The sequence below is a fragment of the Hippopotamus amphibius genome, chromosome 8 (assembly GCF_030028045.1).
Source record: "Hippopotamus amphibius kiboko isolate mHipAmp2 chromosome 8, mHipAmp2.hap2, whole genome shotgun sequence".
NCBI lineage: Eukaryota > Metazoa > Chordata > Mammalia > Artiodactyla > Hippopotamidae > Hippopotamus > Hippopotamus amphibius.
In genome coordinates this window covers 17,953,549-18,465,374 of record NC_080193.1, presented here as the reverse complement: position 1 = coordinate 18,465,374, position 511,826 = coordinate 17,953,549, and the positions used below count along the sequence as shown (strand labels likewise).

The following is a 511,826-nucleotide window of genomic DNA, read 5'->3' as shown; positions in this document are numbered from 1 at the left end:
AGCTATGTGCTAAGCACAGAATACAGAAGTGAATGAGACAGGTTCCACCTCTCTCATCGAACTTACTCTCTAGCAGGAGACACACAAAGACCAAATTATGGAATTATGAAAGAAATGACCAGGAGGTTATGGCAGAGAATAACAGTGGTGGGGATAGAGATAAGGACCCACAAAGGTAGATAGCTGGGGAAGGCTTCTGTGTGACATTTAAATTAATACTGAAAGCGGATATAGAGCTGATCGTAAAGAGAGGGAAAAATCTTCTAAGTGGAGGGAACAGTATGTACAAAGGGCCTGAGGTGGGAAAGAGCTTGGCCTGGTGAGAAACCAAAGGGAGGTCAGAATTACTGAAACATGGTAGGATGGGAAGAAAGTGGTGAGAAGTAAGGTCAGAGAGGCAGGCAGAGGCCAAAGGGAAGGCTGGAGTTCAAAGTACAAGAAGCCATGGGAGTTCTAAGCAGGGGGAGAGTCACGTTTAACATTTTTTTAAATTGTAGTTAAATATATGTAATGTAACTTTACCATTTTAACCATTAGAAAGTGTACAATCGGTGGCATTTAGTATATTCATAATGTTGTGCAGCCTTCACCACTATTCCATTCAAGAATGTTTTCATCATCTCAAAAAAGAAACCCTGTACCCATTAAACAATTACTCTCCATTCGTGCCTACCTCCAGCCCTAAAGCACCCACTGATCTGCTTTCTGTCTCTATGGATTTGCCTATTCCAGACATTTCATATAAATGTAATCATACAACATGTGACCTTTGTGTCTGGCTTACTCCACTCAGCACGTTTCTGAGGTTAATTCATGTTGTAGCTTGTGTCACTACTTCATTCCTTTTATGGCTGCATATTCCATTGTATGGACAGACCACATTTTGTTTATCCCTTCATCCACTGATATCGTTTGATTTTGCAAAGATAACTGCTTGCTGGGTGGGGACTGGATTATAGGGAAGGCAAAAAATGCAAGTGCAGGTGAGAGATAACGATGGCTTGGACTAGTATCTTGACAAGAGGAAAGGGAAAAAGGGCATGGGTTCAGGATCCATTTGGGAGACTGAACAGATGAGGAACTGAGGGATGGGATGTGCAGGGTGAGGAAAAGGCTGGAGCCCCTGAATGCGTGGTGGTGCCATCACTGAGATGGAGAAGCCTAGCAGGGGAACAGGTGGAGGGACATCCTAGTTGGTTGTGATAATGTTTGGTTTGAATTGTCAAAGTGGCAGTAGGATTTGAGTCTAAAACTTGGCAGAGAGATGTAGCGTGTGATATTGTGATAGAAGAACTATATATTTTGGTTTTTGTCCCTGGGCTTCCGGCCAGAGCTCCTAAACTCTTGTAACTTCCTAAGTGATAAGAATAATAGGAGCATCTTTTCTTTCTTTAAAAAAAATTTTTTTTTCTTTGGCCACACTGAGTGGCACATGGAACTTCCTGACCAGGGATTAAACCCGTGACCCCTGCAGTGGAAGCTTGGAGTCTTTACCACTGGATCACCTGGGAAGCCCCAGGAGCATCTTTTCTTATATTTGGTTCTGTCCCCAGCTCCTGAAATGCTCTAGTAATTAAGGTTAAAGGAGCATCTCTTGCTATGCAAAATGAGCCCTTTTGAACCCCACCTGAGTCTATGTTAATGAAATGACTCTGGAAAGCCCCTAAGGATGGGGGGGGCTGGTTGCCAGGGGAACCAACTAAGGGGTTAGATGGTTTGAATTTGTAGTCCCCCACCTCCCCTGGGGAGGGGAGAGGGGCTGGAGGCGGAGTTAATCATGGGCAAGGAGGGATGGCATCACCCAGATTGGTCTAGATACTGGCAAGGAGGCCAATGATTTAGTCAATTACACGCTATGTAATGAAGCCTCCATTAAAAGTCCTAACTGAAGGGGTTCCAAGAAATTCCAGGTGGTGGAACCTGTGGAGGTGCTGGGTGGGTGGTGTGCCTGGAGAGGGCATGGAAGCTGTGCGTTCCATCGTCCAATACCTTGTCCTGTGCATCTCTTCCATCTGGCTGTTCCTGAGTCGTATCCATTTATGGTAAACGCTAATTTAAACCACTTTCTAGAGTCCTATGAGCCATTTTAGCACATTATCGATTGAAGAGAGGATCCTAGGAACCTGATTTATAGCTAGTCAGTCAGAAGCACAGGTGACAACCTGGACATGCGATTGTTGTTTGAGGGGTGGAGGGGGAGAGAGGGGAAGGCCTATGGGGTTGGGCCCTTAACCTGCGGGGTCTGTGCCAACGCCAGGCCGTTAGTGTCAGAACTGCTTGGTGTGCAGACGCCACACATTTGTTGAAATGAAAGTACTGAGTAGCAAGAAAAACATGGAGTTTTTCTTTTACGGGGTCATCGGCGCACAGCTGGTGTTGAAAACCACAGACCAGGCTGAGGTCTCCCCCTCCTGAGTGTAGACACAGCGGCCCCGGGCTGAGCTAGAGATGGATCAGGTGAGGACGAGGCTGCAATGGAGACAGTAACTGGGAGGTAGAGGGAGAAACCCAGGGTGTGTAGGGTCCTGGGAACCGAGAGGAGTGTGTGTGGAGCAGATGGGAGGAGTAAATGGAGTCAAATGCTGATAGGCGCGGGCTGAAGAGTACAGAGAGGGAGGGGAGGGGAAGGCACAGAAACACTCAAGGAAGAATGAGCGCTCATGAAAAGGAGCAGAGAAACGGGGCAAAAGTGGGCGAGCCGGCAGGGCCCACACCGGAGTCCCCTGGCCCAGCACGGAACCTGGAACGTAGGAAGTCACATGTGTTCACCTCTTGCTGTACATCAGGCGGAGATGCGCTAAGGGTCTTGTCCCCGGTTCGCAGAGAAGACGGTGAGTTACAAGGCCACACAGCTGGTAAGAAGCAGAGCTGGAGCACCAACTGTGCCCTGAACACAGGACTCTCGGCGGACTCCCTCCCCACCTGTGCCAGGAGCAGGGGGTGCCTACATTCGGGGGTCAGGCTCTCCAGTTCTCTGGAATCTCTCTGATTCTCATCTCACTGAAGTGGATGAGACGTGAACCCTGGGAAGAAGAGGACAGAAGGCAATGGGTGCATTTTCTGGGTCTCACTTTGGTGAGCAGAACCTCAAACTAAAAGATTTAGCAGCATCCCTTTGTTCCACCTGCTGGTTACTCATGGAAACTACTCTCGCCCACGTGCTTCAGCCCTCCTGGCCGGCTGGAGAAAGTACAACCAGATGGATGGGTCCCACACTAGGCCCGAGGCAGACTGACTCCCCAGCTTCTCTGCACCCAGGAAGTTAGTCTCGACCAACCTGGGTGATGCCATACCCCCCGGCCAGTTTTCTGTTTCAGGAAAGGGCATGTGACCCAATGCTCTGGCCAGTGAGGCCTGAGGGGAGGCTTGCTCTTTCCAGGAGCGTCGCAGGAGAAGCCTGCTGCCTCTCTCCTCCCTCTGGTCCAGGTCTGGACCTAACGCCTGGAGGGCACTCCTGCTCCCTGCTTGAGGAGGGCAGAGCGAGGGGTGGAAAGCACCCGGGCCCCTTGCTGCTGCTGCTGAGTCACCACTCCACTCAGCCCACAGCCACATGCATAATTCCGCTTTTGAGAGATGATACATTTCACTATTGTTTGGGTGGGGATTTCTGTTACTAACTGCCAAGAACACCCAGCCCTTGTCCACACGTGGACACTTGCTGGGTTTTGGCAGCTGCTCAGCCTCCATTCCTGTTAAGGGAGCTAACTCATCTGTAGGGTCCAGTCTGATGGAACTGTTCAAAGTGTCCCTCTCCTCGAGCTGAGAGGTGGGCACGTGACCCAAATGGATCCAATGGGAGAGAGACAGAGAGACAGCTCATGTCAGGGTGGGGCCTGCGGTGGAGAAGCTCTGGGGTTGTTGGTGTCTGTCTGTGCTCCAGCCTTCCCTTCCATTCTGTGGGTGCCTTACTGCCTTCCAATAGACTCCCTGTTTGCTTCCATCTGCCTGAGCTGGTTTCTCTCATTTGTATCCAAGGAACCCAGGCCCATAGCTGAGGGAGAGATAGGAGAAGTCCCTGTTGTTCAGGTGCGCGCCCTCATCAGTGCCGGAGGCGGAGAGGTACACATCCCACTGGAATGTGCGGCAGAATGACAAGGACAGCGAGCATGGTAACTGGGAGAAAACAACAGTCATCCGCATTGAGTGTGTGCCTACTGCACGTCAGACACTGTGCGGGCACATTCAACTCATCTCCTCGTTTAGTGTCTACAACAACCCCGGGAGGCAGGAACTATGATGAGTTAGGATTAGGTTCTGCTGTCAGAGAAGGTCTGAAGTATCAGTGTCTTAAGCCAGAAGTTATTTCTCGTGCCCTAGGCTGGAGGTGCCTCTCTTCCACAAAGCACCTCCCAGCTCGCTGCCTCTCTTCCACAAAGCACCTCCCAGCTCGCTGCTCTGCCTTCCTAGGGCCTTCATCGTCACGGTCGAAGATGGCAGCACCTGTATTTCAGGCAGGAGGACTAAGGATACACACAAGATGGGTGTATGCCAGCCACCTCTTCAGAGGGGCTCCATGGCACTGCTCCCACCCCATGGGGAGCCCTCAGTCCCAGGACACTCAGCTGCAAGGGAACATGGGAACTGCAGTCTTTTATTCAGGGCACCTGTGCCCAGCTAAAACGTCCATGGTTGTTGAAGAAGTGGAGGAGGGTCTTTGGGAAACTACCAGTAATTCTACAGATGACAAAAACAAGGCTCAGACAGGTGAAGTCACTTGCCCAAGGTCACTTAGCCATGACTTGACAAGGCAGAACGTAAACTCACTGTCTACGGGAACTGTGGTTATAGTCACACAGAGGAAAGCAGAGCCACAGGGCAGCTGTGGGAGGGAGGCCTCTCAGGGGAAGTGGTATTCAGCTGGGTCTTCTCGGTTGGGAAAAGGGGAAAGGAGGACATTGTAAGAGCTGAGATCTAGAGGAAAGAAAATCGTCTCTTGGGGTAACATCTTACAAAGTGCTCCCTGATCACAGCTGGACTATCTCCAGCAACGGGGAGCTCACTGCCTGTGAGACAGCTCGTTGCATTTGGGCGTACTTCTAGTCAGAGATCTCCCTTAGATGGTGGTGGCCGTCTGCAGTGTCTCCCTGCTCGGCATCGTCCCCCTGCTTCCGGTAATGTCAACCACCCCCTAATTTCAATTCGGGTGGTTTGAGAGAGGCTGACCCAACCAGGCCAGTGGGGCTCCACAGAGGACTCTGGCTGGAACTCTTCGCTGAGTTGTCCTCTGCTGGGACTGCTATTCGGAAGGATGGGTGAACCTAGACCTGGGGCATCATGTGGACAGGGCCTGCCTGGGAGTTAGGCCAACAGAGAAGGAGAGCAGAGGCATCTGATGGAAAAATGGAGGCTGCACCCTGCTGATCTCATGCAAGGCCCTGCATCCAGCTGTGCTCAGAGCCACCCTGGTCATGACAGTTGCGCAAGCCAATAAATTCCCCTTTTGCTACAGCCCGTCGGATGGGTATTCCCATCACTGCCAGGAACAGTGGCAGTGGTAGAAATGTCAGGCCTCTTTTTATCACCACCTAGGAGGAGTTGGGGAGCATCTGTGTGTTTTATGAAAGTAGAAGGGCTTATTACAGCAGTTTCTGCAGGTGTACCCCCATGAACCCCCAGAATCTGCATCACTCTGATACTGAACTTGATGAACGCACTTTCCTGGGCCCCAACTTCCAAATCAGAATCTCTGGAGGTGAGGCCCAGGACTCTGCATTTTGTCAAGCACTCCAGGGGGCTCTTGTGGCATCCAATGAGAACCAATGGCTGAGATAGGTGACCTGGGAGCCAACAAAGATCCTGTCACCAACCTGGACATTAAAACGAGTCTCTTTAGATTTCCACTAACGGCCAAACGGAGCCCTCGCCTGACTGCTCGTTTCCTGGGTGCCCAGCACAGTGCTGTGGAAATGTGTTGTGTGTGCACCCCCATGCAATCCTCACAACCACTGAAAATCTCTATTTTAAGGAAAGGAGTGGAGGCTCAGAGGCTAATTGACTTGCCGAATGTCCCTCTGTTGGGGAATTTAAAAACCGTTTCTGTCCAGCCCAAAGTCCCCACTAGTGAGCACCTTGCCATACCACCTGAGCTTTTAGAAGGAAAATAGAACCTTTTACATGTTGTGCACGTGGCCTTTTTACTCATGTTAGAAAAGGAGTCTTGATTCCTCCTTGCTTCTCCCGCCCCCGCCCCCCGTTTCTCCCCTCTGGTGTCTGGCCTCTTTCTGTCCTCTCTGTAACCATCCTGGGCCATGTTGCCACCAACGGCTGCTTCCAGCAGTCTTTCCACTTCCACTCTTGTCTTCCTCAGACCTGCTCTCCTCACCCAGTACTGAGAGTCATTTTCACAAAATCGTATCTCTTAAAAAAGATCACAGACATTCAAATATTATACATAATAACAGCCATGTCCTCACCGCCAGGTTAAGGAATAAAGTATTTTTCTTGAGTCACAAAGCTCAGAAACCTTCACTGGTTTTTCCTTGCTCTTGGGATTAAAATCCTGTGGCCAAGGAGGCCTTCCCTGCCTGGCCTGGGCCCTGCTCCTGCGAGCCTCACCCTCACCCCTCTACTCTGCTCCTGTCACCCTGCCTTGATTTCCTCTCCTGCACCAGGCTCCTCACTCGGGGCTGGCATGCCTGCTGTCCCTCCTGTGGAAATGCTGGCCTGCCATCTGGGTGCAGCCGGCGCCTTCTCAGGCTCAAGGCTGTTGCAACGACATTTCCTCAGGAAAGTCCAGCCCTGCAACATGCAGGCCATCCCTGGTCATCTCCCCTCTCACCCTGATCCACACTGGTTAGTTCTCAGCTTAATGCCTGTCTCTTGTACCAGACTGTGAGTTCCGTGAGGGCAGGACTCCTGCCTTCCCAGGGCCTGGTGCAGAGCAACTGCTATAGTCCCCCAAAAAGTACTAATGAAGTGCCAGCCTTTTGCAATCCCAGTAAAATACGTAACATGTATTCACTTGATAAACATTTACTGAGTGCCTACTATGTATCTGGCTGACCTGTATTTTATTTAAAGAAAATCACATTAGTTGCCTTAATAACCATCTGTGCTTCAATGTCCTCATTCATCAATAAAATGGGGACCTGGGCACCTACCTTGGGCGTGGGAAGATGGAATGAGCTAACACAGGGACAGGGCTCAACGTGGTCCCCGGCACATGCAGCAGCGGGGGCTATGAGGGCCAACGTCAGGACAGGCACTGGGTTTTATACCAAACAAAACACGGGCATCATCCCACACTTGCTGGGTCTTTCCTTGGGCCCTGGAAAGAATGTCTGGTTTCTTGAACTGCACCAGTTTGTGCTGGCAACACTCTTTTCTGCACTTCCCAACTTTAGGCCTGGCTGTTCAACTGGCAGGATTACCAAAGCAACTGTTCTGGAACGTGCTGTCTTTCTATCAATGTGGGGGAATTCACTCCTCCACTGGTTGTTAATTCTCGCTGTTGGAGAAGGAAGTGGAACGAGCACAATGAAACGATCCTCTCATACAATTCTATCCAGTCTGCCACCGGGACGTGTGGACTGGGTTGGAACACAAAAATTTATGAAGGTTTTTTTTCTCTAGGAAGCTGTACTGTCCAAAAGTTGGGGAAATTTTTAAGTGTGAGCAACAGAGTTTCCCAAAGTAAACTTGAGAAGAAGAGGAATACGTGAGCCCATGGATGCATCAAGCACTGCTACCTCAGCCTGAAACCCCATCCAGATCACCAGGGGGAGGCCCTGTTGTTTTCCAATCATGTCCAATTTCACTCCCACAGAAATAACCCTGAACCCCAGAAAGGATGAAGAATCTGTTCTGGCATGTACGCTGAGGACAAGCCAGCCACTCATTTAATATGTTTTTAAAGGAAGGAACTAAGGATGTGTTGACCTGCAATCAGAAGGCACTTACTGACAAACCACTGAAACTTGATGTCTGACACATCCAGACATGTACCCACTCACAAGTACATATATGTTCATAAATAAATGATCTAGAAGAACACAAAGGAAATGTAAGACCATGGAGATTTGGCATCTAAATGGCCCTGGTTTTGGGTTTTAACGCAGCATAGCCCACCCACCCTTCCTTGTCTACGCCTGGTTTTATGTGGCCCCAGGCCTACCTCCTATGACATGGTGACTCATCAGGGCTCAAGGGGTGAAGTAAGGACACCTGTAACACACAGGGACACTGAGATGGATGTCACTGCCATGCAAACAAGCATTTCAAACCAGTCTACTCTCAAAGGATGTTGGTGGAAGGCAGGCAGTGCTCTCTTTGAAAGGCAAGTTAACATATCAAATTATTTTAAAAATGCATATACATTTACCCCTTGACTCTTCTTATGAACCTATCCCAAAGTCACCGGGCCAGTGACATGGAAAGATGTATGTGCAAGTTACACCACAATGTAACTCTCACTACTGCGAGAGCATGGGCTGGGAACCACCCCGGTGTCACTCACAGAGAACTGGTTGAATAAACTATCCCATCCCCAGCCTGGAGGACCATGAAGCTGGAAAAGTGTGAGAGACACTCAAATACTGCTATGAGATGGCCTCCAAGAGAAACTGTTAAGGAAAAAAAAAGTAAGGTGTGAGCAAGCGTGTCTGATGTGCTTCCATTCACCAAGAAAGAAGGGGACTGGAAATTTACTTACACACACACACACCCGTGCACACAGTTAGGATTAACAAACAGGGTGAGGTAAGGACAGGGTGGAGAGGGCAGGGAGAGAAGTTTGACTTCTCTGAACAGAATTTGCTTTGTATATTTCACTTTGGGACCATGTAAATATTTTATCTTTAGGTACAAAAGCAAAATTTAAATAAAAATAAATTTAAAGAAGCAAGAGGAGGGAATTCTCTGGCAGTCCAGTGGTTAGGACTCTGTGCTTTCCCTGCCAAGGGCTGGGTTTGATCCCTGGTCAGGGAACTAAGTTCCCACAAGCCGTGTGGTACAACCAAAAAAAAAGAATCAAGATAAAATAAATGAACAATTTTGTTTTCTCCTGGCATAATCCCACTGAGAGGAATTGTCTCAGGTGGTTATAAAAATCGTAATTTGTGCATCCACAGGATTAAGAAGGACTCTAAGGACAAAAAGAACTGTTAAAAAAAAAAAAGTACTCATATTATTAATAATATTCATATCATTCTGAAACTATTATATGTAATATAGGATGAAGCAATTGTTACTATTGCTGGGAACTAATATTTTCATTATAAGAGAAAAGAGATATAAATGTAAAATCAAAGAAGTAAAAACTATGTAATCTTAAATTTGGATTGGAAATATCAGCATGAATTAATGATTCAGTTTCTCTTAAAAATACGTATTTCCTAGCTTTGTTCACTGAAAAGGCATAGAAACAAACTCAGTAGCAACAAGCCCCAACCCAAACACTCAGACTAGAAGCTATTTCCCACAGAAGGGAACTGTGGCTCTGGAGAAATGGAGAAAAGCTCACAAGGCACCTAGAACCTCATCAGAGCAGAAGGCAAGGAAATTCATAGCAGAGTCATGTCAAAACGACACAGAAGCAAGAAAGGTGCACGGAAACTCAAACAGGCTCTGACTGGCTAAGGATGGTGAAATGTAAACTTTAAAATAGAGCAAAACAAAACAAATCCTGACTCTCTGGTCACCTCTGAGATGATGCTAGGGGACACATTTTGAAAACTGGTAAATATGTAACTTCCCTGGCTGTCCAGTAGTTAAGACTCTGTGCTTCCACTGCAGGGCGTGTGGGTTCAATTCCTAGTTGGGGAACTAAGATTCCATGTGTTACATGGCATGGCCAAAAATTTTTTTTAAAAAATTGGTAAATAAAGGGAAAGAGTGATGTGTTTATCCTGACTTACCTGTACACATCACAACTCAGGGTACTCATCCAGCAGAGGAAGGAGTTTCTCTGTAGAGACATATTCTTGGTAACAAATGAAGAAGGACTGTCAGAGTGTGGACAGTTTATAATCCAATCCCTAACGTTTTAGTATCATTATGGATTTCAGTATATTTGAATGCTGACTGGGTATTAGGTGTGATAATGGTATTATAGTTATGTTTTTTAAAAAGCATCTTTTAGAGGTACAAACTGAAATATTTAGAAATATGATATCTAGGATTACTTCAACATGACGTTAGGGGAGTTAAGTAGAAATGACATAGCTCGGCTCCAAGTTGATTGTGCAAGGCTGAGTGACACCCACATGGGGGTTCAGTACTCTTCTTATTGTGTATGTACTTGAAATCATTTTCAGAATGGAAAGCTGAAAAACCTGACCTCCCCTTCTGATTAACACCTTGACTTCATGGAATCTGTTCAACAGATAGCACTTGAATTGAACGTGTTCACCTCAGTATGAACAAGGATATTTACTCAGCATTATTATAGCAGCAAACAAGGGCAAACAACCTTAAAGTCCATCCAGTGGGGACTGGTTAAATCAATTATGGTAAAAATATACAAATAGCTCTAAAAAAGAATAAGGCGGCAATATGTACACATAAGACGATCTCCAACATTTATTATTGAGTATAGGTTAATATACTTACATAAACAAAAACGTGTTAAAAATTAGTGTGTAAGGAAAAAAGGTTCAACTTACAAATACACAGGATTGGAGATTTCCTGTCTGTCTCTGGGGAGGAAAACTGAGGCTTAGGAGACCTTTCACTGTCTATCCTTTTTCACCTTCCAGAAAAAAAAAACACAACTTTTTAACCACATGCATGGCCATTATCCACTACATAAAACCAATGAGAAAATCTGAACAAGACACTCTAGGGTACATGGGCACAGGGGTGGCAGCTAACGGACCATCATTATGAGTGAGCTGTCACAGCTGGCAGGTGCCCCAGGCCCCCTCATGTCTTGTGCCCAGCCCCTGGTTTGGTTTTGGGGGTGCGGTCCCTGCTGCTTCCCTCTGGCACAATCACAGAGCTGTACTGGGGCCCGCTGAGTTTATTTCTGTCTTTTGGCACTGACTCAGAAGGCACTCCTCAACCTGCACTTGAGGAACAAGGGCTGAGAACGTGGCTTGTTACAAAGAATAAATGTTTCCAGGTAAATACTGTCAGTTCTGTTGGCATAAAACAGGCCCCTGTGTCTGACTGTGGTAGGTTTTTCCTCCTCATATTTTACTGTTGTATTCCTGACTTCACACTTCTCTATTTTCAGCAAAGGGAGGGAGAATGTTCTTCTAATAATAGCTTTTTGAAAAATCAGAACCAGGGGCTGAGTTCAAAGAATGAGGTAGCTGTAAAATACACCAATATGGGAACATCTACCATCATGAAAACAATGTTCCAATATCATTTGCATTAAAAAAAAAAAAAAGATGGAGTAAGATATATACTCATACATGCTGGTATGTGCAGGCATATCCCTGAAAAGTTCACAAAAACAGGAACAGCTTCATCAGGGGAGGGTAGCCAAGGGGCCAGGGAGAGTGGAAAATTTACTTTCACATCTTAGAGTGTTTTAGAAAATGACTTACATACATTGCATCTATTCAAAAAAATGAATTAATTAAAAAGGCTAAAACGTGGTTTTAAAAAAGAGAATTAATCAGTTGTAGTTGATTGGTTGCGGCTGTGTGTGAAACTACTTTTCCTTCAGTTTCCTGGTTGGCTTGGTGTGACTTGTAGAAAGCTTATGGATCTTTGTAAAACAGAATTTCACAACAGTGCAAAACGCAAAGTAATTCCATTTTTGGTTATATGATGGTAAGCGGCTGGGGATGGACTTTTTTGTTTTAACTGTTTTATACCTTTCATTTAATGCTACCTGGTTTGGTAGGAGGAAACAGTCAAGCAATAATAGTAATATCCCATATTTACCACATAGTTATTATGGGTCTGGGTCTCAGTTCCTTCCTTGTGTTAATGTTTAAAATCTTTACAGCAACCACTGATGTAATGTTTCCATCCCTATTTTAACAAAGGGAAACATTGAGGCATGTGGAGGTTCAATGATTTGCCCAAGGCCACACAATCAGCTGCGGCAGTGGATTCCCACCTTGGCCCTAGGCTGCAGAGTCCAGCTCTAACCACAGCCCAGTACAGCCCTCGGGAAGGGGAAGAGCTGCAAGCTGCTGCATATGTGGGCTTCTGCAGACTAGGGAGGAGCCAGTGGCACTGGCTCAAGGCCACACATATCTATAAATGCATTACAGAGCTGGGTACCTCTGTTTACATAAGAAACAGCTTGAGCAGCAGTTTGCAGAAAACCTTATAATTTTGAGTTAGTTTTTCTACTTCTTTGTAACAAATGACTCCTAAAGGAATAGAAAGCTTAAATTGAATCTCACCCATCTACATTGTAAAGAAACTACTAACAACTCACAAAGTTCCCTTACGGCTGGAAGATGTACGATTCTACTGTTTTTTCATCAAAATGAACACAGATGTGCTCAACATAAATACTAAAGTTATTACCAATGGGATTTCTGTTACTCTTGGCAGAGAAACGATGAGTGAGATAATTACTAACAAGAGTGCATAAATACCATTTTAAAACATGAAATTTGAAGAAAAAAAAAGAGAGAGAGAGAGAATTAAATTCCAGACCTGAGAATTATCTTTGTATTTTTAGAAACCTTCTCTAGAATTAAAGCAGTCATTATGAGAATGGCTACCTTCAAACCAAATGAAGTCTGAGGTACGACCCAGGACCACTCACTCATTCCAACCACCACTTACGCCTTTCTAAATTATGCAAACTTGATGAAGCTATAAATCCTTTCCTTAGAAAGATTCACATATACACTCACAGGTAATATACTGCATAGAATTTCAGGGAGCTCACAGACCCGGATCAATAACCCCAGAGGCTGAACAGTGGAATTATGGAATGAGGAACCTCTGCTGCCTGGTCTCGCTGCTCAATTTCTTTGGCCTAAGTCCTGACAGTCTTTTTACCACAGCCGCTTCACTTTCTGGTGTGGAATCCAAGTGTATAATAAATTCTTACAGAAGGAAAACTGCATAGCAAATCAACATGGGTCTTCAAAACAGTAGTACATAACACCCACCCAGTAAATTATTTCCTACATCAAACTCTGCTCTTAAAAGGATTTGCAGGTGGTAACTTCAAACAATTTAGATATAAAGTAAATAGTTCCCACTTGAAGTGGCATCCAGGATCAAAGAATAAGACTATTAAAGAGAAATCTGACAGGCACCTGAATACTAAAGTCTTTGGGTTTAAGTGGTGGTATGTTTGAATTCATAAAACAATGCCGAGGATTTAACTTAATTAGATCAACTACTAAACAGAAATGAGTTAGACTTGAAGAGACCAAAGGGTGGAGAAAGACCCTGAAAGAGCCTCTTGACTAAAATAACTAAAATGCTAAATGAAATGTAAAAATTATGTTAAGAAAATAAATTACAGGGCTGGCAGGAAAGAAATTAGCAGAATGATGCATAAACAAAGTGGAAATAGGAACCTTGAACTTTGGGAAGTAGGTGGGCACCAGAATGGCTTCGTCTTAAAGGCTTCTTCAAAAACCCTGGAGACCTTCCACTTCAGTTTTTATGACTCTGGGGGTACTGGGGAAGGGGATAAAGCCCAGAACCTACCCAAGGCAGGGAATCTATTAGAAAGCTGCCATTTTTTAAGGCTCACAAACTTTATGACATTGATGAATTATGTAGGCATTCCCACATCATGGTTCAACCTAATTATAGTAGACCCCAATTACAGCTGGGTATATGGCATTAAAAACAGAATAAATAACCCTGCCATGTAGGAGTTGGCAAAGAAGCTTGCCTATCTTGACCCTGGCACTGGGTAAAGGGGAGTAAAAAGCTCTTTCCTACAAATTCATAACTAGGACTTACACATTTGAGGCTTAATTTCATGATACCTGTATGATGTGAAAAACATCAAGTGAGGAATTTAAAGATTCTATGTTGTTACTGCCCCAGTCTACCCAAAAAGGCAAACTCTTATCTTCTCTGGGGGAACTCAACTTAAATCCAGGCTGCAGAGACTCCCCACAGATAAAGATAAATGGACAAGTAAAATGAGCAACTCCAAGTAAAAATCACAAAACACACAGAAATGAGAACCAGAAGGAACAATAAAGAAACTTCCAAAGATTTCAGATACTGGGATAAACAGATGAAATAGAAAATAACCATGTTTATCATATTTAGGGAAGGAGTAAATGACAACAAAGAATAACCAAGCAGATTTTGAAATCAAAACAAAAACAAAACAAAAATTCTGTGGATGGGGACTTTCGTGGTGGTGCAGTGGTTAAGAATCCACCTGCCAATGCAGCGCACACGATCCCTGGGCCAGGAAGACCCCACATGCCACAGAGCAACTAAGCCCGTGAGCCACAACTACTGAGCCTGTGAGCCACAACTACTGAGCCCACATGCTGCAACTACTGAAGGCCACACGCCTAGAGCCTGCACTCCCCAATAAGAGAAGCCACTGCAGTGAGAAGCCCGCACACCACAACGAAGAGTAGCCCCCAACTCTCCACAACCAGAGAAAGCCTATGCGCAGCAACAAAGACCCAATGCAGCCAAAAATAAATAAATAATACATCTTAAGAAAAAAAAAAAAAAAAGGTAAATAGAAAAATGAGGTTTAACACATCTTCCTATAAATGTCAAAGGAGAATGGAAAGAAGAGCAAAGATAATAGCTTCAAACATCAATAATTTCAATTTGTTACAGTAATCACTAAAAGAACAAGTTATAAAGAACATAACTTCAAACAGAAAAAAAGTGGAGGGGAAAAAAAAGCAAGAAAGAAGGGGAACACCCCCACCACACCACACCCCCCCCAAAAAAACCAAAAAATGGGAATCAAGCATGTCAACATGGGTAAATCCCTTAAAACAAATGTTGGAAGAAACCATTTATAGAAGAATACACAGTGTAATTTTCATTATATAAAGTTCAAAAATTGGCAAAATTTAACATTGTTCAAGGACACACAACAAAGAAAAGCAAGGACATTATATACACACATTGGAGTACATTTTATTATACACATACACTCAAGAAACAAAAAAAGTGGCATGGAACATCCTCAGTGGAAAACCCTGGTCGTCTAAAGTATGTTTTGTTAGGATCTGCAGAATGCTTTCCTGATCTACTATGTCCCATAACGAAATGCTAAGAAATGAAAGCCAGCTTAAATAACTCTCAAAGCTGTAACTTGTTAGACTTTCTACCCAGAGTACTTGGCTAGTCAGATGTTAGATATGGCATCAGAAAGTTTGAAAAGGCTCTAATAGTAGGTTGTATTGACATCCTACTGATGTTTACAGGCCTGTAAGTACCAACAGAATGACAAGCCTCTGCTTCTAACAGTCTTTCTGATTTCATCCATTTTACTTATGATACCTTTGTTACATTTTTGTTTGAAGGGTCCACCTGGCAAAAAAAAAAAAAGTTTGAACAGCACCGTCAGGAATTCTAGCTTCCTGGAGTTGGAAGAGAATACAGATCACCTTTCTCAACTTTGTATAAATGGAAATGAAATCGCATCAACCTGAGCAAGATTATGGATTCTAAAAATAATCTTTTTATAAAAACACATCATGGTGACCAAAATGTGCACTCAATATGCAATTTGCGCTGCAGCAAACTTTAGGATTGCTGGTTTTTTTCCTCTCTTGTCTTTAGTCCATCATCATAAGAAATACCCAATGGCCCTAGAACAGCAAGAGGAACATGAAGATGTCAAAGCAACCTAAGCAAAGCTGGTGAGCGAAACCCAGCCAACCTCGGACCCACCACACTGGATCTGTGCATCTTATTTAATCAGAAAGGGTAAATCTACACATGAGAAGGAAGATGTTGTCAGTGGGTCATCAAAATTTGGAAAGAAGTGACTTTATTTTGGTAAATAAAAGGTATAGAATTTGACTCCACTAAAGGCTCGTGGAGCTGGCGAGTGAGCACATTTCCAGCAGATGGCATGTGAACGTCTACCAATCTCAGCAAAAACATCCTTCATCCCACCCGCTCTCCTGCCACACCTACCTAACTTGCCAGGGTTTTGCTGGAAAGGTTAAGCAGCCTGTCTGTCCCAGAACATAATGACTGGTTACTGTTCCCTTATTCACCAGCCCTGAACGACTGGTATGCGGGCTGGTCATCTCTGGGAGACACGGTATTTGATACTGTGCTAAATGGGTGGCTAGAAGAAAAAAGGAATACACATTTTTGTACAGCTGAGTCCCTTTGCTGTGCACCTGAAACTATCACAACATTGTTAATTGGCTATACTACAATATAAAATAAAAAGTTAAAAAAAGAATACACGTTTTTAAAGTGGTTCCTTAGCATTTTTTCTACAATTACATAAAATATACATCTTGGCTGAATTATTATTAAAATTCAGTAGTTGGTTAGAGCCAAATATCACCGCTAGAGAAGTGATTTGGGACATAATGAATTTGAAATTTATCCAAAAATACCTGTCTTAAATTATTAAAATTGTCAGAATTTTCCAAAGCTGGGCAGGAACGATTCTTAGCACCATCTGTTGCTTTACTGCTCCTATGGTCAGCACCTGCACACCTGTAATAAAATCAGACGCTCACTTTTACCTGAAGCTGGTGGAAGAGGAAGTTGTCATTTGGCTGGCCCTACAACTATTAGGAGTGCTGCTTCCTAACAGTAAGATAATGACTTTAAAAGCACTTAAAAGATTGTTGCCACACTGATTAATTTCCAATATTTTGCAGCCTTATAAACTTGTTAGCTCAAAGAATACAAAGTTCATCCTTAACTTATCTAGGTAACAATCTACTTCCCTACTTAATTACTGCTAACTTTCTTAGTTTTAACTTTTTGGCTACAAATAGTGCTTGTAATTAACTGAAGTGTTTTACTTAATCCTATAACATATACTTCAAATAACTGACAATATACATACATATAATCCTCACAGCTAAAATGCTTACCTGTACTTGAAATTATTCAGATATTTGCAATAAATCCAAATGCTGTGACAATGACTGAAGCTATTGTGCTGATCAGAAGACGGATAGCAGTCACCTCTGTTCACACAATTATTAATCATGTACTAATTCATGGATGCAGAAATTTTAAGAATTCATTCTAATTCTTGGGCTGAGGTTGAAGGCATTGACAGTACATCTTCATTTTCATTCTTCATCTGAAGTTCACATACATAATCCAGCAAAGATCAATGAAAATTGACTTTTGCCTGTAATTGTATCAAATTCTTCTAATGTAACTTTTCAGTTTGTGTTGTCACTGATGTAAACCTTGGAAATATTCTTTGGTGTCTTATAACTGTACAGTGAATGCTTATTATGTGTAAGCCAAGTTGTAGGCACTTTTTACGGGTTTAATCTTCACAATTCGACCATCTTACAGGTGAGGAAACCAACGCCTGGAGCAGAAGATGTCACATTCTCCTGGTGTAGGCTGATGTGTACATCTGATTTGCAGAACTAAAGAAAGTGAAGAAACATCCTTGCAGATTCAAACTAGCCGGTCTGTAAGGCTGAGTGAGCTTTGGGTCTGACTTTCTTAAGAGGTGGGAAATGGCATATAGAACTTGAAACCCCTTTAACCTATTATTTTTTTGGTCGCGACGTGTGGCATGCAGGATCCTAGTTCCCTGACCAGGGACTGAACCAGCACCCCCTGCACTGGCAGCACGGAGTCTTAACCACTGGACCAGCAGGGAAGTCCCCTCTTTAACTCACTTTTGAAGGAGCTCTTTAATGTCTTCTATGTAACCAGACACAAACAAAACATTCCTTCTCTGCCCTCACGCCAATCACCAGCTCTAACCCCTCTTTCTACATTCGTGATACTTGGATGAGACCCTTACCTTAGAGGGTCTTCAGGCAGCACCTCCCTGCAAAGGCTCTTTCACCTTTCTTGGATACCAAGATTCCCACCTTGCCTTAGTTGTACTGGCTGATCTTCCATCTTTGCTTTCCCACAAACTGAGTTTTCTCTCAACATTTCATCACGGTTCCACACTGGGAAACTTAGGTTCTCTTCCTTTCCATCCATCTGAATCCTGTGCCTTCCTCATGGATCTGCATTCATTTGTTCCCAGCTCCCATGTCTTATATTCCACTTATGTGTATGTCACTTGAAAAGCCGCTCGTCTTAAACCAAGGGGCTTGAAGAACAAGACGCGAGGTGAGCATCTGCTATTTACTGCAGATATGGGCAAACCTAGTACAGTGGGTACAAATCAATAATTTCTGAGAATGGGTTTAAACCATATTACATTGCCTATTTAGCTATACAAGGATGGCAATATCTGTCTTTCTCAATGGTTTTGTAATGGTGCTGTCAACTAGAGCACTGAAATACTTTATAATCACTAAAAAGAAAAATTGAAAAAATTACACTAATAATTGCAACAACTTCATTTCCTAGTTATTTCTTTTGTATCTGCTGTAAATATCTATAGGTATTCTGTATGTAGTCAGTACTCAGAAATGCTTAGCTAGCCATGGCTCAGTATCAGGTCGTAATAGGGCTATAAACAAAAGGGGGGTGCTACTTAGAACTCAGCCAATTGACATAGTCAAACAACTGAAACAACTGGGATTAATTATAAGGTAACAAATAGTAAATATTTACTGAATACTAATCTGAGTCAGGCATTCCTCCGAACATATCTCATTACTTCATTCAGCGATTCACAATCAGAGGCAGATACTGTCCCTGTTTTACAGCTAGGGACACTGGCTCAGCATTTAAGACATTCACTCAAATCACACAGCTAGCAGGAGTCAGGACCTGGACTGAGTATAACCACTAGCTTATAAAGGCAGATGTGACCTCAACTGCATATGAAGATAAAGGACAAATGAGAAAGTAAGGTTAGTGTGGACTGGGATTTATTAGGCAAAGCCTCAAATTCTGTCGTCACATACTCGTTTCAAATTATTTGAAATCTCCTAAGATCTCGTGTCCTAAAATCAAAGATTGATCTTGTTCTACACTTAACCAGTGCTATGCCTATTCTTTTCGGAAGAATTTTAAGCTAGATACTACACTCCACACTTTATAACTCAAGCCCCATGGGTTACAAATGGCCCAATTTTACAACTTTATAGGATTTTGAAATCCTAGAAGTGATACAACTGATAATGCCCAGGGCATAGATTAATGATTTATGAAACTGACACAAATTATTGTTCTTCTTCCTCCTGTAGTCAAAGAGATCTGGGATAAGTAAAATAATGCACACTGAATTTGTCACAAATGCGGAGCAGGAAGGAGCTAGAGCTCACAAGGTCATCTTCCTTTAAGTCAGGAGCAAGGACATGGCCTATGTCTCAGGGTTCAGGGCTTATAGTGCAGACTGTGCTCTTCTCTCCACAAGCAAATGTCAGTTCAAACAATCCCTCACTAGGAAGACCTCTCCCAACTCCCTAAGAGACACCAGTTTTTGATAAAAGAAAGTGTTTTTCAAATGACACGCTCTCCACCCACTTCTAATGTACTTGAGAGATTAATATGCATTCAACACACTTGTGACAAATGTAATAGGACACAACACTGTGTTCCATATGAATTAGAGAAGTGAGAAGAGAGGAAAGGCCTCTATAAAAACACTGGTGGTTGATTTAGAATAATTTAAAAAGTAGCCCTTGAATTTTACTGTCAAGTTCAAATGAACCCAGACAAAAAGAAAACTATGGATATAGATGATGTCACAACTCACCAAGTCCCACACCTCCCTAAACAGTAGGGGAGGACAGTTCAATCTCATCGCTCTACTTCAGAAACTTAGTTACATCCAGGTAAGCACTCGAAGAATATGAGCATCCATCCTCTAATCCATCTTTGGAAAACTGACTATTTGAAGGAAGACAAATCCAAGTTGAAACTGTGTGGTTTCCAGAGTAATTTATTCATTAAAATCTATTCAAGATGCCATCAACAGTTCTCCTGTGCGTATTGTGCTGATAAATTGACACTGAGAGGATTTAACAAGTTCATCATTTAATAAGTCTGAATTCATTCTCACCACATGGTATTGTACACGGTCAACTGTTGAAACAGATTTCTTTTTAACAGATCTTAGTTTAAAAAAGTCATAGATACTGTGAGTTCTGTATAAACTTGTGGATAGTAAGTTAGTTCCTTTGTTTTGACTTATAAGCCTCAACTTCACCGCAGAATAAAGAATGTAGGCCAAAGAAAGCATAATCGGTCACTCGTATAGAACAGTATTGTTTCTATAATTTGAAGCTTTCTGAATGGACGGGTTCAGGCCTGATGTAACTGTAAAAAGATTACTTAATGAATAGACTATATGGAAATCGTACAAAATATTATTAACTTTAATCATTAATAGCTTAAACAGCACTATGTTACTAACTGCTATTCAAACTCAAAAACCTGTTTTTGAATTCCCATAAAGGCAGCAGGTGTACACAACCATGCCACCCTGTACTTAAGGGAGTGTCAATATATATTTCAACAGAAACTTTGGCTTCAGGAAAGAGTCACAAACATTTAAAATAATGGCTTTAATTGTCATTTTAAGTATATCGCAGGGGAAAAGTGTGCTTTAATTAAATATACATACCAGTGATGCTGGCAAGATTGAAAGTTACTCCTAATGTTGACAGCTATAAAAACTAGTTTGTACATGATAAGACAATGAGAGGAAAAAAAGCAATCCCTTTGGGGAAAAAAAAAGTTCACAGTGGTTTGTATCCAACAGTATGCATTTTATGACAATAACATGTACAGATTGAGCACCCTAGGGCTCTCTTTATATCCTAAAGAAAATGAGCATTTACATTATTCATGGGCTGCACTGAATTAAAAAAAGATCAGTTGTACACTCACCCCTTAGATAGGATAAACTGTCCTGGGGTGTACAGCTTTAACACCATCATTAAAGTCGTTTGCAAAAGGAACAGAGAACTAAACAAAACAAAACATTTTTCCTTGGGAGTGGAGAGTCTTTCATTTGCTGTTATAACCAGCAAATACCATTCATTAAGTCAAAAATGGAAGAGGGGCCCACAAACACTATTTGAGCAAGCTGACCGATACACATTACAGGTTTAAAAATGAAGGCTATATACTGTATGTTACAAGTCCCCACTAGGCAGTGTCAACATGACACCTATTTCTTTGCTTGCTTTGTGATCATACCCCTTGGAGGTGTTACGGGTCTCGTGGCATTCGGCTTCTTTTTCTCTGCAGGCTTTAAAATCTGCAAAGATTCAAAAGACAGCACATTTTAGGAAGTATATTCAATCTCAAATCTTAAATTTCACTCTAATCTTTAGTTCAGAAAGTTTTTTGTTTAAAACTGCCCCAACAACTTTGAAGGCACCACTAGCATATTAATACAAACCAAGCTGACAAACATTGTGGTAATAAATGGTCTGATGAACAGCTAAGCTATATGATCTGGTCAAATTATTTTGCCTTTGGATAAAATCACAATTTTTTGAAGTCACACCTTTAGGTATCCCTTCTGACACAAGAGGGGAAAGTTAGAATAGTGTTTCTCAAACCCATAGGGGATCAGGTCACAATCTCTGGGAGTTTGCAAGCTCTTTCTGATAGTTTAAAAACAAACAAAAAACCCGACCTGTTTTTAATTCAGTTAACTCAGTAACTGCCACAAGACTTCAGTGGCTGTACTTTTGTTTATGACTGGGCTAGCCTGAAGTCATACAAGTTTAATCATAATAAGTGAATGAGAAAAAGACTGAGGCAGATTGTATGTGTAAATGATTCTTTTGTGCCAAGTGAAGACCAAATGATGTCATGGTGAATCCACAGAGGTTTTACAGGAAACAGACTAGAGAAAAATGGTGGGAGAACTGAGTAATTACATAGCACATCTGGCACATGGCAGTCAGTACTACTTTCACATGCAAGTGGTGATTTACTTTTAGCTGAACGCTGCACTCACGCTGTAGTTTTAGACTTAAAATAAAGGAGCCATAAGCATAAGGAGCTAATGTACTGTGCTTTTTATGTATATAAATAATGTAAAAACAGTTAAATTCAACACTGGGGGAAAGGTTCTATGATAACTTTTTTTCCTTTAAAAGGAATTCACTCATTACTGAATTAGGACAAACACCAGTTAAGGGAAAATAAAAATCAGTCTACTCAGCATAAATGAAGAGTAGGCAAAAAGTAGTACTTTTAAAAAAAAAATCAGTAAGATTCAGACATAATAAAAGGAAACAATGCTGAAAACATCCTCTACCTGAAAAGAACACATTAGTGTTTCATCCACGCTCATCATGGCACCTGCATTGTCAAACTCTCCACAATAATTGGGTGCAGAAAACAGAGTGACCAACTGCCTCTTTGCAAAAAATTCATATCCATCTTCAACCACCTTGGGGAGAAAACATTTTCAGTATAAGTAGGTGCAAATTTTAGGTGAGTAAAACCACTCTTCAGTTTCCCGTTGAGCCTGATATCCTGTCGGTCACTTCCAGAGACATTTTGTATAAATAAGCAATACCTACCCACCAAAATCAACAAGGAGAATCTGTGCTCACACACATGCTCTTAAGTGTACATGTAAAATTCAAAATCAATACCTGATGGGCTCTACATATAAGATCCAAATCATGCTTATGGAGAAATTTTGCAACCACTTCTGCACCAAATGTGAAGGACACTCCTCTGTCATTTTCACCCCAGCCTAAGACATCTTTATCGGGGTCAGACCACAAAAGATCACAAAGAAGACCTTGATCTGGTACATCAGTTGGTCGCATAATTCGCCGTATCTGCTCCATAGATTGAAGATCTGGTGATAAACCTATTAAATGTGAAAAAAAAAATGAAGAAAATGGAACTTTAAAAAGGATCTCAGCAATTTAACAGCTCCATTTGTCTACAAAGACTCAATGACTCTTAAAAAGTCTTACATTAAATCTTTGGCTGTTTTTTCTTATTTAGCTTTGGTTAAAAAAGGGGGGGAGGCACTGGAACTTCTTATATGCACTAATTTGTGGGGCACAGTGTGCTTAAACAGCATATGGAAAGTTACCTCAACATACAGAGCACTCTAGTGACCATTTGTAGTGGCTGGGCATAGAAGATGGAGACACTCAGGTGAGTAGCCTTCTAGGACATCTGTGCTGTCCACGGACCATAAAATCTGTTAGACCAGCTAAGATGTAGCTGACTCTCATCTGAGTTAAAATCACACGCCCAACTCTACCAAATCCAGTTTAAGTACACAAGGAGGGCAGAACAATGGATTTATTAAAATACAGTGAGTTAGCTCTTTGATGCTAATTTCTGACCACAGATGAAAAGAAATCCTCTTTGCAATAATTTAATTACATCAGGTAAAGCACAACTACCAAGCAAAATAAGTTTTAACATCTAAGAAAAATTTCTGAAAGGATCAGAAACAGACCAAGGGAAAGTCTATTCACATTTTCAGTATTCTAGAGGATCTATGGTACAGCATATTAACTGTTTTTTTTTTATATTCAAAAATACTTTTGGAGCTTCCTAGGTGGCGCAGTTGTTAAGAATCCGCCTGCCAATGCAGAGGACACGGGTTTGATCCCTGCTCCAGGAAGATCCCACATGCCGAGAAGCAACTAAGCCCGTGCACCACAACTATTGAGCCTGTGCTTCAGAGCCCGTGAGCCACAACTACTGAGCCCATGTACTGCAATTACTGAAGACACGTGCCTAGAGCCCGTGCTCCGCAACAAGAGAAGCCACGGCAATGAGGAGCCGGCGCACCACAACGAAGAGTAGCTCCCATTCACCTCAACAAAAGAAAGCCCGGGCATAGCAAGAGAGACCCAACACAGCCAATAAAATAAATAAATTAAACAAACAAACAAACAAACAAAAAAACTTTCTGCTCTATCTTCAAGGCTGTTACAGAGCCTAGAGTTCCCTGTAACAAATTAATTGTGTACTTTGGACTTGCACCCAAATGATCCTGGATGTGCCAGAGTGGAGCCATGGTGTAACACAGCAATATAGGAGTCACCTGACAGAGAAAGTCATCCTAACAATAACTCATAAATGTCAAAGTGTACATACACTCTTTAGGAGAGATCAAAATCTATGTGGAATTATTATTGCAGCACTATTTACAATAGCCAGGACATGGAAGCAACCTAAATGCCCATCAACAAACGAATGGATAAAGAAGATGTGGCATATATATACAATGGAATATTACTCAGCTATAAAAAGGGATGAGATGGAGCTATATGTAATGAGGTGGATAGAACTACAATCTGTCATACAGAGTGAAGTAAGTCAGAAAGAGAAGGACAAATATTGTATGCTAACTCACATATACGGAATCTAAAAATGGTACTGATGAACTCAGTGACAAGAACAAGGACACAGATACAGAGAATGGACTGGAGAACTCGAGGTATGGGAGGGGGTGGGGGATAAAGGGGAAACTGAGATGAAGCGAGAGAGTAGCACAGACATATATATACTACCAACTGTAAAATAGTCAGTGGGAAGTTGTATAACAAAGGGAGTCCAACTCGAGGATGGAAGATGCCTTAGAGGACTGGGGCAGGGAGGGTGGGGGGGACTCGAGGCGGGGAGTCAAGGAAGGGAGGGAATACGGGGATATGTGTATAAAAACAGATGATTGAACCTGGTGTACCCCCCAAAAAAATAAAAAAAAAGAAAAAAAATAAATTAAAAAGAAAAAGAAAAAAAATCTATGTGGAATTAAAATCAGCCCACATACCTCCATGACAGCAGAATATTTTCTCATCCACGATGGCTGCTATCGGTAAACAGTTAAAGCAGTCTGTGAAAGTTTTCCATAGTTTAATGTTATATCTTCTTTTACCTGTGAAAATTTTCGGATGGTTAAAAAAAATACTGGTGTTCTATAGGTACATTCTCTCAGGAAAATTCCTCCAAGGCAAGGTTCTGACTACCTTAAGTAAACAAAAACTATGCTTTTATTAGAAGAGAATGTCTGATTTATAAGCAACTTACAGTTTCATATGAAATACTTTAAAATAACCAAACTATATTATCTTTATATTGGTCTAAAGTTTTTATATTTTTCCAAAGCCTAAATTTATTACCAACACAGTCACAATCAGAGTGGTAGCAATCATCATTTTATCAGATTTCCAAAGTGGCTGAACCATGTTTTCACTAAACTTTACTATGTCTTGAGGTACATTTATACATATTTACATTTTACAGGTGCTACCTGAATAATTTTGAAGAACCAGGCATATAGTCCTTAAAGTATAATGTTGGACACTTCTGACCCAATATTTCAACTTCTAGATATTCATTCTAAAAAAAGTATTCAAAATGTGGGCAAAATTTTGATTATTAGTAGTACTATCTGGAACACGAGAAACTGTGAAGCCTGAATGCCTGATGATTTGGAAGTAATTAATTATGATACAGTGGAGTATTAAGCTATTGATTATGGGTTTAGGGAGCACTTAAAATATAAACTTCTTGAAGAAGGCAAAAAAAAAATTTCATGAAGTCTAAAATCAGAATTGCAGATATAATGATTAAGGATTACCATTAAACGCCAACAATCAATTATTTGATAGCACCAACTCTGTTTGAAATCTAGTCTGTTTTGTCCACTTTCAACCCACAGGTAGGTTCCTATTTCTAAAGGCAACTAAGAACAACTCACCCACGTGCCATTATAATCTTCCTTCTGAGGAAGTCTCTGAGAGTTAACACCCATCTCACCTCCCACCACCCTGAGTAAGCTCCTGGAACCAGATAACTCCCAGCGCCACTAAATATTCTAGTAGGAAGCCCAACAACTGTAGAGGAATACAGACTGCTTACTGCAGGCACACAAAGATACCCCTAGCACACGGCACAAATGCTTAGAATGCCCTCCACCCCTTCAGAAAATATGTTACAGGGTGGTTATTCCTCTCTCACTAACCCATGTATTCCATGCATTCTGGAGTCACTGTGTGATTCGAACAGAAGCATACCTTCATGGCACTGTTTCCACAGGAAAATTATGTTCAGAGTTAAAAACCTGCTCATAAACCTTGGAAATACATCTCTCTCTGAATTGGCTAAGGAAGACCCAACTGTTGGGGTGCCTTTGTCTCCTATACCCTCCATACTCAAAAACACCAAAGGTCAAAGCATAATCTTACTCCTAGACCAAGAGTTTATCCTCCGTCTCTTCTCCATTTTTATCCTATGGACACTGAAAGGTTTACAGCTTTCAACGCACCCCTTCTTTGAGTTCAAGAAGGGCCCAAGCAACAGGTTTCCTGAACCACATGTTCCACTCCACTGCAAACTAAGTCAGGGAGGAAGTTTAGCACAGGTTTGAAATGCAATGCAAATTCAACAAACATTTGACTTCTCCCTTTGCAGAGGAGGACTTTTGTCTTTTCTCCTAACAGTTTATGTTTCTCTAAGACTAGGTAAAACCCTCACCATGGTTCACCCTGTTTTCAATTTGTTTGGAGACTACTAATTCCCTCTGTCCCATATCTTCCTTCGTTGGAGTTTTCTGGAAGCTTAACAGAATTACTCTCTACAAAAGCCTGAAGGGGAACCTGTGCACCTCCAATTTCCAATAATGGTAATAATACAAGAACAAGGCTGGACTGGGCTGTCCTAACCCCTATTCATAAGTGATGTGGTTCTGTCTCCTTTTTCTATTGAAGCCTATCTCTGAACAACATTCCAATGGCTCCCCTGGATTTTTCCTTTGCTCAGATGCTGCATTTGCCAGTGCCAACAGACTCTTCCTTTTTGAAGTCTGCTTCACTCCTTGATTCTTTAGTTACACAATGGACTCCAGCTTTTCTTACAGATTCCTTTGCTATTTTTGTTGGCTTCTCCAACAAAAATTAAGATTCTTCCTCCTGTTGTCTCTGAGCATCTTAACTAAGCCCTGGGCCTCTGCTTTCTCTCCTCTCTACATTTCCTCCCTAAGGCCACTTCAGACCACTAGGAGCATCTGGCTCCAGAAGGATTCCTGGATAATTGCCAAAGTCTCTTCAAGCTTCCAAGTCCTCAGATTCTGAGCCAGAATCCCTAATGCAGTTTCCTATTACTACAGACCAGACAGTTCTGGTATCAGAAAAGGATAACACACATTCACATTCTATCCAACAACAGATACCCCAGCTTTTCTAGGACTACAGTCATAAAGTTGGAGGGGAAAAAAAAAAAGAGAGAAAGAAATGGTAGCACAGAGTGTTTGTTACACTTAGGAAGTAAGTCTATCACATAAAGCAGTGGTTTTTAAATTGTTCCATGGAAATCTACATTTGAATAAAATTTTTCAATATAATAAAAATTTAACAAAATTATTAATGTTTTTTTTAAAAAGTCAGCAAACCATCAAAGGAAAGCCACCTATGTCAAGGACACTTTTAGGCCCCCAAATAGACTGGGTGGCAAATTTTACCTGCCTGATGGGAGAGGGGAAAGCTGGAGTAGAAGCTTTACATTAGTCTTGAGGACAAACAAGAGTCAAAACTGGTACCAATCAACACTGACCTTTTAAATCATTAAGGCCTCTCACTAAACAGAAACCAAAAATGATGTAGCCAATACCCTCACACTAGGATATATGTCACAACAAAGAGATCATGTGGATCTGAACTTCATCAATGAAAACATCAAAATAGTTGCCAACAGCTGTATAAAAAGGAACCTATTCTAAAAAGCAGTACTGTAACAAATATCCAAAACATGTTAAGAAATTCTCTTTCATTTCATTACCTAAGGAGTCATAACTGACTGCATTACTAGTACTTCCCTGATGACTCACTGTCAATATCAAATATCTTTCTTGCCCAACTCAGTTGTCCCAGTCAGTTCAGAACCCACAGGATTTTCCTTTTCTTGGTAATCCCTCCTGCCTCATCCTGGTTTGTGTTTTTGCTTTTTAATTTTTTAACTGAAGTATAGTTAATTACTTCCCGCTTCACCTTATATGTTGGGTCTCAGGGTCACAGATATACAGTCATGGGAGAGGTTGCAAGTATGAGGGCTAAGTCTGTGAATGTAACCTTTCCAGCAACATACTTCTAACAAATACACTAGCTGAACATATCTATGTGAAACTGAGATGGAAAACACCACAGCCTGAGAGACTATAGGTTATGATTACAGTGTAGGGGAGGGTCACAGTGACAATGCCTTACCAGTCAATGCCTTATATTATATTGGCAAGTGCTAGTAATTCAAATTCCTTAACTACCCCTTCTCCTCCCAGCCTGAACCCTCCCTTGGCAGAAATGATGAATGCAAATGGAAGATGGAGGTAAGGAGATTTAAAAAAAAAAAAAAAAAAAGTTACTTAAATAGCAGCAAGAACAAAAAACTCTCTACCAAAAATGATTATTTTCAAAGCTTTAAGAATCTTGTTTCTGTCAACTATCAACTCAAAGTGCACCTTCAACCAATACAAAATGGGTCATAAAATGTATGAATTATACAAATATTTTTAATTAGCTTCCTCCCCCAATGCCGTTTTCTCCTTTCAGCACAATTTCACAGTAACTGCTATTTTTCCTGGGGTGCAGATGTGCCAGAAGGAAAAAAAATACATTAGCAATTACAAAAAGTAATTATTTGTATATTGCAAATTTCCATTTATATGAAATGTCTAAAAAAGGCAAACCTATAGAGACAGAAAGTAGGTTCATGCTTGCATAGAGCTGTGGTGATAGCTGCATAACTCTATGAATTTACTAAAAATCACTGAATTGTACATTTAAAATGGATGAAATTTACAAAATGTAATTTTATCTCAAAGTTGTCAAAAACAAAGCTATCTATTTGGACAGGTTCTCAGAGTTGTACTAAGAAATAATCTGCAACTATTCATCACAACAATTATCTTAAAGAAATCACTACTGTGAACACTACTTTCTAATCTAATCATCGCATCATACAAGAATCCAGGGCATTATACTGCAATGAGTGCTATTTTTTAACCCAAGAAAGAAAAAAAAACAGGATAAAACAAGTTAATGAAATAGTAAACATAAGAATTACAACACTACATCTAAACTCTTGCAAATTCTAGCAGAAATATGTTCAGTTTATGACCAAGTATCTCAACTTAAGCAAATCTTCCTTAGACGTAGGAAGTACTTACATTCATCATAAAATCCATAAATTCTATTGATGCTGGCACATTCGTGGTTGCCTCTGAGAAGAAAAAAATTCTCGGGATATTTGATTTTGTAAGCCAGTAAGAGGCAGATAGTCTCCAATGACTGCTTTCCCCTGTCCACATAGTCCCCAAGAAACAGGTAATTGCTTTCTGGCGGGAAACCACCGTACTCAAAAAGTCGAAGCAAATCATAGTATTGCCCATGGATGTCACCTAGAAGCAAGAATTTTGTTACACAGTGTCTTCATACATATCACATTTAGTTCAGTTGAGCTTAATTAAAAATTTAAGTGTATGTGTATATCCAGAATCTCACACAAAACTCAACTAATTAAGAATTTATTTTGTGGAAAGGATTATTAATGCCTAGGCAGGTCTTCTTGCCAAGTAACACGGTTTTCCTTTCAGGTTGGCTGATCAATAGCAGATCTCCAACAACTCAGTCTCTGGGGACTGTGTCAGCAGAAGTGCTGCACTCTTAACAAGCCCTAGCTCTCTGTGAACAAAGGTATACATACACTACACCCACCAATGCATCTGGCTTTCAATGTCTCCCTGTTAGGTAACACCAAAGAGCATTTTACTTACACACACACGAAAAAACCCCCACAAAAACACACACAAGCTTCATCAACGTAGTCAAACATGTTAGAAGTATAAACAGAGCATTTTTCAGATAGAGTTGAGTTTTTACACTGATTATCTATATCTACCATGTAGAAAGAGAACTACAAAATCGCACATTTTTAGGCATAACCAGTATTGCTTCAAGCTTAAATATAATCCCTATAAGCTCATATAGTTCAGGCCTTTTCTTAGCTCTCCATTCTGTTTCATTTCTTTCCTTTCTTCTACAATGTTTATATTCCTTTAGCAAAATAATTTTAAGAAAATTTGAAGCACATTTAAGTAAACTAAGCCCATTAGAGGTATTTTTTCTAAAGTTACAATTATTTAATTTTGAGTAGTTCCAGGTTATTCATAGTAAATGATTCTGTTGGCTAACACCAGGTCATCTATATATCCTCGACTCAGTCAATCAATCACGTAATCAAAGACAACTGTCAGTATGCCAAAACTTACCACATATTTTGAGTGGTGCTTCAAGTTCCAGTAGGATAGGCTGACTGAGAAAGATCTCTCGGGACTTTAAGCACAGTCCTCTGATTTCATTCTCCTGTAGCTGGACATTCTTACCGGGCTTGGACCCTCTCACTGTAGGGGAGGAAAACACCAATTTAGTCAAGTGAAGTCCAAATAAGACTTAACAATTAAAAATATCTAAGGAGGGTGGGAAGGAGTCACAGGAGGGGTATGGGGATATATGTATAAATACAGCTGATTCACTCTGTTGTACAGCAGAAACAGTGTAAAGCAATTATACTCCAACAAAGAGCTTAAAATAATAATAATAATTCTCTCTCTCTCTCTCTCTCCCTCCAAAAAGGGACTTCCCTGATGGCACAGTGATTGAGAATCTGCCTGCTAACGCAGGGGACATGGGTTCGATCCCTGATCTGGGAAGATCTCCCATGCCAAGGAGCAACTAAGCCCGTGCACTGCAACTACTGAGCTTGCACACCTCATCTAGAGAGCCTGGTGCCACAAACTACAGAGCCCAAGGGCTCTGGAGCCCGTGCACCGCAAAAGAAGATCCCACATGCCTCAACAAAGCTCTCAAGTGCCACAACTAAGATCCAATGCAGCCAAAACAAAAAATCAATTTGAAAAGATGGAAGCTTTAAACAAAGAGGCTTTAATTTTATAAAAACGTAGTTTACTTTCTGGCTAGCCTTTATTTTCAGGACACTTATAAAGAACATGATTTTAATGCCTAATCAGAATCTTAAAATCTTAGACAGGATTTCAGAGATTATCTAGTTGCATTTTCTACACCAAGACAAGACTTTACAGTATCCTGATCAAGGGATCATCTTCTCTGTGTATGAACTGTTAGAAAGGTCTTATTGCTTGGGAAATTAGACTCCCCCAAGGCACAGCTCAAGGCCTCAGTTTTGAATCCAAGCCACACAACCGGCCTTGTTCACCTATAGCTAGCCCACCAGGCCAGCTCTTTTTGCCTCCCACCTTGTCTTCTCTTCTCCAGCCCTATAAATGAATTAGTATTTGTACAGCAGGAGATTTTAGAGATTGTCATGTTACTGAGTTGCTTCTAAGAATTTCTTATTTTACAATGTGAGATCGGAAATGCTCAGAATCTCACCTCCCAATTAGTGTTTTTCAGAGGACCACAGGTCTCTCAAGGGTCCCAGATTCATCTATGAAAAACTTTAAGTGCTGTTTTCATTTCATTAAAACACACTGTACGCTTGCTGGGCATATTTTGCTGTGCAACTTTCTGGGCCTGCATCTGTGAATACAATCATGTCTGTACAGGGCAAAGGATGTCAGCATGTGCTGTGAGAAAGGTTTCCTAGTAATTTGAAAAGATAAAAATCGAGAAAAGGGAGAAAGAAATCATGGCACAGCACCAGGCGTCCTGCACTCCCAAATGCCCACATCAGAGCACTCTGAGTTCTACTCACTATCAAAGTGAAGCACAGGATATCCTCTGGCCTTATAATAATTCATTTATCAGCAGGTAGGTAGTAGTAGGAAGTAAAATTCTGCTTTGAGTCCAGTTGTAACATTAGACAGTTATTAAACGCATAATAAACAACACCGACTTGCTACATGTACCTTGCTTTTACAGTTATGAAGTGGCCTGCCTGTTGGCAGGGTCTGGTTAAATATGGGGACTGATTATCATCAACTTGCAATCAAGGTCTTAATACTTGCTTTGTACAAAAGATTTATGAAAGTGGGCATTCTCCAAATCAGAAATGAAACAAAAACATAGGACCAGACTAAATACAGAACTAAGGCTACATATTTCCACAATTAAACCCAATATAGAGTGATGAGTAGATTAAATCAATGTTGTTAATTTAAATTTTATCAGTTTTAGAAGCTTTATCTGTATTTCAAATCACAAAATCATTTGGCCTAGTAGCTGAACAAGGGCAATAGGCTTAACTGGTTTGTATCTAGCTTTGTTCTGTAAATATCTAAGTAACATTACAGAGTAACAAAAATTATAAGCAAAAAAAAAAGTGATCTCTGTTGAGAATGTTTTTCCATTAAAAAGGGCTGTGTCCAAGTTTGAGAAATATTGTCTTAGGGTAAGCCATCCTTCAGCCTGAATAGCCACTGAAATTGCATTCCCCGAAGAAACAAATTTTGAGCAGAAATGGGTGTTATTTTTTTCAATGAAAGACAATAAAAAAGAAAGGATGATGAGTGAGAAAAAGGGCATGACAAAAAGAAAATGTTGAGTGCGCTGGACTAGAAGCCAGAAGCCCCAAGTTCCTGTAGTGGTTTTATAGCCCTGGGCAAATCACCTCTTTGGATTCCGCAATATGTAACTGAACTAAATGACTGCCAGTCTCATTCTGATCAAATATTAAGAAACAAGAAGCAATTAAATGGAAAGCATAGTAAGAATATTCTTTGAAGGAATATGCAAAATGGACACATATATAATATTTACAACAGCAACTGAGCTATTTGTAAAACAAAAAACGATTTCCCCCCCCAGAACCAAAGTAATTTTTCTCTCTAGACACACATAGGGGAGAACTCAAGAAACACTCCCAGTGGAAAGATAGTGGGATCCCTGCTTCACTGGCCAGAAAACCCCAATCATTAGTGATTTTACCACAAGTCAGCCAGAAGCTTGGGCGGACTGCCCAACAGGAAATTTTATTTTTGGCTAGGGGACTCCTTGACGCTTCTGGTTTCAACCAGAATCTTTTTCAGCAGAGCCCCACACTTGTAAGTGAATAGTCCACTCTAAGTATTTTAGAAGAATATGCAATGACTGACTTACACCTATAGGGAACGCAGGCTATACTTTTAACATGAATGTTATCATATTACACCAATGCCATCAGATTAAATCAAAGCTGCTAATATAAATTTTACTGGTTTTGGAGGCTTCCCACTACCACCTTTAGACATAGTTCATGGTAATTTCAGTTCTTTTATTCTGTTTGTCCCCCAAGTGGGAGTGTATGGAGATTAGTAAAGAACAAAACTAACAATTTAAAAAGTATTTCTAATGTGGAGTGAGGATTAAATGCAGTTTTTCCAGAACAAGTCAAGATTTATTTTACATTTGATGAACAGTGCTCATTAAAAACAACATAGTCCCAAAGCTTCTTAGATCCCCTATGATTAGCTCAAGAAATAAAATTACAAAAATAGAAACTCTGCCAAAACCATCTACTATTTGGCAAATACCTGCTCATCTTTCAAGACTGCTTAGCTATCACCTCACTCTAGAAAACCTCTCTTAGCCATCTCCTCTCCCGTCAACAAGCCTGCTTTACGCTTTCTGAAATGCTCTCACAACTCCTGGTCACTGCCCAGCACATACTGTATATTATAATTGCCAGAATGCTTCCACCTGGCAGAGTGTAAACCCCAGGACCACATCACTTGTTCTGCAGTGTACGTGGTACATGGTAGGTGCTCAAAATCTACTGCATGAATGAAGCCTGAATAAATCTCTCACTGTTAATTTGCGGCATTACAATTAGCATGCATTACAGACTGTATACTTTTGATTAGCAAAAAAAAAAAAAGAAAATTGTGTCTATGCTTTAAAATTACAAAGCAATAGTGTCATTCCCTATAGGCTTTACTAGAGTATCTTTCTAGTTGTGAAAACTTAGGATTACTCTTAAATTTCAAGCTGAAGATAATTTATCTAACAGAAGATAAAGATTTAAAAATGAGTTTTGGCAGTCTGAGTGAACACCGTAGACATTTCTTAAAAACAGCCTATTAGCTGACAGCATAAAAACCTACTTCACTATTTTTAGTGTCCATCAAATAGAATTATGTATTAGCTGTAGCTAACGCATCCCGAGCACTTCCCATGTGCTGGGTACTACACTAAGAGGCGTTACAGTGCCATTCAATACAACAATCACATGAAGTCAGGCACTGTCACTTCTCTGTGTTACAGGCTGGAAGAGGCTCAGTGACCTGGTCCAAAGTCACAAAGCTTGTAAGGAGGACTCTAGGCCCCAACTGACTCTAGATCTGAAGCGGTGCTTCCAAAAGACCACCCTCTCAATTAAGAATTTGTTCATCGTGAAAATAAGTTTAAAATATATGGTATAAGCTTAGAAACTTAGAAAATAAATGAAAGCAAGTAAACTAGCACGTAACTGTTTTTGTCATTTTACAAATTCATAAACAATTAAAAAAAATGAAAAAGTTGAAAAAAAAATTTGTTCTTCATTAAACTTCTAAACCAAAAGAGTTTTTATAGGACCAATTACTGCAACTCTAACATACAGTCATTGCTCCCTAAGAAAAATTTGATATGGGATATGAAATCATAAGGCATCCTTAGAAACAGGAAGCATTAAATAAGAACTAAATGATGCAATCTGTTTGTTAAGACTATCAATATTCATTTTTACCATGCTTCATTCAAATATTCAACAAAATAATTGCTGGGCACCTACTACATGCCAGACCTTATGCTGGATGCTGGGGATCCCCGGCAACAGGATAGACAAGAACTCTGTCCTTTTTCCTGAGAGGTTTACATTCTAGCGGAGGATGTAGAAAATAAGACAAACTAGGTAAATGCAGATTATAAATGCTGTAGCTAGAACTATCCCTCCATAAAAACTATAAAACTAGAAGTTTGTCTTAGGGACAACCTCTTCAATACCATTAAAAAGACAAAGGCCTGAATATCTATTTTATTGCTATTAGCTACAAAGAAAAAATGCAAACAGTACTGCTCTGCTCAATGAACATCAATCACTACTAACTTCATGGTTTAAAACCCTCACTGTGCTCTATGCATGACGGGAGAAAGCTGCACAAAAAAGGAGATCCTAGGTGTGAAACTGAAAGGTTGTCTCCTCATACCTTCCTAGGTAGTGGTTCAAATTGCACCTATGAGATTATTTCAATAATTGCCAATGGAATCCAAAATATTTCAACAAATAAAGAATTCCATTTTCCAGGTGGAATGTTTCTCATAAGTCCAGGTGCTAAGCATTGCGTGGAAATAAAATCAGTAGGCACAGTGAACATATGTAGGTTAGTGACTGATACATTAAAATGGTCAACTTAGATCTTAAACCTGTGACTTTTCTCCCTTTCTCTCTTTTTTTTTTGGCCACACCACGTGGCTTGTGGGGCAACAGCTTGTGAGATCTTAGTTCCCCAACCAGGGATTGAACCTGGGCCTCTGAAAGAGAGAGCCGAAGTCCTAACCACTGGACCATTCCCAAATGTGTGGCTTTTGAGTAAAAGCTTTTATCTGCTTAAAAAGGTAGACTAAGAAAAAACAAAAACAAAAACAAACAAACAAAAAGATGCATTATGGCTGTTACCAGCAAAGACTGTTCTGTTCTAACTTATCTGATCATTTATCTGGCAAATCACTAACATGAGCACAGGATAAAAATTCCCATGCAATTTTATTGAAAACAAACTGATAAAAACTTGAAATAATATAAGAATGTCAATGGTGATTATTTGCAATGCCAGCTTTTTCTCACAAAACATTAACTTTTTTGACAGACTGGTAACAAAGCAGAGATGAAAACTATGGAAGGAAATTTAAGACTACTTTGGGTTTATTTATGAGGAATAAGCAAGTATTCTTCTTGCCCCTTGACTGTCGAAAGAAGGTCACATAAAAGGAATAGTATACCCACCAAAAAGTCTCAGCTGAATTATAATTTAAAACCTAAAACTGGCACAACCAGTATAAAAATAATCCAAACAGAGATTTTGGTAATAAGATAATCCTATTAAAGTAGGTGACATTCCTAACAACATGCCACATCATATTCATTTCAGTGACAATCAATAACCTCATAATATTTGACAGATTTAGGAAAATAAAACCTCAAACCAAAACAAACAAAAAACAATGAATACTTGTAACTTTCTCACAAACAATGGAGTTCTTTTCTACAAAAATATAAACCACAAAAATGTTAATCAAGAATCACTTGGTTTCATTGCAAAGTCACCAGGAGGAAGACACCCACTTTCTGGCCATCTTAATACCCCCACCCAACTTGACTTTCCTAACTGCTAGTGTTATACTCTGGGCATGTAAAGGTGAGGTCAGTTTTCTCAAGGCAGATAATCAGGATATAGCTGCAAAACACCATTATTGCTCTCAATAAAGAACCTTGAGTTTTCTACACCTAGAGTGAAGCCAATTTATTGAAAAATGTTTAACTCTCTACAGTCTAACCACCTATTTTGATAAAATGCCACTGATTAGACCTGACATCTGACCCTACATTTGTAATGATGGTTTTCATTTTCATAAGCCTTAATACCAGTGACGTACACACTCCTCCAGGTGAGGAATGCCAGCAAACCCCAGAGTAGGGGTGAAATTGGAGATTTCAGATAAAACATCAAGACCATTAAGTAAATCATCTATTCTTACATGCTTTGGATACAGTGGTCTGACCCTAAAACATAAAAAGTTGTCCCAGAATTCTGTAAACTCCAAAGAGATTGAATCCTTCCTTTTTCTTCTTGAATAAAACTTTCCAGTTTCCTTGTTTATAAAGCAATTCATATCAGAATATTATCTCCTTCACATTCCAATCTTTAAGGTCTACTAACACCTGTGACTATAAATTAAGTGAAATGATCCAGTCTGTATATCATTTCCCTGCTTCAAGCTCAGTAATCCTCACCTACTCAAGCAGACTAACTGGCACATGCTTTTGCAGAACAGGTTATTATAGGACTGCAGTTTCACAGATATAAAACAATCTCACCAACCTCTACACTGGAGAGGCTACTAACGCATGGTGCAGCATGGCACCCATTCCCCTAGCTTGCAGGAGGAAAGCCTGGCCTCCTGCTCCCGTGGCTAACATTCCCTCAAGTACAACAGAACGACACACACCATCCTGTCAGATTTCACTGCTGCCTCCTGCTACTGACAGGCGAGGGGGCACTGCTGGCACAAGGAGAGTAATCCTTTCCGTGCTGTGATTTAGGATGGGTGCAAGCTGCTGATCACAGCACTAACAGAGCTTTCTTGCCTTGCCTTATAGGAGAGGATGCAGCATACAACTGACACGCAGGAGGGGTGGGAAGAGCAGGGGGCTCACAACACAGACTTCTTGTAAGTTAGGGTATTAGGAACACAAAACTTTAATGTTACTGTCTTTATCAACAAAATGCCCTATGATCACTGATCCCAAGAAAAGCCTCTAATTGTTAAAATTACCTGATGTGTAAAGAAAAAATAATCGCAGAGGTCTCAATAGGAAAGATTATTTTTGTTTTCCTTGGTCAGGATTTTAAGATCTTTTTTTTTTGCCATTATGTTTGTCCTTTATGATCTTCAGGACCAGAGATCACTGTCTTTTAAACATTACAATATAAACATGTTTCACTTCACACCAAAAAGCTAAACACTTGGGTTACTTTTACAAAGAGTATTAAATTACCAAAGGCTGTCTGAGGGCCAGGGCAGAGGTCATATTTAAATCACTAAAGCAAGTAAAGCAATTGTGCAGAGCCTGGCACAGTCCTGCAGTTTGACAACCGCCATCTTCAGAGCCACGATACTTCTTGCAAATCAGGATGTGAAAATAAGTTACAACTGCCTGCAATGCAAGAAAATCGCGAGCTATCACCACTCCCTGAACAAGACCACTTACAAAATTAATCTGCCTCAAATCTCACTTTTCTCTAACACAGTAGGACTATCAGATAAATCAGCAGCTGGTTTATTCTCTAAATTCAAAGTTTTACTGTGCAGTTATTTAAGTAAGTGAACATGAATAATGTGAAGCAGTGACAACCTTAAGGTTTTATCACCCTCAAGGCAGACCTTCTGAGGTGGGTTACAGAAGTGATGCCTCCTAAAGGAAAATCTACTAAAAGTTTAGAGTAGAAAAGAACTGCAAAGCTGTAGTGACTAAAATCTAAAACTAACATGGTGTTTTCGTAAATAAGACTTCACTTTTGAACGGTCTGACCTCACTTTTGAATGGTCTTTTTAGTACCATTACTGAGCTACTTCTCAACTAGCTCGCACAGTCCTCCACCTTAAAAGAGGAGAATTTCTAAAAGGTAAAAAATTCTAACAAGGTCACAAAACTCACATTCCCTCCATTTTCAGATATACTTAAATCTTAATTAAAACTTTTAAAAGAAAAAGTTTGTGGGGAATTAAAAAAAAAAATCACAAAACATATTAACATCTACCTTGGATGTATATATATTCTAACAGATCATTTTCAACCGTTTCTCTGCCAATTTAACATTGACAAGAAAAAGAAAAAGGAAACTGATCTCATTGTGAATGATCCAAGTTTATGAAGGAAAATTTCTTATGGGAAATCCAGCACTTAACAAAACAACTAACTTTAAATTTCTAAAGTTTCTAATTCACAGATTCCATTTTTCTCCTGTCTTCTCAACGAAATAAAGCCCAACGAAGTAACCACACGTGTCCCTGCAGATATGCAGAATTTACAATTTTTGAATGAAGAAAAATTAAGTTCTTTTCTTACTGTAAACTGTTTTAATCCGTTTCTAACCTACTGCTACCTCACATAAATGAAAGAACTGTATTAACTAGCATTCAAAGTGTGGTTCTTAGAATAAATGCCAGGTACTGAACGAATAACAAGGTTTTCACCCACAAATAGCTGTGACACTTCAGGGGTCTATTTAATGAGTTTTTCTTTTGAGAAAGTATAAAAGGGAAAAATCTTACACAGATTAGGAAAAGATATTTTCAGGAGTTTCATTCTAATGACTTAATCAAAAGATCTGCAAATTCTAACACCAGAGCTGTCCAACCGTTTATCCTCTCGGACTCCACATCTCTCACAGCATTTATAGTCCAACAATATTTTAGAACAATACAAAGGCAAAAAGCAGTTAAAACCCAGCCAAATCTACATTATCCGGTATTCAAATCAAGAGAGGGATTTGAATTCTTTCAAAGTTTGGAATTAGACGTTAGTGTTAATAGATGTGCTCTGGAATTTGGAGGTGGTGAGGGGTGATTTCATTTCAGCGTCCCTCCTTAAAATCCGAACTCCATACGTCTCCCACATCAATATCAATCAATCGCCAGGAGCCTCACAAATCTTAGGTAAACTAAAGATTTGTTTTGACCACTGGACACCTTCCTTCGCACCTATGTGACTTGAATGACTTCTGGCTCCCGCCTGGCTGCCTGGGTTTGAAACTTGACTGAGACTACCTGTGTGACCTTGGTCAAGTGACTTCACTTCTCTGATTCTGAGTTTCCGCTGAAAAACAAGAAAAAATAATAGCACCTACCTCGTAAGGTTGTTAGCAGTATTACATGAAATCTGTGTCAAGTGCTCCAAAATGCCAGACACACAGCAAGCGCTTTAGAAGCGCTAATATTATGATTGTATGTATCCGATGAACGCAAAGCGCTTAACACAGAGCCTGGCACATTGAAAAGATCCTAACGAAACTGTCATCCCTGCTGGTTTCACAGTTCAGAGGCAGGTTCAGAAAAGAGCGCGGAGACCTCTTCGAGATAAGGACAATTTAACAAGAAACGGGCCCCTCGACCCCAGCCTCACAAAAAAATAAAAATGAGCAGGACAGGAAAGACGCCCCCAAGCCCGGTGGAATCCATATCCCCATCATGTTGCTTTCCTAGAGGACGAGTACCAGAAAGTTCAGAACGTGCCGTCCTGTAGGTTGGCCTGGGATACCCCAACATTCTCCAAAGACTGGTCCGGTGTGCGGGGCGCACTAGGGTGCCTACCGGAAACGTGGGGGTGGGGAGCGGAGTTTTCAAATTTCACGGCCAGAAGGAAGGCTGCACCCTCGTGCAATGAATGAGCGGAGCCAGGAGGGTCGGCGGCTTGGGCCGAGTGCGGAACCCCGGGCAGCCTCCCTCCCGCTGCAGCCCCCGGCCCGCGGACGAACTCGCGGGGCTCACTCCTCTCGGCGCTGCAAGCCCAACAGGCCTCCCAAATCGTCCCCCCCCGCGAGTCCCCGGAGCCGCCCGCCGCCCCCTTCACCTTCCAGCAGCCGTTGGATGATGCTGTCGATGTTGAGCTTATCTATATCCGCCATCGCCTTCCCACCGCCGACCCTCCCGCAGCGGCGCCGCCGCCGGCTCGCGCCCGGGATTCACACCTCCTTTCCCACGCCACGAGCACAGAGATGGTGGTGGCGGCGGTGGCAGAAGCCGCGGCGGGTCCCCCCCCAACCGCCCCGCTCCCTCCTTCCTCCGTCTCTCCCCACTGGAACCACGAGAAGAACAAAATGGCCGCCGACTCCTTAGCCAGCCTTGGGTGGCGCACGGATGCGCGCGGGGGAGTGCAGCGGCCCGGCCGGGACTTCTTTATGGGCCATAGGGCACCCAGTAGAGGGCGGGGCCAGGGCGCGGGAGGGAGGCGGGGCCAGAGCGCGGGAAGGGGGAGGAGACGGTTGGACGTAACTGCGATCGCGCGCGGAATCCTTCCGCTAAACGGGCCGAGCAAATAGGTCTCCTGGCGGGAGCGTGAGTTGCAAAGTTGCACGCGGGAGTTGGGGAGGGGGGGGAAGATGCAGCTGTGCACCCGAGGGGTTGCGGGTTCCGCGGGACGCTGTTCACTGGGGCCAAGTGTTTGCAGACCCGGCCATGTGACAAGCCCACGGAGGGAATTCGGGAGTCCTGGACTCTCCCCTTAAGATAAATCTGGGGTGGAAGTGAACAGAGAGAATAATAAAGAGAAGTAGGTTGGCTTTCTTTGGTTTCAGATTTGCTGGGATTTGGGGAAAAGGGAAAGGTTTATTTGATGACTAAGTCCTCTCCCAGATAAATGAAAATGTTAACAGTTATTCTTTCTGAGTGGTGGAAATATGGGTATTTGTACATTTTTTGTGCGCTCTGTAATTTACATTCGGGGAAAATTGTTTTTAATCCACCCTCGAAAAAAATTTCATCATCCCTATCTTTGGATTATCTTTCTTGAACTCAGGAAGTTATATAATCGTCGGAACGGTTACCCTGATTCCAGCCAGAACGAAGATGAGCGAGCGTGTGCAGCAGATAAAGGGAGAATTTGCAGATTTCGCGCGTCGGAGCTCGAAGCCGGAAGAGGAGAGCCAGTGTGCACCCGCGGGCGTTGAGGGCGGTTCCCCGGTTCTGCAGACACCCCGGGAAACTTTGTCCCATTTCCCTTGGTTTCCCAGTCTCCCCAAGTGCATCTCTCTCCAGGAGACCCCTCCAAAATGTGATACTTCCGGGGACTGCATGTCGCCTCTAGCTGGCTTTTAAAGTGCAGTCTGCATTCAGGAAACACATCTGCTGTCTTGCATCCTGACCTTTTCATTTAACTGCTTTTTCCTGCAGCGCGTCACAGTTTGCAGAGCTCTTTTCCTCTCCTCGGAGAAACTAATTTTGTTTCTCAAGGCACGCAGAATGCACGAATTCCCATCCCGAAATGCCATCGAGGTGATTGCATCACCCGGGCATCAAATCTCAAAAGCGGTGTCCTCCGTCCTCCCCCCTCCCCCGGTGGCCCAAGCGGTGGTGGGGCCCAGGATCCTTGCACAAGGACCTGTGGCCGCCCTACTGCCGGCTTGGGGGAGTTAAGGTTCAGAGTTCCCCTTGCTTGACTCAGTTGCTCACTCCACTTTCCCCAGTCACCAACTCACTCTTCCGCGCTGTAGCTCTGTTCATCAGAAGACACACAGGTGTCATTTGTCAGTCCAGGGCACAGTGCCCAGTTGGTGACATTCGGAGTTGATGCCCAGTGCCCTTGTGAACAGCTGGCTGTCAAGGTCAGGGTGGCTCTCCCTGGAGTCCACGAGACTTTGGGCTCCTTCAAGGCTCATCATCTCAATGGCAATTAGAGCGGGAATGTGAAAGACGGCGATTCATTCAGCAGACAAATATTTATGGAGCACCTACTCTGTGCCAGGCATTGTTCTAGGCAGAGAAGCAGGGGTAAGCAAGGAAGACAAGGCCCTTCTCTCATGGAGAGTCATCAAGTAAGCCAGACAGACAAGAAACAAAGACACAAATAAAAATATCAGCTTCTGATAAATACTAGTGGAGAAAAACAAACAGACACAAACACTGCACTCATTTTCTTTGTATGTGCCAAAAATTATCTCATTGAATCCCCAAGACAATCCTAGGAATTATGTACTATTCCTAGCACACCCATTTTACAGATGAAGTAAGTGAGACACAGAGAGGCTAGGTTGTTTGCTGAAGGTTACACAGCTAGTAAGTTTCAGAGCCAGAGCTGGAACTCAGGACAGTCAAAAACCAAAGCCCTTGTTCATATTTTATAAATTCCCACTGTGAATCCTCAGTACCTAGTGCAACCCAGGTACACACTAGGCACATAACAAATGTGGGACCCAATGGAATGATCTAAACTCATCTCTATGGACAATAAGAGTGCCATAAATTTCCATATACAAAGTAGCAGGTGTGTTCACATCTGCTGACATCACCAGGGCTGGAGGAGGACTTCAGACTGGACTAGGACATGGGGAGGACCTCTGTCTATACTCCATTCTCTGCCAGGCAACTCCCCTCCAGAGTCCAGTTTTGCTAAAATATGTCTAAGAGAATTAGCTGGTTCTGAGCCTGAGAGTGTGAGAAGCTGGTGATATAGCAGTGAGCAAAGCAGCATAGTCTCTATCCTCATGAAAGTCCCAGTCTAGTGGAAGAAAAAGAGAGGAACAGAGAAACCAGCGAAGATTATTTCAGAGAGTCCTGAGTTTTGTGAGAGATTTAGAAAGGGTCATGTGACCACACAGGAGAGGGATTCTGAGGATTTGACATCTGAGTCAAAATCTGCAGGATAAGAAAGAGAAAGTTATGGGAAGAACTACATAGGGGAAAGAGTGTTCTCAACAGAGGGAACAGCAAGCGCAAAGGCCCTGAGGCAGGAACAATCTTCCAGTTTTGAAAGAATGGAAAGAAGACCAGAGTGACTGGAGTGTAGAGTGATAGGGAGAGTGTTAGGAGAGGAAGCTGAAGAAGTGGGCAAAGGCCAGATCACTCAGGGTCCTATAGGTCGTAGGAAGACATTCAGATTTTTATTCAAAGCTGAATGGGAAATCACTAGGTTTTTGGCCAAGGAGTAATATGATCTGATTCATTTTTGAAATAACTTTTTTATTTTGAAATAATGCTAGATTTACTAAGAAGTTGCAAAGATAGTACAAAGATTTTCCACATACCTGTCACTCAGTTTCCCCTTAATGTTAACATTTTATATAACCATGGCTTTGCTGTGAATTTTTCAAGATATTTAAATCATAAAGAAATATCTTGGTCTTGGGCCTTAATATATCACGTAACATCACGTAACCAGAGAGTATCTTCTCCTAAATAAGATCTGATTTCATTTTTAAGCAATCCCTTTGGTATCGGTAAGGAGAATGGACTGTAGGTAGGAAGGAGTGGAAGCTCTGAGATGAAGGAGAATGCTGATGAAAAATGTGGCATCACTGCTCTGAGCCTCAGTTTCCTCATCTGCAAAATGGGAATGATATTGAGGCAGGAGACAGATGGGCCCCCAGGGCAAACGGTCTGAGTTCATTCCCTGTGGACCGATACTCTGAGACAGAAATAACAGGACAATTGGGAGAGGAGGCTGGGCCCTGCCCAGATAAAAGATAAGAGACCACATATTCCTCATTCTCGAAGTCAGGAGACCTCCTCTGACTACACATGAGCAGAAAGCCGTGATGCCAAGTGGCCAAACCTACCTATAGGCCTCTTCGGTAGAATCCATCCTGGCTAAGAGATGCGCGTGTACACATGGGAAAATCCTGAGATACACCAAATACGGGCTCTGAACCAGGTAAATCAAAATGATTGGTCAAAGGAAACAGGGAAGAAATGCCCCATAAAAGTGATTCAAACTGTTACCAGGGCACGACTCTCTCTCTCTCTCTCTCAGTCTGCCCATGTGTCTATCCACACGTATCCTACTCTTTTTTTCCAATAAATACTTCACTTGTTTCACTGCTTTCCGTCTTTGTGGGAATTCTTTTCTGTAAAGCCATAGGGCCATGGCCTTGTTACTGACCCCTGGTCTATTAGCTAGGATTTGGTGCTCTCGCCGTCTTGATCCGACCTCAGTCACTGGCTGGGAACCTAAACCCTGCTTCAAGCTGCTGCAGGCCGAGGCCACCTGAGATCGGTACCACCCATCTCAGAAGGCTGTTGCGAGCATGTACCTTCACCTGTACCTGGGGAGGTAAAAGTAATAATGAGGACAATGATGGTAATAATAATAGCTAGCATTTATTGAGTGCTTACTGTGTGCCAGTTTTTGTGCTTCAGGCCCTTCATGCAGAAGCAGGAGAGCAGATTCTTTGGGATGTTCCCAGAAGCCTTCGCGAAGAGGGGATTAAGATGGGTCTTTCAAACCGTCCTTGGCCCTCATAGAGTCCATGTTGATGTTGGCTGTTTCTCTGTTTAAGAAGGCCCCAAATATGCTTCCGTCTGGACTTACCCAACAGAGAAATTAGGATGAGTATCGCCTTGCTAAATGTTCCTTAGCTTCGCAAAATGACTCACTCCGGGTTGGGAAAGCAGCGTGTTGTCCCGGTATCTGGAGGGTGGATGACACTGTTGTTTGGAACTAAGTCTGGCAAAAGGGAAGTTCACTTTGGGACGGGACCTCTCAACCTGGGTATAGGCTGATCTTTCAGGGCAGATCATTCTCTGTTGTGGGGCTGTCCTGTGCTTTTAGGATGTTCAGCAGCATCCTTGACCTCTACCCACCAGATGCCAGAAGCACACCCCCTCTCCCCAACAGTGACATTCAGAAATGTTTCCAGGCACCACCAAAAATCACCCTCCCACTCCTAGATGAGAACCACCTCTTTGCAGCATCTGGGGCCTGTGGCAAAGTGGCTTTGAAGTTTTGTCCTTCTGTCAGTCTTAACCCTATGTGTTGTGTGTTCCCAGAGTAACTCTTCAACTACCAATACAAATAGCCATCATTTATTTAGAGTTTACTAGGCATTGACCTAACTCTCTCTCTCTCTCTGTATATATCTATCTATCTTTATCTTCCAGCTTTATTCCCACTTAATGCACAGGGTAAGTCATTATTCTCCATATATAGATGGAAAAAACAAGGTTCAGAGAGGTGACTTGCCCAAAGACACATAGCTAAGAAGTGACAGAGCCTGGATTTGAACCCAGCTTTGTTCAACTCCAGGGGCCATGCCCTTTAACCACTGTGCTACACTGAGTCCCTGAAGCCCGAGGTGTTGAAAAATCACGCGAGGAAAAATATTTTATAAATAGTAAAGTGCCATTCTGGTATTAAGTAGGAGAAGCAGCACAGAGACAGCTTGTTCTGGACTCACAGGTGGGAAAAGTCAAGTACTAGTGCAGAGTTCACACATGACTCACTGCGTGGCCTTGAACAAGCCACTCACTTGACTTAGCAGGTGAAAGAAGCTTAATAAGCCAGCCCCGCCTTCTCCCACTATGGGCGAGATGGCACTTTGAACAATGATGGTGTCATGGAGGCACAGTGCTGGGAGCTTTGCATATGTGTTCTTTTAAATTTCATCCTCAGTCATTCTAGGAGGCACAAGCTCTTCCCCCCACCCCCTTTTTGAATTGAGATGAAACTCACATAACATAAAGCTAACCATTTTACAGTGTACAATTCAGTGGAGTTTAGAACATTCACAATGTTGTGCAAACACCACCTCTAACTAGGTCCCAAACATTTTCATCACCACAAAAAGAAACCCCGTACCTATTAGCAGTCACTCCCCATTCCTCCTTCCTCGCAGCTCCTGGCACCAACCACCTGTTTCCTAACTCTCTGTCTTTGCCTATCCTGGATATTTCATAGGAGTAGAATCATACAATACGTGACCTTCTGTGTCTGGCTTCTTTTACAGAGCATCATGTTTTTGACATTCATCGATATTGTAGCCTGTGTCAGTACTTCATTCCTGTGTATGACTGAATCATATTCCATTGTATGGAGAGACCACATTTTGTTTATCCATTTATTTGTTGACGGACATTTGGGTTGACCCAGCCCTTTTTTTCAGATGAGGGACAAGAGACCCAGCAAAGTTAAATGACTTCACCAACATCACAGAAGAACTGACAAGCCGGCAGCTCTGGATTTTAAACTATGTCTTTCACTTGTCTTACCTATAGTGGAAATTTCCTAACACTGGCTGATGTTGAAAACATTTTTAATGAACTATTAAAAGCTTAGAGCAAAGCTTGGATTACCCTGTTCACACTCTAGAGTTAACAAATGCTAACATTTGGCCATATTTGACTTGGACTTTTTTTTAGGTAACAAAAAAAAAATAAAGCATTATAATTGAGACTCCCTTTGAACCCCTCTCCATTCTACTCACTTCCTCCCCCCTCCCCAGCAGAGCTTGCCTAAGATTGTTGTGTAGGTGATTGTGATTTTACCAATTTACCAAACAAACCAACAGCAACCTTACCCCGCGGAGGGGGGCAAATGGAATGCATTTTTTTTTCTTTTGGCCATGCCCCAGTGCCTTGCGGCCCTGGGGCAGTGAAAGCACCGTGTCCTAACCACTGGCCCACTAGGGAAGTCCCTCGAATGCATTTTTATAAAGCCAGATTTATTCCATTAAAAAGACCATCTTTGACTCTGAGAGTAGGGCTTTCCAATTTTACTTACATTAAATGTCTTTCCTAAAGTGAAATGGTGGTGATAGTGACAGATAGCTATTTTTTGTAATATTCCATTTGGCAAAAGAAAAAAATCCTATAATGGGAGGATGGAAAAATAACTTGTGGCATGTTTAGGCAGTGATGGAAATGAATGAAACCAAGTTACATGTACCAATATGGATACATCTGGAAGCTAATATAAAGCGAACAAAAGCCAGCTGGGGAAGGATTAGGACTGTACCGTGTTATTTACATAAAAGTTAAAATGACAAAATATATTATGTTGTACGTTAGGACAGTGTTGTTAAAACTTCTTTGGGGCCACAGTGTGCTGTAAGAAAGATATTTTATGTCTCAGCCCAGTACACATATATACAGATGTAAAACTTGAACAAAAATTTCACAAGACGTATTTACCTTACTACGTGTCACACACTCTGATTATTTTTTAATCCTATCCTATCCTTATTACTAAAATGCTGGTTGTGACCCTCGAAATTGATTCTGAAAAATACCAGTTTAGGAATATATCCCATGCAGTAAAAGTATAAAGACACATGAGAAAGAAATATACAACATTCAGGAAAGCGTTTCCATGTAGTGAAAATACAAAGACAGGTTCATGAAACACATCATATCTAGGAGGAAAGGAGAAAAGAGGAGATTGGGGATGGGTATACAGCATGTGCAATTTTCTTCCTAATGTTTTGTTTCCTGTTTTGGAAGGTGATTGTATAGGAGCTTTGTTATGTTTTTAAAATCAACTTCATTTGAGGTACACCTTGCATACAATAAAAAACAATTATTTTAAGTGTACAGTTTAATGAATTTTGACCAGTGAATACATGCATGTAACCACCTGCCCAATAAGATATAGAAAGTTTCCATTACCCCCCAAAAGTTCCTCCAAGCCCTTTTTGCAGTCAACCTCCCTCCAGCTCCAAACCCCACTCCTAGGCAATGACTGATTTCCTGTCTACGGTTACAGATTACAGTGATCTTTCCTAGAGTTTTAGATGAATGGGATCATACAGAGTGGGCTCTTTTTGTGCCTTGTTTCTTTCACTCAACATAATGTTTTTTTTTAAAGAACTTTTATTGAGCTATAATTGACGTACAGTAAACTGCATATATTTAAATTGTACAATTTGATTTTTTTTCTTATTAGTAATGTATATATGACAATCCCAATCTCCCAATTCATCCCACCCCAAACACTACCCCCCTCCCCCGGCGCTAACATTGGTACGTATTGTGTGCGTCAGTGATCCATTGCTTTTTATTTCTGAGTAATGTTCATAGTATGGATAGATAACAATATGTTTATCCATTCATCTGTTGGCAGGCATTTGGGTGGCTTCCAGTTTTTGGAATTATTTTTATAATGTTTATGTCCGAGATGGTTTAATAAAAAATAAATATGCAATTTGAGATAGTTCCAAAATAACATAAAGAAAAGGGAACCACAAAAAATAATAAGTGTAATCTACAACACCCCCCATCCCACCCCCGCCCCGTCGCGTTATTCTGGCAATTTTTCTGGTGTCACAGCCCAGAGTCAACGCTTCCTCACCAGCACTATGGAAAACCACTGAAGGCTGCCCACAGCGGAAGTTGATGGTGGGCTACCCGGCAGAGAAACCGGCGGTCCCTAGAGCCCATCTTGGTTTCTGCTCTTGGCTGGCCTTTCTCCTAGGAAATATCAATCACAATAAAGGGGCTGCTGGCTCGGCTTAGAAGCCTTATGGGGATCTCTGATCTGTGCGGTCTGGAATGCCCAGCCCTCCAGCTCCCTTGCTGAGGCACTGAGCCACACATTGATGGTGTCTGGAAGTGTTTTCCACCAGCCCTTCCATCTGCCCACACACTGGCCCCTGCCCAGCCCAGCACGGAAGCTCTGTCCAGATTTCCAGGCCCTACAGAGCCAAACCAGATCAGGCTCCCAGGGCCTGACTCAAAGCAAATTGTCTTTTTTGCCCATGAGTGTTCAAACCTTATCTCCTCTTCACAGCCCTGAAATTACAGTAAAGCTGTGGCCTTGGACACAGTTGGGAAATGAAGGCTAGCCCTGGGGAGGGCAGAAGGGCTCAGAGCAGCCAGTTCTGCTCTGCTGGCTGCCCCCTCTCTGGGTTCACCTCCAAAGGCCATTCTCTGCCACCTCAAAGTCTGTTCTATCGGGTGCTTTCCTGCTACCTGGAATCAAACTTCTAGCTCTTTCCCCTTAGTGGTTGGGCAAGTGACATTGGTAAGCCTCAGTTCTGTGAAGTGAGGAGAGTGCAGGATTGAATGTAATGATGTACGTGGGCTGCTTAGCATGGTACCTGAAACATAAGGTAGCGGACTGTATTTTCTAAAATTGGCCATGACGATATTCCAGTACCACTTGCTCTTCTAGAACCTTACCACTCCCCTATCAAGAGATGAAACCTAGGTTTCCTCCCGCTTGAGTCCAGGTAGGAGTCTCTACAGTGGAAGTGATGCTATGTGGCTTCCTATGCTGGGTCTCAGAAGGTAATGTACACCATCCCACTCTCTCCTGGCTTGAAAGAAGTCAGATAGAGAAAGACAAATCCTGTATGTTCTCACTTATATGCTGAGTCTAAAAAAGCCTAACTCACAGAAATAGAGAGTACAATGGTGGTTGCTAGGGACTGGAGGTGGGGGTGTGGTGTGGGGGATGGGGAGATGTTGGTCAAAGGGTACAAACTCCCAGCTCTAAGATGAATAAGATCTGGAGATCTAATGAACAGCATGGTGACTGTAATTAACAAGACTGCGTTGCATACTTGAAAGTTGTTAAGAGAGCAGATCTTAAATGCTATCACCACACACACAGGGTAATTATGTGAGGGAATGGAAGTGTTAACCTAATTGTAACCATTTTACAACAGACACATGTATCTATCTAATCATCACATTATACACCTTAAACTTGCATATGTTACAGGTCAACAATATCTCAATAAAACTGGGGAGGAAAGGTAGAATGGCTCCCTGGCTCTCTCTTTCACTTGGGACACCGACTCTGGGAACCTTGCCATTGTGCTGTGGTGGAGGTTAAGGCCACATGCCAAGGATCCAGGCAGGTGTTTTGGCTGCAGCCCCAGGTGAGGTCCCAGTTAACAGCCAGCATCAACCATCTAACGTGCAAGTGAAGAGTTTTCAGAAGATCCCAGCATCGAGCAGTCCTTCTAGACCCCTTCCCTTCCAGCAGCCCCTTCCCTCCACTCCCGAGCAGATTTGAGCTGTTCTCACAGAGCTCTGCCCAGATCATAGATCTGTGAGCTAAGTAAATGATCACTATTGTTTAAGCCACAGAAAGGCCACAAACCTCAGTGTATCATTATTGCCATCTCTCTTTTGCTCACACTCCATGTTCCCTGTTTATAGTAAATCCAAACACATCCCAAATCCAAGCCTTTCAAGTTCAAGCCACCATCACCTCTGGCCCTGAGGACTGTTTCTACTTTGCCTTCTCTGCTCTGAAGCCTCCAATGGCTTCCTGTCAAACCTGGAATAAAGTCCAAACCCTGACTATTGCCTACAAACAGTGGTGTGCTGGTAAGTGGTATGTCTGCTCTCAAAAAAAAAAAAAAAAAAGCACTGATTTATAGCATTTGCCAGCTCTAGGAGTCCATATGAACAAGCCTATGACACACCACACACCACGGCTGCCAGGCCCTGTGTCACACCTCCAGCCTCAGACTCTACTACCTTCCCTCTTGCCACTGGCAACCACTCTGGCCTCCTGGCTATGTCTCAAACATCCCAAGCACGTTCCCATCCTGAACCTGTTCCTCGGATAGAAATGCTTTATCCCAGGTATTTGCTTCCTTACTCCATTCAAGTCTCTGTACAGCTGTCACCTTATCAGAGACTCTTTCCCTGACCACCTGACCTAAAATAGCCCCCTTTCCCCAACCCTTCCATCACCCCTTCTCCCTTTACCTTGTTCTATTTTTCTCCACGTCAATCTTAGTTATCTGCCATTGTATTATGTCTTTGTCTATTTAGTGTTTCAGCCTGGGCAGGGATTTTTGTCTGCTTGGTTCACTGCTATATTCCAAGTGCCTTGCACATCCAAGATGCTCAGTAAAAATGTGTCAAACAAACAAATTGAAACTATTGTAACAGAGAAGAACAAAACCGAGTCTATATTGAATCTATTCCTTTAGCCCTAACCCTTGTACTCTGTTGCCTGTGCTTAGTCATGCTGGTCTGCATCTTTTGTAAAAGGATGTTGCCTATAGACTAAAATATACAGGATAGCCCAGTTCTTAAGGCTCTTACCTTTAAAGGTATAACACTTATCCATTCACATAGAGATAAAAAGTTGTAGAGCAGAGAATAACATTTGGCTTGTTGGAGGTTTATAGAAACAATGTTACCAGGCCTACCTGGACAGCTGCAAGGGTTCTGGCACCAAGAAGTTTGTAACAATCAGCCACACCCTCTCCCCTTTTAATATAAAAGAGGCCTGAGTTCTAGTTCCAGTAAGATGGTTCTTTGGGACACTAGTCTACCGTCTTCTTGGTCTGCTAGCTTTCTGAACAAACTTGCTATTTCTTGCCCCAACAACTCATCTCTCAATTTACTGGCCTGTTGTGTGGCAAGTGGTATGACCTTGGACTTGGTAACGCTATTCATGATAATATAGCTGCAAAACAGGGATACTAATAGTTGGGGGCAGGATTCAGTGAGATGGTGCAGGTAAATTGCTTAACACAGCACTTTGCTCTGAAGGAATGCATTGTAAGGTTGCTATTTACCTTACATCACAAGACTGGCTGAGGCCCAGGAGACAGCCCCTGGGGACAGCAAGGAACAGAGGCCATCTCTGGGCATCTCACATGGCAGAGCAGGCCTCTGCCTGGCCCTAGAGTGTCCATCACTGCAGGGTAAGAAAGCAGTCCCTCAGGCCCAGGACACTCTCTCTGGCCTCACTGCGTTACAGACTAAGGAAGGAAGAGCACCAAAGTGGTTCTTAGGGCTTGAAAAACCTTGCTTATTTTGATGGTAGGAATGCAGGTGAGGAACAAATGGCTCTTTATTGATTTTATTTTCCAAAGTTATAAATCAGCATTGCAATATCATCATGAGAAATAAAAATTAAGAGAAAAATCATCTCCCTTCCCCAAACTACCACCTCTATTCTTACCCTGGTTTTTGTTTGTTTTGTGGTTATGTTTACAAATAAAAACAAAGTCCTGATCGTTGGTAATAGTTTATGAAATGTTTATGGGTGAAATGACATGATGTCTGAGATTTGCTTCCAAGTAACTTGTTTGCAAGTTGGGTTCTTTGGAAGCAGGCATTGAGATGGAGGTTGGGGGTGCAAGATGTATGTACTGCTTTGAAAATAGACAATGATTTATTTATTGTTCAGTGTAAAAAGCAAGTTGCAAAGAAGTACATAAAACATAATCCTGTTTGTGCAAAATAAAAAGCATGAAGGTAGAGGACGTTTCTGGAAGGTATACAAGAAACTGTCAACAGTGGGGAGTGAGATTGAGTGGGAGTAGGTGTCTATATCCTCTTGCCACCCTCTGCACTGTTTGAGTGTTCAAAGTATTGGACACCCATTACTTACATACTAAAAGTCTCAGGCTAAAATGCTGGCCAAGATCGTTATCCTACCTTTTAAAATATCTGGCATTCTACTACTCGTTTTTAAGTAAAGTATCTAATACATGTGCTATGGGCTGAATTGTGTTCCCCCAAATCCATATGTGGTGGTCCTAACCCCTAGTCCCTCAATGTGGCCGTATTTGGAAATAGGGTCCTTAAGAGCTAATTAAGGTAAAATGAGGTCATAAGGGTGGGCCTTAATCTAATATGACCGGGATTCTTATAAGAAGAGGAAATTTGGACACAGACACATGCAGAGGGAAGACTAGGACACTACACAGGGAGAAGACTGCCATCAACAAGCTAAAGGGGGAGATCTTAGAAGAAGATCTGCTGACATCTTGAACCTAGACTTCTGGCCTCCAGAACTGTGAGAAAATAAATTTCTGTTGTTTAAACCACCAGTACTTTGTTATGGTAGCCTAAGCAAACTAATACAACATATCAAATATTTGGAAAACATAGAAACATGGAAAGGATAAAATCATACGTAATTCCACCACCCAGCAAAACCCATAGGAAGATGCCAGTTGTGGCTCAGAGTGAGAAACAAGGGGCTCTGACCACTCTTCTCCCACTGGGGAAGGCATTTCTGGCTGTTGCCTTCAGAAAGGTGGGATGGATTTTGCATCTAAAGCGCCTACTTCGACATACACTGGATGGCATTTGGCCTTTTCAGATTGCTGTGGAGGTTTTATTACAAGGAGATGCTTCCCTTAAAAGGTGATACAAATCAACACCAAAGAATTTGAGTGTGACGTGATTTAGAGCAGGGGTCAGTAAACGTTTCCCACGAACGGCTGGATAGTAAATATTTTTGATTCTATAGGCCAAACGATCTCTGTCGCAGTTACTTAATTCTGCCACTGTAATATGAAAGCATCCTAGACAATATGTAAATGAATGGGTGTGGCCATGTGCCAATAGAACTTTATTTACAAAAACATATGATGGGCCCATGATTTGGTCTGACAACACTTGGTTTAGAGCAGTTATTTACTTTTTAATATAATTTAATATTTTAATTAGAAGCAATGACTAAGGAGAAAGTCTCCGTTATTGCTAATAAGTCCTAACCTTGATAATCTCTTTTTAATAAAGAGAGATTAGACCTCAGGTCCAGCCTTTACGTGTGAAATATCCCATTAGATTTTAAGTACTATGTGTATTTACAGTCATCTTCTATTTATGGCAAGTGACACTGGTTTTCCATTTATGAACATTTAAAACAGATTTTAAGGGAATTCCCTGGTGGCCCAGTGGTTAGGACTCTGTGCTTCCACTGCAGGGGTCTGGGGTTCCATCCCTGGTAGGGGAACTAGGATCCCACAAGCCGCAAGTCATGGCCAAAAAAAAAAAAAAAGATTTTAAATTCAGAAATTGCAAGTTGATTAAACATGTTAAATACATAACAGTACAGAGGCTATACAGATATGGCAAACATTGTGAAGAAGTTTGAAAAACACTGGCCTTTTGGAATACTTGGCACTTTTAATTTTATTTTTCACTTTTAAATTCTGTCTTTTAATTTAATATTCTGATGAGGTAATAACACATCTGTCTCAGTCTGTTTGGGATGCTATGACAAACATACCATAGATTGGATGGTTTATAAACAACAAACATGTATTTCTCACAGTTCTGGAGGCTGGAAAGGCCAGGGTGAAAGGTGCTGCAGATTGGGTGTCTGGCAAGAGCCTGCTTCCTGAATCACAGACAGTTGTCTCCTCACTGTGTCCTCACATGGCAGAAGGGGCGAGAGAGTTCTGTGGGGTCTCTTTTATAAGAGCACTAATCCCATTTATGAACCTCAGTTTTTTCTCTGTAAATTGGGATAATGATGGCACCTACTTTGGTGGAGATTGGGGAGTTAGATTCAATCAGGCAATTCATGTAGAGGGCTGAGTTTCCCTGGCAGCAGCAAGAGTTCAATAAATGGTAGTTGTCATGGTGACTATACTATCCTTAACTGTCCTCAGAATGATAAGGAAACTTCAGTGCAATACAATGTATGAGCAGTGGACTTTGAGCCAGGATGATTCAATGTAAATGTTAGATTGTCCATTAATTAGGCCAGTCACTCTGGACACAAACTTCTCAGCTTCAGTTTTCCTTGTCTGTAAAATGGGGACAAGGTCCAAAGAGGTTTTATATATACACACACACACACACACACACACACACATATATACATACACACATATGGCAGCCAGACTTGAAGGGAGTGGTTGGCTTTCTTTTTCCAAAGTTCTAACCTGGCTATCTTTGGCCGAGTCAGAAAATTATTTCTGAAAATTGTTCAGCAGTTCTGGCACAAAAAAACTGTCAGTCAGGATATAAAGGCCTAGTTGCTTAATTGATGGGCCTGGCAGGAAGAAGGACAGGTGTACTGTGAGTTTAGAATGAACACCCAGTGAAGTCAGGGCAGAGGGGGAGGGGAAGAAGGCTACCGTGGTTTCAGGGCAGCTCCAACCCTTCAGGCAGCATCTGATGCTGCTGCTGTTACCCCTTCATGTCTTTAGAGAAAGCCAGAGACATGGAGTTGGATCCCTTTGACAGACGACAAGGGGACAGAGATAAGAGGAGGACAGGACTCCAGGGTAGGAACAGGGCAGCAAAACTCTGCAGGAGTCTCCTGGAAATTGTTTCCTCTTTGCAGAGCTTGAGAACTTTCCTTGGCAACTGCCAGATAGCACAACTCTCCCCCTATGCCCAGGGCATAAAAAATAATAAAATACAAAGAAGGATGTACACCATAGAATTAATTTTGGCTGCATATATCAGAAACTCAGCACATACTTGTTTTTCTCTCGCATTAAAACAAGTTCATGGGTGGGCAGCTCAGGGCTTATGTTGTCACAAAGTCATCAAAGACCAAGTTTTTCTAACTTCGCCCTCTGCTTTCTTTTGAATTGGCTTATGATCTCAAGGCTGCTGGAAAGTTTACTCTGTCCACTTGGGGAAGGAGCAAAGCAAGGGGGTGAATGTGTGATTCTATTAAGGGAGGAATGAAAGAACTCCAGTCCCCTAAAAGGGCCAAGACAGAGTGCTAATGCTTCTTTTTAAGAGCCCTCACTTCCCATCTTAGTGTCTTGCAACTTGTGAATGTGCAGCAAATATTGTCGAGTGAATTATGTCTTCCTGGCTACTCCAACACAGCAGCAACTTCCTGCTGGTATGGAAAATTAAACATGCAACAATCTCAGCTAAGTCAGCCACGCTGCTTAGATAAGCATCTTACATGCATCTTTTTTCCTAGTTGTGAAGCACCTTATTATTTAATAATGATTTTGAACATCAGGGATCTGAGGCCCAGAGAGGTTATTTAACCTGGCCCAAGGTCACACAGTAAGTGGTGGATTGGGGACTTGAAACCTTGTGTGCCTACTCCAAAGGATCTTTTCTTAGCTACTAGGTGAACTTGCTTCCTTGGTTCTCAAAAAAGGTCAGTATTGAACTGTTCATTGCAATGTCATCAGAGCTAACGCTTACGGGAGGCTTATTTTATGCCCAACTTTGTTCTAGGCATTTTATGTGAATCATCCCGTGTAATCCTCATGCACAATCTTATGAAGTAAGTACTATAATTATTCCAGTTTACAGATGTGGAAGGTGAGTCACAGAGAAGTTAAAATAAGTAGTCCTTGAGTGGTAGAGTTGGGACTCAAACCCAGGCAGCCTGACTGCAAAGCCTGTAGCAAATCCTGTCTGTGCCTCCCCCACAACCTTTCAGTAATCACCTTTCTGTGCAAGCCTATCTGATGGTTCACACTTGCCACCCTGCACTTGAACAGCTCTGAGAATGAGTGCTGCTTTAAATTTTGCAACCTAGGCACCTCACTCACCTCCCTCTAGTCCTGGTCCTGCTAACTACCAGCACCTGGGCTTGGCTCTGTCCACCAGGGCTGGCTGGGCAAGTGTGTAGGCAAATCAGAAGTGCCATGGAGTTAACATTCCCTGGGGAGCATTCCTCAACCAATGGCTGACGGGATTTGGAGGATAAATACCCCAGCTCCCTCCCCTCAGGTGAACTCACTCCGAGGCATGTTCTACACAGTCCCCAGTGCTCCTCCAGTGCCCCAGCTGCCCGCAGTGGTACTTTGTACCCTTTTATTAACTTCCTTTCCTTTCCTGTCTCCCTTCCCTACTCCCTTCCTGATATTTCCTGGAATCACCTCTCCAGTAAAAAATTTGCAGTAGAATCCTTGCCTCTGAGTGTCTTTGAGGGGAACTCAAACTAGACAGAGCTTAAAGTTTCAATCACTACACAGACTGCCTACATATATCAACATTATTTGTAAGTGCAAACAAAACAAGCAACTTAAAAATACCTGAAGGGCACCTAAACAAGGAACTGGCTAAATCAATCTTTGTGTGCAGGTGTATATGTTGTTGTATATGCGTGCATGTATGTGTGCATGGGTGTGAAGTTGTGTGCGCGCAGACCTCTCAGATGGGCTCCTTGCCTTAAAGCTCAAAGTCATCCAGTCCAGTCAAGAGCAGGCAAACTTTGAAGAATGGACCAATTTCTCTTTCTAAACAGCCTAACAGGAAGGGCATCTAGATAAGATCAGCACAAATGAATTTGCCATTTGCTGTGAATTTTCAGAGTTTAAACCAGAGGGCCTCGAGCTGTGGGTTTTCTGCTCTTGTGGAGTTTTTGGTAGGGGAGAGTTTCTTTCAGAGGCTAGAGGCTGGGAAGAGGAGCTTGGAGGAAGAAAGCTGATGCAGCTTAAATTGGAGGCTGCTATGGGGTTCTTGTCAACTTACATTGTACAGATACTTTTGGGCTTCCTAGGTGGCACAGTGGTTAAGAATCCGCCTGCCAATGCAGGGGACACAGGTTCAATCCCTGCTCCAAGAAGATCCCACATGCCACGGAGCAACTAAGCCTGTGTGCCAAAAAAAAAAAAGAAAATCTACAGATATTTTTACCAGGTTATTTAGCAGTACTTTGTCAGAGCCTGACTCAGGTTACAATCCCAGTTTGAAGCCTAGGATAAGGCCTTGGTCAGGCCTGGGATCTGAAACATCAGCTGAAATGGTCCTTCCATCTCTGAGAAAAGACTGAGCCTTTGACTTTGCTCTCTTCTTTTAACAGAGCCATCTCCCAACATGAAATGCAAGCACTGTTATTATCCCATTTCACAGATGAGGAAAATGGGGCCCCAAGGAATGAAGTGGCTTGCTCAAGGTTACCCAGCATTAGATGCTTGGCAGAGCTGGGATTTGAGCCAAAGTCTGTTTTCCTCCAAAGCCCTCAGCCCTTCCCAGAAGCTGGGGGTAGATGTGTAAATCAGCTTTGCTCTATAACAAACAACCCTAAAATTTCAGTGGTTTACAAAACACATGCATTTCTTGCTCTTGTTAATGTCAGTGGCTACAGCTGTGGGTCTGCTGGGCTCTGCTCCATGTGTCTTCTCATTCTGAGCCCCACAGGACATGCACATTCTTGCAGAGAAAGGGAAAGGCAAGAAAGCAGGAGAAAAGTCTAGCAATGTCTCTGAAACCTCTTGCTTGGATGTGAAGTCCATTACTCCTACTCACATCCAATTACCCAAAGCATATCATTTGGCCAACTCTATGCGGACAGAGATGTATAATGCTTTTACAGGCAAAGGAGGAAGGAGTGAAAATTGAGAACAGGAATACAATCTGCCTTCTTGGTCACAAATATTTACTTCTCTCCCATCTTAAGTTAAAATACACCCTCCCAATCCCAGGAAGACACCTCAAAAAGTCACAGCCAGTTATGACAAAAAGGCTTGGAATCTAGGTCTTGTGATGGTCTCTGCTTTATTTGCTAAGATATTTTTGCCTTTGAAAGCCTGTTCTGGGGGCCTTGTACCATCTGGGAGGAACAGAATAGGTTGTCACTGATTCAGCCTCCCATGGAAGCAACCTGGGGAAAGGCATTTCACAGTAGTAGAGTGAGAAGACCGGCTAGGCCAGTCACAGCAAGAGATGATAATAATAATAATAATAATAATAATAATAGCAGTTAACACACACTGTGTACTTCTGATGGGCCAAGTAGCATGTTGAGAACCATGTCTCATTTTAATCTCCCAACACCTTTTTATTATTTTATTCCATTCATTAGCATTATCAATCCATTTTACAGATATGGAGACTGAAGCTTGGAAAGGTTGTCCCTGACCTCAATTCACAGAATCACTTGCTTAACCACTGAGATAACTCCTCATTGCTTACCCTACATGATGGTTTTACAGTCCCAAAATATTAGCCTTTTAATCTCCATAGCTGCTATCCCACTTCTAATGCCTTCAGCATCATCTGAAGCAGTCCAACATCATGCTCTCTCAACAATCCCACTGATCTCTCCTTCCCCACTCCACTCAGTCTACAACTTGTCACTCTGAGCAAGTTCTTCATTCATTTTAATACAGGTATAGTTGTTTTAACAAAGAGACCTCAACTAGTTGTTATTGAAATTAGAAACACTTTTCTTTCATATGAAGGTACAAATACAGAGCCTAGGGCTATATGGCATCCCTAGAACCATCAGATATCCAGACTCCTTCCATCTTGATTTTCTTCTATCCTCAACATGTGCCTGCCCTCTCATGATACAAAATGGCTGCTATAGCACCTGCCATCGTGTCTGCATTCCAACCATGGAGATCTTGTTAAGAAGAAATAAAGGGCATGTCCCCTACTTTTAAGGACACTTCCTAGAACTTACACACACCACTTCTGTTTACATCTCATAGGTTGGAAAGTAATCATATGGTCGTATCTTGTTCTAATGGAACTACAATGAAGTGTAGTCTCTATTCTGAATGGCCATATCTGGTTTTATTACTGAACAAAAAAAGGAGCACAGATATTGGGAAACAAGTTTCTAGGGAGGGCCTCACCAAGCCTATTGGGACCCCAGACTAGTAAATAAAGAAAACCACCACTCTTCAAATGTGTGCTCCATATTAAAGAAGTTAAGAGAAGGGGCTGGATTTTGCAAGGGTCAGGGCAGAGAAAGAAGTACGGGAGTGGTCTGGTTGGTTTCTCCTCTGGCCCCCAAACTAACAAAATAAAACCCCTCCTTAGAATGCTATTATGAGATGGGCTTGCATTTCTCTTGGGGTTCATGCCCTTTATTCAATGCCAACAGACTTTCCAAAGGCTTCCTTCTGATCACACTCATCTCTGAGGTGAATCCCCATGAATGGCTTTGTTGTTCTGTCACTGTGCAGGGTTAGCCCCATGAGTGATGTGTTCAGACTGCTGCTCTGCTGCTTCCTGGTTGTGTGACCTTGAGCAAATGACTTCACCTCTCTGAACTTCAGTCTCCTCCTCTATGAAATGGAGGTAAGAACAGTGCTCACCTTGTACAGCTATTGTGAGAGGAGGGATGAGATCACAGATGGGAAATGTTCAGTGTGGCCCAAGAGCACCTGATATAATTGAACTATTATTACTATTCTCAGTGAAATTTTAAAAATAGAGTGTCTCCTTGAGCAACTGTTTACAAGGGTGCTATCCATTAGCAGTAAAATATTAGCCACATATGGAGTTTAAAATTTTTCCAAGGCTTCCTAGGTGGCTCAGTGATTGAGAAGCCGCCTGCCAATGCAGGGGACACGGGTTCCATCCCTGCTCCAGGAAGATCCCACATGCTGTGGAGCAACTAAGCCCGTGTGCCACAACTGTTCAGCCTGAGCTTTGGAGCCCGTGAGCCACAACTGTTGAGCCCATGTGCTGCAACTGCTGGAGCCCACGCGCCTAGAGCCTGAGCTTCGCAACAGGAGAGGCCATGGCAATGGGGAGCGCGCGTACCACAGTGAAGAGTAGCCCCCACTCACCGCAACTAAAAAGAAAGCCTGGGCACAGCAAAAAAGACCCAACACAGCCAATAAAATAATAAATACATAAATTTATTAAAAAAATTTTTTCCGCTAGCCATATTAAAAAAGTAAAAAGAACAAGTGAAATTAATTTTGGTTATACATTTAATTTAACTCAATATATCTAAAATATTATCATTTCAGCATGCAAATAAAGTATTCATGAAATATTTTATACTCTTTTTTAGTGCATTAAGGCTACAAAATCCAGTGTGTATTTTACACTGACAGCACATCTCAGTTTGGACCAGCAATATCAAGGTCTCAGAACCACATGTCAGGAATGGCTGCCTTGTGAACAACATGAGTGATAAGCCATCCTCCTCTGATTTTGTCTCTGTGTAGAGCCAAAGAAACATTATTATGCATCCAAATCCCTGGGACCTTGGCCGAGTCTATCTGCCAGAAGCTTTCAGAGTATTTATAAGTAACTGATCTTCAGAAAACTGAAAGTGAGGCCATCTCCAGCCCCCACTCCTTCAATCTCAGGTTTGCTGCCTCAACTACTGTTTTCTAGAGGCCCAGTGGGAAGGGTCTGAAAGGTAGCAGTAAAGTACATATGTAAATGTGTAGGAGAAAGTCCAGAAGACTTTTCACCAAATTGTCAACAGTGGAAATTAGGGGTAGCATCAAAACAGACCTTAGTTTTATTAATAATACTCCTAATTGTTTCCACCGAGAATGTGTTCATGTGTTACTTATGTAAGCAAAAGTCAACAGAGGGAGAGATAGAGAGAGAGAGGCAAAGAAAAGTAACCATGATTTGAGGTAAATCCCCAAGAGAACAGAAAACAGGGTGAGTGTGGGGGTTACCAAGTGGGCTTTGGTGCCAGCTGCCTGCATTTGCAACTCAGCCCTGCCATCTACTAGCTGTGTGACTTTGTGTAAATTTCTTATGCTCTCTGGGTCTTGGTTTCTTCATCTATAAAATGGGGCTGATAATGGAACCTCTGTCTTTGGGTTGTTTTAAGGATTAAATGAGTGAATGTGTGGAAGGTGTTGTGATCATGTCTGCCACATAGAAAGTGCTCAAAAAATGTTTTTTGGTGGGGAGAGGGTAACAGGAAGCTCTCTCGGTGAAAATACACTGGCGTGAAAGCTGGAAGATCTGGATTATTAGTCCGGATCTGCCATCAATTAATTTGTGTGAACCTGGGCTTCAGTTTTACACTCATACTAATGCTGCTACTAACACTTATACTAACAACAGCAGTATACATTTTTTGAGTACTTACTATCACCCAAGAACTTTACATGTTTAATTTCATCAGACGTCACAACATCCCTCTGAGGTAGATACTACTATCGTTTCCTCTCTACAGATGAGGAAACAGAGGCTTAAAGAGCTGCAGCAGCTTGCCCAAGGCCACACAGCTTCCAGTGTAGGGAGGTGCACTCATGCTGTCTGCCTGACACTAGAGCCCGAGGTGATGCCCAGTGCACCACCCTGCCTCATGTAAGGTCTTCTCCAACTTTGCTGGCCTGTGATGCTGGGAGTTGAGTTGCTTGCTGGGAACTAATCGTTCTGGGTTAGAGAACTAGTTCTGTTGAACTTTGGGGCCCTAGAGTTTGCCTATCAGCTTTTTCATCTGTAAAATGGGGCCAAGAATAACACAGTGCTCTGCCTTTGAGGGTTTTCTTTCCAGCGTTCTCCTTAGTCTTCTTCTAGACTTTCCTCCCTCATTTTCTTTTCTCTTTCCAAACACCTCACCCACGATGAGATCACAACGCGGATCACAGGACACAGGTGGAAGGTCTCTGAGATGCTTAAACAGGTCCAGGTCTTTAAGTCAGGCAGCACAGAAAGAGGTAAAAAGGGACATTACAGGGAGAGAAATCTGAATCGGATTACATTGAAGGTTATGAGTGGGGGCTTTGAGAGAATGGTGACGTGCACAGGGTCCCACAACGAACACATGGTGCATACACGTGGGCATCCTCACACAGACGTGCTGTCTGAGGCGCCCTGGCGGCCGATGTTCCAGGGAAAACAAGAAAGCTGTTAAATTATCCAGCTGTTCTGTCCAAATATGTTGCACATCTGGTGGCCTAGAAACCTCTGGGTGACTTCATTTTATATTCACTGTCTTGCTGTCTGGACTTACCCTCAGAGCTCTAGAGGAGGAAAAGGGGGAGGAGAAAAAGAGAAACGGGGTGGATTGGAGGCAGGGGGTTGTGGAGAGGAAAAAGCACAGAGAGAGAGAGATTCACTTAGAGAGACAGACACAAACATACAAAGACGGAAAGATAGACAAAGGGAGAGTGACAGCGGGACAGATAAATGGGAAGTGGGAGGAAGAGAGAAAGGAAGAGGAAACTCAAATAAGGAGATGGAGAGAGATAAACACAGAGAGAGTGATGGAGAAAGAGAAGTTCATATAGAGACAGAGACACAAACAAAGGCAGACACAAACAAAGGAAGAGGTACAAGGATAGATGAGATAGACTCAGGTAGAGAAAGTCTGACACAAATATACAGAGTTAGAGGGAGAAATTGACAGACTCGAAAGCAAGAAATCCACATCCAGAGATGGAGACAAAGAAAGACACACACACACACACACACACACACACACACACACACAGAAATATTCAAAGAGATTCACATAAGAGATGGGCTGCTAGTCCACTGGGAAAGAGGGGAACAGAGGTAGAGAAAGACAAAGAGATTGACAAATACACATACGGAGCAGAGACTATAAAGAGATGCAGAGAAACAAAAGGAAAAAGGCAAAGAAACTGAGATCCATGCAGAGAAAGAAAATAAACCATTCAAACAAAAAGAACCATCAGGATTTTCTGTTCTGCCAAAAAAAACCCTGGGAGTCAGAGTGAGTTGTGCTAGGCCTTAATGCCAAACATTAATCTTGTCAGAGGAAAGAGTGGGCTTTAAAGAATGTTTTTGAATTACTTTATTCATTTTTCCTTTTCTCTTTATAACATCAGAACATTCGGAGGAGCACCAAAGACAGAATTTGAGGGTTTATCTACTTCCCACAAACATCTAGCATCAGCAGTTTCTTTTTAACAAGAGAAAAAGTTTCCGGACAATAATGAGACTTCTTGATAAATGCTGTGGGGTGCAGAGCAGACTGCCATGTAGAAAGTACTAGAACAAGGGAGGAAATCCCCTTGCACCTCCCACATAGTGGCTTCCCAGAGTGCTGTGTAAAAAGGAGTTCTGAGGCCAGGTAGTGAGGAGAAAGAATGCCAAGATCTATTACTGACATTGGTCGGCCACAGTCTAGGAAAGGGCAGCCGTGGTGGTGTTTGCCATATATTTGCCATTCGTTTGCCAGAATCTAAGGCCCTGCCTGAAACATTGGCACAGTCTGGGGTAAGAGTACAAGTGGAAGCCTGAATATCATAAGTCTAAATGCATTAAAAGTTAGAAAAAGTTGAGCGAGGGTGTGAGGGAGCCCTGAGTGAGTGTGGGCGTGAGGGAGCCCCAGGTGAGGGAGGGTGTGAGGGAGCCCAGGTGGGGGAGGGTGTGAGGGAGCCCAGGTGAGGGAGGGTGTGAGGGAGCCCAGGTGAGGGAGGGTGTGAGGGAGCCCAGGTGAGGGAGGGTGTGAGGGAGCCCAGGTGAGTGAGGGTGTGAGGGAGCCCCAGGTGAGGGAGGGTGTGAGGAAGCCCCAGGTGAGGGAGGGTGTGAGGGAGCCCCAGGTGAGGGAGGGTGTGAGGGAGCCCAGGTGAGGGAGGGTGTGAGGGAGCCCAGGTGAGGGAGGGTGTGAGGGAGCCCAGGTGAGGGAGGGTGTGAGGAAGCCCAGGTGAGGGAGGGTGTGAGGGAGCCCCAGGTGAGGGAGGGTGTGAGGAAGCCCCAGGTGAGGGAGGGTGTGAGGAAGCCCAGGTGAGGGAGGGTGTGAGGGAGCCCCAGGTGAGGGAGGGTGTGAGGGAGCCCCAGGTGAGGGAGGGTGTGAGGAAGCCCAGGTGAGGGAGGGTGTGAGGGAGCCCAGGTGAGGGAGGGTGTGAGGGAGCCCCAGGTGAGGGAGGGTGTGAGGGAGCCCCAGGTGAGGGAGGGTGTGAGGAAGCCCAGGTGAGGGAGGGTGTGAGGGAGCCCCAGGTGAGGGAGGGTGTGAGGGAGCCCAGGTGAGGGAGGGTGTGAGGGAGCCCAGGTGAGGGAGGGTGTGAGGAAGCCCCAGGTGAGGGAGGGTGTGAGGGAGCCCCAGGTGAGGGAGGGTGTGAGGAAGCCCAGGTGAGGGAGGGTGTGAGGGAGCCCAGGTGAGGGAGGGTGTGAGGGAGCCCAGGTGAGGGAGGGTGTGAGGGAGCCCAGGTGAGGGAGGGTGTGAGGGAGCCCAGGTGAGGGAGGGTGTGAGGAAGCCCCAGGTGAGGGAGGGTGTGAGGGAGCCCAGGTGAGGGAGGGTGTGAGGAAGCCCAGGTGAGGGAGGGTGTGAGGAAGCCCCAGGTGAGGGAGGGTGTGAGGGAGCCCCAGGTGAGGGAGGGTGTGAGGAAGCCCAGGTGAGGGAGGGTGTGAGGGAGCCCAGGTGAGGGAGGGTGTGAGGAAGCCCCAGGTGAGGGAGGGTGTGAGGGAGCCCCAGGTGAGGGAGGGTGTGAGGAAGCCCAGGTGAGGGAGGGTGTGAGGGAGCCCAGGTGAGGGAGGGTGTGAGGGAGCCCAGGTGAGGGAGGGTGTGAGGGAGCCCAGGTGAGGGAGGGTGTGAGGGAGCCCAGGTGAGGGAGGGTGTGAGGAAGCCCCAGGTGAGGGAGGGTGTGAGGAAGCCCAGGTGAGGGAGGGTGTGAGGGAGCCCCAGGTGAGGGAGGGTGTGAGGGAGCCCCAGGTGAGGGAGGGTGTGAGGAAGCCCAGGTGAGGGAGGGTGTGAGGGAGCCCAGGTGAGGGAGGGTGTGAGGGAGCCCCAGGTGAGGGAGGGTGTGAGGGAGCCCCAGGTGAGGGAGGGTGTGAGGAAGCCCAGGTGAGGGAGGGTGTGAGGGAGCCCCAGGTGAGGGAGGGTGTGAGGGAGCCCCAGGTGAGGGAGGGTGTGAGGAAGCCCAGGTGAGGGAGGGTGTGAGGGAGCCCAGGTGAGGGAGGGTGTGAGGAAGCCCCAGGTGAGGGAGGGTGTGAGGGAGCCCCAGGTGAGGGAGGGTGTGAGGAAGCCCAGGTGAGGGAGGGTGTGAGGGAGCCCAGGTGAGGGAGGGTGTGAGGGAGCCCAGGTGAGGGAGGGTGTGAGGGAGCCCAGGTGAGGGAGGGTGTGAGGGAGCCCAGGTGAGGGAGGGTGTGAGGGAGCCCCAGGTGAGGGAGGGTGTGAGGGAGCCCCAGGTGAGGGAGGGTGTGAGGAAGCCCAGGTGAGGGAGGGTGTGAGGGAGCCCAGGTGAGGGAGGGTGTGAGGGAGCCCAGGTGAGGGAGGGTGTGAGGGAGCACCCCCACAAAATAGAAAGAAAAAATTTAAAAAAGGAAAAAAAGAAAAAGAAAAGAAATTTGGAAATCAGGTCACATCCTAGCCTGTCTTCTGTTCTTGCTCAGGGCCCTGGCAGCTCACCCCTTGGGATTTCCCTGGCTAGCCCACAGACTAAGGAGGTGAGTGCTTCCCGGGGCCAGTCTTGCCACCATCAGTCCAGAGTGGTAGCTGGATGTGCAGGGCAGGGTGACTGCTGGGTCCAGGCCAGGCATTCCTGGACCTGGTGACTGGACCTGTGATGGGACTTCCAGGCAACCTGCCTCAGGATTTCCAGGAGGTTCTAAACACCTCCACAATTATACTTTCCTAGTAAAGGATAGGGAGAGAGAATAGTTCATCTGGGGAACATGGTCCAAGACACAAATTTGGGGGATCTGAGAAGGCCAGTTTTAAACTGAAGTAGCCACTATGCCCTCACTGCCTAGTTCAATTCTAGGACATAGTACATGCTTAGTAAATATTTGATGATAAAAGGAATAAATTCTTTAGATATACTTCTTTGTACATGAGTGCAGTGAGCCTCAGGTCCCACAGCTCGGTGAATCCTCCCAAAAGTGAGGGGCCAAGGAGTGCTGGGAGGAGAGTTTGCTGTTTCTGTTTTATAAGGGGGCTGGCAAAGTGACATTTGAGCCAAGACTGAGGGAAGTGAGGCAGCCAGCCGTCAGCATATCTGCAAGATGATGTTCTAGGCAGTGGGAAGAGTCAGTGCAGAGGTTCAGAGACAGGACTGTGCTTGGCATATTTGAGGAACAATGAAGAGGCTGTCGTGACTGGAATGAAGTGAAGAGCCAGCACAGTGGGTGATGTGGTCAGAGGTCCCTGAAGCCACCTCCCATAGGGCCTCATGGCCATGTTAAGGGCTTTGGCTTTCACTTTGAGTTGGAGGCCATCAGAATTCAGAGCCCAGGACGGACTTACATCTTAAGAGGATCCCTCTGGCTGTTGGGTTGAGAACAGATCAGGCAGAAGTAGGGGCACCACTGAGGAGGACTTGGCCTTATCCAGGTGAGAGACGATGGTGGCTGGGCCAGTAGCATGGAGATGGGGAGAAATGCACAGATTCTGGACATCTGGCAAGAGGTGACAGAATTTGCTAATGAATTGGGATTTGAAAGAACAAGAGAGTCAAGAATGATGCAAAGTTTTGGCCTGGGCAGTTAGAAGGATGGAGCTGCCGCCATTCTCTGAGTGCAGGAAAGACTATGGGAGGGGTTGGTTTAGGGCAACAGATCAGGAGTTCAATGTCAGACATAATTCTGGGGTGAAAAAATGGAGTCCAATTGCAGGCAGTATTGCATCAGGTGGTTGCTTTTTTTTTTCTCCTGGTGGGGTCTCTTGGCTTCCTTTCTATATTTTGATTCTTTTTCTTCTCTCTGCAAATAGGTTTTCTCTGAATGTGCTTCAATGGGCTTCAGCATGGAAACACGACACCCCCTTCCTGATTCCACCGCTGCTTGACCAGGTTCGGATTCTGTCTCTTAGTTTATGGTTTAAAGCAGCAATTTTCAAATTGTGTGCCAAGAAACCCCGGGGCTTGTGGCCATATCACTCCAATCTCTGCCTCAAGGTTGGATAAGTGAGACAGACAAGTGAGTCAAGACTGACAGAGGCAACTCTGAAGTGTTTCTAGAGCATTTGACCCAGCCTGGAGAGGTCAAGGGAGGCTTCCTGGAGGAGGTGACATTTCAGTTGAGACTAAAATGACTAGAAGAATTTAGGTAGGTGGGAGGAGTTGAGGAAATGGGAGAGGGCATCTCAGAAAGAGAGAGCAGCAAAGGTAAAGGCCTGGAGGTAAGAAACAGCATGACAGGATGGGGAGCACGAGCAGTTTGATGCGGTTGGAATGAAAGGTGGAGGCAGTTAAAGAAGTGAAAGGCTTCACATGCTATATGAAAGAGTCGGAAATAAAATATGAATTAAAAAGTATATATATTTCAAAAGGATTCATGCTTATGTGCTTGCTGTAAAATATTCAGATGTACATTAGAAATCAAAGCCCCCATAATCCCAACTGTTCCAGAAGATGATATCTATAATATTTGGGGGTATATCTTTTTTTTTTCCTTTTAAAAGCAGAGGTATAACTATATACAGGAACATGTGCAATTCTTAACTACAGATTGATGAGTTTTTACCCAGCTTTATACCTGTGTAATCATCACTAAGATCAAGATATAGAGCCAGCAAATTTGGGGTCTTTTTTTTCTGTTTATTGGCCAAAAATCATACACATACACGTGTATATACTCATATATATAGATATATATATAAGCGTATATGCTAATATGCGATGTAACTTTATGCATATATAAATATGTATGTACTTATCACACATACATATATAATTTATGTATATATAAATATAATCTTTAGCATAATTTATGTATATATAATTATCAAAAATAGGATCATTCTTGACTTAATATTCTGCAGTATTTCCATGTCAGTACGTAAAGATCAAGGATGAAATACCTGGTTTATTTGTGCATTTATTCATTTACTCACTCATTCAACAAATACTCTTTCTTGAGGTTGTATGATATGTTCAACTGTGTGTCACTGAAAGGATTTAAACAGAGGAGGGTCATAGAGAGGAACAGTAGAACCAGCTTTAGTTTTCAGATTGATCATTCTGGAAGAAGTATGCTATCACTCTCTCCCTTTGATGGAAGAGGAGGGGTAAACCATTTTCCTTCTCAAATATTAAGCATTTATTTTTGAATAGGTATTACATTCAATGATTTGATATCCAAAAGAGGCAAAGGACATTTAGGTGAAAAGTCTTCCTTCCAAACATCCCTCAAGCACTCATTTCCACTCCAGAAAGAAAACGATTGTCACTAACTTCTTTTCTTTTTTTTTAAATAAACTTATTTATTTATTGGCTGTGTTAAGTCTTTATTGTTGCACGCGGGCTTTTCTCTAGTTGCGGGGAGCGGGGGCTACTCTTTGTTGTGGTGCATGGACTCCTCATTGCTGTGGCTTCTCTTGCTGTGGAGCACAGGCTCTACGCACATGGGCTTCAGTAGTTGTGGCACATGGGCTTAGTTGCTCCGCGGCATGTGGGGTCTTCCTGGAGCAGGGATGGAACCCATGTCCCCCGCATTGGTAGGTGTATTCTTAACCACTGCACCACCTAGGAAGCCCCCATCACTAACTTCTTATGCATCCTTCCAGAGATAGTGGCTGGATACATGAGCAGACATGTGTACGTGTTTGTTTGTTTTTTTTAATCCTTTAAAAATTCATCTTTTCGTACTCAACAGCATCTCTTAGAGACCACTCATATCAGTTCATAAAGGGAATCCTCGTTCATTTTTTGTGACTGCACAGTTTTCTCTTGAAGGGAAGGACAACTTCCATTTTCAAACCTTGCCCAGAAGCCTGGCATCTTTTAGTCCCTGCCAGACTTCTCTCTGCCCTTGGCCGGAGGGCAGCTAGGTTGACCTGGTGGGAGGCAAGGCTCTGAGAGCTGGAAATTTTCCTTGGCCTGACTGGGAGTCTCAGAGGCTGGACCTGGGAGGCCCCTGGGAGACATCCAATGGCCCCGAGGCTGTTCCAACTCTCTGTTATTTCAAGAAGTTGCCTGGCTTGTTTATGGTCCTACACCCTTGTTCCTGTGGCCAAGTGGGTCAGCAGTTGGCTTGAGGGTCTTCCTGCCCACATGTGTTCTTGATCTCTCTCCCATGAGGGCATCCAGCTGTTCCACAGCTGTCTCAGAGGCCTCAGGCCTGTGCCTACATTTTCTAGCAGACAGAGTCACCCTTGGTCATGGGATGAAGGTACTGATTTAATGAGTACCTACTGTTTGCCAGGTTGTCTGGTAGGCTTTTACAAGTTAGTTCATAACAATCCTACCTTGTATACCATTTCATGGATGAGGAAACAGGCTCAGGTAGGGGAGTTCAGAGCTGGGTAATGGTGAAGCCTGAATCTGAACCCACCAACACCAGACATCTTGGTTCCCCTTGTACCCTGGGGCTCCCTGACTCTTTAAGCAGTAAACACTTAATAAATATGTGCTGACTGAATGAATAAGTGAATTTGAGAGATATTTCCTGAGCAGGTCATGTTTGTCAGGCACTGGTCTAGGCGCTAGAGATGGGGCAGTGAACCAGAGAGCCTTCTTGGAGTGAAATTCTAGTGGGGAAGACAAACAAGCTAAAGTAAGATAATTAGGCAGCTCCTTTATTTAAAAAATTAATTGACCACATACATTTGGGCCTATTTTGGGAATTCTATTTTATTAATCGAAGTGTCCATACTTTCACCATTACCATACTGTGGGGATTGGCAAACTATGGCCTATTGGCCAAATTTATGCTTTTGCCTGTTTTTGTAAATAAAGTTTTATTAGATACATTTATTTATGTAAAGTCTATGGTGAAAAAAAGATAATTAGGTAGTTATAGGAACTATGGAGGAAAGATAAAAAGATGAGGAAGGTGGGTGGCCAACTTTAGATAGGGACAGGACAGGATGTGTATGGAGGTGACCTTTGGACCGAGATCTGAATGGCAAGAAGGAATCGGCTACACAAATACGTGGTAGGGAGGAGAGGATTCCACACAGGGGAAACAACATGCGCAAAAGTCCTGATAGTTTGGATCAAGTTTGATGTGTTCAGGGAACAGAAAGAATGCTAGTGTGGCTAGAGCAGAAAACAAGGGAACATGGAAGGAGTTGAAGTTCGAGATCCAGGCAGGGGCCAGATCATGCAGGGGCTTGTCAACCACATAATGACTTGGAGGGCTTAAGTAGGGGAGTAATATTTTCTCAGGTTGCCATGTGGAGAATAGATTGTGAGGTGACAGGAGAGGAAGCAGGGAGCATGGTGAGGAGGTGACTGTTATCCCTGGCCTGCGATGGCAGTGATGTGGATCAACGTGCGAACCACGGAGACAAAGAGAAGAAACGCACTGGGGATACATTTAGTAAGGAAAGCCGACAGAATTTGCTGATGAATTATAGTTGGGTGATGGGAGAAAGAGAAGAATCAAGGATAATTCCATGGTCTCTGGCTTGAGCAACTGGGTGGATGATAAGGCAGCTGTTTATTGAGATGGGCAAGAAGGGGGAGGAGTAGGTTTTCCTGAGGGCCGTTGGGGAGAGAGGAGGATGAAGTAGAGTTCCACTGTGGACACAGGAAGTTTGCTATGCCCATTAGACATCCCAGTGGATATATCAGTTAGCAGCTGGATAATGAGTCTGGGACCCAGGGGAGAAGGCAGAGCAGGAGACTGATGAGTCATCATACGGAGGGTATTAAAGCCACAAACCTGGATGAGAGTGTGCGGGGCCGCGAACGAAGACAGATCTCTCATCAAGAGACAGGAGGATGATAAGGATGCATGTCACCCGGGGGGTGGGGGGCTCTGGCTTCCAGAATGATGACCAGGACATCCCGCAACTCAGTCTCAAACCCAGAAGGGCCCTGAGGAGCCCTGGCTGGGGTCACTGCAGTGTTCTGGAAGCTGGATCTTAGGCGCTGTCCACAGAGCCTTTGACCTGCTCCAATGCCCTCAACCTGAAAGCCCTTAGGCAGCATTACCTGGAATTGCTTTACCTAACAGCTTCCTCTAAGAACTTCAAAAACCTGGCTGGGGTCCCCAGGGAGCCTCCATTCTTCCCTTGGGGACTTTACCAGAATGCAGGCCAGGAAACTAGGACAGCAAGTACCTCATCCAAGGTCACAAGGGCTCGGGTGGAGCTGCCTGCAGAACCAGGGAAATAAACCCCTCATTCTCCCACGTCTGTATTGGTTTGGTTTCTCATGAGGCTTTTGCTTTGCCAAGTGGAATATGAAAACAGAAAAGAGCTTCTCAGAATAATAAAGATGTTTAGCAGGGGAGGATTGGGAGAAGACATTCTGAATCATAGAGCTAGAAGAGAGAGACGTTTAATATAACGTTTGATAACATTTGGCTTGTAATATGCAATATAATACCATCCTTGGTCTCTACTTGGAGTTTCAGCAAAATCTGTTGTACATCAATGCTTTGGGGGTTAAATTTGTGGTTTGGTGATGGAACAAGGTGCTGAAACTGATTTCTGGAGGGTCCTAGGGTCTGAACAGCATGTGGGTTATGTTGGGAGAAGCTTTACGGAGTATGAGGAATACGATGGACTGCTTCCTGTTCCCGTCTGGAGCTCTTGGAGGTCAGGGAACACACGTGACTCCCTTCTGTGTCCCCAGTGACCAGCACTGGATGTGAATAGAGTAGGGGATCAGGAATTGTTTGTGGAATGAAAGAATCAAGAGAGGAGTAGCTGAGTGAATGAGTGAGTGTAAAGAAGTTTATGCATAAGAAAGGGAAGAAAAGTGGACACCAACAAGAAAAAACAAAAATTAAAAGCCTAACAATATCAAGTTCTGGTAGCCAGTCTCCAAGACGGCCCCCAATAATTCTTGCCCTCTGATATTCATACTGGTATTCATTTTCTACTGCTGTGTAACACATTACCATAAATTTAGCAGCTGAAAACAACACTTGTTTATTGTCACAGTTTTCACAGGTCAGAAGTTCTCTTTTCAGGGTTTCACAAGGCTGAAATCAAGGTGTCAGTGGGGGCTGTGATCTCATCTGAGGCTCAGAGTCCTCTTCTGGGCTCATGGATCAATGGCAGAATTCGTTTCCTTCTGGTTGTGTGATGGAGGTCCCCATTTTCTTGCTAGCTGTTCACAGGGCAACACTGTCAGCTCCTAGAAGCTGTTCTCAGGTCTTTGCTAAATGGCCTTCTCCATAGGCAATTCATACATAATTATTTACTTCTTCAAAGGCAGTGGAAGAAATCGTTTTTCCTTTTTGTTTTTTTCTTTCCTTTCCTTTCCTTCCCTTCCTTTCTTTTCTTTGAATCTCTCTGATCTCTTTTAAGGGCTCACCTGATTGGGTCAGGACACCCAGGGTATTTTCCCTTTTGATTAACTCAAAGTCAACTGGGTAGGGAACTTAACTGCATCTGCAAAATCTCTTCTGCCAAATAGCATAACATAAGCATGAGAGTGACATCCCATTACCTTCACAGGTCCCACTCACACTCAAGGGGAGGAGATTCTACAGGGCATGCACACCACAGGGTGGGAGTCTTGGGGGCTATTTTAGAATTCCGCCTACTGCAATACCCTTGTGTAGAACTCTCCCACACTGCATAGGAATGACCTGTGTACTAGAATAATATTGCAGGAATGATGGTGTGTGGATTCCAAAATTAGGTCATGAAAGACATTGTGGCTTCTACCTTGCTCTCTCTCTCTTTCTTGGATGAATCTTTCTGGCGGACTCTAGCTGCCACGTTAGGATGTTCAAGCAGCCCCAAATATCACAAGCATACACAAAGAGAGAAAGAATTTATTAAAAACACATTTAGAATGTCCATCAACAGATGAATGGATAAAAAAGATGTGGCACACATATACAATGGAATATAATTCAGCTATGAAAAGGAATGAAATTGAGTTATTTATAGTGAGGTGGGTGGACCTAGAGTTTGTCATATAGAGTGAAGTAAGTCAGAAAGAGAAAAACAAATACTGTATGCTAACGCATATATATGGGATCTAGAAAAATGGTACTGATGAACCTAATGGCAGGGCAGGAATAGAGATGTAGACATGGAGAATGGACTTGAGAACACAGTGGGGGAAGGGGAAGCTGGGATGAAGTGAGAGAGCAGCACTGACACATATGTACACTACCAAATGTAAAATAGATAACTAGCGGGAAGCTGCTGCAGAGCACAGGGAGATCAGTATGATGCTTCGTGACAAACGAGAGGGGTGGGATAAGGATGGTGGGAGGGAGGCTCAAGAGGGAGGGTATATGGAGATATATGCATATATATAGCTGATTCACTTTGTTGTACAGCAGAAAGTAACACAACATTGTAAAGCAATTATACTCCAATAAAGATGAAAAAACCCCCAAAAAACTCATGGAGATGTCTGTCACTTGGAGTCTGGCACTCAGGGCTGTCACAGAGCAACCTGTAGTACTAAATATGCACTTTCCTGATAAACATCATTCAGACCTCTCAGAAAATCTCCACATCTCTTAGACCGTAACCTCAAAATAACAATTCTGTCTGAATGCAATGAGGGTTCATGGGTAGTGCTGCTGCCAACATTGGAGATGGACATTCTAGTTCTGGTTCTAGTGCAGGGATAATTTGAGAACTGGAAGCACTTAGATAAGAGCAAATACAATACATTAACTTGCTAAATCCTTCCTCTCTGATAGCAAAAATCATAAGGAACTCTCAGGCTTCTCCTTGTGCTCCAGTTTATGGTTCTGGATGTACTCACACATTAGTGCAATCTTTGCAAGCACAAGAGCATGGCCACTGTGGGGGAAAGACTCTAAAATGCGCCCCCCCCCCCCCGCCCCCCGTCCCCAATTCTCACCTTCTGGCATTCACGCTCTCACGTCATCCTCTCCCCTTGAGTGTAGGCAGGATCTGTGACTTGCTTTTAGCTGATAGAATACAGCCACGCTGATAGGATTTCACATCTGTAATTACCTTGCATAAGCGGTAACTACTGTCTTTCTTGCAGACTCTCCCTATTGACTCTGCTTTGCTGGCTTTCATGAAGTAAACCACCATATGGAGAGGCCCACATGGCAAGAAACAGGATGATCTCCAGCCAACAGCCAGGAAAGAGCTGAGATTCTCAGTCTGGCAGCCCATAAAGAATTGAGTCCTGAACCACCACATGAGTTTGGAAGCAGGTCCTTCCCCATCTGAGTCTCAGCTGAAACCCCAGCCCTGACTGACATCTTGATAGCAGTCTTATAAGAGACTCTGAAGTAGAGGGTTCAGCTAAGCTGAGTCTGGATTCTTGACCATAGAAATTGTGAGATAATAAATCTGTCTTGTTTTAAATTGCTGAATTTATGGTAATTTGGTGCACAGCAGTATGTAACTAACACAGAGGCAGAGGATCATTTTGAAATATTAAAGATTCATATTACTCTTAAATTTGAATATATATAGATCTAGGTGTAAAATGCATGAACTGTGATACATTTCTTTACATTGACTACCAGGCATTTGAACTCTAGGATTGTTAGCAGTTTTATATTTTAATATCTATTGGGATTTAATTAAATTTAAACATTAACATCTCGAGCTTTATTTAAACAATTTATTTTAAAATGTTATTTTAATTTTGTCATTTGTATTTTGACTTTTAATTTTAAAAGATAATTTAATAAATTATTTAATTTTAACAGAAAAAAACTAATAAAATATTCTAGAAGAACTTTAGAAAACATCTAAAATAATTTCAATTTGTTGATTTTTAAAAATTTAATTTACACCTCTGATGAAAATATATTCAAGCTTTGTGTCCTTTGATATAATTTCCATTTGTTTTTTATTCCTTTAGATTATTACTGCCAATAGCACATCAGTTATGTAAAAGTCTTGATTATAACAACATGGTGAGTGATTTTGCCAAAGTGAAGGTAAGAAAGATAAATTTTATGGAATAAATATATAGCAATTTCCTAATTATGTATGTCTTTTTAAATTATTCATTTAGACGTCACTGGCACATCAATACAACATCCAGACATCCGCAATCATAATTTGATTCCACCATCTATATTTTGCCCATTTTCAGACATATAAAAACCATAGCTTTACACATACATTTTGGCTTTGTTTTTATGAAGGTATATTAGTTAAAATTGGAGGTTAAGGTCCAGGTCTCCTCCTTCAAGTTAGTGTGCACACCATGTCAGAGACGAGCCCAGTTGGTCAGCACGATCACGGACGTGCACCTTGCCATCTTCCCCAGTGTGCTGGGCGTGTCGCTCTTCCTGCTTCTCGTTCTCTATCACTACGTGGCTGTCAACAATCCCAAGAAGCAGGAATGAAAGTGGCACTTTCCCCACCCCAGGGTTCCAGGACATAGTCTGAGGCAAGATGGAGGGTGTGAGGGGCCTTCACACTTCACTTCATCCCTTCTACCCATCACAATATGCAAAGCATGTTTGGATTTTTCCAAACAACTTTTATTTCCTCAAAGTCTTCCTTAACCCTATGGAACAAAAAGCTGCCACTGAATAGGGCCCAATATAAGGGCTACTTTCTTTTCTACTCCCTCCCAGCAGTATAAAAATATAGATTTTTGGGGGGGTCCACCCCAAAATTTGGAGGTTAAAACATATTTTATTTGACAATTTGTAAGCTTGATTTTTTACCATGAAGACTTTTAGACACATGACCTGTGGGCCTCCATTTATACTTTTGTCCTGGGTATTCTGTATGTCAGGGCAGGCTGCCCAAAGTTCCCCAGCTGGTAAATGGAGCTGAGATTCAAACTCCCACCTGCCTGGATGCCAAGGTCTGGGCTGTGTGACATGTGACCTGCCCTGGGTCTGCTCACAGTCCAGGCGAGGAGCTGCCACCTCAAGAAGCCCTGAGTATCACGGAAGCTAGGATACTATGTGGTCAGGGGCAGAAGAGGCTACAGAATTCGTAGGTTTCAGCACAAAGTGAAAATGCATTATAATTATAGGTAATAAATTATTAAGAATTCCTAGATGCTGACAGTAGGGCACTAAATTAAGCAGGCGGCCTTTCTAAGTGCAGGGTCGGGGACTTCCTGGAGGAAATAACTGCATGGTCAGAGGGCTTCCTGGAGGGGGTGGCGCCTGGTTCCCCTCTCCCACTTACAACAGGTAGGTTTGGGTGTGGTGGAAAGAAGGGGCAAGAGCAAATGGAAAAGATGAGGACCATCTATTTATAGCACTTTTGTTTAAAAACCAATTTATTTAAATAAAAATATGTCATTCAGGGCTTCCTAGGTGGTGCAGTGGTTAAGAATCCTCCTGCCAATGCAGGGGACACGGGTTCGAGCCCTGCTCCAGCAAGATGCTCCCACATGCCGCGGAGCAACTAAGCCTGTGTGCTACAACTACTGAGCCTGTGCTCTAGAGACCTCGCACCACAACTATTGAGCCTGTGCTTTAGAGCCCGTGAGCCACAACTACTGAGCCCATGTGCTGCAACTACTGAAGCCCACGTGCCTAGAGCCCGTGCTCCGCAACAAGAGAAGCCACGGTAATGAGGAGCCTGCGCACCACAACGAAGAGTAGCCTCCACTCACTGCAGCTAAAGAAAGCCCGTGCACAGCAAAAAAGACCCAACACAACCAATAAAATAAATAAACTAAAAAAATGTCATTCAAAGAAAAAATCAAGGAAATAAAAGCATATGTGATATACAGATATGGAAACATTGTGATGAGTTATTTGAACGACTAGGGGTTGGGAAATTGCTCTCTGGGTGTGTGCGTCTACAAGTGTGTCGTGAGTGTGTGTGCATGAGTCTGTATACGAATCTGTATCTGTGAAAATGAGTGTGAGTCTAAGTCTGAGTGTGGATGCATGAGATTTGTAGAACTGTGTGACAGTGGATGTGTGTCTGAACATGTGTGTAGGATTGGGTGAATGTGTGTAGGGGAGTCTGTGTGGATGTGTGCACACAAACCTTTCTTATCCTGAACTTCTTCAAGAAGAATGTGAAATTGTGAGCTTGCTAACCCTGGATGCATTTCTAGTACCTGTGTATATGTCAGCTATCGCCACAGTAATGCTGTGTAACAACAAACAGGGAAATGGGAAAAGACTGTTAATGCATTGGATATGCTATTTTCTTTTGAGGTGATGAAAATGTTCTAAAATTGATTATAGTGATGACTGCACAACTGTGAATCTACCAAAAAAAACCCCAAAAAACAAAAACAAAAAGCCCCCAAAACATTGACTTGAACTATTTAAATGGGTGAATTTTATGGTATATGAATTATGTTTCAATTCAGCTATTAAAAACCAACAACAAACATCTATTTTGTTGATTAGTCTAGAGTGAACTGCAGCTCTGCCGTAATCATCTGGCGCTTGGCTCCTGGCTGCTGATGAGTTCAGGTATATTCCACATGCTTCTTCTATGTGTCTTTCACCCTCTTTGGCTCAGCAATGGCTCAGGTATGTTCCTTTCATGGTGAGTAGCAGAAGTGCAAGGGGGCGAGCAGACACATGTAAGGTTTCCTAACACCTTGTCTCAGAACTAGCACATGACTTCTGCCCATATTCCACTGGATGAAAAAAAATATCATATGGTCAAGTCCAAGTCCAACATCCACAGGACAGGGAAATATACTTGCCTCACTCTCAAGCCCTTCAAGGTCATGTGGGGGAAGGAAGTCAAGACTTAAGAAGGATAATCCAATCTACCACAGCTGCATAACATGTTGCTCCTGCCCCTTTAGAGATCTGGTGAAATGGGTCATAGACCCGAATTCCAAGTCTGGGGCAGCCTCAAGTCTTTCCACAATTTATGCCCATTCCTGTATCTTATTTCCTCTTGCTTCTCTCTTCCCTATGCCTCTCCCTGTCTCAGGGCTCTTGTACTTATATGAAGTATCTTGCTTCCACCCTGAGTCAAACCCAGATGAGAAGTCCAGCCTCATCGCTATTTTTGAAAAGAAATCCAGTCACATCCAGCATTTAGTGCATTTAGCAACTTTGCTGAAGATTACAGGGCTTATGAAGAAGGGTCACATGGCTTTTTGCACAACCTTCTGTATTTATGTCTGTACCACTCTCCCCCTCTGCCCAGAGACTGCAGGGAAGACTTCCTAGAGGAGGTGACATTTGACCAGATCTTGAAGGCTGAGGAAGAGGTGGGCACAAAACAATGACAGAAAAGAACATTCCAGGGAGAGGGAACAGCATGGATAAGATGAAGAAATGTCTGGAATAGTTGAGAAAAGGCAAGTACAGTTGACCCTTGAGCAATGTGGGGGTTAGGGGTTCCTACCCCCACAACACACAGTTGAAAATCTGCCTATAACTTTACAGATGACCCTCTGAATTTGTGGTTTTGCATCTGCAGAGTCAACCAACTTCGGATCATGTAGCACTGTAGTACGGATTTATTGAAAAAAATCACATATAAATGGACCCTCACAGTTCAAACACATTTTGTTCAAGGGCCAACTGTAGTCGGCGTGGCTGGAGTGGAAGGTATGAGCTGGGGATTGGTGGGGGTGAGGCTAAGTGTCCCACAGGTCCATGAAGCGGCTTGTACTGGGTCCAGCTGGGCTAGAACTCCTTTTCCAGAATTACCTTCCCTATATGGCTCTGGGTTAGCATCGGCCACAAGAGAAATTTGTGTGAGTTTTGGAAGATGGGTGTGAAACCGAAACCATATTTTTTATGTTCCGAAGGTCAACACAGGGCCCTGGGTACTGTGGACACTGGTGCCAATTGGTCCTCTCAGTTATCCCTGTGGCCCCAAGTTCATCCTCCCTGGATCCAATTGGTCTTTGCTCTCATTCACGTGCAGGGCTCCTCCTTAACAACTGATCTAAGTGATGCAGAGACAAGGTCATTGAATAGATTCCTCCACCAGCTCCCATCATTGTGCTCAGTCTCATCCCTGTAATCCTTTCTTCTACCATGTGCCTAGTGGTTCTCTGATTGAACCCTCACTGATACAGCCAGAATCATAAAGACATTTGTGTGCCACCCTGAGGAGTTTGGGCTTCATCTTTTAGAATGGTTTTTCTCATCTGAGGGCCACTCTGAGAGAGGTGATGCTAAATGTTCACCAAAGCCCCTTCTTCCTGAGCATATGGCTACATCTCCAGCCCTTCCTGCAGCTCGGTGGGACCATGTGACACCTGTATGTTCTGTATGCTAGCCAACAGAACATGGGTGAAGTGAAGTGTGTATGTTCAGACCTGGCACCCAAATCCTTTCATGTGACAGTGCAGATACGCTCTTGTTTCTCTAGTCTGCCAGCTGAGAGCAGAAGGTCCAATGGTGGACTTCAAAGCCTGTAGGGTTTCAGAACCATTAGCTAGAAGGAGCCTGGGTATCTGAATGACTCCCTGGAGCAGAGGCCCCCGCTGCCCTGCATTGGGCTGTGACTTGAGATACGGAACTTTATTATGTAAAGCCAGTGGGATTTAGAATTGTTTGCTAGAGGAGATAGCTGACCTTAACAAAAAGGACCACCTTCACAGTTTTAGCTGTAACCTGTTACCATCTGTATCATTATTGATTTAATCACTTAAAATTCACTGTTTATAAGCTTAATTTATTTTGAAAGAGAACTTTGTGTCAATACCCATAAATAGCAAAGCAGCCTCACCCGTGGTAGAGAGAAGGTAATAGTAAAAAATAAATGCAACAAAAATCAAACCATGATATGAAATTCTTGTTATATCCTGTTCCTGCTAAGGGCTCTGGAGCCTGAGACCTGCTTTCATTTTGTTATAGAGAGATTAATGAGTGTTTGATAGGTGTTAAAGACACGTTAGCACCAAATGGAGACTTTCTCTTTAATGTTCTTGAACTACCAGTGATAATCACCACACTATGTGAAACCACATGAGCCAAAGAAAGCGGAAGAGGTTTAAAACTTTTCTTATTATGGAAAATTTCAAACACATGTGCATAAATTTAATGAGACTAGTAATATAACCCCCCTTGTGTGCATTACCCAGTTTCAACAGCTATCAACTTTTTGCTATTCTTGTACATATAGTCCCCCTCCCCCTGCTTCCTTTTTTTGATCGAATATTTTAAAATAAATCCCAGACATTATATAATTTCACCCACAAATACTTCAGTATGTACTTTTTTTTTTTTTTGGCCTCACTCTGCAGCGTGCAGGATCTTAGTTGCCCAACCAGGGATCGAACCCACACCCCCTGCAGTGGAAGCACAGAATCTTAACCACTGGACCACCAGGGAAGACCCTTCAGTATGTACTTCCAACAATAAAGACATTTTAAAATTTCACACAATACCATTACTGTACTTAAAAATCAACAATTCCATATTATCGTTTAATACTCAGCCTATGTTCAATTTTCCCTAATGACCACAAAAATGAGGTTTTGCTGTTGCTTTGTGTGAATCCAGATCTGAACAAGGGCACACATTGCATTTGGTTGATATGTCTTTTTTAACCCTGAGGTGGATTGATGGCAGTAAATGGCCTCTCTCCATATTCACTGCATTAGCTATCTGAGTTGGCAGTTTCTCCTACTGAGAGATGGAGTCTATTTCTTGACCCTGGAATCTGGGCTTAATCATGCGACTTGCTTTGGTCAGTAGAACACAGCAGAAAGGATGCTGGATGATTTCTGCGTCTGGGCCTTGAGGTGTCTTGCATGATTCCACTTATTCTTTTGGACTCCTTTCTCAACCAGGAGAGCAAACTTGGGAAGCTTGCTGGGGGTAACCATGTAGGGGAGGACTTTCCTGGATGAGGCCATTCCAGACCAGCTGGTCTCCAGCTGACCAGTCAGCTGACCATAGATGCATGAGCAAGCCCAACCCAGATCAGCTGAGCCTGGGCCAGACCAAGAGAACTGCCCATCTGACCACAGAACTATGAGAAATAATACATTATTTTAAGCCACTATGTTCTAGTGTGGTTTACACAACATTATTGTGGCAAACAGTTAACTGATACAAAATCTACAAAATTTCTGCTCCTTTTTAAAATGTCATTTACTTGCTAAAGACACTAGGTCATTGGTTCTTCAGTTTTTGACAGTCTAGATTTTTATATCCCATGTCATTGGATTACATTACTTTCTAGATCATTATATCCCATGTATCATTTAATGTTAGCCCCTCTATTCCTTTTTTTAAAAAAAAAAATTATTTATTTATTTATAGCTGTGTTGGGTCTTCATTGCTGCACGTAGGCTTTCTCCGGTTGTGGCAAGTGGGGCTACTCTTCACTGCGGTGTGTGGGCTTCTTACTACTGTGCCTTCTCTTGTTGGGGAGCACAGGTCCTAGAGCAATGGAGCTTAAGTATTTGAGGCATGTGGGCTCCGTAGTTGTGGCGTATGGGCTTAGTTGCTCCGCGGCATGTGGGATCTTCCTGGAGCAGGGATCGAACCCGTGTCCCCTGCATTGGCTGGTGGATTCTTAACCACCACACCACCAGGGAAGTCCCAGTCCCTATATTTCTTATAAACTGGTAGTTAATTTTGAGGCTGAATTTGATTAAGGTTGGTTACTTGGTTAAGGATAGCTTCTAGGGATGCTTCCTCTGCATCACATTGGCAGGACACAATGTCCAATTATCCCCCTTTGAGTCATGTTAAGATTGATCAGTGGGTTCAGTGAATAATTTTAGACAAGATTGGGATACCCGGGGAGACTTCCTGGAGGAATCAGGCTTGAGTTGGACCTCTTTGAAGGACAAGTGGAATTTATATAGGCCAAGGTAAGGAAGAAATATTCCAAGTGAGGAGGGAAGGATGGATGTGTGAGTTGGAAAGTGTTCTGAAAATAGAGAGCAAAAACTGGTTAATCCTTCCTCATATCAACTTTTGTTGTTATCCTCTGGTCTAGAGGCCAGGGCAGGAACCAGATTTTATCTCAGATTTTAATTCTAATAGGTGCATGGAGCAGTTTGTTGGGACACATTGTGAAATCACATGCCTGCTCAGTGGGAAAGATTGCTGTAATCAACTAGTGATGTCTGGCATGGTGGTATGGTTGCTGTGAATCTGCCAGAGATCAATGACTCTGCCCCTCCTCAAGGTCTTTGACATTGGACCTCAGAAGGAAACAAGGGCTGAATGGGGTACCTGACATGGACTGTGGCAGTCCTTGTTGGTTGTTTACTAATCTTCATTCATCTTTTTGTTTTTGCTAATGGAAACTTAGGTATTGGATGGCAGAGATTCATTTAGGCATGAACAATGACCCAGTTCTAGCTAATGAGAAGTAAGGAGAAGTCTGCTCCTGGGGCTTCTGTAGAATTTTTTCTTCCTCAGTTGAAAGAAATGTGTGAAAGGATGCTTACCACCCCTTTGGAGGTAGTTGTATAAGGACATGATGTGGAGCAATGGCAGCCATTTTGTGATTATGAGGAGACATGGCCAATATGTCAAGGATGGTGGAGAAGAAATATGGAAAGAACCTGGGTTTTTGATGAAGATGTTGAGTCATGAACAACGTCTGGAAACACTTATTGCCAATCTTTTCTTAAGTAGAAAGTAAACCTCTATTATTTAATCCATGTTTAGTCAGGTATTCCTTTACTTGCAGCTAAGGACAGCCCAAAAGACACACTGACCATCCTCCATGCTTCATGGGTGTAGTCCAGACTAGCATTTTCAAACCATGGCTGAGTCATGCAATCAATTTATTGGATCATGACCTACTAACATTTTAAAAATGAAATAACACAGATAATATGAGAATGCATGACACAGAGAAAGGATAAATATTGCTTTTGCCGAACTCTTGTTTTAATTATGTGGGTCCCAGGTTAGCTCCTCCAAAGAAGCAGACTCTGAGACAATATAGCATTTGGCAGGTTTATAAGGGACTGTTCTTGAGATCAACTCCTGTGGAAGGGAAGGGAAAGAAGCGGGAGTGGGCAGGGGGAGAGATCAAGCTGGCATGGAGGTCTAACAATGACCTTGACTAACCCCACAGGGAATCTGGGAGTTCAGAATTGTCCTAAGTTGGGCTAAGATGGCCGGGCTTTTATCCTCCCCTCTTTGGACATGAACTGCCTCAGGAAAGAGGTGTAATCTTGGGCAAAGTGGTTCCATGAAGATGAGACAGGGACTCAGTCCAAGGGGCTGACAGCTTGGAGGTGCTCTGCAGACAGCACTCCCAGAAGCAGGGCAATAAGCAATAGAGCTTTTCTGGGATGAAGATGGAGCGATTCATCTGTCTGTCAGTGTGTGTGTGTTTGTGAGTGTCTGTGTGTCTGTGTGTATTAGAGCGAACCAGACTGTGGTGTAAATGCATCCCTTATTGTGGTCCTGGTCAGAGCAGTTTGCCTCCTGATTGCCTTTTGGGGTGTAGTCACTTTTTCCAAGGCTCCGCTTGTGAGAAGCAGCCCTGTCTTTGTGAGACAGTGCCCTGGCATATTTGAACACCAACGCTGAGCTGAGCTGTTGGTGCCTCCCATGTGTTAAGAAATGGCAGCTGCTGCCAATGTCCCCAAATGAAAATGACTAAGGAGGATTAAAGCCAAATGATGTCATCATGATCCCTGATGAAAAACACACAGGAGCCCTCTGGTCCCCCAGGGTGCCCCTTTAGCCCGTCTTGGCAGGTTTCTTCTTTACTCTCATTTTATTTCTTCTGTCTCCCTTCCTCAGCAGATTGTCTTTAGCAAATTGGATTTTAAGTCATGTAATTATAAGTGGGCTAGAGGCTTGAAGCAAGCTCTGCTCTTGACAAAAACCTGGAGGAAACTCCCATGCGAAACCCTCTGTTAGTGGCTCCTTGATTGTTGCCTGGAACAGGTAGGGAAAGGAAGATTAAAAACTGGAGGGGTTGTGCCTCTGCCCTCTGGTTGGGAAAGAAGGCCCCCAGCATTCTGCAGTCAGGCTTCCTGCGTGCCAGAATCCCCTGTGGAGCTTGCTAGAAATGCAGATTCCTGGGTCCTTCCAAAGATCCAATGAGTTGGGCTCTCCAGGAAGGGAGGAATGTGACATAGGAATCTGCATTAAAATTTTTTTCACTTTGAAATAATTCCACTCTTACAGAAAAGTTGCAAGGATAGTGCAAAGGATTTACGTATATCCTTTGCCTCATTTGCTCAATCATTTCTCTTTCCATACATAAATATGCATATATTTTTTCTGAATCATTTGAAAAGCTGTAAATGTGATGCTTCTTTACCTGTGCTTATCTCCCAAGAAAAAGGAAATTCTCTCACATAACTGCAGCATAATTATCAAATTTGGAATATTTAGCATTGATGCAATACTATTATCTAATCCACAGTACATGGCAAATTTCCCTAATTGTCCCTCCCCCCCTCATTAAAAAAAAATAATCCAGAATCATGCAATGCTTTTAGTTATTTCTTTTTTGTCCCTTTTATCTTAAACAGTTTCTCAGCATTTTTTTGTCATTCGTGACCTTGACATTTTGAAGCGTCTAGACCAGTTGTTCAGAGACTGTCCCTCAGTTTGCATTTGTCTGGGGAACTTGTATTTTTAACATGCCCTTGACCTTGAGCCCTTTGAGAGGCTTGAGCAGCCCTCAAATGCAAGTACTCAGAACTCTCACCTCTTAATAATGCACGATACTCAAAGGACTTTAAAAAATTAGCTTCATGGGGTACCAGACTTAGCTCTTCACTGGGGTTTAGAGTTTGGGACTTTTTTTTTTAAGACCCGATTTGCTCAGAACTCTCAAATCCAAGAGATTCTTTAATCGCCTGGGTTGCTAAGCTGGAGGAGTCTGAAGGGATCCCGCTGGGCTTTTAATTTTTCCCGGCTTTGAGTTCTCGCAAGGTTGGCGGGCAGTCTGCTGGTTTGGGGTGGGAGGTGGGCTGGTGGGAAGCAGGAGACAGAGGGGTCAAGACTAGGCAAGTAGAAAAAGAGCAACTGTCTCCTCCATGCGCACCATGTGCAGGTAAGTTGCCTGGTGCTTGGGCGGATTTATTCACTCAGTCCCGACACCCGTTCCTGGGGTTAAATAGTGTTAGCTCCTTTTGGCAGATGGGGCGACTGAGGCTCAGAAAGGTGACATCACTTATCCCTCACTACTTAGTTAGGAAGTGGCTGAGCTGGGATTGGAACCTAAGCCCGTCTGACTCCATAGTCCGTGTTTGCTTAATCATTAGGGTACCCCACTCACCAGGGAACAACGCACAAGGGGAATTTGTGGTCTGAATGTGAATTCATGAAACAGGAGGGCAGGAGTGGGTCAGTTTGACCCTGGTCATGGGACCAGAAGCCTCTGGGGCACTGTGTCTGGCTGGTGGCAGGGTGATAGTGAGGTATTTCGCTAGGATACAATGCCCAGGATCACCTGCTCCAATCCCTGCTCAGCCATTTCTGACGCTTGTCATGTTAGAAAGCTGCCTAACCTCTCCGTGCCTCGGCTTTCCCTGCTGTAAAACGGGGATAACCACATTACGCACCTCATAGGATTGTTGTAAGGATTAAATGAGTTAATATAGTAGAACGCTCAGAGCAATATCTGGTAAATACCATTGTACTTGACCGTCATCTTCATCTTCATCATCTCATTATATGCTGCAAACCCATAGGTGTGTGGAGCTGAGCGCATTGGGCACCTTTGGTGAATTCACACTTTCCCCTGCTGCCCGGCTCTGAGCTGGTCTTGCTGAGTCATTTTACTTCTTTGTCCTCATATGCCAAATGGAGACCTTTCCCCAACTCCCTGACCTTCAGACCCACCTTCAGAACCCTCTCTGGCCTTGAGAATTCCAAGTCTTTATAACTCAGGATTGAGCCCAGAGTTCTTGTTAACTGCCAGTACCTCCTGGAGGGCCAGCCTGGGTCCAGCTCACCGCTATAAGCTGTCCTAACACCCCAACTTTCTCATTCACTCACACACACTCGGTGCCTTTATTGAACACCTATCACATGCCAGTCACTGTGCAGGGTGCAGGGACTATACGGTATCAAGCAAGATAGGAGACAAGGTCCTTGCCCTCATGAAGCTCATGTGCTAGAGGGGGCGACAGATACATGGCAAGTAAACAACAAGTAAATGAATATATAGTAGCAGAGAAAATGATGGCAATGTAATTAAAAACAAAGGCAAAGCAGAGAAAGGGGCTAGAGACTGACTGGGCAGGGGGCAGGAAGTGTGGTGTATACGTATTTTAGGCTCAAGGAAGTAACTTTTCCTGGGATGCTCTGGTATATTCTGGGATACCTGGGATGGCCAGGTAACCCCTTGGGAATTTATTGCTGACACTGCCATAGTTTAAAAGGGGTTTCCTGTCAGTAATTCTGTCCCCCCTCCGATCCATCCCCCACACTGTGGCTAAAATGACTTTTTCCAGATATAATCACATCACCCACTTGCTTCCCCCGTGGCGGGGATGAGGAGAAGAATCGTCCCTGCAGCCCCTCTGACCTGCCTTGTGCAGTCCCTTCCACCTCCAGTCTCAGCTCCAGTCATGCCTTCTCCCATGGTGGGTCTCAGCCAACCAGGCTGCCCCACTCCTACCTGCTGGGAGTATGCTTCCCGCCTTGGTAATACCCAGTCTTCATCTCAGCTCAAACCTCCCTACTTCCAGGAAGGCTTTCATAACTAGGTCAGACCCCCACTTATAAACTGCCACTGACTCCCAGGACTTTTCCGACATAGCACTTACAATAAATCCAGCATGTGATGAATCTCGTATAAATCAAAACCCCAGTGGAATTCCAGGGCACTCCTGGTCCTGTTGGATACTTGCTGGTTTGTTTGGATCCAAGACGATTTGCTAATTTTGAAATCAGGAAATAAAAACCGCCCCCTTCCAAGAAAAACTTTCCCTGCTTCTGAGAAGGCGACTACCTGTCAGAGTTCAGAGCCCAAGCACTAAACTCTCCTGGAAAGGCCCCAAATTCCAGTCTTGCTTGGGGTCTCCTCCATTGGCAGTGCCCACTCACCCCCACTCCTGTGTACCATCTTTGGACTCTGCCCCATTTCAAAGAAGGCCAGGCCCCGTGTCACTCAGGCTCGTGAAAAAGGGTTGGAGAAGCAGATGCATTGTGCGGGTTAACTCAAAGGCCACCTTTGGCCTCTTAGGAGCACAAATTGTCCCTGGGGACTTTGGCTTTCTCCCTGGAGGCCAAGGGAGGCATGAATTCACCTCTGACTGTTCCCTGGGTGGTAAAGCAGGTCCTGAAGTGTTCTCTGGGCAGCTGCCTGTCATTTACCCAATCAGTGAACCTGATTGAACCTGGGCACACCCCTACTTGGCACAGAAAACACTGACTTTTTTTTTCCTGCTTATTGGCTACCAGGATGCTTTACTAATCATCATAAGAATCACTAACATCTATTGCCAATTTACTAAGCTCTTGATACCCATTAACTTAATTAATTCTCACACGGACCTTAGGAGGCAAAACTGTTGTTACCCCCACCTCACAGAAGAGGACATTGAGGCCTGGAGAGCTGCGGCAAAGACTGCTGCATGTCCCCCAACATCTATTCTAAAGTAAAAGCAATCCTCATATAAAGTAAAAGTAATCCAGTTTTTAGCAGGGAATTTCCCAGCTTCCTTTGCGAGTAGGTGTGGACATGTGACTGAATTATGACTAAAGGAAGTGAGGGTCCTGGAGAACTCTCCCTAAGAGATGTAGATGTGCTCACTTTGCTCTTGCTTCTTTGTCCTTCTTTTACCTGCTGTCTGGAACACAAACGCCACCATCTTGGACGATGGGGTAGGGCCCTGACTGAAGGTGCATTTGGCTGGGAGGATCCTGGGTCCCCTACACTGTTGACCACCATAACCAGGCCTGGTCTGGACTTTTTCAGCAGAAGGAAATGAACTTCTTTCTTCTTCTTCTTTCTTCTTTAAACGGTTTTCATTTACTGAGCCGACTTCGATATCAAACACAGTGCCAGAGCTAGGATTCGAACCTATATCTTTGCGACCTTTAACCAACCTAATTGTAATTGTGAAAGTGCATCGTATAACACTGCAGGATGGGTGCCACCTTGGTGTGGGGGAATTGGGAGCCAAATCCCACGTCACCCCCACAGGCCTTCTCTGCCTGGCCCATCTGCTGTGGAATCTGAGTGAGAAGAGAGGCCTCCCGTGAGGACCCGTGGCCACGGGCCGTGGGGGCTGAGGGAATTCACTCATTTATGCCACAGATGTTTACTGAGAGCACATCGTGTGCCAGCCCCATGTTAAATGCTGGAGGCTTCCACGTCAGAGGTATGGGGGTTTGCAACGTGGCCCCAAGCCCCTCCCATCCCTGTACACTTGCCTCTATCATTGTGGCATTGCTGTCCCTTCTACCAAGAAATGGAGTCCATTTCTCCAGCCCTTAAAACTGGACTTGGCCGTGTGAGTGGCTTTGGCCTATTGGATGCTAGCAAACATGATGCAAGCAAAGGCTTGAAATGCACTTGTGCATTGCAGCTTGTTGCCTCTAGCTGCTGGGAACCCTGCAGTCACCGCTGTGGGGAGGAGCTGGGCTAGCCCTGATGGATGCAGAGGGATGTGCGGTCACTGAGCCAACTCCTGGACACGTGAATCTAGGGGACCGCTAGGTCTTCCAGTCCCAACCGAGGCAGCTGAGGCCAGAGCTACCCAGACAACTCGTAGAATCATGAGAAATATTAAATGTTTGTTGATTAAAGCAGCTAAGTTTTGAAGTGTTTTGCTATTCAGCAGAAGCCAACTGGATATTAGTGGGCATGCGCTGGTTACAGGTTTTGCTAGGATTCATTCTTTCAAGAAGTTCAGGGTGGACTTCCTAGGTGGCGCAGTGGTTAAGAATCTGCCTGCCAATGCAGGGGACACGGGATCAATCCCTGCCCCAGGAAGATCCCACATGCCGCGGAGCAACCAAGCCCCTGCGCCACAGCTATTGAGTCTGCACTCTAGAGCCCATGAGCCATAGCTATTGAGCCCATGTGCCATAACTGCTGAGGCCCATGTGCACCTAGAGCCCATGCTCCACAACAAGAGAGACCACCACAATGAGGAGCCTGTGCACCACAATGAAGAGTAGTCCCCACTCACCGCAACTAGAGAAAGCCTGCATGCAGCAACAAAGACCCAACACAGCCAATTAAGTAAAGAAAGAAAGAAAGAAATTTATTAAACAAAAAAAAAGAAGTCCAGGGTGGGCTGGGCAGTGCTGATTCAGCAGCTCAGTGATGCTATCAAAGACCCAGGTTTTCTCTCTGTCTGGCCCGTCATTGTCAGCGTGTTACCCTCTTCCCTAACCTTGTCCCTTCAAGTTGCCAAGATAGCTGCCATGTGCCCCAGGCAAGACAGCATCCCAAGCACAAAGTTGCAGCTCAGTCGGTAAGAGCCTTCTTTTTGAGTAGCTCTTTATCAAATAGAAAAATATTTTCTGGAAGTTTCCACCTACAGTTCATTGGTCAGGACTGGCCATGTGTCCACACCTATGACAATTGTTGGCAAAGAGAAATAGGATTGACACATTTGGCTTTGGCTAATCATGATTTGTTCTCGTGAGGTTGGACACATTGCTGCCCAAAATTGGGGTTCCTCTTGCAAGCAAGTTGGGGGAGTGGCTTTTGGGGACAGTTCCTGCAACACTGGGGACACGATATGAGCAGAGTTGCTGTGACTGAAACGTGCAAAGTGTGTTCAAGAAAGCAGTGAGCAAACCAGTGTGGTCAGAGGGGAGGAGGTGCTTGAGAAGCATTCCCTAGAGTCACTGTCATGGGTATTCTGTGAAAATTAGAAAAGGGTCCTTTGGTCAAGCCAGTTTGAGAAAGGTCAAGTTGCACAATGTCCCACAGCGTGTGCTGCTGTCATAGACCCCCTGGGAGCCTTGAAAATGCTAATATGCCCCACGAATTTCCAGGGACAGGAGCAAGGGAAGTGGACTGTATGTCTTTCCGTAAACTGGGTTGATCACAGAAGATTATTTTCCTCAGAGCATTTCCTGGTATTTCTGCTCGTGGAACAAGATTTGGAAATTGTTAAGGGTTAGTTGGTGCAGCGGTTCTAGTTGTGGCGAGCGGGGGCTACACTTCATGTTGGTGCGTGGGCTTCTCATTGCGGTGGCTTCTCTTGTTGCAGAGCACGGGCTCTAGGCGCGTAGGCTACAGTAGTTGCAGCACGTCAGGCTCAATAGTTGTGGCTCTTGGGATCTAGAGCGCAGGCTTAGTAGTTGTGGTGCACAGGCTTAGTTGCTCCGCGGCATGTGGAATCTTCCTGGACCAGGAATTGAGCCCGTGTCCCCAGTCCACATTGGCATGCGGTTTCTTAACCACTGGGCCACCAGGGAAGTCCAGTGCAGACCAGGGTTGGGGGATTCCCCCAGGGAACAGTGGGCAACATCTGGAGACATTTTTGACTGTCACAGCCTGGGGGCCTGGGTACTACCGGCATCAGGTGGATGGAAGCCAGGGATGCTTCTAAACATCCTGCAATGCGCAGGGCAGCACACACAACAAAGAATTGTCCAGCTGAAAATGTCAATGGTCCATACTTAAACTTGTACATGAATGTTCACAGCAGCATTATTCACAATGGCCTAAAAGCAGAAACAACCCCAATGTCCATCAACTGATGAAAGGACAAACAAAAGGTAGTCTGTCCCTACAATGGAATATTATTCAGCCGTGAAGAAGAATGAAGGGTACACACCACAAGATGAATGAACCTTGAATACATCATGCTGAGTGAAGGAAGCCAGATACAAAAACCACATACTATGTGATTCCATTTACATGACATCTCTAGAATAGGCAAATCCATAGAGACAGAAAGCAGATGAGTGTTTGGCAAGGGCTGGGGGGAAGGGGTGTGGGTAGTTACTGCTAATGGGAATAGTGTTTCTTTTTGAGTGATGTTAATGTTTTAAAATTGATTGTGGTGATGGTTGCACAACTCTGTGAATATACTAAAAAGCATTGAATTGTACACTTTAAAACGGTGAGTTGTAAGATATAGAAATTATATGCCAATAAATCTGTCTTCTTTTTTAAATCAGTAGTGCCGACGTTGAGAGACACTGAACTAGTAGGTAACTAGGTTGACAGAAGAAAGTAGGGGGATCAGGTTAGGGGACCATGAAGGGCAGGCAAAGGAGTTTGAATTTTATTAACACTGATGGGTGACAAGATTAGTGGACTCACCCCTGTATATATATCCATATTTCAAGATTCTTTGAGTACCTGCTGTGTGCTGGGCATTTTCATGTACATAATCCTATGTAATCCTTGAGATGAATTTGTAGTTAGGTCTGCATCCCATTGTTGAGATGAGTAAGCTGAGGCTTAGAGAGGTTCACTGACTTGATCGAGGCTGCACAGTTGGTAAATTGTAGAGCCGGGGTCTGAATGCATTTGGATTTGCCCTTGACCCCATGGGTTTTGCATTGCTGTTTGCTAACTCTCAGTGAGCCATCTGCCTTAGCTCTCTCCTGCCTCAGTCCTGGTTGCAGCCTGTGGTCCTGGCGGTGCCCCAGGAGGCCCTCCCCAGAGTGCTGACGCTCATCCCTCTGCCTAGGCTGCAGCTGGCATCTGGATAGGGGTTGGTTGCTTAGCAACATAGGTGCAGATTCTGCCCTGAGCCAGGGGAACCATTTCCCCAGTCTTGGCTGTAGGAACTTTAAGGAGAACAGCCCCAGCAGGGCTTGAGGGAGTGGGGCGTGGGGAAAGCTATGTCCCTGGGAGGGCATGGAGATGGGGACCCTCCTTAAAGGGAAGACTCAGCTTCAGGGACAGTGAAAGAGAACCAGGAAACCTGGGCCAATCATAAAGAGGTTATTATTATGACCATAGTAACATTTCTTGAGCACTACCTGTGTGCCAGGCACCATGCTAAGTGCTTTAAAGTCTATGATCCTTTCCAAACCCCATGCAATAGGTTACTATTATTGTCTCTTTTTAAAATTTTAAAATTTTAATTTATTTATTTATTTATTTATTTATTTATTTATTTATTTATTTATTGGCTGCATTGGGTCTTTGTTGCTGTGCGCGGGCTTTCTCTAGCTGCGGCAAGTGGGGGCTACTCTTCCTTGCGGTGCATGGGCTTCCCATTGCAGATGGCTTCTCTTGTTGCGGAGCATGGGATCTAGGCACACAGGTCAGTAGTTGTGGCACACAGGCTTAGTTGCTCTGCGGCATGTGGGATCTTCCTGGACCAGGGCTCGAACCCATGTTCCCTACATTGGCAGGAGGATTCTTAACCACTACGCCACCAGGGAAGTCCCTATGCCTCTTTTGCAAACGAGGATCCAGGGCTCATGGAGGTTAATTAACTTGTCATGCAGCCAGAGAATTGGGAAGCTGGGATTTGAATCCAGGTCTTTCTGACACCCCAGCTCAGTTTCCATTACAGCCCTGGCTGGGCATTTGATAAAGAAAATCCACCGTGGGGGTCCCATGGCCCTGCGCAGCCTGCCCCACTCTCCCTGTCACTCTGCTTGCTCCAGACATACCATCCTGGCTTCATTTCCTCAACCACTCCAATCTCCTTTCAGCCACAGGGCTTTTGCACATGCTGTTCCCATTGCCTAGGATGCTCTCCCATCTACTCTCTTCACTTGGTTTATTCCAATTCGTCCTTTTGGTCTCTAATGGAACATTACTTTATTCATTCATCCATTGATCCAAACATAGTTAATGAGTGTCTCTCCTGTCTTTAATGCCAGGTAAACATTAGAAAATAAAATGTACATGACCGGGTAAACATTAGAAAATAAAATGTACATGACCCCAGTCTTCTTGGAGTTTACAAGCTAGTGGAAGAGATGAGAAATGAATAGATAAGCCACAATTGCATGGGAAACATTCCCTGACTCCTCTGCCCTTTGGAAAGAATAATTCTGAGTTACTTGTATGATTATTTATTTAATGCTGGTCTTCCCTCCTAGGCTGTAGGTTCTGGGAGGCCAAGGACTGTGAGGCTGTACTGTGAGGGTCAGTACTATTACTATCCCAATTTTATAGATGAGGAAATTGAGGCACAGAGAGTTTGAGCAACATGCCTAAGGTCACAGAGCTGGTAACTGGTGGAGCCAGGATTTGAACCTATGGCTCCAGGGTCCATGTTTTCAATCAGCAGGTTATGAGCAGGTTAGGAAGAAGAGAGAAAGAAAGAAAGAGAGAAAGAGAGAAAGAGGAAGGAAGGAAGGAAGGAAGAAAGAAAGAAGGAGGAAGGAAGGAAACAAGGAAGGGAGGAGGGAGGAAGAAAGGAAGTAAGGGAGAAAGAAAGGGAGAAAGAAAGAGAGAAAGAGAGAGAAGAAGGAAGAAAGGAATGAAGGAGAGAGAGAAAGAAAGACAGAAAGAAAGACAAAGAAAGAAAGAAAGGAAGGAAGAAAGAAAGAAAGAAAGAAAAAGGGAAAGAAAAAAACAGTGCTCGCTTTGGCAGCACATATACTAAAATTGGAACAATGTGGAGAAGATTAGTATGGCCCCTGTGCAAGGATGACATGCAAATTCATGAAGCATTCCAAATTTTTAAAAGATAGCCTCTTCAATAAGTGGTGCTGGGAAAACTGGACAGCTACATGTAAAAGAATGAAATTAGAACACTCCCTAACAACATATACAAAAATAAACTCAAAATGGATTAAAGACCTAAATGTAAGACCAGACACTATAAAACTCTTAGAGGAAAACAGGCAGAACACTCTTTGACTGTAAATTGCAGCAAGATCTTTTTTGACCCACTTCCTAGAGTTATGAGAATAAAAACAAAAATAAACAAATGGGACCTAATTAAACTTAAAAGCTTTTGCACAGCAAAGGAAACCATAAACAAGATGAAAAGACAACCCTCAGGATGGGAGAAAATATTTGCCAATGAAGCAACTGACAATGGATTAATTTCCAAAATATACAAAGAGCTCATGCAGCTCAATATCAAAAAAAGAAACAACCCAATCAAAAAATGGGCAGAAGACCTAAATAGGCATTTCTCCAAAGAAGACATACAGATGGCCAAGAGGCACATGAAAAGATGCTCAACATCACTAATTATTAGAGAAGTGCAAATCAAAACTACGAGTTATCACCTCACAGAGCTCAGAATGGCCACCATCAAAAAATCTACAAACACTACATGCTGGAGAGGGTGTGAAGAAAAGGGAAACCTAATGCATTGTTGGTGGGCGTGTAAACTGATACAACCACTGTAAAGAACAGTATGGAGAACTACCATATGACCTAGCAATCCCTCTACTGGGCATATACCCAGAGAAAACCATAATACAGAAAGACACATGCATCTCAATGTTCATTGCAGCACTATTTACAATAGCCAGGGCATGGAAGCAACCTAAATGTCTATCAATAGAGGAATGGATAAAGAAGATGTGGTACATATACACAATGGAATATTAGCCATTAAAAGGAACAAAATTGGGTCATTTGTAGAGACGTGGATGGACCTAGAGACTGTCGTGCAGAGTGAAGTAAGCCAGAAAGAGAAAAACAAATATCATATACTAATGCATATATGTGGAACCTAAAAAAAAGGTATAGACAATCTTATTTACAAAGCAGAAATAGAGGCACAGACATAGCGAACAAACGTACTGATACCAAGGGGGAAGGCAGGGGGTGGGATGAATTGGGAGATTGGGATTAGCATATATACACTATTGATGCTATGTATAAAATAGATAACTAATGAGAACCTACTGTATAGCACAGGAAACTCTACTCAGTGCTCTGTGGTGACCTAAATGGGAAGGAAATCCAAAAAAGAGGGGATATATGTGTACATATAGCTGATTCATTTTGCCGTACAGTAGAAACTAACACATTGTAAAGCAACTGTACTCCAATAAAAATTAATAAGAAAGAAAGAAAGAAAGAAAGAAAAAATGAAGGAAGGAAGGAAAGACAGGAAGGAAGGAAAGAAGGAAGGAAGGAAAGAAGGAAGGAAGGAAAGAAAGAAAGAAAGAAAGAAAGAAAGAAAGAAAGAAAGAAAGAAAGAAAGAAAGAAAGAAAGAAAGAAAGAAAGAAAGAAAAAGAAAGAAAGAGAGAAAGAAAGAAAAAGAAAGAAAAGCAGGGAGGAAGAAAAGAAAGGTGGACGAGAAGGAGGGAGAGAAGAAGGGAGAAAGAGAGGAAAGGAGGGAGAAAGAAAAAGAAAGAGACAAAGACTCCATCAGTGGTGGTGCCTTCCATGGCCAGCTGGTCCTGCAGGAAGTTGTGGTCTGTTTCAGAGCCAGGCCCAGCCTCCTGGGTCCCTGCCTTCCCTGCAGCTGTGTGGCAGCTCAGGGTTGCACAATGGACTGGGAAGAGCATTGCTGCCCACCAGCTTGCTTTGGGCCATGGAGAGGGAGCAGAAGACAGCTTTGAATGTCAGAGGATGTTTTGAGATCAGCATTCCAACCTCTGCTTCTTTGCCGAGCAAACTGGGTTCTCAAGAGTACAATCTCACGGCTCCTGAATCCAGCCCAGAATTCTAGAAAAATTACTCTGCCCCAGTGTTCCAGAGGGTACATTCTCACAAGTCTGTGAGCCAATAACCTGGGCTTTCTGGGGCCTTTTGTGTTCTCCTATTAAGGAAAGATTCTGGCCAAAGAGCCGCTGAGAACAGTTTTATGCAAGGCTCTGGCCACGGAACAAAGCCAATCCCTTTTTATGCAAAAGAAGCCTGGCGTTGTTGAGTTCATACCAGGTGCCAAGCAGTGTGCTAAGAATTTCAGGTGAATCCACACCTTCAATGGTATATAGTGAAGATCCTTTCTCTGTTTGACATAATTTGTTCCCCCTCTTTTTTTTTTTTTAAAGAACTTTGATTGAGATACAGTTAACCTACAATAAACTGTATATACTTAGAGTGTACAATTTGGTATCCCAATCTTCCAGTTCATCCCCCCCAACCCTCCCTGCTTTCCCCACTGTTCCCCTTCTTAACAGCTGTGTGACCTTTGGCAAGTCCCTTCATTTTTCTGAGCTTCCTTTTCCGTTTGGTGTTAGAAAGATGAAGAAAGTACTTGTCCAAAGTCACATGCTGGTAAGAAGAAAAGACAATTTTTCCAACCACAAAACTTTTCTGCATTCTTAATACATGAAAACGTATAACTATTTTGGTACAGGAAGTGGGTAAAGCCGATTAAGACTCTACTTCTGTTCTCAAGGAGATTACAATCTCTAGAAGGAACAGCAAATATGTTTGTTTTTTTTCTTGACAGAACGCTTGAATCAGCTGGTAATGGCTGGTTGCCTGGACCGCCGCATCCTGGATCCGCGGGGGAAAGAGTCCCAGGATTGATTAGTGATGTCTGCCGCAGGATCCGGGCTGAAGAACTAATTATCAATATTTGCCATGTCTGAAGTCAGATACACCAAAGGTAGAATTTGGAATGGCTTTTGAGGTGCCCTGACCGGGACTGCTAAGAACAAAGTGAGGGTCTGCATGGAGCTCTGCAGGGGTGGAAGGAGAGAGGGGAGACAAGCGTGTCCACTTGAGAAAGCTCGCTGGTGATGGTAGCCGTGCCCCGAGGGGAAAGGGGTGGACTGTGGCTGTGAACACGTGTGTGGTGTAGCAATACAAATCTGAGGTCTGGCGGTCTCGGAGACAGGCCAGCAGACTAGAGAGGGCACAGGCACTGGATGAAAAGAAACCTTAATTCAAATCCTGATTCACATTTTTTTTTTTTTTGGCCTGCGTTGGGTCTTTGTTGCTGCATGTGGGCTTTCTCTAGTTTTGGTGATTGGAGCGAGGTGCATGGGCTTTTTAGTGCGGTGGCTTCTCTTCTTGCAGAGCAGGAGCTCCCTAGGTTCTTGGGCTTCAGTAGTTGTGGTGCATGGGCTCAGTAGTTGCAGCACTCAGGCTCCAGGGAACTCGGGCTTTAGTAGTTGTGGTGCGGGCTCAGTAGTTGTGGCACACCGGCTTAGCTGCTCCTTGGCATGTGGGATCTTCCCAGGCCAGGGATTAAACCCCGTCCCCTGTATTGGCAGGCGGATTCTTAACCACTGTGCCACCAAGGGAAGTCCCTCAGTCACTTTTTAATGTGTGACTTGGGACATATCACTTAACCTCTCTGAACCTCAGTTTCCTCTTCTGTAAAATGGGGAAGGTTACTGGGTTGATTGCTGAGCGTTTACACTTGCCATAGTGACCACTGACAACCATAATTCAGGGAGGTAGTGTGGTCAGCGCCGCTCCTTGCTGGACTCCAGGGTTGGCGTTCACTCCGTAGCCTGTGAAAACTGGCGCCCTCTGGTCTGGCAATGTGAATGACTGGAGTTGTGTGACATGGCTGCCTGGATGAAGGAACAGAGGTCCAGAGAGGTAAGTCACTTGCCCAAGTCACACAGCTAGCGGCAGAGGTGGGATTTGAACTTACACTACAACCCAAGCCTGTAACCAGCATGACCTCTTACCCACCACCAATGTGTGGAATCTAGAAAACAGTTCAGCGTCTGTGAACGGTTTGAACTTTGGGAGATTGCTGAAGCCGTGTAACGTCCCCACGTGGATTTTCCTGCAGGGATAGATAGCCAATGAACTCATTTTCCTGCCTGTGAAAATCCTGAGCACAGTGCCTGGTGCACAGTGAAAGTAGCTCAGATCGGTGAGGTTGAGGACTGCTGGGAGGTGGAATCCCACTCTGAAACTAAGTGTGAGGAGGGCAACCCTAAAAGAAAGAGCGTGGCAGTAGAATTTTCAGTGAGAGGGAAGCAGATGAGTCCTTGGGCCTGGGAAAACAGACTTGGGGGTGAGAACGGTGCTCAGCTCTCAAAAGGGCCACTCGTGTATCCCTCTGCAGGGACGTCAGTCAGTTAGGGTCCCACAGGGGACATGAGGGGGTAACTGATGAGCGTTACTGTAGGGCTTGTAACACAGCTGTGGGCAGGAGAAAGGGAACCAGCAGTGGGTGGTTGCTCATAGGACTGGCAGGAGCAGGGAGGGAGCCCGGGACCTGAAGGCGTGAGGGGAAAGGCGGTTCTGGAATCTGGCGAGAGTTGTAGCTTTGAGACTGGAGCCGGGCTGCAGGGAGACAAACACAGCCTGCATCCAGGCCGCCTGCATCCAGACAGCATGGGGGTGCCCCCCAAACTTCACAGACTGAGAGGGGTCAAGGGATAAATTTCCAAAGGGAAATTGGGATGCTCTTAGCACAAGAAGGCAGGAAAACAGACATTCATCACACGACCCTGACCAGGATGATTTCTGAACGTTCTGGCAGCTCTCAAATTCTTTAATTTGATGACCGTTGACTCGATCAGCTTTTATTTTCTGGGACATTAAATTATGTGGAATCTGGTGGAGCTTTCAAATGATGCAGATTCAGGGTAGCTGGGGGGATGGGCACAAGGGGTGAAGAGATGTGTGTTTATCTACAGACCTACATCAGGTGGCCTCCGTATTAAAGCCAGAGAGATTTCCAGAAGGTGAAAAACACACCATCCCCAAAGTCCCTGCTGTTATTAATCAGCAAATGTCTCAGGAGCAGGCGTGCATGAGTGAATTTTGGGGTCACGGCAGGTAATCCGGTCTGGCCAGGCTGAAGCAGGTGACCCGACTGTCTGCCTGATCCTGAGCCACTGGATAAGGAGATTAATCTAAATCTCTCGCAGGAGAGGATGTTTTTTGAGAAAGCCTGGGACCCAGAAAATGAAAGCTGGGCTTAGTCACCTTAAACTCATTCCCTGGGATGATTTAAAAAAGCTGCCGTTGCAGCTGAGACCCCCAGAGACGTGGGGGTGGAAAACACGGAGCTCAAAGGGGTCTAGGAGGAATGGAGATAGAAAAACAGGGAGACAGAAAATCGGGAGTTCATGCCCTTCTCAAGGGGGCAGTTAAGACCCAGCGCTAGTTGATGGTCACTGAATAGAGCTGGATGGGCTTGATTTGGGTCCTGGCTCTGCCTCTTACTCATTGTGTGGTGTTGGGCAAGTCACTTCCTCTCCCTGTGACTCAGTTTTCTCATCTGTAAAATTGGACAATAATAAAACCCACTTCGTAGAGATGTCCTGTATGAATGAATGTTTGTAAACACCTAGAGCAATGCTTGGTATGTAGTAAAAAGCACTATATATAATGTTTGCTAAATAAATAAATAAGAATATAGGTTCTTTGTTGTCAGTTCTTCCAATCTTTCAAGGGAACTAAATCTGGAAATCCAAGTTTTAATAATCATATTAATGGCAAACACTCAGGCAGTTTAGAAGCACCTTAAATATTGACAATGTTTTAAAGTAGATACTGTTATTATCCCCATTTTACAGATGGGGAAACTGAGGGGTCACATGATTTGCCCTAAAGTTACATACTAGCAAGTGGTAGAATTGGAATATAGGGTGACCAACTGTCCTGGTTTTAGCACTAGCAGTCCCACATCGCAGGAAACTCTTCCATCTGGGAGAACCAGGACTGTTGATCACCCTGCTTCATACCTAGTCAGCCTGGCTCCAGCATTCTGCTCTTAGCACCGTACTCTACTTTCTTTTGCATGAATGCTCCTGATTTTTAAATGCTGGCCACTGTGGGCCAAACAATTTGCAATTCCTGAAAGAATCTGATATTCCCTCCCATCAATTTTCCCACTTGTTATAGAGAAATGTCTGTGTTTCCTCATCTGTAGAATGAAAAGAATAACACTGAGCTTATAGGCTTGTGGGAGGATTAAATGAGTTCATGTACTTAAGGCACTTAGAACAATGCCTGGTGTGAAGAAAGTGCTATATAAATCTTTGCATGTATTATAGTTGTTGTTAAACAGACATTATCAAGACCCTCTCAGGCTTTCTGAATCACAATCTCCTGGCTCGAGGTGTAGGCATCTGTTGTTGTTGTTGTTAATACCAAGTTCCCCAGGCAACCAGGTTTGGGAGTCAGGAATCCTGGGGTCAAGTGTGAGTAGTACAATTAATGCTCTGTGTGACCTTGAACAAGTTTCTTCACCTCTCTTTCTTCCTTGTGCAAAGGACCAGGAGCCCTGCATCTCTCAGAGGGTTAACGTTTAGGGGTTTAGAGGCTTCCAGAACCTCTTAGAAAGGGAAGACATTTAATATAAGGCAGGTGAAGAGGTAAAGAAGTAAGAAGGGAAGCCCCACATTGCACTTGGAGGGGACTTAGGATTCAGGCTAGGGGGTTGGGCTACAGGATAGTCAGGATGGACTAGGCTATGCTGAGTAACAAAGAGCCCCAACTCAGTGGCTTAAAACAAGTGTTTATTTCTCACTCTCACTCCACATGCTAGTATTAAGCTGCTGTCTCTCAGCTTCAAAGCTGCCCTTCCATACTCTGCTCTCTGTTGCTGGGGCTGGGACCCCACCAGGCACATTCCTGCTTTGTCAGCTGCTCCTGGTAGGTTCTGCCAATAGAGGGCAAGCTGGAGGAAAGAGAAGGGACTTGCTCCTTCCTTCTGTTGTCTGTTCAGGTCAAGATCACTCAAGCAACACTCCTGCATCCTGGCAGTGGCTACTGGTTGCAGTCTTTGGATTTTTTACATACACCCCTGGAACCAGCCTCCTTGTGTCCTCACCAGTGCTGAGTGTTCCCCACTTGGAGGTCTGAGTCCCAGCTCCGAGGGGGCTTCTTCTCCAAGGCTCTGGGTTCTGACACTCCAACCTCCACCCTTTGTCCACGAGCCCTGGGGACAGTGACTGCTTCCTGCAGTTAGCATCTCTGTGTCATCTAGTCTCTCTCCTTTGCTTTTTCAGCCCTCCAACATCCATTCTAATTCTGTTAAAACGACTGCTGCAGTTTCCATTTTTCTGTCAGCCACTCTGACCCACACACTCCATGCCTACTACGGAGCAGAGCTCACTCTGAGACCCAAGCTGAGGGAGCAGCCCACTTGAAAATTGCCAGGCATGGTGGCAGTGGAGAGAGAGCCTGGTGGACCACACACTAGCTATTAAAGCTTCTGCCGGGAAGTGAGGCATGACTTCTGTCCACATTTCATTGGCCACAGTAGGTCACATGACTACGTCTGAGTTTAACAGGGGATGGGCAGTGAATATTTATGACCAGTAGTACAATCTACTCGTGTGTCCTTGGAAAGATCCAGAAAATATACTCTGTTCTCCTTCCTGACAGTCAACCCTAATCAGGTCCCTAATTAGATTTTCCTGAATAGTAATAACCAGCAAGTTATTGTGCATTTACTATGTGCTAGCCTAAGCTCTGATTTTCAGAGAGTCCATGTGTAGGTAGTTATTACGGCTATTTCTCAGAAGAGAAACTGAGGCTCAGAGAGGGGACGTGACTTGCCTCAGGCCGAGATTTGCACCTGAGTCTGTCAGACTGAAGCCCGAAGTTCATCACTGCACTCTGTGAGGTGTTCCTTCTTGCTTCCATTCTAGAAAACTGAGAGGGGCGGACAAGGAAAAGCAGGTATTTAAACTGGTTCACTCCCTTTAACTGGCAAATCCTGCCTCCCACTCAAGGCTGCAGGTTCTCTGTAGGGCAGCCCAGTTTTGCAGCTCAGCAATCCAGAAAACCCCCCAAGATTCTGGCCCCAGGAGCCCACTCCTTTGGCCAGTCCAACTGCTGGCCTTGGCCCTTGGTTTTCACCTTCCAGCTGCCTCACCCTTCACCTTGCTCAGCTCCAGCCTGGCTCAGGTTCTGCCCAGAGAGCATTCCCAGGAAGGGAGACGACGCCCAGGGCCTGGGAGCCCATGAGCCTGAGCTCTCCTAGGGCTATGTCACCCCTCAACATTCAGGGGACACTGAGCTGTGCTTGGGGCAGTGGCCACGTGAGTCTTGTCCCAGTAGACATTGATTTCCTCAGTTAGAATATAAGCCCTTAGAAGTCTGAACTGTGTCTTTTGTATCTTCTGCACCGTATCAATGACAGCTGATGCCCTCAGGCACCCCAGGCACCATGCTAGGTGCCTGTTCAAGGGTACCTGGGATTTCTTTTAACCAGATGTGGTAAGACACACAACATGGAAATGACTGTCATGAAGGAAGACGTTTAGAATCACAGATCCCTAGAAATAGGTGCGGCAGACAGGGAGGTTTAGGAAAAACTCACTTCTCCTGTGTTCCTCCTTTATTCACACTATTACCACACTCAACACTTCTGACACCAGATGTGTGAGTTTTTCTTTCCCCAAACCATGCAATTCTCTGCGACGCCAGCTGGGTGTCCTACAGTGTAACTCAGTTCTGACACCACCCAGCTGGGGCCCCATGAGACTGCCCTCCACTTCAGCTGCCAATTCCCGAGTCATAGGTTACCCACACCTTCTGTCCAACTTGGCAGTACCTCGGAGGTTGCCGTGACCTCCTCCCCCTTGGGTTTGATTATTTGCTAGAACAGCTCACAGAGCTCAGGGAAACGCTGGCTTACGTTCACCAGTTTATTTTATAATAAAGGATATAACTCAGGAACAGCAGATGGAGGAGACGCATAGAGCAAGGTATAGGGGGAGGGGTGCAGAGCTTCCATGCCCTCTCTGAGCATGTCACCCTCCCAGCACCTCCACGTGTTCACCAGCCTGGAAGCTCTTTGAACCCCATGCTTTGGGGATTTTGATAGAGGTTTCATCATATAGACACGACTGATCATTACCCTCATTTTCAGCCCCTATCCTCTCTCTGGAGAACGGGGGGTGGGGATGAAAATTCCAAGCTTCTAACGATATCTTGGTTATTCTGGTGACCAGACCCCATCCAAAAGCCCACCACAAGTCACCTCATTTGAACAAAAGACACACCTATCATGCAGAAAATTCCAAAGAATTTAAGAACTCTGTGTCAGAAACTGAGATCAAGATCAAATATTAGGCAAAGATGCTCCTAGTGCTCTTATTACTTAAGAAATTCCAAGGGTTTTACGAGCTCTGTGCCAGGAACTAGGGGCAGAGAACTATATATATATATATATATATTTTTTTTTTTTCTCTCTGTTATTTCACAGTGTGGAGAGAGGCACAGGGGGAAGCGCCAGGGTCCATCAGGAGGCAGAGGGAGGAGGAAAATGTGGGCAAGAGGCTTTCCTCTAGTTTCTGCAGGAAGGATCGAGTGAGACAGAGTAAGCAGGCTGAGAAGGTTTAGGATCGGCTCATTTGATTAATCACAGCAGGCTCTGGGGTGCAGGTTCCTTCCCCAGTTGTCTGGTACCTGGCCCTGAGGTGACTAAGGCAGGGGGATATTGGCCTGGAGCTAAGAGCTTGATAAAGGAGGCGGTTGGGGTGTGGGCTTTGGATTGGTTTGCAGGTGAAAGGTACACTCCCAGGTGAGTTGTTTGCTCTCTCTAGGAATTAGCTAATCTTGAGTGGGGCAGTCCTTTCTAGTGTCAGCAAGGTCCCAAGATATCAAAGCATCAGAATAAAAAGACATGCTTACTACAGACCCCTGCAAGTTTCATATCATTTGATATTTGAAACCAATGTATTATATCAGTTGGAGTGAGTTTAGCAGCCAGTAACAAAAGAACAGATTAATAGAGGCTTAAGAAATAAGATGTTTAATGCAAGCTGACATAACAAGAAGTCTTGAGGAGGAAGCTTCCAACTTTAGTTTGTCAAGTCAACAGTATCATCCAGGACCCAGACCTTTTCTCTCTTTTGCCTTTTTTCCGTTCAGCATTTGGTAACAAGGCTTCATATAGTCCCAAGAAGCTGACTCAGCTCCAGGCATCAAAGCTCCACACAACATGGTCCCAACGAGAAGAAAAAGTATTTCAGTTATCTATTGGTGTGTAACAAACCATGCCAAAAGTTAGTGGCTTAAAGCAAGTTATTATTTCTTACACTTCTGTGGGTTGACATGAGTACAGCTGGAGGGTTTTTCTGTCCCACATGGTATTAGCTGGGGCTATCCACAGAACTGCATTCAGCTGACAGCTGAGCCAGGCTGGAAGATCCAAGAAATCTTCGCTCACATGTCTAGGGCCTTGGTACTCTTCCATGTTGCCTCTTCATGTGGCAAGCTCGGGCTTCCTGCCAGCATGGTGGTCTCTGAGTAAGCAAGTGTCTTTCACGGTGACTGGCTTCCAAGGCAAAAGTGGAGGCTGCCAGGCCTTCTTTAGGCCTATGTCCGGAACTTGCACAGCATCACTTCTGCAGCATCCTATGGGTCAAAGCATGTCACAAGACCAGCTGCAATTCAAGGGGAACTGTTATCCCCAGTAAAAGTAAGAAAAGGAAAGGAGAGAGTAGATGTTGGGGAGGCCAATGGTAGTGTCTACCACCTGAAGCTCCAGTTTCCCCTTGAAGAAGAGGCCAGACAGAGACGATCTTTCCTTAGAGCAGCTGAGTGGCACGGGGGGTATGTACTGCTGTCGGGGCACCAGGGTAATGTAGTGGCATCCAGAGTCTTCTCTTTCCCTCTCCCTCTCTCTCTCCTAGCTCAGTGTGTGCTACCTGTTCATTGCCTTGCCGGTGGGAGTGGGACCATGGCAGGGAGAAGAAGACAGCGTATATGGGGAGAGGGGAAAGCCCAGTTATTCACTGTTGCAAAAAGATGGAAGCATTTGGCACCGCTCCTGGTGCCAAATTGAAATTAATGCTGGCTTCACTCCCAGGCTGGTTCCTGTTCCCTCCAGAGGGCAGAGTCTGTGCAGCATTGAATCCAGGAAGGTCACTTGCTTGTCACAGGGGAAGGTGGGGGAAGGGCTGTGACAGTCTGGGCCCTGGAAGAAAACTGAATCCAGTTCAGTTGCTCAAGGGACTTTAAAGAAGGGACTGCTCTCAGAGTTTGGGCTCTCTGATCCCTTTAGGGGATCAGAGAAGGGAGGTAGAGGCACTGAGAGATTACCAACAGAGGGAAGCCATTACCACAGTAAAGGCAGGGAGAAGCAGGGGAAGGACCTAGAGTGACTGAAGCCCAGGGAGGGCAGGAGCTGGGGGAGGCATCGAGACAGAGGCTGTAGCCACCACCAGGGATGCGGTCCTGAAGCACAGAGGGAGTTTGAAAGAAATGCCCCACCTCTGTCTCCCCCTGCCTTCTGATCTGCTGGTCCTTTCCGTTGGCTACACCCAATCAGAAGCTGGAGGGCAAGGGAGCCCGTGGGTGATGTAGGCCACACTACCCATTTCTGGAGAACACAGGGCAGGTAGAAGAGGCTGGAGAATGAATTGGGGTGGGGTGGGCAAAACCATACAGGTGTATTATGCATATGCCCAAAAGATGTGATTATTTTTTTTTTTTTGGTTATTTTTTTATAATTACTTTTCAATACTCCAGAATGTCTCCTATTCATACATCTGCCACAAGTTACTTAAAAAAAAATCCTTCTCTTGGGAGTTCCCTGGTGATCTAGTGATTATGATTCGGTGTTTTCTCTGCGGTGGCCCAGGTTCAATCCCTGCTCATGGAACCGAGATCCCGCAAGATATGTGGCCAAAAAAAAAAAAAAAATTCCTTCTCTTGTTCTTCTTTGTAGAGAACTGTTTTATTGAAGTACAATATACATATATAAAAGGACATGTCAGAAGTGCACAGCTTGATGAATTTTCACAAGTGAGCTTATTTATGTAACCAGATCAAGAAACAGAACTTTCCCAACACCCAGGAAGCCCCCTGAGTCCCCTTCTAGTTATCATGGCGCTAACCCCCCTCCACCAGACTGCCTGGATTTTGATTCCCAGTAGCACAGTCTCATTATCCTGTAGAGAGATGTTACAAAGATGTTACAATGGCATCTTTGTGTCTATGGATTTTTTTTTTTTTTTTTTGCCATTGACTTGTTTTCTTGGGATGAATCTCCAGATTTAGGTTTCCTGGGCTGAAGGGTGTAAACATGTTTATTGCTCTTGCTGTATGAGGCTGCGTTACTTTCTGAAGGATGTACAGATTCCTTATCACTCCTTATCTTAGAAGTCGGCCACTGAGATTATAATTGGTGACTCTGGCTTCAGTGGAAGGGAGGCCGGGAGGGGGGCAGTTCTGGATCCCATTAGGGAGGAATCTGAAACTCTAAATACTGACAGTGCCTGCTCTCTTGGTATGTGATGTTTTGATTGCAAATGACAGAAGCTGCTGTAGGCAGACATGGAGATTATTGCAGGCAATTAGGCAGTCCTCGGATTCTCGGGTGGGATTGCAGCTCTGTAGCAGGAACAGAACTCAAATCCCCCCACCCCTGGGCTCACAGCATGGGCTCCATGCACTGGAGGTTCAGCCAGCATTTGGATCTGTCCCCAAATCCCCCAGCGGACTTCCCCTCACATCTCATTGGCCACCCCGAGATTTCAGTGGGCTCACTTTCTGTGAGATTCAGTGTTCTCCACTCAATTCTGGGACACAAATCAGGGTTTTATTAGCAAGGAAGATGTGAGGGAAGGGCTTTGTGTGTGGTCAACCTCTGCTCAGTGCATATACTTGGGGAAAGATGGCTGCCCCAGCCCTGATTTCACACAATCTCTTGGCTCTGGCACCTCACACCTATTAATCAGTCTTTTGTTTCCCAAGGAATTTTTTTGTCCAAATTCTGCTTCCTGGGGAAGAAGCTCTGATTTGTCTAACCTGGGTGAGTGGTTCTTGTCCAGTCAGCCATAGCTGAAGGGAGGATTGGGTGACACCACATGCCACCAAAGAAGATGAAGCAGGGCTGGAGCAGGTAGCCTTTGCTGAGTTACCCAAAGACAAGCGAAAGCAGTACCAAGGGCGCCAGTGACGTAGGGACACCCAAAAGGATTTTTTTCCCAAAATGATTTATTTCATTTGAAAAAGCATCATGGCGGAAGTCAGAATCCCGTCAGACTACCTGACTCTTTGTCTTATGGATTAGTACTGCTTTTTATTTTCAATGCCATAGGTGGGATGAAATACTTTATAATCTTTTCAGGCTTTAAAGTTCTCAATTTGGCTCTGGCAGTTGGAAGAAATTAAGGCTCAGAGAGGTCAACTGACTTTCCTAAGAGCACACAGCAAATCAGTGGCAGAGCTAGGACTAGAACCTGGATATCTTAACACCTTGTCCAGTGTTCTCTCCATTATGTTGTGCCCTCCACTTTTTTGAGAATTATTTTCACAGTCCCCATGGAGGGGCTGTTGTGCCAATTGATAGTGGCCCCCTGGCCCTTGTTATTGGGCCAACAGTGGACATCAATCCAGACTGGGCAAACTAGGTTCTCTTCCTTGGGAAGTTGAGATTAGGAAGACATTGATTTCTTTTAAACTGGGCTTCAAAATGTGAATTCATAAGAAGCAAGCTGAGGGGAAGAAAAATTTGTCTTTAAAAATAAGAGGCCAAGTTGAGAGACCAGGTGATTTCAGAGAGAGAGCTGGAGAGAGGAGCTGCCTTGATTTCTGACAGCTTTGTAGTTCTTGGTTCTTGTTCTTCATGGAGATCTGCCTCCAGCTTACATATAATAACTATGATATTCATATAATTTAGCATGCTTTTGGCTACAAGTAATAGAAATACAGATTGGCTTAAACAATAAGAAAATGTCTTAATTCCTTTAACAAGAAGTGTGGAACCAAGGTGGATTTCAGATATGGTAGGATCAGAGTTCCAGCTACACTGTTCTGCAATTCTCTCTAGGCTCTTCCCTTGGTGTGTTGGCTTTGCTCTCACATTACCTTCCCTTATGGTTACAAGAGGGCTGCCAGCAACAACAGGGGCAACATGCTTCCTTATTCCCATCCATGGAGCTAGAAAAAAGCATCTTTCCAGCCCTGGACTGTAAGTCCTTCCTTTCTGTCTGATTAGGCCACTGTCAGTTATGAGCCTATACCTGGACCAGTTGTGGTCTCCAGGAGAATCCTATGTACCAATCAACTTAAATTTAGGTTCTAGGTCCAATCGCTGGCAATGAGGATGGGATGGCTGTGATGGACTAAGAGTAATTGAGAACTATCCTGGAGATGTGTGTGAAAATCAATTTCTCCTGGCCATGTAGGCTAAATGGGAGAGGGATGGTTACCTGAACAAATTGGGATCTGTTGGAAAGGAGGGATGGGGAACAGATGCTGGAGAGAGAGAGAAAAAATCATTTTGAGTTATTTCAGGTGGGTTTTTGATCCTTGTTGTCAAAGAGTCACTTGGACAATCAACTTCCTGGTTTGTGGCCAAATGCCTTTGCCCAGCCCCTCTGCATCCTGATTCTAATTTCCTCCTCCATTCTGTAGACTCTGCTATTGCCAACATTTCTCACCGCTGGCTCATCGTTTTGGCAAGCTGGCATCTCACTCTGCTCCAAGCCCTGCTGACGGAGCTGAAGATCCCTTTAGCAGAATTGATTCTGGCATGTTCTAATTTAAAAAGCCTTGCACTTCTCTGCATGGAGGCTGCTGAAATCTGTGCCCATAAAGGCAGAGAGAGTAAATTCTTCTGAGGAAAGCCTATTTTTAACAAGTCCTGAACCTAATTGAACTTAATCATTTTTCAGCCGTTGACACTTGAAATTATGAGTCATTGGGCTATATATGGAGCTGAGGGCTAGAGCAGCCCTTTAAATATCAGAGAGATGTCAGATACCAGCTTCCAGAAGAACATCTCAGGTTTGGAGCTGTGGTTTCACTCAGAACGGTGGTAAAGCATGGGTCTCTAGAGACAGCCCTGAGTTAAAATCCTAGATCCCCCACTTACTGCAAAAGTCACTCTGTTTCTCTAAGTTTCCTCATCTGTATTGAAACCAATCTATTTTTTTTTTTTTTTTTGGCCGTGCCACATGGTATGCAGGACCTTAGTTCCCCAACCAGGGATTGAACCTGCGCCTCCTCCAGTGGAAGCGTGGAGTCCTAACCACTGGACCACCAGGGAATTCCCTCCTCATCTGTAAAATGAGGCTGGTAACACTTGTCCCAAAACACTTTGTGTGAATCATCAAGGCCTGACAGGAAGCTGCTTATGATCTTCATTTACTCTACTTTTCATTACTATTCATGTTTTCTTGCACAAATGTTAACGTATTTGATTTTGACATGTTGCCCAAATCCTATTAGTAAAATATCCTGTCCCACTAACTTCCCTCATGGTTACAACATGGCTGCCAGCAACATCAGGGGCAGCATGCTTCCTTGTGCACCATATCACCTTTCTGAAACCAAAACCACAATAATTTCTAAAACACATCTTGTCCCAAGAGTTTAGGGATAAGAGAATGGAGAGCTTAGTAAGACTGAGCCACAATTCACTCAAGGGGTCGGAGGTAAGGTGGAAATCACAGGCATCAGAATTACCCTAGAAAACCAGTACCCCTAATCATTTCCCTTCAGCAATGTGGCTGCTTCTTGAGTTCAGCCCCAGAGGAAGTGGTTGGCTTGTGTTTCGGGGCCATTTGTATGAAAAAAATGTTTATCTTCAAACGATCAAATGCAGTAGGCCAGTGAAAAATGCTCAGGCCAGGAGTCACAGGTGACCTGGGTTAGACTGTAGTGCCCTTGTCAAGCTCACAGAAGGTGCAGTGGGTGCTTCTGAAGAAAATTGGTGGACAAATTCCCCTGCACTGGTGGTTATTTGTCTCAAGTTATTTCTCTTTTTTTTGCAAAGTAGGAAGAACTGGGTTCCTCGGAGTTAGTGCCTGTAAAGAATGCATCCAGCAGGGTTGCTGTAAGTACCCGTGAGTGTGAGAGGGGGAGTAAGGAGATGGTGAGAGGAGATGCGGGTGAATGAGAGAGGAGATGGAATGGCGATTGAATGGCCTTGTGAGTGGCCTGAGTCAGGGAAGGAGAGCAGTGACTGAGTCACGAAGTTAGTGGCGTGAGGGTTCGGCTAGTCTGGTAAGGGGTCGCCGCGGGGGAGGCGGGGTCGCTGAGGAATCTGTCCCTTCTCCGCCTCCCCGCCACGCCAAAAAAAACCTTTCCTCTCACCAGATTGCTCTGGTCCTTAAGGGCCCTGCACCCTCCCAGCACCTTCCAGGGGAGAACGCCCTGTCTGTGCGAGTCACAAAGACGCCCGTTCCAGGGGTCCGAGAACGCCCGGACGTGGGACTGGGGGTTGGCTCAGCGAAGCCTGCAGCAAGCAGCCCTCCCGGCGCCGGCGGGCACGCGGTGGGAGCTGCCCTGCAGGCCGCCCCTGGTAAGTTTCGCCGCGCCTGCTGCTCCACAGCTCCCCCTGCTGGGGGAAGCAAAGACGTGGCGGTTGCGCCTCTCCCCTTCAGACGTTTAGCTTGCCCCTGCACCTGGAAAATATCTTGGCCCCCCTCAATTAAATGTAAATAAATTACAGGGTGTAAAATAACTCCAGAGAAAGTCCAACAAGCTTCCATTTCCCCCCGTAACGATCCCAATTTTTAAAAATTTGTGGGTGTTTCTGCACCGCTGCTTAATTAGTGTTCAAGCATATGTTTAACATTCCACCAGATTCCTCAGCCGTGGCTTCATTTTTTTTTTTTTTTTGTGGGATCCTCCTCTCTCTAAGTTGGCGTTTATAATCCATGTAATGGCCCGTCCCAGGCGCCCTTCAGAGTCCTTCAAGGGTCAGGATTTTCTTTTAAGGGCAGATTGTTAAAATTCAGCCGCAGAGGAGAAGCCAGCCTCCTTTACTCCAGCTAATTAAATACTAGACAATAAAGCCTTCTCCGGCCTGGGAGGAGACTTCATTCATTTAAATAGTATTTGCTAAGAGCTTATCATGTGCCCAGGACTACAGATACTGTAGTGGACAGACTGAGGTCCAGGGGGCGTGAGGTACTTTCGTGATGCTCCCTGACCTGCACCTCTGGATTTCTTAGCACTTTCCAATGCACACAAATGGGCAGCTTTGAGATTCCTCCCAAGAAATGCTTACTCAAATTCCTGCTGGGTCCAGGCAGTTACAGGAAATGTGGGAATTGTGGGGAGGAGGAGTTAGGCAATGGGGAGGAATGGAGCCTGCAGCTAGGAGAGTGAGTGCATGACCCATATTCACATTTTAAAACTGCCTGCCAAACAGAGCTGAAGGCAGGTTGAATTTACCCTGTGGGCCCAAGTTTGAGACCCCTGATGAAGAGGGTGGTGTGCCAGGGGCCAGGACACCCTGCAAGGCTCTCTGAAGGCCCAGCTGTGAGAATGAGGGCAGATCTGTTCCCAGGAAATAGAGTGGGGCAACCCCAGAGGGCACAGAAAGGGAAAGGGCTATGTTGCCGTCTGGAAGATGGAGAAAAGCCAGTGTCCCAGGGGGAGCCTGGTTCTCTATGTGTGTGTGTATGTATCAGAGAAAAGGTAGAAGTTGATGGAACCTCCAGTTCCTGGGGAAAAACACACAACACAACCAATTAACTCAAGGGCAAGATAAACTGATACTTGAAAATCCTGATTCACAGACAAGTTACACTCATCGAACACCTGTTATGTGCTAGGCACTGCACTAAAAGCTTTATGTGCATTATTTTATGCTGAGTGTGGGGATGAGTATCCCTATTCTACAGGTGAGGAGACTGAGGATCAGAGAGAGAAATCACATTGTCAGTGATTAGTCAGGTATACAGAAGTCACGCTTTTAGAAAGGTGATTACAGATCCACTTGGGATCAAAAGAGCCCTTAAACATAGAAAAGCTCCTAGATCATATGAAATTGAAGCTGCACAAAATGCTAGAATCAAAGAGGTCCTAAAATAAGTGTCCTTTGCCCAAACCTTATCAGTCTAATAAATCCTGCTATGGCCTATACCTCTACCTTGAGGGCTCTTCCAGAAACAATCAAGCTGTGGAACCATAGTCTTTACTCCACTTCCCTGCCTGTGGGAATTTTCCAATATTAGATATTTTCCTTCAAATGTGATTTACCAAAATTCAGTTAGTCCCCAAACCCTCTAGAAACCCTCTGTAACATATTAGGGAACTGCCAGAGGTCCTACAGTCTCAGCCACTATTGTCCTATCACCCAGCAGCTTGAGAATCATTTTCAAGATAGTGGATCCTGCAAGGTAGGTATGCTCTAGATTGCAGTGAACAAAATACTTGATGAGTGCCTTCGACAATAGTGACACTTAATTATTTCACTTAACAAGAAGCCTAGAGCTAGGCAGTTCCAAGGATGGGGCAGTGGCAAACAGTGTCAATGAGGACCTAAATTTCCCCCCATATTTCTTCTTTGATCTCTTTAGTATCACAGTGATAGTTCTCCTCATGGTCACAGGATGGTTGCTCCAGCACCAACCATCATGCCTTCACAATAATTTCCAAAAGCAAAAGAGAGTGGAACATGGACAAGCTCTTTTTTGTCACAAAGGAATAGGAATAGACTTCTCCTTATGTCTCATTGGCCAGATCTGGGTCACATGCTCATCCTTTGACCAATCATTGACAAAGGGAAATGATGTTATTATGATTAGTGGGGACCAATCATGATTCATCCTCTGGAACTGGGCCCATTGAGGGGAGGGACAAAACCAGAGTCCTGTTAGGAAGGAAGAAGTCGGGGTGTTCTTAGAGTCATGCTAGCTGTTGTAACAAAGATGTCCCCACATTTCATTGGCTTAACACAACAGAAGTTAATTTCTCTTTTTTGTAACAGTCCAGTGAGGATGTTCATGGTTGGCAGGTGACTTCTTCCACAAGCTGATTTAAGGAACATGCCTTGTGGCTCTGCCTCTCTATGGCTGTGCCTCCCATGGATGTCAGATGGGAAAAAGAGGATGGAAATGTCACATCCACTTCTTAAAAAGTCATACCTCTCTGCTTACATCCCATGGGTGAGAATTCATAGCCCTGCCTGGATTCAGGAGAATCTGGGGAATGTAACCCCTGGCCAAGCAGCTACCTTAGTAACAACTCTTCATGAGGGAGAAGCGGCTGTTGGGAGGCAATTAACTCATCTCTTACAGGCTGATCTTTTTACACCCCTGCTTTTAAGGAACATCCTGGCTTTTCCAGACCTCTTGGCCAGTTGCTTCCCAGTGGGTGCTGCCACCTACCCTAGACCACACATCAGTCTATGAACACTCCTTTTATTCACTTGCCCCTCAACCTTTGCCCAGGCAGTTCTCTTTACCCCAAATTCCTTCCCCACTTTTCTTCTCTGCATGGTGAAGGTGAACTCCTTCAAAACCCAAATTGAAAATCATCTCCTTTGTGCAGCCTTTTCCACTGTTTTGCCCTGGGCAGGGTTCATAGCACCGTGAAGGTTGACTTACCACTGAACTCTCTATAATGTCTAGCACACAGTAGCAGCTTAATTTGTTTGCTAAAGAGATCTAGGTACTTCAGGCATGAGAACTCATTTGGTTGCAAGCAATAGAAAACTCATCCCGGATTGCTTTAAGAGAATATCTTGATTCATGTCATTGGACATGACCCAGAGGTATCTTCAGGCTTGGTTATATCCAGAGGCTCAGATGGTTCCCCCACGGTTCAGTTTCTCTTGACTTTGTCTTCTGTCCTCTGTGATAGCTTTATCCTCAGGCTCCCTGAAGAGGCAAGATGGCTGCCAGCCACTCCCAATCTCATTCACATAGGTTAAAGTGCAGCAGGACACAGAGTAGTTTCTCTCTTCCTGAGTGTGCAAGCTTAAATTCCACGGTTCACTCTGCTTGGACTAGCCAAGGTCATGTGCCTGTTCCTGAACTGATCACTCATGCCAGGAGCCTGGGATTAGGCAAATTGGGTAGGGATCTGGCACTCTGATTGGCCCATCCAGAGTCACAGGTTTCCAGTCCTGAAGCTGATGGAGTGGGGTCAACCTCAGTGGTGCAAAAGAAATGACCAGGAATGAGGGAGGGTGTAGCTTCCCACCAGAAAGTCCAGGTATTGCTACCAGGAGACAGAGGAATGCTGGATGCCCCATAAGCCTGTGTAAGTATTTTTTACGCTGAACCTTCATCATATGAAAAGACCCATATCGGGGCTTCCCTGGTGACCCAGTGGTTAAGAATCCGCCTGCCAATGCAGGGGACACAGGTTCCAACCCTCATCCGGGAAGATCCCGCCTGCTGCGGAGCAACTAAACCCGTGAGCCACAACCACTGATCCTGTACTCTAGAGCCTGCGAGCTACAACTACTGAGCCCATGTCCCTAGAGCCCAGTGCTACGCAACAAGAGAAGCCAAAGCAGTGAGAAGCCCGCACACTGCAACAAAGACCCAATGCAACCAAAATAAACAAAATAAAATAAAAATAAATTAATTAATTAAAAAAAAAAAAGACATATCACACAACAGTATAGCAGCCACTGTTTACTGAGCACTTACCTTGTGCCAGGCTTAGTGCCTTACATGCTGAACAACCTGTGAGGTGGCTTCTAGATTTTCTCCTATTTTCCAGATAAGGAAACCAAGGCCCAGAGAACTGAAATGACTTGGCCAAAGTTAATAAGTGGCCAAGGAGGAATTTTTGCTGAGATCTGATGGTTGACATAGCAATGCTTTAAACCACCATGCTGTAGGACCCCTCAGTAGGTGGCAAAGCTAGAAGTTTCTGGTTTGAGAATCTAGCTCTTGAAGTCTGGGAGTTGGGGTGCAGTGGATCTTACATCCCTGTAGGGCTCTTAGGGTTAGTGTTGTCCCCTCCTTTGAATACCTAATGCCTCTTAGTACTAATGGCTCCTGCTTTAAAAGGGGGGATGGGGGTGTCCTCACAGCTGAAGCTGGTGAATTTCAATGTATTCCCATCAGAGGACACACTGCCCTGATGCCATCTTGCCCCTCTTCTTTGGGAACACAGGAAGCAAGAGGGTAACCAACACACCAGAACCATCTGCCTGGCTCCTAATAATAAATTGTGAGAGGAACAGGTTTCAGGCAAACATTGCTTTAAAAAAAAGCCTCTTCTCACACCCGGGCAGCCATCTGCCGTGTCCTCCTCATGTGCCAAGCTGTGGGAGGAGGAAGGCCTGCCGGGGGTGGGGAAGGGAGAGGGTGCTTCTGGGTCCTGCACCGCCAGCAGGGGTGGCTCACAAGTCCTATTCCTTTCCCCACTGTGGACAGGGCCTTGTAGAGAGAGAAAGGAGTACTTGCTGGCTTTAACCTCCCTGGGTACGGTGTCTGAGCGGAGGAAAAGCAGAATTTCTTCAAGATGCCGATGGTGGGTAATAATAGCTCCTACCTACAGAGGGCTTACTGTGGGGTCAGGCGTTGTGCCATCCACTGTACACATAGCAGCTCATAGCATCCTGACAACAAATCTATGTTCACTCATGTTATAGAGGAGGGACTGGAGACTCAAAGATGTTAAGTGACTCACCCAAGGTCACCCAGCAAGGCCACCTCTTCAGTATGCAATAATGAGGCCCAGCTTCCACTCTACCCTGGCAACCCGGGGTGGGTTTTCCGTGTAACACATGAGCAGCTGACATCACTGGAGGGTGGTCTTCCAACTCCAGCCCTGCCCCAAGCACCCTTCTTGCCTTCCATCCTTGAGCTGAAATGTGGGCTTTTCTAGTCACCTAACTTGTTGCTTAACACCCGTCCTGTCTCACTCAGAAGAAGCACAGGAGAAAAGACACTGAAGATTCCCAGGAACCTTTGGAGAAGACCAGAGAGCAGCTGGCCGAGGCAGAGCTTCGGAGGCTGAGGCAGCAGTTCCGGAAGATGGTGGACAGTCGGAAGTCCTTTAACTTCCGCTCCCAGCAGAAGATCACAAACCAACAGTGAGTGATGGTCAGAGTTTTGTGCCGAGTGAACTTGGGGAGAATTTTGGGTTTGTTTTGATAGGGCTTGCCTTCTGATGTGGCCTCTGGGTCAGAAGCCCACTTAGGATAGCTTCAGTGGGGGGAGGAGATTTATTCTCAGAGTTCAGGGTGTCTCAGGGACCCCAAGGGGAGCGGGGCACCCATATCTCAGGAAAGGACACAAATGAGAAATCGTTTCTGGTTCCTGTTTCTTTCAACACATGAATTTTATTCTTTCTCCTCTGAATCTCAGCTTGGCTGGTGGGAGATGGCCGCCTCCAATTCCTGAGCTACCAAGGGCCACACAGAGAGATTGTCTTTAATCAATTCCAATCCCAAAATTCCCAGGAGAGGGAGAATCTGATTGGCTCAGCTTGGGTCTGGTGTCTACCTCTGGCCTAATCAGCTGTGGCTGGGGGGTTGAGCCATAGGACAGAAAATAGCTATGGGTATCCCCAGCGGTTCTAGCAATGAAGATGGGGAGTTCCCAGAGAAGGGGAAATCACCAGTCGGTGGATACCCCAAAGAACATTTCCTGCTTGGGCATCCTTATGGGATCTGCAAGCCAGAGTATTTGAAATTGAGTTACCCTAGAAATTATAGTGCATATAGTTTCTTTGGGCAAGAGAAAGGTGTTCCCTGGGGTTGAATAAACAAACATTAAACAAGCATTCTTAGATTCCATCCAAGGAAATGTGATTCCTTAACGACATCCATAATGTTTATATAGGCAGTAACTGCCTATTATTAGAAAGAAAATTTTACTGTTAGATGATGCATGAAGTTCAGAGGATGGAGAAAAAAGGGGTTCTTTAGATTTCCTGTGGATTGGCTCACTCAGATCATTATGTGAATTAGAAAAAGGTACCCTTTCTCAAAGACCCTTTACTGCCATCTGTTGGAAGCATTGTCATCATGTAGGGATTTTGTTAAAACAAGACAAAGTGTCTCTCAGAAAAGTGTAATAAATCAACAAATCAATGATATGTTTTCAAGCAGATGGTGCTCCCTTGGGCTATGCAGTGCACAACCTGCACATCTGTGCCTGGCGACCCTGATTCACAGCCTACCCTTGGTGGGCATCAGGAAATGCCTGCTTCCTGGTGTGTCTCTGACAGTTTTTCTTAAATCTTACTTACCCTTCTGCACCCCACTCTATTCTACTCTGATCAATTTGATTTGGTTTCACTGTGGTGAAACTGAAGGGGAAGGGAGTAGAAGAGTGGAGATAAACACCCATAAATAGGAAGAGAACTGGGGTGAGGTGCTTAGGGCGCAATATTTATTGAGGTGCTTGGGACTTCCCTGGTGGCGCAGTGGTTAGAAATCTGCCTGCCAGTGGAGGGGACACCGGTTCGATTCCTGCTCCAGGAAGATCCCACATGCCGCGGGGCAACTAAGTCCAAGCGCCACAACTACTGAGCCTGCGCTCTGGAGCTGGCGAGCCACAACTATTGAGCCCATGTGTCACAACTACTGAAGCCCGTGCGCCTAGAGCCCATGCCCTGGGACAAGACACTGCAATGAGAAGCCTGCGCACCACAACGAAGAGTAGCCCCCACTCATGCAACTAGAGAAGGCCCGCGTACAGCAAAGAAGACCCAACACAGCCAATAAATGAGATAAATAAATTAAAAAAAAAAAAAAAGGAGGTGCTTTTCCCCAGCGCTGACCCTGCATCTATACCACCCTGAGACTGAAGACCTCCTTAAATTTTGGGGCACCTCACTCCCCTCACTGCCGTCCCAGCCCTGCCTAAATGTGCACAAACTTTCCTTTTGCTTTTCCAACCTCATCGCACCCCTGAAAGCCTAACTCGGTGGACTATTCTGCTCTCTCTCTTCTCTCTGCACCTTAACAAAGATTCCTCCCAAGAGGGGCTTTAGAAGGGGAGAAAAGTCCCAAGGGCCAGGTTTAGAAGACAAGATGCTCTAGAACTGGGCGTGCGCTCCAGTGGTCCCTAGCAACATGTGGCTATTTACTTTTGCAATTAATTACAATAAATAAAATTAGAAATTCAGGTCTTCAGTTGCATAAACCACATTTCAGGTTCTCAATAACCACATGTGCCTGGTGGATGCTATCGGACAGCACAGCGCAGAGGACATTTGCCTCACTGCAGAATGGTCTCCTGGACAGCACTGCTTTAGAACAGTTGGCAAATGGTGGCCCATGGTCCAAGTCTGGCTGGCTGCCTGTTTTTGTAAATAAAGTTTTATTGGTGCACGCCTGTTCATTTTTGTGTTGACTATGGTTGCTTTGTTGAGTAGTTGCAACAGAGACCCTCTGGCCCACAAAACCTAAAATATTTACTCTTGGCCCTTTATAGAAAAAACTTTGCAGAACCCTGCCCTAGAACATTCTTTGCTGTTCTAGAGTGGCGCTTCCAAAACTTTAAAGTGCATACAGGTCACTTGAGGATCTTGTTACAAAGCAGATTCTGACTCAGTAGGTCCTGGGTTGGGACCTGAGCAGCTGCACTTCTCTGAGCTTCCACAGGGTGTTGAGGCAGCTGGTCTGCAAACCGCACTGAGCAGCAGGTATAGGCTGCTCAGACTTTGCCAGAAACTCGGCCTCTGTACTATTTCCTGTTGTTCAGTTGCTGTGCAGTCTCCCGAGTCTTCTTTTCTCTTTTAGAAATCCCTTTTGGCCCACATCCCTGACCCTCTGTCTTCTCCAGAGTAGACAGAGGGGGAGAAGGAGACTCATGTCAGCCAATTTCATAAATCATTAGCCCCCGAGTAGAGAAGCTGGTTAGAGGTTCCTGTGCAGCTCTGTGTTGATGCACAATCGAAAGATCCTGCCTGATGGGTTTGCCTCTCATAACCAGAGATAATTGGCTGTAAAACTGGAAAAGAAAGTCTGCAAAATCAGACAGATGCCAGTGAGCTGCTGGCAAAAGAGAACTTGGGGGCTCTCACCATGTCTAGGTAAAGGGTTTTGACAGGCACAGCTGCAAATTGTTCTGAGAAGAAAAAAAAAATGCCGCTCAGAGAAGGGCAGAACAGTGGAAGTTGCAGTGAACTGGGTCAAAGGTGATCTGAGTTCTGGACCTGGATTGGAGACCTCGGGTGAGTCCCTTCCACTTGCTGGGGTGGGAAGCACCTCTCCGAGTCTCCTTTCAGGACCAAGAGGCCTGGAGTGTCTGATCCAGGCAAACTCAGGGGTTCCGGTTTAATCACCTGCTGCTTTCCCAACAGCAAGGAAATCAAGACCCTGCAGGAGGAGCAGGATGAGATCACCCTGCTTTTGAATCTCATCAAGTCCTCCAGGAACTTGGATCTGAATGAGAAAAACTACTTGGAGCTGCGTTTCCTGCTGCAAACCAAGGAGGACTACGAGGCCATGATTAAATCAATGAAAGTGCTATTGGCTGAACTGGATGAGAAGGTGTGGTCTTTCTCTTAAAGGGTTAACCAGAACACTGAGCAAGGGGAAGGAGTGGGGGTGGGGGTGTACTCCCCACCAAAGCCCCCAATGTTGGCTTTTCTAAACATGACTGTGGTCACTGTCTCCACCACCATTGTAACCCCTGATCTCTTAGCTCTATTGATCATTTCCCCACTGTGGTCTCCAGTGCCTCCCTATTACACTTAGAATAAATGCCCCAATCCTTACTGTATCAGTCAGGATAGGTTAGGTTATGCTGCAGTAACAAAATTCCCTCTCCCCAACTCAATGGTGTAGAGTAACAAAAGTTTCTTTCTCATTCATGGTTTACATCTATCATGGATTGGCTAGGGGCGTTTATATCCTCTCATCCTAGGGCCAGGCTGAAGGGATAGCCCCCATCTTGAATATTGCCAGGTGTTGTGGTAGAAAAAAAGTGAGATCCTGAGGCTCTCACAGTGGCAACTGAATGCTCCAGTGACATGTGTCACTTCTGCTCATGACTCATTGGCTCAAGATAGTCTACCAAACCCATAAATACCCCAAATACTCATAACCACACTCAAAATTCAAAAGTCAATTCTACCCACTCACAAAAGGGTCTAGGAAGTACACCCTTCGTGGATCCAGAAAGCAAAGAGGAAGAGACATTTGCTGAACAGCATTAGTCCCTTACTATGGTTTGAAAGACCTTGCCTACCCCTCTAGGCTTATCGCATGTCATTCCTTCCTTAACTCTTCTCATTCCAGCTGCAAAAGACTTTTTTTTTCCAAATAATGCTGAGCCTTTTCTTACCTCAGGGCCTTTGCACATGCTCTCCCTACTCACACTAGTTGTTTATCTTTATGTCTCAGCCTAAAGGTGACTTTCTCAGGGAGGCCTTTTCTATGCCCTCTCTCCAGTTTAAAGTATATCCCCCTGGTATTAGGTTCCTGGCCAGGAACAAATAACACACTCTGTAGGATACTCAGGGGAGTAGGGTACTCAGGGCAGTAGGGCACTCTGGAACCTGCAATAAATACCCCAACCTCTTCTTCTTCTCACCCTCTGACCCCCAGTACAAGGGAGCCATTGTGGATCCTTCCCAGTCAGCTTCTGGGGCACAGAGCAGGGTGGAGGGTAGCTCTCCGGGGGCAAACAGAAGATCCCCGTGCACCCCCTTATCCTCTTTCATGTCACCCCATGGCACCTCCTTCACAGCACCTCTCACATTGGTAATTATACCTTAATATAGATGTTGTCTAATGTCTCCCTAACCTATCACCTCCATGAGGACAAGGACCATGTCTTGTTCCCTAACGTACCCCCTATTCCTATCCCAGTGCCCAGCACCTAATAGGTCCTCAGCATGTATTTACTGACGGAATGCATCTAGGAATCTCATTACACCTTTCCCCTGCTTCAGACTCTTCAGTAATTTCCGACTGTTGCTGTGATAAGGGCCTTAGTCCGCGATGTAGTCTGCCGGCTCTGCTGCCTCAGCCCCTCCTGCCTCTTCCGCCTCCTCTCCTGCCTACTCCTCCTCTGTGCTCTCTCCACACTGGCTGCCTTCATGGACCCACAGTGCTGTCTCTTACCTCTAGGCCTTTGCACATGTTGTTCCCTCTGTCTGGAATGCCGATCCCCGTCCTCTCTGCTTGGGGAAGTCTTATTCATACTTTGTGTCTCAGCTCAAATGCTGTTTCTGCTGGATAGTTGTTCCCTCATCTTTCTCTGCTACATGCCCCTACTGTGTGTGTCCCAATTACCATGTATCTCCCCTTTCCTAGGGCTCATCATGCTTCCTGGCTTGTTTCTAGTCCTAGATTGTAGGTTCCCTGAGGGCAAGGACCACTCTGTCTTGGTTACCGTCATACCCATGTTGTCCGGCACCAAGCAGGGGCTTAATAAACACTGATGAATGAGTGAGTGAATGAATGAATGAACATATGAACCTATGAGAAAGGAGGCAATAAAAGTGAAGAAGAAAAATAGGGACCTGGATCCTCAGAAACATTAGAAAAAGCAACCTAGTTTAGGAATCCTCCAAAGAGTACGGCACTCACTGCCCAACACAAAATCCCAGCGCAGGCGGCTCCCAGAATTCCCTCCTGCTGTGTCCACCACACAATGCCCAGAGCTTTGTCCTTTCAAGGGGTCACTGGAGGCAAGGATATCACTGGGCCCTGCTTGGCCTCACAAAATAATTAATAAGCCGATGCCTTCCTGCTGGGCATCTAGTGTAGGCAATGCATTTTCCCATCAGCCATAGCCTTGGATAATGTCTCCCATTGGGCTGAGGCCTAATTACTTTCAGCATCACGAAAGCAGCATCTGACATAAAGGTGCCAGGGGGAATATGGCTCTGAATTTAATCGCAAGAGCTGATGCCACTTTGGTAAGTGGCTTCCTTTGGTAAGGAGCTAGAGCCCTTTGGTAAGGAGCTAGAGCCCAAGGACTCGGGGGGTCAACTCAGGAGGGGGCAGGCATCCCTTCAGAGCAGAGGATGCCACACCTAACATCTGAGGGAGGATGCTGCCCCACTATGTATAAAAACAAGTCATTTGTTTTATTTCATAAGAGAGCTCTAAGGGATTTGTGTTGAGGATGCTGCCTTGTGCATAGAGCAGGAGAGGAGAACGAAGTAGAACAGAAACCTGACGTGACTTGAACCTGACTTTGTCAGCACTGATGAAGCAATTTGTTTTTGCTCTGAGGGAATTTGTGGGGGAGTGTGTGTGTGTGTGTGTGTGTGTGTGTGTGTGTGTTCCAGCTAAAGTCCAAAAGCCTGGCTAATGTCAACCATATGCAGCATTTATATACCTCACCAGTTTTGTATGAGACCCAAAGGTTCCCTTGATGCCTGATTTTCTGAGCCACCATTTTGCTTGAGAAAGTATTAGGCTGCAAGTAATAGAATTCTTGACTGGAAGCAGCTAGGAGAATAGAGGTTTGTTTTTCTCACACAATAAGATGTCTGACTGGAAATAGGCCATCCCAGGGATGGTTTAGCAGCTCTACAATGATGGGTTATTCTTTTTCTCTATGACTCTCTTGGCCTCATAGTCAAACGATGGCTGCCAAAACTTAGCTGGTATAATGTCTCATATAATTGCATTCAAAAATATGAAAGAAGGGATGGGAAGTTTTCATACATGAGAGTCTTTTCTTATGAGAGGGAGAATATTTCATAAAATCCCTCCAGCAGATTCTGTCTGATTGGCCAGGGCTAGGGTATATGCCCATTCCCTGGCCAATCACTGGCAAAGGGAAATGGAATTTCTATAATTGGTTTGGGGTAGATCAGGGGCAGCAGATCATAGTGTGAGCACCAAGTCTGGTCTGTCTATGGCCTTCCAGCAAAGAATGGTTTTTGAATCTTAAATGTTTACTTTTTAAATGGTTATGTGAGTACCTACACAATAGTTTCTTGGTCCTTGAACCCTAAAATATTTACTGTTTGGCCCTTTAAGAAAAAATTTCTCAACCCCTGATTTAGACCAGTGATGATTTATCCCCTGTGTCTGGGGGCAGAGCCCATCTTCCCTGAGTAGATTACTGGCAGTAAGAAAATGTTTTTATCTCATATATAAGAAGTATAAAGATAATGCAAGCTTCAGGGTTGGTTGATTCAGCAGCTCATTTAGGTTTTCAAGGAACTTGTCTTTGTCCTTTGAGGGCAAGACAGCAGCAGCAATTCCAGGCACCACATCCAGATGGAACCATATTTTCAGGAGAAGACAGACCATCTCTTCCTATGATTCTCTTTTAGGAATGAGGAAACTTTTCCAGATGCTTCTCTACCAGGTGTCCCTTCCCAGCTCAGAGGCTCCAACTGGTTTAGTCTTGCCCATCCTTGAATAAATAAATCACAGAGTGGTTAGAGTTACCATAATTGGCTTGGATCAGTCTTCTGGGGTGGGATGGGTGTTCAGCCCCAGAACATCCATGACGGGTCAACCACCCACCATGTCTACCACAGTTCTGGCTGTTGTCACCTCTGCCAGCCTCCTGGTTCTGGAACATTTTTCTGACATTTATTAGACATCTCTTGCTGCCTAAAAACCATCTGTCATCAGTTTACTGTGGTTCTTCCATGACCCTAAATGTATGAGTAGAACAGTGGCCTTCAGGACAGGCTAAGGCTGACAACATGAAGGCTTTGGCTTAACATGTTAAAAATCAGGAGATTTCATGTAAAAATTCAGATATCTGGCTTCTCTTTTAAAAAACATGAAGATCTGGCAACATCGGGCCTGAATTTCCTTGGAGCAACTGTAACTAAGCAATGTTGTGGGTGATGCTGCCAACCCTTTACCCATTCTTTATGTTCTCCTCTCTAACAAATTTCTAGCTTTATTTAGGGTGAGCATGTGCCCAGCTAAAAAACTGTTTCCCATCTTCCCTTGCAGCTCAATGTAGACAATGAAATGTAAGGGGAATGTCCGTTAGGGGGTGTCTGGTTGCTTTCCAGATATAGGTCCTACCCTTCATCCATATTGCTTCCCCTACTTTCCTCCCTGGAATATAACTGTGAAGGCTGGTGCAGTGGCAGCCATCTTTTGAGGGAGAAGCCAGGTGAATTACAGAGATCTTATCCTTACTTCCTTGAGTTACTGAACTTCAGCCAGCAGTGTATTGTGAGAGAAAGATAAACCATAATTTGTTTAAACTACTGTTTAATTGGGCTTTCTGTAATTTGTAGTTGCATGTGTTCCTGATTGATACAACCTGCTGCCCCTGAAGGGAGGCTGCTGAGATCTGTGCCCATAAAAGCAGAGAGAGTAAATTCTTCTGAAGAAAGCATATTTTTAACAAGTCCTGAATCTAACTGGACTTAATCATTTTTTAGTCATTGACACTTGAAATTTTGGGTCATTCAATTGCCAATACCCCTTTTTAACAGCAAATATTTTGTAATACCTCCTTTACAATCCTGAAGTAAAATTCATAGTTGATATAATCTTTACTCTTCTTCTTTTAAATCAATATTATGCCATAAGTGTAATATGAAGGAAAAATAAAGGAAAGCTATTTATACTAAAATTATATGTATTTCGATACTTGCATGTTTGGGCCTGACTTATCTAGGCTGGGACCAGCAAATTGCTCTGCAGAGGGCCTGATAGTAAATATTTTGGATTTGCAGGCCACATGGTCTGTGCTGCAGCTGCTCCACTCTGCCTTCATAGCATGAAAGCAGCCATAGACAATGCAAAGAATGGATGTGGCTGTGTGCCAATATCAATATACTTCATTTATGAAAACAGGCAGTGGGCCAGATTTGGCCCAGGGCCTTAGTTTGCAGACCTCTGGTTTAAAAGATGTAGTCAGAGGCCAGTATTATTGATATGCAGAATCACCGAAGATTTCACACTGCAGACTGATTTGTTCTTCTTGTATCCACAACTCAAAGAAGATGATCCACGGGAATTCCCTGGTGGTCCAGTGGTTAGGACTCCACATTCTCACTGCTGAGGGTCCGGTTTCAATCCCTGGTTGGGGAACTTAGATCCCACAAGCGGCGCAGCACAGCCAAAAAAAAAACCCAAACAAACAAACCAACCCCAAAGAAGATGACCTGGGTTGTGCTGGTGTCATGATTTCCAAAATGGCAACCAACTCTTGGTAAAGTTCCAAACAAATCAGTGAACATTATCTTGATTTATACAATGACCACTTTCCTGGATAATTAAGTGTCTATTAAAATCTAATGAAAAATACTGTGTGTGCATATGTAAAAGACAGTTTAATTCTAGGTACAGAAAATGATAGAGGTTTTTCACCTGCCTAACATCCAGAGGGGCCCTGGAAAGTCACCAGCAATGGGGGACAAGTCTTGGATGTCTGGGGCTGTCTTACATGCTGCAGGCTATGTGACATCTCATGACCTGCCCATTAAGTGCCACTAGTGTCACCATCATTGCAAGAGGATAAAAAAAGGTTACAGAAGGCTTCTTGGGGCAAAAATGCCGTTTCTTCTGAAAACTGTGGCTTTAGGGTCAGGTGAAATTTTCGCCGCCCACAGGTGAGTGAAATTTATATGCATGGGTGAGACTAAAAACCCAAAGTTGCCTCATTTTGCCCCAAACTGGCTAAGATTGAGTTGAGCACACACCCAAGAGAGAATTAAAATTCCATTCACAGGAAAAGAAAGAACATTGCAGTTTTTGTTTTATCACACTTGAGTTAGTGAACTGTAGCATTTGTACCCATACAGGTGTTAACACAGCTGGGTTTTCTCTCCCTCTCCTTCTCTTTTTTCAGATTGGTCTGATGGAAAAAAAAATTATAAACCAAAGACAGATCTTCTCAAAAACGCAAGAGGCCAATAACCCCCAGAAACTGCAAAAACAGATCCACGTTTTGGAAACCCGTTTGAATCTTGTACGTAAAGTGTTCTCTGGGGGAATTCCCTGGGGGGATTCCCTGGTGGAAGAGTGGTTAGGACTCCAAGCTTCCACTGCAGGGGGCATGAGTTTGATCCCCGGTTGGGGAACTAAGATCCCACACGCTGCAACATGGCCAAAAACCAACCAACCAACCAACCAACCAACCAAACAAACAAAAAACTCTGCAAACAACTCTGCCTCTCTTTGCTAGGAGGGAAGAATGATGTCTGTGAAGCCATTAGCAGAACATACTCATCTCACTGGTTGAGTCAGGAGAAGTTGAATGATGATGTGCACACAGGCCAGGCAGCACTCCAACCATTGTTCTGTGGGCCTGGGGTGGGAGGTGAGGGGAAGACCCTTCAACCCTCTGGCTGCCTTCTGGAAGCTTGTCTCATGCCCCAGGAGTGAGCCTTATTTTGAAGCACAGCCCTCCTCGCAGGTCACTGTACACTTTGACAAGGTGCTGACTACCAACGCGAAGCTCCGGAAGGAGATCGAGGACCTACGGTATGAGAAGGCTGCTTACGACAACGTCTACCAGCAGCTTCATCGGCGCTTGTCGATGCAGAAGAAAACGATGAATGTGGCCATCGAGCAGTCTGCACAGGCCTACGAGCAGAGGTGGGTTGGAGGAGAGAGACCCAGGGGCAAAGATGTCTCAGTCCCCTGCTGAGCTTCCTACTCTGGGCCACCTCTGCCCCTTGTGCTTATGTGTTGAAGAACCTGAAATCATCATCATAATAACTCCGAGTGCTGATCACGTGTCTGCCAAGCACGATGCTAGATGCTCTGGGTAGTATTTCAACCCTCACAGCAGCCCTTGGAATTATTATCCCCATTTTACAGAGCAGGAAATGGAGACTTAGAGATGCCAAAATACTTACCTAAGATCCAGGTAAATGGCAGATGTGGTGAAGCTGAGATTCAAACCTCTGTGCTGTATCATCTCCTCCAGGTGTCCCTGCCTCTAGACCTAGGAGCCCCTCTCAGTCTGGGCTGTCTCCTGGCTTCACACCCAGAGGGGCGAAAGGCATGCAGTTTAGCTGTGAAGAGTGCAGATTTTGGAGTCAGAGAGATCTGGCTCCATCACTACTACAGTGTTGTAGGACCTCTGTGGGTGGTAGTGAGGATTATATAATATGAGTATATAAGGGAGTGGCTGGGACATAGTAATTGACAAGTAGTGATGATGATGGTAATAGTGATAATGGTGATGTGTGATGCTGCTGCTGCTGCTGCTGGTACTGGTGGTGATGATGCTGATGCTGATGGTGCTTGTGGTGGTGATGGCAATGCTGCTGCTGATGGTGCTGGTGGTGGTGATGCTAATGGTGATGGTGATGGTGCTGCTGGTGGTGATGGTGCTGCTGGTGGTGATGGTGGTGATGATGCTGATGGTGCTGGTGGTGGTGATGGTGGTGGTACTGGTGGTGGTGGTGATGCTAATGGTGATGATGCTGGTGGTGCTGGTGGTGGTGATGGTGGTGGTACTGGTGGTGGTGGTGATGCTAATGGTGATGATGCTGGTGGTGGTGATGGTGATGATGCCGCTGATGGTGCTGGCAGTGGTGCTGGTGGTGGTGATGCTAATGGTGATGGTGCTGGTGGTGGTGATGCTAATGGTGATGGTGATGGTGCTGGTGGTGGTGATGGTGGTGATGATGCTGATGGTGCTGGTGGTGGTGGTGATGCTAATGGTGATGATGCTGGTGGTGGTGATGGTGATGATGCCGCTGATGGTGCTGGCGGTGGTGCTGGTGGTGGTGATGCTAATGGTGATGGTGCTGGTGGTGGTGATGCTAATGGTGATGGTGATGGTGCTGGTGGTGGTGATGGTGGTGATGATGCTGATGGTGCTGGTGGTGGTGCTGGTGGTGGTACTGGTGGTGGTGGTGATGGTGATGCTGCTGCTGATGGTGCTGGTGGTGGTACTGGTGGTGGTGGTGATGCTAATGGTGATAGTGCTGGTGGTGGTGATGGTGGTGGTGGTGATGCTAATGGTGATGATGCTGCTGATGGTGCTGGTGGTGGTACTGGTGGTGGTGGTGATGCTAATGGTGATAGTGCTGGTGGTGGTGATGGTGGTGGTGGTGATGCTAATGGTGATGGTGCTGGTGGTGGTGATGGTGGTGATGATGGTGACGATAATGACGGCGATGGTGATAATGATAGAAAATCATTTCCTGAGGGTGGCCTAGAGCTGTCAGCTGCCGTCATTCAGGGGAGGAGGGTTGTTCCTCCACTCCCAGAAACTTCCATGATTAAAACGAGTGATGGTCATTGACGAGGCAGGAAGTCCCTCTGGACTGGTAGGGAGAGGGGAGGAGAAGGAAGGAGCTTCTGGACACTCAGGCTCTGTTGTGCCCTCCTTGCCCAGGCTGGAAGCCATGGCTCGAATGGCTGCCATGAAGGACCGCCAGCAGAAGGATATCTCTCAGTACAACCTGGAGATCCGAGAGCTGGAGCGTCTCTACGATCACGAAACCAAGCTCAAATCCTTCCTACTCGTCAAGCTGAATGATCGCCTTGAGTTTGAGGAGCAATCCAAAAAGGAAGAAGGTAACGCTCTCCAGGTGCACTCGCTCTCTCTCTCTGTCTCAACTGAAGGTGCCCGAGTCTCCTTGTAGTAGGTTTGCCAAATTTAGCAAATAAAAATACAAGATGCTGTTAAATTTAAATTTCAGATAAACAATCAATAAAATTTTAGTCTCATGCAGTTTTTGAGACATTCTTACACTAAAAAATTATTTGTGGTTTATCTACAAGTAGGACTTACTTATACTTTTAAAAATACATCGCATGTCTCTGTGTTCCTGTGGTTAAGACGCTGTGCTTCCACTGTAGGGGACACGAGTTCAATCCCTGGTTGGGGAACTAAGATTCTGCATGCTACACAGCGTGGCTGAAGGAAAAAATATATGTTGTTTGTCTGAAATTCAAATTTAACTGGTTACCTTGGGTTTTACCCACCACCCCTAACCTGTGGGATGTGTCCTCACCTTGTGGCTCTCTTTCCATTGTTTAGAGAAGGAACTTGTGTGTCCCCAGGACCACCCCTGGGTTTGGTGATTCTCAAGGAGGACTCACAAGACTCAGCAAACATGGCTGTGATGTAGGGACACAAATTAAAATCAGCAAAGAGAAAAGGTGCCCTGGGAGAAGTCCAGAGGAAACCTGGCACAAGCTTCCAGGATCTTCTCCCAATGGAGTCACACAGGACGTGCTTAATTCCTCCAGCATCTAATTGTGACAACACATGTGAAGAGTCGTCTGCTTGGGGAACTCGTTAGAGACTCAGTGCCCAAGATTCTCACTGCAGGGTTGGTCACATAGGCACCCTCTCGCCAGCACATACCAAAATTCCAGCCTCCCAGCAGGAAGGCAGGTGTTCAGCATAAACCACACCATCCATACAGTCTGGGCACAGTAGCCACTCTTACCATGTAGGAAAGTTTGATATCAATGTAAGGAACCGTTCAACATTTAAGTTCCCAGCTGAAGGTCAAGGGCCAGCCTTACAAGCAGGCCTTTCTTAGGAGAGCAGTCTCATGGCTGCTATGTTAACTCTCTCCTCAACAGATTGAAAGATCCAAGCTCTGTGGAGAGCCCCCTGTGCAGCTGCATTTGTTTTTTGTTCTTTCAGCCCCTTCTGTCCCTTCCTGCCTTATCATTTGTGATTGTACGGCCAGAAGCGTGTTTCTGAGAAATCCCATTTCTCACTCTCTAACATAACAAAAAGCATCTTGTGGACCTTCTGTCCATCTATCTATCCATCCATCCTCCCATCCGTCCATCCACTGAACCACTGGCTCATTCCAGCTTTCATTCTCCGTGCTTGGCATGCATGGCTTCCATCTAACCCTCCCAACATCTCCAAGAGGCAGCCGTTATTATTAACACCCTCTGACATATGAGGACACTGCAGCTCAGAGTGGATACACTGATACAGACAAGGTCCTCTGCAATGTAAGTAGCAGATCCAGGACCCCATCCAAAGTGTGTCTGCCACCCAAAGCCTGAGGTTCCAACTACTATCCTCTTCTCTCTCCTAATCCACTGAGCAGCCCCAAGATTCTGCTAGGCATCCAAGACCCAAACTATGCAGTCAAACAGGAGTTCCTCCCATTCGCTGCCACTCCAGTGGGCCCATGTGTCCATCCTTCCACTTCTCACTGCCTCAGTCTTGCCATCTTCCCCATCACATCCCTAGCAACTTCTGCTGGGCCTCTCAGCCTCCAGGCTACTCCTGTTCCAAACAGCCCTCCCTGTGGCTCTGCAGGGGTAAGTTCTTCATGACTGATTAACTCCTCCCTTCATCCATCCGACCGTTGCATTCCTGGTCTTCCAACAAATTTTAATGGTCACTTACCCTGATAATGGGTACCATATTGGGGACCAGAGACAGAGCAGTGATCGAAACAATGTTAGTCCTTGATGTTGCAGAGCTTATGTTCTAGATATGGAGACACAGAAAAAAACAAGCAAATAATCAAATACAAACACTTCAGGTTGTAATAGAACATTTGAAGGAAGAAAATGAGGGCTTGAGTTGGAAAGGTAACGGAGGGGAACCTCTCTTTGATAGGGTGGCCGAGGAGGGTTTCTGAGGAGGGGCTGTTCAGGCTGTGATCTAAAGGATGAAAAGAATCCAGCTGTGCAAAGATGAGGAATCCAGGTAGAGACAAAGGCCCAGAGGCAGGAATATGTTAACTGGAGTGTAGACGCGAAGCTGGAGAAACAGGCAGAGGCCACTCCCCCAGGACTGACCATTTGGCAGGAACTGGGTGATGTGTTGGGAGATGGTGGGGAATAAGACAGAGGTCTTGCCCCCCTGGAGCTGACCTTCTGTCAGGGGAGGTGACAAATTGACAAAGGCAGAAGTTAATCTGATCTCTTGGGAACCCGTGGGTATGATGGAGAAAACAAAACAGGGTAATTGACAGAGAGTGACCAGGGGCTTCTTCATCTATGGTGGTCAGGGCGGGCCTCTTGGAGGAGGTGACATTTGAGCAGAGACTTGAATGACAGGAGGGAACCAGCTATGTGGAGGCCTGGGAGAAATGCATCCCAGGCAGAGGGAATTGCAAGTGCCAAGGCCCTGAGGTAGGAGTGAGGTTGGCATATTTCTAGAACAGAGAGGAGGCCAGTGTGGCTGGAGTGAGTTGATATGAACAGGAGAGTGGTAGGAGATGAGATTGGAGGGGCAGGGAAGAGCCAGACCACACAGGCTGCACAGGGAGCTCACGCTGATTCTAAGTATGGTGGGAAGCCATCAGAGGATTTAGGCCGAGTAGTGACTGATAGTGACCAGGCACTGAGGGGTAGAGGGGATCAGATCTTAAACAATGCCGAGAAGCTTCAACTTCATCCCAGGAACAGGGGAGCCACACACGAAAAGGGGTCACGTGGCCAGGTGTGCCTAGGAAGATATAGAAAGATCCATCTGATCACCATTTGGAGGCCAAATCAGAGAGACAATACTGGGTTCAGGAGAGGTGAGGCTATTGCAGGTAGCAGGCTGAAGACCAAAGCTTAGAGAATTTTCTTGGTTCTAATTCCTTGAATTTGCCAAGCTCTGAGCCTACTTAAGGCCCTCTGCCAACAGGGCTTCCCTGACCTTCATCCTGCTCACATGTCACCTCCTTCGAGAGGCCTTCCATGGCCACCCAGCTTCCCCATTACAGCACCTATTACATCTCCTCCATTGCCCAGGCCACAGTGGTAATTTTTGGATTTCTTTTTCTGTTTACTTGGATATCTCTTTTTCTTTTCTCTTTGTGGCTGATTTCTCCACTAAAAGTTCCATGGGGTGGTAATTTTGTAGCTACAGAGCCCAGCACAGTGTCTAAAACATAGTAGATGATCAAGTAGATATTTGTGAAGTGACTAAGGCGGGATGCTCCCACTCCATCTCCTGGGAAAGTCTAGCCACCTCCCCACGGCACAGTGATAACGTTACAGAGTACATCCCTCTGCCGGGCACTGCTCTGAGAGGCTTCCCTTTCAGACTCATGGTTGCCGGTTCCTCCTTTTCCAGCTCTCAAGGCAAAGAAGCACGGGAAGAAGAACAAGGGAGAGAGCTTTGAGAGCTACGAGGTGGCTCACCTCCGGCTGCTGAAGCTGACGAAGAATGGGAACATGAATCAGCTCATCGAGGAGTTTCTGGCCAGAGAGGAGAAGAACTTTGCTCGGTTCACATACGTCACGGAGCTCAACAACGACATGGAGATGATGCACAAGAAGATTGAGCGAATCCAGGTCAGGGCACCTCTTCTTTCCCAGGCCAGGGGCCTGCCTGCTCCCACAGCAGCCTTCCCCAAAGCAGGTTCCTCGGAACACTCCTTGAGATGCTCTGCAGAAAAAAGGACTTCAAGTCAAGAAAGTTTGGGAAATATGATATTCCCCCAGTGCTCCCCCCCTACATTTTAACCTTCCTGAAATTGGTATTTGTCTGTCAGTTGATATATACACTTAATGTGTTCATGTCCGCTTACCCCCAATAAGTGACATTTAAAATCCATGGTATGTCTTATAATCTAGAGTTCAGTAAACAATAGGCACAGCCAGATATGGCCTTTGGCCTGTTTTTGTACAGCCCATGAACTAAGAATGGTTTTCACATTTTCAAAGGGTTGTAAGGGAGGAAAAAAAAATATTCAAGAGAGATCAAATGTGGCCTGCAAAGCCCAAAATATTGACTATGTGGCCCTTTGCCTTAAAAGCTGGCTGACCCCTGTTAATCAACAGCTTCACAGAATTGAGGAGAGATGGTAAATTGATCTTGGAGAGAGCTGATGTACATGAGCATAGTAAAGGCTCTGACAAGTCCTGTAGTAAAGAAACTGTTCATCTTTGTTGAACCCATAATTTCCCAAACTTCTTTGGTGCCCTGGCTACTTACTCCCCAGAACACACATAAACAGCTTTTGGAACTGTCTGCACAGGAGAGAATCTACACTCCTTAGCACAGGGGTCCCCAACCCCCGGGCTGTGGACCAGTACATCTTCAGCTGTTAGGTGAGTGGCAGGTGAGCGAGTGAAGCTTCATCTGCTGTTCCCCATCGTTCGCATCACCACCTGAACCATCCCCGTTCCACGTTCCATGGAAAAACTGTCTTCCACGAAATTGGTTCCTGGTGCCAAATAGGTTGGGGACCACTGCGTGACACTCCAGTTGCTTCAAAAGTTGGCTTCAACCTGCCCCTGCAGGCTCAGCTCCCATCACAACCCCCAAGGCACTCTCATCAGCTAGCAGTCTCAGCCCCTGCATTTCCCTCCTCTGAGGCTTTCCTCATGCTGTTTCCTTCCCCTACCCTCCTGCTTTTCTTCTGATGCAATACCACTCATTAGTCCTGACCCTGCACACATGTTACCTCCTCTGAGAATTCGTGACTTCCTTTAGAGGTCTCTGTGCTCAGTTTATATGACAAAAGGAGCCCTTCCTTTTGCAATGTCGCTCTTTCCTGAATGTGGGGCCATGTGCAAGTAGATAGTAGCTAGAATATAGGTGAAAACATTTTAATTTACTAGGGATGAACTAATTTTAATGAGGATTAGGAAAAACATAGCTTGCAGAGCATTGTGATTCAATGGAGAGGATTCCTTAGGGTGATAAGTAGTAATAATAATAGTAAACAAATAATGACAACATAATAAACAAAATTTGCTCAATTTAAAGAAAACTACTAATAGATAATAACAGTACAGGTGACACGTGGAAATGGAGGTGGTTGTATAGTTAGGGCTATCATAGGAAACAGATGGCATGCCCAAAATGGGTAAATTGAGGTGAGTTTTTTAAAAAGCAACTATTTACAAAGGTCTGAGGAAATTAAGAAGGGAGAGTGCAAAACAGCACAGCTGAGCTCCAGAATGGGCGAGGGGAGGGAGCAGTTTCTGGAACTAGGAGACAGGTGTGTGGAGAAGGCAGTCTGTGTGTCTTTCCTGGAGGCATGTGGCCAAACTTGTGACCTGCCAAGACAGCAGGCAAAATCCCAACCTTGCTCTCCTTCCACCATCCCAACCCCAGCCAAAGGGCAAGGGGGAAAGGAGCTTAAATAGCCCTGTTTCTCTTCTGGAAGCTGATCTTCCAGAGGTCAGGCACCCACCCTCGTGTATACCCTCTGCAATCCCAAAGCCCAGGACTGCCCTGCACACACTGGGAGGCACCAGGAAGTAACTGACCTTGACCTTCCCAGTCACCTTGAGGGCACTCTCCTTTCTTCTTCAGCCACTCTTGTGTGAGGACAAGTGTATCTGAGGAAAGATGGCCAAACTCCTGCCCTCTCTGGGCCTCAGTTTTCCCATCTGTAGAATGACATACTTGGGCTGGAGCAGTAATTTCCAAGCTCTTATTAAAAAGCTACAGAAGTTTTTGTTTAAACCCAGGATATGGGGAAACACCAGTATACAAAACAGATGAAATAGAGCAGTCCTAGATGAAGGGGGTAGGGGTGGGATGTGTGATTGGAGGGGGTGTCTGGGACTTTATCTTTTTGCCTTCTTGTGGCACTTCTGCTCGAACTAGGGTTCAGATTTTTTTTTTTTTTTAAGTGAAAATCAATTAGGATTCTAACATCTGACTTCACCCCTACCTAGAGGGCTGCGGTCAGAGGTAATAAGCTGGATGAATGCAGCCTTCATTCTTCTGTTGCTTGGTTTCCCTCATACCCAAATTTTAAAATTAATTAGTTGCCAACATTTAAAAACCAGAATATTCCACATGAAAATGTGGATTTCTGGTTTCTTTTGGAAAATCAGATCTGACGACTCCAGCCCACATTCCCATGGGAAGCTGAGTGCTGATGCCCCTATAAACCAGTCAGGCCATGCTCACCCTCATTCTATGAGACCAGCTCCGTCTCATTTGCTCTGAGGAGGCCGGGCGGTCTGAGGCCAGAGGAGCCCCGCTGGCCTCTGCGTTTGCCACCTTCTCTTTAGGCGCTTCACGGCTTCCCTCTGGTGGCCGTCTTCAGTATTGCAGTGAAGGTTTTGAAGGGCAGAGAATCTGAAGGAAGGATGGAAAGATTGGTCCATTTAGGACCTCGTGATGGGCAGGATCCTGAATTCTCATTTTAACAGGTGGGAGCACAATTACTAATCCAAGTGGGATGACAGAGAAAAACCATAGCAGAGGCATGCGAGGACGTCAGTCAGAAACTGACCCGACCAGGAAATGGCTCCTGAACAAAATTGACCTTGATCTTTCTCATTCATTGTGAGGGTACCCTCTCTCTGAGCTACACAGTTGTCTCTGGCGTTAGGACAAGTGTGTGTGAGGAAGGATGGGCAAGTCCCTGCCTCTTCTGGGCTTCAGTTTCCCCATCTTTAGAATGATGTTTGGACCAGAACAGTAGCTGCTGATCTTTTTTTTTTTTTTTTTTAATTTACAGAATTGTGCCTTTTGGGGCTTAAAATAAAGCTGCAAATGCCTATTGAATATGTTTCTAAAAATACTGGTTTCCAATAAGAAGGCTTAACATTTAGAAAACGTTAGAGGAGAAAGTTACACTCATTATAGAAAATTTGGAAACTACCTAAGGACAGAAAGAAATTTAAAAATCATCTGCTATCACTGTTGATATTTTGATATATTTCTTTCTGACTTCTTTTTGGTGATGCTTTTAAAATGTGACATAGTGATTATCATATAGTATTGTAAAATCATAATTCTTATTGAAAAAATGTTCTTTCAATTCTTTGTTCATCCAGCACGTCTTTATTGAGCACCTACTATGTACCAGGCACTGTTCTGGACACTGGTAATGCGGCAGTGAACAAAATGCCAAAATGCCATGTCTTCATGGAGCTTCTAATCTGGCAAGGAGAAATAGACGATAGACAACAAGCCTTAAATAATATGTAAATTATAGAGAAATTGAGAAGTGGCGTGGATAAAAAGATGAAGTGGAGCAGGTTAAGAGGGGTTCTGGAGCCTGGTGATGGCTTGGGCAGCCTTGTAGGTGAGGGGGAAAGCTATGCAGATCTCTGGGGGTTCATGCTCCAGGTAGAGGAAATAGCAAGTGCAAAGGCCCTAAGGCAGGAGAGTGCAAGGAGGCCAGGGTGCCTGGAGTGGAGAGGGAGAGATGGGAGGGGGAGGAAGTCAAGTCTGAGAGGAGAGGGATGTCATGGGGGTTGAGGAAAGCTCATTTAGGGAAGAGTTTTTGTCAATTTCTCTGAGAAACAGGAGCCATGGAAGAGTTCTGAGCAGAGGAGGAATAGCATTAGACTCAGGTTATTTACTCAATTTGGAAAATACTAAAATGTATAAATATAGACCCCAACTCAAGAAGAATCCCATGACCTGGACATAGCATTGGTTGATCTTTTAAAAAAAATTTATTTATTTATTTATTTATTTATTTTATTGGCTGCATTGTGTCTTCATTGCTGTGCCTGGGCTTTCTCTAGTTGCAGAGCATGGGCTCTAGGTGCATGGGCTTCAGTAGCTGTGGCATGCAGGCTCAGTAGTTGTGGCACATGGGCTTCGTTGCTCTGCAGCATGTGGAATCTTCCCCGACCAGGGATCGAACCCATGTCCCCTGAATTGGCAGGCAATTCTTAACCACTGTGCCATCAGGGAAGTCCCTTAGTTAATCTTTTTCATAGAGTTCATTCTTGGGTATTTTTTTCCTTTAAAGCTAGGAAGGCTCATTTCTTAAAAAATTTCTTTTCCAAAATAAAATAATTATTTTTCTGATTGAAAAAATATATATGCCTGTGGGAAAATGTAATTCAAAGAAAAAGTATGGGTTACCAAAATATCACCACTCAGAGATAAAGCCAATAAATATTTTGGTGACATTGCTTTATTTTATTTTATCTTTTTTAATTAATTAATTAATTAATTGGCTGCATTGGGTCTTCATTGCTGCACATGAGCTTTCTCTAGTTGCGGTGAGCAGGGCTACTCTTCATTGTGGTGCATGGGCTCCTCATTGCAATGACTTCCCTTGTTGTGAAGCACTGGCTCTAGGCGTGCAGGTTTCAGTAGTTGCAGCACACAGGCTCAATAGTTGTGGCTCACGGGCTCTAGAGCACAGACTCAGTAGTTGTGGCGCACAGGGCTTAGTTGCTCCGTGGCATGTGATATTCTCCTGGAGCAGGGATGGAACCCATGTCCCCTGCATTGGCAGGTGGATTCTTAACCACTGCGCCACCTAGGAAGTCTGGTGACATTGCTTTATGAAGGCAGTGTGCACTTAAGCACATATCTGTACACACACACACACACACACCTGGATGCCCATTTATAATACTGGGTTTATACTAGATAGTTCATGCTGTTATATAAACTTTTTTCTCCAACAATTCATGATAGATACTGCCCAACATCTTCCATGTTCTTTTCAGTGGCTTCTAGAGACCCTGGATGCTCTGTAGTAGTATCACAAGATGCTTCTTAAAAGAGCAGATTCCCCAGACCCTATCCCATACCTACAAACCTAGATTCTCTGAGAATAAGCCCGGAATCTGCATTTAAACCATATTTTAATTTGAGACTCTTTCCCCCGATAAAATAAATGTACCATTGTTTACTTAACCGACCCCCAACCAGTAGACATTCAGGTTGTCCCTAACGGAGGTCACAGATAATAACACAAGGGACAGCCTTAAGAGGCCAACTTTGCCCACATGTCCTACTATTTCCATGCCACAGATTCCTAGAGATGGTATTGCCCTATCAAAAGGTGCATGCCTTTTACATGTGGACACACAGTTCTAGCCCAGCAGTTTTCAAATCTGGTCCCTGGACCAGCAGCAGCAACAGCATCTGCTGGGAACTTGCAAGAAATGCACGTTTTTGGGACGTACTGAATCAGAACCTCTGGTGTGGGGCTCAGATATCTGTGTTTTCACAAACCCTCAGGTGATTCTGATTCATGCTAGAGTTTGAGAACCACTGCTCTGGAGCTGCCTGTCCATTACCGTAGCCACCAGCCACATGGGGCGATTTAAGTTTAAATCAATTTAAATTAAATTTAAAAATGAGTTCCCCAGTGGTACTAGCCACATTGCAAATGCTCTGTGCCCATGCGTGGCTAGTGGCTGCAATGCTAGATGGCACAGATAGAATATTGCTACCATTGCAGCAAATCCTATTGATTATAGACAACTCTCCAGAAAGGATGAATCACCCACTGGCTCACGCCTCTATCCTCCTTTTACCTAAGAAACATCAGAAAGAACCTCCATGGACATAAGAGGGTTCCAGGGTTTCTGGGGTTCCATTTCAAGGAACCCCAGATAATTTAAACCCTCACCAACTCCTCAAGGCACCAGCTTATTTTCAGGTGTGTCGGGGAGGGGAGCACCTACTTTTCCTTATGGTCTGGTTCTCTCCTGAGCAGAATGAGATCATCCACTTGCAATCCCAGCAGAAATCGTCCCATGATGACAGCCGCTCCATCCTGAGACAGCTGGAGGTAAGAGCAGGGAGGGGAGGGAGGGATGCGGGAGTCTCTGTTGTCTGTCAGGAGGCCAGTTAGTTGATTCTCAGGAGGAGTAAGGTGTCTGCCCCATGACTATCTACTGGCCTGGGTCATGTCTTAACACGTCCTGACCCTTTGTCACAGGCAGCCTCTGCTACAGATGTTGCTGCAGAATTTTGTCCCTAAGGCCCTCTTTGTTTATTTTAAAGACTCCCTCATTGTAGGGAGCCTATCTCAGGTCCTTGTGCCTGTAATTTCATCCCAGATTGGCAAATTCCAGACAGCTCTCTGCCTGTCTTTTCTTCTTTCTCCCCCTTGTCCTGGCTGTGGCCTGTTCTCCATCAATAGTAGTAATTACAAACATTTTCTGAGGAATTATGATGTACCAAGCACATGCTTTGTTTGCACTTTCTCATTCAGTCCTCACAACAGTCCTGTGAGGTAGGTGATGTGATCTATTTTACAGATGAGGAAACTGAGGTTCAGAGAAGTAATCCCCAACATCATGGATCGGGATACTGTATGAATTTTGCATTGCATTCAGCTGCTAATAGTAGGGACCCAAAATAGCAGTGGCCTAAACAATAGAAGTTTATTTACTTTGTTAAAACCTAAATCTGCAGGTAAGTACTTCAGGGCTGGTTATGATGTCATCAGGAACGCAGGATTCTCCTTTCACTTTTGCCATCTTTAGTGTGTGGCTTACATTCCCAAGGATGCCTCATGGTTGTATGATGGCTACCAATGGCCCAGCCATCACATATACTTTTCAAGCAGAAAGAAAGTAGGGAAGGAAAAAAAGGCCTTGCTAATTGAGTTAGCTTAAAAGTTCTTTCCCTGAATTCTCAACCAATGACTTCTGTATCTACTTCTCACTGGCCATCCCTATTGCAAAGGAGGGTTGGAAATACAACTTTTAGCTGGCACATTGCCACTTGGAATACGATCAGCATTTTGTTATTAAGGTATAAGGGGAGAATGGATAGAAAATGCCTGACAAAAATATGAACCGTAGAGTTTGACTGCAAAGCCCTGTTCTAAAGCCCTGTTCTAATCCAATAGTTCCTGGCCCAGGAGCTATGCTCCTGGGTCATTTCCCTTCCTTTCTCTGTGGCTTATTTCTGTTCTTAAAATGCAAGTGGTAGACAGGGATAGCATGCCATTCTTTCATGTGCCACTGGAGGGCAGCAAAGCACCTCTCAGGCTCCGCGACGTCTTCCAGGACTCCGGAATGGGAAATGGGAAATGTAGACTGGCAGGCAGGGCCCAAGTTCAAGGAGACCCTCCTCAAGTTGGACAAATGCTTGGGGTCCCACATCCTTGGCTCTGAGCCACCCAGTGTCCAAATACTTCCTTGGGGTTGGGACTGATGCGGCTCTACATCTCCGGGTTTTGAAGCCCTAAAGGGGAACACAGCTGGGGGAACATGACCAGGCAACCCCAAGCATCTCCCCCACCTCTGCCTGAAGTTCTCCAGCAGCATTTTGTTCCTTGGGCTTTAGTAGGACTCCTGGAGCCTCTTTTCAAATGCAAACACTCCAAGCAAGAGAATTTGTCTTAATAGCAATGGGCTCACTTAGAGCCCACTTTTCTTACCGCCTGCTAAAGATCCTGGCTCCAGAGGGTCCCAAATCCTTATCCCCTCTACTCTTGGAACCTTTCCACTTATCTTCCATTTTATCATCCCCTCTGGGAGAAGTGGTGGGACCAGTCCTTTAATGGGAGGGTTTTGCATAGGAGTAAAGCAACCAGGCCCTGGGAACAAATGCTTGGGTATCACTCCCAGAAGAGTCACTTCCTGTCTGTGTGACTTTGAGAAAGTGACTTAACCTCTCTGAGCCTCATTTGTCTTACCTGTAAAATGGAGATAATAATTGTACTCACTTTGTGAAACTTGAATAAAATCCTGCATATACACGCTTGGCACATTGCAGGGCAGAGAACTATAAACATAGCTATCGTTGTTTATCCTGTAAGTCAATGAAACCTCAAATCACCATCATCGTGTTACTAAATAATTGCCCAAATAGAGTTGAGCCCAAGGTCAGGTACTTAGACAACTCAATACAGGGGAGCTAAACACAAGTTCACATTTCTTCTCTGACCTCAATATTCCTCATCTGAAAACTGGGGCAGTTGTGAGGATAAGTTAAGATGATATATGTGAAGTGCCTGGAACATTTCAGGTGCTGGACATGTGTTATCACTGTCACATCAGGCTATAAAAAATGTGTTTAACCATGTGATCTTGTAAGGCATCCTTAGAATGAGAGGGGGGCTCTTGCTGTCATATGAGGAAATGCAGCCCTGGGAACTGAGTATTCCAATGTCTGGGACAGAGGAAGCTGCCTGGTGTGGTAGTTGAGAGACAGTTCAGATCATGGCTTCCCTCTCCTGGCTGTGTTCCTCGGAGCCTTGGTTTCCTCACCTGGAAAATGGAGGTGTGGATAGGGCCCTTTGGGATCCTTATTTGGAATGGTCCATACAGAGCTGGTGGGAACGAGGCTGGTCCTTCCAGGGCCCAGTTTACCTTTGCAGGCTGAGAACTCAGAGGGAGAGGCAGGAAGCCACTGAAGCACTTATCCTAGAGCAGCGATTCTCAGTCTGGGCTGCAAGTCAGAATCACCTTGGAGGCTTTAAAATGCCCGATGCACAGGCTGCATCCTAGACCAAGACGTCTGAATCTCTGAGGCTGGGGTCTGGGCAGCAAATGTTTTAATGGTCCCAGGTGATATCAGTGTGAAGCCAAAATTGTGATCCAATGGGCTCACAGAGGTTCTCAAACTTTATCATGCATCAGGATCACCTGGAGGTTCCTTAGACCGAGATTGCTGGGCCCACCCCTAGAGCCTCTGATTCGGTGGGTCTGAACCAGAGCCCAGGCATTTGCATTTCTAACAAGTTCCCTGGTGAAGCTGATGCTGCTTGTCCTGGGACCCCACTTTGAGAACCACTGGGCTCTAGTAATGTGATTTTAACTGAGTGGTGAAATTGGTTTGTTGGATTGCAACCAGCATTTAAAAATAACAAGACAGACTAGAACAGAATGGAAAATATTAGAACACACAATAAGAATACTGATTTGTGAAACTTTAATTTCATTTGATTAGATAAATATGTATACATACACACATATATATGTATTGAGCTGCAATGTAAAATATATTCCTTCCTGTGGGCCACAATTTTTAAAAAATGAGTCACCAGCTTTTAAAAAATACTGTAATCCAGTACACATGTAGACACACGTACACATATGTAAGTGAAACAAAACTTACCTTAAACAACATCTACCCTCACTCCCTGCAGTGCATATTAGTATTTTCTCTTCTCTTCCTTTCTTTTCTGATCTATTTCATTTCATTTTTTTACAAATATGGATTGAAGCCCATTAAATTGTTCTTGCATCCGTTTAGAGGTCTGCAAACCTGCAGTTTGGAGACCCTGGCTCCAGAGGGTCCCAAATCCTTATCCCCAGCGAAGTTCTCCTGTGAGGGCTGAGCCCAGGGTGGCTACCTGGCTGACCTGGATGGGAACTGGGGTTTGCCACAGGAGAAACTAAAGAAGACCACGGAGGAGGCAGACATGTATGAGAACAACTACAAGGAGATCAGCGAGACCTTGGAGTATCTCAAGAACTCGGTGGAGAATCTGTTTAAGAAGATAAATTGTGATGCCACCAAGATCCTGGTGCAGTTAGGGGAGACAGGGAAAATCACTGATACCAACCTACCGCAGTACTTTGGTGAGTTGAGCTGGGGCCCATGAGACTCTTAGCAACCATTTCCAGGGATTTTTATGACCAGGCACAAGGACTTGTTGTTTTGGAGGTAGTGAGCCTGGTGGTGAAGCATGTGGGCACTAAAGCCAGCCTGCTTGGGTTCAAATCTTGGTTCTACTCTTACTAGCTGTGTTTGGCAGGTTCCCAGGACACTTTCCTCCTGCCAGTTTCAGTGATTCACTAGGAGGGCTCCTGGATTCAGCATATAGTCATATTCATGGCTCTGATTTATTACAGCAAAAGGATACAAAGCAAAATCAGCAAAGGAAAAAGGGGCTTGGGGTGAAGTCTGGAGGAAATCATGAGCAAGCTTCCAAGGGTCCTCTGCCAGTGGGGTCACACTTAATTCCCCCAGCAATGAGTTGTCACAACACAAAGAGAAATGTTGTCAACCAGAGAAGCTCATTGGATACTCATTGCCCAGGGTCTGGATTGGGGGCTGATCATATAGTACCTCCAGCCTGGCACATACCTAAATTCCAGGCTCCCAGAAAGAATAGCAAGTATTTAGCACAAACTGCATGTTTTATACACACGGTTTAGGCATGATGAGCCACTGTTAAAAGTTAATGGTGGTGGGGACCTTCCTGAAATCCAAGTTCCCTGATACTATCCAAGGGCCAATCTGATAAGCAGCCCTTTCAAAGGAGAGCAGTCAGGCTTTGCTACGTTAACTGTTTCTTAGCCACAACCTATCAGGTTTTTTATAGCCTGGCCTCCGCTTGCATTTCTCATCGTCCTGCTCTTCTTCCTTGCTCACCACCTCCAGCCACACTGTTCTCCTCCCTGTATTTCCAACCCCCTCCGCCAACTCATCCTCACCTCAGGGCCTTTGCACAGGCTGTTCCTGGGATAGTCGTCCCATGCCCAATTCCTTCTCATTCTCAGATCTCAGTTTAAAGGTCCTCTCTCCAGCAAGGCCTCCCTCTGCTGCCCTGTATGAAGCAGGTCCTCCCACCCACTATTACTCACTCTCATAGCAGTCCTATTATCTAATACTCGCCCAGTTTCTATGTTGTCTCTATGTACAAGTAAGTCTCATTATATGAATCTATGAAGTTCTTGAGATCCAATAGCAACTTTCAGATGTGAATCTTTTTGGTCTTTTTTGATTTTCAGAGAGAATAGAAATGGTATGGGTTGTGTGAATGTTTTTCAAAAAAATTATGCAAATCCAGTAGTTACTGAATTCAGATAATGGGCATCTGGGTAGTGAGGGATACGTGTATGTATTTGATGAACTTGGTTTTCTCTCCATCCCCCCACTCACACGGAAGCGTATAAATGTCATCAGGACAGGGACTGCATCTCTGTTATTGTTTATGGTCATTTCGTTTTTCCTCCGTGCATTGTAGTACCGTGCCTGGCGTGATAGGCACCCAGTAATCATTTGTGGAATGAATGAATGAATGAATGAATGCCTCTGGTGACTCCATGGGGCTGTGAAACATGGTGGGAAGGACAGCCCCCCCAAACTCAGAGACAGTCCTGAGGAAAAAAATCCATAGTTTAAGGCAGAGCTTGCCCAGGGCTCCCAATTTTTAGTATAACCCAGTGTTCCTCAGTCTGTTCATTATTGCCCCCTAAGGAGATTTTTTAGACATTCTTTTCCTAACTGCCCCTGCTCATGGAATTTTAACACAGCTGATGTATCATATAACTGTTTACATCTTGTGTTTATGTCTGCACTTTATACATTTAAGAGTCAGATTGCTTTTTGCTTCTCAAGAACCAAACTGTGCCCTCTAGGGAACGGGTGATGTAACCTGAGAGAAAGCCCTTGTCTTTATAGGAGCTCTTGACCCGCCCCACTTCCTGTTGCTTCCCTTCCTCTCCAGCGGGGGGCGCCACCTCTAGATCCCCCCGGGGACTCGGGTCTCTCAGCAGCCGTATTGGTTCTTATTTTTATCCAGCCATCATTGAAAAAAAGACCAATGACCTGCTGCTGTTAGAATCCTACAAGCGGATCATGGAAATGGAAGCATCAGAGACGGACACCCCGCAACCCTTCATCAACCCCTTCTGGGGCGGCTCTGTCCTCCTCAAGCCTGCAGAACCCACGAAGGTCATCCCTCCAGTCTTTGGGGCTGACCCCTTTATCGACAGGTTGGATGAAGGTGAGTTCTCTTTCTTCCTGGAGTTCTGTTTCTACCGCGCAAGGACCCAACCACAGGTTCTGAAGTTTAGTTACCCTGGATACTTTAAAAAAAAAAAAATCACAACTACTTTGTGGCCTTAAAATGTCCAAAATTTCCAAATTGGCAAGTTATGGGCACACGGGATTCCTGATCTGGTCTCCCACACTCACCATGCTCTCTCTCTTTTTTTAAATTGTATTTATTTTTTGGCTGCGTTGGGTCTTTGTCACTGCGCGGGCTTTCTCTAGTTGTGGCGAGTGGGGGCTACTTTTCATTGTGGTGTGCGAGCTTCTTACTGAGGTGGCTTCTTTTGTTGTGGAGCATGGGCTTTAGGTGCTTGGGCTTCAGTAGTTGTGGTGTGCAGGCTCAGCAGTTGTGGCACAGGGGCTTAGTTGCTCCACTAGCTATGTGGGATCTTCCCCCACCAGGGATCGAACCTGTGTCCCCTGCACTGGCAGGCAGATTCTTAACCACTGCGCCACCAGGGAAGTTACTCACCCTATGCTCTTGAGTCTTGCTTCTCCACCTATGACCTCCTTTCCCCAGCCCCATCCATGTCCCCGAACCCCATGGTCGAAGCGCGTAAGACGGTTCAAGCTAGAGCCTAACTGTGGCCCTGCCGGCACCTGCACATTGATCTTCTATGCTTTTGGAGGCAGAAGCTCGTGACACTCCCCCTCACCGGGTTGGGGGGATCCAGCCCTTCTCTTTGAAGGTGGCGGTAAAATCGGCCCCCCCTGGATTTTGGAGGGCAGTTTGGCAACACGTTTGGGAAGCCTGAGAAATGGTTATGTTAGTGAGCCAGGTTCTGTTTTTGCTATGCGGCTGAGACGTGGAGGGTCGCAACAGAGAGAGGGGTCAATCTCAAGGCAGCGAAGCAAGGAGATGAGATGGGAGAACAAATCTCCAGAATCCCCTTCCCCAAAGCAAGGGGCTCGGGTATTTACGGGATGAAGAATGAAGAAACAGGGTGGTCCCAGGCGTGGGGAGTGTGGGCAAAGGCGATTGGAAGGCGGTGCGGTAGTCATGGTTCTGTGCAGGTGTAGCTAAGCTGTGGGCCTCTGCACATTCAAGACATCATCCAGCGACACTCACACGTGCCCAGTTGAAGGGGTGGTGGGTCCAACCATTGTTAACCAGCTCAGCTGGAACCAGACAAAGCTGAATCCAAGCTCCTGGAAAACAACTCAAGCAAACACACTGTTGAGGCTACATGCTGCTTGGAGGACAAGCAAGTCTTCTGTAGCAATAATTAAAACGACCTTGATTAGTGAAGGCAGGTTACAGGTGAAATGGATTTAACTAATGATTACCCACCCTTTCAGATACACACTGTGAGCCTGTAATCAGGCTTGTGGGAACTGATCCTTCAAAGAAAAACTCGTTCAAAGGTCAAAGGTGGAAGTAGGAAGGGTGGTCAAACTGGAAATGACTGAAATGCTTGCCCACTGGAGATTGGTTAAGTAAGTTATAGTTCACGCATGTGTGCCATGGAATACTATGCAGCCACTAAAAAGAATGCAATGGGCCACCATGAACTGACATGTATATATGGTGTGTAGTGGCCAGGGATGCTGCTAAAAATCCTGCAGTGCACAGCACAGCCCTTCACAACCTGATATATAATAGAGAAAGAGAGAGAAGGAAGGAAGAGGAAGAGGAGGAAGGGAAGGAGGAAGCTATCTTGGTTATACATTTAAAAACAAAGAGGATGTAGATGCTGACTTACAGAGGGAATTTCTGGGTGGTGGTCTGCAGACAACTTTGCATTTCTGAGTTAAACAATTCTGTATTGCTTAGCATTTTCTTTTACAATGACCTTGTGTGACTTGAGTAATCAGAGGAAAAAAATTGGTTTTTTAAAAAGCTGCCCCTCTTCTGTGAGTAGCATTTCAAGTGTGCAGGTGTGCCAAGGATAGAGGGAGGGAACTGCCAACACATGCATGCACACAGACACACAGGCACACACACACCTCCTGTTTGATTTATTCAAGGCAACTGAAACTTAGCAGGAGTGAAAACTGGGGCTGGTGTCAACCACCTTGGCACAGCTTCCCTTGGCCCTTTGAGTTCTTAAAGGAGGAGGGTGGCAGGGCACAGCTGTTGGTAACACTGTTCTCACAAGGTAAGGAATGTACAGATGATGTCTTCATTTCTGTTCAAGGGAATGTTGATGAACGTTGGGTTCTCTTAGCCCACTAGCCTCTATGGCTTGTATGTGTGGATTAGAAGAGGCAACCACCCTTCTGCAGGTAGATTAATTGCGAAAAGGAGCCCCTGCTGGGCAGACATGGCTTGGCAATCAAGTGTGTGGGGGGGGGTGGTTCCGGATTTCAGCCCTGTGGAAACAGGTGTCTTTGTGCAGTCTACATCCTGAGTAACTGCACATGGTGGCCCTATCTCCTTATTAAACCAAACTCACCTTCACATCCTCATCTGGGAGGGAAAAAACAGTTATTGTCTGGCCATCCCTGAGCAGTACATCTCTGCCTGTCCCCCCCCAACCCCGAACTTCAAGAATTTTCACACTCCAACCCCCAGCACTATGGAGGGATACCAAACCAGGCTTGGATATCCTCGAGCAGGGCAGAGAAGCACTGTCCCTGGAAAGGAAGCCCACTCACCATGTGCTGGGTTTGATTTCCTTACATGAGTCCCATCTTTGGCGCAGTGGACCAGCCTCTGGACCACAGCACCCTTCGGCAAATGGTGCTCAGCCACTACACCGCAAGAGAGTCTCGAAACAGGGATTTACGCATGGACAGCGTGCCTGAAAAAGGGGGCGATCTGAGGCCTAAGAAGAAGTTAACGGTCTGAAGTGGATGTGGCCACGTTTGTTTCATAACCAGAGAGAGTAAATGTTTTGTTCCGTAACTCTAGTGCCTCTTCACACTCATTACTAAGAAACTGGGGTGCTGGAGCCACCCCGGGATGGGGTAGAGGAGCAGGAAGGTTGAGTTCCAAAGCCAGTACAAGGGGCAAGCGTGGTGTGAGGTCACCATGGCCCTTGTGGGAGCCAAAATATTGATCTTCACACCCCAGAACCCTATCGGGTGTGGAGGCCCCGTGTTGGTATCCATGTGTGTGGGTGGGGGGGCGGGGGTTGGATAAGTGTGTCAGAGTCTGTAGAGCTGTGTCTTGCCCTGAAAAGTGCCCTCAGCTGAGGCCTCTCCTGGGCCTGGCAGTGTTTCTGTAGGAGCCCCAGGTCACTGGTTCTGGATGTGGGAGACATGAATCGTCATAGGGTTTGCATCGTGACGGGTCATAATGGGGTGGAGGGGGGGCCCTGAGTCCCTGCCTTCCCAGCTTGCTTTTGGCTTTGAAAGAGGTCCCATTTCCCAGCAGGCAGTGTCATTGGAACTGGCCCCGAGCTCCTCCTCTGGGGGCTCTGTTGTTCTTGAGCCTTGAAGACTCACTCCAGTTCTGGCTCCTCCAACCACCTAGACTCCTAGATTCCCTTTAGGTGACCCCAGCTACCACTGCCATCCCCAGTTTCAGTTCTTTGTTCCCGTCACATCATTCACTTTGGCTGAGTCCTGGGTCCCTGGGGTTCTCTTGAATAGCTAGAGTACCCAGCATCCACTCCCCTTTCTTCCTAAAAGGCATCTGGATTTTCCTTTGGGGAACGGCCCCTCCCACCCTCAGGCCACGTGGTTTGGAAGGGGCTGATTTCAATCCCAATGCCAGGGTTAATCATGTGACCAAGTTTGCCAGTCAGAGCACTGCACCTGTTTCGGGGTTGGTTCAGGTATCCTACAGGCCCTCTTCTGGGATTTGTGTGGAGCTGGGAGAGAGGGAGGTGCCCTCTTTCTACTAGGATTGCTGAGGGGTTACACAAGAGCGAAGAACTACTGGTGACCATTCTGTCACCACTGAGAGCAGAGCAACATGATAGAAAGCAGAGCAGTGGACAGGCCTCCTCGGGTTCTGTTGGTACTGTTTGAGCTCCTGGATGCAGCTATGCCTGAAGCCCTTGGTCATCTCAGTTATGTGAACCAATTTGTCTCCTAAATTGGGATTCTTGTAGCCAAAACAGATCTCAATGTTTCAACAATGATTTTGGTCACTCAAAATCAAGAGTCAACTCACACCTAGGCCTAGTTCCTAGAACCCAGGCAGAGTCAGAAATCAGTATCTATGTGTGTCTGCATTCCTCCCCCAGTTTGCCAGGAGAGAAATATAGACAACTTCTGCTTTATGTGAAATTAGAAATTAACCTCTTACAATTAATGGATGTGATTTTTTGGCCAGATGAGCCATATATTTAGTGTGCATGTGAGGCCTCTTCTTCTTAACTTATCCTGGGGCCTGTCTAAGCATATCTATGGGAGAAGCATTCCAGTGGCATCCTAAAGGAAAGCACACCAGAGAAGCTAGGCTCTACCAGAGCTCGAACTCTTTGGAAGAAAGGATGTGGTCCTCTAGATAACATTCCACTGACATGTGGACCTTGATAGAAATAGTCCTGAGTGGTTGTGAAGGTCTATTTTTTTTTTGTCGTCTGTGCAGCATGGCCTGCGGGATCTTCGTTCCCCGCCCAGGGCTCAAACCCATGCCCCCTGCAGTGGAAGCGCGGAGTTTTAACCACTGGACCACCAGGGAAGTTCCTGAAGGTCTATTTTAAAGAGTCACTAAGATTCAATAATAATGACAGCAGGACCATCACTAGCTCATATACTGCCTTCATGGGAACTAGCAAAGGGTCTTCCTTACTCAAGGATACACCGTAAACAAATACACAACCTCTTGTTTATTTGAACATGGCCTCTGGATGGATTTCCATCTGCTGGCTGTGTGGCCACATGGTATCTCTAAGGCACGCAGGCTGTAAAGAAGATGGAGGTAGATAAATGAGGCAGCCACACAGCCAACAAACAGGCCGGGGCAGGGGTGGCGGTGTTCCTGAGTGAAGTGAGAAGAGGGCAGAGATGCCTCCCATCCACCCACCCAAAGGGAAGCCCCTCCCTTAGTCCTTCTCTTCTCCGTGGGTGATGATGTGGACCAGGTTCTTATAGTCCAAGTGGCCAGTCACATCAGGGGGGAAGGCGGCAAACATCTGCTCGACCTGCAACGAACCAGCAAGGCGAGCTGAGGATGTGGGGAGGGGCCGTGGGGGGGAGGGCTGTGTGCGGGGCAGCCTGGGTGGAGAGGCAGCTGGGGGCATGGAGGACACGGGGTGCGGTGGGCATCTCCCCACCCCCTGTGCCCTCCTGCTTCCTTGTCCTTTCTAGCTCTTCCACAGGCGCTGACCCCAAGGGCCATCCTGCAGGGATGTTCCGGGGAACCAACCTGTGATGGGGAGAGCCGTGTTGCAAAGGGGCGGCCAGGTTATGTAGGGAGCAAGGTGGGCCTGGTGGGGACTCTGGCTAAATGGAGACATAGTTCATCTACAGCGGCTGCAACTGCTTAGGGCCAGCCAGTGTAGCCACGTGGGCAAGGAGGTCAGACTCTTTGAGGAATTTGTTTCTTTGAGGGAAACTAGAAATTAAATATTTTTTAAAAAATACGCAATTTCTACATTTAAAAAGTATCAGCTAGTTATTTTTTTTAATTTGGTGTTAATAATAGCTAACGTTTATATTGCCCTTATTGCATATCAGCACTTCATACACGTGAACTCATTTAATCCTCACAGTGTACTGTGAAGTAGATTCTGTTATTGTCCTCACATTACAGATGAGGAAATTGAGGCACAGTGAGGTTAAGGAGCTTGTCTAAAGTCACAAAGCTGGTAAGAGTTGAAAGGCGGGCTCTTTCAACTGCTTGAGTTTTGTGGGGGAAATCCAAATAAAATTTTTAGTAAAATGTGAAACGATGGAATCAGGCCAGACAGGCTACAAGGGACTGTTTTAAATAGACTCATTAAGGTTCATTAGTAATGTCGACAAGACAGTTGCTTGTTCACACAGGGCCTTTGGTGAATTAGCAACAGTGCCCCTTCTTCCAGGCACATTACTGCCATCTGCCAGGAAAAGTTGTATATTCTGATTTTTAAAAAATTATAACAAGACACTTTACTGCCATCTGCTGGAAAACTATTGCGACAAATAAATACTCTGCAGTATGTATTATTAAGGGCATCCAGGGAGATTGTGCAGTGCACAACCTACATGGCAGTACATGGTGACCCTGCATGCCACCTTCACGTTATGAGGAAGACAGAACCTGGAGTCAGACAGACCTAGGTTTGAATCCAGGCCCTGGCATTTCCCATTAGTGTTGTCCTAGTCAAGTGACTTTGCTTCCCTGAGCCTCAGTTTCCCAATTTGTAAAATGACCGTAATACTAGTTCCTAGCTTGCAGGGTGATAGAGAGTGAAATGAGATAAGGGCTCAGTAAACAAGAGCAGATTCTCTCTCAGTTGGGGTCAGGGGTGCTTTATATAAGAGAGTCTGGAGAGGGAGTCCCCAGAAGGGTGAGGCCAGGAGCTCGGGTGCAGAGAATGTCCAAAGGGCCCTGTTACCTCCTCCTTGGAAAACCTCTCCGCCTGCGTGGTCAGCATCTCCCGTATGCTGCAGAGAGAGAAAAGCAAGTATTGCCGCCAGCTGTGTGAAGAGGGCTCGGGGTAGAAGCAAGGAACCCCACGCCTTCCCTCACAGATCCCACTCACTAATCAGCCTTGAGCACCCCCTTGCCTTCGGGGTCAAACACTTTGAACGCGTTGAGAATGGTCTCCTCGGGGTCTGCCCCTGAAACAGAAAACGGCGTTGGAATGGGCCATGGATGGCTAGGAACCTCGGGTAAGACGCAAAGGCCCTGCCGCCTTCTGGGCACTGAGCCTTGGTGTTTTGAAAGAGTGGGCCGGGACTCCAGTTATTCCTGAGGAAACCCGAAGTCAAGCACGCATCAAGACTTAGAAAGACTGGGATTCGAATCCCGGCTCCAGCATTTGTTAGCTGTGTGGCCACAGGCAAGTAACTTTCTGTCTCTGAGCCGCAGTTCCCCATCTGTAGACCGGGATAAGAATAGAACCTACCCCCTAGATGCTATTGAATAATGTGATACATATAATGCGTTTAAAGTGCTTAGCATGAGGTCTCGATCAGGGTAAGCCTTGGAGCTCTGATAACTGCTCTTTTTATCCCCACCCTCCATGGTTCATCTGTCGACCCCTGTATGTTCTCCTAGTGCTTTAATTGATGCCCAAAGATGAAGACCCATAAAGACAGACACACACAGATGCACAGAGACACACATACACAGATATACATATACACACATAGATGCAGAGATACACACATGAGCTTACCCTTAAGTTTCTCCCCAAACATCTGTAGGAACACAGTAAAGTTAATTGGACCTGGAGCCTCCTTGAGCATTTCATCAATTTCCTCATTTTTCACGTTCACACGCCCTAGGGCAGGAGACACACACTCAGCGATTCTGAGCTGGGACAGAAACAGCTGGCAGGACACTGGCATTTGCCCTTAAAATCCTACTTCAAGGAATCTAGTCTAGGAATAATCAGAGACGGAGTGGACGGGGCCAGAGATTCACGTGAGAAGATGTTCTCAAAAGTGTTATTTATGTTAACCAGACAGCTGGAAACAACCCAAAGAGGGTTTAGTTATTTTTAAAATAGTGCCTTCAGAACCTGGAACATTTTATAGAGATGTTTTAATATTTTATTCGAATGGGAAATGCTCACATTATAAATTAGCCCTTGTTTCTTGGAGGTGGGAGAGAGAGATCAGAATTACCTAAGGGAACTTTTTCAAAATATACCTGCTATAACCCACACAGCCTTGGAGATTCTGATACACCTGCTGTAGCCACTGCCACAAGCCTATATAGTACCTTTGTGTAAATTAGAAAAGGCTACCCCTTCTTAAGATAATTTATGTTTTAAATGTAAACATACAGTGGCTACAAATATGAATAGTACTCTGTATAATTGCTTCGTATACAACCTGCGCAGCTTTTCATGGCTCTGAGTTTCTGGGGGTAGGAGTGGAGGAGGGGTTAGTGATGGCAGGTCGGACACTTATATTTTGAAACAGCTCCATGTACTCATGCTCACCCTACTGAGATGTTAAATTTTAAAAGCTGAATCCAAAATAGAATAATTCTGGCTATTAAACACGCATGTGCACACGCGTGCACACACACATACATGAGATGCCTAGAAAAAAAAATTAGAGGCTGAGATGTTAACAGTGGAATGTGGCCTAATGGCCAATGTTGTTTTCTCCTTTATACTTTCCTGAATTTTCCAAGTTTTCTATTGTGAACTGCCATTGCAATCAAAACCACAGAAAAATTAATTTAAAAGAAAAATAAAAGATGTGAAGACACTGAAAGACTAAACCCTTCTTTCCTATCCTCTGAAATTTGCCTTAAAGACCTATCTTGGTTGAGCTGTTTCTTTGGAAAATGACAAGCTCTTGACCTTTTTTGATGGCCCCCCCTCTTGCCCCTCTAAGGGGGTGGGATAAGGAGACCCTTCTTCAGGCGTTGGGGGGGTGGGCGACGTACCAAGAGCAGCAAAGGTGTCCCTCAGGTCATTCTTGTCTATGAAGCCATCCCTATTCTGGTCCATGATAGTGAAGGCCTGTGAAAGGGAGGCGGTTGTCTGGTCAGCCCAGGAGAAATTGGGGGGAGAAGCCCAAAAGGTTGTGCCGAGGGCTGGGGGACGTGGCACGTCAAAGGAAATTAGATCAAGCATCAAAGATCTGAACCAGTGTAGCATTTCCTCAAAATGTGAAGTCTGGAGTTACCATAGGACCCAGCAATTCTACTCCTCGGTGTGTTCCTGAGAGAAATGAGAACACGTGTCCGCACAGACACCTGTACGTGAATGTCCACAGCAGCTCCAAACTGGAAACGACCCACATGTCCGTCAGCTGATGAATGGATAAACAAAATGCGGTCTCCCCGCAATGGAATATCATTCAGCAATAAAAAGAAGGAAATTCTGACGCATACTGCAACATGGATGAACCTTGAAACATGATGCTAAGTGAAAGAAGCCACATAAAGGCCACATAGTATATGATTCCATTTCTATGAAGCTTCCAGAACAGGCACATCCATAGAGACAGAAAATAGAATGTTGGTTGTCGGGGGCTGGGGGCAGGGGGATGGGGAGTGACTGCTCATGGGTATGAGGTTTCTTTTGGGGGCGATGAGAATGTGCTAAAATTAGACAGTGATGATGGTTGCAAAATTCTGTGACTATATTAAATGACCACTGAATTGTGCACTTTAAAAAGATGGCTACATGGTATGTGAATTTTATCTTTATAAAGCTGTCATTGAAAAAAAAAAAAAAAAAGTTAAAAACTGGAGTCTGTCCCCCCCCAGCTCGCAAGCCCATATTATCTGTAAAACAGAGCCAGTAATCTTTCCTAGCTGGCTCCCAGGGAGACTCAAGAGCTTTGTGAACGCCCAGGTATTTTACAAATGGTGTGTTCTATCTGCGTTTTTTGAATTCTTTTAGCAACTGGTTCCTGAAAGTATTTGCACCTCCAGGTCACACCCCCAGCAGCTGATCTCATTCCAGAGGTTGGGACAGAGTGAGGGAGAAGGGAGGGTGTAGTCTTCTCCATGGAAGGGGACTATTTCAAGTTCAGATATGACATTTTGTCCCAGGAATTCCTCTTTCCCTGGCAGCTTATGGGACATGGCGTTCCTATGATCTGAATGTTGGTGAAGACAGAAGGGGCTAGTCTTCATGTCCCACTGGAAGCCCCAAACGGTTTCCCCTTTTATATAAAACACAGTGGCCTCTCCAGCATAGCTTTAGCATATTTTCCTCTGAAGGAGAGTGTGGATGACTCAGTGTGAGCCATCAGGACTGCTGGAAAATTAATTGAGTTTATGCTGCTGAGCCTGCGGCAGTGGCTTCATTTTGCTTAATTGGTACTTAGGTTTGCTTACCAAGGCACGTGCCCATAGACTGTGATAGGGTTTCAGACCCGGCTAGCATTCAACAATGGAGGACTGTAAAAATTAAAATCTAAGATACTCTCAGACATCTCTCAGACTGGCAAAAATAATATTTGAGACATTAACACCTAATGTTGATGGAGATGTGGCGGGAAATCAGCCTATTGGGGCTGATGGGAGACAGAATGAGCACAGCATTTCTGGAGGGCAGCTTGGACCAGTGGTTGTACTTGGTTTTAGTTCCTTTTTAAAAAAGTTCCTTGGATCTGGTTGTTCTGCTTTGAGGAATTTACCCCAAGGAAATAACTAGAGATAAAAGCAAAGATGTGTTATTTATAATATTATAGTACAACATTCTATATATAGCATCCAACCATAGGAAGCAGTTTAAATAAATTAAGGAAAATGTTGGTGCTGAATGCTCAAAGAAAAATAGCAGGAACTGATTAGTGTGCATAAAAGATGGTAACTTTGTTTAACAAATATGTACACATTGGATTGGCCAAAGAGTTTGTTTTGATTTTTCTGTAAGATCTTTATATAACAAAAATCACTGGAAGGGTGAATACCAAAATGTTAACTGATTATCTCTGGGTCATAGAATTGTAGATCAGGTGATTTTTTTTTTAAGGTCAGGTGATTTTTATTTTGTGCGTTTCTGAAATTCTTTCCTACATTTTCAACAAGACATATGCTTTACTTTGATGATTGGCAAAAGTTAATTTCTTTAAGTCATTCATACACATGTTCGGACCGAATTTGGGGTTTTGTGGGGAGGATAAAGACAACGTAACTGAGAGGTCCTTACAGGGAATATGGAGCGAGGGAAGGTTTCTTTCTAGCATTTGGGAATCTCCACCCAGGCGGATGGTTCCGCAGCTGCACCCACCTCCTTAAATTCCTGGATCTGGCTCTGTTCAAACATGGAGAACACGTTGGAATTGGCGCCCTCTGCTCTCTTCTTGGCTTTCTTAGGTGACTAGGGGGTAAAAAAGCATTGATTAAAAAAAGTCAGAGGCTGGGAATTAGAAAACTAGGTCAGGTCCCATCTCTGGGTGAGCCTCAGCTGCTCATCTGTGAAATGGGGGTATGGTGCCCACACTCATCTCAAAATGGCAATGCTGGAAAGATAAAAGGACCTGGAATAAGGTTTCTCAAAAGCACCCTGGTTCTGGTGGATCGTAAAAGACCGTGGATCTTGCAGCAGCTCTTTTGCAGACTAGGTGGAGGTGTGTCTCCAGGGATGGAGGCCAGGCTTTTGGATCAGCCCCAGCAGGACCCAGCTGCTTTTGTTCCGATGCATTTCACAAAAAGTTCAGTAATGCACAGAAGGAGAATTGATTGGAGGCGAAAAAAAGTCAGGCTCACTAAACCATGAGGAATGCGAGATGAAATGACACATTTTCAGGGTGTTAAAACCCAACTGCTCTGTCCCCCTCAATTTTCCCTTGATCCAAATGGCAGCAAAATCTCCTCTCTAAATGTTCTGTCCTTGCACCATGCAAACAGAGCAGAGAAGAGCAAGTTAACATTTCCCCACCCGCTTCTGACTTGAGTTACAGCAAATGCTTGAACACTGCATATGTTATTGCATTTAATCCTCATAACTGCTCTGTCAAGTGGATGCTATTATTACCATCGCCATTTTACAGGCGAGGCAACCGAGGCTCAGAGAAGTTGGGTCATTTACCCAAGGTCACACAGTCACAAAAAGGCAGAGCTGACGCAGAACTCGGGCAGACTGACTCCAGAGTCTGTGCCCCTAACCACAGTCCTACACTGACCCTGATTTGGGGGCTTCCTGCTTCAGGAGGGGAACACCTAACCAAACAGCAAAGGGAGAAAGGTTTTAAATTTGCAAGTTCAAAAGGTGAAAACAAAAGATCCTTTTCCCCAGCTGCCTGAACAAGAGAAAAGAATTACAATTTGATCCTTAAAAGCGTTCAATCCCATTTTGCAAGCCCTGGGAGTTATTGATTCCTCGAGAGGTCAGTAGACAAGCCGTAAAAAAGCCAACTCTCTTATTTTGTTTTTGCGAGTCCCTGGGAGCTGCTGTTATTTGTGGCTTATGGGGGCATTGATTGGGGTTCCTCTCTGTGCACACAGCGAGCAGTGCTTTTTCCACCAGGGTCTGGGGCCCCGGAAAGCCGCCTTTCTCCCCCTCCCCTTTGGTCCTTTGCTAGTAGGTGGCATCCCCTCCTCACTACCCAGCATCACGTACCTCCAGTATCGAGTACTTCAATACTCACCATGGTGGAAAGGACACAGCACTGCTCCCCCAGAAGAATCCCACAGGCTGCCCAGCTCTCCTCAGCCTGGGAACAATAAATACTTCCTCCCCAAGTTTAAAAATAACCCCATGACCACTTTTGGCAGTAGTAGGTGAGGCAGACACCACCTAAGGCCCCCCCACCCCATGCCGTTCTTCTGAAGTAAGGGCAGCTCACTCGCCACCCGGTGACACGTGAGACCCAAAAAGGCATTCAAGGTTAAAGAGACGGGCGGCTGGTGCACGCGGAGAGATGCTGCTTGCTTCCTGCAGCGCTTGGGCGGTCAGCACTTGTGCTTGTCAATTTTGAGAAGGAAAAAATGGTGAGGAGAGGAGACTGTTACAATCCTCTAACATTATCAGTCACGGGTCCCACCTCAGGGCCTTTGCACCTGCAGTCTCTTCTGCCTGGAATGCTTTTCCGTCAGACACCTGCAAGGCTCTCTCCCTCACCTCCTTCAGGTCTTTGCTCAGATGTTACCTTCTCAGTGAGACCTCCCCACCACCCTGCTTAAAATAGCCATACCCTGCAGAGCCCTTTCTCTGCTTTGTTTTTCTCCCCCGCATTTATCACTTTTTTAAAAAATAAATTTATTTATTTATTTATTTTATTGGCTGTGTTGGGTCTTTTTTGCTGTGCGCAGGCTTTCTTCTTTTTTTTTCAGTTGTGGTGCGTGGGGGCTATTCTTCATTGCGGTATGCGGGCTCCGTGGCTTCTCTTGTTGCAGAGCACTGGCTCTAGGCGCGTGGGCTTCAGTAGTTGCAGCACCTGGGCTCAATAGTTGTGGCTCACGGGCTCTAAAGCGCAGGCTCAATAGTTGTGGTGCACAGGCTTAGTTACTTCACGGCATGTGGGATCTTCCTGGAGCAGGGATCGAACCCGTGTCCCCTGCATTGGCAGGCGGATTCTCAACCACTGCACCACCTAGGAAGCCCTATCACTTTCTAACATACCATGCAATTCTCTTATTTATTTCGTCCACTGTCAGTGGATAGCTCAGGAGGGTGGATCCTTTTTGTTTTCCTCACCACTCTCTCCCCAGCTCTAAGCTTGTGACTGGCAGGCACACAGCAGCTGCTTGAGTATGTGTTAATTGACTGAAGAAATAACAGCTCTCACGGAGAACCTGCTATGTGCCAGGCACCGTGTACGTCTGCTTTAAATTTCTAATCACCCTGTGTGGTAGAGACCACCTTATTTTTAGTGTCCCCATTTCACAGATGAGGAAACTGAGGCTGAGGGGCAAAGTGAGCTGCCTGGGATCAGGCAGTGAAGCTGGGAGCGGATTTGAGGCCCATTTGCCTCCAGAGTCCAGGCTCTTAAAGGGCCTTGGGAAAGGCTGTTTGCTCTCAGAACACGATGCACTGTGGTTGCTAATCTCTCTCAGGATGGTTTTCCTCCTGCGACCTCACAGGCAGCCTTGGGAGCCAAGGAGTGAGAAGTTGGGTCTTGGAGTGAAGTTGTGGCCTCGTTTAGAGGCCGTGGGTGATGGGCTCTAGAGTCCACGCCTCTGAGAAGCAGAACGTCTCGTCCCCGGTGGTGTGGCCACAGGGCCGATGGCTGGGCCAGTGGTCACCCCCTCTGTGGAGCCCCGCCTTGTGCCAGGCGCGGGGCTAGTGTGGGGGAGACCGCCGCTGAGTGACAGACTCCACACCCTCATGACTCTGTGTGCAAGGGGTAGATGGATAAAAATAAACAAAACGCAACCCAGAGAATTTCAGGTAGTGACGAATATCACAGGGGATGAATTAGAGAGGTGGGTAGTGCTGAGCAGAGACTGAGGGAGAGTGCTCCTAGCCCTGGATGGCTAGAGCCTCAGAGGAGGAGGGATTGGGAATCTTTGAGGAGCAGAAGGACCATGGGACTGGAGCTGAGTGTGGACCGGGGCACAAGGTGAGGCCAGCGAGGCGGGCACGGCAGATCACGTGGTATGGCCTTGGCATTTCATTCCAGAAGCAAGGGGGAGCACTAGGGAGTTCCCAGCAGGGAGACCCTTTGTCTAACCAGCCCCCGGGCTGCCCATGCCAGGGAAAATCTGATTCAGCGGCAAGGCCAGCAAGCAGCACCCCAGAACGAGATCCTATCAACCAAATCAATCCACACATGTGTGCTCAGTTGCTCTGATGTGCTGACACCTTTGTGGATGTTGCTGGAGAAAACTGGAAGACCCTTGGCCCCCAGGAAGGAACAAAGGAGTTAATAAACAAGTAACACAGACTTTGCTTTCCTTGCCAAGGGCCTGAGTAGGGATTGTTAGAACATTTTCATTCAACCTTAGGCAGTTTGAGGCGATGGAGTGGGGTGATGGAGCCCTCAGGCTGGGAAGTCAGACAAAATTGCATTTGAACTGTGCTCTGTGTGACCTTGGGCAAGTGACTTCGCCTCTCTGAGCACCTAAAATGGGAGTGATAAAAAAGACCTTCCTTATGAGATTTTCCAGAGGGTGGGTGGTGATGACGCCCGGGCAGGTCCTCAGTAAATGGCAATCATCACTCACTTCCTTCCTCAGGTGAAAAAATTTTTTTCAAATTTGGGAGTACAAACCCAAGAATCATTTATTGCCATGACCAAAAAAAAAAGGTGTGGGTTTTTTCCTCTCTCCAGTCATACATGGGTTAGAATTACCCAGGAGCCTCTTCTAACAGAATCTGTAATAACAAGAAAATGTACACAGGCACAGGTACACACACACACTTGAGGTGGACACATGCACACACACGCCAGCACATGTGTGCATGGACCAAAACACGTGCGTGCACTCATGCACATACACAGAGGCACATAATACACACACACACACTCATGCACACTCATACACACATGCACGTGGACACAGGTCAAAAAGAGCTTTTCTGTCCAAGATTCTCTGACAAAACCAGAACTAATGTTTCCCTAGCTAATAGGCTCACCATGGATTTTCGTTAAAATGCTTGTGCGAGCAGTCAGTAGCTATCAGTGGCCAAGAGAAAAGGTTGTTGCAGCCACAGAAGATGTGCAGAACGCATGGTAGGGGTGGAGATTCCCTGGTTCAGGGGTTAGGATGGACTCAGGCCCTCCAGAGGCGGGTGGTGCCCCTGAAAGTCTTCCGTGCAGCTGGGCGCTCTGAGAACATATTTTATTCAACTGGGTTTTTGGGAGAACGTGCTGGTGGGATAGTTCTGGCTCCATAGCTAGAGGTGTGGGGTCTCAATCAGGGCAGTAAGTCTCTCAGGGCCTCAGTTAGTTGGGAGGATTAGGTGAGATTGGGTGTGTCGGGGAAATTCTGGGAACGTGGCGGCCTGAGTCGGGCATGGAGCCACATGGCCACCAGGACTTGGGCCCACAGGCTGGGTTAGGCCTTAGGCTTTGTTGAGAAAGCTGGAGACCCACATACCCCTGTCAATGAGCTGGGCCAGCACTGGGGTGTCCCCGAGAGCCCTGGGACAAAGCCCTGGGAGTGGCCATCCAGGAAGACTTAAGGTTTGGCTCTATGTAGACATTCAGGGGTGTGATACAGCATCAACCTCAAGAGTACATCGGAGGATCATTTGTAGAGACATGGATGGACCTAGAGACTGTCATACAGAGTGAAGTAAGAAAGAGAAAACTATTGTATATTAACGCATATATGTGGAATCTGAAAAAATTGATATAGACGATCTTATTTACAAAGCAGAAATAGAGACAGAGACGTAGAGAACAGATGTATGGATACCAGGGGGGGCAGGGGATTGGGATGAATTGGGAGATTGGGGTTGACATATATACATTATTGATACTGTGTATAAAATAACTACGGAGGACCTATTGTATAGCATAGGGAACTCTACTCATTGCTCTGTGGTGACCTAAACGGGAAGGAAATCCAAAAAAAGAGGGGATATATGTATATGTACAGCTGATATACTTTGCTCTACAGTACAAGCTAACATCACATTGCAAAACAGCTATATTCCAATTAAAAAGAAAAAAGAAGAGTACATCGGGGGGGGAGAGCTTCTTGGGGGGGCTAAAGCCTCTCTGTCCTCAAGGCCACTGAGGCTGGCGTGGCTAAGGCATCTTAGATGCCTAGGAACACAGTCCCACAGGGCCTGAGAGCCTTCTACTGCTGATGGAATTCCTGCAGCTAAGAAGTGTCCAGCAACCGGACCTAAGTTCCATGGAGCCAAAGAGAAAAATAACTGCCCACCTGAACAGAAGCCAGAGAGAACACTGGGCAGAACCATCAGAATAGCATCTTCTAGAACAATCAGAAAACAAATCTAGTGGGTTTATTTCTTATTGCAGCTATAAAAATATTGCCACAAATTTGGGTGGCTTAAAAGAGCACACATGTGTTGATTGCACAGTTCTGGAGGTCAGAAATGAAAATTCAGGGCTGCATTCCTTCTCGAGGCTCTAGTGGAGAATACAGCCCCTGCCTTTTCCAGCTTCTAATGCCTGCCCACACTCCTCGGCTCCTGGACGCATCACTGCAGTCTCTTGACTTCAACTTCTCTGATCCTCTTGCCTCCTTTCCATCTTCTGAGGACCCCTTTGATTACATTGGGCTCACCTAGATAATCTAGAATAATTTCCCCACCTCCAGATTCTTTTTTTTTTTTTGGGGGGGGGGTACACCAGGTTCAATCAACTGTTTTTATACACATATCCCCGTATTCCCTCCCTTCCTTGACGCCTCCCCTCGAGTCCCCCCCACCCTCCCCGCCCCAGTCCTCTAAGGCATCTTCCATCCTCGAGTTGGACTCCCTTTGTTATACAACAACTTCCCACTGACTATTTTACAGTTGGTAGTATATATATGTCTGTGCTACTCTCTCGCTTCGTCTCAGTTTCCCCTTCACCCCCCGCCCACTCCCATACCTCGAGTTCTCCAGTCCATTCTCTGTATCTGCGTCCTTGTTCTTGTCACTGAGTTCATCAGTACCATTTTTAGATTCCATATATGTGAGTTAGCATACAATATTTGTCCTTCTCTTTCTGACTTACTTCACTCTGTATGACAGATTGTAGTTCTATCCACCTCATGACATATAGCTCCATCTCATCCCTTTTTATAGCTGAGTAATATTCCATTGTATATATATGCCACATCTTCTGTATCCATTCATTTGTTGATGGGCATTTAGGTTGCTTCCATGTCCTGGCTATTGTAAAGAGTGCTGCAATAAACATTATGGTACAAGTTTCTTTTGGGATTATGGTTTTCTTTGGGTATATGCCCAGGAGTGGGATTACAGGATCATATGGTAGTTCTATTTGTAGTTTTTTAAGGAACCTCCAAATTGTTTTCCATAGTGGCTGTACCAACTTCCATTCCCACCAACAGTGCAGGAGAGTTCCCTTTTCTCCACACCCTCTCCAACATTTGTTGTTTCCAGACTTTGTGATGATGGCCATTCTGACTGGTGTGAGGTGATACCTCATTGTGGCTTTGACTTGCATTTCTCTGATGATGAGTGATGTTGAGCATCTTTTCATGTGTTTGTTGGCCATCTGTATGTCTTCTTTGGAGAAATGTCTATTTAGGTCTTCTGCCCATTTCCCACCTCCAGATTCTTAATCACATCTGCAAAGTCCCCTTTGCCATGTAAGGTAACATATTCACAGTTTCTCAGGATTAGGACACGGACATTTCTGGGGAGTTTTATACTGCCCCCTACATCTGGAGAGCACAGGAGGAAACAGAGCAACAGCTGAGTAATATTAATTAGAACCATAAAACTTAAGTATATTAAAATTCATGGTACTGTACATGAAAAAAAGGTCAATTTTATTGAACAGCAATTTAAAAAAATTACCCATTGACAATTTTAAAAGAAGGCCCGAGAAGAGGGAAAAACATGTAAGTAGTGCTTATAGATGCACACTGTTTTTAAGCAAAATGATTTTGACACCAATTTCAAAAGACATGAATTACTTAAATATTTATTGGTACCCCACTATGTGCTGGGTCCTCTTCTTAGGGCCTGATGTATGTCAGTAAAACTTTGTTTGGGTAAGGGGAGAGAAACGCATACTAAGCTTCAGTTTGAGAACAGTAGGAATTTATGTTCAACTGTCTATGCACAATAATATTCTAGTTTGAAAATGTAGCAGTGTGTTAATTTGATTATTTTTTAAAGTCCACTTACTGGCTTACTACATAAAACGAAAACTAAAATAAACAAACATAGGGAAATACCAGTGAAACCCAAAAATGACATCCTGGAGCTTTAAGACCTGATTTCTGAACTAAAAACTTAACTAGTTGAATTGTCAACAAGGAGGGTCCCTGTTGCAATCCACATAGTGGTCTGGAAGATGATGTGCAGGGAATATCTTGGAGGAAAATAATGAAGAGATGCAAACCATAAGCATTCCAGAAGGAGGGTCAAAAGTAAACAAGTAATACAAGATAATTTTCTTCAGCTGAGGAGGGAATGAAATCGGTAGATTGAAAGGACTCCCAAGCTCCATGCTGGATGGATGAGGGAAAAAACACACACCAAGGCATATACCGGCAAAATTCACAAACTTCCAGGATTGAGAAAATCTGACATATTTCCAGGCAGAAAGAACACAGCTCCCGTGGAAAAAAATAAATGACTGGCAAGAGACTTTTCCTTGGCAATGCTGGAAGCAAGAAGCCAGGGGCTGCAGCCCATAGACCCCAGGTCCCAGGAATTGGTCATCTGCCAGATTGAGGACAGGAGGAATATTTGCTTTTGATTCTCCTTGAGATGGCCTCATGTGACTGCTCAGGATTTTGGAATCAGATAAACCAAAGTTTGAATTCAGGCCAGCTGTGTGATCTCAGGTAGGTTTTTTCTCCTCTCTGAGTCTCTGTTTCCTCATCTGTAAAATGGGGATAATAATAGCATCGCTTCATAGGGTTGTCATGAGGATCAAATGGGATAGAGCATTGTGAACCATCGATAAATGTTAGCCACTGTGATTGTTTTGGGGTGCTTAGCTGTTAGACCTGGGAACCCCCACTTGGGGCCAGGAAGTTTCTCACCTTTTCCCAGGCCTGGAAAATGTGATATAACCTGGTGGAGGGGAATTGTTGAAGAAAGAACAATCCTTTCCACTAACAGTTTGGAGCCTCGACATAGAGTGTCTGAGGATCAAAGTCCCCATCTGAACTTGAATCCAACATCTTTGCCTGGGTTGACTGTGTTTTCAGTGGGCAGAGGGGGCTTGGAATGAAGGGAGTTGGGCGAGGAGACTTTGGATTCCTATAAGCCTTTGATTCCCACTTTGCTGATCACTGCGCCTGATATTTTTCTAAGGTAAACATTATTTTAAATTTTTATTTTAAATTTCAAAACAATACATGGGTGAACAGGCAAAATGAATCTGTGCAGTTAGGGGTCATAACAGTGGGAGTTCGTAACTGTGAGGGTCCTCTTGGGGTGGGTTACCAGGCTTAGCAAACACACACACACACACACACACACACACACATATATAAAATGCTCAGATAAACTGGAATTTGAGATAAACAGTGAGTAATTGGGGGGGTCTTTTGGGGCACTGGGAATGTTCTGTATCTTGATTTGGATGCTGGTTACACAAATGTGTTATGTTTGGGAAGATTTATCGAGTTGCAGTTGTATGGTCTGTGCCCTTCTCTGTGTGCGTGTCCATAAAAAGTTAAATTAGTACAATGTGAATGAATACATTCTTTCTATAAAAGTTTGAAATGTTACAAAAATATTTTGACTAATAATTTTGCTTTCTGTCACTTCAGCCAAATCCTCCCCAGTGTTTGTAGTTTGATATAAAGTCTTTTAGACTATATTTTTAATGCTTTCCTTTTTAAAAATTGAGATACAGTTGTGATAAGGTGCATGCCTCTTCAGTGCCAGGTGCGATGAGTTTTTCACATGTAGACACCGAGTCACCACCATCCAGGTCAACACCCAAAACATCCCAGCTCTTGCAGCCCCATCCTTGTCAACACCCCCCAAAAGTAACTGTTTTTTGACCTCTAGCACTGGAGATTAGTTTTCCTTTCTAGAACTTCAGGAAATTCCTTTCATACTTTTTAAAAATAAAATCTTAATTTTAGGATTTACAGAAAAGTTGCAGAGTTCCCATGTCCCCCTCCCTCAGTTTCCCCTGATGTTAACATCTTACATTACCGTGGACATTGGTCAAAACTAAGAAACTGATGTTGGTAGGTTACTATTGACTCAACTCCAGACTTCATTTGGATTTCACTGGCTTTTCCACTGTTGCCCTTGTGTCTGTTCCAGGATCTATTTCAGGATTGCAGCTCAGCTTCTCGCTCTCCCTCTCTCTCTCTCTCAATTGTTCTCATTTGCACACACAAATATACATTTTTGCATTCATATCATATGCATATACACACACATACTAATATACTTTTTCACCTTAATGATATTGTCTCTCTCTCTGTCTCTCACACACACACATACATACATACACACTAGGCACCTGGACCTTTCTACTTCACGATGCACCTTGGAAACCTTTTGAGAAGTCCTCCAGCTTGGCCTCACTAATGGAGATGGGATGCATGTCTTCCTGTCTGTGGCTGAGCAAGAGGCTGTTGGCAGAGCCAGGTCACGCAGAAGACACACTTAATACATGCTTAGAGCACCAGCTGAGCAGGGGTGCCAAGAACAAAACAAAGGAAAACCCAACAAACATTTTTTGGAAAGGATTAGATATATTTTTAAAAAGGATTAAAATAGTCACCGCAGGGAAAATCAGAACATCGTTAAGACGTTTTTATGCTGGTTTGACCATTTCATACTGTTTTTATCTTGCATTTCATATGAGGTGGTAGGAGTTACCATCTTTGCTGTTTTTGAGTTTTTTAAAGGTTTTAATCCAGCTCTGAATGGGGGTATTTTTTTAATTCCTTTCCTTTGTAAGTACATTTTCTTCTTTAGCTCCTGGAATTCAAGTCTAAGCCTTTACATCCCTTGTAACGTAAAAAGGAAGCTCTTCTCTGTATGGTTGTTTTATAAAACTCTTCAGTGGATCAAATGAGTACATATATTACTATCAGTAAATTAAAGAGTTAATCTAGTAACACATGAATATTTAGGACAAAACGTGGCACAGGAGAGTGCCATATATGTGCTCACTGTGTTATTATTGGAAGCAAACTGATTTAGTGGGTCGCCTTGCCTTGGGCGTAATGCCCCTTTAAGGCAGGTGGTGAAGTCAGCCATCTCCCAATAGAACAAAGGCATACCAGGCCCTGCCAACCCAAAGCGGGGTGGCTGATGGGCTATGTCACCAAGTGATAGCACCTATCTCCCTGTGTCAAGGCCCTCAGGCGTCAGTGAGAGCCACCAAGTAGGGACGGTGGCTTCTCCAGTGTCAGACCTGGGTAGACAGGCTTTGTGCCCAGCAGAGATGGGGCAGCCACAGTGATGGGGCACGCACTGTGTACTGAGTGCAGCTTGGGCAAGCAGCATCAGCAGACCATGCCTCAGTTTCCTCATCTGTGAAATGGGAATAACAGAGTTCCTTATTTCCAAGCATTCCAAGCGTTCTTGTGAGGTTTGAATGAGTTAAATTAACCCATACTTGCAAAGTGCTAGAACACTCTGGGCACAGAGTGGGTGTTCAGTAAATGTCAGCTGCACATGCTGTCTGTCAGCCGTGTCCAGGGAGATGGGGGAAAAAGTGGTAATATATTCAAGCATGAATTCATTCTCTTCCTTCTTGTTCTACCAAACTCTTTGTCTGTTAGTGACCAGACCAAAATACTCAGCCATCCTGATTTTGCGCCACTGGCAAAAAAAGTATCTATTCTGCCCCTATCATGTCTTGCAAATCCATTTCCCCTAAGTCCTGCCCCAGGTCTGGCCTATGGTAGTAGATCTCGATTTGTTTGAGGCCACTCTTCTCTTGCCTTTCCACCCCTGCCTTCCACATACCCCCAATTCCAATACTTTCCCATATACCCAGCTCTGATGATGACCTATGCAAGTTCCAGAACTCTCAACAGCTCCCCACTACCAGAGGAGGAACTCTCCCCTCCTTGGCCCAAAAGTTAAGATCTTTTACCACTTGACCCTGACATACCAGAATGGTACAATTATTGAAATCTGGGTTCCTTCACTTCCTTTACTGTAGAGCCCTGGACAAATGACAACTACCTTGAACCTCAGGTTCCTTACTTATAAATGGGGGAAACAATAGTGTTGACCTTAGAAGATTGTTTTTAAAGTAAAACTAGATCATTGTGATGTTAATAACAGCAACTAACATTTATTGTGTGCTTGCCCTTTGCCAGGCACTGTTCCAAGCACCATCCACATAGTAACTCATGCAGTTTGTGTGAATGGCTTTGCAAGGTGCCAGGCACAGCACAGAGTATGTGCACCATGAGTGCATGCGTGCATGTGTGCATGTGTGTGTGTGTGCGGGGAAATTATTACTAGTTACCTTTTCAGCCTGGTTTCCTATTCCAGCCCCCACCTCACCCTTCAGGCCCCTTGGGCAGAGCTCTTGGGGAAAGATGATCTGTGACACTTGGACATGTTTGGGTTGTTAAGTTGTTCCTGTCTTCAGTGACAGCCTCATGGTGGAGAAAGGACACACATGAGCTGGCTGAGTGTGAGTGGGCATGTGCTGGGTGTGGAGGGGACATTAAGGCTTGTGCTGGATCCTTGGGGGTAGGTAATAAGGCCTAGGGAAAGCAGGCCTGCCCACCGTGGCCACCACCCAGCCACTGTACCATGAACTCACCAAACTGAGGTCCCCAGAGAAATCAAATCATTTTTGTCCTGCTTATCTAGAGCTCCCTGTGTGACAGGCACGGACCTAAGTGCTCTACCCATCATCTCATTTCATTCTCACAACACCGTGAGGCAGGTACTAGTATTAGACCCATTTTCTAGGTAAGGAAACTGAGGCTCAGAGAAGAGCAGTCACTCTCCAGGGCCTCACTGCTAGTGCCTGGCAGATTTGAACCCCCAAATGTCAGACTCCACCACTGCAATTTTCCTCACCCTGCTATTCCAGTTTGGGGCTTAGGGATCCAGGTCCCAGCTCTCATCACCCCCAGGGAACCCAGAGGTCAGATCCAGTCCCAGGCAGCCAGACAACCCTCTGGTGGCTTTTCCTCTCCTGGTATTTTTAGCCCTCAGTCATCTGCCTTGCCTGTGTGGGGGGACTGAGGCACCCAGACAATTCCATTTTTACTGGTGCCCTTCAGATGCCCGCTGCCCACGCCCGCCCGCCCAGCAGGCTCAGCTGTCTTGGTGGCATGCCTGGCGTTCCAGGGGCATTGTTCTTCTTGGTGAGGCCCAGATTCCAGCAACAGCTGCTGCCCCGGCTCCCCCACCAGCTTTTCCACACTCCTCTGCCCGCCTGTCCGAGTCCCCTTTGCTGAAACCATGGCATCACAACAGCCGAAACTGTCACTAACACCCCACTCTGGAGCTGTATAAAGGCCGCGCTCCCAGCTCATTAGTCATCCGACCCGGGTTCTCGGGTGAAGGACCTTTCAGCATGTCTTCAGCTCACACACAACTTTGCAGGGCTGGGGCCCTTGTACCTTCCCAGCACAGCCGCGGGTGTTCATAGGGCTTTGATTTTGGAGCAGGATCCTCAGCCTTGGCTCTATTGACGTTTGGGGCTGGATCGTTCTTTTTTATGCGGCAGGGGCTGTCCTGGGCATTGCAGGACATTGAACAGCATCCCTGATTTTCACCCAGTAGATCCAGAAGCAACCTCCTCCCAGACTGTGACAGCCAAAATGTCTCCAGACATAGCCTACCTACTATCCCCTTGTGGTGGAAAATCATCCCAGGTTGAGAACCACTGACCTTGAGAATTATTACTAGGATGGAGAGATGGATTCCCTGCCAGTGAAGAGTCTGAGGATGCTTAGGGGTGCTGAAGTTCACCAACCACCCTCTGCCTTTCCTCCTGCTGTCTCCTGGCCTGGCCTTGGGGAAGGAGGGATGCTTGGAGTCAGGTGGGAGAGAATGCCACCTCTGCCACCCACTGCCTGGATGATGGAGGACAAGAAACTCTTCCTTGCTGAATCTCCCTTTTCTCATCTGTGAAATGGGTGGGTAAGAACACCAACTTCATGGGGCACTGCAAGGCTGGATTGAGATAACACTGAACAAAATGCAACTTGGTTTTTGCTTTCCTATGTCTTCATAAATCCTATTTCCTGGGGTAACCTATGCCCTCCCCTGGATGAAAAGTTGACTTTTCTGGGCATGACTTTTCTGCTTATTCTTAGGTAAAAGACGGTCCTATGGTCATTTAATCCTAAATACAGTCTTACTTCAATGTTTAGAATGTCTAGCCCCAAATGGCAATCAAAATTCGAGACTTCCTTGAAGGGCCTGCAGGGAGAGTACAACTGTCCTGATCAAATCCCTGCAACCACTCACCTGGATGACTCCAACAGCCTCCCTGCTTCCTGTCCTTGATCCTTCATAGAGGAACCTTTTCAAAGCCAGTTGTCTCCACCCATACTTTTAAATTGCTGCCCACTCTCTTAGGATAAAGACTCTTCCATCCGTCTGGACCCTACTTCCCTCCCCTCTTTATCTACATCAGAATTTCCCGGTGTCACCATGCATGGCCCTAGAACTTTCTTTCTGTCTCAGGTCTCTGAGGACACCTACAAAGGAGGAATAGCAAATACATGGCACGTGGCATGCACACACCACTTCCTCATCCAGCACCCATGGCAGACATTGCTAATCAATCATAGCACTCTCTCTCATTCAGTCATGCTCAGTTGGAGCTGGCAAGGGAGATGAGCTGACATCCTTGACCTCTCTGACATGATTGGAGGTGGGGGATAGAGAGTGATGCCATCAGTACTACTGACCTTTGGGGCCAGATAATTCTTTGCTGCTGGGAGGATGTTGAGTAGCATCCCTGGCCTCTTCCCACTAGATGCCACCCAGTCGTAACAATCAAAGACATTGCCAGACATTGTCACATGTCCCCTGGTTGGGGCAGGTGGTGTGCGAAATTGTTTCCATTAGAGAACCACTGTGCTAGTTAAGTGGTTCTTTCTTCCCCAACTACCCAGATGAAGGTCGCTAGCACGGGGCTCCTCTCTCCCTCACTTCCTGCAGTTGCATTCCACATTTCTTTATCGGATTATCTGATGAGCATCTGACTCCCTGCCTGGGCTGTAGCTCCACAGTGTAGAGACTGTGCCTGTCTCGCATACCATCTTCCCCTGGCACCCAGCACAGTGCCCGGCACATAAGAGGCACTCAACCAAAATTTGTTGAATGGCTGAATGATGCTCTGTTGCAGCATTCACTGCATCTGCTTATCTTTTTTTTAGTCTGTCTCTCTAGAACCTTCCAGGACAGAGACCAGGATTCATTCATCTTTCCAGGGCCCTCAGTCCTGGCAGATAGTAGGTGATTGCTATAGACTTGTTCCATGGAACTGAATTCAAAAGGGACTGAGGATGGTCTTGGAGTGAGTCCAGAACACATGTGTAAAAGGCCTGGACAAACTTCTATGCAGTGTCTCTGGAGGCTGAAGTCAGTGGTCCTCATGCCCACCCCTACCTGTCCAAGGCTTCAGGCCAGCTGAGTCCCCTCTGGCTCACTAAGAGCATCACAGTGACAGGCATCAGGGGAATCTTCTTTGAGTGTGGATGTCACTCTTTATCTCTTGCCACTATCCATGTCAGAGAGGTTAAGGATCTCCTCTACCAACTTCAACTGATGATGGCCATCCTGGCTTAATAAGAAAGAGTGCTGTGATTGATTAGCAATGTCTGCCATGGGTGCTGGATGAGGGAGTGGTGTGTGTATGTCATGTGCTACATATTTGCTATTCATCCTTTGTAGGTATCCTCTGAGACAGAAAGCAGGTCCTTGAGTTATGTGTGGTGAGGAGAACCGGAGAGAATCTGGGGGTTGGGACACACAATGGGACTTTTCCCCAGGAAAAGTCAGACAAAGAAGGCTAAATTTGCCCTGTTCTCCTGGGTGACTTTGGACAAGGGAACAGGAGCCTGAGGGATTAAGGGGGAATGTGTGCTAATATTTCTGTATCCTGGCCAGGGGCCAGGGCATTTTACAAAGCACAGAAATAGACAGGAGAGATGAGGAAGACAAAGAGGGATGAATCATGGAATCCACTCCGGAATGAAGGTGTGAGGCCAAACAAGAGCCTCTGAAGTGAGTCATGGTTTTTACACGGGGAACAGGCCCCAGGGAAGGGAATGGTTCTGCCTGGTACAATGCCCAGAGACTGTCCTCAGGGTGAATGAGCAAGTATTAACACAAATGGAAAAAACCAGGTTGATCTTAATTCTGAACAGAGCTGGGACCCCTGGATCCGTGACGTTTGCTTTGGGCTGCAGGTGACAGAAAGCCATTAGCAGGAGCTTAAAGCAGTGGGGGACTAAGTTTCTCTTTCAACAAGGAGCTTGGGAATCGGTAGTTGCAGGGTTGTTTGGTAGCTGGACGTGATCAGGATCCTGATGTTCTTCCCGCGGTTCTATTGACTTTCCTTTCATGTTCCCATGATGGCGGCCACAGATCTAAGTAGCCTGTCTACTTCTTATCAGGGAAGCAAATATCTTTCCCAGAAGCCCCCCTAGTAGACTCTCCTTACACTTCATGGGCCAGAACAAAGTAAGCTGTCCACGTCTACATCAAACCTGGCCTACTTTCTTTGAGATCGAAGAGTCTTTGGCCAAATCCTGTAGCTGAAGTAATTTCCCCCCCAAATATATAGTGGAATACAAAATATTCTACAACAAAAAGTTTCTATAGCCAAAGAGTGAGTCTAGTTAAATAGAAGTTCTCAGTTGCAGAACTTCTCAGAGACTTTAACAATAACAATTGGTATTTTTTGAGTACTGACCACTTGACTGGCACTGTATCAATTGTTTTATTTCTATTATCTCATTAAATCCTTGTAATAACTCTGTGGGACCAAGAAAGTAGAAGCTGGACTTCCCTGATGGTCCAGTGGTTAAGAATCTGTCTTCCAATGCAGGGGACTTGGGTTCGATCCCTGGTTAGGGAACTAAGATCCCACATGCCTCAGGCCAATTAAACCTGAGCGCTGCAGGCAACCACGGAGCCCGTGCGCCCTGGAGCCTAAGCACCACAACTAAAGAGAAGCCCACAACGGAAAAAAAAAAGTACAAACCAAAGAAGAGGGCAGAGCCAGAATGTGAATCCAGGATTCTGATCCTAGACCACTGTGCAATATTGTATCCCGCGTAGAGCAAACAGTTACTAAAATGGGCAAGTTATTCTTCTCTGGGAAGATAATTTGCCAAAGTTGAAAGATTGGAAATTTCCTCCCCCCACCCCCCAGACGGCCCCTGACTACTGGCAGCAGAATTCAAATTTAAATATCATATCCTTTTGTGGATTTCCCCAAATCGAAGTCTACCCCATTACTCTTCTTCACCATGTTCTCTTTTCAGAGCACTTTACTGCAGTTTTAAATTAGATATTTGAATTTATTTATGGATGAAGCATCTGTCTCCTCCCTAGAATATCAACTCCATGACGGCTGAAATTTTTATCTTTTTCTCTGCTGTATCCTCAGCACCTAGGACCCTGAATGGCTACCAGTAACTGCCCCATAAAAATGCTAAGTCAATAAGCAAACTTGACCAATCCATTTCCTCTTTCTGTAACTGAACTTTTGCACATTCACTTAAAAGTCTGGGTAAAAACTGGATTTGAAATTCTCCTTTTGTGGGGTGGGTTGGATAAAAGAATACATGGTAAACACAAAACCTGAGAAAAACCCTGTACTTGAACTGACTACAGGGAAGCTAGAAGTTCCAAAAAAGATCCCTGGAGTGCTGACTTTGAATTGTGGCTGATATCCATTAAGGTCAGTCTGGGCCAGATTTCCCATCAGAAGTGATTCTTCCGCTGTGAGAGGTGAACTCTGCCTGAATCAGGACCCCGCAGCTGAAAGAGTGGGCCCCATTGCCTTCTCAGCTCCTCTTCCAGCATGAAAAAGCGTCCACAGACCTATCTGGTTGCCCAGATTAAAACAGGCGGGCTTCACCCCCCCCCACCCCCCCCACCCCCCCCCCCCCCCGCGTAATCTTCCCACCTGGTTTCTTTCCAAACTCCCAGGTTTAATCGTTTTTCAAACGTTATCTGGGACCACAGCAGAGCACTGCAGTTCTCCAAACTTCCCAGCAGGGGGCGGTGCTACGTTAGGGCTCAGCACAGCTACGTCTGCTCGCTGGCAAGTGTCGGGAGCAGAAATCTGGAAAGGGAGAGGACATCTTTTCTCCCACCTGTCCCTCACCAGGCCTGCCAGATCCATCCCGTCCATACCACTTCTGAAAACCAGAAGGGCGAGGACGAAAGTCTCCGTGCAGGAAAACCACTTGTTTATATTTCATTCATTCCTCAAGTACTTACCGAGCTGCTACGCTGCTCCAAGCCCCGTTCTAGGCTCTGGGAATCAACAAAATAAAATGGTCAGGAAGGGTGTTGGAGAAAATAACATCCGAGCAAAGATGTGAAGAAATGGAGGATATTTGGGGAAGAATATTCCAGGCAGAGGGAACTGCCAGGGCAAAGGCCCTGAGGTGGGATCCAGCTGCTGTGTTATTTAATTTTTAGTTTTGAAAGTAAAAAGTAATATATCCACTCATTGTAGAAAAATTAGATATTGAAAAAGAAAAATATCACTTGTAATTCCTCTACTGAGAAATAACAATTTAACATGCTGGTGTATATTTTTGTGGTCTACTTTTAGGCATACACATATACAGATATGCATATCTATATATATTTTGAAACAAATGGGAATCATTCCATACATATAGTTTCATAACCACTTATTTGCTTAATAATATAACCAGAAGACCATTCTGTGTCAATAAATATTGATTCACATCATTATTGTAACAGCTGTAGAATGTCCCACTGTATGGATGTCCCATATTTTATTCAATCATTTCCACCTTTAATGGGCATTTAGGCTTTTTTCCATTTTTCTCAATTATAAATGGTGATGTAGTCACCATTCTTGTATTATTTTTACATTGTCCAAGCATCCAATTATTTCATTAAAATGCGCTTCTAGGAGTGGAAATACTGGACTGAAGGTTATATACACTTTGAAAGCTTTTATTTGTGAGCCTGGGTGTTTCTTAAGAGGGCCTTTAGGGGGTTTCAGGGCCACCCTACAGAGGCTGGAAGACATACTCTTTGGTATGAAATTGCCTTTTCTGAGGAGAAATAAAATCCCTACCAGAGGGCTTATCTCTAGGGGCTGGCCATCTGGGTAGTTTTTATTTTAATTTTCTTCTTTATGCGTTTCTATATTAAATTTTTCTATATTGGGCATGCATTGCTCTTTATAATAATTTTTCTCACAAAAGCAATATTTGCTTTTTATAAAAACCTAACACAAGAGAAATCTGTAAAGTGGAAAGGGAAGGTCCACATTGCTCCAGAAGTTGCCACAGTCTATTTTGTGTGTCCAGGTTTTGGACGTGGTCCAGCCGCCATCCACATTTCTGATTTTATCGACACATCTCTCTTCCCTGTGCTCACAACTGCTCCAGCCACACTGGCCTTCCTGCTGTTCTTCAAATATAGCAAACTCATTTGGCCTCAGGGCCTTTGCACCAGCTATTCTCACTGCCTGGAGCCCTTCCCCCAGATCTTCAAATGGTTGGCTCTTTGTTCTCTATCTCAGCTCAAATGTCCCCTCCTGAGAGAGAGGGCTCCCCTGGCCACCCCAAGTAAAGAAGTCCTTCTCTCAGTCTATCACATCATCCCTCTTTACTTTCTCCTTAGCACTTACCGCAATCTGAATAGATCTTTTTTTATTTATTTGCTTCCTTTTTTTCTGTCTCCCCTATTAGACCACAAGCCCCTTATAAGCAAGCATCTTTAACTGTCTTGTCTACTGCTGTACAGTGACCCATAGTAGGTGCTTGATAAACATTTATGAGTGCTGTTGAATGAAGGGACATACATAAACAGGCGTATCCTTAAAACCCAAATGGAGAACACTTACAGCTCAACAACGGTATGACAAATAACCCAGTTTAAAAATGGGCAAAAGACTTGAACAGACATTTCTCCAAAGAAGATATACAAATGGTCAACAAGCACATTCAATGTCTTTAGTCATTAAGGAAATGATACTGCTTTCTACACGTTAGGATAGCTATAAAGAAGAAACAGAAAATAAAAGTGTTGGCAAGGATATGGAGAAATTGAAACCCCTGCACGCTGCTGGTGGGAATGTAAAATGGTACAGTCGCTGTGGAAAACAGTTTGGCAGTTGCTCAAAAAGTTAAACATAGAATTTCTATGTGACCCAGCAATTCCACTCCTAGATGTATACCCAAGGGAATTGAAAACAGGTACTCAAGCAAAATCTTGTACACAAACATTCACAGCAGCACTATTCACAGCTGCCAAAGGGTGGAAACAATCTATCAACTGATAAATAGACAAACAGCTGTAACCAGACAATGGAATATTATTCAGCTGTAGAAAAGAATGAGATTCTGAGAAATTGGGACATTTGTAGAGACATGGATTGTCCTAGAGACTGTCATACAGCGTGAAGTCAGTCAGAAAGAGAAAAACAAATATCGTATATTAATGCCTATATGCAGAATATAGAAAAATGGTACAGATCAATGGGTTTGCAAGACAGAAATAGAGACACAGAAGTAGAGAACAAACAGATGGACACCAAGGGGGGAAAGTGGTGGTGGGTTGGGGTGCGATGAATTGGGAGATTGGGATTGCCATATATACATTACTAATAAGAAAAAAATATCAAATTGTAGACTTTAAATATATGCAGTTCATTGTATGTCAATTATATCTCAATAAAAGTTCTTTAAAAAAAAAAGAATGAGGTTCTGATACCTGCTATGACATGAATGAACCTTTAAACGTTATATGAAGTGAAAGAAGCCAGGCACAAAAGGCCACATGTTGCATGATCCTTTTTCTGTGAAATATCCAGGATACTTTAACCCAGAGAGCAGATTAGTGGTTGCCAGGGGCTGGAGGAGGAGGGAATAAAGAGTGACCATTTAGTGGGAACAGGGTTTTCTTTCTGGGTGATGGAAATGTTCTTGAACTAGATACAGGTGATGTCACGTAGCGTGAATGTGCTAAATGCTACTGAATTTTTCACTTTAAAATGGTTAATTTTATGTTCTGTGAATTTTACCTCCCTAAAAAGAATACTGTCATAACAATAATCAATCAAATTAAGCTGTTAACATTTTTTAAAAACCAAATGGGCTCACTTAAGACCTGCCTTCTGTTCTTGCTTTCTCCACTTAACGCTGTATCTTAGATATTGTCCTCTGGGGGGCTACTCTGTTCTTGGTAATGGCTGCAGAGATTTCCACTGTGCAAAAGTCACATGAGTTGTTTTTTGGTCCCCTGTGGATGGACAGCCTATTGTCTTGCCATTATAAACAGTGATGGATGGAACATCTCCAAGCTCTAGTCTGTGGCCTCCCTGGGGGCAGGATCATACTGAGAAGGGCTAGGAGGGTGCAAGATGTCAACAGACCAAGCCCCCCAACACACACACCTTCTGCCTGCCTAGCACAGTGCTTCGTTTTAGGGCTTGTTCAGGAAAGAGGAACAAAAGGAAGAAACAAACCAGGGGAAGGCATGAAATTGGCAGTGAGGAGGGAGAGGAAGGGCAGAGCAGAATGTGGTCCCAGCATGGGCTTGGGAGACAGGCAGCTGAAGCTTCAGCCCACTCTGTACTGCCTCCTAGCTGCATGATATGGGCAGCTCACCCAACCTCTTAGAGCCTTAGTTTCCTCATTTGTCAAGTGGGTATAGTTTCAATCCTCATCTCATGACATGAAGATGAGCTGATTGATATCTGCAAGTGTATTGCACAGGGCTGAGTACATAGTAGGTCTTCAGAAAGTAGCAGCTAAAATAATTCTTGTCGGTATTATTTCTATCACTGTTGCTATTTCACCTCTATGAGTAACTAGAGATAAGTCCAGTGTACCCATTTCACAGGTAAAGAAGTTGAAGGTAAAGGCCACCAGCCAGGTTGCATAACTCATAATCCACACATGGCAAATAAGAACCCGTTCTGGAATGCACCACATTTTATGGCTCCCTGAGTCAAGCTTCTCCTGCAGCATCCTTGATGAGAGATTCCAGATATCCAGGATGGGAACTCCCAGTTTTCCCAGGGCGCCAGCATTCCAGTATCCAGAAAACAGAGAATCAGACTCTGCCCAGAGAAGTTTGGCACTGGGGGCCATGATGTGACCATCCCTACTCAGGGCTGTCGTGTGTCACCAGCTTGAGACATAAAGAAGCAGAAGAAAGCAGTGAAACAGATGCTCCAGCAGGAGCCCAGCACCATGGAGAGGCAAGGGAAGGGGCTGAGAATGAGATCCTGGGCCCTCAGGAACTTTGCTCACTTGCTCCAGGTGATGGAGGACCTTCGGAGTGTCAGTGAGCGAGCTGTGTGGAAGGACGGGGATCCACGACTCTCCCCCAGGAGGCTCCCAGGCAAGGCGACTTTGACCGAGACATCTTCAGGGTATGCCAGGACCTCCGCACATGTTTCATGATGCGTTTTGAGATCCCCAGATGAGAACAGCAGTGGGATTCATAACAGTATCTTCAGTTTCCAGCCAGGACCACATCTGTGCTTTTCTGTAGCTGTGAAAAAAAAGGTCTTTCTAAAATTTTCTGATAGAAGTAATATATCAGAAAATGCAGACAAGTATAAAGAAGAAAAAAATTATCTGGAGTTCCCCCAGCCAGAAATGAGCATGGTTAACATTTCTCCTAGACTTCTAATGTATTCAGACACATGCGCTCCCCGCCCCCATGCTAAACATATTGCTTCTTATTCTGCATTTTTTTACACTTAAAATATGTCATGAACACCTCTGCGTGTCAATAAATATAGCAGAATGTCATCCTTTTTAAAGGTTGCACTGTAGTCCATGGATGTACCAGCATTTATTTACAAGCCCCCCCTTCATGGATCTTGATTCAAATTTTTGCCTGTATATAAGCCATTCTGTATTGCTCTCCTTGTATCTTATCTGACTAGTTCTTTAGAATAATTCCCAGTAGTGCAATTGTAGGGTACTTTTAAAAAAGATATGATGCATAGAACCAAATTGCCTTCCAGAAGGATGCTAATTTACACACTCACCAGCTGTATATGATATTATCCCATGTACTTACTGAAACTGCTTACTTGAGAGATTGAATATATTTCCAAAGTGCTTTTTTGCCATTCTTATTTCTCCTCTTCTTCATCTTTCTTCTTATTGCATGTTTCTATCATTTTCCCATGCTAAAAGAACTGGCAATATATTGCAGTTATGTTTGCAAATATATTGCAAATGCTTTCCCAGTTTTCTAATTGTCTTTGTTATTTTATTTCATGTTTTATTGTGGTAAAAATACACATTACAGAAAATTTACCACTTTAAAAATTTTGGGGCCGTACTGTACAGCATGCGGGGGATCTTATTTCCCTGACCAAGGGTGGAACTCACGCCCCCAGCAGTGGAAGCGTGGAGTCTTAATCATTGGACTGCCAGGGAAGTCCCCACTTGAACCGTTTTTAAGTGTACATTAAGTGGCATTAAGTACATTCACATTGTTGTGCAACCATCACCCCCATCCATCTCCAGAACTTTTTTTTATTATTCCAAATGGAAACTCTGTACCCATTAAACACTAACTCCCCATTTTCCCTACCCACCAGCCCCTGGTAACTTCTCTTCTTCTTTGTGTCTCTATGAATTTGACTACTTTAGGAACCTCATGTAAGTGGAATCATACAATATTTGTCCTTTTTGTGACTGGATTATTTCACTTAGTATAATGTCGTCAAGGTTCAACCATCTTGTGACATGTGTCAGAACTTCCTTTTTAAGGCTGGATAATATTTCTTCGTGTGCATATACCACATTTTGTTTATCCACTCATCCAACAATGAGCACTTGAGTTGTTTCCACCTTTTGGCTGTTGTGAGTAAAGCTGCTGTGAACATGGTATACAAGTCTGTCTGAATCCCTAGTTTCAATTATTTTGTATGTATACCCAGACGTGAATGTCCTTACCTATTAACTTTGCCTTTTTAACTTTGTTTATGACTTTTTTCACATGCAGAGGTTTTCAAATATTTAAAAATATTCCTCTATCAATCTTTTTCTTATTGCTTTGGCTCTAGGGTCCTTTCTATACTATTTTTAAATACCTCTAGGTAAGGGCTCTGTTTATTCATTACTGTGTAACAAACCACCCCATAACTTAGTGGCTTGAAAAAACGATAATCATTTTTTTTTCTTTAAGAACTTTTATTGAGATACAATTGACATACAATAAACTGCATATATTTAAAGCATACAATTTGATATTTTTTTTCTTATTAGTATGTATGTATGGCAATCCCAATCTCCCAATTCATCCCACCCCAACACCCTCCGCTATCCCCACTTGGTGTCCATATGTTTGTTCTTGACATCTGGGTCTCTATTTCTGCCTTGCAAACCAGTTGATTTGTACCATTTTTCTATATTCCGCAAATATGTGTTAATATACGATATTTGTTTTTCTCTTTCTGACTGACTTCACTGTGTATGATAGTCTCTAGGTCCATTCATGTCTCTACAAATGTCCTAATTCGTGGGATTGCTGGGTCATAAGGTAACTCTATTTTTAGTTTTGCAAGGAACCTCCATACTGTTCTCCATCGTGGCTGTATCAATGTACATTCCCACCAACAGTGCAAGAGCGTTCCCTTTTCTCTACACCCTCTCCAGCATTTACTGTTTGTAGATTTTCTGATGATGCCCAGTCTAACTGGTGTGAGGTGATACCTCATGGTAGTTTTGATTTGCATTTCTGTAATAATTAGTGATGTTGAGCAGCTTTTCACGTGCCTCTTGGCCATCCGTATGTCTTCTTTGGAGAAATGCCTCTTTAGGTCTTCTGCCCATTTTTGGATTGGGTTGTTTGTTTTTTTGATATTGAGCTGTATGAACTGGAAAAAACAATAATCATTTATTTTTTTCATGAATCAGCAATTTGGACAGGACTCAGTGGGGTCAGCTTGTCTCTGCTCCATGGGGCTTGAGCTGAGGCAGCTCGACAGGAGGTGGGAAGATCCACCTATCACACGGGTGTCTCCGTGCTAACCGCTGGCTCTAGCATCCCAACCAGGGCTCTGGACTTTGGTTCCTTTCCATGTGAGCCCCTTCAGAGACTGCTTGGGCTTCCTCTCAGCATGGTGGCTGTGTTTCAAGAATGAGCATCCCAAGAAATCAAGGCAGAAATGCATGGAATTTTTGTGACTTATCCTCAGAAGTCACACAGTGTCATTTTTGCTGTACTCCATTGGTTAGGGCAGTAATAAAGGCCAACCCAACTTCTAGGGGATGGGATATAGATTCCACCTCTTGATGGAGGAGTTGGAAAGTTCTAGAAGAGCATATGGGCTGGGAAATATTGTTGCAGTCATTTTTGAAAAATATAATCTTCCAAGTCTGCTCTCAGACCACAACAATTCATATCCCTCCTACATGCAAGATGCACCCTTCAAGACCTCCCAAAAGTTTTATGCCGTTACAGGATCAGGCTCAGTATCAAGACCCTGGATCTTATTATCTAATCAGGTCCAGGTACAGATGAGACTCCTCAGATACAATGCCTTGGGTGTAGCTCCTTGAGTACCTTTCCTCTTGACTTGAAGACCTGTGAACAAGTTGTCTGCCTCCCACACCCAACATACAATGGGAGCACAGGCATAGAATAATTGATATAGACGCTCCTATTCAAAGAGGGATAAAATGGAAGGCATAAAGCAATCACAGGTCCATAGCAATTCTGAATCCAGCTGGGCAAATGTTGGTAAATTTTGCCAGTTTCTTGATTAAGGACCCAGTATTGCTCCCTGGGTGTGATTCTGAGCTATCTTTTTTAAAAATCAATTAATTATTTTATTTATTGGCTGCATTGGGTCTTCGTTGCTGCACACGGTCTTTCTCTTGTTGCAGCGAGCAGGGGCTACTCTTCGTTGCAGTGCGTGGGCTTCTCATTGCGGTGGCTTCTCTTGTTGCGGAGCATGGACTCTAGGCGCTGCAGCAGGCAGGCTTCAGTAGTAGTGGCTCTCCAGCTCTAGAGCACAGGCTCCGTAGTTGTGGCACATGGGCTTAGTTGCTCCGAGGCATGTGGAATCTTCCCGAACCAGGGCTCAAACCCTTGTCCCCTGCATTGGCAGGCAGATTCTTAACCACTGTGCCACCAGGGAAGTCCTGAGCTATCCTTTTTTTCCTCATAAAATAAAGCCTTTGTTTGCAGCTGAGTGGTTTTCTCAGCTTGTGTCCTACCCATAGAAGTCTGAGGACTCAGAGGCTCCATTTCATTTTGCACTGTCTCTGTTCTTTTTAATCCTAGCTGGCCCCGCTTGCACCAGAACAATTATATTAAAAAAAAAAAAAAAAACTTTGTGGGTTTTCTATGAATCTTATTGAGATTGGTGCCACTAAAGAAAAGCCAAAATAACAAATCTCTTCAAGAAAAGCCCTTTTCTATCTTGAACTCCCATTGAGGCTACTATAGAACAATGCCCTTAAAATTCTTAGATGCCTTATTGTACAATGGAAAGCATCTGTGAGGCATGGCTTGTAGATCCTTAGAGGAGCTTTTGTCTACTTGAAAGTCTCTATAAGGCACTGCCTTATATCTTTCTGGTGTCTTAACAAAGGAGCTTACAACCTCACATGGATTTGATATTTGATCTGAGCTCTGCTCTCCTTTTCCTTTCCTTTCTCTCTTCCTCTCTTTCTCTCTGTCTTCCCAAATAAGGTCACGTTCTGAGAGTTCAGTTAACATGAATTTTTGAGGGACACTATTCAATCCAGTACAGTCAGTCATTTTAATTTAGCCATTCTAATAGGTATGTAGTGGTGCCTCACTGTGGTTTTAATTTGCATTTCCCTAACAACTAGTGATGCTGAGCATCTGTTCACATGCTTATTTTCCATCTGTTTATCTCTTTGGGTGAAATGTATGTTCATGTCTTTTGCCCATTTAAAAATTGATTTGTTTATTTTCTTATTATTTAGTTTTGAGAGTTCTTTATATATTGCGAATGCAAGTTGTTTATCCAATATGTGACTTGCAAATATTTTCTCCCAGTCTGTAGCTTGTGTTTTCATTCTCTTAACAGTATTATTCAAAGAGTAGAAATTTTAAATTTCAATGAAGTATAATTTACCAATTTTTTAAATGGCTTATGCTTTTAGTATTCTAAGTAATCTTTATTTAATCCAAGGTCACGAAATTTTTCACTCTTTTTCAGGAAGATTTTTAATTTTATATTTAGGTCTATGAACCATTTTGAGTTAATGTTTGTATGTGGGGCGAGGTATAGGATGTCTCACCATTTCTGTTCAACATTGTACTGAAGGTTATAGCCACTTTGATAAGGCAAGGAAAAGAAATAAAGAACGTTATATTGGGAAAGAAGCATTAAAATGTGCAGATAACATGATCATCTATGTAGAAAAATCTGATGGAATCTCCAAAAAGCTACTAGAACTAGTAAGTAGGCTTAGCAAGGTTGCAGAATACAAGATGATTATATTATACAAAGATTGATTACATTTCTATACACAGGCAATGAACAATTGGAAATTGGAATTAAAAGAATACCATTTACAATAGCAAAATAAGAAATATCTAGGGATAAATCTGACAAAAGATGTGCAAGAGTTGTAGACTGAAAACCTCAAAACACTGCTGAGAGAAATTAAAGAAGACCTAAATAAATGGAGAGATACAGCTTATTCATGGATCAATAGGCTCAATATTGTTGAGATGTCAATTCTCCTCAAATTGAACTATAGATTTGATGTAATCCTGATCAAAATCCCAGCAGACTTTTTGTGGAAATTGACAAGCTGATTCTAAAATTCATATGGAAATGAAAAGAACCTAGAAGAGCCACAACAATGTTGAAAAATAATAACAAAGTTGGAGAACTAACACTACCTGATTTTGAGACTTATTATAAAATTACAATATTCAGGACAGTGTGGTATTGGTATAAAGATAGGCAAAATAGATCAATGAAACCAAATAGAGTCCAGAAATAGACCCACGCATAAGTGGACAACTGATTTTTTACAAAGGTGCAAAGACGATTCAGTGAAGAACAGATAGTCTTTTGCCGATTCTAAATTGGGTGGTTGTTTTTTTATAATAAAATTGACTTTCTTTTTAAGATTGAGTTTTGAGAGTTTTTTAAAATCTACTTATCCTGGATACCAGTCCTGCATACATATTTTTCAAATATTTTCTCCCTGCATGTAGCTTCTTAGCTTTTCATTTTCCTAATGGTGTCTTTGAAAGGGCGGAGGTTTTAAATTTTGATGAAGTCCCATTTATCAGCTTTTTCTTTACAATTCGTGGTTTTGTTTCCTATATAAGAAATTTTGCTTCATTCAAGTCACAAAGATTTCTCCGATGTCATCTCCTAGAAGTTTTATAGTTTTAGATTTTACATTTCAGTCTATGATCCATTTCAGGTTAATTTTTGTAGAGATAGTTAGATATGGGCTGAGATTCTCTCTCTGTCTCTCTTTGCATATAGATGTCCGCTTGTTCTAGCACTATTTGTTGAAAAAGCTATCCTTTCTCTATTGAATTGCCTTTGCACCTTGGTTGAAAATCAATTGACCGCATATGAGTGGGTCTATTTCTGGGCTTTCTATTCTGTTTCATTGATCTATGTGTCTATCCTTTCACCAATACCACACTGTCTTGATTCCTGTAGCTTTATAGTAAGTCTTGAAATCAGGTAATAAAAGCCTGAGGTCTTTTCTCAGTTGGATAATTTTTTGCCACCTGGAGAGGCTGGAAATGATAAACAGTTTTATTTGCGAGCCCAGCAGGTCCTGGCTCCTTTATAGGTGATAGCTTGTTCTTTAGTCTTCTCTCTTCTTTTGCATTTTATCATAGGTAGTAAGAAAAAGCCAGATGACACTCTCAATATTTTTCTATATCACTGAGTTCATTACACGTTTCTTCTTTTCCATGTTTCTGCAGGTGACAAACTTCCTGCCAGCACATAAGGTTTCCCTTTTCTCCAGTTTCTAATAACATTTTTCTTAACTCCCACTGACATCTTCCTCAAAGCTTCATAGGCTTTTAGTAGCTCCAAGGCCCTGGGAAGTTCTCAGATGTGTGGTTTGGGCTCAGAATCTCTGGTGCAGTTGTAGTCAGGTGGCACTAAGAGCAGCTGGATGCTGACCAAGCATCTCTCTCTCATCATGGAGTCCCAGGGCTTCTCTATATGGTCTTCTCTGCCTAGGCCAGTTGGGGCTTCCTCATAGCCTGGTGGTCTCAGGAAAGCCAGGCCGCTTGCATGGCAGCCGAAGCCTCAAGGGTGAGTGTTTCAGCTCCCAGGGAAGAAGCTACACCATCTTTTATGACCTAGTCTTGGAAATGACATATGGATGGAAGCCATTCCCACTGTACTGTATTGATCCAGTCAATCACAAGCTCACACAAGTTCAAGGTGGGTGGGTGGATGGGGGACATTGACTCCACCTCTTGATAGGGGAGTGGCAAGATTCTAGATGAGCATTTGGCAATAGGAGATATTTTTGTGGCCATCCTTGAAAAACACAATTTAACATAGTAGGGAAACACCTCACTTATGAAATTCTTTTCTTTATGCCAAACAAACCAAAAGACCCACTCATGCCCAATAATTATTTAATGCATTTCCTCATTTCATCTTTCTTGAGACTTCCTCTGGGGACCTAGGTATCACAATCAGTGGGATACTGCAGATACCTTGTTCTGGCTCACGAAAGCTGTAAAATTTTCAGGAATTCTGCATGCTGGTTGTTAAACACAGCAATTATTTTAAATTACATTATATAATTGCACACTTGAATAGATTAAAAACAGGTAATAAATATGCAATACTCATCACTTCCTAATTATTTTTTACATTTTGCTATTGTCTATGCTCATTTGGCCTGTTGTACCTGTGTGGTAGAACTATTGTGCAATGGTGTTTCACTGTGCCTGTCTTCCCAACTCCACATTCAGTGGCTTTGCAGTGGTAGCATGAATTAGGCCATAGTGAGAGTGTTTACACCATGGAAATTAGCAGTTGCTACAGATCAGGGCTTTGTGTGGTTGACTGGCCCTAAGAAAGAGATGAACAAAATGTTAATGCAGATTAAACTTTAAAGTGTGTGGGGTTGTACCCATTTCATTGTGAATAGTGCTAAATATTGGGGAAAATATTCTCCCAGTTTTCAAGAACTGTTATTCAGTTGAGCAAAGTTGCTCACATCGTTCATGGACAAGTGAAGTTCTAATCTACATCTTCGTTGTTTCACTTTCACCTTACTCATTAACGTAAATGAAAAATTAACCAACATTCACCTCAGCACTGTACTCATGGTTGAGGTGCAACTTCATTTGTCAAATCATGATTGACTTGCAGTCACAGATGGGTGATGGATATAGTTTGGCAAAAATCAATGAAATTTTATCATTTATTATACAGTTTAGTATTTATTGCAAATATTATTAGTAGATTTTGTGCTGTACTTTTTTATATTAGTAAAAATTAATGATTAAAAAAAAGTATGTACACATATACATGCATACATTTTTTTGTTTGTTTTTAGGACAGTCAGTTGTTACCAGCCCCCCACTTATCAAAAGAATGATTTTTCATTTACTGATAAGTCACTGAGTGTCAGGAAATAATAATAGCTAACATTCACTGAGTGCTAGCTCTGTGCAGATGCTGTTCTGTCTTTTACTTGTATTATTTAATCCTTACAACAACTTGTGAGGTGGGTACTATTATAATTACCATTTTCAAGATCAAATAACTAAGGCACGGAGAGGTAGAGTGACTGGCCCAAGGTGACACAGCTGAGAAATGATAGAGCCAGGATTTAAAGCCACAGAGACTGGATCCAGAACTCGTGTCCTTGGCTCCTGCTGTTTGCTGCTTCTCCAAGGGCAGTGTGCTGTGTGCCCTGGAGAGTCATAAAATAATAGTAACGATTCCCATGACAGTAACCACAATGCTTTGTACCAGGCTCTGTGCTAAGTGATTTCCATGTCTTGTCACCTAACTCCCAAACATCTAGTTTCTGCAATTATTTCTGTTTTGTAGGAGAGGAAACTGAAACACAGAGATTAAGATGCCTTGGCCAGGAATTGGTGGGCTGGGACTGGAACCCAGGTCTGTCTGAATGTAGGGCCTCAGCTCTTTCCCACACATTGTAAGCCCAGAATCAGGCTGTTCATAGATGCTCTGTCCCCAAATAGGAAGCTAGAGAGATACGTGCCCTTAGCTAGAGCTCAGAACCCCATCTTTAACCTTGACCCTGTTCTGGGACAGTACTTCTCTTTGGAGCCTCAGCCTGTTGGGGTGAATTTGGAGCAGAGATCAGGCTTGGCATGAGGACGTCACAAAACTGAGATTCAGTGAGACAGAGCCCTCATTTTAAGGGCTACGCAAATCCAGCCGGTACCTTCTGTCTGGTCTCCCTCTTCAGCCGGCTTCACGTGAGGAGCAACGGCAGAGGCCAGAGAACAACATGGGGCTGGGCTGCAGGGAGGAAAGACAGGATCTTGGCGGGGATGGGGAGGGTGGGAAGCAGCCAGGCAGAGAGGCGCGGAGCTTTATGAATTAATTAAGGGAGGGATGTAAAGTAGGGCGGAATCCAAAGAGGACGCCTGCGCTCTGTCTCGAGTTTATGGGTCATTTTTCTGGTGGCAGTTCAGTGGCCCCCAGAGTGGATAGAACCTCAGTCCGTCACCTCCTGACAAGCAAACGTGGCTCCCAAGGCAAAACGGGATGTGTCCCCTCCTGGCTTACCATCGAAAGAACTCCCTCCCTGGATTCCAGGGACTAGCTTTCGCCACGTGGAGTGTCACGGTGGGGCTGTTCTGGAGCCACACTGCTGGTTCCAATGTTGACTCTGCTGTGTACCTCAAGCTGGGTGATTTCGAGCCAGTGAGTTGACCTTTCTGTGCCTCAGTAGCCTCCCCTGTGAAATGGTAATAATGGTACCTCCCCCATAAGGTTGGCATAAGGAAGGATTAAGTGCTTGAAATGATGTCAGACACAGAATAAGCATTTGACAACTGGTAGTTTTCATGTACTAATACAGGATGGGGTGCTTGGTGCTTGTAAGGAAAAGAAAGGTACCTCAGTTTACCATGTTTCCATGTTTGACCTAAATGCCAGTTGGTCAAATGTAAGAGAAACATAGTAGGAGGGAAAGTTATAGCAGACACTGTGGTTGCCCACTGACAGTACACCCCTCTTTTCTTCCTTTCAAGGGACAGCCTCTGGGGAATTCTGAGACAGTTTCTTCCCTAATAAGAAGAAAGCATGTTATAGGAGAATTTCTCTGTCCTAAGCCTTCAGTTATTTCCTCCTCTGAATGCGATTGTGTGAGGATGTAATGCCTGGATTTGTGGCAGCCATATTGTGACCATGAGGAGAAGGCTGAGAGAATAACAGAGACACTAGCCCAGCCCTGAGTATTTCTCAGTCAGCAAACCAACTCTGAAGGCCTTGTCTTCCAGATTTCTTGTTACATGAGAAAAGTCAACACTTTGTTCTTTTAGGCCAAAGTTTGGCAAATGTTTTCTATAAAGGACCACCTAGTAGATATTTTAAGTTTGCAGGCCATATGGTCTCTGTTGTGATGAATTAACTCTATTGAACTATGAAATCAGCCATGGACAGTATGTTAACAAATGGATGTGACTCTGTTCCAGTAAAACTTTATTTTCAAAAATTCACAGGGACCACACATTTGCCCTGTGGAGTACAGTTTACCAACTCTTATTTTTGGCTATCTTTGCTGAATTTACTGTTACTTGAACCCAAAACATTCCTAACAGAGCATGCATGGGGCTGCCTTGGAGCGCAGTCTTTCACCCCAAACATAGATGTGCTTAAAGCCCTCATTGCCTCTTGTACTTATAGGTTTGTAATACACTTCTTAGTATATCAATTTATTTTTTTCTGTCTACCAATATTCATTTATTCATTCAACAAACATCTATTGAGCACTTGCTGTGTGTCAGGAGCTGTTGAAATGCTGGAGGTACAACAAGGAATGTTGGCTCCTGCCCCTAGGGATTTCTCATTATATAACAATGGGAATCCCGGAGGACTTCCTGGAGGAGGAACTGAGTTATCACCAAAGGATGAATAGGAATTGGGAGGGTTGGGAAAGATAAAGAAAACATGTGGGGAATGGGTCAGTAGGAGAGTATTACAGGGAAAAGTCCTAGGCTAGGAGGGGGCCTTGCACATATGTGGCTGAAATGGGGAGAGTGAGGGAAAGAGTGGAGGAGAGAAAGGCTGCAGAGGTCACATGGGAACAGATAACATGGGGCCTGGTAGGCTATTGGCCTTCATGTTGAGTGAGATGGAGTTCCTGGAGGGTTTTGAATAGAGGATGACATCAATTTATTGATGGCAGCTTAGCCCAAGATGATAGCAGAGCAGATGGGAAGAAGATGGCCTTGAGAGATTCTGAGGAGGTAAAATAGGTAGGACTTGAGGATAGAGTGGACAAGGGAGGTGTCAAAAATGACAGGCAAAGTTCTGATTCTTGACTATTTGGTTTCATTTCTATTTAAAGAAATAGAGATAGGGCAGAGGGGAATTCATAAAAGTATTTTTGAGACCTTCATGCAGTAGCTTTATCAGAAAGAAAGGAGTAAGCAATAGAAAGGAGCTCAGGCTTCCACCCCATTATCAAGCTTTGGCTTGTATTTGTTCTGGAAAGTTAACTGAATTAATTGGACCTCAGCACAATTATCTTAATTTACAGCATTAGGTAAAAATCTATAAATGTCAAGATGCAAAGTGCAGGAGTGTAATGGGGGTTGTCGAAGAGGCACTACATCTGCGATATTCTTCCCTAACTGACAAAGAGATGTTTGAGGACACTGGGAGGACTTGGCCCAGGAGCTATCGGACTAGAAAGGGAACTGGGCTTTAACCAAAAAATGACAGGAACCATGTGTGTGCCAAGCAATCCCTGTGGCCAGTTCTAAACATTTTTTTTACCTATTTTTTAAAATTTAATTTTAATATTTATCAAAACATTGCAAATACATTGATGAAAAAGTCAAATAGTCTTTACATCTGTTTAGATTGCAAGTAACAGAAACCCCAAATATTGGTAACATAAAACATTTTACAGCCAGAGGTCTAGAGGTGAGCAATTGGTTAAGTGGCTCAACGGCATTAGGTCAGATGTTTCTTTCTTTCTTTTCTTTTTCTTTTTTTTTTTTTTTTGGCCTTTCCCTCATGATCACAAAATGGTTGCTATAGCTCCTCAAGTCATCAATCACGTCTGTGTTCCAGGCAGGTGGAAGGTGGTGAAATCTTCCCCAGAAATCTCCAGCAGATTTCTGATTATGTCATTGGCCAGAATTGTGTCTTGTGACCACTCCCAGCTACAAAGGAGTCTGGGAAGGTGAACATTTTTCTTTTTTAGTTTTTTAGCCTCTGTAGTAGAAAGGCAACAAAAAGGAGGTTAGGATGGGGATTGAGTGGATCAACCTTCAGTATTTGCTGTGGTCTCTGTTCCACTCCTCCTTACCCTGAACTCTCACTTCTTGAAGCACTCACTTTCAACTCTTTTAATGGTCTCTTCTTCCTCTTCTTCCCAGGTTCCTTCTTGGGCTAGAGTCAGGAAATCAGCAGGGCACTGGACTTTCTTAGGACTTGGGAGTCTCTGGTACTCAACCTCCCCTTTAGGCTGATGAATAACAACAGTAATCGTAGCTACCATTTCCTCCTTCCTTCCTTCCTTCCTTCCTTCCTTCCTTCCTTCCTTCCTTCCTTCTCTCTTTCTTTCTTTCTTTCTTTCTTTCTTTCTTTCTTTCTTTCTTTCTTTCTTTCTTTCTTTCTTTCTTTCTTTTTTATTGAAATATATTTGATTTACAATGTTGTGTTTGTTTCTGGTGTACAGCAAAGTGATTTAGTTATACATACATATGGCAACCACAAGTCTGTTCTCTGTGTCTGTGAGTCTGTTTCTGTTTTGTAGATAAGTTCATTTGTGTCATATTTTATTTTTAAATTAAATTAAATTTTTTTTGGCCATGCTATGCCACGTTATCCGGGATCTTAGTTCCCCAATCAGGAATCGAACCCATGACCCCTGCAGTAGAAGCACAAAAGTCTTAACCACTGGACTGCCAGAGAAGTCCCATTTCTGTCATATTTTAGATTCCACATATAAGTGATATCATATGGTATTTATCTTTCTCTTTCTGACTTCGCTTAGTATGATAATTTCTAGGTCCAACCATATAGCTGCAAATGGCATTATTTGATTCTTTTTTATAGCTGAGTAATAGTGCATTGTACACATATATACCACATCTTTTTTATCCATTGACCCATCAGTGGACATTTGGGTTGTTTCCATGTCTTGGCTATTGCTATGAACATAGGGGTGCATTTATCTTTTCAAATTATATTTTTGTCTGGATATATGCGCAGGAATGGGATTGCTGGATCATATGGCAACTCTATTTACCGTTTTTTGAGGAACCTTCAAACTGTTTTCCATAGTGGCTGCACCAATTTACACTCCCACCAACAGTGTAAAGGGTTTCCTTTTCCCCACATCTTCTCCAGCATTTGTTATTTGTAGACTTTTCCATGATGGTCATTCGGACCAGTGTGAGGTGGTATCTCATTGATAGCTACCATTTCCTGAGCACCACCTGGATGTGATGCACAGTGCCAAGTGCTTACATACAAGATGTCATGGGATCTGAAGCCACTCAGTGAATTTGTCACCTTGGGTGGGGTGCATGCCCCCTCTGATGAGAACTGCCCCCACCCCCCAGGGATCATTGTTTCACATCTGACAACGTTATTCATTGACTTCCCTGTCTGGACCTCTAAAAGCTGTCTCAGTTTGGGACCCCTTCAACTCCCCCGTCTCGGGAAGACTCTGTCTCCAAATTCCAGCAGGAAGATGACCTTAGTAGAGTCAGTCTCTGTGACCTCCTCCAGCAGCTGAAAGCACTCATCTTGCAGGACTCCGCCCAGGGCTTCCTCTTCCTCCTGCATGCTGGGTGTGATGACAGCTGTCAAGAGGGGTCAGGCATTGAGGTGGGAAGCTTTCCAGACCCAAAGAGGAGATTAGAATTCACTGCTGCCAGTGCCAGGGCTTTCCCTGGGGCTGACCTCTCTCAGAATCATTTCCTTTGAGATTCATGCTTCCCATTAAGAACCACTTTGAGCCACCTACTGTGCATGTGGCACTTCATCAGGCATCAGATTATCTACCCCACAAGGTCACATACCTCTGGCATCTTCCCTCTCTTTTGGTTCCATCCAGTCAAGGCCCAGCTGCCTGCAGCCAGGGTCAAATGCTATCTCATCTCAATCTATGCAGTTTTAGTGAGCATCTACTATATGCCAGGCATTGGACAGTATCTCAGTGTTCCTCAAACTAGTCATTTGAGTTTCCCTACACAATTTTGGAAGATGCCATCTATACTACTTTTGACCTAATGTTTTTCTTCAAATTGGCCCCCTTTTTTATTTCAATGAATGTATTCAAAAAGGAACTTTAGATCACTGCCATCAATGGAAAATCAGTGTCACTTGCCAAAGGCAGATAGTAACCTTAACAATAAAAACATAACTATTCAAATAAAAGCTGTTAATCTCTGTCTAACCTATAAGCACCTCTGGTGCCCCCCAGTGGTGTATATAGCCAAGGTGATGGTATTTTATTTCTCTTATTTCTCACCATGACCCCATAAGGTGGGTTCCCTCATCACCCCATTCTACAGATGTAGAGCTGAGGCTTAGAGGGGTGAAAGGCTTGCCCAGGAAAGAGGGCTGGGAAGTAGTGGGACTGAGATTCAAATCCAGGCATGTCTTAACCAAAAGGCTTGGGGCCTTTGAGGCCTGGTTCTGGTTCTTGAGAGGCCTACAAGAGTCTTTTTCTATCTTCTCAGCTGTTGCTGTCATAGGATCTGAGATTCCTCAGGGCCATGAGAACCTGTTTTTACACCCTCAGGGCGTTTATCTACATATGTAAGAGGCAGAGTTTACTGAGACAGCTTCCTGATGATGTGGGAGAGCTCTCAAGATTCAGTCTCACATTACATTGACCCAGCCTGGTTCTCTGCCCATCCTTTCAACCACTGTCTGCACTAGTCTCTCCAGGGAACCCTCTATCCTCTGGTTATTCCCAAAGCCTCCGCCTTCTTTAGATTCAAGAAGGTGGTGCTGGTTTGGGATGTATAGGATGTTGCATTACTCATGACTCCATTAGTTGCAAGTGACAGAAACCTAACACTCAATGACTTACTTAAATAAAGGGATTTACTGACTCGTATAAATGAGAAGTCCCAGTGTGAAGGACTTCAGGCATAGTTGGATCCAGGCTTTATACTCTGTCATATGAACTTTATGCATCTCTCTCTCTCCTTCTGTCATTCACTCCTCTCGCCCCCTGCTTCCCATCTCTTCTTCCTCCTTTCTTCTGTATTGACTCCTTCTCATCTTGCAATGGCAAGAGTGGCCACAGCAGCTCCAGGCTTGCAACTTACCAGCTCAGTGACTCCTGCAGAAATAGAGTACTTCTTTCCTATAGTTCCAGCAGAAGTCTCAGGCCAACTCTCATTGGTCCAGACTAGACCAAAAGTCCCTTCCTGAAACCATTACTGTAATTCTAATGCGCTGGACCTGGATCAAGATGAGAAGATCATCAGTCCAACTAAACCACATACACCGAGTGGAAGAGGGGTGGTGTCCCAGAGGAAAATCAGGGTGCTGTTACCAGAGGAGGTCAAAAAGATGTCAGGGAGGCCAGACAACAGGGATCCCCTATGGACGTAAAGTTGGTATTTGCAAAACATCACAAAGCCCAGATATTCCTGTTACTGGAACCAAAAAGAGCTGGATCGCTTTCCCAATGCCTTGGACACCCATGGTGTTTCTAAGGACAGGATACACAGGCCCAGTAAAGGTGTCTTTGCTTCAGTGCCCCCTCCCTGGTGCCCTGAAAATGTTAGCCACTATTCTCTCCATCCCTTGCCTCTCCCAACTGGGAGGCACAGAGATTCTCTTCAGACACACTATCTTTTGACTGATTGACCCAGAAGTCTTGAACAGGTTCCTTCTCTCTCACCACAAACCTTCAGCCAAGAAATAGCCCTTGGGTAAGAAGGAGAATTTAGACACAGGGACAAGAGCGTAGCTCGGGACGGAGAGAAACTAACAACAAGGGACCGGCAAAGAGAGATTATCGCCTTCGTTCATTCGTTCATTTGTTCATGCATTCATCCTCTCTCTGTCTCTCTCTCTGCAGCCCAGATTCTCTCCCTCCTCATGCACATGGCACAGCAAGGCTTCAACACTGCACCAGATTTCCTCTTTGAGGTCCCGCGACAGCCTGAGTAGTGCCCCTGAATCCCAGTTTCTGAATAAGAGAATCTGATTGGCTCAGCCGCTTGGTGGGAGCCCCAGCCTGAGCCAATCAGCTCCAATCAGAGTGGTGTTGGGTGATTTCAGACTGGCCACGGGCAGGAGCCCAGGTCTCATAAAGAGGGTGATGGGAACCAGGACTCCCTGCCAGAAGAATCCGTTAAAATCCACTAGAGTGAAACAAGTCTAGTGACTTTTTACATTTTATTTTAAAATCAGGCTTCTCTTAGGGCATTTGTGAGGTGGAGGGTAGAAGATTTGCCTTCCTCGTGATAGAAAAGAGATTTAGTATTTGTTTAGTATTTTGTTAAAATTTCAGAAAACTATACAAGCAACTGCTCTTCTGAGAAGACAAGGTGGTGAGAGCCACTGCGCGCCTCTGCTCAGCACTCCTGGGCCTGATAGCATTTATCTGGGCGCTTGCATCACACATGTGCCACATGACGGATTGCTGGACGTTGACAGCATGGCTCTAGTACTAAAAACATATGACTCCATATGGAACTCCGTGGTGTGGGGTGGGAATCCTGGACGGCTCGAGGCTGCAGATGGCCATGTATAATTCACGGGATTTGTAAGACTCTGCATCTGCTCCGTTGCTCATTCTTCAGTTGTCAGACAGACATAATCCCGAGCCTCTTATTTTATAACACAGATCTGCCAAAGGGAGAGGGGAGGGGAGGCGGGGGAGGCAGAGCCGCTGCCAGGAGAACTCAGAAATAATTTGGGGGAGAACATTCGGTGTGTCAGCGAGGACAGAAGCACGCACCGCAGGAAGCCCAGGCGAAGTTGGAAACCGGCTGCTGGTTCCCTGGTCCCTTACAGGGGGCTGCGTTCCTGAGGAGGTTTCTGGAAGGGAGCGTGTTTTGATCTTGCCTCACATCCGAGCGTCACCGTGGGATTTTGGTTTAACCTGGGTCAGCCTTGTGGATGAGCCAGCAGGTCAAATGTCAAGCTATTTAGGCATTTTAGAGCATTAAGTCAGCGTGTCTTACAGACTGTCTCATGTTGTCAGATTGCAGCATTAAGTGGCAAAAAAAGAGATTCCATTTGGCATCACTTCCCTCACTGGATTCGGTACCTGTGACAGCCATTGCCTGTACGCATATCTCCGCCTACGCTGGGGTCATCTGCATACAGATTTGGTACAAGACAAGGGTTTCTTCCAAAAGCGTGGTGGGGGGGGGGGGGAGGGAGGGTTGTCCCATGCATGGGACAGGCCAGAGGCTGGGGAATTGATGCCCCCACCAGGAGCTGTTCTCAACCAGCAAGGGAGAAGAGGTGGTAAATAAATACTCCAGCTTCTCACTCCAGTGAGGCAACTGTGAGCTGTGACCTGCTTTGGGGGAACCAAATTAAAACAGAGACCCTCTTTCATGCTTCCTCAGACCTCTAGATTTCCTCTATACAATTGTTCATATTTAGTTGCCACCCCTTGCTTCAATGTTTCTTCTCCCTGTTCTCCAAGGGCAGAGACTGTGTTTATCTATATTATTCTCCACTGTATCCACAATGTCTCGTGCCTCATGTTTCATCAACATTTGTGACATTAACATTGTGAGATTCTGATGGCTTCCCCACTCACCAGATATATGAGATCTTTAGCAAGGCGCTAACACCTCTCACCCCCATCCGTCTCCTCATTTATAGCAAGTGGACAATAATATGTCTCATCTACCTCATGGAATTGCAGTGGAGATTAAATAAAAGAGTCATGGAGGGATATCTTAATAAATTCTGAAATGCTCAGTAAAACAGGTGATCTTCCTAGGTCAGAATTTCTAAAAGTATCACCTTCCTCTGGTTTGTGAGTCAATTTCAGATGGTACTCCAAAGCAGTTTTATTTGAATAATTGTATATTTACTTGAATTAAACTAGGAAAAAAATAAGCAGCCCATCAAACTCAAATGTATTAATTGGGGATATATTTGACTTCCAATAACTGAAAACTCAACTGACAGTGGCTTGAGTAAGGGGTTAATTTTTTCAATCACCAAGATTTTTGGACATTTGCAATCTAAGGCTGGTACAGCTATCCAAGGATATTATGAAAGATCCAGACTCCTTCTAACTTTCTGCTTTCTTCTTTGACATGGGGCTTTTTCCCTCATGGCCTCAAAACAGTTGCTGTACTCCAGGCATTGCACTCTCATTCCAGGCAGGAAGAAGGAAAAGCAGGGAGGGAAAAGGCTGTATTACCTGAGTCTGTCTACCACCACCACCACAACCACCACCACCACCGTCATCAACACCATCAATTTTTAAATTAGGAAAGCAAAAAGTTTTCTGGGAACTCTACTGAACAGACTCCTGCCTACATTTCATTGGCCTGGATTAAGTTCCCTGACCACTCCTAGCATGAGAGTCTGAGAAAGCATTTTTAGCTGAACACATTGCTTACCTGACAAAATTAGCAAGGGCACTGTGACTTCAGAAATAGCTTAGGAAAATAAAAGGAATAGGTTTAAAGGAAAATACCAAATAATGATTCTGCTGGAACCAAGTTTGAGAAACTTCTACTCGTTTGCTCTATTCCTCTGTTCCTATCAGAATTATACTTTTGTTTTGACTCTTTCCTTTCCTTTTGGCTATGGTATCTGTGAACTTCTTGAGGGAAAGACTGTACTTTATTCATCCTTGTATCCCAAGTACCCAGCACATTGCCTAGCACCAAGCAGGGTGGAACACATATTACTATTCATTGTTTCATTTATTTGTTATTTCTTATTCATTTTTCTCAACAAGGTGCTAAAACACTTTGGACCAATTCTTATGGCTTTCTTAAAATAAGAACCAATCAAAATATTATATTGAGTGAAAGAAGCCTTGCACAAGAGTACATATCATATGATTCCATGTATCTGAAGTTCTAGAATAGGCTAAACTAATCTATATTAAGAAAAATTGGGACAGCAGTATCCTCTTAGGAAAGCAGATGTGGGAATTGATGGGAAAGTGACATGAGAGAACTTTCTGGGTTTGTTGATGATCTGTAACTTGATAGAGGTTTGGGTTACATGGTTTAGACATTTGTCAAAACTCATGAAATGACAAAAGATTTTGTGTATTTCACTGTATTTCAATTTCAGCTAAAAAAGAGAAAACATATATTGAACTCTAATTCATGATACACAAGTTGAAGTGTTTAAGGATGGAGTGGATAATACCTGCAGCTTTCTTTGAAAAAAAAAAAAAGGATGGATTGATAGATGGATAGAAGGTCGGAGAGGTTGATAGCCGTATAACAAAACAAACATAACATAATTAATTGTAGAATGTGGAAGGTGAGTACATGAGTACTTTGCTGTATGCTTGGAATTTTTCATAATAAGGTACTGGAAAAGAACAACAAAAAAACCTCTGACAACAACCAAATAAAATTGAAGAAGTATTCATTTGTTAGGGCTGCCATAACAAAGTATCACAAACTGAGTGACTTCTTACATGGTGGCTCAGGCCTCCAAGCACGAGGGTTCCAGTGAATGAGGTGAAAGTCCGAGGCCTTTTATGACCCAGGCTCAGAAGTAAGAGAGCATCACTTCCTCCAGAATCCCTGGGGCCAAGCAGTCACAAGCCCATCCAGATTTAGGTGGAGAGGACAGAGAGCCCCCATCTCAATGCAAGAACTGTCTAAGAATTTGCAGTCATGTTTTAAAACCACCACACCTGTCTAGAGAGATGTTATCTGCCACCTAGCCTGTCCCTCTCAGCAAGGAGAAGGAGAAAGAAGTTTCTCATCTCTGCACGGACAAAGAGAAAAAGGAAGTTGGGTCCTTATTCAGAGCACACATTGCTCTGTGACCTGCTTTCTCCCCAGGCAGCGAGGCCTTCCTCTGGCACAAGCTGGAGCTGGGAAAGCCAGCAGACACCTGGTCGTCATCGCACTGGACAGCACTACAGTTGACTCTTCCCCCTCCATCCCATCCCAGTCCCTGACCTTTTGACTTTGGGTGTCCCACCCAACCTTCTGCATGGTCCTTCCCATCGCTACTCAGCCCAACCTCCCGCCCTCGGTCTCAGGACTGAACGGACTCTCTCACTTGGGGACAATGGAAGCCTTTGTCATCTTTCCCTTCTTCGGGTGGGCCACCGTCTGTATGAGAATCCAGATTACCCTTGCCGGGCAGCACTGGTGATTACCTCTGAGAATCTCTTCGTACCAGCCTCTCCTGACAGGCTGGGGTGAATCGGGGCTACACAAAGGGAAGAATGTTATCACCGTGAACCAGGACAGGCCCAGCTTGGCTCCGTTGCAGAAAACACACTTCACTCATGCAGAACAGGCCAAATTGAAAAGATTGTGGGTTAATCAAATCCTTTTCTCCTCTGTTTTTATCGAACTCAAGAGGGGCTGGCCTATTAATTAGAAACGCTTTTTCATGTAAAACACGGGCGCTTTGGAGATAAGGAGGGAAGACCCTTGATTCTACAGTCACAATGATGTTTCAGTTATTTCATTACAAGGCGCCCCGTTCACTGCCGGCCCCATGGACACAGCGCAGACCTCCCATCACTCTCGTGGAAAAACTCCCTGAGACTCAGAAAGTTTCCCTGCCAGCAGACAAGGGCAGGAGAGTTTCTTTTTCTGAAGGCACGGTGCATTGAAGATCTCATGTTTCTATACACTGTAACCAGAAAAATTTAGCAGGCTTTTATTCTGTGTTATCCAATTACAGTAGCCACTAACCTCATGGGGTGATTTAAATTTAAATTAATTAAAATTAAAAATCAGTTTTCCGATCCCACTAGCCACATTTGAAGCACTCAATAGCAACATTGTGGCTAATGGCTTCTATACTGGACGGCATCATTACAGAAAGTTCTATCCGACAGCACCACTCCTTTCAACAAGCTCACAAAACATCCTATTTGTCCTTTGGGAGAAATAAGAAAAGAATGGTCATCTCCTCTACGGGGGGAGTGGGGAGAAATCAAAACCCTACCATGTTTCTGTAGTGACGCTTGTCAGTGCTTCCTGCCCAGCACCATCCCCCTTCTTTTGGCAAAAGCACCTTGATTTTCTTTTGGGAGTCACTGCTCTTCTACTCCCTACTCTCATGTGGTTCAGGTGGGACTGACTCCGTTGCCTGGCCTGAGGGACAGGCCCAGGATATAAGCCGGGCCAGTCGGGATATTCCTTTCCCTTGGCCTTGGTGATCAGTTCAGTCGTGTTGGCCAATAGGCGTAAACGCTGGGACTTTGGCTGGAATTGATGGGGAGGGGTGTCCTCTTCCTGTTGGGGTTGTAAGCCAGGAACTGCAGGCAGCCATTGCTATCTTATCCTGGGAAGAGTTGGCCTGCAAATAACTTCATTGCAGAAGAAGGCAGAGTAGAGAGAGAGGAAAAGAGAGAGTCTTGGTGACACATTAGACCTCCTGGATCCAGCCATGTTTGATGGCATATCTAGCCTTGAACTTCCCGGTCACATGAAGCTGTTACTATTAACACCTTGGTGCTAATGATTCCTCCAAACCCCCTTGGAAATCCTCATGCTTAGGCCTGTTTGAACTGGGTTTCTGTCGCTTACAACCAAAAGAATTCTAATTAATGTGTGCTCTGAGAATGGCGATTCCAGGAGAGTCAGTTCCATAGGCTGAGGCTGCACCAACCAGATTCCCTCTTTCTTGAGAATTTGGATGAAGTCGAAACAAAGACTGATTGAGTTGATGTGGAGTCATATCAGTGGGAGCACTAGACCGAAAGGCCATGTACTTTGCCTGCTAAGAACCCTCGAGTTGTTCTGCTCTCACCTTGCCTGAGGCCCATGTTCTTTTAATACATCACCCTTAACCTGAGCTAGTTCAAGTTGGTGTCTATTTCTGACAACCAGATATGCCAGATTAAGAGTATCAAAAGCCTGCAAGCCTTGGAGCAAGCAACTCTACTTCTAAGAATTTACTTCCAGAAAATAATCAAAGTATACATACAAAGGTTTAGCTATGAGGCTATTTAAGGGCAGTGCTCTGTAAGAAGTTGGGAGGAAGCTATATATACAACAGTAGAGGCTCAGTCAAATACATTCAGAGACACAATTTTAGGCAAATATAATACTCGCTGAGTGAATGAATGACGGCGTGAATGACATACTAGATGACCATAAATTTATGCTGGATAAATATGTCTGTTAACAAGGAATATGGTTGTGATATATTAAATGCAAAAACATGTTAAGAAATGATACACCCTGTGTGATCTCATTAAAAAAGAAAATCATCGTATATTTGTAGACACATAAAAGAGGGTTTGGAAGGATCATTAGCACCAAGGTGTTAATAGTAATAGCTTCTGTGTAGGTGAAACTGTCATTTTGAGGGATTTGTTTTTAAAGTTTTCTTCTTTTTGCTTGTTTGCTGCATTTTCATTTTGATTTTTGGTAATGAACATTGCTGTCACCCCACGATAGCCAGAAACCAAGTCTGGTTAAGACTGTACCTTAGATGTAAGCATGGTGGAGATTATGATGGGGCCCTATGTATGACAAAAGAAAAATAATGCTAAACAGCAAAATAAATGCTGGGGAACTCTAAAAACCTATGTGATTTCCCTTGTGTTAAATGTTTTTTTTTTTTTTTTTTTTTTTTTTTTTTTTTTTTTTTTAGAAGGATAAACATTTAAATTATTTTGAACTTTTGGAGCATCTGCTTTGCTGGTGCCCTGCACATGAACTGAATCTTTCCACAATGGTTGGGAGAATGTTCCAGACAACAGAGCAAGTGCAAAGGCTCACAGTCAGAGTGGATGTAGCTTTTAGTAGAAATTTTTGGTCCTTGAGTGGTGGGATCATAGCAGGTGAGGGGAGAATGCCCAGGTATGAAGCAGGGCAGGTAAGCAGGGCCCAGTTATGAAGGGACTTATAGGTCATTTTGAAGAGTTTCAACTTGATTGTCAAGGCCTTGGAAAGTCATCAAAAGAGTTTACTCTGGGAAATGACATGTTACAGTATATTTATTTATTTACTTATTTATGGCTGTGTTGGGTCTTAGTTGTGGCACATGGGATCTTCGTTGAGGCACACAGAATCTTTTGTTGCGGCATGCAGGTTTTCTTTTCTCTAGTTGTGGCGCTCAGGCTCCAGGGCGCGTGGGCTCTGTAGTTTGCAGCACACAGGTTCTCTAGTTGAGGTGCATGAGCTCACTAGTTGTGGCATGTGGGCTTAGTAGCCCTGTGGCATGTGGGATCTTAGTTCCCCAACCAGGGATTGAACCCCCATCCCCTGCATTGGAAGATGGACTCTTTACCACTGGACCACCAGGGAAGTCCTGTGTTACAGTATTTTTAAAAAGACCTTCTTTCAGAGTTAATAAAATGAGATATTATTAGCCAGAGTGGCTAGGGAAATTGCTTTTAAAAAAAAACCCCACAGGCACAGTTTTTGACTTGACAGTGTTTCACAGACATTCTGGAGCCTTTTTTTTGAAAAAATTCATTATGCTGACACTAACTATCAAACCCCATTCCCTTGAGCTCAGCTGTGTTTTAGCTGAAAACTTGTTCAGTATGTTTACTCCACATAGAACCCAATTTTCCAAATCTCTGCAAATTTGCCCTTAACAGTAAAATACTGGGTACAGAGCATCTACCCACTCCACCCAAATTATCCCCCTTGGCATGTGCCAACAGTCTGATGCTGTGATTGTTGTTACAATGGAAAGGATTGGCGCCAAGTCTTATTTGTAAGCCCTCCTGGAAGACCCCATGGGAGTTTTCTGCTTTAACCTTGTTGATATCACAGATTGGGGTCACTGGGCAATTCATACGCCCTCTGCAACAGTCAGTAGAAACTGGATTATGCTGCAATAACAAACATCTCTCCTAAATCTCCACGGCTTTCAACAACATAGGTTTATTTCTCACTCATGTTACTTGCAAATTATGGGCTGGTTGTGCCTCTGTTCCACGTCATCCTCTAGTTGAGATTCAGGCCAAGGGAGTGGCCTCTGCCTGGGATGTCAGGGGTCTCATGGCAGGAGGAAAAGAGAACATGGTGAAATGTGTGTTTCCTCTTAGCTTCTGCTGAAAAGAAAACTGACCTCATTGTCTTCCCATCACTTCACTCCTCCCTTTTTAGGCATTCTTAATATGAACTTGAATAATTATAGTGGTAATGAAAATAATTATACTAAATCTCACTGATTGAGTACCTACTGAATTACAGATGTTGTGATGGTGCCTTATGGGCCTAATCTCATTTAATCCTACACAACAGGTGTTTTTATTATCACCAATTCAAATATAAGATGGAAGCCTTTTGAGGTTAAGAGACTTGCTTAAAATCAACAGCTTGTATGTAGGTGGAGCTAGGATTCAAGCCCAGACGGTCTCACTCCAGACCCCATGTTCCCAACTGCCATGCCTTTGTGTCCTCCTTTTCATCAGCTCCTCTCTCTTTCTTGACCTCTATAGCCAATGGCCATATTATTTATGGCATCTATCATCTAGTTCTCCTGCAGTCTCAAGCCCTGTGATTCACTGCTTGGACTATTGCAGTATCCTCTTTAACTGGTTTCTCAGGCTTTAGGCTTTGCTTTATCTTGGTCACACCACCATATTTCTCTTTGGGAAGCAAGGGTTTGATCACGCTTCTCTTTTGCTCAAAACACCCTAGTGCCTCCCCCACTGTCTACTGCAACAAACTGCAGCTTGGCATCCAAGCCTTCTATGTCTGACTCCAGCCTTATGGAATCCCAGTTTGTTCTTCCTAGTTCCAACTAGATGGGACTAATTGTGCTGAGAACATTCTTTACATACTTACATTCATTCTTAGAGATTCTCACCCCCTTTCCCCCCAGTTCCCACTGAAACTCTCCATTACTGTTCCTTGAGTATGAGTCTTGGCTTTCCTTCTGGATTATGAGCTATAAGGGGGAGTAATATCATGATGGGGGAGGGCAGTCTATAAAAGTAACTTAACAGCGTTCTTTAAAAATAAGTTGGCAGGAGCAAAGAACCATATTTCTCTGCCAATAAAGCAAAGCCAATAGTACAAAAGACAGCAGAAAACAGAGAAATTTTAGCACTAACGTGCATTGGAAAGAGACGAACCGTCATGTATTTTTTAAAATTCAGGTGTAATGCTTGTAAAGAGCACATATCTTACGTGTCCAGTTCAACGAATGCTGGCAAATGTATGTGCCTATACAACCACTGAGCTCAAGATTCTGAACATGCCCAGCATCCCAGAAGTTTCCCTCATGTCACTTGCTCGTTAATACTCACCCCACCTTCATCAGAGGGAATCATTATTTTAACCTGGATTCGTTTTGCCTGCTCTTACCCTTTGCATAAGTGAATTCATACAGTATCTGGCTTCTTTCTTTCAACATAATGCCTGTCTCGCATAGTTTTGATTATTTTATGCATAAAGCATACAATAATTTGCACCCACTTAAAAGAAAGACAGTTATCATTTAAATGATGATTTTCACCAAGAAAGGACATAGAGGACTCACACCCACCTAGGACTCTTAGTCCCACCCCTGTAGCATGAGGATGCAGTGGTGCAAGGAACCAGACGTTTGGGCTTTAATTTAATCCCCAGGCCAATAGCACATTACGACTTTGCCAAAAGAAGGTTAAGGGTGGAATCTGGGTGGAGGGAAGAGAGGGAATAGGGGAAGGAGGGTGTATTAGTTTAGGGTTCTCCAGAGAAACAGAACCGGTAGATGTATACAAGGAGATTTATCATGACAAATTGGTTCACACGACAATGGAGGCTGAGAAGTCCCACGAATCTGCTCTGCAGGCTGGAGGCTCGGGAAAGCGGGGCGGGGCGGGGGGGGGTGTAGTTCAGGCCGATTCTGAAGGCCTGAGAACCTGAGGACCCGATGGTTTAAATCCCAGTTAGAAGGCGGGAGAAGATGGAATGTGTCGTCCCAACTCAGCAGTCAGGCAGGAAGCAAAAAAGGGAACGAATTCTTCCTTCCTCCACCTTTTGTTCTATTCAGACCCTCAAAGGATTGGATGACGCCCACCCACATTTGGGGAGGACCATCGGTTTATTGAGTCCACCTGAAGCACCCTCACAGATGCACTAATCTCATCCCGAAACACCCTCACAGATGCACCCAGAAATAATGCTTAGCCAGGCAAGTTGACACATAAAATTAACCATCACAGAGGGGTTTGTAGTTTTGTGTATAAGGTGTAAATGCAGGCGTGGCCCAAGGTCCTAGATTGGGGTGTTTCCTTCACCTGAGCCCCCAGCTCATGCAGCCTCAGTAGAGGAAGGAAACCTCGGCTGTAACTAGAATTGCTAGGATTGGGGGTGGACTCCGGAGGAAAAGAGGAACAGGACTTGCAAAGCGGATGCCTGACCCTGCCTTGTCTGAGCCTGCTTAGTTATTGTGAGCCCGGCAAAAGGTCGTCTCCCATCCTGCTCACCAGCTCTTTCTTAAGTATAAATGATGGTATTTCAGAGTCAAAATTACTGAGGAGGGACAAAGTTCAAAGACCCAGTTAGTTTTCCAGCTAATTTCGAGTGATTGTGTCTGGAGGGTAATTATCATTAGCTTTGCGGAAACTCATTGTATTTCTTTACTGTAAAACCAGATTTCTGCAGATCTGGAAGCTGCAGTGGGAAACACGATCTGGTATCCAGATGAGCGGATTATGTCGCACTCAGGGCCCAGCCTGGTGATGCGCACACAGTAGGCGCTCGCTAACAGCTTGTTGAGTGGGAGAGAGAGGAAGGGACAAAGAGAGAGGAAGAAATCAGCAGAAGGAGGTGGGAAGGCTGGTAGGAAGAGGGAGAAAATGCAGGGACAGACCCGAGGAAGGAGTGAGGCAGAGAAGGCTGGTGGGCCCGGCAGAGGGGCGAGACCCAAGAGCCCAGTGGCACAGCTGGGAGCCCTGGGCGGGTGGCTGCTCCTACCTCCGTGCCTCGGAAATGCAGACCTCTCCTGCCTCTGAATAGGGCTGGCAATGCTGTCAGTTTCCTCTGTGGAAGCCTCCAGAATGAAGTCATCCTGGTCCAAATCACTTTGAGACCTGGAACAGGTCACTGCCCCCCACTGAGCCTTTGTTTTCTCATTTGTAAACTGGACATCAAGGGGCCCAGTTGCCTGTTCTCAGCTCCCTCTTACACTTGACCCACTTTATCCTCGCACAGCTCCTGCTGGCCCCTGAAGGCACTGGGGCCTGGCCCTGTGCTCTAGAGGCTTCACAGTGCTTTTTGTTCTCTACTGGGTGTGGACATGGGTGTCAAGGTGTTATTTCTGAGCTCCACAGAGACGTGCATCTGATTCCTGACAATACACACACTATCTTGGGACACAGGAGACTGGTCGAGGCAACAGGCAGTGTGTGTGAATTGTCCCCGGCACTTGTCATTGTCCGCTAAGGTACTGGCCGACCCCCAGCACTTCATCATCAAGGCCTGGAGAGGAAGGTTGGTTCTCTGCATAGCACTAGAGCGAGCGTTAACCAGGCGTTCATCCCGTTAAGAATGGATCCTCTTCTGTCCCATGGCATAAAGAGCTAAGGGAGGAGGGAATTCCCTGGTGGTCCAGTGGTTAGGACTCTGCGCTTTCACTGCCAACCTGAGGACTCGGTTTTGATCCCTGGTCGGGGAACTAAGATCCCACAAGCCACGAGGTGCAGCAAAAACAAACAAACAAAAACTAAGGGAGGACATCAAAAACTGCAGCCCCCAGCATGCACTCTGTGTCTGTCCCTCCCTCACCTGCAGCGCTCCTGGAAGCTGTTCCTCTCGGGATACTAAATGCTTTTGTCACTTTTCGCTCCCTTCCATTCACCCTGACCTATTGCCTTCTGGAAACTTCAGTCTCTAAATGGTAGAAGTACAGGCCAGCAAGAGGAAGAGTACTTTGCCTACAGAATTGCCCACATACAATGGAGAAAACCCCCTCCCCTCTCACCACCCCATTTCCTGCTTGGCACAGACTGTGGGTCTCAGAGTCTGGGGTTGCAAGAGGGGAAGGAGGTTGAGTATTTTCCTACCTCGTTTTGCCCTGGAGGAGTGCCCTATTTCAGAAGATAAAACTTGAATAGGTTCCCGATTGTTTATCTCAACCCAGTTCCATCTGCCTTGTATTTATGGAAATTCCTCCCAGATTCTGGCAACAGGCGCCTGTCAGTCTTGGGTGTCAGCACTGTGAGCTTTGGATTCTTGCTGCCTTCTTAGGTATTTTAGTGGAAAGCTGGGAAAATATGTCTCAGGGGCTGCTTCTCTGGTGCCAGTTTAAATCAACCACACCCAGCCTCTTCCTTTTACAGCGTCACCTACTTTTTCACTCATTTACTCATTTAATCAACAAACATTTATGGAGCACCTAAATTATGCTGGGTGCCATGCCAGCCACTGGGAACAAGAAGGTGAATTGAACCTTCTCCTTGCTCTTGCTATCTTTTGGAGGAAGCAGATTCATAATCATAGCATTAGTACAAGAGTGGTGGGTGATGCTGAGGCCTGTTTAAACCAGAGAGGTTAGATGACCTAGTCAAGGCTGCACAGTAAATTGGAGCAAGATCCAGAGAAGAGGCAAGTTTCCAGGTTCTCTATTTTCTGCCACTGTGCCTCCCCGCCTCCTCCTTTTTGTCACCCTGAGTTTCCTTCTACAGTTTTCTCACTGCCAGGATAACCCCTAGCCCTTTCTGCCTTCCTCATAGATATTTATACCTTATTCCTAGCTTTCACTTCAGCCCCTGACCTTCTCACCCTAGAGCTCCTTCCAGGCTATGAACATGTTGTCTCACAACTAGAGAAGGTGTCCAGAGATCTCTGCTACCCCCCCCCCCCCCATTTGGTGGCCTGAGGCTTTGACCACTTTGCTTTTCTCCTTTGACCTGGAAGTCCTTAGAACAGTGGTCCCCAACCTTTTTGGCACCAGGGACCAGTTTCACGGAAGACAGTTTTTCCACGGACGGGGTGGTGCGGGGACGGTTCAGGCGGTGACGTGAGTGATGGGGAGCAGCAGATGAAGCTTCACTTGCTTACCTGCCACTCACCTCCTGCTGCGTGGCCAGTTCCCACTACTGGTCCACGGCCCAGGGGTTGGGGACCCCTGACTTAGAGCACACAGTGTGAAGCCTGTGACTTCAGTATCCAGAGAACCTGACTCAAAGCCCTACTCTGCCGCTCTTTGCTATATGCCCTTGACAAAGTCGCTTACTGGCTCTGAACCTCCTGCTGTCACCTGTAAAATGGGAATAATAACACTGATCTCTCTGTTTAAATAAGCTCATCTAAGTACCCATTTAACACAGTGCCTGGCCTGGCTTCTAGTGAGTGCCCAGTAGATGATACCCGCTATTCTTTTTTTTTTTTTTTTGATACCCGCTATTCTTCTTACGGTTGTTATTATTGATAGTATTCTCCCTGTTAGACTATGTTCTCCTTGAGGGCAGGAGCAAGGACTTTTCTCGTCTGCCTCCCCAGCACCAACACAGTAAATCATTGGTAGATGTTCATTCAGTGATTTGATTGAAACATTCAAGTCCAGTTGATGATCAAACTGCACCCTCAATTGTAAGAAAGTAAACTTGAATATAAAGTTGTAATCCAATGATTCCCAAAGTGAGATCCCCCAAACCCCAGTTCTATATATATTGATCTGGGGAAAAAAAAGGGTCACATCAGTTTAGGAAACACTTAATCCTATATTCCTTTCTGGGAAAGTCAAATGAACCTTAAGATATTAAAGGCTCTGGCAATTCCTGTGGGAAATCGTTCTTTCCTCACACATTGAACAGCCTGGACTTGAGCTCCTGGAGGGGAAGTGACTGGGTCTTCCTCAGTTCTCTACCTGCAGCCATCAGCCCTGAGCTCAGTACATATTTATTGAAATAATACAAGCTGGAAGCTCCACTCATTTTCAGTTTTTTTTTAAAATCATCTATTGGACTTCTTGAGGCCCTACTGTGTGCCACTATGCAAATCCTCAGAACAACTCTGTGAGGAGGCAGGAAAGACTACGGCTATCAGACAGATGAGGAAACAGAGGCTCAGAAAGTTTAAACATCTTCTCTCCTTGCCCTGTGCTTTTGTAATTGCTGTTCCCCTGACTTGAAAACCCTTCTACCAGAGTTTTCCACTCCCAATGCCCTCACCATCCCTCCTCTGTCTGTTGGGGTCTGGTTTTGCTCCTGTGTTAAAAAAGCAAAAATCTGACACATAAAGGGAATTTACACATTTGTCATCCGTAAGGCCACCTGGGCTCCATCAGACACCCACCTTCTCCTCTTTTGGCTGGGATTCTCTCGGCTCCAGGAGCTTCCTGCTAATCAGAAGCCCTGATCTGCAGTTTGTGTGTCTTTGATGAATAAAAAATGGGGAAACGAATTAATTATTACTTAATAAATTCAGTCTGGTTGACAAAAATCTTTCAAAACAGAAGGTCCCCACGTTGGAGCCAGCCCAGATGTTCATCAATGTGTGGCTGGTGACATAGATGATGCCTTCACGCGGGGGCATGCCAGGCAGGGAGACCCACGGGTGCTGACATGGAAGGATGGCCAGGACGTGGCATTAGAAGAGAAGAGAAGACTTCAGAAGAATTTGGATGGCACAAACTCATTCTGGTGTATAGAAAAGAAATGCACAGGTGGGTGAATTTGAATATAGATGTATTCGTGGAGAAAATTCTAAAAGAACACTGATCTTTTTTATTGTGGTAAAATATACTTAAGGTAAAATTTACTATCTCAATCATTTTTATGTATACAGTTCTGGTATCACATAGATTCTCAATGGTGTTCTACCATCACCACCATCCATCTCTGGAACTCTTCATGTAAAACTGAAACTCTGGACCTGTTAAACATTAACTTCTCGTTACCCCCTTCCTCCCAGCCCCTGGTAACCACCAGTCTACTTTCTGTCTCTCTGAGTTTGCCTGTTCTAAGTACCTCATGTAAGTGGAATTATACAGTGTTTGTCTTTTTGTGACTGGCTCATTTCATTCAATATAATGTCCGCAAAGTACATTCATGTCATAGCATGTGTCAGAATTTCTTCCTTTTTGAGACTGAATAATATTCCGTTGTACAGATAGACCATATTTTGCTTATCCATTCATCCACTGGTGGACACCTGGGTTGCTTCTACATTTTAGCTACTGTGAATAATGCTGCTCGGAACAGGGGGAAAAACAGCACATTTTTAGCAAAACTAATCTCTGGGTAAGTGGGTGGAATTATGGGGAAATTTTACTTCCTTTCCCTCACTGCACACAATTTATTTTAATTACAAAATGTGTTAAAATGTATAAAATCTAGAGAAAGCCCTGACCCCCATATATATCTTAGAGAACTGTAACCGTAGCTTGTGGTATGTTCTCCCCCAAGTTTTTCTTTGCACAGGTAAACATATGATATGCACTTAAATACTTTTAGAAAGTGAAAACTGAGTTGTAGAATTACATAGTTTGCTCTGTCTGTGGAGTGACATATCATGGGCATCCTTTCTAGTCAGTTCGTGTGGACCTATTTCATTTTGTTTCCTACTCTTCCATTGCCTATATGCTCCAAGAGTATTTAACCAGTCCACTGTTGTGGGCACTTAGCACTAAATTTAGGTTGTTTCTAGCTTCTTGGTGTTATATCTATGGTGCAATGAATATTCTTGAATGAATATCTTCGCACAGGTGAGCGTAACTACTTGCAAGATAAATTCCCAGAAGTAGAATTACTTCTCCAAAGGGTATACACTTTTAAAATGTGGATGGGTATTGCCAAGTTGTCTTCCAAAATAGTTGAAAGATTCACCCCCATCATCAGTGTGGATGGGAATATCTTTCCACACATCCTCAACCAGCACCAGATAATCTCCCTCTTCTTTAATTTGCTAAAGATGAAACTTATTACAGTTTCAGTCTGCCACCTTCAATTACGAGGGCAGTTGAATTATCTCCAAGTGTAATGGCCAGTTGTTCTTCTTCTGTGAATGCTTCTACATTTTGTCCACTTTTTAAAGTGGGAGCCTTTTCTGTTTCCTTAAGGCTTTCACTTTCTACGTTATGTCATCTGACTTTTTTTTATTACAACTAGCAAGTTCAAGTCTACAATCCCTTATCTCAGACCCTCGGGGAAGATGTGTTTCAGAATTCAGAATCTGTTTGGCTCTGGGAAAGGCATCAGGGTCCATGTGCCTTATCTAACACTTCCAGCGAGGTCTGGGGCAGCCCCCCTATAATCAAACACATTAATAATTCTGTCGTGAAAGGTATAAATGTTCCCACAAAGTGGAATGAATAAGGAATATAAATAGCTTCATATCCGTTCAAATCAGGTTTTGTTACCAAATGTGTTAGCAAAAAAACTCACAGTTTTCAGAGCTTTTTGGACTTTAAAATTGTGACTAACGGATTGTGGACCTATCACTTTTGTTTGTAGGGGGAAGAAACAATAAAGATAACTTTAAAATTAAATACATAAGGCTCACGCAGGGAAGTTAATGTCAAGTGACAAGGTCAGGGTTCCTTCTTCCATCTCCAGGCTTTGAGAGGATCTGGGCAGGTGAGACGAGACATGGATATTTACACTTAGCCTGAGCTCTTAGAGACAGGGGTGCATCCACCTCTGTTGTTGTCAGCTTTAGCTAGCTAGCTTCAGCCCTCTCCCTTGCACGCTTTTTCCTTTTCCAACGGGAAAGGGCCCTAACCCCTCCATGCATCCCAGATTCCTGACATGGACCTAGCCAGGACTGCCTTCCCAGCAGCCCCTTCTCCTCTCACTGCTTTGTGCGGCTTCCTTTGTGCCACACCCAAATGCAGGTGAGATTAATTCAGTCCCACAGAGCACCCCGGCACGGAGTCCTCTCACCTCCCCACCTGTAAGTCAGTGCTTTCCACGAGGAGGCCCTGATGCTAATTCTTCCCCCAATATATAAAAAGCAGGTGCTTCCAGGAACTGTAAATATGAATCTACTTTAGGCTTTTAGAGCTACTGTGGAATTGAATAATCATAAAGGATACTTCTTCTGTGGAGATTTATGCCCTCCATGCACCCTCACTCCCAGTGCCCAACCGATAAAAAAACCATATTTTACCAAAATATATCTCCCATCAGCAGTCCTGGAACACCTCACTAACTGACTATATTTATTGGGAAATGATTCACATTAATTTCAGGCATCATCCTAATATTATATTTATGACAGACTGTGTGAGCGCCAGCAAGGGCCCTCGCCTCGTTCCTGGCATACATTCTGTTTCTGCAAATACATATTGTAAACACTGCCTGGAGAGATAGAATCATAAAACCAAAATAGGTTATCTTTGGAAAATCTGTTAATCCTAATCAAATAAGACAACTGCTTGCCTGATATGAAAAGCTGAGAGGCTTCATCCAAGGTCTGTGGGCTTCTTTCTCTTAGAACTTTCTTATTCCAACTCTGTCCCCACCTTTAAGATGTGATGCAACTTTTTCATGCTGGGGAGACCCTCACATTGATGAATGAGGCTGGACTTACAAGTCCTGCCAAGTGAATAGTTGTTAAATGTGCAGGAGGAGAAACTAAAGGCAGAGAGGAGACCAGGAGCAGGATAAGATGGAGGAAAGTTTGTTCAGAACCTATTTTGTGTGACCTGACGCAGCAAGACATGAGTATGGACCCTGAGAGAGAAAAATGCAAACTGCCTGCCCATAGGGATACTCTTACTTTGGATAAGCTAGAGGAAAAGGAGCAGGGCCATTCTCTGAGGCCCCTGGGAGGGAAAAGCTGGAAGGCTTTTAAGAATTGAGAGATCTAATATTTAATCTTTAATTGTGTGCGTGGTGTGATATAGCCACACATATATCTTTGCAGCTGTCATGTCCAGTAAAAGCCACCATCCAGGACAGTCTTGAGTGGGAGATGTTCTGGGGAAAAGAGGCAAAGGACTTTGTTCCACTTTGGGGTTGCTGTAGTCTGCGGCAGCTCTTTCCACCTGCCCTCCATCCATTCCTGCATCTGAAAACAGCACCCCCACTGCTCTCTCACCATAGTCTAAGCATTTGGGTGAAGTCTACCTCAACCCCGGGCTCCAGGGATGGGCACATGACTTAGAGGTGGCCAATCAGAGCATTTTATGGCCCTAGATAACAAGCATTAGTTCTTGATAGCCATGTGACCCAGGCCCACCAATCAGATCATTTTATTCTCCTGAACACGATGATTGGTGTCAGACCTGACCAATCAGAGCATGCTATCCTTCTGGCTACAGTGATTGCTGCCTAGATTGACACATGACCTAGGACTGGCTAATAAGAATAGCCCATCTCCCTGGCTCCAGAGATTGTTACAGGAAAGGGCAAAGCTCACAGCTAGGCTGAAGGAACCACTCCAGAATTTCTGCTGGAACTTTGGGGATGGAAAAGACAAACCCTCTTTAGACCAGGACTTTTGAGGGATGGGATGTAAGCTTGAGTGCCTGGCAGCCATTTTGCCACTATGAAGGAGAACCTCCCTGAGAATAAAGACCATAGAGGAAAACAGAGATAAGGAAAACTAGATTCCTAATGATGATAAAGATGATGACCATAATTTTAATGTTGATAATGAACAACTCTTACATTGTGCTTACCATGTCAAACTCTACTCTAGAAGCTATGCCTATAGTGAGTCATTTATTCCTCTTAACAAGTCTAGGTGCTGGAGGTTTTTAGTACTTCCATTTAACAGATGAGAAAATGAAGGCAGAGTGGTCATCCAGTGAGAAGCAGAGCCAGAATTTGAATCCAAGTAATTTGGCTCCAGAGTCCCTGTTCATAACTACTATGTATCACTCAACAAACATTTATTGAGCCCCTACTGTATGCCAGGTTCTATGGGGACATAGAGATGAACTAGCCCTGATTCCTAGTCTCCAGGAACTCGGAGTCAGGGAGGGATGTCAGGAAAGCAGGCAAGCCCATCCGCTGGGTGTAACCATGCTGTGACTGTGGTAGCTGCCCTCAGCCTGTGACTGCTGCACCACCTGCATTGATTTGCAAAGAAACTCATTCCCTTCAGGAGAACAGCTCCAGCCCTAACAGGCCTTCAAAAATGTCAAGGGTATTTTTAGCCTGGAGAGTTGGTGCATCCGGTGGCAGATTGGAGAAATGAGCCTGTGCTCTGGGGAGATGAAAAGTGAAGCCACAAGAAACTCTATTTCAGGAGAGGGGCTGGGCTCAGGGGAGGTCTGGGGGCCTCAGGGTGACAAGGGAGGAGAGCCAGGCTGCTGGGTATCTGAAATTGGGGAGGGGATTCACACTTGGAGGGCCTGAGCCTGGGACCTTCCCTGGTCCACTCCCAGGAGGGTGTGAAGGTCTTCCAGAAAGTGCTACCTTAGCAGGTGTAGACGGGGGGAGTAACACTCACAGTGAGACGGCCAAGTGAGTGCAGAACTTGGGGAGGGTCCTTTAGTCATTCAACAAAGCCACATGCTAATGCCCGGGAGGCTGACATACTGTCAGTGCTCAAAACATTTTGTTGAACAAATGAGCACCTATTCCCTGAGCAAGCATCCAGCTGGTTCAGAGCTGTACCAGGAGCCAGGGATACAAAGGAGAAAGCAGAGCCTCTGCCCTATGCTAGATGGAAACAAAAAATTGTAGAACCGTGTGGTCAGATCTACTGTAGCTTGGTACCCCATGGGCCTTGGGAACTCAACAGAGGGCACTTAGCAAGGTCACGGAAGGCTTCCTGAAGGAAGTCACCCTTGAATTGGAGGCTTGAAAGACAATCTGAAGTAAACAAGGTAGAGAAGGCAGTGAAGTACAAAGGCATAGAGATATATCAAGCAAAAAAGAAAATAATAAATCAAAATTACAGCTCCCTTTTACTGAACCCTCCTTGAGGGCCAGGCACTGTGCTTTGCCTGTAAAGGCTGGATCTCATTTAATTTTCCCAACAATCATAAGAGGAAAGAAAGTCCTCCAACTTGCAGAGAGGAAACCTGGCCCCCAAAAGCTGAGAGCATGGATTCTGGGGCCAGGTGGTCCAGATTTGTATCCTGACTTTGACATTAACCATTTGTGTCACTTGGGGCAGTGACTTTCTCTTACTGGGCCTTGGACTCCCCATCTTTAAAATGGAGATAATAACAGCACCTACCTGTTTAGGGTTGTTGTGGGAATCACAAGTGCTTAAAAGATTGCTCGGCATACAGTCATTGCTCAGTAAGTGTTACCTGAATAAATGAAGAGATGAATGAATGAAATTAGGGTTAGAAGTATAACAACTTTCTAGGGCCACATAGAAAGTAACGTCAGAATTTGGACCCAGGTCTGACTCTGGATTCTGAGCCTCTGTTCTTTATTGCCAACTCAGGGTTTAGTAAAATCAGTGGGGAAAGTCATAATTTCTGAAGCTCTCACGGATGGATGGAGTGGATATTATGTGCTAAGAACTGGCCTGAGCACTTTGCACGCATCAGCCCCTCACTTAGCCCTCATGACACCCCCACTGGGTAGATCCTAATGCTTTCCTCATTTTACAGATGAAGATATTGAGGATCAGAGTGACTATGAGACTTGCCTGAGCTGTACAGCTAGCAAGTGGCCATGCTGGGATTTGAACCCAGCTCTGTATGGCCAATTTGTGATGCAGTTACATACAAGCCATAAAGAAATTGATAAATGATTGTACTAGAGATGACTCACATGCATTCCTAGTTTAATTTTCACTCCAGCCTCATGAAGAAAGTGGTGGATTGTCAGTCGCATGTTAAAGATGAGAAAACTAAGCATCAGAGAGGCCAATTAACTTACCTAAGGCCACACAGCTGGTTGACAGCAGTGCCCTCACTGAGGAGCAGGATTGTTGCAGTTTCTCAGATCAGCAGCCTCCTGAACTGAACAAACCCCAGGCCCCAGCCCTGTATTTTCACAAACAGCCCTGCTGGACCCAGCTATGTCTAGAGGCTCCCTGCCCCGTTCCTCCTCTCACCTCCCTGACTGACGCCACCAGCCATGCGTGCTCTACATTCTCGGTCCTCAAATACAGGTCCATCCTTTGCAGCCTCCACAAGTCATCTGTTTGCCGGTGCCCATCTCCTCAGTCTGTTTCAAACCCAATGTCAGTTAATTCAAGGCTGGTTCCCAGGTACACAGCCCACACTGAGTATGGTTCCATGCAGGCTGGGGAGCCACTGTGGCTGTCGACAGAGCCTCTGGGGCTTGAGTCACTTTCAGGGCCCCACATCTGGTGGTCACAGCTGGCAGGCCTGAGGGAAGAAATCCCCTTCACCCTGCCCCTCTCCTCTTCCAGAACATACCCCTGCCGTCCATCTTGCTGACACTGTCACAATCCAGGCCAGCACGGTCCTTTACCTAGATGGCTGCAGCAGCCACCTCCCAGGGCTCCTGCTGGGACACCCCCTACACACACACACACACACAGAGTCAATTCTCCACCCAGCAGCCACCTGTGAGCCTGCTTAAAACCCACCAATGCCACACAGACCCAGAGATTTGGAAAATGGATATTCTAACAAATAGGTGCACTATGCACTATAGCCAATAGGTGGGAACAACGCAAGTGTCCATCAGCAGATGGATGGAGAAGCCAATTGTGGCCCATCCATACTGTGGAATATTATTCAACCATAAGAAGGAATTATAGATGCTGCACCATAGATAAACCTTGAAAACATTATGTGGAGTGATAGAAGCCACACAAAAGGCCACATGTTGTCTGATTTCGGTGTATGTGAACTGTCCAGAATAGGTAAATCCATAGAGATGGAAAGCTGATTGGTGGTTGCCAGGGGCTCGTGGGGTGGAGGGAATGGGGAGTGGCTGTTAATGGGTATGGAGTTTCCACTTGAAGTGATGAAAATATCCTGAAACTAGACAGAGGTGGTAGTACAACATTGTGAATGTATTAAATAACACTAATGTTCACGTTTCCATGGTTAAGTGTGTGTATGTGTGTATGTATGCAAAACTCCCAACTTTAAAAAGGTTTTTTTTTCTATTAATAAAGAAATTTACTATTTTAATATTTTAAACCATTTTCATCACCTCCAAAAGAAACGTATTTGTTTGAATATCTGTTTTCCGGTTCTTTGGGGTAGGTACTTAGGTGTAGAGTTGCTAGGTTGTATGGTAACTTTATGTGTAACATTTTGAGAAACCGCTGGACCATTTTCCACAGTGGCTGTCCTATTTTGCTTTCCCCCCAACAGTGTGTAAGGGCCTAGGGTGGTTCTGAGGCTTGAAGGCGCTAATACATGTACAGGGCTTCACCGGGGCTTGAAACACAATAAGTGCTCTGAAACTATGAGCAGTTATGATTATTCTTGTTAGCAGTCATTACTGTGTACCTTCTCTAGGCCCAGCCCTGGTGTGGGTGCTTGGGGGTACAGAGATGAATGCAAAATGATTCCTACTTTTAAGGAGCTCCTGTTCACCTGAATGACTTCTCATCAGGCTGTTGCAAGTAAGTGGTTTGATTAACAACAACGATAATAACAGCTACAAATTTAATGACTGCTTATAACATGCTCGGCATTATGCCAAGTTCCTTATTCATTTCCTTCCTGTGGTCCTCACAGCATCCCAAGGAGCAGGCAACATTAAGACAGTATTATTATCCCCTTCTACAGATGAGAAGACTCGGAGTGGATGGGTGTGCCTGAGCCCCAGGGCCCACATCAAGCTGGGATTAAATGTGCAGCCTGGGCCCTTACCTACTGCCCTTTCTGGAATCAAAGCGTGGAGCTGTTTACTCTCCATTTTGCCAAAATTCTGAAATTAACCCAATTTTTCTTTGCACCGACCCACCTGGATTCTAGCTGTAGATTCCAGAGTGGCAGGGGCATCCAGTGGGCAACTTCTGGGCACAAGTCTCAAGCTGTAGTCTGGGTCTGGCCCTAAAGCAACAGTCTTTCTTGCAGTTCAAGGGGCCACTTTTTTTTCTTTCTTAAATGGTTATATTTATTTTTTTTAATTTACTTATTTATTTTATTTATTGGCTGCATTGGGTCTTTGTTGCGAAGCATGGGCTTCTCATTGCAGTGGCCCCTCTTGTTGCAGAGCATGGGCTCTAGGTGGTCGGGCTTCAGTAGCTGTGGCACGTGGGCTCAGTAGTTGTGGCCTGCGGGCTCCAGAGCACAGGCTCAGTAGTTGTGGTGCACGGGCTTAGTTGCTCCGTGGCATGTGGGATCTTCCCGGACCAAGGTTTGGACCCGTGTCTCCTGCACTGGCAGGCAGATTCTTAACCACTGTGCCACCAGGGAAGTCCTCAAGGGGCCACTTTTGAGGGCTAATCCAGGCAGCGTCTGGGCCTCTGGTACCCAAAGAATAGGTGCCGAGTTGCATTTGATTTTTCCTCCCAGGCTGCAGGCCTTTCCCTCAAAAGCCCACCACTGCCAGCCCCCTCCTTGGTGGCCCTACTGCATCAAGTATTCATGGTCCCTTGTAAGACTCCACCATCAGTTTGTGTCCAGAAGAGCAATACCTGGTCTGCCTTCTGTGTTGCCCACAGCTCTGATTCTAGAAGGGGCTGGGAAGGCCCTAGTCTGTATGGACTGTTGGGTGGGTTTCCATGAACCAGGATTCATGCTGAATCCCCAGGGCCTCCCAGACCAACTGGTGGCTCCCCTGGCAGTGCCAGTTTAGGGGAACAGAAGTGATTGTCCTCCAGGCTACCTCCCCAGGCCTGCAAGGCCAGGCAGAGGCTGGAGGCAGGGTCTACAGGCCCGGGGGACACTAGACACCATAGAAGACACTCTGAGGCTCTGAAGACCCAGAAATGCCCTCTCCCCACCACTTTATTTCCTTATAGTGGCTGTCTCTATACTTGGTAGGTCAAAAATTTACTGTCCTGTGTCCCTAAAACAGCCATTCGAGTACCACTCCTCGCAGTATTTTGCTATATCCACAAACCACCACTATTGTCACTTATTTTATACTTTTCTTCAAATTGACTCTTTTTTTTACTTTAAATATGTTTTGAAGAAAGAAACTTTATGTTGCAACTGTAAATGAAACACTAATTTTCCTTTGCAGAAACAGAATGTAACATAAAAATAAACCTGTAAATATTAGATACTAAGCTGTCTTTAATGTTCAGCTTGGCACAGTTTTATCTATGGTGTCTCCCCCAAAGATTTCTTACAATTACAAAGGGAAAAAGTTAGAGAGGAGAGACCTGACAGATACCACCCCATCCAAGAGGTCAGAGTTTCCAACAGCCATCAGGTGCCTCCTGATAAGACTCACTGAGAAGGACACAGCATCACTTCGGTGGTGCTCTTGCCAAAAGTGCATAACTTGAATCTAATCCCAAGGAAACACCAGACAAGCCCAAACTGAGATGTGTTCCCCAAAATGGAGTCCTCAAAAAAAAATCAACCTTGAGAAAGACAAAGGAAGGCCGAGGCACTGGTCCAGATTAAAGGAGGCTAAAGAGAAGGGACAGTTATTTTCAATGTGTGATCCTGGGTTAAGTCCTGGACTAGAAAAATAAAATACCGTTCAATTTTATTTCATTATTTCAATTGGTGAAATTTGAACGTGGAATCTAAAACTCAGATTCTAGAACTGTATCACTGCTAAGTTTCCTGAATGTGATAAGTGTACAGTAGTTGTGTATCAGAATGACCTTGTTCTTAGGAGATACACACTGATCTGTGTGTGTAAAAGACTGTGTTGGTGATTGCATTAACTCACAAATGGTTCAGGGGGGAAACATATATATAGAAAGATATATATACATATACAGACGGAAAGAAAAATAAAGCAAATGTGGCAAAATGTCAACATTTGGCAAATCTGGAGAAGTTCAGGGAGTTCACTGTACTCTTCTTGTAACTCTTCTGTTATAATTTTTTTCCAGATAAAAAGTTTTGAAAAATGTCCATCTGTAGAGAGCAAAGGCGGTTCACATATCTTTGGGGGAGGGGTCTCACACTTTGGGAAACACAACTCAGCGCAGTTTCTCCATCCCTAATTCTCTCCCGTTTGTAGTTCTTACCTTCGCAGTTCAGCCTCCACCTGGGTAGGTTCTGCCCACTTATTCCCCTCTTAGGGATTCAGGACTCACGTTAGCATATTAAAGGCTCTGAAAAGTCCTGCAGCCACAAAAGTGTGGTGAATGCTTTTTGTTGGGGGTGAGGGGCTGCTATTTGTTGAGCTACTACTATGTCTCTGGTGTGCTGAGAGCTGTAAGAAATAGATGCTGTCATTATACCCACCTTCATAGATGAAGGAACTGAGGCTCAAAGAGGCAAAGTCACTTACCCAAAGGTTCCTAGGACGCCAAAGAATAAGAGTTTGATACCTCCCTTAATTACCCCAGTGTACCTGCTTTGGCAGCCACCATACAATTGCTAGAGACAATCTAGTGGCTGAGACAGCGATTCGGGCTTCAAATTCCAGCTCTGCCACTTGCTGCCTGTGCGATCTGGAACAAGACACCTTTCCTGTAAGTTGTGGTGATGATTTAAATGAAATCTGTGTATTTAAAGAACTTAGTGTTTCACACAATGCCTGGGAGAAATGGAGACTCAGAGAGTTTAAGTGACGGCAAAGGACACACAGGAAGTGGCAGGTTCAGGGTTTGAACTCTGGTAGACCCGAGCCCCAGCTATGATCCTGTGTCCTGCTGACCCTGAACTCCGGGTCTAGCTCACCTTCTGCTTCTGGTCCCTATTTGCCCCTATATCACAGCTCCCTTCCGGCTCCCCCTGCCCTAGTCAAGGCCTACAGCCATTTTCCGCGTCTGGGTGTGGCTCCAATTAGTCCTCATGAGGACAGCAGATACTACTTCTGGGCCCTCTGCTTGGATCTGCAGCTCATATCCCACACCCAGCCTCCGTGGGGAAGGTGAATGCACCTTACCTGCCACCAAGGGTGTCTTAACTGCTGCTGAAGTCAGCATATCCACTCACAAACCAGTGGGTTACCAGAATGTTCCTCAGGCTCACCCACCGGCCTTCCTTCACAGGAACTAGGCCACACTAAAGCCGGCATGGGAAATATTTATTCAGCCAAAGAGAATAAAACAACAACAACAACAAACAGGGTCGGAATCCATTTCAGCCTAACCGATATTTTACACAATTGGATACGTTTGACTAAACTAATACATATGTATGGAGACGGGCGCATTTCCATTCAAACCAATGTAAATTACCTTTGACCAATATATTTTCCTGGAAATCAATGCATTTTAACACGAGATAATATTTATGAAATTGAATTTTTTATTGAAGCTAATGCAATTCTATTCTATTTTATGCATTTTTATTAAACTAATGCATTTTAAATTAATCCATTGTATATTAAGTACAACAGACATTGGTACTTACAGTAAAATAATATATGCCTGCTGAAATCAATACAGTTTCAAAACCTGGTGTTTTCCATTTAACTGAAGGATGTCAAGAATACGCCACCACGAGTTCAGGGCATATGAATGTAAAGTTGTGTCTTTTTCTTCTTTTTTTTTTTCCTCAAATCATTATCACATAAAAGATATTGTGCCTCAGGTTATGGCCAGAGGCCCAAGGATTTAGATTTAATTCATGATTATAACAGCCAACTCAATCAAATATCCCACTTGACCGACTTTTTGACCAAGTGCACTGGTGATTCTTAATCATGAAGTGTGACACAAATCACTTGTCACTACTAATAAAATACTGAAGTTTGCAAATAATTTACTTTGGGAAATAAAAAGAGCTCATGTTTTGAACCAGTCCAGGTCCTGGCAGGAAAAGATGATGCACTCAAACTGGTATTTCAAGAAGAGTTGAATAAAGAGACTGTATATTAAGGTGGGGGAAGATTTAGAAAAAGTGATGATGCCGTCTCCTGGGGCCAGTAACCTTAGGGAGCTGTTACCATCTGGGCATTACTGGGACCTGGAGGGGGCAGCTGGCAGAGAGAGAAAAGCTGTGGACATCAGTAGAGAAACAGCCTCCCTCGGCAATCCCACAGACAAGGAGCTAGGGGAATAAATACCTGACCTCTCTCTCTTCCCTCTTGATCTCCTTGTGATACTTCCCATTGGCCAGATCAAATGAAAGCCAGAGGAAAAGGGAGACTGTTGTTCCAGGCCTGAGGCAGCACAAAATAAGCTGGAGAAAGGTTAAGAAGGGTGAATCTGACAGGGAAATGGAAAATATTAGCACACCTCCTGAGTGCTTACTGTACACGAAGTATTTTCTTATTTAATTCTCACAACACCGTGTGAGGAAGGTAACACTATTATCCCCATTTCCAGGATGGTAAAATTGAGGCTCAGAGAGATAAAGTGGGAGAGCTAAGGTTAGGAGAGAGGTCCATCCAACTTTGTGGAGGAAGGGGACAGTTTCTGGGAAATATCTTTCTCTTTAATTAAAGAATACAAGATTCTCTTTAGCATAATCATGCCCTCTTCATTACTGCTTGAGACTGTGACATGAGGACCTGATATCTGGAGCTGTGGCAGCTATCTTGTGACCATGAGGGGAGACATCACTGAAACACTGAGTTGAGTAAGGCAGAAAGAGCAGAGGGGTCTGAGTTCTTTTTGATATTGAGTCCATAAACCAAGCCCAGAACTTCTATCTTCAGGCTTTCTGGTAATTAACAACAAATACTCATCTTTTAAACCATTGTTGATTGAGTTTACTTGTTACTTGTAGCTAGAAGCATTCCTTATACACTGTTACACATACATTGCTTGAATTTTTAATAATGAGTAAGTATTATCTTTTTGAAAAACACAAAATCAAATAATAAATAATTGTTTCACCACTCCCCTCATCCAACTCCACCAAACTGGTTATGGGATTTTTTTTTTTTGCTTCAGGACAAAACCCAGATGCACATGATTTTTTAAGGTTGAATTCACAGACCTATTTTATTACATTTTTATACAAGTTTTTTTTTCATTATGCACATTTAGGTGGCAGAACAGCTCAAGTGTATGCATACCCATATTCCCTGTTTCTGAGGATGCTGTTTGCAGCTCTCACAGGGCACAACACTGCTATTGTTGTATTTCCTGTGAGAGTCCCTTATAAGCCTGCTCTCTCCCCTCTCCATCAGCTCTGAGTCTGTTCAGGGAAACTTTCAGAGTTCCCAGATCCAACCACAGAACCCCAGAGACCTGGGGGGAATCTCATGGCATTTCCCTAGAACATTCAGTTGACAACCAGCGTCTTCCTTCTATGAGAGGAGAATTTTGTTCTAAATTTCCATCTTGCTCCTTTCTCTTTGAATACAGACTCAGGATATTCTAGAACCTCAAGGGTTTGGGGTTTACTCCTCCTTCAAAGATTTACAGTGGTGAGACTCCCTAGTTTCCCTCACTCACCCATTGCTTTGGTTTGACTGAGCATCCACTTTCTCATCTGGAAAATGGGAGTGATGCTAGGACTTATAGGATTGTGAGGGAAAAGTTAAAACATATGGAGCAACTGGCACAGAGTAGAGACTCTTATGAGTAACAAAAGTACTATCATTACTTTCTCAATGAAAATTCTTAATGCATCCATCCACATTTATAGCCACCTTCCCCAGTGGTGGCTGTCCTTATCATGGAGCATTCTAGGTCATCATAATGTCTCAACTTTGGATGAATGTCTATTTTATGAATTCAGCCACAGCACTGATAGCCAAGGAAGCTGATGGAAGTTAAGAGCTTGGACATTAAGATCAGAGAGACATGATTCAAATGGTTCAAATCTCATCTTCACTTTATAGCTGTGTGATCTTGAGCAAGTCACTTTGCCTCTCTGGGCCTCTCAGCTTCCTCATTTGGAAAATGGGACTAATAATGTCTGCCTCACAGACTGGTCTGAGGATTAAATGAGGTTAGACATGAAAAGCTCTGAACACAGGGCACTTAAGAGCATCTGCCATCTCTCTTTATAGCTGTCATTTTTTTTTCTCTTGGCATGCATGGAAATAACTATGGAGAGATGGATGCAAAGTTCTGTGGTCTACGTGCTAGTCTGTTTCCAGAGACAGATGGATAGAGGAAGAAAGTGCAGGAAGGTTATTGATTGAGTTGGAATTTTCTTTTCTTAAGTAAAAGTGATCTCAAATTTACAGAAAAGATAGAAGGCATTCATCATTAATATTTTAATACTGCTTCTAGATTCCAAACTCTCTGTGGGCTGAGACCCAACTAATGAACTTTAGTATCCTGCACAGGGCCTGGCACTCAGCAGGTGCCCAATCAATGCTCACTAAATTCATCCCTGTATTAGTCAGCTCAGGCTACCATAACAAAATACCATAGCCTGGGGGGCTTAAACAACGATTTATTTTCTCACAGTTCTGGAGGCTGGAAGTCCAAGATCAGGATGCCATCATGGTTGGGATCTGGTGAGGGCTCTCTTCCAGGTTTACAGATGGCTACCTTCTTGCTATGTCCTAACATGGCAGGGAGAGAGGGAGATGGGGAGGGAGGGAGGAAGAGAGGGAGACGGGGGGTAGGGGGGTGCTCTGGTGTATTTTCTCATAAAGGCATTAATACCATCATGGGGGGCCCTACCCTCATGACCTCATCTAAACCTAGTTACCTCCCAAAGGCACCATTCCAAATACCATTATACTAGGAGTTAGGGCTTTAACATATAAATCGGAGTGGCGGGAAAGGACACAATTCAGTCCATAGCAATCCTCCAACATTTTGTGCTTCAACTGTAAGGTAGATGAAACATCAAGGTGATAAAAGGGCACAAGAATCCTTGGGTAAAGAGGACAAAATGAAAGAGTGGACATTATAGGAACCACAGGCCAACCTACCTTCTTGGCTCTCACTGGTGGTTGGTATAATGGCTAAATGTTCAGGAGCTAGAGTTCATGGCTCGGATCCACTGCTGTGATACTTTGGGCAAGTGTCTTACCCTCTCTGGGTGTACGTTTCTCTGTCGGTAGGAAACAATACTGTATTTGCCTGCATACATTCCCCTTTCTTGTTACAGCAGTATCTTGGTTTTCCTTTGGCCATTTTATGCCCTTGTGGTTTTACCCCCTCATCACTACGCTGTCCCAGCTGTAGAACTGGGCATGTGATCTGGGCCTGGTCTAACAGAGTCAGGGTGATTGGCTTAGGGATCCAGATCTGATCTGGACCAATGGGAGTTTTCCCCAGGATTTCTGATGGAACCTTTGAAAAGAGGCTCTGTCTTTTCCCTGAGGATGCTAAACTGGGAGGATGGACACCTGGGCTGCTAGAAGCCATCTTGGCCATCCTGGGGAGAAACCTGTCTGAAAATGAAGCCAACAGAAGAAAGCAGAGTCCAGGGAAGGAGAATAATAATGTCTGAAATTCAACCTCAGAGACTCTTGATCCAGCTGTACCCGAACGCATCACACCATTAAACTTTCCAGTTAAATAAGCTAATAAGCTTTTTTTGGCTTAAGCCAATTTGAAATATGTTTCCATCCCTTGCAGCCAGAAGCATGTGACTAATTCAAATGCATTAGCTGTAACTATCTCAGTGTTTCCAACCTGTGCCGATGTCATCTGATTCTCTCGGGTTTGGGAAGATCTGCATTACAGTCTTGTGCAGTGTTGAAGAGAATCACAACTTCTCTCAATCTTCACAGAAGATTAACCAAGAACTGATACCTATTTTGATCCTCACAACACCCTTGTGAGGTAGCCGAGCAGCAATTGTTATATTCTGTAGCAGACACTGTCGGTTGCCGACCCAGGAACCTTTTCTATCTTCCTCCTCCCATTTCGTTCAGGTTCCCAGCTCCCTCCCCACCAAGCCACTTGTCTCCTGCGGAAGCTGAGCCCACTCCCCAGTCAGGCTAATCATCTCCCTCCTCCACTGATTCAAGAATGAGCATGTGAGTCAATTCTGGCCAATGGGATGTAATGATAAATCCACTGGGCGGGGCTTCTGCAGGAAGTCTTCCAAGCCCTCTGAGAGAACTTCCTGTGAACTTTGTCCTGTGGAATTTCTGCCGCCATCTTGCTTTGCCCTGAGGAGAAAACGCCGAGCACAGCAAAGCGGAAGGGTGGAAAGTGCCCACATCCGGACTTGAACCTCGAATTACCGGAATTACTCATTTTGAGATCGTCTCCACCTGAAGATTGTGTGGTATGTGAGATAATAATCGTCTCTTTCAAATAATTTTGAGTCAAGATTTCTGTTAACCTCAAAACCATCTGAGGAATACACTCTCATTTTATAGCTGAAAGAAATAATTTGAGAGAGAGGAAGTGACTTTCTCTGATATGTTGTCAAGATTATTTTGGTTGCAGGTGATTGAAATTTAACCCGAACAGCTTAAGGAAAGAAAAAGGAATTGATAGACTCAAGTAAATTCAGAGTACAGAGGTGGCTAAATGTCCCTCAGCTGGTGAATGGATAAACTGAGGTACCTTCTTGTTTATTCCTTAACAATAAAAAGGAACAAATTACTGACACACTAAAAACACGGTTGAACCTCAAATGCATTATGCTAAGTGAAGCCAGACTCAAAGGGCCACACCCTGTGTGATTTCATTTATATGTCATTCTGGAAAAGACTATTTTACAGACATAAAACAGATCATCGGTGGGTGGGGGTGGGGGCGGAGCAAGGGAGCAGGTTATGAAGGAGATAGAGGGATTTGGGGGCTGGGGATAAGACTGGTCTGGATCTTGATTGTGGTGCTGGTTAAATAACTGTGTTTGTCAAAACTCGCAGAACCACACAGAAAAGAAAGGGTGAGTTTTACTGTATGTATATTATATTTTTTAAAAAAATTAGGAATCTTGTAATAGGATGGGGAGTTACTGCTAATGGGTACAGAGTTTCTGTTTGGGGTGATGAAAATTTTGGGAAAAGATGATGGTTGCACAACATTGTGAATGTGATCAATGCCACTGAATTGTACATTTAGGAATGGCTAAAATGACATTTTATGTTAAATATATTTTACCACAATTTTTTTAATTTAATTAATTTATTTATTAGCTGCATTGGTCTTCGTTGCTGCGCGCGACCTTTCTGTAGTTGCCAGGAGTCACTGCACGCGAGCTTTCTCTAGTTGCCGGGAGTGGGGGCTCCTCTTTCTTGCGGTTCGCAGGCTTCTCATTGCAGTGGCCTCTCTTGTTGTGGAGCATGGGCTCTAGGTGGGTGGGCTTTGGTAGCTGCAGCACGTGGGCTCATTAGTTGTGGCCCACCGGCTTAGTTGCTCCTCGGCATGTGGGATCTTCCCGGTCCAGGGATTGAACCTGGGCTCTCTGCATTGGCATGCGGATTCTTAACCACTGTGCCAGCGGGAAAGTGCCACCGGGGAAGTCCCACCACGATTTTTTTAAGTGAAAAAAGAAAAGTGGAGATAGATTTCAGGCATGACTGGATCCAGGTTTCTGTTCATTTCCAGGCTCTCTTTTCCCCCATCTTTGCTTTATTTCCAAGTGGTGACAAAGATGTCCTTGGGCAATTCCAAGTATACCTCTTCTCAGCTTAGCAACATGAGCAGAAGGGAAGTGATTCTTTCCCAATAGTTCCTGAAAGTCTTGTAGTTGAGGCTCACTGGCTTGCCTTAGAACATGAGCTTGCCCTTCAACCAGTCACTGGGGCCAAGGGGTTGGAGTGATCTAATTGGCCACTTTGGGTCATATGGCCACTCCCAGAGCTGGGGGAGTAGCCCCACCCAAACCCTTTGAAGGGAGAGTTGGGAGGGATGCATCTCAAAGAAAACCGAGGAGCTTTGCCAGCAGCCCCCACACCCGAGTTAAATGTTGAATGGCCCAGCCCCAATTCTCTGCCCGACATTTAGGCAGGCTGTGCCATTCTGTCCTTACTTCGCTCCAGCAAAGCCCACGTAGGTACAACATACACTCATCATTCCATCCCTGGGTTTGCATAAAAACCCACGTCCACGAAGTAGCAACTGCAATGTTTTTCAATCACACAGCAAAGATATTTAAAAATATCACCCATATGTGTTTTAAATACAGGCAAATAGCTGGCAAGGCAGCCGGCTTCACACCCGCGTGCCATTCTGAGTTATAATCTTCTCGCTTCCAACTCTCAAAATCACACGTTGAAGGCCAGACAAGCCCAGAACACTACTAAGGCTTCACGTCTACCCAGAATCTTCCCAACCACTCAGCCTAGATTCCTTTCCTGGTATAGGAAACATTTATGATCCTGGGGAGGAACTTAAGGGCCCCTGGGCTTGAGCTGAATTGTTTGCCCTCCCCTGAGAATACAGAAATGGAGCCAAGACGTTTTTAGTGAAGTTTAGGAAGTTTCCCAAACTCTTTCATGAAACCATCCCCATAGTCCAGCCTACACTAGCTCTCTCACTTCCCCCTCCTGCCTGCCCATAGTGTCATCTGTCTGATATTAAACTCTTTAAAATCCAACCTTGCTTATATGCCATCTTATAACTTGAGACTCTCCATGTTTTTTCACCTTCCAGATTTATCCTTCCCTTAGTATCCAAACTAATACCCTTCTGCTATACATATCAGATAATTCCAACTCAAAGTGGCTAAAATTATAATAGGTTTTCTTTTATTTAATTTTTCTTTTCTTTATTTTTTTGGCCACTTTGCATGGCTTGTGAGATCTCAGTTCCCCCAATGGGGATTGAACCTGTGCCCCATGAAGTGGTAGTGTGGAGCCCTAACCACTGGACTGCCAGGGAGTTCCCATAATAGTTTTTCTTCATCTTATACAAGAAGCGCAGAGGTAGGCAAATCCAAGTTTGGTGTGATCAGTGGCTATAGGACATCAATTCTCTACCCTGCCATTCTTTGTGTGGCATTTACCTGCATCCTGCTTCCCATCATGGCCCAAAAGTGGCTGCCCCTGCACCAGGTATCACATCTAGGCACAGAGACATCTACGGAAGCACTTCAGCAGATCTTCCCTCACATCTTATTGGCTAGAACTTAGTCCACTCCTAGGCCAATCACCAGCAAGGGCAATGGGAAGAGGAGCACCAAGAAGAAGAGGAAGAAGAGGGAGAAGAAAGAGGAGGAGGAGGAGAAGGAGAAGTTGGAAGGAAAGGGGCAGATCATGGGGGAGGAGATTTCTGAGAAATCTTGGGGAGCTCTTATAATCTCCTTTTTAAAGTCTCTCTTGGGATTGGTGCACATTTCACTCTTGCTCTCTCTAAACCCTCCCTCCCCTGCTCTGGTGGCTCCCTGCTTTGCCACAGTGCTGCATGGGCTACACTAAGGTGCTTTAAGTCTCACTAGTCTTGTTCCAAAACCTCTGGAATATGAAAGTTTTTATTTTTAAGTTTGTAGCAAACTCATTTGGCTGCAAAATCTGCTCAGGACTGGTATAGTGTATAGACTTAAAAAAAAAAAAAAGGAAAAACAGCAACGCTTGATGTGAACAGCCACACATTTTCTGTAGAAGTATCAACATGGCTGGGCCACAAGGTGCTGACCAGACTCTGCATGTAATATAAGGTACCTGGTATTCTAAACATCTGAGAAATTCTGAATTCCATAATACATCTGGTTCCAAGGGATTTGGATAAAGTGGGTTATGAAGTTTGATGATGATTATTACCATCTCCATGGTATAGATGAGGAAAACGAAACTCAGTTTCAGTAGCTTGCCCAAATTTACGTAGCGAGTGTGGCCTGGATTTAAATTCAGGATGTCTAATGTCAAAGCCAAGGCCATCACCCAACACGACTCTTTAATTCTTCTCATCCACAGGCACAATTTTTACTGTATCCATTTACCATATATTATTATTTACTTAATATTTTTCTCTAGCCTGGCTCACTTTTTACTTAAATGTTTTTGTAAAAGGAAACTTCCTATCACCACTCTAAATGGAAAATAGGCATCTCTTGCCATAAATAAAAAATAGCCACATATAAATAAATACATTTAGAGTAAAGTAATGAATTAAATTCTTGCCTGCCAGAGTAGCTGACCCTGAGAGCTGAGATTTTTTTTCCAGGGGCAGGAGCATGACAAACATGATAGAGACTAAGTGGAGCAATTGTTCCTTTGGAGCAATCAGAAAGATTGAGAAACATTTAAAAGAGGATGGGCTTCCTCCCCCTGGGATTCGAATGTAATAGAATGTTCCATGTAGCTCTAGAAACATCTGGAAGCTCATGGACCACACTTTGGGAAGTACAGAGCTGTGCGTATGTGGGCGGCTGCCCAGCTCACAGCCTCCCCATGGTGTCCCTGCAAGTGCTATCTGCCTGGTGCCGGTGGATAACAGACCCCACCCTCTGTGACCCAGGCTTGACCAATCAGCCAGTCAGCCTCTTGCCTTTCATCTTTGGCCTTGACCCTGTAAGGATATGCTTCCAGAGCTGCTGGAGGCCATGGTTTCAGACTTGTGGACAGAGTCAAAGCAAAATCACAGTTGACATCTAGACAGAAGCAGATGGAAGGCAGCAGAAGAGTCTAGGCTGTGCTGAGGGCCTAGCTTGGGGTGTTTCCAACCAAACTCCTGCCCTTTTGGGATATGGGAGCCAACAGATTTATTCTTTTGCTTAAGTTCATCCAACTGAAAAAGCCGTGACTTTCACACTGACAATATGGTCTGGTCAACAAGCACCAAACTTGAGGACAGCACAAGGATTTACCAAGGAGGTGTGTGATGGTCAGTTTGATGTGTCAGCTGGGCTGGATGATAGTGCCCAGTTATTCAAACACTAATCTGGGTGTTGCTGTGAAGGTATTTTGTAGATGTGATTGAAATCTATAATCAGTTGACTTTAAATCAGGGGGACTATTCTGTATAATCTGAGTGGGCCTGATTTAGCCACTTTGAAAGGCCTTTAGCACAGTGCTGAGACTTCCTCGAAGACACAGATATTCCTCCTGTAGAGAGCAGCTTTACCCTAGAGTCCTGGCCTGCCCTTCCTGATGGCCTGCTCTACAGATATCAGACTTGGCTAGCCAGCCCCACAATTGCAAAGACCGATTCCTTGTAATAAATATCTTACTATACATCTCCTAATTCTAGGGCAGAACCCTTAATGATACAGTAGGAAAGGAGAACTTGTGTGGAAGGATATGCATGTTTAAACCATTTTGAGAAAAAGATGGCGGCGAAGTAGAGAGACGTGGAGTGCATCCCTCTCCACAGATGCATTGGGAATGCACGGAAGGACGCAGTCATTCCCACAGAGAACCAGCTGAACACCAGCAGACGGCCTCGGACACCGGAAAGGGCTGCGGAGAACCTGACATAGCCGACTGAATATTCGTCTAATCCAATACTTGGACATTAGTCTGAGGCTTGGACAGTCTTCTATAAACACCTCTATCACCAGGACAAGCAACCCCAAAAGCTTGGACAACCATGAGGAAACAAAGAAACACCATGCAGGCAAAGGAGCAGGAAAAAAACCCACAAGACCAAATAAATGAGGAGGAAATAGGAAAAATGCCTGAAAAAGAATTTAGAGTAATGATAGTAAAAATGATACAAAATCTCGATAACAAATTAGAGAAAGTACAAGAAACAGTTCATAAGAACTCAGAAAAACAAACAGCAATGGATAACAAAATAACTGAAATTAAAAATACTCTAGATGCCCTAACCAGCAGAATGACTGAGGCAGAAGAATGAATAAGTGAGTTGGAAGATAAAATGGAAGAAATAAACGCCACAGAGCAGGAAAAAGATAAAAAAATAAAAAGACTAGAAGACAGCCTCAGAGACCTCAGTGATAACCTTAAACGTACCAACATTCGAATTATAGGCATCCCAGAAGAAGAAGAAAACAAGAAAGGGTCTGTGAAAATATTTGAAGAGGTTCTAGTGGAAAACTTCCCCAACATGGGAAAGGAAATAATGAACCAAGTCCAAGAAGCACAGAGAGTCCCATACAGAATAAACCCAAGGAGAAATACACCAAGACACATATTAATCAAACTAACGACAATTCAACACAAAGAAAAAATATTAAAAGCAGCAAGAGAAAAGCAACAAACAACATATAAGGGAAAACCCATCAGGATAACAGCTGACCTTTCTACAGAAACTCTGCAGGCCAGAAGGGAATGGCAGGATATACTGAAAGTCCTGAAAGAGAGAAACCTACAGCCAAGAATACTCTACCCAGCAAGAATCTCATTCAGATTTGAGGGAGAAATCAAAAGCTTTCCAGACAAGCAAAAGTTAAGAGAATTCAGCACCACCAAACCAGCTTTACAACAAGTGCTAAAGGAACTTCTCTAAGTAGGAAACACAAGAAAAGGAAAACACCTACAAATACAAACCCAAAACAATTAAGAAAATGGTAATTGGAACACACATGTCAATAATCACTTTAAATGTAAATGGATTAAATGCTCCAACCAAAAGACACAGACTGGCTGAATGGATACAAAAACAAGACCCTTCTATATGCTGCCTACAAGAAACCCACTTCAGACCAAGGGATACATATAGACTGAAAGTGAAGGGATGGAAAAAGATATTCCATGCAAATGGAAGTCAAAAGAAAGCTGGAGTAGCAATACTCATATCAGACAAATTAGACTTGAAAGTAAAGACTATTAAAAGAGACAAGGAAGGGCACTACATAATGATCAAGGGATCCATCCAAGAAGAACATATCACAATGGTAAATATCTATGCCCCCAATATAGGAGCACCTCAATACATAAGGCAAATGCTAACAGCTATAAAAGGGGACATCGACAGTAACACAATTATAGTGGGAGACTTGAACACCCCACTTACATCAATGGACAGATCATCCAAACAGAAAATAAATAAAGACACACAAGCTTTAAATGACACATTAGACCATCTCGACTTAATTGATATTTATAGGACATTCCATCCAAAAACGACAGACTACACTTTCTTCTCAAGTGCACACGGAACATTTTCCAGGATAGATCACATCTTGGGTCACAAATCAAACCTCAGCAAATTCAAGAAAATTGAAATCATATCAAGCATCTTCTCAGACCACAACGCCATGAGACTAGATATCAATTACAGGAAAAAAACTGCAAAAAATACAAACACATGGAGGCTAAACAATTCACTATTAAACAACCAAGGAATCACTACAGAAATCAAAGAGGAAATCAAAAAGTATCTAGAAACAAATGACAACGAAAACACAACAACCCAAAACCTATGGGACGCAGCAAAAGCAGTTCTAAGAGGGAAGTTTATAGCAATACAGTCCTACCTTAAGAAACAAGAAAATGATCGTATAAACAACCTAACCTTACACCTCAAACAACTAGAGAAAGAAGAACAAAGAAACCCCAAAATGAGCAGAAGGAAAGAAATCGTAAAGATCAGAGCAGAAATAAATGAAAAAGAAAGGAAAGAAACCATAAGAAAAATAAATAAAACTAAAAGCTGGTTCTTTGAGAAGATTAACAAAATTGATAAACCATTAGCCAGACTCATCAAGAAAAAAAGGGAGAAGATGCAAATCAACAGAATTAGAAATGAAAAAGGAGAAGTCACAACGGACACCTCAGAAATACAAAACATCATGAGAGACTACTACAAGCAACTATATGCCAATCAATTGGATAACCTGGAAGAAATGGATACATTCTTAGAAAAATACAATCTTCCAAGACTGAACCAGGAAGAAATAGAAACCATGAACAGACCAATCACAAGTACGGAAATTGAGGCAGTGATTAAAAATCTCCCAACACACAAAAGCCCAGGACCAGATGGATTCACAGGCGAATTCTATCAAACATTTCGAGAAGAGTTAACACCTATCCTTCTCAAACTCTTCCAAAATATTGCAGAAGGCGGAGCACTCCCAAACTCATTCTATGAGGCTACCATCACCCTGATACCAAAACCAGGCAAAGATGTCACAAAAAAAGAAAACTACAGACCAATATCACTGATGAATATAGATGCAAAAATCCTCAACAAAATACTAGCTAACAGACTGCAACAGCACATTAAAAAAATCATACACCACGATCAAGTGGGGTTTATCCCTGGGATGCAAGGATTCTTCAATATACGCAAATCAATCAACGTGATACATCATATCAACAAATTGAAGGATAAAAACCATATGATCATTTCAATAGATGCAGAAAAAGCTTTTGACAAAGTTCAACATCCATTTATGATGAAAGCTCTCCAGAAAATGGGCATAGAAGGAAATTACCTCAACATCATAAAAGCCATATATGACAAACCAAAAGCCAACATTGTTCTCAATGGAGAAAAACTGGAAGAATTCCCTCTAAGAACAGGAACAAGACAAGGGTGTCCACTCTCACCACTGTTATTCAACATAGTTTTGGAAGTGTTAGCCACAGCAATCAGAGAAGAAAAAGAAATTAAAGGAATCCAAATTGGAAAAGAAGAAGTAAAATTATCACTCTTTGCAGATGACATGATACTATATATAGAAAACCCTAAAGACTCTACCAGAAAACTGCTAGCACTCATTGATGAGTTTAGTAAAGTAGCAGGATACAAAATTAATGCACAGAAATCTCTTGCATTCCTATACACTAACAACGGAAGAGCAGAAAGAGAAATTAAGGAAACTCTCCCATTCACCATTGCAACCAAAAGAATAAAATACCTAGGAATAAACCTGCCTAAGGAGGCAAAAGATCTGTATGCAGAAAACTTTAAGACATTGATGAAAGAAATCAAAGATGACATAAACAGATGGAGGGATATACCATGTTCCTGGATTGGAAGAATCAACATCGTGAAAATGACTGTACTACCCAAAGCAATTTACAGATTTAATGCAATCCCGATCAGATTACCAATGGCATTTTTCACAGAACTAGAGCAAGAAATCTTACGATTTGTATGGAAACGCAAAAGACCCCGAATAGCCAAAGCAATCTTGAGAAGGAAAAATGGAGTTGGTGGAATCAGGCTTCCTGACTTCAAACTATACTACAAGGCCATAGTGATCAAGACAGTATGGTACTGGCACAAAAATAGAAAGGAAGATCAATGGAACAGAATAGAGAACTCAGAAGTAAGCCCAAACACATATGGGCACCTTATCTTTGACAAAGGAGGCACGAGTATACAATGGAAAAAAGACAGCCTCTTCAATAAGTGGTGCTGGGAAAATTGGACAGCAACATGTAAAAGAATGAAATTAGAACACTTCCTAACACCATACACAAAAATAAACTCCAAATGGATTAAAGACCTACATGTAAGGCCAGACACTATCAAACTCCTAGAGGAAAACATAGGCAGAACACTCTTTGACATACATCAAAGCAACATCCTTTTTGACCCACCTCCTAGAATCATGGAAATAAAATCAAGAATAAACGAATGGGACCTCATGAAACTTAAAAGCTTTTGCACAGCAAAAGAAACCATAAACAAGACTAAAAGGCAACCCTCAGAATGGGAAAAAATAATTGCCTATGAAACAATGGACAAAGGATTAACCTCCAAAATATACAAGCAGCTCATGCAGCTTCATACCAAAAAAGCAAATAACCCAATCCACAAATGGGCAGAAGACCTAAATAGACATTTCTCCAAAGAAGACATACAGATGGCCAACAAACACATGAAAAGATGCTCAACATCACTCATCATCAGAGAAATGCAAGTCAAAGCCACAATGAGGTATCACCTCACACCAATCAGAATGGCCATCATCACAAAGTCTGGAAACAACAAATGTTGGAGAGGGTGTGGAGAAAAGGGAACTCTCCTGCACTGTTGGTGGGACTGTAAGTTGGTACAGCCACTATGGAAAACAATTTGGAGGTTCCTTAAAAAACTACAAATAGAACTACCATATGATCCAGTAATCCCACTCCTGGGCATATACCCAAAGAAAACCATAATCCCAAAAGAAACTTGTACCATAATGTTTATTGCAGCACTCTTTACAATAGCCAGGACATGGAAGCAACCTAAATGCCCATCAACAAATGAATGGATACAGAAGATGTGGCATATATATACAATGGAATATTACTCAGCTATAAAAAGGGATGAGATGGAGCTATATGTAATGAGGTGGATAGAACTACAATCTGTCATACAGAGTGAAGTAAGTCAGAAAGAGAAAGACAAATATTGTATGCTAACTCACATATACGGAATCTAAAAATGGTACTGATGAACTCAGTGACAAGAACAGGGAAGCAGATACAGAGAATGGACTGGAGAACTCGAGGTATGGGAGGGGGCGGGGGGTGAAGGGGAAACTGAGAAGAAGCGGGAGAGTAGTACAGACATATATATACTACCAACTGTAAAATAGTCAGTGGGAAGTTGTTGTATAACAAAGGGAGTCCAACTCGAGGATGGAAGATGCCTTAGAGGACTGGGGCAGGGAGGGTGGGGGGGAATCGAGGGGGGGGCGTCAAGGAAGGGAGGGAATATGGGGATATGTGTATAAAAACAGTTGATTGAACCTGGTGTACCCCCCAAAAAAAAATAATAATAATAAAATAAACCATTTTGATAAGTTCTTATGTTCCTCTCATTCTTTGCTACACTAGAAGGGTTTAATAGTCAGGCCCTTTCTGCTTGTCACAGAAAAATAGAACTAGTTTTTCGTGGACTTGACCATCCCAGTACCTTGTGAAAGAAGGGAGAAGGGGAGATTGTAGAGGAGATTGAGGATGGGATATCTGGGTGGAGGAAAAGACAAAATATCTTGGATGAATGGGGGAAAGTGGGTTTCCTTCCCCTCCATTCCACCCCACCTTGGAGTACAAAGAGATGTTCTAGGGCACTGGGGCAAAAGAGGAAGAAGGGTCTATGGGTGTTGAGAACAGAGGGGATCTAAACCCTGTTTCCTTACACTGCTGCAAGACCCCAGAGATGGAGCAGTTCACACTGTGTCTAGGCCATGGGGATCCCAGGCAAGGGTTCCTGCATTTGGACCCCATTCCTTGTATTGACAGGGCCTTTGTCTAGGGCGTGCTGGTGGGCAGGGACTGCATCTCTTTTCAGCACATGTACCACCATATGCATGTGTGTTGACTACAAAGATGAGCAGTCACCAGGAAAGTAGCTGCTTCTCCCTTGCCCTCCACACTCATGTTTTGGGGGACCTCAAGGGACACCTTGCTTTAAGAAAATTGACATATGCTCTTCCCAAATAAAATTTGTCTTTAAGAAAAACCTGACATACGGAGTTTGAACCTTACCCAAATGATCAGTAGTCATCTTCAGTAATCATTGCATACCCACTCTGCACCAGGTCCATTTGCTATGATTTCAGACCCTTAATGGTGGCTCTGCAAGGAAAGGAGGTTCAGGAAAACGAAGCATTCCCAGGGCCACATGCTGGGTGTCACACAGCAAATTTAGTCCTTGCTTTTTTCATGAAAGCAAACAATCTTATGTCTTACTCAGTGTTTTAAAATTCATTTTGATCTATTTCAGATATGAGAAATAATATTAGAACATCTGTATACCTACCACGTGCCTTAAACAAAAAAAATTACCGGCTAAAGCCCCTACCTCCCCCTCACCAATCTCAGTCCCTCTCTCCCCCTCCTTCTTAAAAGGTACTCTATATCCTGAACTTGGTGTTGAGCATCCCAGGGAGTTTACACTTTACTGAAATATATGAGTGGATCCTTAAACAATACATAGAACTGTGGTGTCTGCTCCTAAAGTTCACATGAATAGTATCATACCGTTTGTGTTCTTCAGAAACTCACTTTCTTCACTCAGCGTTACTATTTGTGAGAATCCTCCATGTTGAATAGTGTGGTTCTGAATCATTTCTCTCCCTCACTTACAGGTTTCCATTGTGTGAATCCACTGCCATTTATGTATCCAGTCTACTGTTGATGAGCATTTGGTTGCTACTTCTTGCCCCCTTTACCTTTTCCACTACTGTGAACAGTCATCTATAAAGATACAAATCGTTTATGTCCTGCTCTATGCATTTGGACAGGAGTTCCTAGTGAATATATCCCTAGGAGGAGATTGCTGGGGCATGCAGCCTGCAGGTCTTCTACTTTACTAGACTTTTCCAGATTGTTTTCTGAGGTGCTTGTACCAATTACACCCTCACCAGCAGTACATGAGAGATCTGTTTGTTCCACATTCTCACCAACACTTGGTATTATCAGGCTTTGACATTTTAGCCAATCTGATGACCATTTGGGGCTTAATTTGAATTTTTTCCTAGTTACTAGGGAGGCTGAGCAGCTCTTCAGGTATTTATTGGCCATTTGAGTGTCCACTTGTGCAATACCTATCTGGGGCTGTCACATGGAGTTCTAGAAAGGGATCTCTTTAGGCAGGGCCACTCTTGGGATATTTAAGTTTTTGGGGTTTTTTTGAAGCACCAACTTGCCAACAAGTTGACATTCAAGACCCTAACAAAGAAGAGAAACAGGGTGAGGGTTGAGGGTGGGGCTGAAGCAAAGGAAATGGGACTCTTCTCTGTTTCTCTCAGTGATGCCCCTTAGGAGTCAGCACTGAATGATGGCCTGCAGCACAGCTCTACAGGTCTCATGCTTTTCACCATTTTGATCTTCATGCCACTCTTGAGTCAAGCAGGCAATAGCATTCCCCTTTACAGATGTGAAAAATGAGGCCTTAAAGGTGCTAGGTGACTTGCCTAAGGCCACATGGCATCATGACTCTAGCTGACTGGGCTGCAAGACCTGATGGCACCCCAGCACCCAGAACCCGTGGGGAAGGCCACTGGGAAGGCTGCTGAGAGCACCATAGAACCTCACCTGTGGGCCAAGGTGGGTCCTGTCAGGGCAGTTGGATGCCCTAGGCAGGGACTCAGTGGGAACCAAGGTCTGATTTCAGGGAGCTCACAGCTTTAGGTCAGGAGGTCACAGCAGGCTGAGAGAGCACAAAGCCCCATGGCATCCAGGTTGGGTGACTGTGGGGGAAAAATCAAGGTTGGTGAAACCAAGGACTGGCTCAGGAAGGGGTGCAGGGTCCAGCCTGCTGGTGAGGTAGCACTGCATGCACTTGCTGCAGCAACAAATAGGCCGCAGTGCACAGTGGCTCAGTATGAGAGACATGTTTCATAGCCATGGGACAATCCTTGGCAGATGTTCCTGGATGGTGAAGGCTGTCCTCCACATGTGACCCAGGAAGGCAGGCTCCTCCCTACCCTTGAGTCTTGCATCCCCCTCCTGGGACCAGTGGACCAGGCATGTTCCTTCCCTGGCAAAGGCAACATTGCAAGAGATGCATATCTTGAGATGTGGGCTCAGAACTGCCAACACTTCCAGCTCATTCTGTTGGCCGTAGCAGGTCACGTGGCCAAACCCAAGCTCCAGTGGCAGGGACATATGCCCCACCCACAGTGGGGTGGACACTAAGTCACATAGCACTGCGCATGAACAGAGGGAAAGGTAAAGAATTGGGGTCAGTGACACCATCGACCATAGGTAGATATTATCCCTCCTATTTTCTGGAAGAGGATGCTGATGTCCAGAGAGGTTAAGCACCTGGATTTAAGCCACACAGCCAGGTAGCCACACATTCAGGGTTCAAACCCAATGGTTGCATCATTAGGCAACCATTTCCCAGTGACTGACTTTTAAATAAAATGTGGCGCGCACAATTTCCTGTACCTAATCTCTCTTTTACATTTGTCTCTTGTCTGGGCCACCATCTGTCCCTTCACTCCGTGGTGACGCTTCAGCAGTGGGGCGAGGCCTTGCCAGCCAGGTTCCCTCCACCTCCATGCCACTTAGCAACCTCCAGCAGGCGCAAGTTTTCTGACACAGGATCCCATGATTAGCAGATGCTCTTTAATTAGGTTTATTTCCATCGTGTTTATTGCTTCCCTGAGATTATCTTAATCTCATAGCCCTCCATAACACACATGATATGTGTATTCTGAATACAGATATGTGGCCATTTGCCCCCCGGGGATCGGGAGGAAGAATGGGACTGTCAGTGACTCTCATGGGGGAGGACTTGCCCTCTGAAACTAGACTTCATCCTGTAGGGAAGTTTCCAGACTTAAGAGAGAGTGGGAGGTCAGAGCTGATAGGATAGCTCGGGAGGAGTAGGGGATGGGAGAAATCCAGAGGACTCTGCCTGGATTTTAATCCATTCTCTGGCTCTGTGACCCTAGGCAAGTTACATCATTTCTGTGCCTCTGTATCCTCATCTGTAAAATAGGAATAATAATAGTGCCCACTTCATGGAGTTATGATGTTAAGTGAGTTAATTTTTAGTCCTTAGAACAGTGCCTGGCACATAGGGATTAAGTTATAATTATTATAACCGTATAGCTATTATATTGGGCTTCTGAGGCTCATCTATTGCCCACCCCTCCAAGTATCACTTGTTTTTCCCAAACATCAACACTGGTGATGGTAATCTACATTTATGGAGTGCTCACTGGTGCCAGGCTCTTTGCATACAGTATCTCATTTAATTTTCACCACAGCACCAAGAGGTCCTCATTGTACAGATGGGGAAACAGGTTCAGAGAGGTGGAATGCCTTGCCCCACATCTAAAAAGTGGCAGAGCCAGGATTTTAATCAGAATTTGAACTGAGGTCCCTCTGACTCCAGCCCTGCTTCTTGTTGCCCCTAAACTACACCTGTATTTGATCTGAGACGAATGGAGATGGAGAGTAACTAACTTTGCTTCCACGATGTCTTGCTTCTTCTAGTCACCCCTTTGGGAGCTTTACCCCAGTTTACAGTTGATGAAGCAGGTTGGGGAGGTGGAAGTGAATTGCCCAAGGACACGTGTAGAAAGGGGACAGCCAGGAGTTGCTGCTCCAGTTGAACTCATGTCTGACTTCAGACTTGATTTAGGTATCTGACCCTTAGATAGCAATTGATTCTGTGTCTGCAAGTGGCAGAGCAGTGATTCAAGCCCCTGCCTCTGGACCCAATGCTCTTTCCTCTACCTTTGGCCAAAGAAATTGCTGCCCAGAGAAGGAGAGAGGAGAAGAGAAGGGAGCTTTAAGGGGCAGGGGGTACCCCAAAGTCTAGCTTTGGGCTCACTCGCTTATTGTCAGCCAGCTTGGGTGCTGCCCAGAGCTGTACTCTGGTCCTGGGGCGCTCAGGCTTGGAGCTGGGGTTGGCGTATACACCAAGTGTCCACCAGGTGGGGCTTTTGCTAACGGCCGTGCTCCAGGAGGCCCCAAGAGAAGCCTCGCGGCCCCATCCTGGGAAGTACAACTGGGCACACACACCATGTGTGTCTGTACAGAGTACTCACCCATGTGCACACACTGGCTATGCAACCCTGTGTGTGAGCACACAGGTGTGTCCCAGAGGATCTGTTTCTGGCTTGTGTGCAAATGTAGGTGAATAGGTGTGTGCACTGGCATGCAGGCATGTGTGCAGGTGTATATGTGCAAACGTGTACACATGCAAGCGTGTGCAGGTATATAGGCAAACAGTGTGAGTGCAGGGGTGTGTGTGTGTGTACACAGGTGCGAATATGTACGTGTGTGCGTGCAAAACAGGATGTGGCACACAGGTGGTAGGTTAGACCCTGGCCTGAGGTCCTCAGGATCATTTTCATCTCTTTCCTAGACTGTTTGGAAGTGGGGGGCTCAGACAGATGGCCTCTCAGGGTCCCCAGTGCCTGGCACATTTGTCAGAGATCCTGATGGACACCAAGGATTTGCAGCAAAAAGGGTCATAGTAGGAGGGCTAGGTTTATTTCCTAGGTCAGGGAGTGTTTGAATTGGGGGGACTTTGCTCCCCTAGATGCTGAGTTCTTTAGTTCACATAGATTTCTGGGGTTGGAGGGATGGGGACCCAGCCTTCAAAGGAGAGCTTGCTTCTAGAACCTTCATTCTGGACTCCCAGAGCTCTGGAGAGTGTGGCTGGAAACTGTGGGTATAAGGGAGAGTCAGCTCTGGGATCCAACCCTGACTCAGCCCCTCACCAGCTGGGAAGTGAATTCAGAGCCCCTCAGAGGAGTTAGGGGCAGCTGAGAAAGGGAAGGGGGTGGTGTTCAGTTCTCAAGTTCTTAACTTAAGCATCCAGCAGAACAGGATACGACCCCCAGCTCTGTTGCTTACAGGTTAGGTGACCTTGGGCAAGTCACTGGCCCTCTGTGAGCCCCCATTTCCTCCGCTTTTAAAGGGAGGAAATGGCCATACTTACCTCCAAGTGCTGTTACGAGGAGGAAATTAGTTAATGTGCAGAGCGAGCCCGGCTTGTGGAATGCAGGCCATAAACGGCAACATTATCATTATTTTTCAGTCCTGTGGGGCCAAGTGGATCATCTTTTGGTTTGTGGGAGCCAAGAGCTAAGAAATCAGAAGCTTCAAGGAGGCTGAGGGAGTTGTATCTCAGGGCCTGGCTGCCAGGGTGGCAAACTCAGCCCCTCTTGGCTCTGATTTGTCTGAATGGCATCTTCTAGAAGCACCTTCATTCACTTCCCTCCTGCCCTGAACTTAGACAGCAGGAAAAGCTAGAGCTAGGGTTAAGGCTTTTGCAGCAAAGCTACCAAAAGGTGCAGGTTTTCCCACCCAGCCTCTAAACCATGCTCAGCCATTGTCCTGCTGAGTGAACTTGGGTGAGCTATTCTGTCTCTTTGAGCCTCAGTTTGCTCATCTGTAAAATGGACACAGCCATGATAGATTGTGAGATTTGACTAGAATGTTGGTAAGGCCTCTGGTGCATAGTAAGCACCATTATGACAATCACAATGACAATGTGATGATTGGACAGGGACAAAAAGAAAAAGGTAAGCATTCACATCTTACCAAAGGAGGAAAACAATTTTTCTTCCTCTCTCTCTCTCTTTCTTCTTTCCTTCCTTCCTTCTTTCTTTTTTTCCTCTCTTTTTCTCCCTTCCTTCCTTCCTTCCTTCCCTCCCTCCCTCCCTCCCTCCCTCCCTCGCTCCCTCCCTCCTTCCTTCCTTCCTTCCTTCCTTCCTTCCTTCCTTTCTCTTCTTTCCTTCTTTCTTTCTTTCTTTCTTTCTTTCTTTCTTTCTTTCTTTCTTTCTTTCTTTCTTTCTTTCTTCTCTTTTTGGCTACTGGATGGTATTTTGCTGACTAGGTGAAATGTGAGAACCTCAGATTTGAAGAAGCAGGAGAAACTAGAGCAGGAGGGGATTGGAAATGGAGGAAGAGGGAGAAAGACCTGGGAAGATAGAAACTGAGAGTGAGCGATGAATGAGAAGATGGACGAGCTGTTTGAGAGGAGAGAAATTAAAAATAGAAATTGGAGCAGTTGCTTTAATGAAGGGAACTTTGGAGAAAGAAGCAAAAAGGATTTTAAGGCATTAAGCTCTCCTTGCCCCACCCCTTAAGAAGGCCTGCAGTAATAATCTATACTCTTCATTGACGTTTTAAGGGTCCAGTTTTGTGGAGTTTTGTTTGGGTGGGGAAGTAGGGGTTTTGGAGGGTTTCATTTTTCTTCTCTGGGTACAGGGAAGACCCATGGCTGTCCTTGAGAGTTCATAGACCTGGGAGCCGATGGAGGAATGGGTGCCCTAGTAGGCATGAAGCCAAGTGTGGCCACGTGAGCCAGATGTATGGGATCTGGGAGAGATGGAGAGCCAAATAGGTGCCCTCAATTCTGTGGTGGTTGTTTTGGGGGACTCAGATCACTGTCCAGTTTGCTCACCCTGCTGCTAAAATAGGGGTACAGATTTGGAAGGCAGATTTCTGCCCTGGGGCCACTTCTCAGGGGCTCAGGGAAGCTCTGTGCCTGCAGAAGAGCCTGTGCCAGTGGGGAGCACAGTTCTAGAAACTAGCTGATGTTTCTAAATCTCCTGGAAGCTGCCAGGTGCCAAGTGGTGTTTCATTCTGGGGATACTCAAAGTTCAGTCCTGGTTCTGGCCATAGCTCCAGCCTGAAAGGGACCCTGGGCTATTACGTGACTAGAGCTACTGGGATGCTTAAAAAAAAAAAAAAAAGCAGACATGGCATAGTAAAGTCAGCTTAATAAGGATATATATTTCAGTTCGAATGTTCTGTGCTTTTGGAAAAAAGAAACATGTTGAGTTTCTTTCTTTAAATTCATAGAGTGCAGGCATCCCCACCTGGAGTTGATCTTTGTGTATAGTGTGAGATAGGGATCTAATTCTATTTTTTGCCATCTGGATAGCCAGTTGGCCCAGCACCATATTGAAAATGAAGTCTACCCTTTTTCCATTAGTTTATAATACCAGTTCTGCCATCTATTTGTGTGAGTTCAATCTATATTGGTATGAATCTGTGTCTAAGCTTTTAATTTTGTCCCGTCTTTTTGTCTGTTTTTCTGCTCACTGTCTTTATTATTACAGCTTTTTAAAAATTTTTTATTTATTGGCTTCATTGGATCTTCGTTGCTGCCCACGGGCTACTCTCTAGCTGTGGCGAGTGGGATCTTCCCGGACCAGGGCTTGAACCCATGTCCCCTGCATTGGCAGGTAGATTTTTAACCACTGCACCACCAGGGAAGTCCCATTATTACAGCTTTATAATAAGTCTTGGTATATAATAGGAAAAGTTCCCTCATCTTGTTATTCTTCAGACTTGCCCAGGATATTCCTGGCCCTTTCATCTTCATAAAAAATTTTAAGATGTGCTTGTCAAGTTTTGTGAAAAACTTCATTGGGATTTGATTGGAATGGTCTTAAATTTATGGATTAATTTGGCGAGAAATGGCGTCTTTACTAGATTACATCTTCCAGCCCATGAACATGGACTATCTCTCTAGTTAGTGAGATCTTCTTTCATAGACATCTCAAATGGATGTAGTATTGTGGTATGTGTATCAGTCAGGGGCCCAGGAAAGAAAAGATCCTGTCCACCCTGACTGAATTAAGATTCCTGATGATAAAAGTAATTTGTACTCATAAAAGAAATTAAGATGGTGCTGTGGAAACTGAGACCTCTAAAACCATTTTCCAGAACTAATGTCTGTTAATCAATTGATATCTAGTTTTCCTTAACTTTTTTCTAAGTACTGCATCTTAAACAAAGATGGGTTTGTTTATTAATACTATTGTATAACCTGCTTATATTCACTTTACCATATATCCTAGACATCTCTTCACCTCAACACATATACACACCCCTCATCTTTCTTAATAATTGAGTAATATTCTCTAGTAGGTATATCAGTCAGGGTCCCAGCCTGGGGCGGGGAGGAGGGGGGAGGAGAAATCAGCTGGAATTTTTAAAATAAGACTATTTACAGAGGTGTGGGCCAGGGAATGTTAAGGCACCCAGATGCTAGCAAGAGGGGGAAGCCATTTACACCCCAGATCTGAAGAGATGTGAGGAAGGAGAAGTTACTGGGGCCCAATGAGAGCAGAAGGACAGCTTGACAGGGGCTGTGGCTGTAGAAGGACCCAGCCATTGCCAGGACTGCAGTGAAATAGGGAGGGAGCTGGGGAATAAATATCCCAACGTTTCTCACCTCCAGCCTCCTTATCTCTTATCAAGGCCTCCCATTGTCCAAACCCAGCTGGAAGCCAGAGAGCAAGGAAGCCTGGGAGATGTAGTCCAGAGGGGTCAGATTCCTGGGACACTGGGAAGGGGGATGGGGAGAGTGAGTGGGGAAAGGGAGCAAAAGGAGCACAATCAACACAATATGAATATACCATCATTTGTTTAAGTCACCAGCGTGGGATGGGAATCAGGCCAAGAGAGCCTGTCCCTCCAGTGTTGCTCCTCTCCAGTTTAATTGGTAATTGAGAGTTGGCACATAGTTAAGGTTACAGCCGTTGCTGTCTGGGCATCTGCTTTTTCACTCATCCCCCCTGCCCCCGCCACCCCCTGCCCCCACCGTGAGCGGCAGGGGAAGCTCAAATGCAAGGAGTCCTAGGCTTGACGTGAGTGAACCCAGGTATCAGTGCTGGTTCTGCCATCTTCACAACCATGTGACCACGAGCCAGCCACTTCCTCTTCCAGGGCCTCATGCATGCAATATGAGAATGCAGATCTCCGTCCTGTTCATTGTGAGACCAATAATAATGATAGGCACTAGATACAGCATATTTACATAATGCTTTACATAGTCTAACTCACTTAATCTTTATCACTTTGTGCAATGATTAGCACTATTGTACACACGAGGAAAACAAGGCACAGAGAGGTAAACTAACTTATTCAAGGTCACAGAGCTTGTAAGTAGCCAGCGGGAAATTCACATCTAGACAGTCTGGCTCGAGTCACACGCTTAACCACTATGCTATGCTAATGATTTATTTACAAAGCATCCAATAGCCAATAGGTGCTTAATAATGGTAGTGGTTGACAGCATTGTGTCAAGTGTTTTGCACATAAGGAACTGCTGGCTTAGTTCTGTAGCCACTTACTTCAGCCTCTGGATCTGAGACCTAACCGTGGGCCAGCCTCCAGGGACACACCCCTGCAGGTGTCGGCCAAACACTCCCATATCCCTTACTCCTCTTCTAGGGCTGTTGAAAACTTCCAGATGAATTTGGAGTCTGTACTTGTCTTTCTCCCTGCCTGACAGCTGTGGTGGGCAATGCAGAGCTACTGAAGGACATTTTCTTTTGTTTCAGCTTTGATGCTAGGGATTTCGCATATCATTATGTTCACGGCTAAGAACCTGCCATTATCTTCCGTGGGATTCTTGCACAGTTTATGAATTTCCTAAAGAATCTGGGTCTCTGTCTGCTGGTACTTTCAGGATAGGCTTCCCTGAGCCACCCTCCGCTTCTTCTGGGGTGGGGAGAGGGTGTCTTCTTTGCCATTGTAATTTTTAAAATACTTATCTTGATGTGTGGGTTTTGAGAATTGGGAATCAACCAGGAACCCGCTTAAGCGTTTGTTTATCTGTGTATGTGTGTGTTTGTGGCAGGGAGAGTGTGCTAGCAACACGAAAAACAGCTTTTCACAAAAATATTTCATATTTTAGTACTTTAGTTTCCAAACCCAAGGCTGATTGCTGAAAAAGTCTGAGTTTCCTGGTTTCCTGGTCTTTCATTAAGGACCACCCATAATAATAGCATTCCCTCAGCTAACTCCGTTCAGGGGGTAAACACTTAACTGCTTAATTCATTATTGCTGAGCCTGAGTTGGTAACAGATGCCTTTGGAACATAAGCCCCCACATCTAATAAGGCACAGGCTCATGATGAGCTTGGAATATGGTGGGGAGAGACGGCTGAAATTTATTTTGTGAATAAAGCAATAAGCCACTAAGCAAAGCTAATATATTTCAGCCCAGACAGAAAGACACGATCATTCAGTATTTATGTAGCAACCCGTTCCTCAGTGGGACTGCAAGTTTCTACCATTAAAATTGTTAGAATTCTTCAGAGACCCACTGCATTAAGTCATTTAAAAATATCACAGACTTAAAACAATCTGAATTATTGGATTTTCTTGCTGCTCCTCGGTAAGCATGTTTGCTGTGGCAATTTCCTGCTTGGTCAAAGGTGCAGCCTACGTCAGTCAGGAAAGTAGAAAAGTTCCATGCAGAATTTTTATTTGGAAGTCCAATAGTCCCTAACAGCTGAGACAAAGTCAGGCATAAATTTAATTTATTACTTTTAACTTCTTCTTTTGACAAAATTTCAGATTCCCAGAAATATTGCAAAGAGAGTACAAAGAATTTCTGTGTATACTCCCCCTAGGGTTCTCAAATGTTAACATTTTGCCACATTTGCTATGTCATTCTTTATAGATTTAGATAAATAAGTAGATGCATATTGTTTTTGTCTGTACTATTTGAGAGCTAGTTGCAGACATGATGGCTTTCCCTTTACCCCTAAATACTTCAGTGTTCTCTCTGAAAATGAGAATATGTTGTTATATAGCCACAGTACAATGATGAAAACCAGGAAATTAACATTGATACTATATCATTATCTAATCTATTGATTTATTCTAAATTTGCCATTGGCTCCAATTAATGCACTTTCGAGTAAAAGAAAATCCCGAATCATATGTTTTAATCACTTAAGTCGTTTTTGCTTTCTTTAATCTGGAATAGTTCCTTAATCTTTCTGAGTGTTTCATGTGACATTGACATTTTTAAAGAGAACAGGCTGTTTATTTTCTAGAATTACCCCTCCAGTTGGGTTTGTCTGATATTGCTTCACAGTTAGATTCAGATTATGTACTCTTGGCAGGAATACCACAGAAGTGGTGTTGTGTCCTTCTCCATACATCATATCAGGAGATACATGATGTCAGTTTGTTCCATGACTACAAGTCAGACATAAATTTAAAATAATCTTTCATCAAAACCTTGATTTGTTAAAAATTGCTTTGAAAGGTTTCACACTCACTCCAAATTTTCTACTACAGGTCTTTAAAAAAAAAAAAACAGACTCAAAGACAAGGAAGCTGCAAGCTTTACAGATGCTCAGGAGAAAATGTAGCCATTAAAAAAAATTGCCATGCGATAGTTATGAAATTTCCCTAAATTCATTTTGCAGAATGAGAGCTGTAATTTAAACGTGAAGTTATCGAGAGCTGAGATAAACCACATATCACGTGCAATTTAACCTGGCAAGGAAACAGGCCACTCGGAATTGCTAACTAGGCCTAATTCATTACATCTTGGTGAACACTGTACTTTTGGTCTTACGAATCTTTCAACTTGTGCATTAATATATTTACCCAGGCCTCATGGAAAATGTATGGGGATGGTAACAGAAATACTGTGTCCTTGTTTAAATCACATTACATTTTTTAAACAGCTCGAGTGATTGCTCAGAAAGATCACACCTTATTCTGAAGCATTTATGAAACAATTATTTACATTAAAAACTTTAATTGCCTTGAAGTATGTGTTCCAAGACACAAATATTGGAAAATCATCAAAAATATCCATCACGATTCTTTCTTCTTTACAACTCTTCTAAACTTTATCTTTTTTATAACCCCCTGTATTGATCTATTGTCCCAGACCAAGAGTGATGTCAGAAGTCCAAGCTGGGTCATAAAAAAGAGAATATAATTTCCATTTGCTGTCTATAAAAGCATATCTTTTGCCCCGAGAAAAAGGGGGGAAACACCCCCTTTTGGGGTGGGGTAGGGTGGAGAGAAGGGTGGGGTGGGATTTGCTAGGGGGACATGCCAGAGAGGGAAAGTGACCCCAGAATCAGGAGAAGTGTTAGTTATGGAGGGGGTTGGGAGGTCTGAGTTCCTCCTGGGGTGGGGGTTAGGGGGGCAGGGACGTTGGGAGGAGACTGAGGACCTCTCACTTGCACACAGACAAAAAGAGGGAAAAATGTAAAAGAAATCTAGTCACCTCTATTGTACATCGTCTGAGAAATTGCAAAAGACCAGAATTTCCCTCCAGCTGGGCTAAAGATTCTCTCCCAAAAGACAATAATAATAAAGGAGGCCCATACTGCAAAAGGACCTGGGGTCCCCAGTGAGGCTAAGGACCCCAGAATAATGATGGTAACAAAGAGCAGAAACCTGTGTAGTTGTTAATGATCCAGAGTTGAGGCAGAGTCGCCTCTACAAATCAGAACAATAAACGCCAACCCACTGCGTGGAAAAGCGCTCCAGAGGTTCGGGAACCCTCTTCAATAAACAACAGTAAAACGGCCTACCGTTCTAAAGTTGTGAGGAGCCCATGTAATTGGACTAAAGGCTCCCGAAAATAAAAAACAATAACAAGAATCCTATTGCAGAGGATCCACCGGAAAAAAACCAGTGCTATGGCCAAGACACCGCCCCCCAGTAATAATCATAACAATACAGTGGCGTGGAAACTGCGCGCGGCAGTGGTGACATTTCCCACAACTCAGTGGCGCCCCCGGGCGGCTCCCACCCTCCCGCTGGCCGGCTCCCACAAGCCCGCCGGCCGGCGAGTCTACGCAGCTCTAGCTGCGAGCTGCTACCCTCGAATGCGGAGCTTAGTTGGCAGAGGAAAGGCGGCAGCCCGAGGCACGTGTTGTGTGTGCTCCGATTGCAAAAGAAAAAAAATGCATTGCAAACTATTAACTTTTTTTTTTAAGTATGCAATGCCGGGGATGGAGGATAGACAGGTGCGAGGCGGGGGTAGGCGCCCCACGCGCCGGCCTCCTGCTGCCCGCCCCCCCAAACTTCCCTTTGCATTGATCAGCACGTTACGTCAGTATTGATAAGTTTGCAAAAAGCCAAAGTCAAGTGCAATCGCGCGGCACACCGACCCCGGACTTGGGGGGGAGATGCAGCGAGCGCTCCGCGGGCCCGGGAGCCGGCTGCAGGCAGGGCAGCGGCGGCGCCAGCGCCTCTTGGAGAGGCTGCCTCCCCCCCACCCCTCCCCTCCCACCCCATCCCCGGCCGCCTCCCCGGGGCGGGCGCCTAGCTCCCAGCCCCGCGCGCTCCTCCCGCGCCCTCCGGGGGTCGGGGGGGCGCACGGCTCCCGGGCCCGGCGGCGGCGGCGCGGCGGCGCCGAGGGGCAGCGGGTGGCAGGAGGCCGGAGGGCGCCCGAGGGGCCCCGGGCGGCGGCGCGCAGGGCCCGGGCGGCCGCCGGCGGCCCCGGGGCTGGGGGGAGTCCAGCCCGGATATTGAGTGCAGCCATTGAGAAAAGCCAAACTCTTGTGTGTGTGCGTCTCGAATAGCCCCCAAGATGGCCGCCAATGTGGGATCGATGTTTCAATATTGGAAGCGATTTGATCTACGGCGACTCCAGGTTAGTGCGGGCAGCACCGGCCGCGCGGCCGTGGGGAGCCCTCGGGCGCGCCCTGGGCGCACTGGGGAGGTCCCCGGGAGGGCGGTCGGGCGCCCCGGGGAGGCGGGCGGCGGCTACTGGGGCTCGCCGGGGCTCGACTGCCCGCTGCCCATCGATAGGTATTAGGAATTGATCTCGCCGCTGCTCTTTGTTCGGTTCAATCATCGATTAGCCGCTGCGACCATGGAGAAGCGCTAGTGAGCCCACGGCCAGGGGAGCGAGCCGGCGGGCGAGCGGCGGAGTGAGGAGCGGGGAAGGCAGGCTCTGCGGTCCCAGGCAGGGGGCTGCCGGCGGGACCCCGGGCAACCCCCCTTGCGCCGCACTTTGCGCGCCTCCCAACTTCGCGGCGCCCGGGGAGGCCGCGGAGCGCGCCGCGTGCCTGTCCGCGCCCGGCTGGGGCTCGGGTGAGGGAGGGAGGGAGCTGGCGGGCAGGGAGGAGGAGGAGGAGAGAGGGGGAGGCATCCGGGGTTGGCGAGGAGGCGGCTCCGCGCCCGGTCGCCCGCCGGCACCTCCGCCGCCGCCACCCGCCTGGCTGCGCAGCCCGGACGCGCCGCCCCCCGGGGGCCGCTGCTGCTGCCCCAGCTGCTGCAGCCACTACCGCCGGACTGGCCGCCTGCACCGGGAGACCTCTCCTTGGGCCGGGTTCTCGGGGTTCGTCTTTCCTTTTTGCCTTATTCCCCCTTCCAACCTCTTTCCAAGTATAGACGGGGACGGGCGGTGGAGATGGGCCCGGGTCGCGCGCAAGTTTGCGCTCCTGCCTCGGGGGCCTTGGAGAGCCGGGAGCGAAGCAGACCAGGTGACTCCAGGCTCTCGGGCCCACGGGAACTTTTAAATGGGAGATTCCCTCGCTGTCTTCTACCTCCTGCTTTTCCTCCCCGCCACTCCTCTCTTTTCTCTTCTCTCCAGTCTCTTCTTTCTTTCTCTCTTCTTTCCCCCTGCCTCCCTAGGGCGACTCTCTCCCAAACTCCAGCACTTTATGCTCATTCCACCTTTTTCTGGGAGTCTGTGTGTCTCCCCCAGGTTTGGGGGTATTCTCTGCTGACCCATTAGGAGGCCAGGCCGGGGGTTGGAATCTCAGAGAATGCGCACTGAAGGCACAGCGCTAGCCTCTGTCCTTTCCCGGGTGCCCCAGGATGCTCCTGACAAGCCCCCCAAACCCAGGAATCTCACCGAGGTGCGTTAGGGAACAAGGGGTGGGGAAGTGGTGCTGATAACCGGGCGATTGAAGCATCCTGCCTTGGCCTTGACATTCTTGGAAGAAGGGAGAGCATCTGTCTGGAGATAAAAAGGGATCCACTTTTTGTGTGTGTGTGTGATGCGCCTGCAAATCTCGTTAAGTTTCTTCTGATAAGTGGTTCCAGTACCCCCCCCCCGCTGGTGGCTTCCAAACCCCCCTCCTTCCTAACCCCTCACTTCCCCGCAGGTCCCCTCCCTCAAAGCCATTGAGCTGGAGAGAAAATCGGGGCACTCAGGCATGCAGTTAATAACTGCGAGTGCCTTGCAATTCCAGGTCCTCACTCGAGTTGGGGCTACAGTTTGGTGGCCAGCTGAGGCGGGCAGGGCTGTGAGCTGTGCTTGCCGGTTTAAATGATGCTAAAGTGGCCTTTCTGGGAGAGTGGGGGATGGGGGGAGAGAGAGAGACTGAGAGAGAACGGGAGAGAGAGAGTTGGGCAGCCACATTGGGCTTGGCACGAAGGCCAATGGTAATCGTATTCCCTGCTAATGTTTGTAAATGAGACCCGGGCACGGCTGGGGGACAGCGTCTTTATTTATGATTGATGTTCTGTAACATAAGGAATGACAAGAACGTGGCAGACAAGAGGAGAGGAACCAGAAGGGCTGGTGAAAGCCCTTTGCAGGGTCCTATTGTTATTCTGGGCTGGAGAAAATTTCCGCGGTGAGATTTACAGCGCTGGTATTTGCTCCTGGTTGGCCGGAATGTCAGTTAACACAGTTTTCATTAGATAACTCGTTTTCAATCCGGGGTGCTTGGGCTGCAGCCGGGAGATGGAGTGAGACCTGGGGCTGCGTGCTGAGGGGTGGGTGCGGCTCCCAGGGGGCTGATTTCTGAGCTGGAGTGGAGGGGGCGTTGAACCTCACTCTCTTCCTTCTTGGGCTCAGAGGTCTTTTGTGGAGCTGTCGAGGTCACCCAAATCTTGATTCCAGTTGGACTCCCATTGATCTGGGAACCCTTTGTTAGGGTTTTAGAAGATGCTGAGGTGGAAAAGCAAATTTGAATTGGAAAGGATGGTGGTGGGGTTGGTGGAGAGCCTTGTTCAGGTGATGGGGAAACAGGGCCAAGACCTCTCACTGCACAGGGTGTATACATAGGGTGCGGGAGGGGGGTGTGTGTTCATTAAGACAATGGCTGGTGTGTCTGGCACAAAAGGAGAAGGCTCTGGGGAAGGGGTTAAGCTCATTTACATGGATATTAAGTGGGGGGGGGGGGTGTCCCTGTGGGAGTTTGAAAAAGCTGCACACTTCTGGAGAGCAGAGAGGTAAATGTGGCAGTGGTGGCCGAGTGCAAACATTGAGACCCTCACATCCGCCATGGTCCCTACCCTTGTCCTGAAATGTTCAGTTCTTCCCCTGCCCAATAGGCCTGAGCCTCCCCCCCAATCCCCGTGTTCTCACTGACGGCATTTCTGTTGGAAACGGATTATGAGCCTAAGCGCTTTCGCCTGGGATCATCTCTTCCGCATAATGCTAATGACTCCTACGCCACACTTTTATTTTCATTTTTTTCCCTTCCCACTTTCCTCTTCCAGGGGAGATAGCTAGAAAGGAAACCTTCAGCTGGCTCGTTCCAAGATCTGGGTAGGAAAGGTAGGCCCCCACCTCAGGCCCTGTGCAGGCCAAGAGCTTTGGGCCCACTTGTCACGTGGCCCAGCTGCTTGTGAGTGTGAGGAGGTATGTGGCTTCAATTTAGTGGTTTCATGCAGCCTGGTTGCTGAGCATTAAAGTGGCTGAGGCAGCAAAGGCGGCCCGTGTCCCCAGGCCAGACCATGCCGCTGACACCACCCCGATCCTAGCAAGAAAGGTGACCTTGTACCGGCCTGCACATAGCCCTCCGGAAGTATGTATTTTTCAAATATAGAAGCAGTCCGGTTATTATTCCTTCCAGTGCCATCTCCGGACACAGCGGGGCTGTTTTCCTAGGATGAAAGTCAGTCAACAATCTTAATGACTTTTGGCCTGATGATGGTAAAGATGCTGTGACATTTGGTACCCTACTCCAGGATCCCTGAATCTGCTTCCCCCTTTCTTTGCTGCTTTTTTTTTCTCTCTGTGCTAGCAGTCCAGGAAACGAGAAGAAATAAAATTCTATCCCAAAGTTAATGCTAGGCATATTTCATTTGGTTATAAGATTGCTTTATGGTGAACATTACTAATGCAGTATTTTTTTATGGCTTTTCTGTGTATAATCGTCATAACTGGATTCATACCTTTATGATTTTCTTTTTCTGCTTTACTTTGCCACTTTTTTTTTATGATGCTGTGGGTCCAGGCTCCTGTGATATCTTTTTTTTTTTCTTCAAAGAGGGTTAATCAAACTAATGAGAGTTGGTGCCCAGTCTGAATGCACACCTACATTTCTTGGGAGGAAAGAGGTTAGGTGAAGGGATCACGTAGTATGAGTTTTGCAGGAAAAAGCAAATCCTGCTCGGGGTATGAGCATTTAGGGAGGAAGACTGACGGGGTCGAATGAGAGAAGCTGGACTTTTTATAAGGAGTTTGTAGAAACTTTGGGGAATGCTCAGTTTCTTGGCGCACGGGAGATGGGACTTGATGGAATGTTTTCCCCTGCTTGAAGTTTAGAAAAGAGCGTGGATGTGATTAAAATATTATAACCTTATGATATTCTGAAGTGCATAAATTTTACATATCAGCCACAGAGAGTTTAGACATCCATTAGAGCCTCTGACAGCTTGACTTATCTAAATGTGCTATCATTTAACAATGTGTCAAAATTCCTCTTTCTTTAGATGACAGCAGTAAATAAGCTATCAGCCCTGTTGGCGGAATCCTAACTTTGGAAACTTCACTGTAATAGAATTGCTGCTGGGGTGGACAGCATGAGCAGACCAGGCTTGGCGTGGCCCAAGCCCAGGCCCATGAGTTGGGGGTTAGCATTAGGCAAGGGCTCTGGGAGGTTGGAGGGGGAGGAGAGGGAGTGGTGGGAGGCAGAGGGAGTGAGGGGAGATTTCTAGCAGCAGCTCTGTGAATTCAGCCAAACCATTGGCTAGGCCACTGGACCCTTCCAAGTCCAACCAGTGGGTGACCCCATTCCATCTGCCTCTCCAGTTCTTTGGAAGCCACACCCTGTGGTCCTTTTTTGCAGAAGGAGCTAGAAACAGGTGTTGAGAATTTATTTAAAGAATCCAGCAGTCTTTTCTGGGCATCCCAAAATTCTGGATTCTCAACTCGACAGAAATTGCTTCCCAAAGATGGGCTCTCTCTTTGAGTGCTGGAAGAAAAACAAGCAACGTCTCATCCCTGACCGCTTTTGCTGTTGGAGGTCTTGAAGTTTCTTTTATTGATACCTGAATTCACTGAAAAAAATTGAGAAACCACAGACAAACCTAAAGAAGCAAATAAGCGTCTCAGTGGGTTATTTCAGATGAGCATGGTATTATTTTGACCAGAAGGAACAGCTTTTTTGATGGTGGTGGTGCTTTTTCTTTTTCTTTTCCTTCTTTTTCTTCTTTTTCTTCCTTCCTTCCTTCCTTCCTTCCTTTCTCTCTCTCTTTCTTTCTTTCTTTTTTCTTTTTTTTTTTAAACTCACGTTAAAAGGAGGATTCTATCTTCGAACTTGACATTCTGCTGTAGTAACCTTTCTTCCATCAGATGGGATTTTAAACTAGAGCACCTCAGCTGGTGCTAAATTTGGTCCTGAATGATGGTGGACGTGGCTGTCCAGAAATCGTGTTTTTCTCTTGCTTTCTGAAAGGGCTGAATTTCTGGTGACTTTCACTTATCTGATTCAGAGATTGAGCCTGGCAGAGGCTGAGCATGGGAAGGAGACTGAGGTGGTGGCCTACCTTTGTTCCTGGCTTTGGAATTCAGGGTTTAGTCTTCTGTTTGATTTTTCTGTCTGGGTGTGCTCTTTGTTAATGACAGTGGCTTATATCAAAGATGTCAGGAAAGGTGGAGGTAATAGGTGGAGGGAAAGGGCGCCAAGAGTAGCTGAAGAGTACAGCCTCTAGCACTCCTGGGTGACTCACCCAACATTCCAAGTTTCCCATTTCTTAATCCATCACACGGGCTGGTTGTGCCCATCTGGTCTCCTGTACTGGGTTGCTGTAAAGGGGAAGGATGCTGTCATACTTTGTGTGCCAGTTAAACATATTGTCTTCTGACGACCTGGGGGCCTGTTTTGGTGGTGATGGGGAGCTATTGACCTTTCAAGCAAATTTTTAAGACAAGAAATTATGTCTAGGGTGGAGTTCTTGGTTTCTAAGCCTTGAGGATCCCTCAAAATGGTTTGTAGTATTTTGTAGGATATAAACAATCTATTCCTATCATACTTAGTTTAAAATCCAGAGTCCTTTCCCCTGATTGTAAGGCTCCATGTGATCTCCCTGCTGCCCATCCCCCCAGCCGCCGACCCGCCCCGCATTATCTCTCTGGCTTCATCTCCAGCCTCTCTCCTCCTGCTCACTCTGCTCCAGTCACAATGACCATCTTTTTGTCCCTCAAACACATCAAGCACATTCCTACCTTAGGGACTTTGCTCTTGTAATTCCCTCTGCCTGGGACTCTTCCTCCAGATCTTCCCGTGGCTGGCTCCTCCTTTTCCTTTGGTCTCACCACAGATACCTGAAGAAGCTTCTGCTACCCTTTTTCCCCTTTAATGTGCATATGTTCTTCCACACCTCCGAGGATAGTGTTTCCCTGAAGGTTTTGACCTTAAAACCTTCTCAGCGTATGGCATCTCTCTAGAGTCTTTAGGAAACCATCTAGGTTTGCCATCAGGGTTGACAAACTTTTTCTGTAAAGAGGCAGATGCTTTAGGCTTTGTGGACCACATTGTCTGTGTTGCAAGCACTCAATTCTGCCACTGTGGCATGAAAATAGCCAGAGACAATAAGAATGAATGAAAATGGTTGTATTCCAATAAAGCTTTAGAAAAGCAGATGGAAGGCTGGATTTAGCCTTAGGGCCAGAGTTTGCTGAACCTGGTCTACTGGTCTATGTGATAGCTGTCACATGGCCAAAGTGTTTCACTTTTCAGTTAAGAGTATTAGGGTAGATCAAACTTAGTTCCAGAAACTTATTCTTTACTCTTTCCCTCAAGAGGTAAGTAAAGGAGCCAGGATGGTGAGGGGCCCCTGTCTGGCTTCCAGTCCTGGCCCCATCACCTACTGGCTGTGTGATTTTCGATGGGTCATTTAACCTCTCTGAGCCTTATTTCCTTGTCTCGAAATGGGACTAATACTAGTCTCCACCTTTTAGGTTGCTCTTAAACATTAAAGCACTTTCATTGTGAAAGTACTTATTAGCACAATGCCGGGCACACACTTACTGTTCCCTTAGTGTCTTACTTCTTATTGTTTGTTGGTATTTTTAGAGAGTAAGAGAGGGGTGAGAAAAACAAATAAGCAGTGGACCCTGGAACTTGCTGACCTTGCAAGCTTGTTTTGGAGATTACTGGGCACTCTTTCTCTTCTCTTTTACTCCATTGTGGGGCTACTATATTAACATATTGCTAATATTGTATATTGTGTCATAGTTTGGGAGCACTGACCACAGCAGTTGCAGACTGGGAGCTACGTCTGGCCCACGAATGTGTCTGTCTAGAGTAGTGCAATATTTAAAAACACTTTTGTGTAAGTTTGTTAGCATTTAAAACACAGGAGATGTTACCTAAAAAATTCAGATGTCCCTACAAATCAAGTGCTCTGGCCACACTGGGCAGGGAGTGGAGGCCTGGCAAGGGCACGCCAAGCAGAGGGAACAGTGGTGCAGAGGCCCCCGGTTGGGGATCTGCAGTGGGTCAGGCCAGCTGTCGGGGTCATGAGGAGCGTCGCTGTCAAGGCCACTGGCTGCCTTTCTCCAAGTACCTAAGTGTCAGAAGAGGCTGCATTTCCAGAAAAAAAACAAAAGGCCCTCGACCCAGCTTCATGAAGATACACGATTAGACTTATGTCCCTGCTTTTCCTCAGGAGCTCTGTCACCCTCAGAGTGGGCCGGTGGCTGCCTCCTCCTTCCCGGGCCTTTCCCCACGCACCCCCTCTGCCATCCTTCAGTTCAGCCAGACGAAACAGCAGTTCCCAGATACGCATTTGTCATGAAAAAGAAAGAAAGAGAGAAAAAAATCAATCCTTCGGCCTCTTTGGCCTGAGCTGGTTGTCTGCCCAAGACGCCGGGAGCCGAGCAGTGCTTAAGATTCTCTGACCTGCCGTCGCTCAAACTGGACGGGGTAAATGGCTCCCCAGGAACCATTACGGTCGATTGACTCGTCCAGCCAGCTGTTTGGAATGTGGGTGCTGCAGACGGGGAGACCACAGAGGTCACCAGGGCAGCCGGCTCGAGGGCAGGTTTCCCTGAGTGAGGCGGTCACTCAGAGGCCGCTCTGCTGGGGGCACCTACTTGTGGGGCCAGTCCATTATGAGTGTGCATGGGCTCCAGGTGTCTGAGGGGTGTGGTGTGGGCCGCAAAATCAAGCCCTGCAGTCTCCCACTCCCAGAGACATTTAGTGAGGACTCTGGAGCCAGAGGGCCTGACTCTAGTCCCAGCTCTGCCACTTACCAGCTGTGTGACCTTGGGCAAGCCTGAGCCTCGGTTTTCTCTTGTGTAAAATGGGGATAATAGTATCCACTTCCTTAAGGATTGTGGGTTAAACGAGTTAATGCACGTGAAGTGTGAGATCTGTGCCCAGCACATAGATGTGCTATATAATGTTAATACCTGCTATTGTCCTTCACTCTGGAAATGTATATTCACTACTCACAGATAAGTTATGACTGTAACTAATAATTGTATAAATAATAATAAGTAAATAGCATAAATATTATAAGTAATAATAATATACTGGAGATATCACAGCGAACGGGAAAAGTGCCAGCTCTCACTCAGCCCGCAGACTGTGAGAGGGGTAGACACATGTCTCATGTCTCATTGGACAGACGGGTGTGTAGTCATACACGGGGATTTGATTCTGACACAGCATGTGGTGAAAGAACTGCCTGAGTCTGAGCATCAGGAGAGCCTCCCTGGAAGACGTGACCCTTCAGCCGAAGTGTTAAGGACAGGATCAGGGAAAAGCATTCCAGCAGAGGGAATAGCATGTGCTAAGACCTTGAGGTGGGTGGGAAGATAGTGCATGCAAGGAACTGAAGGAAGGTAGTGAGGCTGTTCACAGATTCTGAGTGGCTGTTGGGCCCACCTTCATCCTCACTCTTGCCATCTGTCAATTGGGAGTAAGGATGAAGCGTAAAATAAGATTATTTAGCACATGTGTGGCCTGAAGTGAATCTGTCTCAGTGGGTATTTTGTAAACTGTTAAACACCATGAAAGCCTTGAGTATTGCTTTTATTTTTTAACGAGGTATTCAACCCAATTCTTGCTCTGTTGCAAAATTCCCCTGCTCCCATCTCGTGATCATGCATGGGGCAGTCAGGATTCGAATCCCAGTTCTGCTCCTTCCTAGCTGTTCTTGGGCAAGTTATTTCACCTTTCTGAGACTTGGTTTTCTCAGCTGTAAGATGGATATAATAATGGTACTTCCCAGGGGTGGCCATGGGAATGCACCTTGAAGATCTTTGACTACAGGGAGTGTGATTCACAAGTGGCATGAGACACTGCTCTTGGAGATCACCCCACAGCTGCCACAGCCAGGGCCTGAGTGTAGCTGGGACTAAACACAGACCTGTTCTTGGGACACACAGGACTCATTTGCAGGCATCAGACTCCTCTGCAGTCTAGAATGCTTCCATAAACCAGCCAACCTACCTACCAACTTTTCTTTCTTCCTTTCACCCTCCCTCCCTCCCTTCCTTCCCTCTCTCCTTCATTCTGGCTCCCTCCTGCAGGCACAGGCATTGATCCTGATATATCTCTTTGTCTTGTAATCCTGCCTTTGTGTCTGCTTCTCAGAGGACCACACTTCCCTGCAGGAAGGATGAAATAAGGTTCGGACATCTACCTAAGGCACCTAATGCATAGGAAGTTCTCAGTTGCGGTATCTTTTATGTCTTGTTGGGAGTCTGGAGGATGTTACTCTCAGTGTTGTCTCTTCCTGGTTGCCTGTTTTACCTGGCCCACTGTGTGACTAGGTCCCCCCTTCCCTTATGCATCCCTCCATTATCTCTCACTCTCATTTCCTGCCACTCCTCCACTTTTTATTCGCTCCTCACTGTTCCTTGAACACACCAAACATTCCAACCTCAGGGCATTTGCACTTGCTGTTCCCACTGTCTGAGAAACGCTTTCCCAGACATCTCCTTAGTTCTGTCTCAGTCCATTCAGTCCTCTGCTTAAATACCGCCTCTTCAGAGAGGTCCTCCCTAAGCTGTCTTTCCAAAATAGCCTCCCCCCATCGCTTTACCCCCATCTGCTTTACCTGATATGATAATGGGTATTTATTTGTTCATTTGTTTACCATCTGCATTCCTCCCTGGGGAGGGCAAGGACATAGTATGTTCTTAATAAATATTTGGATGATGAAGTGGGTGAGTACCACAGGAAGGTTGAGGCGGGGGCAGCTGCCTTGACTCCACCTTGGGGGGTGGTCCTGGGGGACCCAGCTCCTCCCAGACCCCCGGCTTCTTCACCCATCACTAGCTCTTGAAAGTCTCTCACTCTGTGACTGGGAATTGGGCACGGTCCTCAGCCTCACAGTGAACAAAGGTTTATCTTTAGCTCTGTGAGTCTCACTTTAGAAGCTGGTGACCCCAATTCCAGCTTGGGAGGTGGCTCCCATCCTAATTAATAAATCCATTAATTAATTGCTGGCAGGCTATGGACCGTTAGTGGTGGTTTGGTGGCCTCAGTCACAGACAACTCAAAGCAGGTCCCTGCAGCCTCTGAGATGGCTGTTGTGGGGGACACAGGATAGGCAGTTAACATGTTTTTGGACCCAGATGACATTCTTCTCCCAAAGCCTGGTTCATGGGTGCATCTGATCAGCCCAGCAGGCATCAAAGAGGGATCAAGGTCTTTGGACAGCGACACTAGAGTTGAGGGGATTTCCTGCTCAGCATCCCCTGGGACTTCTAGTTTATAATCAGGCAGGAGGTCAGAATTGGAGTCTCCCCTTTCCTTATGTGGCTGAGGGACCCTGTCCGGGCCTCAGTTTTTCTGTCTAAAATGGAGCTTCCCTGGGTTGTTGAGACAGGTTATTCATTCATTCACCTAATGAACATGATTCGGCACATGCTGTGTGTCAGGTGCAATGTGAGGTGTTGGTGCAGTGTGAGGTGCAGCAGTGAACCAAACAGACCAAGTCCCTGCCCTCATAAAGCTTCTCTTTTATAACTGTTTGGAGATAGAAGTAGTTTTCTTCAGGGCTATGAGAAGTAAAGAGACAAACCAATACAGACACAGCCTAAGGCTGGGCACGCTGTAAGCCTTTCCAAAATGGTGACTGTTTTTAACCATTGTCTTTATTAACAACGACAACAGCACCAACAATAGTAATAACTGTGCTGCTGCTGCTGCGAGGTGATTTCCGGTTGAATTTCAGTTACCCTGGGAGCAGCACCTGAAATGACTTGAGTATGGGCTTAGAGTAGTCAGACCTCACTTTGGACCCTGGCCTTGCTGCTTCCTAGAACTAGGAGGCCTTGGGTGATTCACTAGACTTTTCTAAGTCTCAGTTTCCTCATCTGTAAAATGGGAATTATATACAACCTCTACCTTATAGGGACATTGTGGGGGTTTGATGAGGTGAAGCACAGGGCCTGGAACATGGTCATTCCCAGAAAATAAGAGCAGCTACTATTACTTTTATTATTATTGTCAGTATCGTTGTTTGTTATTCACCTCCTAGTCCTCACCAGCCAACGACAAGGTGGACTAGATCCTTGCAGAGAGGCACTGGATGGGAGGTCAGGCCTCTCCAAGTCCACTTGGCTGGCTTTAGCAAGGACAGGCCTGGTATTTGCTTTGGAGCGTCAGAACGAAGCTCTCTGCGCAGAAAGGCCTGACGTTCTTTAACAAATAGCTGTTGAACCTTTATTGTATGCTGGACAGTGTTTAGAGCTCTTGACAGATATTATCTTTAATTCTCATCTAGGACAGGAAAACTACTACTATCCCATTTTTACAGTTGAGCAGACTGAGGCACAGAAGGTTAAGTCCAAGGCTGTATTGTCACCAGGCAGCAGAGCTTGAACCCTAACCCAAGACTCAGGTCTGTTGGCCACTCATGTCCCTGCTTCTTGACTCACCAGGGGCCAGAGGTGCCTCTTCCAGAGCCAGTCCCCCCACTCCCTGCCCCCACTCAGGGTTCCCCCACCTATCATCATTATGCTTGTGTTTTCCCCTTTATTTATTTTTAAACATCTTAAAACGCCTCATCATTATCAACTCATGGAAATGAATCCAGACCCATAAGCCTGAGAGGCATGGGGTGGGGTGGCAGGTGGGAGATTATTAATAACACAAAATTCCTGTCTCCTGTCCTGGAAAATGAGCACCACCCAGCCATCCATCCCTGGCCCACGTGCTGGAGTCCAGAGCTGCATGGCGCGCCCTGTCGTTGGGCTTGTGTTCGCAAAATGAAATTCTCGGCCTGGGCTGATAATAAGCAGGTATTGATTGCTGCCTTGGTCATTATCAAGATTTATTTAGTCGATATGGCCTCCTCGGTCAATAAATCGTGTCGTTGATAAAGAAAGAAGGGGATAGACTTGTAGGCTTTATTAAAAAAGTTTTTTAGATTTTTTTTTTTAACTGCTAAATCCAGCCCCTCTTTCCATGGCTATACCACCAACCCTCTGCATTTCATATTTGGCTCCATAAGCTCTTTCCTTTCATGGCAGAACTTAGCACTCTGGTTTCTGGAAACAAAGACTTGGGGCCACAGCTGCTTCTGGAATGGCCCTTGGGACTCAGATATCTCCTCACTTTTCTGTCCTCTCCCCAGAGCGGGGCTGAGAGTCTACTCCCTGGCTTGTCAGTACCTCATTCTCTCATTTCATCCTCACAGTAACCTTTTGCAGTAAGTACTAGTGTTACCCAGTTTTGCAGATGAGGAAACTGAGGCCGGAGAGGGGCATCCAGTGTCCCACAGCACTTAAATATAGTCTGGTTAATCTTTGCTCTGAACCTGACATGTATTCAGCAAATAGCAAATATTTATCTAGTATGTGCTGTGGGCCCAGCACAGTGTCAGGAGCTGGGTATAGAGAGGTAAGCTAAACAAATTAATTACTGAGATAGAAAGAATGGAGGAGAGAAGCTAAATGCTACTGAAATCAAGACGAAGGAGGAACGGGTTTATTCAGGGTAGGTACTGAGTAGATGACATTTAGGCTGAGACCTGAACAATGAGGAGCCAGTCAGCCAAAGTTCAGTCAGAAGAGACTTCATAGCTATAGGAACAGTGTGTGCAAAGGCCCTGAGGTGGGAATCCACTTGGCACATCTAGGAACTGAAGGAAGGCCAGTATGGCTGGGACAGGGTGGTCAAGGAAGGGAGGGTAGGAGATAGGATGAAGTCTGAGAGGGAAGTAGGCCCTTTGTAAGCCACGGTAGTGGGTTGGATTCAGTTGGATTTTATTTTCAGGGTAGTGAGAGGACATGGAGGGTTTAAAGCAGTGGAGAAACAGGATCCAGAGTATGTTTGGTTTCCACAGGATTCAGCCTGATAGGGAACAAGGAAGAAGAGGAGGGAACATTTGGAAAATAAAAGAGGGCTTCCGTGACAATCTGATGTGTTATCTCTGCCTAGAGAGGGTTTTAGTGGTGATAAGCCTTTGGGTATGCAAGGTGGGTAGGAGAAGGTTTCCATGGGGACATACCTGATGCCCCCAGCAAGGTGGCAGCTGTGCTTCCTTAGTAAGAGGGCGGTTGCTTCCCTTGTGCATATGGCCAGCTGGTGTTTTGGAGGCCTCTCGTGGCAGGTACACAGTGGGCAAGGGGTGTTGGGTCCTCCTCCTCAGAAATAGAACTAGTGCAAGGTGGTGGGGCATGGCTTGAGTTGTGTTCTGAGAAGGACTCTCTGCACACTGGCCTTGTGGGTCTGGTTTCTAGCTTGTTACCAAGTGTTGCTTAATAGTAAGGACCACAAAAAGATAAGGTGACTAAGATGGTATGGATATCAGAGCACAGGCCACATAAGGGTGCTCTATCCAGCTATGTCCTGGCCATCATATGTGGGGATGCTCTTGGGTAGAAGAGGGGTTGGGTGTATACTTGGGGGATTGTTGGGAATGTGGGATGGAGTACACAATAAATAGGACCTTTCTCACCCTTTAGTTTTGTCCAGTCTGTGAGTACCCACACTGGAAGTCTGGATGGGATTGGGTGTCCAGCTGTCTACCATCCATCCAATATTATTTCGTCTGTTCATTCATAAGTTTGCAATTTATCCAGCTGTCTACTTTCTGTTCCTACTGACTTCATCCATCCATCCATATATCTAATTATCCATCCTTCCATCTATCCATTCATTTACTTAGCCACCCAGCAATACATCATGCCCCATCACTTCTCCCTGGACTTTGGTCTCCCAGTTTGCTTCCCTGTACTGACTCTGACCTCCCCCACTCTTTTTGACATGTTGAAGCTAGAGAGATTATTAAAAACCTATTAAAAACCATTTACAATGGCTCCCCATTGCCTTTGGGGCAAAGGCCCCAGCATGACCTTCTGGGTTCAGCACAGCTGACCGCTGCCCTCCATACTTGGTTTATAGCATTGCAAGTCTTCTGTTTTTTTCTTGATCTTACATCTAGTTGTTTTATCCACTGTTGAAAGTAGGATACTGAAGTCTCTATTATTGTTGAATTATCTATTTCTTCATTTCTGTCAGTTTTTCTTCATGTTATTTTGGTGTTCTTTTATTGGTTACGTATATGTTTTTAATTGTTTTATCTTCTTGGTGGATTGACCCTTTCTTTTATCATTATAAAATATCCCTCTTTATGTCTAGTAACATTTTTTTTAAAGATTTATTTTATTATTTACTTATTGGCTGTGTTGAGTCTTCGTTGCTGCACACGGGCTTTCTCTAGTTGTGGCGAGCGGGGGCTACTCTTCGTTGCAGTGCACGGGCTTCTCATTGCGGTGGTTTTTCTCATTGCGGTGGTTTTTCTCATTGCGGTGGTTTTTCTCGTTACAGTGGTTTCTCTTGTTGCGGAGCACGGGCTCTGGGCTCTAGGGGCGCACAGGCTTCAGTAGTTGTGGCACGTGGGCTTCAGTACTTGTGGCTTTCAGGCTCTAGAGCACAGGTTCAGTAGTTGTGGCACATGGGCTTAGTTGCTGCATGGCATGTGAGATCTTCCTGGACCAGGGATCGAACCCGTGTCCCCTGCATTGGCAGGCAGATTCTTAACCACTGCGGCACTAGGAAAGTCCCTCTAGTAACATTTTTGTTTGTTTTAAGGTCTGTTTTATCTGATACCTGTATAGCCACTCCTGCTTTCTTTCTTACAGTCACTGTTTGTATGATATATCTTTTTCTATCCTTTTATTTTCAGTCTGTTTGTGTCTTTGAATTTAAAGCATGTCTCCTATAGATAACATGTAGCTGGATCTTGTTTTTGTATCTAGTCTGAAAATCTGCCTTTTGATGGGATTATTTAATCCACTCACATCTAATATTATTATTGATATAGTCAGATTTACATCTACCATCTTGCTTTTTGGTTTTATATATGTCTCATGTCTTTTTTGTTCCTCTATTTCTCCTTTTCTGCCTTCTTCAGCATTGTGTGAATATTTTCTAGTGTACTTTAATTTTGTTAATGATTTTTAACTATATGTGTGAGGGTTTTTTAAAATTTTTTAATTTTTTAAATTTTATTGGCTGTGTTGGGTCTATGTTGCTGTGCGTGGGCTTTCTTTAGTTGCAGTGAATGGGGGCTACTCTTCATTGTGGTGCGCAGGCTCCTCATTGCCGTGGCTTCTCTTGTTGCGCAGCACGGGCTCTAGGTGCATGGGCTTCAGTAGTTGCAGCACATGGGCTCAATAGTTGTGGCTCATGGGCTCTAAAGTGCAGGCTCGATGGTTGTGGCACACGGGCTTAGTTGCTCCGCAGTATGTGGGATCTTCCTGGAGCAGGGATCGAACCCGTGTCCCCTGCATTGGCAGGCGGATTCTTAACCACTGCACCACCTAGGAAGCCCTGTGTGAGGGTTTTTTTGGTGGTTGCTCTGTGGTTTACCATATATATCGTAACTTACCAGAATCACCTTCAGAATTACACTAGGTTAATTCTAGTATCTCCTCTGTTCTTGACCTTGATCTTGAGCCACATTCCATGTGCCCTCTGTGTTGCAGACTTACACGTCTTTCTTCGTTTTCCTCTGCACCACACTCCACTGTGTGTTACCTCCTCCTCCTGCTTGGGACATCCACCCTGTCAACTCCTCCCCGACCCTGGGAGCTTGTTCAGTGTCACTTCCTCAGGGCAGCTTCCCCACTCCCCCACTCCCATCTCTACTGCACTTAGCATGGAGGGTGTCAGACATAGCTTTGATCATTGATTAACTACTACCTCTTTCTGTGAACTCTAAGCTCCATGAGGGCACAGAGCAGCTTGTCCCCAGAATCTAGCAGCTGAGGGCTGAGCACATAGTAGGCCCTCAAAAAGTATCAGTCAAGTGAATAAATGTGGTGGATGTGAATGTCATGCATCTGTATTTATGTATTTATGTGTGTACAGCTGCATCTTTTTTGTATATTTCTCAGTATGTTTGTGGGTCTTTGCATGTTTGTGTGTGTCTGTCCTTGTGTGTGTATATTAGCATGTTTCTGTGTGTGTGTGAATGTCTTTGTGTCTTCTGAGTGTCTTTGTATGTGTGCCTGTGTGTCTGCATCCATGTGTGGGTGACTGTGTGTGCACTCGTGTTTGTCGGTGTGTGTCATTGTCCATGAATGCACCTTAGTGTGTATGTGTGTACATTTGTGTGCTCACACTCCCAAGCAGCAGCTCCTTTCAGTCTCCTTGCCATGCAGTTATTTTTCCACTAGTTTGGTGTAGCATTTAATGATTTCCCTAAAGCTAAGCACAGCCCCCCAAGTATTGATCTTGCTGCATTAGAGGTAACTCGGGGTAATGCAGGGCCAGCTGGCAGGTACTTCTCCTCAGAACTGGCCTCTGTACCTGCCCTCTCCCTAGCCCCGACTTGATCCCTTCGAGAGGAAAACCCCAGGTTGGTAGCGTGGTGCAGGGGCAGAGTGGGGTTCCTGATAGACACATTGGCTTGCCTCTCACCACTGTGTGATGCAGCCAGGGACTGTTCCTTTTCATGCTTCAGTTTCATCTGCGAAATGGGGGTAGCAATAATAGTCGCCTCATAGGGTTGTAGTGTGGAAGAAAGGAGATAATCTATGTGAAGGGCTCAGCTTGGAGCCTGGCATGTACAAGTGCCCTGTGAACGTTATTCTGTCCCCTGCTGTCATGCTTGCTCCCTGTTACCTCTAGCCTCAATAGTGGGAGTGATGATTGCAGACTGTGCCATAGAGGCAAATAACTAAGGAATTCTCTTCTTTCAGGAGTGCTTTCCAAGTGGCTTTTCTGTGGCTGTCCAGAGGTTGCACACCTGCTCCAGTGAGAGCAACATTCTAACCTGCAAGTGCCCAGAGAAGTTCAGAGGCTTCCCATACATATATAGCCTTTCCCTAGTAGAGATGGAATTTTGCACCAGAAGTTTCTGACTTCTAAAAATCTACCAGCTGCTTGCACAGTCTCTAGCGTCAGTTCTCTGTCTTGTTCCCCAAACCCCTATATCCTCCCTATCCCCAAACTGCCATACTCCTCATACTTTCCAGGCTTTGCATTTGCTGTTCCCTCTGCCTGGAATACTGTACCCCTTGTTCTTCGCTGGCCCCAGCCCTCCTTCCCTGACCCTGTGCTGAGTTGGGCACCATCCTCTATCTCTTGCTTGGGCATCCCTGGCCTGGGCTGCTTTCCAGGCCAGTTGGTGATTCCCTGGTTCCTTGCTGGTCTCCCTCATCAGATGGTGAGCTCATTACTCCACATTACAGCTGCAGTAGCTCTTCTGGCACTTGGTGAATGCTGAATGCCTGGTGCCCTGATCAGAGGTCACATGTTTAAAAGCCAGGTTCCTGGCTTCTCTTCAGCAGAAGAGCTAACATCCCTGGGCCTGCATTTCAGACAGGGCAGCAGTCAGCTGAGATGTATAATGGGTGTGGGAATGTAGAGTGGGTTTCCCATTTGGCACAGCCCCCACTGGGCCCGGTTTTCCTGTTGATGCTCCTGTGCAGCCTCCATAGGCATGCGAGTTAGCAGCCTCACTCTAGGGACCAGCTTTGCTGACTTTATGACTGCTGTGGAGGTGATTCTGCCTTCTCTGGTCTCAATATAGCCATTCCAGAAAATGGGCAGAATTTACATGACTGTTCAGGGATGAGAGGAGTGCTGAAGTTTTGTTTTCTGGTTTTTTTTTGTTTTTGTTTTTGTTTGTTTTTGTTTTTTTAGTTTAACAAGCGCTGTGCCAGGCACAACTCCAAGTGCTTCCTGAATACCATCATTTAAATGATTTAATTCCCATATCGGCTCTCTGATGTAGACACTATTAACGTTACCGTTTTGCAGAGGAGAAAGCTGAGGCACAAAGAGGTCGAGTGACTGGCCCAGCACTGGATCTCTGTGCCTCTTCAGCAGAGTCAGGCAGTCTGACTCCAGAGCTCCTCCTGTGCTTGCTCTCCTGCCTCTTGTTACTTCTGTGAATACCCAAAGCAGAGACTGTACAACTGGGAAGCGGCTCCTGTGTATGCAGGTTTGCCTTGTAAAGGTCTCACATGGTGGTGTTTTGCTCATAGTGAACAGTGCTGGCTGGCAGGAGTGGAGGCATGGGCTAGGATTCCCAGGAGCGGGCACTGATAAACAGCTGGGCTGTCAGGGTCCCAGGAGCCAAGGTCAGAGCTGGTGACCATGCAGGGACTCTGGGAGGAGCCAGGCCTATTTTCTGCGCTTCATGTCCTGGGGTAGCTGGACCATGGGCCCCTTGGGCCATCAGCCTGTGAGCCTCTCTTGAACCAGCACTGTCCCTTGGAGGGTGTTCTCCTCAGCTTCAAGCAAGGGGGTTGGTCCCTCGGCCCATGGCCTACTTTGCGAAATTCATCTCTAGAAAAAGATCACTCTCTGAGCAGAGCAAAGCATTTTGGCATCTCTTGGTGGGTGAGGCCTTCTGAGGCCTGCTGCCTCTCCAGAGTGAGGAGGAGAGAGACTCAGGCCCAGCTCCTGCTTCCCACTTGACTTCCAAGGTGGGGCGCTCCAGGGAAGGCAGCTCCCCCAGCTCCCTGCCCCCGAGTCCCTAGAGCTGGCCCAGCTGCCCCATCAATGCATGTTCCCTTGTATCCTGCCCAGGATGGTCCCTTTAGTGGGTTGGGACTGGCCCAGCTGCCAGCAGGTAAGGAGGCTTGGGCCAGAGCATAATTTGTTTCTCTGGGATATATTGATGAGCTGCCCTAATTAAGCACTTTGTTAATGAGATTCAAACCACTGCACTGGAGTCAGGTGGATCAGAGGCTGGCTCTGCTATGAACCAGCCATGGGTCCTGGGCAGAGCACTCAGTTGCATAGGGGTCTCAGTTTGTTTTCCACACTATGGTGCTTCTTGTGTTCTCTCCCCTCCACACCAGACCCTGTGGTTTGCTGAGTCCTTCCTGTCCCCACACAGAGTAGGTGCTTGGGGACCTCAGGGGCTGTTGAGAGCTGACTAAAGAGGCATTAGGTAGAGGTTAATTATGGCTTTCTTTGGGAGAAGTTCTTGTCCCTGGTGGTCATATCCACCAATCTGTTTCTTGTGCTGGGCCTCTTCAGTGGATCTGTGAGGAAAGGGAGATGCTGGGGATGAGGACAGTTCTTAAAATGTGTGACTTTGCCTGTGTTAATGTATCGGTCATTTACTGCTGTGTAACAAACCACCCCAAAACTTACTGGGTAAAACAACTATACTGTGAGTCAGAATCTAGGAGTCAGGAATTAAGACAGAGCCCAGCAGAATCAGTGTGTTTCTGCTCTGTAATATCTGGGGCCTCAGCTGGGAAGATTCAAAGTTTGGGGGTAACTCAACAAGTCACACATCTAGTAGTTGATGTTGGCTGTCAGCTGGGACCTCAGCTGCCAGCCAGAACACCAGCATGTAACCTCTCCATGTGGTCTCTCTGTATGGACTACTTTGGGCTTCTTCACAGCATGGTGGCTGGATTCCAAGGGTGAGTGTCCTGAAGAGAGCGAGGTGAAGTGAAGGCGTTTGCGTAATCTAGCCTTGGAAGTCACTAGGGTCACTTACAGCTTCTCTGTAGGTCTAGGCAGTTACAAAGGACCAGCCAGGTTCAAAGCGAGGGGCTGTAGACCCCACCACTTGATGGGAGGAGTGTCAAGGTCACAGTGCAGGAAGAGCGTGAGCGATATTGTGGTGGCCATCTTTGGGAAAACAGTCTGCTGTAGTAAGGGTGGTGATGGTGATTCAGTGCTGAGTGTGACAAACCATGAAGAGGGACAGGAGGTTGTATGAGGGAAGTGGGTATGACAGGAAGTGGCCAGGTGGGGAGTAGGTGTGACAGGAAGTTGTGTGAGGGGAGTGGGTGTAACAGAGATGGCTGAGTGAGGGGAGTGGGCATGACAGGAAGTAGCTGAACAGGGAGATCTGCACTGGCCAGAGTCTGCCATGATGGAGGTGGACCTGATGGTGACAGTGCCGAACATACTGGCAGTACCATCTTTCCTCGCTTTCCAGGCTGTCCACTTGAAGGCCTTGGGGTGACCAGGCCGATTCCAACATGGGTATCCAGGCCTCCGGCAGCCCAGGCCAACATCCTCCTTAACTGGCCCTGTCTTGGCCCCCCCACCGCAGCCCCTGCCATCTTTCTCTCTTCCTATGGGCCCCCAGGCTCCCCATTCCCACCGGCAGCCACCCCTTCTTCCAGAAAGAGTGACTCCCACCTCAACAGCCTGGAAGCGCTCCAACTACTGTACTTTTCTTCAAATAAAAGCAGCTAATTAACATTATTCTTTAATTATTGCCTTTATCAACAAGGGGTCTGATTTGTACCAGCAGGATAGTTGCTTTCCCTTAAACTACCCAAGTGAATGCTTCAGTTCCTGGTGCTTTTGAAATGAATTTGATGTCATCTGCCCAGAGTCACTTAATGGGAACGCCTGGGTAATGACTGAATGCGCTAACTCCGTTAGCAGCCCTGGAAGCATGTAATTTGGCCCCTCAGGCAACAGCACTTTTGAAATCTCTGGATAGTTTTGAACTCTCTGTTCTTAATTAAATATGCAATTTTTCACGGTAACCAGGTTAATTCTTTTGTGTTGTGTTGTAATACTGTTAGGAATTTTCATAGTTCTTATTAAACATTATTCAGGCATTGTGAATTCCATAATTAAAAAAAATGAAAAGAACAAAGCTTGATTCACTCCTTTCTTTTCCCTGGCTAATTTATCAAATGAATTTTGCAAATTTTTCTTTCTGTCCCCAGACAGTGTGGCAAGTGTTTTAAAGGGGAAGGATTTAATTGCCCTGTAGGGATTGGCTGGTTATGAAGGATTTGGCTGTTTGATTAGTAAACCCAGTTGGGAATGGTCTAATGCTCCGTGATCTTAAAAATTGTCTGATTGTACCCTCTCCAAGGAGGCCTCTCTTTTCGTTATGTAGAGCATCAACTTCACACAACTGTGGTTATTAGGTACTGAGGAAGGGGAGAGAAAAAGATCTGACTTTATTTTAAATTGGGGATCTTGGGGGATTTTTTTTGCTCCCATTTCCCTGGTTGGGGAAGAAGGGAGAACACAGTAGAGGAACAGAGAAAGAGACAGACAGGGACAGAGCAGTTCTCAAATTGCAGGTACAAGAGAAGGTAGAGGGAGGGCAGCCGAGAGGGTGGGGCCCGAGGGGACGTTTTGCTGTGTCCTTGCAGTTAACGGCACCTGGTATGCTGGTCAGCTGGAGAGGCGGTCTCTAAGCTGAGGAGGCCCCTCTGCAGGGTTTTTGGGGCAGAAGGGTTACTTTTCCATTTCTGGAATTGGGCCTGGTTTCTGAAAAAAATATGCAGACTTCCAGTAAGCATGATGGGTCGTGGGTGGGAGAGGACCATGCCCCAAAAATGCCCTAAGGCCAGGGCCCTTCTGTTGAGGGGCTGCTAGGTAGAGATAGCTGGGCCCTCCTAGTGAGGGGAGTAGGACCACTGGCTGATTCCTGGACCTTTTTGATTTCAGCAAGGACCCCATTTATGCCTCAGTTATCCCAGCCTACAAAATGGGGCAAGTTATTTCCAACCTCTTCTTACTTTGCTGGATCCCCCCAGTCTTAGCTTTCTGTATCCTAGATGTGGGGAAGTGGCAGATAAAGTTAGGAGATGGCAGGGGTTAGATCACAGAGGGTCTTGAGGGCCACAGCATGGAGCTGGATTTTTTTTTTTTTTTTTTTGAGGGCAAAAGCTCCTTAGATATTGGAGGAAAGGAAGGATGACTTGGAAGGGATGTTACCAAAGAGAAAGTGGATTGGGGGGAGCAACAGGGGGGGCCCTTTGTGCCAGAGGGTGGGCTCTATCAGGCAGCCCCTCCCTCCCCTGCATGCCCCCTACCCAGATTTAGCATCTTTAGCCTTGAGCTCTGGGAAACTCCCCACCTTGAGGTTATCCCCCAGCTGGTCTGACAGGTGGAGCTGGGGTAGAAGACGTTGGTCATGCCTTCAGGGGTGCTCGAGGGGCCGTGCTGCAGTGGGTTTAAGCAGATGGTTCGGGTTTTCAAGAGAAGCCAGAAACCTGGGTTTTATGAACATTCTTTTAAGATGTAAATGCAGGAAAGAAATTGAAAATCATTAAATGCTGGGCACACAACAGGTTTGCCTATTCATAAACATCAAATTGGACTTGTGGGCCGTGGGTCTCCAAGTCTGTCGCAGTGCTTAAGGGGGCTCTAAACTGACGAAAAGAAACATTTCAATAGCTTATTTATAAAGTGCTTTCCCAGCACCAAGCACTGTGCTGAGTCCCTGACAGGTATGAGCTCATTTAATCTTCCCAATTGGAGGAGGCAGGTTGAGTCTTAATCTCCACGTCTCAGGTGGGAAGACTGAGGGTTGGAGAGGTGATGCCTAGGGTGTGGGCTTCAATCCCAACCCACGTGTCGTCTTTTTGGCAGGTCGCAGGAGGAAGACATGCATCCCCAGGAAATCATGGCAGGGAGGTGGCAGTGACTTAGGTCACATGGTGATGCTCTTGCTTCATTCTGAGGTTAAAACCAAGAGTTGAGGACCCTGAGTTCTGCCTTGAGTGAGCTTTAGAAAAGAATGAAATCAGGTCACCACACCTTCTCCTGCACTTAAAAACTTTAAATGGCTCCCAATTGCTTATGGGATGAAGTCCAAACTTTGACCTTGGCTTACAAGGCCTGTCGTGGTTACCTCCTCCCACCCTCATCTACCTCCACCATTCCATCTCTTACTACATTTCCTTGATACCAGCTCTCCCAGCCAGACTTAAATTATTATCAAGTTCACAAATTCCTTATGCCTTCTTACCTTCAGACCTTTGCACATGCTGTTCCCTTTCCCAGGGACTGTCTTGTCATCACTCTACCTGACAGAGTTCTCTTATCCTTCGCATCTCTAATCTGGGAGGCTTTTCTGAACCTCCTGGCAGGATCAGGAAGCTTCCCCCATAATTATTCCATCACAGTTCATTGGGATTGCTTGCCTTGTCTTTTTTGTTTTAAGAGCCACGAGGGCAGCATTATGTCTGTGTTGTTGACTCTTGTCATAGGCACAGAGCTTGGCACATCTTAGATGCTCGATAAATATCTGTTGATAGCACAACACTTTTATTGCTCCCAGGAAGTTTTGGGGAGCAACTCCTAAACTTTTGGGACCCCATTGGGAAGCAGGGGTTGAATTTGGTTTGAAGATACATAGAGGAGCAAATTCCACTTCCCTCAGGCCCATCCTGGTCCAGCGCACTCTGGAAGGTTCTTTTGGAGCCCATGGCCTCTGCAAAGTGTGGACAAGACAAGGCTGCTTCTCTGAGAGCCAGGGAAAGAGTTAGGCTGCTGCCGCTGCCCTCAGAAGCAGAGAGAGGCTTGACACCTGCTCCCCCTTTCTCCCTATTATCAACTTAATCCTCTGGATGACCAGGTGTCAGTGGTACAGATGAAGGGAAGTGACACAGTTATGTTTCCTCCAAGAAAGGCTCGAGGCCTTAGCAAGAAAGCAAGTGGTGACACCTGCCATTTCTCTGCCTTGGGATGCCCTCCCTGCTGCCCCCTTCTTGGGCTGGCTTTGGGAGTTTTCCCCACTGTGGCTATGTGGAGGCCAGGCTCTGGTTGGTGAGACTGCTTGGAGAGCCACAGGCCTGTGGCATCCTCAGCCGCAGGCACATGCACACACAGTCACATGCACACATATGCACGTACACTCAGTGGCGTGCACACGCGCGCACGCATGCACACACATACACACACAGAGTCTTCTCATTTCGGCATCCCTAGGATCCCCGCTCATAACAGCGCCGTGGCTGCCTTTGCTCTGCCTTCTTTTTCCTCTCTGTTTTCATTCCTGAGTTGTTAGGGGACCAAGAGGAGCCGAGGAAAGCTTTTTGGGGTTGTAGAGTAGGGAGGGAGGCATTGGCCACAGAAAGATTATCAGGGAATCCTGTGACTGAAAGGAAAAGAAGGCATTTTAAAAATTAACTTTGTCTTATGAAAGCCATGTTGCCACTTGGAGGGTTTTAAAAAGAGAAAACAGGGGAAGAAGATGCCAACAACAGAGCCCCTTAGTGCTTCCGTGTGCTTCCATCTACTCCTCCTCGTTTGCCATCAGAAGCATGGCTGATTCCCTTTCGTGGTCTTTTCACTTAATACAGGCATTGGCCTTTTCCACATCATTTTGCTGTCTTTGGAGCAAGTGTTTTACCAGCCTAGTATTCCCTGAAGCGAATGGATCACTCTCCCCTCAGCCAGACCATGTCCCTGGGCATCTTGAGGTGTTTTTGCTTCTAAAACACTGGGGTGATTGAAAAAAATTGTATTTCTGATTTTATGTCTTTGGCCCTTTTCTCAACACCAAGAACCTGGCTCCAAAGTCAAGTAGACCTGGGTTCAAATTCTGTCCCCATCAGTGAGACTTCAGGCCAGTGCTTTCTTCTCTGTGCCTCAGCTTCCTTGTCTATGAAATGGGGACCCTCAAAGCCTTTCTCACAAGAAGTATTGTCAGGATCAGATGAGTGAATTTGTCTGAAGCATTTAACTGGGGACTAACCCATAGCAAGCTCTTGTGTGGCCCCTGGCGGGTCTGTTTTATTCACTGTTCTTCCCCCAACGCTCGTGCTTAGTGTGCACTTGGTTCCCACTTAATCCTTGTTAAGTGAATGTGATGGACACGTTCATATGTACGTGTTTTTCTGCCTGTGCTGGTGTGTACATTTTTGTTGAAGACTTTTGTGTGGAAATATAGATGTGCACGTGTGCGTGCACACACACACACACACACACTCAGCCGAACCAAGGGAAGGGCACGTGACCATTCTGGTTGAGGGTCCACGAGCATTTTATTGTAATTAAATATTTATCTGGTGCTTGTAATGTGTACGTGACACTTTGCAGTAGATAAAACAGAGCCATGTAGAAAAGGCCTGAAATGCTATAGGGTCTAGCTCAGTGAAGAAACAGCTAGTTAAGGAAGAGGGGGTGCCGGGGGAGGCTGGGGCTCAGGGATTTATTCGTTCAGCCAGTCAGTCATTTATATTTATCCAGCACCTACTATGTGCCAGGTCCCAGGCTATGCCCTAGTGATGCCCTAGTGATCAACAAAGACAAGCTCTCTGCCCCTGATGGCACTATTGGTCTCCACGATGTTTAGAAGTGAAATCCCTAAAGAGACTGGCATTAATCAAATAATCACACATATTTGAAATTGCAAATCCTGTGAAAGGGCTGTGGAGGAAATGAGTTAGGAATGATGATATTGTATAACACATTTAATCTGGAAGTTAAGGAAGGACTTCTGAGTTAGCCAAGTAAAGAGGGACTGTGCTCATCCAGGCAGAGGGAGGGAGCAGCACATGCAAGGGTCGTGGGGTGCGAGGACACACCTCTGGTTCTGGGAAGTGCAGTATGGCCAGTGTTACTGGAGAGCATAGTGCAGGGCAGAGAGGTAGGGTGTGACTAGGGAAGATAAACAGGGTTGGGTCAAATGGGGCTTGTAGGCCCTGCTGAGGTCTTTATCCTGAAACAGAGGGGAACTGTGGCTGGGTGAAGGGAGCGTTGGAGGGGTGAAAGAGGAGAAATGGAGGGCTTTGAGGGCCTGGAACCTCAGGTGGGAGAAGTGGCTAGACAAGCAGGCTCAGCTGCACCCACCACGGTCCCTTGGCTTGAGAGTGCGTGCCTGGCCATTCCAGCATCCAGAAAAAACATCACTCTGTAGGATGGAGCAGGTCAAGGTAGGGACAGGAATAGAGCAATTTTCCTGGGCAGATGGGGTGGGGGTGTGTGGGGGGGGCCTCACCACATTCAAATATATGCTTCCTTTCTGCCATTTATCATTTACCTACGGGCTTGTGAAAAGAGAAAGATCCAAAAGGAGGAAAAAGAAAAAAAAAAAAACCAAACACCAAATCCAGCATTGCTTCAGGCATGCAGCCTGAGGGAACAAGTATTTTTTTCTCCAATATTTGTGCGTGTTTGGGTCTGTGAAATGTTGTGCTGAAACTCTAGGCCCCGCCAGAATAGGGGGCTCTGGGGCCTTTGGGGCTGTCAGGAGTGGGGCACCGTCGCTCTCCACATCCCGGTGGAGAGCTGGCATAGTGGGGCCTGCCCTCTGCAAAATGGTAGCCTTCTGTTTCTCATCTGCTTTGTGTTCTAATGACGCAAGTGTGGCCTGCCTTGGGGGCTGGAGGTTCTCAGGCAGGCTGATTTCTGGAATGGTGGAATTCCCGAATGAGAGGCTGGGAGGCAGGGAGTCCAGGGGATTTGGCGGCTGCCCCTGCATAGTGATATTCTGTGCCTCACACATTCTTATTAGCATCGTAATCGCTCCAAAATACTGATTCATTATCGTGCTTCAAGCTGCAGACTGAGGCAATGGGGTTTAATAGTTCCATGTGAGCCATTCTGGGCTGTTGAGTAAATATTGCTCATTCTGAAAAATTGGGTAAATGTGTGTTTACGCTGGCGATGAGCAAGGCAGCAGCCAAGTAGGTAGTTGGTGTCTGGGCTGGTGCCAGGCGAGGTGGTGGGGGACAGGGGAATGCTCAGACTCCGAGAAGTGTCCTATTCATGTCTGGCTGGCCTTGAAATATTCTTCTGGACATGAAGATTGGGATTAGGGAGGAGCTTTGCTTTGACATGAGAGTAGACGTACCCTTATGTTTTTTGAGCATGTAGAAATGACTCCAGGGTAGATAGGAAAGACTCCAGGCCCTCCACACTTGGGTAGACAAGGGATTGCTTTCAGAACTGGAAGGCTGCTTACTACAGGCAGCAGGAGGCAGTGTGGCAGGGGTTAAGTGTGCAGGTGGGTGGCTTCCACTCTGAGATCCCTGTTCTGCCACTTGTTAACTGTGGAACCCCAGGCAAGTTACTTGACCCTTCTGCGGCCTCAGTTTTCTCATCTGTAAAATAGGGATGATAAAAGTACTTCCTTATAGGATTGTGTGGGATTTAAAGAAGCATATTCTTATAAAGTTCAAATGGTCTTGGCATCATGCACAAGAAATGTTAGTTATTAACAGGGTTCTGGTGTGGTGTGGAGAGAAGGTTTGCATTTGGAGCTGGCTATCGCTGGGATTCTTCAACTTTGAGAATTCATGAAAGCTATGGATCCTCTCTATGCTAGAGACACATAGTATTTTGCAGATACTGTAGTTTCAGGGGGGTTGTTGGGTGCTCCACATTTAGCTAGGTACTCCAAGTTAAGAGCCTCCAATCCCTATTATGGATTACTCTGTTGTGGAATGAAAGTGAGTCATGGGCTCTAGAACCTTCTAGAACTGGGTGTCAGCCAAAGCCTAGGTTTCATCCTGGCTCTCTTTCATGTTTGCTATATAAAGTTAAGCAAGTGAAGAGACACCTTTGAGCCTCCATCTCATATTTGATGTCGAGTTCTTCATATGAAAAGGATTTGGACCATGTTAAACACTTGGCCCAAAGCTTGGCATACAGTAGACCCCACTTGATTGAAGACCTAAGAGTTGCTAAGTTTAGGCTCTGCCCCTGTTATGTTTATAGTCTATATATAATAATTCCTTTATCTGAAGTTCTTAGATCTGATCTTGCTAGTTGTGTGTGTTGTGTCTATTGATTCTCACACAGAGTAGACTGTTTCCCCGTGTGTTTTGTAATTTTGGATTGAAAGCTCATCTTTAGAATTGAATTTCTGGTAATTTTGTGTGACCTGGGTTACCTCTAGAGTAGAAGCTGGCCAGCTTTTTCTGTAAAAGGCCAGATAACATTCTTAGCTTAGCAGGCTGCAGTCTCTGATGCAACAGCTCAGCTCTGCTGTTGTGCAACAGAAGCATCGAGAAATAAGTAACCTAATGGGTGTGGCTGGACTTGGCCTGCAGGCGGGTGGGATTTGGCCCCACAGGTCATAGTTTGCTCACTCCTGCTCTAGAGAGATTTTTTTTAAGCTCTTTATTGGAATATAATTGCTTTACACTCTTGTACCAGTTTTTGAGGTACACCAAAGTGAATCAGCTGTATCCATACATATATCCCCATATCCCCTCCCTCCCGTGACTCCCTCCCACCCTCCCTGTCCTAGCCCTCTAAGGCATCACCCATCATCAAGCTGATCTCCCTTTGTTATACAGCAACTTCCCTCTAGCTATCCATTCCACAGTTGGTAGTGTATATACGTCTATGCTACTCTCACTTCATCCCAGCCACCCCCCCCCCCCCGCCACCCCCTTACCCTGTGTCCTCCAGTCCATTCTCTGCATCTGGATCTTTATTCTTAACCTGCCTCTAGAGAGATTTTGTATTCGCTTTTGCTTAATGTCCAGGGGTATTACCAGAGGAGAATGATTATTTTTATGTTAATTGCTTGGCTGATAGCAGTAGTTCTCAAAGTGTGGTCCTTGGACCAAAAGCATCTGAGAACTTAGACATGAAAATTCTTGGACCCTATTCCAGATCTTCTGAATTAGTAATTCTGAGGGTAAAGCCCAGCAATCTGTGTCTGAATTAGTAATTCTGAGGGTAAAGCCCAGCAATCTGTGTATCCAAGTGATGCTGGTGTACGCAAGTTTGAGAACTTGAAGAGTAGTGTAAAATTGACCTATGGACTCATGTGAGGGCAGACCTGTGGTTATGAATTACCAGGGAAGACTACTTTTTGGTTTTCCAATCTAGAGGCAGGGCCAAGACAGATCAAATTCTACTGTTCTTTCTGTGTTAGTGGATAGATGTGTTCTGACCCACTCTCACTGAGGGTGAAGGCCTCTGGACTACTAAGATGGGCACCTGTCCCGCTGTTTCATTGCCAAGGGCACTGAAATATCTGTTCACACACTTAGCAGTCTGATTTGAGTTTCCTCTTTAGTTTTGACCCTTGAGAATTTCTCTTACTTTCTTACTGAACTGACCTATATATTTAAAGGGTATTGGTATATTTCATCCATTATTTCTGGGTGTTTTGTAGTGTGAGCATTTTCAGGTTATCCTGTCTCCTATATTACTAAGCGTGAAGTCCTTTCAATGTAGTGGATGGTTGAGTTTGTCCATTGGGATTCTCCTTTAGAACGTCTAGCAGCTCCTGTGCTTCTCATGTGATCTGACACTTGTCACTTGCCCTGGAGTCAGGGCCTACTTTGTCACTCTCTGGTCACAGGGAGTGTCACTCTCTGGTCACAGAGACCAGAGGCCAAATATCCCCTGGAGAGTCTCTCCATCCTAACTTTTCTCAGCGCTTGGATACAGTTCAGCCAACATTTGTTGAGCACCAGTAGTGCCAGGCCCTGGGTGAGGAATGAACGGGGTTCAGCTCTGTACGGGCAGCAAGTATCTCTGTGCTAGAGGATGCTATTCTGTGGTCACTATAGCTGGGGACCTTCCTCTATCCCAGCATGTAAATCCCCTTGTGCCTCTCAAGGGGAGCTTGACTCCTTTAAGTGTTTTCCTCTGGGGGTCAGAATGGGGTCAATATTAAGAACACTAACTTTGAATTGTTAGAGAAATGCAAATGAAAACTACAGTGAGCTACCACCTCACACTAGTCAGAATGGCCATCATTAAAAAGTCTACAAATAACACATGCTGGAGAGGGTGTGGAGAAAAGGGAACTCTCCTACACTGTTGTTGGGAATGTAAATTGCTACAGTCACTATGGAAAATAGTATGGAGGTTCCTCAAAAAACTAAAAATAGAGTTGCTGTATGATCCTGCAATCCCACTCCTGGGCATATACCCAACAAAACTATAATTTGAAAAGATTCATGCACCCCAGTGTTCATTGTAGCACTATTTACGATAGCTAAGACATAGAAACAACCTAAATGTCCATCTACAGATAATTGGGTAAAGAAAATGTGGTACATATATACAGTGGAATACTACTACTCAGCCATAAAAAAGGAGATAAGGCCATTTGCAGCAACATGAGTGGACCTAGAGATTATCATACTAAGTGAAGTAAGAAAGAGAAAAATACCATATGATATCACTTATATGTGTAATCTAAAATATGACACAAATGAACTTATCAATGAACAGAAAAAGACTCACAGACATAGAAAACAGACTTATGGTTGCCAGTGGGGAGGAGGAGTAGGGGAGGGATGGATTGGGCGTTTGGGATTAGCAGATGCAAACTATTATATAGCTGGATAAACAACAAGGTCCTACTCTATTGCACAGGAAACTATATTCAATATCCTATGATAAACCATAATGGAAAAGAATATGAAAAAGAATATATATGTATAACTGAGTCGCTTTGCTGTACAGTAGAAATTAACACAACATTGTAAATCAACTATACTGAAATTAAAAAAAAAAAGAACACTAGCTTTGAAGTCTACTAGAGTCAGTTTCAACAACCAGCTCTGCCTCTTACAAGCTGGGTGATCCTGGGTGAGCCTGTGTACCTCTCTGAGCATTAGCTTCTCCGACTGTAAGATGGGATGACAGGGGGTTGCTCTAGGGATCCATTGAGATTATTCATGGAAGGCACTTGGCAGAGTGCCTAGTACCTGATGAGTGCCCAATGTTCCTGTTTGTGATCCGGATGGCTGTTGTGAGTCTGCCTCTCATGACATGGACTAGGAGAAATCAGGTTGGGGAGAAGTCAGTCAGGTGCTCATGGGATGACAAAATCAGGCAGTAGCCAGATACCGTTGCTCAGCATGTAGCAGGTACACCCCTGCTCCTCACCATTGTTGTGGTGGCCTTCTTCATGCTTGCTACCTCCTCCCCTCGATCATGTGACTCAACTCAGAGAGGAGGGGGAGCTGCCAATCATAGTACTCCATCCCCCTGCCTAAGGTGATTGGTCACATGACTCAAGGGATATCACATGACTCAAGCTGGGCCAATCAGAGAGTGTCCCCAGGAATTTTCAGTTGAAGCAGAAAGGGGAGTCTCTGTTTTTTCTCCAGCTGAGATGCTGGAAGGAAGGAAGCCTAGAGCTGAAGACATCCTCCGTGGGAACAGAGTGAAACCAGCTTATAAAGAGAGACCGAGTCAAGATATGGAGAGAGACAGACCCTGGTTGAATCATCCCAGAGGCCACCTTCTCTATCTCTTAATAGTTTGATTACAGGAGCCACTTTGTTGTTTTTGTTTGTTTGTGTTTGTTTTTTGCAGGGGGTTAAGCTCTTTGATTAAATTTCTACCACCTTGAATCAGAAATACCCCCTAAAACAATTCTTCCTGTTGAGGTGTTCTGCAAACTCTTGGCCACTCCATTCTACATGACCAAATTTCTACAAGGTGAACCTGACATGTGCCACGTCTGCCACCTGGCCTGGTGCTGACCTGCCAGGTGGTGCAGGAGGTACCCTGTTGTTTGAAACACATCATGCAGAGGAGGAGGGGACAGAGGGAGGGCACACGGTGTGCCAGGACATAGCTCTGGGCAGAATTGCACTGCCTTCAGGGTTTTGAATGAACCCTTTCCATAGGAACTTCTGGAGAGGGGTTGGGCAGTGCCTCAGCCACGGTTGTGTCAGTAAAGCACCCAGAGAAATAAGCGCCCACGTGGAGCATCAGGAGATGTGGGATGTTCCCTCCCTCTGGGTCTCAGATTCTCTTCAGAGAAGCCCGTGGGGGCCCCTTAGCAGAGATCACCTACCCTCCTCCCCAGTCACACGTAAGCCCGGTAAGTCTGGCTCATTGAGAATGGATTTTGCCTGCTCTTTAAACATGGCCACAGACACCCGCAAAGTCCCGTACATCTTCCTGAGCCCACCACACCTGCTGACATTCAGCACAGTTCTCCCCACCCCATCCTTGATCTCAAAAAAGATCATCTTGAAAAAGATTGTTTTGTGTGCAGTTTACCCAAATGCCACTTTTTCTCATTTTTGCCAGAGTTGCTCTTTTTCCCCCCCTTCCTTTGATTTCTTTCTTGGATTTGCTCTGGGGTTGGCTTCCTTAAACCAAAATAACTCTCACAGTGCACAGGGAGAGCGCTTCCTGTGGGTGAGTGACATCTGTATGAAAAGACAGCAAAGCTGCCGATTTCTGTCCTTTGAAGATGCTTGTCAGCCAGTGCTGCGGTGGAGTGTCAGACGTCACCCGGGGTGACTGTGGAGATGCCAGCAACAGCTTTTTTACAGAAAGCCTTCAGCCCAAACTTTGGGCTCTCCAGGGACCCGTGAGCGGCATCCATTTTCTGACGAGATTAAAGGCGATGCTGGTTGGAGCAGCTGGTATTTTCAACTGTGTTCCCAGCAGGGCCCTGCAGCAGTGCTTTGTAGCTCACCTGCTCTGCCTTTCCTGGTTCAACTCTCTTCCCTTCTTTCCTGACTTGTGTGCCTCCTCAGGGGTTGGGTATCTCCAGGCAGACCCCTGAGAGGCGAGGAGGAGGGGTGCTGATGGTACCGCTGTGGCTCTCCTGTGGGAGGGGAGGGGGAAGATCATGGTTAAAAATGTCTGAGTTCAAATCTCAGCTCTGCTGTCCTCACTGAGCCAACCCTGTCACTTCTCTGAGCCTCAGTTTTCCCATCTGTCCAATGGGTTCGTTGGGTTTAGTGAAGACAATACAGGTAAAGCACTTCCTTAGCATGCTGCCTGGCACATAGTAAGTGCTCAGTAAAGTTTAGCTGCTGCTCACTTCTCCAGGTTCACCCTGGCTGACCTTCCCTGGTGGCCCATCACCTCTCTGTAAGACTTTTCGGTTGATAACCCCTCCACCCCAAGGTTGGTCACAAATAAGACCTGCTTTATTTGTGTAGTGGTATTTTGTCCATGTGTGTTTGTGTTCCTGTCAAAAGCAAGACCTCCAGCCCCCAGCCTCTCCATCCCTATACATTTTTTGTTTCCTCTGTTCCTGTAATCCTTTGTCCATCTTTCTATCATAGTACAGTGCTGATTGCTGTATCTAATTTGGGGAATGGCAAACTTCCATGAGCACAGGAGCAGGCAGGTAACATCAGTGATGGATTCAGCCCTGGGTAAGCAAGAGGAAGTTTGGTAGGGGAGCAGGGGTGTGGACAGCTGGGAATATCTGGCCCTGCAGCCAGGAAGTCAAATTAATTAAAATGCTGTGCGAGACAGATGAAATACCTGACTGCTGGCTGGTTGTGGCCCAGACCTGGGTTGTATTAATAGTTACATCCTCTCCCTACCCCCACCAAGATTGTGAGCTCCTTGAGGGCAGGGATGTCCCTACCTTCCCCCACTGCCACCCCAAGAGCCCCATGCTGAGGATGACACATCGCAGGGGTCAGCAAATTAAAAAATGGTTTTTTTTAATTTATTGGCTGTGTTGGGTCTTTGTTGCTGTACATGGACTTTCTCTAGTTGTGGAGAGGGGGGCTACTCTTCGTTGTGGTGCGCAGGCTCCTCAGTGCAGTGGCTTCTCTTGTTGCGGAGCACGGGCTCTAGGCGCGTGGGCTTCAGTAGTTGCGGCACATGGGCTCCATAGTTGTGGCTCGCTGGCTCTAGAGTGCAGGCTCAGTAGTTGTGGTGCATGGGTTTAGTAGCTCCACGGCATGTGGGATCTTCCTGGAGCAGGGCTCGAACCCGTGTGCCCTGTATTGGCAGGTGGATTCTTAACCACTGCGCCACCAGGGAAGCCCAGGAGTCAGCAAATTTTTGATAAATAAACAAACGCATTTCCTGTTGACCTACTCATTCATTAAAAAAATAAGACATATTCAATGTGGAAATTGTAGGAAGAACAAATAAGCAAAAAGAAGAAAATAAAAATCACCTGGTTCTGAGATAAATCTTAATCACGATTTCTTTAGACTTTTTGTAACAAATATATAGAAAAGGACATGGATCATGCACGTTCAGCTCAATGACCTGTCATAAACATGGAACCATCACTCAGATTAAGAAATAGACCATCCCTGTCCCCCACCCTAGAAGCCCCGTCAAGCCCCTCCTGGTCAGTACAAACCCATGCCCCAAGCGTGACCCATCCTGACTCCTAACAGCACGTGTTTGTTTTGCCTGTTTGTGAACTTTATGTAAAAGGAATCAGCCAGCATGTGCTCTTTTGTGTATGGCTTCTTTCACCAATGTTACATTCTTGAGATTCACCCATGTTGTTGTGTGTGGCTGCAGTTCATTCATTCCCGTTCCCATCTAGCGTTCTGTTGTGTGAGGAGACCACAGTTTATTCATCCATGCTCCTGTTGGTGGGCATTTGGGTGGCTTCCAGTTTGGGGCTCATACCAACAGCACTTCTAGGAACATTGGTCCCTGAGTGTCTCTTGGGTGAACAGGCGCATGCGTTTTTCTTGAATGTAAATCAGAGTTTCTAGATCTTGGCACAGGTGACAGGATGATTCTTTGTGATGGGGGCTGTCCTGGGCATTGGAGGATGTTTAGCATCATCTGTGGCCTTTGCCCACTAGGTGCCAGTAACATTCCCCAAGTTGTGACAATCAAAAGCATCCCCAAGAATTGCCCAGTGTCCCCTCAGGGAATGGATTGTTGGGTTACAGGGAGTTATTTGCATAGCTTCAGTGTTTTTCCGAAGTGGTTGTACCAGTTTATACTTCTGCCAGCTGTGTGTGACCTTCTAACCATTTCTAATGCCTTTATTTATAATGTATATATAAATTTTATGGAATGAAATCAGGTGTAAGTATTATTCCACCTACGCTAGATTACATGGTCTAGTCTTTTGTGTCTTTTATCATTTATTCTTCCAATAGAGAGCAGTAAAGTGATAAATCTGTACCTAACTCTGGAATCTGACTTCCTTTAGTTTAATCCATGGCTTTGCCTCTCTCTAGCTGTGTGACTTTGGCTGAGTGACTTCACCTCTTTGTGCCTCAGTTTCCTCTTCTGTCAAACAGGAACAATAATGATGATGGTTTTATTGGCCATAAATATTCTCTCATGTGGATGAGCTATGGTTTATATCAGGAGTTCTTTGGTGTGGAATGGTAAATAGTTTTTAGCTTGGCAGCCAGATTTTGCGAAAACTAAAAAGTGATAATAATGCCTAGTTTTAATTTGAATTTCAGATAAATAACAATTTTTTTTCTTTTTTTCAATTAATTTGTTTTTAAGAACTTTTATTGAGATACAGTTACATACAATAAACTGCATATATTTAGAGTGTATTATTTGGTATGCCAGTCTCCCAATTCATTCCCCCCCATTCAATTAATTTTTAATATAAGTATATCCCATGCAGTATTTGAGATTTTTATGCTAAAAAATATTTGTTATTAATCTGAATTCATATCGATCTGTATTTTATCTAACTCTCCTCTTAATTCCAGTTCTTTTCTCTTCTGAGCATCGCAGTGATTAGCATTCTGAAAGTTGCACCTTAGCACATAAATATGGTTTCCCAAACTTGGCTTCTCAGCTGAATCACCTAGGGGCTTGTTAAAGTGCAGAATCCTGGCCCCACCCTAGATCTCTTACTGAGACCCCCAAGGCTGGGTTGAGAGTCTGAATTTTTAACCAAGGCCCCAGGTGACTCAGAGCCAAGACTTTAGGGTAAACTCCTACTTTACCCTATTTGTGATATGTGGAAGGTGGGGCAGGGGAAACTCTTCCTTGCTGCTCCCTGCCTCATCAGCTCTCTCCTGTGGGTGAAGATAAAGGGTTGGCCTTGACTGGCCTTTCCTGGGACACCTCTGCCCGAGGCCTCCAGCCTGGGCACAGGACAGAGGGGCTGTCTCCACTTCCGGCTGCCCCTCAGCCCAGCTCAGAGCCCGCCCCAGCGTTACAGGAAGCAGCGCTGAACTTTGGCAGTGCGAGAGAAAGGTGGGGGGAGTGGGCACCAGGACCAGCTGCATTGATTTCTGTCTGCACTTCTTGGAAGCCCTGTCATGAGGAAAACAGGCAGCGGGTAAACAGTAGACGGCAGCCCCCGCAGCAGGGAGGGCCTGGCTGGCCTGAGAGCCTGTCTCAGCTCGGAGTGTCTGCCAGATTCTGACTCTCGCTGTTGGGGGCACAGCGCCCCTTGGGCCCAGGCTTGAGGCCCCCTGAGACTCCACCATCTGGCCAGGTAAGGTCCGGCCTGGCCAAGAGGCAGGGCCTGGACTCAGACCTGCACCCCTCGCCTACGCAAGAGCCTCAGGGACTCATGGTCCCTTCGTTCCATCGCCACGGGCCTTCAGAGGATGCCAGGCCAGGCCTGCGGGCAGGAGGAGGTGTCGGCCACCCGCTCCTGTCCCCGGCCTCAGCGTGGCCTGCAGCAGCTGCTATCCCCAGCTCTGGAGGGTAGATCTGATTTCTTTTTCATCCCAGCTGCTGTTGGGTACTCTGGAGCCGCCAGGCCGCAGCCAGCTGGGCAGGCTGACCCTGTCTGCTCAACTCAAAGCCACAAAATTACGGCTCAGACAAGATCAATATGATCACGTCCTGGGGCCTTCAGAGGATGCTTTTGCTTTGAGAAGAGGTCAGAAGGGGCCTCAGATTTATAAATATATTATTATTTAAGAGAGGATTCCTGGTGGTCCATAAGAGTTTGTGGGCTGGGAAGACAGCCTCTCTCTGGCCTCCTGGATGCTCTCTGGGGTAGAGCCAAAGTGTCCAGGTTGTTTAGGCTGGGGTGGGCCGGGTGCTTCCCCTAGCGACAAGGGGGTCTTCAGAGTTTGGGTCTGGGTTTGAGGAGGGAGATGTTCACCTTCCTTGTATGTCCAGTTGGTGCCAACAGCTTGTGCTGGGCACAAACATTTTCTGGGAAAGAACTCATCAAACAAATATGTTTAATTAGTGCTTTTTCTTTCTTTCTTTAAGTGCTTGTTGTAGCCTGGGCGTTGTTCTAAAGACGGAGGGAATAGCATTGTTACCAAGCTGGAGAGGGGCCTTGTCTTTTGGAGTTTATAGTTTTCATTATTTACCCTTATTTGTGAGGAACCCGGGAATCAGACAGGTGGAGTGAGTCGCCCAGGGTCACTCAGCAAGAGGCCCCTGCCAGGTCCAGCTTTCACTAGTAAGTGAACAAAATAATCACGTATGTGGGAGACTGAGTCTGCATAATGATGGTGATGACCAGCGTTGACTGAGGGCTTCCCAGGTGCCAGGAACTGCGCTAATAAGTAAGTTAGTTCCGTGAGATCCGTACTGTTATCATCCCGTTTTTTAAAAGCTGTGAAAGCTGAAGTTCAGAGAGGTGCATTCACTTTCCCAAAGTCACATAGCTAGCAAGTGGCAGAGCTGGAACTTGAACCCAGGACCTGAGCCTTCAAGCTTAAACACATTGTATAGGTACTTTCTGGGGTCCCACTAAAGTCTGGTGTGCTGGAGAGGAAGTCACGATCATTATTTTCATGAAGGTTCAGCATTTGGGTTGGGATAGTGCCATTGAGGAGGGTGCTGTTTCACCACCAGCTGTATCATACACTCCTCCAAGGAGTGCAAAACACCCGGTATAATAATAGCAATAATATTAACAGCAAAAACAACAGATGCCATTTGTTGCGCATTTGAGTAGTTCCCATGTGCCTCCCATATAAAGATTACCTTAAAATAATAGCTGATTTAAAATACATAGCTGTTTTGTTATTCCCATTTGACAGATGAGAAGATCAAGGCTCACATAGCCAGAAAGTGCAGAGCCGGGATTTGAACCCTGTTTGTCTGCACAGCCCACAGAGCCTTGCTGGCTCTCCTAGCAACTGCTCCGAGGGGCCCGTAATGGCCCTGGGGTCTCCTTGTTCAGAACAAGGAGGTGACTTGACCTGTCTCAGTCTCCTTTGTCACTCAGCAGACAGTCCAGATTTCTTCTCCCAGTTTCCCACCTCCTTCCAGTCCTGCCTGAGACCCTTACATTTTCCCTCTTAAATCCTTCTTTCTAATCAGTTCAGCTGTGGAATACGGGCCCCCAAATAATGCCAAGTACAGCCTTTGCTGCTGCTGGATTTCCTGCTTGCTTAGCAGGATGGAAACTTTGGCATGGGTATGTGTCCTTTTAAAAGATCCTTTATTTGCTCTACTCTTGTTTTTATAAGATATGACTCTTAATGAGGCTTTAATTCAAGGTCAAAGAGTCCAGAAGTTGGCGAGAAAGCCCGTGGCCCCTCTGGGTCCCCCCAGACACATAAACAACCAATAGCTGGCTTTTTTCATCTCCTTTAAACAGTCCCATTGCAACAGAGCTCTTCCTTGCACGAGGAGGTAAAATATTTGAACTGACTGTATTGCCTGTTTACAGAATGTAGCCAGGCCCCCCCTTGTCTTTGTTTATTTTTTCCTTTTCTGTAGTTCAAAGAAAATAATTTATTAACTTGGGAATTAGGGATAATATCATTCCCCAGCCCTGCAGCTCCCTTAGGCCTGCGCCCGCCTGCCTGCCCTGCTTGGGAAGTTGAGACAGGCTTTTCCGTCAAAGGCACAGCCATGGCAGAGCCCAGGTGGACAGGGGTAATGTATTCTCAGTCATAATACGAAAACCCCAAGTGTCTGGAACCCAGCCCCCAGGGACTGGCAGGGCCGTGCCATCGACCTGAACCCCCTGGACTGCGCCCTCGTCTAAATCCATCAGGCTCGCTAGCCCTGGTCTTGGACCACTGAATAATTTACGGTCCCGCGGAGCGGCGAGCAGCGGGTCACCGGAGTTCATGGGTTAATAACAGGTTTGGTTTTCGATGTCAGCAGCTCTCTTGATAACGTATGAAAGAATCCTATTCTGTTGATTAGATTTTGAAATGGATCAATTTTTAATCAGCCAAACACCTGACTCACTCAATAAGAGTTGCATTGTGGAGACAGGATGGAGGCCGGCTTTATTTACAAGAGTGTTTGTTTTTTGGGGGCCATACGCAAATTCCCACCCAGATCCCTCCTCCTGGAAGAAATTGACCAGATTATCTCCCACCTCAAATGGCAGTGTTTGATTCACCTTCTGATTAGTTGGGAAATCCATGGGTCTGTTTAAGAGATAAGAACAGCAGCTAAAGGTTTGATTTAGTCATCCGTGGTTATTGATGGAAAAAGCATTTATTTGCCAATGGAGAAATTTTGCTTAATGTAACAGCATGGAAGAAGGGAGGAGACAAAGGGAGTCCCAGCGATAGCCAGGGGGTGGCAAAGGCATTTTACCACCAGGGGTGGCTGGGGTTTCCAGCCCTATCCTCTGAGATTTTCAAAGCAATGGTATGGAAGTGGGTCAGTGAGCAGATTGAATGCATGGAAGGTTCACTGTGGAGGGTATTGCTACGGGTCATTCTGTTTATTCATTCAACAAACAGTTGAGCCCACACTGTGTGCCAGGCACTGTGCTGGGCATCAGGGATGAAGTTGTTATTGAGAGAGACGAGATTCCTGCCCACATAGAGTGTACATGCTGGTCCGGGGAGGGGGAGGCAGGCAGCGAAGGAAAAACACGGCGTATAATTATAAAACATGCCAAGTCTTGTGAGGAAGCTCTGAGGAAAAATAAAATCATTTCATTTCGATGGTGATTAAGGAAGATCTCTCTGAGTAAAGAGAAATGGGAAGAAGGCACCAGCTGGGAGGGGCAGGAAGTGTTAAGGCCTGGAGGCTGGTGTGCTGGAGGAGCCAGGTAAGGCCAGGTGGCAGATGAATGAATGACAAGAGGGAGAGAGATGGAAGAGGAAGCTGGGCAGGTAAACCGGGGCTGGCTTAGGTGGGAGGAAGACTGGGTTTATCTGCAGTGCCCCGGGGAGCCCTGGAAAGGTTCTGAGCAAAGCAGGGGCTTGTTCAAGTGTTGCATTAGAAAAGATCACTCCGAGAAGAGCGGGCTGTAGGAAATGGGAGACTCGTGCTGAGGGGTCTTCTGTAGCCATCCAGTGAGTGGTGAGGAGAGTGTGGACCAGGAACACAGGGTAGAGTGGGGAGGAGGGGGCAGATTCAGCAATTGTGGTCTGTGGCCAGGTGGCTAAGGAAGAGGATGTGGTGCTTGGGCCAGGTGGGGCCCTGGCCTCGTAAGGCCTGTAGTCCCAAGCCAGCGGTGGCCTGGTCCCAGGGGAGGGGAGGGATTCTTTGTGGCAGAACCCTGTTTGTTTGTGGACTGGTCTTCCAGACTTTTCCTCAGACTGGAACAGCCAGAAGCAGGGTGGCACAGAGGTTGGGGACTTAGGCTGTGAAGTCAGGTGAATGTGGGGGCTTCCAATCTCAGCACTGCCTTTTGCAAGCCAGTGACCTTGGGCAAATTGCTCTTTGCACATACAAGCAAGTGAGAATAATTGTTGGTATAGAACTTTCCAGAGGGACTCATAAGAAACTGCCAACAGTGGTTGGTTTCTCCTGGCAGGGGTACCTGGGCTGGGTGGGTGATTGCCTTTCTCCTCTATACCCTCTTCTAGCCTCTGAATTTATGCCACAGGTATGTGTTACCTGGTCAGAATTGTCCATACCATTTGTGACATGCTGTACGTGACATTCACCAGGGTGGACCTGCAGTGGCATTTGCAGCAAGGACTGGTGTTACCACCTCTGTTTTATAGATGAGGCTCAGAGAGGGCCTATCACTTGCCTGTGATCACATAGCTGTACCTGGTGGCTCCAGCCCCTTCTCAGGCCCCAACCCCTCTCTTTCCAGCTCAGCTCTTCTTACCTGTTGCTGTTGGTTGAGGTTGTAGATTTGGTGGGTCTTTGAGAAGCTGGATTTTCCCAGCGCAAGTAGCAATTTCTCATTCCCCAGCGCTCTGCTCCAGGAACCATCGATTGGACAGCTTTATTTATTAGCTTAATCGTTGCACATCCCTTCCGCGACACTGTCCTTGCACCTGCATTGTTGGGGAGGCAGAGGGGCCTGCATGCACACCTGTGTGTGTGCACAAGCCTGGGAGTGTCCATGTGGATTTGGGACTGTGTAGGAGGAAGCCTGCCTCATTTCCCAGCTCTCCTTTGTGACAGGCATGCTCTCAAGCATCTTAATTTAGGCATGGCACAAGTAATTGCTCATCAAGGGATCTCAGTGGGAAAAGAACTATCTGATCTAGTGTCAGAAGTCCCTGATGCTAGTCCTGGCATATCCACTTGCTTGCTGTGTGACCTTGAGCAAGTCTGTTCTCTGGGCCTCAGTTCTGCATCTGTGAAATGGTAGTAATGGTGATCTCTGGCCTTCTCCTTGTTGCTTTTCTCTCTTTTCTCACATGTCAGCATAGCTTGCTCCTTCACTTTTGCTCAAAAGTTACCTTCTCAGGCATGCCTTCTCTGGCCACCCTAAGTAAAATTTCACAACACACACACACCCCATTCTTCTTTTCCACGCTATATAATTTTTTCTTCCTCAGCGCTTAGCATGATTGATCGTATTATAGCTTTTAACCATTTACCTTGTTTACTGATTTCTCCCATTAAAATAGCTGCCCCAGCAGGACGGAGATTTTTGTCTGTTCTGCTTGCTGCCGTCTTCCTAGCACCTAAAATGGGGCTTGACACATAGTAGGTGCTCAGCAAATATCTGTTGAAGGAATGAATGAAATGTCAGTGTATTGCACTCAGAACAGTGCCTGGTACATAGTAAGCACTCAACAAACTACTGCTAAGTTTTTCTGAGATTTAGTTTCCTCGCCTTTAAAATGGAGATACTGTTGATAATAGCTATCATAGAGTTACTGAGAAGGTTAAGTAATGTGGATGTTGAGATCTTGGTACAGCTCCCAACACAGTAATTCTTCAATAAATAGGAGCTATTATCGTTATAAGTACAAAATGAATAATAAAGGCCCCCTGGTTATGGCAGCATTTCTGAGAAATGGCGTTAGTGTCTGGGACCCAGGGACCAGCCCCAGCCACCCTGTCACCAGTCCTGATTAGCTACTGCAGTTGTGAGGGCACAGTCCTCTGGTTTGCCTTTGACTACCATCTATCCAGATTGTCTAGCCAACAAGCTTTGCAATTACTCCCTGGGATTCCAGCTTTCTCAGGGGGTATCTCAAATTGTTCCAAGCAAAGTTCATTTGATTTTATTTTCATTTTTTAAAAAAGTATGGAAAATGTTTTTTAAGAAGAGAAAGACCAGTTGATACTTACTGTCCCAGGGAAACATTCTCAGCACATTGTCATGTGGATAAAAACTGGAGCTGAGCAGAACATAGTATGTAATTTATTTTCTTTTTTAGTGTGTAATTTTTGTAAATCAGACAAGCAGAGCCTCCCTGGCCGGGTGAATGAGATTTGTTCATTGGCCTAGACCTGAGTCTCGAGCTTCATCCCTAGAGTCTGGGAGGAACCCCATCTAGGACTTCTAATTGCAAGCAACAGAAACTGACTCAGCCTTGCACCAAGATTCACGTAAGGAGGGGCTTCTCCACCCACAAGAAGGAGATTCTGATGCTAGCTTGCCAAATAAGCAGATGTTCATGGCAGCTGGGAGGGAGTGGGACAGGGTGGGACAGGACTCCCCAGATGAAAATGAGGGGCAGTTGCTAAATGCAACAGGAATTCATGCTGGGGTGGTGCTTGTTCACAGTGTACTGAGGCAGATGCAAAAGCATATTAGCAGATACTGATACCGGCCCGCTGGGACTTTTCAGTGTCCTCTGACAAGCTTTCACCTGCTGGTGATGTATCTCTATTCCCTGGGAGCTTGTGTCCAAACCCTTAAGACCACTTTCCTGAGAGTGGGGCAGGCCAGAAGTGCTGGGTAACTCTTGGGAGCAGCTCTCAGTCTCAGGAGGTGGTATATATATATTCCACCTCCCTCAGCCCTGAGTGGAAGGTTCCTAGATCTCTTTTGCATTTTCTTTGGGTGGTGGAGATTATATGCAATTTTTGTGTTTGGCTTTCTTATGGAGGTTTTTAGGTTTTCAGCTTTGGGAATGTTTTATCTTGTCATTTGAAATCAACCTGCTGCAAAAGAGCAGGACTGCCCCCGGGCAGATTGGGGGTGTCTATGCAGGGACAGCAGGTAGCTTGGTAGCATCTTTGTCTCTGCTCACATTGTGGACAGAGCAGTTCAGGCTTCTGCATTGAGCTGAGACGAAGGCAAAAGAGAGAAAAGAGGGAAAGTGGAAATCACAGTATATTGTACGGTGAAACTAAAGGTATTGGAATCAGTCCAAATAAAGGCTGATGACCTGAACTGGTTGCGCTTGGGGCATTTCTGGATTTCAGACTTCAGTGGGCAGAGGTATTTGAGCACATCCTGTGTACCAGGTACTGTGTTGGGTACTTTGGCGGGGAGAGATGAGTGAGACCAAGTTTCCCAAAGAGTCTGAGAAAACCCACAGATAACTGTGACCAGAATGGACAGGGGTGGCAGGGGGGCCAGGGGAAGTTGAAGTCCATGGCATGGGTGCAGAGGAGACACAGAGGTTAGATTATCCGAGGAGCCTGGAAGCATTTAATACACACCTTGAAAGCTGGAAGACTTGACAGGCTGGCAGATAGAGGAGAGTACAGCATGGGCAAGGGCCCTGGGGTTAGATGGCTAGGGTCAAGCCTGGGAAGCACTGTGCAGGCCAGCTTGTCTTGTGTGTGAAAGAGAGATGTGGGAATTAGTTTGGGAGAGTGCAGAATCCTGAATGTCATGAAGGGGCCTTGCTGGATAGCTTGGTGGGCCATAGGGAGCTGTAGAAGGTTTTGAGCACCTTGAGAGTGAGATATTTGGAACTATGCTTAAAAGATCCTTTCATCACCAGGTTTCTCAACCTCTGCAGTACTGACATTTTGAGCCATTTGGTTGTGGGGGGGTATCCTATGCATTGTAGGATGTTTAGCAGCATGCATGGCCTCTACCCCCACTGAATTGCCAGCTGCCTATACCCTAAGAGTGACAGTCGATAATGTCTCCAGATATTGCTAAATGTCCCCTGGGGGATGCTGTCACCCGCAGCTGAGAACCACTGTGTCAGATTGGGTGGGAGCAGGGAGCAGCCAGCATGCAGGTGAGTAGTGATGCAGCCCAGAAGTAGGGCAGGAATGAGGAAGGAGGACAAAGGTGCGAGAGGTCTTTGAGAACAAAGTAGAAGGCCAGGAAATTAGAAGGTCAAGGAGACCATGGAGGAGAGGGATGTTGGAGCCTGGAATTTTAGGGGCCAGATTCCAAGGTTCAGGGCCTGATGGGTCCATGGGACTGGGAGCAGATGGGAAAGGAAGCAGAACCCTTTGAGGTGAAGGGCACTGGGGGACCCCAGGGTCACTGTATCTTATATCTCCAGGGCTTGACACAAAGTGGGTCCTTGGTAGGGGGGAGGGTGTTGTTGTTGAAAGAATGAGTTAATTAATGAGCCAAATAGGAGGCATTTAAAAAAAAAAAAAGACAAGTTCAAGTGGGAGCTAAGAGACCATTTTCTATGCCATTTAATGAGCACCTACTGTGTGCACACAGGTGGGCCCTGGGTACCTGTAATACCTCTGATCTCATGGAAATTACAACGTAGAGGAGGAGGGGGCGCTGAACAAGAAAATAAGCAGATAATATATGATTACAGATGGTGCTCAGGGCCAAGAAAGGGAATTTGTGTGTTGGGAGCCAAGTTTGGGAGGAGAGGTCCAGCAACCAATCAAGGGTTGCCATCAACAGGGCAGTCCAGGTTTTGTCCAGAGAACATGCTCATTCAAGGTGACTTTGGTGGGGGCAGGGTGACAAGCCACTCCTTGGCACAGAAGAACAAGCGAGAGCAGACCAGACAGCAGGGCAATTTCCTTGAACACTAGTTTGGGGATAATCAGCAAAGGCTTCTTTGAGGAGGTGACATTTGATCCAAGAATGGAAGGTTGAATAGACCTTTGCAAGGGGAAGTGCAGGGGAACAGCAGAGGCATTATGGCTGTGCTGGAAAGAGATTGGGGTATAAGGAGCAGATGCAGTCTTGGCTCATCTCCTGAAACCTTGCAAATAAGTGTAATTTCCCTCCTGGCCTCCAGTAGTGAGGACCTAATTGGTGGGGTAGGGTGGTTGGTGGTGTCTGGGGTGGTGGGCATTCTCACAACCCTGAGATGTAAAGGTTTTCTGTTCCCTTTTCTCCTATTCCTGCCCAGTCTCTGTTTCCAGGGGAGCATACTGGGGAGGGGAGGCCCACAGATCCCCCCACCCCCCCATACCTTAGCCGTTGGCAACCTTTGGATATTTTGTGAGTGTGGGTTTTAGTTTCTTCAATGCACCACTGGGTAGAGCAAACTTAACTTTTTCTTTTTCTTCTTTTTTTCTTTTTTTAAGGCCAATTAAAAAAAATTTTTTTTCCAGGGCAGGCCACCAGCTATTACGGAAATAGTAAACAGGAGTCAGTGCCAGGGCATAAGTGGTCGGTTTTAATTAGAACATTAAAGTATTTTAACGCTTACACTTTATATTTTTGCGAAGTTGATTATATAGCATTTTAAATACCTGTGAACGTTTTAAGGACTCTCAGCAATGAATTATTTGCAGTTTCACAGGAAACTTCTATTTTAAAAGCAAAACGGTATGAGAGTGGCTCCGAAGGCTTGGCAGCAGTGACTGCACTGTATAATGAGGAACCACGTGGTGGGTGGGTTGGCAGACCGCCTGCGAGGCCTGCCGTCACCCAGGCTCCCTGGCGACCCCCTTCTGGAGAGGCGCCTGCTGGGTGCAAGGGGTTTGGGAGGCCTCAGGGTCTCCACGCCCCACCCCCACCCCCCAGTCCTGAGGATTCTTCTGGAATGCGGCTGACAGGTGTCTCTCGGTCTCTTCCACTCTCTGCCACTGAATCATCTTCTGGGAGCTCCCTGCTTCAGCTTTCACCCGCCCTGGGTTTCTCCCCACCCAGCATCCAAAGGGGGCATCTTAAAACACAAATCAGTCTCGTTGCCCGGTTGCTCAGAAGCTTCCCAGGGGAAAGCCAGTGTCCACATCGGAGTCCCCAGACCGTAGGCAAGCAGACCTAGCCCCGTCTTTTCCTCATGCCACCACAGTGCAGACACACGGGCCTCCTCATCGTCTTCCTATGTCTTCATGTTGACTGAGCATCTGCTGTGTGCCAAACATTGTTCTGGACACTAGTGATTCCCTGCCTTCATGGAGCTGCCCTGCTTGTCAGGGGAGACAGCTGTTCAAGAAACAAGTTAATACCAGGCGTGAGAGGAGGGGAAGAAAAGTAAAACAGGGCAGAGGCTGGGGATGGTGGGGGTGCTGTTTTTGATGGGGGGAATTAAGACAGGTTTCTCTCAAGAGGTGATATTTAAAGGCCCGAATGAAATGAGGGAACAAGCCAGCGGTGTGCTGGAGTTGGCTTGCACAGGCTCACGAGAGCCACTTGCACCCATCTCTTCCCAGCTCCTTGTTCAGGGATGTCTGGTTGGCAGCTTGAAATCAGCCAGAATGGGAGTATTTACACCACGGAAATTGGCAAATGCCACAAATTCGAGCTTTCTTCCCAGAGATCTGGTTGTTAAGCATTTACCAGCACACATCTGGAGCAGGTCATGCAGAAAGCCGTGGGGGGGGGGGGGGGGGTTCTGGGCGTTCCCTGAAGGGGAAATGTGTTTAGGAAGGTTTGAGGAACATCACGGAAGACAAAATGGATGGGACTGAGTGAGCGAGCAGGGGAGCATGAGAGCTAGAGATAAAGCAGGGGAAGTAAAGCCAGAGACTTCCCTAAACGCTTCTAGTTTCTGAAATCCTCTAAGCTTGAGTCCCTAGGACCCGTGCACATGCCATTCCTTCTGCTCAGGATGCTCTTCTCCTAACTAGTTCCTTTAGCTCCTGTCTCCCCACAGAGGCCTTCTCTGACCATTTTTGCTAAAGCAGGTTTTCCCCCTTTATTCTTCTATTAGCACCCTCTGGTTCTCTTCCCAACATTTGTCTGAATTTGTAATTGTGTATTGGGCTTTTGATTGTGTTGAGGTCTGTCTACCCCATTGAAGTGTAAGGTCTAAGTCTTCTTGCTCCCTGCTGTCTTTGGACCTTCCAACAAGGGCCTGCACAAAACAGATGCTCAGTGCCCTATTGTCAAATAAGAGAATGTGGATAGAAAGCCTTTCTGTGCCAGGCATTGGTTTGGGAGATGTCTTAACTGCATGAGATCAAAAATCAAGGAACAGAAGCAGCTGACAGAGAAGCCAGAGGTTTCTGCCTTGTGCTCAGCCTTATTCCAGCAGCAGAATTCCTGGCTTCCTTTAACCCAGAAGCAACACAGTGGCATATTGAGGCCTCTCTGAGAATGGGCACAGTAATCTTCTCCTAGCTGCCAATCCCCTGTCAGTGAGCAAGAACAAGCTTTTCTGCAACTGCTGAAGACATTGGTGACATTGGAGGTTAAATATTCCTATTATATCATGGCTGGCATTTTTATTGTCACAAGAGCAGTGGATGTCAGGAGTTCAGGACTTAAAATGAAGTTTATTTCATGCTGGAGAAATTGCTGAGCTCACTGGTATCTGGAATCAAGTGGCCAAAGGTGCATTGAGGATGGAAACATTTTGATCACAGGGAACAGGTTCAGCTGACCTGATTATTTCTTTTTCTAATGATGGGAGCTTAGAACATATTGATTGAGGTGATCAGCATTTAGGTCTTTCATAGTTAATGAGGAATTGTCCAATTTATATTGGAAACTGTCACTGCCCTGGGCCTTTAATGAGGTGTGTGGTGCCCAGGAGAGGAAAACAGGTAACATCACAGAAGTGGGTGCGAAAACAAGAGAAGAAGAGAACTCCTTTTTTAGGCCATCAAATCACTTTCCTCTGTCCTTGAGGGTCCAAATCCTGGCTCTGCCCTTCTCAGCTTATAGGCCCTTCGGCAAGTTGCTTAGCCTCTTGTAACCTCAGTTTCCTCTTCTGTAAAATGGGCTGGTAGTACTGTTATCTCCGGGAGTAGTTATGGTTTATGAGGATTAAAAGTGATGATGCACATGCAGTAAATTCTCAGGAAATGTTGCTCACTGTTATTCAAGCTGTCAGGCGATGGTATTGGTGCTTCCTAAGGCTTGTGAAATGGGAACATCATAGGCTTGTTCCAGTAAGACAAGAAGCTTCCTAAAGAAAACTCCCTGAATGAAGAGTTGCCAGAGTGTTCTGGCCCCTTGACTTGTTGCTTCATCTTGAGGCAGTGCAGGTTTAACCAGAAGATAATGCTTTTTTCTTGAGAAAATGCACTCAAGTGCTTAGCACTTGACCTAGCTCATGGGAGCATCTGCTAATTTTATCATTAATCAGAGAACTCTGTCCTTGTCTGTGTATATTGATGTAGCATGGACTTTGCTGTAAGTTGTCTGCACAATTACTCAGTTTTTTATTATCTAGAGGGCAGGGGCCTTTGTCAGCCTTGTTTGCTGCTCTGTCCTCAGCACCTAGAACAGCTCCTGCACATAGTAGGTGCTCAATAAATATTGGTTTCATGAATGAAATTATATGTCTAGGGGTTTAAAAATGAAAGGCCATATCCCAGAGAAATGGAAACTTAGTTCACACAAAAACTTCCATGTAAATGTTCACAGCAGCATTATTCATAATAGCTCCAAAGTGGAAGCAACCCAGATGTTCTTTAGCTGGCCAGTGGTTGAACAAACTATGGTGCATCCCTAACATGGAACACTACTCAGCAATAAAAAGGAATGAACTATCAGTACACTAACAACTTGGATAAACCTTCAAGGAATCATGCTGAGTAAAAAAAGCCGGTCTCAAAAAAGATGACATACTAGATGATTCCATTTATATAGCATTCTTGAGAAGACAGAAATGGAGAACAGATTAGGGATGGGAACAGGGAGGGAAGAAGTAGGTGTGGTTATAAAAGGGCAGTGTGAGGGACCCCTGTGGTGATGGAAATGTTCTGTATGTTGACTATTTCAGTGTCAGTATCTTGGTTGTGATTTTGTACTACAACTTTGTAAGTTATTACCAAGGGGAAAAGTAGATGAAAGGTACAGGCGATCTCTCTGTATTCTTTGTTATAACTGCATTGAATCTACAATTATCTCACAATAAGAAGTTCAGTGTAAAAAAATGAGGGGCTGAAAGCACTTCATTAATTATGAGAGATGCAATGGGCTGAACCCCTACTCTGTGATACATTAACTCAAGTTTTCATAGCAGCTTCGTGAAGTACAATAGATAGATGTGACGTCACCATTTTACAGGGAAGAATACAGGCTCAGAGAGGTTAAGGGATTTGTCTGAAGACTCACAGCTGGCAGGTGGTGGAGGTGGGACACAAACCTTGAAATGTCTGGCCCCAAACCCTGAGTTTTTTCCTTTAGACATGCACTTCCGAATCTCTGCTCTTTGGATGCTGGGCAGAGCCAGAAAGCTCGCTTCCCTCATGCATAGTCACGTGATGTCTGACCACTTAGTTGGGCACCGTGGGTGACCTCTTAAGTGACTGACAACTTGGTAAGGGAGAGGTGGCTAAGTGTAAGCCTAAGCTTCCCACCTGGCTGCTCCTAAGTGACCTGCTGACCTCAGGAGTCATGACCCCCTCCCTACCCCACTCCTTTGCCTTATGTAAGGATGTTGCAGTGTTGGTGTCATTATAACCCTTTTACAAGTGGGGAGACTGAGGCACAGGATGCAGAAGGAACTGGGGCTGTTGCAGGTAGAGGTGTGGTCCTTCTCATCTCTAGCATCCTGTGGTGGTGATTATAGTTCCTTTGATTTGTCTTGCACAGCTGCTGTTTTCAGGGCGTCTTCTGCCCCGTGATGCGGTAGTCAAGGGCACAGTTTCTGCAGCAGGGTCCACAGTGCTGAGATGGAGTCCTTGCCCTGCAAATCACCAGACTGTGACCTGGGGCAAGTGATTTTTCTTTTCCAAGCCTCACTTTCCTCATCTGAGAAATGGGGATAATTATGAGGACTAAATAGAAAAACATAACACACTGCAGAAAACAAAAACCACTGGCAGTATCTGAGGTCTAATTGGGAACTCTGATCTATCTGACCTGAGGTTCAGAGCTCTGAGCAGAGTGTGCCAAAAGGATCAGAGCCCCCTTCCTGAATTATATGCCCTGACATGGCTCCTTGGGGCATGTGATCTCCTGGACCCGAGTTCTGCTTAGCTGTTGGTTTCCTGAGCAGGATGGCACATGCTATAATAGAGGACATCCAGGGGGCCTGAGAGGCTTTCTGGGGTAGATAGCACCTAAGCTGAGAGCTGAAAGTTGACTGAGTTTTGCCAGGTGAGTGGGAAGCAGAGGATGGAAGGACATTCCTGGGAGAGGGAACAACAGGTGCAAAGGCTCAGAGGTTAGAGGGTGCAGATGCTTTTGGGGAACTGTAACCAGGATGGTAATACTTAACATTAAACACACATAAAGCAGAACGTAGTCACTCTGGCCCTCAGCCTCTTTTTCTGTGAAGACAGCCCAAAATAGGGTAGAGGAATCCTAGGGGAACTCATAGGTGGGTAAGGAATTTGTACTTCATCTTGAGGGTAATGGGGAGCCATGGAGGGTTTTGAGCAAAGGAGTGGTGCAGATAGACTTACATTTGAGAAAAGTGGTTCTGGCTGCTGTGTGGAGTGGAGGGGAGCAGAGGTGAGCACCAAGTGGAGGCTACTACAGCATCTTGGTGAGCAGTCACGGGGGACTGGAGCAGAGTTGTGGGAGTGGACTTGGATGGAAGTGGATGCATTCAGGACATTGGTGAATGTCTGGTGTGGAAGTGACAGAGCTTGGCTAGGGGCCAGAGGAAGGGGCTTCTTGGGTGAGCTGGATTTCTGACTTGGGTTCTAGGCTGGGCCGCTTGGGGGAGGCCCCCTTACCTCTCTGTTCCACCGTCTCCTCTGTAACATAGGGGTGATTTCCACCTTCCCCATCTCTTGGCATCCTTGGCTTCAGTGAGGGTCAAATGAAAAGCTCCCTGAGCCAGTGCCTTACAGTGAACTGCAAAACCCCCAAACCCTAATCCCCATCCAGAGCTCATGGGTATTCCCAGGGGGACGAGGCCCCTGGTGTTAAAGACATAAGTCCCTTATTTTGTCCCGTGGTTTTTCAGAGGTGCCAGTCTAATCTGCTTAACACAGATACCATCTACTGGTTTTCTTCCCTTTTAACTGTAAAGACTAGTTTGGGGCTCTCCTCCCTTCTCTCGCTTATCTCAGGAGAGGTACTGAGAAACCGTGCCATCACCAAACTGAAGGTTCCAAAATAAGCATCAGCATTTATGGAGTGCCTACTGTGTGCCGAGGCCTCTCTGTGTGTTACCAACTTCTTTTTCTTCTGGGTTAGGGGCACATGTGATGGAGTCCAACAAACTGGGGTCTGTGTCGGGCTGTGCCATGTCCTAGCTAACTTAAGCCACTCCCAGCCTCAATTTGCATACCTGTGTAAGGGGTCACCTCTTTAGAGCACCTCAGAACGTTGCCAAAGGAGACAGTGAGCCCACTCCAGCTAGGGGCAGGGTGACTGGGTACAGTGCTGGTACAGTGAATGGCCTTAGTAAGAGGCAGCTGGCAGTAAATAATTCTGGGAGGTTGGCCTCAGTGTTACTGTTCAGGGGAGGGAAGTGGTATTTACAGCCTGAGAGCTGCCAAGGTAAATTTCCTGACTCAGCCATGCCCTTTCCATGAAGGTCTGGAGGAGACACAGCTGGGGTCATTGCTGGCCAAGGTCAGATGTAACTGGATGACCTGTATTCCCTGTGCAGCCCCTCTAGTACAGGGAGAAACTCCATGGGGCCATTGAGGGGTACAGGATTGGGCCGCCTCATCTTGGTTGCCCAACTGACAGGGCCCGTTTTGATTTTTCACCCCAGCCAGCCTGGAACTTTCCAAAAGCCCAACTAATTGTCACCCATGGTTCTTTGTAATTTTCATAGAATAGCATTGTGTTAGTTTCCTAATGCCGTCATGACAAATTACCACCAACTGGGTGGCTTAAAACATCGGAAATATATTGTTTCACAGGTCTAGATGCTGAAAGTTCAAAATCAAGGTGTTCAGCAGGGCTATGCTTCCTCTGAAGGCTCTAAGGGAGGATCCTTCCTTACCCCTTTCAGCTTTTGGTGGTGGCTGGCAGTCCTTGGTGTTCCTTGACATGTGGCTGTGTCACTCCAATTTCAGCCTCCGTTGTCACACGGCTGTCCTCTCTCTGTGTGTCTTCTCCTCTTCTTATAAAGATAATAGTCATTGGATTTGGGGCTCACCCTAATCCAGTATGACCTCGTCTTTCTAATTACATTTGCAAAGACCCTATTTCCCAATAAGAGGTCATAATCAGAGATTCTGGCCATAGTCTGGACGTGAACTTGTGGGGGGGGGTGGGGGGGGAGAACGTTATTCAGGCAGTACAGACCTTTTTAGAAAATGTTGCAAGCATGTTTCCTTTTCACTCTGAGCTTTGTTAGGAGTTCTTTGGGGAAGTGGGAAGAGGGTGTGGGGATGACGCCCCCAACCGTGGGCAGGAAAAAGAGCTCCAAGTGTTAGTCCTAAATGCTGCTGGAAAAAACTGAGACTTGGAGTCTTTACTGCAGTTGAGGGGAGGAGCAGAGGCTTCTGAGCAGGGTTGAGCTAAGGTCTGTGGTTGTTCGTGTTTCCCTGGTCATTGACAGCTTGCTTTTCCCTGAGCCTTAGTTTTCCTCTCTGTAAACTGGGGATAATAACAGCACCTTCCCTACTAGGTGGATGTGAAGATATCACATAAGAATTTTAGTGCCAGAGACTTGTGAGTCCAGGGTCTCATTGTTTGGACAGAGAATCTGGGACTGAGAGGACAGCCATGACTTGAAGTGACAGGCCTAGAATCAGGGCTAGATGTGCTGCTCCAAGAACAGTGCTCCCTCCTCTCACATCCATCCTGGGATCCTGCCAGCGATTGGATAGAAGGGTCTGAGCCCTTTATAGTAAAACTAATGAATATGTATTGAGAAGCTAATCTTCGCAGTGATCCTGTGCATCGGAGACTGCTGCAGTCCCCATTTTACAGATAAGGAAACTGAGGCCCCAGGAGGTTTAAGTTACCTGCCCAAGGCCACACAGCTGTAGGTGGTGGAGCTGAGATTAGAATGCAGGTATGTCCAAGTACACTTCTGTAGTTCTGTCTCCCTTCCTTAGGCTCTTCCATGCCTCAGTTTCCCCATCTGTAGAATGGCGTCTCCTCCAGGTTCCTGACTCCAGCAGAATTGTGCTGAGTATGAGGCCCAGAGCGTTACATAAACCCTGGTTTGCCCAGGAGGGTGTCTCAGCTTCCCCATCTCCTGTCCTTCACACCACAGTGACTTGAGATTTTTACACAGACGGGAACTGTGTGTGGGGTGGTGAGCAAGTGAGTGTGTGTGTGTGTGTGTGTGTGTGTGTGCGCGCGCGTGTGTATGTTTGCAACAAATATTTTATAATAGACAAGCCTTGTCTGCCACTTCTAAAAGTAGTGAAAAAAAAAAAAAAAAAAACTCACTTTGACGAAGTAAAAATAACCTGAAGCCTGAGTCACTGAAGTCACTGAACTCAGCTGGAAGCGGCTGCTCTAAGCTGTGGCTACTTCTGCTTGCCCAAGGGTAGTGGGTCAGGAGCCAGAAGTTTGGGGGTGGACACCTGAGCTTTTAGGGGGAAAGTCCCAGTGGTTGGTTTGTGGGTGTAGTGACTGTCCATCCACATTTTTTTTTTCCTGCAAGAGGAAATGTCTCCTTAAAATGCGCCTTATTCTCTCTCTTAAAAGTGGCTTGACAGTTGATAATTTTGCCCTAGTGATGGGCACCGTAGAGCTTTTATTTCTTGGAGGCCCAGCATTGATGTTGTGTGAAATGGGAGCTTGGCGGAGCCTTTGTGCAGATCTTGAGCTTCCTGAAAAATTTATTTACTATGACTGTGATCTGCAGGAGCGAATTGATGGTTATCTACAGTCCTTCGCGCCAGCAAGGAGGGGAAAAATGCATAACTGCACTTTCCTTGGAAGCCTTGCAAGACTGTTTAAATAAGTATCTAATAGCGAACTTTCAATAGCAGTCAGGCAGCTTGATGGACATGGTACAGCATATTATTAACCATAAGCAGGCTTCATCTTTCCCCCACGTTTTAGGAGAAACTTTATAAGCTCTGGCCAGGGAATTCATGAGAACCAGGTATTTGAAGCTGAGCAAAATTATCCTGGCCATTCCAGTGGCAGAATAAGTAATTCTGAGAGACACACGAAAGGGGGGCGGAGCAGAGGCTGTGGCTGGGTCCACTGTGAGCAGCCCCGGCCACATTCTGGTGGCTGGAAGGTTAGAAGAAGTATAGAGGGGACTGAGCTGGCAGGGGGAGGTGAGGGTCATGCCAAGAACCTGGCTTTTCTGCCAGGTAAGGAACTTCTGCTGTTGCCTCCAGCTTGGAGGATCTGTGGGGACAGGGAACGGGGATATGTGTCTTCCTGCTGGGCCTTGGTTACAGTGCCTGACCCTTTGGTGGTACCCAACATTGTAAGCGATAGAAAGGATTTACGTAATTGTCTAGTGAATGTCTTGCCCCTTAGAAGTTTTGTGCAGCCTGGAAAGCGTCTTGTTTAACCAGGGGGGCTCTCTTGATCTCTGGGAGAAGGTAGACTCTCTTTAAAGTCTCCCCCCCAGTCCCCTACCTGACCCTCGCTGCCCTTGGGAGTGAGGGAGCCTTCAGTATCTGTCTTTCCCCCATTAACTGGTTAGCTGCAAGGGCATGGGGATTCATCATGTTCACCCAGTCTCCCCAGCCCCAGACACTCCCTGGAGTTGCTTAAAGGCTCAACAACTGTTTGTTGAATGACTGGCATGGATTTTGCTAAAAAGGAAACAGCTGTAGTTAAGAGCATGAAGGTCAAGTCACCATGGGATTAAATTTTGGTCTGTTACCTGGTGTATGTCTTCAGGCACTTGGCTTGCCTTCTCTCGGTCTTTGTAAAAGACCAAGTCTTTCTTCTAGTCTGTAAAATAGGATAATGGAGGAAGTGCCTTCACCATTTTAAATGTTTCCTCATTTGTAAAATAAGTGTAACAGTGCTACCCTCTTGAAGGTCCATACAGAGGAGTAAAGGAGAGAATGCTGGTGGAGAACCCAGCATAAGGTCCAGCATAAAGCTGGTGGAGAACCCAGCATAAGGTCTAGCATAAAGCTGGTGTTCAGTAAGTTAGAGCTGTTACTATTATTAATGTTTTATTGATGTTACTATTATTATTGTTATTCTGCTCTCCATGACCCCAGGGAACTCACAGCCTCTCTTTTGTCTGCTTTGAACACTGTTGCCCCTTTCAACATCTTGAAGCCATAATAGGGGACACACTACTCCAAACCTGTGCGGTCAGGAAATGCTGGTCTAAAGCGCTTGGTATTGAAACTGGCCTGGAGGGAGCCCCCCAACAAACCGTGGCAGCTCTAGTGGGTCTTTCGTCCAGCAGGGGTGCAGGGGCCGGAAAGTTTCACAGCCCCAGAACCAAATAGAGCTAGCAGTCAGTCAGGGACAGGAGACAGTTTGAGGGGCTTGGCTACACCTGATAAGAGCGTCTCATGGATGAGTGACAGCCCCTGAGTTATCCGTGCCACTGAGCCCCGCCTCGCAGTGGAGAACCAAGAACTGCCTGACTCTCAGAGTGCTATCGTCAGCAGAGCCTGGTGTGCCCTCCTGTAGCTGCCCAGATGGTCCAAAGCGGAGCCTCTCTGGGTATAGGAGGGTGGGGCGGGGGTGGGACCGTGGTCTCAAGATCCCTAACTGCCTGGGCCAAGGCTCTTTGTCCTCCCTGGGCTGCTCGCCTCCCCTCTGACCTTTCTTCCTGCTCTTCAGAAGCCAGCTGGGTTTGCCGAAAATAGCGTCATTATGACTCTCACGCGTGGAGCAGAGTGGGAGGCCAGGAGCTCCCTGTGTGGGATCTCAGGAGCTTTTATTACTTACACCCACTTTTGAGATGAGGAAACTGAGGCTCAGAGAGGTAAAGTCACTTGCCTGAGACCACACAGCATTCCTATCACCTGTCCTTCTTCTCTGATGCTTTAAGTCCCCACTTCCCAGTTCAGCTGCGTCTCCAGCCTCCTCTCTCTCCAGAAAGTAGGGCCAGCTCAGCCACTGGGCAGGTGTGTGAGTGGAGCTGGAATTGTCCAGGGGACCCAGCCAGAGAAAGTTGGAGGATAGCAAAGATCTTGGCCTCAGAGGGTGAGTCTCTTTCCTCAAGACAAAGTGTTAAACCCTGAAAGTGGGGTCTTGCTAACCCATTGGGCAGAGCCCAGCACTCTTAGGGACTCTGTGCTGTGGATCTTTTCTGTCCTTGCCTAAGGATCCCACCTGTCTTTAAAAGCACCCTGTCCTGACTGTGACAGGAGCTCAAGGAAGGTGCTGTGGGCCCTCAGACCTGTGTGAGTCCCCTGAGACCCCCAAGGTGGCCTTGAAAGGAAGACCTACATTGTTCTGGGCTGAGCATGTACTCAGATACTCAGGTGCCTGTCTTGGGGTGGTGAGCCCTGTCATCTCCCCCATTTCCTGTGTCATTTCTGGGAGGAGGACCTTCCCTCCCCTGCTCACATGCTAATCTTCAAGCCTTCCACCTTCAGACTAGAGCAAGGGGAGTTGGGGAGGAAGCTGAGGCATCTGGATCTTTCCTTTTGGCTTGATTTATTAGAAACAAACTAATACGAGAGCTTAGAGCAAGGCACCAGGCCACAGAGGGAGCTTGAAAAATATATTCATCACAGCAGTAATCATTAATACATGTTAATGTGTCTACTCTGGGCCAGATCTGGGGAGTCCCTAGATAAATAAAATGGGACTCCTGCTCTCAAGAGGGTCATCAGGGAGAGAAGACCACCCATGACAGCACAAGATGGAGGTTTTTTTCGGCACTGGGTACATGCTGTGCAGGGGCTCATTCAGGAGCTGGGTAGGAGCTGAAAAGAAGCTCTTTGCTGCAATTCTGGAAAGATGAGTTTCCCAGGCAGGGAATTAGGGTTGCCATTCTTTTACACCAGGGAACAGCATCAGACACAGGGAACAGCATGCATGCTGGCACAGAGGATTAGAACTGGGGACACTGGGGACTGGTGACACATTCAGTTGGAGATCAAGGTCAGCTTGGAGCTGGTGGTGGATGTCAGATCAGGCAGGACCCCCTGGGCCACCACATAGAGTTTGGACTTTTTCTGGAGGCTCAGGGTGAGGATCGAGGGGTTTAATTCTAAAAGCTGCAGGAAACCATGTAGAGGTTTGAGCCTAGAGTGGTAATGATAGAAGTCAATTACATTTTGCAAGGAGCCCTCGGCCGCCATGGAGAAGAGGGATTGTGAAGGGGTAAGATCAGCGTCAGGGAGAGACAGGGAGGAGCTGCTGCAGTCGTCCAGAGCTGTGTCTGGGGGCCCTGGGCCAGGCTGTGGCACTGGGACTACCCAGGTGAGGACCGATGCAGGGAGGTTCAAGAGGCCCTAGAGGGAGGGCTCTCAGGCTGCTGTGAGCCATCTGCTGACATTTTTCTTTTTCGTCCCACGTTTTTACCCTTGGGGCCTGTGGAGCCTTGATTGCTAATATAGTAATGTGGAAACACTTGGGAATGGCTGGAGAGGGCTGCACCCCCAGCCCCAGGGCAGAGCAGGTAAGAGCTGGGAGCGAGAGCCAATGTCACATCCTTTCTCTAGCAAGGACTTACTTAGGTCTCCCTTTCCTGGTTTCTCTCTTTGGGTGTAGAGGAGGAAGACCGTGAACCATGCCTTAGCCAGCACGAGCTCTTTGTTCATTTACTCACTCAGCAGCCACCTATTGGGCTAATGCTGTGCCCAGTGCAGGGAGACCTGGAGGGACACGGCAGACTGCCCCTTGCCCTTGGGGAGCCCCTAGTCCCCGTAGCTCTGGAGACAGACCCAGGGACAGGTGGGTAGAACCCGCTTGGGAAGAGCTGTCCCTTAAGAAGGGAACCCAGGAGTCCGTACAAGCTGAGGAAGAGGTGCTCAACACCTCCTGGGAGGCCAAGGAAACATCTGGAAGGAGGCCACTTACATTATAGCTCAGTGAAGGCAGGAACTGGGCTGACCCACTCAACATGGGATCCCTAGGCCCCCAACAATATGGTATGGAGTGACTTGGAAGCTGAGACCTGAAGGATCACCAGGTAGAGCTCTGGCAAAGAGACAGGAAAGTGTTCTAGGAGGAGGAAACAGCTTGGGCAAAGGCCCAGAGGCGGCTTTGCAGAAATCACCTGTTCAGAGTACTTGGGACCTTAAGGGTGAGCTGGATGGGGCGAGAGCTGAGGCTGGAGGCTGGATACTATATTTGGGGTCTAGGCCTCTGAGCCCATAAAAATGGCTCACTCTCTTTCACAAACTAGCGTGTGGTTTCCCTTCTCCCTTAAGTCCTTACCAATCTTGGAAATCTGTATTGGGTCAATGCTGGGAGATGTGAAGTGAGATTCGAGTTTCCAGACAGGGCGTGTTGTGGGGTGTGGGGTGAAAGACGGTGCCCCAGTTCATGCTGAGCCCCCCTATTTGTCAGGGGGCAGACCCACTATTTGAAAGCTGCCTTCCTCATGTGTGGTGCTCATGTTGGATGGCACGACTGGATCCGCAGGGATCCTAGGTAGAGTGAGGCAGTTCTCCAAAGGAAGTTTGGGGTATAGCTCTTTGCTTTATTGGGTATAGCATCAGTGGGATTCTGCAAGGATGATGTAAAACAAAAGCCAGGTGGCCAGCATGGCCCTGGGTCAGCACCCATTGTGCAGGGTGACGTGTAGGCTTAGGGCGTAAGACCTGGGACCCTGCGTCCGTCCCCTTGCTGCCCAGCGCGGCCGGTGGGTGGCCCAGCAGGCGAGGTACCGTCTGGCTGGATTGAGCGCCAAAGAGGTAATGCTAATGTCTTTTAAAATTAGACTGAAAATGTTTATTGCAGAGAGCAGAACCTGCGTCAGCGCAGAGTCCTGTGGGAAGGGGACTGCTTTATCGCAGCCTTTCGGTTTTATTTTTGCACATTCGCTCTTTATTTGCTGGTGGTGCTGCTTGACAGGCCCTTGGAGTGGGCTCAGACTGCCAGGCTGGGGCTGGAAAGACGGCGCTGCTGCCTGTGTCAGGACATCCCTGCCCAGGGTGAGCGCCAGGACCTGCCATCAGTTGGGAGGACCTGTGGACGTGAGAGTAGGAGGCTTTGACTTTTTTATATGTGTTCCTGTGCCCATACATGCATCCAGCCAGGTGTGTGTGGCGGGTGTGGCTCTCCATGTGTCTTTTTCTGTGTGCATTGTGGCTTTGGGGTGCTTGTCCAAGTGCGAGACTGGGTGTGACTCTTTGTGTGTGTGTTCTTGAGTTGTGTGTGTCTTTCAGTGTTGTCCTTGTGTCTTTAGGAGGTGGTTGTGGCTGTGGGGGAGTCTGGGTCTGGGCATGTTTCTCTGCATGTCTTTTTCTATCTGTGTGTGGATGTGTGAGCATCTTGGGGAGGCACGTAGGTGCGTGACTGTGGGTCCGTGTGGGTCTCTGTGCGTCCATACAGCAGTGTGTGTGCACATGAGCACGAGTGTGTGTGTAACGGCAGTGTGTGAGCATGTGTTTGAACACGTACACATATGTAGGGGAGCGTGTCTCGTGGGGGAGTATGTTGTGTGAGAACATGTTATGTGCGTGTTCATGCTGCATGCGAAAGCATGTTGCACGTGAGCACCCATTGCATGTGAGTGTGTGAGCCATGCTGTATGTGTGCACACATGGGAGAGAATGTAATGTGTCAGGTGTGCACGTGTGGCATGAGCGTGTTGCATGTGAGAGCATGTGTGGCACTCTCCCATCCTCTCCCATTTGGAGTCCCTGTCTTTGGGTAACTCAGCCTGTCACGAACCTCCCTGGGTTCAAGAACACAGCAGACCAGCACTGTTGACAGGCTGCCAGACTCCCGCCTGGCCCGGCTCCAGGCAGAGGCTGAGGAAACCTCCAGATGCCTCTGAGGGTGGCACGGTTTTGAACTCACCCTGCTCCTGCTGAGGTTTGTTGAGCTTTACCCCTGCAGCTTGGACCATATGAGCAATGGGTGCTTTGTTTCTGAGTGCTGCTTTCTAAATGTAAAGTTATTTTATGAAACAGAATGTGCTTTTTCAAGGCGTGCCTCCCCCGGCAGTGAGGGCCCCTGGTTGACAGTTGCTGATCTGGCCTGGGGGGCGGCTGGCGCCCTGGGCTTGGTTCCCCCCAGCTGGGTGGTGGGGGCTCTGGCCCCAGCCCTGGAGGTGGTCAGGGCTTCTGCAGATGCAACAGCAGTCCTGAACCCTGCCCACCCAGTGCTCGACCTGCCATAATCGCTTCTCTAGGGCAGAAAACCCATCCCCCGAGGGAACCTGGTGGCCATTGGGCATCTCTACGGGGCCAGAGGAACTGCCTTTTAATCCCTGTCTCCATCCAGCTCACCTCTTTGTCAGTGGGATTAGTCTTTTGTGGTATCACCCTCTGCAGGACAGGGTGGTTGGTATGAGAGAGCTGGATTTTACAGAGTAGAAACCAATCGCTGTGCAGAATTCAATATAATCAGGAAGCAATGTGAAATGTAGTTTGGGAGCCTGGCTTTGAATGCTGTGTGGCCTTGAGTGTGTTGCTCAGCTTCTCTGAGCCTCAGTCTTATCATCTATAAAATGGGAATTGTGACAGTGCCAGCCTCAGGGCTGTCTCAGTTGTTACCTTGGAACCTTTCTTGAACATAGAAGTTGTGCATGGGCTGACAGCCGGGTTGAGTGTGTCCTACTTGTATTGTGATCATGGACAAGTCATTGTGTCTTTGCCGCAGTTTTCTTACTTGTAAAATTGGGCTAATAAAAGGTACCTATTGCATGGGATGTTGTGAGGGTTAAATTTCTTACTTTACATAAAAGGTTAGATTAAGTGCTATAGAGCGTGAGCTATTATTGTTATTTCTGGAATGCCTGAACCCAGATTAAAATATCCCGTCAGCACACAGTATCATCTCTTTTTTAAACACAACTTGTAACCCACTCTTTCTGCAGCTTTGCCCACTCTGTGCCAACAGGCAGCTGTTGTGTGCCGGGCATCTGGCTGGGAGTGCCCAGGACTTCATGGCATGGGTTATGGGGTGGGTGTTCTGCATGGGTGGGCTGGGTCAAATGCCGTGCTGTCTTTCCTCCAATGATTTTGGCAAGGCGGGTACAGACTCAGTTAAGTCACTCTGGGCAGCAGCCAGGGGCGAGAGCCAACCAGCAAGAGAGCCACCTGGCAGTTCTCCCTGCTGAGGTGGATCCAGCAAGCTTGGGCTTGTGGTGGCTGTGGGCACCCAAAACTGTTTTGTGCACTTGTCAAAAGGCGACTGACATCTGAGCATTGGCAGCAGACAGCAGAGGGGAGAGCCGAGCACAGAGGGATATTTTCCCCGGGCCTGGCACCGCATGGCGCCCTGAGCCCACCCGCCTTAAACCACGTCAGGGGCACACTGATGATGAAACACTCCGTCTAGCTGGGCAAAGCCCTTCACATGAGTAAGGCCACGTCCTGAAACACTTTATGGGCATTATCTCATCTAGTGTACACAGAAACCTTCTGAAATAAGTCCTACTTATTTTTTCTTTACAAAGGAAAAGGCTGGGGCCCAGAGATATTTTGGAATCTTCCAGATCTGGGTAGGAATTCTGGTTACTCCAGTTGCTCCATGACTTCAGGCCAGTTGCTTAACCTCTGTGAGCCTCCAGTTCCCCACTTCTTAGGGTTGTAGCAAGTGTTCAAAGGAACAGTGTAGTTAAAATATTTAGCCTGGCATCTGGCATGGTAAATGATTATTAAGAAGGTTGTTGTTACTACTATGATTATTATTTCATCTTTTTGCAAGGGAACATTCCTTGCCAGTTTAACAGCTATCAACAAGGTTCAAATTTGATATCTTAATGTCTGCAAGGAGGGATTATTTTTAGGGGAAGGAAAACATTGTATTATTATTGGCAGCAGATTAGTTTGTAAGTTTCCCTGTCTGGTGGGGCACTACTCTTATCTTCAGGGTCTTATCTGCTTGTGTGGGCGGAGCCTCTTTGTTGCATGGAAAAGAATCTCCCTAGGGGTTTTGCCCCCATGCTCAACTCAGTTCTATAACTGGACTCATTCAGACGCTTTGAGCAAAAGGTTTGGTGTGTAGTAATTGCTTAGCCAGTGCTCTTTGGATGGGTGGATGGATCATGCTCCCAGGTTTGCTGCAGCTGAGGGGGTGATTGGATTCAGGCACAACCTGGCAGCTTCCCACAGAAGAGGGGGCCTGATCTAGGCACCTCCTCTTCAGGGATGCACACTTTGCAGAGCTGTGGGTGCCTGGAACACTTCCTGGAGTTAATCGCTTAACTGTGATTGTGATGGCCAGAGGTAGGGTGATGGCAGAAAATTGAGGCACAATCCCATACCTTAAAGACCAGAGAATGGGTTCGAGGCAGTGAATATGACCTTGACAGACAGGTAAGCATTGACTGTTGGGGGGAATTTCATTCATTCAGAGAATATTTTCTGTGCTCAGTGCTGGGATGCAGGGAGACACCTTGTGGACCCAAGTGAAAGAGAAGAACTGATGTGTGAATCTCGAATAGACTTTTCAGGGACTACGTCACAGTGAGGTAGAATTTGGAGTCACGCTCTACTATAATGGGCAAGACTCTTGTATTTGTTTGAGAGAAACTCACTTGGAGCCAGCGTGAACCAAAAAGGGTTTTTGTTGGCTCACATGACCTGAAGGTTCCAGGTCATTGCCTTCAGGCATGGCTGTATCCAGCAGCTCAAATATTATCTCATCCTGCTCATCTCCTAGTTCAGCTTTCCTCTGTGTGGGGAGGCTTGATTCTCTGCCAGGGTTTTCCCCTGACAGTTCTCTTTCATCAGCATGGCAACTCTCAGAAAAAAAAAGAAAGCCCCCTTTCCCTAGTAGCTCTAGCAAAAGTCCCAGGATTCACTCTGCTTGGACCAACTTGTATCCTTGCACTTGTCCAAACTGTTCTGACCACCTCTCTTCTGCCTATCCTAAACCTACCTGCCCTTGAAGTCCTGCTCGAGCTCCATAGCTTCTATCTATAGCCTTCTTCTCTTTTTGCCTTTATCATTTTTTGCATTTTTCTCTCTCTTGGAGCACCTGTCAACATTTTTTCTGCTTTGTATCTAATTCAGCTGCATCCTGGCTGCATTGCGTTCACATCAGGAAGGCTAGAATCCCTGACTGGCCAGTTTCATTTCTTACCTTTCTCCTGCCCCATACATAATATAAAAGACATGAGAGGTGCCTAATAAGTGCTTGTTAGTGGATTTGGGGCATTAAGGATTTAACTTAGAAGCCAAATCCCAGGATGGCTCATGGGAGGTCATGGGTCAGCAGGGTCCAAAGGGAACCCCAGGATTCATCTTGCTGAACGTATTCATTTGTAGTTGGGTCCCAAAGACTTGGACCTCTCAGGGCTAGTGATGAGGAAGGAAAGGGGGAAAGGGGGCTCAGTTCAGAAGCTGGGCTTTCCCAGGTTCAAATCCAAGCTCTGTGCCCTTCTGGCTGTGTGATGTGGGGCAAATTGCTTCACCTCTCTGTGTTACGCGTTCCTTGTCTGTAAAATGAGATCATTCACACAGTGAGTTTAAGAGAAGGGCCTGGAACACAGCAAGCGCTCATTGACTGTTCACTGTTATCATTACTACCATGCTGTGTTCAGTTACCAGGTAGAGAGAGGGATTCTAAACTCCATTCCTGTTTACTAGAGGAGGAAATAGCAGCCCATTAAGCTTCAGAGACACCCTCAAGATGACAGAATGGCTCCCCACCCCACTCACCTTGACTCCCACTTCAGCCCTTGCTCTTCATGTTGGCTGTCATTTTTGAGACCATCTGAGCTTGCAGCCCACCGTGGCCCTTAGAGAATGTTGATGCCTCTTTAGAAGGAAGGGGTAGGGGTGGAGGACCATGTGTCTTGCACAGAGGGCGAGCAGGACTCCTTCTTGGTGTTGCTCCTGGCTGGGTTTTTGCTGCCATGCCTTGTGACCTGCTCTCCTCTGAGTAGCCACCTGTGGCGATCTGCCCCATGAGCAGCTATCACTGCCCCCAAAATAGACCCAGGAGCCATGCTGTGGGTCATCTGGTCCCCACCAGGCTCAGGGCCTGCTGCCCCTGCACTCTGTGCTGTGCCCTTCCATGTAAAGATGCGCTGTCTGGTCTTCTCCCTGGCGGTCTTATTTATTTCCGCCTCCTCAGAAATATTTGGGGGTGATTAAAAGGAAATGTTCTTATAACTGTAATGAAATGGGGTTTGGGGGTTTTGGAATGATTGGCTGTGGCCTTGGGGGCCCATGCCGGTTGATTTGATAACCGAGTTGATAGGCAACAGAATATTGATTTCTCTCCCCATCCTCCCAGGAAGGTGACTCAGCGAAGGGGAGGTGCTTTGAAATTCAGGAGAGGGCTACTGGGGGAAACTAGGAAGAAGCTCTTTGTGTGTGTGTGTGTGTGTGTGTGTGTGTGTGTGTGTGTGTACACATGTGTGTGCATGTATGATGTGCACAGCTCTGCGGCTCCCTCCAGGGCCTATAATGCACAAACACACTCCCCCCATCCCCTCAGGATGGGGCATGCGGGTTCCTACTTCTTCAGCTGCTTTTTCTGGCGCTCAAGAAGAGTGAGGACTTTGGAACTACACAGACCCAAATTCAAGGCTGCCTCTGTCACCTCCTGGCTAGATGGCCTTGAGGCTTTACCTCTCTGTGACTCAGTTTGCTTGTCTCTAAAGTGGGGAAAACATCCTGCATGGGTTTATTCAGAGGATTAATTGAGAATATTTCTTGGTGATAATCTGGTTGCAGTGATGATTTAATAACAAATAATTTGTATTGCTTGCTGATAGAGAAGCAGAGTTTCATGGGAGTGCCAAGGAGGGGGTGATGGATTTTGATGGAAGCAATCCTGGAAGACTTCCAAGAGAAGGGCCTTGAATGACAAAAATTCTGACATGTGACAGAAAGGGAAGGGGATGGGAAACACTTTTCTGTTTCAGGAATTCATAGGCTCAAAGACAGGGAGGTGTGGGAGCCTCTGGCAAGATGGGGGACCAGCTACTGTCCAGTGTGGAGGGGAGGGAACTGGGTGGGGCAAGGTTGTGGCAGAAGAGGAGCTGTCAGGCTTTGTTTGGCCAGTGACTCAGATAAGATGGTTGATGGACGAGCTTTGTGCATCAGGGCCCATTTGTTCTGTCTGAAATTCAGAAGCAATTATAATACATCGCACCTCCTCCCTTGGCTGAGCACTAATTGTGAGTCAGGCATTGTGCTGAGTGTTGACTTACACCAGCAGTCCCCAACCTTTTTGGCACCAGAGACCAGTTTCATGGAAGACAGTTTTTCCATGGACGGGGGCAGGGGGTTTGGGGGTGGGGGGATGGTTCAGGCAGTAATGCAAGCGATGGGGAGCGGCAGATGAAGCTTCGCTCACTCGCCTGCCGCTCACCTCCTGCTGTGCAGCCTGGTTCCTAACAGGCCACAGATCGGTACTGGTCCAAGGCCCAGGGGTCGGGGACCCCTGACTTACACCATCTCATTGAATCTGTACCCTGTCCCCGTTTTGCAGGTGAGAAAACTGAGGCTCTTTGTAACATTTACTGGTGCACCCAAATGTATAGTCTTCTGAGTCATTCACCCTTTCCCTTGAATCACCTATAGGGCCTGGTGAGACCAGGCAGGCCTCCTCCTCTGTAGCCAAACCCACAGACCCCTCACCAGCCCACCTGATGTGGGTCGTATGAGTCCTTGGGCCACATGAGTTTCTCCTTTGTGGAAGCCTTTTTGACACTTGACTGGGACACGTACATCTTTCCTCAGATTCCTTGCCTAATTCAGTCAGGCAAAGATGTCATGTAGACGTCACTTACAATTCTTTTCTCCACGTTCCCAGCTAAGTTCTTTTGTTGCCTCGGGGAGTTCCAGGGAGCTGTGGGATTCACCTGGGCAGGGCCTGATGTCGCAGCTGCCACCATATTTACGATATCCTCTCTGGCTCAGGGGAGTTTGGAGGGATGGGGGCATCTGCAGGGCAGGCGAAATGCCCATTCTTTAGATGGGGGCCAGAGGGTCAGGGAGCGGAAAGGTCAGGAGTGGGACCTCAATGAGAAAACAGATGCCTGACATGAAAAATACATAAGGATGAAAAGCAAATAAATGGCCTTATATACAAAATGCCTTTGTGCCAGGCAGCACCCAAGGCAGAGACAATGCAAAGATGTCCAAGGCAGCTGGGTCCCTGACTTTGGGGTGCCCAGCTGGGCAGACACCCTGCACAGAGTCCACCCACTTCAAGGCTAAATTTAACTCCAGGAATCTTTGTGAAGCACCCACAAGACACACACAGTGAAATTGAGAAGGCAGTGATTCTAGAAGAAATGAGGAGAAATTTAGATAGAAGTAGCATCCACTATCTGTCGAACTTGCTGTCTGAACTGGACACTTTCCAGCCACATTCCCTAGTGATCCTCACAGCATCAACCCATTTCACATATAGGGGAACTGAGGCAGGGAGAGTTAGGTACCTGCCCACAGTCTGAGGAAGTGGTCAAACCAGGATCTGAACCCAGGGCACTCTGACCTCACAACATCTTCTTTCATTTTCAAATGGGAGAACTGAGGCCCAGAGAGGGGTTGGGACTTGTTTACTTTTCAGAGGTGGAACTTTCCCATATCTGCAACTATCGGTTACTTCATGGTTTGGTGGGGAGAGGATAAAGGTGGCTGTAAAGCCATGAAACAAATATAGGAAAATACAAAATAAAGTATAATTAAGTGCCAAACACCCTGGCATAGCGATGGGCAAGCTCTCCATGGTCACTGTTTCAGGAGGTGCCTGGGTGTCTGAGGCAGAATTAAACTTTGTACAGGATTCCTCAGCTCGTGAGGCCACTTTCATGTAAGTTTCTTTGCTCTTTGAAACATGGGCACAGTAACCCTGTTTGGGGGGAATGTTTCTATGCCTGCCCCCCTGAGTTGGGTTGAATCAGGAGAGGGGAACAAGGGACCAGGAACGAGGTTGGTGTGAGATCTCATGAGGCCCAGCAGTTGCCTAAAACCTGACTGCTGTTGTGGAAATGTCTCCTACCTTGTGGGACAGTGGAACCTGCAGAGGCTGGATATCAGAGCACTGGGTTTTATCAGTGCTCTAAGGCCGGTGACTTCCTGCCTTTTGCCCCTCATTTCTTCATCTCTGAAACAAAGTGCTAACCAAGGCTTCTTCTGTACACTTAGGCAAATGCATTGTGTGCCTGTTTAGCCAAGCTTAATGGGAAAGAGTTCTGGGATCAATTAGCAATGTCTGTTGCAGGTGCTGGAGGAGGTGGTGGTGTGTATGCCATTCATCCATTTATTCATTCAGTGGGCACTTTTTGATTGCTAACTATGTGACAGGCACTGGAGACAAAGCAGGAAACAAAGCAGCTATGGCTCTATCCCCTGGAGATTTCAGGTTGATGGTGGGGACAGAGTAAAGCTGTGTAAGAGTAGAAATTCTGTGTGCTTGGATCACTGTTGGATTCTCAACATCTAGCTTTTACCTGGCACACCTATTCCTTCAGGTACTTATTATTGACTGGACAGATGAATGAATGTCCTTTTCTGGTCTAGGGTCCAGTCCTGGATCATGCATTGCATTTAGTTGTCATGTTTCTTTAGTCCTTTAATATGAAACAGATTAAAGTGCATGGACCCAATTCAGTCCAAACAGGGTGAATCCTGGGACATTTGCTAGAGCTACTGGAAAAGAGGTGCTTTCTTTCCCTGGGTGTTGCCATGCTGGTGAAAGAGAGCTGTCAAGGGAGAACCCTGGCTAAAAACAAAGCCCATCCTAACAGAGGAAGGCTGAGCCAGGAGATGAATAGGATGAGATAACATCATTTGAGCTGCTGGATACAGCCATGCCTGAAGGCAGATAACCTGAAACTTTCAGGTCATGTGAGCCAATAAAAGTCTTTTTTGGTTTAAGCTGGTTATTATTCACTAAATTATTCATTCAATGAATATTTCTGTGCTCAGTGCTGGGATGCAGGGAGACACCCTGTGGGACTAAGTGAAGGAGAACTGTATGATGCACAAATCTCAAATAGACTTTTCAGGAACTGTGTCACAGTGAAGGAGAATCTGGGGCCTCTCTCTACTGTAATGCACAGTGCTCTTGTGGTTGCATGACCTTGATACTTGTGATGAGAACTGGACTTTTATTTTATAGAAGGTCCCTCAATTTGGGAATGTAGTATGTTTTCTCATGATTAGTTTCAGTTAATACATTTTGACAGAAATGCTACAGGAGTAAAGTTGTATCCTTCTCTGTGCATCATATCAGGAGGTACATGGTGACCATCTGTCCCATTACTATGCTGTTAACTTTGGTCACTTATGTGTGCTGGGATTCTCCACTGTGAACTTATTTTCTCTCTTTTTTTTTCTTCGTAATTAATAAGTATCTTGTGGGGAAACACTTTGAGACAGTGTAAATACTCTGTTACTCATTATTCTTTTGCCCACTAATTTTAGCATCCATCAGTGCTTCTTGCCTGAAACAGTTATTACTGTGGTGTTTGCCAAATGGTGATTTCCTCTATCCATCATTACCTCTACATTTATTAGTTGAAGAGCTTTTCTTTCTCTCCCACTTATTTATCTATTCAATTATTAATTCGTATCAACATGGACTTATCGATTCATATTTTATTTTGTGTCCCCCTTTTCTTTGTACCCTCTCCATTTCTGCACCACCCTCCTCTCACTGTCTTTTCTCTTCCTCTCTTTTCTTCTTGCTGAAGAAGCCTTTAATCCCATAGAGTTTCTGTCCATTGGATCTGGCTGAGCATGTGCCTGTGGTGTCACTTAACACTCTTCTCCATCCTCTGGGTTTCCTGTGAACTGGTAGTAGCCCCAAAGGCTTGATCAGATGTTGGTTCAATATCTTTGGCAAGACCGCATCACGGGTGGTGGTGTGCCCTTCTGTCAGGAGGTATGTGAAGGCTAGCTATCTTCTTTTCTGTGTCATTGAGATTGACCTGTGGGGTTAGGAGCTGTCAGCCTGATCTATCCATTGTCAGGTTCTCCATCAGCTCTTCTTCCACTGAGTTTTGCACCCACTGATAACCATTGCCTGTATCCATTAATTCATTAGGGATTTCAAAATGTTGATATGTTGATTCTGTCCCTTTTCTTTTTCTTAGCTGGAAGATTTCTCTACAGAGAAACCACCCCTCATCAATTATTTGCTCACCCTGAAGGCAAGTGTGTCCAGGAAAGAGAGGATGAATGCTTAATTTATCCCACTTTATTTGCCAGTTTTCAAGATAGTTGGTTGCCTGGTAACCCCCAAAAGTGGCCAATAAGAGTTTTTGTGTGTTTTTTTTTAATATTGTTATAAACGCATGGATTCAGGTGTCATTGAAGTGTCTTCATCCATTTCAGTTATTATTTTTATTCATGCTCAGATTGTCTTGTGTCTGGTGCGTGGAGACCTCTGCAAATTGGCTCCTGAACCCTTTGGACTCCTCCAGTAGTCTTGGACAGTCTCCTTGCTTTCTGGGAAGATTTCCAGACTCACCTTGTACGTTTCCCACTCCAGCTTTGGACTCAGACATTGCTCCATGGAGTCCTGGATCCCTTTACTAGGAAATGGTATTTAGAGGCCATAGTCTGGGTGCTGAATGGATGAATGTACAGAACATTTCAAAATAATGCACCTGGGGGATTTTCAGTGTCCACAGTGGATGGGATAGTGGGGAAGGAGGCAAGGTAATGTCTTTGAACTTGGATGTCATTTCTTTTTCAAACCTGTCCCAGGTTAATGACCTACTGGGAGCCATTTATTCACTTTTTTTTTTGGGGGGGGGGGTCGCATCACACGGCCTGTGGGATCTTAGTTCCCCTACCAAGGATCGAACCTGCGCCCCCTGCACTGGAAGCATGGAGCTCTAACCACTGGACTGCCAGGGAGTTCCCATTTATTCACTTTTATTCCTTTCCCCTAACTTCTTCGCTTAGAAACCAAGGTGGATCTCCTGCATCTTCAACCCATCCCCTTACTTGGGATTGGCATTTTCTTGGGGGAGGTCTTTGAAATCAGAGAACCCCCAGAAGAGTGAAGCCACTTGTGGTGCATTGATCCCTATTTGGGTCCTGCCGTGCTTTTTTCAACCACTCGATGTGGTACAGCTTAGTGAAGGGTGGGGGGCTGTATCACTGCTGTTTGCCTCTTAACATCCTTTGAGGGGGAGCACTAAGAGAGTTCACCGAGGGACCATCAAATCCAGACCAGACAAATGACAGACAATATCCCTTCATCAGAGCAACTTAAAAATTAATACAGGCCTCTGAGTGTTACCCCTGTCTTTATCTGAGCAGGCTGCATGTCTGTGTTTGAGATTAAAACTCACATTTCATTTTTATATGCTGTGCTTAATCCAATAATGATTTCATGTTACAAACAGCAATAATATCTTTCAGCATAGTTAATCAGAATAGACTTAATGCTGTCACTATTTATTAACCTTTGTTGAAAAGCAAGAAGTTTCTCTCTAATCTGTGATTGTTGGTCTTGTCAGGCTCTATCAAGTGAAAAAACAGTTTTGGCATTCATTAAAACGGTGCGAATCCTGAAATGACAATTGGAGCCGGATGGTATTTGGTGCATGAAATCTTCATTGCGTTCACCAGGATAACTGAGAAGGCTGGGCAGGGGCTTGTGGGGGGGCGGAGGGGGGTGGCGAAGGGGGAACCCACACATTCAAAAGACTGTTTCATCCCAGAGTTCCTCTTGGATAGAGAAATAGAGAGAATGGGGCAGAGGATGGGGTACAGGTGAGGGGAGGGGTTGGGCCTGTTGATGCCCCTTGCCAAAGAAGCTCATTGTTGGTTCAAAGCAGTGTCTTTGAACTTGGATCCCAGAAGCCTCATTACTTTCCCAACCCTATAACAGGTTAATGACCCACCGGGAGCCATTTATTCACTTTTATTCTTCCCCCCAACTTCTTTATTTAGAAAACAATGGTGGGTCTCCCCGCATCTCCACGACCCACGTTGAGTTGGAGTCCAATTGAAGTAGTTCCTTAAAACAGCATTGTGGTGCCAGATGTCAGCATGAGGTTCAGATTTCCACTTCACTGAAATCCTTTTGGAGAGAGATCTCAGTTGGTAGTCCTCAAACTTTAGAGTGCATAGTACTCTTGTGGAATCAGTAGGCCTTGAATGTCCTGAGATTCTGCACTTGTAACAAGCGCCCAGGTGACGTTGATGCTATTGGTCCAGGGGCCACCCTTTGAATAGTACTGAGGGCTTCATGGTTTGGGGTTTTCTGAACCATGCCAGGATGTCATGATCGGGTCAGTGGCCTGATGACCTCGGCTGGCAGCCTCGTTGGAAGGTTTTATCTGAGGGCTATAATGGTTCTTGGAACTGGGCATCTTAGCTTGGGGCAGCCAAGGGGAAAGTATTCTTCTTACTTTCACCTTACAGATATGGCAGTGGTTCTTCCTCATGGTCATTTCTCTGAAACAGACCACCTGATCCAGTGCTTCTAAAACTTTCACATGAATATGAACCACCTAGGATTCTTGTTTAAATGCAAGTTCTGATTCACTGGGACTTGAATGGGACCCAGGAGTCCACATTTCTAACAGACTCCAGGGGCTGGTGAGCCACCTTAGTGGACCACAGAAAGTAGCAAGGCTCTGTTGGATAACAAGAAAAGCCAGCAGTGTGGTTGGTCAGTTCCTGTACTTTCCTGGGCTTGAATTATAGCATCTGAGTCTTCCTAAATCCACCAGCTCCCCTAAAGGGAAATTTACCTTAAAAAAAAAAGAAGAAGAAAGGAAAGAAAGGTTTCAACTGGCAGAAGCCTCCTCCAAAGGAAAATGGCTTTCCCAAGGGACATCCTTTTCTCTTTTTCACCTCAAGGAACCCCCAGATATCTTTCTCAGGAAGTCCCTGTTGAGTCTTTACCCTCCAGAGGTGATTCAGAGAAAAATCTAATCAAGATATCTGATATTGGGAGGTGTGGAGGAATATTCCACTAAGCAAATACAGTAGTTGTTCAAGGCTGGGTGGGGTGGCCAAGGTTGGTGGCCAGTTGATCTCTCCTGTCATAAGAAGGAGAGACTACTTGGGCGTCAGGCGGCATTGTGAGTTTTGCCCACGTAAACGGGGAGGTGAGCAGGTGTTGTTAATTATTTAGGAAGAATTAAGTAGTCTGGGTGGGTGGGTTTTATGCTCTGTTTGGTAATAAAGGTTGCTGCAGAAAGGAATTTTAAAATTCAGTATTCTCATTTGCCTCATCTTGCAAAGAAGCTGAGCCTCGTTGTGACTGGTGGGAGCATCTGGAATTAATGAACCAGCCTCTTAACAGTGCAGAAATCAATGTTTGCTGCATTAATTGCATGATGCTGAAACCCCGCTTTTTAAATTTCTGACTCGCAGAGCCACAGCCTAAGAAACCTTTCTTAAGCTGCGTTCTGGGGCTTCACTGTTGCCTTCGTCTGTCTGGGCCTGGGGAAGGAACTGCTTCTTCACTGTGGACTTGTGACACAGGGACGTGGAGGCATGGGAGAAACTTAGGATAGACTGTGTGCTTTGGAGGCCCCAAAGGGGCAGAACTTGAAGATTGGTTCCCTCTTGAGTAGCTGGACCCTATCTGGACTTTGGTCTACTGAGAGTTCCCAGTTCATCATTTTCTTTAGGCTAAAATAAACCATGTTAAGAAAAGCTGGACAGATGTTCCTTGCATCTCTTGCTTTTCCCGCATGATAACCCTTTTGGAATGTAGACACTTTGATCTAAGATGTAACTTGGCCACCAACTCCTTAAGTACTGGGGTATTGAACCATATCAGTCTGTCTGCTCTGACTGCATTTTGCATTTCTGTGAACCCAACCTCAGCGCTAGACACTTTGGAGGGATTACCCAAGGAGGTGACTTCGAACCACATTTGGGGAAACATAGGAGTTTGCCAGGGAAGGAGGTTTCCAGGCAGAGGGAACCACATGAACAAAGAGGCCCTGAGGCTTGGAGCCCTGAAGTTTCTGCCAGCTGGAGTGGTAGAGGAAGTCATTGAGCACAGATGGGTATTGAGTACTCTCTGGGAGAAGCCTGGGAAGGTGTTTTGAGGCCTGGGACATCTGGTTAAGAACTTTTGATTCTCTCCAGTAGGTGGTGGGGAACCTGGAAAAATGCTTAAGCAGCAGATGAGATGACTGGTGAAGTTTTATTTTTAATGTACATACTTTTGTTTTGTTTTGTTTTGTTCATATAGTTCTGTAAGCTTTGGCCACAATCATAATATGGAACAGTTAACTCACCCTAAAATTCTTATATTCAAACCCTTCCCCCATCCCCATACCTGAAAACCACTGCTCTGCTCTGTCCCTAAAGCTCTGCCTTTTTCAGAATGTTATGTAAATGGAATGATACAGTACCTACATACAGATATTTTGTGTGTGTGTGTGTGTGTGTGTGTGTTTAAATCTAGCTTCTATCATTTAGCATAATGCATTTGAAATTTCTCCATGTTGCTGCATGTATAGTACTTTACTCCTTTTCCTTGCTGGGTAGTATTCCACTGTATGGTTATATCACTATTTGTTTATTCATTCACCTGTTGAGAGATGTTTGAGTTGTTTGCAGTTTCTAGCAGCCATGAATAAAACTGCTATAAATATTTCATACAGGTTTTTGTGTAACCATAGTTTTTAATCTCTCCAGAGTAAATACCTAGGGATGGGATTGCTGGGGCATTTGATAAGTGTATGCTTGGCTTTTTTTAATATAAATTTATTTATTTATTTGTTTATTTACTGGCTGTGTTGGGTCTTTGTTGCTGCACATGGGCTTTCTCTAGTTGCGGAGAGCAGGGCTATTCTTCTTTGCAGTGCGCAGGCTTCTCATTGCGGTGCCTTCTCTTTGTTGTGGAGCACGGGCTCTAGGTGCATGGGCTTCAGTAGTTGTGGCACACAGGCTCAATAGTTGTGGCTCACGGGCTCTAGAGCGCAGGTTCAGTAGTTGTGGCACATGGGCTTAGTTGCTCTGAGGCATGTGGGATCGTCCCGGACCAGGGATCAAACCCATGACGCCTGTGTTGGCAGGCGGATTCTTAACCACTGCACCACCAGGGAAGTCCTGTTTAGCTTTTTAAGAAACTGCCAAACTTTCTTCTAAAGTGACTGTGCCATTTTGCATTTCTACTGGCAGTGTAGAAGAGTTCCCAGCTGTTTTCTCTGTTCCCTAACACTTGGTATTATCAGGTTTTTTTTGTTTTTTTTAAATTTATTTTATTTATTTATCGGCTGTGTTGGGGCTTCGTTGCTGCACACGGGCTTTCTCTAGTTGCTGTGAGCGGGGGCTACTCTTCATTGTGGTGCACGGGCTCCTCATTATAGTGGCTTCTCTTGTGGAGCATGGGCTCTAGAGCATAGGCTCAATAGTTGTGGCACACGGGCTTAGTTGCTCTGTGGTGTGTGGAATCTTCCCAGAGCAGGGCTCAAACCCGTGTCCCCTGCATTGGCAGGCGGATTCTTAACCACTGCGCCACCTAGGAAGTCCAGATTGTTTGTTTTCTTTGTTTGTTTTTGTCTTTTTCAATTTTGGCCATTCTGATTGGTGTGTAGTGGTATCTCATTGTGGTTTTAATTTGCATTTCCCTAATAACTTAATGATGTTGAACATCTTTTCATGTGCTTACTTGCTAACTGTATATCTGGTTTGGTCGTGTGTCTATTAAAATATCTTGAGCATTTTTTAATTGGCTTCTTTGTCTCATTGTTGAGTTTTGAGAGTTCCCTATATTTTCTAGAGTTAAATCTTTTGTCAGATATGTGATTTGTAAATATTTTTCTCCCAGTCTGCTGCTTGTCTTTTCATCTCTTAAAGTGCAGGTTTTTTATAAATGTTGCTGTAGCGGTTGGTGTTTTGAATTCTGCCACTCTCTTCCTCACTCAGCACACTGCAGCCTTGCCTGGCCTTTTTTCAGTTCTTAAAAAAAATCAAACTCTTTCCTTCTCCAGGGCCTTTGCTCATGCTGTCCTCTCTGTCTAGAATACTGTTTCTTACTGTGTCCTATCTAATAAATCTTTGCCTACCCCCAAATCATAAATCTATTCTCCTGTTTTCTTTTAGAAGCCTTGTTATTTTAGCATTTATGTTTAACTCTCTGATCCACCTCAAGTTAATTTTTTTGTATGGTGTGAGGTAGGGACTTGAGAGTCATTTTTTTTCTATATGGATAGCCAGTTGTTCCAGCATAATTTGTTTAAAAAATTTCCCTTTTCCCTTTAGATTGCTTTGGTGCCCTTTTTCAAAAATCAAATGAGCATCTGTGTAGGTCTACGTCTGGACTATTTAGTCTGTTTCAGTGATCAGTATGTCTGTCTTTCCAGCAGTACCACACTTATTAATTACTATATCTTCACAGTTAGCTTTGAAATTGGATAGATTGTCCTCTAATCTTGTTTTTCTGTTCTAAGATTTCTTTGGACGTTATATATCCCTTGAATTTCTATCTACATTTTAGAATTGGCTTATAAATTTCTACAAAAACCAAAACTCCAGAGATTTTGATTGGGACTGCATTGGATCTGTAGATCAATTTGGAGAGAATGAAATTTCTTAACACTATTGAGTCTTCCAATCCATGAACATAGCATATCCCCATTTTCTGTCCCCCGCTCTTCCTCTGGCTTACTCTTACTCCTCTTTCAGATGTCACCTTAAGTGCCATCTCCTCAAGGAGGTCTTTGTTGCCTCCTGACTAGATGATATAGCTCCTCTTATACCCTCTGGTGCCCCTGCTCTCTTACTTCTTGGTTACCACACTGGTAATAATTATTTGTGTGATTATCTGTTTTGTGTCATAAGTTCCATAAGGACAGGGATCAGGTCTGCCTTGTTCACAGACTGACAGACAGTAAGTTTTCAGCAAAGATTTATAAAGGAATGAATGAACGAATGTCCTCCTGTTCTCTTGGCAGAGATCTGCAGGTCATTGGCTGTTGTCAGTCACAGCTTGATGCACACCGTGGTCTCTGCTTGCTAATGGAGAAACCAAGGCCTAATCCTCCCACCCTTTTCTTGGCCTTCTGCCTAACTCTTAGTTCCTGCTGACATGCAGTATATGTTGAGAACTCCTATTCATTTGACAAGTAGATGTAATTATGATTTTTAAAAATAAAATAATTCATCTACAGAGAATTTTTAGGTAATGAGTATAATACAGAGATTTAATTTATTTGGTGCGAGGGGGAAGGGTGTTGCTTTCATAGCATCAGTTGGAACATTTAAAAAACCAGTGGCAGAATCTTGATTGAATTAGGCTGTGCTCATAATTAGGAAATGCCAAAGCCTGCAAAACGTTGAAAAGTGGTGAGGACAAAGTGATGAAATTAAGAGTCTTTTTTTCCCCTAAGGTTTAAGAAGTCGGCAGCTGAGGGGCATCGTGTTGTTAACTAATTGGTTTGTGGACGTTACTTGGGTATATAGATTTCATTCTGCATTTTGATCATAAGTCAATATATAGGTCCCAATGTTAATTAAATCCCCAGAGTAAGCATTGCTAAGGAAGACTTTAGGAAGAACTTTCTGAGAAGGAGTGAGATTGTTGGGACAAGTTGCCAAGGCATGTTGCAGAATGTTGGTGATTCAGAGCAAGAGGAGAGAAAGACGTTACTCAAGAATGTAGAGTCCTGGGCAGGAGCCCTGAAGGAGGAGACCAGAGATACTGTTCACTCTGAATTATATCTAGGGATAGTTAATACAAGCAAAACAAAAACTTGACTGAAATTCTTGGGAGCTTGAAGAAGAGCAGTGGAAATAACCTAACTTTATCACAGTCAGAGGTTGTAATTTCCTCCAATGATGATAGCTTTTGTTTTTATACAACACACACTCTAATTATAGCTGCACAACTGCCTGGTCAAGCAAGAGCAAATGTGATCATCGTCATTATTTCCACATCACAGATCAGAAAACTGAGGCTCAGAGAACTGATGTGATCAGCCTGTGATTGCAGAGTTAGCAAGTAGCGGATTCAAATGTAGGTCTTTGGACAGTTAATACCATGCTTTGTTCCCTACACCTTGCCAATGAGTCAAAACTAGTTAAAGTTTTCCTGTTAGAGGCATATGTTTAGGTTTAGAGCTTTGGGGTGACATTTGTAGTTGTGGAGACAATGGAAGTATTCTTAATAGTAGTAATAAATACTGTTTATTTAGCAATATATCAGTCAGTATAGGCTGTATTATACTGTAGTAGCAACAGATCCCCCAAATTTCAATGGCTTACCACAACAAAGGCCTGTTTCTTGTTCACATGACAAGTCCCGTTGGCTGCATGTCCATTGCAGATGGTGGTGGGCGCTGCTCATCACGGCTATTCAGGCACCCAGGCTAACGGAGCAGCTCTCAGCTCTAATGTCTATTCACTGTGTTGGAAGGATGAACTGCTCAGAGGGTCTTGTGGCAACAGTAAAACACTCCATCCTAGAAAGTGATACATCACTTCTGCTTTCAGCTCATTGGCCCAAAGTAGCCGTATGATCTCACTCAACCACAAGTAGGCAAGAAGTGCAATCCTACTTCGCACACAGAAGGGAGGGAGTCAGAAATATTTGGCAAACAGCATTAATGATTGCCACTAACACCCGATAAACAAGTAATTCATCTGATTCTCCACAAACCTGTATAATAATAATGAGAACTAACTTTTGTTGATTGTTGATCACATGCCATGCACTGTTTACCTAGAAGAGTGCTTTCAACTCTCCAACCACCCCATCAGGTGATACAATAATTATCTCCATTTTATAGATAGGGGAACTGAAGTTACTTGCTTAAGGCCACACAGCTAGGAAGTTGTAGAGCAGTGTTTGAATCCAAGCCATCTTGGCTACAGAGCCCATATCATAACAGCTCCATTGAATAGGATGAGAAATATGAGACTTAGGGAACCAGCCTACCCAAGGTCATCCTGCCAGGAAGCAGCAAGCCTCAGTTCCTTTACCTTATTATATTTCCCATGTAAATTCTGTTGGTAACTACCAGCCGACTCTTGGCCTTCTGAGTCTTGAAGTGACTACGGGCACACCTCATTTTATTGTACTTCACTTTATTGTGCTTCACAGATACTGCATTTTTTTTACAAATTGAAGGTTTGCGGCAAGTCTGCATTGAGTACAGCACTCCATGCCGTTTTTCCAATAGCATTATTTTTAAATTAAGGTATGTACCTTTTTTAAGACATGATGCTATTGCACATTCAGTAGACTACCGTGTAGTGTAAACATAACCGACATGTAAAAAATTCGTGTGACTTGCTTTAGTGTGATATTTGCTTTATTGTGGTCTGGAACCAAACCCTCAGTATCTCCAACGTGTACCTCCACTGTGGTAGAACCAACTTGTACCAGCTCACGAGAACCAAATGTTAAAGTTCCAGGACTTTTGCAAGACGTTGTTAAGAATTAAACTACATGACCTAACTACAGTTAAATAAATTATATTTATTGCAAACCAAGGTAATAAATAAAACTTGTCACCTCCTAATCATTTTACTGTATTTTACTATTATGTCCTGTTGAGGTTATTTACATCTATCATATCTGTATGCTGGAAATACTATGTAATGTATTACTACTGTACATATCTTCCTAGCCCCGCTTTCAGTGATGTCTAGTTGGTAGGTTGAAATTGGCCATGGTGGGAGTATTTATACTGTAGAAACTGGCAGTCTCCACCTTTCAGAGCTTTCTCCCCTGGAGAGCCAGTTGTTAAACATCTACCAGCGCACCACTGCCTGTAGCCCACCTGCTTTCCCAATTGGGTGTCACCACCAGAGTCAATCCAGGACCAGCTGGCCCTCCCCATGGATCCAGCTGGTTTTAGGGGTAGGCCAGTTTCTATGGGGCTACTGCGTTCATCCTTGAAAACTTAACTCCAAGGTGATGTCTCTCCCTTTAAGCCATGGGTCCTCAACCATGGCTGCCCAGTGGGATCACCTAAGAGACCTTTAAAAATATTCACATTTTTTTTCGAGGACCCTCCGCCAGAGGGTCGGATTTCATTGGTTTGGTGCGTGGCGTGGCATGAGGGTTTTTAAAAGCCTTCCAGTGATAGCCAAGGCAGAGAACTACAGCTCTAAGCAGACTCAGTGTGTAAAAAACTTGGGCCACCAAAGAAGGCAGATCGGGGATTTAATTCACAAAAACTTTCTCAGTTTTCTCAACAATATTCTGTGAAGAACACTATAGGGCAGAGTATGGCAGGCTTTTTTATTACAGGGCCAGATAGTAAATATTTTTTGCTTTGTGGGCATACAGTCTGTGTGGCACTGCTCAGCTGTGCCATGGTAGTGTGAAAGCCGACGTAGACGAGACTTTAAAGAATGAACATGCCTGTGTTCCAGTAAAATTTATTTACAAAATGAGGTGGGCTGGATTTGACCCATGGACCATAGCTTGCCAACCCCCATCTGTGGTGTTCCTTTAATCCAGAAAAGTGTTCTCTTAGAATCTCCACACACAGTCACCTTGAATGTTCCACTGAGCTGGCAGGTTGCGTTGGTCTGTTGAGTGCCCCTCCAGATTCTTCAGACAGTTTTAACTGTCCTCATTCATCTGATAGGGAAAGTCCACCATTGCTAGACTGAGTTCCTGGAAGGTGAGGAGCCCCTCAGTCTTGTTCTCCGGCGATAGTGCCCGACTGCTGGGTCTCATTTAACAAATATTTGTCTGATGAACAAATTTATCAGATAAATAGCATTTACTGTTTGTTTTTTTTTTTCTCAAAGCTGTTTCATGGAGCATTTCAAAGGTCCACAAAAAGAGAATAGTGTGGAGAATCTCCACATACCCATTACCCAGCTCCAACACTGAACTGAAGTTACTTGCTTGTTTGTATTTCCCTAAATTCCATAAAGACAAGGGACCGTCTCCCTTTTCCTATGTATTGCCATATGTCCTGGTGCCACGAACAGGGTCAGGCACATAGTAGGTGCTTCGTAAACCTGTGTTGGATAAACAGAAGAATGAATGACAAGCTGGTGCGTTTAGATGTGCTTTATAAGACTTCTAGCAGGTTCACTAGCTATTGCATAGACTTGGAAATATTGTGGGTTAATTAAATGGCTTAAAACCATAAGTAGCCATGGTTCAGCATCTTCAGGGGACATCAAAGTCCCTGCAGATCTTCTTAACCCTGCTGGTTCCCAGGCCCCCTGCTAGGTGTTGGGCTGTTGAGAAGATAGGGGAATGAGGAAGCCTGGTAGAATCTTGTAGGTGAAGGAAAATCTAGCTCCCACCCACCCCAGCCCTGCCCAGCATTCTTTAGGCACCTTTCCAGCATCCTATAAGGAAGGGAGTGACCACAAAAAACAAACAAACAAAAAAGCACTTGGTCTAATTTAAACCCCTTTAAAGTTACCAGGCTGGTGTAGATTAGCTTAGAGAAAATATGTCGGGGTCTGCTTTGATTTGTAATTTGAGGGAAATGTGGGAAACGTGTTTTTGCTTCCTGGGAGAGGATTATGTTGCTTTGCAGGTTGGGCCTTTGTCACTTTTGATTTTAGAGCACTTACTCATGCTTCCAGTAATGAACAAAAACCAAACCACACTGAAAGCAGCCCAGGAGGTCCCGCTGTCTCAGAAGCCCAAAGGGTTCTTGTTCCACTGACTTCTTCTGTCTGGATTCCCGCCTGTTACTTGCCAGACTTTTAAGGGTTCTGCTTCTGTGCTGCATCAACACTGGTGTTTCATTTCAAACATTAAAAAATCTGTTAAATTGTTTTTTAAAAAAACTAACTTGGTATCTTGTATTTTGAGATGAATCATTCATTGTCATATTGATTACACATGTAATATAGCCTGATCTCAAATAACTTCTGTAGAGCATCCAATAGTCCTCAACCAGGGTAGCGGTGAACTCAGTCAAATTTCAGATTGAGTGAACGTTATCATAGAGCTTAAACTGGGAGGCAGAAAAGCAAATAAATGTGTTTCCTTTAAACAATTACTTCTTGCTTTACTTTATCCACTAATTGATTTAAGAGAGGCAGGGTTTTAAGATAATTTCTCACATCGAAAAACATCTGGGTATTATAACCCATGGATGCTTTCATCAGAGGTGTCGCACAGGTGTGAATGAGACACCCCTTGAATGGAGGGGCATTTGGGTTGAGGTCTGGCCTTCCCAAATTCTTAGGTTTACTCTTGGCACGACTCTGTGAACCCCGTCCACTGGTATTTAACATATATGTGCTATTTCCAAGTGCTACATGTTCCTCAAAAGCAGATCACTCCTAGGTGGTTAAATCTCGTTTCCACAGCTAATATTAAAACACCATCCTCCATCCTGCATGCAGTCCCCTGCTGGAAGTTTCTGGTTCCACTGCCTGAGTGCTCTGTGGTCTAAATATAGCCATTTAAAAAGAAGATTACGGCCCGTCCACTTGGGACTGCTAAAAAGCCTTTCACGATAACTCTTGAAAGCCTGATGCCTTTAATCCTTAACTTTAATTTAAAATAAGAGAAATCTTCTCAACTCATATTCCATTTTCCACATTCTCTCCCCCCCACCCTTGTCCTCCCCTACAAATCTTTTAATTGCCCCCCCCCCGCCCCCCGCCTTCTGTAAGTGAGGAATAAGACTCTTTACAAGTAGCTTCTGGAGCAAGAATGCGCTATGCTGTTTTAATTTCTTGCAGGGATGTTTTTATAGAAGAAAATCAAGTCAACACTCAGGAGTATACACAGCCCTTTACCGAGATGGGGAGAATTAATCAGGCCAGAAAGTTCGGAATATTAAAAGGGAGGGGGGGAATGGGAAGGATGTTTTATCAAACCAAACGGCTCTGGGAGATGCAAAGATAAAAGGATTTCCCTCTCCTAGTGCCTTAAATATTGGCAAGCAGTGGGGTCAAGATTTTTTCCTTTGTTGTTATGGAAAGCCATACAGATAATTAATGCTGTTGAAAGAAGATTGTTCTGTTGGCGTCTGCGAGGCTGGCCCCCTAGTCTGGGATCTTTTGGAAAGAAACAACTCAGGGAAAAAGTTATGCACCAGGGGAGATCCTGCCAATTTACACCAGCAATAAATAACGTCCGGAGAGCAAACAGCCACGGGCTAGTTCCTTGTGGCTGCAGATATTTGATATGGGGACACAAGTCGGTGCGTGCAGTGAACTTTAAATGGAGTGGAAGACCCATCAACCCGCTCTACCCCACCCTACCGTCCCAGACTACTTCTTTTAAACAGTAATTATTAAAGGAAGTTGCAACAGAAGCCCAGGAAGGTTATGCATTGGCTTTGATGCTTAGTTTTATTTCTTCCTAGATAGACAGTCTCTGCTTTAATTTAATGGGCAGGAAATGCTTGATCCCTTCCTCGGATGTCAGATGTAGCCATGGGGTCTGGGAGTCCTGGTCAGCCCTGCTGGGCCCGCAGGAGTCTTCCCCTACCTCTGGCTGACCCAGTCCTGAAGTAGCAGAGGAAACACAGCAACCCAGAGTGATAACAAGAGTAGTTAACATTTCCCACTTAGGATGTGCCGAATCATACGTACCTTCTATACATTAGCTCATTTAATCCTCCTAAAACCCATGGAGGGTGGTGCGATTTTTGTTGCCATTTTACAGAAAAGGAAACTGAGTTTCAGGGGGTGAAGCTTACACAGCTAGCGAATGTCAAACTGGGATTTGAACTGGACAATTCGGCTCCAGTCAACACATCTTTTAAAAAATCAAGGTGAAGTTTACATAACATAAAATTAATCATTTTAAAATGAACTATTCAGTGGCATTTAATACATGCACAATGTTGTACAACCACCATCTGTATCTGGCTCCAAAATATCTTTGTCACCCCATAAAGAAACCCTATGCCCACTGGTAATCACTCCCCATTCCCCTGCTCCCCAGCCCTTGGCAACCACAAATCTACTTTCTGTCTCTATGGATTTACTTATTCTGGACATTTCCTGTACATGGAATCATATAATAAGTGATCTTTTGTGTCTGGCTTCTTTCATTTGGCTTCATGTTTTCAAGGTTCATCTGCGTTGTAGCATGTGTCAGCGCTTCATTCCTTTTTTTGGCTGAATCGTGTTCCATCGTATGGATGGACCACATTTTATTTATCCGTTCGTCTGCTAATGGACACAAGTTGTTTCTTCCTTTTGACTATTTTGAATAGTGCTGCTGTGCATGTTCATGTGCATGTATTTATTTAAACACCTGTTTTCAATTCTTTGAGGTCTGTACCTAGGAGTGGAATTGCTGGGTCATATGGGAATTCTGTGTTTAACTTTTTGAGGAACTGCCAGCCTGTTCAGAGTTGACACCCCCACACCCTACCATAACTGGATCCCCCAGTACCTCTCAAGTTGTGCTGGGTATTTGGAAGGGAGCTGTTGTTACCATGTCTTGGGGCACTTTTAGTTTTTAGTCCTGGATGCAAGGAACATGCGTGCATTCATTTATTCTTTCAGCATATGTATTTTGTGTACTAGATTTGTGGCAGACATGGTGCCAGATGCTGGGGGTGCGCTGGTGACCACACTCATGGTCCCTGCATTTAGGCCTCATAGTCTAGAGGGGAGGGGCACGTGAAGCAGGAACTGAAAACTCAAATTCCTGCGGGTACCTATGGGTAGGACTAATGAGGGAGGCAGAGCAGATGCAAGGCTATAGGGAGTGGTGAAAACTGCAGCTAATTAGAGAGTAGGTGCCCAGTCTAACAGTTCTAAATGATGATGGTTGCCAGGCAGGAATGCAAGCACAGTGTGGTCAAAACTTCCTGTTTTTAAAAAGACTCTGGAATTTTGAATATTTTTATAAAATCCCTGATATTTAAGATATAGAAACTAAACAAAACACATCTATAGAGGGCAAATGAGCCACCAGGTTATGAACTGTATTAGTCACGGTTTTCCAGAGAAACAGAATCAACAGGATTGTGTGTGTGTGTGTGTGTGTAAAGAGATTTATTATAAGAAATTGGCTCACATGATTATGGAGGCAAAGTCCCAAGATCTGCAGTTGGCAAGCTGACTAGTCAATGGTTTAAGTTCCAGTCTGAAAGCTGGCAGGCTCAAGACCCAAGAAGAACCGAGGTTTCAGTTTGAATCCAAAAGCAGGAAAAAACCCAGTGACCCAGCTCAATAGGCAAGAGTAGTTTCCCTTTACTAGCAGGAGGGTCAGCTTTTTGTTCTGTTCGGGCCTTCATCTGATTGGATGAGGCCCACTCAAACTGGGGAGGACCATCTGCTTCACTCAGTTTACCTATTCAAATGTTAATCTCATCCCCAAACACCCTCACAGCTACCAGAACAATATCTGACCAAATATCTGGGCACCCTGTGGCCCAGTCAAGTTGACACATAAAAGTAATCATCACCCGTCCACCTCTTGTCAACTTGGCTCCATATGCATCTCCTTAAACTATACATAATCTCTAAATAAAGAAGATAACAAGGTCACGATTCCAGCCAACACATTAGAACTGTCCTGTGAACAACCGAAAATGCACTAACCCCTTCCCCAGAAGAGGAGGTAAAGTCCTTGACTGATGTATACTCTTCTCTTGTTCTGGGTCCCTCTCAAAACCAGAAGCTTTTCAGGTCACTTGGTAAGTGGGCTGAGTAATGTGTCCAGATGAGAACTATATACCTCCAGAATCTAAAGAGATCCACTAGGCATTGTGTCCATCCTTCCGGTTATAAGAGAGACCAAATTCAACAACTTACCCTTCACCTTAGAAGGGATATCTCAACATGCCCCACACCACTGGACCCCTGGTAGTTTCACTGAGGTGGAAGGACCCTGAATTTTTGTCAGATTTATTTCCCACTTTCTGACACAGAAGTCTTACCAATAAGTCTAGTGTAGTTGCTACTTCTTCCTCACTACGTCCAGTCAGCATAATGCCATCGCTGTTATGGACTAGTGTGATATCTTGTGGAACGGGAAGACAATCAAGATCCCTGTGAACTAAATTATGATGTGGGGTTGGAGAGTTGATTTACCCCTCAGGTAGAATGGTGAAGGTGTATTGCTGGCCTTTCCAGCTGAAAGCAAACTGCTTCTAGTGGACCTTATTGATAGATATGGAGAAAAAAATCATTTGCCAGATCAATAGCCGCATTCCAGGGACTAGGGGATGTGTTGATTTGTTCAAACAATGAAACCACATCTGGTACAGCAGCTGCAGTTGGAGTCACTGCCTGGTTAAGCTTACAGTAATCCACTGTCATTCTCCAAGATCCATCTGCCTTCTGCACAGGCCAAATAGGCAAACTGAATGGGAATGTGGTGGGAATCACCACCACTGCATCTTCAAGTCCTTGATGATGGCACTTATCTCCACAATCCCTCCAGAAAAGCAGTATTGCTTTTGGTTTACTGTTTTCCTGGGTTGAGGCAGTTCTAGTGGCTTCCACTTGGCCTTTCCAACCATAATTGCCCCCACTTCACAGGTCAGGGAGCCGACGTGGAGATTCTGCCAGCTGCTGAGTATATCTGTTCCAATGATGTGTTTCGAAACTGGGGAAATAACCATAAGATGGGTTCAGGGACCCACTGGGCCCACTGTAAGACAGACCTGAGCTAAAACCCCATTGATCTCCTGACTTCTGTAAGTTGTTCCCCAAAAGTTTGATTGTTTCCTTTGACCAAGTGCAGAGTGACCCTGGTAAAAAAAGGCCATCAGTCCCTTCAGGGAAGGCTTAGAGAAAGATTTCATGGTATAAATTTTTGGTAGTGTACCAGACTCCTTCCTCAGGGGAACCTGGGCTCCCCTGCATTCAAGGGGCTCTGTGTCTGGGAGTTGTTTGAGGGGCCATGACTCTATATTTTTATGATTCAGGTTAGATTTTTATTCACTTGACCTATAACTTTCTGCTTATCCAGATCAAGTAAGAATTTGGTAGCTTTCCTTTCTCTTTTACTTCTCGGAACACCATGATCAGCTAGTGAGCGCCGTAGATCTGGGTGAGTCAGACTGTTCTGATTGCAGCTTTGACTCTGCTGGCCACTATGTGACTGTACCCACCTTGCCTCTGGCAGTTGAGTGCCACCACTTAGACCTGCCACCCTGAGATCCAGTTACTCCCATTGTACTTAGATTTCCCAGTTCCGTGACTGCAGTTCCCACCATAAGGTCTGGCCTACAGAGAACAGCAATCACAGAGTTCTTCAAGACAGCCGGGACTCCCCCTTGCAAATTTGTTTCTCGCCGTTGTGGTGAAAGGTATGTCTTCTGGACCCCACCCCCCCCAATCAGTGTGAGTAAGTAGGTGTTAAATGATAAATCCATTCTAACATTCCAGTCTCCCTAAGCCTTTGAATCCCTTCCTATGCAGGCAGGTCTAGTATTTCCAACTCACTCACCGCAGGCCACTTTTTCATCCATATTTCAACCAACCAACCAAACTGTTAGAGACCTACCTAACTCCCTGAGCTGCAACATTAAATGCAAAATATCTGCCTAGTGAGCCCATATCAGTAAATTCAGCCTGATCCAACTTTATGTTCCTTCCACCATTATCCCACATTCTTAAAATCCAGTCCCACGTATGTTCCCAAGATTTCTATCCGTATAAAGTAGAAAACTCAAGTAGTTGTTCTGGAGTGTAGCACACCTCCTCAAGAGGTGTAGCACACACGCCTCAAAGAGTGTAGCACACTTTGTACCTCACTTTTAGGGGCGTGCTGGGACTTGAGTCTGGTTACAGATGTAGAAGCAGAGAAGCAAAGAGGCAGGGGTGGATCCTGAGGAAAATCAGCTTTACCTTGAATGGCAGCTGCCTCAGGGAAGGCTGTTACAGTTTCTTCAGGCAATGCAGGGTTGATCCCCTCAGACAGGGTATGGAGAAGCCACTCCCACTGTGGGTGAGGAGTCCTCCTTTCATTGGCAAAGAAGCCACATCAGAATTTAGGGGGTTCAGCATCCCAAAATTCATCAGGGTCTTCCCATACGTCCCCATTCTTACTTGTAGGATCTCATTCTTTCCTAATCAATGCCCTCACTTTAAGAGCAGACACTACAAGCCGGCAGTTCAACTTGCATTGTAATTCAGCCAGTTGCAAGATGAGATTCTAGGGATTTTCAACAGTTTTAGCCCTACTGCTACAGGTGCCTTTAGGGCACACGTAAAAGCTCTCAGATCATTTATGTGGCACTTGAGCTGGGAATTCAAATCCCTGAACTCATCCCTTTCTTTCCCCACTTTGTCCAATGACATTAGGAGTAACAAGCTGACCTCATTTAACTGGTTTGCCAGAAATATTTGAAAGCGTCATAGGTACAGTCACTCAGATCCTTGCTGACTACACGTAGTTGGTTAGGAGTATCCAGTGGTGGTGTTTTGCATATTTCTATAAACAGTTCACACCGTGGACTGTCAGTACTCTTTACTGGAAATAGAGTCATTAGTGTCCTTAAATCTAATTGGTTTAGTGAGCCAATTCCAGAAACCCCAGAATCAATTCAGAAAACTCATCCTTAAAATTCTTTTCCTTCAGTACCACTCTCAGTACCAAAACCTGCATTAGTCAAGGTTTTTCTAAGAAAGAGAACTAACAAGGTAGGGGTGTGTGTGTGTGTGTGTGTGCATGTGTGTGTGTAAAGAAAGAGATTTATTGTAAGGAATTGGCTCCTGTGATTATGGAGACTGAAAATTCTCACAGGCTGGAGACCTAGGAGAGCTGAAGGTGTAGTTAAACCAGATAAGTACTTAGAGTAATGTGACTCTGGTATAGTTGTGAAGAAGACACACAGGAAGACCAACTAAATTCTGCCTGGAGAGGTCGGGAAGCCTTCTTAGAGGAGGTGACACTTGAGCTTCATGAAGGATGAAGGAGTGTTTGCCAGGAAAACTGGACGGAAAAGGGAACTCCTGGCAGAAGGACTATGTGTGCTTGTATTCCTGTTCAGTGTGACCTAAATACAGGGCATGTGTTGGGGACATGACAGGGACACGCCTGGGGAGTAAGGCAGGGCAGGCTCCCCTATGGACCATAGGAACTGTCCTGCGCTTTGAGCAAAGGAGTGGCAGGGGTTAGATTGTACATTATAAAGACTGCTCTGGGGGCTGTTTGTTGAACACCTGCTATATGCCAGGCCCTGGGGTTTCAGTGGTGAGGCAGAAGAGGTTCCTACCTTCCTGGAGCTGACATTCTAGAGTGAGAGTAAGACTGTAATAGAAAAGTGAAATGTGTGGTTAGTCCATGGTAGTAAGTGATACAGGGGAAAAAAAGCAGGTAAGGGAGATGGGGGTGCCAGGGGCAGGGGGCTAGAGTGAGGGTAGAGTTAATGCGGTTTTAAATAGGCGCTCACTGAGAAAATGAAACTTGGGCCCGTGGAAGGATTTGAATAAAGTAGCCATGAGAATATCTGGAGAGAGAGCATTCCTGGCAGAGGGAACCACCAATGCAAAATGTAAAGTGGTACAGCTACTGCAGGACATGTTTGGTGGTTTCTCAATAAGTAAACATAGAATTGCCACATGACCCAGCAGTTACACTCCCGGGAATATACCCAAAAGAACTGAAACAGGTGTTCAAACAGAACATGCACACGAATGTTCATAGCAACATTATTCACAGTAACCAAAAGGTGGAAATAACGCAGTGTCCACCAACAGACGATGGTCTAAAACGTGGTCTGTCCAGACTGTGGAATATGACTCAGCCATTAAAAGGAATGACACAAGCTACAGCCTTGAAAACATTATGCCAAGTCAAATAAGGGAGTCGCAAAACACCACATATCGTATGATCCCATTTCTGTAAAATGTCCAGAATAGGCAAATCCTTTGAGACAGAAAGTAGATCAGTGGTTGCCAGGGACTGGGGGAGGGGGAAGGGGAATGAGTGCTTACCGGGTTTTGAGGTGATGAAGATGTTTTGGAACTAGATAGAGGTGATGGTTGTACGTTATGAATGTACTAAATGACACTGAATTAAACACTTCAAAATGATTGAAATGTTAAATTTTATGTTATGTGTATTTTACCACAATTAATCAACATTAAAGGAAGAGCAAGGAGGCTGGTAAAGACTTTGGTCTTTACTCTGAGTGTGCTGGGAGCCACGGAAAGTTTAAAGCAGAGGAGGGAAGTCATTGATGTGGGTCCTGGCTCTGGCTGCCGTATGGGGAATATACTCAAGGTGGTGTGAGCGGGAGCTGGGACACTCACAGGGAGGCTACTGCAGTCATCCAGGCAAGTGGTAAGGGGGTGCTGAGAAGGCCATAGAGGGGTGAGAAGGGATGTGATTCTATCTATAATTTAAAGGACAAGCCAGTAGGACTCGCTGATAGGTTGTACGTGGGATGTAAGAGGAAGAGAGGCGTCCCGGTGACTCCAAGGTTTCTAGCCTGAGTTACCAAAAGGATGGAGCTACCCTTTCCTGAGATGGGGTGCCTTGGGGAGGAGTGGGTTTATGAAAGAGATCAGCAGCTCAGCTTTGGGCCTGTGGGCTTATGGGCAAGTGGGGCTGCCGTGCTGACCTTGCTAAAGCTGACAGCAGGCAAGGCCTGGTGGTGAGCGGATCGGGCCTGGATTCGAGCAGCCTCAGGAAAAACTGCATGAGCAATGGGGCTGGGAGGATTTTGTCCAGAAATAAAATGATGGAAAAGTTCATGAAGCCCTCATAAAGGCTTTGCCTACATCATCTCTTTTAATTGGTGTAGTAATGCCGTGAGGTTGCCACAGTTGTTAACCCATTTTAAGGTGGGCATGGAAGGCTCAGAGAAGTTAAGAGAAATACCTAACATCACCCAGCAAGTGAGTGCCAGCCAGGATCTGATCTCCAGGAGCCTGGCTCCAGGACCCAGCACTGTTTATCAGGATGCTTGTCTCCCAGGGTAAGAGCCAGTGCCTTTAAAGGCAGTGCGTGAATTTATAGGGTCTTTCTCTAAAACATTCCAGGTGGGTGGAGTGGGGTCAAAATATGCTCCAAGAATCCCCTCCTTAAAGGGCCATGGGGTACAGCTCAGGGCCAGAGATGAGAGACGGTCCAAGGTGGTCCCATTGTTCTCCTCTCTTCTGCTCTTATTATTATCATTATCATTATTATTATAAAACGGAATTAAAGTCAGTCACTTTGGGAGAAGGAAAAGTCTGGAAGGGAAGATGCTAAAACATTACTAGAGATTGTCCTTGTGTGATGAGATAATGGAAATTTTCAAATATCTTAGAAATAGAAAAATACAGTGAACTCCCTTTTTCCGATCAGTCAGCACCAACAATTGTCAGCATCCTGCTGTTCTGGTCTCATCCAACTGCCCCCTCCATTTTTTTTTTCTAGAATATTCTGAAGAAAATCTCAGAGAAGTACTCGTAGATGGTGGTGGCATTTTGAGCGATTGTTATTTTTGACTCATCTGGATTTCCTAGTTTGTATACATAGATTTGTATTTTTTGTCTGACTTTAAAAATGGCTGCAGTTTAGCCCAAGCTCTGGACACCTCCGTTTCCTCATCTGTAAAATGGGACTGCTAACGGGGGTCAGTGAGCTCATCTCTGTGACATGCTGGCTGCAGGGCTGCCACAGCACAGGTGTTGCTGTTAGTGTTTTTATTTTTAATGAGGTGTAATTTTTGAGGTGAAGATTCTACTTTCAGGCTCTTGCCCACAATTTGAGCTGCTGTACTCAGACCCATTATTCCTCTGCCCTCTAGGCCAAACCCATACTGATTATGGCAGGTACATACACATGACGTGGTGAGAGCCCAGGCTCTGTGCTATGGCTTGGGAGACCCTGGGCCAGCATCCAGTTTCTCATTTTCCATGTCTGTGTGTCGAGATTGTCAGGGCACTCACCCTGTAGTACTGTTTTGCACAAATGGAATGAACTAGTGTAAATAAAGGCGTTGTACAGTGCTTGGCACACAGTAAGTGCCCAATAATCGTTGATTAGCATCCTCTCTCCAGAATTTGCTTAGGGATGAGCATGAGGCCGAGGAGGTGCAGGGCCAACCCACCCCCCTCCCCCAGCCCCTGATCGTGGCTACCGGTCAATAGCACAAATTCTGGCTACAATACCATCAGGTAACCAGGGTCCAGCCCTACTGTGGGGCTTTGGACAAGTGTGCAAAACCTCTCTGGGTGCCTGTGAAAGGCTCATTTGTGAACTGTAGAAATCTGCAGAGGTTGGGGCACCAGCTGTTGGGGCTCCTGTGTCCCACCCCCTCCCCCCTTCTCCCTGAGCAGTGACCACAGCCAGGCAGGAGGGGCTTGGCATGAGGACCAGCAGATGCCAGTCTCGCTCTGTGCACAGATGTATCTGCCAGTTTCTGATGGGGAAAAGCGATCTGGGAGTCGCTCACTTCATTGATAATTAAATTCAAATTAAGAGAGATTTGCATTTATCAAAAGCCTGTTTGACAAGGTGTCACTGTTTCCATCCAGCACCCGGATGCTGGGGAGCTGGCAAAGGGAGGGGCAGCTACATGGGGGTGGAGAAAGGGTATGAGGAGGGGCATGGGGAGGGGAGGGGAAAGAACAGCAGAGAGGCTGTCTGTCAGCTCTTCATTATTACAGAGGGTAATGGCTCCGTGGTAAATGGGGTGAAATGCTGTGTGGCCTTGGTCAGACTGCTTAACCTTTCTGAACCTCAGTTTCCCCACAGCAGCTCCCAGGGTTGCCCTTCCAGGAGGTGGCTGCTTCCGTTTGGCTTTGGGTTAGGCAAAGAAGCCCCAACCCTGCCACCCTTCTCTGCTGAAGTTTAGGAAGAATAAGGGCCATAGATCTATAGGGGTGTCGTTGGTGGCACCTCCAGATTCCTTTACCAGCCAGCACTACCAGCTGCTGTGAGTTGGCTGATAGCAGCTCCCGGTTGCCCCCTTTTTCCAGGGAGTCTCAGCCTCCAGGAGCTGTCTGCCCAGAGACGTTACATCCCACCCCACTCTGGGGGCAGCCCAGTCTTTGACTGATTGATTCTGGGGACTAGCACCTTGGCCCCCTTCCCTCAAGGCAGGACCTCCCTGTGGTACCATTCACCCGCCAGAGCTCCCCCTGGGATCAGGCTGATACTAGACTCCTGCTGAGCCCACCTCTCTGCTCAGCTTCTGCCCCTGCCCCTTCCTGCTAAGCACCTTCCCTCCATGAGTCTCCAGCACAAGAATCCCCATCTCCAGGTCTTCTTGTAGAGCACCCAACCCAAGACAGAACCCAACCTGGACTCAGGTCCCATTTTTGATGCTGTGTGATCTCCAGCAGGTTGTCAGCCTTCCTGAGTCATAGGATCCCCGTGGAAGGGGAGGAGGGAGGCCAACAGGGGGATAAAAGAGTGAGGATTGTGGATATGACATTCCTTCTTGTCAGCAGGAGGCTCTCTTCAGAGACAAATAGGATCCTGCTAGTCTGACTGCTCTGTGTGCTTGGTGGGAGAAGAAAGGGTTTGGGGAGCAATAAGAGGAGGAGTGTGTGCTGGGGACATTTTCTGCCTCCCTGGTCTGGAATAGACTACAGAGAGTCTATCCCAGGGCCAGTGAGGGAAGAATAGCAAACGGCCTTTGTGGCCAAGAGAACTGCGTAGGCAGAAGGTGGGGGTGAGATACCCAAAGGTGGTCCATGGGGCTGGAGCATTGAGTCAGGACAGGGCTCAGTGGGAGAGGGAGGTGGGAAGGTCCATGAGTTTGTTGTGAGGGGGACTTTATCTCTAGTTAGTAGCAGCCACAGATAGGTTTTAAGCAGGGACTACTGTGGTTTAGATTTTAGAATGGTATTTTAAAAATTTAGGCACTTTCTTGGTATAGGTGTCTCTCCTCCTCTTCAAAAGAGATGTGGTTAAGTGAACAGGCTCTGGACACAGACACCTGTGCCTGTCACTTGTTTGTTTGACAACTCTTGGTTAAGTGTTTCCCTTCTCCAAGCCTCAGTTTCCTCTATCTATAAAATGGGCATGATGCCATCTCCTTGGCAGACAAGATGATGATACAGATGACTAACATTTGTTGAGCTGCTGCATGGGGAAGAGTTTAGAGGGGCCCAGCATGGTGGTAGGAGCTCAAGGAGAAGCCGGGCCTATGATCCAGGCAAGAGATTGTGAAGGGCCCAGTGAGTACGGCTGTGGGGATTGGGGGGGTGGGGGGTGGGGACAGGATTCAAGAGACATCTAGGAAGCAGAATGGTGGGCATTTGGTGATAGATTATATGGAGGAGAAAGGAGTGATTAAGGATGACTCCTAGAGTTGGGGACCTAGGTGGGGGATGGAGCCCCTTCTGAGATGCAAGAAATCTCCTTCCACCCCTTGGGGACCTGCGTGAAGAGGTCAGTGCTCAAACTGGGGAAGAGTGCAGCCCTTACTAGCTGTGTGACTCTTGACAAGTCATTTCCCATCTTTGGCCCTTTGCTCATCTAAAACAATCGTAACAGCCCCTCTTGCCACTGAGAGTCAAAGAGTCTGTGTGCTGGGCTAAAGTACCATTGTCATGACTACAGTTATTTCTATAAGGAAATGAGGTCTGGCTGCAGCAAGAAACACCAAAGTCAGACTCCAGAAGGAACAGTCTGTGTAGTGGGTTTCTGGGCAGTTGTCAAATTTTCCTCCCTGAGAGACCCAATGATCCAGGAAAGGAGCCCCAGGACAGCTGGTTCAAGAAGTGAGCTTATGTTCAGAAATTGAGGTTGAGGTTGTGGCTACGGAGGTTGTTGTTTTGGTAGTTCTGCACTGGGGCAAAGCCTCCTGGATCCTCAAAAAGTGCTTTTCTAAGATAGTGGGAGTTCCTGGCTTTATCTGATCCAGTTCACCTCATTGCAGAGCCAGCCAGTTGCTTCCCCTTCCTTAGGAGGCTTTTGTACTGTGGCAAAGAAAACCTGATGTAAGAAGATCTATTATACAAAGTGTATGAACAAAGAGATGGTTATATGCATCACACAGGCTCATCCATTCCTTCCACAGGGCTGAGCTTCCTGAGGTCATTTCAAATAGGATAAAATTTCAGAAGAACAATTTTCTCCAAAGAAACTGCCTATTATGTCAAAAGTGTGGGCCTACCTTCAGTCTGCCAAAGGGTTATTCATTCTTATAGGTGCTAGATGTTAAAATCAGACAGACCTGGGTTCACCTCTGCCCTGAGCTAGTTGTGTGACCTTGGGCAAGTCACTTAACCTCTCTGAGGCCCTATTTTCCTATCTGTAAAATGGGGGATATGAGTCGAGTGATTGAGAGAAGCAATGATGTGGTCATGGGGCCTGGCCCAGGGTAAATGTCAGTATTTGGCATATCCAGTAACTTCTCTGGTCTTTTTCATCCCTATTCTGGTTCAGCTTCCCATCCCTCACCTTGCTCCTTGTAGAAATTTTTCCAGTGTTGAGGTGTTCTGTGTTGACTGCTTGCAAAAGGAGCAGGGGAGTTGGAGTGAGCTAGAAACCCATTCAACAACTTTCCAAGCACCCATGTGTGCTACACAGGGCCCCAGTTTCCTGGGCAGAGGAGTGAGAACAGCAGACCCAGGAGTCTGTCGATGGGGGACAGTTGAGGTAGAGGTAAGTCTCACTTTTCCATCAGTACTGTAGATTGAGCTGGCAGCAAGGAGATTTTTGGAGTTTTATCCAAGTTTTCTTTTTTTTTATGAGTTATAGTACCACCTGTCAAATCAAGAGCTCCCTCTTGATGCAGAAAAATGTATACAGAGGGTAATTTTATTTTCCTGTCCATGTCAAAGACAAGTCTTCAGAAGCAGTCAGCTTCCAACTGCATGGCTGGGTGCATCTTCTTCTTTTATATTAATAGGTTTCATCCAATTGATGTTCTTCATTTACACACAAAACTGGAAAAAATGCCTCAGCTAAATATAGCCCCAGCACAGGCAAGCTGAGGTGGTCTGATGGTAGGGGAGCAAGGAGGGCAGGATTAGGTTTTTTGTGCGTGTAGTTTTTTTACATGATTGGAATTGGGAGGATCTGCAGCTCTTGTTACACCCCACAGAGGCTTTGGTGCTGCAGAGGTCCCTAATGTGACCTCAAAAGATGTGTGACCACGGACAGGTTACACCACCTCTCTGAGCGTCAGTGTTCCGCTCTGTAAAGTGGCACTGTATCTCTTTGTGATGTTCCAGATTTGACTTTTCGGTGACTCAGTTTTCCCACGTAGGGATGGTGCCTGAGAAGTGAGTGGGCTCAGGTGACACCTGCAGGACTCATTTCTCCAGTTTCATTTTTTGTGTCATCTCATGAGATTAGAGGAGAGGGTACATGAAGGGAGATCTTTGTTGATCACCAAGTCTAGATTTCTTAGACCCTTAGAATTAAAATTATAATTTAAGTCCATATCTTAGGTACAAATTAGAGGCTCATGGGCTTAGTTCAACACTCCTCCCCACACACACTCTTCTTGGTAGAGGTGTCCCTTCTCCCTTCAAAGGAGACAGACTTTTGTGGTTGTTAAGTGAGTAGGTTCTGGACACAGATACCCATGCCTGCCACCTATTTGGTAGCCTGAGTAAAGTGTTTCCCTTCTCTAAGTCTCTGTTTCCTCACCTGTAAAAGAGGCATGATGCCATCTCCTTGGGCTAAATGAGGTGATAATAAAAGTGACATTTACCGAGCACTTACTCTCTGTCTGGTCCCATGCTAAGCATCATCTAAGTATCTTAAGAACAGCCCTGTGAGATGCATACCAATATTATGACCACGTTACAGGTAGGGAAAACTGAGGCTCAGAGAGGTAAAGTTACTTCCCCCAGGTTGCACAGCAAGTAAGTAGGAGAGCTGGGTTTTCCAGCTCTGGGCAATTTCAAAGCCTGTGCTTTTGAGCCCCCAAGTTATGTGACATCCTGATGAATGTCAAGGTCTCAGCTCCATGCCAGTAAGCACCCAGTAAGCACCCAGTAAATGTTAGCTGCAGTGACCATGACAACAGTGAGGATACTTGGGCAACCTTTGTTTGGGGACGGGGGAAGGAATGTAGGATGGATTTCCTGGCGAGTTCTATCATGGATTCATACATTTCCATCAGATTGCCATGGGAGGCCTCATGCTGAGATGAGCCACATGCAAAGTACAGCCTTCTCATCCAAAATAAAAGGGATATATATATATATACACACACACACACATACACACACACACACACACGCTCACACTTTGGTATCTCAGAAACCAGGCAGAATATTGTAAAGCAGTGTACAATGGCATAAAATATCGTCCCAATTTAATCCATCTATCTAGTGTTCCATCTAATTACTATATTAGAAAAGTCTTCAGACCATGTATTGAACATTATAAATGGGAATAAAATGATTCTGGTAATGGCTTAATAAAACAGGTGAGGTAGCTCCGTCTGTCTGCCTATATCCTTGGACCATGGCCAGATTGATTTGTCAGGGAAGGAAAAAAAAAAAAAGGAAAGAAAGAAATGGGCTTGTGTTGTTGCACTTTGGAGATTGTCTCCATTAGGGGCCTTTGATTTTATTCTTGTTTTTTCTTATGAGAAGTGGTTATCGGTTCCTTTTGTTAACAGCAAAATATGTAGAACTGATGGAAAAACTGACAGCAGCCGTTTCATATTTTATAAAGCTGCTCCCGGCTTGTAATTTGCTGGTTAGGATGAATCGAGGAACCCTGAAACTCCTGGTGAATTTGCAGCTGATGACTGCAGTCTTGTTTGTAACCATTGAGATTTAGCTGCTCTGAGAAGCTACAGCTGGGGGAGGTAGAGGGAGCCCAGGGTCAAGAAATTATATATCAGCTGTTGGGGGCTGGAGTAGACCAGTCAGAGGGTCAGGTGTGCACCATGTCATCTTTCCTCCGTGTGCCTAGAGAGATGTTTGCTTTTTTGGAATCTCTGAGGCTTTCAGTATAGATCATAAAACAGCTGCCCCTTCTCCCCTCTCTGCAGATGCTCAGTGTTTTTGTATCTTGTGCCCCAAGCCCCCATCTGCCTTCCTTAAAAGCTGCCATTGCTACTGAGACTTGACACATCCCTGCCTGAATTTGCTCCTGGCTTTGGAGCTGATATCCAGCAACCCGCTACATGCAGGCCACACAACCCATAGGTGTATATCCTTCCCCACTTCCAAGGTGTTGTGCCATGATGGAGAAAAAAACATCTCTTCCGCCAAGTGTCCTGGATTTTTCCAGCCCAAGACTCTAATTTCTTCCTCTGAGTAGACTAATATGCGGGTGTCGGAGGTTAAATTCCAGCACACCAAGGAGTACCCATCCTTCACGGAGCCTGAGCATTTGCACCAGGCGTCGTCCACGTTGTCATGGTTACTGGTGCCCAGGACCCCAGAGACGGGAGCGCAGAATTAATGGCAGTCCTGAGTAAAGGATTCCTGTCTTGGCGAGGTTGATGGATTACATTGATGTACCATTTGTCATACTGTAATTGTTCTGGCAAATGTAATACCCACTAGTATAAACATTGTACTGCTTTGCTAATAAAACCCAAAATAGGAAGAGAAAGGATGATACAGTGTTATGCTCACTTAAAGAGACAATGCCTCCTTTCCAAGTTGGAGCCCACTTCTTCCAGAGGCCTTGGCGCCTGATGCCTTCTCCATCAATGTGCATGCGCGTGCTAAGCAGCTGTCCAGCACCTGCCTTCTGGCATGCGTGGCATGGGATGTGTGTGCAGACGTATTCTTTGATGCTCTCGGGACTGTTTCCCTCTTCATCAGCATCTCATGTGATTCCCCTTCTTAGAGGTTTCATCCTCTCAGGCTGGGGACGACTAGTCGTTACTCAAAACCTCTTTGCATTTCTTCAGTACCTGCTTGGTGTCCCTGATGGAGACTGTTTGTCTGAATTGACTTGGCATTCATGGCTGTGCTTTAGCATGGCGCTGCCTCCAAAAACGCTTCTCTGACCAGCTCTGCCTTCTCTGAACTCTCCCGTTTCTCACACCTCACAGTGAATCCACCACTATCTGGTACCTGTACTGCCTTGTGATACGTCCCTATTGGATCATGAGGTCCTTGAAGGCCAGGACTGGGCCCTAAATGTCTCCCCACCCTCACCCCTGGTTGTGCCCAGAATGGTACTTGGGACACAGAAGGTGAATTACTGACTTACTGGTTGCCCACTGGGCATAAGTGGACTAACTAAGGACACCCAGATGTCCACCCTGCTTCTTCTTGAGCTATCCTTGAACTTCACTCTGCAGAAGGACAGCACGCATAATGGGGACTTTGTGCACCTCCCTCTCGTGTGCTTTGCTGGGAACACCTTTAGGTCATGTCCCCACCCTGTTCATCTCTGAAGTCCCACTGTCCAGCTTGAAACCCCTGAATACTTAAAGATAATGAATGAATGCCCCAACTTACCCCATCTTCATGGGCTGGGCTGGGCTTGACTCCTGTTTTACAGAGTGGAGTCGTTGAAGGGAACAGGGGGCAAAGTTCTTGGGCCTGTCCGAAAATCTTTGTACAGCAGCCTGGGGCGGGGCGGGGGTGGGGCGGGGATTGGGGGCCATGGAAGCAATCCTTTCTCTTGTCTCTGAGTAAAGTGCGTAGTGGGCCCTCTAGCCACAACTTTTCCCTGTGGGAATCTTCTGTGCCCCTGGGATAAGCAGAGCAGAGTCTTCTGTTGGAATCTTGGGGAAGGATGATGTCAGGAGGAAGGCCCTGGGGGCAGTTTGGTGTCCATCTTTAATCCTACCTCCTGATCTTGAGTCTGAGTTCCTGTTCTCTCAAGAGATCTTCAGAGCCATAAACATTTCTCTTTTTGACCATCCCAACCACCTTCCCCCAGATTGTCAGGGCATGAGGGCAGAGGGCCTGTGCAGGATCTCTGATCTCATACAATGTTTGGTCAGGCTTTGCTGGCTCCAATATGGGTCCCCTGTACTCTTTCTAGAACCCCTCTACCATTGTGGGGCCCAGCCAGTGACCCCAGTGCCCTCTGAGGTTCTGCTCCTTTAAGAAACGCACTTGACTGCAAATAACTGGAAACTCAGCCAGTGGTGCCTTAAACTCATTAGGTTTACTAATTTCTTTTTAAGTAGACTTTATTTTTAGAGCAGTTCTAGATTCAGAGCAAAACAACAGAAAGCACAGAGAGTTCCCATATCCCCTTTGACCCCACATACGCCCCATCTCACACCAGAGTGGTACATTTGTTACAATAGATTAACCTACATGGACGCATTATCACCCAAAGTCCATTTTCCATTAGGGTTCACTCTTGGTGTTGTACTTCCTATGGCTTTGGACAAGTGTATAATGTACATGTATCCACCAATATGGTATCCTACAGAGTACTTTCACTTCCCAAAAAATATTCTGTGCCCTACCTCTTCGTCCCTCCCCACCTTCCAACCCCTGGCAACCACTGACCTTTTTGCTGTCTCCAGAGTTTTGCCTTTTCCAGAACATCATATAGGTGGAATCATATAGTGTGTAAACTTTTCAGATTGGCTTCTTTCACTTTGTAATATGCATTTTAAGTTTCCTCATGGCTGCATAGCTCACTTCTTTTTAGCACTGAATAACATTCCATTGTCTGGATTTACCAGAGTTTATTTATCCACTCACCTACTGAAGGACATCTTGAGGTTTGCTTTTCTCACATGGTAGAGTTCACAGGTAGGCGACCCTTCTGTCTTTCCATTCCACCATCTTGAGTTTCATCTTCATAGCTGCAAGATGTCTGTTCCTCCTCCAGGTCTTGTGTCTGCAGGCCAAGAAGGAATAAGAAGGGAAGGCCAAAGGGGCAAAGGGCAAAAGATTTACTTCCAGTGAGGATTTTACTTTTTAATTTAGGAAGCAAAGCCCTCCAGAGGGATATCTAATCTTCATTACATTTTGCAAAACTCTCAGTGGCCACTTGTAGCTACAAGGGAGGCTGGGAAATCAGACCCTATAGCTTCCCAGCCTTTGGTAGAAGATGGTGTTATGGGTTGAATTATGTCCTCTCAAAATTCGTATGCTGGAGTCATAACACCTGATGCTTCAGGATGTGGTTGTATTTGGAGATAGGTAATTATTTTTACTTTTAAAGGTAATTAAGTTAAAATAAGGTCATTGGGGTGAGCCCTAATCCAATGTGACTTGTGTTCTTATAAGAAGAAGAGATTAGGACACAGACATCTGTGTAGAGAGGGAAGACCATATGAAGACAAGGGAAAGGTGGCTATTTACAAGCCAAGGAGAATGGCCTCAGAAGAAACAAACTCTGCCAACACCTTAATTTGCAACTTCCAGCCTTCAGAATTGTGAGAAGGTAATTTCTGTTGTTTAAGCTGCCCCATCTTTGGTACTTTATTATGGCAGCCCTAGCAAACTAATGCAGATGGTGAGGGAGGTGGCGATTGGAATAGTTTGGGGTAGCTGCAAGTAGCTTCTTTCATTATCCCATGTTACAGAAGAGTCAGCAGAGTCAGAGAGGGTTAGTACCAAGTCTGGTGCTATGTGGCAGTCTAGCAAGACAGAGTTTTGACTCCAGAGTCAGACCCACAAGTACCCATCAATGAGTGAATGGATAAACAGAAGTGGTATATCCATACAATGGAATTTATCATTCAGCCTTCAAGAGGAAGGAAGTCCTGTCACGTGCTGCAACATGGCTGAACCTTGAGGACATCATACTAAGTGAAATGTCAGTCACAAAGGGACAAATACTGTAAGAGTCCACTGTATTCTACTAGATGATTGACACCTAGAGGAGTCACATTCATAGGGACAGAAAGTAGAATGGTGGTTGCCAGGGGTTAGAGAGTTAGTGTTTAATAGGTACTGAATCTCAATTTTGCAAGATGAAAAAGTTCTGGAGATGGATGGTGGTAATGGTTGCACAACAGTGTGAATGTACTTAATGCCACTGAACTGTGCACTAAAACATGGTTAAAATGGTAAATTTTGTGTTATGTATATTTTACCATGATAAAAAAATACCACTTTTGTTGCTGCTGCTACAATTAATATTAATAATAATGATGATAATTATACAGGTAATAATGGGTGATGCTGCCCTGCATACTTGATACAAATTATCTCATGTAATCCTCCTAAGAACCCTAAGTAGACGCTGTTAGTAAGTAGATAAGGACCCTAATAATACTGAGGTTCAGAGAGGTTAGGTCATTTGTCCAAGGCCACACAGCTTGCAAATGGCTTCACTGAGCCATGAACACAGGTCTGTCCAAAACCCATTTGGTCAACCATATGACCTAGGCTCTGATCAAAGCAAGGTTGAATTGACACTGTTGACATTTTGAGCTGGATAGTTCTTTGTCATGGTGGGGGAGGCATCCTGAGCACTGGAGAATGTTTTACAGTCTCCCTGGTCTCCATTAGGTGCCAGAAGTACACACTCCCTCCATGAGATGACCAAAAGTGTCTCCAGGCATCACCAAAGGTCCCCCAGGAGGCAAGTCGTCCCCAGTTAGACCCTCTGGTTTAGCTGGGGGCCTCTTGGCAGCACAGAGGATATGGGGTAGTTGCTGTCAAACCCACCAAGGTGGAATTCGCCAGCCTGCAGGTAGCAGATGTTCATGCTGCTGCTTGCTGCTCGTAAGCTTGTGAGGGCTCGCGGTTTAAAGCCACATCAGTCCATGGGAATCAGCTTGGGCCTGAACGAGCGTTTGGGGGAAGCGGGGGGCACAAATACTTTCTTTGCCTGTTGAAAGGATTTTTCCGCAGAAGTGCCTTCACCCCTCACACCGCCTCACCCTTAAAATGCCCAGACAGGCTGAACATCCATTTTGAACACCCAGTTTGTCATAAGGCTGGGCACACCCTTAACTTGTAGCTTGAATAATGTTCATTTGTAAGATGGTTCATATGAGCAAACAATATCCATGCAGGTTTAGGCAAATATATGGTCCATGCGCATGGTAGAATGTAGCTTTCAGTTTAAGATGTCCCGGACACTTCATTGGGCGAATAAAAAAGCAAGTAGTAGAATGGGATCTCACTTTGGAGAAAAATTGTACCTATGAGTGTACATATTAGTTGACATGTAGAGAAAAACCCAGAAAGGTAGACCCCAGGGTTTTCCAATGGTTTTGTTCACAGCTGTAGCACCAGTGCCCCAACACACAGTAGGTGCTTAATTATTATTTGTTTGATAGCTGAATACAAAGTGGAAAGACAGGGCTGTTAAACATTTTTCTTTGTATGCTTCTGTGTCATTTGAATTTTCCATAATGAGCATAGATTAACTTTGTGGTTAAAGAAAAAAACAAAAAAACCCCAAAAAACTCTTCCCCTTAAGAAGGGAAATTTAAAAAGAAGAGTCATGCCTTGAACTGCCTAGTTCTTCCTTCTACAGAGCTCAAAACCCATGTGCTCCTTCTACAGAGCTCAAAACCCATGTGCTCGTTTTGCCAGAGCAACGCAGAGAAACGAGGCTGGTGTTTTATGGTCCTTGTTCAATCATGCATTGATAACATTGGCCTCCTGAAGAAAGCTGCTTTTTTATTTATTTCTCTCGCTTTCGTGTTTCCCTTGGGCTTTTGGAGGAGGGAAAAAACCCAACAGACGGTGAGCATGAACAGGAAGGCAGTTTAGGGAAGGGAGTAGGGGCCTGGAAGTTTCAGTCTTGCTGCTGCCTCAGGTGGGAGGCAGAGGGCTGGCCCAAATGCCCTCTTGGTGGGGAGGAAACTCCCACTCCTGTGACTTCCTCCTGCTGTGGCTTCGAGATCCTTCCAGAGCTACCCAAGTGCTGGGAAGAGCTTGGGGGCATGTGAAGGTCAGAGAGGAAAAACGGACTAGATTATTTGGGGGGGGCGGGGGAGCAAGTTTCAGAACCACAAGGAAGAGGGGCCAGGCCATCTTTCTTTGCAGCGGTGCAGGAGAGAGAAAAACGCCCCCCACCCCCAGCCTTCTGATTTCTGAATACCCCAAAGGCCTTTGAGTTCGTATGATTGCATCTCACATGTTTTTTAAAGTTTACAACTGACCCGATTCATAGAAAAAGATAAACACCCTTCCTATGTTTGGAGTCATATGTAATTTTTATCTCTTGACCTTTAAATGTAAGCAGCAGTAAAATGAAGAACTATTGCAGTCATTTAACACTCTGGCTGTACTAACTGGTTCCTGCCTGAGAACCGTGGTTTTAAATTGGCTAATGCAGAATACTTGCAGAGCTAATAATAATTCAGATTACTCCTGTCAGCTATTCCGGATTCATGGGTAATTTAGTAGTTGAATAAATTTTTAAAAAAATTCATTCGTTACCATGCACTGTTATGAATCAGTAGATGGTTTACCATTGGCAGCAGTAACTGTAAGAAGATTTAAATTGCTACTGAAAAGGATTTGAGTGAAGGTAATGTTTTATAATGTTCTAAGCCATATGCACTACTTTCAGGCCTCATCAGTTTTACATTGATTCCTAGTGAAGTGTTTAATTGCATCATGAATGCAATATAATTCAGTTCTTTCTGCTAATATGGTATATATCTCAAAGTGATATACAGCACTGACAGGGAGAATTCGCAGTTCCATCCGGATTTGGGAGGGCAGTGAGATTTGGGCACCTACTGGATGCACAGAGGGTGGGTGACGGGGGTGGGGGCAGAAGGCTGTAGCTTGGTGCCATCTTTCTGAGACTCGGGGTCGGGGGGGGGTTTGTCATAAGCATGTGTGGGGAGTGGTGGACTGTGTCTGTCGCCAGCTCTCAGTGCTGCCGTTCAGCTAAAGAGGGGTCTGGTGCTATTGACCTCCCCTAGGAGGGTGGGAGATCTCTTGACTGGCTGAGAAGTTGCAGAAGGCTGGCCAAGCCCACTCCCACCATCAAATGCTAATGGGTTGGGTCTGGCCATCTCACTGGCTGTTTCTGAGTCGTTATCAAGAATTGGGCTTTCTGTTGCCATTTGTTTGTCAGTCAGTGAATATTTACTGAGCACTTAAAAATTGCTGGTGGAGGGAACTGAGACAAAGGTTCTTCTTTTTCTTTTTCTTTTTTGCATCTCATGAAGCAATCCAAGGTGCAGAGATATTCTTGGTGGGGAAGCCACTGCATTCTATTTTAAGAGGCATCTCTGGCTACCATCCTTCAAAATTGTGACATGTGAAGCATTCATTCTTTCTGGCATTCATTCATTTGTTCACTTATTCCTTCAACAAATATATTATCAGTCAGGCACTGTTCTAGCTTCTGGGGATGTAGTGGTGGACGAATATGGTGCCCTCTGTTTGCCACCACTTCTAGTTTAGCGGTGGCAAATAGACCACAAGCAGGTTATACGATTAAGACCACAGAGTAGCCTCAGATACTGCAGGTGGCTGCATTCCAGTAGGATCCACTTGATACCTTGCTTCCAGATATTTTCAAAGTCTATCCCAGTGCATTCATTTGCTCAGGCTGCCATAACAAAGTACCACAGATCGGGCAGTTTAAACAACAGTAATTTATTTTCCTCACAGTTTTGGAGGCTACAAGTTCAAGACCAAGGTTTTGGCAGGGTTGGTTTCTTCTGAGGCCTCTCTCCTTGCCCAGGAGAAGGCCATCTTCATGTTCACAAAGCATTCTCCTCTGTAGTCTGTGTCTAGATGTCCCCTATTTATTAAAAAAACCAGTCATATTGGATTAGGGCCCACCCTAATGACCGCATTTTAGATCCTATCACCAAATGAGGTTACATTCTGAGGTCGTGGGGATATGAATTTGGGGACCACCATTCAGCCTGTAATAGCTGGTCTAGAGAGAGAGTGTGAGTCTGCATGTGTGCGCGTGTGTATGTATGTGATTGTGGCTGGGTGCGTGGGGGCTGTCAGTGAAGGGAACAAGAAAACAGTGCTAAATGTACTGTAATCAGAAGGCTCTTTCTGTCAGCCCCCATGAATGATGCGAAAGTCAGATCTGCTTGTCACATCAATCCCTTTTCCAGCAAGACCTTAAAATCAGAGTTCATGCATTTTCAGATATCTGATTGTCGTGCAGCCACAAAACAGAAGCCCAGGACTCAGGCCTCCCCCTCAGCCTGGCGCCTCGATGTAATCAGAGCCTCCTTTTTATCCCCACTCTCGAGGAAGGCCAGCCGGGCCACCTTTTTGATCATCGTAACCTTGATGCAGAAGAATAATTTATCCATGCCCCCGGACGAGGAAATTGCAAAATATTATTTATGAAGGCAAGCCGATGTGTCGTAATTCTGGCCCTGCGTTTCTGGATGCACTGGCCAGGATGGGGAGATGCAGTGATGTCTGATAATAAAACAGGACAGCGTACCTGTGAGATGGAGGTGTGGGGGGAACAGGGAGACAGGAATCCCATAAGAGAGAGTCCAGGGAATGAGAATTGTTCTGGAAGCTGATCCAGATGGCCTTACCATGGACTCTTAGGTCATAAGTAGGAGGAGAAGAGTCTCCAGGAAAATACAGAGGAGGCTGGTGTAAGAGGGGCTGTTGAATAGCAGTTTGGGCAGGGAAGAGACCTCCCTTTGAGGATTTTGCCTTTAGTTGTGGGGACTTGGGAAGTTGTATAGTACAGTGTTTACGAGTCCCAGCTTTGAGTCCTGGCTCTATCACTTTGTATGTAGTATGTGACGTTAAGCAAGTTAGGTCACTTTTCTGAACCTCAGTTTGTTTAGCTGTGCAATAGGAGTACTAACAAATATACCCAAGAGCTGTCTCAAAATTAACATGAGATAATGCAGGTAATTGGCTGGTCAATTGGCCCAGCTTTCTCACTTAGTAGCAGTTAAGTTGAATGATTAAGAATGCAGCTCTGGAATCAAATAGCCTGGCCTGGCATGCCAGCTCTGCTCCTCACTGGCTGTGTAGCCTTGGATGAGTCACTTCACCTCTCTGAGCCTCCATTTTCCTCACCTGTCAAATGGGTATAAAAAAGTTCCTACCTCAGAAGATCATCTTAATGGTTAAATGAATGAATGGAAGGAAAGTTTAACAGTGCTTCTCTTATAGTAAATACTCAGTTAAGTTTCAGACATTCATGTAACTTCCTAAGCCATAGTTCCTTACCAGTCTTCCTTCTGAGAAACCATTCTCAACCTTAACTCGGATTTAGATGCTCCCTGTTTCCCATCCGCCAGTGCTGTTGAGCAACACACTTAATTTAGAAATCCAAATGGATGTGCATTGCTTGTGATTTGAAAAATTCTTTTGAGCATTGAGGAGTCCCTCCTGAGGTGACAGAATATGTGTTCCCAGGGAAACCACCGTAGCATCTGTACACCACAGGGAAGATAGCAGACCCAAGCAGACCCCGACCTCTATGACTACCCAGTTTGCCTGACTCCTGCAAACATCACCGCATTCTCTCAGGCACCAGCTGGAAAGTTCAGCACAGTAAATGTTTTGCAGCCTCTCAGCAATTTGGGGTTCTACCGAATTAGTGTTTGGTATTGAATTAGTATTCATTTTCTCTAATATGATATAAAAGTATAATCACATTAGTGACTTTTATAGCACATTAGATTATACATTTGGAACACGTCCTTGCCTGAAGCAGCTTAAAAAAAAAAAGAAAAAAACACCAACAACAGTAGCAAGTGAACGGTCTTCCACCCAGGCTCACAAGCACTGGCTTTTCCAACTAGGCTGCAGCAGCCTGGATAGAAAATTCTCTGCTCTCTGCCCCCTGGTCCCTACAGAGAAAGAATTTTCATTCCACTGCCCTGATTTGTGAAGCATTGAATTTAAGACCTTAATAGTCATTCCAAATGAATGTTTCTTTAATCCCGGGACAGAAACGTAGGCTGTGGTTGAGATGTAATTAATAGCACTAATTACTCTTCTCTCCCTTCATCTTTTCCTCCTGCCGTCATCCCTGTTCCCCAAGAAACCTGGCGGGAACACGAGAAGTGTTCACCTTTTGCTCCAAGATGTCCCTGGACAGGGAAACCAGTCAGTGAGCCCACAGCTCACCCCGATCTGGGCTCCCAGTTTCCCAATATTTTCGCTTTTCTTCTCAGTGGTTCCTACAGTTCTGGGACTCCTGGGCTTTCCAGAAGTTTAGATTTTCTAGAACCTGTTTCCAGCCATGGTGGTGACTCAGCCAGTTGTGAAAATTAATGTACCGAAGAAGCAGTAGCGCATGGCCTGACTTTCCTAAGCATCTTTCTCTGCAGTGACAGCCTTATTGATGCATTGGTTCAAACATGAATGAAGTTCCTCACAGACTCCCCAGGGTCCCTGCTACTGGATACCCACTGCTGAGGCACCCTGTCAGCAGCCCTGTCAGGCTCAAAGCTCTGCCTCAACAGAACATTTTCTACTGCAAAGAGTAAAGGACTAAAAATTTTACTACATGTAATGAAAGGAAGTCAGCTGGTCTGGGGGGCTAAAATGATTTATTTGTACAGTGTCTCATACCCAGATAATTGGAGGTGGGTAGACCCGCCTAGACAGGCTTTGAAAGCAGGTTGCATCTTGCTTGCCAACTTTGAGAATTCAGTGGTGGCATCTAGAAACGCCACATTGAGAAGGATTCTTAAACCACATTCTGGATCAGCAAAAGAGAGTTTCTTTCAGTGTATAGACATTTCATGTGCCAGGCACTGCTCTAGGTACTGGGGCCACTACCTTGAACTGGTTGGCCAAACTCCCTCCCTTAAAGGAATTCACAATCTAGTTGGGAGAGGCTGACAGTAGATACCAATAAAGTCATCTTATTCAGGGCTTGAGCACAGGATAGAGTTGGCATCCTATTCTAATTGCAGTGGAAGTCATTAGAGGATTTTCTGTAAAGAAATGCTAGAACCTGGGTTATGTTTGAAAGATTGAAGCTTTAAGAAAATCACTCTGGGTAAAGAGACTTGAGGAGAGTCTAGAAGATCACGTTCAAAGGATATTGCAGGTGTCTGAACAAGGAATGGTGGAGGATGCAGGATGGGTAAGAATTGATTTGATTTGAGCTCAGCTGTAGAAGTCTAACTGATTGAATTCATTGGTGGGTTAGATCACAGAGCAATCCATTAGTAATGTCTGCCACAGGCAAGGGAAGTGGCAGTTGCCATGTACATGCTATATATTTGCCATCTCTGCCTTGTAAGTCATTTTTAGGCTGATAGGAGGGAGTTGGAGAGGATGAAGGATCACTCAGGGATAGTAATCTGTGGCTTCAAGAACAGCTACAGATATTCCAGGAGGTGCATTTCAAAGAGAATATTCAGTGACTGTTCATGGAGGCATGGGGGGGAGGAGAGTGTAAGATACCACATTATCTCAACCTGAGACTATCCAGGGATCGGTAAGGCAAATGGGACCCTCAGAAGACCAAATTAAACCAAATCCCTATAGGTATATGCAGAGGACCAACGTGATTCCATGGAGATGCAATCAGGGAGGTTCAAAGAGAAGAGGCAAGGCAGACGGCCATCAACAGAAACGGTTCATAGAAAAACAGTTTTCAGTTATGTCAGGTGAAAACAGAGGATCAGAGATAATCCCCTCTTATTCCCATCCTACAAATAGGAAGGACCTGGCAGGGTTGGGGGTGGGCAGATGACCAGCTGGAAGCACCTTTGGGTTTTTTTGTTATGGTTTTTTTCTTCTGTAAGCCCCTATCTTCTCTAAGAAGATCAGACACTTGGAGAAAGGACATCGTCGTGTGACTGGGTAGGGTGGAAAAGACAGCCTGGAGTTGGGAAGGGAACCAGGCTTGAGGAGGGAAGACATTTTTTGTTTTGAAAGCCTGAAGTACCCACATGAGGATGTCGCAAAATTACAGTGGAGGCCCTGTGAATCTTATTACAAAATTTTTAAACTTCTCCAGGATGAGGGAAATTTTGTGCGATTATGATGTTGAACAGGGCTGTATGTGTAATATGTAAGTTTCTATAAAAAAAAACAGAACAAAACAGTGTGAGGGCATACTTCAGGATTATAGGCCAGTTTGCTCAGCTTCCATTCCTGTGAAGAATCTGGAAAAAACTGTCAAGTTATTAGCCAAAATCTCTGCCCTTGTCCCCTCAGTTCTCACAGGCAGCTGTGTGGCTCTAGGAACATCCAGCCCTAGAAAGACGTAATTGCCTTCACTGACCGATGGATTGACCGTGAAGATAGAGGGCTTGGGAAGTGAGGCCCACATGAGGCCTCCACCCAGGCCCGTTCTCCTCAGGCCTGGGGAGGGCTGTGTGGACCCCTGGCTCCCGAGCACAGCTAGTGTTCGGGTCCCTCGCCGCCACCCAGAAGGGTGTTTACAGCACCCACGTGGGAGCCCAGCCTGTCATCTCTTGCCAGGATGCTGGGCCGGCTTGGCGAACTATGGGGTAGCCCACGTTAAGATATAAATTTTCAAAGGTGCATCCTTCTATTAGCAATATACATGTAATTTTTTTTAAGGGAGGCATTAAAGGTGAGAATAGAATGAACAGTAAGTCTCCTGAACTTTCAGCTCCCTCCTGGCTGTTCCACATTTGTTTGTTTTTCCAGGACATTTTAACCCATAGACAAACATGCAAGTGCAGCCCCCTTTTTTAAATAGGAAGAGGATTATGGGATTATTTCTTCTTTTTTCCCCACACTTATTGAGTGCCTACTGTATACTGGGAGCTGAGACTACAGCAAAGCAGGAAAGAAAAATGTCCCAGACCTCCTGGCATGGACAGTCTGGGACGGACAGCCGCAAAGCACAGAAACCAATAAGATCACAAATTGTGATCCTGCAAAGAAAATCAACAGTGTGCCGAGGTAGGGGAGGTGGTTATTAAGTGGACCTGCAAGAGTGAGGAGTCAGCCATAGAAAGAGGGGTGTATGGCTGAATGTGAGGTGTGTGTTGGTATCTGTTTGTGTGTAAGTGTGTGGGTATCTAGGTGTGTCTGTAGAGTGTATCTGTGTGTCGAGATGTGTGCTCCTTTACCTCTGTGGGTGTTTGTGTGTCTGGGCGCAGGTGTGTCTTTATGGGAGCACACATGTGGTGTGTGGTGGAAAGGCTTGCTTTGGGGTCTGAGAGATCCTGTGACCAGGGTGTAGAGGCACTGTGAGATACGGATGGAGAGCAGGGCTGCACCCAGGTTTGCAGGCCTCCTTTTCCCAAACGAAGGGGCCTGCGATTTTGACCCAGGGAGCTGATGGAGAGATACACAGAGGATTGATGCAATCCCATGGCATCGTCGAGGGTCCCTGTGAAACAGTGTTATGGGGGCGAGTGGGTGGCCCAGAGGAGGCTGGGTGATGGCAGAGGGCTTGGCTTGGGCTTCCCTAGAAGTGAAGCTGACGGGATCCACTGGTGGGTGATTTAATGTGGCAGAATAGAATGAAAGGATCAGGGTGGATTCACTGCCATTTCCTGGCACTGGGAGAAAGAGTGGGGAGCAGGCAGGAGCCCATGCTTCCCTCTTGGCCATAGGAAATCTGAGATGCCTGTGGCCTCCCAGAGGGGACGTCAGATCTGCACTGGGTGTGCTGGTAGAGCCCAGAGTCCTGTGGGCTGAAGGTGAGACCCTCGGAGGCCCAGACATTTCCACTTACAGGGCACACAGCCTTTCCCTGGCTCTGAGACCCCAAGCCAGAGCACCGAAGCCACCCCATCAGTTAACTCTGGCACAGCCTTGTGGGCACAGATGCAGGAAGCTGCATGGAGCTGGGACATTTGCAAGGCTGGCTCCCTCAGCATTGAGGCCCTAGAACACTGGGTCCTCTCCCTGGGGACTAAGACAGGCCTGCTAGAGGCTGGTTCCTGCTACCCTTAGCTCAGAAAATAAGGTCCATTGCATCACTGAGATCATTACCTCATAGGTGCCTTCCTTGACCACCCATAGACTGAGTTAATCCTCACAACAAACCCCAAGAGGCAAGTTCTATGATTATTTCCATTGTACTAATGAGGGAACTGAGGCTCAGCAAAGTATGGTGAAAACAGAGTCTGAAACCAGACCAGTCTGACTGCAAAACCCATTCTCTTGGCTCTTACATTGTGTACCGAGCAGTTGCTATAGGTAATCTCTTAAGTTACAACCATGCTTCAGTGAGCATATTACCATTGCACCTGTTTTACAGAGGGGAAAGTTGAGGCTCAGAGAGGAAGTTCCTTGCTCAGGATCAGACAGCTGGTAAGTGACAGCATCAGGATTTGAACCCATGCCTGTAGGAAGCCCTGAACTCTTCTGGCTGTGGGAAATGCTCCTAGCCACCAGCCTCTGCCTCCTCCTACTGGCAGTAAAAGTCTTGGTTCATCCCCCCCAAAAATAAAAAAAATTAAAAAAAGGCTTGGTTCCCCCAACCCAAAGTGTCCCAATGACCCGCCGAGGGCAGGAGATGGACTCGACCCTCAGGGCCACCCCAGCAACTTCTTAGGCAAGGCTTTACAAATTAATGAGAAATATCAGCGGTTCATGGCCCGTTGCGAGAGGTGGGTTTATCACTGGAGCCCGTGCCTGGAGCCCCCGGTGGGCAACAGCTGGAGCTTCTGTTGCACTCGAGTGGCTTTAAAGCCCCCACTGCTGGGATGAGAAGCCTCAGCCAGCTCATGGGCTTCCTTGTCCACCGGAGACCCCGATGGTTCATTGGGGCAGCTCTGTCCATCAGAGCATTGACAGGACAGCGCTGAACAGCTCATGAGCAGTGGAAATTTGTGTGGGCGTCACTGCTTGCTTCAACAAATATGTGCGTGTGTGTGGGTATGTGTGTGTGTGTGTTTGTTGAACCAGTAGTTGGTAACATTACACCCTGATTTAGAAACCTACCTACCGAAGCTTCCAGAAAACCCTTGTTTGATTAGCAGAGCAGTTAGGAGTGTGGGATTTGGGGTCAGGCTGCTGAATTCAAGTCCCAGCTCTGCTCCTTACTGGCTGTCAGGCCTTGAGCTTGACTGCTCTTGACCACTTCGCACCTCAGTTTCCCCACCTCATAGGATTGTAAGAAGCAAACAAGCCTAGCACTGTATCTGGCATACAGTACGTACTCAATGTATGTTAGCTAAGTGTTGTTGTTGTTGTTGTTGTTGCTGTCTAAAATAGGTTTCTGTGGAAATGGCCCGATAGTGACAATTTTATGCTAATGGGCCACATCATCTCTGTTGCAGCTACTCAGCTCTGCTGTTGGACAATATGTACATGAATGGATGTGGTTACGTTCCAGTAAAACTTCCCTGTGGTGTATATGTGAACGTGAAGGGAGGGTGTGATCTTGGAGCTGCCAGCAGCCGTTTTCCCCACATTACTAGGGGAGTCAATGATGATAGGAGAGAAAAGGAGAACAGCTCAGAGGGAAGCAGATCCAAGGGAAAGAAATCAAACCCTGCCAATACTGTTTGAGCTGCTGGATCCAGGCATGCCTGAAGCTACCCCAGCACTGTTTAGATGTATGAACATTGGTTTCCCTTTTATGCTTAAGCCACTTGGAGTTGGCATTCTGCTGCTTACAACCCAGAATGCTGAATAATATAAGCTTTCTCTCTGTTCATGCACTTCTGCTCCAGACAGATGTAGCCACTTGCCCACTTATATCTGCTGATTCCCGCCCACTCCTGCCTGCCAGGGGTCAAGTCCATGATACCAACCAAGAATATCCCTTAGGGTCCGGCATGTAGCCATATGCCATACCTTCCTTTCCTGTGGGGGTTTAATAGTTTCTCTTTCCTTTTCAAGGTTATATAACCCTGATCAGGTAGGTGACTTCATTTCCATGAACCTTAGTCCTCTCTTCTGTAAAAGGAAGTTAATCATGGGACCTACTGCATAGGGTGGGTTTAAAGGGTTAATACTTATAAAGCATTTAGAATAGTCCCTGGCACACAGTAAATACTACCTAAGTGTCCACTGTCGTTACTGCCTGGAAATGGAGCCCACAGACTCTGCACGCATTTTTCTGCCAAATGAAAGAGTCCATCAGCTCCGTGAGGCAGAGACTGGGTCTTTTCATATTCCCAGCGCCATCCCAGGCCTGGTTTTGAGTGTGTACTTGGTGTTTGTTGAGTAAGAGTTAGAATAAGCCAATCATAGAAAGTGACCGTGAAGGAGCCACACGAATTGGGCAAACTCCAGGGTGTTTGTGGTTAGGTTATAATTGCTTCGAAGATTATGCCTTGAGACACAGGAATATTAGCGGTCCCACAGTGAATCTGGGATTTGAACATTTGGAATTTAGATCTTCCCTACTTAAAGTGTGGTTGGCCATGGACTGATAGCATCGGTGTCACCTGAATCCTGTTAGTAATGTAGCATGCGGCCCCATGCTGCACCTGGAATCAGAATCTACCCTTTGACAAGACCCCATGTGATTCTTGTGCACATTCAAGTTTGAGAAGCAGAGGGAATGTGTAGGTGCTGCCAACAGGGCCCCTGTATCATAAGGGGCTATTGGTGGAAGATGTGGGCCTATTGGCTATTTTGTTAAAAAAGCATGTGGTTCCAGCTGTCAGGAGTGGGGAGAAGGTGCATCCTTCCACTGCCTGGGAGAAGAGAAACGGAAAAGTCATGGAGGGCCGTAGCTGGTGGGACAGCAGGAGGTTCTCCAGAGCCAAACCAGAGTGACCTCCCCAGAAAAGTGACCTGAACAATGGTTGAACAGAGGTGGGCACAGAAAACATGAGGGTTTGGAAGATGGACTCACTCTGGTTGTCACCTCTCTACAAGAAAGTCAGTATTATGCTAAGGTGGGAATGGGGTGGGGGAGAAGGGGGTTTGGGCCAGAGAGCATGCGTTTTGAAATCCACACAGATCTGCATGTGAATCCTTGTGTCACGGCTCACTGTATAACCTTGGGCAAGGAAACGAGTGTCTCTGAGCCTTGTTATTCTTGTCTAGAAAATGGGGCTAATAGGGACATAGGGATGGTAAATACAGCGGTGACCGGAGCTGGCTGGTGAGGACCGTTAGCCTCCCGCCAGCTCCAGGGGTAGTGACGTCATAGTGGGAGCTTGAAATTGATCATGGTGGGAGAATTTACACCATGGAACACATCAGAACTTTGCCTTTTTTCCTAAAGAGCTAGTTTTTAAGCACACCACTGTTTACCAGTTTACCAGCACATTACTGGTTAAGTGACAAGATGTATTTAATTTGCTATGCCTAATGCTTGATAGTAGTGGTTACTAATTACTATATTATTATTATATTAATTATAGGACTACAGGATTACTGACATTTTATAAAATGGTTTTCACGATTGGACTTTCCATGTGTTCACTCTGACATTTATTTTAATTGCTCGAGGGACTTTTCTGCCCCTTCTCTGGTCCCCAGCCCCATTCTGGATAGCTGATGTCATCAGCTGAGATATCTTTGGGTATCTTATAGAATTTGAGCGTTTATTGAGCATTGACTAAACACTGGGTACTAGGCAAGCACTTCTAGTATATGATTTCATGTAATCCCCCTAACAATTCTATAAGGTAGAAACTGTTGTGAACCCTATTGTGTGGATACAGATGGGATTCAGAAAGGTTGTGATGTGCCCCGTGTTGCACAGCTGCTCAGTAGAGGGGCTGGGATTTGAACCCATGTATTTTGACTCCAGAGGCTGCGCTCTCATCAGATGGATCCGTGGAGGGGGCAGGTGTTTGGGTCCTTATGGTGTGGACCTTATTCCTTGCCATGAGGCTTTGGGGACAAGGGGTAGGCAGTGGGCAGGGTCGAGAGGTCCTGACGGCGTCATCTGGCTTGATGGGCGGCAACAGTCTGATTTTCTGGGCTGTGTGCCGGCCTCATTCTGATTGGCAGGGGGATGTCTCTCTTGGAAAGGAATCTTGGCCACTTGCCTCCTGGCAGCAGGCTTTGGCTGCCACGTGGAGTGCCGTTTGGAGGTGGTGGGAATTATTCGGCAACCTTGCCTGGGATAGTTTAGAATGGGCTGGGGGCTCTGCCAGTCTCTCAGACAGGCTGGCAGAGAGAGCAAGGAAATGAGCGCTGTCACTGGAAGCCCATACGCAGCCTCTTCACTGTTCTCCCTGCCTCTGTCCCTTGTTGTCCCTCAGTCTCTCTTTCTGCCAGGATGTAAGGAGCCAGGAAGATGACAGGTGGTTTGGCAGTGAGGAAGTAATGTCTCCTGTCCCCACGGGCCTCCATTCCCTCGGCTCTGCTAAAACTTGGGGGGCTTTTGCTTCCACAGCTCCCAGTTTCCGTCAAGATAAAGTTCAAGGAGTTGCAGGAGGGAGGGGATGTGGGGATATATGTGTAGATGCAGCTGATTCACTTTGGTGTACCTCAAAGACTGGTACAAGAGTGTAAAGCAAATATATTCCAAGAGTTAAAAAAAAAAAGTAAAGTTCAGACTCCTTGGTTTGACTTGAAGATCTCTTGTGATATGACCCCTGACCCCTGGGTCTGCAGCTTGTCTCCCAGGGAATGGTACAGGAGAGATTGTATCATATTCAACTTTTAATTTTTTCACAGCATTAGCCTAGAGCTCATGCAAATGTGTGGATGAACTTGACACACTGTAGGATTTTGCAGTCATCACCATTACTGTGTCTTAAGGCAGATTTATCATGTGCCAAGTACTGTGCTAGCTTCTGAGTTTTTTCTATTCCTGTCTCATCTACTCCTTACAACAACCCCATAGAGTAGGCCCTGTTTTTCCCCCATTTTACAGAGGAGGAAACTGAGGCACAGAGGAATTAAATTACACGCCATGATCACCCATCTAGGACACGGTGGTGACAGATTTGAATCCAAGCCAGTCTAGAGCCCGGGTTGATTTGAGTGGGGTTTTCCTTAAGCCACTTCCTGAGAGTCTGTCACTAGCTCAGTGTCACCCTCACCGCCTCCCTCCCTGTGGCTTTGTCAGCACAACAACCTGGCTTACTAGCTCCTCACATTGCTCTAGCTCTGCTGTGATCACATGTTCTTGATGAATTAACCTTGGCAATGCCGACCTTGTCTTGTCACACCAGGAAGGTTAGAGCTGCGGAGAAGTGGGTTGCGGAAGGTGTGATGGAACCCTCTCTCCGCCTTGTTCCCCCTTTGCCTGCAGATCCCAGGATTGCTTGGATGTTTAGAAGAGAAGCTGGAATGTTTCTTGTGGGGACAGAGAGTGTTTAGAAACAGGATAGATCCCCTAAGTTGGTTCCTTCAAAAGGGGACCCCTCCACACCCAGAAGACCTCATCCGGTCTGTGGAGGGTGGTGGCCCTCATGGCTCTGCTCACCAGGGCCTCACTGTCTCAGCATGTCCCCGAATTGCTCAACAACAGACCAACATTCCTGCACGGAGGTAGAGGAGAGTCGGATTGTGTTAGCAATTCTCCATCAGACTGTGTCATATTCAGATTGTATCGTATTAGTAGTTGTTTCCACTAATGTGATGAGAAAGTTGCTAATCTGAGAAGACTCTTGCATTGTATTAGGGAAAACAACTATTAATGTGATTCGATGGGAAGTGGCTAATAAGAAACTAAGTTGCTAATATGACATGATGGATCGGTGGGAGGAATTTGGGTCGGGTGCTTGAACTTTTCTGGAATGTTCAGTGAGGGGGAAGGGGCACAGAATGGCAAGAGCTCCATGTTACAGTGTCTCAGAGTTAAGGCTCCATGTCTGAGCCTCTTTCCCCCACCACCACACCCAGAGCCTCCCCCTGTACTGAACTGAATACGTCCTCCAAAAGTTCACATCCACCCAAAACCTCAGAATATGACCTTATCTGAAAATAGGGTCTTTACAGGTGTAATTAGTTAAGATGCGATGAGACAGGATTAGAGTGGGCCCTGAGTCTAATGAGTGGGGTCCTCACTGGCCATGGGAAGAGCCAGACACGCAGGGAGAACACGCCCTGGGGTGACGGAGGCAGAGATTGGAGTGATGCACCTGCAAGCCAGGCAACACCAAGGACTGCCGACAACCAGAAACTGGGAGAGGGGAGGAGGGATCCTCCCCTGGAGCCTTCAGAAGGGAGCCTGGCCCTGTCGACACCTTGACTGGGACTTCCGGCCTCCAGAGCTGTGAAAGAACATGTTTCTGTTGTTTGACGCCCCCAAGCTGGCGGTGCTTTGTGACTGCAGCCCCAGGACATGAATCCACTCCCACCCCACCCCCCCGTCACATCCCAGAAAAGGAGGAACTTGTTCGACCATATCCATCCAACGCAAAGACGGCAGGTCTGCTCCGGGGTAGTCCTCCAGCCCCAGCGGTTGGTCTCGCCGCTTGACCAGACCCAAGGATGGGGGCTTACGCTCTTCCTCCGCTTTGTTCTTTGTTTAGAAGAAGGACGCCTGCTCAGTTGCAGGGTGGATGGCATATGGGCTCCGCAGCCTGCTTCGCGGCACGTTAATATGTGATTAAAGTGGTCTTAAAATGCCCATTAGTCCCCCTCTGGTATCTACTAGCGCTTTTGGATTTAGAACAGAATATTATTTACTCATTAGCTGATAATAGACCCGAGTACACACCGTATGTACTGGGACAGTTATTGGAATATGGGTTCCACACAGAAATGTAGTTCTGCTGATGTGGACTATGGCAGGACAGCATGGTCTGGAGGACACAGATTGGCCCCTGAGTCCTGCTAGAGACCATCTGTAGCAGCTTGCTGCGGACAGAGTCAAATTCCAGGTATGGACCTGGGCACACGAATGTCCTATTGGAAGTGGTATTGAGGGTGTATAATTTGAGGTAACCGCCTCCAAGAATGGAGATGCCAACCACAGCCCCCCAGGAGGGAGAGAGATGGCACCAACCATCAGACCCAAGTCTCCCAGGGTAAGATTATGAACAGAATCACAAGGGTAGGATGACTCACCCAGGACACACAGCTAGTGAGGCACCTGGTGACAAGACCTGGGCCTTTTCAGCATTCCTCTGTACCCACTGCAGAAACTCCTCACTGATTCCCATCTTCCCTTTCTCTGACGAGAAGAGGAACTTTGGCATTTTCTCTTATGTTTAGTTGGTTGGAAAGATGAAAATAACAGATTGTCCATCTTCAGTGTGTGGGTCCTTGACCTTAGTCCCAGTGTGATGGGAAGGCCTGGGGAGAGGGAACGGGAAAGGACAGGAGGATAAATGCCACGGGAATCGTTTGGGCATCTCCTAGGAAGCAGGAGGAGGCCCTGGAAGGAATCGGGGAATGACAAGATCAGGCCTATGTCTGGGATCAGTGACTCCAGTGGAGATCTGGGACGCGGTGGGGAAGAGGGAGAGGCAAGTGAGACCCCAGTTAAACCTCATGGGTCTGAACCAGCAGATGGCATTAATATCAGGAGAAAGGAACGGATGCTGGCAATACCCCCGGAGTCAGCCTCACAGGTATCAGTGATTGATTCAACTTGGAGGGGAAGAAATAGCAAAGTTGGGGCAGCACCCAATTTGATGGACAGTGTGTCTGGGGTGGGGGGGGGGGGGGGCGGGCATAAAAGTCTCCAGTTTGACCTTGCACATGCCTTGACCTTGGCAAGCCCGGTTTTCAGGTCATCAGTTTGCAGTGATTTTGCAAGCAAATGTATGAGCCTTTTACAATGAGGTTACCATAAGCAGCACAGTGTAAGCTTACAATACAAGCCCCCCCAAAAGGACAAGCACCAAAAAACCCTCACCTTTAAACTTAAAATCACCTAGGATATTCTGAGATGTGCCAGAGGGAAAGAGGGGCTTCTTGTATGAGGGTGGAAGAGTCTCTTTCTGGCCCAGTTGCAAACAGTAGAAAACATCTTGCCTCTGGGTTTCCAGGGTGTGCAAGGAAACCTCAGCCTGAGTCCCTGATGCACACAGGCCGCCAGGCATTTTTGTGGGTCCTGTTTATTATGAAAACATACAGGAAAGGTGCGAGGTGCCCTCTCTGGTGAATTGTTTCAGCATGTGGACACAGTGACTCCAAAGAAGTCAGAGGTGTTCCCAGTGACGCAGCTGCAATTAGAGGCCTAGCGTCACCTTTGTCTGTTGCCCAAGTGAAGAGCAGGGTTCCCTTGTGAGAGATTAGCAGGGTCCGTTTCTAGTTCCCTGGGAAGGAGCCAGGGAGAAAGCAGAGTCGGGCAGATTGTCCTTCTGTCCATCTTCAACTCTAGATATGTGGGTCTGCACCTCGACCAGATAAATAACCAAGTAAATAAATGGCTTCTCAGTGTGTGTGCGGCAAATGCCTGAGTGTATGTGTCTCTGTGCCTCTGTGTGTCTGTGAGAGAGAGAGTGTGTGTGTGTGTGTGTGTGTTTTAATAAAGCTCACCATGAGCCAGATATCAATTTCTGTCAGAGAGGCGCAAAGCATCTGAACCAGAACTAAATAAAAATAAACATTAAACAATTATTGGAATTTAGGTTTATTTAAAAAATCAGCAGGGTTGAGGGAACAAGGCACCCATTAGTGAGGCAGAACTATCGGGCCTTTTAACAACCCGCTGGTTCTTGGCTGCCAGGGAGATTTGGGCCGTACAAGCCGTGGAAACTCTGGATCCTATTGATTAAAGATGATGCGGTAACAGGCCGATTATATTGTCGTGGCTGCTTGTGGCGCTGGCCGATGCGGGCTACCCATTTGTCTTTATGGAAACAGCTTTGTCTGGGGGGCTCTGGGAGGGCAGCTCAGTGTCCGCATCCTGGGCAATGCTTCCAGGCCGCCTGAGGTCCCTACAGTTGGTGGAGGCTCCGAAGCCCAAGCTGTCTCGGAGTCTTGCATTTTTCTCCTCTCTGTCCCCTCCACAGACATGCGTAGTCCGTAGGGAACCTGTATCTTGTCAACCAAATCAATGCAAATAACCAGTGAGCATTTCTCGACTTTTCAGTAATATTTGATCTTCCCAGAACTGATATTGTTTGGAAAACGTAAGTAAGGAGAGCAGCAGTGAGCCACATGTCCACGTTAAGAGAATATAATTGTTCTGAGTTATAGGAAAGGAAATGATTTCTTTTCCAGCTTTAGCTCCAAGAAGAGCAGAGCAAACTACCCTGGAGCACCAAGAAGCTTCCGGTGAACTCAGGACTTCATACAGATTCAGTCTCTCAACCCAAAGATTCAGATAACAGCAGGACTGAGATCTTTCAAGCTGTCTGGCAGATTTTTCTGCTTGCAATTTTATCAGATTCCAGGTTTTTATCTGGAAGCTTTCTGCACAGCTGGTTGCTGCTGGGGAAGGAGAGAAAGAAAGTTTGCTGTTCTTCTTGAAGGGTGTTTGGACTTAGCCACTGATCCGTTCATCCCCTGGATGGAAATCTTCTTTGTGCTGTTTTTGTTTGTTCTTTCTCCCTCCTTTCCTCCCTCCCGTTCATTTCCGTGCATCACTGTGATTGGGTCCTGACTTGACCAGGGTGATACTTAGAAAATCAGATGGGGATGGGGATGCTCTGTGGATTGGTATATGGAGAACAGGATTCCTGGGGTTACCTTCTTTATGAACATCTGTCACTCTTCCAGGACTCATTCATTTGTTCCTTTGTGCATATATTCATCTGCTCAGCAAACACATAGTTACTGGGCACCTACTCTCTGCCAGGCACAATTAGGTCCTGACAGCACATTGATATCTTTCCTCATGGAAAGATATCTAGTCTAGCTATGAAGAGACACAGACATGAAACAATTGATTATTACATCATAGTTGCAATAGTGCTTCATAGAAATGAGGAGTGGGAACTGGGGGGCAAATGACCGTAGGAACTCGACCTTGTCTTGGGGTGCTGGTCATGCAGTAGCATTGTCTCAGCTGAAACTTGGCATAGGGGTGGGACTGAGCTAGGCCAATGGTTCTCAGACTTGAGTGTGCATTAGAATCACCTGGAGGGCTGGTTAAAAGCATTGCTGGGGGGATTTCCCTGGTGGTCCAGGGGTTAAAACTTCACCTTCCAATGCAGGTGGTGCAGGTTCGATCCCTGGTCGGGGAGCTACGATCCCACATGCCTCACTGCCAAAAAAACAAAACATCAAACAGAAGCAATATTGTAACAAATTCAAAAAAGACTTTAAAAAAAAAATGGTCCACGTCAAAAATACAAAAATCTTTAAAAAAAACCAAAAAGCATTACTGGGTGCCCAGAACTCCCCCAGAGTTTCTGATTCACCAGATCTGGAGCTGGTCCAAGAATTTCCTTTTTTTTTTTTTTTTTTTTTTAAGAGACGGGGTCTCGCTATGTTGCCCAGGCTGGAGTGCAGGTGGCTATTCACAGGCGCGATCCCACTACTGATCAGCACGGGAGTTTTGACCTGCTCCGTCTCCGACCTGGGCTGGTTCACCCCTCCTTAGGCAACCTGGTGGTCCCCCGCTCCCGGGGGGGTCACCATATTGATGCCGAACTTAGTGCGGACACCCGATTGGCATAGTGCACTGCAGCCCAGAACTCCTGGGCTCAAGCGATCCTCCTGCCTCAGCCTCCCGAGTAGCTGGGACTACAGGCGCGCGCCACCGCACCCGGCCAAGAATTTCCATTTTTAATAAGTTCCTAGGCGTCCAAGGACCACACTTTGGGAACCACCAAACTCGACAAAGGACCAGAAGGAGAGGGCATCCAGGTAGTGGGAACTGCAAGTGCAAAGGCCCTGTGGCCAGTGTGTTTAGCAGTTTCCAGTCACAGAATAAAGGGGCAGAATGGCAGGAGCAAATTGAAGGGACTATAGGGAAAAATGCATTGGAGGAGAGGGCAGGGTCCTGACCACATAGGTCTTGCAGGCTGAGCTGTAAAGTTTGGATTTTATCTGAAATTGGATGGGGAGCCTGGGGAGGTTTTAAGCAGCATAGTTTCAGCATCCAGTTAGTATCTTGAAACACTCTCTCTGGCTGTCTGGGGGGAAATGAGATTGTGGGAGAGTGACAGGTGTGGAGCCAGGGAACCCTATCAGGAGGCTATTGTAGCCAACCGGGCAGGAGTCCGCAGTGGTTGGACCAGGCTGGTGGCAGTGGTATGGGAGTGGTATGGAGGGTCGTGGACACATGGACATGTCTGAGAGAGTGAGTCTAGGCGCCCACTTTCTGGAAAGCCTTACTGTTCATTTTGGATCCACCCATCGATCCTTGAAACCTGATTTCTTACCAGAAAAGTTATATTTGCCTCATATAGCCCACCTGCAGCCCCCTGGTTAGATACACAACAAATACAATAATTAACTGGTCATGACCATTTGCCAATTTACCCATCTATTATCCCATTCGATTTTCCAAATATCCTGAGCAAAAGGTGGAGTTGTACCCATTTTGCAGATGGGGGAGACTGAGATTAAGAAATGGGAGTAGATGCTCCCAAGCTTACCCAGCTGGGTTAAAGGAAAGGCAAGATTCTCACCCAGGCCCAGAATACTCTCTGGTGAACAGACAAAAGGAGCTGTGATCCCTCCACCCCCAACCTTAGACAATGACCAAATTTCCCTTTAAGTGGTACCAGTGGCCTCCCCCAAGGCAATAGGGCCAGTCTACCAGAAATATTAAGTACACATAGAAGGAATTGTCTTTTTTTTTTTTGGAAGTCAAAAATGTTCAAATATCAGTAGTTACCTATGGTTCCACCTAAAAGTATGAAGGGGAAATGTTGCATTTCTAGAAAATTCTTCATCATGAGGACTAGGAGTTGTAACATAGTCTAAATTGTCTCTGAAAGCAGCTTCCCACACACACGGAAGCTGATGAGGGGCCTGTACAGGGATGCAGCATCTTAGAATCAGTCTATAATGCAATCAATTTTGTATATCCCTGGTGAAACAGCAACATTTATTTAACGTCTTTTATAGAGCAGCTGAGTTTTATCACAAATCACATTCCATTTCTATTCAGCTGGGACTCCTTGAAGGCTAAAATGCACTTACTTTTCTCGGAGGAAATTTACCAATTCCTCAGTAAAGACCCATTTGCCTCTGCATGTAAAATTGACACATTTATTGAATATTAAACATGTAAGGTTACCCTCCCAGCTTCCCCACCCCCTCACCCACACCTTTTTCCACTTTTCCACAGAGCTTCACAATCATTAGAGGGACTTCCTCAAAGTGGTGAGAAATGAGTTTTTATGAGCAGAAACGGCCGACATTTAAATTCGGGTCTTTCTTATCGCTGGAAAATGGTCAAGTTACGTCATAAATTTATAGAGCGAGATCCAGGGCCTCCAAGCGGCCTCTTTAAGCCGCTTGCTTTCCCCGTCTCTTTGTGGCAGGCTTGGTCACAAGGCAGTATGTGTTGGGTTTGTGACAAAAGTTTTTTGTCCGCACTTGTAACGTTTGCGGAAGGCAGGGGCAGCCTCCCGACAATAAATTGTGCTAATTAGCATGAGGGCCTATTAATAAAGCGCGTTTTCTTTCATCCCTGTTCCTGAATGGTTGGGGACATCAATTAAAGGGTGCACTTGGGACAATGTCTTTTCACTGCCGGTTGCAGTGTTTTTGTGTTAAAAAAAAAAAAAAAAAGAGCAGGGGGCTGGGCAACGTATGGAACATGTTTTTGTGTCCTTAACATGAGAGAGGACTGAACTGTTGAACTTAGGTCTCCAGTGTCGGTCCAGGTTTTCTAACCAATTCTAAATCAAAGCAGGGCGGCGGAGGGGGTGGGGGTAGGGGTGCTGTGCCTTATCGTATGAGAAATGTTGCGTTTGAGGAGTACCTTCCTGATGAGCTTTGCAATCAGACAGACTCAGGTTCAAATCCTGACTTCCTTTACAGGCTTTGCGACCTCAGACAAGTGATTTTACCTCTTTGAGCCTCAGGCAGGGTTCAATGAGATAATCCGTGGAAGGTTCCAGAAGGAACCTCAAACTTCACTGCTATTCTCCTGCAGACTTAATCCAGTGTCAGGATTTGGACAGGAAAATAAAGCTCCCATTCCAGGCTTTATTTTCTTTCACAAAGCCCATCAGTTGACCAGTGTGGTCTTGGGCACCTTTGGGGTCAGGGAGATCACTTCTGACCATCAGGTCTGTCTGCCTTATGTTAACCTGAAACCTGTTCATATGTAACTTCCTTTGCCCACACAGTTCTGAGCTCCTCTTCCGTTCTTCAAATATGTAACCACTCTCCCCTCCCGCGTCTGCTATACTCCAGGGTAAATATCCCGGCTCTTTGTAGATCTGAATTTCTCAGCCTCACACAATATTGACATTTTGGACTGGATAATTCAGTTGTGGGGGCTGTGCTATACGTTGTAAAATATTTAGCCACATCACCTGCCTTTTTCCGCTACATGCCAGTGGCACCCCCCAAAAGTATCTCCAGACATTGCCAAATGTTCCCCAGAGGGCAAAATCACCCCCAGTTGAGAACCACTATTCAAGAGCTTTGGGTCCTCCCCATCCTGGTTCCTACAGCCACACGTCACGCCTCACCTAAGACGCTTCCACATCCTTTTATTTCTGTCCCCTCTGGCATGCCAGCATCCCGTGGCTTATGTCTCTGGAATGTTTGGGGCATCTGTTGGGCGCAGGGCCCTCATTTACCTGGCTCAAGCTGGACCTGCCGAGATCCTGAGAAACCAAAATAGCCCACTTTTCTTTCTGTAGCTGTCTCCTCAAAAGGCAGACACCACCAAGACTGGAAGGTGTCTGGGGCTTCCTTGTTGGAATCTCTGTTTTGAGTACAGGAATGATGAGGTCTGAGTTTATCCTGTAGCTTTCGTCTGAACAGCTAGAGCTAACTTTGCAGAATGGTAGGTCAGTGAAGGCTTCTGACTGGAGCTGGCTCCAGTCTGGGTTAGCACTCTGCCTTTGCCACTGATTATCAGAGTGACCATACCTCTCTGAGCCTCAGTTTTCTCTTCTGTGTAATGGGGATACAAATAGCAACTGCTCAAAGGGTTGATGCCATGATTTCAAAGAATCAACCCATGCCACGTGTCAGGCATATAGTAATCAACCAGTAAATTATAGCTACTGTTTCGTGTTTCTGTTATTGTTGTTTGTAAGTAAACACACATCCAAAGTGTGAGAATAATTCACCCATGGCCAACCAGCAGGTCAGTGTAAAAACATTGGGTCGAGCATCTTTTTTTCTGGAAATCCTAGCGTTTTTGCAGAAGTCTGTGCATACAGAGCAAGAGGTTCAAAGATGATCCATTTTATGTGATTCTCACCCCATTAACAGCCCGCGGTTTTGCCAGAATATCCTCTTTTCACTTTCATTTTCAAAACCAGCCAGTGTAATAAATCTTGTCCCGAAATCTCGGCAGCACATCTTGGCTGGAGTGTATGATAAATCTAATATACTGTGGCCTCTGTGTATGAGAGACCCCTGCACAGATCCATATTTTTGGCGGATAGCCCCATGACCTGGCAGGATTATAGTTTGCTCTTGGTTTGACAAGTCCAGCCCTCTGACTGGGTCCTCTTTGTTCCACAGCTTCTTTGGCTTAAGATAGGACCCTGTCCCTTCTCCTTAATCTTTCTTTACTTTTTCCTTTCTCCTCCGCCCCCACAAATAGACTTAACTACTTCCTACCTGCATTTAAAACAGGGAATGTGGCTTAGAACTAGGACTGAATTTGAAGGAGACACAGCTGGAATGGGGTAGGAGGAGGCCACTGGAAACTCAGCAGCTACTTGGGTTCTTTTCATGGGGTATCGGGGCACCCTGTGGTTCTGCCACTGGTGGACTGTGTCAACTTGGGAGACCCTGGGAGGGCAAGCATCCCCGTTTTGATCATTCAACAGATATTTCTATGTGGCCAAGTGTAAGGAAGTGAATTGAACATAACAGAGCTGGGGTTCAATGGGAGAAGCAGATAATTTATAAGATGGTCACTTGAAATGAAGCTGAATTATTTATGCCTGTGCTGAGGGCTCTGATGGGGAAATGCCAGGGCTGTGAGAGCCCCAAGGGATGGTCCTGAGAAGGGGCATCTTAGAGCTCACCGGAGTCCCAGGGAAGGAGCCCAGACTCTTGAGGCAGGGAAGGACAGCAAGGTGGTCAGTGGTCAGCACAGGGCCAGGGGAGACTGGGAGGGAGGCTGGGCAAAGACCATTCAGGAGCCTGTGGAGTCTTCCTGCCTAGAGCTGTGGGCAGCCAATAAGGGGAGTTCGGAAGGAACAGTTTATGTTTTAAAGGCTTCTCTGGCTACCGCACAGAGGATGAACTGGACAGGGCAATGGTGGAACCTAAGAGCCTCGTGAAGAGCCACAGACGCCCCTCCTCATCTCAGAGCCCTAGAAGGAGCCCATTGAGGCCCAGAAAGTGTCCCCAAAGGCTTCAAAGACTGTGGAAGGGGTTCCAGTCCCAGCTCCACCTCTACTGACTAGCTTAAATCACGTCTCCTCTCTGAGCCTCAGTTTCCTCACCTGTAAAATGGGAGTAATAACAATACCTACCTGGTATTATGAAGCTAAATCAAGAGAATGTGTATAAAGTGCGCAGAGCAGGGAACAGTTTCTGGCACGCAGTAAGCACTCAACAAATGCTGATAACTGATTCTGCGTACTAACTATGTGACCCCGGGAAGGCTAACTTGATTTCTTTGGGCCTCTGTTTCCTAATCAGCAAAGTGGGGATAGTAATTATACTGTCGGATTAAACACGTTAGAACAGTGGCTGGCACGGAGTTGGGGCTGATCAGTTAGCTGTTACTGCTGTTGCCGTCATCATTGTTTTTACTGCTCTCTTGCCTGTGGTTCTGCGTATTATGTTGTTGATCGTCAGGTGCCCAGGGGTGGCTTTTATCCTGGTTCTGAATCCCACCATGTTAGCTGTGCCTCACCAGCCATTACCCGCACCTTGTGTGTTCTCCTTCCAGACCCTTTCTTGGACCCCACTGCACGTCAGACAGAATTCCAGCCCCCAGGGTCCCCCGGCCCCAGCATGGGCCTGCCACCCGCTCACCAGTGGTGCCACGACCCTCTGATCCAGTGACTTTCCCCTACTCATCCAAGGAACAGGGGTCCTCAGGAACCCTCATCTTCACTCAGTGAGCAGGGCCTTTGCTGTGTCCGGCGTCATCTCTTCCCCCTCACAGCAGACCCTGGAGGGTGGGTGTCTTCAGCCCCACTTGACAGATGGCGAAGCGGGGGCAAGAAGGGCAACTGGCAGTGCCCGTGATCTTTCCGCTACTCGCAGGCTGCTCTTCACTGCAGAAGCATTCACTCCCCTCCTTTCTCCTCCCCCTGCTTTCACAGAGGCCAAAATGCCATCTTCCACTACCCCTCTCCTCCAGGTCATGACGTGAACAGACCGTTTTAAAGGGAGGGAAACAAATCTTGTGGACCTTTGAGAATCACTTCTCTCAGCCCCCGAGTCTGCAGACCTCTGTCAAAGAAGCCTTGACATGTGCCGTTCGAATCTTGGGCTCTGAGATGAACTTTCAGCTGCCAGCTGTCCCCACAAAAGAGAATTTGGGCCTTCACAACAAGCCAAGCAATAACTTCTTTTGATTTGTGTCAACATGGACATATAAAAGGATAGGTTCAAGGGACCCCCGGTTTGGAAATGGCTGCCCTTGGCTGGCACATTCCCGCCTGGCATATTCTGGAACTTCATCCCGGTCTTAAAGGACCCAGCACAAAGGGCCTGTGGGGTCCGATGGGATTGAGGCCTCCCAGATCTCTTCTCTCCTGGACCTTTTGGCCCGAAGCGGAGGTGGCCTCAGGCCTGGGTCCCAGGGAAAACTTGAGTCCTCAGTGGGACCCCGAGGTTCCCCCTCTCATTGAAGTGAGAAGGCCAGTGGGCGAGTCTCCTCCATGTTATTGAGGGAAGAAATATGGCTTAGAACCCTTTCTGTAAAAATAACCTCCCCGGCTCCTCCTTTATGGGTGAGGGAAAGTGCTTAAAATGCTTAGAGGGAATAAACAGCTTTTAATGAAGTTACATTGCCACATAATGGGTATCATAAAATTGCCTTCATGCTACAGGGTCCCAGGATGGCATTTATTATCGACTGTGCCGGAATAGTCTTTGCAGAGCTCCGGCAGCTGCAGAGAGAAGAATGCAAAAGTCTCCTTAAATTACCTGATTGAAATAACCGGTGGAATATTCTGCGGGGCCGCCGCGTGCCAGGGAAACCGCCTTTGGGGTGGTCTGTCAGAGGCGGTTTGCGCATTCTGAAGAACACAGGAGTTTCATTGCAGCAAAACAGATGTTCATCTTGTTTCTCTATCGGCTGTTTGATGAGAAATTTATTGCTCTTCCGCTGGGCAGGAGCCCCTCTCGGCTGTGGAGTCTATTAGGCAAGCCAGCAGCTGGCGGAAAGCCAAGGTGAGGCTGTTTTGATGAAACCCATGAAAAGCCTTGGCTTGGAGGCGCCGGTAATAATGCACTGGCTAGACTCTCCTGATTGGGCGATTGATTGGCCTGATTTGATTTATTGATCAATACCCTCAAATTTGGCGTCTGAGAAGCTGCACTAATCTTTAACTGTTGTGAACATCTCTACCTGTTGGAGAATTAGACCCTGATAAGGAATGTATGAAAGAAATCGGGCTTATCTTAATCACACACCGGGCCCCAGCGCTGCCCGCACCAGCGAGGGCCCCAGTGCACTGTGCCCCATCGCCAGGCAGGCCGACGCAGATCTATAAATTGATGGAATTCAAAGCCTCCAGCATCGATTACCGTTATAACAAACAGTGGTGCACAGAATGTCTGATTATTTTTAGACAAAGATTCTGTTCTCTCAGCAGCAATTTTGCTGAGGCTGTCACTGTGTCAGATGTCTACTGTTGATTGCAATTAGATGCAATACAAAAAAAAATTAAACTATCTGTATCCTTAGTCTTATTTCCAGTTATTAAATCTCTCTCTTTGTTTGCCGTTTCCTCATGATATCTACAGCTGGATAAAATATTTGATTGGCAGGAGAAGTCCTTGTAATTCAGCAGGGGTGCAGTGGCCCACCGGCTCACGGGATTGTGTTTGATGGGGCACGCATAGTCTTGGGAGGAGGGGAGTTGAATGGGGGGTGTTTGTGGATGTCTGTGTAAAAGTGTGCAGGGTGAGGACTTGATGCAAAGATATTTCAGGGCAGGGTGTGGGGATCAAAACCAGTCTCCAAAACCCTCTGGAATGCCTGTGTTTTCAGTCTTCTTGTTTCCTTCCACATCCAGCAGGACCTAATCAGGGTCGTGCCCCTGTTGATGGGTGGGGTGGGGGTGAGGTGGAGCAGGGTGGGGCAAGAGGAGGTGATCCAGGCAGCCGAGCTCAAGGGTTGGCGCCACTTAAAGTAATTAATTCCTCCAAGCAGAGACTGCACTTGGGACCCCTTCTGCACTCAATCATACCTGAAGAGCAGGCTCCAGGTAATTGTGGGTATGAACAAATTAGGCATTCCTTTTTACATGTGGCCCGGCGGCCAGCCTCCTGGCGTTGGGTGCATGCATCCATCATCTTGGTGCTCTCCGGTGATCTCTAGTCTCACAGCCATTAGCCCCAGCGTCCTTGGGGGTGGAACAGCTGTAAACTCGAGACCGTCTGTGGGGTGGCTGAGACCGACCATTTATTATGCATTGGGAGGGAGACGAAGGCTCAGGTGACAGAGCCAAGGCCTCCCGGTTTCCAGAAGCCAGCTCCACTTGGATTTGGCAACTGCCAGATAATTTTAGAACAATCGGAGTGGAGGATGGAGAAGGAGGCAGTGGCAGCTTTGACTTTGGGGTCAGCCAAGAGGGTTCTGTGGGAATCAGAAGGCTGGCATTGATCTCTGTAGCAAAAATGGGCAAGGGACTTGGCCCCTGATCCCACCCAGGGGCAGACGTTCAAATGCCCTTGCGAGGATGCTCTGGGGGAGCTGGTGGATGCAACTCCAAGCTCCTCAATGGCAGGGAAGAGGTCTATCTTGTTCAGTAATTATCAGAATAACATGTGCCATTTGTTCACTGCCAACTGCCCAGATCCTGTGCCAAGCACTTACAGGTGCACCTTTCTCCTTTAAGCTGCCCAGTTACCTTGGGAGGTTTATAATAATTATACCTATTTGGTAGATGCTGAAACTGAGGCTTGCAGGCATTGAGTGGCTTGATCAAGGTCACACAGCTGAGAAGTGGTGAGGCTGGAAGTCAAGTTCAATTAGCTTTTGGAGTCTGGGCTCTTAACATCAACGGAGAGTGCTCAATAAATATCTGTTGAGTGAATGAACAAGTGGGTGGATGGATGGTACATGTGCATCCAGTGGGGACTTACCTGGGTTCCTGGATACCCAAGGATGATGGGTCAGCTTATCTCTCCAGGGGACAAATAGAGACATTTCAGTGACCTCCATGGGCAGGCCTGATGTTTGGGCCTCTGGGGCTGCTGGTGGCAGCTCCTGCTTCATCCTCATGGGCATAGAGCTGTGCTCCGGCTCCAGTCCTCTCAGAGGAGCCAGTTTGAGGTCACCAGGAAGCTTCCAGGCAAGGAAGTCTCAGGGTTGAGGGGTCTGGCCAAAGGGAGAAGCAATAATGGGGTCTCAGGAGGGAGGGTAAGCGCATTGGGGACCTGGCCGAGAGCCAGACGGCCCCGGGCCTGGATAGCGTGGTGGTTAAGAGTTTGAACCCTGACGTTGAGTAGACCTTGGTGTGAATCCCAAGATCATCTTATTCATAGCTCTGTGTGACCTTGGCTAAGCAACTGACCCTCTCTGGGCCTCACTTTCCCAGTGTGCAAATAGCTACTGATAATAGTACCTCCCTCTCAAGGTGCCCGTGAGGATGAAGAGAAGTATGATATGCCTCAGCCCACACACAGGGCCTGGCACGTGCTGTCTGGCAGCGATGACCACTGGTCTAAGGCACTCGGGGACACCCACACCCCGGTGCACATTTGTGACTAACAAGGTCATTTGGCTCAAGGACATTCCAGGCCAGGGAAAGAGGTGTCAAGTAACCTCTCTGAAATCACAAAGCAAGTACCCGGCACATTTGACATCTTCCTTGTCACCGTTGTCACCTTCTTCTGGACACACTTCAGTTGTGCGTGTTCCTTCTCCTTTCCCCTTTCCCATCCCCGTGCTCCTGATCCTGTGATAAAAGCATGGCTGGTAGTCTAGGCAGGGCTGTGGGGAGAGCGAACCCCTCATGTGGCTGGTGGGAGCAGCAATCAGTGCAGGCCCTCTGGAGGACGCGCTGGCAGCATCTGTCACACAGACGTGCCCCGCCTGGGACTTGGCCCTTCTGCATCACAGAATTTATTCTTCAGAGGCACCCACACAGGGGCACCAAGAGGAAGCCTCAGTGTGTGCGTGCAGCATCAGTAGTAATAGCCAAGCCTAGAAATAACCTCAGTGTCCATGAGTGAGGGATCAGATACATAAAACAAGGTACCTCCACGCAGAAAAGGACTCCGTGGCTGTAAAAAAAGAAGACAGATACTCTTTACAATAAAAGGAGAAGGCAAGATAAATTCAGTGAAAATGGCAGGTTGCAGAACATGATGTGTAGCATGCTGTATCTGAGTAAAGCAAAAGATGAGATAGCGTATGCTTACGTATTTGCTTGAATATGAATGGAATATCTTCGAAAGGACACAGAATAATGGTGGAGAAAGAAGACATTTTAATGTTAAACCTTTCTGTGCTATTGCAGTTTTTATCATATGTATGTATTATTCTATTAGTGTAAAAATTTTACTAAAAAATATTGGTGTAATGGATGAACTTGGATTCTTGGAGTCAGATTTGGGAGCAAATATTGGCTCTGTTACGTACTAAGATAAGCTGACCTTAGGTAAGCAATAGCAACTCTCGGTGTCTCAGTTTTCTCATCTGTAAAATGGTGACATTATGTGGACGGTAACAAGTGTTGGCAAAATTGTGCACATAAACAGTATCCTGGTCTGTGCCATCCACAGTTATTAGTGGTTACTCTTACGAGTGTGAAGCTGAAAGGAGGCACTGTCCGTGGCAGTGCGCAGCCCTGGCCTCATGTGCGGGGTGCCGAGGATACCAGTGACTCCCTGAGTCCTGCAGGGGGTGCCGGGGGCCTCTACACTCAGTAATGCCCTTGAACTTACTAGCCTTCAAGGCTCGGTAATGGATCCCTCTCCAGAGGCCTGGCTCCCGATGGTCACAGCTTCTGTAACGGGGCCTGGTCACCAGCTCAGCCCAGAGAGGAGGGACAGGGTGGGGGGCTTCGCGGTACCTGCCTGCCTGCCCGTGTCTACTCCACAGCACCCATCCTGGCTTCTGCCCGTGATGGCGGGGCAGTCAAGGAGTTGTGTGTTCTCTCTCTCCCTCTTCCTCTCTATGAATTTCTCTCTCACTTCCTCTGTGTCTCTTTTTCCTCTTGGTTTTTCTTCTCCTCTCTTTCCCTTTCTTTCTCATTCTCAGTCTCTGTCTTTTCTCTTTTGTCCTCTTATTTGTCCCTCCCTACATCAGCTAAGAGTTGCTGTTGTCACCATGAAGGGCCTAGTCAGGTAACACAGGAACCAACTATGTGCACTGGGCTGGTGCCGGGCGTAAAGGGAGGGCAGGTAGCAGACCCAGGCCCTGCCTTCCAGGGGTGAACATCCCAGTTGGGACCTAGATGCAGAGGAAGTGTGTGTCATGAGGGCCCTGATGGGGAAGACAGGGTGCTGTTAGACCATTGTCTCAGAGAGGCTTCAGTGAGCCTGAGCCTGGGACTCAGGGGCTCCCGGAAGCAGTGACACAGAAGCTGAGACCCAAAGTATGAGTTAGGTAGTGGGGCCGGGAGGGGAAGAGAGTGTTCCAGGCAGAGGTCTTGTGGCTGGACAGGACCCAGTGAACTGAGCAAATCCCAGCCAGGCCCAAATTCACTGTAAGAGAGGTGGGGACTCCGTGGAGCGGGCCTCATGGCTGTGTAGAGTAAGGAGATGGAATTTGGAGCCAGAGTCCCTGGGTTTGCCTCTCAGCCCCAACACCTGCCAGCTGTGTGACCTTGGGCAGCCTTGCCCTCTCTGGGCCGGTTTTCTCCTCTGTAAAGTGGCAGTGGTGATCAGGTGTACCAGAGAGGGTCCCTGAGAGGTAGACATGGGTTAATATGCATAAATGTGCTTAGAACATGCTGGGCACAGAGCCCAGGCTATCTAGGTACTCACTCGTATTTTACTCTTGGTAATGTTATCTGTGCGCCCTGCTTCCTGCCGTGGGTGTTTTCAGCGCCCTTGGCTAGGAATCTTTATTCACACAACAGCCAGCAGGATTCTGTGAAAGCTGGTCAGACCCCCATGCTTCCTTTGCTCACCAGGCCTCCTCAGGCACAGCAGGCATGTTCCCGCTGCCTCAGGGCCTTTGTGCTTGCTGTTCCCTCTCAGTAAAAGGCTCTTCCCCGAGATGATCACATGGCTTGACTCTCCAGCCTCTTTAGGGACTTTGCCAAAAAGTCATCTTTCCTATGAGATGTCTCCTGGCCGCTCTGTTAAAATTACAGCTTACCCCCCAACACCCCCTCCCCTTATTTTCTTCTCTGCTTTATTTTCTCTCTCCGCATCTTCAAACTTAAACACATTTCAGTGGCTCCCATTGCTCTTAGGGTAGAGATCTGGGTGGGAATTAGGGTGCCTTAGGGCCCCCCAGCCCTGGGTACCCCCAGTTCTGAGAGGAACCCCTCAGGTCAGTGGTGCCTGGAGTTGGCCTTGTGTGTGCAAGACAGGCGGGGGTGGGCCATTTGAAGCATCAGTCTTCTTCACACGGTGTCCACACTGGGCTTTGGCTGTAAGCAGCTTCCACAGCCCCCTCTCCAAGTGACTGGGGACTGGTGTACTTCCTCACTACTGGGCTTAACCTGCAGAGGTCCATCCCAGAGGTGGGGGGTAACAGTGATAAGAGTGGGCCTGGCATCCTGGCTGTGTGACTCCGTATAAGTCACACACCCTCTCTGAGTCTTCTTTAGCCGACACCGTATAAAATGGAGTCACACCCATCTGGCAGGCGTTAATTGGTGCTGCCTCCTGGAAGCCTCCTTAGGCCCTGCTGATGGCTTTGACCACATGCTTCCGTGATGCCCAAGCTCCCACCCACAGTGCTGCTGAGCTTTGTGTCTGTTCAGAGACGTGGTGGAGCCTTGCGACTAAATGCTCCAGTGCTGGAACCAGGCTACCTGGGTTCACGTCCCAGCACTGCCTCTCACTTGCTGTGTGCTCTTAGGCAAGTAACTTGACCTCTGTGTGCTTTGGCTCCCTTGTGTGTGAAACAGGGAGAATAATACCACCCTATAGAGTTGAGGATTAAGTTTAAAAAGTGGCTGGCACTGAGTAGGTGTTTGTGGAATGAGTGAGTGTTGTCAGGGTTTGACAGCGTAACTCGGCTTCTCAGGGGCCATCAGCTGGCAGCAGTCTCATGCTGTCATGCCTTTCTGTTTACTAGCCGGAATGTATCTACTGAGAGAAACTTCTCTGCTGTTCAGCCGTTCCAGGGTGCAGACTGCAGGAAAGGCAAAAATGCAAGTTTGATTCTTCCCTTTATTTATCAGATTTCAAAGCAATGAATTGGTTCCCCAGCATCCTCCAATGTGACCAATGAAGGGTTTTGTTTTTGGTGTTGTTATGAACTCCTGTTATTATGAATCCATCCCCTGTGATGGATTTCAGTCCATCAGATTACGTTCCTTTTCGATGCTCATATTGTTCCACCTCTTGCTGTTGGAACCCTGCAGATTAGCCCTTGACAGTTTCCTCATCTGCCACGAGGGAATCACAGTCCATTCTCACAGTTTCCGTGAAGCAGGTGGGCATCACGGGTGCCAGCAATGGTTCCACCCTCCAGGAAAGCCCATTATTTCTAGGGCTGGGCCCTTGGAGGAGGCTGGAGCCTCTGAAAGCCATTTCCAGTCCTTCTCAGGAGGCCTGGGTGACCCCCAGACCTTTCATTGAGCCCCTCCCTACTGGCCACACCCCCCCTACTTCCTAGGGCAAAGCTCACCCTGGCTTATGTTGGCTGCAGGTCGTAGGTCCAGCATCCCTGGGTGGGCGCAGCTGCCAGTCACCCCACACCCTAAAAGCCGTCTATCTAGTATTTTCACTGAGTAATTTTAAACTTGGCCTTTGTCTCATTTTCCTGTGTCCCTCAAGGACGTATTTTCAAAACCTTAAGTAGGCCAGTCACACCGTGGCACAGCCATTAAAATCAGTGACGACTGAACGTCAAGAGGTGCCTAGGAATGCTTGGTAAATATGTCTCTGGGTGCTTGAGGCCCTCTCTTCCTTTATTCCTTGAAGTATTTATTGAGCACCTACTGGGTACATATTTCTGAATAGATAGTCTACGTCAATAAATAGGTTACTAACACAAAGTATCCACAACATCAAAAATAAAGAGCGGGTAAGAAATGGTGGAGGAAGGAAAGGATTGTGGAGTATGGGGGAGGAGAAGCAGTGGGAGGGAAGGCCAGCTCTTTTCCTTTTGCCCAAGGAGACAGGCACAGGGTATGCCAGGTGCTGTCCCAGGCCAAGGCCAGGACAGATATGGACCCTGCCATCAGTGGTGAGCTGGGAGATGGCAAGACACAAGCAAACAGAGGCATATCAAGAGTGCCGTGAAGGAAGCCAGCAGGGACCAAGAGAGAAGAACAAGGTCCCATTTAGGCCTCATGGTCAGGGAAGGCCTAGAGGAGTAGTTATAGGAAAATCTAGAGGAAGAGAGGTCCAGGCAAGGGGAACAGCAGATGCAAAGGACCTGAGGTAGTCTAATGTTTGGTGAAAGGCAGAGTGGCTGGAACACAGAAAGCAGGAGGCCTGAGGGCAGAGAGGTGGGCAGGGCCAGATCACACCAGCCCTGGGCAGAATCTGAGACCTAAGCCTCAAGAGCAGTGGGAAGTCACTGCAGAGTTTTCAGCATGGGAGTAGTGGGAGCTGATTCATGTTTGTGAAAGCACCCTTGGGTGCTGTGGCAGAAGTGATCATAGGGAAGGAGGGGCAGAGGAAGACCCGTGACTGACTACTGTAGCAGTCCAAGCAAGCAATGATGGGGGCTTGGTGACAGCAGAGATGGCAAGACATGAGCAGATTCAAGAGTATTTTGAATGGAAGGAAAATAGCTGCTCCTCCCTTCTCCTGCCTCTTCCTCTCCCTCTCTCCCCTGCCAAATATCCATTCAGACAAGTGCACAAATTGTAGAGGTGCAGCTCGATGACTCGCCACAACTGAACACATCCATGGAACCAGCACTGGGATCAAGAAACAGAACATTCCCAGCCACCCAGAAGCATCTCTTGTACTCCTTCCATTGCCCTCCAGATATGATCACTCTCCTGACTTCTGACTTGCATGGGTTTGTCTTGTCTGCTTTCGTGTCTTATATAAATGGGATCATATAGTGTGTACTCTTCTGCATCTGGCTTCTTTTGCTCGACATTACTTTTGTAAGATTTATCAATATTGTTGTTTGTTGTGGAAGTTTATTCATGCTCCTGGCTGTGCTGTAGTATTCCATTGGGTGAATATATTGCAAATTTATTTATCCATTCTACTGTTAATGGGCATTTGGGTAGTTTCCAGTCTGGGGCTATTATGAATAGTGCTTCTATGAACATTGCAGACCAGTGCTTCTCAGACTTTAATGTACTCATGAATCACCTAGAGATCTTGTTACAATACAGACCCCAGTTCAGTAGGTCTGGCGTGGGTGGGGGGTGGGGGGCATCCTGCATCCGTGGCGAGTTCTCAGGTGATGCCAGTGCTGCTGGTCCATGACCATGCTTTGAAGAATGCGGCTCTGTTTTGGTGAACATATTTCTCTGGGGTAATTGCCCAGGAGTGGAATTGCTGGTCATAGGGCAGTCTGTGTTTTAACTTAGTAGATACTGCCAAGTAGTTTTCCCAGAACATCAGTTGACACCCCACCAGTAGTCTGTGAGAGGTCCAGTTGCCTCATGTCCTCACCAACACTTGGTATTATTTGTCTTTCATTTCAGCCATTCTGGTGGGTATGTAGAAGTATCTCCTGGTTTAAATTTGCATCTCCCTCATGACAGTGAGGTTGAGCATCTTCTCATGTGCTCATTGCTATTAGGATTTCCTCTTTGGGAAGGTGCTGGTTCAAGACTCTTGCCCATTTTTCTGTTAGGTCATTTTTCCTTTTCTCAGTGAGGTTTTAGGGGTTCTGGATTCTGGACACAATCCTTTATTAGGTAAATTGCACCAACCTCTCCCATTCTGTGGCTTTGCCTGTTCACTCTTATTTTACCTGTTCTTTTTAATTCAACAATTATTGCTTAAGAATGCAGGGGGTGAGGATAGAGATTCCCACTTTGCCCGTCATAATCAACGTAGAGTCTGTCACTGGAAGGATCATCCCTTTAGCTTCTTGTTCATTTACACACTTACACTCTTGTCACTGACCTTCCTAGGTCAAGGGACTCTCCCCACGTTCATGGTGGACATTTCCTCGACCACTACCCCTCCCCACAACCCCAACTGCTCAAGCCAGGGCATCCACTTAACCCTGATATTCCTTTGACATCTTTCCCCATCTGATGTTTTTTGACGACAAGATTAGTTCATCATTCTTGGACATCCAGAGAGCTGCCTGGCATTATTAAGAGATGCACAGATCCCTTGTATCTTCACAGAAACACACCTCTGAGGGTGGTTGACCCCAGGCCTGCAGCCTGGAGGAGTGGAGGCAGTGGAGGCAGGTGAGCTGCCTGTGTCCACGTGTATCTCTGTGGGAACCTGAATTAATTCTCCATCTGCTTCACCCTTGCACTTACAGCACCCCCACAGGCACCCCAGCTGTTAATCTAACATGTGCCTTGTGAGAGAATGCACAGTGGAATTTTCCAGAAGCTGCAGAATGTGTGATGATGTCATCACTCTGAAAGCTAATGGAGTGTGTGCTTATATATGCTTGTGCTTTAAAAATGTCTCAGTTTTAATTTTGAACACGTAAGTATCAATTGCAATAACCTATGCAGACAAAGCTCTTTGAGGGCTTCAGTCATTTTTAAGTGTATAAAAGTGTCCTGAGACAACAAAAGTTTTAAGAACTGCTGTGTTAAATGAAACAATAACTGAATGACTGAATGAATGAATGACGTGTGTGCTAAGGAGTTCGGACCTGCCTTATCGTTAAGGGATGGTGGTCCAAGGACAGCATCCTGGTGGCTGTGTGGAGAATGGATTAGAGGGAGGGAAGAGAAGTGCAGGCGTCCAGGAGAGAGGTGGGTGTGGGATTACCCAGGCCCGTGACCACCGCCTCCAAGTACCCTTTGACCCAGCACAGGCGTCCCTGGCATAGCCAACGACCGACTGTGCCAAGGTGTTTTCTACAGTGAAACAATTTGAAATAATTAGAACTTTACAAAATGTCCTTAAACACTCTGGTAATGGGCATAAGAAAACACTTGTGAAGTGTAATCAGTTATTAGCAGCTGATCAATTATCCTCATGGATAGCTGTTGGGGGGGGTGGAGAGGAGAAGCAATAAGAAGCCCCTTGATTAACTAATTTGAATATCTTTGGAGAACAAATTCCGAAATTTCTTTCTATTTTCTCTCGCGCTATTGTAACGGCCGCACATCTGCTGGATAAAGGCGGGATGCAAATGGTAATGAGCACTCTGCTGTGAACAGGCTCCTTGTTTGGGATCCTGGGAGGAAGGAACTGGAGGTGTGGGGGGTGGCGAGCCAGCGGGGCCCGGGGACCTCATGCTGGCTAGAGGGCAGTCAGCTCTGCCCCTCTGCTTAGGGTTTTGGGGACTGGGGGAGCTGGCTTCTGTGGGCAGCGGGCGCAGGTGGGTGGCTCTCACCTGGGAAGCAGCGCAGATTCTGCTGAAGACCTTCTAGGACCAGGTGGGCCTGGTCAGTCCCAGGATGGATTGAGCAGTGAGAGAAACCTACATTCTGGAGGCTGCTCTCAGCCTCCCCAGCCTCCCTGGGGGACAGATTTATAAGAGGTGAGAGTGATGAACTGGAATGTTAATGACCCCTTCATCTCCAGGGGTCTCTGATTCCACAGGACGTCACGGACGTGTCATATCATTGGCCACCTAGCTTACAAGTGCCTCATGGTTAAAGCAAGGCTCTGGAGCAGACTCTTGGCTGGAATCCAGCCCTGCCACCTCAGCTGTGTGACCTTGGGTAAATGGCTTAACCTCTCTGTGCCTTGATGTACTCCTCTGTGAAAAGGAAATAACAACAGTGCCCACCTCACAGCGTTGTTTTAGCGCGGGGCCAAGCACGTCGTAAGTGCCCCGGAAATGTGAGCCATCACTGTTACTCTTACTCTCTTCATCCCTTGTAATTAGCAGGCTAGACTGGAGTTTGCACACTGGCAGGCCAGGGTCCACATCCCCCAGTAAATCTGTTTTGTTTGGCACAGACAACATTGTCATTTTTTTTTTCTGAATTTGTTGCCAACGATTAAAAATAAAGAGATTTTCAAATTAAAAATCTAGATTTGGGCTTTTCTGTAGAATCAAACCCTCCGACCCCACTGAGCCCACAATCCTCTGTGACACCAATCAGCCAGAGCTGAGTATAGCTGCGCCCTTTCTCTGGGACACTTGTCTCCCATTCGTTATGCTCCCCATCCCTTCATTTCTTGATATCAGCTGTAAGCCCTGTGCGGTCTGCTGGGAACAGGTCAGCCTCTTCCCTGATGTAGGTGCTTGAAGCACATTGAATGAACGTGCATTCAAATAAGAGTTTGACTTAATGGGGCAGGTCCATTTTGAGAAGACCCTCAGTATCTAGTGGTCCTGCCAGAGAGTGCAGCAAACTCCAGCCTTGGTGTGTCTGTCCTTTGGGTCCCCCCTTCCCATATCCCCCCAGCTCCTAAAGAATGTCCTGTTCTCTACTGTTCCCCCTCTCCCCTTTCCCCTTCTGTCCTTTACTCTCCACCCCTCTGCGTGAGATGTTCTGGAGACCCCCACACGGGGGTGTTGAAATGCCCACCCTGAAAAACCAGTCTGAGGCCTGAGGCACCAGGGAAAAGCACATTCTGTCCCCTGGTCTGTACCTGCGGCCCCTGGTCCACATCCATCTTAATCAGACAAGATCTTTAGTTTAAAGCTGTTCAAAAAAAGCATCTTAAACCACCTTTAAAATTCCTACCTCCTCCCACCCAACAGCTTTTTTTCCCCTCCCCTGACTGTTCCATCGCTTAAAAATGGCTTAACCAATTTGAGTTATTTTTAGAAAAATGCCTGGCATGTTGGCTGACAACCTGTATTCTAAGTTTCAGCCTGATACAGAAAAGACAGAGTTTATAAACCCCTAGGGGGAGAAAAAAAGAAACACACAAAACATTGCTTTAGAATAGAAATCATCTAAAACTGACCCCGTGAATCCTGGCCAACAGAGTGTCAGGTGACACAGGGAACGGGCACCAGCCACCAGCTTGAGGTTTCAAGGGCACAGAATGAAGGTGGTTCTTCTGCGCTCCCAACGAGCATTGCTGGCAGAATTGGATGCTGCGACCTGTGGACTGTGAGAGACAGGACAGATAGACCCAGGTTTGAACCCTGGTTTCATCATGCTGTATTCTTGAGCCAGGGAAGTACCTTCTCTGAGCCCTCAGCTTTGCCATCTGTGATATGGGGATACTCATAACCGCTTCAGGTAAAATGCTGATCACAGAGCCTGATACCCAGTGACACCCAGTGACTTGTCCATGAATGTTCCTTATTGTCATGATGCTCCAATACAAAGACGAAGAGGGCTCTAAAAAAAAAATTAGCATGAGCTTTATGATTTTATGTGGCAGCTGAACATAGCTTTCCCTACATCCTGATTTCTTTTGACTTTTTTAAAAACAGCTTTATTGAGGTATAATTTATGTACAATAAAACTTACCTATTATATGTGTACAGGTCAGCAGTTTTTAGTATTTTATGGAGCTGTGTAAATATCACCACAATCCCATTTTAGAACATTTGCATCACCCCAAAAAGATCTTCCTGATTCCAGTCCTAGCCCCAGGACTTCATGAATCTGCTTTCTCTATCTATAGATTTGCCCTTTCTGGTCATTTCATATAAATGAGATCATAAAATATGTGGTCTTTTGTATTGACTTCTTTCATTTAGTATTATGTTTCCAAAGCTCACCCATGTTGTAACAGGTATGAGTATATTCCTGTTTTTTATTGCTAAATAATATTCCATTGTATAGATGGTCCACATTTTGCTTATCCATTCACCAGTTGGTGGACATATAGAATGTTTCCTCTTTTTGGCTGTTGTGAATTGTGCTGCTCTGAACGTGCAGGTACAAGTCTTTGTGTGAACATACACTTTCAGTTCTCTTGGGTAGAGGAGTGGAATTGCTAGATTGTACAGCAAATCTATGTTTAACTTTTTAAGAAACTGCCAAACTGTCTTCCAGAGTGACTACACCTTTTCACATTCCCACCAGCAGTGTATGGGTGTTCCAGCTGCTCCACATCCTCACCAGCATTTAGTCATGTCTTCTGGAGATTTGAGCATGCAGTTTTGGTTGAGTTTCAGTCAGGGTTTGGGCTGTGAATTCTGGGAGCCGTTGGAGCTTGAAAAGATGAATGGCAGGTGGGAGCATGGGACCCAAGGGACAAAACTGCACATCTTAGGTGTTCTAAAGTTAGTGCTGTCCAGTAGAACTTTCTACGATGATGTAAGTGATGTATATCTGAACTGTCCAGTACGGTAGCCACTAACACTTTTGGTTATTGAGCACTCGAAATATGGCTTGTGACTGAGGAAATGAATTTGTAATAGTATTTCATTTAAATTCATTTCGATGTACTAAATTTAAAGAACCTCATGAAGCAAGTGGCTACTATATTGGTCAGTGCAGTTCTTGGAAGTTCAAGATCACTGCTCAGTATGTTCTAGGTCCTCGATGAATCTTTCTGAGGATTGATCAGAGTTCAGCTCTTTTATTCATAGCTGGGATAAGCTAGGGATTCAGGGCTGCATGTGTCCTGGAATATCACACCTAGATAATGCACAGTGTCTCAGGACGGAGAGGGAAGCGCCAGAAGTTGTGCTGTGGATTTAGGTCAAGGTATACTGTAGGATCAGGAGAAGAGCGTGGATGGGCTCTGGAGCCAGGAGTACCCAGGTTCAAATCCCGGCTTTGTCACTTAACAAGTCTGTGACCTAGGACAGGTGACCTGTCCTCTCTGAGCCTGTTTCCTCAACCAAAAAATGGAGTAGTAATATCAGTCTCGAAGGACTGTTGTAAGGCTCAGAGAAGAATGATCATAAATCCCCTAGCATGGTGTCTGCCTCTTAGTAGGAGCACAAAACTATCATATTCCATTGTTGTTATCTTCACTGTTGTTATTCTCTCCAGTCCCCAGGGCTGTATAAATACCACGTAAGCCCAGACTGCACGCCTTCATCCGTGAAAGATAAGGTGCTAGGCTGTCAGCATCACACGGGTAGTGACCTTGTCTACCGCAGCCACTGCTGGGTCTCCAGCACCTGGAACAGTGCCTAGCACAACGTAGGCGCTCAAATGCACGTGTGATGAAGGGATGAAGGAATGAATGCCACTGGCTTGTTGATGAGCAGGACCTAAGAAACCTGAGGTTTTCTGAAAAGAACAGCAGACACTCTCCTTTAGAACGTGCGGTTTGAAAGCAACATCAGGTTCAGTGTCAGCAATGACCTGTTTTGTGCGAGGGCAGAAATGGCTTCCTACTCCTTGAACAACAGGAGCACACTGCAGCACGGGGTGGGTGTGGAATGGGTGAGTGTTGGCTGGGTCAGCCAGGCCAGACCCACTTCCCACCACCAACAGAGCAGATCTGCCTGAAGGGACCCCACAGCTGAGGTTTACGCAGTGAAAAATACGGTTTTAAAATGTGAATGAATTTTCATCCAAGTAATTCTCCCAGGCCCGTGCTAACATGTCAGGCAGCAGTGCACGCTCCCAGGGGTGGTGGAAGAACACCCCAAACTGTCTTTTGGGGGAAACACACTAGTTCCACCTCATTAATCCTAAATTTTATCCCACCCGTGCTTTTCTCTTCTCTTTCCTCTTTATTCTCACTCTTTCTTTCCTGCTTCTAAGTCCCAAAGTAAGATTTTTCCATTCTGAAGAAATTGTTATTTTTGTTTTATTTGTGTGAAACATTTGTAGCTATCAAAGTCTCTTCATATTCCTTACATTCATTTGATGCGCACAGAAGCTCAGTGAAGCAAATACTCATTCCAAAAGAGTCTATTAAGCTTCCCTCTACACCAGGCGTAGGCCCAGGTGCTGGGAATAAAGAAACACAAGTCCGGCCCTCCTGGAGCTTTTAGTTTTAGTTTGTCTTTGCAAATGCTGGTGAATCCTCTGTGAGAAAAGGAGCAAGGAGTGAGTGGATCTCCTTTAGAGTGTGGGGTGGGGGCAGGGAGGACCCCACTAAGGAGGGGCCAGAGTTGGGGGGATGGGAAGGGATTGCAGGTGAAAGGAACTGCCCAGGCAAATGCCTGAGGGGTGGGAGAGAGACTGGCAAGTCGGAGGATAGAAGCCATCGGAGTGGTTGGAGTGCACAGAGTTAGGGAGAGATGTCAGCCCACATAAAACTGGAGCCTTGAGCAGTGGCTTCGCCCTGTATGCCCCAGTGCGGGGAGTCTGGATTGCGCTCTAAGCCCATGGCGAGTCCATCATGGACAGGTTTCAAGCCAGGCAATGGCAAGAGCTGATTCATGTTTTGAACAGCACACTCCAGCTGCTGCCTGGAAATTGGAATGCGGCAGGTAAGGGTGGGAGCTGGGAGGGAAGGAAGGAGGCCCTGGAAATAGTCCAGGCGAGGGATGATGGCAGCTTGGACGAAGGCGGCGGCAGGGGTGGTTATTATTTCTGGACAGTTAGAGATATTTAAGAGTGAGACGTGCCTGGGATTCGTTTCTTCTTCTTCTTCTCCTCCTGCTACCGGTGGGGAAACCGAGGCTCAGAGAGGTACAGTGACTTGGCCAGATCACAGCTAGCAAGTATAACAGCAAAGATTTGAACCCAGGGCTGCAGAGCTGCTGCCATCCCAGTGATCTGCCCTGTTTCTCAGTACTGCTGTTAGGTAGCTCAGCTTGACATTAAACCCCCGTCTCTAGCTGAGGTGAGGCTTACAAGCATTATCCCCATTTTACAGGTCAGGAAGTTGGGGCTCTGGGGTCAGGATCTCCCAGCCAGAGAGTGGCAGAGTCAGGATTCAAACCCAGCCCACGTTACTAAGTCTTCATGTAGGCCCAGTGCTGAGAAAATGAGTATCCTGTGTCTTAGGCCTCTTTAGGCTCTGGAGAAAGAAAGTCCCTGGTCTAGGATAGCGCAGTCTGTCATTCCGAAGTTTTCTCTTAGTAAATACAGTAAAAATTCAGTTCTGTACAGACTGTTTGCCTGTAGGTAGGGGGAGATTCTCTCATGCCCCCAAATACAGAGATGAAAATCTCCTTGGGTCTGGGGAGAGAGCATTTGGAGAGAAAGGTCTAATCTGTGTTGTTTGGGGACATGGCCTTTTGTGGTTTGGGGAGAGGAAAGGACACCCCCTTTTGCAGAAAGGATCGGTGTCTTGTCCTTGAACTTTCCTGATCAAGGCAGTGCCTGGCCGTGTAGGCCTTCCTGTCCGTTACTGTATTGACCATGCCAGGAAGGCAGTTGGGGGTCCTGGGTACAGTTTCAGGTAATTAAAGTTGGCTCCATGGGAATTTCACATTATGTGGATGATAAACATTTTAATAAACAATAGGTAGATAAAAGAGATGTTCATTCCAAAAATAAAATGTAGTCTTTCTTCTTCCTCTCCCTCCTCCCTTCCCTCCCTTTCACTGGAAGTGGAAGAATTATATATCGAGGACCTTACGCAGCTTGGTGTGAAATAAGACCCACACCTTGGAAAGGAAGCAGCCAATTAGACTTTTTATCGCGATGTTGGTGACAGGCTGGGACAAGGGACTCAGTCATGGGGTCGTCTGATTAGTAGGAGGCTCACAGGGACCCTCAGATGACCCTGCCTGGGGAACCCTTATTCAATCTGGGACTCCCTCCTGGAGATGGCATCACTCAAGCAAGTATCTTCTAACCCTAAAATGAATGGCCGTGGTGTGTGAGTTGCAGCCAAATTAGGACTGGCTTTAAGGGGTATCCCTGCAGGTTAGGAACAAAGGCAGAAATGGAGGCGGGGCATTTAGTTTGAACTCTGGCTCCCTTTTCCTCCTTGTCTCCCCTACGAAATATTTTTCTTTAAAAATATTTGTCTTCACGCTTACAAACTAGACTCTACAGGGCATTTATTAAACACCAATTCCTGCCATTTGTTTAGGAAGAAATTACATTTACAGATTTCTTCAGGTCTTCTCAGTAACCCCTCAGACATCCTGACCTTTATTTAACCAATGAAATAGTGGGCAGTGGAAGGTCTGTCACTTGGCAAAAGTCAACAGCAAATTAGGGGACAAGTGGTGTCCACATAGCAAGCACTTAGCTCCCGTGATACAATGAGTAACCACCACTGTGGCCCCTAGCAAGTGCCTGGCACATAGTAGGCGCTCAGTAAACACTGAAATGAGTGAATGAGTGATTACTGGATATGACCCCCTCCCTCTATTTTAACAGAGGAGAGGGAAGAGCACAGAGAGCAGCTACCTAGCCAGCTCACCCAGCTGGACCAGATGTGTTAGCCCTAAGAGGGATACGTGGGGTCCCTGGCCCCTCACCTGACACCACCAGAGTGGGGACAGGGCTACTTTATTTTCCTGGTGCCACAAGGTTTTACATCTGAGAACTCTGGAATATAAAGCAGCAATCAAGGGCAGGAGGAAGTGATCGGATGTGGCTCCCAGGTTTGTGGCGAGATAATTAGGTGTTTGATTGGCATCCTCTCTCAAGGACAGCCACCTCCAGGTCCCGCCTGCAGCAGGAACTGGCTTGTTTTCCTGGCTGATGCTTGGGGGTGGGGGTGGGGCCTTGGAGGTGGGGGTGCAAGTTCTCATGGGGGGGGGTTTGGAGCCAGGGTTGGCCAGCATGTCTTTCATTTGTTCCTTTAGTCATACATTCATTCCTTCAACAAGTGTTGAGCACCTACCATGTATTGAGCATCAGGGATACAGAAGTGGCCCAAACAAAGCCCATGTCCTTCTGGAGCTGACATTCAGGAAGGGTGGCTAGTGGGAAGAGGCAATAAATAAATAGAGTAGCAGCTAGATAAATGTGTTGACGACAAGTGCCATTTAGAGAAACAGGCAGAGAGAGAAGAATGGGTGTGGTAGGGAGGAGGTGCTTGCTATTCTAAACAGGAAGGTAGGACAGGCTTCTGTAAGAAGACAGTGTAAGAACTGAGACTCAGGGGAGGCAAGGAAAAGACCCTTGTAGAATTCTAAACAAACAAAGAAACAAAAAAACCCCCAGCAGTTCGGGAAGAGGGAACAGCCAGTACACAGGCCCTGTGGCAGGAATGTGCTTGACGTGTTCAAGAACCAGCAAAGATCCTGTGTGGCTGGAGGAGAGTGAATGAGGAGGACGTAGAAGGAAGTGAGGACAGAATAAGTCACGTGAGGCCTTGACATCAAGGCGAGCACTTTGGCCTTGATGCTGAGTCAGGTGGGAACTATGGAGTGGTTTTGAGCAGAGGAGGGACAGAATGTGACTTGGGTTTAACAGTATCCCTGTGGCTGTCAGGTGGGGAAGGGACTTGTAGGAGAGTGAGGACAGCAGTGGGGAGCTCAGTGAGGAGGCCTCTATGGTCACCCAGGTGGCAGCAGTAGAGAGGATGAGTAATGGTTGGGTCAAGCTGACAGGATGTGTGGTGTCCCCACTGCAACCCTGGGCCTCAGCCCAATACCAGAGAAGGGAAGGTTGCTGCCCCCTCGGGGCTCAGGACTGGCAGTGGCCCCAGCTCAAGTGCCAGCCCTGGCCCCTGAGCACCCAAGCACCTCCTGCACCCTGGACCGCCTGCCAGCCACAGGTCTCTCATCCTTCCTGCACCCCTAAGAGGGAAGGCATGCCATGAATCCATGTTACAGCAATGAAGTCAAGGGTCTGCCCAAACTCACAGAGCCATTAAGTAAGAACGTCTAGACTCGAACCTGCTCTGCCTGCCGAATGTGAGCTCTTGGCCTGCCTCCAGCCAAAAGCAAATTGCCACAGGATTTTCTGGAAATCAGAACTTTGGAAGCTGCTAGGAAGGCCTGGTGGACCACAGTTTTAATTTTCTATGTGCCCTACATGACCAAACACTCCATGTGGGCAGGACTTGGATCTGATTTGTTCTGGGCAACATTGTTGGCACTTAAATTATAGTTGAGTAGATGAGTGAGTGACTGGATGGATGGACGGATGGACGGACAGATGGACAACCAGATGGACAGAGACTGACCAGGCCCAGCCATGCTCCTGATCTTCATGCCACAAGAGTCCTTGTCTAGGACACACAGGTCAGGGGAAGGTAGCCCCATGAGCATCTGGAGGAAAGAATCTGGAAGAAAGTGTGACCTTGGCAAGTGGGTTTATTTCTCTGCAGGTACCATGTGTAAAATGGCACCTGCATCACAGGACCATTCATTTGCTCCCTCAAGCACATGTTTCTAGAGAATCCACTGCATGGCAAGCACTGTTGGGAAAATTAAATGAACTTTTGTGTGCCAGTTAACATGGACCTAGTAAGCACTCTATGGGACAGTTATTATATTATTGTGATCACTGCACTGGGAGTTTGCTTAGAAGTTGTTGGCAGCCTCACCCACACACCCAGGCCTTAAGGTTTGGCCACAGTCCTCTCAATGGGCTCTGTGACCCGAGTGTGAACTATCACCCTTGCCCAGCTGATGGAAATCAGTAAAGCCAGCTTGGCTGAGAACTGTTTCTCATAGGCACTGCCCCTTGCCCTGGCCCTTAGATAATTGGCCCAATACATCTTGGCATCTGAAATTTACATACGATGCAAGGAGTGATGGATGGCTCTGGTAACCTGGTCTGTCTCTCAGCCAAGGCTCAGTTATCCATCTCAGTGGGCTGCAGAGCCATCCATCTTTTCTTCTTGCTCATGGCAGGCCAGCCTGTGTCCTTCATCCCAGGTCATCCCCCAGTCCCCTGCTAGAGCCAGCCTCTGAGGCCACTCTGAAGGCAACATACCCATCATGCCCCACAGCATCCCCAGAAACCCTCCTTCTCGGTGTTTGCCTGGGACTCTTGATGGCAAAGCCCTGAATGGCTCCATGGCCCTGAGATACAGAATGGGTTGTTTGGCCTCCCAAAGAGGGCCCCCCCTTGCTCCTGCCACAAAGGGCTTCTCATGTTTATATCTACTAACAGTCATTCATTCACGAGTGTTTTTTGAGTGCCTTTATGCATCTCCCGTTTAGCTAGAACCTGTGGCTACAGCTGTGAACAAGACAGGCACTGTCCCCACCCATGAGGGGCTGACATTCCATTGGAGAGAGTATGGGCCCTGAAGATCCTAGACACTGTGCCTCCCGCTTTAGCTACTTATAATCTGGTGCTCAAGGGATTTTCTCAGTAACGCTCTGGGCACAAATTTGTATCCCCATTTTACAGATAGAGAAACTAAGGTTGAGTGTCTTGTCCAAGCTCACACTGCTAGTGAGGGGTCAGAGCCAGAATTTGGACACAGGTCTGTGGTCCCTGAACATTGCCGTTGTTCCCCAGATGGATCAGGCTCTTTCCAGGTTTCTGACATACAGCATTCATTCATTCATTTATTTGACCAACAAACATTTCTAAAGTGCCTACTGTGTAACAGGAACTGTTCTAGGCACTGAGGTTAAGGAGGAAAGGACCAAAATCTCTGTCTTGCTATCATGGAGTTTTTATTCTAGTAAATAAAATTTAAGTAAATAAAATACATAGTGTGTTTGATAATGATACATGTTAAGGAGAAAACTAAAGACAAGAAGAGAGAGACCAGCTAGGGGGCTATCACAATAATCCCATTTCCTCTGTGTGGGATGCTTACCTTCCTTAACCAATTCATCCCCTGAACCCAGGTCAAACTTTCCCACCTTGGTGACTCTTTACCCCGTCACAGCAACTCATCTTGCTCTCTGTGTTCCCGTCACACTGTATGCATACTTTTCACGTTGTACTTAGGCACACAGTGTTGGAATTGACCTGTCTTTCTCCTCCACTGCACTGTGAACTCCTCAAGGACAGAGACTGTGTTGGTTAATTTCTATATACCAGTACCTAGCACTGTACCTAGCACAGAATTGGGGCTCAGTCATTAGTTGAATGGATTATTAGATGGGGATGGATGGATGGATGATGGATTGATGACTGGTTGAGTGTGAGAGATTGGATAGATGGATGTTGGATGATCATTTGGACAAATAGATGAATGGCTGATCAGTTCAAAGATAGATGATCTGTTAGATAGATAGATGGATGGATGGATGGATGGATGGGTGGATGGATGGATAAATGGATGGTTGGTTGGGTGATTGGATGGAAGTTGGATAAAGGGCTTCCAGCCTGGGTAACTTAATAGGTACTGGCAGCCCCTGCCCAAGTTGGGAACCACACAGTGATTTAATTAGTAGAAGTAGGTAAAATGCTTATCTCTCCCTTACTCCATCAGTTTCCATACCCACACAAAGGCAATTCAGGGCATATGTTAGGGTTTCACTCTGCTCTGGAGATGATGTCTTATATAATGGCCTTTATCCCTTTTACTAGAATTATTTATGCCCTGACTTGTCTTATTTGGTTTCTGAGCCCTTGGAGGATAAAGACTGTATCTTGAGTTATTGTTGTCAGTCCCCTAGCATACTGGAGATCAGGGATGGATGGATGGACGGGTAGATGGATGGATCAATGTACAACATCTCTGGTTGCATCTCCCTGCAGTAAAGAGAAAGCAGAGTTCCAGGTTTGTCTTGGGGGGAGTTGGTGACTGTCTCAAGTCATAATCATTGATCATCCTTGTTTTCCAGACCTGGCCTGGAATGTCAACTTCCACTTCATTCATATATCCTTACAGGAGATAATATACATAAAATGCTTAGCACATTCCATAAATACTAGCATGTATAATCTCGTAAGCATGAATGTTAGCCATGAGCTATTGTTTTCTATAAGGAATGTCTGTATAAGGTTTCATTTGGAGAAAAGTTTCTAGGGCTTTAAAAATAAAATCTGGTGGCAGATATCAGAAAGGGATAACAGGCGCACAGAGGAGATGCCCAGACTTGGAGGGGAGGGTCCAGGAAGCCTTCCTGGAAGAGGGGACATTTAAGCCAAGACACAAAGGATAATAAGATCAGATGCAAAGACAGAATGAGATCATCTGTGCTGAAGGAATGAAGTCTGCTGAGTCATGGAGTTGGGAGACCCTGTTGCCTTTGGATTCCTGCAAGGAATTCAGTCTGGTTGGGAAGGAAACAAAGAGATGGAAAGATGGGAAGGACTGGCAGAGACCCAGTGACACCTAGATGGGGAGTGTGGCAATTGTGCTAGAGTAGTGGAGAGCCAGAGGTGGGTTTTGGGCAGGGGAGGGACATACTGAGGAAGAGTTTCTTTTCCTTCATGAAATCCCTTCAAAGTATGGGAACACCTGAGGTCCTTGCTTCCTTAATCCCTAATCTCCAACAATTGCTGCCTCGTTTTTGGAAGGTCTCTTTTCAGAGTTGGTATTAAGGGGACATGTCTGAGTGTTTGGGTTTCTTTGGAGCTGAGAAGAGTGTGAGCATATGCTGGGGGAACTGACATGCATATGCACAGTTCAGACATGTCTTATGTGTGCTTTCTCTATAAGAACATAGCATCTAGCTCAGATCACCTGGAGGGTCAAGGTCATGTGTTAAACTTCTTTCAAAAATAAGTATTCTTATAAGATTCCCAATCCTTCCTGGTTGGGGAAACACAGTTGAACTGAGAATGTTCAACTTGCCCTCCCCATAGATAACCAACAGTTTTCCTTCCCCACCCAAGAGCTACCTTCCCTTCTGAGGAAATCCAGCCTCTTAACCAGCTATGTGGCTTGGGCAGGTAACCTAAGCTGTTTTGTCTTAGTTTCCTCATTTCTAAAATGGGAGAATCAGATTCAATTGGTATTAGCTAAAGTGTGGGACATAGCCACACTGATAGGACGTGAGATGATTGTAAGTAGATCTGACATTAGAAGGGATTGACTTGTGTCGGGAGGAACAGTTATCCCTTCTCAGTGGTCATCCATTCCTTCTCATTTGAACAAGAAGAAAGTCTCTACCTTCAACACCTCTCCAGCACTTGCCAACCTCCTTTTATAACAAAGACAAACAGCAGTGCTTTGTTTTCATTGTACTTTTGTTTTAAAGACTGCCATCTGTTTATGGCATAGGGTCCTCTAGTGATAAAAAATAATTTCCTTTTCAAATATACGTATTTAGGTTAAAAAAAAGAGGGGGTTGTTATGTAAAGGTCAGGAACAGGCAAAATTTATCTATGATGCTAGGGTCAGAACGATGGTTACCTTCAGAGGGTGCTCTCTAGGAGAGGGCACAAGGGAGCCTTCCGAGGTGCTAGGAGTGTGAATATTCTGTATATCCAGCTGGGCAGTGGTTACAAGGGTATAAAAATTTGACCTCAAAATTGAACTGAAAGCTATGCAAAAATAAAGAAATAAGAGTCAGTTTGAAGATAAATATCAAGGAAATAGTAATTTATGTAGAATATCAATACGGCAAAATGCGTGCAGAGGGGTAGTATGTATGGTTGAAGTTCAGACAGTGATGGACTGGACAACCTCAAAAGTTCCTTCTGGCTCATATATTCTGAGACTCTGAGTGCCTTAGAAGTTCCAAGGTTGCCCAGCAAGCTGATGGTAGACCCTCTCGGAGCTAGGGGCACTCCCCAGGCGGTGGGCATTTCCTGTGGGCAGGCAGTGGGGCTGTAGGTCCCATCAGAAGAGCCCTTCTTCCCTGCCTCAGCCTCTTCTGCTGCTCCTGGTCCAGGGTGGCGCTCAGTCTCCGCTTCCTTCCTCTCTGCACACTGGCCCGAGCCTCAGCTGCATCTATCATCTGCTTCAAGCTCATTAAAATTATTTCTTTTTAGTTGCAAATGGGCTGTTTATGATGATCATTATTTGAATGGTCTGCGCCGGGCTCCGGGCTGTCTGTCTGCTGCTGATGGCCGGTTAATCAGATGAGTCTTCTCCCCGCCTGGGCCTGGCCCAAAGTCTGGGGCTGTGTTAATCATGGCTCCCCTAGGGCTGGGGAGCTGGGGGGCCAGGTGGGAGAGTATCCCAAGTTCTACCTGATCATCAGAGAGGCCCTGCTACCTGTGTGTGTGTATGGGGATTCAGACACTTATTTCTAAAACGCAGCTTCGGACCTGTGCTGGTTTATGTTTATAAGAGTTTCTTATATTCCTTCAATATAAATACAGTGCTGTGAGCTTTTTTATTTTAAATGTGTTTATTTTAAAAGACTTGTCAATTCTGTTGTTGGCTCTCTTGCTTTGTTAATGTTCAAATAGTCTTATCTTTTAGGGTGGGAGAGAGTGGTTTTTAATGTCTTTGCCTGATAGAGTAAAACTTGGCAATACTTTGTCATCCTTTTATTGGGGGGTGAGGGTGTGAGATTTTTACTGACCTGTGAAATCCAGAACTCTTATAATCACTGGTCTAGTGGGATGTTTTCTGAGATCTCAGTTTATCTAAATTAATATCAGCCAATATTTCTTGAACACTTATACTGTGCTTGATGCTTTACACATTTATAACTTTTAAAACAAGCTCCCTGAACATCCCTCAGTTAGTGGGGAAGTGGAGCAGAAGCCCTATCAAGAGCAGGGCATTACAATTTTGCCTTAATAATCCGCCAAAGAGATAATTCACACCTGAGTTATTAGGACTGTAATTTGTTTCTTAGTCCCTGCTTAAATCACCTTAAAAACATATTAATGTGTTCCTCACATGAAATGATGTATATAAGGAGCTTAGCATGGTGCCTGGTACATGTAAGCAACCAATAAGTGGTAGTTATGATTATTTACTGTTGTTGTTGTTGTTGTTGTTGTTAGTGTACTTCCCATAGAAATGTGGCAAGAATTCAGAGTTGAAGGATGAACATAGATGTAAGGCAAAGTTGAGAAGAACATGGACATCAGTCACATCGTCTGCTCCTCTAGGGATGAACAGGAAAGACACCAAGAACTGGGCTTGCATGGCTCTGGGGTTGGATGCCTGCTGATGTTCCCCATCTGGCCTCACCTCTGCCTTGTCTACGGTGTGGACACAGCAGACAGATTTGTACCCACGGGCAGCCTGGAGGTTAGGGTGGAGGGAGCCAGTGCAGTCACACAGCATAATTGTCTCATACAGCACATCAGACAGTTAAGAATTATCCTGCTCTGAGATTTCCTTTTGGAACCTGGGTTTGATGTTTTAAATAAGGAGTCAAAGTTCAGCCCCCACCAGGTTGCTGGGATGCTGGGAGAGGCAGTATCCCAGAGATAAGAACATTGTGTCAGATATATGATCATTCAAAACCTTGTGATGTTAGCCCAAGTCCCAATTCTGTTTGTCCTGTAGCAATGTAAAAATCACACCTTTATCTTCAAGACAGATGAGAAAAACTAAGAAAAACTGAGTACTCTCCCGCAACTCAAATGGACCATGACACTCCAGTTCCTTTTCTCCTGCCAAGTGAGGGTCTGTCCACCTGGCTGCACCACCTAGTTGGTTTTTGTTTACCTTTGATCAGTTCTATTGCTACAAACACCAATCTCTCCCTAGTCACTCAATATTTTGGTCATGGTCAATTGTGGTTTCTTTATTGGAAACTACAATTATTTTTAAATAATGATAAACCAGAAGGCTCCTTATTCTCTCTGTCACCTTGGCAGACTGTCAGAAGTTGTTTCTGTTTCTCTCTCTCCTCTCCCATGACACCTTGATCCTCACCTGGCTCAAAAATTCAGTGGGGCGTTTAGACTGGAAGCCCCTGCACCTTGGGGTTGGTGTACCCAGTGCTGTGGCAGAGAATTGATTTCAGCACCTTGGAGAGCACCACATTTCCAGTCCCTTGCCCTCCTATTTTAATGGGTACTTTTTTACCTTGACCTTCTCCCTTCTTGTCTCGTGATTCTCCAAAGAGGTTAGACATTTCTCCAGATAATAGAAATTCCTTTCCCGATTTCTCCCAAAGCTTCCACAGGCAGAGACACTTATCCTGGGTTTGGGGTAGGCGCTCCAACCTCCAATGGGTATGAGGATTACGGTGCTATGGTGAATTGCTATTGAGCCGATTTACCAACTCTCAGACATGATATAGGACAATTACCATGCATTTCGTCTCTTAGAGAGAAAAGGATTTGCAGCGGGTTAATAGTACTTTTATTTCATTATCTAATGGTAAAAGTGTTTCATTGTGTGTGCAAGATGAATGCGTATTAGCGATGACAAATGGGGTCTTTCAGCACGGTGCCGGGCATCATCATACATATGTTAGATTAAAGAGTTCACCCTAGAAATACACTCTCGCATCTGCATGTGTGTTTTTAATAAATCTGATTGCAGAAATTTATTGCATCATCGGATTTAGGAAATTACGGGGCTTGATTGCTACAAATATAATCGGGTGATATATACAGAAATGCTCCTCGAGTTATGGTCCAGAAAAAAGCCCATCTCGGGATGGTGCAAGAAAGCAGCAGACCACATAAACAGAGCATTTCTTGAATTATGCAAATGAAATCCATGACAACTCATGGTGAATTGTACGCCCCTTGTGAAACTGCCACCATTAAAGTGAAGAAAGCTGTGAGGGGGTGATCAAATATGCATGTACGACCAGCAGACATTGCCTGTCGTGTGTGAGCTGGAGCGTCCCCCACTTCCATCCCTCACTCTCTTTTTTTCCCTCCTTGGTACATCCTGTAAAAACCTGGTCTGAAACCTTCACTGCACATAAGCAGGCAAGGCTGCTTCCAATCCTTTTCTTCTGAATCCAGGAGTCTTCAATGAAATATCTCTTATACTTGAAGTGAACCTTAAATGATTTACTGCAGGATACACAAAAGGTCATCTTGCTTCTTATTGGCACCTTCATTTTTCCAAAATCTACTGAAATTAAAAAGCCATCTATATCTTAAGAGGCGTATTTATGAACCCTTAAGTGTAAGTAAGTCATAGTTGGAACGGTTCCCACCTCTGATATATGAAAGCTGTCGACAGCACTTTCTTACACTATAATATGCCCATACAATATGCCGCACTTTACTATTTTGACACGGTTTGGAGATGTTTTCTACAGTTACTGACAAGCTTATGCCATCACTCCCTTGGAAATTTAAGAGGTGGGGCAGAGGCGTAAGGGAGAAATGAAAAAAAACAACTCCACCCAACTTTATGGGAGATTATTGATCTGGCCTGACTTCTGACAAGCAAAAAAAGCTGTCCTGGATTTTTTTCAGTTGCATCCCCAGTTTCGTAAATTATTCATTTGTGCCAGGAGTCAATATCCTGTCTTTTCTCAGCCTTTTTGTGAGTTAAGAAAACTTGTTTGGAATGCTGTTTTGTACAATAATTAAAAAGGAAAAGGAGGAAAAAAATCTTTTTCTTTTCTCTTTCTCTCTCTCCCTCTCTCTCTGTGTCTCTCTCTCTCTCTCTTTTTTTTTTTTATTATTGTTCCAGAAGGAGCTTAATTCCGTCGCTTCCGAGCTGTCTGCACGGCAGGAGGAGAGTGAACATTCTCATAAACATTTAATTGAACTCCGCCGGGAATTTAAGAAAAATGTACCTGAGGTACAGTATAGTTGCTGTTATAGAATTAACTCAGTAGGAATGCAGATTTTTCTCTGTTCAAGCTATATTTTGAAAACTATAGACATAAGTGACTAACAAGAAAAGAAGCTAATTAGCCACAAAGAAAAATTACAACCCTCAACCTTTCAGTGTTCCCTGGTATAGCAGTGCTCAGCAGTGCTGTCTAGAGTAAGAACAGGACGCTTCTCCATGGAAGTCACTGTTTTTGAGGGCTCTATACAACATCTGTTTTCCCCTCACGTTAATGTCTAAGTCAAATGCTTGGCCTTGATGGCAAAGACAATTTGTCTAGAGTTCCTGATTTTATTTTGCTTTCCCGTTGGAGTCCGGGAGATGATGGCTGTAGACTCTTATCACCCTTTCCGGTCCTTCCCTCGATATCCATGTCTGAAACTGTCTCCCACCCCCCATAAACATGCCTCATTCTTCCCCTTCGCCTCCTCCTTTGCAGCTCCAGCCACCAGCATTGTTTTTCCCAGCTGCCATGAGAGTGGTGCAGTTAATGACCAGCCCCTGCAATGTAAGAGTCCCCCAGGGGAAGAGACGAGAATGGACATGTTTCTTTCTTCACAGGGGTGAATGTGTGAATTTTTTTTCCTCCTCTATCAGGCCCCCTGTTGCTTCTCAAATTTTTTTTTTAATGATGGAAATAAACACAAATAGGAAAAAGAAAACCTTCTGACTCCATATAATGTTGGCAGGGATGTGACACATCAGAGCTATGACAGGAAACAGATCCCCACCCATTCCCAAAGCCTGCTGTGCTCCTCTGTAGTTAGCAGAGGGTTGATCTCTCTCTCCCAACCTACTCAGGTGGCCTGGATCTTGGGAGGACAGCCAGACAGGGTCTGCCGTTCCAGAGGTATCAGACCTGGACATGTTGATTCCACTCTACCTGTTGGAGTCACCTAGTGATCCTATTTCCATCTTACTGATGGAGGAGGGGGCCATGGAAAGATGGAGAAGAAGCCAGCCTACCCAGGAATCAAGCCACATGAGTGCAGAGGGGTCAGCCTCTTAGCTGTGAAATCCTCCTCACACCAGTCATAAATATCTTTGTTTCTTCAAAGCGAGAGTGGGAAGTAGGATCTAGTTAGAACTTGTCTATGGAGCAACTCTGGAAGGAATCAGGTTTGAGAGCTGAGAGAGGGTGCACCTGAAGAAGGGGCAGGAATCTCAGATCTGAGCGTGCCTCCCACTCTATGGCTCCAGAAAGGCCAAGTCAAGCACTGGGTTTGACTGGGAGCTAAGAAGGCATAGGGATATTATGAGCTTCCTTCCCCTCCCTCTTAGAACAGAGAACAGCTGGGTCTTTACACTGATTTTTCTGTCCAGAATGAGAGAACCAGAAGCTTTGCCTCTGACTCTCCCGTCTCTGGGAAGCAGAGATGAAACAGCCACAGATCTTCACAGGCCACCATTTCGTCCTCCTTCCCCCAGGCCACGTGGGTGCCCCCAGGTGATGAGGGAAATCCAGGCCAGGTTTTAAGCCTCTGAGTTCAGCTTACATAATTTTAATACTGCATAATTATGCAATTATGTAATTAGGAGGAATAAGTTTCCATTCCTATTATAGTCGCGCCTCTGAAAATTCTCATTTTTGGAACTAGTCTCTCCTGATGGGGGAGTCATGCCAAGACTTTATTTAAGAATATCATCTGGCTGGTGCCCAGCTCACCTCCTGCTGGTGCCTTTGCTCAGTTTCCCCCAGGGGTTAAGCATACAAGGCAGTAGGCTTCTAGAAATGGCTGGCATTGGCCCAAAGTCCCACCAACGCCACCATGGCTCTCAGATTTGAATCCCCTAAATTCATTTGAGTGTGGGGTTGTGAACAGAGCCTGTCTGGGGAGTCTGTTGACCTGTGTTGAAATTCCAACTGTGCAGCTCACTCTGTTTTGGGACCTTGAATAAGGCAGCCCCTCTTGGGGCCTCTGTGTCCCTTTCTGTAAATTCAGGGGGCTGAAGATGGTTTTTGAGCCCCTTCCAACACCTACAATTCCTGAACCCAGACCAGAGGTTTCCTGTTGATGTGTTTTATTTGGTCTGTAAAAGTCTTTCAAATTTTACAATAAGTTGTCAATGTTTAGCATCTCTGATTTCACCTCAAAACTCAGATTTCCGGTATCTTTTGATACTGTTTGGTAGATCTGGCCACAAGGATGCTCCATGCGCACGTGGTGGTCATCAGAAACAGCTGAGCAACTGCCTGAGATTTGCCACAGGACCTCCCAGGCTGTCTCCCTCCTGTCCACTTCCTTCAGCCTCTGTGGGCATTTGAGTTTACAACCCGCAACCTAGGTTTTCCTAAGTTTCCTTTTCCATGCTCAGCTTTTGTACTCACGGTTCCTTTTGATCAAATAAATCCATTAGGTTCACACGCACTCCCTACGTCCCTCCTGAAGATCCCCAGCATACGTCAGTATATCAGTGGCTCTGAGAAGCCCTGGGGGCCACAAATCAGTCAGAAAATGTACCCGGGGCCCAGAAGAAGAATTGTTTGCAGGGACAGAAGCAACACAACCCTATTTCATAGTTAAGGGATTTATTCTTCACCTAAAATATGTATTCTTCAGCCATCTCTTCCTTTCCTGCTTCTCTCTGCTATCCCCTCTCCATTCTCTCCAGCACCCCCAGCTTCTCCTCCCATGGGGGCTTCCTGTGGGCCATAGATGACAGCAGTTAGGGTAGTCACCAGTGGGTCTCAGAGGAAGCTGGAACATTTATGGTTGGGATCTTGGGACCCTTGGTTCTAAAAGGCCTCCCTCTTGCATGCTGGAGAGAACCCATGGGGGTCCCATCAGGGGTGCCTTTGGGGCTGAGAACTTCAAGATCACTTGAGAAAGGCATGAAATTAGGGTTCAGCAATAGGAGGCTGCCTTCTGAAGACAGCCTGGTGCCATGGAGTTTATCAAACATTTACAGAGCCCTTCTTCTGAGCTGGAGGGTGCCATGGCAGGTGACCCCACCAAGTGCCCAGAAATCTCACCTTCTGGTGAGGATAGAGCAACAGCACAGTACAGAGTGGTGTTGCTAAAATGCCAGATGTCTTTGCTGGAGGGGGCGGCTGGGTGGGGAAGCAGAAATGGCAGCCTAGGGAGACATCTCCCGAGCAACACCTGAAGGACAGAGGTTTTCATGTAGGGGCTTTGGTGACATGGCCCTGGGTGTGGATCCTCTCCAGTGCCAGCTCCAAAGAATGTTCTCTGATGGACCGCCAGTCCCGCAAGGTACTTTGCATAAAAGAACATTCCATGATCAAATCCATTTGGGAAATGCCACTTCCTTTCTTCCTCTTCCAGAAATTCCCAGTGTGAATTATATACAAGGCTCCAAAAAGTCCTACAGGGGAGAAACTTGATGTTGTGCTTGATGTGCCCCAACTGGATCTGTCTTGGCATCTTTGTATATGTTTGAGTCTGTCTGTAGGTATATATATGAGGGACCCTCATGAAACCTCATGGAGTGCAGGACACGGGACACACTTGGGAAATACCGATTTGGGGGACAACAGTGAGCTGCAAGCAGGGGCCAAGGGGGTATCCCACTTGGCACCATGGTGAACTCTTCGCTGATCTCTTTTACAGGAAATCAGAGAGATGGTGGCTCCTGTATTAAAAAGCTTCCAAGCTGAGGTAAGACCCAAGGCCTGTGGCATGTCACAAAAACACTTCCCAGTCCCCTCTCCTGTCCCACCTGGAGTTGCCAGAGGATGCCAGCAGCAGAGAAACTCCCCTACCCCCATTGCAGACTACCTCATGCCCTCCATATCAGCCATGCTATCATGATAAGGATGGGTTCTCTGTTCTGTTTGATGGGATTTCTGCCTCCCCTGAAATTCTCTCTACCACCCACCCTCTGAGTATATAAAATCTACACTATTCACATCCTTTCCTGCCAACCCATTGGGCCCTAGTTCCTTTGGCGGCAGCTGAGCTGTCCTCAGCCAGTTGTTTCTCTTGCCTTCCTGGAGCCCTGGGATGGAGCTGAACCTCCCCCATTTCTCCACTTTGCTTGACTTTGTGACCAAGATTCTGAGAATGTCCACTTGTCTGGCTGGTGCAGGAAGGTAGACTAGGAAAAGAATAGAATTACACTGAGTCAGGGGAGTGGAAGGGGAAGCCATTTCTCCAGTGTTCTGTCTTCAGGGGCCTCTTCTCAGTCTTCCCCTGGATTCAGGCAGGACCCTGGAAGGATTGGTCCTTCTCAGAGCTCACCAGTGGAGATACGTTTTAAGTCTGTGGTCTGCCAAGTGCCACATTACTTCTAAATCTGTCTCTTCGGAACCACATAAGCGCATAAGGCAGTATTAAAGTAAACAATAACTGGATTTACACAAATGTTGCTGATTTCCATATTTTTCATCCTTTTATTACTGAGTTGACTGATGTGCTTATTTATTTATAGGGCCACCCGGTATTGATTCATTTGGTTGTGAGGTGCCTGAGCTGGAAGGGGGTGGGAAAAAACCAGAAAGAAGACCAGTGATGTTAGAAATGTGTTGTCATGGCTTTGTGTTTTTAAAAAAAGGCCCCCATCTGCCAGCTCATGGTCCCATGAGAAACACTCAGCACACAAGCCCTCTCAGGCAGCTGACCCCTCTGTCCAGCCCGAGGACAGGCAGGGTCTTGTGTAGAGCATCACTTTCTCAGTCATTCCCTTGCTTGGGTTGGTGCGGCAGAGCTTCTCTTAGCCACTTAGAGCCTCAGTTTCCCTGTATGTTCAAGTGGAATAGAGGCACTACAGATCTTTTCGTGTTGTTTTGAGGACTAACTGAAATATAATGAAAGGAAAGCGTTTAATGTAATTCCTGGCACACAGAGAGCCGCTAAGGAGTGAAGAGCACAGACTCTGGAGTCAACTTGGTTTTGAATCCTGCCTCTGCTAGTTACTAGCTGTTTAATCTTAGGCACGTTACTTGACCTCTCTGTGCCTCTATGTCATACTCTATAAAACTGGGTAATAATTATACCTGTTTCATAGGGTTGTGATTGAGGAAGAACAAAGTTAATACTCATGGAGTGGTTAGGACATTATCTTGCATATTAGAAATCTTATTATTTTATTATTTCTGTTATCAATCACCTTCAACACATATTTATTTGGCCTTCACAATGCCTGGGTTGAAATCTGCCTCTTTTCTAACTAGATGTTCAACGCTTTTTATCCAAAAGAAGGGAGTTTTCTGCCCTCTAGGAAGCAGGCATGACTCATGTCATCTTTTCAATAGAAGAAAGAGTTAAACATTATATTTCAGCAGTGATCCAGAGAAGACCCAAGTGCAGCATGGTAGAAAGCACATGTGAATCAGACTCAAATTGGCCTGGCTTGACTCTCAGCCCTGCTGCTTATACTAGCTGTGTGTCCTGGAGGAATTTGCTTAACCTCTCTGAGCTGCAGCTTTCCTCCTCTGGTAAATGAGGCTAACGGTAAGGATTCTAAGAACTAAGCAGGATGGAGGCAGTTGACATGGTGTCTGGCACACAGTTGGTGCTCAATAAGTGCAGGAGGAGAGAGAGAGTCTTAGTGGGGCCAAAAGAGACAAAGCTGAGTTCTCATTTCCAAACCCATGTGGCGTGTTGAATAGACACCATTTAAATAGCTGGGAATCGTCAAAGAACTTCGTTAATTTTTTTAAGGGGGTTTTCCATCGTCCCTTTAATGCACCAAAAAGACGACGTTTGTCTGGAGTTTTATTCCCAAAACCCCTGCTTTCTTCATGATCTATTGACTAATCCATTGCGGCCGCCATGTCCCTCCCAAGAGCCTCAGGGGAGAAACGCCGGCAAAGAAAGGTGTTAATAAAAAGCATCTTCTTCGTCCAGAACAAACTGCACACACACACAGGCCGTTTATAATCCAAATTTGATTTTCATTTTAATTTTTTTAATGAGGGTTCATCCTTTATGCCGCTTCCCTCTTGTGATCCACTAGGCACTGGGCTCAGAGCTGAGGATTCCCAAGTGGGCATTAATCACCTCCCAGGAATATTTCCTGAGGCACACACCTTCCAGAGTCACATAAACTAACCCATAAAACGCCAAGGCTGAATATCTTGCACGTCATTCCTTCCTCCACAGTGCGGACTTCTTGTTGAAATATAACATGTTCAAATTCCTTAATTTCACTCCACCAGCCCTGGTGTATACAGAACATGGGCATCCTTTTATCTTTTCATACTGTATATGTGGGGGTCTTTTTTTCTTTTTCTTTCTTTTTCTTCCTGCGTGCTGGTGGGAGGGGGGCGGAGAGGAAGTGAATTTGCCCTGCTGTGAATCAAGGAAGCTTTTCCTCTCCGCCTTGATTGCTTAAAGGACAGTCTTGATTCCCTCTGCTCAGGGAAACAAAGACAGCCAGAGAAGGTGGCTTAATGGAGACAGCTTGAAATGGCCAAAGTTTGAATATCCTTGCGCGCAGAGAAAAGAGCAAGACGAAAGCCCCGCTAATTACAAAAGTTGCTTTATGAAAGATAATTCAAAGCAATAATTTAGCAAACATAATCAAGTCGCACAGATGGGGTTGTTGATGGATGGATTGCAACATGCAATTAGCAGTTCTCGCAGTTACATATCATTAACCCTCCGAGCACAAAAATTATTTTCTCATTATTAGTTGAAAAGGTAAAATTAAGCTGACTAGACAGTAAAGGAACAAACTACAATTAATTACCTTCATTTATTACAGTCATTATTTTAAACTTATTTTTACTTGGAGAGAGAGATGAAAACATCTAAATTAAAAGTTTTGTTATGCTAAATCAGAGGTGAAACTTTTCTAAGGAGTGCGTGCAGTGGCCCAGCCAGAAGATGGCAAGGCCACTGCCAGGAAATTTTTTTTCCCTGCTTCCTTCTTCTTCCACCATGAAGGGGATGTGGCCTGCATGGTGAGAAACCCTTTCTGTTGAATTGGAACAGACATTCACCTGGGCCCGACTGAAACACAGCAGTTTGGGAACCAAGAAGGCTGAGATGGCCTCTGATCCCCAGGGGAGGTGGGAGAGTGTGGTGGTCAGACATCCAGGGTCTGAGTCCCACCCTAACACTGCTTATGTGACTTTGGCAAGTGACTTCATGTCTCTGAGGCACTGTTTCCTCATCTGTAAATGGGGGCAGCTCATCAGATAGCATGAGGTTCAATGAGGTTCTCCGTCGAGTAGCCAGCGAGTCGTTTGTTCTCATTGTGGTGGGTGTGTTTGGTTCTCTGGCCTGAGAATGTTCTCTCTCCCTGTCCTCAGGATCAGAGGGAGCTCGTGTGGCATGACCACCTTTTAGGAGCTTAGAGAGGGGGCCAAGACACCACTTCCCAAAAGACAGATCAGATCATCAGATGAGTCCATGAAGTCATTTATTCACTCAACAAACATTTACTGAGTACCTGGTGCATACCAGGTAGTGTTCTAGATACAGGGCCCAGTGAAGGTCACTGGCATTCTCCCATCAAGAGGTGGAGCCTGTGTCTCCATCCTTTGAATCTTGTAGTCAGTCAGCCTGACTGTTCTCGGGGTATGAGGAAGGGCAAGCATTTGAGCCATAACTGGAAGGGCCACCCTTCTACTTGGTGCCTTGCAGGTCCACTCAAGACTCGTATAGTGTCCCTAGGAGTTCAGTGCCTGTGACTGAAACAACATGCAGGAGTCAGGTCTCTCCCAGAGACCCCACTTGTTTGCTGAACTTTACGTTCACAGTGTCACCACGACAGCCGCACGTCTGCATTGTGTCCTGGCATTCCCCCATCAAGAGGTGGAGCCTGTGTCTCCATCCTTTGAATCTGGACCTGTTTCCACTTTAACCAATAGATGTGGCAGAGGTGACCACGTGCCCATACTAACAGAGGCCTCAGCCGGCCTGGTGGTTCCACCCACCTCCTCCAGCCCAGCCTTCATGTAAGCAGTGTGACCACCTTGGGGCTCTCTGTGGTGAGAAGGCCAGCCTACATGGAGGCCCAGGGAGATGAGACTCCATGCGGAGGAGAGAGGGGCCAGGAGCACCAAGGCACCAGACGTAAGTCAAGGAGCCCTGTTGGCCATCCAACTCCATGTTGGCATCCAGCTGCCCTCTCGCCATGACTGTCTGAGGGATGACAAGAGAGAACCACCCTGCTGAGCCCGGTCAGCGCCCAGGACCGTGAGAGATGAGAAGTTGTTTTGAGCCACTGTGTTTTGGGTGGGTGGTTACACAGCAATAGGTAATCAGAGCACCCGAATGTACAGAGTGCCAGTTCTTCCCTCCCCACTAATCCTCAACTCCCGTCTCCCTCTCCCTTCTCCCCTCTTTCTTCCACCTTCTCTCTTTTCTTCTGTACCCCCAACCCCTCTCCTTCAGCCTTTGCCAGGTTTTATTCTTCGCATTTTCCCCCAGCACCAAGTTCTGAGGTCACCATCTCTGTGCAGAGCGCTGCCTTCTCCCCTCCTGATTGCAGAGAGAGAGTGTAGGGTGCTCCCGAGGCAGAAGCCAGGGCACACAGGGCGCACAGCCTCCTCAGCTTCAGGGCTACACTGCCCTCCAGGGGCCCAGGTGGGAGGGTCAACAGCTCTGAGCTTTTGTCTCTTCTCCTTTGTATTTCTTCCAATGTGACTGGGGTGCATCTCCAAGACAAATCCCCAATGGCTAAAGGGAGTCTAGAGCAGACACAGTTGAAGTTCTGTCTGTGGAGGAACAGAGAGGTAATGTTGTAATAGGAATTTGCAAGAAAGCAAAAGATGAAGTCTTGCTGTCTACCCTGTGGGTGGTTAGGTGGCAAAGCATGGCACAGTGCCCACCAACCTGGCACTCCCAGCCTTGGTGGATGTTGGTTGGATGAGCGGATGATTCAATCACTCAGCAAATAAGTGTATATACCCTTAGTTGAGTTAGTTACCCTTTACTGTGCCATCTGTAAAATGGGGTGAGGACACTTGGACAGCCTGATTCATGTGGGTTTTGAGGTGCTACCCTGGTCAGAGATGTAAGACATCATGACCTTTTGTGTTCCAAGGCGTTCCAGACCCTTCCCCACAGGCCTCACCTAGCCAAAGGTGCCAAACACAGTCTACCCAAGTGAGTCCCTCTCACTCTCAGGTGGGCAGAGAATTGGAAATTCCTTCTTTTGCCCACATCCACCTTCCAGGATCCTGGTGACTGATCAAACCCAGGCCAGCCCAGCAGGGGACAAGGCGAGAGAGCAGAGGCCAGGGCACCCCCTGTGTGGCCTCCTGATTTGGACATCGCTGAGACTCAGGTGCCCATTCTTGTCAGTTAATCAGCAGCCAGGCCTGGCCCTGGAGGCAGGCCCTGCCTTTGCTGGAGAGGTCTCCTGAAGTGACTTTCATTGCATGCCTACTGTGTGCTACACACTTTCTAATGATTATTTCATGTGTTCTTCGCGACATTTCTGTTAAGGGGAGCTTCCACGATTATCTCCGCTTTACAGATGAGGTTCAGAGGAGACAGCTGACATCCATCTGGTACCTGAGACAGGGAGAGAACCAAGGCGGGGATGCATTCAGGCCTGGGAGGGTGGTGTGCGATGGAGCAGCCCCTCAGCAGGAACCCCGGGCCAGTGGGCTCCTCCTCCACCGGGCCCCTCCCAGCTTCTCCCGTCAGCCCGTAGAAGCCTGGCTTATTCCCACCCAGGTGTTGCATGTGCTGTTCTCTCCGCCTGGGATGCTCTCCCAGTACCATCGCTTTACCCAGTGAGCTCCTTTCAAGTGGCAGATCCTAGAGGAGTGGGGAAGCCCTGCCTGTGCGACCTCACCGCTCGTCAGGCGCGGAGCCCCCATCTTTCACAGCACAGTCCCCCGCACTTACACAGCGTGCCGGTTAACATAAGTTGTCTTTATGGGTGTCAAGTCATTCAGGGCCCTGGGGCTGCTTCACGTGCTTTGGCTGGGACTCGGACTGAGGCTGGAGCCACGGGAAGCTTTGGAGCAGGGGAGGGACGGGCTCTGACTCAGGTTATTTATACAGGATCCCTCAGCCTCCTAATCCCTCTTCATGGTGGGTGGGGCTGGCCTTTCAAAAATGACTGAGAGGAGGAGACTGTACCCTGCCTGGGCCCCCACACCCCCTACCCGAGCTGCTCTCTGCCCCCGTCTCGTGCCCAGAACCTGAGGTCGTCATCTGCTTCCCCGCCGTCTGTCCCAGCCCCAGACGCTGAGGACTCCCCGCTTCTCCCTCACAGACGGTCGCAGGTGGGGAAGGGAGTTCTCACCCAGCACAAGACCCCCAGAGGGTCGGTCCCCGTTCCTGAGGCTGAGCCGCCTGAGGAGGGTGTGGACGGCATCCTCGCAGCTCACATCACCTGACACAGACTCGCCCTCCCTGCCCAGGCCCTGAGCGCTGCCTCCCCCGGCTCTGCATGCTGTCTCCTAATTTGGTCCCTGTGTTCCCCTCCTGTTCTGCATCTGCCTGCAGGACTCTTGCCCTTCCCTTTGAGCTGAAATTTAATTACAGGATCTTTTTTTTTTTTTTTTTGCCTTTTTGCCTTTTAACCTTGTTTGCTCTTTCAGCTGTCTTTGATGTCATAATTCTCTTACTCCCCAGATGACCCTTTCTCTGTCGCTCCCGGCATTGGCATGACCATCTCTTTGTAAGTGGGGCCCCCTTGGGGCCACAACAGATGTTAGACACGTGTAGTCTTGACCAGCTAGCCAGGCCAGGGAGAAATGGCCTCGCTGACCAGCGGGACCTACCAGGAGAGATAAGCAGTGGGAACAAGCGTGGGCTTGGAGCCAGATTTGGCACAGCTTTACATCCTGGCCTATCCACTTCCCAGCTGTTTGGTCCTGGGCAGGTCACTTAACCTCTCTGGGCCTCAGCTTCCTTGGCTTTTACATGGAGATGATAATAGTACCCACCTCATCAGGTCGGTGAGAGGGTTAAATGAGTTGATAACTTGAAAAGCCCCAAGAACAAAGCCCAGCACGTAGTGAGTGCTCTTTGAACATTAGTCAGCACTCCTGGCTGATGCGCTGAAACTTGCCTCACCACATGTATTCCTCCCACGAGCCCTGTGAGGAAGCGTCTGCTCTCACCCATTCTCAGGTGAGGTGAGTGAGGCTCCGCACCCAGCACGTGGTGGTGGGTGGTAACTCAGGCTGGGACAGCAGCCAGTAGGATTTATCGAGCATTTAGCAGTGCCTCTCACGCATCGCCACCTCTCAGCCACAAAGCAAGGGAGGCACCACTGGTATCATCCCCTCTTGCAGGTGAGAAGTTAGGTTTCAGAGAGGTTGAGCTGTTTGCCTAAGCTTATACAGCTCTTCACCAGCAGAGCAGAGGGTGGAAGATGCAGACCTCAGCTTGCGGGGATGAACAGAGCTCCTCAAGGAGCCTGGGGGGTACAGAAGGAGCGGAGAACATAGATTCTAGATTGAGGGCCTGAATTGGACACGTGCAGGTGGTTAGGGTTGGGAAGGACATCTTTGTTCAGCCAGATCTGTGCCTTTTAGATGTGTCTTTGCTAAGCTTTTCCAGACAGAGTCCAGCAGGGAAGCCCAGCCCCTGCAGAGAGCTGGGATTCAAACCCAGGTCTGCGTATGAACCCAGGACTTGGCATATAGCAAGTGCTCAATAAACAGGGTGTCACTTGAAAGACACAATGAGAAGGACTTTTGCCCACCCATGCTGTTCCCGGCTCACGCACGTGTGCACATGCCCTCCTCTGATGACATAATAGATTTGATGATGCAGGTCTCCTTGGTTCCCATAACCCAGTCTGGCCCCTCTGGCTTTGCCCTGCCCAGCTTGGGGTAAAACTTATAATGAGCTGAACATCTTCTGAATTTAATATTAAGAACCCGCCAAAGCTGCGTGGAACCTGTCACGCCATATTACAACCAAATTAAGAACCAGCAGCAATCCTCTTTCATTCGGTATCATATGCCTTATAGAGTAAATTATTAATGCTTTTTTCCCCCCAGTTAAGCAGTTATTTGCAGTTGTTCCGGGTATTTCTCATTAGAAATAACATCATCTAAAGAACGATATTGATTGATTTTTTTAATCTTGGAATCATGGACGTGAACCACATATTTATATGACATTCCCTTTAACTAGAATTCTCATGCTTTATTTTTATATTATTGATCTTTTTGACACGAATTGCTTTTTGGCCTTGTGCAAACGTTGTAAGCTTTCCGCCTGCAGAGGAATGGGCCGGCGTCTGGGCCAAGCTGGGAAGAGTGATCACTCCAGTTGCATGGCGGTAACATTCCCGCACATTTAACAACAATTAGTCTGTGCTGATGCCATGGTAGGCTTTCGTGTATGAAAATTTACAAGCCTTTTAATGGACTGCATTATGGAAGGCCATGCGGGGCCCGTCGGTGGGGAGATGAGGCCGCCGGGCGCGCATCCATCTCACGGCACTGTCAGCCGAGCGTCTCTCGGCACTCGCGTCTGCCTGGGGGTAGCAGCGAGCAAAGCAGACGCTGCTGCACCAGCCAGCACGACACTGGTGTGGGGTGAGTGGCCGTTCGTGCAGTCACTCGTGCATCCATTCACTGGGTGTGTCTTGAGTGTGCGCTGTGTGCCAGGCGTGGTGCTAGGTGCTGGGGCTCTCAGGGGGTGAGCATTACCGACTCTGGTGCTCAGGAAGAGGTTCGGCACCACTGTGTGCCAAGCACTGAGGGTAGGAGGGTGAACACAGATTATTCATCTGGCTCCTGCAGTATGGAGTAGAAATAAGTGACATAAGCCTAGATCCGCACAGACCTGGGTTCCAGTCCCAGCTCTGTCCTTTGCCAGGGTTCTCCGTGAACCTTGGTTTCCCTGGCTGTAACCCGGGAATGGTAACAGCCCCTGCCATGCAGGAAGGCTGGGAGGATTCATGCAGGGAAAGAGCTTGATGCAGCGTAGACCTCCCAGAAATGGGACCATGGCACCATGACTTCGTGTTGTTGCCCCTTCCCCTCCTGCCAGCAACCCTAGAATGTACATGCACACTCCTGCTTCCCTCCCAGTTCCACTGAGACCTTCACTCTCAGCAGCAGACGTTTATCTGGCACACACTGTATACCAGGGTGAGTACCAGGCTCCAGGGATGTGGCAGTGAGCAGCCCCAGGTACCGTTGCTGTCCTCATGGCACGCAGAGCCTAATGAGAGAGACAGCCGGACACGTGCCCCTCAGTGCCAGCAACAGTCGTGGTTCATGTGGCCAGGATGTGGGATGGGAGAGATGCAACCCGCCCACCTATTCCCTCAATCAGAAACTATTTCTTGTGCAGACCCTGTGTGGGGCCCTGGGGATACAACAGGGAACAAGACAGACAGGGCCCCTGTCCCTGGGGCGCTCAGAACACGAGAGACATGCACGTTTGCATCATGCACGTAAATTGTTTGAAGGACAATATAGTGCAGTGGTTAGGAACACAGTTCTGGAGCCAGACTGCCTGGGTTCACATCCCTGATCTGCTGCTTACTAATTGTGTGACCGTGATCTGGGGCAAGTTGTGTTTCTCTCTGTATGCCTTGATTTCTTCATCTGTAAAATGGGACTCATAAAAGCCCCTACCTTACAGGGTGAGTATGAGGAGCAAATGAGGTACTAGACATAAAGGCTTAAAACAATGCCTGATGTAATGAAAGCTGAGATCAGAGTCAGAGGCTATGATTATCTTGATTATTACAATGATTATGGTTTTGGAATCATCCCACAGTGCATTAACTAATTATAGATATGCTAAATGTTGCTGAGGCAAAATGCAGTTGCACCAGAAAAACCCCACTCTTACTTGCATTTGTCCTAGCTCTGCGGCAGAGGACTGGACTGCATGACCCACAGGGGTTGTTCCCTGGGGAGGAAGGGGGCCCTGAAGTGCCATCCCCGAGTTTAGGCACTGGGGAAAGAACCTTCCTGGTCATGGGTGTTCTCTGTGGGGTGGGCCCCTCACGAGGCCCTCGGGCATCCACAGTCAAACCCTCCCCATGTCCTGAGTGGCAGAAACGAGGCCCAGAGAGGGTGAGAAACCCACCTAGGGTCACACAGCCAGGAGAAGGAAGGGCCCTGTGCTGTTTCAGATCCATGTAATCCCCTTACCTAGAGTGGCTCCAATCAAGCAGCTGGATTTTGGGTCTCAGAAAACCAGGTCCAAGCCCTACCACCACTCCCTACCTGTGTTACCTTAGGCAGGTCACTTTACCTCCAGCCTCAGTCTCCTGTTCTGTAAAATGGGTTCTTGTAACACCCACCTTTTTTATCCCTGGGGGTGGGCATGGAAAGCCCACATGATCACCCAGCTGAAAGGAAGCATCCTTCCTCTAACCCTTTGTCATTCAGAGCATGGGCCGTGGGCCAGCAGCATCCATATCACCTGGAAGCTTGGTAGAAATGCATTCTCGTTGGCCCCTACCCCACCTCCCAGATCTCCTGAATCAGAATTTGCAGTTTAGCAAGGTCCCCTGGTAAGTCAGCTATACTTCAATTAAAAAAAAAAAAAAAGATTCCCCAGTAATTTGGTGATTCATGATTCGTGTGCTCATGGAAGTTTGAGATGCTCAACCTGAGAGCCCTGGCTGCCCAGTGGTATCTCCTGAGGGCTTTAAAAAAAACTGAGACCCGATGCAGAGAACAAAATGGACACCAAGTGGGGAAAGCAGGGAGGGTTGGGGAGGGGGAATGAAATGGGAGATTGGGATACCAAATTGTACACTCTAAATATATGCAGTTTATTGTGTTAAAAAAAAAAAAAAAAAGGTACTGAGACCCGGGTCCCACCGCAGAGTGGCTGGCATTCTTGGTCTGGCATGAGGCTTGGACATCAGGATTTTAAAAGCTTCTGCTGGTGATTCTAATGTTTGAGATACTCTGCCCTAGAAGCTCACCATCTAGTGGAGGAGAGAGACACATGGAAATAACCAGTGGTGTGCTGGTAAATGATGAGCAGCTGGCTGTCTGCGGAGCCCTGATTTCCGTGGTGTAGATACTCCCGCCAGGGCCAGTTTCAGGCTGCCAGCGTGGAGTTGGGAAGAGATGTGCAGTAGCATCTCATGTAGCATTTCGCCACACAGGCGCAATAGCTGTGCACAACCTCAGAGCACCAAGACTACAAATACATCACCAAATAATTGGGAAGCTATGAGTATGGAATATGTATTGCCTGTTTTTTTTTCAGTTTTTTGTGGTAAAATACACATAACATTTACCACCTTAATCATCTCTAACTGTACAGTTCAGTGACGTTAAATACCTTCACATTGTTGTGCAACCATCACCCCCATCCATCTCCAGAACTTTCTTCATCTTCCCAAGTTGAAACTCTGTTCCCGTTAAATCATAACTCTCCATTCCCTGCCCTAGCAACCACCACTCTACTTTCTGTCTCTGTGAGTTTGACTACTCCAGGTCCTTCGTACAAGTGGAGTCATCCAGTATTTGTCTTTTTGTGACTGACTTATTTCAGTCAGCAGAGTGTCCTCAAGATTCATCCATGTTGCAGTACCATCATTTTTAATACAATGTATGTTTTACAATTACAGGTTTATATGACTTACCTTTTTAATTATGGCCATGTTTAACAACCCGCTTGCAAAACTCCTGAAAGTTTAACAGTCAGCTTTTGCAAGCTGCTGCAGGTCAGCCCTAGCGTACCACCGAAGTACAAGTGGGAACAGAGGTACAAATGGCAGGCTTTAGGACAGGGGTCAGCAACCTGTGGCCCTCGGGCCAAAGCCTATTTTTATAAAATTTCTTGGAACACAGCCATGCCCGTTCATTCGTGTACTGTCCGTGGCTGATTTCCCACCACAGCAGAGAGCAGCAAAGTTAAGTAGTTGCAGCAGAACCTGTGCGGCCTGCAAAGCCAAAAATATTTATTATCTGGGCCTTTATAGAAAAAGTTTGCTGGCTCCTGCTTTAAGGTGTACAGGGGGTGGGAGAGATTGAATCATTTATTGTTTATTATTCATTCATTCATTCATTCATTCACTCAGCCAGTATATACAGAGCACCTTCTGTGTGCCAGGCACTGTTCTGTGCCCAGGAGCAAATAAGACAAAGTCCATTCCCTTCCAGCGCTGACCTTCTGCAGGAAGACAGATGTAATTCAGACTCTTGCACAGTAAGTAAATATGTAATTATCATCTGTAGCAGTGCCATGGAACTCCATGGGGCTATGGGAGCATCCTAGGATGTCAGGGAGGACTTCCAGGAGGAAATGACTGCACACTAAAGCAAGAATAGGAACAGTCTAGCCACAGGAGGGGTAGAATGGCATGCCGAGTAAAAGGAACAGCATGTGCAAATGCCGTGAGGGAGGAGGCAAGTAAGAATTGCAGGGCTGGGAGCCTGGGAATGGTGGCCAAAGTCCCTAGGCCCTCATCTGTGCCCTGGCCTCTACCCACCCTTCCATCCGCCCTGTCAAGCACAGCATCACTTTGAGCCAGGCTCACCCTGGCACGCTGGTCCCCATTGCCTCCCCACTCTCAAAGCCCACCTCCTGAATTCTCTCCATCTGCCTCCCTCCTGGCCTTGGAGCCTATAGTGTGACAGAAAAAGTTCTCATTTATTTCCTCTCCAAGGTTTATAAACTCCTGTCCTCTAACAAAATCATTCTCAGCACAAACACAAAATAATAATTAAAATACATAAAGCCAAATATTAGTGGAGACCAGTGAAAATTAAGGTCAGCCAAATCCTATGTCCCAGAACTAAGCAGAGGCCCTGTCCTGAAACTCGGGGACTGAGATGCAGAGGTGAGGTCAGAGCATGGGAGGGGGTTTCCACTTCTTAGGCACCTACTTGGTGCCACACTCAGGGCTGGTTATCTGACATTGGGGATGTTGTGGGATATTCTAGAGAATCCTAAGCAGAAACTGAAACTCAGAGAGGTTGAGACACTGAGATCACAAAGCTGAGAAGTAGAAGAGCTGGGATTCAAACCCAGTGGGTCTGCACTAGTCATAGTGGCTCATTCCTGTAGCAGCAGCATCCAACATATTGGGAGTTTATTTCTCACTCCCATCACACTCTAGTGCTGGTTCATGAGGCAAGGGGGCTCTACTCCACACAGCCATTCAGGGAGCCAGGCATCTCCTGTCTTCTGGACCTGCCTTCACTGCATCCCAGAGTCCCCTTCACTTAGCACATGGTGAAGGTTCTCAAGGGCCAGACCTGGAAGTGGCCACGTCATTTCCACCTGCATTTCCTTGACCAGAACTCAATTTTAAGGCCATGTCCAATTTCAAGGGAGGCTGGAAATAGAGTCTAACATGTGTGCCCAAAGTGGAGTGTATGGGGAAACAGGGCTAGGTAAGCACATAACCCTGTGTGTTGCACTGTGGACTCCCTGATGGATGAAGTAATTACCTTATTAGCTATTGGGGAATGGGATGGAACCTGGAAAACAGTAGGATTAGTACATTTTTTTTAATCTTTTTTTTTTTAATATATATTTCAGTCACATCACATAGCATATGGGATCTTAGTTCCCTGACCAGGGAGCAAACCTGTTCTTCCTGCATTGGGAGCACAGAGTCTTAACCACAGGACTGTCAGGGAAGTCCTAGGATTAGTACATTTTGGACAAAAGAACAGGAAATGAATTTCAAAGGGCTTGTCAAATCCAGGGAGCAGCAAAGCAAGAGCAAGGAAGAATTTTAACAATTTGGCAGGTGTTATAAAGCTCCTACTCTTTGTACTTCTCTGTGCTGGCCTGGCTAAGGGAAGAAATGAGTTCTGTCCAACAGGGAGGCCAAGCCACCCATTGGGAGCCCACACCCACAGTCAACTGACGAAAAGAAAAAGCAAATGTGAAGTTAGAGCAAAATGTCCCAAGGTGTGCCAAGGAGAAAGTGATTACTTTGTAGGCAAGCAATCAGGGAAGACTTCCTGGAGGAGGTAAAGTCCCAGCACTGGTTAGGAAGACTTGGGCAAGATAGAATACAGAGAACAAAGTGTGATGGTAAGAGTACAAGCTGCCTTGGCATCAGCAGACCTGGGTTTGAGCCCCAGTTTGACCACTGGCTGAGTGATCTTTTTGAGCCTGTTTCCTCATCAATAAAATGGTACCTAGTATACAGGCTTGTTGTAAAGATTAAATGAGATGTTCATGTGTGGAGTGCGTAGCTCAGTGCATAGCACACAGAAGGCTTAAATTGAGTAACTCTTGCCCAGTGGCTGTTTGATGAGCGGTGCCACATAGTTGGAGCTATGATATTATGTAGGGAGGTGGGGGAAAGAAAGAGGTTAGGAAACACATTTGGGTAGGACAGGGGGCCTTGAATGCCGAGTTAAGTCTGTATTTTGTCTTGTGGGTAGACGAGGTGCCGTAGAGTCTCTTCTGATGTATGAGGAAAGCATGACTAGAAGGCTTTTCTAAAAAGACCCCTCTAGAGATCAGTGGGGAGGGAGGGGTTGACTTGGAAGTCAAGATTTGGAACACTTGAGACATGTAGCAGTACTGGTGTCCTGCCTGAAGTAGAGACAGAGTGGCAAAGAGAGGGCTTGTTTGAAAGAGTTTGGAAGTTGGGGGGACTGGCCTTCGTGTGGCCGATGGAGATAGAAGGCCTGGGTATCAGGCTCCAGGAGTCAATGGGGCATGACACCATTAGCAGAAGAGGTGGAGGCAGAACTGGCTTCAAGAAAGCAAGCCCAGTTAGTTTAGACACCCAGCCTCTAGGAGCCAACCCTAGCTCTGGCTCTTACCTGCTGTGTGACCTTGGGTAGGTCACGTGCCCTCCCTGAGCCTCATCTCTCCCATCTGTAAAATGGGAATAATAGGGCTGTTGTTGGAGGATTCCATGAGATTATGCCTGGCACATAGTAGGTGCTCAAGAAGTGGTCCTTGTTAGCGCCATCCTTTTTCCTATTGAGTCAGACCAAAAACTGGGTTAAGAAAGGGCTGGTGCTGAACCAGCAGATTCCTCAGATACTCTGCAGACTGTGAGAATACTATTACTAGTAACAGCCCACAGCAGCAGCCAGACCTTCCTGTGTGTTCAGTATATGCATGTCCTCAGACATGCTTCTAAGCCCTCTACACATACTAACTTTTAAAATCATTGCTGCAATGCTGTGGGATAGGAGTTATTATTATGCCTATTGTAAAAATAAGCAAACTGAGGCACGGAGGTCGGACAGCTAGGAGGTGGTGTGAACAACCCAGGAGCTTCAGTTCATGCAGATCAGATCTGCCTGGGAGGTAAAGAAGTCTGCTTTGGGCCCCGGGGATGCCAGGTCCATGCCCTGGGGTGAGACAGGTGGAGAGAGAGGGTCTTGAAGAAGCCAGAGGACCAGAGGTTGTGACCTGGTTGGCATTGGTTCAAGAGAAATGCCCAGAAGATTTTATTTTTTTATGTGCTGGGTAATTGTGAGACCTGGATTCGAATTCTGAATCTGCCACTTAACTAGTAGCTTCAAGTTATAAAATGATTTTTTTGACTAATTTTTTATTGAAGACTTTACCCCATATTTTATTTCCTGTTTTTTGCTGGAATTGTTATATTTTATTATTTTTTTATTTTTATTTTATTTTTTTAAGGCTGTGCCGTGCAGCATGTGGGATCTTAGTTCCCCGACCAGGGATCGAACGTGTGCCCCCTGCACTGGGAACATGGAGTCTTAACCACTGGACCATGAGGGAAGTCCCTCAAATGATTTTTTAAGTCTCTCTTCTTTAGTTTTTTTCCTATAACAATTGCTAAAATAATTGTCAAAATAACATTGCCTCCTAATAGCAGCAAAATCTTTCTAGCATCCAGCATGAAGAAGGGTCATTGCATCCATCCCCACATCCTGATAGTTTGACCCCAATTTATCCTGGACAGAGAGCTGTTTTGCTGGCCTTCTGAGCCTTTGCACATTCTGTTCCCTTCTCTCAAAATGCTTTTCCTCCATAAGTCCCCTGGAAAGATCCCTGCTTGTCTCTCAAGGCTCCAGCCAAATAAAGATCCTCCAGGTCCCTGTGCTCACACGTGTGCCTCCTGAATTATGGGCCTCTCTACCATGCCCTCTTAACAGCACTCTCAGTGGGTGGGCATGGGCTGTTGACATCTGTACCTCTCCCAAAAATGACTCAGGCATCACAGAATCCAGCCCTCTTGTTTTCCAGATTAGTTTATCTTGCTCTCTCTGCCAGCAGCCCAGGTGAGCTCTTCAGAAGAGATACAATCCACAGCTTGGCTCACTGTGTATAACCCTCCAGTAACTTCTACCAGTACCTGGAGTGAAATCCAGATGCCTGACCACCACCTATGAGGCCCTCTGCCTTCAATCTCCCACCTTGTTCCCCTTCTTTCTTTGCACCCTTTATCCTCTTCTTTGGAAATATGCTCTCCCCACCTCAGGGCCTTTGCACCTGCTCATCTCTCTTCTTGCGGCTCTCTCCCTACCTGATTTGTCCACTTAATGCAGAGGTTCTCAACCTTGGCACTAGTGACTGTTGTGGGGAGCTGTTCTGTGTGTTATAGTGTGTTCAGGGATATTCCTGGCCTCTGCCCACTAGATTCCAGTAGCACCTCTCTCCTCAGTGGGACACCCAAAAATGTCTCTAGACAGGGTGCCCCTGAGAACCACTAACCTAATGCCTACATGTCTTTCAGACTGCTATTCAAATGTTACTTCCTCAGGAAAACCTTTGTGCCCAGCTGCCCAGATAATCAAGCTTCCCTGTTACATATGTTTAAAGGAGCTTTCACAGTACTTAGCATAGTTTGTAATATTTATGTACTTAATTGTTCAGATAGTGCTTGTTCCTCCCACTTAACCAAAGGAAGGAAGGACTTTGTAGACTGTTATGTTCCTGGGTCTCACATGGTGCCTGACACACAATAGGTACTGAATAAGTATTTATTAAATGAATGTTGACACAAAGTAATAATGGCAAACATTGCTATGGCTGTTCCTGTGTTCCAGGGAGCTTTCTAAGCACTTTACAGATACCAATTTATTATTCCCCATGACCACCCTATAATGTAGATATTGTTATTATCAACATTTTGCAAATAATGAGCCACAGAGAGGTTAGGTAACTTGCCCAAGGTCACACAGCCAGTAAGGGGCAAAGATTTGAACCCTGGCAGTCCGGCTTCAGCATCCTTACTCTTAGCCATTATATATTAAGTACGTACTGTGTGTCAGGACCTGGGGATACCGTAGTAAACAAGAGCTACATTACCCCAGGTTCCAAGAATCCCACTCAGTTTCAGAAAGGTGGCTCTGTTTACAGGTGCAGATGTTCAGGCACAGAGATACTCAGATGCTGAGCAAGGCCACACAGCCAGTTGGCGGCAGGACACATCTCTTTATTCCAGGCTTTACATGCTTCCTCCTTACATCCTGTGTCCACCGGGTAGGGACACTTTGACAATTTAACCAGTCAATTATAATAATATTTTTCTCTCGGAATGTTTAAAAGAAAAAAAAGTTGGCTTGCTAAGGTATAATCATGGCTCAGAGGCCAACCTGACATTAGTTATTAATTAGGCCATTATGCATTCCACAGTGATAATTGCTTTGCTGCAAAGTCACCAAGCATGAAACGGACCCAGCACAGAAACGCAATCTATCAATCTGAGACGTCGCAGCCCAGTTGCGTTCTCTCACCTTGAGTCGGGTGTAAGCCGGAACGGGAAACAAAAGGAAATTAATGATACGTCAATAGGCAATAGCAAGCTGGTCCCATCCCGGTCCTGCCCCAGGAAGATCGTGTGCCTGGGCGCGGGGATGGTGTTTAAGTGAAGTTTATCAGCGAAAATGGCCATTTCTCTTTGATCTCCCAGCCCGTGGAAAGCTGTTCATCTCCTTTCCTTTTTTTCCCATCTTGGGAAAGGAAAAAAAGCCATCTGCTTGCCTCGCCTGTTGCTTTTGCAATGAGTAGGGTGGGGGAACGGCAGCTGCCGGGGCAGCCCAGGCGTCAGGAGCAACGCCGCACCTCTCCCTGTGTTCCGTCTCCGTCTAGGTTCTGTCTCTGGCCTTGGTGGGCAAGAAGAGAGACCCCCCCACCCCCACCCCACCCTGAGCCTCCAAGTGGCAGCTGGAGGTCCGTCTTAAGAGAAAACCTTGGGGTACAAGAAACAAAAATCCACCCTGGTTAGCCTCCATGAGGAGAATTTATTGTAATATTAGCGAGATGATGTGTATGGGATGTCTGTTGTATGCCAGAGGCACCGTTGTGTCATTTAGTCCTCAGTAGCAGTCTTGTGAGGGACGTTTTGGTATTTCCCGCATTTTACAAATGAAGAAACTAAGGCTCATCATGGTGAGGTATCTTGCTGAAGGTCTCACCGCTAGTGGTAGTGCTTGGATGTGAACCCATGCTCATGAAAACAGCACTCTCCTGAGACCGCATGAGAGGCTGGAGAAAGCACAGCTGGGCTTCCAGAGGGTGGGACAGGAACCGAAACAGCGCAGAAGCAAAGAGGGTGCTTCCACAGGGGTTAAGGTTCCTCTTCCTGCCCTCTCTCTGGGCCGGCTCTCTCACACACGGTAGGTGGAAGGTGGTCCCCCCATAACGGCCCTCTCAGTCCCCAGGTTCACCCCACAGTCACTGGAGCTAATTACCTGGACCAATCGAAAGCAGCCAGTCTCAAATTTAAACTGTTAGGATGACGACGATCACTGGCCTAGCCCAGTGTCTGCCCCTGGTACACCAGCCATGGGCAGGAAGATGCCTCCGTGCAAACAGCAGCCGCTGTGGCCGATCTCAGGGGAAGCAGGACAGTCACCGACTCGCAGCCTGCCGTCAGCCTAATTCAGCTTCTTATCATTTTGTCACACAGTCCCGAATCTCCCTCTCAGTGAACCCCTTCGATTGGCTGCTTCACATACTGGAGTTACTGCTAGGTTCCTGCAGGCATTTGGGGCTTTGCTCCTGGAAGAGTGCTCGAGTGATTCTTAGAGAGGGTAGATAGCCATCTACCTCAGGATTTAGGAGGCCACAAAGGTGTACGGGTCTCAACCAGCCCAGTCATCTATATTTTGCCCAGAAGTCAAGATAAAGAAATTGATGCTGCTGAGAATGGGTTGTTTCCAGTTCTTGCTCTTCGAAGCCAGGCTCAGGCACCATCTCGTTTCATCCTTCCACATGATTTGCTGGCACCAAGACCTCATATACCACCTGTAGCTGGGATTTTGCTGATGATGTCCCTGTGGTGTGATTCGACCTGTTCGTCTATCCCCTGTATTTGCTGTGCATGGGCAACTGGATCTAGAAACTTAATCATATTCAGATCCAGTGTTTTGGGCAGGTCTGTTCATAGGTGGTGCTGGCTGTTTCCATCACGAGGTGTATAATGTACCCCCCAGTTAATTCCAGGATGGGGGTGGGACAGCTGGAGGCAGGGACCAGTCTGATCAGTAACAAGCCAGGTATGGCCAACGAGGAACACCTAAACCTCTCTACCCCAGTATATCAGGAAACCGTAGCTGATTTCCTCTGATAGGTAACATTCATCATTAATAATGGAAGCGGAAACCAAGAGATTTCATAGCTGTGCGAGCTAATTAAATTACTTCCATGAATCCACTCACACTTGATTATTTCCACGTTTCTCACCAAACATATGCCTTTCCTTCGTTTGCTGCCATCCTGAGCTCTCAGCTGGGAGGATGAGGGTTGTGGGGCTTTGCCTATCTTTGAGAAACAGCAAAGAAAATGGAGTTCCCCATCCAGGCCCCCCTCCCCTGATAAATGGAAGGCCTTCTCCCAACAGAGCATAGGGGATAGAGCATCATTTGCATTTCCAACCTAAGGTGAACAGTTTTTGCTATATTTTCCCCTATAAATCATGTTGTTTCCACATTTTGTTGTATGGGGTAGCAGGAGGCAAGGAGGGGAACAGAAAATTCCTTCCATGAAATGTATGCTGTTAGTGCTCCTGGCAAAGAGAGAATGAGGAAAAAAGTGAGACACATTTGAACTAAAAGGTTTGCTGTGGCACTTTGTCAGGTGCCAGGGGATGGAGTTGGGATAGAGCAAAAGGAGCTGGCTGTCCCCCACCCTGGGTGCCTTCTGTTCATGTTCAGGTACCTGGCGGGGTTCCCAGAAGGGCAGAGGGAAAAACTGGGGTCTGGATGACATTTCATACCCCAAAGCAGGGCTGCAAGCTCAGTTGCCCGCAGGGGCCCTGCAGGTAAGCACCACAGGCACAGGTGAGACAACAGAGAGGAGTGGGGACCGATGAAAGCTGGGACTCTGTGCCACCTCAAGAGTGGCCTCTTCCCAGCTCAGGAAGACCATGCAGTCTGGTCTTGCAGTGCATTGTGGGAGCTGAGAGCACAAATTTCAAAGCCAGGCTACCTGTCTCCAGATCCCTGCTCTGCTCACGTTCCTAGCTCTGTGACCTTGGGCAAGTCTCTTGATCTCTCTGTGCCTCCATTTCCTCATCTGAGAAGTAGAAATGATAATTACACCTACCATTGATGTGCTAGGGAGACTCACACAGCAAACTCCTAGAATGGTCAGTGACATTGGCAGCTTGAAATCTGCCATGGTGGGAGTATTTGCGCCATGGAAATTGGCGGACACTACAAACTAGGACCCCTGCCTTTTTTTCCCACCAGATAACCAGTTGCTAAATCTTTACCAGCACATCACTGCACCCACCCTGTAGGGCTTTTATGAGGATTTTGAGACTTAGTGTGTGTAAAGCACTTAAAGCAGTGCCTGGCACACTTTAAGCACTCAGGAAATATTCACTATTATTACTGTTTCCTTTTTTTATGCTGTTGTTACACAGGAGCAGAGCCCTCTGTGGCCACATTTTCTAATTTTTCTGGCAAGAAATCTCGATTTTTATGTAAAATCTCCTGATCTTTAAATGTTGGCTAAAAATGAACATTTTTTAAACGTGAACAAAGCCAAGTGAATGATGGGATTTGGACCACGGGCCCCACCTTTACAGCCTTGGGCTTAGAGGGAGGAGCGATGAGCATCGTCTCATTACACCAGATTGTTGCTTACCTTGGCACATGCCACCCTCTCTCCCTCCTCGGCAGCTCAGCAACCTGCTTGTCCTTTGCAAGGCAGTGCCACCTCCTCCTTGAAGCCCTCCTCTAGGCAATGCCCCTGCAGAATAAACCCCTCCCTCCTTGACTCCCCCTCCTCACAGCGCTGCTTGCCTTCTGCGCTTTCCTACGGTCTGTCTCCTTCTTCCTCTAGGACTTGTGGGCTGGGGCCGTGGTTTATTCCTCTCCGCATAGTGCTTGGCACACGGAGGGTCATGATAATTAATAATACTAACACGACCGTCAGTTAAGTGTTGTCTGTCTGCCAGGCTGTGTGCTAAGCAGTTGTTGTGTATATCACCCCTTATCCTTATGGTAATCCTCAGACGTGGAAACAAAGGCTCAGAGAGGGCCAGCAGTTGCCCAAGGCCACAAAGAAGTGGGGAAACTGGGAATCGAATTCGACTGGGAAGCGAATCAGCCTGCTTCAGGAAGCTGCGCCCACAGCTCCTGGCTGCACAAACTGGGCAGCAGACAGAGTAGTGCCCCAAGTGTCTGACTGAGGCTCTCATGGAGCTGTCTTGAGCCACAGTCCACAGAGACGTCCAGAAATGACGATGCTATATTTAAAAGCATGGGCAGGTGGTGCTTCAGTGGCATTTGGGTGGCCGCCTCTCCATAAAGGGCATGCACGCTCTTTTAACTTAGCTCTTCTGGGCTGGCATTTCGGGGAACTTCCCAGGATGGCCTCAAGAAGGGAGACTACAGCCACCTGGGACCCCTGTAGGCCTCCCTGCAAGGACAAGAGCACCGCACATGGTTGATAGAGCCTGGAGCGGTGAGAGCTCAGAGGCCAGGTCAAGGTCACAAGCCAGCTCACGGGAGGAGCAGAAGTCATTTGGGCCTGGTGCACAGACTCCTGAACTGCCCCGTGTTTCAGAGGTCATTTGTTGCTAGGCTGGCTGGGGTGGTTCTTGGCACTGCTGACCCTCAGCCCACACTCTGGTGATTTGGCTGCAGCCCTCATGTTCCAGCAGTTTCCATCTTTCACATCCCCCCAATAGCATCAACTTTAACACCCAGAAATCCAAGAACCATTGATGGGAGGCTTGACCAACCTCACTCCGTACTTAACGGTGAACAAAGCATATCTTAACTGCTGGTTTCTCCACACAGAAGCTGGATCTTGGTGTCCAAGATCTCTAGGTGGAGAAACCAAGGCAGAGAGAGGACAAGGAAGGATGCTCATTCTTCATTAAGTGCTGGCGGGGCGGGCACTGTGCCCGCTGCTTCGCCTCCCTAATTTGATCCTCCTGGCAGCTCTTCACATCACTGTACCCATTTTACAGTTGAGAAAGCTGATCCACTGAAGGCTCAGTGACTTGCCCAAAGTCACACAGCCAGAGATGCAGGTTCCAGACTTAGGTCACTCAGAACCTGACTCCAAAGCCTTAATTAAGCCCCAGCTGCATGCATCCCTGTGCTCTCCTCCTGCCGTGGCCCACTTAGTGCCACCATTCCCATCAGAACACAGAATAGCCAAGCCCTGATGGTACTTCTCAACTCTGCTGTGAGTTTCTCACCACTCAGCAAGGCACAGAATCATCCAGATACTCTAAATGGCCCTTTTTTCTGGCCCTGGTTAGACTTGAGTTGGGAGGGCCTAACCATTTTTATTGGAGGTGGAGGGCTCACATAGGATCTTGTTACAGTTTGGAAAGGCAGTTTGCCAGCCATGTGAGGCTGCCTGGAAGCAAGAATTAGGACGGGTACGGGACACCCTGCTTATCACTCCTGTTTCTCATATGCCTGTGAAATCACTATTTGAAGGGTGGAGTTGGGGGAGGGGGCTGATGGAACTCAAGAAGAATGTGAAGAAAACAAAGCAAGCAGAAAAGAGGTGTCAGTCTAGGCCAGATTGAAAACACCAATGCTGACAGGGTCCCACACCTGTGCTGCAGGTGCACAGGAGGCCTGGGGTGAACTGCCGCCCCCTGGCCTGTCTCAGTGGGAGGCTGCTGCTTGGCCCCAGGCGGCAGTTGTCGGTGGAAACGTGGGCCCAGGCTGGCCAGATCCTCTGATTTTCCAAGAAAAGCCAGCAATTTGGATCTCTTCTGGTTTTTAAATGCTGGCTCAATATATATGCACACATTTTCATGCTCACAGTATATTATGGAGGTATAATTTACATACGGTAAAATGCACAAATCTTAAGTATGTAACTTGATGAATTTTTATGGCTCAAATATTTTTAAAACACTGGAGAGTCCAAGAAAACATGTCCATGGGATGTATCTTGCCCTGGACCCATCAATCATGACCTCTATTGTGCTGTCTGACACCCATTAGCGAGGTAGGACGCTCACACACGACAGTATCCCAGGGGAAAGGGGGCAGGCTTTTGGAGAGAACCCGGTGATAATCCCATTACTCTCATGGCTAAGGGCACATGCTCTGGAGTGGCAAGCTCTGCCACTTGCTGTGTGACTTTGGGCAAGGTAGATCTCTCTGATATCTTGTTTTCCCTACCAATAAAATAAGGAAGATAATGATACTGACCTCATAAGGCTGTTGTACAGACTGAATGTGTTAATGTGATAAACACCGAGAGCAGCGCCTGGTACCTAGTACCTGCTTTATACGTGTTCACTATTCTCTTTTTCTTTTTTAATTGATATACTATTTTTTAGAGCAGTTTTAGGCTTAGAAAGAATTCTGAGCAGAAAGTATAGAGCTCTCTTCCCCAGTTTCCCCTATTATTAACATCTTGAATTAGTTTAGTATATTTGTTACAATCGATGAACCAATATTGATACAGTATTATTAACTAAAGTCCATTGGGGGTCACTTTTCTGTTGTACAATCTTCCTGGAGGAATGCATAATGTGTATCCACCATCACAGTATCACACAGAATAATTTCACTGTTGTTTTAAATCAGGAATCTTTGTTAGTCCTCATGGCTATTGCAAAGAAAAGACTGGCTGTGGCTTATGAATAACTTCTGGTGGGCATGCGGGAGCCCTGTTCTTTACTCTGCCACTCAGGAAAACACAACATATTCAGGCATGAGAAGGGGACATTTTAGGGGTGAACTTGAGTCTGTTCTAATTTACCAAAAATGTCAGGTATTCTCCCACTTCAAGTGGGAAGTTGCACAAATTCAGGCCCAAATTTTCTGCTGCACAGCTGGCTCTGAATCCAGAGACCCGGTTCATACCCTGTCTCGAGTCCTCCTGTGTGCCTTGGGACTGCTGTATCAGCTTCTCTGGGCCTCTCAAACAAGAACCATCCTCCCTGTCGGAGTCACCTCGGGGAGTGTGTGGAGGCTCAGATGCACTAATTCCTGTGAAAGGTCTTTGTAAATTATAAAAAGCTCTAGATTAAAATTGGAAGGTATTATGATTATAATCAGTTATAGAGAAAAACTGAGTTGTTGTCAAAACAGGCCTGGCTGTCAAAGGCTGAGCCACAGAATTTGGTTGCTGGCAGCGGCTTCATGGCAGTCGTCCTTGGCTTGTCCCTGTGGGGTGAGGTAGCCAGAAGGTCAGGCACACAGCTAGAGCCCACCTGAAACAGCAAGGTCCGAGCTGGGGTACCCACCCCTGGGTTGTTTCTGCTCTCGAAGCCTGCCAGCCGAATGCCGATCAGCACTGAGCCATATTTGTGATATCAGCAGCTCCCAAAAAGAGGAAATTGGACACAGATGCTTCCAGCGTCCGTGAGAGTGAATCTCAGTCATCTGACTTCATATACTGGCCACACCCTGGGCAGGACGGAAGACGTTTAACTTCTGTCCTGCCCTCATATATAAACGGCCTTAACAGCTTCTCGACTCATTATATGAGCACATAGTTGATTTTTTTAATACCCCAAAGCAAAATTTATTTGTAAGGCACTAAAGAAAGCCTTCTGTCCCTTTATGTTGGGAGCCCTCGGAAGAGAAGTGAAATTGTGTATTCACTGCTAAAAAAAGCCCCGGCTTATACAATTTTAACAATAGAAAAATGATCTTTGTGCTTCAGTGCATGGATGCTTAAAAGAAAACAGGCAGTCTGTTCAGGTGGCTGGTGAATTACAAATGAGTGGTTCGCCTTTGTTTTGAGTGACAAGCAATTTAAATGCAGTCTTATGTGGAGGCCTGGAAATTCTTTTCCCCAGAAGAGAGAGAGAGCATGAGAGGAACAAGGGAAAAAAGCAAAAAGCTTCCTTTTTTGAACTGAGATTATATTAGTTGCCACTGAGCGGAGGTGAGAAGTTAGAACTTCATTTGATAATTATAAAATCAGTAGTTTGTGATTGGACATAATTGATGATTACACTGTAGCTAATAGCAGACCTGCCAGCCTGCACTTGTGGGACATTTCATTTCTGCGCTGCTTCCAAGCCATGAAAGCCAGCCCGGCGTGGGGCACCGCTCACAAGATCTCAGGGAGCCTGACATAAATGCATTTGGGGGCCCATATTATGTTGGATAAAAAGTGTTCATTAATGCCAACATTTGAAAACACTTTGCCCTGTGCCTTATTTTTAGCCTGGGAATAATTACAAATATTAAAATAAAATTGCACGGTGTTTTTCTTTTTCCTCCCTCATGCTCTCCCAGCAGACCCACCCGTTGGTCCAAGCCTGGATGGGTTTCCGAGGCCTTGCGCTGCCTCTGATGAGAATCCTGAGGGTGGAGATATGGATGTGTGGGGAGGGGAGTGTTTGTCTGTCTATCTGCTTGGGTGAATTTGATTTAGGGATCTTAAACCCAGTACTTTCGCTTTACAGATGGGAAAGCTGAGGCTCAGAAAGGGGGCATGACCTGCCCAAAGGTGAACAGGGATACGAGAACCCAGGTCTGCTCACTCCCAGGTCCAGCTTTTCCTGTTTCCCACGCTACTGTCAGCTTCCCTGAGATGCCAGGACCTCTGGGGCAGATCCTGGGCCCCTGTCGCTTTGTACTGTGTGTTACTCCATCAGAGAGCCTGCGAGGGATCTCACAGAGCCTTCAGGGTTACAGCATAGTTTGGGCTACTTGGAGGGTGTCATTCTCCATCATCCTTCTAGACGCGGGTTTTTATTTAAGTTTGTAGTTCAGAAGGATTAGCTCAGAGAGCCTCTTAAATTCCTTCCTTATCTCATTCATTCACTTTTTCATTCAGTAGTGTTGATTTAGTGCCCACTCCTGACTTGTCCTGTCGGTGGACTCCAAGGAAGGAGAAAACACAGCAGCAGCTGTTCAAGATCATCCAGTTGTTCACACCCCAAACCATGACATGTCCCTGACTCCCCTCTTCCTCTCACCACCCCCGCCCCCACATCTGCTCTGTGTTTCCGAGAAACGAATCCTGTGGCTGGATCTTCAGAATGGATCCAGAACCCCAGCACTTCTCCTCACCTCCACTGAGACCACCCTGCTCTGAAATGCAGTCCTTCTCACCTGGACTGTTAAAATAGCCACCTCCCTGGTCACCCTGCTTCCTCACCCTAGCCCCCCTCAGTCCATTGTCCACATAACAGCCAGAGGGATCCTGTTAAAACATACACGGGCCATGTCCCTCATCTGCTTTAAACCCTCCTGTGGCTCCTTATTCCCCTCAGGGGTAAAAGCCCAAGTCCTCACAGTGACCTACAAAACTCTGCCCCTACCCTTTGATCCCTGACCTCTTCTCCTCCTCTTCCCCTTCCCCTACCTTCTACTACCCCAGCCTCTTTGCTGTTACTCAAACATGCCAAACGTACTTCTGCCCCAGGGTCTTTGCACCTGCTATTCTATTTGCCTGGAATACTTTTCCCTGAGATGGCTAAATGACACATTCTCTTCCTTTCTACGAGTCTGCTCTACTGTTCTCTTCTGCCAAGGTCTTCCCTGGCCCTACTAGGCAGGGCACACATGCCTACCCCACACTCCTATCTCCCTCCCAGCTTTATTTTCCTCCCTTGCACTTGATCAGTTTCTCACCTTTTATATCATGATTTCTTTTATTGCCTGCCTCTGCCTTTAGAGTGTCAGGTCTGCAAGAGTACAGGTTTGGGTCAGTCTTGCTTGGTGGTGAATGCATACTTCCTAGAACAGCCCCCATCCCTAGAAGATGCTCAATAAATACTTGCTGAGAAAATGAATTTATTGGACATCTATGATGTGTCAGGCACTATGTTAACCCTTTACATGCATTATTTTATTTCATTTTTTTAAATGTCAAAAAAAAAAAAAGCCAGTCCCAGCCCTCTGGATGCTCACCGTCTGGTTGGGAAAGTGGAACAACATCCAGATGAGAAGTTGGCATGAGCACAGGCCTGTCACAGATGCTGATGGTGGTGAGCACCTGGTGTTCAGAGGAGGTCGGGATGAAGCACACTCTCCCGTAACTGGAACACGAGCACCAATCAGGGTGCCTGGTACTTTTCCAGACATCTCTAATGAGGGACCCCCGCTGCTCTCAGTTCCCCTCCAGGCTGAGAATCACCCCCAAGGACAACACATAGACAATGACACTCGTTCTTCAGCAGACATTTATTGAGCACCTGCTGTGTACGAGGCTGTGTGAACAGACAGACCCAGCCACGAGATAGCAGCTTCTGGAGCTAGACGGGCAGCTGAGGCTGCTATAACAGAATACCACAGACTACGTGGCTTAAACGACAGAATTTTATTTTCTCACAGTTCTGGAGGGAGGAAGTGCAAAATCAAGGTGCTAGCAGGGTTGATTTCTGGTGAGAGCTCTCTGCTTGGTTTGTAGATGGCCGCCTTCTTATTGTATCCCTCGGTGCTTCTGCATGCCTCGTGTCTCCTCCTCTTCCTGGAAGGACTCCAGTCCTATCATGTTAGGGCCCCACCCTTATGAATTCATTTAACCTTACTTACCCCCTTAAAGGCCTTATCTCCAAATACAGTCACATTGGGAGAAACAGTTCAGTCCCCCCACCTCATGGAAGTTTTGCAAGGATCAAGTGAATTAATGCATGTAAAGTACTCAGTGTGTGTTTGAGGGTCTTGGGGAGGGGCCAGGATGATTCCCCTGGGGCGTGCACATCGTAGGTGCTCAGAAAATAACGCCTGCTGTTACTGTAGTTACTGAATTCCTGCCTGTGTCCATCACTATTGCAGGTTGAGGCATTGTGGGGAGGATCTAGAAGCTGAACCTGCAGCCCTGGAAGAGGGGATCTCCAAGCTCAAGCTTAAATTCGAATTAGTGTCTTACATCTGATGATTCAAAGTGAATTTGTGATTTATACTTGAGAATTCAAAACAGTGACAGGTGGCCAAACGTGTTAATCTTATTCCATCCCGTCAGGCTCTAGAAGTGGCTTCTGCTGGCTCCTGAGCCTCAGCTAGGATGGGGCCTCTCTGGGACCCCAACTGCCCCTCCCTTGGGAATGTCCCCGAGATCTCAGAAGGCCAAAGGGGGTCCCAGCCTTCTGCCCTGTCCAGACAGGAGCCGAGAGAACCCAGCTCAACAACAGCTACCGAAAACAAGAGTCAAACTCTTATTTCTTATTTAAGCCCCGACATTAAATTGTAATTTTCATTTGCTCAGCCACGTCAGTGATGTATGGCAGGGAGCGCATTGTTGCTCGCCTGGGAACAAGGCCCCCAGCAAACAAACTCTGTGAGGCAGAGGAGACAGGTCCTGCTGAAGACTTGGGCACTCGACTCCTCTTGGCCTCGCTGTCCCCCGCCCACCTGCCGACCTAGCTCCTTCAGCTCTTTCAGGTATTCCAGCGCCTTCCACAAACCCCCACCAGAGATGAAGTTCCAAGCGGGAGTTAGAAGCATGGGCTTTGGAGTCTGAGCTGAGCCTACATCCCAGCTCCCACATGGTATGGCCTTCACCCTTCTGTGCCTTGATATCTTCATCTGTTAAATGGGCAGTAACACCCCACCCCCCAGACCTGGGTTGTGAGGATTAAATGAGCTAATATGTGTCAGACACTTAGCAGAGTGCCTGACAGAGGCAGTGCTCAGTAGTCACTATTACTGTTGATGATAATAATTCTCATATCAGGCAAACAAAGTAATTGTTATCACCTTTTACATGTGGTAGGACAGCAGAATATTACTATAAATAAAAGGGATTTATCACGTAGATTCAGAGTAAGATGTGCACCTTCTGGATAGTTTAGCCCAACCTCCCTAATACATAAATCTCCCTGAATGTGTTTATATCCTCAGAGGTAGATGGCCATGTACTTGGATACCTCTCCTGTTGGGGAGCTCAGTACCTCACAGGTAGCGCATTTTGAGAACTTATAAAGAACTTAGAAAGACTGAGCCGCCTTGAAATGTCTACCTTCTTCCCATCCTGAGCTGGAATCTTCACAGTCCAAACTACATGTACTCCTCTCAACACAATAGCCAGCTCTTCAGCTGATTGTAGACTGCTCTTGTGGTGTGTCTTCCGGAGTCTTCTCCTTGCTCTTGGCTAATTGCACCCCCATGTGCCTCCCCGTCTTCAGCCCCTGCCTTCGAATTCCTGAATCAGGAATTTGTCTCCTAATCATCTCTCAAATCAGTTCTTTTCTCCCCGTCTCCAGCCCCACCGTGGACCTGGACCATCACCTCCCCCAGACCCTGCAGCAGCCCCTGAGCAGTCAGCACGAGCCCCTTCCCCTCCGGCACATTTGAGCCACTCACTCCCCTGCCTCACTGCGGCCAGGGTTTCCTCCTGCTCTTCTGCGTGGCCCCCAGCTCTGCCCCCCTCATTCTCTGTGCTCCCTGCCCTGTGTTCCGCACCCCTGCTCCCTTTACTCTGAGCCCTCGTTCCATGTGCCTCTGTGTCCGTGCCTCCCTTTCTCTCCGTGACCCCCTTCTCCTTCCCGCTCCCCTCAGTGTCTGTGAACCCCCAGCTCTCCATGCCCCTCACTCTGCATGCCCCTCACTCTCTATGCCCCCTTCCTCCCTGTCTCCTCTCATTCTTCTTGCTCCTCTTTGCTCCCCATGTGCCCCCCAGATCTGCTCTCCCCAGAAGGAGAACCAGGTCTCAGAGGGTGTTAAAGGGCACTGTCCCGCCCGCCCAGCCCCACCCCGAGCCCCACCCCCAGCCATCCTGAGCTGATGCCTTTTCTCCTCAGATCTCATTCCTCTGCCTCCTCCTCAGAGGTGCTGATTCTGAGACCCACAGACCATCCATCTCTCAATTGCCCATCACGCTTCAGTTTCTTCCAGAATTCCTGCAGCATCAGATCCCCACCCCACCGCATCTCTTAGAGCCCAGGACCCAGTGGTAGAGGGAAGCTGTTGTCAAAGTGTGTTTCACAGAACCCTAGTTTCTAGGTTTATTCTCTGATGCAAAAGTTCTGTGACCAGATGCATTTGGGAAAACACTGGGCTAAGCTGCGTTGAAGAGCACTTTCTTTTGCAGCTCTTGTCAGAGCATCCAGTGTGCTAGCAGATTTTGTACAGTCCACGGAGAAAGCAAATGGGTTCAGGCTTGATCACAGGTCCCTCTTTTCAAGCCCAGGGAACTGTGAAACACACTTTGAGAAGCACTGGTCTCTAGTTGCAGTTCTGAGCCCTGGCATGAGAGGATGCTGGGCACAGATGCCACCTCCGTCAATAACTAGTGCTTTCATCTCGGCCAAGTGATTTGAACTTCAGTTCTTCCTCTGTAGAATGGGAGCAGTAACAGTGCTCACGTCTTAGAGCTGTTTGCGGAGGTTCCAAAGATAAGGCACTGAACACAGAATAACGGTTCAGTTTCCAGAAACTCTGACTGTTCATTGTGAAGAGCTTGGCATGGAGCCGTTCTCAGTAGCCAGTAGATGTTGTCACTGCTATCGCAGACAGCTCGTGGAAGCGCAGCCTCGGGGGGCCCCCAAACGTGGCACGTATTAACCACCTGACAGACAAATGCTAGGCCGCTAGAACAGGCTTTTGCCTCTCCTCTGGCTTAACCAGTTCTGTACCTGTTACCTTCATGCTCAGGGGACCAAACACATTTCCACCTCTTATATTACATTGGGCAGTGTGAATGCCGCCTGCTTCATCAGACACTGAGCTATTTCTGATGGTGGCCTTCTTGGTGTCTGTAGCTGGCCGCCACCTCCTCCTCCTCCACTTCCTCCCCCAGATGGCCTTCAAAGATCTGCCTGTCACAAGCCAAATCTGTCATTCTGGACCCTTTTCTCCTGCCCTTCTGCATGGTAGGACCCAGTCATGAGGCAGAAACACATGGCCTTTTATTTATGCTGAGCTCACCTGTTCTGGTCATGTGGGTGAAATGTATGAGAGTTGCAGCTCTTGGAAAAGGAATCCTGTATGGTTGGAAGAAGAATTATCTGCTTTGTTAGAAAGCTTTTTTCCAACTTCCAAGGGACTCTTTGCCACATGTTAGGCCATTCTCCCCCATCAGCTTCTTAGGCAAATGGAGAGTATTTTTCCCACTTGATGGATGAACAAACTGAGGCCAGGAGATGCTTCCTGACATTGGGCCCAGCACTGGATCTGGCTCTGATGCCATCAGGCCCGGCCTTCTGGAAACAGAAGGGTCATTGCTGTAAAACAAGACTGAACGAAGCAGGACATCCAAATGACTACTGTCTTCATGAGTCATACTTACTATGGGAGGCCCTAAACTTGAACTAACTCAGACTTAGTGCCATGCCAGGATGTTTTTTCATCTTTGCATTTGAAAATATTGTCCAGCCATTTGGTAAACCTCTAAAGCAGGGATCAGCAAATGTTTTCTAAGGGCCAGAGAGTAAATATTTTCAGCTTTGCAGCCAGAGTCTCTGTCACAACTATGCAACTCCACCATTATTGCATGAAAGCAGACATAGACAATACATAAAAGAATGATTGTAGCTGTGTTCCAGTAAAACTTTATTTACACAAACAGATGAAGGGCCACATTTGGCGCAAGGGCCAGTTTCCTCACCCTTGATCTAAAACAGTGCTGTCCAGTAGAAATAGAATGCAAGCCAAATAAGTAATTAAAATTTTTCTAGTGGCTACATTTTAAAAAGTAACATGACATAGATGAGTTTAATTTTAATAATATATTTTATTTAACCCAATATGTCCAGAATATTATTTCAACATGAAATCAGTATAAAAAATTATTGAGATATTTTACATTTGTTTTTTCATCCTAAGACTTAGAAATCTCATATTCTACACGTACAGCACATCTGAATTTGAATAGTCACATGTCAAGTCTCTTCGGCCACATGGGCTAGTACTTGCTGTGTTAGCACACTTTAGCGGGGCGGGCTGATATTATAAGGAGACAGTCACACAGATAATCAATACATAACTGATAGGCACCATGAATGGACAGTAGAGGGTGCTATGTGTAGTGACCGGGAAACAATAATGGGATTTTCTGGCACTTGCCCCCAGCTCTACCCTGAATTCCTTTTTAGAAGTCAATAGAATATTCTTATGCCTTTCCCCAAACTCCGGCTACCACACATGCTTAGATGATTGTAAAATGAAGCATTCAGACTTTCTGCTGGCTGATCTTTGATGATTCTCCATCCATGGATCGGGAGATGCTTTTGTTTCTCATGGCTTTTCTTGGACCCCAGGTCAGCAGCACAGCAGCCCCTGACCTGGTACAGCCATAGATGGCATCTCAAGGCATCAGCATCCAAATGGGGTCCGTATGACTGTCCCTAGTGGCTGGGATGGTTTTTCTATCCAGGAGAAAGGGGTCCACACCTGGATTCAGAACAGTAATTTCAACCCCCAGACCTGGTGTGAATCTCACCCTGCCATTTACTTACTGGGTGACCTTGGGCAAGTTACTTAACCTCACTGAGCCTTGATTTTCTCGTCTGTTCAATGGGGATAATGACAGCAGCTACCTTCCGTGATTGGTGTGTCCATGGAGAGAGAGGATTATGAATAAGAGCATTTGGCACATGGTCAACTCTGAATATTACATTATTGTTACTGTTATTGTTATTAGTGCATCGAGGATGCCCCCAAACTCTGAATTAATTGCCTCCTCCTCACAGCACTCTGCAGACGCCAGTGTTCGCATCACCTCCTCCTGTGTTATGGTTCCTCTTTGGCGTAGCTGTGTCTCCCACGCAGCTGTGAGTCCCCAGAGCAGAAACTGTCTCGTACATCTCAGCAAGAGTAAAAATCTTTCCCTAGAACATTCTTTCTGTCCATCACCATCTTCCCCGTCTGGGGAGATAGTTCCTGATGTCCCTTCCACCCATCAAACTGGGTCAGTCTCCCCGCAACTTACTCTCAAGCCTCCCCTGTATGTTTCCTTGAAGCAGTTTAGCACGTGTCATTAATGAATTATCTGGGGAATCTGCGTTCCCATCGGTCTCCCCTCTGGACTGTGAGTCCCTTAAGGGTGGGGCTTGAGGCTGCATTATTCATCGCTGAGTTCTCAGCTCACAGTGCATGGCACATGGCAGGTGCTCAGGAAACATTTGTTGAATGAATGAGAGACTGTCACTCTGGAAAGTAAGCGACCTGAGACTGCTCTCAGTATAACAAGAGCACTTAAAGAGCTTTTGTAACTGACCTTTTTAAAATCACTTGCTCAACATCCACCATACACTTCTCTCCACCTCTCTTGAATAACAAATTCTCTGTGGACCTGGTAAAACCCTCAAGCCGTTATGTCCAATAGAAATATAATGTGATCCACAGATGTTCTTTTACATTTTGTCGTACCTACATTTTAAAAAGTAAAAGGAAACAGGTGAAATGAATTTTAATAATATATTGTATTTAGCCCAACATACCCCAACTTTTATCACTTCAACATGTAATCAATGTAAGAATAGCTGATGAGCTATTGTACATTCTCTCTTTTTGAACTAAGTCTTTGAAATCTGGTGCATATTTTGCACTCACAGCACATCTGGATTTGGACTCGCCACGTTTCAAGTGCTTAGTACCCGCATGAGGCTCATGGCTGCCATCTTGGAAGCTGGAGAGAAACCGCTATGGTTTTTAAATTCTTCTTCCCAGAGTGCACTGCTGTGTGTGTGGAGGTGAGGCTTTCCTCAGGTGGTCTTCGTAGGACACCAGAGATGAGCACAACTGAAGTTTTTCAGCCAGCACTGGGCAGAACCTGTCCCCACAACAAGCAAGAAGGAAGGGGTTGATCATACCAACAGGTGACATGCTTATGGAGCTAAATGCATGCCAGGAGTTTTGCAAAGGGCTTTACATTGTGTCAAGTCATTTGATCCTCTAGTGACACTTTGAGGGAGGGGATCATATTATTATCCCCATTTTACAGATGGGGAAGTAGAGGCACACAGATTGAAATGACCCACCTGTTCAAGGACACACAGATAATAAGTGGCTGAGCTGGGATTTGAACCCAGGCAGCCTGGCTCCAGGACCTGTGCCTCAGTCGGTCACCTCTGTGAGGTGTCACTGTCTCAGAATTGGACCCTGCTATTTCTCCATGATGGTGTCACAAACAGAACCTAGAGTCAGTGCTACCCACTTGAATTTGTTCATTCAACAAATTATGTTAAGCCCCTTCTGTGCACCAGACCACACGCTCACAGAGCTTACTTTGAAGGGAGGAAGTCAATAACAGACACTCCCCCAAATGGTATCACTGGGATTCATAGGAAAAGCCCAGTTCTGAAAGAGGGCGTTGACAAGTAGATGCTCTGATAGAGTCATTGTTTAGGAAGTTGGCACCAGAGGGAGAGGTATGTCAGTGCCAGGGAGAATAAAGCTCCGTTCCAGTCCAAAGGGGGATGCCCAGCCCAGTGTGTCCTTGAGGCGGTAGGGATGGCGACCTGTGGGTACCAGGAGCTTGGTCCAGCAGTATGTCAGGAAGGCCCAGGGCTATGCCAAGGGGACTGACCACTAAGAGCCAGCACCAAGGAAGCTGTGAGGCCAGAGCTCAGAATTCACAGCCAGGAGCAGAGGGTTGAGATGGTCCTTAGCCCCAGAAACACGTCTTTTGGAATCTCACGGCAGAACAAAAAAAGTCCATGAGCAAGAGAACAAGTGCGTGAAAGTAGCTCCTCACCACTGGTCATACAGTCGTTGGTGTATTCATCAGGCAAGAAGCATTTATTGAGCACCTTTGGTATACCAGGAACTGTTTCATATAACTATCACTCTTGACATTTATTGCAATTGATATCTTACTAGAGATTTAACAGTTTCTCTTTAATTTTCAGTGGCAAGAAACATTCTCCAGGTGTGTCCCACCTTCCCACAAAACATGTCATATTTGAATCTCCAACATTGCCTTTTAATAACAGGAATAGTAGTAACAGCTGTTAATAGCCTGTTGTGTGCCAGGCCCTGTGCTAAGCACTTATATACAGCTTCATTTAATCCTCGCAACAGGCTTAGGAGGTAACTTCTATTATTTACCCCCATTTTACAGATGAGGAAACTGAGGATCAGAGAGGGGCAGTGACTTGCCCAAGGTCACACAACCAGAAGCAGTGGAGCTGGGACTTGAACCCAGACTTTCTGCTCCATACTTTTAACCTTCATTTCCCTTCTTCCTCCCCCCAGTCCCATGTTTGCACGTGTAGAACATGATCAAATTGCTTGTAGACTCAGATGCCATGGTCACACGTGATTCTTTCTCTTGTTGTTTCCAAAGGTGGTGGCTCTTAGTAAGAGAAGTCAGGAGGCCGAAGCCGCTTTCCTGAGTGTTTACAAGCAATTAATTGAAGCACCAGGTAAGAAATGCTTGGGCTCCACAATTGAATAATTAACAAAGAGAAACTGCTGTTAGGACCATTACAAGGGGCCTTCTCTCAGTGGGATCTGGGGACAGGCCAAGACTCCCAGGTGAGGCCAGGCCCTCCATGGGTAGGAGCTGTGGGGACTGAGGGGGTCTACAGCCAGTCTGGTGTCATGTGTCCCCACACGACTCCTCCATCTTACCCTACTGCCTCCCCTGCTGTTTCCTCTAACATGGCACGGCCAACCAACCTCAAAAACTGGATGCTCCGCAAAAACTAAACCCAAAAGAGCACATACTGTATGACTCCATTTACATAAAATATGAAGTCAGGCAAAAACTGATGTCAGCACTACTCACAACGGCTGAAAGAGGGAAACAACCCAAATGTCCGTCAGTGGATGAATAAATAAATGTGGTTTACCCATCCCGTGGAATATTATTTAGCCATAAAAAGGAATGAAGTACTAACACATGCTACAGAGTGGATGAACCTTAAAAACATGCTGAGTGAAAGAAGCCAGCTACAAAAGGTCACATAGTTTATGATTCCATTTATATGAAGTGCCCAAAATAGGCAAATCTATAGAGACAGAAATCAGATTGGCAATTACCAATCTGGGGACAGGAGAGAATGGGGAGTGAGTGCTTAATGGGTCTGAGGTTTCCTTTCAGTGGGGTAAAAAGTGTTCTGGGGCTAGATAGCAGTGGTGGTTGCACAACATCATAAATATACTAACTGCCACTGAATTGTTCACTTTAAAATGGTAACTTTTGCCTTACAGAATTTCACCTAAAAAAAAAAAGACACCTGTGCTGTTAGAAGTCAAGAGAGTGGTTTTTCTTGGTGGGGGGCCTTTGGGGGCTGGAGATGTTGCTTCTTGATCGGGGTATGGATTACAAAGATATGATCAACTTGAGAACCTTCAACTGTGTACCTAAATATGTAGATAAGTTTCTGCAAAAGGTTTCCCTTTTTTAAAATGGCCCATCGTCTGCAGCTTTTTCATTTATTGACCTAGAAGTGGGAACCCAGAATGTAGTGATTTGCTTAATAATGGTGGAGCTGGGAGGAGACCCCACTGTGCTAACTCTCTCCACCCAGACAGCCCCTCTAATCCATTCCCAGTACTTCCACGCAGCTGCAGGAATTAGTGCTATCAGGGGTGATTGGGGCTGGGGGGTTATGAAGAAAATGAGATCCCACTCTAGCCTGAGCCAGGGAGAAGGCAAAGTCATTTATATATATATATATATATTTTTTTTTTTAATGTTTACTTATTTATTTAATTTATTGGCTGCGTTGGGTCTTCATTGCTGCACGTGGGCTTTCTCTAGTTGATGCGAGCGGGGGCTGTTCTTCATTGTGGTGCACGGGCTCCTCATTGTAGTGGCTTCTCTTGTTGCCGAGCACAGGCTCTAGGTGCATGGGCTTCAGTAGTTGCGGCACATGAGCTCAATAGTTGTGGCTCACGGGCTGTAGAGCACAGGCTCAATAGTTGCAGGGCACGAGCTTAGTTGCTCCGCGGCATATGGAATCTTCCCAGAGCCGGGCTTCAACCCGTGTCCCCTGCATTGGCAGGCAGATTCTTAACCACTGTGCCACCAGGAAAGTCCAAAGTCATTTATATTTGACATCAAGGTAGTTTGCAAGATCTTTGTGCACGAGATGGGAAAGTCCCTCGTCCTGTCTTGGGCAATTGTGGTGGTTTAAATAGTGTCCTCCCAAAATTTATGTCCACTCTGAACCTCATAGTGTGACCTCATTTGGAAACAGGGTTGTTGCAGATGTAATTAGTTAAGGATCTTGAGATGAGATCATCTTGGACTTAGGGAGAACCCTATATCTGATGATGGGTGTCCTTATAAGAAGAGGAGAGGGAGTTTTGAGACGCAGACACAGGGAATAGGGCCATGTGAGGACAGAGGCAGAGGTTGGAGTGGTGTGACTACAAGCCAAGGAATGCCTGAGACCACCAGGAGCTGAAAGAGGCAGGGAAGGCTCCTCTGCTAGAGCCTTCAGAAGGAGCACAGCCCTGGCAGCACCTTGGGAGCACTCTTCTTTACATCTTCCAGCTTCTGATGGCTCCAGGTGTCCCTTGGCTTGTGGCTGCATCACTCTCATCACTGCCTCTGTCTGCACATGGCCTTCTTCCCTCTGTCTGTGTCCCAAATCCCCCTCTCCGTCCTCTTATAAGGACACTGGTCTCTTACAAGGACACTGGATTTAGGCCCCATCCAGATACTCCAGGATGATCTTATCTCGAGATCCTTAACTACATTTGCAAAAGACCCTTTTTCCAAAAAAGGTCACATTTACAGGTTCTGGGCGTTAGGATGTGGATGTATATTTTGGGGTCACCATTCAGCCCACTTACAGAGGCATCTGCAGACTCGACTCACTGCTCCAGTCCCGTGCTCTGCCCTGACTCTGCACTCGCAGGAAGGCAGCATGGCCACATGGCTTTTCTCAATCAGAATGCTTTGGTGGCATGAATAGCTGGAACCAGACAGCACAGCCCTCCAGGCTCTGTGCCTCCCCCCACAAGGACATGTCCCGATGGCATGGGGCCAGGACAGCTGTGTCTGCTGCCCTGGTCGTTATCACCCTTATTGAGGACCACACCAGGCACGTGGCCGAGAGGCCAAGAGGCCACCCTGTTCCTTTGCAGCCTTTTTGCTTATGATGTCTCCACCCATATCAGAGCTCTCTGGAAAAAAATTTGAAAAAATACACCCTCTTATTTCCCACTTCTTTCAGTCCTTTGGGTTGCACAGTCTCAGCAGCGAATGACATCAGAGGGTGACCCAATGCAGACCCCAAAGATACCTCCCAGGAGTCCACACGCCCAGCTCCCCCACTGAGCCTCGTGGTACCTCTCCTGTAGCACCAGGGGGCAGCACTGAGATGGGCTTGTGTTTCCAGGCTCAGACCCCAGTTCAAATCCTGCCTATACCACTTACTCACTGGGTAACTGTGGACGAACGAATTCACCTTCCTGAGCGTCAGTCTTTTCTGTAAATTGGGAATAATATCAGAGCCCACCTCATACAGTCATCAGGAGACTTCAGTGTGCATGGCACATAGCGGCACTTGCTAAGTGTTAACCGTCCTCATCATCATCTGTGTGTCCCTAGGACAAGTGAAATTCCCCAAGCCTGGGACTGAGTCATACTGAATTTGTGTACCCTGAATCCAGTACACAGTAGGCACCTAATAATTATTTGTTGAGTGAAGTGGAAATAGGATTCAGACGCAAAAAGGGGGAGAAGGATTACTGGAATGAAAAGGTACTTTTTTCAACTAGCACCTTCTGCTTGTCACGTGTTTGTCTACTCAGATGGCATTTATTGAGTGCCTGCTGTGTGCCCGGCACTCTCTAGACACTGGGAACATAGTCGTGAACCTGCCGATGTAGACACGGGCCCAGCCTTCAGGGAACTTGCATTCTGATGGCAGAGGTAAACAGGTCACCAAATAACCTATTATCTCAAACCCATGGGAGCGTTTGGGGGTGAGGATGGGCCTATAGCCTCCACTTGGAAAACAGCATAATCTCTTGGGTTCACTATGGGACCCTCACCTTTCTGGAAATGTGTCTGTTAACACGTGAGGCCAGAACTGCAGTGTCAGTCAGGGACCGTGAGAGCTCCCAAGATGGGCATGGAACTTCCTGGAAGGTTCTCATGCCCTCTTGCCCCTCTCCCCAAAGGGTCATTCCAAGCCTGCTGCTGACTCCACGTGTCTGATTTCCCAACTCTACTCCCCAGAAATGGGGGGGTGGGAGGGATGTACATCCCCAGCTGTCACCGAGTTAGAGAACGAGGAGCCTTAACTGATGGAGACATACCATACGAACAGCCCCTTCAGGGCTCTAATTCATTTTCAAGACATTTAAGAATAACAAAATGTTTTAATGATTTCTTAGGGGAATTAGGAAGACATATTTTTGTTCTCATTAAATTTTATCCTCAGACACAAGAACCAAATGTCAGATGTGTTGTTGGTGCTCAGAGCTTCCCTGCTCACTGTCCCCGCCACACACACCACCCCAACCCCCTCCATAAAAATAACACTCCTGGAAAATTTGCCAGGATGCACACTCCCCTGTTTTTATATTTCTTGACAGGCAAATTATTTGTCGAAATACCAACCCCCCCACACATCCCCCCCGAAGCCACACAAGTCCTGATTCAACATTTTTGTTTTGAGTGACTGCTGCCAACACAAATCTTTGGCAGAGAATGCGATATAGCGTGATTGCTCAGCAAGTATTTTGATAAGTGTGCAGCCTGTATGTCTGTAATTACGAAAGAAAACCGTAAATCTTTTGGATATTGTTCACACAGATGTGGCGTGAAGTGAGAAAAAAAAGCAGTAAAACGTGTTAAAAGCATAATTAATGTCATTGTTGTGGAGGATGATTTGATTTAAACCTTTCTGACTTCTGTACCGGTGACGGCTGATTTCTTGATCGCACTCATAGAGTCGCTAGGTACCGACCCAAGCTTCAGAGAGCTAACTTATTAACTGAGTGATTAGTTAAAAGCGAAAAAAGAGAAAAAATTTAAAAAGAAAACAAGGAAAGAGCGAGTAAGAGGGCAGGCAGAGGAACACTGCTGAAGAGAAGAGAGAGGTGAGTGCCCCAAAATGTTTTTTTCTTTTGCTTTATTTTGGTTTTTTAAAATCTGATGCAGGGGATGGCGACTCCTGACAGACGCTTCTCTCCTTGCTCCTTCTTTCAGGAGGCAGGGCTGGGCAGCTTAGGTGATCGAGCTGTAGCATCAGACCCAGTGAGGGGGGACTCTCACTTGGTGGTTTTGAGCCGTGTGACCTTGGGCAGGGGCCTGAACCTCTCTGAGCTCTGGTTTCTGTGTCTTTAGCAGAGGGATAATAGAACTTGCTCATCGGTCGACGTGAGGATTCTGTACCTGTGCATGAGAGCATTTGTCAGGGTTTGCTAATCAGCAGCCTACTGCAAGGCTGACATCAGGGTATAAGCTGCACGAGTCACACACATTGGCTGTGGATTTCATATGGCTCTGTCAGTTGTCAAGGCCGTGGGGTGAGAGGTTTAGGGAACAGGGTTACTGAATGTGCAGTAGGAAAATACTTTCCATTGTTTAGGATTTTAAAATTTTTCTCCACAATTATGAAAGTTGCATATGCCTATTGTCAAATTCAGCAAATACAGACATAGAAAGAAGGAGGGGGAAACTACCTATGAGAAAAGCAGTGGAAATATTTTGTTGTTTCTCTATCTGATCTTTTCCCCATGTACTTTTTCAAAATGGTCGTTCATTCTGCATGTATCATTTTCAATCCTGCTTCCTTTCACCCACTACAAGCATCTGTATTTCCCTGTGTGATTACACATTCTGAGTAACTTTGGTTCGTCTTGTGTGGCTGTATTGTAATTTACTAAACCCCATTCTCAACACTGGGTATTTGGGGTTCTTGGGAATGCACAGCATGTTGGTACTGCACTGTAGTTCTGAGAGTGAGGAATAAAACTTGGGAAGGAAAATGTATTGTAGCCATATATTGACCACAAACCCAGGAATAGTGGTCAGAAAGAATAAGAATTTTTTTCCTCCTTGTTGATTTATTTTGTACTCCGTTTATTATTTACACTAAATATCTTTTCATATGTTATGAACCACTCATATTTATTCTTTTGTGAATCACTGGTTCATGTATCCTTAGCCCATTTTTCTATCAGAGGGATCATTTTCTTATTGATTTGTAGTTGCTCTTTGTATATTAGGGATATTAATCTTTGTCCTGGTAAAATGTGTTTCATATCTTCTCCCCTAGTTTGCCTTTTGTTTCTTAACTTTGTTTACAATGTCTCTTGTATATGGTACGTGGCAGGCATTCAAAAAAATACTTGCATACAGTAGGAACTCTTACCAGACCTTTGCTTTATGGCTTCTGGATTTATTGTCATATTTTTAAAACTTCTTGGGACTTCCCTGGTGATCCAGTGCCTAAGACTCCACGTTCCCAATGCAGGAGGCCCTAGTTCTATCACTGGTCTGGGAACTAGATCCCACATGCCGCAACTTAAGAAACTGCATGCTGTAACTAAGATCCAGCGCAGCCAGATAAATAAATAAATAAATAAATATTTTTTAATAAAATCAAAACCTCTTCTCACCTGAAGGTTATAGGATTTTTGAAGTACATTTGTGATCTGAATTTTTAGAAATTTGTATCTTTGAGGCATCTGAAATATATGTTGATAGAAGTAGTGAGGGAGGTTATGAATTTAGCATTGTGTTTGTCCCACATGGCTAGTACTACCGCCATCTAGTGGATAAGCCACCTTCGCAGATACGGATTTTAGTGTAATGAGACCCGTTGTTGTCTCTGGCTGCCCTCACCTCCTTCCCTTCCTCCCTGTGTATGCCTCTGCCCGGTTGGTCCTGTTGGGGTCAGGGGAGCACAGAAGGGTAAAATAAAAGATTATTTAACCCATAAAAAAAGAAAAGTTTAATGATTGCAGATTTTCCCAAAGATGGTACGTAACTTCGAAAGGCATTGTCTCCCCATTTGCTGCCACGCCTTTGGCTCTGCCATTTCTTCTGCCCGGAGTGCCTTTTCCCCCAGCCAAGTGTCTGACTCTTACTTCTCCTGGCAGGTAAGGGTTGAAAGATGATTAAAGGAAAGCACCCAGCCTGATACTGGTACCTAGTGGGCGCTCAATAAACAGCTGCTCCCTTTCAGAAGGGATGATATGTATTTCAGTTGTGGCTTTTCATCAGCTCATTCTCTGAGCACCTGCTATGTGCTGATCCCTGTGGGAACTCAAACGTGAGTCCCACCCTGCTCTCAGTGTCCAGCAGAGGCCACATGACCCAAAGACAGATGGCCAGAACACCCAGCAGAAAAAAGTCCTCAAGATGGGAAAGCCAGGAAAGGTGCCTCAGGGAGAGCAGCCTTTGAATTTGATTTTAAATGATGAGCTACCATCCTTGTGGGGTGGTTTCTTGGGTGTTCCCTGTGTGTCAGGCAGTGCGCTCAGCCCCTTACAGAAAGGAGTTCACTTAGCCCCACTGCCCCCTTGGAGGTAGGTATTGGCATCCTGCCCTGCTGTGCAGCTGAGGCAATGCAGGCTCAGAGAGGTCGAGCCAATTGCCCAAGGTCACACAGCAGAGAGGTAGTGGAGCCTGAATCTTTACCCCTGGCTCCAAACCCAGATACAGGATTAATTTTAAAATTGAATGGGTTGGGGGACTTCCCTGGCAGTCCAGTGGTTAAGACTCCGTGCTCCCAATGCAGGGGGCCCAGGTTCAATCCCTGGTCAGGGAACTAAGATCTCGCATGCTGCACGGTGCGGCCAAAAAAGAAAAAAAAAATTGAAAGGGTTGGGACAGAACCATTAGAGATTTGACATCTAAACAGTGAAAAATAGCTAAGGATCTTCGCTGTCGGTAGGTTGAGAGATTCTAGGATGAGAGGATGATTCCTTTGCAGAAATGCAGATGTGTTAGCTGGAGGGAGAATATTAACCCTCACAGACAAGTACACCTGGTCCTCCTGGCCCAGAGCTCCAAAGGCTGGTACTTTTGTTGAGGAGAAATTGAGTCACAGAGCTCCAGATTCAGGGGGCAGAGCAAAGCCAGGAGGAGCACTAGCAGGACTCCAGGCTGAAGAACCCTCTCACAGAGTGGGGCCAGTCCCCGTTCTGCCGTCTTGCATCCTGTATCGTACCTATCTTCTCTGATCCTTAGTTTCCCCACTTGTGAGGTATGGATAATGATCTCACCTAGCTATAGGTCCATTGTGCGGGTTCAGTGGAAATGGAGAACACTTAGCAGGGTGCCTGGCACAGAATAGTAGCCCCAGGCAATTCGTTCAACAAACATTGAGCTCCTACTGTTTGCCAGGCACTCTACTCAACCCCAGAGGCACAGTGCTAAGCAAAACAGTGTCCCTGCCTGCCTGGAACTCTCTGTGCAGCTCAGTCTGTGGAAGCTTTATTTCTGTTAACGATGGACATGGGTTGCAGTCCCGGCTCTGCTGCTCCCTGGCTGGGTAACCTCGAGTAACTAGCTCTACCTCTCTGAACCTCTGTTTCCTCCGCTGGAAAAGCCCACTTACTTACGACACCTCTGGGAGGATTAAGCGAGGTGAAGAGTGTAAAATCCTAAACTGAGTGTCTGGCACATAGTAAATGCTCTGTAGACCAGTGGCTGCCGTTGCTATTGTTGGTGGTGTTACTATTACATCCCCACCCAGTGCCAAGAAGGAAGACCCTCTCGAGCCCCTCTGTCTGTACTTAAACCGGGAGACCCCAAAGCATCTGGCCCTGGCACTGGAGGGACGGGAAGGGGCACATGGCCCCCGTTTGCATACGAGGGTTGGGCATCCCATCTGCTATGGAAGAGTTAGGATTAAAGGATCAGAGTTAGGCTCGCTGCCGCCATCAGTAGCCGGAGCCTCCCGCCCGCGCCGGCGCCCGGCCCAGATGGAAGGAGGCTTCTGTCTCAGAGTTACTTTGGAGGGGCACACGCATACTTCTGCATATATGTGTTTCTAAACAGCCTCTCGGACAGCCTTTGCGGTTCCAGCTGTCCTAAAAAAAGCTCTGAGTGCTGCTTTCCTTCAGATGGACACAGGGGGAGGGATGAGACAGCTTTTCCTAAATTCACGTCGCGACTCTCCCCCCACAACCCATAGGCACTTTTTTTAAAAAAAAAACAACAGCATCAGCTAGTGGTGGAAGATGGAATAGATGATGTCCTAACCATCTCCTGCAGTGGCTTTGGAAAGCCTGGTGTGGGATTAAAACATTATAAATCCATTGGCAGTATTCTCTAGGGGTTTAGATCCAATGTAACCAAAATGAATTAGTCATTTTATTAAGCAATTTATGCATAAAGAGCAAGCTGATGGCTGTAAGACAAAGGCACTCCACTTCCCGAAGACGTTTCCCCTCCCCACATGCCCGTCAGGACCTGCCACCTCAGATGGTTCATATTTGATCTTCCGTGTCTGCCAACGTGCTCAATTAATCCAAAGGATTTGTAGTCAAACGCTTCTGATTTGGGGTCCCCTGTTTGGGGCTTTTTTATTCAGGTTGGATCTAAAGCTGTTTGATTCTTGCTGCCACTGCCCTTGTCTATATATCGACAGTCTGTACGTTGCAGGAGTGACGTGGGGGAAATAAAGTCCCGCTCACGGCTCTGGGCAGCCACGTGTCTCGGCTGAAAGGTTTCCGATGGAAGTGCTGAGTCCGGCAGAAACCCAGGTTCCTTGGCTCCAGACGAGGAGCTACAGGGATGTTCTGTCACTCCTCCTGACACTAGGATATGCGGCTTGCCAGGCGCTGGAAGGGGACACAGGTCACTTTGGAGACTGGGGGTCAGTGGGACCTGGCACTTCCCAAGTGGGGTCACCTGACATAGGGAGCATCCTCGATGTACCCAGCACAACACAGACTTTGAGCACATTGCGTACCAGGTATCACCTTTCTACTTCCTTCTAAATTAAGTCTTGGTCAGGTGCAAAAGCATCTTAAATGCCTACAGAACCTGTGAATTTCTCCTTTTAACCAAGGAAGAGCAGGCCTCAAGCTCAAGGTCTTGAGCCCTCAATGGGGGGGTAACTAAAATTTAGTAACATCAGTTTTCTTGATTTTTTTCTTTGTATTTATTTTTATGGTTAAAGCACCTTGTTTATGATACAGAATCCCAACAATCTATTTACAATAGTGAAACAAATATTCCTTGAAAATGTATTTAAATTAAAAACACTGGGTCACATAAGGACAAATGTCAAGTTGGTAATCTTTCGGGGGCAAGTGGTACGGCTGATGTTGTGACGTGAGTCACCAGCATCTGGCAGTTGGGCCACCCTGGGTTCAAATCCAGCTCCACCTTTTTCAGCAAGTGGCTTCCCTCTGCTGGGCTGCAGTTTTCTCATCTGGCAAATGGGGATGATAGTGCTGTTGTTGTGACGATTAAATGAGATGTAAATATATGCAAGGTACCTGGCATATGTCAGGGCATGGGGCTGGGGATGAAGAAATGTCAGTTCCCTGGAGCTTTTGGCTCAAAATTCTGGGCAGGCATCTCATCTGCTCTTTACCCCAGCTTCCTGGATATGGGTGCCCCATCTGCTCCAGAATGAATGGTTGCTGGAGTCAGGGGCATGAAGACCAGAAACTAGTGTTTGAAGGGCCAGAGCCTGCTCAGAACCCAGTCACCACCCACCAGCACCCAGACCAGCCTACAGGGAGGAGAGGTGAAGCTGGTACCCAGAATTACCTAGTCATCGCCAGCCTCTCTGAGCCTCACGTCCTCATCTGTAAAATGGGTCAGTTGTTGTGAAGATGAAACTAAGTTGTGTTTCTGGGGCAGTAACTCAGTGGGGATTGGTGAGGAGGGTCTGCCAACCTTTCTTGGCCTGATGGGGGCTGTTTCTCCTGGTGCTTCCTGGGTCTAGATTATTCTCTCTCAGCCCCCTGCTGGCTTCCTCATTTCCTTCAGGGCTTTGCTCAAATGTCACCTTCATGACCATGCTGCCTTAGTTAGCACGCTGTCCCCCAGCACATACCTCAGGCCTTTCTCTCCCCTGACCCTGCTTTGTTTTTGCTTCTTAGCCCCCTTACAGCTGTTGGTTTATTTGTCCTTTGTCCATATCTACCCTCTAGAATGTCCGCCCCAGGAAGTCAGGAATGTCCTCTTATTTACTGCTGTATCTCCAGGGACCAGAAACTTCCCTGGCACTAAGTAGATGCTCAGGAAATATCTGGCAGCTGAAGAAATGGTATCTGACACATATAGTAGGTGCTCAGTAAAAATGTACTGATGAGTAAATGACTGAATTAGAGACTGTATGGGTTTCCTTCTGCTGCTGTATTAGTGCTCCTGATCACTAACTTAGATGCTTAAAACAAGCCAAGCCACATTTATTGAGCACCTACTATGTGAAAGGCCTGGGGGGAGAAGGGGTGCTGAGGAATGAAAGCTAGATGCCTCCAGACCCATGTGACTCTCAGGTTCTCTGAGAAACCTTCCCAACATTTTAAAGATTTGCCGTCATTTCTGTCTCTTTCACTTTGTATTTGTAAGACTAGCCAGTGACGTTTAGATGGTGCATCAACTAATACCAGTTGGACAAAGTAAGCAGGAAGCCCTTGGATGTGCCCAGGTACCCCAGCCGAGCATTTTACCTATGCGTAACTTGGCAGAATCTTCCAGTCATCTGAATGCTAGTAATTTTTTTTCTGCCTAACTCAGTCCCCAGCAGCGTAGCTTGGGCCTCCATGCATTTCTCCCAGATGGGGAAGTTGGGAAGAAATGAGTTTACCCATGCACCATAAAGTCTGGGAATCCCGTGGGGAGTAAATAAGGAGTGGAATGTCAGAGCAGGGACCATACTCAACCCACAGCCTAGTTCCTCAGTAGCTGGAAAGGAAGAACATACAGGAGGATCAGAGCCCAGCATCTGCTGCTTCCTCTTGTAAAGCAGGCTTGTCTTCCTGGACAACTGGTGAAATGGGTGCAGCAGTCGAGAAGTAGGTTAGGCTTGAGTAAGGACTTCCTTCCCATGAGACTTGGAGTCTATAGCAGTTCCTTAGTCCGGCCTATCTCGTAGTTGGTATCCAGCCAGTTACCATGTATTATGGGTTGAATTGTGTGCCCACAAAAGTGTGTTGAAGTCCTAACCCTGGTTCCTGTGAATGTGACCTTATTTGGAAATAGTCTTTGCAGATGTGATCACAATAAGGGAAGGTCCTTAGGGTGAGACCCTAATCCAGTGTCACTGGTGTCCTTATAAAAAGAGGAGAGAGACACACAGAGAAGAGGGCTACATGATGACAGAGACAGAGACTGAAGTGATGCCACTTCAAACCAAGAAACTCCAAGGATTACCAGCAACACCAGAATCTAGGAGAAAGCATGGAACAGATCAAGAGAACATGGCTTTGCCAACACCTTGATTTTGGACTTCGGGCCTTCAGAGCACATACGATGTATTGGTTTTCTGGGCCTGCCATAGCAGATTCCCATAAACTGGGTGGTTTAAAACAATGGAAATTCATCCTCTCAGTTTTGGAGGCCAGAAGCCCAAAGTCAGGGTGTTGGCTGGTTGGTTCCTTTTGGAGGCGCACAGGGAGAGTCTGTTCCAGTCCTGTCTCCTAGCTTCCAGTGGTAGCCGGCCATCCTTGGCATGCCTTGGCTTCTAGACACATCATTTCAATCTCTGCCTCTGTCTTCACAGGGCCTTCCCTGTATGTCATCTATCTGTGTCCTCTCCTCTTATCGTAAGGACACCAGTCATTGGGTTAGTCAACCCTAATCCAGTCGACCTCATCTTAACTTGATTTCATCTGCAAAGACCCTGTTTTTAAATAAGGTCACATTCACAAGTTCTGGATGTACATGAATTCGGGGGAATTCTATTCAGCCTAGAACACCACACCCCAGCAGTTCTTCCTATCTACCTCTTGAGTCTGAGCACTTCACCCCACTCCTTCTGCCCCCACCCTGATCCCAGCATGGCTGCCTGGACTATTGCAGTAGCTTCCCATCTGGCTTACTCTATAGCCCATTTTTCACCCAGCAACTGGATGAGCCTCTGAAAAAGGTGAATTAGAACATGTCACTTCCTAATGCTCTTTTTTTTTAAAATAAATTCATTTATTTATTTTTGGCTTTGTTGGGTCTTTGTTGCTGTGCACAGGCTTTCTTTGGTTGTGGTGAGTGGGGACTACTCTCCATTGTGGTACATGGGCTTCTCAGTGCAGTGACTTCTCTTGTTGTGGAGCACGGGCTCTAGGTGCTTGGGCTTCAGTAGTTGTGGAGCATGTGCTCATTAGTTGTGGCTCTCAGGCTCTAGAGTGCAGGCTCAGTGGTTGTGGCACATGGGCTTAGTTGTTCAGTGGCACGTGGGATCTTCCCCACCCAGGGATCGAACCCACGCCCTCTGCATTGGCAGGCAGATTCTTAACCACTGCGCCACCAGGGAAGTCCCCTAATGCTCTGAAGATAAATCCTATCCCCATCCATATTATTTGACTGGGATGTCAGCTACACATAGATAGGACCACTACTCTGCCCGCCACAGACAGATACTCAACAAACTCTTGCTGCATGAAGTAGGTGCATGGACTCATAGGACCCGCTGTGAGCTCTGCCCACTTTAGACTCACCACCATGGAATGTACCAGCACCTCAGCATGGGCTTCATACCCACAGTCTAGCTGCAGCTCCATAGGGGAGGCACTATGACTATCCCCATTTTACAGACCAGGAAACTGAGGCTCTGAGAGGCAAAAAAGTAATCCCATGTTGGTTTGGGTCCTCTGGAAGCATTCACATGCCAGGATGGCATTAGATGTGCAAGAGATTTATTGGGGAAGATGCCTGTGAAGAATGAAGGAGAGGGAGAAGAGGAGACCGGGAGAGCCTTCACATGGTGATGCTGGTCTGATACCTGGGAAGGGAGAGGGGAAAGAAAGGAGGGTTGGTAGGAGGAACCTCAAACTACAGTGCAGATCTGGAAATGTCTCAGCCAGGCTAACGAGAGCCCCAAAGCAGGGTGCACTAGTCTGCTTAGGCTGCTGTGAGAAAACACCACAAACTAGGTGGCTTAAACAACGGAATTTTATTTCTCACAGTTCTGGAGGTTGGAAGTCCAAGATCAGGGTACCAGCAGAGTTGGTTTCTGGTGAGAGCTCTTCTACTGGCTTGCAGATGGCTGCCTTCTTACTGTGTCCCCGCATGGCCTTTCCTTTCTGCATGTGCAGAGAGAGAAAGCTCTGGTGTTGCTTCCTCTTCTTATAAGGACACCAGTCCTATCAGATCGGGCCCCACTCTTTTTTTTTTATAAGTGTATCCTTCCTATATTGGTCTTTACTACTTCTATCTTTTTATAAATTTATTTTATTATTTATTTTTATTTATTGACTGCATTAGGTCAATGTATTGGCTGTGCAGGCTTTCTGTAGTTGCAGAGAGCGGGGGCTATGCTTCATTGTGGTGTGCAGGCTTCTCATTACGGTGGCTTCTCTTGTTGCAGAGCACAGGCTCTAGGCTCGCGGGCTTCAGTAGTTGTGGCTCACGGGCTCTAGAGCACAGGCTCAGTAGTTGTGACTCATAGGCTTAGTTGCTCTGTGGCATGTGGGATCTTTCCGGACCAGGGCTTGAACCCATGTCCCCTGCATTGGCAGGCAGATTCTTAACCACTGCACCACCAGGGAAGCCCTGGGCCCCATGCTTAATGACCTCATTGAACCTTAATTACTTCCTTAAAGCTCTGTCTCCAGATACAGTCGCATCAGGGGTTAGAGCTTCAACCAGGTTGCCATTTCCCACATCAGCAGAAGTGGCCCAGCCCTACTGCCCCTGTCGTGCTCATTCATTGGCTGGGAGCAGGCCGGGGCAAGTGTGACCTCCAAACAAACACTACAGTGTATCCAGTGTATCAGAAGGTACAGCACCTGGAGAGTGTCACCAACTCCTCGCAGGACATTCTCTCTTGAAGGGAGAGCTGGGTGGCACATCCCATGCTGCCACAAGTCTTAAGAATAAGGGCAACACTCACTTACAGTCTGTTAGGGGCCAGGCACTGTCACAGGGGCTCAGCTCACTCATGGAATCCCTGCACAGCCCTCTACAATATGTCCTGTTGTTATCCCCCTTTTACTGATGGGGAAACCAAGGCTCGGGGGGCCTAAGTGACTTTCCCTGAAGTTCTCGCAGCCAGGATTTGACCATCAGCCTCCCAGCCTATCCCTCTCCCCCTTTATCTGAATTTGGAGGATTCACAACGCTCAAACCTCGAGTGTCAAGTTCAGCTGTGAAGGTGTTTAATAATCACCCTCTTTGAGCATCCCAACTCCAAGGAATAGGCCCAGGGCGAAAAGCACTCACTTTGGCAGGATCACACCCCTGTCTGGTGACATCCAAAGTTGACCGAATGTGTGCCTGAGGTATACTTGCAACAGAAATGTGAATGTGGAGCCCAGAGAAGTCTGATGCTTTGTCCAAGGTCACACAGCAAGCCCATGGCAAGGCCAAGAACAGAGCCCTCATTCTCATGCTTCTGGCCTAATAATCCCCCATGCCCTGCCTCAAGGCAGCTTGGCCCACTGCAAAGAGTCAGCAGGCACCCTGGGTTCAATCCTGCCCCTGCCACTTCTGAGCTAGGCGACCTTGGGCACATGGGCCTTCATTTCCTTGTCTGAAAAATGGAAATAGCAGCATCTACCTTATTGGGCCTCACCTTGGGGAAGTGATTTTGCCCCCCTGTGCCTCAGTTTCTCCATCTGTAAAATAGGAACTCAACAGCCCTACCTAACAGTGTCGTGGGGAAGATTGCATAAATTCTAATCCATTTAAAGTGCTCTGGCTGTTAGAATTCGGCCACAGCCTGACTTTGGCTGAGTCATCTGAATCTCCCCTCACTTTCTCTCTCAAATTGGGGATCCAGGAGGAGGCACAGTGTGCGAAGAAGAGGTGCAAGGGCCCACCTTGGCCCTACCACCAACTCACTGGCAGACTTAAGGGAAGTCACAGGACCCCACTTTTCCCCAACTGTGCACTGAGGTGGGGGTGTTGGACAATTGACAAATTGTTCCTCTTTGGTGTGACTTTCTAAGCTGGAACGTTTGAGCCCCTGAGTGGAATCTCCCAGGCACTGATGAGAGTATATGAGGCCTTAGCCTGTCCTGAGTCTCCGTGGAGTTTGCCATACAGACAGAGGCTCCTAGAATGCCACAGGACCAGGTGTGCTGCCCCCTCTCAGGGTAATGACAGCAGCCAACACTTCTCAAGCCCTATTATGCACCCAGCACTGTGCAAGTCTCTATACACATTCTCTCTTCCAGTCCTTGCAGCCCCATTTTATAGATAAGGAAACAGAGGCTTGGAGAGAAACACATGGCCCGTTTGGAGCTGGAGCTGAAACACCAGCAGTCCTTAAATCACGCTGCCTCTCTCAGTAATCTTTTTCAGTCTTCCCAATAGTAATTTCTGAGAAGTAGAAACTGTTATATTTTCCCACTTTTTAAATGGGGATACTGAGGCTCAAGTCCCCAGGGGATTTGGACCAGCACTGGACTTGAGGTTCTGAGAGTTTAACCACTACATTCTACCCTGTACCAACAAATGACGGCAAAGAGACAGAGCCTTGGAACCCACTGAACCAGTATTGAGTGTCCGCCCCCCTGCTTCTCCAGCCTCTCCAGGGGGCCATCTGAGGTCGGCTTCCCCTAGACAGAAAGCACAAGGCAGCAAGGAGTGTCTGCTGGGCCTCCGAGCAGAACAAACATCAATTCCTGATCCCTGGGAACGGGGTAAATGACATCCTTTTTCACCCGAGCATCATCTTTTGGCTTGGACAAGCTCCTGGCCAGCCAGCCCCTGAGCCACGAGCTGGGTCTTTTCCATCTCCCTGGAACCAGAGTGAGCCCTCCATGCCCGCTCTGAGCTGCAGCCTCCCGTGTTTATCTAACCTCCCTGACCCTGGCACGCGCTTGTCGCCTTTTTCTTCCTTTCTCAAAAACCAGAACACAATAGGAAGCGTTTCCTTGAACTTATTAAAAAATCCAGACTTGTAAATTAATTTGTCCATGTTGTACAAAGGCAGTGCAGATGGACTCATTAGCATGCACACAACAAATAATTATAGATGAATTTTTAGCTGGCCTGCCTAATGCGCTTGCTGGGTTAATTATGTCAATGTATAATTACATCAGCCCGGGGAGACATAATGGCATACCCCGCTGAGCAGACCCTGCCTAATGACGGGGCGTGGGGGGAGTGCTGACAGAGGAAAGACGGCAGCGGCGTTCCCGTGCACCTGCTTACCTCAACACAAACGCCCATTGTCCGAGTCTCCCACCACCTAAACAAACAGGCAGGAGGAATGGGATAAAATGCAGAGGTGGCCTTGTTCCAGCCAGACCTGAAGGCCCCCAAGTATAGGCTCTGCCCCGTTTCTTCCATCAGCAGATATTTACTGGGTTGGACTGTGGGTCAGGCTTCATTCAGCCATAAGGGGTCCAGTGGAGGAGCAAAAACAGATGCGGTCCCAGCCCTGCCTTGTGGAGTTTGCAGTCCTGCAGGTGTTAATTAGGTGCATTCACAAATCAATGAACATAGGAAGTGCAATGAGTGATGTGAAGGAAAGGGGCAGGCAGCTGGGAGAGCTCACACTGGAAGACTGACTGGTCAAGGAAGGCTTCCTGGAAGAACTGGCATTTGAATTGCTAAGACAGGTGAGCATTAACTAGCTAAAAGGGATAGGGAAGGACAGGGTGTTCCTGGCAGAGGCTCCTACCCGTACAAAGGCCCTGGAGCAGGAAGGTGCATCTGAGGGACTGAGAGAATAAGGCCAGTGTGGCTGGCACTGAGAAGGGAGGGAATAAAAGCGAGGGCTTCCATTTGTCCTAAGCTGACCAAGTGCCCGGCGCTGTGTTGAGTACTTTACGTGAATCTTCATCACAGGCACATGAGGTCAGTACTTTTATGGTGAGGCACAGAGAGGTGGTGCCATTTGCCAAGGTCACATCGCAATCCTAAGAAGCAAGTATGGATTAGACCAGGACCAGGGACGTCTGACTTCAGGGTCACACCAGCAGAGAGCAGTGGCCAAGCAGATGCTGGTGGGAGATCCCAGGGAGGGACCAAGGAGAGGGCTCTGGGGAATTTGAAAAAATGTGAACCAGACCAGACCCCTTCGTCTGAAGTGTGGAGGCCCTGGCTTTCTTGGGGCCCCGTGAATACCTACCTACCTGTGGCTACTGGGGTTGAAATATCCACACCACTGGGACAGGAAGCCTTTGTGGCATCAGAGAAAGAGATCCAGACTAGAGTCTCTCCTTCACTCTTCAGCAAGTCATCTGGCTTCTCTGAGCCTTCTCATCTGTGAAAACAAGTTAGATCCAAGCCAGCCTCCAGGGAATGCTGGGTGCATTGTGGGAACCTATTCCCAGGGACTGGTTTTGTAACCTGGAAGATGCTGTACCAACCTCCTGCCCTTGGTGGGGAGTTGCAGGGAGTTGCTGGAAGAAGAGGTGTTGGATTCAAGATCTGAAGGAAGAGGAAGTGCTTGCCAGGTGACAGGGTGGGAGAGGGGACAGAATTCCAGGTGGAAGGACCTGCAGTCTTCAATTTTAGCTATTGGTAAATTCAGAGATAGCTTATATCCAGGTGTATAACTCGCCCCCAGAAAAGCTGTTATTTAATCGACCACAAGTATCACAAATGATGGTGTGTTGGCCCAGATCCACTGAAAAGCATCCCAAGGATTATATGTGCAAGGATGCTATTAGGGAACCTCAGGTGAAGGAAAATAGGGAGGGAGCTAGGAGAGGTGGGCAGCTGGGTGGAAGCATCCAGGCCACGTTATAGCTTAAGGAAGGAAGCACTGGGAAAGGCCATGGGCCGGTCCTCAGCCCTGAGAGCAGTTTTGTGTCCCCCAGGAGCAGGTCTGCCTCCATCCCCGCTGCCTAAAGGCCTTGTCTGGGAAGTCCCATGAGAAGGCTGGGCCTGGACTGATGGATTTCAGAGTGTGCCTGCTGGGGTCCTTGCTAAGTGATGTTCCCTGTGGTTGGAGGTGTGCAAGACACAATCTCATGGCCACCACAGTTGGCATCTAGAATCAGGAAAATGCAGTTATTGTGACAACTATTATTATTCCCAGCTGGGCAGGACATCCACACCTGTGCGGGCAGCACGCACTCTCTGGAACAGGTGCCTAGAGAAGATCTGCTCTCTCATAAAGCAGAAAGTCCACATTGCTCCCCTAAGCCACCAGAGCGATTCCAGACGGCTCCTATGGATGGTTCCTCCACCCAAGCTCCCTGGCCCTGCGGCCTCAGCCTGGGCACCCCACCAGCCCCAGGGCTCCCACCACCCCTGTCCTCCTCTCTCTGTGCAGACCCCGTGCCTGTGTTTGAGGCGGCACGCAGCCCAGACGACAGACTGCAGCCCCCCAGCTTCGACCCCAGTGGGCAGCCGCGGCGAGAGCTCCAACCTTCGTGGAAGAGACACCCTGAGCTCCTTGGCCCCAAAGGTACTGATAAGGCTTTCATAGGATGTCCATAATAAACAAAGGGACTGTGGATCTTTGGCAGCCAAACTTGGCCACCCTTGTGGGGGAAGGGGGCAGGGAACTCAACTTTATCACTTTAGATGTGGGATGGGTTAAGGTACACTTCTGCTGAAACAGACCAACCCCGAATCTCAGAGGCTTAATATATTGGAAGGGAGAGGAAGTTGCAGGGGATGCTCCATGCAGTCATTTAGGGACCCAGGCTATGGTAATCCTGCGTCATCAACACTCAACATCCAGCATCACAGTGAATGTTGACCGTCAGCCAATAGGCAGAGAAAGAATGTGGAGGATCACACAGAGGTTTGTGGGGTCCAGACCTGGGTGTGGCACATGGCACTTTGGCCACATCCCATTGGCCAAAGCTCAGTCATGTGGCCACACCCTGCTGCAAAGGAGGCTGGGAAATGTAGTCTGGCTGTGTGCCCAGGAGGAGAGGGAAATAGGATGTACTGAACACAGCACTGTCTCAGCCCCAAATGAGACAAGAAACTAGCAAAGCTAAAAATAAAGTGTTCAGGTGTACATATGTTGTGATAAAAATGTTTAAAAGCAAGAGAATGATGAACAAAATTCAGCATGGTCGTTACCTCAGGAAGGTAAGGTAGGAGGTCACCATAGGGAGGAGCAAAATAGCAGGTGAAAACCATTGGTAACCGTCCAAGTCCTGGATGTTCATTGACCTGCATTCTAGGCACTGTCGTAGGCACTGAGGACACAGCCAGGCACAAAAGAGACAAAATCTCTGTCCTCATGCTGACCTTCTGCAGGAGGGACTGATTGTCAACAAATAAGTTAGTAAAATATATAGTATGTCAGTTGGTGAGAAAGACTTTGGGGGAAGAAAATTAAGCAGAGAATTGGAGGAGACTCAGGTGAAAGGATTCTTGTCTAAGGAACAAATGAGTAGGATTTACCTGAGAGGTCAGAAAGCTTTTTCTGGAAAGGTTCAGAAAGTAATTATCTCGGGTGTTGCAGGTCATGCAGTTTCTATCACAAGTACTTATCTCTGGGTTAAAGCAGCCATAGATAGTATATAAAAGAGTGGGCATGGCTTTGTTCCAATAAAACTTTATTGACAAACAGGTAGTGGGCCAGATTTGGCATGTACTGAAGATAATATGGGCTGAGGCCTGTCAAATGAAAGCATGACACAAAGTCGCTTCTCAGGAAATAACCACTCTCTCACACTCGCCCATTTTACAACCTCCTCCTTCCCCCTGCCCCACATTGCGTGGTGTAAGCCTGGCCCTAGGCAGGATCCTCTGGGGAAGACTCACAGTGACTAAAGTAACAGCACTTTGCCAACTCAGGTCCTGCACCTGGAATACCATTCCAGCCACCCTGACAAGCCAGGACTTGGCAGTTCTTCAGCCCCTGCTCATATGTACATGCCTCTATGAAGCCTCTGAGGTTCCCCAGCAAAATTGCCAACTCCTTCTTCTGAGGTTTGAACTTCCTTCTGTAAGAATAATAATAGTTGTGGAAATTGCCTCTTGAGAGCATTTGCTCTGTGCAGTGTCCCTTTCACAGAGCATCTCACTGTCTCCTGGAATCAACCTTCTGAGGTGTCATTGGCCCCATTTTACAGATGAGGAAACTGAGTCACAGAAGCAGGAGGTGTCCAAGTGGGTGAACAGGAGAAAAGTTTTTAACCTTGGCCCTGGGCTGTTTCTCCTTGAGGACACTTGTTATTCTTCATCATTATGGTCAAACTTTACCTTGCTGTTCACTGCTCTGGCCTCAGCACCCAGAACATTCCCAGTGTGTGTGTGTGTGTGTGTGTGTGTGTGTGTGTGTGTGTATTATGAGCTAACTGCTCTACCAGCCTCTCAAGGGGCTCACTCTGCAAACTGCCTAGCTCTACACTCACCCTCCTGTGCCAGGCTCACCGTAGAAATGTAATAACCAGGACAAAACTTAACTGAGTCACTTGAATCCAAATTTTGGAACTCTTGAGCCCCTCACCCTCAATGGCTGGCCCGTGAACACCTCTGTCTCCATGGATTCAGTGCCAAAAACACACACTGATCTCCAGAGGAGCCACCACTGGGCCTGCAAAGATGGACCTGACATGGGCCCTGCCCCAGGGCACCTGCAGGTGAGGGGCGATGACTGAGCATCTGAGCGTGTGCCACTGATTGTGGGGAAGGGAAAACTGTGTGGCAGTTCCTCAGTAAGTTAAATCTGGAGTTATTCTGTGACCCAACCACTCCACTCTTAGGGATATACCCCAAAGAATTGAAAACAGGCACTTAAACAAAACTTGTACACAAATGTTTATAGCAGCACTGTTCACAGTAGCCAAATGGTGGAAATAATCCAAATGTCCATCAATGGATGAATGGAAAAACCAAAATTTGGTGTGTGTGTGTGTGTGTGTGTGTATATATATATATATATCCATAAAGTGGAATATTACTCAGTCATAAAAAAGGAATGGAGTACTGACACATGCTCCAACCTGGATGAACCGTGAAAACATGGTAAGTGAAAGAATCAAGTCACAAAAGGACATATATTATGATTCCAGTGATATGAGATATCCAAAATACACAAATCCGTATCGACAGAAAGCAAAACAGTGGTTGCCGATGGATGGGGAAGGGAGTGGCAAGTCGCCACTCAGTGGGGACAGGTTTCCTTTGGGGATGATGACGGTGTTCTGGAATTACTGGTAATGGTTGCACAGTATTTTGTACTACATGTCACTAAATTGTGCACTTTAAAATGGTTAAAATGGTGAATTTTATGTTATGTATATCTTACCATGATTTTTTTAACCATACAGAAGGCCAAGGAGGCAGGAACAGGTCTGAGAGGGCAAAGGAAGCCTCTGGGTGTGCTGTCCGGGGCCGGCACGATGGAGCTTGACTTTCTTGTGCAGGCGCTCACCAAGGCTGCAACCCAGCTGATCGCAGTGACAGCAGGTCCCGACAGCTGCGCTCTCTCCAATGCTGAGTTTGGAAAATTGATTCTTCTCCCAGCACTGTTGATCGATCTGGTTTGCAGAAAGCAGCTCTGACTGTCACGCCGCTCTCAGCAATGGGTGGTTTTCCCTCTTTTTCTCCCTCCAGAGCAGAGAGAGGGGACGTCACCAGCCAGGCCCACGCTGACTGAGGGGAGCCGCCTCCCAGGCATTCCCAGCAAAGCCCTCCTGACAGAAACTTTGCTGCAGAGAAATGAGGCAGAGAAACAAAAGTGAGTGGGGAAAGACAGGCAGGCTCCTGCTGCTTCACCTGTCTGGGAGGGAGAGCCTGGAATGTCACCCCTGCCCAGGACCCTTAGGGAGTCTAGATGCAGGGTGGAGATGGAGATTCAGACCTGGTTCAAGCCACACATCAGCAGCTCAGTGGCCACCCTGGGCAGGTCACATCACCTCACTGAGCCTCAGTTTCCCCATCTGGAAAATGGGGCCAATGGTGGTATGTTAGTCAGGGTTCCCCAGAAAAACAGAACCAGTAGAATTTTTTTTTAGTTAAGAGTTTTATTTCAAGGACTTAACTCACACGATTGAGGCTGGCAAGTCTAAATTGGTTGAGCCTGCCAGCAGGCTGGAAACTGTAAGGTGGGAGTAAATGCTGCCATCTTGAGGCAGAATTTCTTCCTCAGTTTTGTTCTTAAGACCATCAGCTGATTGAATGAAGCCCATATTATTGCAGATATTTTCCTTTACTTAACATCAACTGATTGTAGGTGTCAAGTCCATCTACAGATACTTTCACAGCAGTGTGTGTATTAGTGTGTAATTGAATAACTGGATACTCTAGCCCAGCCAAATGGACACATAGCACTGACTGTCACAGGCAGTATCAGCTCCTAGTCTTCCGTGAGAATGGAATGAAACGACACCTGCACATGTGTAGCTCAGCACCCAGACGGAGAAGCACATGTCAGTGTGTGCCTTTACAGCTGGTGCAGTGGTGATAAAAATATGCATTCTTAGGGCCTTTCTAGGACAATTTTATGATGATCGTTGTTCATCCTTTCTGTCATTCACTTATTTTTTCATTCCGCATATTTATGGAGCCACCTACTGTGTGCCAGGCGTTGTTCTAGGGAACAGCAGTGAATGAAGCGGATGAAACTCTCTGCCCCCCTGGAGTTCACTTTCTAGTCAGGACTACACAAATAAAAAAGATAAATACGTGGTGCGCTAGAGGAAAAGAGTTGTGACGACAGATAAGGCAGAAGAGGGAGACGATGAGATGGGGGCTGAAGTTTTAAGTAGAGTGTTGGAGGAAGCCTCACTGAGAAAGTAAGCAAAGCCCTAAGGAGGTAAGGGAACCTTGCAGGTGCAAAGGGGCAGAGAAGAGTCAATGCAAAGGCCCTGAGGTAGGAACATGCCTGATGTGTTTGAACAGCAAGGAGGGGAGTGTGGCTGGAGTGGAGTGAGCAAGGGGGAGGGGGCAGGATAAGATCAAGGTAAATGGGGTTCCTTCCCTAGAGTCACTGAGCCAGACAAGGTAAGGCTCAGGCTTTGCATAAACCCTCCCCCAGTGCAGCTAGGACTTCTCTGTCTCTGCTGAGATGCTTGCACCACACCCAAGTTAGGGCACAGTGGGCTGGCGGGACCTCGCAAACTCCTGCCACAGAAAGGGGGAAAAAATGTCTCCCAAGGGGACAGCAATAGTAACCCATGATATTAAGGGAACTCTAGGGCTGGGCACCATGCCGAACGTGCTTCACAACACCACTGAGGCAGACTCCCTCAGAAACCCCATTTTAGGGCTTCCCTGATAGCACAGTGGTTAAGAATCCGCCTGCCATTGCAGGGGACACAGGTTCGAGCCCTGGTCTGGGAAGGTCCCACATGCCTCGGAACAGCTAAGCCCGTGCGCCACAACTACTGAGCCTGCGCTCTAGAGCCTGCAAGCCACAACTAATGAGCTCGTGCTCTGCAGCTACTGAAGCACATGCGCCTAGAGCCTGTGCTCCGCGACGAGAGAAGCCTGCGCACCTCAACAGAGTAGCCCACGCTGTCCACAGCTACAGAAAGCCCGTGTACAACGAAGACCCAATGCAGCCAATAAATAAACATTAATTAATTTTAAAAGAGAAGGAAATCCCATTTTATAGATGAGGAAATTGAGGCCCAGAGAGGTAAGGCTGCTATAGAAGCTTTACTGGGCACCAGCTATAACGGAGGCCACACAGTCAGCAAAGGTAGGGTAGCCAAGTGCCTGAGTGTCATGTTTAAGAACTCATTAAAAAAATAGAGGTGCAGATTTTACAGGGAGTGCGAGAGGGGACAGGAAACCAGGATGGGCCGGTCCACATGCCGGGTTTCTTCACAGGGGCCTTCAAGAAGTACAAATCACTTTGGCAGCCAGACTGGGGGAAGCCGAGGAGAAGATCAAGGTCCTACATTCAGGTAGGTGTCTGGCACGTGGCGCCCCGGCCGGTCAGACCAGGAGGCCAGAGGGAGTGGGAGGGGAGCAGTGACACCAGGAACACAGGGTCAGCTGTTCTAGAATCAGGAGGGCAAGGAAGGAGTTTGGGAAGGGAGAGGGAAGGCTTACATCACCCAGCAGGGATCAGAGCCCCAGTTCCGGGGGTCATGCGACTGTGGAGAGAGGGTTTGAGATAGAATTAAATCATGGGTGGCAAATGCAGTGCCTGCAGGGGCTGGACATGCAAGCAAGGTGGCTGGATTAGGGAGTGCCGTAGGGGAGGGTGGGGTCCGGGTCCGACTGGAGAAGCCAGGCCTCATCTAGAGAGGTCGCCACTGCTGAGCCCCAGCCAGGCATCCCCCAGGCCAGTCCCTTCCATTTTCCTAGAGAAATCAGAAATCTGGAATTTTCTGAGAAATCCCTCGTTTCTTATACGTGTATCTATTGACTTTGTTGCTCCTCCCTGTCCCCCTCACTTCCAGGGCTGGACCTCAGGGTGGGTGAGCTCATACATGCAGGCCCCACGCAGGTCCTGGAGTGACCTTAAAGGTGTTAGGGGGCTCATACCCCAGGTCCTGGGACAGACCGCCCCCGCCCCCACTTACCAAGGTCCCCTGAGCTTCATAGACTCACAGAGGATCATGTCATCTGCCCTCCCCACCCTGGCCACTCCACAGCCCTCCCTCCAGCTTGAAGCCCTTCTGGGGGCAGGAAACGCACTACTTGTCACCAGTTCTAACAGAAAAATCTTTCCTCACTACCCCAAGCCTCATTATGCCTTTCAGGCCCCACAGAAGGGGAGTGGGTTCTCCTTCCCTGGGGGTGGAGGGCCTCACCCTGGCGCTTTAATTTTTCCCAGCGTTAAAGGCCACACAAACAGAGCTGCTGGAGCTGCGGCGGAAATACGATGAGGAGGCAGCATCCAAGTAAGTGAATGCTGAGGTGTGCCTCCTCCCTCTGACCCTCCCAAAGATACCTCCTCCCTCTGACCCTCCCAGACATGCCTCCTCCCTCTGACCCTCCCAGACATGCCTCCTCCCTCTGACCCTCCCAGACATGCCTCCTCCCTCTGACCCTCCCAGACATGCCTCCTCCCTCTGACCCTCCCAAAGATACCTCCTCCCTCTGACCCTCCCAGACATGCCTCCTCCCTCTGACCCTCCCAGACATGCCTCCTCCCTCTGACCCTCCCAGACATGCCTCCTCCCTCTGACCCTCCCAGACATGCCTCCTCCCTCTGACCCTCCCAGACATGCCTCCTCCGCCTGACCCTCCCAGACATGCCTCCTCCCTCTGACCCTCCCAGACATGCCTCACCTTTCTGACTGTTCTTCCTCTGATTCTGCCTGAAGCACCCATTTAATTAAGTACTCTCTGCTCCAGACCTGCATAGGCTCCCAGCTGTTTGCCAGTCATTTGTGGTGCCATCGTGTAGCACAGACTGTGAAGGACATTCTGGGCTTCCAGCTAAGCAGGCTGCGCTGGTCAGGGGCCTCTGCCTCGCCCCAGCCCCCAGGGGCTGTCCCCACTCCCCAACTTCACAGTCCAACCCTCTAGGCCAGCTGCAGTTCACTTAAATTACCCTGGACTCAACATTTCTGCAGGCTTTAAGATATCACTTTATCCCCAAACACTTATTTAGCACCTACTGTTTACCCAGGGCTATGCTGGGTCCCTGGAGGAAACATCATAACATGGCCCTGTCCTCAGTCAAGGAGAGGAGACAAGGCAGACACTAGCTGACGGACAGGAATAAATTCTTTCATTTCACAGACATCATTGAGCACTTACTGTATGACCTGGCCACATGGTAAATGCTATGGAGGGAAAAACTAGGAGCAGCAAGAGAGAATAACAGGGAGGGTGAGTCGTATTATCCAGAGTAGTCAGGGAGGACTTCCCTGAGGAATGACCTTCAGAGTGAGACTTAAGAGATGAGAAGGAGATGGCCACGTGAAGAATGCTTGGAAAGGTACTCTGGGCAGTGGGGACAGCTTGTGCAAAGAAGATCTTGAACTGGAACATCCATGAAGCACACGTGTGGCTTTTAGTTACCAAATGCTCCCCACAGGCCTCCTATGGCCCCCTCCCCAGACTAGGCAGAGGAGCAGCTGAGGTAGATGAGGCCTGTCCTGATCCTTGAGGCACTGGCAACCCAGGGAGGTGGGGAGGCAGCAGAGTACATGAGGGTGGTTGAGGGAGGCCTCCCAGGAGAACACTTTGCCCCTGGGTTTGAGGCTCAGGCCCTGCTCTCTTGAGGAGGGCATCCAGGTGGAAGGCACAGCGGAGGCAGAGGCTGGGAGGTGTAACTCTGTGGCAGCTTCAGAGAGTGGACCCCTGGGGAAGATGGGAGGCCAGGCTGCCTGGAAGAGGTGCAGCACTGAGGCCCCATTTCCATTTCCCCCCAGCCTCAGTTCTTCCCCCCCGCAACCTGTTTTCTCTCCAGGAGGAAGGATGGAAGGCAGCCTCCTCAAGGCCTCCATTGCGAGACCCGTGGGTTGGCAGGGTCTTGAAGGTTTCGGGAAGAGGGGTGGGGCCTGGTGGCTGCCAGAATCCCTTCCTCAGGGCCTTGTCTTTCTGTCTCAGGGCAGATGAAGTCGGCCTGATCATGACCAACCTGGAGAAAGCTAATCAGGTGAGGAGACGTGTGCCGGGGGCTCATTCTCCTGGGGTGGGGGCCTCGGGCCAGGTGGAGAGGAGGAAGCTGAGCTCCGTCACTATTGACTGAACTGCATGCCGTGCTGAGCGCTGGGACTGGGAGATACCTGGGCCCCAGCCTCTGAGTCCCACGCAGGGCGGGGCGGGGTGTACAGACAGAACACTCAGAATAGGGTGAAGCGGGCAGCAGTGGCTGGGGAAGGGGCTCCTGCCTGGACTCAGGGGTCAGGGAAGACGTCCCACAGGAAGCAGAGCTGAGACCTCACTCGAGACTAGAGGGGTAGATTCCAGGCACGGACGGCCCTACCCAGGAAGCAGCCTGCAGGGCACAAGTGCCCTTCCCCGTGGGAGGAAGGCAGAGCAGTGACCAGGGATCCCAGGCCTGTCCCCAGGCTAAGCTGGGACACGGGTCTCTCTCAACCAGACTGAGGAGCCGTGTTCCAAAGAGCCGGGGGCGGGAACGAGGGACAGGCCTGGGGCTGCTTCTCTCCCTCCTCCCCGCCCGGGGTCTCCACCAGCCTCCTCACTCCATCACCAGCCAAGCACTGGGTGGACCCCAACCTTCCCTGGGGCCCCCAGATCCTCGTCCCAGCCCAGGTCCTTGTAAGTCCTTCAGTCTCTCCTGAGTCTCAGTTTTCACATTTATAAATGGGGTTCCTGCATCCTGCTTTCCTCCGGCTTCAGATGTGTTGCCATCTGGGGGCCAGAGTTGGGCAGGACGTTGAAAGGAGGTAAGATGTGGCCGTGAGGGTCCAGTGTGGAGTCCTGCAGGCGCACTGCATCTCTCCCTGGTGCCCCACAACGCCGGCAGCCAGAGGCACGGCTAGCAGGGGTCAGCAGTGTGACAGGGCAAGCGGTCATTTCCCTGGGGGTGGTTGAGGGAGGCTTCCTAGGAGGACCCTTTGGAGCTGGATCCTAAAGCCCAGGCATGTTCTCTGGAGGAATGGTATTCCAGGAAGCGGGCACAGCAGAGGCAAAGGCCCGGCTGCATGGCTGTGCGGGCCTAAGGACAGGGTGCTCCCTCCTGCAGAGAAAAGTTGGAAAAGAATAACATTTTTTAGGTTAATTTTTTGAATAGGTAACCCATTTACTTAGTTCAGAACTGAAAAGGGTACATAAGGGCGTAGCCCAGACACTCCATCTCCGCTCCCTGAACTTGTCCCCAGTTCCCCTCCCTGTGGCAACCTCAGTTATAGTGTCTGAGGTCTCCTTCCAGAGATCCATTCACAAGCCCTTGAATATCTACTTTTACCCCTTTTTATATTTTTTATTTTTTTTTAACATACAATAAACTACATATATTTAGAGTGTACAATTTGGTATCCCAGTCTCCCAATTCATTCCCCCCCAACCCTCCCTGCTTTCCCCACTTGGTGTCCATATGTTTGTTCTCTACATCTGTGTCTCTATTTCTGCCTTGCAAACCGGTTGATTTGTACCATTTCTCTATATTCCACATATGTGTTAATATACGATATTTGTTTTTCTCTTTCTGACTCATTTCACTCTGTATGACAGTCTCTAGGTCCATCCATGTCTCTACAAATGTCCCAGTTTCATTGCTTTTTACAGCTGAGTAATATTCCATTGTATCTATGTACCACGTCTTCTTTATCCATTCATCTGTTGATGGACATTTAGGTTGCTTCCACGTCCTGGCTATTGTAAATAGTGCTGCAATGAACATTGGAGTGCATGTGTCTTTTTGAATTATGGTGTTCTCTGGGTATATGCCCAGCAGTGGGATTGCTGGGTCATATGGTAACTCTATTTTTAGTTTTGCAAGGAACCTCCATACTGTTCTCCATCGTGGCTGTATCAGTTTACATTCCCACCAGCAGTGCAAGAGCGTTCCCTTTTCTCCACAACCTCTCCAGCATTTACTGTTTGTAGATTTTCTGATGATGCCCATTCTCACCGGTGTGAGGTGATACCTCATTGTCATTTTGATTTGCATTTCTCTAATGGTGAGTGATGTTGAGCAGCTTGTCATGTGCCTGTTGGCCATCCGCATGTCTTCTTTGGAGAAATGCCTATTTATGTCTTCTGCCCATTTTTGGATTGGGTTGTTTGGTTTTTTGATATTGAGCTGGATGAACTGTTTATATATTTTGGATATTAATCCTTTGTCTGTTGATTCCTTTGCAAATATTTTCTCCCATTCTGAGGGTTGTCTTTTCGTCTTGCTTATAGGTTCCTTTGCTGTACAGAAGCTTTGAAGTTTCATTAGGTCCACTTATTTGTTTTTGCTTTTATTTCCATTACTCTAGGGGGTGGATCAAAAAAGATCTTGCTGTTATTTACGTCAAAGAGTGTTCTTCCTATGTTTTCCTCTAGGAGTTTTATAGTGTCTGGCCTTACATTTAGGTCTTTAATCCATTTGGAGTTTATTTTTGTGTATGGTGTTAAAGAGTGTTCTAATTTCATTCTTTTACATGTAGCTGACCAATTTTCCCAGCACCACTTATTGAAGAGGCTGCCTTTTCTCCATTGTATATCCTTGCCTCCTTTGTCATAGATTAGTTGACCATAGTTTATCTCTGGGCTTTCTATCCTGTTCCATTGATCTATATTTCTGTTTTTGTGCCGGTACCATACTGTCTTGATCACTGTAGCCTTGTAGCATAGCCTGAAGTCAGGAAGCCTGATTCCACCAACTGCGTCTTTCCTTCTCAAGATTGCTTTGGCTATCTGGGACTTTTACCCCTTTTTAAAACAAAAATGAAGGAATTCCCTGGCAGTCCAGTGGTTAAGACTCCGTGCTTCCAATGCAGGGGGCGTGGATTCAATCCCTGGTCAGGAAACTAAGATCCCACATGCCATGGGGCTAAAAATAAATAAATAAAAATAAAAAGAGAGAAATCATCACTGCCTTGGTATGCATATCCTTAAGAAAATAACTAGCATCTTTAAAATAAAGGATATTTACTATGTACACTCTCCGGAACCTTACTTTTTCGGTGTATGTATCTTAGAGCTCGTTCTGTGTCTGTATATAAAGCAGTTCCTTCTCTTTCACGGCTGTGTCATATTGCACTACACGGATGCACCATCATCTAACCCGGGGGAAAGCAAGCTTTCTGTAAAGGACCAGAGAGTAAATATTTCAGCCTTACTAGTCGCTGTCACAGCTGTTGGACTTTGCTGTGGTAGAGTGAAAGCATAGACGATACGGAAACGAATGGGCGTGGCTGTGTTCCAGTAAACTTTATTTACATAAACAGGCAGCAGGCTGCAGTTTGCCAACCTGTGGTCTCATACCCTATTGATGAACATATATGGTATTTGCAGTATTTTACCATCATCCTCAATACTGCAGTGAATAAGCTTGTACAGATATCATTTCATACATACCCAAGCCACTGTATAGGGCAAATTCCTCGAAATGGAACTGTTGGGTGAAAGAGCTGTGCATTTATAATTTGGCAGACGTGGCCAAACTGCCTTCCATGGGGTTGTGCCAAGTTCACACTCTCTCTAGCAAGGTCTGAGAGGGCCTGTTTCCCAATAGCCTTGCCAGCACCGTGTGTCGTCAGACTTCTGGATCTCTGCCAATCAAACAGGCTTAAGAAGAGAGATCTTAGAGTAGTTTTAATAGGAGGCATTTTTAATAATGTTTATTTTTTCCTGAGTATAAAACTAAAACCTGCTCATTATAGAGTATTGAGAAAAGAGTAAATGTCATCGTATCAGTCTTTAATATCTGTATTTATTCATACTATCCTAATTGTGAGCAAGAGGATTCTGGAGAGAGCAGATCATTATTGCGTGTATAGTAAAAACTATGCCAGTTTGCCCCAGTTCTTCCCCTGGGGTGATGAGATGAGAACAGCACATGCACCAGAGTTTGTGCTGTAGGCAAGGAACCCCCCAAATATGAATATGGGTGGTTGTATAGGAGAGGGACCTTCTGAGAAAGGGAGAGAAATCTGCTCCCATATCATGATAAACAGAAGGGCAAGGATCCTGGGTTTCTAGCATTTGTAATGTAAATAGCTCTCTCCAGGGGAAGATAAGACTAGTAGCTTTAAACCCAGCTTTACAACCCAGGGGATGTCTCCATGGTCTAGGTCTCATCCCCCCTTGAAATGTAAACAGACATTTCCCAGGAGGTGAATCTTTCTGGAGTTCTTCTAGCTAATCAGTCATATATTAATTCCAATGCTTGTCTTTTACCCCAGATCCCAAGTCTCTGTCACATTTGCCCAGAAAGCCCTGTGTAGAAATGTAAAAATTTTCTCTACAACCCCACACATCCAAACCTTTCCCAAAACAAAACTGACTCCTAACTCGAACCATTTCAGAAACAAGGCAGGATACCAATAAATAAACAAATCAATTAAAAAATAAATAAATCAACGAAATGTGTGCATAGATGTGTGTGGGTCTCTGTGCACATATAATGGGCACAGCATCCTGATTGTGTAGGTTAAACTTAATCACTATGACCTGCAGCACCAGCTGGGGGTCAGAATACAGCTGCAGCTCTTTTAATTTTCCAAGTAGTGTTTCAAGATCCCATATATCCTGTTGTTAATAAAGTAAACCAATATTGACACATTTGTATGTGTCAGGCATCAAGGTGAGATACCTAATGAGTTATATTTTACCAAATCACTTACTTGCAGAACAAAGCTATGAGATAATTGCTCTTATAATCCCCATTTTACAGACAGGGAAACTGAGGCCAGGGATATGAAGTTTCTTGCCCAAGGTCACACAACCAGAAGGAGACAAAGTACAGATTTCTCTCTAAGCCACAAGTCTACATTGTTAAAATTTGGATGCTTCCTTCCAGGCTGTTTTCTTAGAAATATTTGAAGAGTTAAGATTCAGTTTAGTAAACTGTGGCATTCTGATTTTAGATGTATGGCAACACTCCTCTACAGTAGATACATTTCATTGCTCCCATTTCACAAAAGGAAAACTGAGACCCAGAGAGGAGAAGTAACTTGCCAAGGGGCCTGCAACAGCTTGTGGGCTTTAGAGCCACCTCTGTGGACACCATGTGGCACAGGAGCTGGGGACAAACTCTGGCCTTTTGACTAACCAGGCCTGCAGTCTACTTGGCAGACAGAAGTGGCCTGGAAACATGTGAAAACTTGCCGTTCCCATCAAGATAGCATCTCCCTTCCTGCGTTAGTGAAGTAGGAATGTTCTAGCTCCTCTTAGAGTCCCAAGCACACCAGGGGAACCCAGAGCCAACTCAAAGGTCCAGGACCCAGAAAGTAGGGCCCCAGGCCCTCAGACTGGCCTTCCTAGCTGCTGCCTGAGACAGTGCAGGGAAGCAGTGGAGGGCCAGGATGGGATCCACTGTGGCCCCGCTCACCTCTTAACCACACTCCCCCACTTTCCTCCCCAGCGAGCCGAGGCTGCCCAACGGGAGGTAGAAAGTCTTCGGGAACAACTTGCCTCCGTCAACAGCTCCATCCGCCTGGCCTGCTGCTCTCCTCAGGGACCCAGTGGGGTAAGGATGGTGGAGGAGCCAGAGGAAAAGGTTGGGAAAGGCCATGTTTGTGGGTTTGAATATGTGGATGGCATTTAGTGGGTGTACCATGTGCATCTGTGTGAAATCATGCACTTGAATGGGTGTGGGTCTCTGTGTGCATACTGTGGGCATAGCATCTTAATTGCCAAGGTCAGTGTGTAGTTAAATATAATTACTGTGACTTGCTTCACCAGCTGAGGGTCAGAAACAGCCACAGCTCTTTTAACTTTTCAAGATCAAGCTTCCATATACCTTGATTCCATATACCTTGGAATTTAGTCAGGCCAAAGACGATCATTTTATTGCCAGATGCCCTGCAAGAGTGGATAGGAGGGTGAGTTTGATCAGTAGAGCAGCAGTGCAGTTTTGGTGGCTGCCACCAGATGTCGCTGTTGACCACTGGTCTTGCACTGCTTGATGGATGCGTGGGACTGTTACAGGGATGCCCCACTAGTTCTCAGCCCCTCCCAGACAGCAGTGGGGCCGCATACCAAGATCTGAGGTTGACACTCATATCAGCCGTGGGTTCCTAAAACATATCAGGATGATTCTAATGAGGTTTCTCAACCAGCCACATGCTACAAAGAACCAGTCTTTAGTCATCAATCCTGAGGTTCCTGTGTTAAGCCAGTTAGTGGATCTTTCTTGTTCCTCCAGGTTGGTGCCCCTTTTGGGGTCCTGGGGACATTTCCTGCCAAGGGATTTTAATCAGGGCCACCTCAGCCTAATTTCTGTCATGTAATAAGAGGCTTCATTGTTCCTCTCCCAGAAAGCCCGGCTTCCTTATGTAAATTGGCCCACCTTCTTTCCAGATTTCTGAATATCAAGGAATGAGATTCGTGATTGCTTACATAATTACAGGTCTGCTCCAGGGTGATCTGCAGTCTCCATCCATGAACCTGAAGTGACATAATTTTCATTTCACCTGACACTCTGATACACAGACCTGTGTGTCTCTATCTGTCTTTCTATTTAAATATTAGAATGAGTCTCTCTGAACGTGTGTTAGTGTGTATATGTGTGTCTGTTTGTGACCTTTGGGCAAATAACTGTATCCTTAATCTAACTGTGCTTCAGGTTCCTCATCTGTACAAATAAGACCTGCCTTATAGGGTTATTGAGAGGACTACATGGTGCTTGGTTTATAGTCTGTGCTCAGTAAATATTTAATGCGATGTTATTATTACTAGTGTGTTTGGGGTCTGTCCAGGGTGTTTTTGCCCACATGAACATGTGGCCTCTGAGCACATACATGTCTCTGTGTGTGATGGTGACATGTCTCCTTGATGCCTGTGCATTTCTGTGTGTGTGCTTGTCAGCATGAGTGTCCCCGCAGGTACGTGTGTCAGTGTGTGCTGTGTCCGTAGGTGTGTCCACCTGGGCCCGTGTCCCAGGAGGCAGTGTGTGTATATCTACGTGCCTGATGTCTGCATGACATAGAGAGTGAACACGAGACTGAGAGCGAGAGAGCTCGTGAGGACACCGCAGAGAGAGTTTGCCAGTGGTTCTTAATTAACCCCCATGGAACCCAGCAAATGCCTGTGCTAATCAGCCATGGGGAACTTTGCTGGTTTGGGGGGTGAGCTTTTCTGAGCACAACAGTGGTGCTCAATGCTAATTAATTTAATGTGTTAATGGCATCCGCTTCCTGTTTTAATTGGCATTTATCTCCCCGGAAGAGTAGCTGGGGTTGGTAGTGGTCGATTGTTTGTTTTTGTTTTGTTTTTTTTTCTTTGTGATCCTGCTTAGATTCATTTGTAACTGAGCTCAAGGGCAGCCTGACTTCAGGTCCCCTCACACAGAAACCTCTTCATCTTCATCCAGGACAAAGGGGCCATTTCCTAAAGCCTGGGGAAGCTCTGGGGCTTGGGGCTGACGGCAGGTGAGGGTGAGGAAGGAACCACCTAACGTGGCTGCAAGGTCTCAGGTCTAATGCTGAGGGTCTCTCGCTGCCTGGAGTGGGACCTGGGCCCGACTTAGGAACCCAAACCTTTGCTGTTCTCTCGGCCAGGAACACCCTATAATCACCACTTCCTCAGCCAACGGACTACTTCCCTTTTTTGTTCCTTTTTAGCAAATGTTCTATTGAAGTATAATATCCACAGGCGAAAATGTGCGTATTGTAAGTGTACAGCATTTTGGGATTTTTCAAAGTGGACACACCCCATAACCAGCATCCAGATCAGCAAGTAAAACATTCCAGCACCTGGAAGCCTCCCTCGTGCCCCCATCCAGCTGCCACTCCCCCCCGACTTCTAACAGCACAGATGGGTTTTGCCTGTTTTGATATATGATCGTAATAGTATTCTGTTGTGTGAGAGTGTTCCGCAGTCTGTCCGTGCGTTTTCTGGTGGTCGGCATCTGTGGGGTTTCCAGTTTGGGGCTATTACCGAGAGGGCTGCTGTGAACGTTCGTGTCCTGTGTCTCGGTGCACAAGTGCCCACATTTCTCCTGAATATCTTCCAAGGACTAAAAGCACCAGGATTTAGGGCACCAAATTTTCACCTTTAGTAGATGCTGCCAAGCAATTTTCCAAATCACTAAATTGTTCTTGAACTTCATCGTGGTTTAGACATACCTTCCTCGAAAAAACTTTCTCTGACCACTCCTCCTCCCTCCTTATTTCGTCTCAAGAAGAGAGGGAAGGACATCCAGGCAGGTGGGACCAGCCTGAGCAAAGGCTCAGAAGTGGGAGGGGGAAAGCCACAGGCCTATAACAGGGGCTGAGTCACTCCAGGGAGCACAGCAGCCCTGCAGCCCCCTGTCCCGCACCTCCCGGCCCCTCCAAGCCCCTCTCTGTGCCCAGGATAAGGTGAACTTCGCTCTGTGCTCGGGCCCTCGGCTCGAGGCTGCCCTGGCCTCCAAGGATCGGGAGATCCTGCGGCTGCTGAAGGATGTGCAGCACCTCCAGAACTCTCTGCAGGAGCTGGAGGAGACCTCCGCCAACCAGATTGCAGACCTGGAGCGGCAGCTCAGAGCCAAGTCTGAAGCCATCGAAGTAGGTCTTGGGGAGGAGGTAGGGAGACAGGCAGGGCGTCCCCAGGTAGGAGGACGTGGACCAGCCTCACCATCTTTGTTTGTTCTTCTAGAAGCTGGAAGAGACGCTCCAGGCGCAGTCTGACTATGAAGAAATTAAAACAGAGCTGAGGTACTGTGTGGGGCCGTGCTCCACAGACCCGCAAGCCCTCTTCCCTGGCTGGGGGCTGCTTGGGAGGATGGCGAGGGGCCCTGGGCAAATTTCATCATCTCCCTCCCTCCCACCAGACCCCACTTTGCGGTACCCTTGCCTCCTCTTCTCTGGCCCCTTGGATATCATGCCCGAACCTTTGTCATCAAGAGTTGCCTGTGGGAAACATAGCCTTGTTGGTGCTGTAACAGGGCAGGGGGATGATGCCTTAATCGGATGAGCTCAAGCCGCACTCCTCCAGGTGGCAGCAGACCCGTTCGCAAGCCCACGGCTTAAGGCCTCTTGTCCAGTGAGGCCCACGTTACGTGGGGTCCGGGGGCGTGGGGTGATTGTTCTCGACCAGGAAAGATGAGCGGGTGGTCGTGCCTGTCCCTCGGCCTGGGGAACCGGATGGCTTCACACTCTCTCCACTCTGTCCGGCAGCATCCTGAAAGCCATGAAGCTGGCTTCCAACACCTGCAGCCTCCCCCAGGTGAGTGTCCCCACCACCGTCCCCAGAGAGCGGGCTGCCCCTGAGAGCCTTGCGCCAGCCATGCCTTCTCAGCCCTGCTTCTTGTCTCCTCAGGGCATGGCCAAGCCCGAAGACTCCCTGCTCATGGCCAAGGAGGCCTTCTTCCCTGCGCAGAAATTCCTTCTGGAAAAGCCTGGTCTTTTGGCCAGCCCTGGTAGGAGAGGAGGGATGCTCTCGGGGCTGAGGGGCCAGGGTGGGAGCTGCCCATGGGTCTCTGGCCTCCTCCGTGCCCTCAGACCGCTGCCTTCCACACGAGCAGGAGGACGATGGGTAAAAGGCAGGCATGTTGATTGAGTGCCTGCTGCATGCCTGGGGCTGAGCGGGGCGCCATCCACAGCGAAGCCAGCAGGCAGCTGTCCAGCAGGGTCCCGCCCACACCTATGCCCACACTCAGGGACACGCAGCTCGCTCAGGCCCTCCCAAGGTCCCCTGAAGGCTCACTCAGGCCCCAGCCTTCAAGAGCAGCAGGAGGAGGTCACAGGGGACATGGAGGGTGTTCACACCTCACCCCCCACAGAGGCCGCCGGGAATGGCCTGCAGACACGGCTATCTCCCCCAGATCGTCCCTTCTCCCCACGCAGTGGCTTCATGACCTTTCAGCCATATGGCCCCAGCCAAGACTTTCTGTGTGCTGCGTCCATTTCCTCATCTGTGAAATGGGGGCAGTGGGCCCTAGTAGGTGCTGTGCGGGGGAGTAAGTTAGCGGCATGGAAAATACAAGCGCCTAGACAAGGGCAGCAGGGCGAGCCCCCAGGACGTGCGCTGTCCTGCTCTGGAGTGAGGATGAATCCTCCCGCGGCGAGGTGCTGGCCCCACAGCAAGTGCTCAGTTAACGAGCTCGACAGTGGGAAGGGGGCTCCCCAGAACTGGCATTTGGCCCGGACCTTGCAGGCTGGGGATCAGAGACGGGGGTGGGGAGTGCGTGGGGCAGAGAGAGCCAGCGGCTGGCACTGCTGGACACCTGTAGCACTTCTCCCCCATCCCCGACTCCCACCCTGTCCTCCCTCCCTTTCCCCCCCCATTTCTGTCTCTTTGTATGCGTCCCTCTGTCTCTCCCTGTCTCTCTGCCTCCCTCTTTCTCTTTGTCCTTCTGTCGCTTTCTGTCTCTAACTCTTTCTGTCTCTCTCTGTCTCTGTCTCTCCCATGTTATTTCTTTCCCTATCTCTGTCTCTCTCCACGTCGCTCTCGTTATTTCTCTCCGTCTCTCTCTCTCTCCCCCCATCACTGTCTACCTCTCTGTCTTTCTCTCTGTCTCTCCTCTCTTCCTCTGTCTGTCTGTCTCGGTGTTCTAGAGGAAGACCCTTCAGAGGATGATTCCATCAAGGATTCTCTGGGCACGGAGCCGTCCTACCCGTCTCCTCCACAGCTCCCAGCACCACCAGGGCCTGAAGACCCCCTGTCCCCCAGCCCAGGGCAGCCCTCGCTGGGCCCCGGCCTGGGCCCCGACGGCCCTCGGACTTTCTCGCTGTCCCCCTTTCCCAGCTTGACTCCAGGGGAGAGGCTGGCAGGGGACGCCCTGCTGTCCCAGCACATCATGCCCCCAGCCGCCTTCAAGGGGGAGGTGGGAGGCCTGCTGGTGTTTCCCCCGGCCTTCTACAGCGCCAAGCCCCCCGCAGCCCCTGCCGCCCCGGCCCCCGGCCCTGAGCCGCCCGGGGGTCCTGAGCCGGCGGAGGGCGGAGGGAACGCTATGGCCGCAGTGGGGGCCGGAGCGGAGGAGGCGCAGCTGGACACGGCGGAGATCGCCTTCCAGGTGAAGGAGCAGCTGCTCAGGCACAACATCGGGCAGCGGGTGTTCGGCCACTACGTGCTGGGGCTGTCCCAGGGCTCGGTCAGCGAGATCCTGGCCCGGCCGAAGCCCTGGCGCAAGCTCACGGTGAAGGGCAAGGAGCCCTTCATCAAGATGAAGCAGTTCCTGTCGGACGAGCAGAATGTGCTGGCTCTGAGGACCATCCAGGTGCGGCAGCGAGGTGCGTGCCGGCCGCGGCCCGTCCACGGCACGGGGGCTCGGGCCTGGTCTCCGCGGCCCCGCCCAGGGCGTGGGGCTGGCCGGGGGCTGAGAGCACGGCTCGGGGTTCGGAGCCTGGGTCTGCCACCTCCCAGATGTGTGCCCCGGGGCAGGTGACTTTGGCGCTCTGTGCCTCAGTTTCCCCCTCTGTAAAATAAGGAAAAACATCGTCAACCCCTCCCTCCTGGGGCCTGTGGCTGCCCCTTGCCGTGCACCTCGCCGCTGTGGTGCAGTGCGGGGTGATACCGTGGGAAAGGGCTGGGCCCCAAGGGCTGCCTTGGCAGACACCCCCGAGGACCGCCACGCCTCAGTTTACCCGTCCATAAGACGGCCTGCGTGACCACCAACCTTGCCAAACGCAGTTTTTAGGGGAATCCACGTGAAAGGCCCACGTTTTGACCTCACAAGTACCTGAGTTTGTGTCCCAGCTCTGCCGATTATCTACTGGATGACCTTGGGCAACTCACTTCAGCTGCTCTGTTTCTCAGCCTCCCATGGGGGTTAAGTAGCATAAAGCAGGTAGTAACTCCTTGAGAATTGTTAGCTTGGATGGTGGCTGCCATCCGTGGGTCTTGTTGTTGTTATTATTATTTCAAGCTAGAATCACTTGCAGGTCCACAGTCTGTCACACAGACTAGCTAAGTGGTGGTCCTGCCAAACACACTCACGGTCTGGCCCTCACGCTCCTGGCCCTGGGAGGAGGGCATCAGGCTGTCACCCTGCCCAGCTCCAGGGACTGACCGCCAACATGCAGGTCCCCACAACAGAGGCCTCCTTTCCTCCCCCAGGCAGCATCACCCCCAGAATCCGCACACCAGAGACCGGCTCCGACGACGCCATCAAGAGCATCCTGGAGCAGGCCAAGAAGGAGATCGAGTCGCAGAAGGGGGGTGAGTGTGACCACAGCAGGCGAGGCCTGAAGCCTCCAAGGCCTGCTCTGAGCAGGAGGCAGGGCCTCGTCCACCTTTGTCCACCCCAGAGGGGATTCCAAGCAGGTCAGATCCTCTTCGCCTCTTTCACAGCCTGTAGCCAAGTGAGATCCGGGCCTGGAAAGTGCTAGATCCGCGTTGTCCAGTATGGGAGCTACAAGCCACGTGTGGTTATATCCATGTAAATTAACTAAAATTACGTGAAATTAAGACCTCAGTTCTCCAGCTGCAGTAGCCCCACCGCACAGATGACGCGTGGCAGCCACATCGGGCAGCACACCTACGTTGCCCTTGCTGCGGAGTTCTGTTGGCAGTGCTGGTCTGGGTTGTCTAGATGTCCTCAGTTTTCAGGGGTACCGTGATCAGTATTCACACAGGAGCTTGTCAAGCACAGACGCCTGAGCCTCACCCCCTGACCATCGGTCTCAGCTTCCTCCTTGCACCTCCACTTTCTAGTTCCCAGTGAGACACTGTTCCCCTGGCTTCCTCCCACCTCTCAAACCACGCCTCCTACACTTTCCCAGTGGGTACCACACTCACAACTCAGCGTGAAAAACAACACAAATTTATCTTCTTACAGTTCTGAAAGTCGGAAGTCGAAGTCAGCCTCACTGGGCTACAGTCACGGTGCTGGAGGGGCTGCGTTCTTTCTGGAGGCTCTCGGGGAAGATCTGTCTCCTTGCCTTTTGCAGCTTCTAGAAGGCACCCAGATTCTTTGCCTTCTGGCCCCTTCCTTCATCTTAGCATCTTTAGTCTTTCTCTGTCTCTGTCTCTCTCATCTTTCTGCCTCCCTCTTATAAGCTCCATTGTGATTACGTGAGGCCCACCCAGATAATCCAGGATCATCTCCTCATTTCAGAATTCTTACCTCTGATCACATCTGCAGACTCCCTTTTGCCATGTGAGGTAACATATTCACAGGTCCCAGGGATTGGGACATGGATATCTTTGGGGGACCATGATTTAGCCTATCACAGTGCACTTTCTCCATCAACCCCTCAAACATGGGGTTCCCCCAGAGCTCCACCCAAGGCTCTCTGAGTTTCTTACTCTTCCTAGATGAGTTAATCCACTCCTGGAAGTTCTAACAACCCTGACCCCATCCAGGGGTCACTTGCCTCCTGAGTGCTTTTTTCAAGCTTGTCCATCCACCACCATCATCACTTGCTGGGGCTATTGCAGTAGCCTCTTTACTGGTCTTGTCTGTGACGTTCTAGGCCCCACTCCAACCCATTCTCCACCCAGAGGCCAGAGGGATCTTTCTAGAGGACACACATGGTCATGTCACTATTTGAAATCTTTCCATGGTTCCCCATTACCCTCAGGATAAAATCCCAACTCTTCGACAAGGCCTGCAGGCCCTGTTATAGTCTTTAGACGCCTCCTGACCCTCCCCGCCTCTCACATGAACGGCTTATAGTCATGCTCACCCTCTTCCCTGTTCCCTGTTCCCTGCGCCCCTCATGCTGTCCTCACCCCGCCACCTTTCATCTGGCCAACTCCAGCTCACACTTCACAACTCAACTCAGAAGTCATCTCCTCCAGGAAGCCCCTCATCCCCATCCAGGTCGATTGGATACCACCCCTCCTTGGATCCCCCATAATGACCTGTATTGTTTGGCGCAATGGAACCAGAGTGACCTGGCTGCAAATTTTGCCTCTGCTATTTATTAACTGTGTGACCGCAGGCAAATTACTTAGCCTCTCTGTCTCTTATTTTCTCATCTTTAAAATGGGCACAGTATTTGTATTCCCTTCTTAAGGTTGTGTGAGGATCAAATGAGATCAGGCATGGCAAGCACTCGACTAGGGTCTAGTATGTAGAAGGTGCCCTGAAAAGTTAGCCGTCCTCATAACATTATCATTATTATGTCTCCATTGTTGCATTTATTCATGTTATAAATGACTCTGCTGATGTGGCTGTCCCTCCCGCCAGTCTGGGGGATTCTTGCAGCCAGGGACCTAGTCACGCCGCTGCACCCAGCACAATGTAGTACAACACAGTGTAGACCACAGCTGACTTAGAGCTGGATGCTGGCTTCAGCACTCCCACTCCATTTTACACTGTCTGCTGCCCCCTGGTGGCGACTTGGAGCAAGTGTCCCGATTCCTAAGCCTCTGATTGTTGCTGGAAGCCAAGAGTTTCCCAAAGGGCCCTCCCTGGAAAGGGTAGTAAGGGGCTTACTTACCCTGTGGGACCCTACACTGTCCCACCCATATAATCTGCTGAGCCCCTACTTACTTATTTCTTCTTGGTCAATTCCGGTAGCAAAAGAGAGGCAATCATTCAGTAAATGTTTATTTAGTGCCTACTGTGTGCTAGACAGAGGTTACAAATAAATGAGGCACAATATTGGGGTGAAAAGAACCATGAGAAACAGTCTAATCTAAAACTCTCCCACTAAACAGGATAATTGAACCCAAAGAGAGGGAGACATACAGTTATTCAGAGACCAAAGGAGAACCCAGGTCTCCTGACTCCCTGTACAGTGCTCTCCCACTGGGGGGTTGGAAACAAGGCAGCAAAGAAATTGAAAAGGTGGGCTTCCCTGGTGGTGCAGTGGTTATGAATCCCCCTGCCAAAATAGGGGACATGGGTTCGAGCCCTGGGCCAGGAAGATCCCACATGCCGTGGAGCAACTAAGCCCGTGTGCCACAACTACTGAGCCTGTGCTCTAGAGCCCGTGAGCCACAGCTGTTGAGCCCACATGCCACAACTACTGAAGCCCATGTGCCTAGAGCCCACGCTCCACAATAAGAGACGCCACCACAATGAGAAGCCCACGTACCACAACGAAGAGTAGCCCCTGCTCACCGCAACTAGAGAAAGCCCGTGCACAGTAATGAAGACCCAACACAGCCGATAAATAAAGTAATTAATTAATTAAAAAAAAAGAAATTGAAAAGGCAACATCACTGAGGGAAAGCTTTTGCACAAGTCAGGGGTTTCCATTCAGGGTCTGTGAAGAGTTCAGCAAGAAGAAGAGTGCCTGGTTATCCCTCCACACCCCTGACAAAAGTGAAGGCTAAGCAGAGAGCAATTAGCAGTCCTCTGGGAAGGAAATGAATATGGCTGACACTAACTCGGGAGCTCTACTTCTGGGGATCAAAGGAAATGTCCAGAATGGGGACAAAAGTTTATATATAAGCTATCTCTTTATCGTTGTTTCCAACAATGACAAGCTAGAAACAGCCTAAGTGTCTAGCAGTGGGGGATCATGTAACTAAAGCACGGGGTATTTCCTCAGTGACCTATGCAGCCATGAAAGATAGAAGAACTCGTCATCATAGGAAAAAATACTCATATTGGCACTAAGTGAGAGCAAACCAGGCCACACTCCCACATATCAAGTATGACGATCCTATGCATGTTGTTAGAAAACAGATTGGAAGGAAAAACATGAGAAAATTTCATGTGGTTGCCTCTGGGGGAAAGATTAGAGGGGATTCTTATTTTCGTCTTAACTTTTTGTGTATTCTTAGGCCTCCTAGTAAACAGGCATGTATTACTTTTTTTAATTGAGGTAAAATTCACATAACATAAAATTAAGCATTTTAAAGTGAACAATTCAGTGGCATTAGTATATTCACAATGTTACACAACCACCTCTTCCATCTAGTTCCAAACATCTTCATCACCTCAAAAAGGAAACACTGTACCTGTTAGTAGTCACTCCCTACTCAAGACCTCCCTTAAGCCCAGGGAACCACCAGTCTACTTTCTGTGTCTGTGGATCTGCCTATTCTGGATATTTCATAGAAATGGAAACCATACAATATGTGGCCTTTTGTGTCTGACTTCTTTCATTTAGCATAATGTTTTCAAGATTATTCCATATGGTAACGTGTATCAATGCTTCATTCCTTTTTATGGCTGAATAACATTCCATTGCTCTGTTTTTTAATTGGAAATTAAAATTGGGGCTGTGAGGATCCTCTAGGGTATAGACTGCACAAGATAATAGAAGAAGGGCTGTGTTGATCTGGGCTGGTCCAGGAGTGGGGAGACCTCAGCATGGAAAAGGCCACTAAGAGGGCAGAGGGAAGCACTGTTCTGTTGTTCCTTTGTGTTTACTACTTAAAAAAAAAAAAAAAAAAGATTTTTCAATAAATAATACATTGCTTGTTTTGCTTGTTTTGCAGCTCAGTAGAAAGCAGGTTATACTGTGTGTCCTCTTCTGGGACTTGCTTTTATCTGCAGAGATGGATCACTGCATATGTAAAAGACAAGTCCTTTTTTAATGTTCTGTTGTCCCCACGAGCAGTTTCTCCACATATGCTAAAATCCCACTGTCCACCTGATTTTTAATGGCTGCCTAATCTGTCATAGGAGTGGACCATAATTTACTTAACCAATCCCCAGGTGTTGGACGCCAACATTTCGCTGGTGTAAATACTGTGCTGTGAACACCTTTGGCCTTCAATCCATGCCCTGACCGTGGGCCTCCAGCCACCCTGTCCTCTTCCCCACAGGAGAGCCCAAGAACTCGGCCGCCCCGTTGAACATCACCAATGGCACAGCCCCCACCAGCACCTCAGAAGATGCCATCAAGAACATTCTGGAGCAGGCGCGTCGCGAGATGCAAGCGCAGCAGCAGGCCCTGCTGGAGATGGAGGCCGGCCCCCGGGGCCGCTCGGTGCCTCCCTCGCCCCCAGAGCGGCCCTCGCTGGCCGCCATGAGCCAGAACGGGGCCCTGACCCATGTCAAGCAGGAGGATAGTGGTGTCAGCGGAGGCGGTGGCAGTGGCGGGGGAACCAGCAGTAGCGCCACACAGACATCCCTCACGGTCCTGTCCCCGGCTGCCTTCGTGCAGAGCATCATCCGGAAGGTCAAGTCGGAGATCGGTGACGCCGGCTACTTCGACCAGCACTGGGCCTCGGACCGCGGCCTGCTTAGCCGCCCCTACGCCTCCGTCTCGCCCTCGCTGTCCTCCTCCTCCTCCGGCTACTCTGGCCAGCCCAACGGGCGGGCCTGGCCCCGTGGGGACGAGGCCCCCGCAGCCCCTGAGGACGAAGCAGCCGGGAGTGAGGACGAGCCCCCCAGGGTGGGTGAGCTCAAGGCCGAGGGCGGTGGCGCCGAAGGGGTCAGCGGCGGGCGGCTGGCCTACCACCCGGCCTACGTGCCCCGCACGCTGAAGCCCACTGTGCCACCCCTGACCCCCGAGCAGTACGAGCTCTACATGTACCGTGAGGTGGACACCCTGGAGCTGACGCGCCAGGTCAAGGAGAAGCTGGCCAAGAATGGAATCTGCCAGAGGATTTTCGGGGAGAAGGTGAAGACGGGGGCCTGGAGCCACAGGACCTGGGGAGGGAGGACCCCCATCCCGTATCCATGGTCTGGAAAGAAGTGAGCGTGGGGGGCGAGGACTGGGCAGAAGCAGGATTCAGACCCAGGTCTGCGGGACCCCCAAAGCCCTTTTTCCTGTCCCTGCACACTGGGGGGAGGGGAGTCACAGGCAGGGCCGGCATTCAGTGCTGTGGTTGTTGGAGCTGAGGAACGCGTCCATCTGAGTAGCAAAGAGCCACCTGCCCCCGCCCCTCCCCTTACTTTGCACCCCCCCCCACGGTTCATGCACTCGAGGGTTAAGGCTCAGCCCCGCTGGACGGGGTTGGTACGTTGTTAAGGAGTTTTAAACGTCACCCCTGCCCATAGCAGAAGAGCAGGCAGAGGGTCATAAGCTCAGAGGAGGGAGAAGAGGGAGACACAGGAAGGCTTCCAGGAGGAGAGGGCGCTTAAGGGGTCTTAGAGTCCAGGCAGGGTTTTCAGATGGCGGGAAATCGGGAAGGGCACTGCAAGTGGGGGGCGCGGCACAGGCACCCAGCAGGCACCTGGGGAGTGAAGAACACTCGAAGGCAGCCCTGGCCTCTCGGAACGGGAGTGAACAGTGGGCTCTAAGGGTCTTGGGGAGAGTGGTGGAGGGGGACCTGCTCACCTACCCTTCCTGCCCCGCCCATCCGCAGGTGCTGGGCCTCTCACAGGGCAGTGTGAGCGACATGCTGTCCCGGCCGAAGCCGTGGAGCAAGCTGACGCAGAAGGGGCGAGAGCCCTTCATCCGCATGCAGCTGTGGCTCTCGGACCAGCTTGGCCAGGCTGTCGGCCAGCCGCCGAGCGCCTCCCAGGGTGAGTGTAGACAGGGCCCCAGAGCTGCCGAGAGCCCTCACTCTTCCGCTCTGTGCAGTGGCTTTACTGCCCGGGTCTGCCCCACTCTGCGTCCCCAGAGCCCCGGCCACCACGGCTATTGGCCTGAAAGTGCAGATTGCTCATAGTTGGTGTCCCTGGTTCCCTTTCATCCTCCCTTCAGCCAGACAGACGCATCTATCACTGGTTTTAAAGCTCGAGGTGACGCCAGGGTGCCTAGAGCAGGTAGGAAGACTACTCTGCATGGGGGGCCCCTCCTTCCCGTCCCGTCAGCAGTCTGATGATTGATCTCTTTTTCCCAGTGATCCAGCATGCAGCCTCAGAGTCCTTCTTAGCACGGGGCCTTGGGCAGCTGTTATCTTTTCATTAATGATGCACAGGCAGGGTGAAGTATGAACTTTTCCTAGGTGAGGAAACTGAGGCTCGGAGAGTTGCCCAAAGTCCCAGAGCCTGAGAGTAGGGGGATTGGGGCCCTGGGGTGGAAACTCCAGGGAGCTCGAGCTCCCTCCCCCGTGACAGTCAGTGAGCAGATCCATCAGGGCCCTGGTGAGGTGCCTGCCCAGACCACGAGGGGGCGTGGCTGCCAGGGCAGGACATCTGACCTGCCTGCTGAAACCAGAGAAAGGCAAAGGCAAGGAGAGGCCAGACTCCAGGTCCGAGGACCTCAGCTCCGTCAGTTTGTCCATCTGTAAAGTGGGTCAATAGGACAAAAACCATATTTCAGGTTCACAGAAATGAACCAGATCAGCAGGTATCAATAGGAATAATTCCTGAAACATATGTCAGGGAACAAAATATTACCTCCCCTTGATGGTATTTATTTTAGAAGTTAATGCCCAAGACAAGAAATGAAAAAAGGAGCCACTGCCCACCTGCCTGGGAAGGGGGGCTGCCCTGGGCAGGGAGGGTCCAGAAAGAGACTGGGAGGGGACTGGAGGGCCCTGGCTGTCTCTGTTCCTTTTTTTTCTTTAAAACAAAGAGGGAAATTGGAAGCAAATAGGTCAGTGTTAACATCTGTTAAGGTGATGGGCCTAGGGAAGGGAGGAAGGACTTTTCCATTTATTTCTATAGCTTTGAAATAATCGAGGACTAATACAAGCTAACAGCAAGACTGTTAGCTGTTAGACTCCCCTGCCTCCTAGGGTGCCCACCGCAGAGCCCATACTTGGGAAAGGGTCCCAAGTCCTTTTTTTTTTTTTTTTTTTTTGATGTTGTGTTGTATTTTAATTAATGTTTTTTCATTGTGGTAAAATTCACAAACAAAATTTACCATTTTAGCCATTTTCTTAAGTGTACAATTCAGTGGCATTTAGTACATTCACAGTGTTTTGCAGCCATCACCTCTATATAACTCTAGGACATTTTCATTGCCCCAGAAGGAAATCCCATACCCATTAGCAGTCACTCCCAGTCCCTCCTCCCCCAGAGCCCCTGGCAATTACCAGCCTGTATTCTGATTCTATGGATTTACCTATTCTGGGCATTTCATATCAATGGAATCAAGATAATATGTGGTCTTTTGTGTCCGGCTGCTTTTACTTGGCATGGTGTTTTGAAGATTCTTCTGTGCTATAGCTTGTGTCAGAATTTCATTCTTCATGGCTAAATAATATCCCATTGGAGGAATAAGCCACTTTTTTGGCTGTTGTGAATAACGTTGTTATGAACGTGTTTTTGAACACCTATTTTCAATTCCTTTGTCTGTATATCTAGGAGTGGAGTTGCTGGGTCATATGGTAATCCTATGTTTAACTTATCGAGGAATTTCCAAACTGTTTTCCATAGCAATTGCAGCATTTTACATTCTAGCAGCAATATATGGTGGTTCCTATTTTTCCACATCTTTCTGAACACTTGCTATTTTCCCATTTTTTACTGTAGCCATCCTAGTGAGTATGAAATGGTATCTCATAATTTTTATTGGCATTTCCCCAGTGTCTGATTGTTTCGGGTTTTTTTCTTTTCTTGGTAATGGAAGGATTTGAGGTAGGGATAGAGGTAGGCAAAGACAATCAAGAGTGGTGTCCTTGGTATAAGAAACAGCAAGAGCAAAGGCCGGGAGGCAGGATCATCCACGGTTTGGGGAGCTCAGTACGGATGAGGGTGGACACCTTGTCCCCTGCTCACCACCGATCAGGACACTAGGACCCCAGGTTCGTGGAAACAGAGATGTGAGTGGTAGCTCCTGGCCCTGGGGAGTAGGTGGTGGCTGTCCACAAGGTCCTACCTTGTCCGGCCATGGGGTGGGTCTGGACCCGGTCCCAGCCCCCCTTTAGTCCCTGCTGCCCCCCCCCCCCAGCCACCAGGGCAGGTATTAGTGCAGGAGCCCCTGCCTTAGGGAGCTGGGGTTGAGCCAGATGAGGATTCTAAAGCGTGCGCCCCGTGCCCCCCGTCTGCCACAGATCCTGGTTTAATTAACCAGCCCTGTTAGCGACGCCCACGGTAGTTGACATCAGTATTCCAGGCACCTCTGTCGGAGGCGTCTCAGAATTCCCCAGCAGCTGAGGAAGGCCTGCTCCCCACACACCGTCCCTCTGTCTTCCCTCCGTCCCTCTCTCCCCCATCATGGTCTCTTTCTCTCCCCACCCCCTTTTCTTTCTCTCTGTGTCTTTGTCCCATCTCTTTCTCTGTTTCTGTCACCCTCTTCCCCGTCCCTCTCTCACTGTGCTCCTCTCTCACCGTCATCTTCTACCTCTGCTCCCTCCGTCTCTCACTGCCTCTCTCCGTCACATCTCTCTCCTTCCATCTCTCCCCTTCCATCTCTCCTTCACTCTCTATCATGACCAGACATCCAGCTTGCCCAGGACTGAAAGGGTACCCAGGACTTGGGACTTTCTTTACTGAAACCAAGAAAGTCCCAGGCAAAGCAGCTGGTCACCTTGCTCTCCCCTCTTCTCTCCTTCCCCCTGCCCACACCCCTGACCAGTGCCCCCGGTCAGGCCCACCCCAGGCAGCAGGACCCAACCCCGGCCAACCTGACCGTTCACGTCCGACCTCCCAGCCCCTTATAATTAGTGTGTTCCTCCTGATAGAGTTGATTTCTGCATCTTGTAGTAATTTTATCAGAAACGGTCCTCGAAGTCAGAGTGTTCTGCCTGGGGTTGGGGAGAGGGGCACGGGGTAGGGGGCTGCTGGTCTCAGCTTGTCATCTGGACTTATCTCCATCTCCTCATCCCACTCCCTCTCTGGCTGGATGTCTAGTCCCTTAGGTGGGGGCGCAGGTATAGATGGTTTTCCAAGAGGCAGATGCCTTCAAAAACACTCCATTCTCCCCCAGCTGAGCCCAGCCCCTCTCCCCTGCTGGCAACGGGTTGACCCTTGAAACTGCCTCTCACTTTCTCAGCCTGACCCTTCCCCACCAGGTTTTTGTCTCTGCTGGTGACAGTTACAGGGGAATGTGTCCGTTTCAGCTCTAGCATCACACTGATGCCACCACACTGATGGCCAGGACCAGTTTGGGGACAGGGGGGATCATAGAGTCCTTGTGACCTCAGACATGGGCTTCCAGCCACACAGGCCTGTGATGCCACTACCCAGAACTTTGAGGCTTCACTTTGCACCTTTCAGGAGAAATTAGGGGTCCTGACTGAAATGTATTCAGTCCAAAGCACCTCCTGCCTCCCCAGGCTCTAAGACTAACATATGAGAAGACCATGCTGGGCATGAGTAGACCTGAGCTCAAGTCCTGGTTTTGCCACTGGCCACTCTGTGACCTTACACATACTGCCTGCCCTCTCTGAGCCTCAGTTTCTTCATCTGTAAAATAGGATGCCATCATACCTACCTCCTAGGGGTGTTATGAGGGAGACTTGACATCATGGGTATAAAACACATAGCACCACGCTGGGCGTGTAGTAAGTGCTCAGTAAAAGGAAGCTTCATGGGTTACCGTCATCGTTGTCGTATCTGGTGAGGAAGAGATCTGGCACAAGCAAGAAATCACGGTGAAGTGTGACAGTGTCTAGTCCAGCTGCTCTTAGACCCCAAAGGTGTGCACCTCAGCGAAGGGGCATTTGGGTCAGAGTCTTGAAGGATACACAGGAGTTCAAGGTTAGAGGGAAGGCTTTCAGAGGGGGAAGACCAGCCTAAACAAAGGCACAAGGGTTTAGAAGAGCCTAGGAGGCTTGTGGGGAGAGGGGTAACTGAGGGGACTGTGAATAGCTCCAGGTCTGTGGGGTGGGCAGGGACAAGAGAGTCCAGAGCCTTAAACATCAGGACAAGGAGGTAGACATTTCTTGTGCAAGGGGCAAGTGGGGAGCCTTTGAAGGTTCTGGAGCAGGAGAGCGGTCTGATCAGAGTAGTCCAGTCGTTGTCCCCAGGGAAGGAAAAACCCATCTAGAGCAGAGAGAGGCTCAGGATGTCCTTTCTGGAATCAAAGCCACTGCAGGATGGTTATGGGACTCCCTTTACTTCCTACTTAGCATACATTTTTATGTTTATCTTAACAAATTTCCATCAGGCACCAGTTAAATACTTTGAAGAAGAGGTACCTTTTTCTACTTCGCTGGAAGGCACCTTGTGGACCAGCACAGGGATTCCTAGACCCTCTACCACACGTGGCTCCCCATTAGGGGCACCTCCCCAGGCACATCCCTTGCCCTCCCTGGACTGTCGGGAGGCTCAGCTCACACTGGGAAGTCCAGAGGGTGACTCTGATTCCTCAGGAGGTGACCCCCATTATCGCAAGTCCTCACCGTGGCCCTGAGTAGGGTGGTTGCAAGTGTAGTGCTGTTTGTTTTATGGCCCCATTTAATAGATTCAGGAACTGAGGTTCAACAAAGTCATCCCACCTAAAATATCTTCTAAGTGGTTTTTAAATTCACATTCACACAAAATGTCTTTTGACAAAATGAAAAATGTTTTAAAACCCACCTTTTTTTTTAACGTGCCAATGTACTGTGGACATCTTTTCTTGTTCTTTTTTCAGCTATTTTTTAAAAATAAATTTATTTATTTATTTATTGGCTGCATTGGGGCTTTGTTGCTGCACACTGGCTTTCTCTAGTTGCAAGCAGGGGCTACTCTTCATTGTTGGTGCACAGGCTCCTCATTGCGGTGACTTCTCTTGTTGCAGAGCACAGGCTCTAGGCGTGTGGGCTTCAGTAGTTGCAGCACATGGGCTCAATAGTTGTGGCTCACAGGCTCTAGAACGCAGGCTCAATAATTGTTTGGCTATGGCATGTGTGATCTTCCTGGAGCAGGGATTGAACCCGTGTCCCCTGCACTGGCAGGTGGATTCTTTTTTTTTTTTTTTTTTTTTTAAGAACTTTTATTGAGATACAGTTAACAGACAATAAACAGCATATATTTAGAGTGTATAATTTGGTATCCCAATCTCCCAATTCATCCCCCCCTCAACCCTCCCTGCTTTCCCCACTTGGTGTCCACATGTTTGTTCTCTACACCTGTGTCTCTATTTCTGCCTTGCATTTCCTCTTTCATAGTTGTTAGCATTTGCCTTATGTATTGAGGTGCTCCTATATTGGGTGCATATATATTTATAATTGTTATCTCCTCTTCTTGGATTGATCCTTTGATCTTTATGTAATGTCCTTTCTTGTCTCTTGTAACATTTTTTATTTTAAAGTCGATTTTATCTGATATGAGTATTGCTACTCCAGCTTTCTTTTGATTTTCATTTGCATGGAATATCTTTTTCCATCCCCTCACTTTCAGTCTGCATGTGTGCCTAGGTCTGAAGTGGGTCTCTTGTAGACAGCATATATATGGGTCTTGTTTTTGTATCCATTCAGCCAGTCTGTGTCTTCTGGTTGGTGCATTTAGTCCATTTACATTCAAGGTAATTGTCAATATGTATGTTCCTATTACCATTTTCTTAATTGTTTTGTTGTTGTTTTTGTAGGTCCTTTTCTTCTCTTATGTTTCCCGCTTAGAGAAGTTCCTTTAGCATTTGTTGTAGGGCTGGTTTGGTGGTGCTGAATTCTCTTAGCTGTTGCTTGTCTGTAAAGCTTTTGATGTCTCCACCGAATCTGAATGAGATCCCTTGCTGGGTAGGGTATTCTTGGTTGTAGGTTCCTCCCTTTCATCACTTGAAATATATCATGCCACTCCCTTCTGGCTTGCAGAGTTTCTACTGAGAAATCAGCTGTTAACCTGATGGGAGTTCCCTTGTATGTTATTTGTCATTTTTCCCTTGTTGCTTTTAATAACATTTCTCTGTCTTTAATTTTTGTCAGCTTGACTAATATATGTCTTGGTGTGTTTCTCCTTGGGTTTATCCTGCCTGGGATTCTCTGTGCTTCCTGGACTTGGGTAGCTCTTTCCTTTCCCATGTTAGGGAAGTTTTCATCTATAATCTCTTCCAATATTTTCTCGGGTCCTTTCTCTCTCTCTTCTCCTTCTGGGACCCCTATAATGCAAATGTTGGTGCGTTTAACATTGTCCCAGAGGTATCTTGGGCTGTCTTCAGTTCTTTTCTTTTTTTTTTTTTTCTTTATTCTTTTCCACATCAGTGATGATCACCATTCTGTCTTCCAGGTCACTTATTCGCCCTTCTGTCTCAGGTAATCTGCTATTGGTTCTTTCTAGTGTATTTTTCATTTCAGTTATTGTGTTGCATATCTCTGTTTGTTTGCTCTTTAATTCTTCTAGGTCTTTGGTAAACTTTTTGATCTTTGCATCCAGTCTTTTTTTGAAGTCCTGGATCATCTTCACTACATTATTCTGAATTCTTTTTCTGTAAGGGTGCCTATCTCCTCTTCATTTAGTTGTTTTTCTGGGGCTTTATCCTGTCCTTTCATCTGGTACAAAGTCCTCTGCTTTTTCATTTTCTCTATCTTTCTGCGGCTGTGGTTTTCAGTTCCACAAGACGAAATACTGCTGATACTGCTTGATTCTGCTGTCTGCCCTCTTGTGGAGGAAGCTATCTAGGAGCCTCCTGTGTGCTGGCAGGTGGATTCTTAACCACTGCTGCACCACGCCACCTAGGAAGTCCCTACAATGTAACAATTTGATAGATGTATATATTGCAAAATGTTTACCATGGTAAGGTTAGTTAACACATCCTTCCCCTCACACACTTACCATTTTGTTGTTATAGTGAGAATATTAAAGCTGTACAGGATTGTTAGCTACAGTCAGCATGCTGTGTGTCAGATCCCAGAACTTACTCATCTCAGGTAGACCTCTTTTCATTACATTATTTTTAATTGCCGCAGGGACTCACTGTATTTTATTTAACTAACGCCCGGTAGTTGGTCTTGTAGGTCATTGCCAACTCCTTTTTTCCCTTAACTTTCAATTTTGATGTAATTGCTAATTTACCAAAGAGCTGAAGCAATAGAACAACCAACTTCCTATATCCTACACACAGATTCACCAGTTGCTAATTTTGCCATATTCATGCTGTTTCTCTCTTGACTATTTGAGAAATTAATTGAAGATATCATGTCCCTTTACCCCTAAATATTTCAACAAGTATTTCCCAAGAATGAGAAATTTTATAATAATACAATACTGTTATGTAACCCACCATCTATATTCAAGTTTCTTCAGTTGTCCCAATAATCATCTTTATATAATTTTATTTTTCCCTGTCCAGGATCAGATTCAGGATAACTTGTATTTAGTCGTCATGTCTCCTTCGTCTCTTTCAGTTTGGACACTTCTGCCTCTCTGTTTTTCAGTTTTGACATTTTTCAACACTAGAAGCCAGTTATGTTGTAGACGGGCTCTGTTCAGCTTTGTCTGATGCTTCCTCGTGGTTAGGTTCAGGCTGTGCACTTTGGGCAGAGAAGCGATGCTGTGTCCTTCTCAGTACATCGTATCAGGAGGCACCAGTTGTTGATTTATCCTATGACTGGTGATGCTAACTTTGATCACTTGGTTAAGGTGGTATCTGGCAGTTAGCTGTGCTGTAAAGTTACTATTTTTTCCTTTGTGACTAATAAGAATTTTGTGGGGAGATACTTTGGGACTGTGTGGATATCCTATTCCTCATCTAACTTTCATCTGCTCGTTTTCACATCCAGGATGGTCCCTGCCTGAGATATTACTACGGTGGTTGCAAAATGGGTTGTTGCCAACCCTTGGCTCTAACAAACAAGCCTGCCCAAACCATGTGTGTCTATGCCAGATTGCAGTAACCGCCTTCTCTGTCTCTCTGTGACCCACAGCCAGTCCCACTGAACTAAGGTCCTCGCCATCCCCACCCCCTAGTCCCATGGAGCCACCAGAGAAGAGCTCCCAGGAGCCCCTGAGCCTGACATTGGAGAGCAGCAAGGAGAACCAGCAGCCGGAGGGACGCTCCAGCTCTTCGCTGGCTGGAAAGATGTACTCGGGCAGCCAGACCACAGGAGGCATCCAGGAGATTGTGGCCATGTCCCCTGAGCTGGACACGTACTCCATCACCAAGAGGGTCAAAGAGGTCCTCACAGACAACAACCTAGGTACAGGGTGGTGGGAATCAGGGATGCTGCCTCCCACCCCACTTGGCTCCTACTTGCCTTAAGGAAAGTGCCAGCAGTGAGACCCCACGCACTGGGATCCAACCTGCAGGTGCCAGTGAGCCCTGCATCCAGGATCCCCTGGGAGGCATCTGACTCTGACCTGGGTCTCTAGAGTGGGACACGGGGGAGGTCAATACGGGCCGGATAGGACCTGAAATCCTTAGCCACAGCCCTCCAAACTTCCTTGCAGGAGGACTTAGAGAATCCCTGTGACAGTGAGACTGTAACACCATCCTGATCCAGTGCTGGGGGCACAGAAGAGAAATCTGTTCTTTAATTTCTTGAATCACAAACTCCTCCAAGTCTCAGATGGGAGTCAAGCCCCACTCCCAGAGGGATACACACAAACCCCAACTTTTCACTACAGTTTCCATAATGAAAATAAGGCATCATTATTTTCAAATACCAAACAGGACAGAAAAAAAAGAGTTAAAATCTAAATAAACAAAATCTCCCCCTTCTTTGACACTTGCTGAACACAAAAAGAATTATGTTCACCTAGTTTCTTTTCTTTTTTCTAGATAGGTGAAATTACACACAGGCTGTCCTTCCATTTGCTTTTTAAAATTAACAGTTTGTGGACACCCACTTGAGAGTGAATAAACCACCTTCATTCTTTGTCACTGCTGCAGGATTTTTCAGGCCATGGATGCCCCTTATTATTTACCCAACCGATGAGCATTTTGCTTGTTCCCAATTTCCCGCTGCCTCTGAAACCATGTCCGTACACGTCTTTGTGCCCTTGGGCAAGTACAACTGGAGGATAAATCCCAGGCAATGGAATTGCTGGATCAGAGGATATGCACATTGAAATTTTGATAAACTCTGTCAAATTACTCTCTGACAAGGTGATACTAATTCATACACGTGAAGTTTGCAGACAATTTCAGGGATCCCCAAGGAGTGAAGAACATCTAAATTATGAAAGCATTTTTGTTTGGCAGCTGTCTGCCCACCCCCATCTCACATTTTGCAGAAAGGTCTCTCCCAGATACACACGGGTTGTGGGCTCCCCCCTGTGTCTAGTCCTCCCTTCTGAGTTAGTGGAGACATTCCCCAGCTTCTCCCATGTCTCTGGCCTGTTTCCTGCCTCTCCTGGGAGCACCTCTGCCCAGCCTGGGGTAACAGGTTGCCCTCCTCCCCTGTCCCCAGGGCAGCGGCTATTTGGGGAGAGCATCCTGGGGCTGACACAGGGCTCCGTGTCCGACCTGCTGTCCCGACCAAAACCCTGGCACAAGCTGAGCCTGAAGGGGCGGGAGCCCTTTGTGCGCATGCAGCTGTGGCTCAATGACCCCCACAACGTGGAGAAGCTGAGGGATATGAAGAAGCTGGAGAAGAAAGGTGAGCACTGGGTACTCTGGGTCTGGCCTAAAGTTTTCCCATTGGAACCACATCTGGTTCCATCCCAGGGTCCCAATGGTCCATTCTCAAACACAGAATATAACTGCAAGCCATTAAAATATTTACTACTTTTGAAAATTCCAATATGCCATCTCTCTCTCAGCATCCTTCCACACACCCACAGCTACTCCAGAGTCTTCTGTATGTTCCCCCAGACAGCCTCTCTCTCTGATTCCTTCATCCTCCGCATCAACTCCCTATTGTATCACCCCCTTTGCTCATTACCCAGATTCTACACAACAAAGCACCGAACTGACCCAGCAAACAAGACTCCTCCCTTGTGGGAGTGGACAAGAAATCGCAGATTCTTACATTGTCTAAAATTATTTTAAATCCCTGAAAAAATGAGCTGGCATTGAGCACCTGCTTCGTGCCCACCCCATCTCACGCTGTGCATAAGAGATTCCTGGATCTTAAAAAAGCTCAGGGTCCAGCTGGGAGATGAGATACGAGGAGTTGAAAAGTTGTCATCCAAGGCACCAAGGCAGTTCATGATGAGGGCCCAGGGTCAAGCCAGGCTGTAAGCGGCACATGGGGCAGGACCAAGTCTGGGCTGTTGGCATCAGACAGCTGTACAGTTGAGAACTTGTCCTGCCACTTCCTGGCTGTGTGACCCTGAGCAAGTTACTTTCCTTCTCTGTGCCTCATTCTGCTTCATCTGAAAGTAAGAATCACAGCATCTACCTCAGGGCATTGCTGTGAGAATTAAATGAGACCCTAAAACCTCACTTCCTCCATTCTGAGGTGGGCCGTTTTCTCCCCCCACATTCTGACAATTTAAGGTTGAGATGCATCATGCAATTACTGTGTTCATTTAAAATTAATGTCATGCCCCCGCCCTCAACAAAATTAGTGACATTCAGAGACACTTCTGACAATCAAGAGAATGCTGCAAAGCACCCTTTTTTGAGCACTTCCTGTCTGTGAGGCAAACCCTCTACATATGTTAACAATTGGAGTACTAATGACCAGGTGTGGGTAGGCAGGCATCTCACGAGGAGGAAGCAGAAGGAGAGTAAGAAAGGAGAAAAGGCTGAGACTGTGCGGCCTTTTGGGGCACAGGGGGCTCTGAGGATGGCTGGTTGATGCTTGGTTCAGCTCAGGTAGTGATGGGCCTCTGGTCGGCCCTCACAGCCCTCCCTCCCTCCCTCCCCCACCCGCCCCAGCCTACCTGAAACGCAGGTACGGCCTCATCAGCACAGGCTCAGACAGTGAGTCTCCAGCCACCCGCTCCGAGTGCCCCAGCCCCTGCCTACAGCCCCAGGACCTGAGCCTCCTGCAGATCAAGAAGCCCCGAGTAGTACTGGCCCCTGAGGAGAAGGAGGCGCTGAGGAAAGCCTACCAGCTGGAGCCCTACCCCTCCCAGCAGACCATCGAGCTCCTGTCCTTCCAGCTCAACCTCAAGACCAACACCGTCATCAACTGGTTCCACAACTACAGGTAGGGATACTGTTGCGGGTGGCCACTGGGAGGGTGGGCGGGGGTCTCAGCCAGAACCCCCTTCCTTGTCCTGGGGCTTGGAGGGAGCCCAGCATGGCCTCTGGGAGAGGAGGAGACTGTACTATGAGGTGTGTAGCTTTATTATGTAGGCAAACCTGGATGTATTGATAAATCCCAGCTCAACCATTTCCAGCTGTGAGGTCTCGGCACGTGACTTCACCTCCCTGAGCCTCAGTCTTCTAACCTATAAAATGGGAACCACAGTGGGATCTACCTCATATAGTTGTCCTGAGGATTTGATGGGCTGCTGTATTTACATAAACCACCTGGCACACAGTATGTGGTAGGCATGGACATTACTGTCACTACCTTTATTATGACGCCACCCAGCTTGCTCCGCGTCTGCCTCTATGAAGGGACAGGGAAGGGTGTTTGAAGCACAGCCTGAGGAACCCTAGCTACCCACTGTGCCCTGTGTCAGAGCCCTGACTTGGGGCTCTCGGCCTCTCCCACTCCTGAGGCCAAAGGAAACCCCTGTGGCAGCCCCTTGGGCTCCACCCACCTCAGGGAATGGGGGATTCCTATTTCTGTGGCGCCTCCTCCCACTCCCCAGTCCCCAGTCGTAGGAGTAGCTGACCCACAGCGGGCCGGGCTGCCCGGGAGTTTCGTCCCAGGGCTGGCTCAGGGCACTGACTGGGTCCAGCAGTTCTCAAGGAGACCGCAGAAGGCCTTCCTGAGAGCCCTGTGGAGCAAGTTTGATGGGATTTCAAGGACCATCTCTGAGGCATTCCCCACCAAGCCTCCTGAACAACAAATGTCTCTGGTGCCTCTGTGGTGCCAGAGAGGAGAGTCTCTTGATCCCCAAGCGAGAACAAGAAGGAGGAGCCTAGAAGAAGGGTGGAACCCGAAATCTCCCTCCACAGCCCAGGCATGGGCATCACACAGGCTGAGTTCAGTTCCCACCTTGGCTGTGTGTTATTGGGCAAGTCACCGTCACTTTCTGAGTCTCATCCCTGTTTTGCAGATAAGGAACCTCATACTACCCCACAGTGCTGAAATGAGGATCAGAGGAAAAACTTCAGGCACAAACATGTTGTAAAATATTACTTGTTGTCTTGCTCAGACCCAGAGCCTACCAAAGAGCAAATGACACAGGTCCTCAAAGCCTCGCGCCCTCCTTCCCTCCCAGGAGATGTTCTGTCCCCTCTTGTTTCCCACAGGAACTGAGCCCTCCATTATTATCCGGTGTATTCATTCAACAGATATTTGCCATGTGTGCACAGTGAGCCAGGGTAGGCAGATACAGGGGTTCAAGCCATCATCCCTGCCCTCAGGGAGCTTCAAATCACAAACCAGATAATTTCACAACCACCTAATACTCTAAAACAGGAAGGAATAGGGGCTGAGGGAAAAGGGAATTCTACCTAGGGAAAACTTTATTGAGAGGTGGCATTTGAGCTGGGCTTTGAAGGAGCAGAGAGAATTCCACTCCTCAAAGAAACCACTCTTAAATATAGAAGAATACATTACTTCATTTAGTAAAAGTGTATTGAGCACCTACTCTGTACCAAGCACCAAGGAGAACAAGACAAAGTCCTTGCCCTCAGCCTCTCTCACAGACCATCAGGGAAGGTCACTATTAAATGAGTACTTATATTAATGTATCATTACAAACTGCAGTGAGCTCTAGAAAAGGTGAATAATAGGATATTTTGAGAAAAAAATTACCAGGGAGGACCTGCTATAGACTATAGGAGTCAGGAGTTGAAGAAAGAGACTGATTTTTACTATGGTGTAAATGACTATCAGCCTCATATTTATATTTGATCTACAGTTTGGAAGTTCTAATGACAGAGCCTCAGGCATTGAGCCATCCCAAAACACTCTCAGATGCCACCTTACTGGAAACGACTAGCACTCCCCCTGGTCCCAGCAGCTCTTCCCTCTGGAGGGGACTGAAGGAGACCACAGAGTCTCTTGGAAGGTGGAGAAGGCCACCTTCGTGGAGGGATTAGGGACTGAGAGAGGGAAGTGAACCAGATCACCCTTCACAGTCGCTCCAGGCTCAGGATCCTGGAATGGGGGCCCATCCCCCACCTGGGCAGGGAGGCAGGAGAATGTAGCTGGACTGCTGGGTTCAGAGCCCAACTGCACTATTTGCTGGCTGTGTAACCGTAGCAGTCCCTGTGCCTCTCTGAGCTTTCTCATCTTTGTCAGTGGGGGAGAGGCTAGTATCCCCCTCATAAGGTTATTATGAAAAATAAATGAAATAACCTGCAAAAAATGCTTGGCCCAGCACCTGATACATGGTAAGCACCCATCGTCATGATGTTTATAGTTAAAATTTATAAATGTGGGTATTATTTATCAGTAATGTGTAGTTTACTATTAATATTATTAAATTATGGTGTTAATATAATATATATCATTAATTAAAAAAGGGCAGAGGGCTACAGCATTGCAGATGCTGAGGAAGCCCTGTCACTCTGTGACCTTGGACAAGTGATTTGACCTCTCTGGACCTCAAGCTATTAGGAAAATAGTTAATGGAGTTAGACCCATTCCTAGCCTCTCCTGCTCTAAAACATAATACATGAGAATAAGTTTTCCTCCGACAGCAGGCAGGTCATTGAAGTGAAAAGAGGATGAGTTCTGAACTGGAATTCAGGGTACCCAGGTTCTGGTCCCCGCTCTGCCTCTGTGTGCCTTGGTGACCTAGACAAGTTATTCTGTGTGCCTCAGTTTTCCCTTCTGAGCTGATGTCCAAGAGTCCCTCCAGGAAAGAAGCAGGGAGTTACTTGCCACAAACCAGATCTGTATTTGACTTTGAAAAATGCTCTAGGACAGCGCTGTCCAATAGAAGTACATATAATAGAAGTACATATATAAAACTTTCTAGTAGCTACATTAAAAGAACAAAACAGATGAAATTAATGTAATAGTATATTCTATTTTGCTCAATATATACAAATATAACCATTTCAACTTGTAATCAATATAAAAACTTTTAATAATGAGAGAGCCACACGTGACCAATGGCCACTGCACTGGACAGCACAGGTCTAGATTGTAAGTGTTGGGATCCAACAATCCTGAGTTCAAGTCCTGGTTCTGCCACTTACTGGCTGTGAAACCTGGGACAAGTCACTCAACATCTCTGAGCCTTGTTTCCTCCTATGTGAAGTGGGGATAATAATAGCACCCACCTTGCAGAGTTGTTGAAAGGACTTACTAAGATGCTGCATGTGAAGAAGCTTATGCCTAGTGAGCCCCCAGGGAAGTAGGTGGGGTCAGAAAGCCACTCATGTGATTTGACTCCAGGGTTAGCCGCTCACGTCCAGCCCCTTGCTCACCGCAGTCTCTGCCCCAGGTCCCGGATGCGCCGGGAGATGTTGGTGGAGGGGACCCAAGAGGAACCAGACCTCGACCCCAGTGGGGGTCCTGGCATCCTACCGCCAGACCACTCCCACCCAGACCCTACCCCGCAGAGCCCTGACTCTGAGGCTGAGGACCAGAAGCCTACTGTGAAGGAACTAAAGCTTCAGGAGGGTCCCGAGGAAAGCATCACACCCCTGATCACCCAGGACAAGACGCAAGTGAGGATTAAACAGGAACAGACTGAGGATGCTGAGGAAGAGGCAGGCATCCAGGACTCAAAGGAGCCGGACAAAGGCCAAGGTTCCCCCAGAGAGGTGCATCCTGACCCTCTGAGTAACAACGGACTCCCAAAAGCAGCCCCAGGGCTCCTTCTTCCAGGCGGGGCCACCCCAGCCTGCCCCTCGCTGCAGCCCCTCCAGGAGAGCGAGGGCGGGGAGCGGCTACACCCAGACCCCCTAAGTTTTAAGTCGGCCTCAGAGTCCTCACGCTGCAGCCTAGAGGTGTCGCTGAACTCACCCTCGGCCGCCTCCTCGCCGGGCCTCATGATGTCTGTGTCACCTGTCCCTTCCTCTTCAGCGCCCATCTCCCCATCCCCACCTGGCACCCTCCCTGCCAAAGTGCCGAGTGCCAGCCCCACTGCTGACACAACTGGGGCTTTGCATCCCAGCACCAAGGTGAACCCCAACTTGCAGCGGCGGCACGAGAAGATGGCCAACCTGAACAGCATCATCTACCGGCTAGAGAGGGCTGCCAATCGGGAGGAGGCCCTGGAGTGGGAGTTCTAAAGGCGGAGGCGGGGGGCACACCCTGGTGGCCACCTCCCCTCTCACTCACTTGCTCTCCCAGACAGGGCGGGGTAAGGAAGGCAGGCGCCAAGTCGTCAAATCAAAGTGTGGACCGCAGTGTTACACCGTTTTACATTTTTGGTTGTAATCCCAGTTCTATGAAGTCACGAGTGAGCAGGTGGGGCAGGTGCCTCTGCCTCCTCTTTTCAGCAGCCCCTGCCCCAGGGAGCACCCTCTTCTCCACTCTGGCCTCTCTACAGGAGGCAGAAGCAAAGTGGCGCCACATTTTCACCTGGAAACTCCAGACTCTTTTAGAAAAATAAATATTTATAGACCTCTTTTAGATATTTTAATAAAGGATCCTTTGGAATTTATTCCCAGCTGATGCTGTTTTGATATTACAGAGAGTTATAAAATCAGGATGCTGTCACAACTGTTGCGAAGTATACACTGAAGTTGTGTCGTTTTTGCCACTAGATGAGATTAAAAGGAGACAATTGTTCAAAGCCATCACAAAACACTATAAGACTGACCAAAATTTAGATAACCTTTGAACCGCGGTTTTTTCCCACGTCTGTCTGTGAGACACAGTGCATTGCTACTGTCCTTCCAAAAACCATGTTGAAAAGAGAAAGTCCAGAAGACTCTAAATGAAAACCCTGATGCCGCTGAGGATGTGTTTCATTCTGGTGGTCTGTTTTGCAACCTTGATAACACAGAATGTCCCATGCCTTTGTAAATGTTGTCGAGATGTGGGCCGACCATCCTATCTGAGATGTAACATGGTACGAAACAAACTGCTTACACTCCCTCTCGTCAGAAACCTGTGGGCCACAGGGAGTGGACATCCATCTTGTCCATCTGTAAACAAGATGTGATTCCGGATCCTTTGGAAAGCCAGGTATGGGGACAGGTGATTAGAGGATGGTGCTTGAACCAGAGTGACCCCATTCCCCAACTTGAATTGTGGCCACAGCGCGGGAAATTTCCCTACTGGCTTTCCAGAGCAAGACTGTGGCCGCCATCTTCCCCTCCTTGTGTTTTAAGGAAATAACAGCATTGGTCATCCCACAAGCACACAGCTTAGCACCCAGCACCAAAAGGTAGACTCATCAAACTAGAGACCCCAGCTCCCCTTCTCATCATCATCTTTCACAAGTTGACCCTGGTGCTTTCTGGAAAGTGTCTGCACCTCCAAGTTTATGCCGAATGAAGCTAAACGGTTGAGTTCACCACAGCATGACCACCATATCCCTGTCTCAAGTCCAACCTCCTGCCTTCTAACACATGACTTTTTAGAGAACAAAGACTCAACCCCTCAACTCAAAGAAGCCCACCCTCCAGTGGCTTCATCATTCCTGGTTTTTAGGGGATGAGTTCCCAATTTGGATATTGGTTGTTTAATCTCTCCTGCTATTATTTCTTTTACTTTTTCAAACTCTGTGGGAAGGCTGAGTTGGGTGACTTCCCAGCTGAATCCAGAATGACAATGAAAAGGTGGTCTTAATGGGTGCCAACCCAATACCAGGGGGAGAGATGGCTGACGAGGTTTTCAAGGATGCAGCAAACACTTTGAAACCCAGGCCAGCAAAATCCAGTGACCAGAAGGGGACCTTTGAGGGGCGTTCCAGAAATCTCAACTCTCATGCACTCAGTTCAGGCTGCAGTCTCCACACCAATCAATGAAGAACAATGCAAACCCTGCAGGAAAACCTCCTTTTCCATACACCCAGGCTATGCATTGAAAAGTTTTCCACTCTATACATTTTTATCCAGATGAAGGTATTTTTATATTTTGCCAATAGGAAACAGTGACCAATTTTCAGAGTAATCATATCTGGAACAAATGAAACATCTCCTTTTAGCCACCACCGCCCTGTCCCAAATAAGGCAATCGTGGGGGACACTTCACTTTTTACTGTTGAAATCCACACAACATTGAAATCCAGGCTTACATGCAGACTGCAATTCTTAGAGGACTAAATCTGGCTTTTGTGTGACGGGATTTGATTAAGCACTTAGTATGGTCTTTTGAACATGGAAATCCTGTTGTACTTAAAGCTAGCAGACCCGTGAACAACTTTGTCAGGTTCACGTCCTATAATGGTAAACACAGAACAAAAACTCACAAAACCGTTTCTATGAGAGATTGATGAACTTTGTTTAAATTAAAAAAAAAAGGAACACGTTCTGTAATAAACACGTCGCTCAATACAGAATTGTATAATAATGTCTGGGTGTCCTGCTTTCTTTGTTCTGGAGCTGGGGGTACAAATTGGGGGTCATATCTGGTATTTTGTGAACAAAATACCATTTACAAAACGGTATTTTTAAAAACTGGTTTTAAAATTCATTTGCCACCATTAAAATATGGGGGCTTGTCACAAAAATCGTTACTTTTCTGTATTAATATATTCTTTTTTTTAATTTTTATTTAATATTGGAGTATAGTTGATTAACAATGTTGTGTTAGTTTCAAGTGTACAGCAGAATGATTCAGTTATACATATACATGTATCTATTCTTTTTCGAATTCTTTTCCCATGTAAGTTATTATATAGTATTGAGCAGAGTTCCCTGTGCTATACAGTAGGTCCTTGGTTATCTATTTTAATTATACCAGCATGTACATGTCGATCCCAAACTCCCAATCAATCCCTATCCCGCACCCTTCCCCACTGGTAACCATAAGTTTGATCTCTAAGTCTGAGTTCGTTTCTGTTTTGTAAATAAGTTCAATTGTATCTTTTTTTTTTTAGATTTCGCACATAAGCAGTGTCATATGATATGTCTTTCTCTGTCTGACTTCATTTAATAGGATCATCTCCAGGTCCACCCATGTTGCTGCAAATGGCATCATTTCATTCTTTTTTATGGCTGAGTAATATTCCATTGTATATTATGTACTGCATCTTCTTTATCCATTCATCTGCTGATGGACATTTAGGTTGCTTCCATGTTGTGGCTATTGTAAATAGTGCTGCAATGAATACTGGGGTGCATGTATCCTTTTGAATCATGTTTTTCTCCAGATATGTGCCCAGGAGTGGGATTGCTGGATCATGTGGTAGCTCTATTTTTAGTTTCTTAAGGAACCTCCATACTGTTCTCCGTGGTGGCTCTACGAATTTACATTCCCACCAGCGGTATAGGAGTGTTCCCTTTTCTCTACACCCTCTGTAGCATTTATTGTTTGTAGACTTTTTGATGATGGCCATTCTGACTGGTGTGAGGTGATTTCTCATTGTAGTTTTGATTTGCCTTTAATAATTAGCAACTTTGAACATCTTTTCATGAGCCTCTTGGCCACCTGTTATGTCTTCTTTGGAGAAATGTCTATTTAGTTCTTCTGCCCATTTTTTGATTGGGTTGTGTGTTTTATTGACATTGAGCTGCATGAGCTGTTTGTAAATTTTGGAGATTAATCCCTTGTCAGTTGCATCGTTTGCAAATAGTTTCTCCCATTCTGTGGGTTGTCTTTTAGTTTTGTTTGTGGTTTCCTTTGCTGTGCAAAAGCTTTTAATTAGGTCCCATTTGTGGGTTGTTTGGTTTTTTTTTCCCCCTTATTCTCGGGGACAGATCAAAAAAGATATTGCTGCGATTATATCAAAGAGTATTCTAAGAGTTTTATAGTATCCGGTCTTACATTTAGGTCTTTAATCCATTTTGAGTTTATTTTTGTATATGAGTGTTAAAGAATGTTCTAATTTCATTAAAAATCTCAATTACTGGCTTCACTTGAAAACAGTAAGGTCTGGCCACACTGGGCCCAAGTTCCAACATGACAGCAGGTAGCTGAGGAGTGGCTGCCCCCGTTAGGACACGTGCCCATGATTTTCCTCTGTCTGTACCTCCACTGCCTGCCCGGGTCCTGTGGACATCTTGGTTGGTGATTGTGCTGTGGGCTCCAAAAAGGAAGGTGGAAGGATTGGAATCCACTTTCTACTCACTGCAGCAGGTGGAAGCTAGTTAGACTCTGGGGTCTAGATCTAAGGAGCCAACATTGTGCCCTGCCCTAGTTGGGGGCCACAGGCCATGGCCCTAAGACCAGCCAGTTCACAAGCTGTGCCCACCTCAGTGGAGTGTGTGAGTGGCGGGTGGCTCTGGCCCCCTGTCGGGAAGATGCCAAGAAGGGCTTCCTGGTGACCAACACAGCAGCACCCCTTTCGCAGCTGTATAACTAGGGCCTCGATCTCCCCATCTGCAAAATGGGGGTATCACAGCTGCCAACTCAAAAGGTCATTATCAGGAATAATAATGCATGTAAAACACATAAGACAGTGGGTGGGCGCGTAAGAGCTCAGTGTTTCTTACTGTTTTCATGAGTTGGGGTTGGGGTCTTTCAATCGTGATGGTGAGTCTCTCTGTGCATCAAGCTGCAGGAGGTTTGTTTTTTCTTGACCAATAACGTCAAGTGAGTTCCCTAAATGGCATTAAACATTATTCACCCATGAGTCAAGGGCACGTGGCATCCCAAGACAGTCCTTTCCTCTTTGGAAAATTTCCGATTGCCCCAATTTTTCCACACATTCTTGCAGTGGGAATTAAATGATTAGTGACCTCCTCCTTGCTTAGGATAACTAATTGCTCCAAAGTAAAGCCAAGGACAGGCCCTTTGGACACTTGGTTTGCAGCTATGGAGGTCAGAAGTCATAAATCCCCAGGACGGGGCCACGGGTTATAGGTGGGGGCGGGAGTGGAGAAGGAAGCCTCATCTAACACACACAAGCCACCTAAGAACCTGTGGAAGTAGGTGCCCCCTGGGTTCTGGGAACCAAAGCTCCCTCTGGACCATTAGCTTTGTTGTTGACATTGTGTCTGCAGTCACTGCCCATCTGGAGTAGAAAATGTAGCAAAAACACAGAAATGTGAAATTCTGAACTAGGGCCATGGGAGAGCAGGAGTGGAGAGACCAGAGCGGAATGAGAAGGCAGGGAAGGCCTTACAGGCAGAGGCAGGTTTAGATCAGGGAACACATCAAGGTAATAGGTATGGATTTGAGTACCTGCTGTGCGCTCAGTGCTTCAAGGGTGGAAACACCATGAGAGCATGAGTAGGGGGATCCCGGAAGGCTTCCCAGAGGAGGAGGCATCTCAGCTGACACCTGAAAGACAATAGGAGTTAAAGGAGAAGCATAAGAGGAGGACAGAAGGAATCGCTAGCAAGAAATGGGACAGGAACAAGGACATGGGGAAACAAATCCAAAGGAGGCTGGAATTTGAGGTAGAGGGCAGAAGAGGACAAGGGCAAGATCCTAAAGCCCCCTGGGGCATGGTGGGAAATAAGTCTTTCTCCTGGGGGCACTGGGGAGCCATGGGTGGTATGAGGCAGGGGGTTGCTGTCATCAGACTTGCACTTCCAGGAGATTAGGAGGTTCCATCTGCCTGAGGAGATGGCAAGCCAGAGGAGAGTGTCAGGGCCCACTCCCAAGGCAGGCCCCGATCTCAGGCTTCTGCAGTCTGTGCTTCCCACCCCTGCCCTCCTTTTCCTCCTAGTTAAGCTGCTCACATTGGGCCAGCAGCCCCTCCTCCCATCATCTGGTGAATGAAAAAGCCAGACCTCACCTGGCTGATTGGCCTGTGACTGCTGGCATGACTATTCTAGAAATCACTCTAAAGGCCAAGAGCTCCACAGCTAAGGCACAGGATGTGTATCACTTTGTACATACCCAGGAGGCTAAAGTCACCCCTCCAAACCCCAGAGCAGTAGGGATGGGGCAGGGACCACCTTGAGTGACCTTGGCCAACAATGAAAGGGATAAAACAGTTGACCTCTTAATGGTCTGTGACCTTCTCCAGCCCCCTGGTGTATAGTTATTAAAACCAATGGCTTTGAACTCATCCTGGCCTGGGTTTGACTCTCTACTATTAGGTAACCTGAGGACCCTTTAATGAGACTCAGTTTCCTTATCTGTAAAATGGACACGATCATAATAGTATCTACCTGTATTTGTTGTGTATTACTGCATAACAACCCAGAACTTAGTGGCTTAAAACAACAAACACTTATCTCACAATCTCTGTGGGTCAGGAATTTGGGAGTGGCTTGACTGGGTGGTTCTGGCTCCTTGGTCTCTCGTGAGGTTACAGTTAAGCTGTCAGCCATGGCTACAGTCATCTGAAAGCTGCTCTGTGGCTGGAGAATTCACTTCCAAGGAGGCACACTCAGATGGTGTGTGAGCAGGTCCTGGCTATTGGCTGGGCACTTCAGTTCCTCTGCAAGTGGCTGCTTCAGTGTCCTTACGACATGGCAGCTAAGAGTAAGCAAGGCAGAGGCTGCGGTGTCTTCTATAACCTAGATTTAGAAGCCCCACTGTTGCTTCCACAGTATCCTCTCGGCTACACAGGTTTGCCATTATTCAGTGTGGGAAGGGACTTCACGAAGGTGTGGACCCCAGGAGGCAAGGATCATCAGGGAGCCTGGCTACCACACTGCCTTGTAAGTTTCTTTGAAGATTAAATGAGCATTTCTTAAGCTATGCTTCTAAAATCCCTTGTTTCCTACCCAAAATGTAGACTCCTGGGTCCTGCCACAATCTCCTGACCCAAAATCCCTGGAGCCAAGGCCCAGGGATCTGCATTTTTAAGAACTACAACCACCCCCACCCCACCCCACCCCACCCCCGAGTTGACTCAGACATCATAGATCTCAGTAAATGAGAGACAGTTCTAACTCATTTTGCTCTGTTTGGCCCCACTGTGTGTGCCAGGCCCTACGAAGGATATGGTGAAACAGAAGGGCATAGGAGTACAGGACAAATATTCACTGGGTGTCTTGGTAGAGTCGGTAACTGTTGTTGAAAGAAATCGTGATCCACTTAAAAGACAGGCAAACAGTTTATTGGGAAGACCCAGAGTAAACCTTATGAAACCCAAAGGCAGGAAATTCAACCAGGCTTAAGGACACTGCATAGTCTGTCTTGAGCCGTTAGTTCTCTCTCTAAGGCCACCTCATACCCAACTTAGTCTGTCCATCCATACCCCACCCCCAACACCTGCTCCCCACCAATTCAACATTCCCAGGACCCTGATGGGCTCAGCTTGGGTCTCAGGACCAGCTCCTGACCAAGCCACTGTGGTCAGGGAGGGTAAAATCAGTGAGCTGAATGGGCACAGGAGGCAGTTTTTGACATACCTGTGCTGGGCACTGTGCCAGGCCCTACTTGGGAGGCAGACCTGTCCCTGCTCTCAAGGAGCTGCAGTCTAGGGGGCCTGGGTGCGCTACCCCGGGATTTCTTGGCCTCATAACTAGAGAAACAATGACAATAGTGGCCCGGGACAATGAAGAGAGGGTAGCGGCAGCAGCCCCAGTGTCCAAGTGCTTTCAGAGCTGCGCCTGGCAAGGACAGACACCGCCATGGCCCCAGGCACAGGTCGACCAAGCCGAGGCAGCTCTGACCCCTCTGTCAGGAGCAGGCAGCTGTTTTGTCACCCTAAGTAAAGAACAGTTTCATGGGCCCAGCTTTTTAAGTCCTCATCAAAAAATGCAAGACCTGCAGCTGGGCTTAAGCAGTTTATCATTTTACCACTGTGGAAGAGTTATTTTGTTTGTTTGTTTGTTTTTGTTTTTTTTTTGGCACACGGGCTTAGTTGCTCCGTGGCATGTGGGATCTTCCTGGAGCAGGGATCAAACCTGTGTCCCCTGCATTGGCAGGCAGATTCTTAACCACTGCGCCAGCTAGGAAGCCCCTGGAAGAATTATTTTGGATGCTGCGATTTTAGAAATTGGGACAAGTAGCAGGGCCTTTTCCATAACAAAGTTTATGTAAAGTGAGGTAAGGTGATCTAGGGAGGGGTGGTGGACAGTGGGCACCAGATCTAGCCAGAGTAGAGACAAAACAGCCCTGTTTAGGAACAAACAAGATACTGGGCCATAAGTGGGGGAGGGGAGATGCTATTCTTTCAATATTTGTTCAGTCGGAAGGGGAGAGATGAAAGGCATCCAAAGAAAGGATGAGGAAAAGAGTGGCCCTTCTACTGTCCCAGAGAATCCCAGTCTAGCCCTAACCTTCACCCCAGCAAGCTGACAACAGTCCTGTCTGGCTGGCTACCAGAGCCATGCTCCTTAAAGGGAATAGCTGGAGTCACTCAAGCTTATCCATTAGGAAGCCTCTGACTGCAAATAACAAAAAAATGCCCCCCTCAAAGCTTTAAACAATTTATTACCTCAAATCACAAGACTTCCAGAAGAAAGGCAGGTTCTCAGGTCCACGGATTCAGCAGTTCAAGGATATTTTCAAGTGTGTGATAAACTCAGCAGGGGATATTTTCCTTAAGGTGGCCTACTTCATGATCACAAGATGGCTGCCACAGCTCCAGGCTTCAGACATAACCTACTCCCAGAGCTCTTCGTTGTGTCTCATTTTAGAAGCAAGAACACCCTTCCATTCACATGTCATTGGCCAAAATGGGATCACACAGCCACTCTTTTTACCTGGGCCCAAAGCACAGAGTCCTAAGCCCTGGACCACTGGGGAATTCTCTGTATTTATCTTTTTTTTTTAATATAAATTTCAGGTGTACAGCATTATAACTTGATATCTATATACACTAAAAGTGATCAGGACCACAAACCTAGTTGTCATCCATCACCATACAGTTGACCCCCTTCACTCATTTCACCCACCTCCCAACACACAGCCATTCTTTTTTTTTTAAACTTCTTTCTCAAGCAAATATTGCAAAAAAAAAAAAAAAAAAAAAAAACTTTTCTCTTTATAGTTTTTTTTTTAATTAATTTATCCATTTATTTTATTGGCTGTGTTGGGTCTTTTTTGCTGTGCACGGGCCTTCTCTTTAGTTGTGGTGAGTGGGGGCCACTCTTCCTTGTGGTGCACGGGCTCCTCACTGCCACGGCCTCCCCTGCTGCAGAGCACGGGCTCCAGGCGCGTGGGCTCCAGTAGTTGCAGCACATGGGCTCAACAGTTGTGGCTCATGGGCTCTAAGGCACAGGCTCAGTAGTTGTGGCACACGGGCTTAGTTGCTCCGCGGCATGTGGGATCTTCCTGGAGCAAGGATCGCACCCGTGTCCCCTGCATTGGCAGGCGGATTCTCAACCACTGG

The 511,826-nt window shown here is 46.3% G+C and overlaps 5 protein-coding genes and 1 non-coding gene across 7 annotated transcripts; 4 read left to right on the top strand and 2 right to left on the bottom strand.

The window, feature by feature from the left end:
* Window positions 1-19,849: 19,849 nt before the first annotated feature.
* PPP1CC (protein phosphatase 1 catalytic subunit gamma) lies at window positions 19,850-40,510 on the bottom strand. The gene is made up of 8 exons (XM_057746409.1): window positions 40,222-40,510; window positions 30,206-30,337; window positions 29,105-29,335; window positions 24,716-24,820; window positions 22,563-22,786; window positions 22,220-22,354; window positions 21,145-21,205; window positions 19,850-20,259 (listed from the first exon to the last, which is right to left on the bottom strand). Exons 1-8 carry the CDS (start codon window positions 40,274-40,276, stop codon window positions 20,189-20,191), a joined length of 1,014 nt encoding a protein of 337 aa, XP_057602392.1. The 5' UTR covers window positions 40,277-40,510; the 3' UTR covers window positions 19,850-20,188.
* A 34,660-nt stretch (window positions 40,511-75,170) lies between these two features.
* Window positions 75,171-75,719, top strand: LOC130859130 (dolichyl-diphosphooligosaccharide--protein glycosyltransferase subunit 4-like). Its single transcript, XM_057746459.1, has 2 exons — window positions 75,171-75,197; window positions 75,477-75,719. Exons 1-2 carry the CDS (start codon window positions 75,171-75,173, stop codon window positions 75,609-75,611), a joined length of 162 nt encoding a protein of 53 aa, XP_057602442.1. The 3' UTR covers window positions 75,612-75,719.
* Window positions 75,720-93,579: 17,860 nt separating this feature from the next.
* Window positions 93,580-93,686, top strand: LOC130859676 (U6 spliceosomal RNA). Its single transcript, XR_009055242.1, has one exon. It is a non-coding gene; the product is annotated as a U6 spliceosomal RNA (small nuclear RNA).
* Window positions 93,687-110,067: 16,381 nt separating this feature from the next.
* Window positions 110,068-146,609, top strand: CCDC63 (coiled-coil domain containing 63). The gene is made up of 12 exons (XM_057746733.1): window positions 110,068-110,111; window positions 114,937-115,033; window positions 115,432-115,598; window positions 118,820-119,009; window positions 125,257-125,376; window positions 125,824-126,005; window positions 127,762-127,943; window positions 131,422-131,642; window positions 137,735-137,809; window positions 141,368-141,560; window positions 143,510-143,713; window positions 146,406-146,609. The coding sequence occupies exons 2-12, from the start codon at window positions 115,025-115,027 to the stop codon at window positions 146,549-146,551; spliced, it is 1,689 nt and encodes a 562-aa protein (XP_057602716.1). The 5' UTR covers window positions 110,068-110,111; window positions 114,937-115,024; the 3' UTR covers window positions 146,552-146,609.
* Window positions 146,610-148,465: 1,856 nt separating this feature from the next.
* On the bottom strand, window positions 148,466-155,946 carry MYL2 (myosin light chain 2). Of its 2 annotated transcripts, none has more exons than XM_057746965.1 (7): window positions 155,872-155,946; window positions 154,512-154,601; window positions 152,210-152,285; window positions 150,984-151,088; window positions 150,345-150,423; window positions 150,198-150,246; window positions 148,466-148,799 (listed from the first exon to the last, which is right to left on the bottom strand). In XM_057746965.1, the coding sequence occupies exons 1-7, from the start codon at window positions 155,872-155,874 to the stop codon at window positions 148,701-148,703; spliced, it is 501 nt and encodes a 166-aa protein (XP_057602948.1). In that variant the 5' UTR covers window positions 155,875-155,946; the 3' UTR covers window positions 148,466-148,700. The 2 variants fall into 2 exon arrangements, with proteins under 2 accessions (XP_057602948.1, XP_057602949.1); XM_057746966.1 differs by having other exon boundaries at window positions 155,844-155,925.
* Window positions 155,947-247,642: 91,696 nt separating this feature from the next.
* On the top strand, window positions 247,643-502,764 carry CUX2 (cut like homeobox 2). The gene is made up of 22 exons (XM_057747176.1): window positions 247,643-247,705; window positions 402,288-402,398; window positions 406,004-406,051; window positions 441,824-441,902; window positions 460,809-460,943; window positions 464,060-464,183; window positions 466,280-466,356; window positions 467,235-467,301; window positions 468,962-469,010; window positions 474,396-474,500; window positions 477,328-477,519; window positions 477,611-477,669; window positions 478,132-478,180; window positions 478,274-478,373; window positions 479,512-480,186; window positions 481,013-481,114; window positions 485,627-486,426; window positions 487,115-487,274; window positions 495,428-495,700; window positions 496,913-497,101; window positions 498,328-498,601; window positions 501,972-502,764. Exons 1-22 carry the CDS (start codon window positions 247,643-247,645, stop codon window positions 502,762-502,764), a joined length of 4,524 nt encoding a protein of 1,507 aa, XP_057603159.1.
* The last annotated feature ends 9,062 nt before the right edge of the window (window positions 502,765-511,826 follow it).

Excerpts from the sequence above, each read along its gene's own strand:
- MYL2 (XM_057746965.1), bottom strand. Across the intron at positions 152,286-154,511 it reads AGATCCAGGAATTTAAGGAG|GCCTTCACTATCATGGACCA; the intron begins GTGGGTGCAGCT and ends TCCCTTTCACAG. Across the intron at positions 148,800-150,197 it reads AGAGGTTTTCCAAGGAGGAG|GTCGAGCAGATGTTTGCCGC; the intron begins GTAACAGGGCCC and ends GGTTCGTTGCAG.
- CCDC63 (XM_057746733.1), top strand. Across the intron at positions 126,006-127,761 it reads GCACAGGCCTACGAGCAGAG|GCTGGAAGCCATGGCTCGAA; the intron begins GTGGGTTGGAGG and ends CTCCTTGCCCAG. Across the intron at positions 137,810-141,367 it reads CCATCCTGAGACAGCTGGAG|GAGAAACTAAAGAAGACCAC; the intron begins GTAAGAGCAGGG and ends GGTTTGCCACAG.
- CUX2 (XM_057747176.1), top strand. The coding sequence starts at position 247,643 with ATGGCCGCCAATGTGGGATCGATGTTTCAATATTGGAAGCGATTTGAT. Across the intron at positions 460,944-464,059 it reads TGAGCTCCTTGGCCCCAAAG|AGCAGAGAGAGGGGACGTCA; the intron begins GTACTGATAAGG and ends TTCTCCCTCCAG. Across the intron at positions 477,520-477,610 it reads CCAAGTCTGAAGCCATCGAA|AAGCTGGAAGAGACGCTCCA; the intron begins GTAGGTCTTGGG and ends TTGTTCTTCTAG.
- PPP1CC (XM_057746409.1), bottom strand. The coding sequence starts at position 40,276 with ATGGCGGATATAGATAAGCTCAACATCGACAGCATCATCCAACGGCTG. Across the intron at positions 24,821-29,104 it reads TTATGGATTTTATGATGAAT|GTAAAAGAAGATATAACATT; the intron begins GTAAGTACTTCC and ends AAATTTTCACAG. Across the intron at positions 21,206-22,219 it reads CACTAATGTGTTCTTTTCAG|ATTTTAAAGCCTGCAGAGAA; the intron begins GTAGAGGATGTT and ends GAATCTTTGCAG.
- LOC130859130 (XM_057746459.1), top strand. The coding sequence starts at position 75,171 with ATGGTGAGTGATTTTGCCAAAGTGAAG. Across the intron at positions 75,198-75,476 it reads GTGATTTTGCCAAAGTGAAG|AGACGAGCCCAGTTGGTCAG; the intron begins GTAAGAAAGATA and ends ACACCATGTCAG.